General features: G+C 37.3%; 18 protein-coding genes across 35 annotated transcripts; 9 read left to right on the forward strand and 9 right to left on the reverse strand.

Moving 5' to 3' along the window:
• The first annotated feature begins 16267 nt into the window (after nucleotides 1-16267).
• On the forward strand, nucleotides 16268-24053 carry LOC114350349 (uncharacterized). The gene is made up of 10 exons (XM_028301120.1): nucleotides 16268-16482; nucleotides 18861-18979; nucleotides 19163-19168; nucleotides 20183-20360; nucleotides 21047-21132; nucleotides 21703-21806; nucleotides 21972-22073; nucleotides 22479-22600; nucleotides 23488-23540; nucleotides 23751-24053. Exons 1-10 carry the CDS (start codon nucleotides 16280-16282, stop codon nucleotides 24005-24007), a joined length of 1230 nt encoding a protein of 409 aa, XP_028156921.1. The 5' UTR covers nucleotides 16268-16279; the 3' UTR covers nucleotides 24008-24053.
• Nucleotides 24054-25899: 1846 nt separating this feature from the next.
• LOC114350363 (uncharacterized) lies at nucleotides 25900-33281 on the forward strand. The gene is made up of 8 exons (XM_028301141.1): nucleotides 25900-26107; nucleotides 26550-26708; nucleotides 27283-27411; nucleotides 29508-29660; nucleotides 30565-30684; nucleotides 31401-31541; nucleotides 31979-32137; nucleotides 33059-33281. Exons 1-8 carry the CDS (start codon nucleotides 25975-25977, stop codon nucleotides 33187-33189), a joined length of 1125 nt encoding a protein of 374 aa, XP_028156942.1. The 5' UTR covers nucleotides 25900-25974; the 3' UTR covers nucleotides 33190-33281.
• LOC114350350 (lysozyme-like) lies at nucleotides 28291-31413 on the forward strand. The gene is made up of 3 exons (XM_028301121.1): nucleotides 28291-28703; nucleotides 29508-29660; nucleotides 30565-31413. Exons 1-3 carry the CDS (start codon nucleotides 28574-28576, stop codon nucleotides 30693-30695), a joined length of 414 nt encoding a protein of 137 aa, XP_028156922.1. The 5' UTR covers nucleotides 28291-28573; the 3' UTR covers nucleotides 30696-31413.
• Nucleotides 33282-33961: 680 nt separating the features above from the next.
• Nucleotides 33962-37980, reverse strand: LOC114350354 (trichohyalin). Its single transcript, XM_028301125.1, has 8 exons — nucleotides 37815-37980; nucleotides 37584-37738; nucleotides 37233-37496; nucleotides 37026-37118; nucleotides 36473-36855; nucleotides 36022-36201; nucleotides 34441-34603; nucleotides 33962-34161 (listed from the first exon to the last, which is right to left on the reverse strand). The coding sequence occupies exons 1-8, from the start codon at nucleotides 37822-37824 to the stop codon at nucleotides 34075-34077; spliced, it is 1335 nt and encodes a 444-aa protein (XP_028156926.1). The 5' UTR covers nucleotides 37825-37980; the 3' UTR covers nucleotides 33962-34074.
• A 294-nt stretch (nucleotides 37981-38274) lies between these two features.
• Pgant7 (N-acetylgalactosaminyltransferase 7) lies at nucleotides 38275-48111 on the forward strand. Of its 2 annotated transcripts, XM_028301123.1 has the most exons (7): nucleotides 38275-38597; nucleotides 39009-39168; nucleotides 40140-40311; nucleotides 42006-42942; nucleotides 43728-43802; nucleotides 45827-45902; nucleotides 47063-48111. In XM_028301123.1, the coding sequence occupies exons 1-7, from the start codon at nucleotides 38396-38398 to the stop codon at nucleotides 47211-47213; spliced, it is 1773 nt and encodes a 590-aa protein (XP_028156924.1). In that variant the 5' UTR covers nucleotides 38275-38395; the 3' UTR covers nucleotides 47214-48111. The 2 variants fall into 2 exon arrangements, with proteins under 2 accessions (XP_028156924.1, XP_028156925.1); XM_028301124.1 differs by lacking the exon at nucleotides 45827-45902 and having other exon boundaries at nucleotides 43728-43878.
• Nucleotides 48112-52787: 4676 nt separating this feature from the next.
• On the reverse strand, nucleotides 52788-55356 carry TBCC (Tubulin-binding cofactor C). 2 transcript variants are annotated; one of them, XM_028301117.1, is made up of 4 exons: nucleotides 55138-55313; nucleotides 54661-54904; nucleotides 54236-54329; nucleotides 52788-54182 (listed from the first exon to the last, which is right to left on the reverse strand). In XM_028301117.1, exons 2-4 carry the CDS (start codon nucleotides 54760-54762, stop codon nucleotides 53206-53208), a joined length of 1173 nt encoding a protein of 390 aa, XP_028156918.1. In that variant the 5' UTR covers nucleotides 54763-54904; nucleotides 55138-55313; the 3' UTR covers nucleotides 52788-53205. The 2 variants fall into 2 exon arrangements, with proteins under 2 accessions (XP_028156918.1, XP_028156917.1); XM_028301116.1 differs by having other exon boundaries at nucleotides 52788-54329; nucleotides 54768-54904; nucleotides 55138-55356.
• Nucleotides 55357-55875: 519 nt separating this feature from the next.
• Nucleotides 55876-59901, reverse strand: LOC114350346 (spondin-2). Its single transcript, XM_028301114.1, is given in 12 exon segments — nucleotides 55876-56029; nucleotides 56338-56434; nucleotides 56512-56677; nucleotides 56859-56946; nucleotides 57011-57176; nucleotides 57252-57304; nucleotides 57307-57514; nucleotides 57658-57864; nucleotides 58002-58205; nucleotides 58736-58950; nucleotides 59235-59399; nucleotides 59758-59901. Coding segments are annotated over 12 exon segments (1662 nt in total). The 5' UTR covers nucleotides 59807-59901; the 3' UTR covers nucleotides 55876-55985.
• Nucleotides 59902-59953: 52 nt separating this feature from the next.
• On the reverse strand, nucleotides 59954-63169 carry LOC114350345 (spondin-1). 3 transcript variants are annotated; one of them, XM_028301113.1, is made up of 10 exons: nucleotides 62794-63169; nucleotides 62456-62667; nucleotides 62186-62377; nucleotides 61899-62105; nucleotides 61560-61817; nucleotides 61311-61479; nucleotides 61133-61229; nucleotides 60700-60847; nucleotides 60442-60538; nucleotides 59954-60357 (listed from the first exon to the last, which is right to left on the reverse strand). In XM_028301113.1, exons 1-10 carry the CDS (start codon nucleotides 62978-62980, stop codon nucleotides 60251-60253), a joined length of 1674 nt encoding a protein of 557 aa, XP_028156914.1. In that variant the 5' UTR covers nucleotides 62981-63169; the 3' UTR covers nucleotides 59954-60250. The 3 variants fall into 3 exon arrangements, with proteins under 3 accessions (XP_028156914.1, XP_028156913.1, XP_028156912.1); XM_028301112.1 differs by having other exon boundaries at nucleotides 61094-61226; nucleotides 62794-63166; XM_028301111.1 differs by having other exon boundaries at nucleotides 61094-61229; nucleotides 62794-63156.
• Nucleotides 63170-63780: 611 nt separating this feature from the next.
• Nucleotides 63781-66866, forward strand: Ced-12 (engulfment and cell motility Ced-12). Its single transcript, XM_028301128.1, has one exon. It carries the CDS (start codon nucleotides 63870-63872, stop codon nucleotides 66096-66098), a length of 2229 nt encoding a protein of 742 aa, XP_028156929.1. The 5' UTR covers nucleotides 63781-63869; the 3' UTR covers nucleotides 66099-66866.
• Nucleotides 66867-67392: 526 nt separating this feature from the next.
• On the reverse strand, nucleotides 67393-91601 carry LOC114350358 (transmembrane protein 87A). Of its 6 annotated transcripts, none has more exons than XM_028301133.1 (12): nucleotides 91355-91601; nucleotides 91092-91152; nucleotides 90787-90878; nucleotides 89920-90105; nucleotides 88254-88403; nucleotides 87275-87450; nucleotides 81063-81170; nucleotides 78465-78632; nucleotides 78268-78318; nucleotides 77528-77648; nucleotides 75465-75612; nucleotides 67393-67737 (listed from the first exon to the last, which is right to left on the reverse strand). In XM_028301133.1, exons 1-12 carry the CDS (start codon nucleotides 91442-91444, stop codon nucleotides 67502-67504), a joined length of 1587 nt encoding a protein of 528 aa, XP_028156934.1. In that variant the 5' UTR covers nucleotides 91445-91601; the 3' UTR covers nucleotides 67393-67501. The 6 variants fall into 6 exon arrangements, with proteins under 6 accessions (XP_028156934.1, XP_028156932.1, XP_028156930.1 ...); XM_028301131.1 differs by having other exon boundaries at nucleotides 78268-78353; nucleotides 78500-78632; nucleotides 91355-91600; XM_028301129.1 differs by lacking the exon at nucleotides 81063-81170 and adding an exon at nucleotides 82157-82264 and having other exon boundaries at nucleotides 78268-78353; nucleotides 78500-78632; nucleotides 91355-91600.
• Nucleotides 91602-91727: 126 nt separating this feature from the next.
• LOC114350360 (mesoderm induction early response protein 1) lies at nucleotides 91728-94562 on the forward strand. Its single transcript, XM_028301135.1, has one exon. The coding sequence runs from the start codon at nucleotides 91930-91932 to the stop codon at nucleotides 93115-93117; it is 1188 nt and encodes a 395-aa protein (XP_028156936.1). The 5' UTR covers nucleotides 91728-91929; the 3' UTR covers nucleotides 93118-94562.
• Nucleotides 94563-96179: 1617 nt separating this feature from the next.
• On the forward strand, nucleotides 96180-98610 carry LOC114350356 (KIF1-binding protein). Its single transcript, XM_028301127.1, has 2 exons — nucleotides 96180-97311; nucleotides 97430-98610. Exons 1-2 carry the CDS (start codon nucleotides 96351-96353, stop codon nucleotides 98257-98259), a joined length of 1791 nt encoding a protein of 596 aa, XP_028156928.1. The 5' UTR covers nucleotides 96180-96350; the 3' UTR covers nucleotides 98260-98610.
• Nucleotides 98611-100062: 1452 nt separating this feature from the next.
• On the reverse strand, nucleotides 100063-126091 carry UGT46A2 (UDP-glycosyltransferase UGT46A2). The gene is made up of 4 exons (XM_028301107.1): nucleotides 124924-126091; nucleotides 121010-121235; nucleotides 103258-103474; nucleotides 100063-100432 (listed from the first exon to the last, which is right to left on the reverse strand). Exons 1-4 carry the CDS (start codon nucleotides 125785-125787, stop codon nucleotides 100144-100146), a joined length of 1596 nt encoding a protein of 531 aa, XP_028156908.1. The 5' UTR covers nucleotides 125788-126091; the 3' UTR covers nucleotides 100063-100143.
• Nucleotides 126092-131747: 5656 nt separating this feature from the next.
• Nucleotides 131748-133094, reverse strand: cni (protein cornichon). The gene is made up of 4 exons (XM_028301110.1): nucleotides 132907-133094; nucleotides 132711-132823; nucleotides 132348-132491; nucleotides 131748-131957 (listed from the first exon to the last, which is right to left on the reverse strand). The coding sequence occupies exons 1-4, from the start codon at nucleotides 133054-133056 to the stop codon at nucleotides 131930-131932; spliced, it is 435 nt and encodes a 144-aa protein (XP_028156911.1). The 5' UTR covers nucleotides 133057-133094; the 3' UTR covers nucleotides 131748-131929.
• Nucleotides 133095-133579: 485 nt separating this feature from the next.
• LOC114350342 (endoplasmic reticulum lectin 1) lies at nucleotides 133580-138252 on the forward strand. Of its 2 annotated transcripts, XM_028301108.1 has the most exons (9): nucleotides 133580-133655; nucleotides 133762-133930; nucleotides 134171-134411; nucleotides 134669-134833; nucleotides 134989-135281; nucleotides 135590-135643; nucleotides 136291-136455; nucleotides 136834-136996; nucleotides 137884-138252. In XM_028301108.1, exons 2-9 carry the CDS (start codon nucleotides 133769-133771, stop codon nucleotides 138213-138215), a joined length of 1575 nt encoding a protein of 524 aa, XP_028156909.1. In that variant the 5' UTR covers nucleotides 133580-133655; nucleotides 133762-133768; the 3' UTR covers nucleotides 138216-138252. The 2 variants fall into 2 exon arrangements, with proteins under 2 accessions (XP_028156909.1, XP_028156910.1); XM_028301109.1 differs by lacking the exons at nucleotides 133580-133655; nucleotides 135590-135643 and having other exon boundaries at nucleotides 133664-133930.
• Nucleotides 138253-138497: 245 nt separating this feature from the next.
• Nucleotides 138498-342799, reverse strand: LOC114350339 (CUGBP Elav-like family member 1). 8 transcript variants are annotated; one of them, XM_028301099.1, is made up of 11 exons: nucleotides 342590-342799; nucleotides 329017-329131; nucleotides 326447-326567; nucleotides 318471-318553; nucleotides 279089-279137; nucleotides 151852-152030; nucleotides 146551-146815; nucleotides 145344-145556; nucleotides 143950-143976; nucleotides 142501-142635; nucleotides 138498-142070 (listed from the first exon to the last, which is right to left on the reverse strand). In XM_028301099.1, exons 1-11 carry the CDS (start codon nucleotides 342721-342723, stop codon nucleotides 141799-141801), a joined length of 1593 nt encoding a protein of 530 aa, XP_028156900.1. In that variant the 5' UTR covers nucleotides 342724-342799; the 3' UTR covers nucleotides 138498-141798. The 8 variants fall into 8 exon arrangements, with proteins under 8 accessions (XP_028156900.1, XP_028156898.1, XP_028156904.1 ...); XM_028301097.1 differs by having other exon boundaries at nucleotides 146533-146815; XM_028301103.1 differs by having other exon boundaries at nucleotides 142513-142635; nucleotides 342590-342798.
• A 42270-nt stretch (nucleotides 342800-385069) lies between these two features.
• Nucleotides 385070-391441, forward strand: LOC114350364 (WW domain-binding protein 11-like). The gene is made up of 6 exons (XM_028301142.1): nucleotides 385070-385081; nucleotides 385184-385375; nucleotides 386849-387024; nucleotides 388522-388604; nucleotides 390862-390951; nucleotides 391410-391441. The coding sequence occupies exons 1-6, from the start codon at nucleotides 385070-385072 to the stop codon at nucleotides 391439-391441; spliced, it is 585 nt and encodes a 194-aa protein (XP_028156943.1).
• Nucleotides 391442-402719: 11278 nt separating this feature from the next.
• Nucleotides 402720-407812, reverse strand: LOC114350367 (uncharacterized). The gene is made up of 5 exons (XM_028301145.1): nucleotides 407667-407812; nucleotides 406961-407005; nucleotides 405718-405775; nucleotides 403527-403640; nucleotides 402720-402824 (listed from the first exon to the last, which is right to left on the reverse strand). Exons 1-5 carry the CDS (start codon nucleotides 407721-407723, stop codon nucleotides 402784-402786), a joined length of 315 nt encoding a protein of 104 aa, XP_028156946.1. The 5' UTR covers nucleotides 407724-407812; the 3' UTR covers nucleotides 402720-402783.
• Between the last annotated feature and the right edge of the window lie 124718 nt (nucleotides 407813-532530).

Consider the following 532530-nt stretch of genomic DNA (forward strand, 5'->3'; position numbering starts at 1 on the left):
TTTTGTAGCCTGCTGCTTTTAGGGTTTTGTGGATACCCACCAGTAAGTTTAATTGATACCATTAGCTTTAAATATACCGTTAACAATTGCCCGTAATTAAATTAAACAAGAAATGGCTAATTTTAATTAGAAGTTTAACTTTACAGTCGTGGTTTTATAGTCTCTACTGACATTAACTTTTAAACCAACGACCACCCTCTTTTATTAATACCAAATATTGTTATAAACCACCATATTCATCTGAAATGATATGGCAATTTATAAGTCGTTCGTTCGTTTCAGCCAAATGACGTCCACAGCTGGACAAAGGTCTCCCCCAAGGATTTCCATAATGACCGGTCCTGCGTTGCCCTCATCCAGGTTCTGCCAACGACCTTCACCAGATCGTCGGTCCACCTAGTGGGGGGCCTGCCTACGCTACGTCTTCCGGCCCGGGGTCGCCACCCTTTGAGCTATGTCGGTCGGGTAGTAAAATCTAGTGATTTGGGTGTCCAAATAATACTTACTCTTGACTAACTTTTTAAGATTCGAATTAGATGTAGTGCATAATCGCCCATAGAGTGCGATTTAACGGTTTACGGTTAATTCTAGCCTAATTAATTAAAATTAGAAGCGAGATCTTTTTGTACCTAACCATCTGTTGAGCCAAATTGACAATAAGATACTTAACTAATTCTTTAAGCCACGATAGCCGAACGGTGAAGGTGTCGGACTGGCCGACTCGTGATCCGGGAACGCGGGTTCGAGCCCCGCCGCCGCTTGACTATTGTGGTAAGCCCACAACCATATTTAGCTTAGTACGAGGGGCTAACGGGACTATGCAAAATACTAATATTTATTTATATTATACAGCGAGGAGAGGAGGTCCTGCCGGGAAGCGTACTGCTGCCCGCCACTAGAAGAGGGCGGTACCTCGCCAACATTGTCAAACGGCAGGCTGTCGTGAGTACCATAGCAGGGATTACACAACAACACTATTGATGATGAAAATTCATCCGACCGATTTCGGCCATAGCGACCACTTCGACTCCTAACTGTGGCGGAGCTGGTGCGCTCGAAGATGGCTTAGGCGATTATCACACTGCACCACGCTCCTCGCGGTACGCGGGACGACCGATTTAATCATTATATGCAAGTACCTCAGTTTGTATAGAAAACACGCGCGGCACAACACACTGACAACGCGTTTGCGCGCAGGATTCGTTATATGGCGCCACGCGGATCGCGGCGGAGCGCGGTGCAGTGTGATAATCGCCTTTATATTATCTGTGGCCTTACGTAGGCGATCTTCTCGCAAATTGGGGGCATCTGAGCACGCCGCCATCATAATTATAGTGAATGGCCTAAGGTGGTAATCGAACCCACGAAACGCTAGAAAGTTTTAGTCAGCCATCTTTCCTTTGAATAATTTCTTACTAGCTCAATATCCACTATTTATAATACCTACTCGTATAGATTTTTATCGTCAAGAGAATTTGAGAACATTTCTTGATAATAAGCAACTTTTACCATTCAATCCCCAAGGCTCCACTGAAATCGCAAAGCTTAACTGGCTAAACTTTAGTTTCACACCTAACTTTAGTTTATACTAACTACCTAAACTACTAACTAGATAAAACAATGTAATCTTCACTCCTTAAAACATTTACATAATCTACGGCGGGTAACGAAACCAACAGTTTTGCGCGAGTAAGAATGAATCTATACTTAATAATATTATAAAGCTGAAGTTTTTTGCTTGAACGCGCGCTAATTTCAAGAACAGGGACAGTGTTGGATAGCCTATTTATCGAGGAAGGCTTTAGCATAAACATATTATAATATTACCCAGACTATTTTCACACGTATGAAGTCGCGGGCTCAGCTAGTACCTAAGTAATACAGTAGAACAGCGGTTCCCGAATGGTGGTCCGCGGAACCCTGGGGTTTCGTGGAAAGGCCGCAAGGGTTCCGTAAAAAATATTAACCCACGTTTCGTGACCGACGTTGTTCGCTCGCACCGACTTGTTTACGCACAAGGGAGGGGCAGGGCGTGCGGGCGGAGTAGTACGGGGGTTCCGCTAGGAAAAGTATAATCAATTAGGGTTCCTTGGCAAAAAAAAATGGGGAAACCCTGCAGTAGAAGAATATTTTGCGGAAAAAATATTTTAATACCTACAATAATCCTTTTGTTCTATTTTAGGACGGAACTGGAATAAAATTCAACGAAGATGCAGATCGAGTAAGTAAATTTTTAAATAAATGAACTTGAAATAACTTCTACTTAAATTAAGATTAAAGAATGTCTCATGAAATCCATAGGGTATTTTTTGTCATTAAACCATAGAGTCACTTGCATGAGTAAAAATAATTATGGGTATCTGTCCAGTGAGTTATTGCAAAAATAAAAGGACTATTCCCGCCTCTTGTTCCCATCACCGCCAATGAAAACTCACCCAGTGAAGGTCAAGGTAGTCCCAAGGTAGAGTGGGGTGCGATGGTGAGGGACCTCCTCGTGGTGCACCCTGGGCAACGTCCGCGTTGTCTGTTAACGCGGGCGGCTAACTTATCACCTGCGCGGCAGGTCTCGTCAACTCGGCGGGCCTGTCGGGCACCCCGTAACCCACAATTGAGTGGGCCAGGGGCCGTCGAGACATATGCCCGGGCCACGATGCAGGGGACATCTTTAAAAACCCCCACAGGTGGAGGCTGGCGGGGCGTTTGCCCGGGCCCATTCTTTGGAGGACCACTCTCGGTACTTCTCTGATCAGCAGAGCTGACCGAGCAGCGGTATAGAGCAGACCGTAACCCGCTACGGCGGGCCGGGGGTCCTGTTTTACCAGGGCCGCGAGGAGAAAACCTCTATAAAAAACAACTGGAGGAGGGGATTGGGGGTTCCCTCGAAGCCAGAGAGGCTTGCTCGTGAGCGAGCCTCTAGCCTGAAGCGGAGCTGCGGACGAATGTCCAACCAGGACAATAACTCGTGGCTCCGTTTCTTTGGGCTCTGGTGGAAACCGTCGGGTTTTAGTGGGTAGGCCCCGCCTTTAGTGGGTAGGCGGGGAGAGTCCCACATAACCCACTGGCCGTCCCCATAGACCAGTGGGTATGCGCAAAGCATTGCCCGATGAAAAAAAAAAATAAAGTCCCAAGGTAGAGTTGATTATGCAGAACCGCATAAGGACAGGACAGGAATGGCCGATTGCAAAGCAAGAGTTAAACTAAGTTAGTAGAGAGTAGCTCGCATAGTTGGTACAGTTTTTTATAGTTGTGTGTGACTGCAATCTATGCAAACACAATGAAAAATACGTTTGAATACGTTGTAAATATTGATTGTCTTCTAGTGTATGTCTTGTTGGTTGTCCTGTTAAATAAATAAAAAATAAAAACAGCGAGCTAAGCTTAATAACTTACGCCCGTATTCACAAACGATGCTTGCTTAAATGAGGCAGCAGATCGAGCGCACAGTTTTGAATAAAGCTCTGTGATTGGTTCATGTGTCATCCTGTGCGTCCACGCGCACTGTGAGACCTCATAGTAATGTTTGTGAATACGGGTGTAAGTTAGTAGAGCTTAGCTCGCATAGTTGACATAGTTTTCCATAGTTGTGTGCAGACTGGAAATAATACAAACACTATGGAAAACAGCGAGCTAAGCTAACCTGACCAAGGTTAGCTGTGGGTCTACAACCGCCATAAGAGGTCTGCCTTGCAGATGAACGCGGAATCGAAGAAGAAGGTAGACGTGCTATCGGAGGAGCTTCTGCCGTACATCATAGCTGAGCAGGAGCGGCGCACCACGCTGTTCCGGCGCATCATGACCGCCATCCAGAACGGGGAGAAGGGCGTCACGGTGGCAGAGGTCAGGAACAAGCACCCGCTTCTGATCAGAAGAGGTATGTAAAAGACTTAATAGGGTAGGGTCTTCTTCTAACCTTTTTACACATAAATAAACTGACGGCCGATGAGTCAGCAGATTATGGAGTGGATGCCGCGTACCGGAGAACGCAGCGTAAGAAGTCACCCACAAGGTGAACGAACAACAACATAATGGTAGCAGAAAGGCGCTGGACGCAGGCCGCTACCAACCAGGCAATATAGAAAGCATTGGGGGAGGCCTATGTTCAGCAGTGAACGTCTTATAGCTGGGATGATGATTTTAAGAAGTTTATTTGTGCCAATTACAACTCTAACAATAGAACATACCTATTCGTAGTTTTATTATTTTTTCATGGATTCCATGGAGACAGTTTTCCCGTAAGCAGGTTTCAAGACGCCAACGCCATCGGGTCTAAAGTGGTTAGTTTACGCGCACAGCTCGCTCATCTAGCTAAACTCTAACACACACTAATCCCCTTACTATTAAAAAGTTACACAGTTGTTGAACACTGTTTTAAAATGTCATTTCCATACTAAACGTCACTTTAAAACACTGTTCAACTGTTTTAAAATGACATTTCCATAATAAACGTCACTTTAAAACACTGTTCAACGAGCGTGTAATTTTTATTAGTAAGGAGCCTGGATGCGCGCAGCGCAGGATCGTTCATTGTGGAAAACCTTGGGGGAGGCCTTTGTCCAGCAGTGGACGTCATTTGGCTGAAACGAACGAACGAAGGGGGTAAGTATTTAATTTAAGATTATCTACGTTTTACTTCCTATTTCAGGCCTCATGTACCGCTGCCCATCGAACCGCGCCATAATAGAACCTGACGGATCAGGGATCATGATGTGCGAGAACGACGTGGAGCCCTCCCCGATCATGTACGACTCCTGTCTAAGCGCAGAGGATAAGGACGTCTATGTCGCTCGGAATAAGTTCTTCTTTTGCAATCGTAAGCCTGAATGTTCATTCAACACATGCATATACATAGTTTTTTTTTTATGGCAACCAAACCTCTCTGGGAGGTTTATTTCTGCCAATGTCGAGTGAAAATTGACATAGTTATCAATAGAACGTGGGTGTTTCAATTCTATTCATTTTTCATGGATTCCGTGGAGTTAAGTATGCCCGTAAGCAGGTTTCAAGACGCCACCGGGTCCAAAGCGGGTTGTTCATACGACAACCCACTCGACACTCGATGCGCGCTCAAACTCGAAGTATTTCAATGTTTTTTGTAATTTACCACTTCACTGCACTTTAGAACACAGAATAACACCAAATTTGTACACTAAAGTCCATTAAATAATAAATTGAAACCATTAAAACGGATCGACCATGCTTCCCGTTCAACTACCCTCCACGGAATCTATACATAGTTTAGTGCCCAATCCATAAAACTTCAACCACACCGACGCGTACTTATCACCATCGTCGGCGCGATCATAGGCCAATGACAGGTCGTGCGACCCATGACAGCCCTCGCGACCTGTCATTGGCCTATGATCGCACCGACGATGGTGATAAGTACGCGTCGGTGTGGTTGAAGCATCACTGTGCTTAGCTTAGATGTTTTTTTAATAAATAAATTAAACAAAAAGTTTCAAAGAACTATGCTAGCGTCACTGAATGAAATTGATATCTCACAGAAATCTATGAAATCTATCAAATGGTAGAGAATTAGAGATCAGAAGAAATGTGAATTAACTTAATGTATAGTTCGTTCGTTTCAGCCGAAAGACGTCCACTGCTGGACAAAGGCCTCCTCCAAGGATTTCCACGAAGACCGATCCTGCGCCGCTCGCATCCAGGCACCTCCCGCGACCTTTACCAGATCGTCGGTCCACCTAGTGGGAGGCCTGCCCACGCTACGTCTTCCGGCTCGTGGTCGCCACTCAAGAATGAGGAGATCCGTAGGAGAACCAGAGTGACTGACGCCCGCAGAATCGCTAAAATAAAGTGGCAGTGGGCGGGGCACATAGCTCGTAGAGCGGATGGCTCGCTGGGGCAGGAAAGTTCTTGAGTAGCGACCATTAACTAGTCAATTACCTAAAATCCAGGCCACAAGGTGGAAGGGCCGGACCTGCCGAAGAACGGCAGCACAGTGATCGGGTGCGCGCCTTCTGAGCGCACGTCGCTCAACTACACCTACAAGAAGTGCGCACTTGAGGAGACCGAAGACGTGGTAGTGCAGTACCGGTACTACCCAGACAAGGTACATAATACAAATAGGTTAAAAACATTACAGTAGTGCAATAAAACATGAAAAAAAGAGGAAATAATGACTTGAGCAGTAATCTATTTCTATTTCTTAAAACAACAAATTGCGCAATAGGGATATGTTTCCTGGGTAAAAAAGCAAGTGTTTAATTAGTCCGTCAGTTAGCTTATCAAAAACTACTCGACAAGTATTTTTCACTCTTTAAAACTAATGAAAATGTAAGATAAAGCGTGCCAAAGTTCTAAAGAAAAGGCCCGTGACGTCAGTGAGTGCGTAAAAGTGCAGCACTTTATGACGTCGCGCGGAACTTCAACGCACTATAACTTTGTAATTATTTGTTTGATTGACAACTAATAATAATGTATCCAATATTTTTTTATATTAAAATTGACGAGACTAAAAAAATTTTTTAGGAAACTAGCCTATTGCTATAAAAAGTGCCTCCACTAAGCATACGTCCACACTGGTTTTCAGATTCGTTCAGAAATGTTATCTATACCTGTCATTAAACTTGCTGTTGATAACATTCCGGGACTTTTGCATTCACATTAGATCTTGGTAGCCTGTATTCGCAGGAGTTGCAGCATACAGGAGTTGAAGTAAAACAGGAGTTAAATTCCAGACTTACAAGTTCGTGAACGATTTGGACCCGGATCACGAGGTGTGTGACCACTGGAACCCCTGCCAAGTGGGCTACATCTTCAGCCTGCCCTCCGCCGACCAGGCCCTCCCGGCCAATGAACTGTGGCGTGAGTCTGACATTCCAGTTCGTTCGTTCGTTCGTTTCAGCCAAATGACGTCCACTGCTGGACAAAGGCCTCCTCCAAGGTTTTCCACAATGCACGGTCCTGCGCTGCCCGCATCCAGGCTCTTCCCGCGACCTTTACCATTCCAGTGTCAAATATTTATTTGAATAGAGGTCACAGCACATTCATCATCATCATCATTTCAGCCATAGGACGTCCACTGCTGAACATAAGCCTCCCCTAATGCTTTCCACGTTGATCGATTGGTAGCGGCCTGCGTCCAGCGCTTCCCTGCTTCCTTTATGATGTCGTCGGTCCACCTTGTAGGTGGACGTCCTGCACATTATCAACCCCGAAAGGGATCAACACCGTATCGCCTTTCGATCTTGTAAACAATTAACAAGTTAACTTTAACAAGTTGATTAAAATGACGTGCTCTAAGTTAATGATTTTCAGTTCATTTATGGCATTGTACTTTTGTTTTCAGATGATTACGGTAAATAATAAAAACTGGGCGACATATTACAAAGAAAAACATAGATAATACTTGGCCATAGTAATATCATACTCGTATATTAAAAGAAAGTTTATTAAATTTCAGAGGAAGGCAAGTGTGATAACGCATCTATCATTGATTTAACTTATTTACTTATTTTTCCTATGCTATGATAAATATTCAAATTTTTCACTTTTTTATTAGATGATGAAGGTAAGTACATAAATTGAGTCATAATACATTTTTTTAAATAAATGCATCCAATATAATGCTGAAAATAATAATAAATTACTAACATTGCTTTAATTTCGCCATTGCTAGCATATGAAAGTAAGTATTATATTCTGACCAAAATTCTGAGTTTGAGAGTAGATCAGACAAAATACATTTTATAAAATCCAATTTGTATGATAATTAAAATAATTAATAAAATGAAGATATCAATTTTCTGACTTCGCCATACCATGCCCATGTTAACATGGGCTAATGTTGGCTCATATACCCATTTACCTAACACCCTGTATAAAACACCGGTTATCGTTATAGTCACGGTTAAAATATGATGGTGCAACTCAGCCTAAGAATTAGGCCCGATTCAATGGTACCTACTCACATCCAATTCAATAATTGAATCTTAGTTTCAATAGTTAAATTATTATTTTAGGAGATGGTATGTATTCTTGATTACTAATTAATTATTTAAATTAATACTAATTACATTTATATCTTGTTGAAAAAACATTTTAAAATGTTTTTTGTTTGGGATATAAATTGTTATGTTATGATCCCATTTTTATTTCTGTTTTTTGTGTTAAATTTAGTTAAGGTATACCTACAAGTAAACATAAATCAAAATTACTTACCAACTTAAAATAAAATAATTGTATTGTTATGCCATTCTTACCATTTTCACAGAAACCGTTCCAAGTAAGTACTTTCATTGAAACATTATTTAAAAATAATAAATAGACATTCAATTCGTGTAATTTTTTTTCATATTTAATACGATTACAGATGACCCTGGTAAGCGACAATTTCCAATTAACAGCAGACTTCTTTTATATTTTTTTTTTCAGGCCCTTTGTCCTCGCCTTCCAAAAACATTACTTATTGTAAACATTTACTATTACAATTATGTAATATTTTTGTATGTTTTTAAAGTGACATATTTCACATTGTCAATTTTTTCAGACCCCGACGGCTGTAAGTATTAACTTGTCGTGAAAACTGAATCTGCAAAACGTCTATTTTGGTCCACAATGTAAAAAGATGTATTATTTTATTATCAATAGCATAGTTAGCTAATTGATTGGCAAACCACACTAACTTTTTTACTTTAGATTATTCACTATAATTTATAATTCCATCATTAGCTACTGCGGGTAAGTGGAATTTCATTAATACAGGGTGTTTGGCGGAAGGTTAGGTAGACAAACTTCGTGGGTACCTATATTATAGGTAAGGTCACTTTAAGAATACAAGTTCGCCCATTTGACCCTAAGTGAGCTACTTTTTTTTATTGATATTTTTATTTCTATTTATTTTTTTCCAAAATTTGACCTAAAAAGTGTTTAATTTTTTTTTCTCGCATATTTTTAACCGTTTTTATATTTGATATTAATATCGAATATGTCTTTAGTAAAAAAATAATGTAATTTTAGATCCATGATTGGTTAGCTAGTTATGAGCCGCCAAAGTTTAACAAAAGTACAAACCACGATAAAAAATTCAACTTAGAATTCAATTTAAAAAAAATAATGGTGATAGGTACTGGATTCCCAATGATCTTAAGAACATCTCTAGCTTCTCTACTTTCTAGTAATAACATATCACATGTAAATGCAATGTTTATGGAAGAAAATGGAATAAGTAATACAAAAACTGATCACAGTTTAAATTGACATTTAATCAGGAATTATTTGTAATAAGGCACCTAGTAATAATTAGTCCAGTCATTTGGTAGTATTACCTGGAAAGTTTTCCGGGAGTTCTGAAAATTGGTATTTATACGGATTTTGATATTATGCACTTTCCGAATTCCAACTTTGCGACCTCATGGTTGCCGCTCGAGCCGCCATATTGGAAAAATGCTGCCTAGTAGAAGTTTTTTTTAATATTTCCTTTTGGATTAATTTTATGATATAACATGCTGAGAAAAACTAAAACTAGAGAAAATTGTCTATTTTACTAATGTTTTTTTTTTAAATCAATAGTTTTGTCATAGGAGCGCCGCAAAGTATGCTTCAATATGCGTTTTGACAAAGAACTATCATAATAATATCTACATATATGGTTAACAATTTTCAAAACTCCCGGAAAGCATTCCAGGTAACGTTATTTTGCATTTCCACCAAATGACTGAACTATATGAATTTCATTTTTATTTTAGATGACTTCATTGACGAATTCGTGCATCGAGACACAGAATCATATCGAGCAAGCCCTCGAAGGATAAAAGCGGCCCCTGTTAAAAATTCATCATTTTGGATACTGTGTTCAAAACAAGTGAGTATGACAAATCCAGACAAACATAAGTAGGTATTATTAATACCTATGTGGATCATAACTCAGCCTCCATCTAACTAATTGGCATTTTTTAGCCTTATCTATTTGGTTCATCTATGTACGATAAATGGCGTTACGAAGCACCGTATTATTATACAGAATTCAGAAGACGTTCATCTCATCCAGAAACTACTTATACACTTTTACAACGTGAAACCAACAATAGGTACCCTATTGTTACATTCGGTAAGTATCTCCAGCATAAATTATTATTTAAAATTATAAGTAATTATTACTTACAAAGAAAATAAGAAAAAAATATCACTTAGAATAATGTTTTTGTAAACTATAACTAAAACTANCTATACATAGTTTAGTGCCCAATCCATAAAACGAGGCTGTCATGGGTCGCACGACCTGTCATTGGCCTATGATCGCGCCGACGATGGCGATCTGCACGCGTTGGTGCGGTTGAAGCATCACTGTGCCTAGTGTTTACATGATTTTTTAATAAATAAATTAAACAAAAAGTTTCAAAGAACTGTGCTAGAGTCACTGAATGAAATTGATATCTCACAGAAATCTATCAAATGGTAGAGATCAAAATAAATTAAACAAAAAGTCTCAAAGAACTGTGCTCGAATGAAATTGATATCTCACAGAAATTTATCAAATGGTAGAGATCAAAATCTATACTTATAATAAATCTGTAGAGAGGTCAATTCTGTACATGAAATATATTTTCAAAATAACTATCAGGGGGTGATTAGTGATCGATACTGATGCCAAAAATGCANAAATTATTATTTAAAATTATAAGTAATTATTACTTACAAAGAAAATAAGAAAAAAATATCACTTAGAATAATGTTTTTGTAAACTATAACTAAAACTATTGTGGTTTTAGTATTGATTCGCCATCACTTTACTATTATACGGTACACTCAAAACTGGGATAAATATCAGTCTAGATATAAAATAAATGATACTACCCGTTCGCGCCACCACAGCGTGCAGCGCCACTAAGTTTGCCGGTTCGTGGAATGCGCGTCCCCTCTCCCAAAAGCAATTAAACGCAATTAGTTCGTGATTTGAAAATTTAATTAATAAAATAAACTTGTGAACTGTTCGTTTTATAAAATTAAAAAAAAAGACCAACCCTGATAGTTATATTTATTTTATACATAATTTATTTTATACATAAAATAAATATTCATTATTAACCAATCAAAAGCTTCAATATGTTCTTGAAATTAGTTCTAGGGATGTTTCCTGGGTCAAAAAGCAAGAGTTTTAAGTTAACTTATCAAAAAATACTCTACACGTATTTTTCACTTTTTCAAACTAATGAAAATTTAAAGAGATAAAGCGCGCCAAAGTTCATAAGAAGAGGCCCGTGACAGGCATAAAAGTGCCGCATTGTGACGTCGCGCGGAACTTCAACGCACCATAACTGTGTAATTATTTGTTAGATTGACAAATAAAAATATATGTGTCCAATATTTTTTTACATTAAACATGACAGACTAAAAAAATTTTTTTAGGAAACTAGCCTATTAAACAAGTAAAAAGTTCACAAAAGCCCTAAATTCAACAAGCAACAGTGCATTAAATCTGCTTTATTAAAGACATACCTACACAACAGACGACCATCGAAAGAGAAAATAGTACAATATAGCAAACCGGTTACTACGTGCCTATCGCGCCGGCATCACGCTACGCTACCCGATATGGGCATAGCTCGAATCCNTTTAAAAAATACTCTATACGTATTTTTCACTTTTTCAAACTAATGAAAATTTAAAGGGAGCGCCAAAGTTAATAAGAAGAGGCCCGTGACGTCAATGAGTGCATAAATGTGCCGCACTTTGTGACGTCGCGCGGAACTTCAACGCACCATAACTATGAAATTATTTGTTAGATTGATAAATAAAAATATATGTGTCCAATATTATTTTTTGATATTAAACATGACGGACTAAAACAATTTTTTTAGGAAACTAGGCTAATAAACAAGTAAAAAGTTCACAAAAGCCCTACATTCAACAAGCAACAGTGCATTAAATCTGCTTTATCAAAGACATACCTACACAACAGACGACCATCGAAAGAGAAAATAGTACAATTATTTTATCAGTTAATGCTAGAATGCAACCTTAAGCGTGTAGGTATTGCGATCAACAAAAATGAATTTGTGCGTTTCAGGCCGAACCGAACTGGTAGTTCACGAAATTTCTCTAAACCTGGCGTTAGGACAGATAGGGGCTGTCCACACCATCTCGTTCCAAGGGAAAGGCCACCGCGTCAAACATGTGAGAGTGCGCGCTGCGACGTGGCAGGTCTACAACCTACATCCTACCGTGTGCAAGATTAAACATGATGACAGAGGGTAAAGTATTTCATTCATGCTTGCGAGATCGAATCAGAAATGAGGAAATCCAAAAACGAACTAAAGTCGCTGACATAGCCCGACGGATTAGCAAGCTGAAGTGGCAATGGGCAGGGCACATAGTACGCAGAACTGACGGCCGATGGGGCAGCAAGGTTCTGGAATGTAGGCCGCGTACCGGCAAACGCAGCGTGGGACCTCGTATATCGTAAAGGTAGCAGGGAAGCGCTGGACGCAGGCCGCTACCAATCGATCAACGTGGAAAGCATTGAGGGAGGCCTATGTTCAGCAGTGGACGTCCTATGGCTGAAATGATGATGATGAAAGTATTTCATTATTTTCACTTCCCCTCTCCGCACTGACGCTGTTGTCAAATTCTTTAGAAAAGTATGACGGCCCGACACTTCTCCGCTATGAGGGGTTACTCCGAAAAACGTTGTCCGAAGTCTCGAATGTTGTCATCCCTCTCATGCAAAGCGAGATGCCAGGATGAGCGACGGTGACAGATAAAACCGAAACCACGTAAACAGCGTTTCGGAGTAGCCCTGCTACTTTGGTGGAAACCGGGCCTTAGTCGCTACAGCGGCATTTATTTATTTATTTAAACTTTTATGCCAAAATAAATTTGTACATAAGGCGAACTTAGTGCACTAAAGCATTCTCGACCAGTTTACCTTTGGGTATTTTTATTTATTTTTTATTTTTCTTTATTCAGAAAACCACAGCTCTTTATAATAATAATACAAAATAGAGCAGAAAAGAAATTTGTTTGGCGGTACTTCTAGTGCAGGAAAGAAAAACAAAAACAAATATGCTACATACATAAATAATATATCTACACTAATATTATAACGAGGAAAACTTTGTTTGTTTGTTTGATTGTAATGAATAGGCTCAAAAACTACTGGACCGTTTTTTAAAATTCTTTCACCATTCGAAAGCTAATTATCCACGAGTAACATAGGCTAAATTTTATTTTGGAAAAAAATAGGGTTCCGTAAAATATGTAGATAATGTAGTCCACGCGCGCGAAGCCGCGGGCGGAAAGCTAGTAAAATATACAGTGTGAGTCACGTTAAAGTGTACATATGAAAATAGATGAAACTAGACCTATTTTTATCGACAAAAAAGAGGTCAAAAATGTTTGGAGATTTTTTTTAAATTTTTTATAGATATTTTTTTCTTCCAATTACTTATTGTAAAGAAAACGTAATAACTTTTAAACTAAGCGGTATATCCTGATAAAATAAAAACAGTAATAATGCTAAATAACAGACAATATTAAAAAAATACAAAAATACACAATAAAGGCCAAAAAATAATAAAAAATGATACTTTTTGAAAAAAAATTGCTTTTAAATTCGTGTTTTTTTGGTTATTTGATAAATTTCTCCAAAAAATGCCCCTATAACCGGTGGTTTTTACTACATTGTATTATTCTCTATCGTATTATCTTTGTAAAACCAAAAATCGCATGTCTCTATCCCTATCACAACATTTGCTATGATCGTTTGAACAAAGGCCTGCCACAACATTATTCTCCGCTTCAGGTAGATACAATTTTAATTTTAACTAAAATTCTTATTTTACTTCGAAATCTTTTGTTTTTATTTGAAATCTAACTTGTCTTTATCAAAATTACAAATCTAGAGCCATTTTCAGTTTCGTTGTTAACGAAGCGTTGAATGGCGCGCCCGGAGAGGCTTAGTTCAATCGATCATTACAAACGTTGTGATAGGGATAGAGCCATGCGATTTTTGGTTTTACGAAGGTAATACGATAGAAAATAATACGAAGTAATAAAAACCACCGGTTATAGGGGCATTTTTTGGAAAAATTTATCAAATAACCAAAAAAACACGAATTTAAAAGCAATTTTTTTTTTCAAAAAGTATCATTTTTTATTATTTGTTGGCCTTTTTTGTGTATTTTTTGTATTCTTTTTGTATCGCCTGTTATTTTGCATTATTATTGTTTTTATTTTATCAGGATATACCGCTTAGTTTAAAAGTTATTACGTTTTCTTTATAATAAGTAAATTGGAAGATAAAAAATAATATAATAAATTAAAAAAAAATCTCAAAAAATTTTTGACCTCTTTTTTGTCGATAAAAATAGGTCTAGTTTCATCTATTTTCATATGTACACTTTAACGTGACTCACACTGTATAATAAATAAATACGATATATAGCCTNGGCTGCTATCCCTGAAATCGCCAGCAGGAAGGTTAGTCCGTTGGGCTCTAAAACTCCAGTCTTTCGACATCCAGTTCCAATATACCCCAGGGAAGGCGAACGTCGTGGCAGACACGCTTAGCAGACCTATGTGTTCATCCGAGACAAGCCAAGATTGCGGTATTTGCTCGATCATCTGCGATCTGCCCACGAAGCCACCAAACCAACTGCGCCAAGAACAACTCGCAGACCCTGAAGTGGGAAAAATTGTCAAAGACCTGGAGGACACCAACGATCTCAATGCCAAAAGATGGTCAGAGAGGGGTTACCTTATGGACCAAGGGGTTCTGTTCCGATACAATCCGGACTCTGATAGCGAAACCCCTCAGTTAGTTATTCCAGCCGGCCAAGTTGCAGAAATACTAAAGGAGCTACACGACTCCCCAACAGCCGGTCATCCAGGCATCGACAGAACGTACCAGAAGGTTGCCCAACTTTATTATTTCACAGGGATGCGGAGGAAAATCACGGACTACGTGAAAGCCTGCATCCACTGCCAACGATACAAGGCACCCAATACCAAACCCCAAGGTTTACTTCAGACACCGGTTATGAACCAACGTAACGAGGTATTAGCCATTGACCTATTCGGCCCGTTACCGGAAGGAGACCAGGGGGAGCGGTGGATTTTACTTGTGGAAGATACAGCAACCAGATGGACGGAACTGTACGCTCTCAAGGAAGCGACAGCAGAAGCCTGTGCACACACTCTTATTGAGGAGTATTTTATGCGGTACGGTTTACCTCGCAGGATTATTTCGGACAACGGTGTCCAGTTCGTGTCCGCAGTAATGCGTGAGTGCATGTTAGTCCTGGATATCAAACAAAACTTCGTGCCATTGTACCATCCAGAAGCGAATCCTGCCGAGCGCAAAAACCGTGACCTGAAAGCAATGTTAGCACATCTCGTGGAAGAGGACCACACATCATGGCCAGTAAAGCTACCGGTGATCCGCTTTGCCTTGAATAGTGCAAAGTGCCGCACTACAGGTACGTCACCAGCTTTTCTAACTTTCGGCAGAGAAATGCGGTCCCCCACAGAGGTCGTACACGACCTTCGTGCTATCTCAAACAAAGACAATTTCGTCCCACAAATTACCCCTTATCTCAGGACATTCCTGAAGTCACTGTCAGCTGTGCGAGAACGGGTGGAGATCCAACAGGATAAGGCTAAGCAGTACGCTGATTCTACGCGTCGTCCCTCAGATGCATTCCAGGTTGGTGACTTAGTTCTTTTAAAATCTCACCTCCTGAGTAAAGGCTCCAAAGACCTGACGGCCAAGTTCTTCCCACGCCGTGATGGACCTTATCGCATAGCAGAGAAGATTAGCCCTACTACTTACAACATCTCCAGTACCGACCAGCCTGACATTGTTATAGGGAGATATCATACACAAGATCTTACCCGTTACCAAGGTAGCGAAGCCGTCCCTCCGAAACCCGTTATTCCTAAAAGGAAACGCGGAAGACCACGTAAGGTTTAGGGGGGGATGATGGTTAATGCTAGACCACGGACGAGGGCGTTTCCCTGGTCTAGAGGGGGAGCATATAGCAAACCGGTTACTACGTGCCTATCGCGCCGGCATCACGCTACGCTACCCGATATGGGCATAGCTCGAATCCCGCGCGAGCTACACCCCGCGCGCCGCGCCCCGCTAACGGTTACAGCGCTCTAGAATTTTCGATCGGCGTCCCGCCCATAGCCGCGACGCATCGATCGCCAGTACGCGTTCGCGCTCCGCACGTTACACGCGCGCGCGCTGCTCATAACAATTATTATCAGTTAATGCTAGAATGCAACCTAAAGCGTGTAGGTATTGCGATCAACAAAAATGAATTTGTGCGTTTCAGGCCGAACCGAACTGGTAGTTCACGAAATTTCTCTAAACCTGGCGTTAGGACAGATAGGGGCTGTCCACACCATCTCGTTCCAAGGGAAAGGCCACCGCGTCAAACATGTGAGAGTGCGCGCTGCCACGTGGCAGGTCTACAACCTACATCCTACCGTGTGCAAGATTAAACATGATGACAGAGGGTAAAGTATGCTTGCCTGCCTGCTCATAAAGATATTTATTCATTGATATTTATTGTCCGTGGTGCATAATCTTTTCTTAAGGTATTAAACCTTTGTTTGTCACCTGTCATCCGCTTTGCTATGGAGGGAAGTCGAACCTTAATCTCGAAATCCTCCGATGTTCTTCTGATTAATTTCGTTGCGGGTCATTGGACAGTTCAACTTTCCCTGGGACAAACTTGACCTTCATTGGTTGGGTTTTTATGGCGGTTAAGCTGTAAATCCTGGCTACACAGGAGTTGCAGTGGTGGGAACGAGAGGTGGGAATAGTCCCGTAGAGGGTAAAGTATTTCATTATTTCCACTTCTCTTCTCCTCTCCGCACTGCCGCTGTTGTCAAATTATTTAAAAACGTATGACGGCAGGTTACTCCGAAAAACGTTATCCGAAGTCTCAACTGTTGTCATCCCTCTCATGCAAAGCGAGATGCCAGGATGAGCGACGGTGACAGATAGAATAGATAGAACCGAAACCACGTAAACAGCGTTTCGAAGTAGCCCTGCTGCTTTGGTGGAAACCGGGCCTTGGTCGCTACAGCACCATTCGAAACTACGTAGGGGACCCTGCAACCAATGAAAAAGGAAAAATCAGTGGCTGAAAAAAATACATCGATGATTTTTGTTGGTTACGTATTGATACTCAAGATAAGTCCCGAAGCATTGTCATTGTCAGTCCGTCAGCTATTCTCCGCTGCAGGAACACGACTCTCCAATTTGCCCGAGACAAAATTGAGGATTTGGCCAACATTCCTGACGCTGTCCAGTCGGGAAGTGAGGGAAAGCGAGCAAATCCGTATCAAAAGTTAGCTTGAATAGATAGTATTAAAAGTTTACGATTTAAAAGAGTTCTTTGACTTGCTGTAGTTTTGTTCTTCTTTAGAATCGTCGCTAATATTGTGGTGTTTCTCATTTAACTTTTGCATGCTTATAATTTTAGCTAAAGATGTATCCTTCTCACTGTCTGTACCTAACATCTTTATACCTTTACCATGTTTAATTGCAAATAAATGATTATGATTATTATCTGTCTAACTACAGGCCTATTTCGTTAGCTACAATTATAGCCAAGGTACTGGACAGTCTGCTTAATAAACAATTGAGTCGGCACCTTGACCTACACGATGCTCAGTTTGGGTTCAGGCCAAGTTTGTCAACGGAAAGCGCTATTCTTTGTCTTAAGCAGACCGTCCAGTACTATACAGACAGAAAAACACCCGTTTACGCCTGCTATTTGGACCTATCAAAGGCGTTCGACCTAGTCTCATATAACATACTATGGGAAAAGCTAAGCAACGAAACAAACCTACCGCCTGAGATCGTGTCAATGTTTGGGTATTGGTACAGCAATCAAAAGAACAGTGTTAAGTGGGCAGGGGCGTTCTCGGATGTGTACAGGTTGGAGTGCGGGGTGAGGCAGGGGGGGTTGAGCTCGCCAAGCCTCTTCAACTTGTACATGAACCGACTGATCGAGGGGCTCAGCAGCACCAAGGTCGGGTGTCATATCGACGGCGTTTGTATTAATAATATTAGTTATGCTGATGACATGGTGCTGCTGACCCCGTCGATTGCAGCTATGCGTAAACTGCTTAAGATATGCGAGGAGTATGCGATGGCACATGGACTCAAATATAATGTGTCGAAGAGTGAGTTCATGATCTTCAAATCGCGGACTAAAACATACTCATCAGTTCCGCACTTAACACTTTGTGGTATGCCTCTGAAACGGGTTAACTCATTTAAATACCTTGGTCACTGGGTTACAGATGACTTAAAGGATAATGTAGACATAGAAAGGGAGCGCAGGGCGCTGTCAGTGCGTTGTAATATGTTGGCACGTAGGTTTGCGCGTTGTAAGGATGAAGTAAAAATCACGCTTTTTAAAGCTTACTGCCAGTCTCTTTACACGTGCAGCCTATGGGTCAGCTTTACCCAGCGCGCTTACAGCGCACTGCGTGTGCAGTACAACAATGCGTTCAGGGTGCTACTTGGCCTGCCGCGGTTCTGCAGCGCGTCAACCATGTTTGCGGAAGCGCACACCGACGGCTTCCACGCGATAATTCGGAAGCGGAGCGCATCGCTCCTAGAGCGTCTCCGCGGCAGTACAAATGGCATCCTGAGGGCATTGGCTGACAGGTGGGACTCGCCGCTGCTGGGGCGCTGGCTTAGCTTGCACGTCTCCAGTGCTATGTAAGCGGCTTCATATTTCATTATTTGTATCTTACTAACATAGGCTAAGTGAAAATTGTTACTAACACTATTATGGACCCCGGTCTGACAATAAATTTTTTCAATTTCAATTTCAATTTCAATTATTATGATTAATATGACTATGATATTTTAGGGCAGGCACTATCGAAATAAACCTGGGACTTATGTCAAAGAAGAGTTTCGGGCATTACTTCGCGATCGTAGACAGCCCTGAAGGCGTAGAGGAAAAAATAAGAATCATGCAAGTACATCGTAAGTATTAACAAAACTTATCTACATAATGTACAAAATAATTAATTTGTTGTTTTATTTTAAATAACATCACCTTTCTTTAAAATCTGATAGTTTCGTATTATTGCTTAGTATTGTATACTATTTCACAATTAGTATGGATTTGGATTGTGTATGAATAAACGGTTATTTTTATATTTTCAGAGGCAGGTACGAGACTTAAAATTTTCTTATTTATTTAATTCCAATGAATCAAACTCTACACGGTTATCCATTTAAGTAGGCACATTTCATTTGTTTTGCGATAGAAAATCCCAAGAAGATTTTACTGGTTTATTGTTATCAACAATAAATAGAAGCAATTTTATTAAAAATATTTTTATTTTTATGATCAAACGAAGTATTTTACAAGTTGTTTGGTTACAGAGAGAGGTAAGTGTAGTATGGTGTAGTATAACTATAACCAATAATATTTGTAATATTAGTTATACTAAATTAACCTGTGAATTTTCTAGATGATTTTAAAATTGTTTTTAATATACTGAATCATGTTGTTTTTAGATGTCCGTAAGTATGGCATCACTACTTTTAAAAAGACATCGTAGTTCTACCATACAATAGATTGTACATAAGTTTGATAATATATCTTATTCTACGATATACCATCTGGTGAAGGTCGCGGGAAGTGCCTACCTGGATGCGGGCAGCGCTGGACCGGTCATTGTGGAAATACTTGGGGGAGGCCTTTGTCCAGCAGTGGACGTCATTTGGCTGAAACAAACGAAATTTGATATAAAATAAACCAAAAGCCTACGGCATTTTGGAACATGGTAGAGTCGAGTCGAATGTATAGTCTAACACATGGTAAACAGACTTTTAAAATAATAATCTTTTTGATTTTAGTAAACCGTAAGTACCTATGACCTGTGGTATGACTAAAGATTATTGGAAAAGTCATTCATTTACCGTTATTTTGATAATTCTGACCAATGATCATTGTTTTGCAATGTAAACCTCAAGTCCAAGTTTAAAACTATCTTTTCTAAAAACCGTAACGTTACGTATCTCTCCATCTTTTTAGTTCCATACAGGGTTATCCGATCACATTCTGACAGTCTAAGGTCGCACAAGTTACCCTACTGCACAATTTAATTTAAATCTATGATATATTTAAACTGTATATTTGTATGAATCGTTGTAAAAACAAATATCAAACCGTTCCAGACCTGAAATCGACGCATGTGGTCACATCGTTTGCCGTGGGCGAGCCGGCGGAGGCGACGATGACGTACGACTGTCCGCAGTGCCAGCTGGTCAACGTCCTCTGCAACGGTGCCGACGTGCTGGACAACGGACACGTAGTCCCGGAGCCCCCCAACACTATCAAGATCAATTATCCGAGGTTAATCATCATCATCATCATCATCATCATCATCATCATCATCATCATTTCTGCCACGGGACGTTGCTGAACATAGGCTTCCTCCAATGATTTCCATGTTGACCGGTTGAAGCGGCCTGCATCCAGCGCCTTCAGCTACCCTTATGAGTCCGTCGGTCCACCTTGAGGGTTGACGTCCCATGCTGCGTTTTCCGGTACGCGGCCTCCATTCCAGAACCTTGCTGCCCCATCGGCCGTCAGTTCTGCGTACTATGTGCCCTGCCCACTGCCACTACAGCTTGCTAATCCGTCGGGCTATGTCAGCGACTTTAGTTCGACTTTAGTTAGCATGAATATACAGTATTAACAGTTAATATGTAAAAATATGACTCACATTTTAGGGCAGGCAATCTTGAAAAATTAAGATTATGCTGAGATCATTCAAAAAAAGCTTATCGTCAGATCATTTGGTCTCCACACTGGATCTTGCCCTCTTTAATTTACCAGAGGCAAATGGAGGTTTTGCCTTCATTTTCCACCTGCCAGATGGATTCAGGATGCCTGTTGTTCGCATATTTGTCGATTAGTCGCCTTTTATGATATTCATATTCTACTATGCCGAGGCAAAACAAAAAAGCAACATTTATTATACACATTTTCTATTCAACCATTTGCAAGAATTTATTTATGATGTACTTCTCATGCAGCTTCGAAGATAGTCACTCCTGCGTCTACAAAGGGGTGTTCAAAGAAGGGAACCAGACCTACGAAACCCTTTTAGCGGTTATAGACAGTGAGTGTCTTTAAAATTCTGAAACTAGCTCAGTTTCAGGACTTACAGTATTTAAAACTACAGTTTATTAAATGTCTTCTTTATTTGAAACTTCTTGGTATCTTCTTTTCAGACAACTGTAAGTTTTAATTACATTTTATGCTCTGTATAAAAAAATCCAAACATAACGATTTATTAATTGAAATTAGGTACTTAATATTGGTCTTATTTACCCTGTATTTTTTAATAATATCTTTTACCTACAGCACCAGGTAAGCACACTTCATTCAATGGATAAATAATGTGACCAAATGACAATAAACTTAACGAATTTAAATATTTCAAAGTAAATTGAGACACAGTTAAAGTTCAATGCTTCAGGTGGATAACAGTAACTTTGAAGTTCGAAGTAAAGAGAGAGTTTACTTCGAACTTTTACCTAATTTATTAGCTAGCTTAGGTTTTATGATTTTACAACCCTATGTTAGGTTAATATTTATAATGTTAAGATTTTATGACTTTCTGTTATTATATCTTAATCTTAATCTCCTAATAAATCTAATAATCTAATAATCTTTTGCGTGGTTTCAGATGTCACAATACCAACATTTGAAAAGGTCGACGCTCCCAAAGAAAACGAGCCATTCGAGCAGGCTATTAAATACCAATGTGCTAAAACTTGCAACGTTGAAAAAGTAAGTTAAATCTAAACCTAATTTATCATATTGAATGACTAATCATCGACTCTCAAAGGGCATTGCAACAAGCACAATTAACTGTTCTTGTGTAGCGACTTGCCTACTCTTAAACTACAACTTACCTAGTTTTTGGCCCTAAAATGATTCAGCAAATATCCACAGGTTTATGCAAATGGTATACCGCTCACGTCTCCCACAAACGCTGAAGAATTGGAGAGAAATTTGGTGGATCCAGACCAGACTTCATCACCTGCCACATTTAAGGTGAGTGCTCATTGACATTGTTTTTTTTTTTCAGGTGGGTGGGCGAAATCAATTCACCATCGAAAGAAAAAAAAACTTCCAGCATCCTACTTCCTAACTAGTCTCTAATTCGTTGGTACATCGGCCGTTTGGTATAGTGGTTCGAAACGGACTACTATTCCGGAGGTAGCGGGTTCGATTCCCGCACAGTACAAACTTCTATGATCTGAGGTACAAACATTTGTGTGCATGAACATATTTGTTTGTATTGGACTGGGTGTTTTGCATGTATAATAAGTATGTATTTACAAAAAAGAGTATTTAAGTATGTTTATATCCGTTGTCTAGTACTTACCCATAGTACAAGCTTTGCTTAGTTTGGGAATAGAAGCGCAGTGTAAAATGTACAAGGATATTTAATTGCAGGTGTCTTCATCGGCGATAACGATCCACATCGACAAGTATAGCGAGGAGTATGACGGCCAGTACCAGGCCGTGTTCAGCCTCGATGACGGCTCTACTGTCACAAAAGACATCATGGAAGTCATGTGAGAATAATCTCAAAATCTCATCTCATTTCCTTTTTTCTTTTTTTTTCTTTTTATTTGGGACAACAAACAGTTACATAGAGTTGCATTCTTTGATTCTTAGGCTGGGTTGCACCATCTTACTTTAACTTTGACAAACGTCAAAAATCAGTCAAATTCCATTCAAAAAGCACCGGTTATCGTCATAGTTACCGTTAAATTTAGGTGGTGCAACTCAGCCTTAATGTCAACTCAGCCTCAGTCGTTAAAAGCTAAAGTTACGAATTAAGCAAGATTCAAGAATTGGGTCAAGCTTTTTGTGGCTGAAATTCAGTAGGACGGAACTACGTTTAATTTTTCAGTCGTTTTTGACAACTTTTGAACTAATTTACCAAAAGCATGGTTCCTGAAAACTGTTATGCCGAGACCAGCCACGTTTTCTGTCTGACGAGGCCTTTACCTTTTATATACGCACTTAGCTAACAAATACTTTAATGTTCCATATTTTGTACCTGTCAATTGCAAATCTTTCACAATCGATTAGGTATACAACTAATCGATTGTTAGACATTTATTTGCAAATGGCAGGCTTCTGAGAATTCCGTGAACCGTTTTACAATCAGCGTCCACTTCGTCGTTATCGTCCTATCAGAAATAAATATTATTTTGCTCTATGGGGCAATCACAATTTTATAGCCGGTCTACTTAAGATTAAGCCCAGTGCTGGGATAGAATATATCTATGGAAATTAAGTCTAAACGCTACAATTACGAAGGTATTTACTTTGTAGTCAGGTTCAGACGGCCTATCTTAGTTCTTACTTACGATGGCCTGATTTCCCTTAATACCTACCCATTTAAATAAATATCTAGATAATGACTAATACAATTTTATAATTTTATTTTCAGAAATTTGAATAATACTAGAAGGTCGGCCGCGGACAATGGCAGAAAATACTTAAGTATTACCACATAATCTATTTTTCTCTACATTTCTCTTAATTAACAATCTTTAGCTCTAAAATCCTTAAAAAATAACCTATCCAAATATAACTTTGTGGCAAAAAACATTTTAGAGTTTATGTGATCAGCTCAAGTAAGATAATCTAGTGTGATTCAAACTAGCTAAAGACAATTCCTTTATAAAAGTAAACATATTTTTATCATTTTAGCGGATGCCAACCCAAGCGCTGACCACCACATAACAGAGGAACCAATCGAAGGAATCTCAGACTCCAGGCATGTTGCTTCAACTGTGGCCAATGTAGCTGACATCCTGACCACTAGGAGAGAGGAACTGACCATTCTCCCCAGCACTAATACCATCCCCACGGCCACTAGTGGTAACCCTACCACCATTTTAAGCTTCCCAACAACAGTCATTGATACCACTACTCCAATTACAACGAATGTTAGTAGTAAGCCGTAGTTAAGTTGTTTTTTTAATTNTTTTTATTATGGAATATTTAGTTTAATTGTAGAAATAAATGGTTGAAATTTATGTAATTGTATTATTGGTAAATAACAAAATAAACCTATCTCGTTTAATACAAATATGAAGGTTTTATGAAATTATTAGCCAAACAGGAAAACGACGATAAAATGTAATCTTGTAAGCTACTAACAATAATTTAAATGTATTCATTTTGTTTTACTATTTCATGAACAAAACAATTAATTACATTCCTACTTGGAAATTGTACTAATACCTAGTAAAGTACCTAGTGATACTTAGTGTTAAAAAGATTTCATGGTTAAAAAATTTATTGAAGTGATTCTGTCATTAAGCAAATAGCATTGCATCAATGCAATAAAAAACAGGTGAATTCCCTCTCTATGATATATGATAACTAATTTGTAGATTGTAGGTATAATGAATCATCACGCATAGGCACCTGTGTATTATTGAAATGTTCTTTCCTCATCCGAATTGCTCAAATCGATAACGAGAAGTCATTGTGTTTGTTATTGTTATGGCCAGTATTCAACAGGGGAAAAATATTAAATAAAGGCACATTGTCTTAAAAACTTTTACATATTAAGTTCCTACTATTCTACCACTCTACCTAATTTATTTATTTATTTCCAAGCTCAGACCTATTTTATTTTAATCTGTTCTACAGCCATGGTATATTTGTTGTATACTTTTGATCACCCATGGATGAGAACTCCATTTTGATCACCTGGGTGATCAAATCCAGGTGATAAAAGTAGAATAGACCTTTTTAATGCTCTACATTTTAAAACAAGGCGCTAGTTGTTGTTGATATCTTTGGGGTAAGTAACAACTTTCTAAACGATAGCAGGGAGATGTGAAACGATGTCCAATTGCCAGAAAATCGCCTGTAGTGTCTATTTTAAAAGACTGGCACACTTCAGTAAGTGTGATCAAGAGTATCATGGCCTTTTCATTGGCCTTATTTACTCGATGTTTACTACACCTTTTATAATGCACATGCACCACCAAGGACATGTGTGTAAGGCCTTTGACACATAATAAGACCTTTAAGTTCTTTGTAGCATAATAATATACAAACAACGTATGTCCTCAGCCTCGGGTCAATCGTTATCAAGAGCGAAACAAATACACTTTTAATCATTTTATAAATAAAACTTGTATACAATATGGTATGTACGAGTATCATAAATAATTTCGCCGCGATAATTCTACCTGATACCTTTTAATACGCACGTACATCTAGTTAATAAAAAGGTGATGAGTTCAAGCTGATATTCGAAATGAAGGCGGTTAATTATTATGTAGATAAGTAAAAAAATGTCGGTGCAAAGAATTAATCGTTTCTGGAATTTAATTTATGGTCTGTGAGGTGTTCTCTGTGTGAAAGAACGTATAAATAAGTTGTTTTTATCCACAACGAGTAAGCTCTTGGCCTGCATCTCACCTGACGGAAAATGATGATCAGGTCGAAGAGAGCTTCACTCGGAATCCTCAACCACAGAGGAACTGGTTATCTTACCTCCAATTGTCGGAACACAAAAATGCTGTATTAATTTAAAAGCTTGAACAATAGAATGATAACATAAATTATACCATGAAGTGATTTTGGTTGATTTACCTTCTCAGTTAGCCAGCTAGCTATTCTGTAATTAATAACTACTACCTATTATACAATTAAAGGCAAACGAGTTATCTAAAAATGTCAGAGTTCATTCATCTGATCGATGAGAGTTAAGTCCCGACACCCAAACCACCGTTAGCTTGGAGGATTCCCCTATTACGTATACTAACAATGCATGCGACTTCACATACACACAGATAAGCCTGCAGTCTCAGGAAAACGTGGCGTATATAAACCACTCCCGGGCATTGCAGCGTATCAGTTTTGAAAACTCCTTGGATATAGTCAATAGCAGTCAGTAAGTTAAAAAATCAAAATGGCAAGATTAGCAGTCGTTGTGTTGTTCGTCGTGGCAGCTTTGTGGTCTACCGAAGCTAAAATACTGAAGCGGTGCGACATTGCGCGTGAGCTGAGGAGTCAAGGTTTCCCAGAGTCCCAGATGAGAGATTGTAAGTTTTTTTTACTTCCTAATGTCTGTCTTATAAGGTAACAATAACTCAATTTATTTTAACCCTTGTTGTGGATATATGGCTTTATTTAACGTTATTGTCTAATTTTGATATAAACTTTACTTTTTGTTTCTTGCCGATATTGCTTTATGAAGGTCTTATCGCCCAAATATTAAAATCAAGTTCTTTTTAGTATTGTCCGGACTAAAAACCAATAATTTATTAGGCGCAGAGCGCAGTGCAAGTGTTTTTTTTTAGTTTTGGTATCGAAATAAATTAATATAGTAACTAGCCCTAAAATTTTAGAACGGTTCGGCTACCGTGGTCCGGTCGTACGATTATACCTACTTGTACAGTGAGACGAATAATACTTTACGATATTTTTTTTTATGGCGAAGCTGAACGGCCTCTAATTAATAGTCTATCTTTTTTTTAATCGCAGGGGTGTGCCTGGTGGAGAATGAGAGTGCCGGCAACACTGGGAAGGTCTCCCCAACAAACAAGAATGGGTCAAAGGACTACGGACTGTTCCAGATCAACGACAAATATTGGTGCACTCGGTCGGGCCCCGCCGGCAAAGACTGCCACGTCACTTGCGCTGGTGAGTAGACCCAGAGGTCCCGGTGTCCCAGTGGGAGCAACATTTTGGTTGGTCGTCTTACCCGTGGTCTTACCTATGCTTGTTGCCGTAACAACAATGTTAACAACAGCATTGTTTTGTTTCGGCAGTTAAAAATGAGATATATTCCTCTATGGTTGAAGATTCCGGGTGAAGCTCGCCAACCTGTCTGGTCAGCTTGGGGAGTCTAGGCCAGGGGTTCCCAAAGTGGGGGGCGCGCCCCTCAAGAGAGACGCTAAGACCTGAAAAGGGGAGCGCGGGCCATCTGTGTAGTTTCAAAAAACCTGCGACCGCTGAGAGAATATTATATTCCAGACTGCGCGATACAACCAGTAAATAATCTGGACTGGAAGATGACGGGCGCNGCGGGTGCGTATTTTTTTTATGGTCGAATCCGCGCCTCTCTAATAAGTTAGGGAGCCCCAGATCTAGGCCAAGCCTTTATATTTTAATTGCCTCTAGTAACTTCAAGAAGTTGGTGCTCCTGCACTGTAGACTATTACCTGATGAATATGATAAAAATTAAGCATGCCACTAATATGTGATATTCTTGCAGAGGTTATCACCGACGACATCACGAAGGCTTCGACCTGCGCTAAGAAGATCTACAAACGCCATGGCTTCAGGGCTTGGTATGGCTGGAGGAACCACTGCCAAGGATCCCTGCCTGACATCAGCAACTGCTAAGCATCAAAATAAACATGTGATATCTTATGTCAGTTGTAATAAGTGCTATGATGTAACAAAAAGTGTGATGTGGTGGACCAGAGACTGTAGACTGTACCAACTCATTCGTCTGAAGTCTGAAGAAAAATACGTCCACTGCTGGACAAAAGCTACTTCGAACTAATTACTTAGAACTAAAATTGATGATTAGCCAAAGCTTAAAAGATGCTCTACGATCAAACAGATTGTAACAGATAAGAAGAAGGTAGGTACCTACTATAATAATTAACAACTAAAGATTAAGATGTGATGCAAAAAGTAGTGCGAAGAGTATGATTTTGGAGACTATTTTTTTCACTGCACTACCACTTGGTACTACTTAGGTACCTACTTGGTAACAGCTGTATAAACTTTCATAAGCTAAGAAGTAAATAAACAAATTACATAATGTATATTGTAGTTTTTGTTCCTTATTATATGAAAACCTGTAGGTATTCATGATTCCTACTTAAAATCTGGACGTATATTCGTCAGTGTCATGCAAGATTAAACTAATAAAATTAGGATAGTAACTATGCAAAGTAGGTAATTTACGAAATTAAAAACTCTGTACTACACAATAATAATCTTAGTTATTTATTAACTATGTAGTTCTTAACACTACTGATTCTCTTCATACAATAAATTCCAGAACAAAAATATTAAATAAACCTACACATTATATGCCTACACTTACTTATCATAAAAAGTTTCACATGTTCCTATTACGCAGTCTGTTTATCTTCTATGTTCTCTTCTGTCACCTTCTTCAATAAAGCCTCTTCCAATGTTATAATAAGTTTTTACTGGACTACCTACATTTTCTAGGGATCTAGGTAGTGTACCTACATTTTAACTGTTTTATTTAGAAATATTAAAAACAGTTATCTTAAATGTAATGTCAAAATGCATTCGTCTCATCAAAATTCAGTCGTTTAATCCCGATACCCAAGCAACCGTTAGAAGGATTCCCCACGCATGCTAATAATGCATTTGCGATTTCACATACACACAGATAACCCCACAGTCTCAGGAAAAACGTGGCGTATATAAAAACCACTCCCGGGCATCGGAGCGCATCAGTATTTAAAACTCCTTGGACATAAGTAGCCAGTAGCAGTCAGACAGTAACAATAAAAAAAATGGCAGGATTAGCAGTCGTATTGTTCGTCGTGGCAGTTTTGTGGTCTTGCGACGCCAAGATACTCAAGCGGTGCGACATTGTGCGTGAGCTGACGAGACAAGGGTTCCCGGAGTCCCAGATGAGAGATTGTACGTTTATTTACTTCCTAATCTATGTCTATTCACCCTATTTACCACAACGTATGAAGAGTGAGATTTAATGTAACCGTCTACAACTTTTGTCTAACTTTATTTTGATACCAACAAATATATTTCTANTGCTAAAATCAAGTGGCAGTGGGCGGGGCACATAGCTCGTAGAGACGATGGCCGTTGGGGCAGGAAAGTTCGTCGAGTGGCGACCACGGGCTGGAAAACGTAGCGTGGGCAGGCCTCCTACTAGGTGGACCGACGATCTGGTAAAGGTCGCGGGAAGAGCCTGGATGCGGGCAGCGCAGGACCGTTCATTGTGGAAAACCTTGGGGGAGGCCTTTGTCCAGCAGTGGACGTCATTTGGCTGAAACGAACGAACGAACGATGAAGAGTGAGATTTAATGTAACCGTCTACAACTTTTGTCTAACTCATTTTGATATCAACAAAATATGTTTAAATAAAGGTAACTTCTTGCCTAACTGACAAAGTTTTGCTATTCATGAAGGTAATTTCGCCCAAAGATCAAAATCAAGGTCTTTTTAGTACTTTGGCCAGATTAAAAACCAGTTTGATTGAGTTCAAAGCCCGGTGTAAAGATGTGCATTAATTTATCAGGCGCAATGCAGAGTAACATCCTTATTTTATTGTGGTCGTCGTTGGAATTAATATTGGAGCCCTCAAATTTTAGAGCGGGACTTTACTGCTTAACGATTCCTTTTTTTCGTTTCTACCGAAAATAAAGACGAATTCTAAAGATCCACCTCTAATGATATTCTTTGCTTGATTTTTGTATATCGCAGGGGTATGCCTGATAGAGAATGAGAGTGGCGGCGACACAGGAAAGATTACGACAAAAAAGAACGGGTTCAAGGACTACGGACTGTTCCAGATCGACAGCAACTGGTGGTGCGCTCGTTCGAGCCCTGCCGCCCTTTGCCACATCCCTTGCGCTGGTAAGTGGACTAGGGGACAAACTTGACCTTCATCATCATCATCATCAACAGCCCTTTAAAGTCCACTATAGTGGAGGGTTTTGCCATAATCCCCACGCAGGCGGGTTGGAGATCGCAGTTTAAAATATTGATGTTTTTCAGAGAGCGCTGCTGCTCTGTTTGATGTGTAGTCTCTAAGTCACCTCTTACGACACCCGCGGGAAGAGTAGGGGTTGGTGACAAATGTATTTCTACTCTGCCGTCACCACACGGCTTGACTTGACTTGACCTTCACGGTTTTTATTGGCGGTCAAGTAGATCCTGGCTACACAGAGTTGTAGCGATGGGAACGAGAGGTGAGAATATTCCCGTTTGGTGAGTGGACTAATGGTGGTCACTACATCTATAGCTACAGGCTTTGGCCTCTGCGGTTGAGACAACCTGACTTAAAACCAGAGGTCCCGGGTTTGATCCCCAGTGTGGGCAGCATTTTCTGAACGGTTTGGTTGGTCGTAGGGCGTGTTTTACAACCAGCCTGGCTGACTACCACCACCTTACCAAGTTTGTTAACATAACAACAATGTTAATAGCATTGTTGTGTTTTGGTTATAGATAAAATAGCCAGTTCCTTTATGGTGGTGAAGCTCGCCTCGAATACTAGGGAGTGTAGGCCAAGTCCTCCATTTCATCATGATTATCATTTCAGCCACAGGACGTCCACTGCTGAACATAGGCCTCCCCCAATGATTTCCACAATAGCCGGTTAGTGGACGTCCTACGCTGCGCTTTCCGGTACGAGGCCTCCACTCCATTTGCATCTGGTAAATTAGAGAAAGTCGTACTCCTGCAGTGTAGACTAAAGGACCCGATGATTATGATGAAATCCAAACGCCTTGCATGCCTTTAAAATGTGATATTTTTTCAGAGGTTATCACCGACGACATCACGAAGGCTTCGGACTGCGCCAAGCTGATCTACAGACGCTTCGGTTTCTCGGCTTGGAGTGGCTGGAACCACCACTGCCAAGAATCCCTGCCGGACATCAGCAACTGCTAAGCATTCTAAATATATTTGGCATCTTATGTTAATTGTAATAAGTGCTATTGTGTAACAAAAAGTGTGATGTGGTGAAGACGAGACTGTAGACTGTACCAACTTATTTTAGAACTNTTAGAACTAAAATTGGTGATTACCCAAAGCTAAGAAGCTGCTCTATGATCAAAAGATTGTAACAGAAATAATTATCATCTCTTAATAAGTAACGGAAGTACTTAGGTAGGTACTATAAAAATTAAAAACTAAAGATCAGATGTGATGCGAAAAGGAGTGCGAAGATTGTGGAATGATTTTGGAGTAGCCCCAATAAAGCCTTCTCCAATGATTTAATCAGTGTTTCTCTGGACTATCGTGTCCGTGAGTAGTGTACCTAAGTACATACCTAACATTTTAATCATTTTATTTTGAAATTAACAGCAAGATAACAAGTAGGTATACTCGNGTAGAGTTATCTTACAATGTCAGAGTTCATTCGTCTCATCGCAATGCGAGTTAAATCCGGACACCCAGCAACCGCTTGCTTGGGGGATTCCCGTATCATATCGCACATAATAATGCATGTGCCGATTTCATAATACACAGAGATAAGTATTAAGCCCGCAGTCTCAGGGAAAACGTGGCGTATATAAACCACTCCTGGGCATCAGAGCGCATCAGTTTTCAAAACTCCTTGGACATAGTCAATAGTAACTATATCAATATAAAATATAAAAATGGCAAGATTGGCAGTCGTTGTAGTGTTCGTCGTGGCAGCTTTGTGGTATAGCGACGCTGTACGACTCAGGCGGTGCGAAATTGTGCAAGAGCTGAGGACGCAAGGGTTCCCGGAGGCCCAGATGAGGGATTGTAAGTTTGTTTTACTTTCCAGTTTTGATTCATTTTAACCATCTTCTTTGATAGGAATTTGTTTAATGTGATTGTCTAACTTAAGTATATTTGAATAATATGAAAGATTTTACGAAGGTCTTTTCGCCCTAAGATCAAAATCAAGGACTTTTTAGTAGGAGTTTTTAGGCCTACATTGTCTAGACTAAATCCAGTTTGTTTGAATTCTGATTCTGAAGATGTGCATTAATATGTCAGGCGCAGCGCAATTGTTTTTATTTTGGCCGTTGGAGCCCTACAATTTTAGAGCGGTGGTAGTATCGTGGCACTTAACTGCTTACTTACGATTCTTTTTGTCGTATCCGCCGAAGTTAAAGACGAATAATCTAAAGCTCTATCTTAAAGGTAGAAAACACCTATATTTATATCAATTTTTACCTGATTTTTGTAAATCGCAGGGGTATGCCTGATAGAAAATGAGAGTGGCGGCAACACAGGGAAGGTCTCCCCAGTGAACAAGAACGGGTCAAAGGACTACGGACTGTTCCAGATCAACGACAACTACTGGTGCACTCGGTCGGGCCCCGCCGGCAAAGACTGCCACGTCACTTGCGCTGGTGAGTGGACCAACTATTTTCTTATTATTATTATTGTTATAGTATATTTATACGGCCTTGTTGATGTTGATATGCAGTTTAGGTTAGTGTCCGTAACATCCACTGAGGACACGGCATGAGGCCCACTGAAAACCAGGGTCGTGGCCTTCCCCACCGTGGGCCACGGCATATGCTGAGTGGAGTCCCATTACGATGGGCATCGCTGTTGCGACAGGATAGCACTGCTCAGTTCACTTTTTATTTCCTTGTAATATTTATGTGCTATTTCGTCCTTTTTTCCAGTATACGTTCTCTGTCCTTAACTAAGTAATGTTCATCGTAATAAATGTTTCTTTCTTTCTTTCTTTCAATGGTGGCCACTGGTCAACTACCTACGTAATCATGTCGCCACAGGCTTTAACCCCATGTGTTCTAGGTGGTCTAGTGGTAAGACTACTTGTCTCAAACCCAGAGGTCGCAGGTTCGATTCCTATTAAGGACCTTTCTGCTCATTTTGATTGGTGGTATGGCGTGTTCTAAGCCCGCCCGAGTAGCTACCACCATCTTACCAAAGCTTCTTGCCATAACAGCAAAATTAAACAGCATTGTTGTGTTTGGCAGTAAGAGGTAAGATAGGCAGTTCCTCTATGGTCAACTGTTCCGCGCGAAACTCGCTACCACCTTCGGCCATATCTTTATTTCTTTCCAGCAGGTGGTTTTCATCTACATGCTTCCCCAAAACGTCCATCAACGTGGGGAGATAGGAAAAACCTTCCATTTGCCTCTAAGTAGGTAAATAAGAAAAGGTCGGTCGGTCAGCGGAGTCTACAAATGACCTAAAGATGATTTATGATGTTGATGATGAAATACAAACGCCATCAAAGGACACCCTCCTAGAAATTTAAGCATTTCACTGAATAAACTCATGTGATATTCTTACAGAGCTTACAACCGACGACATCACGAAGGCTGCGACCTGCGCTAAAAAGATTTACAAACGCCATGGATTCAGGGCTTGGTATGGCTGGAAGAACCACTGCCAAGGATCCCTGCCTGACATCAGCAACTGCTAAGCATTCAAAACATGTGGCATAATGTGTCTTATGTGTAGTAGTAATAAGGTGCAACAAAAATGTACTGTGCTGTACCAACTAATTAGTTAGAACCAAAGACTACTATTATATGTTAGAACTAAAATTGGTTAATACCCAAAGCGGAGACGATACTGCTCAACGACCAAAAAAGTAAGGCCCAGAACAGACGGTGAAACGCAACTGCAACGAAACTGGTTACTTTTGAGTTGCATCTAAGTTTCTGCCATAGCGTCCGTTGAGAGACCACAAATGACGCGACCAGTTTGAAACTGGTACACAGTAAAACTAAGGCCCAGAACAGACGGTGAAACGCAACTGCAACGAAACTGCAACTGCTAGTTACTTTTGAGTTGCATCTAAGTTTCTGCCATAGCGTCCGTTGAGAGACCACACGTGACGCGACCAGTTTGAAACTGGTACACAGTAAAACTAAGTAGGTACACAGGTAGGTAGGTATTATAAAAATTAAAAACAAAATATTTTTAAGTGATATGATGCGAGAAGTAACATAACAGTATAAAGTACGAATTTTTATTTTTGCAATATAATTATGAAATCAATTGATTAATTTTACTTTACTGTTAGCACAGCTATTAGTCCATAAGTATCAACAGCTGTATAAACCGAGGATATTCCTATGTCAAGAAATAATTAAAAGAATACTGTTAAATTAATGCTGTCGTTTTTGTTTGTCCTATTTTTCGATTGAGCACACTTTAAGGTTCCTGAGATGCAATAAAAAATCCAGTACTAAAATACAATAACAATTTTATTCATTAATTTTGAGTTTGAACAGTTTTCAACACTATTTCTCTTCATATTCATAAATTCAAGAAAATAATATTAACTTAGAACCTACACTTATCACAAGTTCCTATTACGCAGTTTATCTTCTATTCTCTTCTCTGCTTCTGTCACCTTCTTCAATAATGCCTCTTCCAATGATTTGATCTGTAAAAAAAATACATAATTTGGACTTTGCCCAGGCACTTTTCTATCTATATAAAAACGAAAGGTCACTGACTGACTCACTCATCACGAAATCTCAGAAACTGCAAGTACGAGTCTCAAATTTTTCATGAAGGTTCCTTTTAGAACGTAGGTGCTCACCAAGACGGGATTTTACAAAATTCAACCCCAAAGGGGGTAAAACGGGATCCACGCGTACGAAGTCGCGGGCGGCCGCTAGTAAAGTATAAAGACAAAAACTCGTAAAATAATAGTAAATACCTCGCTAATGAAATCGTTTCTCATCTTAGCTAGTGTCTCCATCCCTTCCGACTTGCTGGCCTCGTATTTAGCAGTTTCCTCCTTGAGCTCTTGTGTGCGCTGTTGTGCTTTCTTTGAACGTTCGCGGCATTTTTTGTCCTTTTCTTCTGCATCTCGTAACGCGCTGAAACATAATATACGTTTTTTAAAACCTGCTTAATATGCTTAGTCGAATATGCTAATATTAGTCAAATAAGTCAGATTGGATAAACATACTAAGAAGATAAGTATGGAACCTACTTAATATGCTTAGTCGAATATGCTAATATTAGTCAAATAAGTCAGATTGAATAAACACAGTAAGTAGATAAGTATGGATTGTATAAAAAAGAAAGAAAGAAATAGACTTTATTGAATACAGTAAGCACAAATTATAAACAACTAGCTGACCCGGCGAACTTTGTTCCGCCTTAATGACAATAAATAAGCAGATTTTTTTTTTAATTTCGAACGGGATAAAAAGTATCCTATGTCCTTCTCCTGGCTCTAAACTACCTCCCTGACAATTTTCAGCTAAATCGGTTCAGCCGTTCTTGAGTTATAAGTGGAGTAACTAACACGACTTTCTTTTATATATATAGATAGATAATAACAACACGGAATGAATAAAGAAAATAGTGGGCCACTGTGTCAATAGGCTCCCGCTCAGCATTTATCCTGACATGCTCGTAAGGGCATGTCAAGAAACTGGTCTTCCTCGAGAGCCCTTGTTGTGGCTTCGCGCCTTCGGAGAGACATCGACTTGAGTTCGATATCTCTCAAAAGGGGTGAGCAAAGAAGGGACACCAGACATTAGTATAGTATAACATATCTATGTCGCCGGGTATAAAAACTTGTAGGTATTCATCATAACAATAGTATTTTCTCTAGGCGATAAACCATCCCGGTATCGGCGCTCCCGCCGTTATAAACACTGGAACCTTATTCCGTTCTAATAGGAGCTATTTTGCAACAATAATGTTAAGACCACTTTAGACACCACCAAGGCGGAGCGGAGACGAGAGATGTTCGGCGAAGCTGGCAGGCTATTTCTACCAAAGCGGAGCGGAGAGGAGACGAGTTGTGACAGCTACTGTCAGCTGTCAGTCTAACTGCTGTCTCGATGAATACGGTGCGGCACGGCACAGCGGCTTTCATAAATGCGCTTGCATTTAAATAAATGTTTTTCTTTCTTTCTCTCTTTTAAATTATATAGAAAAATTAGTCCGTCCGACACTGCTCTCTTCTCCGCGCGATCCATTTCCACCGAAGCGGAGTGGAGTGGAAATAGTGAAATCTGACTGAATGGTTATTCGTAACACTTTTCTGCTTCACTCTTGGTGGAAACTGGGCCTAGTGACTGCAAGGTACGCCAGTGACTGCAAGGTACGCCATTGACTGCAAGATACGCCAGTGACTGCAAGGTACGCCAGTGACTGCAAGGTACGCCAGTGACTGAAAGGTACGCCAGTGACTGCAAGGTACGCCAGTGACTGCAAGGTACGCCAGTGACTGCAAGGCGTCTTAATGGAAGTCTGATGTACTATCTCCACGAATACTCACCTCTGCGCTAGAGTTTTATCCTGCTGCCTCTTGGCCTGGCTCTCCTGCCGTTTGAGGCAGGTCTCCTCCCGGGCTGCCTTCAGTTCCCCGAGCTGAACTTGCAACTCCGATAACTCCGTGTTCAGCACATCTAATTCACCCTCCTTGCTGTCCGAGTCCAGATCACCTGATTCGTAATCCCTGAGAAAATAAATAAATATGTTCAATTTATTTACATGTGAAGTAATATCATTTAGTTACGCAAATATTATTCAATGTTGCAGTATTTATTACAGGTGCAATGTTACACTTTTAATTTATTCTATAATTACACAGCTATTTATACTGTACAAATTGACACAGTTGTATAATCTATTAATAGATTTAAATCAGTAAATACATAAATAAAATAAAGCCTCTGGTATACAGTGAGTTAAGTTAAAAGGCATATAAATATTAATAAATAACTTACTTCAGACTGTCTGATAACTTCATAATCTCATGCAGAAGATTGTTAGCCGTATCTAAACTAGGCTTGATGGTCTGCAGATTTTTCAAGCTGTTTTCCTTCTGCATTAATGTAGCACGGAGAGTATTCAGCTTCTCTTCTGCCTCTTGAACATTCTGAGCCGCTTGCTCTGCCTGAGCCTTGATATCATCAGCGTCATACACCCTCAAAGCTCTCTTCCGAGCCACCTCAGCCAGGATTGCATCTCGGAGACCTTTTTTCTGCTCTAAAACTACCTCAATCTGGTGATTCTCTTTCAATATTGCCTCTAATTCTTGTTTTTCTTCATCATGAGCCTCCTTTTCTTGCTTTAGCTCATCTTCAAACTGCTTTATGTCTTCATTTAACTGTAAAAGTACAAGCCAGATTATTATGTACAAATAAATAAATTGCAAGAATTATGACAGGTAACGGTTTAATAAACTGAAATGTTAGTTCAACTGATGCATCCATTTGCAAAATGTTAACGTCATTAAATAAATAAGTTTGATAATACTAGATTGCAATAAATAATTACCTTTTCCAGTCTCTCTTGACGCTTGCCTTTTTCTTCTGCTTGCTCATTCAACATTTCAAGTAACCTGTTCTTCCTATCTTCTAATGTTTTCACCTGAAAAGGACACAAAATATTAGTAGAACATGCACACACATGTATCATCTGGATTCTTATTTATTATGGAATATTGAGTGGTATCTAAAGAAGTACTTAAAATAAGGATATTACCTGATCAGTCTTAGCAAAGAGCTCCTCTTCATGAGGTGCAATAGTCCTCAAACGCTCTTCATTGAAGACCATCAAATTAAACAGCAAAAGTAAGATAGAGTGGGACGTTGTGGACGTTGGCTGCAGGAAATGGGTCACACTGATAGTTGCATCCACTTGTGGCATGACGGACACGAGATGGTTAATGACGCGAGTCATGTTGATGACTGGTACTAGGTCCCAGTAGTATATTGTGTGATCGTTGCGGTCTTCTTCCGGTGGGGGCTAAAACAGCGATATTTAGTTTTAAGGGTTGGAATTTGAGTATACAGAGGTTTTAATCATTAGAGAGACTGAAAGAATCGCTCATACCGATAAAACAGCATCCCTGTCGATGCCTAACCGGTCAAACACTTGAAACAAAGCGCCCATCACGGCATGAGGCTTTTTTAGATCGGCGGCAGTCAGAGGATAGTTTGGAAACTCTCCATTCCAATTGCTGATAAAAATCTCCATATAAGCTTGCACTGTAAGTAACAACTCAATTAATTGTGAAAGTTTCCGATGAAAACAAAACATTTGATTCTGTGTTCGTCCACTCACCTCTCTCCATGTTTATTGTTAATAATTTGGACACAACGAATAACTCACAGAAAAATAATGAGCAATCTCAAGTTCTCAAAAATTGCTGAAAGAAATATACTGAGAATTAATTATATTTAACCAATTTCAACTTTTTCGAGTTTCAACGGATTCAATTTTTGAAGGGATTTTGAACGTAAACAAACAACCATAGAGCAGGAGCAGAACATGTCAACTAGTGATGAGGATGTTCTGATTGATACTAGCTGTGATTTTCCTTTATAAGCAAACTTTAGTGCTACAAGAAAGTGAATTGATCAATTGCACAGCTCATAGTCTTCTTTCCCTTAGGCCTTCCTCAAACAAACCACACGAGGATCACGTAAAAATGCTCTAATAATTTTTAATAATTCCTCAAAAAAACTGAAACAAAACGTTTAGCAGTTGTTTGTTGGTTGTAACTTGTCAGTGTCAAACTGTTGTCAATTCGTGTAAACGTCATCCAGGCGAGTTAGTAGCGAGTGGAGGATTTTCTCAAGTTTTAAAAATCCCAATTAATTCGAAAATACTTGTAAAGTTTGTTATGCGCATATAAAACTCAAATGAAAATGAGGATTACAAACGTAAGACGTGGTAGGATTGTGCGAATGGGAGCGGGATGCGCTGTTTTGTTACTTTTAGTTTACGCTCTGCACAAATGGTCTAGCGAGAATAACTCGTATGTTGCTGACGAAATGATCGACTCAGAAGCTCAAGTTGGTTATTATAAGTTCCATCGTGATGTGTATCCTACATTAAAATCAGGTAAGTGGTTGTAAGACCGATTGGGCAATTGTGGTGGCTTATGGCATTTATGAACTTGTATAAACAGTTATTTGCCCTAGTCAGCGTGCCGGCGTGTCTACGTCCGCGTTACATTGTTTTCCTACGTCATTTTATAACATGTATTCGATTTCAGATCGTAAATTTGTGATTAAATAAACAATACTTTGATTGTTCTTATTTCGTGTGCAGTTATGATTTGTTTGTTACCTTCTTATTATTTATGTTTTTTTCCTTAGCACGAAGTATTTACATATTTGCAAAGGACTGTGTACACAATCCCACCCATATAGTACATAAAAACATTTGCATAACATATTTTATACATGAAATCAGTTATAACTTTGCTCTTATCCTTTATTCAATGTCCTATAACATTTGTGCATTCCCCAGAACTGGGAAACTTTGAACCGAAGGACTTAAGGACGGTGAAAGGTCCAGGAGAAGAGGGGAAGCCGTACCACATGTCTCAGGACCGAGCCAACGACATCGCAGAGTCCGAGAGTGAATATGGCATGAATATTGCTGCTTCTGATGACATAGCAATGAACAGGTATAACAACATTATCAATCTTCTTTACTCAATGTTTTAATGTCATACTTAGATCTATTATTCCCCTATAGGTTTATAAAACAGCAAATGATTCATTTATGCAAGTAAAAACTATGTATTACTAATAGTAAAAAAAATACCTTGTTAAATATTTAGTAAATAAAGTTTAATTTGATAAACAATGAAGGAACATCTAAAAAAAGTATTATTTATTACTAACATGTGTTATTAACATAATGCTATGTTAGTTTCCATCACATTATCTTGTGCCTACTAGCTGTGCCTTATCTGGTCAATCATTACATAATTGAACCTGACCCCTGTGGTTAACTAATTAATCCAATTAGACACAATGAGGCAGAATTGTTATGTAATTAATATGAGTTTAAACAATTTAGATTTTTCCATTTCTGCAAACTCCATCAGTAATATGTTACAGTTATCTAAAATTGAAAAAGGATTAACTTTTGTATCTTGATAAATGGTTTTTCTAATTACTTAGTAAGTTTTAAGATACTTATCATAGCTAGATTCTTAAATATATTTTTGTCCTTTATGGTTTCCTTTTACTTTTTACACTTTCTTTCCAATATTAATTTGTCTTTGTCTGACTTTCTATTTAGTATTATTTGTAACTGCTTATGCAGTAGAAGTTTTAAACTATTTTACCTATTAACAAATCTTAAATTAACCAAATTGTATACCTTTAACAAATTACTAACATGTCAGAATAATTTAAGCCAATACATATACATACATAATATTATTATAGTCTATGTAACTCCTGCATGTGACTGAAACACATTCTCTTTTATAAAATCTAACTTTTTATGGTTGACAGAACTCTGCCCTTAATTTGTAGCAGATAAAGATCTCTGTTGTTCAATTTATGAAACATCACACAAAAACATAACCTTCTTTCTGGTGTAGTAAAAAGAGGCCCTTGTTTTATTTGATTGGCATTCTTTCAGGTCTATCCCAGACACTAGGCTGGACGAATGCAGATATTGGCACTATCCTGAGGACTTGCCGAGTACTTCTGTGATCATCGTCTTCCACAACGAAGGCTTCTCAGTGCTGATGAGGACAGTCCACACGGTCATAGAGCGATCCCCGCCGAATGTACTGCACGAAATTGTTTTGGTAAGTTTTCCTTAGGCCCAGAACAGACGGTGAAACGCACTGCAACGAAACTAAGTTTCTGCCATAGCGTCCTTTGACAGACCACATATGACGCGACCAGTTTGAAACTTTCAAACTGATCGATTACTATGGCAGAAACTTAGATGCAACTCAAAAGTAACTAGCAGTTGCAGTTTCGTTGCAGTTGCGTTTCATTGTCTGTTCTGGGCCTTAGTGTTTTAAGATAAGATAAGAAAAACTTTATTTGACACAAAATAAAATTAAAAAGGAACAAAGAGATTTAAAATTATACACAGATATTTTCGTGCCAAAAAGGCGCCCGATTTACGAGTTTGTGAGTCACCACAGCTGCTCAAAATAGTACAATAATACTCTTAAATGCAAGTCGCACACTAATTTCTGTTCAAACTGAATCAACAACCAAATGCAAACCAATCAAAAGGTCATGGTCAGGTCAGATTGACCATGACCTTTAGGATTTACATTCTATAATGATAATTCGTTATACGTATTATTTTCAGATGTATCTAGTTGTTTATGTTAGGTACCTACAGTGTTACAGCGTAACGTGCCTAGATCTGAAATTTCTTAACAGCATTAGGAGGTAGCTCTGAATCTTATATCGACTCGCGAATTCAACTTTACGTTGGTATTTTTTAAACTCTATAATCCTGAAATAAGGCTAATTGAAAATGCCAACTAAGATGCCTAGCAATCGATGCAACAGGCCTGAAAAGCCCTCACGCTCACTCAATGTTACAACGTCACCACATCGCAATTCAGCCGAAATTCACAATAATATTCTGTAATTGAATATTTCGTCTGTAGTTACAGTCAACATCCAATTCGTGACCCGATTATTATGTCAACAGCATTGGCAAACTCCTATGAGAATCAAGCAATATCCCAACAAAAACTAACTCTATTGTCGCTTGTTTTTTTTTTCAAACAGCATACATTACAATCATATGTAGTACACCAGATTACAGTGCTTGTATCGTGCATACTAATTACTAACCAATGTTTTCATTTCTAATCCAACTGCATTCAACCGTTGACGAGTGATTGGCGAAAAACACGAACTCACGCACTTTCTTTAATTAATTTTAAGTGAGATTATTAGGGTGTTAATTAATAGTTATTAAAATAAAATTCATAAAATTCATTTATTTTTGCAAATAGGCTTTAAAAAAGCGCTTTTACACGTCCCAATATTAACCCTACCACTGCTTCGGGACAATAAATGGGCCAGTGCTGAGAAGAAGCAGCGCAAGAAACTCAGTCACTATTGTCAGCCTCCTTTTCAAGGTTTTACAGTCTTTGAAATATACAAATTATAGTCATAAGTATTGATGCGAGCTAGGTAGTTAAACATTCCAAACATTATTATCTTTTATATAATTATCAACTTATTAGTAGCCCTTTTTCATTAAGGTGTTTTTGATATGTGCTTTAAATTTATGAATGGGCAATTCTACAACAGTTTGTGGTAATTTATTGAAAAGTTATTAATAGGATTTATGCCCATTAGTTTTAATTGTTCCCGAAGGTTGGCGATTCCATTATTATAAGCGTTTCTCTGTAGTTAATTTAGATAGTAGACGGATTGAAATAATTCTCATCTCAGGCCAGTTTTAGATGCCTAACAATCGCTTATCGCAACTGCCTCGATTTACCCCTTTCTATTTATTCAGGTCGACGATTTCTCCGATAAAGAAAACCTGAAAAGTAACCTCGACAACTACATAAAACGATTTAACGGCAAAGTGCGGCTTATCCGCAATACTCAAAGAGAAGGATTGATCCGTACGCGATCTAGGGGCGCCCAAGAGGCTACGGGCGAAGTCATAGTCTTCCTTGATGCTCACTGCGAAGTCAACCTCAACTGGCTCCCTCCTCTTCTAGCTCCCATCTACCGCGATTACAGAATCATGACAGTGCCCGTCATAGACGGTGTAGACCACAAAACCTTCGAATACAGACCGGTGTACCAGCACGGCACAAATTACAGGGGTATCTTCGAATGGGGTATGCTGTACAAAGAGAACGAAGTGCCTGAAAGGGAAGACAGTCGTCACAAACACAAATCGGAACCTTACAAAAGTCCGACACACGCTGGGGGTCTATTCGCAATCAACAGACGGTATTTCCTCGAAATTGGAGCATACGACCCCGGTTTACTGGTATGGGGTGGCGAGAATTTCGAATTAAGTTTCAAAATCTGGCAATGCGGGGGCAGTATCGAATGGGTTCCATGCTCAAGAGTCGGCCACGTTTATAGAGCGTTTATGCCGTACTCCTTTGGCAACCTGGCAAAGAATCGCAAGGGGTCCTTAATCACTATTAACTACAAGAGAGTTATTGAGACGTGGTTTGATGAGGAGCACAAGGAATACTTTTATACCAGAGAGCCAATGGCGAGATTTTTGGACATGGGCGACATAAGCGAGCAAGTCGCTTTGAAAGAGAAGTTGAAGTGCAAGAGTTTCGGGTGGTTCATGGAGAATGTGGCTTACGATGTATACGATAAGTTCCCGAAGCTTCCGAAGAACATTCACTGGGGGATGGTGAAGAATAAAGCCACTGGGGTTTGCTTGGACACCATGGGCAAGGCTGCGCCTGCTTATATTGGTAAGTAAAGTAAATGTACTCTCTAATGTACCTACTCTCGCTATAGGTCAAGCTTTTAACTCAGTCATTGCCTGAGGAATGGAAGCGTCACGGGAGGGGTAATATTGACATAATATTATGGCGTGACAGTGTTTACAAATCTGAAGTCTCACTGACGTTTAACTGTCGCAAAATCACCCTCCCGTTCCGGTCCAATTCCTCAGGCACTAAGTTAAGCGCTAATCCTATAGTAAGTAAGTCAATTTCGTGAAATATTAGGATAATAATAATAGTTATCATTTATTACCACTTGAGACAACATTACCAGCTGAGTAATATAATATTTTGTTTTAGGAAGTGGATTTAAACATTGTATCATGTTGATGAAGTGTAAAACACATTATTAGTTTTCTTGGCTATAATCGCTTAATCAGTATTAATTTATCAAGTTAACTTCACATAACTCATTGATAAAGACCGTACCTAATGGATTAATAACTTTTTAATGAGTTACTATTACGTTTTGTCTGTCTTTTCAAAGTTACGCTAAAAAAAAAATTGAGTTTGAAATATTGCAAATCCATTTCAACTAAATTATAAATGTACTCTCAATTACTTCACTATTTCTAAGCTAAAATAGAAAAACCAAAGTAACCGACATAGCCCGTAGAACTGCTGAAAGGCAGCGCATGAGTGATCATTATGGAAAGAAATCCTCAGGAGAGGCCTTTGTCCAGCAGTGTACGTCTTTGTCTTTTGACGTAGTTAAAGTAAAAAGTTACATCACAACTCTGTGACGTTTACAGGTACGTCATCGTGCCACGGCTCTGGTAACAGCCAGTTGTTCCGGCTCAATGAAGCTGGTCAGTTAGGCGTCGGCGAACGCTGCGTGGAAGCCGACACCGACAGCGTCAAGCAGGCCATCTGCCGCCTCGGCACCGTCGACGGGCCCTGGAGGTAGGCTGTAGTGTGTAGAAGCTAGTGTGATATTCGCAGCGCGTCATCATGGCACAGCTCTGGCACTGGCACTACGTCATCGTGACACGGCTCCGGCAACCGCCAGTCACTCACAGTACGTCTTCATAGAAAGGTGCTCACAGTACGTCATCATGCCACAGCTCCGGCACCAAGTCATTCACAGCACGGTTCCGTCATCAGCCAGCCACTCACAGTACGTCATTCTGCCACGACTCCGGCAACAGCCAGTCACTCACAGTACGTCTTCATAGCAGGCACTCACAGTACGTCATCACTCATCATGCCAAAGCTCTGGCACCAAGTCACTCACAGCACACCATCACAGCACGGCTCCGTCATCAGCTCTAGCTACAGCCAGCTGTTGCAGCTCAACGAAGCTGGTCAGTTAGGCGTCGGCGAGCGCTGCGTGGAAGCCGACACCGACAGCGTCAAGCAGGCCATCTGCCGCCTCGGCACAGTCGACGGGCCCTGGAGGTAGGCTGTAGTGTGTAGAAGCTAGTGTGATATTCGCAGCGTGTCATCATGCCACAGCTCTGGCACTGGCACTACATCATCGTGACACGGCTCCGGCAACCGCCAGTCACTCACAGTACGTCATCATGCCACAGCTCCGGCACCAAGTCATTCACAGCACAGTTCCGTCATCAGCCAGCCACTCACAGTACGTCATTCTGCCACGACTCCGGCAACCGCCAGTCACTCACAGTACGTCTTCATAGCAGGCACTCACAGTACGTCATCACTCATCATGCCAAAGCTCTGGCACCAAGTCACTCACAGCACGGCTCCGTCATCAGCTCTAGCTACAGCCAGTTGTTCCGGCTCAACGAAGCTGGTCAGCTAGGAGTCGGCGAACGCTGCGTGGAAGCCGACACCGACAGCGTCAAGTAGGCCATCTGCCGCCTCGGCACCGTCGACGGGCCCTGGAGGTAGGCTACAGTAGCTAATGTGATATTCGCAGCGCGTCATCATGCCATAGCTCCGGCAACAAGCTAGACACAGTACGTCATTATGCCATTGCACTGGCAATAAGCCACTCACAATACGTCATCATGTCACGGCTCCGTCACTAAGTCACAGTACGTCATCATGCCACGGCTCCGTCACTAAGTCACAGTACGTTATCATGCCACGGCTCCGTCACCAAGTCACTCACATTAAGTTATCGTGCCACGGCTCCGTCAATAGCTCACCGCTCACACTACGTCATCGCGTCATTATACAGCTACGGCACCAACCACTCACCGTACGTTATCATGCCACGGCTCTAGCAACGCCAACAAATCACTTATAGTAGGTTATCATGCCACAGCTCCGGCAACAAGACACTCACATTAGTCACAATACGTCATGTTACGGGCAGTAGCAGCGTAAGGGGGGGCGGTCCGCCCCGGGTGCCAAGCATCAGGGGGTGACACAAGTCGCGCAGATTGATACGGGGGGGGGATTGTCTTTCAATCTACGAATCGGTAGGTAACCTCAAAATACTGGGGGGCAGTGTTGCCAACTTAGCTACTTTATAGCTAGATTTAGCAACTTTTTGATGTCACGCAGCTACAATTTTTTTTAACTTGTAGCTAAACTTTTTAGCTACTTTTTCTATTGATTATGATATATTTTTACAAAGTTATGGTAGCGGCATACCCGACAAAGAAAATTAGTATTAGCAATTACGATTCGACTCACTTAAATCGGTAGATAATCAAAATATTGTCTTCTTTTTTTGTTAATTAAGTAGTCACAGTATTAAAGTTAAGTTGATTTTAAAGTTTATAGCTGATTTATTAACTTCAGTGTTTTATTTCTTTAGTATTTTATTTACTTCGGAATTCAGCTACTTCTAGCTACTTTTTAGGGAGAAAAAAATACTCAATCTAGCAACTTTCTGTTAAATTCCTAGCTACGAGCCTTTGGTAGCTGTTGGCANAGCGCTGCGTGGAAGCCGACACCGACAGCGTCAAGCAGGCCATCTGCCGCCTCGGCACCGTCGACGGGCCCTGGAGGTAGGCTGTAGTGTGTAGTAGCTAGTGTAATATTTGCAGCGCGTCATCATGGCACAGCTCTGGCACTCGTACTACGTCATCGTGACACAGTTCCAGCAACAGCCAGTCACTCACAGTACGTCTTCATAGCAAGGCGCTTACAGTACGTCATTTTGCCACAGCTCTGGCACCAAGTCACTTACAGCACGGCTCCGTGATCAGCCAGCCACTCACAGTACGTCATTCTGCCACGGCTCCAGCAACAGCCAGTCACTCACAGTACGTCTTCATAGCAGGCGCTCACAGTACGTCATCACTCATCATGCCACAGCTCTGGCACCAAGTCACTCACAGCACGGCTCCGTCATCAGCCAGCCACTCACAGTACGTCATTCTGCCACGACTCCGCCAACCGCCAGTCACTCACAGTACGTCTTCATAGCAAGGCGCTCACAGTACGTCATCATGCCACAGCTCCGGCACCAAGTCATTCACAGCATGGTTCCGTCATCAGCCAGCCACTCACAGTACGTCATTCTGCCACGACTCCGGCAACAGCCAGTCACTCACAGTACGTCTTCATAGAAAGGTGCTCACAGTACGTCATCATGCCACAGCTCCGGCACCAAGTCACTCACAGTACGTCATCATGTCACGGCTCCGGCACTAAGTCACTCACAGCACTTCATCAATGCACGGCTCCGGCAACTGCCAGCCTCTTAAGGTACGTCATCATGCCACAGCTCCGGCATTAAGCTACTTACACTACGTCATCCTACGTCATCATGAAACGGAGAAGTAGCTTGCTGTTGGTAGCTGTTGCCAGCAACAGCTAGCCGCTCACGCTACGTCATCATGCCAGGATACAACAGCCAGCTACTCGTACAATCGATGTCGTAAATAGTCCTTATTCTGCCACAAAAAATTGCAAAAGTTGTCTATAGTCCGGTCGCCGAACACGTAGAATTTCGTCCAATGACCCCAAGCTACCCATCCTTATATTGCTGTCGTGACTGTGCGACCGCAGTGAGTGTGCGAGCGCGACAGCAATATAACTATGCGCGAGCGATAAGGATGGATAGCTTGGGGTCATTGGACGAAATTCTACGTGCTCGGCGACCGGGCTTTAGTATTGATTTATTACATTTGACCAAACCATTTAATGACCATTTCCCTTCCAGGTACGAAGAAGAAAACAGCCAGCTGATCCACCGACTGCACGGCTATTGCCTCACGCTGCAGCCCCACGCGAGGACACTCGGCCTCGCACCGTGCGACTCACGAAACACGTACCAGCAGTGGACCATCTCGCACAAGAAGCCCAACTGGTGAGCCGGTAGTTGACCAGAGACCATAGACAAGGATGATGCTGAGGGATGACTGACCATAGACAAAGATTTTAACTAAAATAGAGAAATACGGGTCTTAACGCAACATTTTTATGAGCTTCATAATGTGTACTCACGGCTTGACGAAGTTAATAAAAAATTGGTTGGGGCCCAATTTAAGGAGGCCCTTTCATGTTCAAAAAAATAATAAATTTTCACATTTCGGCTCTAAGGGCTCGGTAGCCCAGGGCTCCGTAGTCTGTACTATTGATAAAACACACTGGCTACGCCCCTGATAATACTAATGGGGCGAATAAGTATGAAGAACTTGTTAAGCCTTTGGAGCCATTTTAGACGACTATAGTTCTTTATGAAGTATATCGGCAGTATTGTGATTCATGCCCTCATTATTTCCACACAAGTCGAAACAAGAGGTGTGGTTATATCAATTGTGAATCCTTGTCTATGGTCACTCTCGATTTCTACAAGAGAGATTACTGCATAAGACGATGTCTGTCCGTGTTTTCAGACAATAAATTATATTATATCGAAAACATATCCCATAAGCGACAGATAGAACGGGAAATACGGAACGACGAGCGATGATGAAACGAGCAACATTTTTAAAGCAATATCTTGCCAAAAACAATGTAAATTGGTACCAAATAGACGAGATTCCTGGGCAATATTGCCAAAAATGGTGCTCGTTTTCTACTTATCTTTAGATAAGATCCTTCTTCCACCACCTTTTAAATAAGCACCGTGGCCCGATTCCGAACTATTCAAAATTAGTGCAACTAGAAAAAACTAAAGCAAGAATTCTTATTAATAACGTAAATCGAGTTTAGATAGATATTTATTGATCCATACACTGCTAGTAGTCTATCTATTATTGTTGAATTAAGATATAGCCTGACCAGGAACATAAAAACCCTCGCCATGTTGCGGAAAACTAATGGTACTAATTTCTTTTAATGGCAACAGTAACTGAAAACTTCATTGACATGCCACCTTGCATGTCAGTCTATTGTTGTCAAAGTGTAAACAAACTTTATTTTAAATGTGTGCAATTGATTTTGTGAATTAAATTGCTAAAATATTTTTATAGTCGTGAAAGAAAAGTGGTTCACGATGTGTTAATGTATTTGTCGAAGAGAAATACTAAGGGTTCGGACAATATTTTCATTGAATAATGTTTCCGACAAAGGTTGTCAAATTGACTGACATGTTTATCGTATGGTACAGTCCACTATGAAAATTAGCTGTAGTCTGTTTCAACTACCTATTTTAAAGTTTGGTGATCGCCCCGCGTGCTTATTCTGCCACAAGCAAAACCTCACGGAATCTCACCAGGGGGGAGGGGGGATTGAAAAATAGCCAAAATTGTCTCACGTAATTAATGGACGCCCCCTTGTCTAGTTCTGACTTATTACATTTGCCCAAACCCTGAATTACATTGACCATTTCCCTTCCAGGTACGAAGAAGAAAACAGCCAGCTGATCCACCGACTGCACGGCTATTGCCTCACGCTGCAGCCCCACGCGAGGACACTCGGCCTCGCGCCGTGTGACTCCAGAAACACATACCAGCAGTGGACCATCTCGCACAAGAAGCCCAACTGGTGAGCCGGTACTTGACCAGAGACCATAGACAAGGATGATGGTAATGGATGACTGACCATAGACAAAGATTTTAAGTAAAATAGAGAAACGGGTCTTAACGTAACATTTTTATGAGCTACATAATGTGTACTCACGGCTTGACGAAAGTTAATGAAAAAATCAGTTGGGGCCCAATTTAAGGAGGCCCTTTCATGTTAAAAAAATAACTTCACATTTCGGCCCTGAGGGCTCTGTAGCTACCAGTGATAAAACACACTGGCTACGCCACTGTTAATACTAATGAATGGGGCGAATCATTATTTCCACACAAGTCGAAACAAGAGGTGTTGTTAAATCATCAGTGAATCCTTGTCTATGGTCACTCTCGATTTCTACAAGAGAGATTGTATTGCATAAGACGATGTCTGTCCGTGTTTTCAGACAATAAATTATATTATATCGAAAACATATCCCATAAGCGACAGATAGAACGGGAAATACGGATCGACGAGCGATGATGAAACGAGCAACATTTTTAAAGCAATATCTTGCCACAAACAATGTAAATTGGTACCAAATAGACGGGATATTACTGGGCAATATTTCCAGAAATGATGCTCGTTTTCTACTTATCTTTAGATAAGATCCTTCTTCCACCACCTTTTAAATAAGCACCGTGGCCCGATTCCGAACTATTCAAAATTAGTGCATCTGGAAAAAACAAGGAAGCATTTTTAGTAATCTTATTGTTTACGCAAATCGAGTTGGATAGATATGTATTGATCCATACACTGCTAGTAGTCTATCTATATTGTTGAATTAAGATACAATCTGAGGGCTTAGGCCCAGAACAGACGGTGAAACGCAACTGCAACGATACTGCAACTGCTAGTTACTTTTGAGTTGCATCTAAGTTTCTGCCATAGCGTCCGTTGAGAGACCACACATGACGCGACCAGTTTGAAACTCTGTTCCAGTTTCATTCATCAGAATCATCAGAAAGTTGCAGTTTCGTTGCAGTTGCGTTTCACCGTCTGTTCTGGGCCTTAGTGTGAGTTTACATCAAACGTCCTTACTAGTGAGCGCGTTAAAAAAATATATGAGAATTTTAGTTCTTGAAAGTTTCCGCTTGGGGCGCTGTACAATCCGTCATACATTTAATGTAATTTTTTTACACGCTCACTAATGACGACGTTTGATGCAAGGCTAGCGTCCACATGTCGGTATCGTACGCATCGGACGTATCGCACGCAACGGATCGTAGTATTATTTATATAGAAACTCATATAAGTGCGTCCACCTGTCCGCATCGTACGCATCGCACATCCGTTACGATATGTTTTGTACAATGCGTCCGTTGCGTACGATACCGACAAGTGGACGCTTAGCTGTAAACTCTCACTACGCTCCCTGTTTGGTTTTACACCCTGAATATTAACTATTGTTGTGGAATCGGGCCTTTAGTTGTTCATTTACTGAGTAAAATGTAAAATAAGATGTGATGCTCTTTTAGGTAGGTAGGTACTACGTCTTATGTCTCTGACTCGAGATGGTACTGCCTTTATCGAGTTGAAATGAATTCAAAATTTTGGGAAATTAACAGGGGTTTCTACAAAAATACCTGTTTCTTTTTAGATAATTCAGATGCGTGGGACATCTAAAAAAGTTCCTCTTCGTCATTTTGGAAGTATAGGTACGATAATGATAAGAAAAATTCAAGACCGATTTGATTTAAACGTGGTTCAATTTATTTGGGATGTATTTTTAATATTAAAACCATTAAGTAAGTTTAATTGCTGATAAGGACGTAGTTGTCTAGCAATGCTTCCCATTTCATAATATTATGTATTGTATGTATATTTGGTAACTATTACATTGTTCATTAACATTAAAATGTATTGATAGACAAAATTTCATTAAAAAGGTACATCTTCAGTCCAAAAGGGGTGTAAAAAATGCTAATATTGTAGAATAGATATTGTGCCACAAGATATAGAGATGTTTTATCAATACTCAAATTTTTACTCATACATCCATTTGGTTCGAAACACGTTTTATCTAAAAGGAAAAATAACATTGAAATGGGAGTAAGCTATAAAGTTTTCAAACGTAAAATCGCCAATTATAACTCACTGCCAAGCATTTATTGGCTATTTAAGTTTGTACTTAATTATGAAGTAAACATTTTTTGAGCATATACGAGTAGAATCTCAAAAACATTTTACTTAAATATTAGTGCTACATAATTATGTATGCTAGAGTATATTATTAATTGATGCTCGAACATCGGCATAATATCTGTATCAAAATTTACGTGATTTAAAGCAATAATTATTATTATTATATTTTACTATATTGTAGTTTTAAGTTTATACTTGAACTGGAGTATTGTACAGTCTACAGCACATAAATTAAACCATGTGGATATGCCTCATGTAATGGTAATACCGGAAAACTGCGTGGGATGTCCACCCACAAGGTGGACCGATGACATCATAAAGGTAGCAGGTAAGCGCAGGACGCAGGCCGCTACCAACCGGGCAACATGGAAAGCATTGGGGGAGGCCTATGTTCAGCAGTGAACGTCCTATGGCTGAAATGATGATGAATGTTAATAAATGCGATTTTGCAACAGAAACTGGTGTGCTGTGGCTGTAACATTCTAAACATTTTTGCTCAAAGCATCATGAATTGAAAATTATTTATGCATTTTAATAACTTTTATCTGTATTTTATTTATTTGTATTATAATATTAAGAAGTTTGAATTATATTTAAATAGACATAACGACATAACACCGCGAGCATTTCATAAAAATACTGTTATTTCTACTAAAATAGGTATGCCTTACTAAAATAGTATGGCCATTAAAGATATCATAAATGTAAATAAATAACTAATTTAATTTAAGTAATATTTCTTTTAGTTACCTGATTCTTAATCTTTTCTATCTATCGTATCTCTTTTATGTTTTTCCGTTTTATTTATGTATTAAATAAGTAAAATAAAAAATAATGCTCACTTACCAGAAGAGACTATGAATTTATTTGCATTTATTTAGAATGAAGACCTTTTTCTATTATATTGATTATTTTAAGTTATGTAAAGATATTGACTGAGAAAGGTCACTTTATTTTATCTATCCTATAATTTGCCTGATTATACATCATTCCATTATAACAGCATAGGTAAATAATTGAAGCTAATAGAAAAGAAAGTTTTTTAACAACAAAATTAGGTATGTTTTTTCATAATTACTCAGTCGATTTCAATGAAAGATGAATTATAAAGTTAGGTTTCTAGAAAGTCACTTTAAAAATGTAATAATCATGTAAAATGCATTTTTAAGTATACTGGCCCAATATAAAGAATATTGTATTTGACGCAATTTAATTTCAGCGGTCCATTTTAAAGTTATTATCATTATATCATATCATATAATATTTCAGCAGCATTATTATATTTTCAAGATATTTACGTATTCATAAACGAAAATTTCATATTCAAATAATATTATAATGAGTTGAATGTCACAAATTAGACTGATATCGAAATTAACTGTAACAATATAAATGTAAATGATGTGAAATAAATGTAAATACCTACAAACATTTTATACTGGTATCTTCTATAATAAAAATAGAATGCTGGAAATAGTTTAAGCACTAACTGACATTATTATATTAATTCAAATTAAGTAAAAGCTTATAATAAGCCTCAAAGTGTAAGCAAATAATAATTAATATAAGAAAACGAAATTTCAGAAAAACAAATTGAACTAGTGGATGTATGTATTTATTGCAATAAAATTCTTACTGTGATCATCTTGGAAATTTTATAAACCCTACATGTATGTATAGGTAGTTCTAAACATAATATTCAATAAATAAATTAATTAAAAGACATGAATGTTTTATTAAATATTTATTTCATAATTTATTCAATTTAGTAAATGCTACCGTAGGCTTTATTGACATTTAACTAAGCTGTTTTCTTCATTGATCTTTAGTAGAGAAGATGCTAACAAATCTATCTACTTACATTACAATTTTCTGAAATTTGAAATTTTATTCACAGGCCAAATAGATGGTAAAATTTATAACATACAATTTTTATATATAAAACTATACAAATTGCAAGAGCACTTTAATATTTATTAGTTTCATTGTTAGTACTTAATAAGTGTTGGTTCTTAGTAAAAACAAAGGCAATATTTTTATATTACAAAGATGACAATTTAAGCAGTTCCATAACTTTGAATCCTAATCATTGCTTGCAAAGAACTCAGAAAATTTTTCATAAATAAATTGCATAATGTTTGTGTACCACATTAATATTATAATGAGCACAAAGAATTTCATAGTGAAATCCATTTTTTGTGCTCTGAGTGTTTCTCACAAGGGTGGAGTTTTTGCCCACCACTCATCCCAGTTGGTTACTCTATGCTTGACATCCAAAACTGACCAATTGGGAGAAGGAACATCAGGAGCCAGCCAATTGAAGTCATCTAAACAATCCCAATTATTCACTTTCTTATCTAGAGATGACATGTTAAAGTGTTTCTCCAAGTCTTCATAATACAAGTTGTATGGTGCAGTCCGAATTTCAGAACAATCCTCAACAATTCCTTTACTCGTCACATGGAGGTAAACGTCACATCTCACAGAACTATGCATGCGAAGCTGTTGGCAGGCAGCTACAATTTTCGAGTTTGTGCATTTTTCTACGAATACAGACGAAGTCACTGGTCCAGAAAGCACTATGCAGTTATCTAAATTGCTCATGTGCAAGGTGCCCATAACTCCTTTCAGGGTTACTGTACAATTTTTTAAGTTACGCAGCGTCACGTCCCGCTGAAATAATTCATCATTTTCAAGAGAAAGCACCTTATTTGAGAAGGAGTCGAAACCAAAGAGTTTCTCATCCCATTTATTGCTATCTGTCTTGCCAGCGCCGTCATTTTCATCTAACGAACTCTGCTTCTCTGTATGTGATTTGGGCAACTTCTTCTTAGAGAAACCAAACTTTTTGCGTGGGACATAAATATCTTCTAATTCATAACATTTAGTTTGCAGATTTTGTACAATACCCAAGTATTTGCGCATATTGAATTCTTTCAAGAAAAAGGAGGATGTGACGACATACTTCTGTAATTCATTAGCTTCTCGTTTGATGTTGTCGAAGTGGGAAGGAAGGACCTTGGCTTCCATTGTTGGTATTTGGGACAACATGTCTTCAATGTATTCAGACTTCATTTTGAAGGCTCCAGAGAAGTAATCCTCATTTTCGTCGCTAGCATCTACCTGTTCCCTGGCCTTGTGTGCCTTCTGTAATTTTTCTAGTCTTTGTGCATCTCTCTTGCTTAGTCGTTCTAATACGCTACTTTTGTCACTCATTTTTTTAACAACTCTTCAATCTTTTTGTTTATATCAGATTCTGGATTAGCAGCCTCTTTCAATATAGCTACAGTTTCACGGGACAATTTCCTGGTGTCTGTGTGTTTAGATCCTTGATCAAACTGAAATAAAAGTTAACAAAATATAAATCTACTGTAAAAAAATTCACTTGAATGTAATTAGACAATTAAAAGTAACAAAACTAGACGATCAAACCTTGATGATTTTATATGACAGGGAAGCGAATGATAATGACCAATGACACTAATTTTATACTTTTTTATGGTGACTGAAGTTTAGATTTTCTCCACAAAGGCAACTGATGATAATTTTGTTACGGAACATCTTTAATTGTTTTAGATCAATACAAAACAACACAAACATGCAACACAAAATCCAACCCAGTTAATAAACATCAGTGACCACTAATACTGTAAAGAAAGTAATATTGACCTCTTTAAGTAGCTCATCATTTGGTTTGACCACCTTGAACAGTGCATAAGTTATTCCGCCAATGGTCATCACCCAAAAAGTGGCTCTAATAGCAATGCTCATCTCACCGCTTTTTATATTTTCCCTTCGTTAGTCCAAACTTTCAGGTCCAGTTCTCGCGTCTTGTGGTCGGCAATTCTCTCACCGAGTTGATAATATCCTTCTAGAACTAAGTTGTAGTTCTTGTACATGTACAAGCGGAAATCTGTAATGTAAATAAAAAAATCTGGAATAAGACCCCGATTGTCACGAAATAAATATGTAAACCAAAGCTGTCTTACGTCAGACACGAGTCAGGTGCGACTGAAAATGACATCTTTGAAAGTGTTATTGATCAAACACCGCGATTATTGGTTAATTTAGGGCCACATTCCTTTAATAAGGACATAAATAGTAACATTCTTTGTTCCTCAACGTACAAATAAAATTGAAACTTACCCCTCTCGGTATTCAGCTTGTACCACAATCCGTAAGAAACTGCAATACCAAATGCTTCTGCGATAAAAACAGCCTTTAGAGTTGTACCGATAAATCGTTTATAAGTCGGATTGGGCTGTTTAGTTAGCATACTAAAGGGAAAATAAAGATAATTCCATGAAAATTGCTGGCAGAAATGCAGCAATGGGATCGGATCACTCTCTAATCTGTGGATCGGATGGATGACGTCAACTTTTTTTTTTCACAGTTTACTATGGTTTTGGACCAGCTTTAATTGGACACTTGGCGGTAAACAATAGACAATCTGACTAACATTGGGTCACACATTTTTAAGATACTGTGTTTGCTAAACTTTACTATTAATATCCTATCCTTTATATATTTTATTCTTGTATACTCAACTTCTCACCTTCCAACCTGATCCTCATCCTTTTTTGTATTCCACCCCGGTTTGTTTTTTACCTAAACGTTTCCTAACCTTTTCTCCCACACCGTTGTGGCTAAACGCAAATAGAGATGGGTAGTGGGTAAAAACCNCCGTTACGTGGCATCATGAACAACACGCAGCCAAAAGTGTCATGACCATAATCTGAAGGTACTACGAGCTCTACCGACATAACTCACGCGTTATGCATTACTGCGCCAGATATGATTTCGTCTCATCTCTTTACTGAGACAAAAATATAAATGAAAGACCTTATTGTTTTAATTGTTTATTTTAAATCACATTTTTTCACAAATAAAAAAATGTTAAATCATTAAAGTATTTCATCAAACATGAATGAAAGGATATTCCCGACTCGTTTAATCATTTTCATCTTCGGTAATATCGGTTGCTTCTGTTTCGTTTATTCATTTTCATCTTCGGTAATATCGGTTGCTTCTGTTTCTTCTGAAATGCAAACAAAGACAAAATTAATATTATGAATGTTTCTTTGTTTTGATGAACTACATTGTAAAATATTCACACAAATGTAGTCCTCTAATATTATAAATGCGAAAGTTTGGATGTCTGGATGTCTGAATGTTTGTTGCTCTTTCACGCAAAAACTACTGAACGGATTTTGATGAAACTTTACAGTATTATTGTTTATAACCCAGAATAACATATAGGCTATAATTTATGAAGATCTGTGACAAACTAAATTTCACGCGGGTGAAGCCGCGGGCAAAAGCTAGTTTATAATAAAACTACCGTACCTTCGACTGTTTCTTCAGTGCATTCCTCTTCACAATCCTCTATTTGAAATGTTTCCATATACAGACAGTTCTTAGGAACCACCCTTTTTTCGGAGTTCTAAAAACATAAAATAAAATTTATTTTAAGTAAAACTTTCATGTAGGCGTAAAATATTTTTATGCTCATTTACGCACCGGGCTACCATATTTTATAACAACGCCATCGACGATGTGGTAGCGATACTTGAAGCGCATGCCCACCCTCTTTCCCTCCTCACAGGGCCCGTCACACGACCAGTCTTCCCAAGTAGTCATTGGGCAGCTCTGTGATGAATCCGGATCTAGAGCGACTGTAACTTCACTAAAAGAAAAGTTATTATTAAGACAAAACAACCAATACCAATACCAACACTACAAAAATGTGAATAAAGCTCATCATATTCAGTAAAAAATAAAATTATAGAAAAATTATGTCCTTTACTTAAGATCTAACATTTTACTCGTGATTATAGCATTTTTTTACCGACTTCTTAAGAACTTACGTTGTAGTTGTTGTGTTAGACTCTATGGAAGGAGATTCATTAGAATTATCGCCATCGTCCGGTTCCTCCTCAGTAATTTCTTCTTCTCCTAAAATCAAATCAAAATGTGGTATCCCCAAACTTTAAGAACAATGTTATTCGGGTTTTATTACCTTCTTCACCTGTTATGGAGTTTTCTGTCGTGCAACTCGGATTTGGGTATGTACGGACGAGATCAAATCGCACCCTCGCAAAGGCTTTTCTTTTCCCCGGGGGCAAGTCCTTAATAAGGGCCACGGTGGCAATTGGTTGCGGTGGTGAAGTCTCATCATTTGGGGCCTTAAAATTTGAATTTTATTAGAACAATATTATTAAATTAAATTCTAAATAATATTACCATTTTAAGAACCTCACCTCGAATGTCTTTCCACTGTCAGTCCCAGCATCACAGGGGTAAAGGTTTAAGTTACAGTCTGTGCCCATTCGCTTCTCTTATCGGGCGTTTCTCTGCATAATTCCAAATCCGCGACTCCAAGGAACCAATCAGGAGACGGCATGATGCCCGTCACCAAAGAAACCAAGTGATTGTCTTTATTGGCACGGAAGCTCGTCACGGTTTTATGGTTGGTCTTAGCGGGTGCTGTTGCCTTTATGACAGTGCGGACGGTGCGCCCGAGCTGGAGATAGAGTAATTATATTGCATTATTTATTTATAATAATAATGAATACTCTCGAATTCTTGGTTTGCATTAAATTCAATTCCATCAGAAATTGAGAGAGATTACACAATACTTATTTGAAAAGTTTGAGTTTTAATTACCTCTCGCTGTATTTCGACTTCCAACTCCGTCGTGTTTCCCTGTTCAGCCAGCATCTTCATGCCAGCGCTAGCTTCCGAGTCATATTTGTATACGCTGAAGTATTTGCTATGTGATGCCCCTACCACATCACTGAACCTGGCCTGCTCTTGAAATATGGGGAACATTTCAGTGTGCGTGTTGTACGACCACATACCTTGGAAGGTGAGCTAGAAACAACAGTTAATAAATTATTGGAAATAGTAGATAAAAGGGAAGAAATACAACATACTGTGTGATATTTTTGTGGGGATACCAAACTACACCCACCTGCAAAGGGGCATCAAAATCTGATGACTGTTCTTACCTGATACCTCGCCTCCATGCACACCTGGCAGTTGTCATTCTGCGTGGGCTGTATATCGTCGGCGTCTCGTTTGTCTTCGCAGACTCGCTTCGAGAGCGGGCCTTTGTTCGTATACCAAACGTCGGGCTTTATAGCTACAATAGCGTATATCATCACGCAGTGGTCACCTACCATGTTTTCTTTCCTCGGCGCAATCCATAGAGCCTAAAATATTTATTCACGTAATTAAACAATTAACTGTAGGTGCAATAAATTGACCCAAAATACTGAATTCCAAATTAAAATAACTCTTTAATATTTACAATCACAATAGGGATGTTTCCTGGGTCAAAAAGCAAGAGTTTTATTAGTCCGTCAGTTAACTTATCAAAAAATACCTACTCTACACGTATTTTTCACTTTTTCAAACTAATGAAAATTGAAAGAGATAAAGCGCGCCAAAGTTCATAAGAAGAGGCCCGTGACGTCAATGCGTGCATAAAAGTGCCGCACGTTGTGACGTCGTGCGGAACTTCAACGCACCATAACTATGTAATTATTTGTTAGATTGACAAATAAAAATATTGGAAACATGACGGCTAAAAAAATTTTTTTAGGAAACTAGCCTATTAAAAACAATCATCAATTAAAATTAGACTATTTTAGGGCTTATACTTCGGTTCGGGACATAGTTATTTTCGTCGCGGTTGTTCAACGTTTTTACGAATCAATAAAATTAGTAGATTTCTAGTTACATTCACGGATGTTTTTGGCGTAATATCCGATTGGATCACGGTGTTGTTGCATGGCGGGCGAGCTTTTCCCCCGGGCGAGTCGGGCGATGGGTGCAGGCGGCCCGGGTCCAAGCGATGTGGCTTTCGCGAGTTTAAATCGTTTTTAACCTCGTCTTCGCGAAGCCATATGGTGAACCCCATGAATGTTGTCTTGTTATCTTTCGAATACAATCGAACTGAAACATACGATTAGGTATCTGAAGTGATTTGAAAATCGGTTAAAAAACAAATAACGAGTCGCACGCAAAATAAACAAGTAGCGGTAAGCATCAGATAATGAAAATTTAGAGTTCGACATACATTATAAATATTATTTCAAATATTGCTACTGGGTCTGGAAATCCCTACACTAAACACTGAAATTACTTTCAGGCACAAAAATTCGATCGAATCCGCGACTTTTAACGAAAGCTAGCGGTATGTTGAGTAACCGCTGGTAATATCATTTATTTTACTTTACCATTATATCGGCGTAGAGGGATATACAACTCGGTGATGGTCTCTATTTCTAATGCGAATCTATCGTCCGGCGGCAAAGGATCGGTGTTGGTATCAAAGGGTCGCCGGTCGCACATTTCATATTGGCAGTAACATTCTTTTACTACAATCGATGCTAAGAAAAAGCCTGAAAAATAAAAACAATTATTGTGAGTCGAAAAGGTCTTCAATTTTTATATTATTTCCGAAGACCGAAAACACGGTCCTAAAACTAACGGTTTGGATTATCTGAATTAATCATCGTAGATTTTAATATACCCCTTTGCTCTACATTACCTACTAATTTTGAAGTCATTTCTATACCTCTTCATATTGAGCTAGTATTAGCTACAATCTCGTCTCTTAAAAGTTGTTCATTTTGAAAAATAGATAAGTTACTTTTAAATCAATCTACGCAAATTAATTCAAAGATTTAACTTACCTTTACTTAATTAACCAATCACTTGAACACCAGAAATAGTTAAATAACATAAGCTTTAACTTACCCAAAATCAAATAAAAAAATAGTTTTGAATTAATCACTTTTCTTGACATCGTTATGCGGAGACTAAAAATAAACTTTGAATTTACCACCGCCGGCTATATTAGCGGAATGTAGATGGTTCTCAATTGGACGACACTGCACAACTGTTCCATTAATAAGGTTATTTAAATTGTGTGTCACAGTTCATTATTCATCTCCCTTTAGCCAATTTACTTCGTCGCAGTGTACTAATTCGCACGACGCGCGATAATGAGCTTTATTCCAAATTACATGTGCAGTACTTGGTAATCAGTTGCTTTTTTTCCTAAAATAAGTAGGATCACCACGAAAACAATACGCAGAACTGGTCGATTCGTGTAAAAAACATAAATAAAACATGTTTTCCAATAAAAATTTAATCTATTTAGACTTCAGACACATAATTTTATAGACCACTTAAGAGCAGATAGGTAATTCCCATACTACTGCGGAATAACAACAGTTTAGATTAATACCTAGATTACATTGAATAAATTATTCTTATTTGTTATTTTAGGTAGATCTCTTTTTTTCGACCATATTTTTTTACCAGATACCACGGGTACCATAACTCTCTTCTGGGCTGAAATTAAAATGTCATACGATAACATAATTATAATAAAAGATATCAAACGTATTGATAATAGTTGCATAGGCACAAACTTACCAGCAATATCATCTTCATTTTCCGAACATTTTTCTTCACACTCAATATTTTCAAAGGTTTCGAAATGATTTTTGCAATATTTTGGAATTTCTCCATGCTGGAATTAAATGGTCACATTGAGAAAAAGTATATTTTTAATCCGGTTTTGAATTTAATTTCGTTGTTGGTAATAGCGAAGGTCTCGTATAGGTACCTCAAGGGTCATAAATGTGCAAGACTATTAATCTATAGTATACTTAGGTAGGTCCATAAACTTACATGAGGTGTTATATGGTTTCGCACCCTCCATTTGAGCCCTTTGATTTTGTTGTTCTCACAAATTCCTTCACACTGGCTCCATTCTTCCCAAGGTGTCATTGGACAATCCTCTGAAGATTCAGGGTCTACGCTTGGAACTATTTCCGAACTTTAAACAAAAGCGCAATTTGTAATAATAAACTAGCAAAAGGGCACATACGAGTACAGAAATAAAATGAACAAATTATGCTGAAAATCAAGTGGTTAAAGGATTAGATAAATATTATGTTTATCGATGGATGGAAAATGAAGATGAATGATAAACGGAAAACTTAATGATGTCCCAGGAGAGTTTTGTAATGATAATGACACATGAAAATGGTCACTGTGCCAATAACTTGGTAGATAGTCTCACCCCCCGTCGTCGCTGCTATCTAGGTCTGGGTTTTGATACCTGGAAGGTTCTTCAGGTTCAGCGCCATTTGATTCACCATTTTCTTCTTCAGATTTTTCCTCTTCGCCCGTGGCATCTTCCCCACCCTCTTCTCCTTCTTCAAAAACATTTGAGTAGTATGAAATTATTTAAAAGAAAATCAATTCGTCAATATTACCGTTATTGACATTCATGTTACCTGGTGTTTCCTCACATTGCCTGTGGTATGTTTTAACAAGTCTAATGCTGAGTATTCCAAACGGATGCACGTCTTTTATGTCTATACCATAAAAAGGAGAGTTTTTGTCGTAGGAGCTCATTTGTACCCGATTTACTGCGTCTTGTGGGAATGTCTCAATATTCGCTGACTGAAATAAGTAACGATGATTACTTAAAAACTTATAACAAACTTAATAAAAACAAAAAAATGTATTTAATCTACACTCACTTCATACGAAACACCGCTGTCAGTACCAGCATCCCACAGGAACAAGTTTAACTCCCTCTCCTGGAGCCAAGTGTTATCTTCTTGACACAGCTCAAACCTCGCAATGCCAAGAAACCAGTCCGGTGAAGGGTAGATTCCCACTGCCACACTAATCATGTGGTTATCTTTGTCACTCCGGAAAAATGCGTATGTCGGCATATTCATCTTTAGGTCGCCATGTCCTTTACCTTTTATTAATGTACGCACTCCATCGCCTACCTGAAAGATCAGTTAGATTACCTATTCTGTCTTTGCTATACTTAATGTAGCAAGTATCTTTAATACAAATACCTCACCTACCTTTTCTAAAATTTCTTCTTCAAGCTTGCTGGAATTTGCATGTTCAGCCAGTTGCCGCAAGCCGTCAGTTGCGACGGTACCGGGAGACCACAAAATAAAATCTGCGGTGTGGGAAGCTCCAACTAAGTCACTATATTTTGGAACCCAATCGTTCTCCGGGAAGTTCCGTGGGTGCGTGTTACGTGACCATATCCCCGTGAAAGAAATCTAGGTACAAAACAAAGTTTCTTATAAATGTATTGTATTCATACAATATTATTTTACAAGCACAAAGCGTATGGATAAACCTCATATTTAGCTTCATCGCAAACTTGGCAGTTGTAATTTGACTGTAGGGAGAGATCGTCTGGTTGCCTTGTATCTTCGCAGACGCGTAGAGTCAACGGCGACCCATCTTCAAACCAAACATTGTCATTTTCCGCTACCATGGCGCGGAGAGTGACGCAGCCACTGCCTGATGGAGGAGCTTTCCAATACACCTAATATAAACACAGTTTAATATCCATCAAGAAGGAAAAGTTAGAGAAGACAGCACTAAGAAATAGTTGCCTTCTTACCTCAACAGAATTTTTTAAAGAAGCGATTGTGTGTTCAACGGAATATAAACAACGGTCGCTGTACTTCGCAGTATTTGAAGTTTGCGGACGAATCTCCCCAGGATATTGGGTGATCATCCTGCGAGGGTTTCGCGGATCTGGCTTCAAGTCTCCTTCCGCTGATATCATGAACCCAGTAAACCTCGACGCACCATCGGTTTCTGTTATTTGAACTAATAGAAAAACCAATCAAACAAATCCAGTGTTATTTTATAAATTATTAAAGCTTCAGTATCATTCATTCCTATTAACATAACTAAACTTTAATGAGGTGTGATTAGATAGTAAATAACACTTACCAGTGTAAAGTTGATCTGGCAAGTACGCATTGTGGGTACCAACAATCTGTAGCACGAATCTACCGTCAGCTGGAGAAGACTGTGTGGTGGTTCCATACGGTCTTCTATCGCATCGAAAACTATGAACTTTGTGATTCGACATGATCGTTATAAACATAATGAACCACTTTATGGCAAGTAATTTCATTCTTAATACAATAATGTGATGCTGATATAAAATAACATTCAGTTTTTCTATGTAGCAATACAAGCTATGTTTTATCTTATTGTTTGTGAATTGTGACTTATATAGCGTCCTAAAGACCTACGTAATGATTTTAATTAACAACTCGTGTTACGGTTGTATTGAACCTAATTGTTTGTTAGCCCTGTAGCTGATTCTAAATTAATCTTAACTTGTGGCCTCAATTTTATTCACATAGTTAACAGTCTTGGTAATACAAGCTATATTTACCTAAATACATAACTTTCAGTGTAAATAAAGTAAAAATAATAATGTAGATAATAAGGTACAAGACAACGGTAAACATACCTAATTAAATATGAAAGTTCTATTTGCCTGTGTAAAAATACTACGTTTACGAATCTGGAATACCAGACCAATGCATATAAATAAGATCATGCACACAAAATTAACATTGTAAGTACTACGAGGATCGAACCTGCAACCTCTGGCGAAGCAGAATTCTTAGCCACTCTGCGACAAAGATGACCATCTTGCCGTAGTGAGTCGTGTACCTACATACGAATTGAACACATTATTGAATAGTAAAATCGGCTTCCAAATCAAATGATACGTATCACATGGTCATGGTCAACCAATTGCCACTCCATAAGCAAATACTCGAAGATTCTCGGATCTTTTTAAGTTTTAAGATGTGATTCATTTTGTCGATGGTTTTGACGGAATTGTAGAAGTAAGGGCCATGTCTAAAATTTAAAAATATACAATTGTCAAAATTTGACACAAAATTTTGCTGTCAAGTCAAATCAATCGGATTCCGTCAGATTCCGTCATAATTTTGAGGTGTGGTGGAAGTTGTTGTGATTTACATTTTTTAACAAATGGTGGATAAATGTCTACAAAGCCAATAAAAATGCCGTCGGCAACCAAAGAGAAAGATTCGACCATTTTGAAAATTGCTGTGGAAATGCTAAATGCGCCCGACAAGGTGCCACAGCTGATAGAGTTCGATCAAAGTCAGCCCTTGTCGAGTATCATACAGCTCCTGTGCAAGCCGTGGGGTCTCCTTGACCCCGACAACTACGCGCTGCAGTTCTCCGAAAGCAATAACCAAAACTATATAACAGAGAAAAACCGCAACGAGATTAAAAATGGGTCTGTGTTGCGACTGGAGCAGTCCCCAGCGAAAACAGTGCAGGACATCTTGGCTAAAATCAACAAAGGATCCGAAGCAGAGCAAACCGCTGCGCTGACCAAGTTATCAACTCTAAGCAGCGATTTAACATTCGCACTAGAATTCATTAACAAAAAAGGTCTCTCTTTGATCATAAATAACATCGAAACTGGCAGATTCAAAGGCAATTGCCTCAAGTACGCTCTCGTGACGTTTGTTGAACTTATGGACCATGGCATTATTTCGTGGGATATTTTGGAAAATCAGTTCATCAATAAAGTGGCCAGTTTCATCAGCAATCAGACAAGCACACAAGACCCAAAAGTAATCCAGTCATGCCTCTCCATACTTGAAAACATTGTACTCAATAGTTCAGGGAAAAACCAACATGTTGAACAGGAAATTACTATGCCCAGTTTAGTTTCACATTTGCAAAACCCGTATCAGGACAGTATCATACAACAGAATGCTATTGCCCTTATTAACGCCATATTCTCCAAAGCAGACCATACCAAAAAGAAAGCCATTGCAGCAACATTAGCATCTAAGCAAGTTCGGAATGTAATTTATGAAAATCTTATTGGTGCAAGTGAATTCTCAAAGAATGCTTCCAAAGAGGCACTTGGTACAGAGTTAGCACACCAACTTTATGTGCTCCAAACACTCATGCTTGGCTTGTTGGAGCCCAAAATGAGACAACGAGCAGACTCCCAGGAGCAAGAGTCCCAAGAAAAAATCAAAGAATTGAGGAAAATTGCCTTTGAAAATGACAACAATTTCAACATTGAGGTAACCACAAGACGTCAATTGGGAAGCTTTTCAAAGGACTTCAAAAAACTTGGATTTAAATGTGAAATTGATCCAATAAAAGATTTCAATGAAGTCCCACCTGGGGTGCTAGCATTGGATTGTATGCTTTATTTTGCTAGGAATTATCCTGAGGATTATACAAAGATTGTTCTAGAAAACAGCTGCCGTGCGGATGAGCATGAGTGTCCGTTTGGCAAGACAAGTGTTGAGTTGATCAAGCAGTTGTGTGACATTCTTCACATTGGGGAGCCTCCCAGTGAACAGGGCCAGACATACCACCCTCTGTTTTTCACCCATGACCATCCTTTTGAAGAGTTATTCTGCATCTGTATTGTATTGCTCAACAAAACATGGAAGGAAATGAGAGCAACAACAGAAGACTTCATAAAGGTGTCTAGTGTAGTCAGGGAACAGATAAATCGGGCACTATTATCAGCTCCCAAAGGAATTGACAAGTTCAGACAAAGGATAAACCAGCTCACATACTCAGAGATCACACAAATATGGCAACAGGAACGCAACAACAGGGAAGTGTGGGAGTCTCATGCAAGGCCTATTGTGGAATTGAAAGAGAAAATAACGCCTGAAATAATTGACTTGATCCAACAGCAGAGACTTGGTGTATTGGTTGGTGGTACAAGATTCAAAAAGTACTCCCCAAGAGCACAAAGGATAAAAGACAAGTTTTGGTTTGTCCGTTTATCACCTAACCACAAAGTTTTACATTATGGTGACTGTGACGAAAAAAGTACACCCAGTTTAGAGGAGTTGGGCAGCAAGTTGCCAGTTGCAGAAATAAAGTGTGTTGTTGTAGGCAAAGACTGTCCCCATATGAAAGACTTGAAAGGGAGAAAGATAAACCTGCATTTAGCTTTTTCTTTGATTCTTAAGTCAGCAGAAGTACCTTCCTTGGACTTTGTGGCACCAGATGAACAGATATTTGATTACTGGACGGATGGGATAAATGCTTTGCTAAAAGAGAAAATGTCCAGCAAATCATTTGAATGTGACTTGGAGACTTTGTTGTCTATGGATATTAAAGTTAGGCTGCTTGATGCTGAAGGTATAGATATTCCCCAAGACCCTCCTCAGATACCTGAGGAGCCAGATGACTATGATTTCCATTATGATGTATAACTAGTTTAGGACCTGGGAGTTTGGGAATAAATAATTTTAATACTTTGATACTTCTCAGTAAAATTGGCTCTAGTTTGAGATATTTATAATAGATTATCTGACTGATATAATATTTTTGGTGAAAACTGTTAAGATCTTCCATAAACCTAGAGGTTAGATCCTTTTCCTGACAGGAATTTTAAAAACCTCTCTCCACAAAATTTGATTATAAGTTATTTGTAACTTTTATGTATCATTTTATTAGATTATTCAAATGAGATTAGATTGTAAAATATTTACAATGTGTTTAAACCTTGATTTTTAATAGCTATGCTTATAGCTAGCAACTATGACGAATATTAGGATGTCCATTCCATAATTGGCACCACTATCTTTGCATCGCCGAAGCATTTCCGTTCTTTGTCATTCGGCGAATGCGTAACTTATACGACGCCTACATAGCGACATTCATTTATAATGACTTAGTTAATTAATATTTTTCAATATATGTAATCATGATATTTTCTCTTCCATGGATGTAATAATCATTTCAAAAAGACTTTTAATTGTATAAGATTAAAGCACAAAGTATTTTAAGTTTAATTATTAAGATTATTACTATAAATAAATATGTATAATTTAAAGGCAACACATATTTTATCAATTTAATATTGTATTCTGAATTTCCAATTACACTTTGTATTGACTGACTTTTATCAACTTCCATTAAGTAGTTTTCATAAGTATTGTGGCCATATTCCAATATTATATTCTATTTTATATACCAAAGATCACGAACAAAAGATATTTAAAAAGTGTATGTACAAATAAATGTTTTATCTGAATTTTGAAAGCTTTTTATCGACACCAGACATCCAAGAAGCACCAGTTGGAAGGTCTAATAGCCACACGCCTAAACAATTCACTTCACATGCATGCATTTAGCCTAGGCGCAAACCACAGACTTTTAGTTGGCTTGGCCGATAGGCCTGATTCTAGTTTGTATGAAAAATTGGCATTTAGAGTTGACACACCGTTGATTTTTAGTTGGCCGATAGTGTGCCCGATTTTAAATTGTATGAAGAATCGGCCAAATCGAATCCGCGTAGTGTGCGCTCTCCCATACTGATCAACTGCCCGACTAAAATATCCGCCGACGAAAAATCAACGGTGTGCGCCTACTCTTACCAAATGGGGGTAATGTGCGTACTTTCAAACTGTCGAATGTCAGCCCGACCCAACTATCTGCCAGCAAAAAGTCTACAGTCTGCAGCTAGGCTAAATAATTAAAATTTAAAACATTGAAACTCAAGAATTTGTACGATATAGAACATTTACTCAAAAAACTTAAACCTACGATAGGTAAAAATGAAATCACAAGTTGACATTTACATAAATACTTTTTACATTATTCGATTAAGTAACTACTGCATTTTGGAGACTTCGAACTTGGTGTTTATTATCTCTTCGTCCGAGTCCAGAAGTGGGAGTGTGCTGGTTGGGATATTCTCTTCGACCCAGCGGAGGTCGGAGTCTAAAGAGTTACTACTTGGGTCAGGGTGGGAGGAATCTTTCCGCTCCTCCGTGTTGTCGCTGTTGTTGATACCGGGCCCTCGCATCTTCACGCCATACGCGTCGTTGACGAATTGCTCTTCCTCATCTGCAACAAAGAACAGTGTGAGATATTGCTGATTGTAATGAACCTGAGGTGGAACTGTGTAAAGCAATCGTAATCAATTGACAGTTCATAACGTACGATAAAGTCAGTTAAACAAAGCGTNTAGTTCCAAAATAGTGAACTGTCCTATGCATGACATTGACAGTGGGGCGCCACCGTCAATACCGGATCGCTGGTTTCGATTTTTGCCATGTTGGAAACCATATAGTTGAACGATGGTAGCGCCCCCCTGTCATTGAGTTTGGTGGGACAGTTCAGCGTGGGTCATCTATAAACAAAGCGTTTGACAGAATAATCGTACGTTATGAACTGTCAAATGATAACGACTGCTTTACACAATTCCACCTCTGACTTAACCCTCATTTAATTTACCTCGCGGATTGAGATTGATATAGTAAACATTTTTGGTAATAGAAACAAGACAACTGAGATGCACTAACCTAACTTTAACCGTAACTGTAACAGTAACCGTTACTAGTTGTAAAGGCATAGACTAATTGTACTTATTATATCGACGAAAAACTATCGAGAGTATCGGACGAAAAACTCGATAGTATTGCAATTGTCTTTAGTATCGATATCGAAGAAAACTATCACACGATACATAATATTATCGACATCGATATGCTATCGAAGGTTCCGTAACATCCTTGGTACAACAATGAGGTAAATACCCACCCACTTACGTTGTAAAAGTGCTTTTTAAAAGCCTACTTAAAAAATAAATTACTTTTATGAGTTTATACTAGAGATGAAACGGATATCCGGTAACTATCCGGCCTAAATTTACTATCCGGCCGGATACCGGATAGTAACTCACTATCCGGCCGGATACCGGATATTAAAAAACTACGACAATTTCCTATTACTAAAATGAAATACATTGATCTTTGAGGTAAATATCAATAAAATGGCTTATAATAGTGACGGCTTTTATTTAAAGTCCAATAAGTTACAAAAAGCCCTATTAAGGCCTTTCAAAAAACTAATTTCTTTTTCTGGGCTATTCTCTCTAATGGCGAATACATAAATGGTAAATATCTGTTAATGTCGAAATATTGCCAAATAAAATAGGCGATCTTTTTTTCACTGATGATGGTCTGATGTGATGACGACAAAATTAAATGATGCAGTTCAGTCAGATTACGCAGCGAGTAAACTATGTAATTTAATTTTCGCTATTCAATCACACACTCACGATGGCAAACGAAATCGCCCGAATTAATATGCCCCCTAGACAAGTGGCAAAATCTGACATTCTATTCGGACGAATTCGATTTTCGAAAAGTGTGACTAGTCTAATCTACTAATAGACCCACTGATCGCGTTCGNATAATGTTCATTAGTGGACGTCATAAAGCTGAAATTATGATGATGATAATTAATATTTTATTACGGAACCACTTGTTTCTTTTTTCTGTCTCTTCGACAACGGGAAGTATTCTGGACATGGTTGGAGAGCGTCACTTTCTTATGAACTTGGCAATGTCCAGTATACTGGACATAGGTTTTTCAGGAAACTGAAATAGTTAGATTTTTTGGGTATTTTTTCTGGGGTCCCATACAAGCTAAGAAACGAAATCTGTAACTGTTTTATAAATTTAACTAAAAAAAAATTCCGTCGAATGAAGGGTTAAAAGCACGGAAATTTTTCCTGTTAATGTCGAAATATTGCCAAATAAAATAGGCGATCTTTTTTTCACTGATGATGGTCTGATGTGATGACGACAAAATTAAATGATGCAGTTCAGTCAGATTACGCAGCGAGTAAACTATGTAATTTAATTTTCGCTATTCAATCACACACTCACGATGGCAAACGAAATCGCCCGAATTAATATGCCACCTAGACAAGTGGCAAAATCTGACATTCTATTCGGACGAATTCGATTTTCGAAAAGTGTGACTAGTCTAATCTACTAATAGACCCACTAAACGCGTTCGAAGCACCTGTGCGGCGCTAATCCAGACACGAAATGCAACGAGACAATGATGGGCCAACTATCCGGCCATCCGTTTCATCTCTAGTTTATACGGTGAGCAAAAATATCAGAAAAGTATTTATAATCCAGATTTGGGATTCTTTACATCTGAAATGGACAGTTTTAAAAATTGGAAAAAATCAAATGATAGCGCGATTGAAATACGCACAGTGACATCTAATTACTAAAAGCAAAAACTTAGAATCGTTTTCTAGTTCTGAATGAATTGATAGTTATAAGAACGATACATAATAATATTAGTTACATACATAAAGTAATATACGATTTAATTATTTTTCAAGACATTTTCTTATGTATAACAACATTCTACATACATATACCTAAAATGTATATTCGTACTTCATGTTAATATTAAATTCATACAGTATCAAGATCGTTTATCCAGTTTCCCCAGTTGCACTCAACAAAGTTTATTTTCTCCATTTGCCATGAGATTCTGGTACAAATATTAGCAGATGTTTGAAAAAAATATAAATAGGAAGCCATAGTTCCTCTGTAGTTGAAGTTCCTTTCCACCTTCAGCCTAATTGTCAGTTTCCACCAGGTGTGATGAAGGGCAAAAGCTTCTTTGTTGAGAATAAAAACAAGTTCTGTTCAGTTCAGTCTCTAAATCTATTCTACATAATGCGAAATTTAGAATTGCCCATATTAACTCACTTTAAGAAAGTCGAAAACATGAAACGGAATCTCCGACTTACGAGTGGAGCGGTTACAGGAAATAGTGGCCTATTGAGTACATGTTTTTTGTATTATTATGAACGATAATTAAGGACCTATGGAAGTTTTTTCTTAATTACAACTTTTAAGTTGAAAAGATCGTGATCTGCTAATAATAATAAGTTATTATGTTTTTATGTATTTAGCAAATAATTTATTTCCTTACAGGAAACACCCTGTATCTAAAACGGACAAAAATAAAATATAAATTATATCTTAACATGCATTTTTAAAAGCATAACTTATAAATAATTGTTCTATAGTTTTGTCCAATGACCCCAAGCACAAAATTCTACGTGCTCCCGGACCAGACTATACATTTTATTCTTTTTTAATTTTAATTACGGTTAGCTACAGCATTTCTGCTTCGCAACCGACCAAAAATATTTGATATTAATCAATAGTACGGAACCCTACATTACTTTCCGTCCGTCTGTCTGTCCGATGTAATAAAGTTGCCATGTACCGTTTTAAGAATTGGAAAAAATCAAATAATTGCGCGAGTCAACTACGCACAGCGACATCTAGTTACTAAAAGCAAAAACTATTTATTCTATCCACGCCCAACGGACCATGCTTTTTGCCACTAAATAATTCGTTTTGTATCCTGCGACGAGATGGCGTTGCTGTGCACCAATAACTAGGTCTGCCGGAATCTCATGGCATAAAAAAAATATTTTAAAACGTGTAATTTTATATGGCATTATTTATTGTATGTGATAAAACATACTTAGCGAGCTGGTTTGTCTTGTATTTGAAAATAACCGAAAAGAAAAAATTCACGATTTTTTTACTTAAATCTAGTCTTACTCTCTTAAAATGTATGGGGCTTGTGTCTGTTTTCTACTACTACTACTACTAATATACTGGTCATCACAAAAATCGGCCCACCTCACCACCTTTTACAGGAAAAGTCGTTTCTACGAACACAATCATGGTGCCCCAACAATATTGGTGTTATTTGAAAGCCCAATAAATATCCTTAGAGAAAAACACATTTTATTTCTTAATTTATTTCCCATTAGTTCCTCATTTGCCTTGAGATTCTGGTAGACCTATAGGTATAGTCCAATGATTTTGAAACAACCCAATATTGATAGTAGCGCCCTACTATTTAAAAACCGGCCAAGTGCGTGTCGGACTCACGCACAAAGGGTTCCGTACCATTGATTTATGAAATTAAAATTATTATTTTTTAATTTAAGTTATTTGTATGAAAGATTACGCGGTAATAAGCGGTTTACGATTTACGAGGTATTAAAAAAAACTACTTACTAGATCTCGTTCAAAACAATTTTCGTTTATAGTAATGTACATCATATGTTTTTTTTAGATTTTTCATTTTCTTATTTTAGAAGTTAGAGACCAACTTTTTTCCACTTTGGAAGCGTCTGTCACGCAAACTATTCGGTTTAGAAAAAAAGTATTTTAGAAACCTCGATATCATTTTTGAAGACCTATCCATAGATACCTCACACGTATGTGTTTGACGAAAACAAAATTTTTGAGTTTCAGTTCTATCTAAGTATGGGGAGCCCCCAATATTTATTATTATTTTTTTATTTTTGCATCAAAATCTTAATGCGGTTCACAGAATACATCTACTTACCAAGTTTCAACAGTATAGCTCTTATAGTTTCGGAAAAAAATGGCTGTGACATACGGACGGACAGACGGACCGACGGATAGACAGACAGACATGACGAATCTATAAGGGTTCCGTTTTTGCCATTTGGCTACGGAACCCTAAAAATGATAGAGTTTATCGGTGATTTGTGTAATAACAAATTACTAAGTCCCATTAGCCCCTCGTACTAAGCTAAATATGCTTGTATCACGAGTAAGTTCACCAGTCGAGCCGACGATCTTCTTAAGAACTAAATGACTAACAATAATATTCAGTGTGCTCACCATAAATTTAAATTNAGAGGATCAAATATTATTTTTGTTTACCAAATATTAAAAGAGTATGTTAAACATAAATAGTATGTTACCTTTAATGAAGATCATTCATAATTTATCCGTAGATCAACTAATATAGACCCAATAATTAATATAAAGATAAAATATAATAAAATACATCATTTATTTTTAAAAGTGCACATACAAAAAAGATCAATTAGTTTTTAGAGGATCAAATAATATTGTCCCATAAAAAATATATTTTAAAACGTGTAATTTTATATGGCATTGTTTATTGTATGTGATAAAAACATACTTTGACGACCTGGTTTTTCTTGTATTTTAAAATAAGTGAAAGGAAAAAATTCACGAATTTTTTACTTAAATCTATTCTTACTCTCTTAAAATGTATGGAGCTTGTGTCTGTTTTCTACTTCTACTAATATACTGGTCATCACAAAAATCGGCCCACCTCACCACCTTTTACAGGAAAACTCGTTTCTACTGACACAATCATGGTGCCCCAACAATATTGGTGTTATTTGAAAGCCCAATAAATATCCTTAGAGAAAAACACATTTAATTTCTTAATTTATTTCCCATTAGTTCCTCATTTGCCTTGAGATTCTGGTAGACCTATAGGTATAGTCCAATGATTTTGAAACAACCCAATATTGATAGTAGCGCCCTACTACTTAAAAACCGGCCAAGTGCGTGTCGGACTTACGCAGAAAGGGTTCCGTACCATTGATTTATGAACTTAAAATTATTATATTTTAATTTAAGTTATTTGTATGAAAGATTACGAGGTAATAAGCGGTTTACGATTTACGAGGTATTAAAAAAAACTACTTACTAGATCTCGTTCAAAACAATTTTTGTTGGTAGTTTTTATAGTAATGTACATCATATGTTTTTTTTAGATTTTTCATTTTCTTATTTTAGAAGTTAGAGGGGGGACGGGGGGACGGGACTAACTTTTTTCCACTTTGGAAGCGTCTGTCACGCAAACTATTCGGTTTAGAAAAAAAGTATTTTAGAAACCTCGATATCATTTTTGAAGACCTATCCATAGATACCCCACACGTATGTTTGACGAAAAAAAATTTTTTGAGTTTCAGTTCTAAGTATGGGGATTGGGGAGCCCCCAATATTTATTATTATTTTTTTATTTTTGCATCAAAATCTTAATGCGGTTCACAGAATACATCTACTCACCAAGTTTCAACAGTATAGCTCTTATAGTTTCGCAAAAAAATGGCTGTGACATACGGACGGACAGACGGAAGGACAGACAGACAGACAGACATGACGAATCTATTAGGGTTCCGTTTTTTGCCATTTGGCTACGGAACCCTAAAAATGATCGAGTTTATTAGTGATTTGTGTAATAACAAATTACTAATAGTCCCATTAGCCCCTCGTACTAAGCTAAATATGCTTGTATCACGAGTAAGCTCACCAGTCGAGCCGAGCGATCTTCTTAAGAAAAGAACTAAATGACTAACAATAATATTCAGTGTGCTCACCATGAGTTTAAATTAGATGTGATGTGGAGCGCCCCTATCAGTTACTTTCTAGAACTAAAATAGTTTCATAGTTTTCCAAGCTTTGGAGGAGCTAGCCCTACGCCAGCTTTGCCCCCCCCCCCCCAGGCCAGAAGCTGGGTATGAACAAATTACTAATAGTCCCATTAGCCCCTCGTACTAAGCTAAATATGCTTGTATCACGAGTAAGCTCACCAGTCGAGCCGAGCGATCTTCTTAAGAAAAGAACTAAATGACTAACAATAATATTCAGTGTGCTCACCATGAGTTTAAATTAGATGTGATGTGGAGCGCCCCTATCAGTTACTTTCTAGAACTAAAATAGTTTCATAGTTTTCCAAGCTTTGGAGGAGCTAGCCCTACGCCAGCTTTGCCCCCCCCCCCCAGGCCAGAAGCTGGGTATGACTTGCCCCCCTAGGCCAGAAGCTGGGTATGACTTGCCCCCCTATGCCAGAAGCTGAGTATGACTTGCCCCGCTAGGCCAGAAGCTGGGTATGACTTGCCCCCTAAGCCAGAAGCTGGGTATGACTTGCCCCCCTAGGCCAGAAGCTGGGTATGACTTGCCCCCCTAGGCCAGAAGCCAGAAGCTGGGTATGACTTGCCCCCATAGACCAGAAGCTGGGTATGACTTGCCCCCTTAGGCCGAAAGCTGGGTATGACTAGCCCCCCTAGGCCTGAAGCTGGGTATGACTTGCCCTCTTAGGCCAGAAGCTGGGTATGACTGGCCCCCTTAGGCCGAAAGCTGGGTATGACTTGCCCCCCTAGGCCAGAAGCTGGGTATGACTTGCCCTCTTAGGCCAGAAGCTGGGTATGACTTCCCCCCTCTAAGCCAGAAGCTAGGTACGCCCATGTCTAGCGCTTAAATCAGTATGTGCCTAAGGTATGTATGCGGCACGGGACGGTGTTTTTATGACGGTCAACTGAGGCACAGCACATGACGTCAGCACGCTACACTAGTCTTGTCTGTGAACACGTAGAATTTTGTCCAATGACCCAAAGCTACCCATCCTTATCGCTCGCGCGTAATTATGTTGCTATCGCGCTCGCACACTCACTGCGGGTGCCCGTCGCACAGTCACGACAGCAATAAAATTACACGCGAGCGATAAGGATGGGTAGCAAGGGGTCATTGGACAAAATTCTACGTGCTCACAGACCGGACTTTGCGAGATCGAATCAGAAATGAGGAGATCCGTAAACGAACCAAAGTCGCTGACATAACCAGACGGATTAGCAAGCTGACGTGGCAATGGGCAGGGCACATAGTACGCAGAACTGACGGCCGATGGGGCAGAAAGGTTCTGGAATGGAGGCCGCGTACCGGAAAACGCAGCGTGGAACGTCCACCTACAAGGTGGACCGACGACATCGTAAAGGTAGCAGGGAAGCGCTGGACGCAGGCCGCTACCAATCGATCAACATGGAAAGCATTGGGGGAGGCCTATGTTCAGCAGTGGACGTCCTATGGCTGAAATGATGATGGTGATGATGATCACAGACCGGGCTTTAGCACACAGACTGTCTCTGGGGAGGCACTGACCTTCGTCGTCTTCGGCGTTGTCTAGCAGCGGCGTGAAGGCGTAGCGCTGGTTGTTGTTGGTCGGCCGCCACAGCACCATAATGACAGTCAGCACACTCGCGAATAAGATGTGCCAGTACGCCTCGTCCATCCACACCTCCTTCCACTCCTGGAATGTTACGCGTAGGGTCTTAGTAAGTTTTTTTTTTTAACCGGCAGACAGTGATGACTGACTTTGTTGCGGCGCTTCTTCTCAGCACTTGCCAAATGTTTGTCTCGAAGCGCTGGTAGGGCAAAAAAAGAATGAGACATGTATAGGCTCCTTAAGAGCATTTGACGATTTGCAAGAACTAATTTAATTAGTCTAAACAAATAAAGAAAATTTTGATTTTGAACTAATATTCATCATCACTGGACGTCCACTGTTGAACATAGGCCTCCCCCCTTGATTTCCATATTGACCGGTTGTGGCACCGGCCATTTCAACTACAGGACGTCCACACCTCCTTCCACCCCTGGAATGTTACAACTCGGTCCAGTTACGTGACGTGACGTCACATCGCCGCTCTGATACGGACAGGGCTAACACAGGGAGATGTGCGGGTTAGTNTGGTTAGTGCGAGGGAGAGTCGCATCCCAGCGAGGTGCGCACCAGAGTAAATACAAATGAGTAGGTCATCTTCATAGAAACGCACCGAGCGCGGTTTGTATGTGAGCGCGCCAATACGTATGCGGCGCGCACGCACACACTGACAAAAATCGGCGCAACTCCCCGCTAATCCACGCTAAATTTTGTCAGTGTTAAAAGGTGATGGAGTGGACTGTATATTGTAGATAGGCCTGCCGGTGGTGATCTTATGCAAGAAGCAAGGAAACACTCCAAAATAGGGCCAAAACATTATATTGCTCAAGACATTATAACTAGAACACCAGAGCGTAGAAAAAGCAACTTCAAAATCTAAAACAATATTAAAAAAAAGGAAAAAACCATAAATAATATCAAAAAAGGATTACTGGCCAAACTGCCAGCAACAGTCAGTATGTGCGTGCGCGCCGCATACGTATTGGCGCGCTCACATACAAACCGCGCTCGGTGCGTTTCTATGAAGATAACCTACTCATTTGTATTTACTCTGTGCGCACTGCGCAGTAACTTGACCGGGTTGTAATGATCGTTTTAGTCATGACATCCGCTGTATGGACAAAGGCCTCATCCCAAGGATTTCCACAAGCACCCGTCCTGCGCTGCCCGCATCCAGGTTTTTCCCGCGACCTTCACCAGATCATCGGTCCACCTAGTGAGAGGCCTGCCCCCACTACGTCTTCCGGTCCGCGGTCACCACTCGAAATTCACTTTTATGCCTCGGCGGTCATCAGCTCTACGATCTATGTGCCCCAGCCACTACCAATTAATGAATGTTAGTAAGTAAAAAATATTCGCATTCGTATTTGTATTCGCAGGAAACGACGCGAACGTTCAGTTTGTATTTGACAAACAAAAAGGAAATCCCACAAAAACATTTTCATGTTTAATGTTGCTAAGAAAAACCGCATGAAAAAGTTATCTGATCTCACGTAGATCTAAGCTTCAAACTGTACACTTCGTCAAAATATGTGACATGGCCATTTCACTGTCGTAACACCATAGGCATAGGATTCAATTTTCATTACTTTTCTGTTAAGTATCCCAAAGTTCTTGTAGTAACAATACGGCGGCTGAGCCAAATCCTACTAATATTATAAATGCGAAAGTTTGGATGTCTGGATGTTTGTTACTCTTTCACGCAAAAACTACTGAACGGATTTTGATGCATCTTTACAGTATTATTGTTTATAACCCAGATTAACATATAGGCTACTAGCTTTCCGCCCGCCGCTTCGCCCGCGTGGAATTTTAGGCGTGAAAGAGAGACCGACAGACAGAGATACTTTCGCATTTATAATATTAGTAAGTATAGAAGTATAGATAATTTATGACGATATGTGACAAACGAAATTTTACGCGTGTGAAGCCGCGGGCAAAAGCTAGTTATGTCTAAAAATGTCAATGTATGTGTAAAAATAAACATTAGAATAATACTCACTCTAATACAATCTAATACTCTGTAGGATTTGATAGAGTACAGCATGAACACCACAGACGAAATGACCGCGAATATTAGTGTGTTCGTGAAGTGTCTGTACAGTGACAGCTTTATTGTGTTTCTGTAAGAAGAAAAAAACATCAATCAGTATTAAAAATAAATAAAATCAATGTTTCATTGGACGTAAGGCAAGGCATAATTTAAATGTTTTAGTGTTAAATGGTATTGTAATAATTAGTTTAAAATAAAGTATTCGTTGCACTGAATTTGTGTTCCTTTGGGCCAATCAACTGATTTTTATACAGTTTTCACCTAAGAAATAAAATAAATAATAAAACAGTGCTCGTTTGTCGCGTCATCATCAGTGTTCGGTTTTCGCGTCATCAGCAGCGCTTGGTTGTCGCGTCATCAGTAGTGCTATTGTCGCGTCATCAGCAGTGCTATTGTCGCGTCACCAGCAGTGCTATTGTCGCGTCACCAGCAGTGCTAATGTCGCGTCATCAGCAGTGCTATTGTCGCGTCACCAGCAGTGCTAATGTCGCGTCATCAGCAGCGCTTGGTTGTCGCGTCACCAGTAGTGCTATTGTCGCGTCATCAGCAGCGCTTGGTTGTCGCGTCACCAGCAGTGCTATAGTCGCGTCACAAGCAGTGCTATAGTCGCGTCATCAGCAGTGCTATTGTTGCGTCATTAGCAGCGCCCAGTTGTAGTGTCACAGCAGCGCTATAGTCGCGTCACTCACCTCCTCAGCTGCAGCGTGCGCATGGTGTGCGCGAGGGACACGAAGACCCACCAGCACACGGCGCTGTCCAGCAGCGACAGCGGCGCCTCGGACAGTAGCAGCGCCCGGTTGTCGCGTCACAGCAGCGCTATAGTCGCGTCACTCACCTCCTCAGCTGCAGCGTGCGCATGGTGTGCGCGAGGGACACGAAGACCCACCAGCACACGGCGCTGTCCAGCAGCGACAGCGGCGCCTCGGACAGTAGCAGCGCCCGGTTGCGGTCGCCGGCGCGGTGGTGGAGCCGCAGCCAGGCGTTGAGCGCGGCCAGAGCGAACCAAAGAAGACCCGCACCTACCACGCGTTGGAGAGCGGGGCCTAGGCGAGGCCTATAATAATAAAATAAATATCAAAGTCAAAGTCAAAGTCAAAATTTCTTTATTTGTTTGGACTAATAAATAGTTCTTACAAATCGTCATTTTGCTCTTAAGGAACCTCTACATGTCTCATAATCTTTTTACCCACCAGCGCTTCGAGACCAACATTTGGCAAGTGCTGAGAAGAAGCGCCGCAACAACTATCCTTGGATTGGACATTTTACACTGCGCCTTTAGTACCCTAAGCAAAGCTTGTACTATGGGTACTAGACAACGGATATAAACATACTTAAATACTTTTTTTTGAATACATACTTATTATACATAGAAAACACCCAGTCCAATACAAACAAATATGTTCATGCACACAAATGTTTGTACTGTGCGGGAACAATCACATAACAGAGTAAATACAATTTGTATTATACAAATGAGTAGGTCATCTTCATAGAAACGCACGTGCGCGGTAAATAAAGATATTGAACCCACGATCTAAGCGCCGCGAATCGCTCAGTGTGACGTAGGGTAATGAACATTGTAGCAAGGTTTCAAGTTACGTGCATACAACGCGCCAGAAGGTGGGACGTCTAAATGATAATTTTTCAGGCTTGGCCTCATACCAAGCAGATTAAAAACATTAATGAACATTTCAACGCCACCTGCGAATAGCGCGTTGCACTTGCAGCATTATGACCTGGCAAACAATCTGACCTAAAAAATCTGACTTGCCTCCCCAAGCCAGAAGCTGGGTACGCCCATGACCGGTGTGGCATTAGTATTTTTTTTACAAATACAACTTGTTTATATCACCAAATAATTGATCCACCTGTATAAGTATCAAAACACAGAGTGGCCTTCACAATAATACTACTAGGTAAGTATAGAAAAATTAGGACGTCCACTGCTGAATATAGGCCTCCATGGAAAGCATTGGGGCTTTTCATGTTTCCCGGATCCACCTGTATAAGTATCAAAACACAGAGTGGCAATCACACACAGAGTCTCAATAATAGTATTAAGTAAGTATAGAAAAAGTAGGTCGTTCACTTCTGAAAATAGGCCTCCATGGAAAGCATTGGGGCTTTTCATGTTTCCCGGATCCACTTGTATAAGTATCAAAACACAGAGTGGCAATCACACACAGAGTCACAATAATAGTATTAAGTAAGTATAGAAAAAGTAGGACGTCCACTGCTGAAAATAGGCCTCCATGGAAAGCATTGGTGCTTTCCATGTTGCCCGGCAGTGGACGTCCTATGGCTGAGCTGATGATGATGACAGAAAAAATAGAAATACAGGGTGTTAGGTAAATGGGTATATGAGCCTACACTAGCCCATGTTAACATGGTCATATAAATGGTATAGTGAAGTCAGAAATGGCAATGCCAGATTTTGTATGGAAAGTGGAAATTGCAATTTCTTACAAAACTTTGCGCGCAAAAAGCAAATCTAGTATGAAAATCATCAAACTTCTAATGCTCGTAACTCAGTTCAGACTGAGTTTAGAGGTATACATGTCATAGTAAGTTTGGTTTATTACACTATTTTGTAATCAAAANAGAACGGGTCTGCGTTGCCCGCCCCGCTCCCGCGCCGCCGCCGCTCCCGTCCCGCTGCCCGCTAAACTCGAGGCTGAGGCCTCGGTGTGATGTCGAGTAATGAACATTGTAGCAAAGTTTCAAGTTACGTGCATACAACGCGCTAGAAGGTGGGACGTCTAAATGATAATTTTTCAGGCTTGGCCTCATACCAAGCAGATAAAAAACATTAATGAACATTTCAACGCCACTTGTGAATAGCGCGTTGCACTTGCAGCATTATGACCTGGAAAACAATCTGACCTGGAAAACAATCTGACCTAAAAAATCTGACTTGCCTCCCCAAGCCAGAAGCTGGGTACGCCCATGACCGGTGTGGCATAGTATTTTTTTTACAAATACAACTTGTTTATATCCCCAAATAATTGATCCACCTGTATAAGTATCAAAACACAGAGTGGCAATCACACACAGAGTCACAATAATAGTATTAAGTAAGTATAGAAAAAGTAGGACGTCCACTGCTGAAAATAGGCCTCCATGGAAAGCATTGGTGCTTTCCATGTTGCCCGGCAGTGGACGTCCTATGGCTGAGCTGATGATGATGACAGAAAAAATAGAAATACAGGGTGGGTTAGGTAAATGGGTATATGAGCCTACACTAGCCCATGTTAACATGGTCATATAAATGGTATAGTGAAGTCAGAAATTTGATATCATCATTTTATTTTTTTTAATTTTTATTCAAAATAAATATTATTAAATCCGATTTGTATGAAAATTAAAATAATTAAAATGAAGTTATCAATTTTCTGACTTCACCATACCATTTATATGACTATGTTTACATGGGCTAGTGTCGGCTAAATACCCATTTACCTAACACCCTGTATAATCAACTTACTTGACGATCCCGAATCCCAGCGACACGATGATGACGAGCATCCTGGCGAGCGCGCGCTTGGCCACCGACACCCACTCGGCGAAAAGGTACGCCTCCAGGCTGAAGTAGCTGGAACACATCGGCGGCATTCGTTAGGCTTCGGTCAGCCAATGACAGGACGCGCGAACGAGGACAGGACGCGCGATCGAGGACAGGACGCGCGAACGAGGACGGGACGCGGGAACGAGGACAGGACTCGCGACCAATGACAGGACGCGCGAGTAGAAGTCGAGCCACAGAATAATATGAAGCACACGCATCCACCCACTCGGCGAACATGTACGCCCCCAGGCTGAAGTAGCTGGAACACATCGGCGGCATTCGTTAGGCTTCGGTCAGCCAATGACAGGACTCGCGACCAATGACAGGACGCGCGAACGAGGACAGGACGCGCGACCGAGGACGGGACGCGCGACCGAGGACTGGATGCGCGACCGAGGACAGGACGCGCGGCCGAAGACAGGACGCGCGACCGAGGACGGGACGCGCGACCGAGGACTGGATGCGCGACCGAGGACAGGACGCGCGGCCGAAGACAGGACGCGCGACCGAGGACAGGACGCGCGACCGAGGACAGGACGCGCGATCAATGACAGGACGCGCGACCAGTGACAGGACGCGCAACCTGTCATTGGCGTATGCAGTGATCGCCATCGCCGACGCGATCTGCACGCGTTGATTTGGCTGAAGCTTAAGGCTACTGGATTTACTATGCGACTTCAACCCAAACCTCGAACTCCAATGACAGTTTAACTTTCCCCTGGGATAAACTTGACCTTCATTGGTAAAGTTTTTATGGCGGTCAAGCTGTAAATCCTGGCTACACAGGAGTTGCAGTGGTGGGAACGAGAGGTGGGANTTTTGACATCATCATTTTAATTTTTTTAATTTTTATACAAAATAAATATTATTAAATCCGATTTGTATGAAAATTAAAATAATTAAAATGAAGTTATCAATTTTCTGACTTCACCATACCATTTATATGACTATGTTTACATGGGCTAGTGTCGGCTAAATACCCATTTACCTAACACCCTGTATAATCAACTCACTTGACGATCCCGAATCCCAGCGACACGATGATGACGAGCATCCTGGCGAGCGCGCGCTTGGCCACCGACACCCACTCGGCGAACAGGTACGCCTCCAGGCTGAAGTAGCTGGAACACATCGGCGGCATTCGTGAGGCTTCAGTCAGCCAATGACAGGACGCGCGACCGAGGACAGGACGCGCGAACCAAGACGGGACTCGCGACCAATGACAGGACGCGCGAGTAAAAGTCGAGCCACAGAATAATATGAAGCACACGCATCCCCCCCCTCCGTCACATGTCCGGCCAAATGAAGCACAGAGTCCGGCTTTTGTGATTTTGGACCTGGCAACCCTACGCGCGACCGAGGACAGGACACGAGGACAGGACGCGTGACCAATGACAGGACGCGCAACCTGTCATTGCGTATGCACGCGCAGTGATCGCCATCACCGACGCGATCTGCACGCGTTGATTTGGCTGAAGCTTAAGGCTACTGGATTTACTATGCGACTTCAACCCAAACCTCGAACTCCAATGACAGTTTAACCCCCGGGATAAACTTGACCTTCATTGGTAAAGTTTTTATGGCGGTCAAGCTGTAAATCCTGGCTACACAGGAGTTGCAGTGGTGGGAACGAGAGGTGGGAATAGTCCCGTAGCGGTCAAGGATCTACTCCTGCAACAAAGGAGTTGCACAAGAGGTGGGAATAGTCCCGTATCCGACTTCAAAAAAAGGATAAAATACTATCGATAGTATTGTTGCTCGTGAAGGATAAACTATCGATAGTATTGTCGCTTTTGAATAAAAAGCTATCGATACTATCGATTGTTCCAGACTATCGATAGTTTGGCAATTTACAATAGTATCGTTTACAATATTTGGGTATAATAGTCAATAGGCACAACAATAGGGTTATTGGAATACTTGAATTATTTCATATAGTTAACCATAACATTTAATTATATGTTTCCAAAGGACAATNTGTATCTATAAATGCACACTGCCAAGAAAAGGGTTAAATCAACTTGAGTCTTATGCCTTTTTTGTCTTTTATAATGAGTTTTCAAATCCGGATTATTTTTATGTGCAAAATTTATGAGGTTGTACCCTGAGATTAAAAGTGGAATATTCTCTAGCTAGCTACAGACAGACATGACGAACCTATAAGGGTTCCGTTTTTGCAATTTGGCTACGGAACCCTAAAAAGACATTAAAATTCGATTATTTATACAAATAGCAATCTTTTTGGGATCGGGAAGTAAGTAGCATTTCTGACTGTAGGCTTTGAAATATAATCCTCGATAGGAAAACATAGTCCGCCCATATTTTTCAGATTAACCACAGTTTTGATTTAGCAGACTGTAAATTTATACAGGTAGAAAATTTGTTTGGGACTAGAAGCGTATTGTAAAAATTTCCAAGGATAAATAATAATAATAAATAATTATTATTATTCGTTTCTGCTATAATTTTGTTCCTCGAGTAAGTCTTTTTCGTTTGATCATAAATCATTATAATCATACAGTAATAATAGCCATAGCATTGATTTTATTGATTTCGGATGAATACCTACGTGTCAACACAGGAATACATAATTATAATAATATTCTTTTCTAGATAAAAACAATTCCGTGAGTTAAATGCAGAGTTCTTAAGTGATAGATATTCGCCCCAACTTCCCCTGGCAGTGGTCTCTAGCTCACATGTCAAATTCAACCGTCAACCCTTGTCAAATTGAATAAAAATTAAAATTTAATTTTTTACTAATTAAACTGTATTTACGAATGAAATGACACATTTTTCTGGTTCATAATAGTGGCAGTGTAATTTGTACAACAACTAAAAACACACGAAGGCATATTATCAATCAATCAGGAAGGCAATCGGGAAGTGCATTCGTGGCTGTTCGCGGCAACCGATCATGTCCGACTGAATGCAAGAGGTCCAATTGTATCTCTTTTGCATTGCCATTCTTGAGCGGGTATAACGTATCTATACTATAAAAACATCTTAGGTACGAGCACGTCGGCATCGACCGCGACCTACAACATGCTAGCCGACTGGCCCATGAACCCTGAACGAACGTGCGCCGTAGGCACTCTACACCGACGGCACATTGAACTGGACACATTGAATTGTGTACATTATGTAAATCTTGTTTATAGCAATAGCATAACAGTAATAAACCAGATATCAACCGTCCGCGTTGTGTTTCATTTCTCCCACTGAGGCCAAAAAAACCTTAGTGCAGTCCTCCTTCCTATCAAACCTTTCTTTAAATCTAATTAAAGGTATTGTTAGGGCTCTAGGGACTACAAACGAAGCCAGAAAATAACTTGGTTATGAGTAACCAATACCTACTACCTATACCGCATGTAATCCTGTCTCATTCTATGGCCGCCTGAATAAACTTGAGTGAAAAAGTGTTTCCGCTGTCTCAATTGCATCAAAAGCTCCAAACAAATCATTTAATTCAGTTTCCATTTTGCCGAATAGGCGTGATAGACAATATGCGTGACAGTTGTGCTGACAGTGACAACCTGCACGCGCAGTGATCGCCATCGCGGTCGCGGCAGTGTGAAACAACTTTTGCACGCGCAGTGGTCGCCATCGCCATCGCCATCGCTGCACGCGTTGGTTTGTCCGAACCTTTAAGCTTTTTCAGATGAAAACTATCGATAGTTTTACTCTCGATAGTTCGGCAACATAGATTCCAGGGAAACCGAAGACAACCCTTCAAGTTGTATCTTGTATCCGTGAAAATATTTTTTAATACGGTTCACTTAAGCATTTATGCTTAGCAACCGTCCAAAAATATTAACGCGATTGAAGTTCGCGGGCTTAGCTAGTATTTAACGAAAGGTGACTGAATGTCTGTCTGTTTGTTTGTTACCTAAGAATTCAGTTGAGGACAGCTTTAAGAACTGGAAAAAATCAAATGATACCGCGAGTCAACTACGCACAGCGACATCTACAGACTAAAAGCAAAATCAGCACGTATTTGAACTTTGTTGACGGACATAACTGAAGTAATTTGTTCTGTTTCCTGAGGAGAGATGGCGTTGACTTATTTTAGTCTTGTATGATGTTCCATGTACCTTCCGCAGATGGCGCTACTTTCCAATTTTTTCTGTTAATAAAACATGAAAATATAAGTAAAACTAATAATAATATTGTGAAAGAATCATGAAAATATATCTACAAAAAAAGAAGTTACAGGGTCCTAAAGTAGCGCATAACAAATTTTCGCGCCATTTTGATCACGACAGTCATTCGGACGGAGTACAAACAGTAAATCACCACTAGTCCACAGGGGTTGCTGTTGATGCTGTTGACAAATCCAATTCTTTTTAAATCTAGTAATTTTTAATTTTTCAGCCACGGTCACTCAAGATTCTTTCTTAATAAAATTTAGTAACCTTTTTTTTTAAATATCCCAGACCTGCTGAACCTGCTGACCTGCAGAAACAGCTGACGTCAACTGTTTTGAACAATCGTATCGCAGAATCGAAGAAGCGCGTCTGTATTGGAGACGTAAAAAAATTGCGTAATCGGAGCTCATACAAAAAGAAGAAGACTTTGACATATTATAGTCTCATTCTCGACAACGCGCCATTGTTTTTGAAACTAGAACGGGCTGCGTGACATCACGGCACCGCCTATGTTTGAGTTCTACGCGAAAATATTATGTAGATAATTTAAATAATCTTCCAGCCCAGCCCGTGTCATACACAACGGCCATTGTCTCTACGAGCTATGTGCCCCGCCCACTGCCACTTGATTTTAGCAATTCTGCGAGCTATGTCGGTTACTTTGGTTTTCCTGCGGATCTCATTTATGATTCGATCACCCACCTTCGATTCGCGGACGATATCGTAATCATGGCTGAGACCTTGGAAGATCTAGGGCACAATGCTCGATGGTCTCAATAGAGCCTCTCAACAAGTGGACCTCTTATAACGGTTAACGTAAGTATTTCTACTTAGCAACCGTTCCAAAAATATTAACGCGATTGAAGTTCGCGGGCTTAGCTAGTATTTAAGGAGAAACTGACTGTCTGTCTGTTTGTTTGTTACCAATGCATACAGTTGAGGACAGCTTTAAGGACTGGAAAAAATCAAATGATATCGCGAGTTAACTACGCCCAGCGACATCTAGCGACTAGAAGCAAAAACTGCACGTATTTTGAACTTTGTTGACTGACATTACTGAAGTAATTTGTTCTGTTTACTGAGAAGAGATGGCGTTGACTTATTTTAGTCTTGTATGATGTTCTAAGTATCTTTCGCAGATGGCGCCACTAAGTGCGCTGTGAGCAAACTTTTTATGTCTTTATTTTTTCTATTTATTTGTATTAGTTTGCAAACGATTGTACAGCAACAGTACCTCTTCCATGGAAATAAGACGCCAGTGTTTAACTTGATGTACTGTCTCTACAAGGTTTTAATTTTTGCCATATTAAGTTTAACTCATTGGTCTCATATTTGGAGAACGCGTCCTGACTTAAAAGAAATTTTTTGTTGTCCACACGGCAAAACACTGATATAGTTCCAAAATGCTGGACTGTCCTGTCGATGACATTGACAGTGGGGCGCCACCGTCAATACCGGATCGCTGGTTCAGATTTTTGCCATGTTGGAAACCATATAGTTGAACGATGGTAGCGCCCCCCTGTCATTGAGTTTGGCGGGACAGTTCAGCGTGGGTCATCTATAATTTGATCACTGATCAGCCCCCCTAGACAAAATGCCAAATGTGACAGTTTTTACAGATTTATGTCCGAAAATGGTCGAAAAGCTTTTTTTTATACGGAGTTTCAACGGATTCGATTTTCGATTCGATTATAAAGTCCCCCTTGTCTAGACCCACTGGAGTCGACGACTTATTTTTTATAATATTATTTATGAATGAGGGCTATCGTTTCAGCGCTCACCAGTTAGCGCCACTGTAGAGTAAGGTCCTGTCACTTGCTAGTAGCGAAGACAGTGGCACCAACTTGAGAGCGCTAAAGTGGTAGGAGGACTATCGCATTCGCACTCATCAAGATGGCGCCACTGTAGAGTAAGGTCCTGTCAATCGCCAGGGGTGCCAACTGTTAAGTATAAAAACGATAGCCCTCATTGTATGGGACTTACCCGCTATTGTTGATAGCGGAGTAGACGCCATAGTAAGTAGCGCTTTCCACCATGCCCAGAAGCGCCACGCCGCCGATCCAGTACTGTATGCGTAGCAGGTCCCGCCACTGCAGGCCACAGACCAGCAGCCAACCCGCACATAGCACAGTGTAAACGCCGCACATAACGCCGAAGAACTGGAAACGATGGATAGAGGGTTTTATTTAGCTGTTGTTTAGTGTTGTTTACCTTGTAGCCATATTTTTGGGGTTTTGGTCTTTTTAGGGTTCCGTAGCCAAATGGATAGGTCTTCAAAAATGATATCGAGGTTTCTAAAATATTTTTTTTTTAAACCGAATAGTTTGCGTGACAGACGCTTCCAAAGTGGAAAAAAGTTGGTCCCCCCCCCCCTCTAACTTCTAAAATAAGAAAAACATATGATGTACATTACTATAAAAACTAACAACGAAAATTGTTTTGAACGAGATCTAGTAAGTAGTTTTTTTTAATACCTCGTAAATCGTAAACCGCTTATTACCGCGTAATCTTTCATACAAATAACTTAAACTAAAAAAAAAAAATTCATAAATCAATGGTACGGAACCCTTTGTGCGTGAGTCCGACACGCACTTGGCCGGTTTTTTCTTTTGTTTTTGGCCATGCCTATGATGTTACGGTCCATACAGTGACCTCCCCATTAAATTCCGCTAAAGTCACTACACGGTTCACGTACGCACGGCAAAAGTATCGACACGGTTAAAAAAGTTAAAGCAAAAAAAAAACAATTACAAAACGCACACAGATTACAAAACTATTTCAAAGTAAATTTATTAAATTTATGAATGGCCAACATTGTTAGAGAATGCTGAAATCATGAACAAACGTACTTACGTTGCTTGTTGTTATTTAAAAAAATTTGATTCGCAGAGGCTGCTCAAAGGGTATGATAGGTTAATAAATCATTACAAACTGATTAAAGTTACAAAACTTTGATAATTACCACTAATAGAGGCCACATAGCGGCGGAGAGGTATCCTGAAGGGGCCAACATCTCGACTTGCATCGAGCCCTTGAAGTTTGGTGAACTGGATATAGACATCTCCAGCTTGTATACCCCTTCCTTATCCACCATCAATAGGGGACGTATTTTCTGTGGAATAACAAGACAAACAAGTTATTAAAATTTCTTAACAATATCAGCATCAGCCACATCTCAAAGTAAATCTATACTAATATTATACAGGGTGTTAGGTAAATGGGTATATGAGCCGACACTAGCCCATGTTCACATGGGCATATAAATGGTATGGTGAAGTCAGAAATTTGATAGCATCATTGTATTTTTTTAAATTTTCATACAAAATAAATTTTATAAAATCCGATTTTTATGAAAATTAAAATAATTAAAATGAAAATATCTATTTTCTGACTTCACCATACCATTTATATGCCCATGTTAACATGGGTTAGTGTCGGCTCATATACCCATTTACCTAACACCCTGTATAAATGCGAAAGTAACTCTGTCTGTCAGTCTCTCTTTTACGCCTAAACCACTGAACCGATTTTGATGAAATTTGGCATAGAGATAGTGAGTCCCGGGAAAGGACATAGGATAGTTATTATCCCGGTTTTTGAAACAGGGACGCGCGGGATAATGTTTTCCTGTGACAGAAAACAAAATTACGAGGGCGAAGCCGCGGGTGGAAAGCTCGGTATAAATAACTTGAAAAAATCGAACTGCCTAAGGCGGGAATAGAAATCACGACCTTTCGTATTAAATACACATCCTCCATCCAGCTTAGGGAGCTTATACGCGACATTTTGCAGAGATACAAGCGCACACTTTACAGTGACTGCATCGCGATTGTATTGCGTGTGTGTAAAGGTGCAACTCAGTCAGGTCAGGTCAGAGAGGAATGGAAAGGAGCATGCTAGGATTGAAACTAATGGACAAGACCAGAAATACAGATATCAAGTGCAAAACGAAACTAACAGACATCCTGACACGCATCGATCAACTCAAATGGAGATGGGCGGGACATATGCTACGCTGTAACAAGGAGAAGTGGTGTAAACGGTTGACAGTGTGGTACCCAAGAGATAGCGCCAGAAACCGAGGTCGCAAGGCTTTAAGATGGGAGGATGAATTGAGGTTGACCGCAGGACCTCTATGGATGAGAGTGACGGAGGACAGAAGGCAATGGAAGGAGTTGGAGGAGGCCTTTGCCAATAGGCACACCGAAATCTTAGACATTTTGTGAAAGTTTTTTAAGTGAAGCATTTGTTCTATATAAGTGTTATCCTAAATTCAGAAAGCGTCAAATGTAAAATGTAAAAATGTTTCGGAAATAAAAGGCTTATTATTTTTATTTTTTATTATTATAAAGGTGCAACTGTCTTGATACTGCATCGCGACTAAATCGCGTTTGATTCGCTACAAAAAGTCATTTGAACAGTGTCCTAAAGCTTCAACTGGCCAATGACAGGACGCGCGACCTTTCATTGGCCTATGAACGCGTCGGCGATGGCGATTTGCACGCGTTGGTTTGGTTGTAGCTTAATTAATTATCAAAACTTAAAAAATATTGTCTCAGGTTGGGAATTGAACCCACAATCTTTCGCTTGCCTGGCTCTCTGTAAGTTTTTCTACTGAAGATACATACCGCGTCTCTTCCCCCTATTTGCTTATCAGCATTTTCAGGGAGTTTATACTTTTCATCTTGCAAAATGTAAGATGTCCCATTGTGGCAGTTGTACGTCGTTGGTCCGGTCCCAGCTTGAACTAAATTACTTGAATTGCTAGTGTCGGGGACGGACCTTTCAACTCGTCGTGGACATTCTACTATTTGCTGAAAAAATACAAAAATATACATTCAAACTTTGCAGTTAAAAACTATGTATTGATAACATTATTCCAGGTTACAATTTTGATGATAAGCTTAATCGTAAATGGTTATCTGTGTTTGACATCAATAGATAACGTCCCCAACTTCGGTGACTAACAGACTAGATTATCATGTACAAGAACGTTTACGGTGTGTTTGATGTAAGAAAGAAAGTATTTATTTGATGCGAGTATTAAAAGCGTTACAAATAAATAACAACTTAAACACTAAAAACAGAGTACACTGTACTCATATAAATAAAGAATACTTATGAAGGTAATTATTATTTATTTAAAAAAGTATAAAATTAAGACTATCTTAAGTTTATATTGGAGATCTGAGTGGAGAAAAAAGGAAATTTTATTAGTATGGATTAATTTAAAAAAGTACAACATTCATATTTACTTAATTTTATGATTTATAAGTACCTACTACATTTCAGTAGGTAGGTGCTAAAATCTAACCATCATCATTATTAAGGTAAATGTTATTCAAATCTTATCAAAACTACAATAAATGTGCTTATAATGGCAATGATTATCGCTCCAACGTTAATTAAAACTTCCCATTAATCACGCAATACTTTTAATTGTGTCAATAACCTTGTAATAATAATGTTAGTACAGAAATGTTTTAATTACGTACCTGTTCAAAGTAGTGGAAATAGTCCGGTGAGCACGGGAATGGAGACCAGTGATATGACACCGTAACGTTCGCAGCTTCCTTGCCACAGTGTACTGTAATATAGCAACAGAAAACCCAATAATAACAACAAAAATACGTTGATCAAACTCCAACTACTAGAAACCACTTTTATGATTACTTTTAGGAGTATTTATGATTAAAATGAGCGAGTATGACGTAATACATAAATTAATAATAATAAAAATGAATCAAACACTTAAAATCTAGTTATTTTCAAAAATTAGCAACATAAATTGTATACTCACAAACTATAATCAACTTAGAATTTTTAAAAAGAGATTTGGCCAATTGAAAGCCGCAATTTCCCTGAAATAGAACACATCGCAATGAATAATAGGAAACATTCTAATTTTTACACAGATAAATCGATGCAAGAGGTCTTTTTTTCTGTAGGCGTTAACTACAATGCAACGCAATATGTTTATAGTAATATCGTACGGATTAACTTGAATTTCCTCTAATATGAGAAGGATAAAGAGATAAGGATAGTAAATAAACACTTTTATACCCCGTTTAGCGGTAAATCCCATCTTCCAACATCGGAAAAGCTAAGTGATACACTAATTAATGCTGCTAAAATAAATAAGCGGCGAAACATTTTGATGAGATCTCTATAAACTGGAAGAACAAGAAATTATTTATTGTTCTCAAAATTTATTCTAAACCACATTTTCAGGGGGTTTTTGTAACAAATAGATATTTTTTTTCGTAAACCGTGACACACCACAACACTTGACGAAATTCGATTGTCACTGTCAATGTCAAAGTAGTTAGTTTTTATTTTTTTCCTTGCATTGGATTTACGGATTTGTGGTTTCTTTCTGGTTTGATCCAAAGCCATGATTATTGTCTATGATAAAAATTTGTTATTTGTCTTTGAGTCAATTTGACAGATAGCAGACATGGTTGATTTCGTGTCAAAATATTGTTGTTTTGTCTCTTGTATTTTGCTGTAAAAATCGCATAATATGTCATAATTTTAATATTTTCTATTTATTTTATTAGATAACTACGTGAATTACAAATAAGTTGGTCGGAAATTTATAATGTTTTGGTGATTACAATCTTCATAGTGTGGTAGTCATGTCAGACTGCGCGTTAGTGGCCAATGTAAACGAACACGATGCGAGCATGGACGTGGGGAACGACAAGTCTCTTTTCGAGCCTACAGTTGATATGATGGTAAATGATTTCGACGACGAGAGAACTCTAGACGAAGAAGAGGCTTTGGCGGCTGGCGAGCAGCAGGACCCGAAGGCAGAGTTGAATAGCTTGCAGAGAGAGGGGGACATGCCCTTGGAGGAGCTGCTCGCGCTGTACGGCTACGACAGGAGCATGGACAAGCCCGCGCCGGAACCTACCCCCGAGGTCGTGCCTGAGGAGCCAGAGAAGGCTGAGTCCGCACTACAGCAGTTGTACACTGAGACCACAAGCCCAGAAGCCACTCGCTGCCTCCGCTCAGGCTCGCGGCCGCCCTCCGAGGAGGAGGACGACTATGACTACAGTCCAGATGAGGAGGATTGGAAAAAAACTATCATGGTCGGCAGCGACTACCAAGCTGGCATCCCCGAAGGTCTATGCAGTTACGATGATGCCCTACCGTATGAAAATGAGGACAAACTATTGTGGAACCCGACTGTTCTCGATGAAAAAGTCATAGAAGACTATATGAAAAAGATAAGTGCTATGAACTCTAGTACTGGAGTCGAAGCCGTTCCTTGTGGTAAACAGTTGCGCGATGATGAGGAAGCTCTGTTTTTATTACAGCAGTGTGGGCACAATGTCGAGGAAGCTTTAAGACGAAGACGGATTTCTGCCCAAACACCAGCCCACGCAAGTTTGTGGTCAGAGGAAGAATGTCGCAATTTTGAAAATGGTCTCAAAGCTCATGGCAAAGATTTTCACCTAATCAGACAGCACAAAGTGAGAACTAGATCAGTTGGGGAACTGGTACAATTTTATTACATTTGGAAAAAGACAGAGAGACACGATATATTTGCTAACAAAGCCCGTCTTGAGAAAAAAAAGTATACATTGCATCCTGGGCATACAGACTATATGGACAGGTTTTTGGAGGAGCAGGAAGCGTCAGGGGCTGGTATGGTGAGACCGGCATCACCGTCACCCATGATGGTGTATGCACCATCACCTGCCGCGCAGCCCGATCCTTTAGCGTTGGGAGAGAAAGAGGTTTTCTCTCAGCTGAACACACACACATCGCCCTCCCGAGCACTATCAACAGAAGACCAAGAGCCTGAAGCAGGTTCCTAATACATGCATATGGCGAAGCCATTTAACGTAGAGAGCACTGTTTGTATCATAACTACATCTTATGGTGTAAATGTTCCCATGCATGCAATGCGACATAAATGCATATTGTGTTGTTTTACTTATAGTTGTCAAAAATCTTCTAGATTCTATAGAAAAAAGCATTTTGTTTGGTTTAATTTAATAATTAGGACTAATTGTAATGTAGTTAAAAGTCTATATAAGGTAAAAAATGCTTGTTTGGATGTTTGCAGATGTTGTCCAGAATTACTTTCTCCATTTTTACTTCTATTTGAACTGAAAATATTCAGAAAAACATTTTATTATTGTTTCCTATACAAAACTATAATTTCTATATCATATAATCAACTGCAAATTAGACTGATCTTATTTTTTTTCGACTACAGTATTTTATGATAAATGTATGTATGATTGTTAATAATATTATGTTTTTAACTTTTGATTGTAGGGTTGGCCCTGTGCCATTTTAATTACATAACGATAAAATAACTATGCTAATGCAAACAAAATTGTCTATAATTAGTTAAGTACTACCATAAGAACAAATAACACATAAATTAATTGTTCTTATAGCACTACTATATTTTGTATGTTAGTTTTGCATGCATGATAGTACTTGTTAAGGTATAGATCAGGAACTCGTAAGCTAAAATGTTTGCTCTCCTCAAATCTAGGTCCCCTGGGCCACACACATCGCGATAACATTCGGGTGACATTGATTTCACAGCGGAGCGAAATATTGCGACTATGCAAAAAAGCACCGACGTGTACACGAATTTTGAACTACACGTCGCGATAGCGTGAATCTTCGGGTTATCTCTATTTGTATGGCCCAGGGTAAGAGCGCGGAGCGCTTGTAGACGTCCGTTTTTTTCACCGGATAACGGACCGTGTTTTTCACCGGATTTAGCGGCGGCGTATGGTTTATAATGAACATGTGCACATGCATTGGACATAGGTCCGGCGAGAAAATTGTCAGCAAACAAAGGATATCCGTTTTTTGACGGTCCGTCGTCCGGTGAAAAAACGGATGTCTACAAGCGGCCTAAATGTGTATGTAAAAGAAAATAGCACATAGAATTTTTTGAACAAAACATTTGAATTTAACGGTTTTAGTGATTCCTGATCTTGGCAAAGAAATTCCTTTATTCATGGACTATTCATACTTCTTTACTACTTTTATTTGATGACAATACAAATTTTATATGAATGAATGACCCCAAATAAATAAGGTAAATTATATTAATTGTATAGAAACTATTTTAATAGAAAGCATAACAGTACAATGTAAATAATGACTAATACATAATTTAATTTCCTTGCTTGTTTATGGATAGGGGAATTATGCTTCTGTAAGTACCATCTTAGCGATGAATGATGCAAATTAAGTGAGGAACATGATTTATCAATAAACAGTGGTATGTCTATGTGCTTTCTTATTTCCGACCTAAATGNCATTTCCCTCCTAAATGTGATGACGTCATTATGGAAGGTCGATCGTTAACGTATCTCGCTCGACCTGTTGAACTAATCGTAGAAAAATAGTTTTTTAATATCGTCACCAATTCAATGGACGTTTCCATTCATATCAAGTTGTCTTGCGTGATTTGTACTATACCTTGAGCACGAATAAATATAGTTTTCGTTACGGTAATATTACGAGTTATTCGTGCTCAAGGTACTGAACTGAAGCTTTCTATCAACCTGCCTGGTTGATGTGAGCGAGAGGGTGATAGGTGATAGTGCGTGATTTATACTATACCATGAGGACGAAGAAATATAATTTTCGTTACGGTATATTACGAGACTTATTCGTGCTCAAGGTCCTGAACTGAAGCTTTCTCTTTCACTCTGGTTCATGTGAGCGAGAGAGAGATAGATTTCCGTGTAACTAGATAGATTAACTTGAATTTTGATAGGTATTGTTTTTCTTTACCTAGGTAAGTAGTTCCTGTAGACATTTACCTTATCTACAATCTGATAAGATATCGGCAAAGTTAGAGCCGTATAGCGGGGATTAAGTAGGTGGGTAGTCACATGAGGTCCCTATTGTTGTCCGCATTTAAAATGGTTGTTGAGTTGGGTGTTGGGGGACTTTGTAGGTACCTAGTTATTTCTTTCGGGTTAGGATTGTGGCAGTGTTCCGACCGAGCTAGGGTTGTTGGTTTAATTCGCCCCCTACGCCATGTTACTCGTGACAACAGTCGCGCAAATTCACTAGCGCGTCTGCATGATTACGATTGGTATCAATAGCTGGAGGCACCAGACGCCAGACCATTCTGGGGTGGGGTGGTGCCAGCCAACCCATGCTACGCCGCCACTGGGTTCTATATTAAATAGGGTAAAAGAATGCAGCAGTGGCGCAGTGTTTCTTATAATTGCCTGCTATCTACTTAATATATTTAGCAATACGATAATATTTTTTATTTTTAGGGCTAACCAAGAATCGTAAGATTTTGTTGAATTCTATGCGTGGCTAGGCTATTTCGTCTAGCAATCTATTCTGGTTCATCGACTCCTCGTGCCGGCTCATGGCCCGTGCTGCTTCTCGACTGGCTATACTGCCAGTCGGTGGTTGGACGTCGCTTTGGCAACGGACCTGCAGCTTCTACCTGGCACCACTGTCCCACCCTCGGCATGTTACTAGCCCACCGGGTGAGTCGACGTTGGTCGAGGCCCAGTGAATGACCAGCGAGCGGGCGGTTCCTGGTTGTTGAGGGAGCTTGCAGGTAGTCATTTGGTCAGTCTCAGTCTGTCTGGTTGGGTTGGTGGGGGCGTTGGGCTGTCACAATTCTGAAGCGGGGCCTTGCTGTAACAGCCGTTGTGGAGATGGTGCTCGCAGGTGCAGCAGGCTGGTTTTTTGTCCAGCAAAGTAAAAACCATTGAACAGCTCGCTTGGCTGGTTTTAAGTTCTCCATCATCATGGTCATGGTCATGGTCAAATTAAAATATTGAAAAATAAATAACGGTAACGTTACGTTATTTGATTGACGATCCGTTAAAATAGTATCCATCGATTTGGTTTTTTGTTTGACATTGACAATTCCATCCATTTCTAACCAGCTGCATTTTTTCATTCAAAGTTCAAACAAATTACATTTTGAGAAAATTAATTCTCGTTACATTTTGTATGCACGTAAATTTTAATACATTAAAATTAATGAACAGCAAGGCAGAATAATTTTGTGTGATTCCGTTTAGTTCATGGTTAAAATATGATTGTAACCTCTGAAATGACGGCAAAAGAAATTCTTAACGATTTCAAAGAAAATTACGGGAAAGTTCGCAAATTACTCGACGAAGACAGTAAAAATGACCCCGAAAACGAACCTTACTTATCGAAATACAAGGCTAGGGATATACTAACGAATATGTGCGATTCCCTCAAGAATATCGATTCTGAATCGAACGTGGACAGTATCAAGCTTCATGCTATGTTGGGGGTTGTTCTTCTAAACATTGGTATAATAGACATGGAGACGGAGGAACTGACAGCTAGCGAGAGAGTGCTCACTGAAGCCGTTGATCTGTTAAGCCCAAATGGTTCTAAACCAGAAATTGTTACAACACTAATCAATATTTACAACAACATAGGTATTTTATGGTCAAATCGAGACGAACCTGGAAAAGCTAAAGGGTTCCTACTTCAAGCCAAAGATCTGTATGAGTCATTCAAATGCACTTTACAAATGCCTTTGCCTATAGAGTATGTGATTGGTAACATGGGAGAGGCTGGTGCAGGAGATTTTATGTTCTTGGAAAAAGCTTACACTTTGACTCTCTACTATTTGGCTCAAGTATTTGGTTCCTTGAAGGAGAATCTGAAGTCTGCCATATACTGCCATGTTACATTGAGGCGCCAGTTACAGTATTCGGATTATGAGCCTATAGACTGGGCTTTAAATTCTGCAACGTTATCTCAATTCTTTGCTGAGCAGAATGGTTTCTTCCAGTCTAGACACCATTTAGCTGCAGCTTCAACGATACTGGACAGTTATGAACAGAAGTTGAATTCTGTTCAGGGCGATGATGAGGGGTTCTTGGCCAAGTTGGAGACGTTCAAACACAGGTCTGCAGATGTGGCGCGATGTTGGGCCAAGTACTGCTTGTTGCTGATGACTGCTTCCAAGAACAGGCTCATGAGTGATGCAGAAACTGTCACAGATGCTATCACAGGTGAATAATCCTCCTTTCCTATCCTATTGAAGATTACTTTTTTTATAAGTTTGACTCAAACTGACCTTCCCTTTTGTATCCAACTTAGATATCTAAAAGCCTTTGTTTCTTTTTTCAGATATGTCTAATTTGAAAATAGAAGATGACGAAAACATTTGTGGTGGTGATGCTAAGAACCTGGTATTCCCTGACATTGATGTAACCAAATATGAGAGTAAAATTATTGATAAATTTCTCCTAACCTACCAAGATGCAAGAGAGGTTTTTCTGTGCTGTCAGAACTGGTTAAATGAAGCGAAAAAATACTACAAGTTGGACAGCCTTGCTTCAGATTACATTGAGCTTATACAAGACAGTTCTCAATCATTTAGTTACTTGGCATTCTTTGAGGAAGATGATGAAAGAAGAGCTAAAATGCACAAGCGACGCATTGATATGTTAGAGGAACTCATAAAGCAAGTAAATCCTACATACTACTTGCAATACTGCCGGCAGTTGTGGTTTGAGTTAGGGGAAGTCTACTCAGATATCCTGAATATAAAGTTGGATAAATTGAACAGATGTAAGGAGAAACCAACTCCACATGCCTTGAAGAAGATTAACTTGCTCTGTGAAAAGAGTATTGAGAATTATGACCACTTTTTGAATTCAGTCAAAGACAAAAATGGGAAGATGCCTTTGAAACTTGAGAGTGATGTCATAAGGCCTGTAATTAGTGCATATGCCTTCATGGGTAGAAACAGCATGAAGAGGATTGCTGTTGACAAATCAGCACAGTTGACCAATCTCCAGAAGAGTTATGATTCTTATCAAGCAGTTGTTGACATTTGCACTAATGACAAAGATGCAGCCATTATGATGCGTGAGGAGTTTAGCCTCTGTCAGGAGATGGTTAATATTCTGCCTATAAAAATTAAAAGACTTGAAATTGAGTTAGCAGCCAAGTAAAAATCTCAGTTAAAAATTTATGAATTTGTTAATGAGCTTGCAATTCTTCAATGTAACATCATGAAGAAATAATAGGTGTACTTAATGAATGGTATAAAACCTACATAAACAACTGAAATGCTTTCAGTATAGCTGTTTTTGGTTCAAATCTGCAGTACCTAATATAGAGTACCTACATTTTTATTATGTTGACAAAACCTATTGGATTTTTATGAAATGGGAATGTTGCACAATTAATAGAACCTATATAACCAGCGTTGCATCGCTTTCACTATTAAGCATCATGTTGAATATATTTGTAATTATAAAGTTTTTGTTGAAGAAAAAAATAATACAATAGTTACAAACCGAGTTAAGTTTTTCATTTGATTCTCATTAAAATATTATAATAATCTTCTTGATTACACGAATTGAAACCAATTAGTTACTAGAATTAAGTATTATGCAAGACATGTGTTTTCCGGAAAATAATAAGATTTATAATTTAGAATGAAACGTGAGACCGCACAACGTGGGTTACGGAATGAGTTCGTCTAATTTACGATATCATCTATGTACCTACTATCGTATATTTTTCCTTAAGAATTATGAATTACTAGGTAATGCCTACTTACGTTATTGCGTAATCAGCTAGCTGCGATTGCAAGTTTATACATGGAAAAAAATCGTTTTCTATTAGATTCGTTAAGGCCGGCATCAAGACTTCTTTTAGTAAAGTACTAGGACCGTGTGTCAGTAGAAGAGTCCTGAACCTGAATGTCTTGATAGATTGAGATCAATTTCCTATACAACGAAATAAGTATCATCATCAAGAATAACCACAGTGCCTACCTAGGTATTTGCTATTGCATTTTATAAGGCGCTTGAAGATATCGTGGTTGTTGCTAAACTGAGTAAAAATNATAAAAATCAGTCATTATGTACCATAATCAGTATTAAACCTAAGGAATCTTAACGAATGATGCAATAAAGATTTGACTAGTGTGTGGACCAGAATAAGCGTTTAAAATTACTTACTAAAATGTGCTTGGCGATAGATAGGTATATTGGTAATCTATTTTGAACGTATTGTTTACACAAAATTACATAACTTGGCTTGGTAGAATGCCAAACACGATCACGCTCTCCGGGAATGGACTTCCAGTCACAACATTTTAATGACCTGTTTGTATCGGCTTCGGTTTTTGCATCACATTTTTGTTTGTTGCACATGTTTACCTACCTACATTTATTTATTCCTCACAAATTAAGAGCAGCAACTGCCCACCTAAGTTGTGAACGCAATTTTAGTAATTAGTCCTGTTAAACCTCTCGTGGTAAGCTAAATAACCTTGTGTTACGAGTGTGATCACCCCAGCACTTAGTCAAGCGGCAGCAGGGTTCGAACCCGCGTTCCTCGGATTTCGATTCGGGCAGTCCGCCACACCATATTATTACACTATTGCCGCTACAATACCGAACTACTCGTAGGTAGTCCTTACTTATTTATTATTATCAGTAAAACTTTACTGTGCTTTCCTATGTAAGTAATCGATTTATCTGGGTAAGTACCTATTATATTGTCCTAATACAAATCTTGCACTTTCCTGCAGGTAGGACTTATTTACCTACTTCTAAGAGTGATTATCGTCACATGATCGTAACTTTCTTAAGGCATCTTATTTTTAGGCGTGTTTATCTAGTAGCAACTTACAACACCTCACTCATACCTGTGCTCATACCTATTAGCTATATAGGTTAACGATAAAAATTAAAGGAAAATGAGTGCATAGGAGATATTTAAATAACTAAAAAAAGTTTAAACCAAATGGAATAGGAACAAATTTATTTCTAGATTAAATATAAACAGACGACCTAACTAACACTACCTAGGTTTGTACTACATTAATGTAACTTCTCCTTGTCTTTCCCGCTGATACTTGCTTTGAAGATCTTAAGAACTGCTGTCAACAGCAATTTGGCTATGAGAACTAGAACAATAATGGCTAGGACGAACGCAGCCGCCACATCTAGGAGGTTGTGTTCGATGAAGTTGAGATCTCTCGCAGCACTGTACAGTTTGTCGTGATAGCCCCATCGGATGACGCGTTCAGTCCAGTACACAGCTGTGTCAAGAGGTTTCGTTTCTCTGTCGTGCCAGATTTTGGAGACGCGTCGCGCGCTCAGACGCATCCTGTAAAGAAACAGCAAAACGTTAGAACCAGGAAATTAAATCATCTACTTAAATGAGGTTAAGAGCCAATTGGGTCTGTCTGATTTAATGTAGCTGCAGCTGCAAAGATTACTTTTTAAGACATGGACAGATGGCGAAGAAAACTGTTTATCTTGACACACTGTATTTAAGTTTTCCTAAAGGGTTTTAACGTTTTAACTTTAACCTGACCGCATAGTTATGCGGTCAGGTTAAAGTCAAATATTACCGTATGTATGGGGGTATGGGGTAGGTACCCCATATCGCATCCAGTGTGACAAATCCTTTACTTCAAAATACTTTGAGATGTTATTCAACCAAAAAGCAAGATTTACGTAGGCACATAACAATATTAACAATTATATGTCTTGTCCTGTCTTTCACAAACAAAAATCTTTGTTGATGCAGGTTGAGAGGTTTTTAAGAATTGTTAAACAAACCGACAAACGTTGGGGCATTGCACGCTCGTACTCATACAATCCAACGACCGCAACCTTTTGTGTTCTCTGTATTATAATCGCGTGAGTAACTCAAAAAATATGCTGTCCACATACATTTGCTTTTCAAATATCAACTCCACTGTCATGCAAATCACGTTCATACAATAAAATGCCTGCCTAACATAAATAGTATTGTTGCAGCGATTTGCACATTATTTTCCACTCTTAATAGATCATGCAATAGTATGAAGGTATTGTATCAGTACCCATCCACTAAGCATATCAATTTATTGCACGTCTAACTTGCATATCTCTATTAGCACTACATGAGTTACAAAAGTCGAGCTTGACGTGCATTTGCCGGTGGCACCGGTACGCATCGACCGTCCATCCAATTAAAAACGAGTGGGCGAAGCTGGAAGCCGGACAATCTAACGATATTTTATGTAGGTATAAGTAGTGCACAGTCGGCAGCATATCACATCATCATAGGGCACTTAGTGGACTTTTTAAATATTTTCAGTCTGAAGCCCTGAAGCCTTTAGGTGAATGAAGTGATAATTGAAATAAAATTGCTTTGGTTAAATTAATCAAAGAACATAATTATTAATTAATTACAATAACAATTACCTACTGATTGTTTTAAATTATCTCAATAAGTATGTTAAGCGCAACGATTTGTGCGTATCTAGGTAAGTAGACCAGTAGGTAGGTACGTTGATATGTTTTAGGTATCGCCCAACAAAAGTAATTATGATATCCATATTTACTGTACACCTGGTTTCCTTTTAGGTAGAGCCATATAGGTAGCTCCGGAAAATTACGACCTAGCAAAAGGACGTCGCTGCTGCACGGGCTGGAAGACATAGCGTGGGCAGGCCTACTACTAAGTGGACCGACGATCTGGTGAAGGTCGCAGGAAGAGCCTGGATGCGGGCAGCGCAGGACCGTTCATTGTGGAAAACCTTGGAGGAGGCCTTTGTCCTGCAGTGGACGTCATTCGGCTGAAACGAACGAAAAGGACGTCGTATGTAATGAATTGGTTCTATTTTTTTTGTGCCCCATGCTAGCTTTCTTGGGGGAGTGAGAAAAGATCTAAAGACGAGAAGAGGCGAAAAGTCATTAGAACGACAAGACAGGGTACACTTTTCCCGATTTTCCTTGAAAGATTTTTTTAAGGAAATAAACATACTGACAGTAGCTTCACAGTTCATTTATAAAAACCTTTTATATGTCCGCAAAAACACGAAAAAGAGCGATTTGCATAACTTTAATACAAGAAACAAAAATAAACTTGCCGTTCCAAATTTCAGATTGCATAAATTACCACAAACTGTTGTANAGGTACGTTGATATGTTTTGGGTATCGCCATAGAGTTATTAACCAACTCTATGGGTATCGCCCAGCAAAAGTAATTATGATATCCATATTTACTGTAGGTACACCTGGTTTCCTTTTAGGTAGTGCAAGACAGGTAGAGCCATATAGGTATAGGTAAGTAGCTCCGTAAAATTACGACCTAGCAAAAGGACGTCGTACCTATGTAATGAATGAATGATAGGTAATCTATTAATTCTTGGGGGAGTGAGAAAAGATCTAAACGAGACGAGGCAAAAAGTCATTAGACAGGGTACAGTCTCTGTGTCTGTGGTGATATGTGGCTGGCAATGTTGCCAACAATACATTACGCAACTATTTCGGCTTTTATAAGAAACTCCGCATTTATTTAGGGACAGGGATAATTTGCTTCGTGAAATCATGTCTCACTCTCACCATGTCATTACGCTACACGGGACTATGCCCACCTCTCTTTCCCACCACTGCAACTTCTGTGTAGCCAGGATCTACAGCTTGACCGCCAATAAAAACCCNATAAATGAGTTTTAATGAGAGTTTTTTTAATGAGTTTTAACAGTCTCTGTGGTGATAATATTATGTGGCTGGCAATGTTGCCAACAATACCTAACGCAACTATTTCGGCTTTTAACAGAAACTCCGCATTTATTTAGGGACAGGGATAATTTGCTGAAGTGGCAATGGGCAGGGCACATAGTACGCAGAACTGACGGCCGATGGGGCAGCAGGGTTCTGGAATGGAGGCCGCGTACCGGAAAACGCAGCGTGGTACGTCCACCCTCAAGGTGGACCGACGACATCATAAAGTTAGCAGGGAAGCGCTGGACGCAGGCCGCTACAAATCGATCAACATATAAAGCATTGGGGGAGGCATAATATGTTCATCAGTGGACGTCCTATGGCTGAAATGATGATGATGATAATTTGCTTCGTGAAATCATAATGTCACTCTCACCATGATTTCATGACATGCATGTCATTACGCTACATTCATCACCGCAAATACTTACTCAGCACTGAGGACAGTCTGCACAGCCTTCAGTAGTGACTCTTCAGTGAGTTGCTCATACGGCAGCTGAACTCCTAGCCCGACTTCTTCGGCCATGGCTGCGTTATAGGGCTGGTCTCCGAAGAAGGGTACCACCACCATCGGCTTCCCAGCCGATATGGCTTCAGTCATGCCTAGCAGACCACCATGGCCGATGAACGCGAGCACCTTTTTGTGACCTGCAAGTAAAAAAGATCGTTTAATAAATTAATATAAGTAGATAGGCATGATGACCTATAATAAATATCTAAGTATGGGCTGTTGTGTAGAGATTCTGATTTCAGTATACACTGTCCAAGAGTCGAGTCAAGACGTCTTTCCTTTTGGAGGAAAGCCTTACTTGTCTAGCGTTATGTAGGTATTCTGTGGTTATGGTGAGCAATACTTATTAGGGGGTCGGTTAGGACTCATGGTCATGGCGATTTCAATTATTGATAGGCACTTAGGATGTTAATTGACCAATTACAGCACTGACCCAACCCAATTGACTTCTAGTGTTTTTGATGAAAATTATGTAGGTAGTCTGTGTTAATATTCCTCTTGGAACAGTTTATTTAAGAATATGTCCCGAGGAAGGGATGCCCTGCAATTTTTATATCTATTTTTCGTCAGAATAGCGCGTCATTTTCCTACCTAATTGTATTCAAACCTAGCTACCTATTTATTTTTGGTAAAAAAAAGTAGGCAGGTATGCACTTGTGCAAATCTTACTTATTGACGTTAAACATCCCATTGGCAACAGACAGTTAAGATGCATAATGCATACACTTATCTAACGTAAGTACGTGTTAGAGGTAGGTATTTTTCTAACATTAGTAATTAAATGTAACATTGAGAAATCATGTGCCCATCATGTGGATGGATAGGTCATCGTTACATAGAAACATAGTAGGATTTACAGCTTATTGTAACACGTTTCAATAAGACAATAATGCGTGATAATGCTTCATAAACCTTATGATATTATTCATTTACCTAATCTAAAGCCAGAACAATAATCTGGGTTAATCTGAATAAATAATTTCACTGACAAAGGACGAGGATAAGTATGAGAAAGTCGGATAAATGCAAGACAAGAATAAATGTTGATAAGCACTAACTACCTATCTACATACAGTGTGAGTCACGTTAAAGTGTACATATGAAAATATGTGAAACTAGACCTATTTTTATCGACAAAAAAGAGGTCAAAAAATTTTTGAGATTTTTTTAAAATTTTTTATATGTTTTTTTCTCTTCCAATTACTTCTCGTAAACAAAACGTAATAACTTTTAAACTAAGAGTTATATCCTGATAAAATAAAAACAGTAATAATGCTAAATAACAGGCGATACTAAAAAAATACTTAAAATATCCAGAAAATGACAAAAAATAATAAAAAATGATACTTTTTGAAAAAAAATCTGCTAAAAAATTCGTATTTTTTTGGGTTATTTGATAAATTTCTCAAAAAAATGCCACTATAATAGGTGGTTTTTATTGCTTTGTATTATTCTCTATCGTATTATCTTTATAAAACCAAAAGTCGCATGTCTCTATCCCTATCACAACATTTGCTATGATTGTTTGAACAAAGGCCTGCCACAACATTATTCGCCGCTACAGGTAGAGACAATTTTAATTTTAACTAAAATGCTTAATTTACTTCAAAATCTTTGGTTTTTATTTGAAATCTAACTTGTCTTTATCAAAATTACAAATCTAGAGCCATTTTCAGTTTCGTTGTTAATGAAGCGTTGAATGGCGCGCCCGGAGAGGCTTAGTTCAAACGATCATTGCAAACGTTGTGATAGGGATAAAGACATGCGATTTTTGGTTTTACGAAGGTAATACGATAGAGAATAATACAAAGTAATAAAAACCACCGGTTATAGGGGCATTTTTTGGAGAAATTTATCAAATAACACGAATTTAAATGCAGATTTTTTGGCCTTTTTGTGTATTTTATGTATTTTTTTAGTATCGCCTGTTATTTAGCATTATTACTGTTTTTTTTTGTATCAGGATATACCGCTTGGTTTAAAAGTTATTATGTTTTCTTTACAATAAGTAATTGGAAGAAAAAAAATTCTATAAAAAATTAAAAAAAAATCTCAAAAAAATTTTTAAACTCTTTTTTGTCGATAAAAATAGGTCTAGTTTCATCTATTTTCATATGTACAATTTAACGTGACTCACACTGTATAAGTAGTTCTACTACGGCGTGGATTATAATCAACAGGCAATCATACCTACTTGTAAAATGGAAAATAACTTGCAATGGACTGTAGTGGAAATAGCGTTAAGTATTTATTAGCCAACTAGCTTTCCGCCCGCGGCTTCGCCCGCGTGGAATTTTGTCTGTCACAGAAAAACTTTATCGCGCGCGTCCCTGTTTCAAAAACCGGGATAAAAACTATCCTATGTTCTTTCCCGGGACTCAAACTATCTCTATGCCAAATTTCATCAAAATCGGTTGCGAGGTTTAAGCGGGAAAGCGTAACAGACAGACAGACAGACAGACAGAGTTACTTTCGCATTTATAATATTAGTTGGGATGAGTACAGGCAGGCCTCCCACTAAGTGGACCGACGATCGGGCGATGGCGATAAGGGCAGCGCGGGACCGGTCATTGTGTAAATCCTTGGTGGAAACCTTTGTCCAGCAGTGGACTTTTTGACTGAAACGAGTGTTCCATCTGGGAATAGATCCTCGACTAAAATAAATAAATAAATATCCTTGGACATTTTACACTGCGTTTCTAATCCCAAACTAAGCAAAGCTTGTACTATGGGTACTAGACAACAAATATAAACATACTTAAATACTTTTTTTTTGTAAATAAATCCTTATTATACATAGAAAACACCCAGTCCAATACAAACAAATATGTTCATGCACACAAATGTTTGTACTGTGCGGGAATCGAACCCGCTACCTCCGGAATAGTAGTCCGTTTCGAACCACTACACCAAACGGCCGACAGACGTTCAATCAACGATTATTGTATTTGTTATGGTATTATTGTGCACTTTACCCCTCTATAGTTGTTGACAAAAGATACCATGGATAGTAAATCTAAAGTGGTTAATAGCATAGATTAGATAACAATGGCGCGATGGTCATTAGGCAATTTTGACCCTCGATCAAGTGGAGTTACCTAGAATGGAGTGGAAAATTGCCTTGGAAAACGTGAGAAAAACTATTAGATGACGTTTAAGGACTTCTTGTGGGTCCTATAGAAGTTTAAAACACTATATTCGTGGACACTACCCGTGTGGTGACTGCAGAGTAGAATACGTTTGTCACCAACCCCTACTCTTCACGTGGGTGTCGTAAGAGCAGTCGGGAGGCGACTTTGGGACTAACAATTAAACAGAGAACGGGCAGGAGCGCTCTCTGATACTTAAACATTAATCTTTTAAACTGCAATCTTCAATCCGCCTGCCAAGCGTGGAGTTTATGGCAAAACCCTCCACTAAAGTCTAGGAGAGGAGGCTCATAGTCCAGCAAAGGCTGTTGATGAATAAGTATGATGAGGATAATCGTAGAATGTTACGAATTGTTGGTTAATTATTTCTATGCTTGATGAAGAACTCGTAGGTAAGTAAACTGAGGTGGTGCTAAGTTGTTTTTTGTTTTACAGAAAGTTCTCGAGTGGCGACCACGGGCTGGAAGACGTAGCGTGGGCAGGCCTCCTACTAGGTGGACCGACGATCTGGTAAAGGTCGCGGGAAGAGCCTGGATGCGGGCAGCGCAGGACCGTTCATTGTGGAAAACCTTGGGGGAGGCCTTTGTCCAGCAGTGGACGTCATTTGGCTGAAAAGAAGAAAAGAAAAGAACACTTATTAATAGGTTATTAACATTATTTAAACGTCCATTGTGAATGTGAATGGTTCTCTACAGTAGTTTATGACTTTGTTTACGTTAATAAAGTTTTGTGTAAGCAAGCAGAGAGTAATGAGTAACAAAATGTAAAAACTAACGATAATCACGTTTTGACCGTAACTGTTACGAATTTATTAGGTTTATAAATGTATAATGGAGTTGTACCTAGGTAATTATGTTTCCTTAAAAACACCATCTTGACGATGCAATGGAGTGATGAGTACGTAATAATCGAGTAGTTAAACTACAAAGTAAAACTCATAAACCGGCAAAGGGCTCTTCTTTGTTTGTTTTTCAATAGGTAATAAGTATCTAAATTGCTTTGCTACCTGCGCGGTTCCTATTTTATTATGAGGCCTTATTCTACTGCGCATTTACGATATCTTTCCCTACTGAACCGACTCCAAAAAAATGGATTCCTATAAAAAATGAACCGTCGATCGACCATTTAATTTTGGGGAAGGATTTTTTCGTGGAATGTTACGAAGTGCTGATAATATTGTCTAACCCTGTGTCTAGTGTAGCGGAATTAAAACAGTTTCATTTATCGATAGTTTGCCTTGAATTAATCTATTTTACCTACTTACCTATTGATAGGTTATCTGTAGTGGCCTATCTAACAACTATATCTGAATCCGTGATTTTACCTAGGATTTACTATGAGTTGTAACCGGCTTCAGATATCTTTTTGTCAATAACATTATTAGAACGACAATGAATTTGTCATTGAAACAATTATTCCAATATCAATTTTGATTATGCTCGCGATACGGAGAGCCGTATTGGTACTATTGGTAGAGACCAATCAATCAAAATTGTAGATGCACAATATTTTCTAGGTACGATTCTCTAGTTGTAGTTTCTCAGGAACAGAAGTATGGCACAGTTGCTAGGTAATTCAGTGCAATGACAGGCATTAAAGATGATTGCCTACATGACCATCAGTGACATTAGAGTGGTAATAGTTAGGTATACCTATAATATGTAACGAAGCTTCTTGAGATAATGACACAAATTGAGTGTTTTTCTCAAGATCTCTCTTTGAACATGGAAAATTGTAAGATTTGGAACTTTAAATAACCAAAAGACTTAATGTAATTCTAGTCCAAGTGTATAGAATACGAGCAAACTATGACAGCCCATATAGATACCCATAGCCCTATAACTTAACGGTGCAGTAGTTTGCATGGATATCGAACGACAACGTGTGGTTGCGAACGTGCGGATTCAAATCCTGTGTTTTTTGAAGTTTTAGTTTTACATATGTCTAACTTAAGTTTTCCGTAATCTAGTAGATAGTGGAGTGTGATAATTTTTTCCATAAAGAAACAATTATAATTATGAGATATGAATTGATTAATATCAGCGTATCGCCTGGCAAATTATCATTTTTGTTTACAGTCTATGAACATATTTTCTGCATGAAATCCCATATCTTATCAGAATAATCACGTCTTCAGCTGTTGCATGTGATAAAAAAGTTATCTGAGATTATCTACATGCTCAGATAGTTTAAAGATAGAGTACCTGGTGTAATCTAAAAAAACTGCGCGAGTATGCCGCCGATATGAAGAATGCTAAACTGTGAAATAGCAATCGCGAGAAAATGTTCCGAATGGTATTATAGTCTGAAATGTATATCGTTAGCATAATTTTAAAATAAGACTACATCAGCCTTTCCCAAAGTGGGTTATAACGCCCCCTTGTGGGTGCTGCAGGCCTAAAGGGGGGTAGAAAGAGACCCAGAAAAACATCTGGGAGTTGTGAGGTTTGGGAGGCATCATCTACTAGGAGTACCCTTATGCCCATTTTCATCATTAATCTCAAATTTTTAAGTGACCCCTATGGTAATAACAGGATTCCTTTTTACACAGGAGTCACTTAAAAATTGGGGATTGGTGGTGAAAACGAGCATTAGACACCGATTGAGCACTCAAATCTTGACTATAAATGGGCAATGGGAGGGCTAAAAATTATTTATTCTCAAAGTGGGCAGTAGACAAAATAAGTTTGGAACCCCTGCTCTACATTTATACATTCCCCAAATATGAGACAAATCCAATGAGTTAAAATGGCAATGTCTATCACCTATCAAACCCAGTGCCGAGATAAAGTTCAAATATCTAGCTAGACCACTGCGACAATACTAGCATCTAAGAAAACTAAGTATGTTAATTATGAATAACTTGTAAACTCAATCAAACACATAATGTATTCAACTGTTAAGACAGACATTGACGTCATCACTTAGGTAATTTATACGGAGTGCATAAATCTCACTGAAAAATAAGTGCTATAAATGACTTGCAAAAATCATACAAATATCAATGAAGCTAAAGTGTCTTTAGATATAGCTAACCAGTATCACACAAGCAGCTGCTATTTTTAAAAATCAAAGCCTTTTTAGTAATTTTAACACAATTTGTAGATATTGTTGACGTTCCCAATTAACTTTAAGTAGGTATTAAATTGAATAAATACAAACTTGAATACATTTTGCATGCTTTTGAAGATCACATTTTGTAAAATTTATCTATCAATCAAGGGCCAAGCATTTCGACGTAAAATTATAATTAGCATAATTATAAGCTTTATTGTTTTGAGTTAAAACTCAAAAGTAACTATTAGTGTAGGTAATGAAATTTCATATTTCTATGCTTCACTAATAAATACCAAAGCATTTCTAATAAAATAAATAAATTGCCGTGGCAGCCTTTAATTAAGACGATATTTCTTATCCTTTTAGTTACTTATACATAATATACCTACCTCATATACCGAGGTACTTAATAATTCATGTTGTTTTTATTCTAATAAATACCTAATTTAAAAACAATTAATTTCGAATATTTTTTCCCAACAACAATGTACTTTTATAAAAAGGGAAACCTTTCATTGGCTATACTATCAGTCTAAATCTTNATGTTTTCCTTAAAAACATCATCTTTACGATGCAATGGAGTGATGAGTACCTAATAATCGAGTAGTTAAACTACAAAGTAAATCTCATAAACCGGCAAAGGACTCTTCTTTGTTTGTTTTTCAATAGGTATCTAAATTGCTTTGCTACCTGCGCGGTTCCTATTTTATTATGAGGCCTTATAATCTACTGCGCATTTACGATATTAAATCTTTCCCTACAGAAACGACACAAAAAATGGATTCCCATAAAAAATTAACCGTGGATCGACCATTTAATTTTGGGGAAGGATTTTTTCGTGGAATGTTACGACGCGACGTGCTGATAATATTGTCTAACCCTGTGTCTAGTGTAGCGGAATTAAAATAGTTTCATTTATCAATAGTTTGCCTTGAATTAATCTATTTTACCTACTTACCTATTGATAGGTTTATCTGTAGTAGTCACAGCGGCCTATCTAACAACTACCTATATCTGAATCCGTGATTTTGTCTAGGATTTACTATGAGTTGTAACCGGCTTCAGATATCTTTTTGTCAATAACATTATGAATTTGTCATTGAAACAATTCCTATAATCAATTTTGATTTTGCTCGCGATACAGCTCTACCAATCAATTAAAATTGTATTGTACAATATTTTCTACTATTCTCTAGTTGTAATATTCTTTATTCACAAAATCATTTTCTGGAATGTAAAAACCATAACTTCTGCACTAGACTGTACTACCTAGTTAGTTTCTCAGGAACAGAAGTTTGTATGGTACAGTTGCTAGGTAATTCAGTGCAATGACAGGCATTAAAGATGATAGCCTACATGACCATCAGTGACATTAGAGTGGTAATAGTTACGGAACATAGCTTCTTGAGATAATTACACAAATTGAGTGTTTTTCTCAAGATCTCTCTTTGAATCTGGAAAAATGGATAACTATAACCAATGAAATTAATGTGATTTCAGTCTAGGTGTATAGAAGGAACTTAACGGTGCTGTGGTTTGCAAACATAGATATAGAATGACAACGCGTTGTTGCGGACCTGCGGATTTAAATCCTGTGCGAATACCGAGAGTATAAATATTTTTAGCAGTTTTTTGAAGTTTTAGTTTAAATAAATAAATAATAACTTATCATTTTTGTTTACAGTCTATGAAAATATTTTCTGCATGAAATGCCATATCTTATCAGAATAATCACGTCTTCAGCTGTTGCATGTGATAAAAAAGTTATCTGAGATTATCTACATGCTCAGATAGTTTAAAGATAGAGTAGGTACCTGGTGTAATCTAAAAAAACTGCGCGAGTATGCCGCCGATATGAAGAATGCTAAACAGTGAAATAGCAATCGCGAGAAAATGTTCCGAATGGTATTATAGTCTGAAATGTATATCGTTAGTATAATTTTAAAATAAGACTACATCAGCCTTTCCCAAAGTGGGTTATAACGCCCCCTTGTGGGTGCTGCAGGCCTAAAGGGGGGTAGAAAGAGACCCAGAAAAACATCTGGGAGTTGTGAGGTTTGGGAGGCATCATCTACTAGGAGTACCCTTATGCCCATTTTCATCATTAATCTCAAATTTTTAAGTGACCCCTATGATAACAACAGGATTCCTTTTTACACAGGGGTCACTTAAAAATTGGGGATTGGTGGTGAAAACGAGCATTTAGACACCGATTGAGCACTCAAATCTTGACTATAAATGGGCAATGGGAGGGCTAAAAATTATTTATTCTCAAAGTGGGCAGTAGACAAAATAAGTTTGGAACCCCTGCTCTACATTTATACATTCCATCCAATGAGTTAAAATGGCAATGTCTATCACCTATCAAACCCAGTACCGAGATAAAGTTCAAATATCTAGCTAGACCACTGCGACAATACTAGCATCTAAGAAAACTAAGTATGTTAATTATGAATAACTTGTAAACTCAATCAAACACATAATGTATTCAACTGTTAAGACAGACATTGACGTCATCACTTAGGTAATTTATACGGAGTGCATAAATCTCACTGAAAAATAAGTGCTATAAATGACTTGCAAAAATCATACAAATATCAATGAAGCTAAAGTGTCTTTAGATATAGCTAACCAGTATCACACAAGCAGCTGCTATTTTTAAAAATCAAAGCCTTTTTAGTAATTTTAACACAATTTGTAGATATTGTTGACGTTCCCAATTAACTTTAAGTAGGTATTAAATTGGAAATAGCAATCGCGAGAAAATGTTCCGAATGGTATTATAGTCTGAAATGTATATCGTTAGTATAATTTTAAAATAAGACTACATCAGCCTTTCCCAAAGTGGGTTATAACGCCCCCTTGTGGGTGCTGCAGGCCTAAAGGGGGGTAGAAAGAGACCCAGAAAAACATCTGGGAGTTGTGAGGTTTGGGAGGCATCATCTACTAGGAGTACCCTTATGCCCATTTTCATCATTAATCTCAAATTTTTAAGTGACCCCTATGGTAATAACAGGATTCCTTTTTACACAGGAGTCACTTAAAAATTGGGGATTGGTGGTGAAAACGAGCATTAGACACCGATTGAGCACTCAAATCTTGACTATAAATGGGCAATGGGAGGGCTAAAAATTATTTATTCTCAAAGTGGGCAGTAGACAAAATAAGTTTGGAACCCCTGCTCTACATTTATACATTCCATCCAATGAGTTAAAATGGCAATGTCTATCACCTATCAAACCCAGTACCGAGATAAAGTTCAAATATCTAGCTAGACCACTGCGACAATACTAGCATCTAAGAAAACTAAGTATGTTAATTATGAATAACTTGTAAACTCAATCAAACACATAATGTATTCAACTGTTAAGACAGACATTGACGTCATCACTTAGGTAATTTATACGGAGTGCATAAATCTCACTGAAAAATAAGTGCTATAAATGACTTGCAAAAATCATACAAATATCAATGAAGCTAAAGTGTCTTTAGATATAGCTAACCAGTATCACACAAGCAGCTGCTATTTTTAAAAATCAAAGCCTTTTTAGTAATTTTAACACAATTTGTAGATATTGTTGACGTTCCCAATTAACTTTAAGTAGGTATTAAATTGAATAAATACAAACTTGAATACATTTTGCATGCTTTTGAAGATCACATTTTGTAAAATTTATCTATCAATCAAGGGCCAAGCATTTCGACGTAAAATTATAATTAGCATAATTATAAGCTTTATTGTTTTGAGTTAAAACTCAAAAGTAACTATTAGTGTAGGTAATGAAATTTCATATTTCTATGCTTCACTAATAAATACCAAAGCATTTCTAATAAAATAAATAAATTGCCGTGGCAGCCTTTAATTAAGACGATATTTCTTATCCTTTTAGTTACTTATACATAATATACCTACCTCATATACCGAGGTACTTAATAATTCATGTTGTTTTTATTCTAATAAATACCTAATTTAAAAACAATTAATTTCGAATATTTTTTCCCAACAACAATGTAGGTACTTTTATAAAAAGGGAAACCTTTCATTGGCTATACTATCAGTCTAAATCTTATTATAACTAACATTTTCTATGTATCGCTGTGGGTTTCTATAAAATAAATAAATTAATGAAATAAATATTCTACCAATTATCTTCACTACAGTAACGTTGCCACGTGGCACGGATTAATAAAGGGGAAAAACTTATTACGTTAACTTTGATAAAAATGATAAACACTTAAAATTAGATATCTATAATAATAACTGTAAAAATAAGGTCACATTGATAATCTCGCACTATCTTATCGCTATTGATTAAAGTCACCTTAAATAATGTTTTCGACTTTATTGCAGACGTCTACCGTCGGTCATTAAACCTCAATCTTGATGACATAAACATAATTTCGAACTAAGTATCATTGTTTTTTTTAACAACACGTAAAAAAACCTATTTGCCATTTTTCTTTCTTTCTACTCATGGTACTCATGTTGTGAGCAAATCAAGTGAATCAAAAAAGACGATTGCTTATAGAGAGAGAAAGAGTGCGGGAGAAACGATATAGAGGCTACGGAACCCTGATTGCTCGAGTTCGTCGTGTACTTGAATGGTTTTTCCGCCATCTAAACTAAACAAACGGGGCCACACACAAGTGCTGATAATAGCAATGATTAGAAATATTGGGATAAAATAAAATTTCTTATTTTTTTAGATAAGATTCATACTCATAGCACAATATTTAAAACCCATTAGCTTTTTCGTAACCAAGTAAGAATTAATAATCGAAATTGCGAGTAGGTAGGTACTTAATTCAGCATTTATGATTGCTTAGCATAAAATCCGCTAGTAGCCGTGGAAATGAGTGAAAGGCGAATATTTTATTGCGAAAAGGGAAAGCCAATAAAACGTAAGGGGGGCAAAGACGTTGTTTATTTTTGCGGCTTTGTCTGCTTCAGAATAAAAGAAGTAAGTCTGGCCAAGAAACAGTTCAGTAGTGCCTTTTTCTGTGATGCCGATTTCGGCACGAGTGCGGATTTCCGCATGTGGATTGCTTGCATTTTATTATTTCATACATATTTTTCCTATTACGCGGGATACACGCACGCGGAACGCACGCGCGGACATTCGTACGCGTGCCTATAAGTTACTCTGCTATAAGTATCCGCATCAAAGGAAAAAGGCACTTATAATAAAATTCAATCCTTTCATGCCTTATCTTGTTAGCGACCCATAACCTCAAGTTACAATGATAATCGGTATTAGGTATATTGATAACGGACTGAAGACGACTTCTATCAATAACATCTGGCAGATAACCTTAAGATAATGTGTAGGACTAATTAATGAGACCCAATATCACACAGACAATAATCAACAACAGCAATAAACGCTCGGTCATCCTACTAAGGTAGCCTTTCGAACTAAGCGTCACAGACGCAGCGTCTTTAGCTTTGGTCTTAAAGATAGCCTTTCGAAGCGAGTTAGTGGCGCGGCGTTGGTGGCACAAGACCAAAGCTAAAGACGCTGCGTCTGTGACGCTTACTTAGTTCGAAGGGCTACCTTTAGGCAAATACGGTTGATGTAACACCAATACAGTTACTGATCACTAATTAAGTGACGGTTGTGTAATGAATTTAACTTTAAAGAAAATGTGTTTCTCATTAAAAACTACACTGGTAGGGCCCAAAAGATAAGGAGACATGTAAAGTGCCCCATAAGGGCTACCTTTTTCTTTTTTTATTATTTTCTATTGACGTTCATAAGTGCCACTTGTGGTCTAAACTGAATAAATATTTTTGATTTTTGATTTTTGAGTCACTTGCATGAGAAATTAACATATTTTTCGTAGGTATTTCACAAATTGTCCAATAGCCAAACCTTCATAGATGTTCAGGTTCATATTTAGATTTTTTTTTATAAAAGATTAGTTTGTATTGCCCAAATTACTAATAGTCCCGTTTGTGTGGTAAGCTAATTAAGCTTGTGTTACGAGTGGGCTCACCACAATAGTCGAGCGGGGCGGTGGGATTCGAACCCGCGTTCCTCGGATCTCGAGTCGGCCACGCCGACCCCTTCACCACGATAATACTATCTATACATACAGTATTCCAACTCTGCCATATTTTTTAATAAATGTCAACAGCCGCGCTGTACGTCACCGTATGACAACATGCGATAGGGCTGCCCACCTGCAGACCCTATTTTCATTACATCTGCCTACTTAGAATTTCTATCTAGTTTTGTGAATGTATTTTGTGATTGTAATTTTTTATTTTATTTTGACAAACAAAATAACTTTGTGAATGAAACAGGATAAAAATGTATGTTGTTTTCTGATTAGTAGATTTAATAAAAAAAATATAATATTTGTGTTAAGATCAACGGCCGAATACTGAAACGCCATTTAAATATTTGACGGCTTCTCAAATAGTTAAGCAGCTCCTAAACTTACATTTCGCATACTCAAAACAATATCTGAGCAGTTCTCAATTTTTAAGCACCTCTCAAATTAAGTTGCACTCAAACGCCACTTAAATGAATTTTCGCATACTGAAACGCCATTCAACGCAAAGCGTTACTCAAACAACTGTCAAATCGTTTTAAGCAGCTGTTAAATTTGAGAGTGCTTGCGCGGTATCTTAAATCCTATTGTTATACCTAAAACGACCTAAATAGTGGTAAATAATGTGTGTCATCGTTATCATTTCTTTCGAGCCTCGAGGAAATACCTAGATCTAATCGCAGGAACGCAATAAGGCTGAACGCTATTGAAAAATATTATTATAATGACCATAATGACATGCAATTCCGAGCGAGGTTCCGCGTCTCTAAAGAAACGGTGTTGTTTCTAGATTCATAATTTGGAAGCTCTTTGAAACCCCTCACAAAATGCCATACAACCAGTGGACCAAATACTTATTATAACCCTACTGTTCTACGCAACGGGAAGTTATGAACGTGTACTAGGTGATATCTTCCACATCTAACAGCCAACTGTGCATCGTATAGTGCACGAAGTAACAACCAAAATAGCTGCTATGAAATCGCTTTACATAAACATGCCTATTTCTGAGGATTAAGGGGTCATCGCATAGCAGCATTTCCAAGAGTTGTTGATTTGTCAATTTGATGGTCTGTCAGTCAACAATGATAAATGTCAATTGTGGTTACGTTTCGGTCAGCGATCGCCACTTAATAGATTTCAACNAGACACCGATTGAGCACTCAAATCTTGACTATAAATGGGCAATGGGAGGGCTAAAAATTATTTATTCTCAAAGTGGGCAGTAGACAAAATAAGTTTGGAACCCCTGCTCTACATTTATACATTCCATCCAATGAGTTAAAATGGCAATGTCTATCACCTATCAAACCCAGTACCGAGATAAAGTTCAAATATCTAGCTAGACCACTGCGACAATACTAGCATCTAAGAAAACTAAGTATGTTAATTATGAATAACTTGTAAACTCAATCAAACACATAATGTATTCAACTGTTAAGACAGACATTGACGTCATCACTTAGGTAATTTATACGGAGTGCATAAATCTCACTGAAAAATAAGTGCTATAAATGACTTGCAAAAATCATACAAATATCAATGAAGCTAAAGTGTCTTTAGATATAGCTAACCAGTATCACACAAGCAGCTGCTATTTTTAAAAATCAAAGCCTTTTTAGTAATTTTAACACAATTTGTAGATATTGTTGACGTTCCCAATTAACTTTAAGTAGGTATTAAATTGAATAAATACAAACTTGAATACATTTTGCACGCTTTTGAAGATCACATTTTGTAAAATTTATCTATCAATCAAGGGCCAAGCATTTCGACGTAAAATTATAATGAGCATAATTATAAGCTTTATTGTTTTGAGTTAAAACTCAAAAGTAACTATTAGTGTAGGTAATGAAATTTCATATTTCTATGCTTCACTAATAAATACCAAAGCATTTCTAATAAAATAAATAAATTGCCGTGGCAGCCTTTAATTAAGACGATATTTCTTATCCTTTTAGTTACTTATACATAATATACCTACCTCATATACCGAGGTACTTAATAATTCATGTTGTTTTTATTCTAATAAATACCTAATTTAAAAACAATTAATTTCGAATATTTTTTCCCAACAACAATGTACTTTTATAAAAAGGGAAACCTTTCATTGGCTATACTATCAGTCTAAATCTTATTATAACTAACATTTTCTATGTATCGCTGTGGGTTTCTATAAAATAAATAAATTAATGAAATAAATATTCTACCGATTATTTTCACTACAGTAACGTTGCCACGTGGCACGGATTAATAAAGGGGAAAAACTTATTACGTTAATTTTGATAAAAATGATAAACACTTAAAATTAGATATCTATAATAATAACTGTAAAAATAAGGTCACATTGATAATCTCGCACTATCTTATCGCTATTGATTAAAGTCACCTTAAATAATGTTTTCGACTTTATTGCAGACGTACCGTCAGTCATTACTTAAACCTCAATCTTGATGACATAAACATAATTTCGAACTAAGTATCATTGTTTTTTTTAACAACACGTAAAAAAACCTATTTGCCATTTTTCTTTCTTTCTACTCATGGTACTCATGTTGTGAGCAAATCAAGTGAATCAAAAAAGACGATTGCTTATAAAGAGAGAGAAAGAGTGGGAGAAACGATATATAGGGCTACGGAACCCTGATTGCTCGAGTTCGTCGTGTACTTGACTGGTTTTTCCGGCATCTACTCGTAAACTCTAAACAAACGGGGCCACACACAAGTGCTGATAATAGCAATGATTAGAAATATTGGGAGAAAATAAAATTTCTTATTTTTTTTAGATAAGATCCATACTGATAGCACAATATTTAAAAACCCAATTGCTTTTTCGTAGCCAAGTAAGAATTACCTATTAATCGAAATTGCAAGTAGGTAGGTACTTAATTCAGCATTTATGATTGCTTGGCATAAAATCCGCTAGTAGCAGTGGAAATGAGTGAAAGGCGAATATTTTATTGCGAAAAGGGAAAGCCAATAAAACGTAAGGGGGGCAAAGACGTTGTTTATTTTTGCGGCTTTGTCTGCTTCAGAATAAAAGAAGTTCTCTGTCTGGCTAGAAACAGTTTGTGCCTTTTTTCTGTGATGCGGATTTCAGCACGCGTGCGGATTTCCGCATGTGGATCGCTTGCATTTTTGTAATTTCATACATTTTTCCTATTACGCGGGATACACGCACGCGGAACGCGTATTGCACTGCGGGTACACAATACGAAATCTTTGTCTTGCGTGCAACCAGCTGCGTCATTTTACACGCACGCGTGGACCAGGATCCGCATGCGTGCCTAAATCCGCATCAAAGGAAAAAGGCACTTATAATTCAATCCTTTCATGCCTTATCTTGTTAGCGACCCATAACCTCAAGTTACAATGATATAATCGGTATTAGGTATATTGATAACGGACTGAAGACGACTTCTATCAATAACATCTGGCAGATAACCTTAAGATAATGTATTGTGTAGAACTAATTAATGAGACCCAATATCACACAGACAATAATCAACAACAGCAATAAACGCTCGGTCATCCTACTAAGGTAGCCTTTCGAACTAAGCGTCACAGACGCAGCGTCTTTAGCGATAGCCTTTCGAAGCGAGTTAGTGACGCGCCGCGGCGTTGCGTTGGTGGCACAAGACACCACAAGACCAAAGTTAAAAAGACGCTGCGTCTGTGACGCTTACTTAGTTCGAAAGGCTACCTTTAGGCAAATACGGTTGATGAAACACCAATACAGTTACTGATCACTAATTAAGTGACGGTTGTGTAATGAATTTAACTTTAAAGAAAATGTGTTTCTCATTAAAAACTACACAGTCACTTGCATGAGAAATTAACATATTTTTCGTAGGTATTTCACAAATTGTCCAATAGCCAAACCTTCATAGATGTTCAGGTTCATATTTAGATTTTTTTTTTACAAGATTAGTTTGTATTGCCCAAATTACTAATAGTCCCGTTAGTGTGGTAAGCTAATTAAGCTTGTGTTACGAGTGGGCTCACCACAATAGTCGAGCGGGGCGGTGGGATTTGAACCCGCGTTCCTCGGATCTCGAGTCGGCCACGCCGACCCCTTCACCGTTCGGCTATCGTGGCTATATAGAAATTAAATCTCTAATTTTCAGGCATAGGCTTCAAAGAAAGTATCAAGATAAGTAAAGCTCCTAAAAGCTCTTGAAAGAGGTTATGAGTATATCGTTACATTACATCAGTTTGACGATAAAAAGTTTTTTTTTCATTTATGTAAGAAAAATGCTTTCTAAAAGTGTGTTTCTCAAACGAGCGAACGTAAGAACCTTTAGTGGATCCCAATGGATTCTCTAACTAGTGTTTAAGACAAGGACGGGTGATCGGTTAAACACGTGCGTGGGCGTACGAAATTGCTCCAGAAATGGTGGAAATGGTGTCAATATGCTACGAGATTTTTTTAAAATTGGTTATTAGCTGTCTTCTGGATAATTTAATAGGGATGCATGGGATTATAATTGAGATTCGCATTTTTCGAGTGACCTATTGGAAAAATAACTGAGTAAAATGTCAAGCAAGTTGTTGGCTACTCGTTGCATAAAAGTTAAAGTCAAGTAGTGCCAAGGAAGCCATAGGTAGCTCAACTGCCTCTCTGAACAAAAATGACACTGGACGTTAAAATATGTAGGTACTTACTTCTTACTTTTACATGCTACGAGTAAATAGGTAGTTAATCAGGAAGTAACTCTTACTATAGCTTTACCATTTACTCGGAGATCGTTTAAACCTTAACTAAATATTCTGTAAGCCTGGGTCGCACCATCTTACTTTAACCAACGTTAAAATTCTGTCAAACTTCATACTAAAAAAAATGTTATTGTTTAGTTACGGTTAAAGTAAGATGGTACAACTCAGCCTAAGTTTTCTGAAGATGTGTCATGTCGCAGAAAGAAGCGGCGGAGAGGGAGCGACAGGGCCTCGCCTGATGCTCCACCGAACCGTCGCCGACGTTCAGGACACCGCAGGACACACTACCATCTCCATGCCCCCTCTTAAGGGTCCTCGGCCACAAGACACGGGGGTGTTTGGTGGCCGCTAAAGGAGGACCCGTGGCGGCGGCGCGCGCATGTGTTCACGCGCACCGTTAGCGAAGACCAGGGGAGGTACTACTCCCCTGAAGCCAGTCGTCGCTTGCTCAAACAGAGCGAGTCACAGTCTGGGGCGGAGCCGCGAAAGAATGTCTAGGCCGTCTAGCTCGGACAATAACTCGCAGCACCGTCCCAAAGACTTCGGGAGGACACCGTCAGGTTTTAGTGAGTAGGCCCTGCCCATCTGGCAGGGAGAGCCTTACATAACCCACTGGTTCCCCCGGGCCAGTGGGTATGCAATTTCATGCATTTCCTGACGAAAAAAAAAAAAGTTTTCTGAAGATGTACTCACGTAACAAATCGTACTGCGGTATCCACCGGACCTTCATCACGTTCCCCTCCAAAGTCCCCTCCTCTTCAGACTCCTCGAACTTCCAGATGACTCTCTGCTTCAGCCGCGAGAGGGCGCTGATGATCATGCGCTCTTTGTACTCGGGCATGGTGGAAGTTTTGATGAGGGAGCCGAAACTGAGGAGTACCACGCCGTGGTCTGATTCGTTCATGAAGCGTTCTATGTACTGGAACAAATTAAACGAGNGTAACGAGATTTTAAACTAAGTATAATAATAAAAGTAGTTTAATTTCTGCATATAGGCTTCGCACTGGGCACTTTGGGCAATTGGGAATGTACCCAGGGCCCCGCGATCTACGAGACCCGTCTGCACTCAAAAAAGCCTTATTTTTAAGATGAAAAGGGCCCTTAGATGATCATTAAGGGCCCCTAGCCCTAGGGCTAGGCTTTTACCTAGGTAAAAGACGGCCCTTTTACAGGTCCAGTATTACTTTAACCCTGCCACTGCTTCGGGACAATAGATACTTGGGCCAGTATTAAGAAGAACCAGCGCAAGAAACTCAAGTCATCTTATCCTTATGAGATCCTACCTTTGGCCATCTTACATTGCGCCATGCCTACTAGTTCCAAACTAAAAGCTTGTTGTACTAACTGTGTGCCAGGCCAGGCCAGACAACGGACATTTAAACATACATAAAATGTCTTCTTTTTTGTAAACACATAATATTACTAGAAAACAGATATAGGTACTCGTATTTTATGTAGTTTCATGCATAAACTGCGTCGATCGAACCCGCGACCTCTAGCAGTCCGTTACGCGCGATCCACTAGGCCAGGTGGCATTAAAATAAGAGTAGTATTTTAAATAGCAGATTTGGATTAGAGGTAGAGGTGCAAATTCCTAATCATACACCTAGATAGTAGATTTAAGATAATAGTTAGGCCCAGAACAGACGGTGAAACCCAACTGCAACTTTTGTTTTTTCCTTTTACTCGTATTTTCTAAGCCCCCGGGACCATTCTTCTCGATCAACACCTCAAGAGAAGTGGGGATGGCTGAAAACCAGCGCCGTCTAGGGCAAGTAGTCCTTGGCAGCACAAGCTGAGCCACCTCCAGTTGCTTCCACCTTTTTAATATAAGTTTTTTTTTGTAATTTCTTTTTTGTAAAGCAAGCAATAAACGATTTTTTTATTTTATTTTATTTATTTAACTTTCTGATGATTCTGATGAATGAAACTGAAACTGAAAGTTTCAAACTGGTCGCGTCATGTGTGGTCTCTCAACGGACGCTATGGCAGAAACTTAGATGCAACTCAAAAGTAACTAGCAGTTGGAGTTTCGTTGCAGTTGCGTTTCACCGTCTGTTTTGGGCCTTACTCATTATTATACACTATGACAATATTCAACTATTACACAGGTAGATAATATTGAACAAAGAAAGTGATAGACACAACATTTGTTTTTATTGGGTAAGTATTGCGATGCGGATATTTCGAATTAGGTCATCTTGGCGACTTCGTTAATAACTGTAGATTGTTTCTAGCTGAGCCCAAACGTAGGCATAAAAAATGAAAATTACGATTTATCACGATAAATTAAAAGTTAAAAACATTGTTGGAATTGTCATGATGTATTATCATTCGTAGTCACACGTTGTCAAAGTGCTACGNTAAACGAGATTTAAACTAAGTATAATACAAGTAATTTAATTTCTGCAAATGAGCTTATAAATAAGTCTCTCTTTCACTGTGGACACTCTGAGCACGAGCCCAGGGCCCCACGATCTAACGGGTCTATCTGAACTCAAAAAATGTCTTTTATAGATGGAAAAAGAGCCCCTATGATTCTTAAGTGCCCAGGGCCTCTAGCAGGTAAAAGACGGGCATTTATAATGTCCCGGTTACTTTAATCCTATCACTGCTTCGGGACAATAGATTCTTGGGCCAGTATTGAGAAGAAACAGCACAAGAAACTCAGTCACAACCTCAGGTGGGGACACTGGTTCTCGTTGTAGTTACGCACAAGTTCATATCTATTCCCTTCTATGATCTGAGGTCACAACTTATCCTTATGTGATACCTTTGGTTGGACATCTTACATTGCGCCATGCATACCTACTAGTTCCAAACTAAAAGCGTGGCGAGAAATAAACATTACTTTACTTTACTTACTAACTGGGTGCCAGGCTAGACAACAGACATAAACATACAGAAAATGGCTTCTTTTTTTGTAAACACATAATTACTAGAAAACAAACAGACCCAGATAAACAGATATTACTCGTTTTACATAGTTTCATGCACAAACTGCGTCGATCGAACCCGCGACCTCTAGCAGTCCGTTACGCGCGATCCACTAGGCCAGGTGGCATTAAAATACGAGTAGTATTTTAAATAGCAGATTTGGATTAGAGGTAGACAGTAGGTGCAAATTCCTAATCATATCACCTAGATAGTAGATTTAAGATAATAGTTAGGCCCAGAACAGACGGTGAAACGCAACTGCAACGACACTGCAACTTTCTGATGATTCTGATGAATGAAACTGAAACTGAAAGTTTCAAACTGGTCGCGTCATGTGTGGTCTCTCAACGGACGCTATGGCAGAAACTTAGATGCAACTCAAAAGTAACTCTAGCAGTTGCAGTATCGTTGCAGTTGCGTTTCACCGTCTGTTTTGGGCCTTACTCATTATTTTATTATACACTATGACAATTTTCAACTGTTACACAGGTAGATAATATTGAACAAAGAAAGTGATAGACACAACATTTGTTTTTATTGGGTATTGCGATGCGGATATTTCGAATTAGGTCATCTTGGCGACTTCGATAATAACTGTAGATAACTAGATAACTGTAGATTGTTTCCAGCTGAGCCCAAACGTAGGCATAAAAAATGAAAATTACGATTTATCACGATAAATTAAAAGTTAAAAACATTGTTGGAATTGTCATGATGTATTTCATTCGAAAAGTAGGCACCTACACTACTTGCACTCAAACATGCCACCTTTCAGCATTCCAAAAGGTAGGATCAATGAAGCGATAAAATCTATGATTAAGTATCTACTATTTCAGCTAAGTCATCGTGAAATTCGCTATAGTGGAAATCTATCGTTTTTCTTGGATAGTGTCTGAAATATCTGGTCAAAACTTATGAAGTCTTTGTCCGATATAATTACACGGTTAATAAAAACACTAGGTTTTTCTGAGGCTTCTCTCGTCTACGTATTACGTTGGTGTTTCCTAAAACGTATTGAATTAAGTAGGTGCTCATTTGAACGCATTCTCTTTGAAAATATGTTTAATACACCAATATTTATTATTTAACACACTGCTTACCTACATGCACATGTGGGTAAAATAGGTATATTTAAATTAATTTTATTTTTATTTCATCACTATTTAATAATGAATTTCATGACTTTACGTAGACAATAGAGGAGTATTACAGGCAAGTTTAAGTGGCTGAAAAAGGTGAAAAAGTTCAATGTTAGAATTAATTTTAGAAACACCTGGCACAACAACTGACAGTATTTTTTGGCCCATTGTATTCTAATGGATGTCGGGAAACGATGGCCTATGCAACCTTTTGTCAATAGATTTGAGGTATTTTTGAGGAATCAACAAAAGATACCCTTATAAATCTCTTCGGGGAATAAATATATGTACCTACTGCCAGATTCCTCAAAATGTATGATACAGTATAGTAGAATCTCCGAGAGTTATTGTTGTAAGTTTGTTTGGCATAAGTAAAATGCTATCGCCAGTTCGCAATGTAGGTACGCACACAAACAAAACAAGCGATAGCAATATTATTCCGGGTTCAATTACATAAACATGCATTCATCACTCGCCACTGACACACATGATATTCCCGTGATTTCAAATGAAAACAAAAATAGTACTCACCGGTGGTATAACACTCCTTTTGTGATTCAGATGCATTCCACCCACTTCCACCAAACCTGGGATTAACGGGCGCACTCCGTTCAGACTATGGAACACATTTGCCAATAGCAACGTGGTATTCTTCGCCAAGTCCCGCAAATCCGGGATTCTCCTCCCGAAATGCCTCTCAATAATTTCTTGCTCCTTCAACTGAATATTGTACCGGAACCACACCTTAAAGTAAACGTTCAGGAATGTGTTCTCAAGCCTTTCATAAAAGTTCATCCGAGAAGTGTAATGGGCGCTGAGCACTGGCACAAATGCGGGGTTGTCGTTCACGCCGATGCGGTCCGCCGACCACTGCATCAGGCTGCTCGTCAGCAACCCTATAACCGGCACTTTTTTCCCATAAACGTGCGAAAGTCCAAGCATACAATCACTGTTGAAATTCTCCACCAATATCACATCGTAGTCCTTCCTGAGAACCTCCGCCAGCGGGGGAAAGCTCACCAGCTTCGAACACACGTCGAGGGCCATTTCTGCTAGCGGTTCGAAATCCAACAACTGCCTCGCAATGTTATCCAAGCCCAGCATTTTCAATAAAACGTTGCTGTTTTCGTACATTGCTAAATCAACGACTTCGAGTCCCAATCCGGCGATGCCTTCGAGGCTGACGTCCGTGTAGTTTTCAGGTGGGTTTTTGACCGGGAAAAAGGAGACGACGGTGACATGGTGTCCTCTTTCGGCCAGGGTCCGGAGGAGGGGATCGAATACCATTTGGTGGCTCTTGCCGGTGTGAGGGAAGAGGCCTAGGACGCGTGCGGCGTTCGCATCGTCGAGCTTGAGTACGGCCGCGAGGGAGAAAACTGTTAGTAGGGCGCGCATCGCCGCGACCGAGGTTGGAGAGATTGTGTGCACACTGCCGACTGCGCGGCGACGCTGCCCTCACTGAGCCGCAGCTGCTATTTTCAGTGGGGCGCAGCACGCACGTGTTTAGGGCAACGTCCACTAACTGAATTACAGCGATAAAGGTCACGGATTGAATAGATTACGCATCCAATTGCATGCAGGAAATGCTACATAACAAACGGAATGTAAGAAGTTAAGAACACGACGAGCGACAGTTCGTTTTGTAAGGATTTGACGATAATGCAGTATGCATGCAGTGCTACTGTCTGCCTACTCGAAAATAATGGACGAGGAAGTCTGACTGACAGATTAATAAATTGCATACAAGTAGGTACCTACTTATTTATCTAATCAAAGCCATTTTAATATGCATTATGTAGATATCTACTCATTCGCAAGTAGGCACTTTTGAAGTTATAAAAAGTGAAGAAAGAAGTAGGTAGGTACTTAAAGACCCAATTACTTTTAAATAAATCACCTACCTACCTAATAACCGTTTAACTGTTAAAACAATTTTCGTATAAATTAGTTATAAATTATACAAGGACTAATATGAATATGGATAGGCAGGGAAGTTTAGTAATTTGTCATGTTAGTGTCTTCCATTTGTAAAGAATAATGTTTGAATGACAAAGCATAGGTACATTTACATACATAATAAGTAAGTAGCCAAGTACACTAGTTGTAAAGACGTGAATACGTGATCTTATTCTGAAAAAAGCCTACTTAAATAATAACAATGGAAAATTCCAATAAAATATAATAGTACTCGTAATAATTTTCAGCTAATTATTAGCTTAGCATAATATTCTAGAAATAACCAGTTAGACTATGAAATCTTAAATCTAGTTACACTATGAAATCTTAAATCTACTTAGACTATGAAATAAGAAATTTTCTCAAAATAGGAAACAAAAGTAAGTAGAGCAAGCTGAATTCCCATAAAAGCGCATCGACCCGTGACATGACGGACATTTTCTCCGATTCAATCAATAACGGACACCTTTTTTGTTTACTTTCATCGACTTTTATGGCAATCGATTCATATTCGCAACTTGATTTGCAATCGAATACAAAAGTAGGCCTTCTTGCTCGACGATATAGTTCCATTCGCAATATTTTTTACTGCTAGCCAGTGTAATTTAGCCATTTGCAATGTAATTACGGTGGGTGGTAGTTTAATAAACCAACCATCAAGACTTTGTATGAAAGTTTTGGTAAATGTAGTTGATGAGATGAAGATTGGATCACTGTTAAGGGGGTGCAGCGCCGACGAAAAATTACGATTTGCTGTTCTTTCTCCAAGTTGTCTGGATGAAATCGCTAAGCGATAAGACCGCTTAAATTGTGCCGTTTGGATTTGGTATTTAATTAAATTACAGTAAATTGAATGTCGCACTTGACACTCGGGCTTCGGGTGTTTTAATTAGGTTAATTACTTAATGGCCCACTTTTAGACAACATCAAAAATGTGAACTTTATAATTATTTTATTATGTTTGGGAGAGGGAGACTCCCTAGCTATATTATGTTCATACACATTCATTTTGCGTTAACTATAAGTAATGTAGCTTTTACTGATTCATAATCAACTCGATTGTTCTTTTATTGACACAGCTACAATTATTTATTCTGTGTCTGTACTCAACATTCAATTTTAAGAGTTAGGTATATGTTTGGATGCAGTTTAAGTACAGTTTACTTGAGTTTGACGACCATGACCATCATAATCTTTTACCACTTGTGTTATTTAATACTCAAACAACTAAGTAAAAGAAAATTTTCCGTTGTGATTGACTTGTTCAACACTTTACGTCGTGGATAATTTTAAATTGTAAAGAGTAAAGACGGATCGGTTAAGTAGTTTACCTTAGCTAGAAAAACATTTAGTTAAAAAAATAATGTTGAGTGAGACGAATGGCGCAAAAGTGTGTCTTTTAAATACTAACCCGGCCCACAATACATTTCGAAAATAAAGACAGTTTCTAATGGATCTGACTCTACCTACCCTACTATTCTGTCACCAGCTGCTACGTTGTACACGTTATGACGTAGGTACGAGTAATAACATACCTACATTCAAGAATGGAAGTTATTATTGTATTGCACCGCGCAGCATGACCTTGCAACAAATGCAGTGTCACCAGGGCTGCCGGTCTAGCAATATAAGCTGGAGCTGGATGCGAGTGCGTAGGTTAATTGCAATGCAGAAACCGGGAACTTTGAATTGACCGAAGAGAGGTAATCCTACTAATATTATAATTAATGTCCTCAATAAGGAAATACCTAAGAGGGTTAGAGTGGGTGGAGGCAGACGGTCTACCGTCAGACAGGCGCCTAGGCGTCACCCAATCCTTTTGAGGTGGGGTAAGGGGCATTAAGCACCAACCATTAGTCAAGTCGCAATACATTACTTAGGCACTGGGGTTAACGAACTATAAGCCTATTGCTTAATGAAGTTAAAGGTCTAGGGTGCAGTTCAGGAAAGATCGGTTGCATTTTTCAGTGTCAAAGAAAGTACAACAGACCTTTGCCATACTCAAAGTATTTATACAGAAGAAATAATCTTTTATAAATACCAACTAGTGAGTAAGGAGTGAATCCTTGTGGGAGGCCTTTGTGCCTTTGTCCAGCAGTGGACGTCTTTGGCTGAAACGAACGAACGAGTAAGGAGTATGTCAGTATCATACATAAGGGACAGGCATTTAAAAAGAACCACATTACTACCTATTTACCAGACTGCGCCAGAAGGAGGGTTTAAGGATGACTGACAAGTGACAACCTTATGGCCAGAGGAAATGCCTCATTTAAAAAAGGGGACAGCGATAGATAAATGTGGGACCTCCAGATGCGAGTGTCAGTGTTTAGTCATATATCTTTGGTTAGGCTACAATGAGGGCTACAAGATTTGAAGTTTGACCCGCAATCGTTGGTTTTGTAGAGCGGAGTGCTAACCACCAAACTAAGTAGACAACCATCAAATAAAATTAAATGTAATTTCGAGACATTTAATTTAGATAGATAGGTGAAATAAATATATAAAAATAAACTATATTTTATTATTAATATCAGTAGGTATTTACTTACTTATTATGTTATGTTTATCATAAATTGCGCATATAAGGTAACTACGCGCATTTTAATGACTGCTATAAACCGGTTAAATACTGAAAATGGACAATATTAATATTGTTACATGGATACTTAAATATTTGCTACATATCAGGAAGATATTGGTGATTGCAGTCGTAAAATAAAATCTATTTATTAGCATATAATTTATCTTGTTTTTAAGTAGGTACCCACTTGGAAAATACTAAAGTCCTACAGTTAGGTAACTCTTGGAAATTCTAGCTAAAAACGAATAATTAATAACCTACTTTACGATTAAATTACGAATATGTAAGACTGGAAAAGTGATAATACCTCTTATGTAGAATATTGCGTGTTTCACAACCATTACGATTGCTGACATAATTTTAATAAACGTAAAAGGATAAGTGCTTTTCAGCCATGCGTGGCAAGCAACGATAGTTCCGTATAGACAGCAGAATGTCATAGAATTTGATTCGGTCGCGATACGACCGGGATATGAACAGTAGAACCCTTGCGCATAAAGCCCGCCATATACGGACAGCTTGAAGCGGCTAGCATACGACAGCTTCAAACTGCGACTGCATAGCAAACCACAGTATTCTACGTACATACATACACGGAGCAGTTACTTCAGTAGTTTTCGAGCTTGAAGCTGTCGTTCGTTACTAACTGCTTCAAGTTGTCCGTGTATGGCGAGCCTAAGGCGATTCATAGCACCACCACTGCGCCATTGGGGTATCCACTCATGCGTTGCGTTTAAACTGGAGAAAGACGTGGCTTGTATGTACGTACCTACAGTCGACAACTCGACAGGGCTTATTCCACTATTCCCCGTTGACAATCCCCGTCAACGGGGATTAGTACAGCACATGAGACTAGCTTTTTTTTTCAAAATACCAACCTACATCTACATAATATTTCAACTGTCATTAGGCAGCGTAGGACAGGACCGGTCGTGGCTGAAATTCTTGGGGGAGGCCTTTATCCAGCAGTGGATGTCCTTTAGATGTTTAAGCTAACACCAGTAAGCAATACATATAAAGATTTCGTATTGTGTGCCCACAGCTAATCCGCGTTCCTCGTTAGTGTAGCCCGCGTATAAGGAAATGTATAAAATGCGGGCAGCCTGCAAGCGGATTGTATATTTCTGCCGAAATACGCATTACAGGAAAAAAATATTTATTGCATAGAGTTCATAAGCCATTTCACGAGATTATGCACAGACACACATCTCCAGAACCTTGCAGATAAATGTAACCTTTACAAGAAAAGTTCGTGCGGTGCCCCAGTTAAATGGATTCCCGATAGAACGACCGCAATGACGGCCAGTGATTATTTTAGTGTCACTGACTCCCAGTCAGGCGAGGGCTTTGAACTCCGTTATAAATAAATAGCTATTAAGCCGAGTTAGTTCTGTAGAACTTAGGCAGTAAAAACAAGAGGGAAAGTATGACTCAATAACTTGGTGCTTTAAGAACATCTTGTTGACGTATTAAAAAAAAACATACGGTCGAATTAAGAAACTCCTCCTTTTTTTGAAGTCTGTTAAAAATAGAGTGCGACTATAGGTGTCGGTGTCGGAATCGTAATGCGGATTAAAGGAATGCTAGAACCCTGTCGAACGCTGGACCAGCTGGACCATTGAGGTGATCCCACTTCAAACACAAAATATATTTAGCTTGAAGGGGTTAACATGAAAAAAAAATGTGTATAAATAAATCTAGAATTAGACTGAAGAAGTCTTAAACGACAGTTGTTATATCGCGATCAGTATGTCGCGTTATAACATGAACGAACATATTCCTTTAAGCCGGGTACACATTGGTGCAATGTAACATGTAATGCAACATGCAATGCAAGAATTTGACGTCCACATTGCTGCAATGTATCATGTAAAGTAACAGAATTCCCATAGTGTAGACGCCTTGCGCGCACGAACCGCGTCTACTACGCGCACGAACAGATTGTTGCAACTCTTGCGCGTAGCGACCCGAAATTTGTCGGTTTTTTCCCCGAACACAAAGAGGCGCGCAGTCAGTGTTGCCAGAAGGTTACTTTTGTAACCTTTTTGGTTACTTTTGAACTGCATTGGTTACTTTTAGGTTACACTAATAAAAAGGTTACTTTTAGGTGATTTTTCAGAAATTGTAGAATTAACTTTTACAGGTTATTCAGTAAAAAATATTAATAGTGACAATTTGAAAATGATGTCATAAACTGCATTTAAACATGAATTTGATTTATTATTTGTTAAAGACAATGAGTTTTAGCGAATGTTATTCGATAATGAAACGCAAATCCATGAAACGGTTTTATACGACCGGTCACTTTTCGGTCTTCATGATTGGAATAGTCAAAATTTCGAATTTAGGTAAACGATTGATGTGATCAATTGTATTCATTTTCCATCCATGAACAACCTTACACAATCGCTCCGCACCCCCCCCCCCCGTATGAAGGTTACTTTTTATTCAAAAAGGTCACATTTTTTTATATTTCTGGTTCTTTTTGGNATATCTATAGTTCTGTAATATCATTGATTAGACTGAAGAAGTCTTAAACGACAGTTGTTATATCGCGATCAGTATGTCGCGTTATAACATGAACGAACATATTCCTTTAGATTACTGGTTCCCCAATTTTCATACTCACCCTTACCCCACCTCAAAGGTATGCTTCTTCTACAAAGTCCCATAAAAATAAATAGTAACAATATTATCAATAAAACAATAAATCAAAAACCAAAAACTCAAGTGAAATAATTGTATAAACACTGGAAAAATCTGTGTATTCCAAATATAATTATTGCATTAAATATTGTGCTATGGAGATAATATTATCTTTGCTAAATATTATCCTGTTCTATAAAAATAAATATTAATAGCATGTAATATGAAATTTTATTAAAATACTGCTCAATCACACATTGTTCTAAGTTCATAACAATCACTTGTTCGACACAACGCTAGATCACGGACACTAACAATAAATTATGACTTATCGGAGTAATTAAAACATTGCTCTTATGCTGCGATCAACACCACAATCATTCTGGAACAAAGGGAAAATATGTTAATATTACAGAATAAATGTTTCAAGGACATCAACTATTAATAAAATTATGTTTAGAAACATGACGAAACAGACTTGCTGATGCATCGACAAAAATCTGCTAAATTGAAGACATTTGAACAGGATGTTACTTTCTTCAGAGTTCCTCTTATGTATACTTATATTCATGTATGTATAAACTTGGGTTGTCTATGTAAGAAGAATGTAAATTATTGAACCTTTTATCTAATGTAAGCTATGAATAGCTCATAAAAGAAGTAAATAGAAACTGATATTACTCACAGAATAAAGTACCATAATTACAATAAAAAGTATAAAAAATAAATCATTTATAAAAACGTACATTAAAATAGGATGGCGGTAACTTACCCATAAAGATACAAAAAGAACGACAACAAATAGAATGCCAGCTTGATCCAGCCTTCCCGTTGGCAAACTGTGAGAACGTCCGCATTCATGATGCTGGTCGGGTCGTACAGACCCGGGCCCGACATCACAGGCCTATTGTAATATCTAAAATAAGACAACTCTTATCAGGTCTTATCAGTGACATTGAGACTTTCATTGAAAGATCATTTTGTTTAAATGCTGACTTATGAACATAATAACCAGATATACCTATAAAGCACATCCTTAAATTGTTAGGTAGGACTTTATTATTCTCAAAATAGGGTCAACGAAACGCTTAATACGCCCGTTTTATCCTCATAAACATAACCTAAAATGTCTTACCTGTGAATGTGATACAAGATCAATGGAATGTTTATAAGCAAAGAAAACCATTCTCCAGATAACAGAAATAATAGGTTGATGAAAATATGCAGTAAGTACTCAGGCAGCACCAACTGAAAAGACAATATTTGAGTCACTTTTTAAAGGGTAATCTCAGGTAACCTACAATGACAAATCAAATTGGTTAAATACTAACTGGATTGAGGCTGTTACACTGATCTATTGGATTTTTATAATCGGTCTTAAGCTCATCGAACGCTATAACATGAAATATCGAGAAAAATATGAGAAAAGCGTCTACAATTAACGCTATAATATACGAAAACGCTGGGAAATTAAACGCCATTTTGACAAACTAAATCTAAATTTGACAGTGACAAAAGAATGACATAAATAGCTTGACAGTTTTTTTTATTTGACACTCGAATGATGCAAAGGAATGACGCAGAAATTATGTTAAGAATTTTTATGTTCTTGTTGTGTGATTTCAGTCTACTTTATTGACGAAATCGTACAATACTCTCATCAAATAAAAGGTGTTAACTTCATCAAATGATTATTTTGATGAATTTGTGAATTTGGCGCCAACTCATCATCCTCAACTTAATTGCCATACATCATGACGTGTTGTGACCTTGTGACCTAAATGCCTTTCGTAAATCCATTAGCATAATTATGGAGTTTCTAATGGAAAGCTGATTTAAATTAATTAGGTAATTAAAATATAATTATCATTACATTAAATTACAATTACTTAAACATGAATGAACGCATTCAAACTACTGTCATCGAATGACAGATCACCAGCTCATGCAAAATGCTATACGACCATATTTAAAAGTTCATGGTATTTAGCACCTTGCATACGACTATGAATCTTATTTTAACATTATAAAGATTGTTAATATTCTTGTTAAAACATCTGTGTATTGTATTTAGTATATGGTAGGGTTAATTATTGATGTGTTTTGCAGCTGGAAGAAAATTATTTTTTATTTATTTTAGAATTATGAAACGGTCGTATTAATAATTAAGATTTATATGTGTACAGATCAACTATGCGGTGCCTATATTTGCTGAGTGTTTGTGCTTTCGGGTTTGCTTTGTGTATCGAAAATGACTTCAAGGGGTTCGATGATACCATTTTATTTGGGATTAATTGGCCCGGTGCACCAGAACCTGTGGAAAATTTGGTAGATGGAGAGATAAACAAAACACAGGTAAGCTGGACATAGCCTTTTCACGCCTTTTCACATAGAATTTAATGAATTAAACATTTAAGATTTGTTGCATGAAATTACTGCTACTTGAGTTTTGCCCACATTTTAAACTTCAATTTATTGACTTAATTACTATACTATAGTTGCTTGAAAACTAATCTTACCAAAATATGTTTATATAAGTCCAGTTTATAAGCTATTGTTCAAGAAATAATATAATTTGGTATGCATTTTTCACAGCTAAAAAATAATAAGGAAATACTAAAAGTAACAACATCAAATAAGGAGCGCTACGATTGTTACCTACCAGAACTCAAGACGAAGGAGTCTGGTGACACGTCTGAGTATGATGGGCCTTCTCCGATCAATCTCCTAAAACCGTTGTTTGCGCAGAAGATATGCTCGTACAGGTTAGAGAGCTACTGGAGTTATGAGGTCTGTCACGGACGGTACATTAGGCAGTATCATGAAGAACGAGAAGGTAACTCAATATAGTTTCTGTATCAATTAGCACAATATTCTGTTCCAGTTTCCATGAAATGTTTCATTTCATTTCATTCCAATTTATTAATTCATTGTTCCAAAAACAATTCAAGCATAACAAGAATTATCTTATTACTTTTGGCAACATTTGTATTTTATGTTTAGCTGCAAGTTATCCTCTAGGATACTCATTATTATATTATGTGTAATAAAAATGTCATTGTCATTATATCTACAAATATAATAAAATTACAGGTAAACAAGTCAGGACCCAAGAGTATTTCCTTGGCCACTGGAGCCTTGAGAAGCAAGGAAACCTAGAAAAGGAAATACAGACGATGCTTGATAATAAAGTCCCACCAAAGACTACCAAAGTTGATGGCGTAAACTTGCCATATGTGGAAATGTTGCTGGAAAAAGGTATCTAATGTTTTCATATAAAAATGAAAGAGAAAAAAACTAATTTTGTCAACACTTTTAAGAACCTGAAACTTTAGTTCATTCATAATATTGTTGACAAAATGAAACTTTTTCAGCTAAACAATTATTTATGGTATTCTAATTATCATTTTCAGGTACATTATGCGACTTAAGTGGAAAACCTCGCATCACAAGAGTTTTGTATGTATGCTACATCCACGGCAAACATGAAGTTTATTCTTTCAAAGAAACAGCGACATGTGAATATGAGATTATAATCCTATCTCCATATTTGTGCGCTCACCCTCAGTTCAAACCTAAGGATGTTAGCGAATTGAACATTGACTGTTTACCGGTTGGAGATTCACCAAAGAAACCAAGACGTATGATAAATTTAGAGCTTCCAAACATAGAGGTCAGCCATGAAGCTTTTAAACTGATAGACGATGTGAGTGTATTGGAATTTTTTTATTCCTTGTTTATTATTTTAATGTGTTTGTTGAGTAATTTTTATGAAATATTTAGTTTTGTGACGTTTTGTCTTATGAGAATTATCTGTATCTCTATCTATACATTAATTATTTGAATGTTGTTGTAACCATTTTCTGCTAATATTCTCCTCAAATGATAGTGGATTCACATGAGACAAAATCCATTTCTTTTTTAGTGTTGGCAATAAGCTTACTTATGAGCAGTTTATTTTGTAGTGTAGCAATACTTAGTGGCTTATTAACATTTTTGTTGGCATGTACCCAGGATTTGGGATCTAAGGATGTTCTAGCAGTATTGAAAGTTAAAAAAATTGAGAAGGTAATTATTTGATTGCACATTTTTTTGTTTTATATTTTTAATCACAGTGTATTTTATGTGTTTTCATAAGGTCTTGCTCCCTGTTATGTATGATAACCTGTACAAGTGTAAAACAAGCTTCATTTGACTGAGTTAAGAAGGCATATGGATTGCAGTGAGCAGGGCCTAAAACAACTTTTGAATATGCATGTTTGTTGTTAGAGTAATATCTTTTATTTGTGATTATTATGAGGCAATAACGTAAGGTAAAACTTTATAATTACATGTTATGTATTTGTATATTGTATCTGAACTATTTGGCTTCTTTATTAATTTAGAGTTCTGATATGCTAAAGATTGAATCAATCAAAACCCAATTGACTTATGGAGATTTTCCATCTTGACTGAGCACACAGTGTTTGGTTGTAGTGTTAGATAGTCCCGAAAATAGGTTTACTTTATTATACTGACTGGCCCTGGGCACTTAACCTTAATGGTTGAGGGGATTCTTTACCTGAAAGAAGTGAAAACTGCCTACATACTTGAAAAGCAGNAAAAGCAGACAGAGGATTTTAGACCATATTCTCAGTCATCTAAACCCCATCATTCGTCTTCAATTAGTTTCCTAATATTTGCTATAAAGGCCATAACTTTAAACTACTTTGTAGGACGGCGAGACCACTCTCAAGTTTGAGTTGCACCCGATGACGGAGGATGAAGAAGGCGCGCAGGATTCCCTCAAGATCACTCAAGTTGAGGAAAAGTCTCATCCGGTTGTGACAGACGACTCGCCTGTCAGAGCGTTCCTGAATGGAGAGAACTGTCTTAATGGGGTAAGTAGTTTTTACAAAACTGTGGACACCCGATCTCGTGTAACCGCAGCCGTGACCGACAACTCACCCGTCAGAAGCGTTCCTGAATGAGGAGGAACTATCATAATAGCCTACATAGGTATGGATTGCTTTTTGCATCAATTAGTCTTATTCTGACACTGACATTGTCCACTGCCGGACTAAAGTCAACAACGACTTCCACAAAGACCGGTCTTGAGCTGGCGCATCCAAGCGTTTCCCGCGACACTTACTAAATCGTCGATCGTCAAAGAAAAGACTCGGAATAATACAAATAGTTTAATACTCGCAAATCTTCGTATTGTGTGGATATCAATCCCGTGACCTACAGCCATTATAAAACTACCCTCAAATCCCCAGGGCACGGGATGGTGGAAGTACGAATTCTGTTACGGCAAACACGTAGAGCAGTACCACATTGACCGCTCTGGTGAGAAGACTTCTTTGTTACTGGGCAAGTTCGACGAGCAAGCGCACCTCGACTGGATCAAGGAGAACAAGGGAAAAGCGCCCAAACCTGTCGGTAAGTTCCTTTATCCGTGTAAAAAAGCGTTTGTACTTTTAGTAAGATAGTAGTTTTGGCAAATCTTTGCGTCTTGGTCTTGGTGTCTAATAAATTAATATTATGTATTCTTATGTTATTTATTTTTAATCCTATGTAAGTGTATTATCTAAACCGTCATATTTTTTTGCACCGTCTTAAATCATAAACAAAAACAACCACAGATCAATTAGGATCTGTGGTTGACTGGCAGAGAATGCCACCTGACATTAAGTCAGCCACTGTACTGTATTATGTGCAAAAAGTATAAATAAATAAATGGTTTTCTATTTTGCCTGATTGAAGTACGGGTACAATGTACCCGCTTTTAAAAAGAAGTGTTTAACTCAATTTCATAGTTAAGTCATTTTTTTGTCGGAAATATTAATTTCTCAAAAAATATATCTAAAAAACCATCTTACCCTCCTCGAGACTTTTTTTTGCTGGTAGATAGTTTATTAGCTTTCTATTTCACACGACTGTTCAAGGCGACGGCTCTCGAACGACTGACTGATGATGACACTTCCCCCACCATTTTGCTTACGAGCGCGGTCACGTGATTTCCAATATCAAAATATTAGTTGCCATTTTAAAAACTTATTTCACGACTGTTCAAGTCGACAGCTCTCGAACGACTGACTGATGACACTTCCCCCACCATTTTGCTTACGAGAAATCACGTGATTTCCGCAATTCAAGATTAAAGTTGCCATTTAAAAAATACATATACAAGTTTTGTTTAATATTTTATTATTAGGATTTTGGATTAATTAAAATTCTGTGTGTAATAATTAAATAAGTTACGTGTTTTTCCACCACAAAATTAATAAAAAAAAAACTTCTAAAATGCATTTTTCTTCATTCCGCAGAACAACGCGCATCAGTGTCTCACTTCTATTCCAACGGCGACATATGCGACAAGACCGGCAAGCCTCGCCAGACCGAAGTTAAACTCAAGTGCCTGGAGAACTCCTCAAGCCCCGCCCAGGTATCCCTATATCTCCTAGAGCCTAGGACCTGCCACTACATCCTAGGGGTCGAATCGTCCCTTATCTGCGATATTCTGCCCCTAGCCGACGAGAACGGGCTAATAAAGTCTCCCATCACAAACGTGACGAAAGATGACGCTGTAGTGGAGAATGAGATTGACGATGACGGTGATGGGAAAGACGACATAGTCCCTAAATTCGGCAATGATTAGTCATTAGTTAGTGTGCAATAAAGTGGTTGTTTAGTTATGATGTAGTTTGTTTCAAGACTGCCCTTAAAATAATCTAATAGTTACATGTTGGGCGCCAAAATTTTTTTTCGTGACTACTATGTTGTTCGCCAAATTTTTTTTCTTATTTATTATTGCCGAAATGTAGAAAACGCGAAAGTATGTAGTTTCTGTTTTGAGGTAAATGGGACTTGCACCTCATAAATAATGGATAAGTTAAAAATCAGTTTTTTAATAAGTAGAGGGATAAAGAAAAGCCACATGTTTTAACTTGACATTTATTTACATTCATATCAACAAAACGGGTGTTGTATAAAACAGTTCTTTTATTTGTTTTTTCATACCAATTGTATACCTACTAAATAGGGTGCTCCAAATGTGTAAAAATAAATTTGCTTCCGCATTTAAGATATGCTGGTTCGTAGGTACCGTGACTCGAGTGTTCCGTCGTATCAATTTATAAGCGACAACCCTAGTTTGGAATGTTGACCGATTGCAAAAAGGAGAGTTCAACTTAAAAGATTTTTATGCAATATCTAAGATTTCATTATTTCATACTTTACAATGTTGTTTTTTGGTGTAATTAACACTGGTAACTTTTACGCTCTTTATTCATAAATTCAATAAGTAAATTATGTAAAGTACAGTCACATTCAAAAACTGAATATTTTTTTGTGTTAATGTAAATTTTACATTATCTAATTCATTAATACAGAAATTGGTCAACATTCCACTTAGACAATAATATAAATAGCAATTTAGCGTATAATACAAAGTAATTTTCATGTTGGTCATCAAGTCGCACATTCAACAACACTGATAAAATGCCAGAACGCATTTATGCATTCATTTCAACGAGAAACCAAATCATGAGAAGCGTTATCACTAATTTATTATCCATTTGAAGCTTATGGCAAACTTTAGGTAACGATACAGTCTGTATGCGAAATACAATCAACCACAAAATTATGTCCTTGTGTGTGACTCTATGAAAGACGATATCGTTTATTGTCTAGTTGTAAATTATTGACATCACTTAAAATTTTGTCGTTGACAGTATTTTCACAGTAACACTTTTGCTGTTGATTGTATTTTTACAAAATGTCATCAAGACTAGCGGGTTGCCAGATTAAAAAAAGGATCGCAAAACAAAAGTAATTATTTATTTTAATGCTGGCCATACATATTTTCAAAACCTCAAACGCCAGCCGTGTTTTTTTTTAATAATTTTGTAATACAACAACAACAGTGAGGTCCAGAGGCGTCTCGTCTAAGATACCTAGAAAATGTGGGTAAAAAATCGTCTTATTTTTAAATTTTATTTGACATTTATCTAGATCACACCTTATCAGGCTAACCGCGGTCGTGTCCAGGATTGTGTGTCCGTCACCGTTATTCCCGATGTCAAAGATTTAACAATACATTTTTATAATAATTTATACCTTACAACAAGAAAAAAGACAAAAGCTGACCTCGAAGGTTCGCTAAGAACTCACTAAAGGAATCAATCACATGACAGCTAACTGAAACACTGCTTACTACTTGGGAACTTATTCAGTCTAGGTATTGTCTTTCTTCAGACAGCAAAAAGAGACTAAATTAAAACTAAAATAAACCCATCTTGATAATATATTTTTTTAAATAGAATATAATACTCAACTAAATTTACACCGATGATGGTCTACTCAGTTCTTGTATAGACGTTACGTTTAACCCCTTCACAAATAAAAGTTACACGCGCGTTATACACGACTTAATTTAACACGTTAGACGCCACGCGGCTCACCGGTGAGCCTCGAACAATAATTTTAGACTAGCGTTTAACGCGTGTATAACCTTTTATTAGTAAGAGTTTACAACTAAATCTGACGACATGAAATTCCATTGGTCATTACATTTTGAACTCATTGGCACAATGTTAACGGAACTTTAAACGATACAAATTACTCTTATATAATTTTTTCACTTTTCAAACGTACACATATAATTCTTTGCAAGTAAAGAAAATATGCTTAGTATTTAATTTTTCTTCGTCCATATATTATTGAGCGTTTTATAGGAATACACGAAATAATATTAGGTAATACTTAACTTGTTTAATCTTTAATATTTCTATCTAATCGATAAAAGATGTAGTTTCAAAGGTTATTATTTTTTACGCACCAAAACCTTATCAAATTTATGTATGTTATCATGTTACAGTAAAGTAATAGGTTTTTATTAATTTATTATTATCCTATTTCATCAAACGTTGAATTATTTCGTAGTTATTTACTCAATCCGATTTTGGTGTCGTAAAAAATATTAAAAATAAGCGAAATGTGCCAGAGTTTTTAAACACGAAATATTTGTGAACGTATACAAGTAATAATAAAAATATGTATTAAGTAGGTAATTAATAAATACCCAACTTACGAAAATAGTAAAATTATCTAATATTAAATTACTTAAACTAACAAAATTTTTTGACTAAAGGGCCAGTGTTCGATGTGTTACAAATTCAAATATTTGTATGACTGCGATCATTATAATGTACACGTGAATACACAGACATACACAAAGATGTGTTACGATTAACGCACAGATATCTCAAACTGTAATATTACGTCACGGAGAAGAAAAAGAAAATAAGTAAACAACTGAACAGATATGAAAACATTGCTAGTGAAACATACAAATACACGTCATAAAACTTATGTCGATATGATTTCCATAATTTTTCCTAAAAATATAAATATGACACATGATTGACACCTACCCTACTATTTTGTATGGTACGCAAAAACACTGTAAATATTCTTAGAATATTATTGTTGGAAACAGAAATATCGTTTGAGATATCCATACCAAAGTCCATTATTTTAGTGACATTTATACACAAAAAATGTTTAAAAGTTTAAGTACACTATTGACAACATGTAGGTAAACAATAAATACACTGATCACTTTGAGATCATTTTGTTATTCTAACAACTTACAATTTTAAACAAAAAAAGACTAAGACTGAACTGACAATGGCCACACTCATGATTAAAAGTATAATCAACTATGGTAACACAAAATAAAGAACAAAAATCTAACAAAGTTATAATAATAAAGTTGTTCTATTTGAACGTAACGGTTAAATTAACTATAAGCAATACTTATGCGGTAAGTTGAATAATATGTCTTACGATAGACCGGTACCGTCGCCAATGTTACACAAATGATAACGGTAAAATAACGTTGTCCAAAACCGGTATTTGCATCGGTACCGTATCTTTGGCGTTTACGTAAATGTAATAATGTAACGCGTTCAACTTATTCTTAAAGTGACTATAACTTAACTTTAAAGTAGAATATTACGATAATAAACAAAATTTGGGGAATACTTTGGAAACGATAAATCCTTTGACACAAACCTTAACCTTATACTTATTAGTTAACAACTGTGCACGCCGCTCCTCACCCAGTCCAGTGCACCGAAACATCACAACAACCGTTCGGAATCTTACAACCTCATTGCAAATAGTTTTTGTTTTTTTATTTCAAAAAAATATTCACTAGGAACGAGTTCTGGAATAAGCTAGTACGGTCTCGATAGTTCTTTGGAACGTTTCAATTGAACTTTGAGTCTCTTTGTACCTATTTGGAAGCCGTTCATGGCTTGTATGGCGGCCTGGGCGGAGGCCGCGTTGTCGTACGACACGAAGCCGAAGCACTTGGACAGGTTGGTCTGTTTGTCTATGAACACTTTGGCCGAGATCACGTGGCCGAACGGCAGGAACGTGGAGGCCAGGTCGGTGTCCGTGAACTCCTGCGGCAGGTGGTATATGAACAGGTTGCCGCCTTCCGGACCTGGAAAGTAAAATTTCGAACGGTTAGATAAAGATAGTACTAACTAGTTATCATCATTTGTTTATAGACTTATTCCGGCTAATCAAAAAGTAGTTCATTCTACTATTCCATTTCTATCACAACACAACCATTCGACGAGAATAGCATTTGACTATTTTTGTATTTGGGAGGGTACATTAGGTAATATCAGTATCACCTTGTATTTTTCAATTGCGTCTAAATTAATTGACGAGAAAAGTAAACTAGAACTTCCTCACAAAATTGTTTGCCTTTAATTTGTCATTTCAGCCAATTGCAGTACACTGTTGGATTTAAGTGTAAATGCTCGGTTTCTAAATCTAGCTACAGCCATATTTTTGAGGTCGTCGGCCCATCTGGATAACACATAAAGAGCAATGAGTAGTTAAATTACAGAAGCGACAGTCTTGACCTTTCTGCCTACCTTCGACCTGCTTCCCAGCGGCCGCGGCTGCTGCGGAGCCGAGCACGGAGCCGAGCGGCGCGGCCGCGAACGCGCTGCCGAACTGCGCTGCGTACGCCGAACCGAGCGGCTCGGCTGTCGACCCTATAGACGCCATTTTGTTAGACATGTCACTCGTAAACAGAGAACTTTGGGGTATTCAAGAGTTTTCTAAACCAATAAAAACTAGTTAAATGGTGTTAAAATAGCTAAAATAGGTAGCTGAATTAAATACAATATTTTTTTTATCATTGAGCCTTTTTCTAAACTCGAAAGTTGCAGATAACAATTAGGTAAATATAATTTTTATTGTCAGGGAATGTTACCAAGCCTATTTTACACCTACCTCATACATAAAACACATGAATCTTAAAACAAAAGTATTGTTTAGTTATTTAGCACTTCCATGCAAAAACAATAAACGAAATGTTAATGTAACACGGAAAGTTAATGTCGCAATATTATCACAAGCTATGTAATAATTTGCACAGTAAGCATCAAACGATATGAACCGTGGATAACAAACTGTGCAGTTTCGCTTCAAATATGGCGACACGGGCAAACTACCAACAGAAAGAACAAAGATTAAGTAAGAAAACAGACGGGTCATACAGAAGCCGTCAAAATCAAACAAACGTGTCACAGCATTCTATTAACAATTATCGAGTTAATTATTAACTTCATGTCAGAACTTAAGCCTATGGTAAACTTTGGCTTTTTAATTAATTAGGTAATCAGTTTACAAAAGTTTGACATGCAGCTGAATTATAAATCTGTCCAAAATTGGGTACAATATTTATTTTATGTAAATATATTTAAATATTATTCCCGTTCTTGGAGAGAGAAAAAAAACATTGTGTTACAAAATAAAAACAAGAAAGCATCCTGCCGCCGAACAACGAAATTCGAACAAAAGTTTACTCAAACAAAAAATATTTTACAACATGTTTTAAAACTTGCACAAATCGCTGCCAAATTGTTGATTAACGGTAAGCCTATGCACAAGCAACTGCAGGCTCTACCTACAACGCCAACATAGAATAAAACCAAGCCGAACCTACATGTATCGAGGTACCAAATGAGACAGACTCATTGATATTCTGTATTAATTCCGTGCCGAGTGTGTGCGTGTTGCCTTGTTTTAATATCCGGCCACACAAGACAATGGCCGGTCCTTAGTTTTTATATGGAAAAGTTGCGACCATTTATATTCTGTCTAATGCGCATTGTCCTTTGAAATGTGTCATGAGTCACAGCGAAAGACTATGAATAGTTTTTAGACGATAAAAATAAAGATTAAATAACATTTATTTAGGTAGAAACCAAATGGTCTGTCTCATTTAGCACGTTACTCTTTGAAGCCAAAGATAAGTCATTCCATGTAAGATAACACACACTTTCGATGTCATTGCATTTTACCTGTAATGTTTGTCTTCCCGAGAAGACCTGAAGTGTGAAAAATGTTCATCGTTAATTAACTTTTTTTTAACTTTTCTCAATAATAAGTCCAACCTGAAATAGGAAAGTTTGCGGGCAAAAACGGTCGTTACAATTTTTCATGGCTTAACTTATGTAGTGGATGTGCTACACTCCAATTAGATTGGGGCAGGAAGAGCAATTAGAGCTGAATTTATTGAGCTTAATTGTCCTGCGGAGGTCGAATTTAGGTAAAGGACGGTCGTTAATAGAGTAAAAGAAATGACAATTAAGGTTGGCAGTTTTATCCGAGCAGTGCTCGCCGTACCTCACGTAATGAGGACGTTCCGATTCAAGCGGCGACGCGGCATTCGTTGAACATAATTTGTTTGCTTTCTTTGCTCAGAAATTAAGCATCCCGGTACTTATTGGTAAAGGAGCTTTTCTAGATACTTGCGTGCTGACTTTCTCTTGCGAGGCGTATGTAAATTTTCACTTGGTATAAGTATTGGCAACACTTATCGTAAGTAGAAAAGACAACACAACGCGTGGGTCTATCGAGCGAAGGCCGCGTTTCCTTTTAAAATATCTTATTATGCTTTTCCTTTGGGCTTTGGCACTTGATATTCACTTAACTCACGAACTTTGTTGTTTTAAATACCCTACAGTATTCGAAGTCGAAATACCAACGTTTTTCGTTGGTTCTCCAACTGCTATGGTATCGAATCGGAACGTTCCCATTATAGGATCTTATTTCACATTCTGATTTAAAAGACTTTGCCAGTAACTATTGTCAGTAATGCTTAACATTTTTAGTTAAATATTCCATTATTGTTTAAAGTAGGTAACTAATGAAACTGTAATTAGTTGACAGACTTCATTTAAGTTTAGTTTAATAATACCTACTATAGTTTTCAAGTGAAAATGAGCCGAGTTAGACAACGTAATATTCTATAAAAATGCATCAAACTGATGTCCTGATAAAACTTATACGTCATCAAATGTGTCAGAGAAGTTACGTTGTCTATCTACTGGCGCAAAATTCTACGGTGACTGCAAGGCCTGTACCGTCTTTAAGTCAGCAAGCAAGATGCAGGGACAGAGTCTGCTCTGTCTGCTATTCTTCCATCTACGTCTCTAGTGCTATTTGTCCCACTGAATTAAAATATAGAGTAATCTCTAAAGCTTCAACCACACCAACGCGTGCAGACCAACCCGGATCAAAGGCCTATGACTAGTCGCGTGAACTGTCATAGGTTGCGCGACCTGTCATTGGCCTTTGATCCGGCGATGGCGATCTGCACTCGTTGGTGTGGTCGAAGCATAAGGGACGGTACAGCCCTTGCTTCAACTAGCGCCGCTCCAGCGTCAGTAATCCACAATAAAACAACACTTACACAATTGGGGCGCAGCGGGCTGAGGCGCTGCGGCTGGCATGGGCGCAGCTTGCGTCACCACAGGCGGCTGCGTCATCGCCGCAAGCGCAGCGAGGTTCTGCACAGACACCGGTGCCAACAGCCCCCCCAGTTGCTCTGCCCCCCCTCCGACCCCGCTAACCGCCCCCCCGCTCAGCCCTGCGCCATTGAAACCGATATCTTGGTAGTTAACACCTAATGCCAAACGAAAAATCAAGTCAACAAAAAATAATAAGCAAATAAAAATTAAGGTGGGGAATAAAATGGATGCAGTAGCATAAACATGTTAGATAGTCTCTAATCGGTGTTGGATAAGGAATTCGTATTATAAGTAGACATTCATATTTGGTCCTGTTTCATTCTTATTTCTATAGCGCTGCTTCTTCCCAGCACTGGCCTACTTATTTGCCCAAAAATATAGCGCTTTGTAGAAGACTATAATTGCAGAAATAATACTTATCTCTTTACAAAAACGTTTACATTACATGACTCCTAAAATACACATGTCATTCGTTAATACCTCTTTGAGGGACATGTGTCCATACGGTATTCCTCGTTCCCATCTCACATTGCCCCATACAAAATTTCAAAGAAATTCGTTGCAAGGCATAACGCGCTTAGCTGAACACATGGCCGTAGTGTTATGCAAGCCCGTGAAAACGTAAAACAAACTCTTAATGTTGAATAATTATGTGAACTTAGAGCCATTGTTTAAAACGAGCCCGAAGCTTTGACATTTTTATACATAACCGTTATCCAAACGCGTTAGATAATGCTTTTAATGGGAATTCCGAGCTAAGTAACTTTTTCCGATTTCATCTTATTTGACGATAGATTAAATAATTTCACATGAAACAATGGTTGAGAATGCCTACTGGCATTAAGTCCGCAATTTGTAAATTTTTCATGTGCAATATAGGATTAAAATATAAACTCTGAAAATCAGTTTTCGTTAAAATTAAAGATTAATTTTGTAGGACTAAATCCGGAATTATTGCGTGATATTTGATCAGGAAATGTCCATGTCGAAAACCGTTACATAGACTTAAATGATCATTGAATTCAATAACGAAATTAAAAGGAAAAAATCTCTTAGCTCAATAACCAGCAAAATAAAAACAAAACTAAACCACTAAACTACCAAATAATAAAAACAAAATTGATGAAGTACCGTCATTAGTGAAGATACCTTGCAGTATCGTGGAGCCTTGCCCTTGCAACAGCTGTTGCTGGAGACCAACCGCTTGCAACTGTTGCAGCAGTTGCAACTGCGTTGCCGGCGACAACGCAGCCTCCGACGCAAGGTACGCAGCCGGCGCCACCGGCGTCGTCAGCCCCCATAGGCTGGCTTGCATCGCTTGAAGCTTCTTCTGCTCTTTCTCCTTTTGCGTGTCGGCGAATTTGACTACGAGCGGCGCTGAGCAACCCTCCATCGTTTGACTGTGGTGTAGCGCCTGGAATTTGAAATTAAAGTATTTAAATAAAAATATAAGAATAATGCCCGCCATCAATCCCTAATTTTTAAGTGACTATGTAAACAAAATTCCTGTTAAGTGTAACCATAGGGGTCACTTAAAAATTAGGTATTGATGGTGAAAACGGGCATCAGTATGTTACTGAGTTCTTGACTAAGTAGAGTCATTTAGACTCGTCATCTGCCAATAATGATTGCCTTGAGTACGGAGTAGAAGATAAGAGATCTTATAAAAATGAAATTTTTAGTTGATTTTCAAATAACATCCTAGTTAAGTGTGACTTTAATTTTCAGGCAAATACTCTTAAGTAATTTAATTATAATATGGTTGAAATGCGAAAATTACGAGTATTCGATCATAATTCCATTGTTTGATACCTAATGTTCATCAAATACTGACATTCCTGCCTGATCATTTCGGCCTGTCATTATTGGTTTCTATTTATATATCTATTGGCCTATTTTACTACTGAATAGCTTCCGAAAATTAGGTGGATGCGTTTACTTGATACAAATTCCCCACATCGGAGCCTGTTAATCACCTAAAATGTGAACAGGCGCTCACGCACGCCTCGGCTCGCCAAAGCGCGTAATGTCCATCTGCGTTCATTCATTAGCCGTATTACATGGGACTGTTAGGGTCGATGCACACTGCGTAGCAGTACAGGTAGCACGAAAAAACTTCGAGTTCGAATCGTTTGCGTATTCGAATCGCCATCAAAATATTTAGTAAGGAAACTACGACAGCGCCCTTGTAACGTGGTGGGTTACCTACGTGAGTGCGGCAAACATTACATCGAATTTTATTTCTTCGAAAACCTTTCTGCGAAGATACTAAACTGTGACGCCTTGTTATATCGATACCTTGTTACTGCGATGTAACGTTACATCGAAAAACTTTACTGCGAAGCCTTCTTTAATGCAATTTAATAACTAAAGGATACATTTATTATGAAAGTTATTAATTAGGGTGAACACTGTCAAGCCAAAAATCTCAATTTAGAAACCGGAACTGATAATTTCAGGATTTTACAATGTTTATGATCTCAACTTTAGGCGCGATGATGCAAAAATGACGTTTTACAAATTTATATTCCCCTACTCCGCTAATGCCCGTTTTCACCATCAATCCCTAATTTTAAGTGACCCCTATGAAAGGTAACACAGCAGGAATTTTATTTTCTTAAGGTTCACTTAAAAAATAGGGATTGATGGTGGAAACGGGCGTAAGTGTGTGAACCGGGCGTTAGCCAGATTGCGTCCTGTATGGCCCTGTCCACACCCCGTCAGCAGCCCAACGTGCGACGTGGTATTCTGACATTCGCATTTCGCCAGTCGGATAGCGGCCTTTATCTTATTCAAACGGCTTCGTGGTGAATTGTGCGAAATTCAGTTCAAATGCACACTACTAAGCCTTTAGGTACGATGATAAGACCCTAGTTTGTGGTCGACTGCTTTTGCTTGACCTTTATTCAGATTAATCACATTTAATTCAGATTAGGAAAGGTTTACTTTAAAAGTAATACTTAATGCCTTTTTTCCAACAGCTCTTCATCATCAGGGAATCCATAACAAGTTTTAATCAAGGAACGCTTGTAGGTCTGACTGTAAGATTTAAGTTTTTTTAATTGAAATTAGATATTGTTGATGAGACAAGCCTGCCAAAGCCAAGCCTAAAACCCTGGTGAGACATTAGGTATTTTATTGATTTTGCTAAACTTCGATGTCGTATGTTTTATTTGATTTTGTGTCTACGAATGCTATGATAACTTTCTCTTATATCAAGACAGTGTTATGTTGTCATCAATCTATACATACCTACACACTTTTTTGGTAATCAGGCTGAGTGGACCAAAAGTACAGCAGTTGCCAAAAATCGTGACAATGTTTATCACTAGCCTTGCTACGAGTATTTATATGACAAGGTAAGGTTTCCGTGTCATTCTGACATTACCCAGTCAGATAGGTGGCACATTCCCGCGGCCTCGGGCTTCCGCGAAATAGCGATCGCCACAGAACTGAATGCCATTTGTGTTTAAAACTAGGTATTAGTATTTAAACACAGTCTTGTCACACGAACTGAATTTGCCTACGTTAGGTATACAGGGTGTCCCAAAAAGTAGCGTCAAGCCGAAGCCCAGAGGTAAAGCATCACTCGGGCTACCGGAATCACCTATATAGGGATTCTTATACACTTATTATTAACTGTTTTAGTATCATTTTCAACTGTTTTTAAAGAGTAATCCGTGGTTTGGATGTGTAATTATGTCAGTGGACGCAAACAGGTGAAATGACCCTAGTTTTCAGGTTGTATTTTGCCTGATATAAACTTGTCTGATATTCTATTAATGTCTAAGATATCAACAGACATAGGAAAATATTAAGAAACAATATTGGTTCACGAGTGGGTGACACGTAGACATTTACTCTATCTATACAATAATTATAATATTAAATCAAAAAACCTAGAAATATATCTTCCGCAAATAAAACGTTTCTTGTGGGCGGCGACATTACGAAATGAGAGTCGGTGTACAGACCTTTTTATCACAGTAGATAAATCAAACAGTACGGAAGCTTCATACAAACGCTCGAAATCAGACTCACGCACACAGACGCACGCTTTACACGAGCTCTAAGCGAACCTCGTAGTCCATCCGTCGCGAGTGTCGCGCGCGTTGTGTTTTTAATAATAATTTTATTGCATGCACTATTTTTAAAAAACATGCCACGCACGAGTGTATTGCGTAGTAGGTATATGGCTGCTTGAACTCGGCAACTTCAAAACCAGAACTTTCATTTTTTAAACTTCGTAATAATTCTGAATTGTAAAAATGATTAAATATTACTTTTTAAATAAAGTGCTTACATCTGATTGTGTAATAGTTCTTTTTAAATTACGTAATTACGCTTTTTAACAATTTATGTGTTCTATTTGATAAAGTAATTTGCTCCGCGCGCTTTTGTACTAAGTGATGAACTGTATTTAAAATGAGGCAATNGTTTTTATTTTATCAGGATATACCGCTTAGTTTAAAAGTTATGACGTTTTCTTTACAATAAGTAATTGGAAGAAAAAAAATTCGATAAAAAATAAAAAAAAAATCTCAAAAATTTTTTGACCTCATTTTTGTCGATAAAAATAGGTCTAGTTTCATCTATTTTCATATGTACACTTTAACGTGACTCACACTGTATAGGGATTCTTATGCACTTATTATTAACTGTTTTAGTACCTATAATTTTCAATCCGTGGTTTGGACGTGTAATTATGTCAGTGGACGCAAACAGGTGAAATGACCCTAGTTTTCAGGTTGTATTTTGCAACAAAAATGTAAATACTTAAAATTGTCTGATATTCTATTAAGGTCTAATAGATCAACAGACAGAAAAATATTAAGAAACAATATTGGTTCACAAGTGGGTGATACGTAGACAATTAACTCTATTCAAAATATTCTATCAAAAAAAGTAGAAAGGTATCTTCTAATGAGAGTCGGTGTAGGTACTTAGACCTTTTTATGATCCTAGTCTTGTAATCATTAGATAGGTATTTACCAACGGTATTTAAAAAAAACGGAACCTTATAGCTTATAACATAAGTAAAAAATAAGACACTATCTAAATGTTTAAAAGGAGAAACTGACTGACTGACTGACTGACATATCAACGCACAGCCTAAACGACTAAACGTAGGCACATGCTGTTAATTGCGGTACCTTAGTAAACTTAAAGCTTAGTTACACCAGGATATTGCAAAATTCCCACGGGAACGGGAGTTAGCGGGAAAAACATTTGTATGAAAAAATCTAAACCGCGTAAGATAGATGAAGGGGGTTAAACGGGATCCACGCGTAATAAGTCGCGGGCGGCCGCTAGTTAACTAATAAAATAAAGGATTTTTATCAAAATGTCTGCCCCGAGGCCCCCGAGGCTCCTATAAGTATTTTCTGTTTAGTATACTTTCCGATAGAACAACAAAAGGTAGGATAGAGCAAATAGACCCACCCAAGCATAGGAATTGTTTTTACAGAATAGAACCCCCGAATAAGAGGATTGTGTTCGAGAAACGATATCGTCAAAACAAAGCCGAATTAATCTCCCCCTGAGTTCTGTTTTCCGATCAGTAAGCCTGCTTAGGATGGTTAGGATTAGAACTGAATTTGATGGATTGAGTTCGCGATGTTCTATGTAGTTATTAACAACCTATGGGATAAAGCTCAAAGGTCTATGTATGAATTATACCTACTCGTGTTTATCATAAAGTAGGTTCTATCGAGATAGACTCTTGTGTGGTCGATAACTTCTGCCACGATGGAGGCTCTATGGTATTTTAGGGAGTGAGGGTGTTCGCGATTGAAAAATCCGCCAGATGGCGAGACGTGGATGTAGGGTCTGACTGCTGCGTGATTGGTGGATTTTGACATATCTGTCAATGTCATGTCAAAAATAACCAATCATGCAGCATTTAGACCTCGCGTATTGCCATCTGGCGGATTTTTAATCGCGAAAACCCTCGTTGGAGTATGCGTCAGTCAGAACCTCGGGTCATCATGAAATTTCGTAGTTTTCGAAACACAAAGTTCCACCGCCAACCTGACGTCAGGTTGTTGTACTTCTACTATTAAATACCAGAGCATGTTTCATTTGATTTCATGATACCCCAATCGCGGTTCTGACACACACGGAGTAAGACTCTTGTTAATCAGGAGATACATATTTTCCTGACGATAAAAAAGTTCGATTACTAAGGAGCGGAAAATTACACACCTATTACTTAATTTAATATATGTATTGTATTTTGATCTCTGTATATTTACGGATTCAGATTCTGTACAGAAGCTCACTCTGATTGCTAGACCGGCTGAAGTTGTGCCATGGAATTAGTTTTCAATTTTCGTCAGCAAAACGTTTACAATTATTATTTGATAGCATCGCGCAACACCGTGCGTTCCTGGATCGCGATATAGGTTTATGCTGTCAAATATCCAATTGATGACGTCAGCAAAAGCTTACCTTGATAGCAGCGATGGCGGCCTGCTTCGAGACGAACGTGACGAACGCGCAGCCCTTGCTTTGACCCTGCGCGTCGCGCAACACCGTGCATTCTTCGATCGCGCCGTGCCCCGCGAATAGTGCTCGCACGTCGTTCTCAGACAGTTTCTTGTTCAGCATGCCCACAAATAGTTTGCGTTCTGTGGACAAAAGAAGAAAATGCGTAAGTTATTGCTTCATTTCTACAAAACAACAAAAAAAATCGGAATGTAATTTTGGGAATATTTAAAAATATAGATCTGAATATTGTGCTGTCATTTTCACTTTATTTATATGCTCCATGAAACGTATTACGTCCTACTCAATCAGCAAGTCGAATGAAAAGTTCTAAAAATACCAATGTAATCATAAAACACCTCCTTAAACTTTAAACATTACGCTTCTATTTATTACTGCAGAGTTTTACACAAAAGCCGTAAAGGTCATGAATCGTGACGAAGGTTAAGCATTAGTTATTGTCTTTGCCAACATCAGTGACGTTCTTAAAAGTCTTTGCATGTTTCAGCAGTGCCGCTAGTTGAAATCACTCAACACTGATTAAAATTTGATGCTTGACTCATCGCTTCGGCGTCTACAATGGGTGCTCCATTGTCGCTGTCCATTAAAAAATAATTTGCCCCGCGAGGAACTCTCTTCCTTTCACGAGGCGTTAAACATTAACTCATTTTACTCTATCACATATTCACCAAGGCTCCGTATTTGCATCGGACAAGCCTGTGCATTGTGGCACCGAACATCGGGTCTCAGAAATCCTTATGATCCTGAAATATGTAGTCCCCGCACCCAGCTAGTCGGGTTAAGTGCGAATTTACGACTTTCAACCCACCACCGGCCATAAAGCATTTTTGCTTCCGCGCATACCAATGCACATGCCTTCCCAGCCTTTAAACTTTAAGATGCCCATGCGCGTAAAACAAAAGTATCCGCACAAAAGTTTTCTACTTTATTCACAGTACGTCTCAACAACTTTATTCCATACACAACTTTTATTTATGCTCGAGAAACCTAAGTTACGTTATGCTTTATTATTCAGCCTGAGCGCGCAATAACACACAACGCGAATTTCAAACGATGTAAACGGGTTAAAATGTTGTCGATCTCAGTTCAGCCAGTGGAAGGTGGAATTGCAATGCGGGTGGTTTTTACGCACAAAATCCAACATTTGGGGCTTTCAATCCCCGGCGGACGAGGCGAGGCAAAATTGAAAAGGTGCCGAGCGGGGCCGTCTGTTACAAATATTTCATGCCCGCAAAATCAGCACGCCCTCGCGCGGAGATTAGCATGAAAATGGTGCGAGAAAACGGGACGGAGATCTCGTGAAAAACCCAGTCGACGGAGCGTGCATACCCTAATTTCCACCGCTTTGCTTTGTACACCGGATGAATGTTTAAATTTGAGAGATCAGCACACGTGGAACCGCTCATGCGGGCTGCGAGCGCCTCTGTTCAACAGCCAATCTTCCGCGACTCGAAAACTCGCGATAACGCAAAACGTTAAGAGAGAATTAAGTCTAACTCGATTGCTTCAGCCTTGAAGAGGCTGAAATACATTTTACGACAAACGTAAAGAGTATCCAGATTGAAGTAATTTGATAATGATAATAAAGGGGAACCGGCGAAATGGTGCTACAAAGGTCCTTCGAGCCGGATTTACTCCACAACGTGTACAACATTATTACCAGCACAATGTTCAAAATGTTGTTGTTATGAAAACGCGGTGGATATCAAATACAAAATATGAATATGTTAATGATAGCATCATTCATAAAATATCAGTTATAGAAGTTTAATGAATTATTCGCAGTGCACTTAAAAATAATTATACGAGTAACATAATATTAGCATGGGTATTTACGTAGTCTTCTTAGTTACTAAGTATGTCATAAATTATAGTATCCGATTACGAAATCTCAATTGTTGAAAGAGAGACTGAAACGTGAATATTCACTTTGAAATACAACTTTTAAGGTTAAACCGTTTATTACCAATTACCACGTCGAAAACAGCATAGAGAACGTTCAAAGTGGTCATAACTTTATGGATAAACTTGACACAATTGACGTACCTACATTTGATTGTGGACACAAGGCATCAAGGGACGTGTGATTACGCATTTCATTTACATCTTGCGGCGTTGTCAAGGTTGGCAACGAGTTTTCAATGTAGCTGGGACTATGCCAATAGTTACAAAAAGCAACTTAAGCTTTCAACGTAGGCTTCTTTCTTACGTAACTGTTTGAGACCGTTTTCTTTTCAGTCAAATATATCGATAGTGATGTGAATATAGCTTAGCTGCCAAATTGAAAACTCATCGGCAGGACTTATTACTGAAAACGAAGCTGGTTAGCCGTCTCGCTTAGCATGTCTGCCGCTCTACATTAGTGCAGTGTAGTTGGTAGATTCCGAAACATTCGATACATACAGTGATATCGTACGGGTACGTTTTCTTCGAAGACTTAGGCTGGGTTGCACCATCTTACTTTAACTATAACAAACGTCAAAAGTATGTCAAACTCACTAAAAAAAACCACCGGTTATGTTCATAGTTACGGTTTAAGTTAGGTGGTGTAACTCAGCCTTAGAACTGTCAGTTAATTAGCTAAAAAATGTTCTTAGATAAGTGGGCGCGTCACAAAGTCACCTCGTCAGGCTGTCCCAACGAAGCAACTACTAATTACACCGTTTAAAGTGAATCCTCTTTTAAACGTAGCGTAATCAGTTTAAATGTACAAGTAATTGTGTGCTTAGCACAAATAACGTTTTAAAACGTTAATGCTTTAAGTGCCCCATCGGGCCCCGTTACGGCATCGTTCGTTAAACAATTTACATAACCTCTCGTCGGGGGAGGCAGACGTTTGTAACATAATATAAGAAGGAATTCGGAACAATTACAAGAGGTACGAAAGAGACCTCCTTAAGAGGATGAGCGGAAGGCTTTACATTTCGGAGATACATTGTTACGTATTTGATTTCTGCGGAGCGCGAGCGGTTCCCGTAATGCCTTTTTGTGTTATAGCAACATCGAAAGAGATACGAACGTATTGCTACTACTAGATATGGTTCGTGTTATTAATTGGTGTTTTCAATATTATGTCGCTTAAATGAAATATTGCGGATAAATTATTAATATTGGTCTTTGCGCCAAGACTTGACTTTGACCTTAAAAAGTGTAACGTTCAAGTTTAGTAATAAATCTTTAATAACTATTTTTATAGGCAAGGTTTCAATTTGAGAAGATGTAATATTGTGTTAAAACAATGACTCTACAGATAGACCATTCATTTTAGTGTCTCAAAGTACGAAATTAGATTTGAAAATAATCTTTTTGGAAGATCCCAATCGGGAATCGAACTGAGGCAACACACACTACGCCATTGGGCTGTCATAGATGTAACTTCTAATGTATTCAATTTAAAGAAGAAGTACATACATATTTAAGTATTTTATTCCTCGAAATAATTTAAGCATTTGTCATTCGGCAAATGTCTCCAAGAAAATGCTAAACATTACAATTACAGTGATTTTTACTGCTTAAAATGGCGGACACTCCGTCATTTGCATAATGCTTAATTACCTCCGAGCTTCATTTTGTATTGTAAAGATTCCATTGATTTTGTCTGCACAACAGCAATGGGCAACCTTGAAATAAATAATAATAGTAGGTAATGGATACCTATTACAAACAAGGATGAATATACCTATCTTTTTGGAACATTCATCTACGTTTCATAAAATTATTTTTCAATTATAACTAGGTAGAAATTTACAATGTTACATAGAAAAATCAAACAGATTTTTTCAAGTTACTTTAAAGAGTTATTAATCTTAGTTATTTTGTTTTGATTCTGTGTAAATTCCTGAAGTATAAAAATATGTTATTGTAAGCTGCCTTGAATAGTAACGACATTCGTAATAAGTATACTTATTACGTATAGTTGTCAACCATTGTAGGGTACTGATGTGGCATTGTTCTTAATGTTATTGCCGTTGTTCTAACTCGTACTTCAAGTAGGTAATAAATTCTTTTATGTTTCTACGAGTAGGACACTTCAATGCTATATCCTTGACAATGTTATATTATTATTGGCAAGTGTTAGATATATTTTATTCATCGAATTGGAGTTTCTGGGTTCAATCCCCATACGGGACACACATAGTAGAATCGTACTTAGGTTTGAATTAAAGCTACATATTAAGTTAATTAATTAAACTTTTGCTTCATATTTTATAGAAACAACTCCAGATTCTTCGATCCTCAAGTAGGTTTATCTTTCCTTAGGCAAAGATTTCGTGTACAAATCAATTTGTAGCGTTTAGATTTCGATAAGTAAATCTTTTTTCAAAGAGAAAATGATGCTTGTTGACCGAGAAGAAGTACTCTTTACACACTACGACCTACTGCTTGTCACAATTATTTTTAATTTATTGTCTTTCTTTTTTTCAGGAATCCTTTTCTGGAAGACAGGTACCTAGGTATTGTTGACATTTTGTTTTGTTACAAAGTTGTAATACGTAAGTATGTATCTGGATGGATCTTTTAAATAACATAAAATATTATTGTGACCTCTGTTCACTGAACAACAAATGAATTCTTACAAAAATACACATTGTTCTGAAAGTAGAATGTAGAGAGTGCAGTTTTCCGCGCGTAGAATCTGCTAAATTAAAACAAACCGTGGGTTTTTGCGCAAATGCACATTTAATTATAATAATAATAATAATAATAATAATTTATTCATCAAAATAAGAACATTATAAGAACTTATTATGCTAGAGTTTACATATAGTCAATAGTCTTTTGTAGCCTGAACTAGGTTAAAAACCTGTGTTTCAGGCGAAAAAAGATCACACGTAAAATAGTAATTAAGTAATAATNACTGCACAACAGCAATGGGCAACCTTGAAATAAATAATAATAGTAGGTAATGGATACCTATTACAAACAAGGATGAATATACCTATCTTTTTGGAAAATTCATCTGCGTTTCATAAAATTATTTTTCAATTATAACTAGGTAGAATTTACAATGTTACATAGAAACATCAAACAGATTTTTCAAGTTACTTTAAAGAGTTATTAATCTTAGTTATTTTGTTTATTCTGTTTAACTTCCTGAAGTATAAAAATATGTTTTTGTAAGCTGCCTTGAATAGTAACGATATTCGTAATTAATAAGTAAGTATACCTACTTATTACGTACTAGCTTTCCGCCCGCAGCTTCGCCCGCGTGGAATTTTGTCTGTCCCTGTTTCAAAAACCGGGATAAAAACTATCCTATGTTCTTTCCCGGGACTCAAACTATCTCTATGCCAAATTTCATCAAAATCGGTTGCGAGGTTTAAGCGGGAAAGCGTAACAGACAGACAGACAGACAGACAGACAGACAGACAGACAGAGTTACTTTCGCATTTATAATATTAGTTGGGATGGGATAGTTGTCAACCATTGTAGGATACTGATGTGGCATTGTTCTTAATGCTATTGCCGTTGTTCTAAGTCGTACTTGAAGTAATAAATTCTATTATGTTCTACGAGTAGGACACTTCAATGCTATATCCTTGACAATGTTATATTATTAGTGGCAAGTGTTAGTTATATTTATTTTGAAGATTATTTTATTCTTCGAATTGGAGTTTCTGGGTTCAATTCCCTTAAGGGACACACATAGCGTTAAGTTATGTGTATGTGTTAGTAGAATCGTAGGTTTGAATTAAAGCTTCATATTAAGTTAATTAATTAAACTTTTGCTTCATATTTTATAGAAACAACTCCAGATTCTTCGATCCTCAAGTAGGTATTATCTCTCCTTGGTTTGCCCAATTGTACGACGACAACGTGTACAAATCAATTTGTAGCGTATAAAGATTTCGATAAGTAAATCTTTGTTCAAAGAGAAAATGATGTTTGTTGACCGAGAAGAAGTACTCTTTACACACTACGACTGCTTGTCGCAATTATTTTTAATTTATTGTCTTTCTTTTTTTCAGGAATCATTTTCTGGAAGACAGGTACCTAGGGCCTAGGTATTGTTGACATTTTGTTTTGTGACAAAGTTGTAATTCGTAAGTATGTATCTGGATGGATCTTTTAAACAACATATAATATTATTGTGACCTCTGTTCACTGAACAACAAATGAATTCTTACAAAAAATACACATTGTTCTGAAAGTAGAATGTAGAGAGTGCAGTTTTCCGCGCGTAGAATCTGCTAAATTAAAACAAGCCGTGGGTTTTTGCGCAAATGCACATTTAATTAACTGACTACACAGTCGGTTGGGGTAATGCTCATTACCCGTGGTGGTCCCGTGACGGCGCAATCATCATAATGCCGAGAGTCGTGGCACGCGCCATTTGACAGTCTTTATTACGTGCACTGCACTCGGGTGGGGTTTACACGAGACGACTAACGTGATGGGTTCACCAGAATTCCCATACATCAGTTTAGGCAATAGATTTCATATTTAATGTATGAAGAGTCTAATGGACGTGGGTGGACAGACCATATCATAAAGTTAGTAGGAAGGCGGTGGATGTATGCCGCTAACAACCGGTTAGTCTGGAAATATTATGTCCAGCAGTGGATATTCTGTGGCTGAAATGATAACGATGATGATGTATGGATAATAAGTTGAAACAGTTAAACCTGATTAAAACAAACAACTTGTCACAGACGTCCTTCCGTGTAAATGCCGTTCACCAAGCCAAGCTAATTGCTTGCTCGGAAGCGATACAAATTAACAGGCGGCGCGCAACGGCCCGCGCGACTATCAACAGTTTTGACAATTTTGTAACTACTTAACGAGCCAAGCGACGGGACAAACAATGACAGACTTACCGGCTTGGCAACTGCTTACTTGCAAGCCTGCGTTAAATTGGAAACTGTTATTGGGAAATTCTAAATTCTAGATGCTCAGGATAGCGCCATTTTAATGCGGTTGCGGTTGGCGTGTTACGATTCGTAAGATAATCAACAATTGTAACTACTTAACGACGGGACAAACAATGACAGACTTATCGGCTTGACAACTGCTTTCTTGCAAGCCTGCGTTAAATGGAAACTGCTATTGGGAAATTCTAGATGTTTAGGATAGCGCCTTTTTAGCGCGACGGGACACACAATGACAGAATTATCGGCTTGGCAACTGCTTACTTGCAAGCCTGCGTTAAATGGACACTGATATTGGGAAATTCTAGGTGTTACGGTTCGTAAGATGATCAACAGTTGTGACATTTTTCCAGTGTGAATGTATCAACAATTTTGGCCAATGAATGTATCAACAATTTTGACAATTTTGACACAACAGCGTAACGTTTGTTAATAGTGCTAGGTACGATAGTTTTTTAAATGTTAGTGGTTGAAGTAGATTGTTCGTCTATGTGAGACTAACTGCGTGGTGAATTATAGGCAATTTGGAACGGCGATAAACTAATAGCTTGGCCTATAGCCATTACTGTATCTCAATTGCCATGACGTATTGTCATAATTTACCTCATATCATTATCGACGTGGCGACAAATTACAAAATGATACACCATTTATAATAAAAATCTTTGTAATAAACCGGTATAGCATAGTAAAGTTTTAACAGTTTAGAAAAAATCTTAATGGAATGGCGATTATTTTTAAGCCTATTTGAAAGCACTTTTGTTTATGATTTCCTGAAATTCAGCCAATTTGACCTTTAACTTATCACTTTTTTCTTAAAATTCCCAGGATTCCAATCCAAGGAGATTGTTTATAGTTTGTCCACCGATAAATTGAGCTTATTTATTTGTGTATTTATTTATAGGTTAATGTCTCTGCAGGCGTAGAAGGCAAAAGCCCAATGTGAAAGATAGTACATCCTAATCTTAGGATTCCTAATAATATTATAAATGCGAAAGTTTGGATGTCATGATGTCTGGATGTTTGGATGTCTGGATGTTTGTTACTCTTTCACGCAAAAACTACTGAACGGATTTTGTTGAAACTTTACAGTATTACTGTTTATAACCCAGATTAACATATAGGCTATAATTTATGACGATCTGTGACATACTAAATTTCACGCGGGTGAAACCGCGGGCAAAAGCTAGTCTTGTATAAAATATATAATCCGGTATACCATCAAAGTTATGTCCCGTGCCCAGTTCACAACATTATCTCCTGCCCCGTTCGTACTGGAATTGTAAATTTCAAAAAATTTGGCGCGCAATTTTCGCCGCGTTCCGTTTCGCGTGGCGTTCCAAGTTCCGCCTGCGTTCCGGCTTTTCAAATTACCGTTCAAACAGCGCTGGCGCGGCATTGTTCCACCGAGGAAGTGCTGCTCGTATTTATCCCGTGTCCTTATTTGACGGCAGTTTATTATATGCGCTAGCTTTTCAACAATCTAGTGATGGATGCGTGTGCTGCTATTTTCTTTAATATCACGTGACGGAAAAAATAGGTTATTATGAAATTGTCAGTAGTGGCATTGGCCTTTGTCGAACAACTACAGGGGAAAAATAATACAGAGAATATGATGTTATTTCTAGATTTATTTGTTGTGACCAATTAATTGATGTTAAATACACAAAGCGTTGTTCAGTCCAAAAACTGCTTATGAGAGGAATTATATTTCCTGTAAAATAATTTTGAATCACAAGTAATAATTTAATACTGTAGACGCAGTCGCATGCAAATAATTCAATTAATTAACTGCTATCACAAACAGTATTAATTTGCCGTATCGGTTATTTTGGCTGAAACATTTCGTTAATGCTACACAAATTGATACGTTACCGAGCTATTGGAATAGTTTCGGGAGCAAACAACTATTACGTCAAAAATATCGCATGACGTACTATCGCGTCTATCCTATCCCTCTCAAAACAGATTTCGCGGTTGAAGAGGGCTTGAAGTAGGGGGTTCCCCACCCCTCGAACAATACACAACTACCCGCGGATCGCGAGCGTTGCGATTAATTTTGAATTTGTCAATTTTGAAGACACCGTATCAGTCACTTAATATACGAGTTCATTCGTGAACTCGTTTGTAATAAGGAGTGTTAAGGTAAAATTAATAGTGTGAGGTTCATTGTACCCGACCCGACCCCCTGCCTCTATGAGTAGTTTCTAAAAGCGGTGTTAAATTATTAATTATTTTGTGGATGCCAAATTAATATCAAACTTAGAAATACTCTTCAGGGCAGTTACAAATAAATAATGCAAATCTAAAGCAAAAATATGTAGGTACTATGATAAGGTAAGTAGGTAGTAGTATAGATTTTGAACCTATGAAACCCATTTTGTTTGTCACCATCTTTTTCATTAAACATAATTTTTACGAATACTTTCTGTAACACATCTCACCTTACTACGAGAAAAAGACAAAAGCGCAGCTCTTAATAAGTCAATTCAATAAAATTCTCACTCTTTCTACCAGGATATTGTAATAAACTCCACCATAAGATTATACAATCCCGGCGTCCATTAGTTATCGGTTCTTCATCTTTGATTTCTGCTCTAGCGTAGCACCGTTTTAGTTTATACTGCGGCAGGGCTGTCGATTATTCAGCGAAGAGATATAAAAATTCTATAGGGTTTGTAGTTTTAGTTTTTATGAAACATAGATTATAGAAATACTTGTCGTGCAGGAGAATGTTGAGGGCACATGAGCGCGCGGCAGGTCGCCCATGCGTTGGACCGATCAGGTCAAAACCGCACTCAATGGTCAATTCCACGAGTGTATAAGAAAGGCTATAATGTGTGAGGAATGGCGACGGGTTGTGCAGCTTGCCACCAAACCAGGAGTGACGACCACGACCACTCTGTCAAGAGTGTAGCGAGGAAGAAGATGAATTATTGTGTTTATTTAGCCTTTAAAAATTTAATCTAACAACAAGTAATGCACCCTTTTAATACAGGCTACTATTGCGAGAAAATAAGCAGACAAGATTTTCCAGAGGTCTGTTTTTTGTATTATTTAGTTCAGTATTCCACTTCATCGTCACGCACTTCATCTCTTCTCACTCCGAGCGATATAAAGATATAATTTGAATAATACCATCGTTCGGCACCCCTGTTCGCCAACTATAACAATGACGAGACGGCAACAAATGCTAATAGAGTAGGAAGTGTTCGCTAGACGTTTCATTTCCACTCGGATCGCTGCTAAAATTGAATAAATTTGAATGTGGAGCAGCGGGAGGGGGAACATAGGGGTACTCGGCCCCACGAGATCTTGACGCGATCGGCGCCGGTTCGATTGAGGTTAGGTATTCTTGGATTGATTTAAATAGTTTTTAAAACAACCTTCCAAAAAAAGAAACTACTTTAGTGTTTGATAAAACTACTTGACACTGGCAAGATGGGACACAATAGAAAAAAAAGGTATTGTGAAAAAACATGATGTAAAGTTTTGAATTTCGAAGAGCTTTTTTCTTTTTTTCATTTGTGCCAGTAATTATTCAAGTTAGAGAAGCATTCCGCATTTCAGAAGTTATTTTTTATCGAATATAAAAGTCTGAAAATATGAAAATTAAGAGTTAGATGCGATTCGGAGCAGAGAAGGAAAAATAAAACCACGTTTGCTTTTTTACAGTGCGAAAAGCAAGAGCGTTTTCCGATATCATCGATTCATATAGCAATTTAGTCGAAAATTGAAATGTACATATGCCAGTTCCATTTGATCCGAACGTTTGGAGATGACATTTTGAATCTTGCTGCTCCGACTTACGCGTTAACTTTCTTGTAAAAGCACAAGTGTACCTGTGTTCGTTTTACGTTCCCCTTTTGTTACTCTTTGATGGGTAAAGTAACGAATTTATTTGTAACACAATAAATGGCAATATACAGAATGACACTCCAGCGCCGCCGGCTAGGGAATTACGGGTATTTTAAACGAGTATTTGTGTGACGGCATAGATATACGGCTTTCAACCCTTTTTCATCTGTCAACAATGGTATTACCTATTAGGGATCAACCTGTTAAAGGATTGAACGAATGTGTGGGGATTTTTTTCTAAAATAGAAAGAGTTTTTCCTCTGCCCTTCGTTGATATCAGGAAATTCCGAAACATGTCAGGAGATAAAAGCTCGATTATATGTATGAAATAGCTTCAGTCCGTGACTTAATTCGCGTTCATTTAGGTCGACACAGATTTTAAATGTTTAGATCTTCAAAAAGCAAGAAATTTCTTAAAACATTTCTACAATATCCCGCTTTAAACTTTAAATATTAAAAAAAAAACATTATAAATTAAACCTGGTTACAAATTTTAGGTTTCTTTTATATCAGTTCTTTTCAATTCTAAAATATTTTTTGATTTAAAAATAACGACGGCAGAAATTATTATGGGTGCTAAATTTTAATATCAATAAAAAATCAGAGTTCTTCTTTCGAACTGGCAGTAAACTTCGATTTTTATTTTTAAAAGCCGTAAAACGGCCATGTTTTTCAGATTGCCAATATTAAAAAAGTTTCAGTGTAAAAACGTACATAAAAACTTAGTTTAAAATATTTACGGGCTAGTTGATTGCACCAATTTGCAGGATTGTAAAATAAATTTGTAAATAAGTGGTTTGTGACCTACTTTAGCGATGTTATACATTAGGTATATGGTCCAGGCGGAAAAAATATACGTAATATTAGTAGTATCATCAGATGAGATACAGGCCAAAAGCTTCCTCGTTGTGGTTAAAAAGCAAAATTGAATTACCTACTTATTGTATTTTTCGGTTCCCATAGGACTTTTTCATAGGTAGTACTCGTAGTATAGAGCAATACCACCCCTCTTTTTGCGTCGGGGGTTAAAAATTACGCTAATGCTGTTTTAATATTTTATTATAATATAAATTTTTACTGCAATAATTTCTTAAGAGCATCAAGCACATCATCTTTGAAAACATTTAGCTTCAAAACACCAACATTTACCAGTTTATGTTTGAGTATTTACAAAACGACGTCACATTATACACAAGCAGAAGTTGAATGAGACGAAAAGATATGAAATTTGTTGGAAATAAGTACACAATAGGACGGCTTTGTGTTTGTTTGGTGGGCGCCGATCGCGATAGTGTCGCCCACGCGGTACACACGGGCGGGCGGAACAGCGAACATCGTCCGCTCGCACAGTGATTCACTGCTGGCCACAGCAACTCGGCAAGTCATTAATGTTGTCCCAGTCTACCCACTAAATTAAAAAAAAACTGAAATTCTTTGTTCCATATAAATCGCAAAAATGTTTATATCGAAAAATTGATTTTCATTAAATTCTCCATAAAAAACGGGAATTTCATACTTTAACACATAATACATCATAAGTCCAATTATTATTATACTGTTAAGTTAGTTTCTTCTTTCTTTTTTAGTCTGTTTCTCTTAATTTTAGAAAATAAATATTTTATTACTAAAAAAATTTTTTTTTTCAAACCTACCTATAATAATTATAATAAAAAGCCTAATTAATCTTAAATTGCACAAAAAAGTAAGTAATGCGTGTATTAAACCCATTAAAGTAAAAAAATGATATTTTCCAGCTAGCTTGTTCTACACGAATCACAGTGGCTCGCTTTGTTTCTTTAATTGTATGCTCCTAATTAACGTAACTTTGTTCATTAGGACACCCAAGTTGTTAGTGTTGTTTGTAGAATTTAATTCTGATACAGTCGTCAGCACATTCAAGCTACACCTTTTGTAGCAAGGCAACATCGCACTTATTGCAAGTACATAAGATGGTATTGTAAGCTTGGTGTGCCGTCGTCGGTACTTGTAGCGGTGCTGATTTTATCTTATCTTTAAGACTAGTTAAGGTGAATAAGGTGAAATGTAATCTGTGGTAGGTGTAACTTGAACAATGGCTTGAATACAAGTGATTCTAGTTTGAAATAAGCTAGACACAACAGCTGTGTATGTGTCTAACAAAGCTCGTCAATAAATAAGCTCTATACCTATAAGCTCTCTTATTGGGACCTATTTAGGTATCTAATAACTTTAAATACGCTTTAAGGACGGGATTATTTTCTTACTAATTAGGGACTTATGAGCAATCTTATCCCTTACTTGCAAGAAAGTTGCTGGCGATAATTAAAATTCAAAATGTAAACTAGATTAACCAATCGACAACAATTGAAGCAGTTCGGAAGTTGCAATCTACTCGTAGTTCGTTTGGCGTATCGAAACCAAACTCGATCTACACGCGAGTTGAAGTTTGGTTACGTGCGATTGCGCTAACGAACAAACGAAGCGATCGGAAATTCCAGGATTGGAATTGTAAACTCAACGCTGGCGAGGTACTGTTTGTTTTAATGGAAGTAGATGAATTGCGACGATGGAGAAGCGATACGGGTAACGTTCTCATCATTGAGAAAGTAAGAAGCGTATGTTAGAACAACTGTACTTTTACGATATGTTTACCTACTATTTTAACAGATTTTGAGTAGGTAACTCTTCAACATTATAACATTAAGTGGCTTAGTTCGCCATGTTGAGATGTGTGTCATATCAAAAAAGCTCTACCAATCAATCAATTTTGAAAATATAGAGTTATTATTTTCGTGAAATGGATGCCCCAAAGTGGACAGTTCCGTTTTGCGTAGCTTAGAAAAATGTAGCTAGATTATGAGTGTCATTTATTTGCCGAACGAGACTCCCCTGTGTCACCGTGAGTAAAACGCGTGAGAAAATTAAGCGCGGGCTCATCAACACTTTCCATTTCACTTGATGCGACCGAGCCGTGAAGCGTCAACTGAATTTCAGGCACGGGAAGTGTATGGGATAGTGCTGGAAAATACTGGAATGTAGGTATTGGAAAGGGTGATGAACGGTTAAATTATGTATATTAGACAGTTCAAGAGATAGGTCACGTCATAGGTTACCGGAGTCAAAGAATATGCGAGGACAATAATAATTATGTACCTACATGAAAAGATAAATAGCTATGTTTGAAAATTTTACTCTTAATTTTACTATTTCTAAATTTTAATGCCTAATCAATATGAGATTGAATGCATAATATTAATATGCGTAGCAAATATGTACCTATTATGTCGATAAATTCGTTTAGTTGGCGAGTTCTTTATTGTTATGTTTATCAATCCTCGATATCCAGTGCAAATATCTAACATTATTCGAAATTAGTATTTATTTTTTCCGATCTTATATTCATGTGAGAAGCCGCGAGCAATATTATAAGTAGGTTAACAAACTGTAAACAGTGTCAAATGCAGTTTCTGTAGGTACCAAAATATCCCGATTATGCAAATAAGAAAACATCAACATAATGTTACAGCAGCGCCAAGAACAAGCGAAGTAATTTAAAAACAGAATCGTCACCGAAACTGTAAACAGACCCTTTGCTCCATCAAATATTTAGTCAAGAACGGTTGTGATATGATTTTAAATTTAAATCTGTTCTCGAACGAACAGTGCGGCAGAATGCGCGCGATATCGGGTGTCAATATTTGGGATCACCGGCGATCCGAGTATCGGTATCGATTCGCGTCGGACGTATAATTCCAGGTATCGAGAGGGACTTAATTGGGGATCCAGTACTCATGACGTCGGGCGCGGGCTCAGACACGACGATTAGCGGCCATTTGTGCGCCGTTTGATGCAGTGGATTACAAGTGGTGGGATTTGGGAGATATAAAGCGCGCTTCAGTTGCCACGCTTGTGATGTTTGATCTTTTCCTTTTTTGGGATTTTGCCTGTACTTACATGAGATGTAGAAAATTTTTTCTTGTGCTATAGTATATTAAGAATTTCCACGTAGTAAAGTAGATTTTTCATAATTTAGGAACATTGTGGGAAGAAAAAGTTTGATGTTACGAGATGGTCTAATAAAGCAATGTTTGTAAAAAAACATTTTGGTTTTATTTTAATTAGTAAACACAACTTTTGTTTAATAAATTAAGAGCTTTTTGTATCTAGTGGCCAAAAAAAGAGAAAAAAAAAAACAAAATTCGATCAACTAATTTTGGTTAATTTGCGTACGCTTGGTCCCTATTCACCTAAATCACTATCGCTAGCACAGAGGCCATACATGTCAAGGGTCTGTCGATGAGTGCTCGACTCAAAGCAAGCAGCACGGTCTCGACAAAATTACTGTGCCCCTGTATAGCAGTGGATTGACAGCATTATTCCAACGGTGCACGTGAATTTGGTCTGCTGCGTTTCAGCCCCTAGTGTGACGTGTTTGATGCAAACGCAGTTACGCTGGACCTGACCGGTTGTAATGAAATTGTGTGATTTGCGTCGCGATAAAAAAGAAAATTCGAAAGTTTAAATTTGAAATAGATCGAATGTCATTGGACAAAGGAATTTGATATCTTTTTTTTATATCACACGTCGATGACGTTTTGATTTTTATAACAACGAGTTTTTTTCTAAATATAAATTTCAAGGGCAAGTATTTTTATTATTAAAATACTTATTTTAAAAAAATGATGTAGAGTTAGACTGTTAAGCTTTGCAAAAACAGTTCCCAGCTTTGTTACGTAACAAAAAAGTTATGTTCCTTATTATTGACTCCATTGAAAGTGAAGATGTGTTAACAGTTTTCTCACATCTACTTATTGATTGAATCAAATCACTCTCTTGAGTGTCAAAGACCCGTGCATTAGCGTTGTATACTTGTAATGTAGATAATATACTACTAAAAAGCCTTCAGGCTAGGAAATACATGAATTTGGCTATAACATATTTAAAAGTATGTAGTAAGTTAAAATGTTTTGAAAAGTATAGCACTTTACCGCTATTGGGCCATTAGTATTGTATTGTACAATTCCTTGGCCAACATTTCAGCGCCCATCATTCCTGTCCCCCGGGGATTTGTCCGTGTATTAGAGGATATTACCGGATAGCGGATATTTTCGATACCCAGGTGTGTAGACATCCCTCGCTAATCTCGCCGGTTTACGTAATAAAGGTAGGTGCAGAAAGTTTGCTCATTCATCGTCAAGAGAATTAGAAAACTTTGCTGAATGCCATATTTCAAAGATTTTAATTTTAGATATTTCATTTTTTTATGGGACAGGAGGCTAACGAATTTTCCAAATAAACAATCTAACAGTGAAAGAAGTAAAAAAAAACCGTTTAAAAAGTCTTTACTCTGCTGGACGCTAAAAAGATATCCGACTTTTTCATCTGGCCACTGAAAACAAAATAAAATAATTTATTTGGTTCAAAATTTACAGTTGTTTTTTACCTGAAAACAAGCACACATCTAGCAAAACCACCCTAAATGCGTACGATTCGTTTTCCCATCATAAAACAGGGAGTCTACCGTATTTATCTTGAATGTTTCGCCCGTGTGTACCCGCTGTTCTTGCTGTTAACATCTTAAAGGCTTCGAGGGCCTCACAGGCTCCCAGATAAGGCGGCCATAATTAAATTGTATGTGGTGTGAGTTGTTTAATCGGGCTCCGTTTGCATAGGGGAGGATTGTTTTTGTCCATTTAATACGTATTTGTATTGATGGGAGTGTGTTTATTTTCAGTGTTTATATTTTTATTTGATCCGACAAAGGGAAAATGTAAGGTATTATGGGATGTAAGAGGATTTTATTCGAGAAACTTCAAGGGGCAAGGTGAATACAGGTTTTTACAATTTACAAAGGAGTAGTTTATCTATTTGATGAAAAATCCAATGCGTCTTTTTTGTAACATTTTCAGCATCATCATCATCATCATTTCAGCCATAGGACGTCCACTGCTGAATATAGGCCTCACCCAATGATTTCCACTAAGGCCGGTTGGTAGCCTGCATCCAGCGCCTGAATTTTCATAAATGTGATGAAAGAGAGTTGTCTGAGAGACATTGAAAATTCTTACGCTCCAACTTTTAACCCTTCAACCGCAATCTCTTAGTCTAATTGGCAATTCCATCGGATCCGTATTTAACCGTTCGACAGCCGCAATCTGAAACCGTTTCGGTGTGCACCCGTCAGCCTAAGAAGACATAGGTAAACCCGGTTTAATATTAATTAGCTTGTGTCCCGGCCTTTGAATAATCCATTGCCACCTCGAGGGCAACATCAGAGGACTAGGGATGAGGATAGCTGCATTTATCGATATTAAAAATCGACTTAACATCGAGTAATCGAATTTGATCTTTAAAATTTTTATTACAGCAGGTTTTTTGGGATACCCTACGTTTTTTACTGTTAATTTCATTTACAAAGAAAAAATGACTGAAACGATTTCTCATCAGATGCCCATGGCAGTGTAAAGCTTGAAACTCATATTTGACTAGATAAACTAGAAAAGAAGAATAAAACCAAAATTATTAAGTCAATTAATCGATCAATTCTGGTCGCAATCTGTGTTATTAACTTAACATTTTGAATCAGAAATTCAAAATAATTACTCGATTGTTCCGCAATCGATTTATAAGGTAAATGTTGAATCGTTACAGATAACTTGGCGGTTATCACCATTGCGGGTTCGGGCTGTGCGAATGAGGGAACCCTCTCGTAATCTTATTTGTATGTAAAACGTCTTGTGCGAGTACACAGATTCAATGAATCGACACAGGGTATAGTTTCAAATGGGTTATATCACTATGTACAGTCACGGAATGAAAAGGTTCGTCAGTTTTCAAATTGATTCCTTCAACGAATCGCGAGCACATATTACCTTTTGAAACTATGTTACAGAATAATCTCGAGTTAGAGAAAATAATCTTTAACTGTTCGTCAGTAAAGTTCAAAATTATTCAGATCAAAGTTGTTTGACGATTTATCTTGTCAAGAAGATTATTATGATAATTGATAAACTAAAACCTTCTTGTTGGTTCAACCTGCCATTATTATTTCTTTTAAATAAAAAAACTATTGTCAATTGCCAAATTGGTCAATGTCATCATTGCATTGCACTGATGGGATAGAAAAATAAACAAGCAAAACCTTATTCGTTAGCAAACGTCATATTTATTTAAATGTTAGCAGCACTATTTCTTGCACTGTTATGTTGGCAGGTTTGACTCTCACAGTACCTAGTGCAAGCGAAAACCGACACTAAGGTGACGAACCTTTTCATTCCGCGACTGTACAAGCGAATGCTTACCATTGTTGCCACCATTCGGTAACGCTTTCGATATGATGACTTAAGTAATTACGTCTATCTTTTTAATTAATTTAAAAAAGTTTTCAGGCAATACGCGGGTAGGTTCGTTCGTTCGTTTCAGAAAGAAAGACGTCCACTGCTGGACAAAGGCCTCCCTCAAGGATTTCCACGAAGACCGATCCTGCGCCGCTCGCATCCAGGCACCTCCCGCGACCTTCACCAGATCGTCGGTCCATCTAGTGGGAGGCCTAGGATATTATGCGGATAGGTAATACTGAAATATTATCTGTTTTTATTTATTTGCTATCAATAGGCTATAATGTTTTATGGTAAAACCGCGACTACAGATAAATAAGGTTTTAAAGTCGTCATATTTTAGTTGGAGAGATCACGCTCTACTCGAAGATATTTTAGATATTTTTTTTATTAATCTGCTAGATTCACCAATTAGTTAATAAACCTTTTAGGGCACTTTTACTTGTCAATAGAAACTGTAATAGAGATGTATTAATGTATTAACCTAATCAAAATACATTTATCATGTTCTCCATTCAGGCACGATTCCCCGAAGGCGATTACTTAATCGAATGAAAAAGTATCGAGAGGTTATTAATACTTGATCACATTAGGGTTGCTTCGCGTGGAAAAAAGAAAAAAGGTCATCAGGTTATGAGGTCGTTACTTAGGCTGAGAATAAACAATCTGCGACCTTCGTGTCTCCATCCAAATACGTATCAGATGTTCAAAGGCTAATCCCATATTGGTTCTTCGCTAGGGCTGACGCGAAGATTTTTTTAAAAAACTTTTATAAGACGTCTCTCTCGTTCCTAATTTTTTTTAACTAAACTTCCCGCCAGCTAGCCCCTAGGTTAGTTTGAATGTCATTTTTCACAGCAATGTTAAGCAAGGTAGAGTTACAAAATTATGTTAAATATTCAGCACTGATAGATATCATTTTTTATGGGTAGCACATGCAAGTAAAACATAGTAAACTTTTGCATGCATGTCGTATTTATATCACTGACAATCAAAGTTCTCAGGGAATATTACAGGTGCGTTAAACCTTTCCCTGGTGGTGGCAGAATTGTGTGTGTAATTTACAAAAAAAAGTATTTAAGTGTATTTATATCTATCGTCTAGTACCCATAGTACAAATTTTGCTTAGTTTGGAACTAGAAGCGTAGTGTAAAAGTTTCGAAACCTATGAAAAGTATTTATTTTTCACGATCGCGACAGCCCTAAGTAAGCTTACCTGTACGAAGTGGAATCGAGCTTAGTATTTAGTACTAATTCGACCTTAATATTGTGCCCTTCGATTTAATTACTAGACGGCTCTTAGACTTTAGGAGAACATCCACTTCAAAGTACCTAACAACGGGTTCGTAGAAATACCTCAATAATTATGTCTAGGACAGTGGTTCCCAAAGTTGTCTGGGCTACGACTCATTTAATACAAGTTCCCAAACTCGGGACCCACCTATAGGAAATTTTGCCTGCTGCCCAACGGTTGCATCGGTAGGGTGGTGTGTCGTTCTACAGGCAGGGCCCACTCAATGTTCGCTCGCGACCTACCACTGGATCGACCCATAGTTTGGGAAGCCCTGGTCTAGGGACTTTATAAATTAATTTTAAAGAGGTACTGACTAAAAGTGAGGTAGAGTTCTACTTAATTATTCCTGTAAGTATTTTATATGGGTTCTCGGTAGGTTAATTTTAGATCTCATCTAAAACTAGCCTACCTACCTTAATTAATGTTTTCTTCGTGGTTTATAAGTAATTAGTAATTTTTCTGTTTTTAATAGCATTTTTATCATCATTTTTACACGCGATGACAACATTTTAATTATAAAAAAAATAACTACGTGGACCGACGATCTGGTGAAGGTCGCGGGAAGAACCTGTATTTGTAGGTATTTGTATTTGTATTTGTATGCAGTCTACTTGAAATAATTCCAAAAGTTTCTAAATCATTTTCTAGAGTCTCTAAACGTATTTCAGTTCCTGCAATTGGAAAATCCAAAACGCTTTCAACCGGTTTTGAGATCATTATGATACAGACTGAACTTCAAGCTATACACTGTAGCATTTTATGCGGTTGTCATAAGTGCGATTTTGCTACAAAATGTATATTTTGACTGTACAAATTGAAACAGCATCGACCCGGTATTCTACATAATATACACGTATATTGTGTAGTGTTGTGTGCTAGTGATCCCCCGATACCTACTCAAACAATTGGCGAGTGTTGGAACGAGGAATATAATACCGATATACGTTTCTAGGGGCTAATAGGGTCGACACATCCGTACTAATTTCATAAAGCAAATGTAACTGTCGGCTTACGCCTTTGAGCCAAAACCAGAGACAGGTTGGAATTTGGAGGTTTCAATATGCCACCTAATTTTTGTCGCCGTAAACAGTTGAAGTAGGAGAATGAAAACCTGTGTTAGGGAATCTATTTTTTCTCTGGCGAGTAATTAATATTCTTAATTTAATAATTTTGGTCATAATGAATTAAAAGGATTACTAATGTTTGGCCAAAAAACGTTTCCCAAATTATCACATCGCAAACAACGTTTCGCAAATTTTCATTTGGCAAATTCTCATTTGGCAAAACAACTTATTGCAAACTTTTAATTCGCAAATGTCGTTTTTGGCATATTATTGTTTAGCAAATTATTGTTTGGCAAAGTATGTTTTGCCAAATGTTTCATTTGGCAAAAATATTTCACGATAAACTATTTACAAAATAAACCAATAATTATGAATAGGACCGATTCGTTTCTGGAACTTGACTGAATGACTGGAGCGGGACTCTGGCTTCGATCGCTCGGCTCGTGGGTTGTGGTCACAGTTCTAACCTAACCTAAACCAATAATAATTATGAATAGGACCGATTCGATTCTGGAACTTGACTGAATGACTGGAGCGGGACTCTGGCTTCACTCGCTCGGCTCGTGCGTTGTGGTCACAGTTCTAACCTAACCTAAACCAATAATTATGAATAGGACCGATTCGTTTCTGGAACTTGACTGAATGACTGGAGCGGGAGTCTGGCTTCGCTCGCTCGGCTCGTGCGTTGTGGTTACAGTTCTAACCTAACCTAAACCAATAATTATGAATAGGACCGATTCGTTTCTGGAACTTTAATATATCGTCAAAGAAAGAAATCTAAACAAAACAGATAGGACTTTGAATAATAGTGTAAAATATGGTTATGTTGAGAAAATCTAGGAGAACAAATAAAAGTATAATAGATGTTTATTGCTAATGACATTATGAAGTTGAATGATTCGGAATTATGAACATTAGAGACAGAGTAGTTAGGAATTGTGATTGTTAGGATGAAAAATTTTAGGAAGAACATATTCGGACTTCCAATTTTCGGAGTTGAAAATTTAGGTGAACTTTGGCGCACCCGTAATAGAGATGTATTAATGTATTAACCTAATCAAAATACATTTATCATGTTCTCCATTCAGGCACGATTCCCCGAAGGCGATTACTTAATCGAATGAAAAAGTATCGAGAGGTTATTAATACTTGATCACATTAGGGTTGCTTCGCGTGGAAAAAAGGTCATCAGGTTATGAGGTCGTTTCTTAGGCTGAGAATAAATAATCTGCGACCTTCGTGTCTCAATCCAAGTACGTATCAGATGTTCAAAGGCTAATCCCATATTGGTTCTTCGCTAGGGCTGTTGCGAAGACTTTTTTGAATAAATTTTACGAGACTTCTCTCTGGTTCCTAAAAATTTTTTAACTAAACTGTTAACTTAGCCCCTAGGCTAGTTTGAATGTCATTAGATTCACAGCAATGTTAAGCAAGGTAGAGTTACAAAATTGTTAAATATTCAGCACTGATACATCGCATTTTTATGGGTCGCACATGCAAGTAAAACATAGTAAAGTTTTCATGCATATCGTATTTTTATCAATGGTCAAAGGGTTACAAGTGAATTAAACTTTTTCCTGGTGGTGGCAGAATTGATCTACGTTTATGTGTGTAATTTACAAAAAAAAGTATTTAAGTATGTTTATATCCGTTGTCTAGTACCCACAGTACAAGCTTTGCTTAGTTTGAGACTAGAGGCGCAGTGTAAATTTTTTTCACGATCGCGACAGCCCTAAGTAAGCTTACCTGTACGAAGTGGAATCGAGCTTAGTATTTAGTACTAATTCGACCTTAATATTGTGCCCTTCGATTTAATTACTAGACGGCTCTTAGACTTTAGGAGAACATCCATTTCAAAGTACCTAAAAACGGGTTCGTAGAAATACCTCAATAATTATGTCTAGGGCAGTGGTTCCCAAAGTTGTCTGGGCTACGACTCATCTAATACAAGTTCCCAAACTCGGGACTCACCTATAGGAAATTTCGCCCGCTGCCCAGCGGTTGTATCGGTAGGGTGGTGCGTCGTTTTACAGGCAGGGCCAAACTAAGTTCGCTCGCGACCCACCACTACTTTACTTTACTTTTCAAAATTCTTTATTTAAACAAAACACATTATACAGTTACACTATAAAAATAATACCATACAGTATAACTTACATCTTAAATGCGATAACACTTCACCAGGCCAAAAACACCTCTCAAAGCTTAACTACACTGAATTTATAAACAAAACTATTAGCTAACACATACAGGGTGTCCCAAAAACAATGGATAACCCTGTAACCATCGATAGGGCTCACCATGGTCTCCCTAACGTCCAATTTTGACCCCAGTAAAAATATCACCGTTTTCAAGATTTTTAAGTTTTTGTGCATTTTTAGAAAATTGCCACCTGCGATTACTTTTTCTCATGCCATTTCTACAAATGAGGATACTTTTCAATCTAGTTTTTTTCCTTATCACAAGGGATAGTTGGGCTATCAAAAGAAAAGATTAAAGTTCAACAAACTAGTTTAAAAGTATGAAAATTTTAAGAAATTGCAGAGAAGAAGAAAAAATTAATACATTGTCTTGTACTTTTGATCAGCCATCGTGTAAAAAAAATGTAGGAAGACCATCGTGCCCATTACCTTAAAAACTTTCTTGGTTATTTGAGATTCTGAAAAGGTATCACAAGCTTATGTATTCTGTATTGTTTTTATCTTATGGCTACTTGAATAGCAACTAGTATGAAAACTGCAAAAATGAGTTTTTCTCGTAATAGTTAAACTAGGACTGCATAGTGGCATCAAATACAAATGGATAATTTTTGGCGTAAGAATTTTAATAAAGCAACATTTTATCATCATCATCATCATAATTTCAGCCATAGGACGTCCACTGCTGCCTGTATCCCAATGATTTTCATAATGACCGCTTGGTAGCGGCCTGCATCGGATTACTAATGTTTGGCCAAAAAACGTTTCCCAAATTATCACATCGCAAACAACGTTTCGCAAATTTTCATTTGGCAAATTCTCATTTGGCAAAACAACTTATTGCAAACTTTTAATTCGCAAATGTCGTTTTTGGCATATTATTGTTTAGCAAATTATTGTTTGGCAAAGTATGTTTTGCCAAATGTTTCATTTGGCAAAAATATTTCACGATAAACTATTTACAAAATTATTTGATTGGTGCATAGAATGGAATATAAATTAGCTGGTGGTTATTATTTTGTTTAGTGGGTAGTTAATATAAAATTTGTTCTAAATTAATTTTCATATTTCATTCTTTTATCAAAATTACCAAATGATTCATTAACAATAGAGGTGATTCTAGCGCTCGGCGGCCGCTGCCGCGGCACGCTTCGCTCGCCTTCGCGCGTTAAGGGTCACTGTTCTAACCTAACCTAACCTACTATTTTCCGCAATACCTACTTTCTGCAACCATAATATTTTCTGCAATCTCTTTGTTTTACATACATTTCTTGTGAAAATGCCTTATGCTTTGATTTGTGGGTAACGGTGGGTATGTGAAGTGTCAATTTGACCAAACAAAATATTTGGGATATAATATTTGGTAAAATAAAACATTTGCTATATAAAAATTTGCCAAGTAAAATTTTGCCAAATGATAATTTGACCAAATGAACTAGTTGCGAAAAGTACAGTTGCTAAAAGTTCATTTGGGAAATGAAACTTTGACGATAAGTTGTTTGCGAAGTGAAATTTGGCGAAAAGTAATTTGGCCAAACGGAAGGATACCGAATTAAAAAGATCTTTGGACTGCTGAAGTGCGAATATAGACTATAGACTTTCATGGACGATCTGAACTCACGCAGAAGAATCAGCAGATAATTAATTGTAATTAAATAATTTAATTCATCATTTCTGTCAGCCCTGACAATGTATAGCGTAGCGGAGGTGTGAAGTCAGAGCATTGTTATCGCTCCCGCGCTACACACATACATATAACATAAGCGCACGCACACATGCACCTGTCAGGTGTCATACCCGGCAACTGTTGATACACAGGGTGAGTCAAAACATACGGCAGAACTAGTTATGTAACACCACTCTCATTCCAATCCTTGACAATGTTTTCATTTTTGTATTGTAATTTTGTTCTAAGAAGTAAAGGAAAATTAAGACTGGGTTGCACCATCTTACTTTAACTTTGACAAACGCCAAAAATCTGTCAAATTCCATACAAAAAACACCGGTTAACGTTATAGTTACGGTTGTTAGGTGGTGCATCTCAGCATAAGAGGTGGACACGAATTTGTCAGTTGGTGAAAAGTTGAAAAATCCAAGGTCTGGCGTTCACTGGCTCTTGCTCTATGACATAGAGTCTATCGCCCGTATTCACAAACATTACTATGAGGTCTCACAGTGCGCGTGGACGCACAGGGTGACACACGAACCAATCACAGAGCTCTATTCAACGCTGTACGTTCAATTTGCTGCTTCAATTAAACAAGCATCGTTTGTGAATACGGGCGTATGAGTGATTCTTTGAACTAAGGTTTTTTGGCTGGCAAGTTGAAGGAAGTTCGGAGGCTTTTGTCGAGCAGTAGAATCAAAACAAATGGAGATCGGGAGTTACTAAAAAAGTATTAAATGACGTGATTAGTTTATAAAAGCAACAATGTTCGCTTGAAACATTGTACCTTAATGATTGTGAAGTCACGTGCAGTGCCAAATTCGGTGCCAGCTTTGGAATTTTGTATAGACCATAAAGCTTTCGGTCAGCCTATGGTAGTGGCCGTTTATTGAGCTATTACATTGTTATACAGCTTATCATAAAACCTATACCTGCGTTATTTACTGTTGATAGTTATTATTGAGCAGACTTTTAAAATAACTCAATTCTTTTAAATCTATCTTTATTTAGGGACTTCAATCCAAAACATGCCAGTCCCATCAAATCTTAACCTTTGATGCTTACATCATTTTATGTACTTATTTTGCTTTAACATCAACCCCCTATTATGTAGGTGATCAATTAATTTTAAATCAGAACTTCTTCTTTTTTATGAACTGAATGAACTTTTTTATGAAATGAATGGTTTTGGGAACTACAATTACGTCAATGTCAATAGACTTTACGTCCAAAATAACCTCATTATCATAAACTATAGCAATGAAGACAGCCAGACGGATTATTTACTGTTCAAATAATGAAAGCAGCGTAGGTATTGCATTCCTGTAACAATAATTATGCAGATGGAAATTCGCAATGTTTTCGCGCAAAACCGAGCCGAAATAATAGCGTAATATAAAATTTACAAGCAAACACAGTGTTCGAGCAACATTTACATTCAGAATGAATAAAGAAGCGTTTGAACCTCTTGTCAGAAGTTGACGTGGTTTTGGATTTGTTCAAAGAAATTGATTGTCAAAAAGTGTCACCGAACTTTGAACTGAAAAAGATTGCTACGAGTAGATTATTTATTATTCATTGTCTTATGCCTTTGATGTCTGATACTTAGGCTGAGTTGCACCACCTAACTTTGACCTAACTATGACGATAACCGGTGTTTTTTGTATGGATTTTGACAGATTTTTGACGTTTGTCAAAGTTAAAGTAAGATGGTTCAACCCACCCTTAGCTTTCTAGTGATAAAAATAATACATGATTGAACTGAGCTTGTGTAGTTTTCAGTAATTGTTTATTTTGCGTACCTACCTAGTTATAAATTACATAATTATTATTTTGTTTGTTTATTTTGTATTTACACTGTCTATGTTGTATTATAAAAGTAGCTCTAACCAAAAAAAATCACGTTAAAGGTATTTCAAATCACGTTTGTGTAACCTAACACGCTAACCGCACCTTTATCAACCTGTACGTATAGAATGAAGCTCTCGTATCTCAAAAATGCCATACCATACCAAAGGGTGTTGATAAGGCGAGCTGGGTTCGTCCTTTATGTGCCTTTATGTGTTACATTTGTAATTAAGATTACGCCTTTGTAACACGAGCCTCAAAAATTCTGCGGCTTTTTGTGATGCCCCGCTTTTGGGCGAGGTGTGCTAATGTGACATGTAACGTTTTAGGATGCTCCACATTGTTGCCTCAATGGCCTGCGGTGTACGGAGTCGTTGAAGTTTGACCTCCGAAATGAAGGTCACCGGAAGGTATTTCCTATGGTATCCTGCAAATAATATTATAATGTTACTTTATTATTTTTTCACGTAAGAATTACTGAACAGATTTTGATACAACTCTATATTATTATAACATACACAAAGGTCATAATTGATGTAAATCCACGTGGGCGACTTGGGGGCAAAAGCTCGTATTAGGTATAAATGTGTCACTCTTTCATGCTTAAACCATTGAAGCAGTTAAGATGACATTTGCTAGAGAGTTAGCCTTGGCGAAGACCACCAACTTTTTGTCGGCAGATAGTTTAGTCGGGCTGTTAATTCGTATGTGCATGTATGGAAGTGCGCACATTACACCGATTTGATTTTTATACAAATTAAAATCGGGCCCAACTATCGGCCGACTAAAAGTCGATGGTCTGCGCCTAGGCTTAGAAGCCCAGGAAGAAACCAGATGACAATAATAAATTCAAAATAATCCCAATCCAGATGAAAATAATACCAATAAAGTATTTTTCTGACAGACCAAAAGTCACGCAGGCAAAACAAAATCAGGTCACCTAACTAATCNATACTTTCAAACTAGTTTGTTGAAGTTTGATATTTTCTTTTGATAGCCCAACTATCCCTTGTGATAAGGAAAAAAACTAGATTGAAATGTATCCTCATTTGTAGAAATGACATGAGAAAAAGTAATCACAGGTGGTAATTTTCTAAAAATGCACAAAAACTTAAAAATCTTGAAATTAGTGATATTTTTACTGGGGTCAAAAATGGACGTTAGGGAGATCGTGGCGAGGCCTATCGATAGTTACAGGGTTATCCATTGTTTTTGGGACACCCTGTATAAATGTAAAAGATTAACATAAAGCAAGAACATTATGAAGCTTTTAGTGTAAACTTCATATTTTAAAGAATGATTCAATAAACAAACTGAATAATTTTGCAAGTCGGGTAGTTTGCAAAAGAAGTACGACAAAGTTCGTTGGTCCCTCGAACCGAGCACCGAATACCGACCCACCACTGGGTCGACCCATAGTTTGGGAAACCCTGGTCCAGGGACTTTATAAATTAATTTTAAAGAGGTACTGACTAAAAGAGAGGTAGACTTCTACTTAATTATTCCTGTAAGTGTTTTATACGAGTACTTGATAGGTTAATTTTAGATCTCATCTAAAACTAGCCTACCTACCTTAATTAATGTTTTCTTCGTGGTTTTTAAGTAATTAGCATTTTTTCTGTTTTTAATCGCATTTTTATCTCTATACATACACGTGAAGACAACATTTTAATTATAAAAAAATTAACTATGTGGACCAACGATCTGGTGAAGGTCGCGGAAAGAACCTGTATTTGTAATTGTATGCAGTCTGCTTGAAATAAATTCCAAAAGTTTCTAAAACATTTTATAGTCTCTAAACGTATTTCAGTTCCTGCAATTGGAAAATCCAAAACGCTTTCAACCGGTTTTGAGATCGTTATACGGACGGCATATCAAGCCACACACTGTAGTCTACTATATAAAATAAGTCGGGTAATTTCCTCCCTGACGCTATAACTCCAGAACGCACGAACCGATTTCCACGGTTTTGCATTCGTTGGAAAGGTCTCGGGTTCCGTGAGGTTTATAGCAAAGAAAATTTGGGAAAAGGGGGTAAAACAGGATCCACGCGTACGAAGTCGCGGGCGGCCGCTAGTATGTTTGTCATAAGAGTGATTTTGCTACAAAATGTATATTTTGACTGTACAAATTGAAACAGCATCGACCCGGTATTCTACATAATATACACGTATATTGTGTAGTGTTGTGTGCTAGTGATCCCCCGATACCTACTCAAACAATTGGCGAGTGTTGGAACGAGGAATATAATACCGATATACGTTTCTAGGGGCTAATAGGGTCGACACATCCGTACTAATTTCATAACGCAAATGTAACTGTCTGTTTGTAAGCCAAAACCAGAGACAGGTTGGAATTTGGAGGTCTTAATATGCCACCTAATTTTTGTCGCCAGAACAGTTGAATTATATAAATGAAAATCTGTGTAGGGAATCCATTTTTTCTCATATTGGCGAGGTAATACTCTTAATTTAATAGTTTTAGTCATAATGAATTAAAAAAATCTTTGGACTGCTGAAGTGCGCAATAGACTATAGACTTTCATGGACAAACTGAACTCACGCAGAAGAATCAGCAGATAATTAATTGTAATTAAATAATTTAATTTATCATTTCTGTCAGCCCTGACAATGTATAGCGTAGCGGAGGTGTGAAGTCAGAGCATTGTTATCGCTCCCGCGCTACACACATACATATAACATAAGCGCACGCACACATGCACCTGTCAGGTGTCATACCCGGCAACTGTTGATATACAGGTGAGTCAAAACATACGGCAGAACTAGTCATGTAACACCACTCTCATTCCAATCCTTGACAATGTTTTCATTTTTCATTGTAATTTTGTTATAAGATGAAAAGGAAAATTAAGACTGGGTTGCACCATTTTACTTTAACTTTGACAAACGTCAAAAATCTGTCAAATTCCATACAAAAAACACCGGTTATCGTTATAGTTACGGTTGTTAGGTGGTGCAACTCAGCCTAAGAGGTGGACACGAATTTTTCAGTTGGTGAAAAGTTGAAAAATCCAAGGTCTGGCGTTCACTGGCTCTTGCTCTATTACATAGAGTCTATCGCCTGTATCCACAAACATTACTATGAGGGAGACCTCACGCGTGGACGCACAGGGTGACACACGAACCAATCGCAGAGCTCTATTCAACGCTGTACGTTCAATTCAAATTATAAAATTTATATATAAAATTTACAAGCAAACACAGTGTTCGAGCGACATTTACATTCAGAATGAATAAAGCCGGTGTTTGAACCTCTTGTCATATCTTGACGTGGTTTTGGATTTGTTCAAAGAAATTTATTGTCAAAAAGTGTCACCGAACTTTGAACTGAAAAAGATTGCTACGAGTAGATTATTTATTATTCATTGTGTTGCCTGTGATGTCTGATAGCTTTCTAGTGATAATAATGCATGTTTGAACTGAACTTGTGTAGTTTTCAGTAATTGTTTATTTTGCGTATTTATACCTTAAATTACCTAATTTAAATAAAGCCACTTAAACAAGTTTACAAATAAGTAACACGTCATTTATCGCTTAGGTATAACGTGAATTATTTAGCTTCTACACAGTCTTTCAGTTACCTTCTGCCTAGGTTGTTGTAAGGGACTAAATTAAATAGTCCGATTCTTATCCATTGTATAATTTTGCATTTGTTTATGGTATACATACACTAAGTTTATCTATATTATATTGTAAAAGGAGCTAACCAAAAAAATTCACGTTAAAGATATTTCAAATCACGTTTGTGTAACCTCACACGCTAACCGCACCTTTATCAACCTGTACGTATAGAATGAAAGTCTCGTATCTCAAAAATGCCATACCATACCAAAGGGTGTTGATAAGGCGAGCTGGGTTCGTCCTTTATGTGCCTTTATGTGTTACACTTGTAATTAAGATTACGCCTTTGTAACACGAGCCTCAAAAATTCTGCGGGTTTTTGTGATGCCCCGCTATTGGGCGAGGTGTGCTAATGTGACATGTAACGTTTTAGGATGCTCCACATTTTTGCCTCAATGGCCTGCGGTGTACGGAGTCGTTGAAGTTTGACCTCCGAAATGAAGGTCACCGGAAGGTATTTCCTATGGTATCCTGCTAATAATATTATAATGTTACTTTATTATTTTTTCACGTAAGAATTACTGAACAGATTTTGATACAACTGTATATTATTATAACATACACAAAGGTCATAATTGATGTAAATCCACGTGGGCGACTTGGGGGCAAAAGCTCGTATAAGGTATAAATGTGTCACTCTTTCATGCTTAAACCATTGAAGCAGTTAAGATGACATTTGCTAGAGAGTTAGCCTTGGCGCAGACCACCAACTTTTTGTCGGCAAATAGTTTATTCGGGCAGTTAATCAGCATGGATGTTACATTACACCGATTTAATTTTTATACAAATTAAAATCGGGCCCAACTATCGGCCGACTAAAAGTCTATGGTCTGCTGCGCCTAGGCCTAGAAGCCCAGGAAGAAACCAGATGACAATAATAAATTCAAAATAATCCCAATCCAGATGAAAATAATACCAATAAAGTATTTTTCTGACAGACCAAAAGTCACGCAGGCAAAACAAAATCAGGTCACCCAACTAATCCACGCCTATACACCACTAAATTTTTATCACCGAAAAAATTTTAACAGGTTATGTAGAAACGTGTGAAAAATTTAAAGCAAAAGAAAAAGAAATGTTTTTCATAAAGTTATTTTTTTTTTACATTTTCTTTAGTCCGTATTTTACGCGTCACAGCTGAGTCACTCCGCTGCTCGCTAGAGTAGTCGTACGCGCTCGCACGTTGCATCGATCTGTCTGTCTCGCTCACGCCTCGACCACGCTTCCAGTGTTATTATTACATACTTAGCTAACTTAGACCATTTTGAATTCTAATAAGTGTTACATTATCGTACGTAAATAGTGCTAGCGACGCGTGTGTCAATAAATTACCAATTTTAGGAGGATATTTTGAGTCACTTTATTTTACTCTTTTTTTTGCACAAATGGAATCAGTATCAATAACTCATTACCCAGAATTTTTTTTTCGGTGATAAAATTTAGTGGTGTATAAATCTCTTACGTGCACAATCGGCGTCGATTAATTTCAATTAATTACCGCAAGTCCCTTCCCGCGCGAGCAGTCAATCAGGCGAACTTCGCTATCGACTGTCGCTAAGTAGGCGACTGCCGCTCAATCAATACGCAATTAATTCCAATGTTCCATTCGCTGGAATCAGCCGTGCGATGAGACACAGCTGCGCGAGGAAAGCCAGGGTGAAAAGCAATAGGGTAGTTTACACCACCAACGAGTGGCGAGGAGAAAGCTAGGCGACCGTTTTTTTATGGATAACTTAATTGTTTTTCTGTTTGGCAATGTTTTCCTACTTTTTTTTAGGTATTCTGTACTGTACGTAGTATGTAGTAATCCTGGTGCAAAGGCTCACAAATTGTTTAAATTGTTTTTTACACCTATAAGTGGTTTACTTGTTGCATAATTTGTCTTTATTATTAAACACTGTAAAACCCTGGTTTTTCCTAAACAAATAAAATAAATAAACTTATCCTTTAAGAGCTGTTAAAACCTGGTTTTTTATAGATTTTATATGGCAAAGAGAAGGTAAGACGTACGTCATTACGTCAACGCGATTGACTTATTGATTTCAATTTCAAAAGTAATTGGGTTTTCGGGACTTGCAATGGAATTTTTTAAACAAGTTCGACACAAACTTAAATATCCACGCATAAAAAAACTACGTTTGATTTGTCCTCGTAACAGAGAAATATTTAAATTTTAAATTTTTCATGGAGCAGCTAAATAGTTTTCTTTTTTATTTATTACTCCGCAAACAAAAGCTTTTTTTTATTTAATAATGAAAAGTGAACGGTCGACGTATTTATTTGATAGTTTAAAATAATTTTTAGATCACTAACGTAGCTGTAGCACCTGAGCTGTGATTTTGGGAATTACCCACGCGACGCGCTTCACACATAATTTGCTAGGGCTGTCACTTCTCACTCTACAATAACCTTACCATACTCGTAGTTTACTTCAATTATATTTTTGCTTATTACGTACCTGTAAAAAATGAAAACAATAATTTATTAGTAATTGAATATTAAGTATGGACGAAGATTTAGGTAATCATGCATTAGTTTGATTTTATAAAATAAGATAATGATAAGATCGTTTTAATTAGTCCTTCCAACTATCTGTATTTATAATTTGTGACCATCAGTTTTGCCTCTACCTGTAAGGCTGGATTGCACCATTTCATTTTAACTATAACAAACGGCAAAAATCTTTTTTTTATCTGTCAAATTCCGTACAAAAAGTACCGGTTATCGTCATAGTTACAGTTAAAGGTGCAACTCAGCCTAAATGAATCGGAGCTAGCTAGAGCCATAGCCATTTTTGGAAGCATGTGGTAGAAACCAATGCAAATGTTTTCGTAATGGAAATTAATCAGTTTTATTCTAAATCAGCCCCTTACAATCCGGACGAAGATTGTAAATCAATACACAAATCACGGACAGATAATACCGCGCCGTGCTCACGGAGTCGCCTGGCTTGTCAACCGTCGTTAATTTATATCCGTCGAGGAGTTCTAACTCAAGTGTTGCACAGTTATCGATAGTTTGATATAGATCGTTTCATCCACGAAGACGCGACCCACCATTCATCCGCTAATGTTTGAGTGTTATCGGTGCATGATAAATTATTATCCATGAGTGCACACGCACACTACAATAATGACGCTCGGATTGCTCGGATCAAAGTCCATGCACCTCGCGTTTCCCTCGACCAAAATTGGTGGGGCGTGTCTTTGTGGATAAACCGATCTAGTAAAAGCTGATTTTATACTATTATTAAAATATTTGGGCAATAATTAGATGTTGTTTCCTCATCAGCTAGACAGTCTTACTTGACCATTCCTTGCCAGATAAGTATTTTACAGTTACCAAAGCCACGATAGCCTAAATTTTATGATAGTCCATCGTTCTTCCCTGCATTGGGATTGGGAGCATGCGCTGACAAACTTTAAGCTTACATGTCCTTTGTTATAATAACCCTCCTTTTGCTTTGCCGTAGTCGGGTAAAAATAACGAAGGACCGCGGTTCACTGGCTCTTAGTCCATAGGAAGTATTAAGTATTTAGCATTAGCTATAGATAATCGTCGTTTTTCATACAAGTAGTATTAATACTTAATATTGATTTGTAACGATAGCATCGACAGTCCTATCGAAATTGTGACTGTATTTCAAGGCCATAATAATTATCGATATACTTGTACTATCGATATTTTATATTGCTTGCAACTCTAGCTAGAACTCGAGCTAGTGTCGGAACAAAGTTTGCGTCGAGAGAGTGAGATTAGCCGATTAATTTCGACGAATGCGGCAACATTACACGCAGTACACACGCCGGTACACTATCTAACTTCTACGGTGTACTAATAAGTTAGTACAATAAGTTGTAATGATATTGTACTTGCTCTAACGCGCATCGTTTGGGTTATACCATAGATTTTGTGCGAGGTTTGTAAGTACTTGATTTAGTACAGACGACAGCTCATCAGACTACTTTTTTTTAACAAAAAAGTAACTATTTTAAAACTGAATAAGATGCCCTACTATTTAGCTTTATGTGCCACTGTCTGTACAAAAAAGAATCGGTTGGGGTAAATGCTTAAATAACACTCAAATCAGCTGTAACAACAAAAATATAAGCGCATAGGTATATCTTCAATGTTACTCGTAAAATAAGTAAATAACTATGCACATACAATGTACAAGACAGCAATATTTTAACATTGACCCTGAGAATCAACGTAGGTTATTGACATTACAAGACACGAGAGACTGGCAACGACAAGATACATTTTATATAAAAGATAAATTCTCAAAAAATAAAAACAAATTAGTTTTATACATACTTTAAAATTTTTGTTTCCAAATCTGGCAACCCTGGCTTCACCGATTGACAAGTCGCGCGATTGTTGCGTGTTGCGGCAACGAATTCGCGCGTATTAGGATACACCGTTGGGGATAGTGTTGCAAGAATCAATGAATACATAATCAGAAACTGATGCTTTACAGGTATACGTACCTATTTTAGTACAATTAGTACCAAGTATTAGCTACCAGACTTAAATATTAAGGACCATCATATAATTTAATCAAATAGACGTTGATGTCTATCTGTCAAATATAATATTCTATCCTAGACCTGTGAAACTAAAAGTTTTGGCTCTAGATTACAAGAAACTTTGACGATTGTTTTGATTTTGAAGATGAAAATATGAGAATACTCGTGTAACTCTCGGAATATTGGATTTCTGATTTTATTAGTAATTGGGTCTGTCTATTGTTGTTCTATACAATCCACTCTCCACTACTCCGAATTTCGTTTCTTCGAAAATGATGAGATTATTTCGACGAACACTTGACAAAATTAGTACTAATAAATTAAATAATACATTTAACTAATTTTCTGAAGGTTTGATGTGAAACTAAGTGAAATTTCAACTAACTGAATTTCAACCAGGCGATGCCACGGGCTAAGGCTTGTATCACAAATTGACGCTATGAAATCATAACGATTTATGTCTCTCAAAACTAAACACGAACGAAACAAATTTGTGGCGAACGTTCAGCGAACATAAATCAGGCACGTTGAAGAATACTCGTACGGAGTATAATTTACTGGGATTTAACCCTTTACCGTACCCGTACTTTGGTAGCTGAATTTTTGTCATCATATTTTGAACTTTATTGAGATGATTTAAAGTGCAAGAGTAATGACAAATACTTTTCTGTATACTTACCGGTTAAAGGGTTAAGACATTTTATACTTACTGAAAGATTAGAGCTTAGTTTTATATTAAAGAATGATTTGAAGCCACAAAAGTCCGCAAAACATTAATTTAGTCCACACCAAAAAATTAACTGTCTGTGTTAAACAGAACGAAAAGGTCTGCTTCTATGGCAGCTTACAAGGTACTACTGGTACTACAGACTTCAGCAATATCTTCATGTTCCAAGTTTACCTTTTGTTCTAGCTATCAGATAAATCATTAGTTGCTCCTTTGCTGCCTTGTTGTTCACAAAAAGATTAACTTAACCTGCACCTAGTTTGCATTTCCTTGGCAGTTCACCGTTGCAAAGTACTCGTTTTAATTCAACTACTTTTGTAATATTTCATTTCGGTTTTTTGAATTTCTGCTCCGTAACTTTTTAAGTTTTTCTCCGCTACTTACTTTTTGCAATTTCTGTTTATTACGTCATGAATTTCGTAAGCTAGTATTCTAGCCAGTATTTCAATAACCTTCTTTAATTGTCAGAGGAAAACATAAATGTTTTGGTATGGAGCGCTTTTATGGGAAAATCTTGGCTCGTGTGTGGTCCTAAGTGGTAGAACCATGGCAAAATACGTTATTTAGTTTGGTAAGAGACCATTATCGAAAAAAATGATTAGCCATGAGTCCATGACTCTTCTAACAGTAGGTACAAGTTCTTGCCAGAAACGGGTACAGTTAGGTTCATATACTTTGTGCCACCTAAAGTAGCCAAAAAGTTCGCAACGTCTTTGTTACAATTGAAATGAGGTTGTATGTCATCTTTTTGGCCAATTTGGGAGTTACGAACAATTTCACGCTAATGTATATGTTTTGTTTTTACCCGACTACGGCAAAGCAAAAGGAGGGTTATGATTTTGACAGGCTATGTATGTATGTATGTATGTATGTATGTATGTTCATGTGTTCCCTCATAACTTCTAAACCACTTATCAGAATTCGACAAATGACATATCATTAGAAGCGTCTTAATTGTCCGCTGGTTATAGGCTATATGGGGTTTCACAAAATCTAATGTGGCGCCCTCTAGCGGACAAAACATACAGAGTAAAAAAATAAAGTTAAGATAAATATGCCGTGTTTGGTATCATTTGAAAGCGCTTTACTTGTACATTTCGAATATACATATATGTATATATTACTAGCATTTGCTTGTGACTTTACCTGTATTCATGGGCTGATTGCATATAATTCACATCTTTTCGTTCATCGCTTCTTTACTACTTATTAGTTCATCAATTTAACTTTTGTTAATATTATGCGCCACAAATACACTTTAACACCAAAATAATACAAATAATAAAAAGTAAAAAAACTAAAACCCAACTACGACAAAAAACGACGCTGAAAAAGTATAAAACAAGATTTTCAGAATACTGAACTGAACAAAGTTGCCAATGTAGTTGCATAGTAATTTTCATGTTTGGAAAGGCGTAGTCACACGTTACATATACCTACCTACCGTAGTACTTTGACAACGTGTGACTGCGGTTTTCCAAACATGAAAATTACTATGTAGTCCAGTCAATAAAGCATTATAGATGGAAAACTGTAGAACACAAATTCTGACTTCAGGACTTTATTTAGACTAGTTAGGAGGTGAACATAGTAAAAGTCCCCACCCTTAGCCCTTGAGCCGGCGGGGAGAGGGGGGTTTAAAGGTGCCACTTTTCGGTTGTTCGCTTAATCCTCGGAAACTATGCGTCCTAGTGACATGACTACTGTGAACTAAAAAAAGCTTATTCAATTTGCTACAGGTGAGACCGTCAAGTTTTTCTATATCTTGTATAGTTTTTGCGGCATCTGCTCTAGAAGGTCTGTAAAATTGGAAATTTTATTTTTGTCTTACATGTTCTTTTCAGGAGAAAATCGACTAAATCAACATTGAGCAAACACTATAGACATGCGGGAGCATGTTAAGCCTAGTTCCAGGGAGGGGACTGTACCGTGCGTATATTTAGACGAACCAATTAGAGCCACTTTTGACGGGTGCGTGACAGTTTATATAAGTTTATATGATATAAATTCATTTCAATAACGTTCATATTGTATAATAAACGTATATTATAATAACACTTGATATAATTTTTTAACATATAATGTTTACTTCATATAATAAATCATTTCTAATAATGTCATTTCAGATACCAATCAAAACGCATAAAGACATTTGATATAAACCTTACTTAACCTAAGACTCATTTGATGTAATTTTGTTTAATATAAATAATATTTCATATAACCATTACATAAAATAAATATTATTTGTTATAACGACTATTTGGTATACTCTTTAATTGACATAATTTCTGATACATATAACTTTTAGTATGTTCTTCTTTAGCTTGACTTATAAATGACTTTAGTGACAAAAACGAATCGCCGTAAAACCGACTCCACGTAGTCTTGTCTGCCCTACCCCTAGAGTGTAATTTAGAAGCGCGTAGGCACGGAGGGGCGAGGCGGCCCGCGGGCTGAGGAGCAGGTGGCTGGAAGCGAGGCGCCGCGGCTGAGGCTGGCCGGCGAAGCCGGCCAGCAAGCCGAAGACGCGGTGTCGAGCGAAAGCCATCTGCGACGATTAGCACGCGAGGGACCGCCAGAGCCCCGCAGTGCCGGAGCCGTGACAGAAGTCTCAAGTTTTTAGTCAAATTTGCATGCTGCATGCNGCCCTTCTAGCGGGAAGATAGACGAAAGTATGGAAGGGGCACAAAATGTAGAACTCTTTTATCTGATCATTGTTTTCGATTTCTGTGAAAGCCATCTTGTAGAACTGACGAAAATGTGCCTCTCTAGTACAAAAAGTAAAAAACCAAAAATTTTGAGTTGTGCCCCTATATTATTAAGGGTGCGATATGTTTTGTTTTTGACATATTAATTTGCCTTCAATACACCTGTCACTCGTCAGGCCGCTACCAACCGTGCGATATGGAAATCATTGGGGGAGGCCTATGTTCAGCAGTGGACGTCCTGTGCCTGAAATGATGATGATGATGACACCTGTCAGTCCCTTAACACGCTGTTTAATGTGCCTATTAATTGTCAATCCCAAATGACAGGCTGCAACAAGAGCGTTACCACCTTATTACCAGCCAGCGGGAAATGGCGTCAAATTCGGCAATTTCATGTGTACGGAGGCGCTAATCCTAATTAGTGGCTCAATTTGTGGTGAGGCACGGGCCTAATGCAGGGATGAGCAGAAGGTTCGGTTAATACATAGTTTAATTAATTAATTAGAGATGACGATGGCCCAACGGTGTCGGTGTCGGGCTGGCCGATTCAAGATCCGAGGAACGCGGATTCGCAATTCGTAGTCCGCTGGACTATTGTGGTAAGCCCACTAGTACGTAACAAAAGCATATTATTTAGCTACGAGGGGTTAACAGGACTGTTAGTAATTTGTGCAATAGAAATTACTAAAATTCTTTAATAAACGTACCCATCACTATTATCAGCCGTCATCACTTTAATCAGATTAAATCTGTTGCCAATAAAACTTTATTTTCCATTTTATCTAGCAAGATGAGTAAATTCTTCCAATGCAGTAATGCGTTTAGAGATGAAGTCGGTTAAAAATTGATGCTGATGCCTAAGAGATCATTTTTTTTTGTTCTTTCATTAGACAGACACAGATAATAATAGACAAATATTAGATACTTCATGTAAAAATCTATCAGGGAAATATAATAAGTATACATCATCATCATCATCATTTCAGCCATAGGACGTCCATCAAGTTCTGGAGTGGAGTCCCACAAGGTGGACCAACGACATCATAAAGGTAGCAGGAAGGCGCAGGACGCAGGCCGCTACTAATCGGGCAACATGGAAAGCATTGGGGGATGTTCAGCAATAAGTATACAATTAGGCCTAAATGAGGGTACTGTGTTTCTCTTCATTATGGTGTGGGCGCGACTTAATCGAAGCAATTTGACTCGATCCGGGCACTCCAATGCTAAATAGGTTTGCTCTGCGTGCCGCGAATGGGTTCGCAATTCGTCAGCTCGTCAATCTCCAGAATAAGATTGTTCGATAGCGATTACACTTTATGAGCTAGTGAAGCGACGATCGCTTCGCTGACAGAAGCTGGGATTAAATACTTAACGTACAAGCCACAGTAGTTAGTATTTCCTATGTTAATGACTCTACTAAAGCTTGCAATGTCATACGTAATTTCAAGTACTTATTGCGTCCCTGGTTGACGTTTTCAATATGGTTCCTACAGAATACCAGCATCATGTTCTGAATGGAACAAGATACAAGCTGAGCAGGAGCCATTTTGGTTCAATAACTTATGTATATTACTTAAATTGTGTAAAAAGTATTATGTTTGAATCAAATAAACTATTTTTCTTTCTTCTTTCTTTCTTTCTAATTCGTTACCAATTTGCGTTTGTTCTGGAAATTCGGTTGGTGAACCACTACAACTGGAGCAATGATTAGTGTGACGAGTGTGAGGATTTATCGTAGTTAGTTTTCTACAAAAAGTTGGCGATGGATAACCAGCAATTTAAATGGTAAATTCTAATAAATTGTCAACCTAGGGAACTTGATCAACTGGCCAGTCGATCAGAACTTTCTCAATAAAAGCAAAATTAAGAAACGCCCAAATTGGCCGCCTTAAAAACCCCTCCATCAAAGTTTGGCAGCGTCCCCTGCTTAAGCTAAGACAATTAAACCGGCAAAGCAATCCTACGTGAGCTCACTCCCAATAGAGTCCACAAGTTTTCGAATCAATTAAAGAGTTTAAACTTAATAAGGGCACCTTGGAATTTAAATAGCCCGTCAAACAAAGTGGGGGCGAATTAGTATGGAAGCAACGTCACTATCGTATCCGCTTAGTTTTTGGGACGGAACTATACAATACTTTTTAAAAGCAAGTAAAGTTTCAAATAAAAATAGAAATCTTAAAACGTTTCAACCAAGGCCAGCAAAGTGCAAAATTGCGATCTGTGAAAAACAAAACGAGACATTGAATCTTTTAAATGGGCTCGGAATTTGGTGGTAAAGCTTTCGTCGTTATTAACATACCGGCCAACGAAACGATATAATCTAATCGTGCCTTTATTATTAACGCAATAACACTAGACAAAATCTTAAATGAAGGCACAGACTTAACGTCTTTTTTAAGCATATCAAGGCACCGCAATCGCACCTGATGTTAAGTAAGATGCAGTCTAGGATGCAGGAGTCTTATGCCAGTTTTCACCAACAATAGAAATTTTAAGTGACTCCTTTGAAAACAAAATTCCTGATATATGTTACGTCGTCGTCGTCAAACGTCAAAAATCTGTCAAATTCCACACAAAAGGCACAGGTTATCGTTATACTTACGGTCAAAGTTAGGTGGTGCAACTCCGCATTACAGTTCACAAAATACTCATGCGTTTTAATTGTTTACATGAAGGCTCAATCTCTGTCACAAGAAGTGTTAAACAAACTATAGAACTATTGTCAACTTGGGGTCACGAACGTTACCCTACCCCGCTCCGTCGGCGCCCGCGCACGCAGTTCGAATATTAAAACAAACGAGGATCAATAACCGCCTCCCATAGAGGAATCCGTGTCAGCCAACGGAGTGAATACCTTTTGGTAGGTGTGTGTTTTAGGCTGAGTTGCACCACCTAACATTAACGGTAACTAAAGCGATAACCGGTGCTTTTTGTATGGAGTTTGACAGATTTTTGATGTTTGTTTAATTTAAAGTGAGATGGTGCTACCCAACTTTAGAATATATTTGAAATAAATGACATCAGTGTTTTGAATGTGCAAGTTTTTTTTGTAATAAAGGTTTCGATAATAGCACTTTTGTAGGCATAGACTAGCACCTTTTCAAATTACAATTTCTGATTGTATTACTATCGTAATCCTCTTGATCGTTTAATTCACTGTAACTCAGTTACTTCAGCAATAGGTATAAATCACTGTGACGATAATAGATCTTTATGAGCTAGTGATGAATGTAACACATATCGTGACATTGAAATCGATCGTGACAGATGTTCAGTGTAACAATAGAACACAGGTCTTTTATTTTACATGCTGTAAAACGTCCACCACTATCGTGCTCGTAAATAATTTTGATTCAAAATCAAACAATTCAAGAAAATTTGGCACAGCATTATATTTTGATTGTTACAACAACTGTTGGAAAACCATCTTCATTATGCCACAAATCGTTTATTTCAATGTAAAAATGCTAATAGCATTTCTGGGGCATTGTTCAAAGTTTATTTATTGTCTTTTCATTCAAAATTCGATAATTTTGTTCAAACAAAAACACACTATAATGTTCTGCTGCGTCTGTCTTCTTTATCGATACAATTTAGGACCTTATAGCTTATAAAATTAGGTTCAAAACATGTGTAAATAGATCGGCGCTGACAAGCTCATACGTTTGATGTCGGTGCAATGCGCGCGCGCCGTTGAAAGACGACGCTCGATCATTTCTCATTTCCGACGCGGGATGAGTTCATACGCTGTCGCTGTTATTGCCGATATTAATCACGTTACATTGTTAATCAATTGGGATATTGAACTCTATTAATTAACGCATAAAATTGACGTTTAAGTAGCCGTTTGAATGAATGGAGAAAACAGTACACGATAATTGGCTAGTTTGCGATTTATTTGGGGTTAGATTTATTACCCTTTTACCCATCCAATTTCCAGAATTCAGCCATCTCAAAAAACAATCATCATCATCAGCAGGTGACTCTATTGTATTATTTTATTGGGATAATTTTTGACTCTATTGTAAGAGAACGATTCTAATGTCTATAATTTAGCAGGGGCTTTTTTATATGCCTTTAACTAACTGGGAAAATTATTTTATTTTAATATTAACATTTGCTTATGTAACTTTAATATAACTCAAATGTCTCAAGTTACCAAAGGCTCAATACCTACTTAATCATTTATTGCTACCATCTGTCGCGCCGTTAAGTATGCATCATTAGAGGCGTTTACTCTAACTAAAGGCTAGTATTCTTCTGTATTTAAAGGTCTATCGAATTAATTTAGGTCTAGAATCTAGATTAATGTCTGCGCCGGTAATCCCGTCGGAAACCGTGGATTTTGGCGTTTAAATCTGGCGTGGCTCTATTACGAATGGCCATAGAATTTGATATATTTAATCGATTAGTATACTTTTTATGAGGTAAAATGCGATTCTTATAAATATTTATGCAAATCATTAGATAATTTGGCGTCAAATTAATAACGAATTGCATTATAAAGCAACCTTTACCTAAAGCGACCTCACGTAAATCAATATTTGAAATCAATTAAATGTAGAGTAGCATCGCAGTTGTTTATTTTGTATTAAAACTTCAGAATATAACTTTTCAAAAGAGATTTCAGCAATGGAAAAATTTCTTTATTACCGATTTTGTAAAATTTACAATAATTTCAAGGAATTTTGAATGATCAGAAGAATTCACCAAAAAGTTTTTCACCATGAAATAAAAAAAAAACAGAATCTCATTTGAGTTTTAACCAAAATCTGTCAGCTAATAAAGTAAAAAAAAAAAGAAGTTACCGGAAGCAAAGCTGAGGCAAATGTCAATTCCTTTTTATTCTTTTGACATTTTTTTCTTTTTTGCATTATAATAGTGCGGTGGCCAGTCTCTATTGAAGTACGTAGTGGGCACTCAGATCGACGGAGCTTATTGACTGCTCGGGCGAGTCGGACCGTGGTCGGTGCGTGAAATATTCAATTTCACAGATAATTCTGCTGGCTTACGGACAATGCTGATGTTTGTGGTATATTAATGTTAGTTTTCAGTACTATGCTAGCTTACTAGATGTTTAATTCCTATAGTTATATTGTTACAGATATTTGTTTTAGTGTCGATCTTCTACTCACTTCTGAGTTCTGATTAATTTCGTTGCGGGTCTAATAACAGTTTTCTTTACCTTACTTGAGACATACTCTGCCATTAAGCTATAGATTTTGGCTACACAGGAGTCGTAGCAGTTGAATCGAGAGGAATAAGTCCCGTAACATTTTTTTCTACCTATATCACAGGAAATCAGGAATTTTTATTATTTACCATAGTTGAGAGAGGCTTTTATGCTATGATCAATATTATTTGGATTTCCACGAACTAGCATTACCTGCCTACATCCAATTGAAGTCTATATCGGCTTAGGAGAGTTCTCGGTATATGAGTCATACATTCACCAGACGAATGGAGGATGTCGCTCTAGACAGTGGCGTTTCTTTCGACTTACTACTGATGTAAACCTAGATTATTTTATTATTTTAGTAGATAAAATTCGAGTTTAGAAATATACACTTTATGTCACAATTTGTTCAAATAAATACGCGTGTACTTGAACGTTGAAGGTGTTAGAAAGATTTATTATCTGAATGGTATATTTTCTACATCCTGTCAAATCAAACTGAAACGACGGGAAACCATCTTATGCCAAGCTGTGACGTGTTTATCTTCAATTATGTTATGATTCAGTAATAAAAACAAAATAATATTGGCAAGTTGCTCACGTATCTACTTTATTTATTTAACAAAAAAAAAACACAGGATCCAAAAAAGAAGGATATGGACTTTTAAATATCGATTACCAAGTAGTTTATATTAATTTGATATTCATTCGTATGAGTTGTAGTAGTGTCTGTGTATCTTATTGGCTCTAAAATATCAACTGATTTAAACACTTTTCTAGCTAGCAGACATTGAGTATGTCCCCACCGGAAAATGTCAATAAACCAAGTAAAATATAACTGCTAAGTGACGTTTAGCGTGGCTCATCTTGGATGGGTGACCGAGCCGACCGACCGTAAACTGGTTTTTGAAGTGTTCCTTAATTATCTCGAAGTGCAATGTTTAATCTTTAAGGCCCAGAACAGACGGTGAAACGCAACTGCAACGAAACTGCAACTGCTAGTTACTTTTGAGTTGCATCTAAGTTTCTGCCATAGCGTCCGTTGAGAGACCACACATGACGCGACCAGTTTGAAACTCTCAGTTTCAGTTTCATTCATCAGAATCATCAGAAAGTTGCAGTTTCGTTGCAGTTGCGTTTCACCGTCTGTTCTGGGCCTAACAGTCAAGTTTGTAATTTAATATGACTCTAGTTTATTTGGATTTACTGACGGGAATTCACGGGAATTTCTCGCTACGAACTAAAATGCGAGTGAAACAATAAAGCATTGTTCGTTATTTGTTTTAAGTCCCTGACATACTCGTACTCATATTTGATAGACTCATTTTAAATGAACCGATCCCTCTAAAAGGATAGTTTAGTCCGAAACCTCTGGGGTAGAGGCTCTCTACTAGAGAGCCTGGACTTTCTCTCTCTCCCAGGTATTTAATTCCCACGTGACTCTTCTAAGTGGCATCCACTTTGTGGTCCTACTCAGTTGTTTGGGAAATGGTAGAGTTGTTTGTGTGATTTTATGCATTATATTGAAGTCACGTCAGGGATTAGGTGGCTCCCAAAGTCTCAGGATTGATAACCATAGCATTAGAAGCCCTTTGTGCCCTATCTATCCTTGTAAACTTACGTACTGACCCTGGTTTGCACTTTAACTATAACAAACGTCAAAAATCTGTCAAAATATACAAAAACAGCGGGTAAAGTTATAGTTACCGTTAAAGTTAAGTTGATACTCATATCAAGCCGAAGAAAAGACCTCCCGCAAACGTACAAAACGCCGTTCCCGTTCGCAAACTTTCAGGAAAACGCCTATAAATTAACACTTACACAATAATAAATTCCCGCGCCCGTTTTATAGCCGACTTGAGGTGACCGTAGATCATAGGAGAGTGGGATTGGAAGCGGGAATAGTCCCAGATGTGCGAGTTGCGGGGCAATTACATGCTCAGTGTTTTGTGGAAACGTCTAATCGCCCAGAAGACTGCGGTTAGCGCAGCGTGTAGCGCCTTCCGGCAAGTTATAGAGTGGTAGTTGAAAATAAGCCGTGTGGTGACGGCAGAGCAGAATACATTTCGTCACCAACCCCTACTCTTCCCACGGGTGTCGTAAGAGGCGACTTAGGGACTACACATCAAACAGAGAACGGGCAGCAGCGCTCTCTGAAAAACATCAATCTTTTAAACTGCGATCTCCAACCCGCCTGCCAAGCGTGGGGATTGTGGCAAAACCCTACACTATAGTGGAGGAGGCTCATAGTCCAGCAGTGGACTGTAAAGGGCTGTTGATGATGATGAGTTGAAAATAATAGATAGAAATGATGTATGAGTAGAGCCGTTCAGCAGTGGATTAATGTGTGTTGCAGTTGATAAAAATCCTTAAGATAGAGCATGGTACTGATTAACACCCGTTGAATACGGGATGCTTGCTTAGGTGACGCACTAAATCAAACGCACAGCGTTGAATAGAGCTTTATGATTGGTTCATGTGTGACCCTGTGCGTCCACGCGCACTGTGAGACCTCATACTCATGTTTGTGAATACGGGCGTTAGAACCTCAAACTACAACTGTTTAACTAGGTAAAGTAAGGTCCAATAGTTCGCAAACGACCTCCTCTACATGGGAATTTGCTATGGCCGGTCTAGTTCCAGTCATTCTGTCTAATAATATTCCTTTGCCTTTAGTGAGATCATGTTAGGGGCCGGGCCGGGTTTGACAACTTTTAAAATTGAAAACCCAACACTTTTGTAATTAATACAAAAATATTATTGGTTCTTTAACCAATAAACCGTTTACGCTTAGTGTATGTCGCATTCGTATGTTGTAGTACCAAAATAGACGACTAATAATAAATCACAAAACCACGACAACGCGTCGGCGCGGGCGCTGCCGCGGTGTCGTGTTTTGTTTTATGAATGACAAGTCGGTGGTGGCTAGAGATGTAAATTGACTGAATCTGACCGGTCACGATGGTCAAATACCATAAATGACCGGCCAAAAACGGTCAAATTCAGTCAATTTGACTCAATGTTACTGTACTACCACCGAATAATTTATTTATTTAGATATACAATTTATATGCAATTTTAAATGAAGGAACGTTATACGTTGATGATGACGTACGTCATAAACGTTGACATGCGCGGCGATGTGATAACAAATCATTACAAAACTTTTTCATTTTAATTAATATGTTGTAGACTTTTATCCATCACAAAATCTAAGAAAAAACTTACTATTACTGAAATCAAATTGACCGAGTTTGACCGTTTTTGACAGTTTATGACTTGTTTTTGACCAGTTTGACCGTAAATGACGTTCAGTCAAATTCAGCCGCTTTAGTAATTTCAACACTAGTGGTGGCTGAAGATGGAAGTGCTTATTGTTTATACAGGATTAAAGAAGCGCTTTGACAGATGAGTCGCTTTAATGGCACGTCTTTTGATCCGTAGTTAAAATAACCAACTGTCTAATTTTAGTACCTGTGGTTAAATATGAACTAAATGTAAAGTGATGATTAAAAATTGTCATGTTACTAATTAGCTGATTTAACCATTAATCATAAAATTGGACAATTAGTTGACTTAAAACTACGGATTAAAAAACTGGCTTTTATTTTGTTCAGATTTTTTTATCCTTTAACCAGACATGTTGACAGTTGATAGTCAACACAGAAGATTCAGCCAGATCTCGTGTGGTTGAGGATTCCGACTGATACTCGCTTTCACCTTCGGCTTTATGATAATTGATCCAGCAGATAAGATACAGGCCAAGAGCTTCTTTCGCTATGTCTCTATTGGAGTAAAAACCATCCAATAAAGTTAAAAATATTCAGCAACCACCAGTTAAAGTGTACCTACCTACGTTTTGATTAATGGATCTAATACGTATACTGATAAGAACCCATATAAATTTTATTGTGAATGAAAGCAGCGGAAAAATACGCAGTGTGAGTGGATGGAATGGACCAACTCATAGTGAAATGTAGGTGAGTATTAATAAATCACTCGAAACGCGTAGTCGAGCGGTGTCAAGTTCTTGTTTACGTTGTGACGGTTGGTGGCGATGTTGAAAGATAGTAAAAAATACAGTAGAGTAATATGAAATGAGTATTTTGTAATTTAAATATGCTATCATTGCATTTTTTTTACTTATGAATGAAGTTTATAGGCGCTTAGGTTACAAAAAGATATGCACGATGTGAAAAAAACACACATACTTTTAGTTGCTGAGGTGTTAAGTTCATAAAAGTGGACCAGTTCAAACATTCACAATGTAGGCATGCAATGGTGTTTAATTGATGAAAATCAATGATTTAAAATGTATTAATTAGTATGCAGCAGTAACGCTACATAGAAATAAAAGACACCGCGAGCCCTAATTAAGTACAACCTCCGCATTTTCTCTTAAATTGTGTACCTACTCTTTTATAAGTGTAAACTCTTATATGATTTATAAATGCCGTTAAACTTAGTATTTTTCCAGCATCAGCCTAATATTGCTTCACTTAATCCAAACACTGCACCGCTCGACTAATCAGATCGCGGGAAGTCTCCATTAAGGAGTGACGCGCGCGACCATAATTGACTCGCAGGTGGGGGCCAGCGAACGAGCGGTTTTGTACGCTGACCTACAGTTTGTATTTACTTTTGACCACTGAAAAACTTGACCTTCACTGGTTGGTCAAGTTGTCGATCCTGGCTACACAGGAGTTGTAGCGGTGGGAACAAGAAGTGGGACTAATCCCTTTTGACCACTGATTTTTCATCAATAAAACATCGCCTATTGTAGGCCAGAGTTTTGTCCTGCGTGGGGAGTCTAACTAGTCCAACTCTGCGTATTGGTAAATTAGAGAGACGTGCTGCAATGGACTGATTCATTTGTTGTCTTGTAGAGGGATTATTTCGACCTTTGATTAAGATTATTTTCTTCTCTACTACACTAACTTCTCAGCACTGGCCCATTTATTGTCCCGAACTGAGTTTTTTAAATATTAAAAAAAAAACACATATAAGACAGTTGTAAAAATGTGTTTTAAATTATTTTCAGGAACTCTATCATTAACCAAAAAGCGGGAAAACTTTTCCCCTTCATGGACGGAGTGGCCCAAAAGTATCAATTATGTTTTGTTCTAAACTTAGTACAGTCTCAGAAACAATTTCGCGCTAAAATACGTAACAGCACTCAACATTTGCATTACGTACAAAAATGGAATTTCATTTTCGAACGCGAAAATCCCATTTCTGTTTCCAGAATTAGACATTTCTAAGAGTTGCAACAGAATGCTTTTAAGAATTGCCTATTTATATTCTCGCGTGCATATTTATATGGTTTTTCTTTGTTTCCCGTGTAATTGGGTTTGAAGCAAACACGCTAGGTGCACGTTAAGTTGACATAGAATTTTCAATTAAAATTAATGACGTTTATTACCAACGTAGTTAAGTGTGTTTACTTTAACTATAATTGAAAATTTTGTAATGGTAATAATAGCATAACAGAGATGTTCTCATGAACTTCTTTCATATATGTATAGGTAAATGCTCTTGCGCATCACACTATATTTTTTTGTACGCCGTGGGATCCAAACCTTCAAATACGTCTTGCTTTGGAGACCAGCACTCGTACGAAAGTAACTATTAAGTAATTTGTGTCACAAGGCTGACATTAGTAGGTTAGTTACTACTAAACATGACGCATATTTTTGTTATAAATGCAGGATATTATTATCGTGGGTCGAATCACGAAAAGGCGTAAATGATTTTTTTATCAGTTTTACAGGAGCGACGTTCAAAGAACATTTGACGTATGGAAAATGTATTTCGGGCCCTTTTTAGCTGTCAATACTGACTTCCTGAAAATAATTCAGTTACGATTTTTTGTGAGGTTATAAAATGCATGTTTTTTTAATAACATGGTGTGTTTAACTCAGTATCGCCATTTTGTTAGATACGCCTTTTCGTGATTCGACTCACGTTATAAAATCTTCTTTTACCTATTTTTATTTATTTAGAAATAAAATAGAGCAGATGGTCCACTTCGTGGAAAACAACGTAACGCCGCTTTAAGTGGAAACCTTCACGCGCCCCGCTGGGCCTTTTATTATGGTTTCTTTAAAGGGGATCGGGATCCCATATAAAAGAAAGTTACTTCTGCCTGTGCTCAGAAACTACTACGAATTTCAGTTCAAAGAAAACTAGTTTTAAAGCCGTGATTTTAAATATTTATTGATCCATATTTTTTGAATGTCTGAATACATTGTCTAAGAAGTACAGGGTATTAACATCGGTTTTTTTCTTCTATACATACATATACAAAATATTTTGAATAATAAGTAAAATTTGGTATAATTTGCAATCCAGGAGAATACAGGTTAGTCAGTACTAGTTTTTGACAGGGGGAAACGTGCGATATAAAGTAAGAGGAACCTTCTCAAATGTAACCTACAAATAAAGGCTAAAGCTAAGTTTTAAACCATATAACATATCCCAATAGTACTCATACAGCGCCAGTATAATTTCAATATGACCACGGAATGTGCATCGGCATACGTGTGACGTCACGCGTGCGTCACGGAGGCGTCGGCATCTTGTGAATGCCGCCTCGTGTTATTGACGCATATCGAATGTTGCGGTCGCGTGTAGGGTTGCCATCCGGCCGGGATTCCCCGGATTTGTCCTAGTTTAGAGGCCATCCTGGGACCATCTTTTCTAGCCCGGCGGGGTTATTACGAATCTTATGCCCGTTTTCACCATTAATCCCTAATTTTTAAGTGACCCCTTTAAAAAAAATCCATATGGTAGGGCTCATTTAAAAATTAGGGATTGATGGTGAAAACGAGGTTCCCAATTGTACAATTTTATTGCAACGCGACTGCGAAAAATTTATGGAAACCAGCGCCACTTGTAATTGAACGCGGCGCTGTCATTCGTTGCCGTAGCAGTCGCGTTGCTGTTGTAAGCTAGCAACTGGTTGCTAAGATTTGTAATACGAATACAATGGGGTTTAAAATGTAGAGTCTTGATTTATGAATTGTCGAACTCTTTTTTTTATCTACTAAGTTTAAAAAAGTCCCGGTAAGACGCGAGAAAAAAGGGTACGGGTAAGACGTTTTGTCCTGGTTGCAAAATTGTAAAGATGACAGCCTAGTCACGTAACTCTGGACACATCAATTTACTGTCTATTATATTGCAATGTTTGGCGACAATTACAAGTATATTAATAAAGGAACGTAGATTTTTAAAGCAGGCACGAACTTTGGCGCAGTAGCCAATTTATAAGAAGACTTCAAAGCCACAGATTTTGGAATTATTAATCAGTAATGTTATGAAAATGCCATTTTGTATGATGTAACGAAAACTAATTTTTCAGTATTAAAATTGACTTATGCATTTTTCTGATAAACAACAAATTTTATAACCTTGAATTGTATAATGATTAAATTATGATATAAGGTCACTTGTATTGTCAAAAACACACGCACTTCAATATAACTTTTTTCAGGAGCTTAAACGCCTAGTAAAGAAAATCGCCTTACAGGCAATTCTCAGTAAAAACACCTATTAACCATTGTTTTTTCCATGCCATTAGGTATTCAGTATAATAACCGTAGTTAACCTAATATTCACTTCGCCTTGGCTTTAAATAGAGCCGCTTTAGAGCCATAATCACCCGTTCAGTAGAACACGGAACCGACGATAATGAGGGCTATCGTTTTAGCGCTCACCAGTTAGCGCCACTGTAGAGTAAGGTCCTGTCATTTGCTAGTAGCGAAGACAGTGGCGCCAACTTGTGAGCGCTAAAGTGGTAGGAGGACTATCGCATTTGCACTCATCAAGATGGCGCCACTGTAGAGTAAGGTCATGTCAATCGCCAGGGTTGCCAACTGTTAAGTATAAAAACAATAGCCCTCATTAGGTGGCCATCGTCAGATTACCACTAAATTAGTCTGGAATACTTTCCGACCGAATAACGACTTCCCATCATCTCACAAGGCTGGGGATACACTGTGGGTTAGTAGGGTACGACACTATTATACAGGGTGGAATTTTGTAATGCCACCTGGAGGAGGCAAAGTACTCTTAATACTGTAAGATAGAAAATTTTACTGAAAGAAAACATTCCTTTATTTTTGAAAAAAATGAGAACTGCATTCAAAGATTTTCGAAAATCACTACCATACCATACTGTAAATCTGTACATAAATAAAATAATTTAAGGTTGGTTTCATGGTTTTCCTTTCATTTGATTTATCAAGTTTGTAAAAGAGATTTCATTCTTATACTTAACCCTAACGATCGCTGTAATAAAAATACAGGATGTAATTTTTTACAGATTTTTCGATTCCCGAGTGTGGCAAGCAAATTTTTGGAAATCTTTGAATGCAGTTCTATATCTTTACAAAAATAAAGGAATGTTTTCTTTGAGAAAAAAATTCTATCTATACTTATAATAAATCTGTAGAGAGGTCAATTCTGTACATGAAATATATTTTAAAAATAACTATCAGGGGGTGATTAGTGATCGATACTGATGCCAAAAATGCAATCAGTAAAATTTTTGTCTGTCTGTATGTTCCTTATAGAAACAAAAACTTCTCGACGAATTTTAACGAAACTTGGTACAATTATTCTTCATACTCCTGGGCAGGTTATAGTATACTTAGGAATTCCCACGGCAACGGGAATTAGCGGGAAAGTCCTTTTGTATGAAAAATCTAAACCGCTTAAGTTAGACGCTTGAAATTTGGCATGCAGGTACCTTAGTAAACTTAAAGCTTAGTTACAACAGGATATTGCAAAATTCCCACGGGAACGGGAGTTAGCGGGAAAAAACATTTGTATGAAAAAATCTAAACCGCGTAAGATAGATGAAGGGGGTAAAACGGGATCCACGCGTACGAAGTCGCGGGCGGCCTCTAGTCTACAATATTAAGAGTACTTTCCCTCCAGGTGGCATTACAAAATTCCACCCTGTAGAGCTACTATACTGTTTTTAGTCGTATAAATTCGATGTAACGTCCACGACAAAATTACTGTTCAAATTTTTTTCAATAAAAGCTTTCATCGTTTGGCTTAAGTATTTCTTCCGTTCTTAAAAATCAATGATCAAGCTACACAATGGTCATTCACGATACTTAAAATTAAATATCGTACCATTAAAGAGTTTTTAAAACCTTTTATTCATTCTTATTTTTGCATTTGTGCATTTTACGAGGGAGTTTGCCCAACTCTATTCACCTTCGAGTCATTCAAAAGTGACTGTACTTACATCAGAAATGCATTGACAAATCGGAAAAACATCACATTCATTCAAACCACAGGTCTAGTAAAAAGACTTGAATAATGTCGAATGTATTGCTAAAGTTAACTTGGCAACTACTTAGGGTGAGTTGTACCACCTAACTTTGACCGTAACTTTAATCCTTCAAGCTCGGCGTCTGGGACTCAATCGGTTAAGAGTAACCAGTGTTTTTTGAATAGAGTTTGACAGATTTCTAACGTTTGTCAAAGTTAAAGTAAGATGGTGCAAATCCAGCTTTNTTGCCCCAGAACATAATACCATACTTTAAAAGGGGAGCAACATATCCATGGTATGCTGTTAGGATAGCAGACATATTTACTGTCCTTTTAAGCATATACAGTGCGTAAGAATATTGGCTTAATTTTGTACATAGTGTGTCAGTGTGTGACTTCCAACCTAAGCTATTGTCTATGTTGAGACCTAAAAACTTTGTTAAATTTACTTATTAAACTTTAATATAACTCAAATGTCTCAAGTTACCAAAGGCTCAATACTCAATCTATTTAATTGCTACCATCTGCGATAGTCGCGCCGTTAAGTATGCATCAGTAGAGGCGTTTACTCTAACTAAAGGCTAGTATAGTCTTCTGTATTTAAAGGTCTATCGAATTAGTTTAGGTCTAGAATCTAGATTAATGTCTGCGCCGGTGATCCCGTCGGAAACCGTGGATTTTGGCGTTTAAATCTGGCGTGGCTCTGTTACAAATGGCCATGGAATTTGATATCTTTAATCAATTAGTATCGTTTTTATGAAGTAAAACGCGATTCTTCTAAATAATTGTGTAAGTCATTGGATAATTTGGCGTCAAAATAACGAATTGCATTATCAGAACTTTTTATGAGCTCACGCAAAACAATATTTGAAATTGTAAAATAGCAACGTAGTTGTTAATTTTGTATTAAAACTTCGGAATATAGCTTTTCAAAAGAGATTTCAGCAATGGAAAAAAGAAAACCGATTTTGTAAAATTCACAATAACTTCAGGAATTTTGAATGATCAGAAGAATTCACCAAAAAGTTTTTCACCATAAAATAAAATAAAAACAGAATCTCATTTGAGTTTTAACCAAAATCTGTACCTAATAAAGTAAAAAAAAGAAGTACTCGAAACTAAAGCTGAGGTAAATGTCAGTTTCTTTTTATTCTTTTGCCATTTTTTTCTTTTTTTGCATTTTATTAGTGTGGTGGCCACTGTGGCCAGTAACTATTGTAGTACGTAGTGGGCACTCAGATCAACGGAGCTTATTGACTGCTCGGGCGAGTCGGACCGTGGTCGGTGCGTGAAATATTCAATTTCACAGATAATTCCGCTGGCTTAGAGGCGGCTACGGACAATGCTGATGTTTGTGGTATATTAATGTTAGTTTTCACTACTATGCTAGCTTACTAGATGTTTAATTCCTATAGTTATATTGTTACAGATATTTGTTTTAGCGTCGATCTTCTAATCACTTCTGAGTTCTGGTTAATTTTGTTGCGGGTCTAATAACAGTTTTCTTTACCTTCCTTGAGACATACCCTGACATTAAGCTATAGATTTTGGCTACACAGGAGTCGCAGCTGTTGAATCGAGAGGAATAAGTCCCGTAACATTTTTTTCTACCTATATCACAGGAAATCAGGATTTTTTATTATATACCATAGTTGAGAGAGGCTTTTATGCTATCATCAATATTATTTGGATTTCTACGAACTAGCATTACCTGCCTACATCCAATTGAAGTTTATCTCGGCTTAGGAGAGTTCTCGGTATATGAGTCATATTCACCAGACGAATGGAGGATGTCGCTCTAGACAGTGACGTCTCTTTCGACTTACTAATGATGTAAACCTAGATTATTTTATTATTTTAGTAGATAAATTTCGAGTTTAGAAATATACACTTTATGTCACAATTCGTTCAAATAAATACGCGAATACTTTTACGTTGAAGGTGTTAGAAATATTTATTCTCCGAATGTTATATTTTCTACATCCTGTCAAATCAAATTTAAACGACGGGAAACCATCTTATTATGCCAATCTGTGACGTATTTTTATCTTAAATTATTTTTTATGATTTAGTAATAAAAACGCAAATATACAACATAATATTGGCAAGTTACTTAGATTGTTTATTTAACAAAAAAAAAAAAAAACAAACACGGGATCAGAAAAAGAAGGGATAGACTTATAAATATTTTATTTTATTTTATTGTTAGGAAAACAAACAGCATTCTATATAATACATATAGAGTTGAAAATGTCAATAAATCAAGTAAAATATAACTGCTAGGTGACGTTTAGCGTGGCTCATCTTAGATGGGTGACCGAGCCGGCCGACCGTAAACTGGTTTTTGAAGTGTTCCTTAATTATCTTGAAGTGCAATGTTTAATCTCTAAGGGCTATATTTCACCGGGACACCATGGCGGCGCAACCAGTCGCCGCTACCAATAAAACGTATACAGCTTTGCGCAACCAAACGGACACCAGGTGAGTAACTCTATAAAGCTATATACATTTTATTGGTAGCCGGTATATTTGTTTGTTAATATGACTCTAGTTTATTTGGATATACTGACAGATGAACGAAACTCAAACGGTGTGCAAGCAATTCGAGGGAATTTCGCGCTATGGACTAAAATGCGAATAAAACAATACGAATCATTGTTCGTTATTTGTTTTAAGTCCCTGACATACCCGTACCTATTTGATAGACTAAAATAAAATCTTCTCTCTTTCCATTAATTTTAAATGAACCGATCCCTCTAAAAGGATAGTTTAATTCGAAACCTCTGAGGTAGAGGCTCTCTACTAGAGAGCCTGGACTTTCTCTCTCGCAGGTATTAAATTCCCAAGTGACTCTCCTAAGTGGCATCCACTTTGTGGTGGTTTAGGAAATGGTAGAGTTGTTTGTGTGATTTTATGCATTATATTGACGTCACGTCAGGGATTAGGTTCGGTGGTTAGGTGGCTCTCAAAGTCTCAGGATTGATAACCATACCATTAGAAGCCCTTTGTGCCCTATCTATCCTTGTAAACTTACGCACTGACCCTGGTTTGCACTTTAACTATAACAAACGTCAAAAATCTGTCAAACTCTATACAAAAACAGCGGTTAAAACTATAGTTACCGTTAAAGTTAAGATGATACTCATATCAAGCCGAAGAAAAGACCTCCCGCAAACGTACAAAACGCCGTTCCCGTTCGCAAACTTTCAGGAAAACGCCAATAAATTAACACTTACACAATAATAAATTCCCGCGCCCGTTTTATAGCCGACTTGAGGTGACCGTAGATCATAGGAGAGTGGGATTGGAAGCGGGAACAGTCCCAGATGTGCGAGTTGCGGGGCAATTACATGCTCAGTGTTTTGTGGAAACGTCTAATCGGCCAGAAGACTTTGCGGTTAGCGCAGCGTGTAACGCCTTCCGGCAAGTTATAGTGGTAGTTGAAAAGAATAGATAGAAATGATGTACGAGTAGAGTCGTTCAGCAGTGGATTCATGTGTGTTGCAGTTGATAAAAATCCTTGAGATAGAGCATGGTACTGATTAACACCCGTATTCACAAACGATGCTTGCTTAGGTGACGACTTGTTAGAGCTTTGTGATTGGTTCATGTGTGACCCTGTGCGTCCACGCGCACTGTGAGACCTCATAGTCATGTTTGTGAATACGGGCGTTAGAACCTCAAACTACAACTGTTTAACTAGGTAAAGTAAGGTCCAATAGTTTGCAAACGACCTCCTCTACATGGGAATTTGCTATGGCCGGTCTAGTTCCAGTCATTCTGTCTATTTTTTTTTTTTTAAATAATATTCCTTTGCCTTTAGTGAAAACATAATAGTAGCCCGGGTTTGACAACTTTTAAAATTGAAAAGTCAACACTTTTGTGGATTAATACAAAAGTATTATTGGTTCTTTAACCAATGAACCGTTTACGCTAAGTATCTGTCGCATTCGTATGTTGTAGTACCAAAATAGACGACTAATAATAAATCACAAAACCACGACAACGCGTCGGCGCGGGCGCTGCGGCGGTGACGTGTTTTGTTTTATGAATGACAAGTCGGTGGTGGCTAGAGATGTAAATTGACTGAATCTGACCGGTCACGATGGTCAAATACCATAAATGATCGGTCAAAAACGGTCAAATTCAGTCAATTTGACTCAACGTTACTGTACTACCACCGAATAATTTATTTATTTAGATACCCAATTTATATGCAATTTTAAATGAAGGAAAGTTATTTTGTATTAAAATAACGTCGATGACGTACGTCATAAACGCGCGGCGATGTGATAACAAATCATAACAAAACTTTTTTATTTCAATTAATATGTTGTAGACTTTTATCAATCACAAAATCTAAGAAAAAACTTACTATTACTGAAATCAAATTGACCGAATTTGACCGTTTTTGACAGTTTATGACTTGTTTTTGACCAATTTGACCGTAAATGACGGTCAGTCAAATTCAGCTGCTTTAGTAATTTCAACACTAGTGGTGGCTGAAGATGGAATGGCTTATTGTTTATACAGGATTAAAGAAGCGCTTTGACAGATCAGTCGCTTTAATGGCACGTCTTTTGATCCGTAGTTAAAATAACCAACCGTCTAATTTTAGTACCTGTGGTTAAATATGAACTAAATGTAAAGTGATGATTAAAAAGTGCAATGTGTCACGTTACTAATCAGCTGATTTAACCATTAATCATAAAATTTGACAATTAGTTGACTTAAAACTACGGATCAAAAAACTGGCTTTTATTTTGTTCAGATTTTTTCACCTTTAACCAGACATGTTGACAGTTGATAGTCAACAAAGAAGATAGCCAGATCTCGTGTGGTTGAGGATTCCGACTGATACTCGCTTTCACCTTCGGCTTTATGATCATTGATCCAGCAGATAAGATACAGGCCAAGAGCATCGTTCTCTATGTCTCTATTGGAGTAAAAACCAGTCAATAAAGTTAAAAATATTTAGCAACCACCAGGTTAAGTGTACGTACCTACCTACTTTTTGATTAATGGATCTAATACGTATACTGATAAGAACCCATATTAATTGTGAATGAAAGCAGCGGAAAAATACGCAGTGTGAGTGGATGGAATGGACCAACTCATAGTGAAATGTAGGTGAGTATTAATAAATCACTCGAAACGTGTAGTCGTGCGGTGTCAAGTTCTTGTTTACGTTGTGACGGTTGGTAGCGATGTTGAAAGATAGTAAAAAATACAGTAGAGTAATATGAAATGAGTATTTTGTAATTTAAATATGCTATCATTGTATTTTTTTTACTTATGAATGAAACTTATGGGCGCTTAGGTACAAAAAGATATGAACAGTGTGAAAAACACACATACTTTCAGTTGCTGAGGTGTCAAAAGTTTATGAAAGTGGACCAGTTCAAACATTCACGTGTAATTGTGTTTAATTGATGAAAATCAATGATTTCAAATACATTTTAAATTAGTATGTAGCAGTATACAGCAGCAGTAAGGCTACATCGAAATAAAAGACACCGCGGGCCCCTAATTAAGTACAACCTCCGCATTTTCTCTTAAATTGTAGTACTCTTATACATAATTGTAAACTCTTTATAAATGCCGATAAACTTTGTATTTTTCCAGCATCAGCCTAATATTGCTTCACTTAATCTAAACACTGCACCGCTCGACTAATCAGATCGCGGGAAGTCTCCATTAAGGAGTGACGCGCGCGACCATAATTGACTCGCAGGTGGGAGCCAGCGAACGAGCGGTTTTATACGCTGACCTGTTTATATTTATTTTTGACCACTGACAAACTTGACCTTAGCTGGTTGGTTTGGTCAAGCTGTAGATCCTGGCTATATAGGAGTTGCAGCGGTGGGAACAAGTAGTGCGACTAGTCCCTTTTGACCACTGACTTTTCATCAATAAAACATCGCCTATTGTAGGTCAGTGTTTTGTCCAGCGTGGGGAGTCTAACAAGTCCAATTCTGCGTTTGCCTTTGGTAAATTAGAGAGTCGTACTGCAATGGACTGATTCATATTATGTTGTCTTGTAGAAGCATTATTTTGACCTTTGATTATGTATTTGAGTATTAAAAAAAAAACTACAGCTATTTAAGAAAGCTATTGTAAAAAGTAGTAGTAGTTTCAGGAACTCTAAGAAAAAGTGGGGAAACTCTTCCCCTTCATGAACGGAGTGGCCCCAAAGTATCAATTATGTTTTGTTCTAAACTTAGTACAGTCTCAGAAACAATTTCGCGCTAAAATACGTAACAGCACTCAACATTTGCATTACGTACAAAAATGGAATTTCATTTTCGAACGCGAAAATCCCATTTCTGTTTCCAGAATTAGAAATTTCTAAGAGTTGCAACAGAATGCTTTTAAGAATTATGTGCATGTGGATTGAGTGATCCTTGCTTCAATCTTAACAAAAATCGAGGAAGTTTTACTTAAAATATGTTAAAACATTGCGATGAAGTTTAAAAATTTGTTAAACCTAAGATAAAAATGTTATGGCCAATAAATAGGAGCACTCATACCGCACGCTTTAAGAAAACGTCAACATGTTTATTTCAGAAAATAAAGCCTTTCCACTTCTTTTTATAGTATTGAAAAATTGTTAAGAATATGTTAAAACTATTAACAAATTCAGAAATTCCTTGCACGTCCCGTTCCAAAGTTATGACGATTATTTAGGATCACTCACACCGCACACGGGCCGTATGAGTGCTCTTCAAAATCATGACTATTTATTGGCCATAACATTTTTATCTTAGGTTTAACAAATTTTTAAACTTCATCGCAATGTTTTAACATATTTTAAGTAAAACTTCCTCGATTTTTGTTAAGATTGAAGCAAGGATCACTCAATCCACATGCACATAACAGAAATAAAACGTATTTATTAATAAAAAGTCATTATTTTGAAGAGCACTCATACGGCCCGTGTGCGGTGTGAGTGATCCTAAATAATCGTCATAACTTTGGAACGGGACGTGCAAGGAATTTCTGAATTTGTTAATAGTTTTAACATATTCTTAACAATTTTTCAATACTATAAAAAGAAGTGGAAAGGCTTTATTTTCTGAAATAAACATGTTGACGTTTTCTTAAAGCGTGCGGTATGAGTGCTCCTATTTATTGGCCATAACATTTTTATCTTAGGCTTAACAAATTTTTAAACTTCATCGCAATGTTTTAACATATTTTAAGTAAAACTTCCTCGATTTTTGTTAAGATTGAAGCAAGGATCACTCAATCCACATGCACATTTAAGAATTGCCTATTTATATTCTCGCGTGCATATTTATATGGTTTTTCTTTGTTTCCCGTGTAATTGGGTTTGAAGCAAACACGCTAGGTGCACGTTAAGTTGACATAGAATTTTCAATTAAAATTAATGACGTTTATTACCAACGTAGTTAAGTGTGTTTACTTTAACTATAATTGAAAATTTTGTAATGGTAATAATAGCATAACAGAGATGTTCTCATGAACTTCTTTCATATATGTATAGGTAAATGCTCTTGCGCATCACACTATATTTTTTTTGTACGCCGTGGGATCCAAACCTTCAAATACGTCTTGCTTTGGAGACCAGCACTCGTACGAAAGTAACTATTAAGTAATTTGTGTCACAAGGCTGACATTAGTAGGTTAGTTACTACTAAACATGACGCATGTTTTTGTTATAAATGCAGGATATTGTCGCACGTGGGTCGAATCACGAAAAGTCGTAACTGATTTTTATCAATTTTACAGGAGCGACGTTCAAAGAAGATTTGAAGTATGGAAAAATGCATTTCCCTTTTTACCTGTCAATACTGGCTTCCTGAAAAATAATTCAGTTACGATCTTTTGTGAGGTTACAAAATGCATGTTTTTTAATAACATGGTGTGTTTAACTCAGTATCGCCATTTTGTTAGATACGCCTTTTGGTAATTCAACCCACGTTATAAAATCTACTTTTTTATTTATTTAGAAATGAAATAGAGCAGATGGTCCATTTCGTGGAAAACGTCGTAACCTCGCTTTAAGTGGAAACCTTCACGCGCCCCGCTGGGCCTTTTATTATGGTTTCTTTAAAGGGGATCGGGATCCCATATAAAAGAAAGTTACTTCTGCCTGTGCTCAGAAACTACTACGAATTTCAGTTCAAAAGAAAACTAGTTTTAAAGCCGTGATTTTAAATATTTATTGATCCATATTTTTTGAATGTCTGAGTACATTGTCTAAGAAGTACAGGGTATTAACATCGGTTTTTTTCTTCTATACATATACAAAATATTTTAAATAATAAGTAAAATTTGGTATAATTTGCAATCCAGGAGAATACAATAAAAAAATAAAAAAAAATAAAAAAATAAAACCTTTATTTTTTTATTTTTTTTTATTTTTTTTATAAAATATGATCTTTTGTTATGCCTGGAGAATACAGGTTAGTCAGTACTAGTTTTTGACAGGGGGAAACGTGCGATCAAAAGTTAGTGGAACTTTTTCAAATTTAACCTATAAAGCTAAGTTTTAAACCATATATCCCAATAGTACAAGTCATACAGTGCCAGTATAATTTCAATATGACCACAGAATGTGCATCGGCATACGTGTGACGTCACGCGTGCGTCACGGAGGCGTCGGCATCTTGCGAATGCCGCCCCGTGTTATTGACGCATATCGAATGTTGCGGTCGCGTGTAGGGTTGCCATCCGGCCGGGATTCCCCGGATGTGTCCTAGTTCTGAGGGCGTCCTGGAACCATCATTTCTAGTCTTCTTAGCACTGGCCCATTTATTGTCCCGAAACAGTGGTAGGGTTAATACTGGGACGTGCAGTAATAGTGCTTTTTAAGAGTCTGAGAGAGAGTTTTATAAGTTTTTTTTTAATGTTACCTACCGGTTCCTTTGCAACGCGACTGCGAAAAATGAATGGAAACAAGTGCCGTCATTGGTTGGCGTAGCAATCGCGATGCTATTGTACTGCTAGCAACTGGTTGCTAAGATTCGTAATACGAATGCATGGGCATAAAATTGTTTAAAAATCCTGGGTTTTCACGCGTCTTGTCCTGGTTTTAGAGATGGCAGCCCTAGTCACGTAACTCTGGACACATCAATTTACAGTCTATTATATTGCAATGTTTGGCGACAATTACGAGTATATTAATATAGGAACGTAGATGTTTAAATCAGGCACGAACTTTGGCTCAGTAGCCAATATAATGGAAGAAGACTTCAGAGCCACAGATTTTGGAATTATTAATCAGTAATGTTATGAAAATGCCATTTTTCTGATAAACGACAAATGTTATAACCTTGAATTGTATAATGATAAAATTATGATACAAGGCTATATGTTAAATACACACGCACTTCAATATAATTTTTTTCAGGAGCTTAAACGCCTAGTAAAGAAAATCACCTTACAGGCAATTCTCAGTAGGAACACCTATTAACCATTGCTTTTTCCATGCCATTAGGCATTCAGTATAATAACCGTAGTTAACCTAATATTCACTTGGCACTGGCTTTAAATAGAGCCGCTTTAGAGCCATAATCACCCGTTCAGTAGAACACGGAACCCATGGTAATTAGGTGGCCATCGTCACATTACCACTAAATTAGTCTGGAATACTTTACGACCTAATAACGACTTCCCATCATCTCACAAGGCTGGGGATACACTGTGGGTTAGTAGGCTACTACACTATTATACACTCCCAACTTATTTTTATTAGAAAAGAATTATGTAAATTATTAAAATTAATTTTCGCGGATTATTTACGAAGATATTCACTCTTTTTGTTTTCGCCCCGCGCACTTGTTATCTCTTTTTTACGCATTTCTGGAAACGTATTGACTTTTCACACGCTCATTGCAAGGCATGCACGCTAGATAGTTCTATGTAAGTAACGATTAAACACAGCGTAGGTAATTAAAATATTTTTTTGGTTAAAATTAGACCTTAATTTTTTATTAGTGGAATCGATTCTACTCTCGATTCCGAACTAATTTCAGGTTTTGCGCTTTTTCATTAACACGTTGTAGCTACTATACTGTTTTTAGTCGTATAAGTTCGATGTAACGCCCACGACAAAATTACTGTTCAAATTTTTTTCAATAAAAGCTTTCATCGTTTGGCATAAGTATTTCTTCCGTTCTTAAAAATCAATGATCAAGCTACACAATGGTCATTCACGATACTCAAATATCGTACCATTAAAGAGTTTTTAAAACCTATTATTCATTCTTATTTTTGCATTTGTGCATTTAACGAGGGAGTTTGCCCAACTCTATTCACCTTCGAGTAATTCAAAAGTGACTGTACTTACTTCAGAAATGCATTGACAAATCGGAAAAACATCACATTCATTTAAACGACACGTCTAGTAAAAATACTTGAATAATGTCGAATATTGCTAAAGTTAACTTGGCAACTACTTAGGCTGAGTTGTACCACCTAACTTTGACCGTAACTTTAATCCTTCAAGCTCCGCGAATCTAGACACAATAGATAATCAATTGTTATGACATTAATTAATGCCGTCTGGGACTCAATCGGTTAAGAGTAACCAGTGTTTTTTTAATAGAGTTTGACAGATTTGTAACGTTTGTCAAAGTTAAAGTAAGTTGGTGCAACCCAGCTTTAAACATCAAAATCACCTATGTAGACACTGCTCATCCAAAAATCGCAATACGTCTGTTCGCCTCAGCGCTATCATATTAATAGCGCTCTAAAAGCGTATTAGGATCCATCACAGTAACACATGTATTGTTCGAGAGAGCATTGTCTTTAAATAAACTAAAAAACACACGCGTGACGCACCGGTCATTAGGTGGTAAGAGACAACCAGCCGACCAGTAAAAGCTGGTCTCTGGCAGATCAGGTTAAAGGAATAGGAAACAATAGATTAATGCCCGTTTTCACCATCAATCCCTAATTTTTAAGTGACCCCTATGGTAACACATTACAGGAATTTTGTTTTCAAAGGGGTCACTTAAAAATTAGGGATTGATGGTGAAAACGGGCTTTAGACTAATAAATAAACAAAACTAGCTCAAAAAATTTAAGATTTTCATCTATAAGACTTTTGTCAACTTACAAAAATATCCTATTACAAATCCTAGAATTTTTTGACTCCACAAGCTCTAAATGAGCTGTTATACCCAAATTATATTTACTTAATAACCGACTGAAAAGGAGGAAAAGCTCCAAAGTGAGTTTTTACGACATTTCAGGATTTGACAGAAGATTTTAGGATTTGACCATTAAAGAAAACAAACAACTTTTTAGTACCTAAGCCACCATTAACTAAAAGTTTTGCTCGTTATCTCTTAAACAAGACAACTTGATCTCTTCCTATCTCCGCGGGTCAAGTTATTCTGGCCGGTATAAATAGTGTATGTCAGTTCGCAGGTTGGGCCACAAAGCCCGCGGAATGTGGGTCGCTGGTGTCACTCGGCACCCGGGGACGTTTAACACAGCGCGGACATTTTCGTACAAGCAACAGTGTTTAAAAACGTTGTTTGACTAAAGTTCAATGGATAGCTATAATTAATTCAATTTTTTTTGCGTTGGATGTTTGCATCTAGCAGTGGATTGACTACTTTACGGAGTACAGATTATTTTCTCAATACACTGTTGTCCAAGTTGAAATTTCCATAACTTAAGATTTTGTCCGCAAAGTTGCTGTCAGTCACGTGCATTACGCAATGGATGAATGCTCTTAGATAAATAAGGAAAATATGCTTCTACTTTGTATGACGTATACCACAATACACCTATTCAATGCAAACAAATTATTCTGCACGACTCTATGTGTCGTAAAACCATGCAGTACAGTTGTGTGAAGACATTCATTTTGCTATGAAGGTTATTGTTTACCATACAAAGTTACAAAGAAGGGTCTTTCATAAGCGTTTTTTTATCCAATTCTCAGGACTCTTGGTCCGAGACCCGTTCAAAACTTCGCCCATGTATACCGTCCAATCGATTTCCTTAACCCATTCCAGCACAACATAAACCATTTCCACAAGTCATCACAAAGAAAACCCGCCAAAAACACAATTTACGCGGGGCCACGAGAACCGCGTTATGACCTCCGACATCCGGCCGCGCCGGCGCGTTTGATTGATAATGATGTAATAATAACGTAAACTGTACGCCAGAATCAATCAACGTCCGACCACCGCGGTGTGGCCCCGCCCCCGCTGGCAGCGATTCCCATTGAGGCTGATGACGTTGTCAAACTAGACCAAGATTACTGGAATGCGGTTGGGTAAGTCTGTGACAGGTATGGCACCGTTGACAGTACGTCAAACGTGATATAATCAACTATCTAATGCAGGTTGATGGGTCATGAGCTCTATGAGCTTTTGAAAGCTCTGAGATGAGATATTTGTAAAACTGACAATTTTTTTAAAATGGTGTGGCTGTGGGTATCAAATTCAATTTAAAATGCAACCCATCCTTTTTAGGCTGCACTCTGTATTCATCTTAACTGTGGAAACTTTGCTGATTTTGTGATTATTTTTTTGTATATCAAAATTGTTTGTTTCCCTAATATAAATAAATAAATAAATCCCAATAACAACTTTACCGTTGACATTGCGTACAAAATTGCTTAGCGAAAACTCGACTAAACTTCGGGTGACTAAACTTTATTCTATGACTTCTTAGATTTCGCACCTATTCATTGAGAACTTTTTAGGCATTATAGTAAATTTTATAAGAAACGATTGCCAGAAAAACGTTCGTGGTTAAATACCCAAGCTACTTGGCTGAATAGCTATTGTCCTCACAAAAAGCTTATTATAGTAGGTACATAAATATTTTTATAATGTAACTATCTTGACTCAAATACACTGCGCAAAAACGCTGAATAGCATGATTAATTAAACGTCAATTTAAATGAAAGGTGAATCAAAACATGAAAGCGCTTTCTACGTATCGTTTTATTATTCTCTTGTTTAATTAGAAGACATAAGTTATTTACACGCCTAATCATTACAATTTGAAGGCTGAGAATAACGCTAACTCGTGATTTTGATTTTTAAACCAAGATTCATTTCTAAAAATGCTGGTAAGACCTAAATGATAAAGAGACATGTAAAGAGCCCCTAAGGGCTTCCTTTTCATTTTCATTAAGGATAAAAAGCTGAGGTAAGAATGTGTAAAATTAATTGAATAAACTTTTACTACATCTCCTTTTCTCAGCTTTTAAAATATACATGAACCAAAAGTCAACAAAAGACAACTGAGATATGCATAAAAGCCCAAAGTACATGATTGGCAAAGACCAATGATTTTATCATGTCTCTCACCATCACTTTTTGTTCAACTGCAGATATTTTAATATCTTTACTATTTATGATTAATTTAACTAGTTCTAAATCAATTTTAGCAATTGCCATAGGCACTTGGTCAACAAAGAACGACATCTCAACTCCCTTTCAAACATTAATTTTACTGGACTATGGACCGTCAGTTCTGCGTACTATGTGCCCTGCCCATTGCCACTTCAGCTTGTTAATCCGTCGGGCTATGTCAGCGACCTTAGTTAGTTTACGGAGCTCCTCATTTCTGATTAGATCTCGTAAAGAAACACCAAGCTTATCCCTCTCCATAGCACGTTGTGCCCTTTAATCAAAGGCCACGTTTTCGAGCCGTATATCATCACTGGTAACACACACTAATTGAAGACTTTCGTCTTCGTATTCGACGATTTACCTCTTTGTCGAAATTGCATCTAATTACCTAGCTGATCGTTTGTCCGAGATCAATATACTTACTTGTCAATAATCTCGAGAATTGAACTCCTAACCGAAACTGGGTAAGGAGCAACATGGACATTCGACATAAGCTTAGTTTTTTCCATATTCATCCGAAGGCCTACCTGTTGGGAAACTCGATTAAGGTCTTCGAGCATTGTGATAAGGTCTTCCAACGGTTCTGTCTTAGTACGCAAAACAGACGGACGATGAGGCAGCAAGGTTCTGAAGTGGAGGCCACGTACCGGAAAGCGCAGCGTAGGACTCATAACCATAAGGTGGACCGACGACCTCATAAGGTAGCAGAAAGGCGCTGGATACAGGCCGCCACCAACCGGCCATTGTGAAAATCAGCATCGGAGCCTGTGTTCAGCAGTGGACGTCCTATGGCTGACATGATGATGATGATAGCTCGTGGTTTTGTGAGTTGTACATCGATAATAATCAAAAAGGAACAAATTACAAGCATATTCAAGTTTTTTACCACTCTCTACAATTTTTGTAACACGTGATTTGAATGACTCTAAAATTCGGTCCGCCAACATAAAACAGGGTAGGAGGTATACTATTCATCTATCTATATATATAAAAATGAAACCCGTTTTCCGTTGTCACGACTTAACATGAAAACGGCTTGACCGATTTGTCTGTTTTTTTTTTTGTAGTTTTCTAATACTCTGTACAAGGTTTTTACGGAAAAAAATATAAAGAAAATCTCTACGCTAAGGCGGTACGAAGTTCGCCGGGTCAGCTAGTTCATTATAATGAAGGAGTAAAAGTTTGTTTGATCTGTGATTTTACAAAAACACTTTAATTATTTGCTAGTCCATATAGGCTCATTATCAGTAACCATTCATTATCAGGTGATCCGTCTGCTCGTTTGCCTCTTGTCACATAAAAAACCAAATGCAATGGACACCCATAACGTAAAAATGGTTTTAAAATACTTCAATTGTATGAAGTGTTGTTTTGTACCAAATTAAAGATTTTGATTAAAATCATTATTTTATTGTAAACAATCCAGAATTCTTACGAATATAACCAAATATTAATTTTGTAGCACATGAACTCAATTCCGATATTAATATCGGAATTCCGATATTGAGATCTAATATCGGAATCCAATATCGGAATTGAAAACCTTCCGATATTACATGCCCTAGTTACAGAATTAACTGGTTCTATCCGAAAATTAAATGTTTCCAGCTTCCATACATTTGGTAAAGTCACATTATTTTAAAAACTACACATGATATCGTAAAACTGATTACTGATTCTAAAAGTGCTTCACAAGCTCTATCCAATGGTATCATTAATAGGTTACAGAATAAACTGGATCTAACCAAAAATTAAATGTTTCCTTCTTCCATACATTTAGTACTACCACAGTCATGACACTCGTCTCTTGACAATACTATAGCAAGTAAGGTCTAAAACCAATGTTTTCCATGAATAATTTTAAATAAGAATACAATTAACGAGTTTATTTTAAGAGTTTATTATTCAATAAAAAAATTACACTTCTAATATTGTGTGACTGGCATACATTTAGTATGGAAGCTGGAAACACTGAATTTTCAGATAGATCCAGTTTATTCTGTAACCTATTGTTAGTACCGTTTGAAAGAGCTCATGAAGCACTTTCAGGATCAGTAACCAGTTTTTCAATATCTTGTATAGTTTAGAAATAATCGAGTGAGATCACTTAACGTTTCCACCCTGTAGAGTCAGAAAGCGCCTATTTGCTTAAGCTCTAACTTTCTACAAAAATTCACGATTACGTTAATAAGTATCAATCATAATTATCATCCTATAATCAGATCATGTAGTCCACACTGCAGGACGACCCTATCTAATTTACCAGAGGTATTAGGACTCCCGACGGTGGCCAGACAGGTTGATCCCAAATATTTGTCAGACATCAGAAACCCCCTAACGTCCAACGAGGAAACATTTTCATCTGCCCCAGACTAATGTTAGATGGAATTTAGGAACAATGAAATCAGCACACCACCAGTTACACCATAGCGATTCATTACCCGAAACTTGACCTACGGTAATGGCGTCAGAACGCCATGCTATGGCGTTAATGGCGTCATCCATCATAGCGAACACTTTTGTGCGTAGCCCACGATTTAATGCGCAACTATAAATTTCCTTGATGCCAGATAAAGCATTATTAAGCAAGGAAGGTGGAAANCACCGATGACAGCACGTCAAATGTGACTGCACTTGATAAAATCAACTGTCTAATGCAGGTTGATGGGCCATGAGCTCTATGTAGCTTTTGAAAGCTCTGAGATGAGATATTTGTAAAACTGACAATTTTTTAATGGTGTGGCTGTGGGTTTCAAATTCAATTTAAAATGCAACCTAATCCAATAACTACTTTACAGTTAACATTGCGTACGAAATTGCATAACGAAAACTCGACTCGACTTCGGGTGACTAAACTTTAAGACTTCTTAGATTCGCACCTATTCACTGAGAACTTTCTAGGCATTATAGTAAATTTTATAAGAAACGATTGTCAGAAAAACGTTCGTGGTTAAATACCCAAGCTACTTGGCTGAATAGCTATTGTCCTCACAAAAAGCTCATTAAAGTACATAAATATTTGTATAATGTAACTATCTTGCCTTAAATACACTGCGCAAAAACGCTGAATAACATGATTAATTAAACGTCAATTTAAATGAAAGGTGAATCAAAACATGAAAGCGCTTTCTACGTATCGTTTTATTATTCTCTTGTTTAATTAGAAGACATAAGTTATTTACACGCCTAATCATTACAATTTGAAGGCTGAGAATAACGCTAACTCGTGATTTTGATTTTTAAACCAAGATTCATTTCTAAAAATGCTGGTAAGACCTAAATGATAAAGAGACATGTAAAGAGCCCCTAAGGGCTTCCTTTTCATTTTCATTAAGGATAAAAAGCTGAGGTAAGAATGTGTAAAATTAATTGAATAAACTTTTACTACATCTCCTTTTCTCAGCTTTTAAAATATACATGAACCAAAAGTCAACAAAAGACAACTGAGATATGCATAAAAGAAAACGTGGAGAGAATCAATTTAGAAACACCAATGTATTTTTAATGGGCCTATTTTAAACGACAGAAATTAAATTAAATCCATTAGCATCTAGTTTTCCCATGTCAGCCCCGTAAGTGGAAATTGCAAGATGTCAATACTGTTAAGATATTTTGCATTTCATTTGCGAGAACGCGGCGTGGTTAGGTTATTGAAATATCACGGTATGCAAATTTCGATGTAAATGCAATATCCGCACGCATGCTTTCTTACACGGCAGGTATTTCTATTAGCCAGACATGAGTGGAAAGTACGTGGAGTTATGAGCGTGTACCGATTATTGGAAGAAGTGGAGTTATTTTGGTGAGTGGAATTTTGAGGGACTTGTGTCCTTAGTTTACAAGCTTTTTGAGTTTTAGCTTTCCTGTTTAGAAATAAATGGGAAATAAGAACTTGGGAGCGAGATTTAAACCTGGCCATGTAGACAATGCCGAGCGTAATTTTATTTTTTATTATTTTTTATTAATAAAACACATAGTGTAGTCGTTTTTATGGGAAGGTTGTGGAATCTCGGTTTCAGTCTTTTGGGTAATCACAATTACTAACAATCTCACTACAAGGAAACGAGCTCAGGACTTTGAGCTGAAATTCATCTAATTACAATGCATTTAAAGGTCAGGAATATAGAGTCAGAAAGCGCCTATTTGCTTAAGCTCTAACTTTCTACAACAATTCACGATTACGTTAATAAGTATCAATCTTATTTATCATCCTATAATCAGATCATGTAGTCCACACTGCAGGACGACCCTATCTAATTTACCAGAGGTATTAGGACTCCCGACGGTGGCCAGACAGGTTGATCCCAAATATTTGTCAGACATCAGAAACCCCCTAACGTCCAACGAGGAAATATTTTCATCTGCCCCAGACTAATGTCAGATGGGATTTAGGAACAATGAAATCAGCACCACCAGTTACACCATAGCGATTCATTACCCGAAACTTGACCTACGGTAATGGCGTCAGAACGCCATGCTATGGCGTTAATGGCGTCATCCATCATAGCGAACACTTTTGTGCGTAGCCCACGATTTAATGCGCAACTATAAATTTCCTTGATGCCAGATAAAGCATTATTAAGCAAGGGAGGTGGAAATGAGAAAGTTCATAATAGGAATTAATTTAATGCTCTGTATTTGAAGAACGGAAATGTTTTCGGTAGATTAAAATGATGATGTGAAAAACTTAATTAAAAAATCAGACACGTCTTTGCAAATGGAACGAAATTAGCCATGCCCACTAAAAGAGTTTGAAGGGTTAAAAGAGCGGAAGGTCCAAATCTTACGGCGTATACCACAGAACGATATCCTACCGCTCTATAGCGATAAAACATAATAATTATAATAAATTAATTGTCACTAATAACTACTATTTGTAATACATAAGTGGTGGGCTATTCTTAAATGGAATGTGTATGAGCGCCTAACTTGTTTGCACAAGGAACTTTTATATTTTTTTAAAGATATTAAAAATTTTGGAACACATTTGCACAACTATTTAATAATTAAAATGAATATGTATAAGCAAAGAGGCGAATAGGGCGTCTTCATACGTTGAAGGATTAAGGATGTCTCCACAATTTCGGGGAATTTCGGGAATAAGCAAAACAATAACACCACCCGAAGTATGCATTTAAGGTACATTCAGTTTTACGACAGATTCCTAGCAAGAACTGCAATAGTCGTGAGGTGTAGCGTCCCTGCTGGCATCGCGCCAAATTTATTTTAATTTTACGAGACTTCATATAAATTTTATGTTCATTTTACGCGAGTTTGTTTAGAACGTTAATAAGCCGGTTAATGCGAAATTAACGAAACTGTTATAAGAGTTGATGGGCACGGAATGTCTGTTGTTTGGGGAAATGCAGAATTATATTCTTCATAGGGTCTGAATAATATAAATTTACGATTATAGGTAAATACACGAGTAGGTACATTAACGTAACATTTGAATACCTACCTAAACAACTTTGATAAATAATAAACTAATAGCAGTCAAAAGCAGTCAAAAGATGAATCTACCCTGACTAATTTGTATGAATAATCGGCCGATACGAAATCGGTGTAATGGGTGCACTTTCATACAAATACATCTCATTACTGATTAACAGCCCGACCCAACAACCGGCCAGCTAAAAGTTGGTAGTCTGCGCCTAAGCTAAACCTCTCTATTTATGTATATGTAAGTACCTCATTTAAATAAAATCTTCTCACAGCCTTAAATAGACATGTGAAATTCACGCTCAAATCAGGCATACGGATTTTTCTCTCAAATTAATGCGTCCATAGATCAGGCTGGAAAACCGGCAATAAAGCCTCGTTACGCAACTGCAGTGAGACCTCAATGGTGCCAACGATATAATTTGAGGGATTGTGACAAGAGAAAAATAAACGAGCTGGATGGAAACCTCTATGGTGACAAAGCGCAGATAGAACAGTGTGCTTACCATGAGTTTACGTTAGGTGTGCTCGCTAGCGACTGCGTAAAAAAATGACATTAATTAGTATGACATATTGTGCAGCGCCCCTAGCGGCTACTTTCAAGAAACAAAATCTTCATAGAGATTTTTGACGTAATCGCTAGCAAGCACACCTAACGTAAACTCATGGTAGGTGCACAGTAAGGCTGGGTTGCACCATCTTACTTTGACTGTAATAAACGTCAAAAATCTGTCAAACTATACAAAAATCACCGGTTATTGTTATAGTTACGGTCAAAGTTGGTGGTGCAACTCAGCCTAAGTAACGCAATGCCACGCGGTGTGGGACGCTACGTCCCAGTCAGCACTGTCAAGTAGTATCAAGCATATATTATTCACTAAGTGTAAGGTGCGTAATATTAATTTAATTAGTAGAAGTTCTGTGTATCTTGTATCTCTCGTAAGAATCCTAGAGTCAGACAGTTCAGATCAAAATTATTCGAGCGACATAAGATAATCGGCTGCTAGTAGTCTAAGCTCTATGGGAATATTGAAATTTAGGTACTTAAAAGTTGGGGCTCCGACTTTAGAAGATGAAATCAGCAAAAATACATACCTGAAACAAATAAAAAGAGCTCGTTAGTATACATACACATAAAAATCGCACATAATTTAAACACAGAAAAGTTTAGACAGTTCAATACATACAAGTCTTGTAGTTATTAGATCTTGGTTCGTTCTTATTTCGTAGATTCATGAAAACCTTTGGTTATGATTTCAATTTACGACATTTCAAAATTAATAAAGACTATCTTTTCTCTTTTGCCCATGGAAGTGAAAAATACGCGTGAACCATGCCCCGTGTAGAGTCGCATTCCAAGCTTTATTGTCTGTCACGCAGGGTTCAAATTATAAAGTCCCGCGATGACGTGAACACTGACGTGACAGATCACATCTGTGAGTAAGGCTGAGTGCACTTTAGGCGGGAACGCGTGATGAGAATCACACGCAGAAAATTTCACACTGGATGATTATTTTTTGCCGAGTCTCTTTAAGTAGAGTAAAATGGTATGGGAATGAATTCGCTTGTTTTCAGCGTGAGTTTTGTGATGTTAGGATCTATTATCCATGACACTTTTATTCAAAGCTGTCAAATATCAATTAATAAGTAATTTAGTTTCGACACGATGATACATTTTAGGTCGATATTTTTTGTTTCACTTTTTTTCAGAAAAGGTTGAAGAAACAAAATTGCACACAACGAACTAGCAATGCCATTTCTCCTATTTCCTACCCATTTGAAAGTTGCAACTTTGAAAATTATTATTTTAACCATGCTAAGAGTACGGCTGCCCTAAGACGTCACACAGCTCCTAAATATAATACGTATAGTGTGACATGTCGTCACGTTACGAAACTCACACCGGCGCATTCACACCGCTCCAAATCTAGGGGATTATTCCCTTCGTGAGTTTTGCCGGTCCGAGTACTAATGTCCTCATTATTTATCGCAACTGCCATTTTGGGGACTCGTCTGTTTGCTTTTGATAAAACAAAAAACGATCCTTCTTTTTTTCTCCATTCATTATTTCAAGAAAAGGCCAGGATCACATACCATGCAGGCAGTATGGTACCTATGAGTTTGTAATTTTTAATGTGAAAAAAGGTCTTAATTTTTTTAATGCAGTTGTAGCATCTCTTTGCTTTTGATAAAAAAAAAATCTTTTGTCCTTCTCTATTCGTTCTTTCAGTAGTAGGCGAAGATCAAAAACCATACTGCCTAGTCTGCTAGTTTGTTATTTTTTAATAAATACTTTTAACATTTAATACTTATTTCTCGCACAGATAAAAATATTTTGCTATTTTCTGTTACACAGCGGAAGATTTATACATGTATACGGACACAGCTAGTTAAAATCTATTTGTTAATAGGCACCGTGAATAAATAATGTGACAATAATTAGGCAAATAAATCGGAATTATGACTTAATTATAGTTTTATTGGACATTTAGCTCGTTCGCACTCAATAAACCGTTCAGTATCACGTATATCAATAAACAACGTTCAAATTGCACTAATGCAGAGATTATGGTGGTGCAGTAGGTTCAATAATTAATTTGATAAAATAAAATTTTAGTTAGGTACTTTAAAAATTTTGGACATGCAGGTCTTAGGCTGGGTTGCACCATCTTACTTTAACTTTGACAAACGTCAATAATCTGTCAAACTCCATACAAAATACACCGGTTATCGTTTTAGTTACGGTCAAAGTTAGGTGGTGCAACTCAGCCTTAATGCGTTGTCTCTAGTCACATTTATTTCCTCAAATGTTGAATCGCAATACCGATGATGATCAACACAAATATCAACATAGTTTTCAATACAAATTATTAACATAATTAGTTAGTTAGGGATATTATTAGACAATTACACAAATTAAATATTACTAGCGATAAGGTAGTCTATTTATGTACGTAGACTGTCGTTAATTTATTGATATTAGTCTATCAATTGACAAAACTAGCCTACTGCCACTTAAGTGAGTTTATTTATTGAATACATTTCTGCAGTTTAATAAATAAACTAGTCGTAAAACGAAGTGGTCCTACTGCTCTCCCACGCCTTACCACCGTTACCAATTGGTCCGCAGTCAAATTAACATCAGAGCACCCACTTCATATGCCAAATGTCCTACTGATTGATATACGACATCTCCGTGGGAATTGCAAGACTTCAATCACGAGACCGTCAGTGGCGAACGATTCGATGCTTATTTATCGCATCTTATAATGCTGCTAATCGAATTACAGCATATCAATTTGATAGCCAATATTGTTCTGTGTCGCATACATTGATGGTCCGTTTCAATCAAGCCAATCTGTAGTGGAGAGAAAGTGTTGATGTGTTTAGTGTTGTGCAGTTTTTCCGGCGTGGTGTAGAAACGAGCGGTTGATTCGGTTTGGTCGCGTATTCGAGACACGCCGCGTCTGGTGCCGCCGGATTTAGAATACGTAATAAGAATACAGAGACGCGTATGCGTTGGGTAACTGATAGAGATTGGGCCTGCTGAGGGGACCAATATTGTGCGGTAAAGGGCTGCTTTATCGTTATTGCCTAATGATTATGATTTGTGTTACAGATATTTGGTGTGGCAAAGAGCGTAGGCGAGACGTTTTCTACAAACTTACAGCTGCAATAAAATTGTGTGTAGATAGACACTTTAATGTACGCCAGTGAAATCAAGAAAAGAAAATATTTTTTACAAAAGATACGGCACAATAATTTAGGAGGTCTTATCGCGATAAAGCGATCTCTTTCAGCATACCAGGGAAAGCTAGGTAGGTAAAACAAAATTTAATTAAGTATACATAAAGAAAGCATAAGGAAAGTTCTCGAGTGGCGACCACGGGCTGGAAGACGTAGCGTGGGCAGGCCTCCTACTAGGTGAACCGACGATCTGGTAAAGGTCGCGGGAAGAGCCTGGATGCGGGCAGCGTAGGACCGTTCATTGTGGAAAACCTTGGGGGAGGCCTTTGTCCAGCAGTGGACGTCATTTGGCTGAAACGAACGAACGAACGAAAGAAAGCAATATAAAATATTATGTAGGATAGTTTCGATTGCAAAAAATAAAAACTTTCGATCAACAAAGCACGTCGCGTTCACTAACGAAATCTCGTTATTATTTTACCCTACCAGTGTTTCAAGACATAAATTTGTCAAGTGCATGAATACATGCATCAGTGTGTGTCTTATTGTTATGAGTAAGTACGGTTCCTTGGGATCGGTATGAGTGCACCACATACAGGGACCATGGTTTTAACTCTTAAGAGTACATCGCAGGATATGTATTAAAAACAATGCTACTTTATACTTCTTCTACTGCTACTTTATTCTAATTAATTAGGTATTTGTTACTTGTGCTGTTAATTATAATTCTCAATCCGTAAATAATTTCTTCTTTCTAAAGTGTATGGTAAGGTAAAGGGTTGCTTTATCGTTATTGGCTAGTGATTTTTATTTGTGTTTAAGATATTTGGTGTGGTAAAGAGGGTGGGCGAAACGTTTTCTACTAACTTACAGCTGCAATAAAATTGTGTGTAGATAGACACAGTTTAATGTACGCCAGTGACAGCGAAAAACGAAATTTTTTACAAAAGATACGGCACAAAAATTTAGGTGGTCTTAATAAAGCGATCTTTTTCAGCATACCAGGGAAAGCTAGGTAAGACAAAATTTAATTAAGTATACATAAAGAAAGCATAAGGAAAGTTCTCGAGTGGCGACCACGGGCTGGAAGACGTAGCGTGGGCAGGCCTCCTACTAGGTGGACCGACGATCTGGTAAAGGTTGCGGGAAGAGCCTGGATGCGGGCAGCGTAGGACCGTTCATTGTGGAAAACCTTGGGGGAGGCCTTTGTCTAGCAGTGGACGTCATTTGGCTGAAACGAACGAACGAAAGAAAGCAATATAAAACATTATGTAGGATAGTTTCGATTGCAAAAAATAAAAAAACTTTTGATCAACAAAGCACGTCGCGCTCACTAACGTTTCCAAAACCGAACAAAAAGCGCCGATATTGACAGAATGATGTTTGCGTCAAAAATCACAAGCCCCGTTGGAACTTTTAATTATTACCGACAACAATGCGAAATCAAAACCTACATTCTGTTTATTCAGTCCGCTTGACACGGCTCGACCGGCCGACGGCGCTGCCGCCGTAATGTAAACAAAAGCAGTGCTGTCACAAATGACATGTCTTGTCATGATAGTTACAACATTGGAAAGTTTACTTTTTGGCTTTCGTTAGTCAATTTGCATTGGAAGGAAGTCGAACCATAACTTTGCATTCCTCTTATGTTATTCTGATTAATTTCGTTGCGGGTCCAATGACAGTTTAACTTTCCCCCGGGACAAACTTGACCTTCATTGGTTGGGTTTTTGTGGCAGTCAAGCTGTAGATCCTGGCTACACAGGAGTTGCAGTGGTGGGAACGAGAGGTGGTAATAGTCCCGTAGTCAATAAATCTGCGTAAACTTCTTTAAAATCGTTCCACTTTAGTTGACAGCTTTTACCAAACATTTCATGACCCAACTTCTCTGCAGTGTTTTTTTATTTTAGGTAGCAATGAACCAGTCTCAGATTCTGGACAAAAAACATTCCCCTTACAAATTGTAAAAGCTCAATTGGTATGGAGGAATTATGTTTTTTGCGCCTGTTATCAACGCAATATTATTATGTGTGTGTACTTCTAGTATTGGGTCTACTACACCCACATCCATAATGCCCAACCAGCCAACGTCAATAATACGATTCGATAAATAAATGCACGTATCGAATTCCACAGCGAAAAACGATAGGGCGGCCATGATTCATGCCGTTATAATTCAGGTCCGGGAAATTACTGCCCAAAAAGTTGCGCTCCCGGTATTAAGCTTGCGAGAGTGAGGGGTGTAGGAAATAGTGAGTTATTGCCCGCATAGCCCGGTGTGGGGTGACGATGATTTGAGGAAGATTGAAAATATTAAGCTGAAAAATATACATACATAGGATGCTTAAATAAGCGCACTGGAAAGGGCTTAAGAATTTGATTTGATAATACTTAGATAAGTTTACTGTACAACAAAAAGAAAAGAAAAAAAATACAAGAGATACAACATTTTAGACAGTCTTGCTCTAATCTAAAGAAACCTCTTCCAGACAACCTAGGTGACAGTTGTTTATAGTGTGTTTATTAAAAATACTCAATATCTCAGTATAGGCCTTAATTGCTATAAAGGGGTTTTGTTATATTTTGAAATTGTGATGGATATTTGTATTATTTTTGCGTACATTCTAGTTACCACGAAACTGCAGTTTAGTATATTGAAAGTCGTCATATTTCAGGCATCATAGGTGACTGGCTTTTTAATGGCCAATTCCTGAAAATAGTCCCCTATCATTCATTTTATTTTCTTTTCAATTCCTCATAAAGATATGAAAGATCAAGTCATGATCTGGTCACAGTACCTACTAAACCCATCACTGCGAGGAAAACAAAATAAAAAAAGTGAAAGTAACGAAAAATATCCCCGGTTCCGGAATAAATTTAAGGTCATTATAGCAAATTCATGCACATAATAACGCGGTACTTATCAGTACATTTGATTCCTCTTCGCTAGTTTTCATAGCGATTTTCAACTCTATTATCGATACATAAAGACTGCTGGTTGTATTTTTCAGTTTCACGGTTTCAACCCCCAGAGGTCGGTGTAATGTATGCGCTCTCGATACCGAGTACCTGTTGATAAGTATTTTTTATCTGTGATAATTTATGTGACATTTTGTACGTGTTTATTATATTAATGTTGAACGCGCGCAAATATTTTTCGGTAGCTAACCTTATGGTTACCATAAACTCAAATAACAATATTTATTTGAAGCAAAAATGTTCTTTTAACATCTAGGCTTTTGGGGAATGGTCTAAGTGTAATGAAACTACTGAATATTTCATTATTTATTATTATTGGTTTTTGGGCCTTTATTTGCGCCAGCTCGACCAGGTTTCTCTGGTCTCTCATCCGGGTGCATGATGTGTCGCCCGAGATGGATACTTCTTTTGCTCATAAGCGGGCCGCATGAGCAAAGGACATGCATGGCCGTTTCTTCATACCAGCCATGCGTAGTTTAGCAGGCAGCAGGTTTAAGGTAGCAGGAAGGCGCTGGATGCAGGCCTCTACCAACCGTGCGATGTGGAAGTCATTGGGGGAGGCCTATGTTCAGCAGTGGACGTCCTGTGGCTGAAATGATGATGATGATGATGCGTAGTTTGTGACTAGTAGATGGCGCAGTAGTACAATGTACCTCCAAAGACAATAATAATAGGTCTCCTAATATGAAAAGACAATAGCTTCCAAACATTACTAAAGTAATAATAATAACAATTAACCAACGCCAGTCAAAGATCATACTTAAAACATAGTTATCGCGGATCATAATGACAATGACATAACCGCGACACGTCCATTGTTCTCGCGGCGATTCTAAACCTTATCGAGGTTTAAGTAAAGGAGCCTTTACACAGAACGACTATAGTCCGCATTCATACATTACATTCTATCATGTAGTCGTAATGGAAAGTCACCATCTCTGAGTAAAGTGTCACGTAGCCTACTCGTTGTTTACGCCCGTATTTACAAAGATTACTATAAATATCGGAAACTCAAAATTAAGGTATAGATAGCAATCCCGTAAATAGTAATTATGTTAGTGACCATGAAAGTTTAAAACAATAGATTACTATGAGATCTCACAGTGCGCGTGGACTCACAGATTCACACAGGAAACAATCACAGAGCTCTGTTCAACGCTGTGCCTTCGATTTGATGATTTGATCCTTCACTTAACTAAGCAAGCATCGTTTGTGAACGTGGTCGACCCAGGCAAACTTGGCGGCGCACTGCAGCGGACGAGGCGAAGAAGATCGGCAAGACCTGGAGCGAGATCAAGCGAGAAGCTCAAGACCGAACGAGATGGAGGACTGTTGTGGACGCCCTCTGCCCCATCTAGGGGACATAGGACCATAAGTCAAGTAAGTCAAGTTTGTGAATACGGGTGCTAAAGTCACAAGTAGCAACGAAACCACGAGCAAAAATAGCTGTAACAGATACTGAAATTATCTAAATATTAATTGAAAAATTACTAGATACAATGTATAGTTAATTGTAAGAATGTTAATTTCACTGGCATAGCATAGGAAGCTACAGGCTTCCATGGAAGTGACAACTAATCGATTAATTATCGAGAAATGCTTAGCTTCATTTTCAAGACTTGGTTAAGGTGGCGTTTACACTAATCGATCAATAGTATGACCGATTGAATAGACGCAATTAATTACTAAATATTTTAACTAATCGTCTGGTGTAAACGCCATTCGCAGAAGCCTCGCACAACAAGGCTAAGGATTACACGATTAATAATTATTCGCAGCCTGTCATTACCATAGAGTCGCGTCTCAATCGACAATAGAGCGCGAAATCGATTGTAATTTAGAATAACTTTTGTTTCATAGCACTTTATTGTAATTACTAAATACCAGTTCTTATTGACGCTAAGCGTGTTGTCAATAGACTGACGTAGAGTTTGGGTTTTAAAATTTTATCAAGCGATATCAGTAGACAATTCGAAAATAGTTTTTATGATGATGATGGAATCGACTGTCGATATAGAATACCTAATATAAACCACAAAAGAAAATCTCTCCTCAATGTTAATTAATCAATCAGCTCATACAATAAATTATGTTTTAGGCATTTTATGAAAATAAATGCTGTCCGCTTCCAGTTTTGTCATTTAAAGAAATTATTTTGAACTAATTTCTTATTTTGCATGTACATTGTACACTTTACAAGACAGTGTAATATGAATATATTTACTAATGCATTCATGTCAACAGATATAACAAGTTGCATTGAACTCTGACAGTCCATTCAATCACGCGGAAAACCTCCGGCCGTGTAAGCCCGCCTTTTCCATTGTAACTGGCAATAATCGTCGGCAAGGTCGCATTACCCAATAACACTTTGAAACCGTCAAAATCGTTAAAGCGAGTAACCATCGCCGCTAATTGCTTGTATTAACGCCATTCAACAAAACGACAGCCGTCAATGGACACAGCCAAAGAAAACGTCCTCATTTGCTCCGCGACATTGGATTTTTCACTGATTTCACTGACTATAGTCGACCTTTGTACACAGTTTTGCGATGCCATTCAAACGATCGTATTGCAATGCCATTAAAACTGGATTTACAATGGCATTAAACGTTAAGAGCCCTTTTAGAAACTTGATGCTTATTTATGCGAAATCTAGCGTTTAGGTTTATGATTATAACCGAGACCTTGAGCCATTTGCTCGTGGTCGCGGATATTTATAATGCAATATGTATTGAAGTTCATTACTCATTTAATTAATCACTATGCTAGGTAATTCTAGCTAGAACATCTAATAATGCATTTTAGAAAAACTTTATAAAATTATGTTTAAAGAATAACAAATTTACTAACAATAATAATAATGTTTATAGAATAATAAATTGAATCTTACGTTTTTTCATTCAGTCATTATAATTTTTTGGACATTATTTGTCGGATTTGTATTGTGCATTGTGTTCAGATCTTTACATGGTACCTACTACCTAGGTGGCTTACACTTTTACCTTTTTTTCAACGATCAAAATACTTAATTTGACATGATATTACTTCATTTGCAGGTTCTAAGTCCATGAGAACTCTTTATATCTACTTTTTGTTTGCGTTATAATCAGAAATGGGCTGTTTAGCGCATAACCCACGTAAGTACAACGACAGTATATCAAGCTAAACATTGTAGCTTTTCTGCAGTTGTATTAGGTACTATATTCCAACAAAGTATTGCATGTTTGCTTGTGGTCGCGAATACAGCCTTCTGGGCCGTTTAGCGGTGCATCGACAAGTGACAGCGCACGCATCGCTTTGGCGTACACTGAGAGAGAACAGTGTTAGAAAAATGTGAAATAAAGTTACTAAGTAAAGCAAAATACGCTATAATCAAGATTGAGTAAACACAAAGTGAACAAATACACAACAACATACTACTCTTTTAATTTTTAGGCTCAATGTTATTAAAAGTCATTTATTTTTCACGAATAGGCTTTCAAAAAGCGCTTTTACACGTACCAGTACTACTTTACTAACCCTACCATTACATCGGGACACTAAATTAAATGGGTCAGTGCTGAGAAGAAGCGGGAACTCATTGCATTATTGGTCCAAATATTTAAATTCAACCAATCAACTTTCCTCAAACCTATCTTTAAGTTTAGATCGTTTTATAATACAGGCCTGAGACACATTGATTTAAGTTATTAATTTTCTAGGTGTATTCGAATCTTCACATTATACATTACACTCATACATATTTAATTAAAGATTTCCAATAATAAACATGATTACCGTAATTATTACCGATCACAGCGCCTTATTACACATCGCTTAATACGCACGCCGACAGAAAACCGAATTGCGGCCAAATCGAATCAGTCGGCGAGACTATCCAATTTGTATCGAGATGAAATTACAATGTTATTGGGTTACGCCAAAATTTTCGCCGCGTACAAATGTGATTGTACAATTTTGATTTTAAAAAACATTAATTGTTTACTTTTGTAACCGAACTCTATCAATTTATGAGTTACCTGCACATACAATATTTGCGTTTCACATAACCCATAGTAAAACAAAATGCTTTAATTAAACAAAGCAATTAATANTAACACTGCAGTACACGCGCCCCTTTTTTATACGAATACACGCGCGGCCTACTCTGGTAAGCCAATTTAAAATCACTGTTAATCAGTTTGTAAGAAATTTATGAATAGAATAATTATGTAAATGATAAAAGTGTTTATTATAGTTATTTTATAATCAAAGTTTCTTTATATAACTATTTGGGATCAAACATTATAAACAGATTTAAAAGTTGTAAATTTTTTGAACCAAAATTGCTCTCTGAGACCAACATTAACAAAAAAAAATTGACTGAAAAAATATGATTAGTTTTTTATCTGTCATAGTATTCATGACTTTCTACTGCCTGGTACACGGTGTAAATCTATTTTTTGCAAGTCTTTCATATTTTTTTGTCGAGTGATTTCGGGCTTTTGAGTAGACCCGCAGTTTTGACGGCCAATTTTAGAAAAGTGCGCAGACTCTAGCGACCCAAGCTTTACTGGCTTACTGAGAAATTTAGTAAACGAGGCTTTCCTGGAATGCCAGCTCTCTGGCGCAAGTTTTCAAAAAGTTATAGCGTAAAATGTTACCCTGGTCTACTATAGTAGTCCGCGCGTGTACTCTAGTGTTAATTAAACAAAGCAATTAATATGGCGAAAACGATCCAAACAGTACTTATCTCAAACATAATTTTTAATTTAAAAATGATATACTTTTTCTAATGGGAATCGAACTTAAGTCTTTTCTTTTGCCGGGCATCTGCTCTGTATCAAAATCATTTTGAGGATATTGACCCCTAATGTGACACGAGTCTGGGCCATACCTTTGTGGGTAACAAACGCTTAGCGAGATTGCCTGAGAAAGTTTACGGGGCAATTAGAATTTATACGCAAATAATTAAGGTTACCTGCGCACCATCAAACGCACTGCCGTGTGCCAAAGAGAACAGCCATCACAATTTTCACTAATCGATGTTGAAGTGACAATACCTCCTAACTAACATTTTTGAAGAAATCGATTTTCTCTTAATACAAATGGCTTAAAATTTAAATTCGCGTGGACATTTTCCCTTTGAAATTTTTCTTCCTAACTGATGTTTCTTTATAGCAACAAAACTTTGTGGAAATAGCTGCTATATGCGCAACTAATATTTACGTATTTTTTTCTACCTCCTGAAAACAAAAAAAAATGCAGTTCGGAGGTATTGTCAGCTCAACAAATTCTTAAGGCAGATAACGCAGTGACGATGCAGAAGTACTTTTCTCCTGCAATTATTTGAGTTTTCTTGTATTTCTCCAACAGGTGGCAAGAGTAGTAAAACGACTCTACCCTTCGACATTAGATCTACTTCTTGCAGCCCTTTACGTTTTTTCGCATTTATCTGTCACTGTCACTCACGCTGGCATCTCGCTTTGCGTGAGAGAGATGCTTTCGAAACTTCACATAACATTGTGGGAAGTAGCCAGTCCATGAATGAGTTAACTCTTCTCTTCGTGCTACGTCACAATTGTTTGCTTAGTGATTGCCGGTGTTTATGGGCCGCGGTGTGCTTAAGTGTGGCCGTCATTTCGACGCTGACTCAAGTGTCGTTTACGATTGCACGTTAAATAGGGTAATTGCTCGTGTTATCGTCCCAAATGCCGTTTTAGTAATTGTTTTATGAGTGCGCGACAATACTTATAGCTATGCGCATACAAATGATGTTAAAACTTGAATAAGGATAGAGATAATGTGACAGCTGTTGGAAAAAGGCGGTAGATAAATGCTGCATCTATTTATTCAAACTGTTCTTAGTAATTATATTAGTTAGAATAGCTATTTTTATCTCTTAATTATTATAGTATTTTATCTAGAATCTATATAAATCTAGATATCTATTTCTAGCATTGTTGTGATAGAGGTAATTATGTGACTAAAATAATACATTGAGACAGAGGGATAATAGGGTCATAGAGGATAATACATTTATTTTAATCATAGTTTTAATAACGTACGATCTATTTTTATTTTAGTAGGACTATAATAAAGTAAATATTATTTTAAACTAAGCCCTATTGTTGACGACTGTAGCTATAAATAAGTAGGCTTCTTCTACATTACGAATACTATTCTAAGTAGGAAAGTGTTAACCAAACTCACACATGCACGCCAAGTACGTTATACAGGGCGTAAGGCACTGACAAAATAATTATGCCCGTTTTCACCATCAATCCCTATTTTTTAAGTGACCCATTTGAAAACAAAATCCTGTTATGTGCATGTTATGTGTCCATAAGGGCTGATAAGGGTCACTTAAAAATTAGGGATTGATGGTGAAAACGGGCATTAGGCTCGTATTGTGAAATGACACAAATTACGGTTTGAAGTTTTGTCAAATTTACACCCAGTATTCTTGTGCATATAAGAGTATTTCTAACTTGAAAACCTACTTTAGTCTTGGATAGAGTCAGCATCGTGACATAGTGAACAATCGAAGGTTAAAATAATGTATTAGCTATTTTATTTTCATTAAGGAAACATCGTACTTAATGCTCATAGCTAGTGGAAACCACAGTATACAAGAGCTATTATTGTTGCTTATTAATAGTAGTAGTAGTAAATTAAGTTGTTATTATTTAAACTACATTTATCTTTAGTGTAAATAACACGAGAAATAGATATTAGTTTTATGATTAACATTAGGTGCATTATAATTTAAGGTACAAAAGGACTTTAATGACATAACTATGTCATTATCCATATCTCTTACTACATTTGGAGCCAAACAAAGAGAACCAAGACGGTTTAATTTGGTTTAATTTTGTCATAACAATAATCTTATAATTTAAAATAGTCTGCATTTTCTTAGAATTGTATTTAATTTTGAGATTCGATATCTAAATATATCCTTTTTTAACAGCTTGCCAAATATACTAACGCCCGGCCCGTATTCACAAACATCACTACGAGGTCACAGTGCGCGTGGACGCACAAGGTGACACACGAACCAATCACAGAGCTCTATTCAACGCTATGCGTTCGATTTACTGCTTCACTTAAGCAAGCATCGTTTGTGAATACGGACGTAAATCTTATTAAAAGCCTAAGGAAAAATACATCTTTCAGTGCCACCTAAAGTCATGCATCGACATTGCATGTTAGGGTCACATTTGATTGTACTACAGTTTAGAAAAAAACCAAGGTTTAGTATTATTGCTGACAGTTATTGAACCTAATCACCAGGGGATAGAGTTGCTGAGTTTTAAATCGATCTTGACTGTACATTATCTTGATTTTTACCAAACAGACGGCCGATGGTAGATAGCAATACCGTATCGTTTTAAATTATGTTAAATGAAATGTGTCAGGTTACTTACGAAATGACATTGGATTGGATTGGTTTTACACACGAACATGCATGTTACGTGTGCGAGCATAACAATTGCAATAAAAATGAATACGGATGACTTGGATCGAGTTTAATATTAATTAATAGAGCTAGATATCGGATAGAAGGCCAAACAATATCTTTATACAATGTTTTGTTGTTAGTAATTATGATTTCGAAGATATTAAAGAAATAAAAATATGTAAAGTATTGTATAAAGTTAAAAGAAAATATAGAGAAAGAAAGCATAAAAATGATACAATTTTTAAAAAGCTACAAACTACACAATGTAGTGTGCTAGGAAGTGTGATTTTCTACAAAAAAAAGTGCACATTCTGGAGTAGAATCGATAGATTAGTCTATATTTTTTTGTTATAAAAGCACCTACCGACTTTAATTCGTTAAGTAGTTCCTGAGATGTAGATAATATATTTATGAGAGATAAATATTTTTACAGTTCTATTGAATTGAGACTGCACAAAAACTATCGTCTAACAAACAACATTTAAATGCATCATTTTATAGGGTAATCTCTTAATCAGACTAATAAAGTAATTATAAAGCTTGCAATGAGCAATCAAAGAAAAGGAAAATAAACAAAGAATGTTTGTCAGTCTCCTTTTATCACCGGAACAAACATGAATCATTCCAAGCACGCGTTTTAATGACACCTCTTAATCGAGTTATATCATTCGTAAAACTTCGTATAATCGACAAGTGGGCTCAACCTTATTGAAGTACATAATAAGGTTTAAATTACCTTGACGATTGGTAATCGAGTGCAGATCGCGTGCATGGATGCAACTCGATTCAGAATCGATTGTTCCAATGTGGGTCAACTATTGAAAGAAGTCGTGTGTATGACGGTAGTAAATATACGTAATAAGATACTAGGCGTTTTCATTATAACAACTTGTCACGGAGCTAGTATCTGGTTATTTTTAGGCTGGGTTGCACCATCTTACTTTAACTCTGACAAACGTCAAAAATCTGTCAAAATCCAGGCAACGCCGGTTATCGTTATAGTTACTGTCAAAGTTAGGTGGTGCAACTCAGCCTTAGGGTTGCGCAAGCTATAACTATGATAGTAATTATTTAGGAAATAAAGTAGGTTGAAAAATGAAGTCAATTAGTTCACCCATCTAATTGATATACTCATAAATGTTTGTATAGTTTACTTGATAGTCATTTGATTTTAAAGTTTAAGAAAGAGGAGTTCAGCAATTTAAAAATAATAACGTCAAAAGTGACAAAAAGAAAACCAAGAAGGGTTCAAAAAAGTTGCATATACACAAAAGTTACCGTCTCAAAAATTTCCGACCCGAACCGTGACTTTTTCACATTAAGCAGTGCATGCTTCCCTCGGAAAGATGATTCGTATTCGCTGACAAACTGCAAAACTTTCTGTTGGCAACCCTGGAGCGGGTAAGTCGCATAAATACGTCAACAAATTGCAAGCGTGCAGGAAATTTTAGAGGCTTTTGGCTGTTACAAAAAGTGTAACAGCTATTTTGTTAACATAAAAAGTAAAAAAAGATTAAATAAACAATCAAACTTTAATTCTGTTAAAGGTAGAGCAATACTATATTATAAGATTTGTAAAAGAAATCTAGGTATTTTATGATGGTACACACTTTTTAACGCACACTCAAACCACGCGGGTTAAGCCTGTAGAAAATACTTGTCTAAATATAATTTCTAGTCACAGTATAAAATCTTTTTTATTCAAGAGCGCGGCGCAACAGCATTTTGACGCGCTACGAACGCGTACTACTCTTTGAAAAAGGCAAAGGAGAATACAAAAAAATATAAAGGTCCAAAATTGATTATGGCAGCCCTATGACCGAGTGTGGACGCATAAATACGACAACGTCGCAACTATAATAGGGTTGCGACTTGCGAAATTCTCCCTCTTTTTGCTGCCCTGCCTTGCCGGATAATATCACTTTTTCATGAGAAATATGAGACGAAAATCTTTGCAGCTCAAAGCAAAATGTTTTTATGGCCTTGGATGGGATTTACATGGACCATTATTAGTGTGTACTTATTCAGTACAGTTTTATTTAACTAAAATATTTGACGGGTAAATTGAATTAGCAGCAGTGTACTAAGTTAGATTGGTTTTAATAGTTTGCATGAAATATTTTCACGAAACATATCAGTGTGAAAAATAATAATTTAAAGTTTGTCTGGTAGCATGTCCAATAAAAAAAACTACTTCAAGTATAATCCTATCACCTATTAATTAGGGTAAGAGCTACAGGAACTTTGCCAATGGTTAAACCCATTTCGATAAGTGCTGTCTGTACTCTACAAAACAATTCTATTTGTCTCTCTTACTCAACTGTGAGATCCACAGATAAGCAAGAGGTCGATAGAGCAAAAAAAAACATTTACTTTGCCCCTCTTATGAACTTACCCCACATTCTTACTCTATCCCCAAGCAAAATCTTTCATTGAGTAATAAATTGTCCTCACGTGATAACGGATATGACAGAATATGAGTTAAAAAATTGTCTGAAAAAAGTTAGTTCAGGAAGTGATTTTCAGTATTGATTCGTATCCTTATTATAATCTCATAAGGGTGACATTTCCTTGGATTAGCAAACGTTTTTCATGTTTTCTGGAAGTAAATAAAAAGCTCTGTCCTAACCGCAGTACATAATAGAAGGGACGGGTTAGAAGCAATTCTCGCCAGTTGATCAGTTCGGGTCGCACTATCAACTTTTCACGCCGTTTCAGACCGATGTTCGTAGGTCAAAGAAAACAGCCAGTTAATGTAAAGATTGCGGAGTGGCTGTACGTTGACGGACTAAAGCTATAGCAAATAAAATACAAACGCAAGTTACTTTAATTCTGCAAAATATTGAAAACAAAAAAGTAAAAAATTGAGACGTTAAATATTAGGTATCCTGTATTAATTTGNTTATTAATTTGATTTCCAATTACACATGTAATAATTACAATGTAAACTCTACATAACGACACTTAAGTGACTGAACATTTTCGACGTTTTATAGAGTGAACGTTAAAAAGAGAGACACGGCAGAGCGGATAGAAAACAAGGACAATTAATTTTGTCGTTTTAAGGGGTTTGTGGTTATATCGAGTGGCGTTAAAAAAAAATTACACACTATATAACGTACAATAAATAAATTAATAGGATGAGGCCTATGGGCTAATTATCATATTATGTATAATTTTATCATAAAAAGCATCTCATTACCCAGATTGGTTGGGTCAACTATCAAATTATGTCGTTTGAGGAGGCTGTTCTATTCGTTCTATCTCGTCCGGATCCTCATAGAGCCCTCGTAAATGTTTCAGAGAGGAGTGGAGACGGTTTTTTGATGCAGCCGCGACGGTTTGATAGCGTTGTTAACAATTGATAACACCCTACATTGCCACCGAATTTATATGGCTGAGAGATTGATTTGGTCCCTAAAGTTACGGTTCGTGCATTTTTTTTTAAATAGATATTTTTGATGATGATGTTGGTACAAAGATAAATTTGATACGTACGGGTTAGATTCCCGGTCAGATCAATTAAAAATACTTTATTTTCTAGGTTGGCTGATGTCTTTCTTTCTTATCTTAACCACAACGAGGCAGCTCTTGGCCTGTATCTCACCTGATGGTAATGTATTGTATGTAACGTAAAGTTTTTTTGAATTGAGACAATGTCAATATTTTTTTATTTATAGGCAAATATTCGCATGAAACTGACATAATTAATATCATAATAATATTATAAGGATAGTTTAACAAATGATAAGAATAGTTTAAAACTATGGTTACAGTTACGTATTTAGCTGTACAATATTTTAAAGATAAAAAGACAATTATTGTGTTATAAAATACCCATTAGTCACGGCTTTTAGGTTAATGTGGCTAAAAGGCGATTACACAGGGACATTAAAACTATATTAAAACGTTATTAAAGAGGAAAACTGTACTATTCTGTTATCAGTAACGGAATAATAAGAGTTCCAACCAAATTATTTACTTCATTAACGCTAAACTTTATCGATATGTTTACGAATTCCATTAGATAATATACCAAACATTTTGGAATACTTATAAGGATACTAATTATATTATTTTAATATATGATAGTAGGAATGTAGCGAACTCAATGCTTCATTTTCTAAGTTAATATTGTACGTATTTTTTTTTGTGTAAACAATAGGTAACTAAAGGTTAAGTTGGTAATAATATCCAAAAAATAGTAAGCAAAAAGTGGTTGGACTATTTTTCCAACCAAAAATACTATATTCACTTTTGTGCCAATACTAAAGTGACACTTTTACTGTGATATATTTTTTTATTTTTTTTTTATCCACAACGTGGAAGCTCTTGTCCTGTATCTCACCTGATGGTAAGTGATGATCAGGCCGAAGGTGGAAGCGAGCTTCACCCGGAATCCTCAACCACAGAGGATTTCCATTAAACAACGCTATCTAATTTTTTATAATATAGTTAAAATAAATATTACAAATTGAGAGGTCCCAAGTCGATTATACATTTCAGTTACCAAACCGCATCTATTACAATTACCTAAGCTGTCACAATATACTTCAACGTATCTTCGTACAAGTTTAAACATTAATACAAGAGCGTCGTTCAATAACCCGAAACCGCAGCAATCTTCATTTACAAGTCTTGGAACGCATAAATCTCAATATCAGATCCTCAGAACAAACTTTCTAGCCTAGATCTAGCTTCAAACTATCCTGGATTTGTGCCTGGATGACGCTATCAATACTGGACCGCTTGGAGCTGAGGCCAACACTTTATTTCACTTTAAGTGCTGTTTAACTTTAAAAGCCATTGAAGTTGGATAAAAGTAAACGGTGCTTTTGGTGGATAAAAGGAATATAGACACTTGAGGTTTGAAAAGACTTACATAGTTTAATGATTAATGTCTTTGTACAACGACACCTTTTCTCAAAGAAATGCTCACACTCTACATAAGTACTTTGGAGTAGATCCTTATTTTAAGTACCTACTTGTGATTTAAGTACATTTGAGTTCTGAATTATCACAATTTAGGGTAATTACACCCTGTTGTGTAAAGGCTGGCAAAAATACGAACAAATAACTTAGGTTCTTAAAAAATAAAAGTTAAAACTCGATTTGATCTCAGTCATGGATTTTGTCCTGTGATTGAACTAAATAAAATGTTAAAATTTTAACATTAAAAAACACTGATCTATACCTTAACTGAATCCTAAAGTTTGTTTAAACTGTATTCTGTAATATGCAACTTAAATTACAGTCCAAAGGCTTGTTATTATTTCTCATGATAATGTGTGAAGATAGGTTTCTAATAAGGGTCTTTGCACGTTAAATGCTTTTTGATCCGAATATTTCACGAATTTTAACATTTAAAAACTTTTCAAAATCGCATGGTATGACAAACGCAACGATTACAAACTCTTTTCAAATTATGCATCCAGATCTGTTCATTAGGTTTTGTTATTAATAGCATTTTTGTGGTCTAGTCAATCGATACGTACGACTATTACTTTTGCTTCTACAGAAATTCAACCCCAAACTTATTAAGTTTATGTCAATTTATACATGAACTTTTTATCATCATCGTCATAAAATACCTATAATCTATTTTTCTAACAATCTGATTCTCTGAATTTGTTTCGCATTTGATTGAACCAATGAATCCTAAAGTTTGTTTAAACTGTATTCTGTAATATGCACCTTAAATTACCGTCCAAAGGCTCGTTATTATTTCTCATGATAATGTTTGAAGATAGGTTTAAAATTTTTAAACAAAATTCATCTCAGCCAAAGCATTATCTTACTTTTGCTTCGTACTTTCGCGATTTCACATTCCCCCGTATTTACAATTTGATCTCAACAGTACTCCAGACGTAAATCGAGAAAGTATTTCAAAGAAGGCCCATCCAATATTGCATACTCGAGCCTGCACTATCAATCGCATCCGATATTAAATTACGTATCGCGAAACAGCAGAGCAAATATGCGACAGTCCACGGTGAGGCAGTATCTAGAGTATAAGGGTCTTTGCACGTTAAATACTTTTTGTCTCGAATATTTCACGAATTATAACATTTAAAACTTTTCAAAATCGCATGGAATGACAAACGCAACGATTGATAACTCTTTTGCGATTAACCTGTAACGCCCCTGGGTCTGCGGGTGTCTATGGGCGACGGTAATCACTTACCATCAGGTGATCCGTCTGCTCGTTTGCCTATCACATAAAAAAAAATGCATTCAGATGTGTTCCTTAGGTTTTGTAATTAATATCATTTTTATGATCTAGTCAATCGATACGTACGAGACTACTACTTGTGCTTCTGCAGAAATTCAACCTCAAACTATTTATCTTTGCGTCAATTTATACATGAACTATATATAACATATACAATTTATACATGTAAAAGTGCTTTTTTAAAGCCAACTTACAGAAATAAATGAGTTTTACTGAGTTTTAGTTTTTAAATTTTTATCATCATCGTCATAATATACCTAATAATCTATTTTTGTAACAAACGGATTCTCTGGATTTGTTTCGCATTTGATTGAACTAATGTTTAGATTATGGTTTTGTTTCGAATATGGCTTGAAAAGTGATCCACTCTTGACTTTGGAACTACTTCAATCCTTTCTGCTAAAAGTGCACTGCGACTAAATTGCATTGACAAAAGCATCAACTGTGTTTGCGCCCTAACCGAGCGTGTGCCTGAGTGTATCTCGGCATATCTCGGGAGCACCGTTTGCCGATAAGGCCCACCGCTTTGAACGCTCCTGGGACTCTTATCCTGGAGGAAATGTAAACTGATCGCTCCTAGAGACAGGGTACAGGATTAAACTGTTATGCTTCAGATATATTATATCGCGGTGCTGGGGCTTTTTATGGCGGAATTGAAGTTCATGGGACCGATGGTTTGAATAGAATAGAATATAGAATAGAATAGAAAACTTTTTATTTGCAAGAAAGGTATACAAGCAGGTAAGACATAGATTAAAACAGAGAGAAATAAACAAGTGGACAATTAACTGCTTGTGCCCCTCTGACAAAAAGGCACCCGCTCAGCGTTTGAACGAAAACTTAGCGAGGTTCTACGAGTTTAAGGAAGCATAAAAGTCTAGTTTTCTATTTGGTCAATCTATACTTACAAATATTATAAAGCTGTAGAGTTTGTTTGTTTGAGAACTCAGGAACTACTGGTTCGTTTTGAAAAAAAAAAATGTGTTGGATAGCCCATTCATCGAGGAAGGCCTTAGACTATAAACATCACTCTGTAGCCAATAGGGGCAGATCAGTAAAGAAAAATGTTGTAAACACGGGAAATATTATTCAAACTATTTTTACGCGTACGAAGTCGCGGTCACATCTAGTCTCGTAATATTTTTGTCCTCTAATAGAAAGCATGTTCTAAAATTATAACGACAGTTATGTTTATTGTTTGTTCAATCAATCTGTTTGTATGATAGAATGTAATAGTTATTTACAAAGCCATTTTGTGCACTCAAAATTGTCGATAGCCGACAAAGTTGGTTGGTTAGCGGTCGCTTGATTAGTGGGGAAACGCATTTTGTGGTATTGATACATTGTCAACGTTGTTTACAATAAGCTAACCTGTGAATGGGTGATGCGATGCTATCATTTCAATGGTTTTATCAAATGCTAAATATTTGAATTCATCATTATTGATATCGAACAAATCATCCGCTTTATTTTTATATTTCTATTATCGATACATTCGTGGATATCCTTCTCAACTGCTGCTTTCTATTTACATGTTAATCAAAATACTTTTAATACGGAACGAGGTTTTAAGTTGACGTAATATGATTATATCTTTAGCATTAGCCTTTTTTTACTTATTTTTCTCCCTCCATCGTCCTAAAAAGAAACTTGGTTTATTGAGAGGGAGAGAGACGACTGACTTCGATATCTTTTAGTAAAGTCTTATAGCAAAAGCATCGGTAGAATATCATTCAACCCAGACAAACGTCGTAAGGTTTATAGCATATTCAATTGCACCATGTCCCTTCGACCCTTGGGACGTCTAAGTGTCGGAAGCGGCAGTGATAAGGTCCTTGGGACAAAACGGGACAAAACGGGACAGAGCTGTCGTAGGCAGACCACTCTCATCGGGGTACATCGTAATTTTGAAGTTGGAGAGCGTAGCATTCTCGAAATCAAACCTTTTAAGCCTTTTTACGGTTGTGGGAATACAGTTCCCACCATATTTTGAACTTTATTTTCTTGTCTTAAGGTCCGAAAACAATGAAATTTTTTTGACTTGTTATGTCCGTTAAGGGTCTGGCTTCTGCACATGGTTTTGTTTGTATAGATATCCTCTAAGAAACTATGTACAAAGTAGGCTGGTAGCGATCGCCACAAAAGTGATGAATTATCATATACTTGACATGAGAGATGATGGATTACGGATACAAGCTTTCATCGCTTATTCACCCCTTTCAGTTATTTAGTACTGAAATGACCGTCTTCTAGGTTCATATAATATCATAACAAACAACGCTCTAAATTACGGAGAGTTTCGTTTTGGAAAAATAGCACTGGGAGTGTCTTACCCTACGGCACAAGCATGATATTGAATTCTCATATTTAATAAGAGATCGAGCACGTTCTTACAGCAGGCTAGTACCCTATCAAAGTACAATATTGCGAAACTTTTGACGACAAGTGGGGTGAAAATTGCAACAGCAAAAGTTTTAAAGTATTTGAGAAATACTACTTACGTAGACTTGCATCGATTAGAAACAACGCGGCAACGCTTCGAAAATTCCCTCTACCATTTGCATAAAATTGCTCCAACTATAATTTTCAGTCTCATTTCATTCAACCCAGCAAGTAGTGTAATATCTCACATCAACACACATACACAAATCCCGACCAAAATCCGGGAACTGAGGGGATTATATCAAAAACACCAAGTTCGCTGCGTAATCTGCTTACATTAGTTCGCGGCGTGTGTGAATGTGCTAAGTTTCGTACAGATTATAGAATTTACTTGGAATTTGATATACTTTAGTTAGAGGAAGAAATCCTTAGAGTTGCCATAAACTAGAGGTATTAATAAAGTTTAGTATGCGTAGATTTTCGTCTACTAGACACAAACGCTTTTTTTCCATTTTTGACTAGTTTTTGGCCGTGGCTTCGCCCGCATCGTGATGGCACTCACTCACAAATTGTAAACTTACATTTATCTTCACTTACATAATATTAGAATATGATTTCCGTATTCAGAAAACTCTCTTTTTATCCTATGAACTTATTTTTTTATGCGAGATGTAGGTATTATGATAAGATTACCTTAGTCTTATTTCTAGATCTAGGAATCCATCTTATTTTCCATACAATTTGCTCTAAATCCTATCCTAATATTGTGCAGAATAGTATTATTGGGAATATTACCGTAGCTGCATTTGACAGGTTATCTATTATTTAACGGCCTGTGACGGAACTATGGAGACCTTAACAGTCTTGAGTGGAACACTAAACTGGGATGAGCTGCTCTCAGATTATTATTACAGACTTGGGATGCAGCGGCTCCAATAGAGCCGAGTGTGTTATAGACTATGGCAGGGTTGAACATGGTCCTTCGAGCCGGATCAATTAATTAATGAACATGTTATTTTATCGGCTGTTATATTGTTGCTGGTAGTTTTACAACTTGCTAGATCTTGTTGATAATTTACTATTAATTTTATTTAATGGGCTGTGACGGAACGATGGCGACCTAACAGTCTCGAGTCGAACACTAAACTGGGATGAGCTGCTCTCAGATTATTATTACAGACTTGGGATGCAGCGGCTCTAATAGAGCCGAGTGTGTTATAGATTGTGGCAGGGTTGCACAAATTGTTAAGCCTATAACGGGCATAGCAAGTCCAAATTTTTAATTGTTTTTAGACCTTAAGATAAGAATAAGATTTTAAAATATGGTGGGAAATATATTCCCACTGTCGTATTGTACCTACTTATCGGTGTTCCATTTACCATTAAATACTGTTAGTTAAAAAAAAAACTTATGTTCTGTTTCGTCCAGCAGGTGAGATGCAGGCCAAATGCTTCCTACTTTTTGTATAAGTACTAATCTATTTTGATCTGTGTTATTAACTACTTTAATGCTTAAATTAACCCCACTTACAAAACAACAATACCTTTAATGACAGTCTGATTCATGCGACGAACCAACAAAATAATTAAGAAGTGACTAGCACTCAGACAAATGACAAAAACATTAGTTTCGAGTGTTAATTTCAATTTAAACTACAGTTAGTTTAAACAACGCTAATGAGTTCGATAATAAGTCTGCGCTTGCGCCTAGGCCCACAGCCTTGAGGTCTAACTTCCTCGTAGTAAATGTATTTAGATCAAGCCCGCTTTAGTTTGCGATGATAATAGTAATTTAATTAAATTATATTCTAATTAGCGATTTAAGCGGAGGACATGCAAACTTTAGAGGCAATTTGCGCTTTGCGATAACCGTCCTAGATTAAAGGTAGGTACTAATAGTTAAAATACATCCTCATTTTAAGTTATTTCAGCACGCTTATTTCAAGAATGACATTTTATGAGAATGTGTACCTACCTGAAAACAGCAAAGGCATTAATTTGATACCTATTTTTTATTCAAATATAAAATTAATCTTGAAATTGCACTGGATTTTGAGCAACAGGTCACAAATGCGACCTTTAAAATTAGTTCTGCATTACATATTTACAAACTTGACACTGCTAGCCCTAGAGTTGGAGTTACGGTGACGTGAACCACTTCACATGGGGTTAGGCGGCGACATTTTACGCGGTTAAACTGTTATGTGTACACGGCTCGCTTGGCGCGCGCGTCGCTTGCGCTCCACCTATTATAGCGGGCGATGTATGTGTCTGCGGCGGACTTGCGTCGATGTACAGTGAGAGTATACATTTTTGTTGGAAAATAGCACGAATTACAACTGCGTAAGATGCTAGTGTTTAAGTTTGATGTGCTGTAGTTTGTACATGCGATGCTCTTAGTGTCAGGTTGCTGCATTGGACGTAGGATGCGACGATTTTAGTCGTAATGTATGTTTCTTATTACGATACTAGCTGTGCCCGCGACTTCGTACGCGTGAAAACCCGTTTGCGCAACATTTTTCATTATTGCTCTGCTCNTTCTGCTCCTATTGATCGTAGCGTGATGTTGTATAGCCTATAGCCTTCCTTTAATAAATGGGCTATCTAACACTGAATTTTTCAAATCGGACTAGTAGTTTCTGAGATTAGCGCGTTCAAGTAAACAGACAAACAAACTCTTCAGCTTAATAATATTAGTATAGAAGTATAGATTTCTAGTAAGACTCTTATTATCTTCTTCTATCATTTGTGATATTACAAATAAGGCCTCTAACTGTACACTAGGCCACATGCTAATCGCTATAGGAATCTGAGGCTCAATCGGCTTACGGCTACATGCCCCTGAAGTAAGCACCAGATATTTCAGTTTGAGTTTCTTGTATGTATTTATATGCATTATTTCATGGATCCTTCAACAGTGAAGACTACTACCTCAGGTATCAGACTTTTAAATTACTTTAGACGTGTCTGTTGTATCGATCTAATCGAAAGCTTGATGGGTATTNACACTTTTATATTAAGGGCCATTTCGATACCAAAAAGTATACACAGTTACAATCATAAACCAAATCTATTTGTATATCATGAAATCGTATAATCTCCTGGAAACCACATAAAGCTTTCAGGGTAATGTATGGTACTTTTTGTATACTAATCTATTTTGATCTGGCTATTTAATAGACTATACTTAAGTTTACGTCTGATTTATGCTAAAATTAACCCCAATTACAAAACAACAATACCTTTAATGACAATCATTCATGCGACGAACCAACAAAATAATTAAGAAGTGACTAGCACTCAGACAAATGACAAAAACATTAGTTTCGAGTGTTAATTTCAATTTAAACTACAGTTAGTTTAAACAACGCTAATGAGTTCGATAATAAGTCTGCGCCTGCGCCTAGGGCCATAACCTTGAGGTCTAACTTCCTCGTAGTAAATGTATTTAGATCAAGCCCGCTTTAGTTTGCGATGATAATAGTAATTTAATTAAATTATATAGTAATTAGCGATTTAAGCGGAGGATAATTATGCAAACTTTAGAGGCAATTCGCGCTTTGCGATAACCGTCCTAGATTAAAGGTAGGTAATAATAGTTATACATGCTCATTTTAAGTTATTTCAGCACGCTTATTTTAAGAATGAAAGAAAGAAAGAAAGAAAATATTTTATTTGGCCCAACATATTAAATTATTACAGTATACAGTTTACAATACTTGCACATTTGAATGACATTTTATAGGAATGTGTACCTACCTAAAAACAGCTAAGGCATAAATTTGATACCAATCATTTTTATTCAAATATTTTACTCTTGAAATTGCACTGGATTTTCAGCAACAGAGGTCACAAATTAATGCGGTCTTTAAAATTAATTCTGCATAATTATCATATTTGCAAACTTATCAAAGGGCGATGGAGCGGGCTATGCTCGGAGTTTCCCTGCGTGATCGAATCAGAAATGAGGAGATCCGTAGGAGAACCAAAGTAACCGACATAGCTCNGCTTTGCGTCAATTTATACATGAACTATATATAACATATACAATTTATACATGTAAAAGTGCTTTTTTAAAGCCAACTTACAGAAATAAATGAGTTTTACTGAGTTTTAGTTTTTAAATTTTTATCATCATCGTCATAATATACCTAATAATCTATTTTTGTAACAAACGGATTCTCTGGATTTGTTTCGCATTTGATTGAACTAATGTTTAGATTATGGTTTTGTTTCGAATATGACTTGAAAAGTGATCCACTTTGACTTGGGAACTACGTCAATTCTTTCTGCTAAAAGTACCCTGCGACTAAATCGATTGACAAAAGTATCAACTGTGTTTGCGCCCTAACCGAGCGTGTGCCTGAGTGTATCTCGGCATATCTCGGGAGCACTGTTTGCCGATAAGGCCCACCGCTTTGAGCGCTCCTGGGACTCTTATCCTGGAGGAAATGTAAACTGATCGCTCCTAGAGACAGGGTACAGGATTAAACTGTTATGCTTCAGATATATATCGCGGTGCTGGGGCTTTTTATGGCGGAATTGAAGTTGCATGGGACCGATGGTTTGAACGAAAACTTAGCGAGGTTCTACGAGTTTAAGGAAGCATAAAAGTCTAGTTTTCTATTTGGTCAATCTAGTTAATATTATAAAGCTGTAGAGTTTGTTTGTTTGAGAACTCAGGAACTACTGGTTCGTTTTGAAAAAAAAAAATGTGTTGGATAGCCCATTCATCGAGGAAGGCCTTAGACTATAAACATCACTCTGTAGCCAATAGGGGCAGATCAGTAAAGAAAAATGTTGTAAACACGGGAAATATTATTCAAACTATTTTTACGCGTACGAAGTCGCGGGCACATCTAGTCTCGTAATATTTTTGTCCTCTAATAGAAAGCACGTTCTAAAATTATAACGACAGTTATGTTTATTGTTTGTTCAATCAATCTGTTTGTATGATAGAATGTAATAGTTATTTACAAAGCCATTTTGTGCACTCAAAATTGTCGATAGCCGACAAAGTTGGTTGGTTAGCGGTCGCTTGATTAGTGGGGAAACGCATTTTGTGGTATTGATACATTGTCACCGTTGTTTACAATAAGCTAACCTGTGAATGGGTGATGCGATGCTATCATTTCAATGGTTTTATCAAATGCTAAATATTTGAATTCATTGATATCGAACAAATTTTTAATCATACGCTTTATTTTCATATTTCTATTATCGATACATTCGTGGATATCCTTCTCAACTGCTGCTTTCTATTTACATGTTAATCAAAATACTTTTAATACGGAACGAGGTTTTAAGTTGACGTGATATGATTATATCTTTAGCATTAGCCTTTTTTTACTTATCTTTATCCCTCCATCGTCCTAAAAAGAAACTTGGTTGAGAGTAGGGTTTCTGATTTCTCGACCTATTTTTTTTCTCGAGTTTCGGGAATTCTCGAGGCCAAAGTCTCGAGTTCTCTCGGGTCTCGAGTCTTTTAATTAAAATTGTTGAAATCGGTTGAAATTTGATAAAAACACAGGTTTTTTTTTAAATCTAATATACAAAAGAACAAAAACCCAACTACGTAAAAATGAACTGTAAAGATAGGAACAAGACAAAGTGTTCACAAAAGCAGTCGGAGACATCAATGACTATTTTTTTTTGTTGGTGATAAGTAGTTGGTGATAAGCCGTGTGGTGACGGCAGAATAGAATACATTTGTCACCAACCCTTACTCTTCACGCTTCTCTTCTCTCATAGTCCGGCAGTGGACTGTAAAGGGCTGTTGTTGATGATGATGATAAGTGTTTGATGCCTCCGACTGCATTTGTGAACACTTTGTCTTGTTTCTATCTTTTCAGTTCATTTTTATCCAGTTGGGCTTTTTTTTTTTCAATATTTTTATTTTAATCTTTTTAGTTAAAGAACATACATTTTGCAAGCTATTTAAAACCCTTTATTTTGATACCCCACTCGATAGGTTTTGAGATAATTTTTTTAATACATATCATGGCGCCAAAAATCGGCCATTTTAATATTTTCCAATTTTGATATACCCAGTATCACTCTCACAGTTAAAACGAATCTAACGATACCCCATCATATGCCATAGTTTGCTGAGTTTTACAATATGGCGTCTAGTAGTCGCCATATTGAATTTTTACTAACGTCATGTCTTTAGTGACACTCACCGGACTAAGAGTAATTGATGCGCTTCAGCGGGACAGTCCATCCCAAAAAAAAAAAAAAAGAGTAATTGATTGACGTGTGAATCATAAAAATCGACCCAGGAGTTTGGTCTCTATAGTGCTTCAAAAAACATACATACATAGGCTGTTAAACACATTACCACTCCTTTGCGTCACGCAGTCGGGTAAAAAAAGAAAGACTAGAGCAGTCTAAAAGCAACGTTAACCTATTAAATAATTAAACACTTACTTTTGTCTAAGAAAATAGGCTTTCAAGAATATTAAAGCTTCAAATTCGAAACTCGAGAATTCTCGAGCTCCGGTAATTTTTTTCTCGTCTCGAATGAAGCCCAATTTCTCGAGTTTTCTCGAGTTCGAGAAAGCTCGAGCAGAAACCCTAGTTGAGAGACGACTGACTTCGATATTTTTTAGCCAAGTCATATAGCAAAAGCATCGGCAGAATATCATTCAACCCAGACAAACGTCGTAATGTTTATAGCATATTCAATTGCACCATGTCCCTTCGACCCCTGGGACGTCTAAGTGTCGGAAGCGGCAGTGATAAGGTCCTTGGGACAAAACGGGATAAAACGGGACAGAGCTGTCGTGGGCAGACCATTCTCATCGGGGTACATCGTCATTTTGACGTTGGAGAGTGTAGCATTCTCGAAATCAAACCTTTTAAGCCTTTTTACGGTTGTGGGAATACATTTCCCACTATATTTTGAACTTTATTTTCTTGTCTTAAGGTCCGAAAACAATGAACAATTTTGGACTTGTTATGTTCGTTAAGGGCCTGGCTTCTGCCCATAGTTTTGTTTGTGTAGATATCCTCTAAGAAACTATGTACAAAGTAGGCTGGTAGCGATCGCCACAAAAGTGATGAATTATCATATACCTGACATGAGAGCTGATGGATTACGGATACAAGCTTTCATCGCTTATTCACCCCTTTCAGTTATTTTAGTTCTGAAATGACCTTCTCCCGAGTCCAATTTATATTATAACAAACATATTATCAAAACTATGGAAAGGTTAGTTTTGGAAAAATAGTGTAGCCTTTTGCTTTATTGTCTGACCAGTATTGGGAGTGTCTGACTCTACTGCACAAGCATGATATTGAATTCTCATATTTAATAAGAGATCGAGCACGTTCTTACAGCAGGCTAGTACCCTATCAAAGTACAATATTGCGAAACTTTTGACGACAAGTGGGGTGAAAATTGCAACAGGAAAAGTTTTAAAGTATTTGAGAAATACTACTTACGTAGACTTGCATCGATTAGAAACAACGCTTCGAAAATTCCCTCTACCATTTGCATAAAATTGCTCCAACTATAATTTTCAGTCGCATTTCATTTTAACCAGCAAGTAGTGTAATATCTCACATCAACACACATACACAAATCCCGACCAAAATCCGGGAACTGAGGGGATTATATCAAAAACACCAAGTTCGCTGCGTAATCTGCTTACATTAGTTCGCGGCGTGTGTGAATGTGCTAAGTTTCGTACAGATTATAGAATTTACTTGGAATTTGATATACTTTAGTTAGAGGAAGAAATCCTTAGAGTTGCCATAAACTAGAGCTATTACTAAACTTTAGTATGCGTAGATTTTCGTCTACTAGACACAAACGCTTTTTTTTTTCCATTTTTGACTAGTTTTTGGCCGTGGCTTTGCCCGCATCGTGATGGCACTCACTCACAAATTGTAAACTTACATTTATCTTCACTTACATAATATTAGAATATGATTTCCGTATTCAGAAAACTCTCTTTTTATCCTATGAACTTATTTTTTTACACGAGATGTATTATTATAAGATTACCTTAGTCTTATTTCTAGATCTAGGAATCTATCTTATTTTCCATACAATTTGCTCTAAATCCTATCCTAATATTGTGCAGAATAGTATTATTGGGAATATTACCGTAGCTGCATTTGACAGGTTAATATTTAACGGCCTGTGACGGAACGATGGAGACCTTAACAGTCTCGAGTTGAACACTAAACTGGGATGAGCTGCTCTCAGATTATTATTACAGACTTAGGATGCAGCGGCTCCAATTATAGAGCCGAGTGTGTTATAGACTGCGGCAGGGTTGAACATGGTCCTTCGAGCCGGATCAATTATTTAATTAACATGTTATTTTATCTCATATTTTTTCTGGTAGTTTTACAACTTGCTAGATCTTGTTGATAATTTACTATTAATTTTATTTAACGGCCTGTGACGGAACGATGGAGACCTTAACAGTCTCGAGTCGAACACTAAGCTGGGATGAGCTGCTCTCAGATTATTATTACAGACTTGGGATGCAGCGGCTCCAATAGAGCCGAGTGTGTTATAGACTGGCAGGGTTGAACATGGTCCTTTGAGCCGGATCAATTAATTAATGAAAATGTTATTTTATGCGGGGTTACATAAATTGGTATAATATCGTCAACATTAAAGCCATATTTTCAGAACAATATGAGGATTTCCCAAGAAGCAGACAAATTTTTTTTTGGACTAATTTGGCAGGGTTGCACAATTTGGTATAACTTCCTTAATATTACAGCTATATAGCGAACAATATTGGTTTTCAATTCCACAAGAAAGCAAGGTTTTGTTTAAAATTGTTTTTTTTTTTCTTATTTGGCTTAATTTTGCCCATCAGGTGAGTGAGATGCAGGCCATTGCGGGTAATGTAGGGTGAAATATTATTAATTTGCCAATAAAAACTTTTGTAACAACGAGCTACAATCAGCAACACCTATCACCGAGCAACGACACTACGTAGTTCGCACTGTTGTCAATAGATGGCACTGTTCGTAGTTAGCNGTTTCCTTCAACAGTGAAGACTACTAACTCAGGTACCAGACTTTTAAATTACTTTAGTCGTGTCTGTTGTATCGATCTAATCGAAAGCTTGATGGGTATTCTGGCTATGATCTAAGGGCCTTTCCAAACTCTACACATTTAAATCCTCATTATTTTAAAAATAATGTTACCCATTTGTTTAGCCTTTCAGTCGTCGAGTGTAAACGCCACTCCTTGCACTATTTCTGATAGCCTCTTAGTTCACGCCACCAGGGCGGAAAACTCGCAGTGAACTAATATCTCATACGTGACGGATTGAAACGTCCCGTGCAATGGCCCGTGCGCGTTTCTTTACATCCATTTGTAGTTTTACAACTTTTCTTGGTGATATTGACTGGAATTTAATTTTATTGAGACAAGTTTATCTTCTTAAAAATTTACAGTTTATTGCTTGGAATCTATATTTACAAAAGCGAAAGGTCACCGACTGACTGACTGACTCACTTACTCATCACGAAATCTCAGAAACTACAAGTGCTAGGAGTCTCAAATTTTGCATGGGGGTTCCTTTTATAACGTAGGTAGGCTCACTAAGAACGGATTTTACGGAACTCCACCTCTAGTAATGGGTAAAATGGGATCCATGCATACGAAGTCGCGGGCGGCCGCTAGTTATAAACAAACACCATCAGGGTAGAATTTATATAAAAAACCTACTTTTAATTACGTCATAACCAATTACATACTAGGGCTGGGTTGCACCATCTTACTTTAACTTTGACAAACGTCAAAAATATGTCATACTCCATACAAAAACACCGGTTATCGTTATAGTTACGGTCAATGTTAGGTGGTGCAACTCAGCCTTAAATAGCCATCATAATTATTATTATAAGAATTAAATCTTTAGCTTAGTTGATGAACTCTACCTCTACAACATCTTACAAAAGAACATTAGATATTGATCTTTTAGCTGTCATAAATAGAAATCAAAATGCAATGATTCGCTCCCATCTTAGCTATGAGTCAACTACGGTCATGTTTGCATAATTACTTAGGTATAACAATAATTATGTAGGCGTATAGTCACAGAATACAATATAATGTGTAGTTCAGTATTGTTTGCAACGCGCGAACCTGCGCTGAGAAGTGTACCATCATTGTTGTAATAATAGGATGCTGTTATTAATGTTTGTAAACGGCGGCAATTATTTTGAATCCTTCTCTAAATAAGTATTTTATTTTATTTATTTATTTTATTTATTTATTATTCATTATTGAGCAATTACATATTTGATCCAAATAGTGTCCTAAATCCTCTTTAGGTTTGTCTAGACACTATTGTTCTCTATACAAATAAAAACAAACGTTTTAGTATAAGCATTCACAACACTTTTAGATATTATACAAAACATTATTTTAGCGAGTACGCACTACGATGACGAAAGACTCGACGTTTATTATTTATTGCGTTTGGAATTAATCATTGACTGTAAATGAAGAGAGTTATGAAGATGGTGGGCGCTTGTTTTACTTTAAAATAACAAACACTGCAGAATGATAAGAAAGATAGAGAAAAAAGAGAGAGAGTTTCAGGGCTTTTGAATAAAAAAATAGTTCATTTATTCGCAAGACATAAACTTAGTGAGTGAATCTTTGTATTGAACTCCCCTGTGGGTATCAGAAAGAAGCTGTTCTACAATGATTACATGTATTTTGACTGGCGAAAGCGTATTTTTATTTGTATATTCTGTACATGGGAATATTATTGCTATTATTATAATTAATGCTTAACTTATCCGGTATTCAATAGCATAATTTTCTTCTAGCCATTAGGCTCTAACGAATACATCGTTATACGTTTAATNATCCTTCAACAGTGAAGACTACTACCTCAGGTATCAGACTTTTAAATTACTTTAGACGTGTCTGTTGTATCGATCTAATCGAAAGCTTGATGGGTATTCTGGCTATGATCTAAGGGCCTCCCAAAACTCTACACATTTAAATCCTCGAATTCCTTCTCAAAATAATGTTCCCATTTGTGTCAGTCTTTCAGTCGTCGAGTGTAAACGCCACTCCTTGCACTATTTCTGATAGCCTCTTAGTTCACGCCACCAGGGCGGAAAACTCGCAGTGAACTAATATCTCATACGTGACGGATTGAAACGTCCCGTGCAATGGCCCGTGCGCGTTTCTTTACATCCATTTGTAGTTTTACAACTTTTCTTGGTGATATTGACAAGAGTTGTAATTCATTGGGATAAGTTTAACTTCTTAAAAATTTACAGTTTATTGTTTGAAATCTATATTTATAAAAGCGAAAGGTCACCGACTGACTGACTGACTCACTCACTCATCACGAAATCTCAGAAACTACAAGTGCTAGGAGTCTCAAATTTTGCATGGGGGTTCCTTTTAGAACGTAGGTGCTCACTAAGAACGGATTTTACGGAACTCCACCCCTAAGTGGGTAAAATGGGGTCCATGCGTACGAAGTCGCGGGCGGCCACTAGTTATAAATAAACACCATCAGGGTAGAATCTATATCAAAAAAGTACTTGATAGAGTCGCGAAAGTTTGTGAAGATGATCGGTGACCATTTTTAATTACGTCATTATAACTAATTAATAACATACTTATTTTTAAGACTAATACGCTAAACTATAACCATCATAATAATTATTATAAGAATTAAATCTTTAGCTTAGTTGATGAACTCTACCTCTACAACATCATACAAAAGGACATTAGATATTGATCTTTTAGCTGTCTTAGATAGAAATCAAAATGCAATGATTCGCTCCCATCTTAGCTATGAGTCAACCACGGTCATGTTTGCATAATTACTTAGGTATAACAATAAATGTAGGTGTATAGTCACAGAAATACATAATGTATAGTTCAGTATTGTTTGCAACGCGCGAACCTGCGCTGAGAAGTGTACCATCATTGTTTTAATAATAGGATGCTGTTATTAATAGTTTGTAAACGAAGGCAATTCTTTTGAATTCTTCTATAAATATTTTTTTTATTATTAGTTGTGAGTCTGCGTTTGGTCTTGATAAAATTGACTGGAAATAAAGAAGAGTTATGAAGATGGTGGGCGCTTGTTTTACTTTAAAATAACAAACACTGCAGAATGATAACAAAGATAGAGAAAAAAAAAGAGAGAGTTTCAAGGCTTTTGAATAAAAAAAAAAGGTCATTTATTCGTAAGACACAAACTTAGTGGGTGAGTCTTTGTATTGAACTCACCTGTGGGTATCAGAAAGAAGCTGTTCTACAATGATTACAACATGTATTATGACTGGCGAAAGCGAAAGCGAACATGTCACCATTTCACCTATGATTCACAATAAATATTTTTGTATTTGATTTTTATTTTTATATTCTGTGCATGGGAATATAGTATTGCTGTTTTTATAATTAATGCATAACTTATCCGGTATCCAATAGCACAATTTTCTTCTAACCATTTAGCTCTAACGAATACATCGTTATACGTTTAATTAAGATACGAAGAACAATAGAAGGAAACTACAAATTAAACTATGAATATTACACCATGTGACACAATGTCCACTATTATAAAATGTTTTACATTTACAGCTTATAAAAACCTTTTGGTTCTGTATATTTTTATTGTACGCCGGCCTACTAAGTCAAGGACAGAAAACTTAACCGAATTTCTCTAAGAAGAGGTCATTGTAAAATTCAATTGTAAAATCTTGTCAAAGATTAGCACTTAGTAACTGCTCTATTGTCCATAGCCTCCAGTACATTAAGATCATGGTCACCGTTACATTGAAAACTTCAGTAGGTACTGAGACATTCTGAACAACTTTAATTGCATCATCTTACTTTAACTTTAACAAACGTCAAAAACCTGTCAAACTCCATACAAAAACACCGGTTCTCGTTAAAGTTAGATGGTGCAACTCAACCTAAAAACCTACGATGACTAGTAAGAATCTACTTCATTATTAGTACAATTATTAAAGCTACTTTAATACTTTTGTAATTGAGATAAGCCAAAATTAAGCTTGCCGAGCCTCGGGCAATGGTATGTTATGAGGGAAACACTTAGGTCATGTCATTCAGTGACATAGGTACAATCAACAGCACATAAGACTTATGATTTTTGCTGTAAAATAGCCTGTATCACAACGACTTAAAACACCGGTGTTTACCTTAATGTACCAGGTCAAGCTAAACACTCGGAGGTCTTATGGAGTTGTGATAAGAGAGGTTCTTGAACAACTCATGTGCAGAGTGTAAGACAAACAAAAAACAGAAGAAACTCCGAAAGCCCCATCGTCTTCACACCACCTTGCGCAAGAACACTTGTGCAAACAGTCGGTCGGCGCACGCGCAGCCTTCTGATACCGGGACAAGCGACAACGACCGGTTAGGCTGCGCGAACGCTGAGACAGACGGGAGATACTACAACGTCATGTGATGTCACAATTAATCAAAATCAAATATGTATTTTATTCAAATTAAAGTAGTATTTTGGCAATACATTGGATTATACTTTAACAGAGCTAAATTCGGTCCACTGGGTCCCAAAAGATGAACAAAGGTACCTACAACTTCATATGGTAACCCTTATGAAGGTGCTGTATGCAGGCCAATATGGAAATCGTTGGGGGAGGCCTATTTTCAGCAGTGGACGATCTATGGCTAAAATGATGATGATGATGAAATTCAGTGATCTTTCTTCGGAACTCTTCAACCATTACTGGTTGACTAACCAGTAATTGCTGGTCTAAAAATGACAATCTATCAAACACTTGTTCTTGACAGCTTGAGTTTGAATCTAGTTTCAGGTGTCGTTTCATAACACTCAAGACTGTGTCTCAGTATACGCGCAGCCTTATCTGACGATTAACGTGTTATAAAGATGATTATCATCCTTATCTCGTACCTACGGAAAGAATTTTGTGACATTCTCGGAAAATATTCAAGGGGAATGATGTTAAACATCAGATTACCTTCAAAGTTAAAGTTTATTAACTGGGTATTGAGTAAGTTGAGATAAAAAGCTTACAAAAGCAGAAAACCACATCGTGTACGTGTTTATGGATAGTTTTTTTTATTTGTCTGTAAAAATCTTAGTAAGTAAAACAAATATTTTAAAAATGTTCTCCTTTTTTCGCATGTCGGATCAAATGCAACCTGTTAAATTAACTTCATTTTGTTAATTATTAATATGGATCACGTAGGATTTTCCCCCTTACACACGGTATGCATTTATTGAATTTTCAGTTATTAAACATAATTATAAGAAGTATTTATTGTGTTACATTACATTCAGTTCTAGTAGACGGTATTATTGCCTAGAGAGTAGTGTTAATTCAAACAATAGGTCCCATATGTATAAACAAGGCGAACTCTTTGTGTATTCATAATGCACTTGAGGTGTTATTGAAGCTCATAAGTGCAACTGCGGCGTGTAAATGACAAATGGGCACTTAAACAGTGGTTAATCCACTTAATTCTCTCGATTCGACTTTTTCAACTCTCCTGTATTGTGAATTATTTGACTGCGCCACAGTGGCTTTGGCATAAATGCCAAGTAGGATAAATCCTACAAAAATAAAATAATTATCAAAAATCAAACCGTCGAACAGATGCCTATTAAACGAGAATATGATTAATATTAATAAAAGCAGTAGTATTTTTTTGTATTAAAACTGAAATGGCTTAAAATTCATCATTAACTTCGATGTCAACGCTCTTAGCTTTACTAAATCAAAGAATGCTGTGAATTCAAAAGCCTTGCTTTGTTAATGAGCGATGTATGGGTGTATATGATAGTGTGTGTGCGCCCGCGAAATGTTTACGCGGACAAAAATCCGCCAGTGTTTGTTTACCGCGACAAACGACTCACGCGCACAATCAAACATCGGATTCCACAGCCGTGATGACAGAATGTAAACATCTCTGATGCTCGCCACCGGATATACAGGGTGGAAACGAGGAGTGATCTCACTCGATTTTTTCTAAACTAAATATAAATAAAAGATATCAAAAAACTAGTTACTGATCCTGAAATTGCTTCATGAGCTCTATCAAACGGTATCAATAATAGGTTACAGAATAAACTGGATCTATCTGAAAATTCAATGTAGGTACCGTTTAAAAGAGTTCGTGAAGCACTCAGGATCAGTAACCAGTTTTCGATATCTTGTAATATGGTTTAGATATAATCGAGTGAGATCACTTATCGTTTCCAATCCGTATACCTAATACGTGCCCGTTAGTATTTTCACAATATACCAGCATAAATGATTAAAGCCTAAATAGACAGTAAGCACATGAAAAGTGAGGCAATTCAAATGGATTATTCTTTCTCACTTGAAACGTCACATCAAGTACAAATATCCAACAAAATTTTTTTTATTAAATATGAAATAGTAAAACTATTCCACTTTCAGTAAAAACACCTTTATTGTATATTTTTCACAACCTAATGACATTGGATGGCATAAGAAATGTAGGTAATAAATAGGTCTTTGAAAACAAGGCAAATCATTTGACACGTTTAGCACGCATGCTCTTCGTAAACCTACTTCAGCAAATAAATTGATTAAAAACAATTTAAATTAGGTTTATTCGAAATAATCCAATAAAACTAACTCATTTGAATAGATTACACATGAATGTGAAATGTAAATAGGTATTAAAGAGAAGTAATTAGAACTCTTCAGAACAAACACGAGTTAATTACATTTCACGAAAAATTTATATTAGGCACAAAAGTAGACAATTTTGAATCATGGCAACTTTTTAGTGTTTGTCCGTATTTAAAAATAAATAATTAGAATTATAACGTTCGAAATCTAAATACTCGTATATAAAACTAAATCAAAGGTGATTGACTGACTGACTGACTGACTGAATGACTGACATAGTGATCTATCAACGCACAGCCCAAACCACTGGACGGATCGGGCTGAAATTTGGCATTGACGTAGGCCTCCACTAAGAAAGGATTTTACGAAACTCTAACCCTAAGGGGGTAAAACGGGATCCACGCGTGCGAAGTCGCGGGCGGCCGCTAGTTTGAAATAAATTTAACTCCTGGACAAATGACCAGGATAATATAACGACAGAGAGCTCATCAAGAAACGTATCGGCATTTATTTATGTCACCGAAGACCAGACGGCGCGTCGGCGCAGACGTATAATTTATGATATTGTTTAAACAAAATGTCAAACGCGCTAGCGTTGATGAGAGGCGGCGAGAGATTTATGTTTCAAGTGTAATTAAAAGTTATTTACTTTTAGCCACTTCGAAATCAATAAGGGTTCGATATTTTCACACGTAATTTTTGACGATCATCAATCAAATCCTTATTAGCTTTGAGATCAATAAAAATCTATCTAAATCCTGGCTACACAGGAATTGTAGAGGTGGGAGCGAGAGGTGGGAATAGTCCCGTAATGAATAAAAAGTTATTCAATTGAGTTTGCGATTTAGCGACATCATAACCATTGCTAAACAAAAACTAAACCAGAGTCACGTTTTGAAAAAAGTGTGGCGTTAACTATTCTATTGTGCACACTGAATTTCCGAAATCACGTTCATCGCTTGCATTGTTTGCTTGGTGCATTCAAGTTTGACATGGGGGCATCTCCGCAAGATGGCAAACGTCAATGCAAGACGAAGGCTGCATGAACAGACTTGTCTGATCAATACTGATCATGTGGATTGGACCATGCTGAGGACTGTACTGCCACGGACTGATGACTCGCTTTGTTTTGGCATCGGACTGGCGTCGTCCAATTTGGCAAATAGGGGCATCTGGAGAATGGCCCTTATAAAAGGGCACTCAGGTGTGAGTCTAGACTCAATAGAGACAAGCCTGTGATGGCCAATTTTGGAATGCAACCAATCACAGGATTGGAATCTACGCTTCAGTTTAAATTGGTTTTGAGCTTCATTTATAGGACGAGCCTTAGGCTTACACATTTATGAGTTTTATCTGACAATTTTATACGAAGTGTTCGGGCGCCTGATATTTATGACAATATTTAAGGTTGTGCTCACAGTCTTCATTTGTCAGTTGCGCGTCATAGTCCATTCGAAATTCCAATCGATTATTAAGCGATTATTGATAGTACCTAGCATAGCGCCCTCCTAAAAATGTCATGTAGGATTGTCCAACTATACTATAGTTTAAGCAAAGTCTCTATTTAAGACTTTGCATGACCTTTAAACCTTCATGTAAGTCAGTATTAANCCTTTCCAGATTATTCCCCGTTTTAATTGTTATACGTTTCACAGTTTTGCGGAACGTTGGCCTTAATGCCAAATATTAATCTGGCGCGTACTAAATATTTGAGAGCCTCATATAACTTTATAGCTAAGTCTGTACCGCAAATCTGTCTGAAAACTTTTCAGTATTAGCATTTAAATTTTAAGAGATGAAGCCTGGATTCTAAACCAAGAATTTACATTGTATTGTTGGATAATGTGACGTAAAGTTACACACTTCAGAACACATTTTGCTTTATCGCATTACTTTGAAGATATAAAATTAATCTGTTTAGTTACGCATGGTTGACTTTACGATTTGAGTGGGTGATATGTTTACGCATGGTTGAGTTTGTATAATATTTCAGTAGGTGATAGAAATAGTCAAAGGGTGTCCTTTGAAAATCAGTGGCGTGTCATATTTTCTAGCTTTTCTAGCCTAAAGCTGAAATGGAATATTTGGTAAATACACTACATCTAGCTAACGTTAATACGACTTTAATTTTAATACTGAATTAAGTTTTATGACATTGACCATATTTAAAATAACATTTAATCATGTCAAATTTCAGGCTGTCAGAATTCAGCAGTTATGTAGGCCGAAATTCGTTATTCCAGCTTTTCATTTCGGTATCCAAGTGCAAGTGAAAGAGATAGAGCTTATTGTCAGAGAGAGAGAGAGAGAGAGAGAGAGATAGAGAGAGAGAGAGAGCTTTTTAAAGCTTCTCTTAATTTATTTATTTATTTATTTAATGAAAGAAACATACAGCTTTTATATTACATATAGGTACAGGAAAAAGTTTAGTTTATTCATAAGCCAAAAAAGTTTCCAATGTTAATTTGTCAATAGCGAAGACATATTATAAAAAGTTTCGTAGTAATTTAACTAGGTAATTTCGTTCATCAGAAACAAGATAATCCCACTTAAACGTGGTCAACCTTCTTAACATGTGAAGTAAAAACACGCAGAGAACAATTGAATATATCAATGTGGCTGTATCGAACATTATGTGTGTTGCAAGCACGGACAAGAAATCTATTCTTTGAATAATTAGTTCTACAAATAGGAACAGAGAAAACTGCATTGGAGCGGGCACTGAGCCTGGGGCACCTGAATGACATTCGGCTGAGAAGGAAGGATGAATCTATGTAGTCATTTAAAATTTTAAACAAAAATACTTGATCCCTATGTTCACGTCTTAATTCTAATGACTGAAGCTGCGCTGAATGATCCCTAAACAAGTATCTAAGTCTTTTTAAAAATTTGTTTTGTATCCTTTCCATCTGATCAATATAAGTGGCATAAATTGGGTTCCATACTGTTGATGCATATTCGAGATGACTTCTTACTAAGGAGTTATACAACATTATATAGGTGTTTATATTTTTAAAATCTTTACATTGACGAAAGACAAAACCCAACATTTTATAAGATTTCGCAGTAACTCTATCAATATGAGACGCCAAGTTAAGTTCATTATCTAGATATACTCCCAGGTCTCTCACCTCGGCCACTCTTTTGATCATAATGTCATTAAATGTATAATTATAATTAATCGGACGTTTTTTGCGTGAAAAGGTAATAGTATGACATTTATCAATATTTAATTTTAGATTATTAGCTGAGCAATAATCATAAAAATTATTCAAATCGTTTTGAAATAGCAATGATTCTTCAACAGATTTAATGAATGTAAAAATTTTAGTATCGTCGGCGTATAATAATGCTTTGGAATGAAGAAAACAATTCATGACGTCATTAATAAATATATTAAAGAGAAGAGGGCCGAGATGAGAGCCCTGAGGCACGCCAGATGTGATAGGAACAAAGCTAGAAGTATAGCCCTTTATCGCAACTGCCTGGGATCTTTCGCGCAAGTATGAGGTCAGCCATCTCAGGAGATCGCCGTGTATACCTACCCTTCCGATTTTGCTAATCAATAAGTTATGGGAAATTTTGTCAAACGCTTTCGAAAAATCCGTATACACAGCATCCACCTGGAAGCCATCCTCCATAGCTTGCAATGTTAAATCCAAAAATTCACATAGATTAGATTCTGTGGAACGACGCGGTATAAAACCATGTTGATTTGGGATAATTAACGGTTTAATTGCGGGGAAAAGAGAATCGTAAATTATTTTTTCAAAGAGTTTTGGTATTACAGACAATTTGGAGATGCCACGGTAGTTAGCGATATTATGTTTGTCACCATTCTTATGTATGGGCACAATAATAGATTGCTTCCAGATCGAGGGCATCACACCCTGTTTTAGAGACATATTAAATAGCAAAGATAAAGGAACTGCCATAAGCTTAATATTAGCTTCGTTAATCAAGACAAAACACGCCATCAATCTTCTTTGATGTTAGTCCAAAGGTCCCTTCAGATTGAAACTACAGTCGCAACCGAAACATCTAAACTTAATTTATCAGAAAGGGCCAGTGTTACTCTTTGATAAAGTTTCAGATCTGATTATACTTACTTAGCACCATTGAACAACTAAAGGTTGCCGATAAGGTGATTTTTTTGTTAGAATCTCCTATCAGATACTTTTTCAACAAGTGATGTTACAGAGGAAAGTTTTTGTTTTATATTATGTATGTTTTTCAACGCAATAACAATACTTAAAATACTTGATTAAACAATCAATATTCGGCGATGACTGTACGAGACGCACAAATTAGTTCTTTGATAACATCGAGGTGCCGATCACACACCAGTGAGATTAATAGTGTTAACGTTTCAAAGTTAATCTTGCCCGTGTTGAATTAATATGATTATACGAGTAGAGTCTATGTATATTATTATAATTGTGATCCTGGCAGCATTAAATTTTTGGTTCTTTTTTTAAATTTATTCGTTTATCTTCTTTTGTTTTTTAGCCACAAAAAAGAGAAATAAATATTTGTTAGAAAAAACAAAAGAGGTTCAAATTCAAGAATTTGTTGTTCCGTTTGAATTTAGATTTATTTTTAATTTTTCGAAAGTGGTTCACAATAAAGTTTATAAGTGCCAGCTACTCATGTATGCTATGAAGTAAAGTATTTTAAATCGTAAGTGTAGTGAAACATCTTTGATAAGTATGACGCCAAAAGTTGGGCAAAATATGATTTCATTGTTTTTAGCACCTCAAATTATGGTAGAATTTGGCGTATTGCTAAAAATCGTGCCTCTACACTTTTGTAAAAGAAGTAGGTATCAATTTTTACAGCATGCAACAAATTATTATACAAAGTGTGCATGTAAAAGTACCTTTTTGTGCTACAGTAAAGCAAACATTTTTACATAAAATAGGAAGGGATACTGAATTTCATAGGGTATTTCCCCATGTAAGTTTTAAGTAGATTAAACAGGTGATCGAAAGCTCTATCAACCTCTTAAGAGCGTTTACGCCGATTGGCGCAAAAACAGTACTTTTTCAACTCGTTACAATCATTAACCAGTAATATTACAAATATGTTATAGGCATAAATAGTTAGGCAATTTCGTCGTCTAAATAGTTAATTGAGAAAATATTGCGATTAGTTTAGTATTTAAGAATTCTATCAAGATAAGTCCATAAGGTTTTGTAAATTTCCACTTTAGCGTCAGTTTACAAGCTGAAATTTTTATTAAAATACTGTTAAAACGATTTAACAAACATTTATATCCTATAGCATAGATCCTTGGGCAAATAGTTATCTGAGAAAATTTTTAGATTTAAGCATTTTACAATAAGAAATCACAAATTAAAAAAACGTGAAATACCCAAAAATCAAAGTGATTTTTACACCATTATTCTTCTTTAATTCAACATAAAAATAGCTTAATATAATAAAATAACATCTTCTTTAAAATATTTACTTTGAAAATATATATAATTCATTGTTATTGTTTTGCTATAAACATTTGGAAACTATTAAAAAACGCCGCGCGCGAATCATTTCCAATGATGCCCCTTGAAACGCCGCGCTTCGCGTAAACGCTCTTAACATTATTGATGCGCAGAGAACTTGATCGGGCTAATTGATAAATCGATTTATAATCGATCCCCCTAATTACTTAAGTGGCTTGTTTAATATTCATCACTTTGTACCCATTAGTGATTGATGTTAACCGACAGAGTAATATAATTAGGTAAAGAGATGTAGTGCCTTTCAGCGTTCAATTTAATAACAGACTCATATTGTAATTATATTGGTTTTGTATATGGAATATTAATTAATGATATTTTATCATAGATATTTGAGGTTGGCACATGCCTGCGGCTTCAGCTGTATCCAGTTTCGCCCAATCAAGGGTTAATTTACAAAATCAAAGGTGTTTGCAGTCGAGTGAAATTAATGCGTTTGTCCACTGTGTTAAGGTTTCATTTGGATTGGTCAGACACTGCCGAAATTTCACATGCGTCATTTATTGTCTCGACATACGATATTGAATGAATTTCCGGGTATTACAGCCGAATTACTGAAATATTTATTCTAGGCATTTTTTACCAAAGGATTAAAATTAAAAATGATATTTTCATTATAAAACTTTATTATCCGTCCGTCGATTTATAGAATTGTATTACTTATTGTTTTAGTATTTTCAAGAAGCAGGCCGCTTCCAATCAGCCTATCTGGTAATCATTGTGGGAGGTCTATGTTCGGCACGGACTTTAATTTTCATGATGATGATGATGATGAATGTTTTAGTATATTTCTTCGTAATTTATTAGTTACGGACCTAGATGCTTCAGCTTACTTATCTTTCTCTCTATCAAAAGTTAAACGATTGTAAAATATGCCAAAACTGTTTACCACATGGGTAATCTTTATAGGCTTAATTCATAAGTATCGTTTTTGGAAATCCATAGAACTATAATCTTGTTTTCAATCTTTCTCAATCCTTCAGACAATTTTTTTAATGGACCGTATCATAACTACATAGGATGTTATTACCCTCTTATTACCTCTTATTACTATCAATTTATTTATACCTTGATGCGTTGTCGTCCGTCAATTGCGAACGTATACAGCATTAGTGTTATTGATTTATACTATGTCCCTACCAATTGATATGCGCGCCGCGCGGTTTTGTTCGTCTGTTCCGATTAAAGCATCCATTATTCATATTGCGATGACTTTTTCTTATTGTCACCCGTTTTACTATCACTGGCGGAATACTAAGTTGATTGGGAGAGGTGTGACGTCATCAGATTTGAGTATTTTGAACAAATTACCAATCGAAAGTCGACTTAGGCTGAGTTACATCACCTTAACTTTAACCGGTGTTTTTGTATGGAGTTTGACAGACTTTTGGACGTTTTTGTAAAAGTTAGATGGTGCAATTCAGGGTTGGTTAATTTTTACTCACTATGGAGTTGACAGATCCGTCATCAATCTATACTAATATTATAAATGCTAAAGTAACTCTGTCTGTCTGTCTGTCTTGCTTTCACGCCTAAACCACTGAACCGATTTTGATGTAATTTGTCATAGAGATAGTTTGAGTCCCGAGAAAGGACATAGGATAGTTTTTATCCCGATTTTTGAAACAGAGACGCGCGCGATAATGTTTTTCTGTGACAGACAAAATTATACGCGGGCGAAGCCTCGGGCGGAAAGCTAGTAATGATAGAAAGGAACTAACGTCAACTTTCTAATAAGGCTTGGAATCAGTGTGCCATCTTTATGTCCCATTTATGGCACTAAATTCAAACCTTTAAGCCAATATTACGTTTTAACTGTTCTTTTTTAAATACTAAATAAACAACAAATATCTTACTAATAATCCTACCAAAAGCCTAACTAGCCGTCAATTTATGTAACCAATTTGTACTAACTACCTATCAAAATCAGATACCAGTCTAACGAAGAAACATAACCCCACTTTTGTTTACAAGTTCACGGTACACTGAGCAAAAATACGATCCGTTCATTCATAATCATAACTCTTGCTTTTCGTTAAAACATGGCCCGTGATCACTAGGTACACGTTTTCACGGTTCTCACTTCACGGTTCTCAGGTCGTGGATTTTGTATTTTCCCAACGATCATTGCGAAATCGTGAAACGTATTGTTTTTCTGTTCGCAAATCGGTCAATGTCAGCCGCGCTCTCGATTTCGGGTCCAGTGAAAAAACGAGAGAAAAATATTTCACGGTTTTGTCTTTCAAATATACTGACTCAATGACTTTTACAATGGTTCATCTACGATTTTAAACTATTTCCATACTCTTATTGATATTATGAAGTTGAAGAGTGCTAATTCCAGGAGCCACTAGTCCGAATTGAAATAAAAATTTTGTTTTGGATAGAGTTAAATCTTATTGTAGGTATGCAATACAATAATAGGCTACATAAGATTCGATGGGAACGCCATGTTCTCGGCCATGTCAGCCCTAAGTAGAGGTAGGTGTAATCATCATCATCAATCATCAGGATAGCATTGTGGGCAATTACTAATAATTTGTCATGTATTTATTTATCTAATATTATATTAATTATGTTGTTTGGTAGTCGTTTGCTCTTCCCTAATAAAACAAACCAAAAATTTTGCTAAGCATGCTTTGACCGATATGAGCGGAAAATCAATGGTAAATGTTGCAAAAACAGGGAAAAATATTCAAACTATTTTCACGCGTACGAAGTTTTAAAAGACTTGTAGCAAAAGTGAGTCATTGAATCATGAGAAATGTGTCTCGCAGGTGATTAACTGCTTATGCGCATACTGTAGGTACAATTCAATTGTGTTTGTTATTCAGAACCAGAGCGAATTGTAATCGTACATTCCTGAATATGTTAGCCTATCAAATGTTTTTTATAAAGATTACATTGAGCGGAAATCATGGATCTAAGGTCTGTATTAGAAAAACAACGTTCACATTATGTCATATGATTTTGGTCTAAATATTGACGTTCAGCCAAAGGCTTTTGATCTATGCTAAGATTGTGCCAAGTATTAGGCTTCATTCTGTTCGTTCGACATTAATCTGTGTTATCATTTGCTTGTAATCGGAGCAAATTCTAGCTTCTCTCTCTACTTTTATCTTTTTTTGTCTCTTCAAGTGATTTTTTTAAACGTTTCGTACTCTTCAGGCATATTATTTACCAATAGACTAACAGAGAGATTCGCACGTTCGACTTTAACTCAGTAAACAATACATTTCCATTCTGACTTACATGACGTGCTAATGAGAAGGATAATTGTATACGAATAATGGTCACGAGGAAAACGTAAGTCACGGAAAGTGTTTAATATAGAACACCGTTGTTGACTCTATCCATCACTGTCAAATGTCACACTTGCGTTACAGTTAGTAGCTGCTGTATGTTTGGCTAGTATAGTTAGTCGATGGTGAATGTGTGATGTTTCTAGTTTTGATTATAAGTAAACATATAAAATATTAGTTAAGATTACACCTTTCATTGTCCAGGAGTGTAGAGTCACAATTCTGGATTGTTCTATGCAAGACATATTGGAGAGACTCAGTGGTTTCCCTGACGATGTTTTCGCGTAAAGGATTAGAATTGAGCAAGAAAAGTCATAAATTAGCATTGTAATGAGCACTAAAGTAACTGGTATTATCTTAACAATAGCATTTAGGCACTAGTTTTACCCATTCTCTAGACTTTTGAAAAATATTTTCAATGACTTTCCTGTAATAATTTCAAAGTGTGCCTTTTATTTCTACCGTATTGCTTATAGAGTCATTAGTCAATACATGATTCTGCTTCGTCAACAATAGGTATCGGTTACAGCCTTAGTGCAGTCATTCTCACGTTTGTCTTACGTAAATCGCACTGGTATGTGCTTATCGTAATCGTACTTCGAACCTTATTATGAACACACAAGAACTTTTATCACATATCATAAATGAATATGAAAGCACTGGCCAATGTTTGTAAACAACACATTAAGAAAATTCTTAGCGTTTGAATTTAATTTTGTTGTTATCATTATTATCGAACCTGGAACATGGTAGGGTGTTGGATTCGAAGGTGGCAGCCAGTAGGCGGCGCTGATAGGCGGGTAGTTGGTGCTGTTCCGTCCTCCCTTCGACCGCGCGGCGCCCGCCTCACCACGCATCCTCACTGCACTCACTGCACTTCGCACTCACATCACACAAACGACACGTCTGCTCCGTACCGCGGCTCAAACTCGACTGGCGGCGCGGGCCGTGCGCGTGCGATCATTCCACGCTAGTTGTCACCGGCCCCCCGCTTACGTGGTTAATGAGTAGTGTCACCGTCAAGTGGGACGTCCCGTGCGGGCTTCAGGCGTGAACTTTTACAGACCGTCCCACGGTAGAGACGCTTGAAATATGTTTTCCTTTTCTCCTATTATTTATCTTTCAAAACATTTCAATTTCAAATTGAAGATTTTGTGTGTCTTCTTAATGAAGACTCAAAAATGTACATTTGTTTTTTGTACTGTATAAAATTTCAATACACGGCTGAAAAGCCTTTCAGTCACTCGGCACGTGTTTGCAGACCTTAGCGTTTAATTTTCAGTTGCGCAATTTTTCATTGGATTTACCTTGTTTGTTTCCCTCATTACACGTGTTGTGAAACTCTACATGCGGGCGTGTGGATCACACCGATTGATTAACCTTTTTTCGCATTTAATTCCCGTAATATTTGTGTTATTTTCCTCTAAATTCAGGTCCTTATTCACCTGTATATGTCCCATTCCCCCTCTTCTAGGCATCACTACTAATGAGCTCCATCCTGCACGTCACATGTAATGTTTTTCATCTACAGACTCGCATACAACGACTTTGCTGAAATACAAACGCGCGCGTATCGATTTACTTAGGATAATCGATTTATTCATATCGTCAATACAGCTGTACCTCTAGTAGGAAAAACTTTCGAGTTCGTTTCGTTGCGTATTCAAAGTGTCATCGAAACATTTTGTATGAAAAATTAAACAGCGCCCCCTAGGGCGGCTATAATATAGGGGGCGCTGTTTAATTTTTCATACAAAATTTTTCGATGACACTGAATACGCAAACGAAACGAACTCGAAAGTTTTTCGTACTAGAGGTACTGATTGTGCAATATTATGTTGTGAATTGCGATGCTCAGTTGTTTTTTGTTTTCGTTCTCTTTCTTTTAACACGAATGTCAAACTGTTTAGATGTTTGTTTTATTGCTTACACGTATGTTTTTTAATAGTCTGTTTATTGAACACTTTCAATTGTGATTATTAAGTGTAATCAAAGTATACGACGCTGTCAATTTATTGATTGGTTGAACTATTAGAACTCAATTCAGTTCAACAAGTTGTTGATTCAATATAATATCGATATCAATACCTACTGGCGAAAAATTAAAGTAAGAAAAAAGTTTAAATACTTGAACATTATTGAGACATTCCTTGAATGACACCAAAGAATGAATTTGAATGACACAAAGAAATATGAATGACACCAAGCTAAAGATGCAAATCAATGCAATATTGTATTGAGGTCAGAGAGAAACTGAAGTAGGTATAGTGATTGCTAGTCATGACCACGAAGGTCAGTGACCGGGCTTAGTAAAATAATACCTAATCAAAAAACAATAGAAATCTCTATTTTCTTCCTACAAAAACAGAGTGACTGATTTTTTTTTGCATGAAACTTATTCCACCAAAGCTGAGTTATTGAACCTTAGCTTTCACAATAACCGGTGTTTTGTGTGTAGAGTTTGACAGATTTTTGACGTTAAAGTTAAAGTAAGATGGTGCAACTCGAGGTAAGTGTTTTAACGCCTGCAAGATTCCTTTGCCAGACAATATCACTCTTTAGATAACCAACGATCCTTGCTACCGAGTCACACTAAGGCTGGGTTGCACCATCTTAATTTTACTTTAACAAACTTCAAAAATCTGTCAAACTGAATACAAAAAACATCGATTATCGTTATAGTTACCGTTAAAGTTAGGTGGTGCAACTCAGCCTGGACAATAATGAGTTGCGCATTTAAATGCTGGCCCTTCTTAGCCGCTATAGAAACCGAGCACGGGATGCGCATTGAGGTCGAACCTTTGGACGCCCGAGCACGTGTGCAGACTGTTAATGCATGCATACCTGGCGTCGTGGTGGTCACACACTTGAGCAGCTCGACGAACAGAGAATATGCGAGTAAATAGAGATTAATAAACAAATTTTGGTTAAAACCGCTGGCCTTTTTTAGCCGCTATAGAAACCAAGCACGGGATGCGCATTGAGGCCGAACCTTTGGACGCCGAGCACATGTGCGGACTGTTAATGCATGCATACCTGGCGTCGTGGTGGTCACACACTTGAGCAGATCGACGAACAGAGAATATGCGAGTAAATACAGATTAATAAACAAATTTTGGTTAAAACCGCTGGCCTTTCTTAGCAGAATAGAAACCGAGCACGGGATGCGCATTGAGGCCGAACCTTTGGACGTCGAGCACGTGTGCAGACTGTTAATACATGCATACCTGGCGACGTGGTGGTCACACACTTGAGTTGATGAACGAATAGGGACAATCATACAATTTTTGATTAGATTGTGACGTGTTTTTTAAAAGGCTAATTTCAATAATAAATACTATTACGACTTTTAAGAAGTTTTGCTACTGATGCTTAAGTAATGGGAAAGGATAATGTACCATGTTTTGTACCATTGAAAAAAGTTATAAAGAATAATACAGCAATACCTACCGATAAGCTTTTGTGGATATCCTTGGGGAGGCCTTTGTCCAGCAGTGGACATCTTTCGGTTGACACTAACGAGCTTTTACTAAATATTGATAAATTAATGTAGGTAGGGATGTTAAAAATTGTTTACTTCAAGAGGTTTAATAAATAATGATTCGATATTGAGCACCAATGGGTCAGGAAATATTGGTAATGGGTATTGGAAATAGCATGGACAAACTTTGATTGAACCTTCCATATTTAGTTACTATCAGATAGAGCGAACGTTCGTTCGCATCAAATTAGTCGGTAATCACCTCGACATAATGTCAAAGCGCATTGCCACGATCGACGGCTGACGAATAGCGGACTAATCCGTTTGATCGAGTATTAATAGAATAGAACAGACTGCATGTACCATTGTGTCGGCATAACACGTCGTTTGCATGTCGCAGTCGGTTGTAAAATTAGACTTTTAATGGCACCGCGGCCATTGTCGCCAAGTGAACATAATTGTATTGTAACATGGGTGATGATTTTCCCGACGCGGAATTACTTCCTACTTAACGTGTATCCGAATTTTCCGATCTCTATCACCTTTATTTTTTTCATGTGCATAATTGCTAATCTAACGCCCGTATTTATCAACTCGAACGCACAGTCTTGAATAGAGCTCTGTGATTGGTTCGTGTGTCACCCTGTACGTCCACGCGCACTGTGAGACCTCATAGTAATGTTTGTGAATTTGTGAACGGGCAAAGTGGGAGCTAAGTGAACATGTTCTATTGTACGTGGGTGATGATTTTCCCGATCGCGGAACTACTTCCTAACGCGTTTCTGAATTTTCCGATCACTTTCACATATATTTTTCTCATGTGTATAGATTTCAAACCTAAAAGTGGGAGTAGAATTCTTGTAATAGCAGACAAACTTAATAACACAAAATGTTTGCCTTTATAAAACAAGGAAAAAGGTGTTTTTAATTAAATTCGGTATAATTGATTTGTTTAATGTCATTTTACTTTGCAGTCAAGTAGGTACTTAAATAAATAAATAATTATAATTAGCTACGTACAATACATTATTCTAATTCTGCCTCACCTATCTGTGTTTTCCTTTACACTAAAAATATTTAACATCTCACAACGAATTGGCAAGAAAACTGTTAAAATATTGTTAGACATCTTACCCTCTCACACGTATCATTCCTTACCCTGGGTTGCATCATCTCACTTTAGCTTTCACGTCAAAAGTCTGTCTAACTTCACAAAAACGTTAAAGTAAGGTGGTGCTACTCAGTCTTAAAGATTTTTCTGTGATTACTTATTTTAATTTGGATTGTTTAAACAAACGCCTGATAACAACATCAATCCGCAACATCCACCGAAGATATAGTACCTATGTATGTGTAGGTACCACTAGTAGTAACATGATAGTGTGGATCGATTAATTTGTCACTCCGTGCGTAGAGCCTTGCTGGTTATCGTTATCGTGGCTACTGGTGCGGAGGAGATGACACGAACCACTAATCCTGTCGTGTTTAAGCCTATTGTTGTATGTATTTATATTTGAGTACAGTTATGTATTCGTGGTTTAATATTAGAGAGATCGTCGCTTTTGATCTGGGGTTTCCTAAGATTGAAACCTAGATAAAATATCTATATTAAAACTGAAGAGGTCTTTGGTTTAACGCGCTAATCTTGGGAACTACTGGTTCGATTTGAATTTTGTTTGTGTTGGATAGCCCATCTTTCGATGAAAGCTATAAGGCTATACACCAACACGCTATGGCCAGGAGTAGAGTAAATATATGAAAAATGTTGCGAGACGAAAAATAATATTCAAACTATTTTCACGCATAAGTATGAAGTCGCGGGCATAAGCTAGAAAATAAATGATAAAAAATTTGGCAAACTGCAAACCGAAATTTTGTACGAACTGATGAAGTACTGAATAAGGCACAACTAGCTAAGGACTGTTGTAGGTTTAANAAATTTAGACTTTTAATGGCACCGCGGCGATTGTCGCTAAGTGAACATATTGTATTAGCGATTATTTTCGCAACCACGGAACTACTTCCTAATGAGTTTTCGAATTTTTCGATATCTTTCACATTTTTCTTTGTCATGATTGTGTATAATTGCAAATCTTAGGCTGGCCTGGTGGAATAGGTACACCATCTTACTTTAGCTTTAACAATCGTCAAAATAGTGTCAAAATCCATACAAAAAGCATCTGTTATTGATAATAATGTTACGGTTAAAATAAGGTGGTGCAACTCAGCCTAAAAGTGGGAGCTAAGTGAATAAGTACTATTGTACGTGGGTGATGATTTTCCCGATCGCGGAACTACTTCCTAACGCGTTTCTGAATTTTCCGATCACTTTCACATATATTTTTCTCATGTGTATAGATTTCAAACCTAAAAGTGGGAGTAGAATTCTTGTAATAGCAGACAAACTTAATAACACAAAATGTTTGCCTTTATAAAACAAGGAAAAAGGTGTTTTTAATTAAATTCGGTTTAATTAATTTGTTGAAAATTGGGTAAGTACGCAAAAATTTTACTTTGCAGTCAATTAGGTACTTAAATAAATAAATAATTATAATTAGATACGTACAATACATTGTTCTAATTCTGCCTCATAAATACCTGTGTACCTAACCTATCTGTGTTTTCCTTTACACAAAAAATATTTAACATCCCACAATGAATTGCCGAGATAATTGTAAAAATATTGTTAGAGATCTTACCCTCTCACACGTATCATTCCTTACCCTGGGTTGCATCATCTTACTTTAGCTTTCACGTCAAAAGTCTGTCTAACTTCACAAAAACGTTAAAGTAAGGTGGTGCTACTCAGCCTTAAAGATTTTTCTGTGATTACTTATTTTAATTTTGATTGTTTAAACAAACGCCTGATAACAACATCAATCCGCAACATCTAGCCGAAGATATAGTACCTATGTATACCACCAGTAACATGATAGTGTGGATCGATTTGTCACTCCGTGCGTAGAGCCTTGGTTATCGTTATCGTGGCTACTGGTGCGGAGGAGATGACACGACCCACTAATCCTGTCGTGTTTAAGCCTATTGTTTGTATGTATTGATATTTGAGTAGGTATTGTTATGTATTCGTGATTTAATATTAGAGAGATCGTCACTTTTGATCTGGGATTTGCTAAGATTGAAACCTTGATAGAATATCTATTAAAACTGAAGAGGTGTTTGGTTTAACGCGCTAATCTTGGCAACTACTGGTTCGATTTGAATTTTGTTTGTGTTGGATAGCCCATCTATCGATGAAAGCTATAAGGCTATACACCAACACGCTATGGCCAATAGGAGTAGAGTAATTATTATGAAAAATGTTGCGAGACGAAAAATAATATTCAAACTATTTTCACGCATAAGTATGAAGTCGCGAGCATAAGCTAGAAAATAAATGAAAAAAATTTGGAAAACTGCAAACCGAAATGTTGTACGAACTGATGAAGTACTGAATAAGGCACAACTAGCTAAGGACTGTTGTATCTTTTACTAGCTGACCCGGCGAACTTTGTTCCGCCTTAATGGCAATTAATAAGCAGACTTTTTTTATATCGAACGGGATAAAAAGTATCCTATGTCCTTCTCCTGGCTCTAAACTACCTCCCTGACAATTTTCAGCTAAATCGGTTCAGCCGTTCTTGAGTTATAAATGGAGTAACTAACACGACTTTCTTTTATATATGTTACAGTAAATGTATGAAATCCGTCATTGTATACAATTCCTAGGAATTGTGTATACGTCCTAAAATCACCCGGAAATGTGTGATGTAAATTATATTAGACACATTTCCTAGGAAATTTACACATTTCCTAAACAGCAATCGGAAATGTAATTAAGATTTCAATGAATACGCGTGGACATACGGTGCGAGGGGAGGATATTGCATCATCCGATTACGCGGGGCCTCTATCTAATCGTCAATTTTTTTTCACGCCTAGTTGTCTATGGCACACAAATTTTAAGCCTAAATTTTTTTTACACAAAATTATTTTTATTACGCCACTTTTTTTCTCCGAAACTTAAATGGCCGCCGCGGCAGCTGTGTATGTGTAAGGTCGCAAGTAGGGTTGCCAGGTCCAAAATCACAAAAGCCGGACTTTGTGCTTCATTTGGCCGGACATTTTACCCTAAAAGCCGGACATGTGACGGGGGGGGGGGGGCGGTGCAAATAGTGTCAGCTCATGAGTGAGTACTATCATCATCGGTTGCTAATTGCTATCCAACATCCTGATGCGTGAGCTTCATATGATTCTGTGGCTCGACTTTCTCCTAGCGAAAAGGCCTAACAAAAGCCGGACAGGCCGGACAAGTCCCTAAAAAGCCAAACATGTCCGGCTAAAGCCGGACGCCTGGCAACCCTAGTCGCAAGTCTAACCTAACCTAACCGAGACTTTGTTATCCAGCTACAGAAGTATTAAAACCTTCATGCCAATAAGTTTAATAAAAGAGATGTTAAAATTAGGGATTTCCAATACTTCAGCGTAATATGCGTGATGCCGAAAGAAAGGATGCCAATAGGCAAATATTTTTTTCAGCCAATGTATAATAGTGCGAAAACAACTGTCAGGCTAAACAATAATAATTGTGAGTTGAAAGTACCTATCGGCCAATGTGGTTTGGCTAAATGAAATTTTAGGCGTACCGAGGGGCACCCGATCACGCGACCGCGCTTGTGCCACTTAGTTTTATACATTTCCTAATACAATATTGGAATTCTATAAAATTCCTAGGAAACGTATACCTACATTTCCTAGGATATGTGCGTATTAAAAAATCTCTGAAGCAATATTTTATACATTTCCTAAATAGCTTCGGAATTGTATACATTTCCTAGGAATAGTATACAATTCCTAGAATTCATACATTTCCTGTAACATATATAGATTATATTACAAGTACGAGTATGATGATGTCTTGTATTGTACCACTTTTCGTTTATTTACCTACCTTATTTTCCGACCTATGTAAAGTCTATAACTAATGTATGCAAAACCAACTGTGCGAATCGATTTCACGTGTGCTGCTCAGTCCTTGAGGTCTTATCAATTCCTAGAACGTTATAGTCAATATTAGGACTATGGGCTGGCAAAGTGAACAATATTTACTTTTATTTCGCTACTTTGATAGGGAATATGCAAGGTTTTTTTATTTCTCATATTTCAGTAGCCTTGTCATTATCAATCAGTGCTTTTCTTTAACAAAAATTTCAGATATAGATATAGACGTTAGAGGTCTCATGACGTCATTGGTCATGTTAGAACGACCCGCAGAGTCCCTTACAAGTTACTAAGGGCGCGTGACATTGACGTTTCATACAAAGTTTAAACACTTGTAACTCGCTTTTTTGTTTCCAGTCTGATTTCAATACTAGTTTTTTAGAAATTCTATGATTTAACTAAACTGTTTATTTATATACATAATTTATAAACTTTTAAAATCGATGCATATTCCCTATTTGTTGTTTTTTACGTAATTTTAGTCAACAGCACATCGGAGTGTATATTTTTGTTGCAAATTCACCTCTATTAAAAGTACATAAACACTTACCATTTCTGTTTTCACTGTCAGCCGGCTTCATCTGGATCGGATGGTGCATCTGAAAAGAAAAAATAATGTAAAAATACAATTTATTTATAATTAACATGATTTTTGTCAAATTGTTGTAAGTTTGAATTGATATAATTCTTGCTTAACCAATGAGGGCTTTCGTTTTTATACTTAACAGTTGGCACCACTGGCGATTGACATGATTGCTCTACAGTGGCGCCATCCTGGTGAGCGCAAATGTGAAAATTCGATAGTCCTCCTACCACTTCAGCGCTCACTAGTTGGCTCTACTGACGTCTGACTTCGCCAGTACCAAGTGACAATGATGTTACTACAGTAGAGCCAACTGGTGAACGCTAAAACGATAGCCCTCATTGATTAACGGCTCAAATCATATTTATGGCTATTAAAACAAGCTAATTATAAAATTACGATACCTATCAGTCAATTATTCTATCAAAGCAATCAAAAATCAAATCACCAAACCATTTACACTGTTAATATTTACACAACGGTAAATTAAGTATTAACCCGTTCCACGCTATCTGTCGGTCAATTAATTTTTATGATATTAGTACACACATTAACCATTGTACACCGAAGGTTTACGCCACATCGCTTTGTCCGCCGCTCATTATGAGTTATCGCATCGTTGGCCCCGTTCATTAATCGCTCAAACAAACGCGACCCCATTAGAAATTAATTAAATTAACCGGCAATGTATCGGCGGGCGATGGGTTAAGGGAATTGTACACGATACGTTTTGTTTTATGATACGTAACTCAAAATTCGAATCAAATATCGAATTACATTGAAGCTAATCTGGAGTGTACATTGGTATTTTATCGTTGTTTAAAATTATCAGGTATTATTGGCGATCAGTGGTGAGTGTCTCTTTTTCTGCTGTTTTGTAGTTTTGGTTAATGGAAGGAAAACTAGATTTGATGATGCGAGTAATTATTTTATAGAATCGTTTAGTTTTCGTAACGCAAAAATCACCAACCAATCGGCTTTGTGTTATACAGTAAAGCACACATCGAGACTAGATTTTTTATATGCTACAGTGTTTAGTTTGACGTACTGCCGTATCTATCTATCGTTATCATCAAATACATCGTGTGCTAGCCCCCTAACACGCTGTATCACGTCTGAATTATTCGAACGGCCGCGGGCGCACACAGTCCGACTGCGATTATTTGTAAACACTGCGCATGTGCTCCGCTGTAAACAATGTGCATGCGACATCGTGTTCGGACCTCGAACATGAATACACATAATCGTAAGAGCCAAAGCACACGATGCGTTGCGGCGGTGCGACGCCGGAGCGGTGTCGCTGCGTCGTCTTACATAGAAATATCTGTGGCGGGCACAATATGAGCGGTGCGTCATCGCCGCGACGCGTGATACGGCGAAATCTTTGCGGGTGCAGCGCCGCAACGCATCGTGTGCTTTGGCTCTAACGGATTCTGTCAAACAGCGTGCACGGGTGTGCATCAAAGGTGAGATGCTACACTCCGCTCAGTTTGGTTGGTGGTAGAGCTTGTTCTAAATTCACCTGGTTAGCTACCACCATCTTTTCTGAGTCTATAGTCATAGAAAAAATGTTAACAACATTGTTGTTTTAGCAGTAAGAGGTATGATAAGTTGGTAACTCTGTGATTGAGGATTCAGGGTGAAGCTCGCGCCAACCTTCGGTCTGATCATCACTCTTTATTAGTTTTTATTTCTATAAATATGATAAAAAGACCGAAGAAATAAGAAAAATAAAATATGAAAAAGTGCAAAAGCTCTCAACGTAAAATGGACGCCAGAAATAATACCGAAGAAGAATATTAACGTCATCTGCCACTATTAATAACAACTTTAAATAAATCCGGTTAGATTCCAACATCCATTGCAAGATCACTTTAAACTTTTCTGTTTCATTATTTCCCCGAGTGCAAGTAGAAAATTGCAATATCGCGGAATGAACAACTTAAACATTCACTTACCCACTTTTAACTTTTACAACCTAATAAATGTTAAATGAAGCACAAATTACCTACTGCAACATTGGGTGCAACTACGTAGGGATGCAGGAGTGTCGATAGTTTTGATGGGATATAGATATTTTAGTCGTTACATGCTTGCGATTAGTTTTACGTTTGTTTTTTTACAGTACATGAATTCCAGTTATAAACAAAGAATACTTATGTAACACAGATATTCTTTTAAAATGGATCCTCTTCATTTATTTTGATCCTGTTTCCATTTTTTGTCAGTATGTTTTCACACTGAATTATGCGGTTAGTTCCGCTATGCACCAGTTCCGCTAAGCACCACTTTTAAAATACCTACGAAAAAGTACAACATTCTTTGTATTTTATGAGTTGTACATAGCGGAACTAACCCCTGAAAGGGAACAAACCCCTGATTGAACATTACCGTTTCTAATCTTCATAAATTGATTTAATTGGAGATAGGTATGTTATTATGATCTTTCAGTGGTTTATAATGTTATGGACTTTTCTATTACCATCGATATTTGCCCGCCAACCGGCATCACTAGCGCAACGTTACCGCCGTTCCCAACACAAACTCAGTCGGCACAACGTCTTACTAGCTCAGCTACGATACCAATAGGAACACATAAATCTTAACTTTACGAAGTTTCGCGACTTGACTTGAGATGTGTCACACCTGGGCCAGAGTTCGGAAGCCCGAATTTTCGGGTAAACTACGAGTTAAGACGAAGTAACGTCTCGGAGGTACAATAAGCGAATAGAGTAGTAGGGTAATCTAAGTTACATTTTGATGTATGTGAAATACAGTCTGTTCAAGGACATTTCATGAAACAACACGAAGTTAAACGTCATTAAATTATACTAATGTAGAGATACATATGACTCTATAAACGCTTATGTGATCTAAGTCACATCTTCATCTTTGTGAAACATGTATTTAAGTATTATGACTCATTATAACTTGCGTCAGTCAGCTGCTCATAAAATTTTATTAATTATTGCTGTTTTTCAAAAGGATACATCGTCAATGTTTGATTCGAACAAAATAAAAACAACATAGTTCGTAGCATCCTAGTTGATGATTTGGGATAATATTTTGCTCATGAAATCTTCTTGCAAGATCTGTAAGATTTGTGGTACTCTTAAGGATTTATTACACTTGATCCCTTCTACGGGCTACAGTCAGAGGTCAAGGTGAACGTAGCCCACAGAATGCNTGAAGGTTTACGCCACATCGCTTTGTCCGCCGCTCATTATGAGTTATCGCATCGTTGGCCCCGTTCATTAATCGCTCAAACAAACGCGACCCCATTAGAAATTAATTAAATTAACCGGCAATGTATCGGCGGGCGATGGGTTAAGGGAATTGCACACGATACGTTTTGTTTTATGATACGTAATTACTCAAAATTCGAATCAAATATCGAATTACATTGAAGCTAATCTGGAATGTACATTGGTAGGTATTTGATCGTTGTTTCAAATTATCAGGTATTATTGGCGATCAGTGGTGAGTGTCTCTTTTTCAGCTGTTTTTGGGATATTTGGTAGTTTTGGTTCATGGGGGGAAAACTAGATTGATGATGATGCGAGTGATTATTTCCATCGGCCACCACCAAACAATCGGCTTTGTGTTATACAGTAAAGCGCACATCGAGACTAGATTTCTTATGTGCGAAAGTGTTTAGTTTGACGTACTGTCGTATCTATCTGGCGTTATCATCAAATACATCGTGTGCGAGGCCCCTAAAACGGTGTATCACGTCTGAATTATTCGAACGGCCGCGGGCGCACACAGTCCGACTGCGATTATTTGTAAACACTGCGCATGTGCTCCGCTGTAAACAATGTGCATGCGACATCGTGTTCGGACCTCGAACATGAATACACATAACCGTAAGAGCCAAAGCACACGATGCGGTGCGACGCCGGAGCGGTGTCGCTGCGTCGTCTAACATAGAAATATCTGTGGCGGGCACAATATGAGCAGTGCGTCATCACCGCGATGCGTGATACGGCGAAATCTTTGCGGGTGCGGCGCCGCAACGCATCGTGTGCTTTGGCTCTAACGGATTCTGTCAAACAGCGTGCATGAGTGTGTATCAAAGGTGCAACGTTACGCTACGCTGCTTAAAGCTACAACTCCGGGTTCGATTCCCAGTGTAAGCCAAATTTTCCGCTCAGTTTGGTTGGTGTTAGATCTTGGTTTATATCCACCTGGCTTGCTACTACCATATAACAATAATGTTAACAGCACCAATTGTGTTTCGGTTGTTTGTTGAAGGTAAAAAAGACATACAGCAGTACAACTTTGGCTGAGGACTCCAGGTGAAGCTCGCTTACACCTTCAGTCTCATCATCACTCTCTGTCAGTTCATATTTCTATGAATAATATGATAAAAAGACCGAAGAAAGAACAAAAAATATAAAGACGTGCAAAAGCTCTCAACGTAAAATGGACGCCAGAAATAATGCTGAAGAAGAATATTAACGTCATCTGTCACTATTTATAACAACTTTAAATTAATCCGGTTAGATTCCAACATCCATTGCAAGATCACTTAAAACTTTTCTGTTTCATTATTTTGCCGAGTGCAAGTAGAAAATTGCAATATCGCGGAATGAACAACTTAAATATTCACTTACCCACTTTTAACTTTTACAACCTAATAAATGTTAAATGAAGCACAAATTACCTACTGCAACATTGGGTGCAACTACGTAGGGATGCAGGAGTGTCGATAGTTTTGATGGGATATCGATATTTTAGTCGTTACATGCTTGCGATTAGTTTTGCGTTTGTTTCTTTTTACAGCGCATGAATCTGGTTAAAAGAGGGTTTCAAGCAAACAATGAATACTGCTGCAATACAGAAATTCTTTCGAAATGAATCCTTTTCATTCACATTTATTCTGTTTGCTTTTTCATGTCTTGTGTTTCACTCAAAGTAAAATACAGATTTTCTTGTAAACTTCATAATATAATTTTTAGATTGATATTGCTATACTTAACATTTCTTTGGTTACATATTAATTTTATCTAAATAAATTTATTTATGCTATTTAGGTATACTGTTATCGATATTATTTACTACACCAACTGGCATCACTATCGCAACGTTACCGCCGTTCCTAACACAAACTCAGTCGGCACAACGTCTTACTAGCTCAGCTACCATACCAATAGGAACACATAAATCTAAACTTTAAGGAGTTTCGCGACTTGACTTGAGATGTGTCACACCTGGGCCAGAGTTCGGAAGCCCGAATTTTCGGGTAAACTACGAGTTAAGACGAAGTAACGTCTCGGAGGTACAATAAGCGAATAGAGTAGTAGGGTAATCTAAGTTACATTTGATCTATATGAAACTAGCTTTCCGCCCGCGGCTTCGCCCGCGTGGATTTTTGTCTGTCACAGAAAAACTTTATTGCTCGCATCCTTGTTTCATAAACCGGGATAAAAACTATCCTATGTCCTTTTCCGGGACTCAAACTATCTCTATGCCAAATTTAATCAAAATCGGTTCAGTGGTTTAGGCGTGAAAGCGAGACTGACAGACAGACAGAGTTACTTTCGCATTTATAATATTAGTATAGATATAACACTGTTCAAGGATATTTCATGAAACAACGCGAAGTTACACGCTATTGTATTATTAATGTAGAGATAAATGTGACTCTATAAATGCTTGAAAGTGATCTAAGTCACTACATCTTTGTGAAACATGCATTTAAGTATTATGACTCATTATAACTTGCGTCAGTCAGCTGCTCATAAACTTTTATAAATATTGTTGTTAGATCACTGTTGGAGAGTTTTTCAAAATGATAATTTGATAGCCATTCGCCATTAAAAAAACACGTAGTTCGTAGCATCCTAGTTGACGATTTGGTTTGATTTTGTTCAAGAAATATTTTTGCAAGATCTGGTAGATTTGTGGTACTGTTAAAGATTTATCACACTGGATCCGTTCTACGAGCTACGGTCAGAGGTTAAGGTGAACGTAGCCCGCAGAATGCATCCATTGAAGCAAATCCTTTGAATATCGTGGGATAAAATCGTCAATATCTCCATGACTTTAGTATTAACGACAGAATTGATCATTGGGTCCACGTCAATGTTGACACGATGCCGATCGGCGCGATGTTTACAAATATTTGCGATCGGCGATTGTCTGCGCCTGACCAATCGCGACACGCAAATAATTGTCTTGATACTGCAGCGAACGCATTCGATAAACTACAATTAAAATACCAGAATCAAAAGGGTTTTGACTATTGTCATTGTAAGACTACATACTTTTAGTCGGTCGATACCAAATCAGTGTAGTGTGCGCACTTTCATACATGTCCTAAATGCCTATACTGTTTAACTGCCCGACCTAACTATGGGCTGACATTCTTTATTCTACGGCTAGGTTAAAGCCACTGGAATAGGGCCTCGGGCATAAGGGTTAAATGATCACAAGTTATCGTGAAAAAATCGCTATAAAAGCAATAAAATCAAATTTAATTTCATAGTTAGAAAGCTGGTCTCTGTGGTGTAGATTTATTTTTGTTTCTTATAAGAGTCTGTACAGATGCCAGAAAGGAGGTTAGATTTGCACCAATTCCAAAACCCCACCAAAATTTTCCACCTTCATTCAATCTTTGCTCATTTAGCTGTGCAAAAGTCTCACGTTCCATTAACTTGTTAACTTAAAAACTCATTATTTACAGCGGTCCATCCGTCAGAGGCGGTCCGGCGCATCTCTCAACGCGTTTATTTTTGTGCGCGTGCGCCGGCCCTCTATTGAGTAATGGCTGTGGGATGTATTGGCAGCTACTAATCCACCGTGACGTACTACAAACGCTTAAGTTTGTCTTCGGTCGTGCGTTACAATGTCCGTACACTTTTTGGTCTATTTCTTCAGTACTGTAAGAGCTTTAAACATGTGGTATCATTCTGAGACAAAGGTTGTCCACTGCTGGAAAAAGGCTTCCCCAAAGACCGGTCCTGTGCTGCCCGCATGCAGGTTTTTCCTGCGACCTGCACTAGATTTATCTTGTGAAAGTGAGAGGTCTGTCTATATTGTATTTTTCGGTCCGTGGTCTCCATTCAGAACTTTACCTTCGAAACGATGCCGCGATGTTGAGATTACTGAGCTTAAAGCACTAGACCAGGGAAGTGGAGACTTTGGACATTGTGTGCGCTAAAAATACCTGGTCTATTTATTTTCATATTTTTTTCTCATATAGTCTGTATGCCATATGCCTCTGAGGCAGAAAAAAAAATTAATTAAAACCGGTGACAACTATTTATTCGGATTTGAATTGCTTGTAAGGTAATATTGTCATTTTTAACAATGTTACAAACAGTTTTTCTATCTATCACTACGAAAAAGCCTGTATTTGAGTGCACCAACGTCCAGCACTCAATGTGTATAACCAATTACGTGCGATCGGCTGCGTCCAGTAAAAATAGGTTAGTGCCTAATGATCCATTAGCACACATCCTATTTGCTCTGCCGGTTGTGACTCGGTCAATACGATGGTGGATGGCAAATATTTTTACTTTTTTACACGTATTTATTTAACTATATCTATGAGTTTACGGTACATTGCATCATAGAGTATGAGCAATAGAGATTGCCTTTTAAAGACAGGTGTCTAGACTAGGGTAATCCCTGTGTGGTAGATGAAATAGTTTTTAATTTGGACTTACAACTTTAATATTACAACAATAAAGAAATTTTTCTTTGACTTTTTCTTTTTAAACCAGGCGAAGTGTTAGGTAATTGGGTTTTATGTATTGTATTGAACTGAAATGAGACTGCATTGAATTGAAAAATGAATATTTATGTAATTGACTATAATAATATCTTAATGGTGTACATACTTCAATACATATAAAATGCATAAAACCAAACTGTATTACGTAATTTTTGCAGGTTTACTTTACAAAGGAGGCCGCGTACCGGAAAACGCAGCGTGGGACGTACACCTACAAGGTGGTCCGACGACATCGTAAAGGTAGCAGGGAAGCGCTGGACGCAGGCCGCTACCAATCGATCAACGTGGAAAGCATTAGGGGAGGCCTATGTTCAGCAGTGGACGTCCTATGGCTGAAATGATGATGATGATGATGACTTTACAAACTGTACGAGTATTATTTCTAAGTCTTTAATCGTCTTGTTCATGGTGATCCAATTGTATATATTTAAGACCTAATGTACACTGTGAAATGCAATAAAGATTTGAGTATTGAGTATTGTACTTAAAATCAGCTCTTATGTATCAAACGTTCGACTCTAGCTCACACTATTGCAGTATCAAATCTTCTCTATTCAATATCACATGCAAAGTACATTTAAATGAATAGACACGTCAATTACACAACGACAGACGATCAATGGTGTATTATTATATCAATCGTCGTTTAAAATCCGTTTTGGCGCCACTCGCGGCTCACTTGGCATACATTCAGAGGGTATAATTCATTCGCGATGAGACTGTTTGACTAATCAACGACTTATTATGACATGAACGTTTGTTATCACTCTTCTTTTATGATTATAACACTTAGCGAAGGTTTGAATACTTGTTGAATGATGTTATATTGAATATCTTAGCTTTTATTTGTAGGGTTTTAAATGAAAGATAAAGATACTCATTATTTATCGTCAAGTTCCCAATTTATGACAAACAACTGCAAACATCAGTAATCTAAATCTAACTAATATTTTCACTGTATTATACAGTTTGTTTGAGATAGGGCTAGCGATAATTTAAGGCGAAGCTTTTATGTCTATTTTATCGACAAAAATGTCCCCAAAACGTGCCAGTCAAAACTGAATTTTTTGACAAAAACTAAAATTCTTAAATATTTTTTTTTAAGTTTTTGGTCATAATTTTTCATTTTTGTTTCTTTTATGACACATATTATTGGCTTCCAAATGCATTTTTTTTGTGACTGTTCTAAATAACAAGAAAACGCTAAAAGAAGAAATAATTTAACACAACCTGTCGTGTAAGCTCACTACAATATAACAGAGCTTGTTGCATCTTCCTCCCCATTCCTTCAAGTTGGCTTAACCCGAGCCGCTCTAACGTGAGCTGTACAGTCGACCACATTTTAATTCCAAAATAGCATTTATCACAACTACATGAAGTTCACAGTTCTGTCTTGTTACGCCACCGTCTGTACAAGCGTGACAAATCAATTATTTTTGTGCGCGCGCGCCGGCCCTCTATTGAGTAATGGCTGTGGGATGTATTGGCAGCTACTAATACGCCGTGACGTACTACAATCGCATAAGTTTGTCTTCTGAGTGGGTTACAATGTCCGTACACTTTTTGATCTATTTCTTCAGTACTGTGAGCATTAAACATGTGGTTTCATTTTGATTGAGATAAAGGTTGTCCACTGCTGGAAAAAGGCTTCCCCTAAAGATTTTCACAAAGACCGGTCCTGTGCTGCTCGTATCCAGGTGTTTCCTGCGACCTGCACTAGATTTATCTTGTGAAAGTGAGAGGTCTGCCTATATTGTATTTTTCGGTCCGTGGTCTCCATTCAGAACTTTACCTTCAAAACGATGCCGCGATGTTGAGATTACTGAGATTAAAGCACGAGACCAGGGAAGTGGAGACTTTGGACATGTGCGCTAAAAATACCTATTTATTTTCATATTTTTTTCTCATATAGTCTGTATGCCATATGCCATATGCCTCTGAGGCAGAATTTTTTTTAAATTAAAACCGGTGACAACAATTTATTCGGATTTGAATTGCTTGTAAGGTAATATTATCATTTTTAACAATGTTACAAAAAGTTTTTCTATCTATCACTACGAAAAATTGTATTTGAGTGCACCAACGTCCAACGTCCAGCACTCAATATGTATAAGTAATTACGTGCGATCGGCTGCGTCCAGTAAAAATCGGTTAGGGCCTAATGATCCATTAGCACACATCCTATTTGCTCTGCCGGTTGTGACTCGGTCAATACGATGGTGGATGGCAAATATTTTTACTTTTTTACACGAATTTGTTGAACTTCATACACATTGATTTAAGTGCATCACATTCAAAGCGTATGAGTATAAGGTAGGACTTTGTAGTGAATAGATAGCCTTTGAGAAACTGGTATCTAAATTAAGTTATTCCTTGTGTGATAGATCAATAGGTGTATGATAATAATTGGTACTTATTCTTTGCAAATAAACATCTTTGTCACATAATTATCTTAAAACCTTGAGTATAAATAAACTTCATATTCTGTATTTAGTAAAATTTCATACTTACAGGTTCACTTTGTAAACTGTAGGTATTATTTTCGTCTTATACTTAAAATCAGTCCAAGCGTATTGTGAACTAGAGTCGAACGTAGAGTGTAAACTATAGTCGTATGTTTTAACGTTTACATTATGACAGTATGTTCCCTATTCAATATGACATGCAAAGTACATTCAAATGAATAGACACGTCAATTACACAACAGTCGATCAATGGTTTATTATTATTATCAATCGTCGTATAAAATCCGTTTTGGCGCCACTCGCGGCTCTCTTGGCATACATTCAGAGGGGATAATTCATTCGCGATGAGACTGTTTGACTAATCAACGACTTATTATGACATAAACGTTTGTTATCACTCTTCTTTTATGATTACAACACTTAGCGAAGGTTTGAATACTTGTTGAATGATGTCATATTGAATATCTTAGCTTGTACTTTTTGTAAGGTTTTAAATGAAAGATAAAGGCTTTGATACTCACTATTATTCGTCAAGTTCCCAATTTATGACAAACAACTGCAAACATCAGTAATCAAATCGCATTTCAACAATGTTCTTAAATTATTTTTACTGTATTATACAGTTTGTTTGAGATAGGGCTAGCGATAGCGATATTTAAGGCGATGCTTTTATGTCAATTTTATCGACAAAAATGTCCCCCAAAACGTGCCAGTCAAAACTGAATTTTTTGACAAAAACTAAAATTCTTAAATTTTGGTCATAATTTTGCATTTTTGTTTCTTTTATAATGACACAATATTATTGGCTTACAAATGCAATTTTTTTTGTGACTGTTCTAAATAACAAGAAAACGCTAAAAGAAGAAATAATTTAACACAACCTGTAGTGTAAGCTCACTACAATATAACAGAGCTTGTTGCATCTTCCTCCCCATTCCTTCAAGTTGCCTTAACCCGAGCCGCTCTAACGTGAGCTGTACAGTCGACCACATTTTAATTCCAAAATAGCATTTATCACAACTACATAAAGTTTACAGTTCTGTATTGTTACACCGTCTGTACAAGCGTGACAAATCACGCAGCGTGCAATGTTTGTTCCTGCGCGTGACAGATGGACGCTTGCGTGAAGCAAGATAAGGGTGCCTGTAGATTTACAGCTTGGGAAACTCTACTAATGGTTTTTCTTATTGTTAATGAATGACAGATGTAAGCAAATAGCAAGGAAGCTAGTATGAAATTAACGTGTAAGCTGTATAAACTTTCTGACATGAAGTTTGCGAATTAGTAACACAGTGCACGGCGTAAAACGTTAAATAGTACCAACTTAATAATGAATTTAATTTTTAAAGTGATCACGCACTGCATCCGATATGAACGCGTGGAAACTCTTGTACAAATAATACAATAGACTCTGACATTCTCGGATTTGAATAGGTATATCGTAGATCGTAATCTTTTTTACAGCACAAAAACATTTTTTGCAGATACACATAGGTAAGAAAAGCTCTTCTTTGAAATAAAAAATGATTTAATTTACTCTCTGTGTAGGCTACTTGTTGTTGCCCAAGTAAAGGACAAGAAACACACGAAACAGCAGTTAGCTAACATCCCCGACGTGACAAATCACGCAGCGTGCAATGCTTGTCGCCGGTGACGGATGGTCACTCGCGTGATACGAGATACCTAACGAACGCCCGGTGTGCGTGTTGAAGCTTGATACGCGAGTGAAACGTCCTGAAGGGCATGGACGAGCTAACTTGTCATTGACGTGATTCGAACTACATTAAAATACAGGGTGTTAGGTAAATGGTATTCAAGCCAACACTAGCTTAGAGGTTAACGGATATAAATACTATGCTAAAGTCAGTTTGATATATGTACTGTTTTTAAAACAATAGTTTTAGCTATTGTCCGCTTAAACCATTTAACTAACAACCTAACTATATTTGTAAGTATTTTTTTTTCGTGGGGTAGTCTGAAAGAGGCACTTTCTAGTGATAAAACTGTGTTATTCAAACTTATTCAGTTTCTTCTGACTGTTTTGTGTATTGTAATATAAAGAGATCTAGATAGATCTCTATGCGAGTTCCATAATAAAAACATTATTCTTTAGTACCTATGAAAGGTGCTGGGATATAAAATTGATGAAAGTTTTCATGTCATCAAAAGTTATGGTGCTGCTAAATACCGTAAAATTTTTATTTGCGACTGAGCTTACATTTTTGCTGTTTAGACAAAATATATGCCAAAGCATTAATCATAAAACTAAAATGATTAATCTGTGCCAAGTCTCAAGAAATTCAGATACTAACGAGCTAAATTAATGACGTTTGCAATATTTTTCAAGTGACATTCAGTTTATTGGCAATAATAAAATTCGTATCCATATTAACTGTAATCTTTCTCATCTTTTCGATTGTCAGGACATTTATACACGTGCTCTATCTAAATACCCTACCATAACATAGAGACCATGAGCTGAAAAGTGGCAGAAGAAACACACTTTTGTTTCTTATTTATTGAAAGAAACATGGAATTTACCTACAAGATTTGTAATGACGACGAATTAAACAAGACAACACGTTCTTGTGTTATTTATTTTCCAGTTGTTTTATTCATACAAGAGCTCAGCAGCCTTCGCGTAACAAAACTTCAATGACAACAAAACACTAAGTTGCGATCCTATCGAGTAATCGTTCTATCAAAATGACCTTTGTGAATACGGATTTAGAACTGTTTTTCAATGAGACGACTTCTGAACGTCAGCGAGATCTTGACTGTCAAAATAGGTACGTGAATTAGGCCACAGGCTTAGGTCTGCTGAACTTTTTTCGTCCAAGTAAGTGACTAACCATTCGACAGTGATTTTTTTCCAAAGTTCAACTGCATCAGCCATTACGTTTTACCCAATTTCACGAGAGCGTCCTCTCGGTCCCGACTCTGTGATTATCTTTCGAGAATTGTCGAATCGCTGATTAAATGGACGAGCGGCAGAAAAATTCAAATTTTTTTGGGAATGCTCCAACTCGGTAATTACTCTGAAATAAAACAAACGCGTCGAAAGAAAACCTTTCGAATTCATTCTTACGAATGTTAATTAACGGGCCCAAGGTTGACTTGGCAAATTAAATATTGTTTTTGTACATTTCTTTATATTTGATTCTGTTAGCGCGGCGCCTTGGGGTCATGGGATGTTGTAGTCCATACAATCTTGGTGGGTGATTCAAAGAATACGTATAACCACAGAATAAGAGTAATAGTACTATTGTTAGTAGAGGGAAGTAGAACAAAAAACATTCATTTGCCAAAATGTACCTACCACTATTTTTATTTCTTCTTATGTAACAAACACATGTAATATTACCTACAAAAGAACAAGGCTAACCAACTAAAGTCTCTCTGCTAATAAGTTAAGCATTATTCCTCGATCCCTTAAATCTAGGTCCACAATTCATGCTAAGCCCCGATCAAATAACCTTCACAACTTTATTGCCGTTCTATCCAATATAAATTCCGTATTGAATCCTGCATGTATGCCGTAAGGGTACAAGAGCCGAAACACACGATGCGTAGCGGCGGCGGCGCGGCGCCGGAGCGGTGTCGCTGCGTCGTTTTACACAGAAATTAGGGATGTTATGGATATGTAGTTTCGGTTATGGTTACGGTTACGGATATAGGAATAATATTATACCAGTTTCGGTTACGGTTACGGATAATTATCTGTGCTTTAGAATGCAATTTTCAATAGTTGTCCAATACGGTTCATTCATGGCCGCACACTTTACATCGAACAAAAAGTAATAAAAATTAAAATTGATACTAGATGGCATTATAAAGGTAAATCAGGCTGTTATGCCTTTACATAATATAATGCTATGCAAAAATAAAATTTAACTTCCTACATCCGAAACTATCCGAAACTTTTGAATCGGTTACGGTTACGGTTTCGGATTTATTTTTATTTCGGATATCCGTAAGTTTCGGTTACGGTTACGGATATCCATAACATCCCTGATAGAAATATCTGTGGTGGGATACACGAGTGGTGCTGCGCCGCGTCACGTATCGTGTGCTTTCGCTCTTACAGTGCCACGGTGGCGCTATCAATTGTTTATGCAACTTTGAACCTTATTTGTTTGGTGTTAAGAGCGCGATATGTTAGGATAAAATATACGCGATGCACAAATAGCGCTGTCACGCGTTAGATCGGTTATTTTAAAGGTTAATACTTATATACGATAAAGGAAAAGGGTATCTTTGATTTACATGTGATTAGAATTTAATAATTACCCGTTCGTTCGGAAGAGTTCAGATTTAGAAGTTCAAAAGAAGAGTTCGAAGTAGTATTGAAATACACCGAATTATTATCATTAAATAATTTACCCATCTTTCTTCTCATCCTTGTTCTTATCATAAGTTTACAGTTGTTGACTTAGTCAATATTATTTTGTAAAATCCACAAATAACCAGTCCAGTCATTTGTTAGTTTTACCTGGAAAGTTTTCCAGGAGTTTTAAAAATTCGTTGGTTGGTTTTGAAATATAAAAATCCCGGAAATCTTTCCAGGTAAGTAACCACATACGAAATGACTGGACTATTATTGAATGGAAGTGACTCAGAAATAACACAAAATCTTGAAAACATATTTTTTTCATACCCACACTGCGCCCGCCCATGAAAAAATGTTCGTGTGTTTTCACCGACGCATGCAATTGAAGAACCTTGCATTCGAATTTGAACTTTGAAACTAGAGTATCAAGATGTAAATAGGTATCCCATCAAAAACAATACTTGTCAAAAAAACCAAGTCTCGCAACTCAGTTGTTCTACGGTAAAAAGTTGTGAGATCCATGTAATACCAAGTCCAGGCCAGGAAATCTTTAACGTTTTACATAAATTATTGACTTGGCCATCGCACTAAATAATTTAATTTACACGTGTTTTCATGCGATGGCCAAGTCAATATATTAAATAGTGAGTCAGTGAGTCAGTCAGTGAGTGACAAAATTAAGTAACTTTGACCCGTTATAATTCTTAAACTACTGGTTCAAATTGAATGAAATTTTAAATATACCGTGTCTTTACAATGCCTGCATAGCTAATGAAAATTCAGCCTTCTAGTTTTATCCACAACGAAGTTACAGGCGGTCGAAAATGGCCTGAATTGCTTCGAGAAAAGGATGGTACGGCCGTGCCGCTTTTTTGCTCGACTTGTTAGTTTGTTTCATAAGGGTTAGTTTATATTTATATCGAGAAATAGGTAATTAAAATTAAATAACTAAAAGTTTAAATATATTTAAATAGAATTGCAAAGATTTATTATTTATTTAACTTATTATTCTTGTACTGTACTAAACCAAAACAAAATTGATTAATGCATAGATTCACAATTTTACCAATAGCCAAAGTAATGCGTTGACCAAGATATTCTCCAGCACTTCCATCACCTTTACATTCAATCAGTATCAAAAACTATGTGTACGGATTGCGGAGCTGCGGAAAAGGTCCACTCACTTACAAAAAACAAATGATTTGACAATATTTTGTCGTGCAAGCAAATATTTATCGACGTACATGACATGTATGTGAACACGCATCGGCCCGTTCAAACAGACGGATGGGCCGTTTAAAAATAAATGAAGTGTGAAGCTGCCAAGACGCCGCGGGCTCATTAGCGAACGCAAATTAATTTATGGCCGCGAACGTTCGCGAGCGTTTGTAATGTACACCTGACCTAAGGTAACGGTAAGTGAGGTTTGTTATTTGGTCTCTTTATTAAGTGTCTCGTAAGTAGGCAATTTCTATTGAGACTATATCGCACCTGTCGTTCCCAGTACTGCAAACTATAGTGAAGCGTAAGTCATTTAAATAAATATTTTCTGCATTTGAAATTCTGCCTTTACCAGGAAGTGGGCACTGGATACACAATCATTTATAAGAAAATCACTGAAATGACATTGGTTTTAACATTGATTGTCCAGTGATCTATCAACGCCCAGTAAAAATATTAAGCCTCGAAACTGATGTTTGGTAAGAAAGGGTGTCTTTGGAATTTCCCCCCTAAGGAAAGAAAATCGTAACCTACAGGTTGTATGCAAATGGTTTTGCTATTATCAATTTATGGTAAAAAAAGCCCCTGAACTTATAAATCTGAAAAAGCTCAACTAATCCTAAAAAAGCTAAACTAATCCTAGTTGTAACACGCAAACTAAAATAAATATTTACCTTTAAAATATTATTGACAAAGGCCTTATAGAAGCCACAAAACGCGATAAAGATGTGCCCATAACGCGTAACACGAAAAGCGTTTTCCTAAACAGAATACAGTCGTGAAAATTTTATCACAACGAGAGCTTATATTATTGTAATATGACACCATAACGCTCTCCCTGGGCAAAAATAAAGGAGTATCTCCACTCAACCGCTTTCATAATGTGGGAAGAAATGATAAGCCCGCAGAAAGGTCAACCATTGATAGTTATGTAGCACTAAGCCCAGAAAGGGCTGGGGAGCTGATCAAAAAGAAAAATATCACAAAACAAAAGCCTGCCCCTAATGTCTTTGTGGCCGGGCGCTTTACCCGGGCAGGGTTGCCGGCGATTTTTAATTCAATTATATGTGTATTCTGTGAGGTTCTTTTTTCTTTGCAGAAAACGTAGGCGGTGACAGTATTCACAGAGTCAAAAAGATGTCCACGGATAGTACAATATGTTGAGCTTTTTATGAGAGCATAATTCAAAGAGACTTCTTTCAAATTTCAAATACATTAATCGTATTAGGAGAGATTATAAGTATCAGGAAGTTACGTATTGTTCTTAATTTGCATCCAACATCTTATGCTTCTACTATTCGTAAAAAGCCCAAGTTTGAGTCAATGGAGGAAACGTTGGTTACTTCTTCACGCATTTTACTGACGGATTTTGAAAAAAATTAACTACTTACGTACAAGCTTGTACAAACCGAAAAGTAGTATTATTTCTTTTTAGCAAAATCTACTTGAAAGAAGTCTCGGGAAAAATAATGTAACTGTACCTATTGATAATTTGATAATAAAAAGCAAACAGTTAAGTGTCAAACTGACATAAAATTTTTACGCCCAAAAATTTTCAGCGAAAGCCCTAACGTTTTGACATCACGCAATCGTTAGTCGCCATCCCCTCAAAGGTGAATGAAAAACCCACATTTAAAAGAGAGTGGCGAAATCAAAGAGGTCCATTTAGGCTTATTACACGCTTGGCGGGGACAAAAAATCCCCTTGTTTCTGTCCCCGGGCGAGTGAGGGGCAATTACAATAAGTGCCATATTGTCCCGGACGCCGTCCCGATTGGCTAGCCTCTGTTAGTGTTGTGACTAATGGTTTATGTGTGGGACACTTTTTGGTGTTTTGTTAAGGATAGTGGGGCGATGTTTTCTAGGAAATCACTAGTCTCTGTTGTATATCTCAGGGCGAGTATTGGTTAATTACAACTATTTGACGAGTGTAATGGATAAACCACTTTCATAAATATTTAATGTGACCAGAATACTATAGAAAGAAATGTAATAAAAAATATACTTGCTTCAAAAAGTAGAGCCACATTTTATGTTTGATTACTGTTGTCACGCACTCACGTTGAATACTTACTACCGTCGAGTAAAATGACTGCCTACATTTATTTTTTACATTGAAAAATTACCCACTAGACCACCTAGAATTAACACATTTACAAAATGTGTTAATTCTATTCACATATCGGGACATGTCCAATAATGTCCATATGTTCGTTCACTTTGCATCACTAGTGGAATACCCAGCGTTTCCTCGCTTACTTTGGTATGCCTTTGTTTCAGTCTAGATAGCTGTTCGATCGACGGCACCGGATAGACAAAAAGATGTGCAGTGTGCACTATTTCCTACCAAGAAGTGCATTAAACATGTAGAATAATATCAGGTAAAAAATAAATGTAGGCAATTATTTTACTCGAGTGCAGTAAGTATTTAACGTAGTAAGTAAGCTTTTTGTAATGAATAGTAATTTGTTGAAAAAATATTTCAGCGCGCGATTTTCCTCACGTGTGTTTTAAATTTCGAGAAATTTCAAAAATTTTCTTGTTCATCAAAAACTGAAAAAAATCCGATCGAAATCTGAAAACATACTTCGTCATAGAGTTAAGTGCTAAGAAACACATTATAGCAATTATAATTTATGTGTACTTTTGTTGCCCAAATAAAAATGACAACTTTCAACAGCCACGTAACTTCTATAAATAAACCAGAAACCATATAATTGTAAGACTTAAAATTCCAACACAAAACCTCTCGATTCCTTATGGCGAATATTTCCCCTGAAAATCTTATTTCAACAATGAAAAGGTCTCTGTTTGACGGTCAATAAGAGAGGAAGGGGCAAATACAAAGTTCCCGTCTAGGGAAATTACTCAGGGCACAATCACGGCCTCGCGACGGATCCGCATCGGGAGGTGAATTCTTGACGAGATTGCCCCGTTACATGGACTGACGAGAGCGCGGGGTTTTTTGTGGGATTTTTTGAAGTTTCAAGTGTGAAGTGAGATTTGATGAACTAGGAAAGAAGAGTTTGAAAGGATTTTACTTCTGGTTTTTGACGTGATTGCACATGTAATAGGGGCGATGATAAAAAAAGTTGAAAAGTGTATTTAGTCAAATTCACAATACATTTTAAGTTTGCAACACGGTGCGTGTGCTTACTAGAATCATAATATACCCGGAAAAAGAGGAGAATGGTAGGATTGTATGTAGATTCTAGATATCAAGAGTTACATCTGCAGTTGCTATGTTTTGTACAGGCTTAGTATCTTTAGTTTTAAGTTGATACAAATAAAATAAAATTGGCTCACCGCAAGAAACAAGAGTTAATCAAGCAAAATCAGATTCAAGAAATGTTTAAGCTGTATTTGGCCAATTCTTTTACATTTACATATTTTCAGCATCGACGCCACTCATTGAAACAATAACAAAAACGAAGTCGAATATGGAAATAATAGAAAAGCCTTATCACACCCGCCAAACTTTCTTCTTCATTGACAGCTCTCATTCCATTCACGTGTGAGAGACCACGTGGAAGTAATCTTGGGGAAAAAAGTCCTGTGATCCCTATTTATTTTGGGGCTCTCGAAAACCAGAGCCGGGGGCAATGCCCCCAAAGTTAGGGGGTCGGCAAAATTGTCCCACCTAATGGACCGGGATGAGTATGAACTTTAGAAGTGAACGGTTCGCCTGTTGCAGCTATTCGAATATTAGGGCCGGGGACTGAAATATTAAAGAGGTTTTTCGTGGATATTATTACAGCTTAACGCTGAAGGTTGGCTGCATAATTCAGGTGGACGGTGCGGTGCTGTGAATAGATTTAACGAATGCTGTTTGGATGTTTTTCGTCATACTCGAACCAAGTATAGGTTTTTTACGTTTATGACTTTAGGCTTTGTCGTAATGAGTCAACTAAAAGCAGGGTCAAGACCATGGCTACGCTGTGGAGGTCATGGCTGAGTGAGGTCATACTACGTTGGACATTACACGTTGTATTTTTGGCATTGTAATTCCTTGCTCTGTAAAAAAACCACTTCAACCGACAGCGAATTTTAAGTGTACAACAAATGGATTCTGGACTAAATAAAATGTTTTTCTTTCTTTCATTGTAATATTATTATGGACAAGGGATATGAGCACTTTTTGTGATTAAAAAAAAATGTAGCCATAAGTGCTTATTATATGTTCTTTCACTGTTAAAAATGCCGATAATATCTATAGATACAGTTACAATAAAGCCACATCATAAGACGCTCCAAGATATTGTCGTCCGCCGCAGGTCTGTTTGCTGCCCGACTTGAAGCCTTCAGAAAACATTCTTGCCTCTTCCACTAGATGTCGCCGCACAAAAGGCGGGCAATGCCTGTCCGGTCTATGTTTGCGCAAATCCTTTCCCCGAGCTGTAATATGTGAAGCATGCGAGACGTAGTATAACTGTAGCACGAAAAACTTTCGTCTTCGAATTCTTCGAATCGTTTGCGTATTCGAATCGCCATCGAAAGATTTAGTATGAAAACTTAAACAGCCTCTTAGGGCCGTAACAAGAACTAAGAACAATAGCAAGAACAATCGTGACATTTGTTTTTGTATCGAGATCGAATAATGAACGTGACGTAAAGTGAATTTAGTATGAGATATGGTAGCACGAAACTAATTTTGACAGTCAAGATTGTCACGTTATAGTTGAATTCGAAGGTTGGGCATCGAATTTTATTTCACCATCAATGTCGTTGTGAGAAGGTTTTCACAAAGGATTTGAAGACGAAAGTTTTTCGTGCTAGAGGTACCAAAGAGGATCGGAAGTAACAGTATTTCACGAAAGCTTCAATATACAAATTGATGTTCTAGTGTGCTGGGGCTTTTATTGGGCGGTTTGTTGACGTTGCCTGCTGATGTAAACAAAACACTAATGCCGCAAGTAACAGCCGAATAGTATCTTTATAATAAAAGTATCAGTTTGAAAACTCTTTTGTGACAAAACAATTTATTGTATTTTATTCTCTACATTATTTTAGCTCTTTTGAGAATTTAGCCAGAAAATTTATGTTGAGCGTAGCACGTCTATCGATTTCTGTAGACACATTGTTAGTTAAGTACCCAATATACTATACCATATAGAAACTCGTTGTAAACCCATACAGACCACGATTTCAATCCGTAGATACGTGAACAGACTGCAATCGGAAGCGATGTTATGGATACTACCATTATGTTCACCACCAGCGTAACCTGACACGTCCCTGCGTTAACATTTCAATTTTGAAGTCTAAAGCTTACTCCGCATCTGGGGCTCAAATTATAATTGCTATTGAAGGTTGCCCCCTAACTCTTGTTAGGATAATATCAGGGAATATCGGGATAGTGTTCGGCTAAAGTTGGCTTGAACCGAATGAAGTTTTAGCTCTCTATCTAATACAGTTCGGGGAGTTAGCTCATTAGAATAGACCAGTTTGTAACGAGCTTTCGGAAGTTTATGAAAGTGGGAGGCAAATAGAAAATCTTTAAGTCAATTAAGGGGTGTTGTAGAGTTTGATGGACTTATGTTCCCGATTTAATTGGAGGTAGACGCGTTACGATGTAATTTGCGGCAGATATTACCTGGATTTGGTTTGGTTTATGACTGAAGTTTATCAAGCGGAGCTTTCCGTTTCAAGTTGCTAAGCTCTTAAGAATGAGACGAATTCGGGTTATTTTCATGATAATTTACTTTCGGGGAATCAATTTGTTTCGCTGTTTTGAAACTGAGAGTTTCATGGAAGATACCCTATACGTATAATTATTGTCTAAAAGGATTCCTTGTCAGAACTACCGAACCCTTTAAATACAAAATAGATTATTATCAAATTGCGTTTACTACAAAGCGTTCGACGAAGAAAAGTTTTCTTCGAAACCTTGAACATGAAGTATTTCGAAGAATATGTATTTATTATTTATTTATTTATTATTAAAAATATTTTTAAGTCATTTCCACAAACTAAATTTTTAGCAGTGACCTTACACTGTTTTGAAAAATAGCTCTCACATCATTTTACGAATATTGAAAACAAAATCGAGTATCCCTGAAATTTCCTCTAGTTCATTTTCCGTACGGCCAAAAATTTCCCAGCCCGGTCTATCTGGTTCATTATTTCATACGATAAACCCGGATCGGCGTACATTCGGCGGTGCAGGTCATTCCTTCCGGTACATTGTCTTATCCGGGCCGGCTGAGCGCTCGTCAATCATACAGGCCACGACCGGGTCAGCCGGGGGACTAGTGGGAATGTCGTACCAAGATTTATATTTGCTGGTGAGTGTGCGGCAGTGGAAACTGGTATTTTTATAACACCACCTCCAATATTCTACTAATATTATTTTGAAAGGTAAAATCTATCTTTGATTTCTATGTTAATAATAAAGTTAATAAATAACAAATCTTTATTTTACTCACACAAAAAACATACATAGTTACATAGTGAATGACGTTTATTCTTGTGCGAGTCTGATGCCTATGCTAGGTATTTAGTATACCTGTATTACAGGTCATCGGGTTTCCACCACCTCAGACCAGTAAGTATCTTCAAAGAGATCTTTCTATGTGCCATACAATCAGCTATTCACTTTTCACTTTTAATATTAACTATGTGAAGTAATGTTAGAAAATCTGAGACAGTTCAAGCTCTGTTTGAGTAGATTTTATCAAAATACTTTTATTTAAAAAAATATCGTTTCTCTTAAAGTGGACTATACCTACGAAACACACGCAATAAGATTTTAAGTTTACGGTCACTAGTAGGTAACTGTAAAAATCGAGCTTTTAATGAAAGCTATCAAACATTACGGCTACTTATTCCGCATAATATTCAGGCACTCGGCAGTATATCAGTCCTATTAGTCTTTCCCATTGATCTAGCATCATAAACTGAATGGTGAAAGAAAAGGTATGAAAAACGTTTTCATTTCTTCTAGATCATCGCTCGTTTTGGACCATCACAAATTCTCTCACCACAACTCGAAACATGTCTTAAATGGAAGCTTATGTTTTTAAACCAGACTTACACATGTTTTAGAGTAATCAATGTTATTTTGGTCCCAGAGGCATGTGTCTCTAACCTTGTAATGACAAAAGTCACATCAAAGAAATAGCACGTGCGAAACCAAACTTTGAAAGTTCAACGACCTCCCGGTGACAAAAAGTCCAATAGTCATCTTTTTCAGCAATAAAGTTCAACAAAAACTACTTTCAACTGCTGCCAAAAGTGGTGCACGATAGCAAAATCGATTTTGAAGGTGCGGCTTCGCGTGGCCTCATATGTTTTTTGTCCACTCCATTTCCCTTATCATCGTATTAGATCGCCATCAATCATGAAACATTGACTTTTTTGTCCGGAACCGTCATTGTAAGTGAGATAATACACTGGCGTCTGGAAGTTTGCGCGCCTTTTTTAGCGCCCATTAGAGGTCAGTCCCCGTAAAATAGGTAATGTAGTAGCTATGAATCGGTTTTTAGCCAGTTGAAATAAAATAATGCGATCAAAATTCGATTTTTGTGATAAGCTTTTTTTAATACTCGAAGGAAAAAAGAGTTTGAAATACACAGTAAAATAAAAATAAAATAGTGATAACTGGCTAAACAATAGCCATCAAACTAGCGCGTGCTAGTATAATCTTGTATTATTGGTAGCACCGTATTAAAATTTGATATAAAACAGAAGCTACGATTTAGAGAAGCAAGCTCAATAAAACACCAATGTAACGCCGCTCTAAAACTATATTACAGTCGTCTGCACCTCAGATATTTTTTATTGAAAAATGGCATTATTAAAACTTCTTGTTATACCTATTGTTAATTTTGTTATGCTGCCATTAGTAACTGATGCAGTTTGCAATATAATCAATGCACCTAATACATCCCAAGAGGGGTCTGATTTAAAGCAACGTTTTTCATCATCATCATCATCATCATCATTTCAGCCATAGGACGTCTACTGCTGAACACAGGCCTCCCCCAATGCTTTCCACGTTGAAGGAACGTTTTTAGGAGGTGAAAATTGCTATTTCCGAAATTTTGCTGAAAGCTCCCAAGTTTACTTTTTGATTGGATTAATTTTCAGTAACGATAGCCTACAAAGGTCAAAGTTCTGACAATTAAAGCTCTACTACCAGTGTATCACCTCCCTTAAACCACCTATTACCTAGTACTGGTTTATTCCAACGCCTTTCCTGAAAACGATTTATGAATTTAAATGACAACATAACGGACGGCTGACTTTTACAATACAAAATGCATTTTTGTCGAACGATATTTTAATCGGTGCTTTTGAAATTGAAGTGGCCGTAGTAAAATTGAATTTAAAGTCGATTTTTTTACCGAATATAGTCAGCAAGCTAAAATATTAATAAGCAAAAATTGGGTTTTCTTACCAGGGTTGTGAAAAATAAATTATAGCGATAGATAATGAATGCACTTGAACTAAAAAAAATATTTCAGTCCAGTTAGTGCTGTCAGGAGTATTTATCACCGGTTCTCAGCGTCATTGTTCCGAACAATAAAATTTGTTTCATCATTTTCTCTATTTTTAACCGGTTGTGTGATATTGTTCAACCATTTTCCTTATAATACCGGGAAAGTGTTCCCAAAAATCGGTGATAGCATAATTCTTAACCGTCACATATCTGACCAAGCAAGCGTATTGGATAAAGATATAAAACCCGTCGCGTCGCGCGCAATCAGGAAAATTGAAAGATCCGGGTTGACCCGGGTGTACCTTTCCGCTACATTGTCTTATCCGGCCGTGCGTCATTTTGCCGTCCGGGCCGATGGGCCGATAACCGGTAACCCAAGTTTTCTACCGGTTCAATGCGGTTCTTTTAATAAATTGGTGATTTTCGGTCGTGAGGGGGTTATCCTTTTTAGGATAACCACATTCATGTAGGCACAGTCGACATTAGACTAAACAGATTTGTTGAAAAATCGTCCCTATCACCAATACATAAGATTTTTTTTTATCCACAACGAGTAAGCTCTTGGCCTGTATGTATCTCACCTGATTGTAAGTGACGATCAGGCCGAGGTGGAAGCGAGCTTCACCCGGAATCCTCAACCACGGAGGAACTGGCTATCTTGCCTCTAACTGCCGGAACACAATAATGCTGTTAACATTGTTGTTATGGCGACAGACTTAGGTAAGATGGTGGTAGCTAGCCAGGCGGACTTAGTACAAGCCCTACCACCAACCAAACCGAACAGAAAAATCTGCCCCCACTGGGAATCGAATCCGGGACCTCTGCGTCTGAAGCAGGTGGTCTTACCGTTTAGACCACAGAGGCGGTTAGATGCCACAGTGTCTATTTTGATGTGCCGTCGTCTCTACCTACNGTACCTACTTAACCTACAGGTTGAATTAACACAGAGCGACAATCAGGGCGAAGGTAGAGAGTATAAAAATAAATCAGGCCGATTATGAATGGACATTTTATTGTATAAAATACTTTTTAGTAATTTGTCTAACATTGTTAAGTCCAGGTATTAAATCTAACTCAAAGGTGACTGACTGACTGACTGACATAGTGATCTATCAACGCACTGCCCGTCCACTGGACAGATCGGGCTGAAATTTGGCATGCAGTTAGATGTTATGACGTAGGCATCCGCTAAGAAAGGATTTTACGAAACTCCACCCCTAAGGGTTGTAAAACGGGATCCACGCGTACGAAGTCGCGGGCGGCCGCTAGTCAGTGGATAATACAATAATATCTAACTAGTCACCAAAACCACTTCAATTCAAATCGAAACTCTCACACTTTCAAACTTCCAATGCATGAAACGGAAACACAAATCATCAGAATAACAACACACTAACTAGCACTCCAAATCCTGAGACAGTTATCAAAGTCAAATGGATACGTCCTAAAACTCGTACACAAATCTGAAACTATGCAAAGCGAACTGTAGTTTCCATAAACATAATCAAAGCCCTTAATAAACATATCAAGAATCGGGCATGTGGGACATGGGGGCAGCCCCACCCCCCGCATTATCGGCAAAGACAGTGGGGGCGCATTATGAAATATGAGGGGCAGCGATGTGATATGGTTATGAGAGAAGAGCCAAGACAGTTTTTTCGTTACACTTTAACAAACCTAAAATTAACTTTAGTCTTTAAGAATTAAATTCGTCTAACATCTGACGGTAATTAAAGTTTGTAAGTGTACTGCGTTATAAGTTGCACAGCGTGCTATGGAGAGGGCTATGCTTGGTGTTTCTTTGCGAGATCGAATCAGAAATGAGGAGATCCGTAAACGAACTAAAGTCGCTGACATAGCCCGACGGATTAGAAGCTGAAGTGGCAATGGGCAGGGCATATAGTACGCAGAGCTGACGGCCTATTGGGCAGCAAGGTTCTGGAATGGAGGCCGTGTACCGGAAAACGCAGCGTACGACGCAGCAGCAGTACGACGACATCGTAAAGGTAGCAGGGAAGCGCTGGACGCCTATGTTCAGCAGTGAACGTCCTATGGCTGAAATGATGATGATGATGAAGTGTATTGCTAAAGAAGATTCTTCAAATCTAATATTTTTGTATTTTAAAAAGTATTGTGCCAAAAATTATGAAAATTGTACCATCGCACTGTTTCCCTTAACCACAATGAGGAAGTTCTTGATCTGAATCTCACCTGATGGAATGTGATGATCAAGCCGAAGGTGGTAGCGAGCTTTACTTGGAATCCTCGACCACCGACGAACTGGCTATCTTACTTACAAATATCGGAACACAAACAATGCTGTTAACATTGTTGTAAAGGTGACAGACTTAGGTAAGACGGAACGTAACGTAACATAACGTTCCGTCTTGGGTTGTCCCAGTCAATTTAACTGCGCATCTGGCTGCCGTGACGTCACATCGACGCTCTGGTACGGGCGGGGCGAACGCGAGTCGTATTCCAGCCAGGTGCGCAGTTAACGTGACCAAGATATACGTATGGATCGGATACGAAATGTTTTAACGGAAAACGTATTTTTAAAATAGATGTCAAAACAGTACAAGCTGTTCTGTTTTGCCCCAACTTGGGGTCATATTCGGATTACTGCGGGCCGCGCTAATCTGCGCCGACTCGAATCTGTCCCCAACAATGGCGGCTACAAATTCGATGGCACCTGTTCGGAAAATTATAAAAGTAGCGGCTGGAGCGATTAAATTTTTCGACGGTTCGAGCGATAAACGCGGATCTGGGAGCCTATTCTGAGTAACAATAAATGATATTAAGTAATCATTGTAATATTAAATAACTTTTTAGTAAAATGTAGAGTTTATTCTATAAACTTGTTCGTTCGTTCGTTCGTTTCAGCCAAATGACGTCCACTGCTGGACAAAGGCCTCCGACAAGGTTTTCCACAATTCTATAAACTTGTTACATTATCTAAAATCAAGCGTAAAAACAATTTCCAACAAATTTGCCTGTGTTTATTTCCACAAGAGTTGAGAGTCGTTAAAATTCTTGGGGAATTTCTATAGCCTTTGTCCAGCTGTGGACATCCTTTGGTGGAAACGATAGTAACTGTTTGTTCTGACTATTTAATCTTGAAAATAATTGACTTTACTTTCACTGACCGATAGTTAATGGTATAAAAAGTGAATAATAATACTTACTTTTAAAATGATTAATCACAAAAAAAAAAAATCGAACGAAACCCAAGCAGGCTAGGCCGCGGGCAGAAGCTGGTTTTCAGGTTTTTTTCTTAAAACAGCAGTCGCATAGAAGTGGGTCTGCAGAAAACGTCTTGCAGAATCGGACCTCTGTTTTATTGGGGTCGCTCGGGCCGCCTGGGCATGTCGTAAAATTAACGTGACTGTGCTCATTGTAATTTCAAAAGTAGGTAAGATTCTTTACGGAATCTGCAGGTCTTTGAACTTCGATATTGAAATGAAAAAAAAAAACCTTTTACGTTGCACAATATTATTATTAGACATTGTGTAACTTGACGTAACATTATCTAAAATTTCTATGAAAAATGAACTACACTGAACTGTCCTACCAAACACATTGACAGCTGACCACCATCGTTCAACTATACAGTTTCGTGGAAAAAATCGGAACCAGCGATCTGGTATTGACGGTGGCGCCACCCTGTCTGTGTCACGGGTGGGACAGTTAGGTAAAAATATGACAGATAATAGATTTGCTTCCGTGGGGCACTTTGGAATCCGGACCCCCTTCGCAAACAATTGGACCCCAAACATCCAATGGACCCCAAAGTAGAGTAAAATGAGACGTATTTCTATCATTAATTCCGTGAAATGGAATTTCGAAGATTTCCCCTTTTTGGCTATTTTTGGGCAAAGTAATTGGGTCTTCCTTTGTCACCCAAATTACATCGGCATTTGTATTTTGATGTCAGTTTAAGGCTCGTGTATACGGGGAAAATTGTTGGCTTCCTTATAATATTACAATTAAAAAGGCTTAAGTACCTGTCAGGGTTGTGCCGTCTTGGAGCTAGATGATGCCTGACTGGTAACAGTTATTAGTGAAAATCACAGGTTTAAAATCTTCAAGAACAGATAACAGCACATATTATTATAAGTGAACTTTGATACCTTATCCAGTTTAATAGTTTTGATGTTCCAACATTTTAAAGCCTTATGTGCTGTACCTACCAAATGCACTTTACTGTAATGGTCATCTAAGTACGCACCTGAAATACATCTAACATAATATTTCCACACATACGTGTAAACATAGATAATTATCCGTAGGTGTCAATTCTATACGATTCCAATTCTACCTCATAACCTTATCTTATTTGCAATAGCATTAAGATGTATAAAATCAATCGCACACAGATCCCACGCGATACAGCTCGAATTGAATTTTATATTTCCTTTAGTGTTTCCAATATCACAGTATTCAGATTTTGTCTTGGCTTATATCCGATTCCTGGTACGTCGAGGAAATCTGTTTGTTTCTTGAGAATATCAAATGCAATGACAGAAGCATAGTAATATGTTACATGCTCTTGAGACGTGAACTGTGGTTTACACTTTATTTTGCTTTTCAATATTGAATAAATATGATATACAGATGTAGAGAAAACATTTTATTTACAAAGGGGAAGCTCTTGGCCTGCATATCACAGATGGAAAGTGATGATTACGCCAAAGCTTCACTCGGAATCCTCAACCACAGAGGAACTGGCTGTCTTGACTCTAACTGCCGGAACACAACAATGCTGTTAACACTGTCGTTATGGTGACAGACTTGGTTAAAAACTTACCTATTTAATAAGAGACTCCGAAGGCTTGCTATAATTTGTCAGTTTTTTCTGGGAAATTAACTGTCAGATCGTCACATTTTCTTTATAAAAAGTGTCAATTTCTCAAACTTATTACCGCAAAAAGTTATCTGACGATAGAAAAATCGCCTCTTAGAATCCATCCAAAAAACCCGCCAAGTTGAAATCTTCAAATCTAAATTATTATCCATCAATATTCGATGCCTCCTTAAGAATTCCGCGTCAATACATCGGCGTCGTAACGCACATCCATCACATACGTGCTCCGTATTCGATGCGGACAAACTTTCTTCGGAGCGGTACGTTTGATTTTTTTATTATGTATGGAATTAGTTGGTTTTGCCGCCTAAATGTGTTTTTAAATCTCATAGCAATGGGACTCAAATACGACATTGTATTATGTAAAGTTTCAAATGTAATGGAAGGTGAAAGCTGTTGTTTTTTAATAGTCCCGTTAACCTCTTTAGCTAAGCTTTTGCTTGTGTGGTCAGTGGCAGGGCAACAAAGCAATTACTGTAAAACATCACGTGGTTAAAGATGGAGTCTGCACTCATAGCGGCCATGTTGGGTAAGGCCTCGCTACACCAGCTCCCACTTCCCTCCGAGGGACTGAGATAGTGGATTTTTAATGGGTAGGCACCTCCCTTCTGGAGGGGAGAGCTTCGCATAACCCGCTACCTGACTACGACGGCGAGTATGAAAATCAATTCATTTTTACCACCGAAAAAACGAGTGGGTTCACCGCATTTGACCAACGGCGACGGGAATACTGATCCTCAAAAACCCAATTCTATTATGAAATAATCTTAGGTACATATTATAGAATTCAGGAAGACATCATAATGCGATAATAAAGAGAGGACCGGATCAAAACTGCCCAGTGCCCAACATCAAATGAATAATCGGGCAAACTATAGACCCTTGAGTGAGACGTCGGCTCCCTTGCGATGACTTGCGGCCGTGCGATTAACCCGTTACACGCGGCATACGATGAAAGGGTTAAATGGTTAAGTAAGTGGAAAATTTGCTGCGTTTGTTTATGAAGTGTTGAATTATGTTAATTGTGGGAAAGTGAGATGAGTTTGTGGAGTTGAAAAAGGTTGAAACTATTGAAAAATTTATAAATATTATACGTTTTTGAAAATATGTGATTAGAAAATATTATGGAAGGCAAATACTACTGTTTTAGACAAGAAAAGTATCTAGACCGAATCTAAAGGAAAAAGATAACACGAGTTGAGTCGTTTGATGAATGAGTTGTATTTTTTTATTGTATTTAAAAATGACCCCTGTGTCTTTTGTACAGATAGTTAATTCATAGTTATCTCCTACCTTTCCTGCCTTTAACACCAGCGCAGCTAGGGCTAAATGTTTAAAATCGCAATTCCTCAACAATGTCGCTCTTAAATCGTTTGATTGTGTTAACAATCAATAAAAAACCTGGACAAATTCCTTTATAAATCACTGGAGGCCGACAGGGATCAGACAAAGCCGTGCCCAGCTGTACCGGACCCCGGCGTCCTAATGGAGCCAGTCAATTACTTAAGACTGGGGGAACTCGATCATAATCCCGGCTATCGATCAAAGTTCGGCCGTGACCAGCAAGCGGCGTATTTACAGTTCATATTTTAAAGCATACTAAGGTACGGAACCTGAAGTCCGTGAAAAGAAATTATACTTTAGTATGACTCTATATTGAAGGACAGATTCAAGTCTGCAATTAGCAACAGGTAATCACAGATTTTTTAAAGTTTGCGACATCTCATAAGAGCCTTTACTCCCAGGTATCACTTTGAAGTCCATCACTAAGAAATAACAAGCATTTTTAATTATAGTGGACATTACTGAATACACAAATATGTACATATAAGATAACCTGAAGTTAGGAGCAACGGGACTAATCCCACCACTCTTTTCTATCACTACAACTCCTGTCAATCTACAGCTTGGCTCCAATGAAACTCTCATGTAAAAAGCTAACAAAAAACAAACGGGAGTTAAGAAGTTGTTCTTTACACCATGGGAATTTAATTCTATCGTTGTCCCGAAGTGGTGGCAGAGCAAGCTATGTTTGGGACGTGTATAAGTGCCCTGAAAAGGGCCTATGTAGGTACTGAATAAACTATTTGAATTTGAATTAACAAAATCACCACTTAAGTCGTGAGAACAATGAAAAAAAAATAGTTTCTGATAAATTTAAATTAAATAATTATAATTATGTATGGGAATAAAGGATAATTAACAATTTATGTGTTCTATTTGATAAAGTAATTTGCTCCGCACGCTTTTTTTTAAACTTAAAAAGAATTAGAAGAGTCACTCAAGACATTGTAAAGACGCAACTTGTCCGGTCACACTCCTACCGCGAAGAAAATATTGCTTTTCTATTTTGCGGGTTACGTTGCTCGTGCCTGGATTGATTTATTGGACTTCACGGCATTATTTCGACCTACCAGTCACAGGTCATGTTGTTATAAGCTCTTGGTGACCTAGATAGCTCGTGCATTACGTGGTAGGGTTGACATGTGTTAGTAACTAGGTTGAACTGCATATGTTTGAATAAGTTTCTATGGCTTAAGTTTGCTTATTACAGCAGTAGAGAAGTTCAAAATTATGTAGCTAATACGACTATTCATTAAGTCTATTTTACTGCACATTTTGTCCAAACACAACTCGAGTGGCGACCACCGGCTGAAAGACGTAGCGTGGGCAGGCCTCCTACTAGGTGGACCGACGATCTGGTAAAGGTCGTGAGAAGAGCCGGGCAGCGCAGGACCGTTCACTATAGAAAACCTTGGGGGAGGAATTTGTCCAGCAGTGGACGTCATTTGGCTGAAACGACGACGACAACACGAAGCAGAGTGTAAGGGATATTTGACCCGAGATTCAAACCCGCAAAAAAGTGATGAGTCTTTGGTAAACATTTTAGTTAGGAAGCTTGCTCTTAAAATTACTCTAGGAAATGATGGGAAAACCTACCCAGGTTTTGTATGGTATTTTTGTGTGTTTAGCTTTAAACAAGCCTAGTCAGACACAAAATATGGTGCTAAAAATCAGATTTCAACTTAGTTGTTTGAGTCTAACTTTATCAAAACCGCGTAATGCGATTCATCGCTTTGAAAAGTAAGCAGTTAAAATAACAAGAAAATCCTTAAAACCCATCATAATAAAACTCGCCAAATTGCCTCAACTTTTAACACAATTCTGACAGCAATTTGTTAACGAAGTTAATATTTAGAAAATGGTTTCATTACTTCGTGTTTTAGTTTGACCGCTGTTCAATTTTGAGGTTGTGAAAATTTCGCAAACTTGTATTACAATACTTTTTGAGCAAAGACATTTGAGTGCCAGGTCGATTTCTGCGTGCATTACTTGAAGATATTTAATTATAAAGTAGAATTAACTAGGCCATAATATATGAGATAACCCATTAATAATAATGTAGAGCGTAAAACAAAACATAAATGCATAATCTTGAACCATATAAAGTACAGACGGCATAATAAATTTGTGTGCTATACTTTGAAGAACTCTGCTTATGAAATATGCTTTCTCCTTAATATGCGAGTACTTAGTACCTATAGTTGTCGACTGTAATTTTGATCTATTTGTCCGACAAATACTAAATCTAGGCAAAGAAAACTTTAAGCGTGCCAATATCTGGGACTGCCCAGAGCTTAACGTTAAGGTTGCTACAATGCATACAACCAGAATACATACTACACATCTATATTTACGTCGTCTAACTTTAGGATTCAAATTCTCATCGAGCTCGGTTCAAAAAATTACATCTGTTGCATCCAAGTCGCCGCGATGCTCGCATCAATCAACTTGCAGCCTTAAAAGTGTCAAAACATGATTACGTTTTAATAAATCTACATCTATCATGTAACTTTAGGAGTGAATTGAGTATGGTTCAAAAATATATCTGTTGCATCCAAGTAGCCGGGATGCTCGGATAAATCAACTTGCAGCCTTAAAAGCGTCACCCAATTAAACTGTTGACAGAAGATAAGGCGAAGTTAACTCGTAGTAAACAGAGATTTATCCGCAGTTTGCGGACAGTTGCCAACTTTTTATTTAACGTCGCGTCGCGGAGTTGGCTTTGTAAATGTTGATGGTTTTTCCCGACGGTTAATAGGTCCGTGTTCTTTTTATTTGGTTATTAATTTGCGGACAACATTGAATGCGGAGAAATTGCGTGATATTATCACAGAATAGGGAATACTTAGAGACAGATTTTCTTGACTTGGAAGGTCGATTCGAAGATTCGATTATCACGTAAGACTCACCTAGGGCATGTACTTATTCAAGCCTGTGTTCTTTTTCATCTTGAGTGTAGATGATTTTCATTATATTCAGTTTTATCATCCAAACCTAACTAAAACATCTTTAATGTATACTTTTTTGTTTACTTGTTTAGTAAATTTAAGTAATTGAATTTTTTAAATAAGAAAATTCATTCTTTTCATGGGAAGTTGTATAAAATATTCACAAAGTTCATGCTATTGTTTTCCTTGCAAACTATTTTTGTTTTGCAAGCGTTTGCATATTTGCAGAGTTATTTAAGCGTAAACTACAACTTTTTAGTACGACGCTAGTGTGACCAGCATTTTACGTAAATTAGGACAGAATGTGAATATTCGTTGCAGAATAGTACCTATTATAACAATTAAGGATGTCGTTTATTTTCCTACGACATTGGCGTAACGTTTTCGTAGGAAAAGCATGAAATAAGAGCCTCTTCATATTAATAAAAGTTAAAGTGGAGTGTGAACATATAGGTTTCCCTCAACAAATTCCAGACTGGCTGATTAAGAACGGCCTTCATCCAACGTCTTTTTGTAACGTTTTTAGTTATTTTTTCAATTCGTTGGTAAAAAAAACAGATTAATTTCCATTGTTTTCAGTCCTGTAATTCAGTTACAAAACGTCTGGCCACCCTACATTGGTACAATCTCTGGAGCGGCCGGCTCCTTGCCGGCTTTCGGCATAGTTCGCCCAAGGTCGCCGGGAATTCCCGGAATTTCAGTTAATTATATTAACTTCGATTATGGTAGCAAATAATTACTTGGGACGAGCTTGAATTCGAAAATATAGGGCGGGCGAAATAGGGCGAAAAACAAGCGAATAGCGAATTGAGGCCGTTGTTTTCTAAACAAAAGACGGTGGATTTTTTTTTCTCTATTGGTTTCGTTGTAACAGACATTTATTTTTGATTAAGAATCAATGAAAGTTAGAAGTACGGAAGGTAGTCAAAATAATAACATAGCTTATGATAATAATTTACAGCATAAAGTTGATTTATTTTGCGTCGAGTGAAACTTAAATTACTGTACTTAAGTAAGTATAAGAAGAAAAAAACAGGGAATGTTCAGCAGCAGATCTTACGAAAAATATTTAGTCTCTCACTCAGCCAATTTTAATACATTAACTTTCGTTTCTACATAATTTAATCTAATCAAATGTAACAAAAGGAAACTCCTAAGTTACTAAGAAATTAATAAGAAGATTACATTTTACGAGTACATTCTGCAAAACTGATTCACGATCAAAATCCATTTAACACCCACATAGTTGTTATATTTTAAACCCTGTCCTCTTGAAGTAAGGCTGAAATTCAATTTAAAAATATTTAATATCAATAAAATCCAACGGGAGTGGAATTTAACGCCTTATTTTCCATCGCTAATGGACTCGGTCATCTAATATTTAAAACTCTTGGTCGCCGTTAATTCGACTCTACGTTAATTATGAAGATCCAATTTGTGGAATACAATATAAATAAATAATGTACAGCCCATCAGGGTAAACATTTTTGTTACAAAATTACAACTTATACAAAAGATACCACAGTATTTAGTTGACTTGTCATCGTGTTATAGATCCAACTGATAGATTGACCAAATTAAAACCGATTTAAAAGTGTTAATATAATCCTATCTACTTAAACCATCTTGCTAGTTTTCATCTTGAAATTTTTGTGAATGATATTATTTCAGGTGTTTGAAGACAAGTAAATTCTCAAGTAATTTAAAATACTTTTTAAACAAAAAACGCAGCGACATCACCCAAAACCGTTTCCCAGCTAATGGATAAGGTTATTAAACATTCAAAACTCTAAGCTGCTATTAGTTCGTTACTTATTAAAAGCCGATGGGGTAGTTCCAAACTTTGTTCGGGACTATTCCGCAGATTCGACTTAGGGTCCTTTGAGTTGGGAATACTTAACTCTGTCGTAGTCAGATGCTGTTAAAATATGAAGAGATGGGATTTCGGAAGGGCGTTAGAGTTTAATTTAATGTTTGATGGTTGTGTGAACTGGATGGTCTCGGATTCGAATCCGATTGGGAGCAAACGGACATTACCGTGCCAGTAGGATCTGAACCTGACATCTGCCTGTATGATCTAGGCCCTAGGAGGAATTTTGGTTATGTGACCGGTGTCTCTTTATGTACGTTTTATTAAGCAAGTTCCGCAAAAATATTAAGAAGTGTAGTTTCGTCAGCATCCCAAAGATTAAGAACAGTCCTGTCATTACAAAAACGCTACATTTCCATCGTCCCAACATAGAGAGCTCTATTATTGTATCATTACATTCCCCCAAATTCTCCCAGGAAACAATCGAAAAGCGCTGTCTCAAACAATGCTTCCAATCAACAAATATTTTCTCCAATTCCGCCCCCCAGCTGCCACTTCCATCAAGTGTGGCGTTCCGAATCAATCGAGGGCGAAAAAACGCCGATAATATAATGGAAATTGAATTATCACCGAGATGAGCACCGAACGGGGAAGAAAGACGAACGTTTGTCAGGGCTGGCAGGTTACAAATGCGATGTAAAAATAAAAGTAGAGAAGGAGCGGAAAATTATGGTGGGTTACTTTTGACGGACGCCATTTTAGATTGTGTCGAGGTTATGATTGGGGCTTCATGTGCAGTTAGTTTTTCCTTTCGAAGTCAATAAAGTAGCTACTGAATTATGAGCAATAGTGCAATTACTACATATGTACCGCTAATGCTACTTTGTACTTGCTATAAAGACGTTCTTAATCTCTTTCCTCTTAACTTTATTGGATAAACTATTGTTCCATTATACATAGCATGACTGTATTATATTATTCGGTATTTTAAAACAAGAGCATGCTAATAAAAATCTCTCCGAATAACTGTCATAATTTCATGAATCAACTTGTACCCAAATACAAAACCTACCAACATAATTTGATATTCTGTGCGGCACCGAATATTCTTGATTTCATATCACGCAAACGGTGAGCGGACGACAAAAACATTCGCAAAAAAGAAACAAAACACGTCAGTTTCAAGTTCAGCCGCGTCAAGCTGACAAAATAACAAAATAAGTGGCTGGGACGTTAATCTTTTTTCCATGTACCGTGGCAGCCCTAAATGACAGCGCGAAGAGTCAGTAATTCGATTGTGTTCCGTAACAACTGGAGATGTGGTATCGAGTGGGCTGTCTCACAGTGCGGGTAGTTATAGAAGAACCACCGATTGGTAAGAAGATGACTATTAAGTAAAATAACTGAAAATCAGCACTCAAATAAATACGTGAGAATTCATTTCTACAATTGAATTTTTATGATTGAGGGACAAGCAAACTAAAAAATTGAGAGACCACACATGACGCGACCAGTTTGAAACCAGTTTGAAATGGTCGCGTCATGTGTGGTCTCTCAACGGAATCTATGGCAGAAACTTAGATGCAACTCAAAAGTAACTAGAAGTTACAGTTTCGTTGCAATTGCGTTTCACCGTGTGTTCTGGGCCTAAGTTTTTGCTGACGATAGCAAACCGGTAGAAAAAAAAACCTGTAGCAAAAATAAGTTTCCCAAGTTTTGATCATACAAAATACTATTTTTTGTTTACATTTTGTGCATCATAAGCCTTTGAATGACATGAATTGCGAACGAAGAACCTATAAGTATGTCTTTTGCTGCCAAGGGGTCGGAATGGCCGACTCGAGATCCGAGGAACGCGGGTTCGAATCCCACCGTCGCTCGACTATTGTGGTGAGCCCACTCATAACACAAGCTTATTTAACGAGGGGCTATCGGGACTATTAGTAATTTGGACAATACAAATTGCTTCTATCTTTAAAAAAGTATGCGGTAGCACTGACTGTACCTCACATTGCGGTTATTTGTCTCCTTCACTCAGGCTCGTCTCCTTGAGATAGTAATGCAATAATGCAACTACCACGGACACCGATCGCGCAACAGGTGAACGCCTTATGTTAATTTGCACAAACAATTTGACGTGACACAATGTGATTTTAGTATTAGAATTAATTAGATAAGATCGGATCTGTCTTGACGTGCCTACAGTTGACAGCAGATCTGGCTGTGTAAGTAAGTTTTTGTCGCAAAATAGCATCTATTACAAGTGGATAAGACGCTTTATGGTAGAGCATGATGATCGGCCGTACCTACCGTCGTAATGACATTCTCGTCTAAAGCCCGGTCTCCGAGCACGTAGAATTTTGTCCAATGACCCCAAGCTATCCATCTTTATCGCTCGCGCGTAATTATGTTGCTGTCGCGCTCGCACACTCACTGCGGGCGCCCGTCACACAGTCGCGACAGCAATATAATTACGCGCGAGCGATAAGGATGGATAGCTTGGGGTCATTGGACGAAATTCTACGTGCTCGGCGACCAGACTATAGATGTTATTATAATTTTAAAAATGAATCACTTACAGCACCATATGTGTTTTTTGAGGATAACCTTCCTGCGAACGAACGAACGAACGAACGAATCGCTTACAGCACCATATGTGTTTTTTGAGGATAACCTTCCCTTATATGACAAAATAAAGCAAACGGTGAAAAGTTACATAACACAACAAATAAATAGATGAAGCACTTCAGCTAAATAAATATTTCCATAATAGTATTTTGCTTTCATTAATTCCGCCGCAAAACATCTTTTAAAGCAAATAAAATTACAATCAAGTTTTATGTTCCCAGTGCAATCAGTTCCAGATAGAATTCAAGTTGTTTTTCTAATTGTTTGCGAAGTCCACCCTTTCCTTTGCTCGTTGCATTATTAGCCTCTAGAAGAAGGATAGCGCCTCAGGGAAATAAGTGCACAACTGCACTTCACGAGTGCCCAGGAGAGAGCGAATGGCATATATCCTGATAAAAATTACTTTCGACATTGTCTTGGGAAACCGATACGAAACTACGAAAGAAGTAACACAATTCACGTCTTTTTTTGTAAATAGCTCCCAGGGGGGCGTTTTGTTTTTTGGATAAAAAAGGCAAAGAAAAACGGTTTTGGTAGTGAATTTGTGTGCTTTTAAGCATTTTAAGGTCTTTTTATTTCAAAGTAGGTAAAATGGTGGAAAAAGTAAGATTCCCTAAAATACAAGCGTATAAATCAGTGTTTCCTCAATATTTTTTCTCAGTCATTACAATAAGTAATTGACTGGAATATCTACAAAATTGATCAAATAAATTCGTAGTCATTAGTAGCTTATTTCGTAGTCGTTCGTAGCAAAGTACGTAGCAGCGAGATTTCATCGTAACGCATGCCATATCCGTAGCAACAATGTAATAAAGTGAAACTACGCGTTGGCGAAACTTATTTTTATAGAATGTTCAATACTAATATTTTAAAATTGTAAATTTAAACTGCTACTTTAACAATGTATTTAGAATTTGCGGGCTTGGTAAGATAAATACGTTTTAACGTTTCGTCTTAGCCCTTTTCGTAAGAAATTTTGTACATATCAAGAGATTTTTTTACAGACAAAATCAACTGTTGGTTTAGAGTAGACGCATATGTATCGGAAAGTAATAAATAACTTAAACGTTTCAAAGTTTATTCTTAGCCATTTTCGTAATGAATATTGAAAATTTTAATTAACTGTCGGTTTAGAGTAGAAGCAGAACAACTTCCTATCAAAGAGAAAAATTGTATGAAAAACATGTGTGCTTACTTAGTTTACGTTAGATGGGCTTGCTAGCGAGTACGTCAAAAAATCTGCGAAGATTTTAGTTCTTGAAAGTAGCCGCTAGGGGCGCTGTATAATCTGTCATACATTTAATGTAATTTTTTTACGTACTCGCTAGCGAGGACACCTAACGTAAGCTCATGGTAAGCACACTGATCATGGTCATACCCGTATCCACAAACAATGCTTGCTTAAGTGAAGCAGCAAATCGAACGCACAGCATTGAATAGAGCTCTGTGATTGGTTCGTGTGTGACCTTATGCGTCCACGCGCACTGTGAGACCTCATAGTAATGTTTGTGAATACGGGCGATTGTGTTCGTGTAATGTAAACATATAAACGCACTTACCCCACTCAACGTTTTGATATTGTGCAAAGCGTCTTGCGCTTTCAGAGCCGCTTTCCGCGTGAAAAACGTCACAAAACAGCATCCTGCAACAGAAGCGCACACGTACATAACACACACAGACATAAACGGGCTGGAGAGGGGTAGAAATGGCGTTGTTATATAATTTATTCTTTATTGTCAATCACTACATACTTTAAAACAAAGTCCGTTGCCGAGTCTGTTCGCTATAATTTATTTATTTTTATTTTATTTGTTTAACAAACTCAAAAACGACAACCTATTTTTATTTATTCAAGGTGATTTATGAGGACGGCTTAGAGATATTTCTGTAACAACACTAGATTCACGAGGGCGAAGCCACGAGCAAAATCTAGTATAGATATAAATTGGCCCATGTGTTCTTTTTCTATTTATTAGTTACTAGCTTTTGCAAGCGGCTTCATCCGTGTCAATTTCAGCCTGTTGCAGAATGAACTTATAGCGGGCGTAAATAGCTTAAAATCTGCCATACTTCATCAAAATCGGTTTAGGAGTTTAAGAGTGAAAAAATTACAGACAGACAGTAATAATGATCAAATTTACAAGGAAATATTATTTCTTATGTTTGACCAAGAGATGCAATCTTAAATATTATTTTCTTCTTTTAAAAGAGGAAATTTCAATATCTTCGGGGGTTCCAATATAAAAACGCCATTTTAACAGTCTACAACAATTCTCATAAGAAACAGTTTCAATACAGAACTTCTAACAATAGGAATCTCACGGACAGGACAAGAAACTGAGTACAATCTTTAGCGGTCTCTGATACTAACAATAAAAGCATTACAATCACGCATATTTCAGGTTAACTAGGTATATTAAAATTGAACGCTGACAAACAAAACTAATAACAGATGATATTTATTAGTTAACAAAAATATTACATGCGGTTTCATATTTTATTTATCAACGTTCAATTTAAAATTCTATGGCAATCCTGTATTTCAGTTGACAAATACAAGTCATTGGTTAGTATATTTATGACGAAATTTTGGTTACATTTTTAAATTAGTATAAAAAATTATGTAAGTCTTTTAAAATTCAAGTCACAAAGTTTCATAATTATTATTTTTAATTTTACTTCTCTCAACTATGTAGTAACGCATAAAAAATCAAAACACATAGATAATATCGAATCGTTTTAAACTTGTGGATTATTACGTAGTTTTGTGTTAACTAATTAAAGTTATGTTTATTATTCTTGAACCTAAGGACAGCTGCAATTTGAAGGCGCAATCTTAGATATTATAAATTTGGGGTCCATAACTTTAACCCATGAAATGCTATGAAGTTATTACAAACGCGTCATAATTACAAAGTTGGCAAGTCTACAGCGAGCCCGTTCCCGTCTCAAGTCACGCGAGTTTAGTTAACCGGCGAGTTAACTACTTGCTAACAAACAGTGTAGCTCGGCCTGATTCTGATTGAGTAGACGTTAAGAGCGTTTACGTCTCGCGTGGCATGTCAAGTTTAGGTAATTTCGATGCTAGTTTTATTCACACTAAAATAATTATGACTGTGTGCGTGTTCTCACGCTCTATAGTCAAACCAAAATACTTTGATCCACCATCGTAAAAGTGTGCCAGGCTGTCAAGTGACAGCTCAAGGAAACTGTAAAATCTTCAAATCTTCCAACACCGACTCCATAATTATAAATAATGGTATACANATTTGCAATACTTACATGTGGTAAATGACTTCATTGTCCTTGTAGTTCTTCGTTTCACTCATGTTATTGCAAGTTACGACGCATTATCCAACAATATCGGTGAACATTTCCTCAGTACGACTGAATCGCGACTAACCTGGCGTCGCGGGCGATGTTCGTTTCTGGGCATATCGCGGAGACACGCGCCACGCCCCCGTTTCACATCTATTCCCTTCTATGATCTGAGCATACAACATACATACAGGGTGGAAACGATAAGTGATCTCACTTGATTATTTCTAAACTATACAAGATATCGAAAAACTGGTTACTGATCCTGAAAGTGCTTCACGAGCTCTTTCAAACGGTACCAATAATAGGTTACAGAATAAACTGGAACTATCCGAAAATTCAATGTTTACAGCTTCCATACATTTGGTAAAGTTACATAATATTAAAAACTACACAAGATATCGCAAAACTAGTTACTGATCCAAAAAGTGCTTCACGAGCTCTATCCAACGGTATCAACAATAGCTTGCAGAATAAATTGGATCTATCCAAAAATTTAACGTTTCCATCTTACATACATTTAGTACTATCACAGTCATGGGCAGTCATGGCACTCATCTCTTGATAATATTATAGCAAGTAAAGCCTAAAACTAATGTTTTCCACCAATAATTTTAAATAAGATGCAAGTTACGAGTTTATTTAACCGACTTTTTAAGTTTATTATTTAACAAAAAATAAATTACACTTCTAATATTATGTGGTTGGCCATACATTTAGTATAGAAGCTGGAAACATTGAATTTTCGGATAGTTCCAGTTTATTCTGTAACCTATTACTGGTACCGTTTGAAAGAGCTCGTGAAGCACTTTCAGGATCAGTAATCAGTTTTTCAATATCTTGTATAGTTTAGAAATAATCGCGTGAGATCACTTATCGTTTCCACCCTGTATACGAATACATACTACACATCTATAATACGTCGTCTAACTTTAGGACACAAATTCTCATCAAGCTCGGTTCAAAAAATTACATCTGTTGCATCCAAGTCGCCGCGATGCTCGCATCAATCAACTTGCAGCCTTAAAAGTGTCAAAACATGATTACGTTTTAATAAATCTTTTTTTTTTTTATTTATTTAAGGCATCAAACAGTCATGTATAGTTACAAGTTTTACATAAATATTAAGTTTTTACAATATACCAAACAGTGCCTGTAATTGTACATTATTGTTAAAAATAAATAGTTCAACAGACGCGTATCAGTTTGCTAAACAAATAAAAATACAGAAAGAAACAAGAGAACAGAAGAATAAAACAACATTAATATAAATGGGGTGAATTTAAGCAGGTACCCACATTTACCAATGAAACACAAATCCTTAATTATGTATTAAATACAAGTTCAAAATATACATTATGTTTCCAAAACAAAAGTATAATCTACATCTATCATGTAACTTTAGAAGTCAATTGAGTATGGTTCAAAAATACATCTGTTGCATCCAAGTAGCCGGGATGCTCGCATAAATCAACTTGCAGCCTTAAAAGCGTCACCCAATTAAACTGTTGACAGGAGATAAGGCGAAGTTAACTCGTAGTAAACAGAGATTTATCCGCAGTTTGCGGACAGTTGCCAACTTTTTATTTAACGTCGCGTCGCGGAGTTGGCTTTGTAAATGTTGATGGTTTTTCCCGACGGTTAACAGGTCCGTGTTCTTTTTATTTGGTTATTAATTCGCGGACAACTTTGAAGGCGGACAAATTGCGNCAAACAGTGTAGCTCGGCCTGATTCTGATTGAGTAGACGTTAATGGAAACACAATCTGTGTCTTAATCGTGATTGGAATTTATTGTGGAAAAGTACTGCGGCCTAATTCACGTATTTTGACAGTCAAGATCTCGCTGACGTTCAGAAGTCGTCCCATTGAAAAGCAGTTCTAAATCCGTATTCACAAGGGTCATTTTCGATAGAACTATAAGGCCCAGAATAGACGGTGAAACGCAACTGCAACGAAACTGCAACTTTCTGATGATTCTGATGAATGAAACTGAAACTGAAAGTTTCAAACTGGTCACGTCATGTGTGGTCTCTCAACGGACGCTATGGCAGAAACTTAGATGCAACTCAAAAGTAACTAGCAGTTGCAGTTTCGTTGCAGTTGCTTTTCACCGTCTGTTCTGGGCCTTACTCGATAGGATCGTAACTCAGAGATTTCTTGTCATTGACGTTTTGTTACGTCGTCCCATTGAAAAACAGTTCTAAATCCGTATTCACAAGGGTCATTTTGATAAAACGATTACTCGATAGGATCGCAACTTAGTGTTTTTTGTGTTTCGTGAATAAGGCTGCTATAGGTTAACTCAGTCAGTACCTGAGGTATGGAAGCGGCACGGGAGGGGTGACATTATTATGACGTCACAGAACATATAAATCAAGGAGATTGAGTCCCGCTGACGTTTGACGTTAAAAATCCTTCCTTGCCGCTCTCATACCTCAGGCATTGACTGAGTTAGGCGCTAGAGTTATATACTCAACATCAAATAAACCGCACCTTCCGCGACTCGAACTTTAAAGATTTTCTTCTGACATAATCATGGTGCCCCAACAATATTGGTGTTATTTGAAAGCCCAATAAATATCCTTAAAGAAAAACACATTTAATTTCTTAATAAATTATTAACATATACCATAAATGTGACTTGAAAAAAGACCTCACTTTGGGCTCATCTCTGGGATCAATTAGACCAAATTTTATGATTATAAAACCAAGTAATGATCACACGTGTCCTCTTTAACAGATGGATAGCGATTAATCCCAACTTAACAGTTTTGTAGCCATAAAAATTGGCTCAAGCGTAACTGCCTATTTTTTGAAGAAGTGACTGTGGATCCTTCTAAAGATACATTTTTGGGGTAAAAACCTTTCCTTTAATGAAATGAAGCTTAGAACTAGGCTTTTAAATGGTGCCAATATTGGTGGTAAGTGGGGATGCATACGTTTGAAAGTGCTGGTCGCAGGAGGTGCGATTTATTTGATTCACTCTTGTGGCGGAGTTTTGGGCTGACACTGTGTAGGTTTGTTGTCGACACGAAAAGAAGAAGAAGATTTATTAGATGTCGAGTGTAGTTTCACGTACAATCTGTGACATTACGTGGATGCTCAAACTTTTAATTTGCACACTTTTAGTCCTGAGTTAAGATAATTATTCGTCGAATCATCAGCATAATTAAGTTAAAAATATCATAAAAACTTTCAATGTCATTTTCACCATTTCCCTGGAGCATTATTTTCCTTTATCACAAATTGAGTTACCTACATTAATGTAGGTAATTAACGCGAAATTGTAATCAACCGACACGCCACGATACGGAAGTTAAATTTAATCAATTTTCGTACACATGACTCTGCAAACTACGAAAAGGGTGACACAGCTTGCAAATATACATACATTTTATATGTACCTAGTCAATAGTACAGTATATTTCGTTATTATTTTAGCTATCATTTGGGTACGACCGTTAAAAATGTGAAGTTTTTGGAACAAATAATAAATTCAATATTCTGACCTTCGATTCTGAATTCAGCTAATAAGGTAACATTTAATTAGTTATTTTCGACAATCAATGATAAAAACTACATAAATTAAACCACCTAAGTATTATAACATACTAATATTGACAGTCTTAAATTTTGCGAAAGAACACAACGCGCACATGTATACTATACACTGGACCCTGAATGCGAAACACATACAAAAGAGTTCTTTCAGTAGCGCAACAAAAGGGGCATTTTCATACAAAAGACGTAAAACAAAACAAACAAACAAAAATGTCAACACGAAACGTAGGTACGGACGTTTGCGCAGATTTAAGGGGCATAGCAGACATGCCACATGTTCAAATTTTAATCATAACGGGGGAGTTATAGACCTGCATCTCACCTGATTGAAAACAATGATCTGACCTGGGTGGAAGCGAGCCTCACCCGAAATCCTCAACCATAGAGGATTTTCATTTTTCAGTAGATATTACAAGTAAGTAAGAACTCTTATTTGAAACATTTCAGTTTTTTTAAGACATTAATAATAATTATGTCGCTCGTACTTATGGGATACGTGAACTGAATGGAAAATTACCTCGATTGGTAGAATGTAATTATTTTATAAAGAAGTTTTGTCTCCGAGTTATTCAAATTTAAGTATTAAAAAGTTATTTTAAGTTGCTCATTATTACTACTAAATATCTGGTTGCATGTCTGCTACGTCCCTAAAACAAGCAGTGTTGTTTAAACGTACGAGGATCTTGGACAAACATTGTAGTGTGCACAATATGGGATTTTGTCGTGTACCTACTCGTGGACCTGTCGCCATTATACGTTGACATTTTGAGAACAATTGCTTCAAAAGTCTTTCATAAGGCCAAAAGCAACACCCAAAACGTTGTGTATTGTTCTGTTGTGTCTACCCTGTTAATTAGTAGACACTCTAGGCTCTAGTACTAAATAATTCCAACTTATAATTAAAATTTACATCAATTGAAATTGTTCAGAAGGCAAATCCGATTAATTAAGTGTCGATAAGGCGAAGCTACTTTTCTTTTACTAAAATCATGATTGACACCATTTTAAAGTCATTATTATTGTTCAATATTTTACTAATATTTCTATTACGTCTCGTCTACGGGTATTTTTGTAATATGTACTTAGAGATTCGATAGGGACTTGAAACTATAAAACTCCTTAATTTATGATGTGTCAAAGTTTTTACCTATTAATCATTATACCTAATGGTTTTTATTTTGAAATCAATTAGGATAATTATTTAGGTTTTTATAATAAATGTATTATCGTCTTCCCCTTAAAGCCTTCGCGTCAAAATTATAATACTTCATCCTCAAACCGTCACAGCGTCGAATTTAATTACTAAAATTATTCCTTCCCAAATCCCAAAGTTGGAAACTTGATACCGAGGCGGTCCCAACAAAAACTGTGACTTAGTTCCTTGCGACATTGTTAAAATACAAAATTAATTTCCTAAGTGTCGCGAGTCCCTTTCAACTTCGGGATGGCTTCATCAATATTAATAAACGATTCTGTCACAAAACATTTTCTCTTCAAATTTTATAGGTAGTCCATTCTGTTCTAATGTAGTTTGAGAGGAAATTGAACACTGGCTTTGACTTCTGCTGTTTCTTCAGGATGATATTTCATCTTTGGATTAAACTTGTAGTGAATTTTGAGAAGTATTTTTATTATACAAAAAGGATGATTTTTCTTTTACTCAGTAATACGTTGACCTAAGTATGAAGGAACGTATCGATAGAAAATCTTCTGCTAAACGTAGGTAAGCCTTGGCNACCTTTGCGCTAAACAAAATTGTTTCTAAAGAACACATTTACACGTTCTGGAAAAAACATTGTTAATTCGCGATATATCATTGTTAACCTTCACAAAGCATTACAAAACCCTCAGTGACCCAAGTTCACAGCGACAAAGTGGAACAAAAGGGTGTACATTAGATTAACATTCTTGTGGCAAAATCGTTCTTGTCAAAACGACATAAGATGCTACTGTTTAGTTGATGTACAGTCAGTATAATTTTGAACTAAATCGAATGTTTAATATTGTTAACTTATACGCCGTACATAGCCACAACACGACGTCGTGAGTTTTGGCAAACAGTCGATAACTCGTCAGTCTTTTTGCTACAATCCACTATACGGCTCCTTGATATACATACCTATGTAATATGATAATTTTCAGGAACATAAGTCATATCACCAGCACCTATTTACCCATTATTCGTGTGCATTAAGAACATGAAGAGATAAGTCTCTTAATAGTGGCGCCTCTATCGATTTTCTACGAGAATTTTCAGTATAATAATTCACGTGTGCCTATTATCATAAGTTGCGCTTTTACATTTACAAGTAGTTTGTGCGACTATCGTGCTACTGCAGCGCTTCTTTATGCCCCTCATTTGTGAGCGTCATAACTTATGTCAGAGTAGGTAAATACAAATGAGTAGGTTATCTTCATAGAAACGCACCGAGCGCGGTTTGTATGTGAGCGCGCCAATACGTATGCGGCGCGCACGCACACACTGACAAAATTTAGCGTGGATTAGCGGGGAGCCAGTCGTGGTTGCGCCGCATTTACGTATTGGCGCGCTCACATACAAACCGCGCTCGGTGCGTTTCTATGAAGATGACCTACTCATTTGTATTTACTCTGGTCTTAGCTTATATTCATCTTTAGTATTAAAGAATTGCAAACCTTTGCTGGCGCCAGTGATCTTGTCCCGCAGCACGTTGATCTGGTGCACGCGGCCGAATTCCTCGAACATGATCCGGAGGTCGTTCTCGTCCATGCTGCGAGGCACCTGGCCGACGAACATCTGGAACGGTAGAAATTGAGGCTTTAGAATGTATACAGAGAAAGCAAGATATGTTTGTTATTATTTTGGACCTTTGGAAAAGAAATTAGGCCGCTTTCACATTGGGGCGTGAGAAGCGCGACCGCAGTCATAAAAACCGCTGTCATTAAAGTATGAAAATTATCGGCGGCGCGACTGTCGCGCGTTTGTCGCGCTGCTAAAGTCGCCTAAATGTGAAAGCGCTCTTAAAGTATAANGGGTAGGCGCACACCGTTGATTTTTAGTTGGCCGATAGTTGTGCCCGATTTTAAATTGTATGAAGAATCGGCCAAATCGAATCGGCGTAGTGTGCGCACTCCCATACATGCCCATACTGATCAACTGCCCGACTAAACTATCGGCCGACGAAAAATCAACGGTGTGCGCCTACTCTTAAAGTATAATATCAAGTCACGATAGCCGAACCGTGAAGGGGTCAGACTATCCGACTCGACATCCGAGGAACGCGGGTTCGAATCCCAACGCCGCTTGACTATTGTGGTGAACTCATTCGTTACACAAGCATATTTAGCTTGACTATTCGTAATTTATGCGATACAATTATGTGGGCGGCAGGTTAAGATCATTATGCTCACTAAAATTATTTATCTTAGAACCTTCGGTACGAATATTCGTACTTGTACGTCATTACAAAAACAATTTTAAGTAAGTATTTGAAACCCTAGTATTTTCAAGTAACTCCATTACTTCTTCCATTTACAAAAGTATCACGTTTAACAAGTATAATGTTTGATTGTGAACGGTAATTATAAAAGCAACATCTGATTTTAATACAGAAACAAAGGAAGGGTTGGAAAATGCTCAGTTGAAAACAGCGACAATATACCATTACATTTCCTTAATGAAAGCAAAATAACGATTGCAAAATAATTATTTTCTGTATAATATATTCCCGTATTCGAAGTTGGTTCAAAAATGCAGAGCAAATTAAAAGCAATAATGAAACTGTATTGACTGCACAGTCCAGTGAAAACAGACAGCTCATTTGTTATTGGGTAGAATTTTTTAAATAAATTAAGCGTCATGTCATGTAAGCGCTCATACCTTCTATAAGATACGCTGTTTTGCTTATAGTTGTAGCTTGTTATAGACTAGGTTTTGTTAGCATGAAAACCGTTATTTCATGAAGCGTTCAAAACTACAATAACACCCTCTGTTTTGCTGTGAGGCTGTACAATTTTGAAATAACTTTTTGCTTGTCAAATTACATTGGAATGCGACCATTACACAAAGGTCACATTAAAAATGGACACAGAAAGACATTTGTTCATTAGCTCAAAGAAATTTTTATAACTTTGGCTAGATTTGAAGTGAGCCTTTGCAAGAACTGGATTAACGCACTGAACTCCAAGTGTTCGCATAAAACCGCGTAACAATGATTTCTATTGTCTCGATTCGAGGAGCTTGACGGGCTAAGGACCAAAACAAAATACAAAAAAAAAACAAAAAAATGAAATTGCTTGCATGTGACTTTTGTCTATCATGAAGCCTGAACAAAGTGAACTGGCCGTTCTCTCTGCACAATGGCCTTATTGACGGCGCATCACCCCCGGCGTTTGTCGCGTTTTACCTTTTTAATTACCGTGCTTTATTTCACTGACGCGAAGGTAATTAATTGAGGCAGTAATGAACAGTCCCCACCACATATATTTTGGTCACAGTATAATTTATGACCGATTTACGAGTGAATCTTCAATATTGGCCGATAGTCATTTATCAAATTTCTGTTTATTTTTTATTATTTTGGGTTTTACCCATTAAACTATCATTCTACGGGTATGTATCGTAAAAATCGTATCGAGTTATATTGGAAATATTTATTTCATTTAAATTTTTGTGTTCAAAATATAAAAAAAAAACGTAAGAAAACGCAAGCAAAGCGCGTAGGTATAGTGGTTTAAACGTAAGTTCAGATCACCCGTCAATCGTGTAGGTAGGTACAGTCAGCTAATAATTCGTGACATTCAACGTGACCAAAAATTTACACAACACAACCTTATTCCAATAGGCTAGATGACAAAATTTCAATTATTTGTCCGTCAGACAGATAATTAGAAAATATTAGACGCATATTATTTATTTTCTTTTATAATTAAATAATAACAGTGCTACATCTAGTTGAAATGGCGCGTTACGTCACGCTTGAGTAGAATTTTTACTCAAAAGTGACGTCACGACGCGACATTTCAACCCAATATAATACTGTAATTATTCGATGATGAAAAAACATCAAAAATAATATGTGCCCATTTTTTTATTATCTGTCTGACGGACTAAATAGAATTTCGATTTCATTACCCAGTCATCATCCCTATTGTAACAAAGACTTTTTGCAAACTTTTTGGCTACTTTGAATAACGCTATTTGACGCTTGCTGTTAACATTAATTAAATATTTTTGTGTTAATTACCTTGATATAGTCTGGGTCGGGCAGGTCGGGCTTCTCCTCATTGTTGTTGTTGTTATTGTTGTTGTTGTTTATGCTCGTGTTGTTGTTGTTGTTATTGATGTTCATGCTCATCCCACTGTAACAATAACGAAAAAAATGTTGCTCAGTAAGGAATATTTTACTTTCAATCAACATTGACAGATAGCATAGGATTGTTTTTTTTTATGCATAACAAGGCAGGTATTTGACCACAATCGCATCGGATGTAATTTATTTAAAAATCTCGCTAGAGAATGCTGTATTCAATAATATGCCTAAGGCCCGGTTTTTTGATTCGTAGTTAAATTAACCAATAGTCAAATTTGACAGATGTCAAATGACAAGTGGACCCATTTATGCAAACAGGAACCAACCCACACTTTGAGTGAAATTGAGTTAAGTACATAGATGGCGCTCAAATAACGCATTCTATCTTCAAAAAAATTATGGTACATTTTTAACGACTAACAACAGAGATACAGCACTGTCACTTGCGGAACCAACCCGCTTTGGCCAACTTTTAAAAACTATAAAGAACTATACAGCATGGTCCCTAAGCACTTATTTAAACTAATTATGCAAACTAGAACCAATGTTGGTTGGTTCCATTTAGCAAAAATTGTTACAAAANGGGTTCCTGATTCCAATTCACTATATAATAAAAGGCATTAAAATCTATATTTTTTATAGAATTACTTTTAATTTTAGATATATCACAACAATGAAATCTTACATCCATTTTGCAAGAAGGAACTAAGCAACAAAAAATGTTTTTGCAAGAAAGAACCAACCGGTTTTTAACGATTTACTTGAACTTTAACTTTACAAAATTTATAAATCTGATATTCCTAGATAGGCTGCAGTATCCCACATAAGATTAACAAGTAATCATTCATTTATATATTATGTATGCATTTTGCGCACTCTTTTTACAAAAGTCTCATTTTCTCGAAACCACCCTGCTGTGGGTTGGTTCTTGTTTGCATAAATGGGTCCAAGTGGTTAAATATCAGAAGAAAATGTTTTTCAAAGAATGGTTAGCTTGACTTTTAGTACATTTTTAAACTATTAGTCAACATTTTGTTAATATTTACCCATTAGTAGCAAAATTTAACAATTTGTTATTTTAACTATGAATCAAAAAACTGGGCCTAAGTTAACTGTTAAAATACATTTCATCTGTCATCTATTGTCGCAGAGGAAACATTACTATTTATTTAAAACTTATTTCGTACATAAAATATAGTACACAGGGCAAATATAACTATGTAACTACTTTGTAAAAATTATTACCATATAGTATGAAAAACCATATTATAAGATTCAACTTTCATGTCTTAAAAAATCTGTAAAAAGAAAAATATCATCATCATTTCAGCTATAAGACATCCACTGATGAACATTATGCCTCCCCCATGGAAATAATTGGAAAAAATATACAAAGAAAAACATCATAAAAGCACTAAAAAGTTATAGTTTTAGACAGACAAAAACCTGTTGCAGAAACCTAATTAGAAATTCACGTTCTAAACAAAGCTAAAAGGTTTAAGTGCCCCAGATAATATCTGAAAGCGTCTGGTGGCACGCTATAATGTTCGTTTGATAAGTAAATCAAATTACAATATCACCAACTATTTAGTGCTAAAGTTGATCACGCGATTTACAGCACATCTACCTACTCATTTTTGTTTCAAAATAGCCTCTATTATCTGTACTAATATTGAAAAGCTGAAGAGTTTGTTTGTTTGTTTACTTGAACGCGCTAATCTCAGGAACTACTGGTCCGATTTGAAAAATTATTTCAGTGTTAGATAGCCCATTTATCGAGGAAGGCTATAGCTATAGGCTATGTACCATAACGCTATGAGTAATAGTTGCAGAGAAACAAGAAAATGTTGCGAAAACGGGTTTTCACACGTACAAAGTCGCGGGCACAGCTAGTAACTAAATAAGATGCTATAGGTGTTACTTTGATTTGTCATCGTCTGAACGTATAATAAGCGCATTGACATCAAAATACAGAAATGTCTATGAAAGCTTAAACTATAAGTTTTGGAGGCGAATTTATTTGTCATGAAAACGACTAGTTTTTTGTTACCCTCAGAGGCGAGCATTGACTTTGTTTCGAAGTAGTTTTAGGTCTTTGTACAAATAAAAACAAAATTTGGGTTTATTCAAGTCAGCTAGACCAATTTTTCAATTTGTCGTCCGTCTAGAAATGAAACCTAGGAACTCCTAGTCTTTTGTAAATAAAAGATTCACATCGGTTTCGTGTGGTTCTATGTAGTTACACGATATTCATTATGATTATAAAATAGTAAAAATAGATTGGTTTCCGTACATAATGTGTGAAACCTTGCGATTACATGCGAGAAAAGCCGTGGCCAGAAACTAGTGTTCGGTACTAGTATAAACGACAGTGTCGAAGGTTTTAAAGTGAAACACTGTACCTACTGTACTGTCTTTTGTAGTAGTACATAAGACAGTACCTATTGAAAATAGGTGTAATTTTGCAGCACATATGTATAGCCTTAAGTGCTGTCGACTGTACAATAAACATGACAGCTAACATAGACTTTGAAAGTCTGTTTATAGCATTAATTACAGGCTCCTATCATTTACTTCACAATTCGCATCATATTCGCTTCCAACCTCAACTGATTACAGTCATAAACGTACATTCGCGTTTTAGATCGTATTGTTCGCAACAAATTCCATTTGTTCTTTATTTATATAGCAATAAAAGCTAAATTTTCAGTGTCGTTCCGTGCTGCGAGCGCTTAAATCATCCTTTTTGTGCGATCCCCGCGGTACACAAATATCCATTATTCGTATCTATGCAATAAAATCTAAACAGAAAACGTAATAAAGATTACAATTTCAAATTTTCAACCTGTACACGTTTGAATGGACCTTTTACTTTTTTACTCAAAACGGTTCATTTCCTATGTTTCCGTCATCAAATTAATAAGATATTTTTAAGATAGATATATTGGTAGATATTTCAAAATGCATTTTGCTACAAGAACTACTTTTTATTGTGTTTGGTCTGTGTCATTTTAGTTACATTCTTTGCATGTTAAGAAAACTACTAAAATGTATTTCATAAATTAAAACACATGTAACACCAACACGTTTAAACTAAATATTCTGACAATTCCGTCGAGTTTTGTCAGTTAAAAATAAAGACTGACAATAAAAGTTGTCATACACCCCATTGTAAGAAGAACCGTAATTATTAATAACTTTATTTTTATAGGGAACTAGCTTTTGCCCGCGGCTTTTTTCGTGAAAAAATAACAAACATGTTCACATCCAGACATCTATACAAACTTCCGCATTTATAATATTAGTAGGATTATTTCAAATGCATGAGTCTCTGTTCTTGGTTATAATATTACAAAATAGGCCAATGCAACAAACGCAATACGTGTAACATTGGAAGTAAAATAAAACAATTGACGCTAAGTTACAGATAACAACTGATAATTTTGATAACGCCCACGCTTTAAATTCACACGCCAACAACAAACATATCAAAATAAGGTACTTCATTTAGTCATAAAACAAGTATTATGAATGTTCTTAGCGTCATGTTGAACTAAAAGCAGTTTTCTAGCGCCAGCTTGGCCCATTTTTAGCTTGGTCTACAGGCCAAGTCGCCGGAATGATTTTTTAAATATTTTTTCTTCCGGCAACTGGGCCCACTCTAAGATTCTATAGTAGATTTTCTTGATTTTGTGTTTAATAATTATTAATATGCACATTGAAGGTGGGAATTGCCGGAAGAAAAAAATATTTAAAAATTCAATGCCCACACCAAGCTAAAAGTGGGCCAAGTGGAAGACTCCAAAGTAGGTGCAATGTAAATAGGTTATATTGTATATGAAATAGGTTATATACCTCATTGTTCTCGAACAGCGTTCGCTCCACTCCAAGTACGAGTACTCTCGGGGCACAGCGTTATCACTGATAAGCGCACACATCGCTTGATTACAACGCTCTTATCACTTATCGGATACGATCAACAAGCAATTCCACCGGTCGATTTCACCTATTTCACTTTAGAACGCACAAAATAGTGTTCTTGTGTTCCACAGGTCACTTAAAGTACACACAAAAAAAAAAGTCGAAGAACACGCGGGAAGTCGAACAAAATGAAGACAGTTTGACACGCGTGTGAATGGTTGTATTTTTTTGTTGGAATGGAACAGGCCGCGAATGGGGGTAGGTGTTAAAAGACAAGACTTTTGGCTTACCCGCAATATAATTTTATTTATTTAGTGCGGATTGGAATTCTGTTGATTGGCCAAAAAAAGTATTCACTAGAAATTTTAGATCTAATATGGTTACGAGGGCTNAATTTTCAGTGCCGCCCTCGTATCATCAAAATTATAGACGATAATAATTGATAGTTGTAAATACCTATGTATAAAAAATAGTAGACAGTATCAAGATAATCAAATTGTCTATTATTTTCCCTAGGAATAACATCTTACTTCCGCGAAAGTTTGTATGCTATTACTATTTCACGTAAAACTACTGAACGGTTTTGGATGAGACTTTACAATATTATAGTTTTAAAAAAAAATATATCTAAATAATATATAACTCAAAGGTGACTGACTGACTGATTGACATAGTGATCTATCAACGCACAGCCCAAAGTACTAGATGGATCGGGCTGAAATTTGGCATGCAGGTTGATGTTATGCATCCGCTAAGAAAGGATTTTACGAAACTCCACCCCTAAGGGGGTAAAACGGGATCCACGCGTATGAAGTCGCGGGCGGCCGCTAGTTTATGATAAATCTAATATCAACTATCTTTTCTTTTGAAACACATCAAACACATTTCTGTTGCAAAATAGTATTTTTTAATATTACTTAAGATGATGAAATCGTTTGACATGCCAATCGTTTAACCGTGAACAAGAAAAGTAGCAATTATTTATTTTGTGTCAGCAATCGCCTGAAAGCTACATATTTTTCATATGAAACAATATCACACCATGTTAAAGTTATCATTGTTTTATCTATCGATCGGATCAACGATGGGGTGCCATGGTGTAGGGATTAGTGTGTAGTGTTTGATACAAAAATGATAAAATAACATCTGCCTAAAGCGGTGGGTGGGTACTTATAAGAAGGGTTTGCTACGAATAGTCCAAAAACAAAAGCTACTATCCGTTCGCTTTAAGTTTGCCGCTGGCGATATGACGTCACTCGAAGGGAAGCGTCTATAACTTTAACAAACTATTATTTAAAATATATTTTATTTATTATTATTGATAAAAATTGTGTATTTGCGTAAAATAAGACACATTAATTGCGTTAATCACTAACTAATTGCGTTTAATCGCGGTTGAGGGAGGGGACGCGCATTCTACCGGCAAACTTAGCGCGAACGGGTAGTACTTTTGTATTTATAATCTACTTTTTTAAGCACAAAGTGCTAAATTAATTGGTCACTATAAAATGTATTTTTAAATAAGTTTGCGTCTGATTGTTCTAAACATTCAACCCAGACAAGGACGGAAAAGCCAAATTAATGGCAAAATTAGTTTTTGACCATTTGCTATGGTAGATAATTTATGTTGTTTTGTAAAAAAAGAAATCCCTATTTTGTAAGTCTGGCGTGACTTTAATTTACTTGTGTATTTGTACTTTTTGGATAGGAAACATAAAATTATATACTTATGATGCATAAGTGTTACGGTCGATGTGATAAATGTGAAAATTATGAATAATCGCCGGTTATTATGAATAATTACCTCATGATTTGGTAAATGTGATTAATATGATTTCATTTATGTGTGTATAAAACTAAATAGGCGGCTTAGGGGTGGCCCAAGGGCCACCCCCGCCGCACCATAACCTATTTTTCACTTTAAATCAAAACATTATGTTAAGGGCATCAAGGAAAAGTAATATTATGCAAGAAACATTCCAAACTCATTATGCCAAATGATATTAATTATTATGATATCAAATCGTTCAAAAATTTTGGCTGTACAAGAGCACGTACACAAGATGTTGTTCTCTTTTATGATATTTGTTAATACTAAGGTTGAATTATTAAAATAATCAGTGTTAAATGTTATTAATTTATCACTTTTAAAGCGACTGTCGGTAATTATTCATAATAACCGGTTATTATTCATAATTTTCAATTTATCACATTAACCGTAACATAAGCACCAAGTTCTAGCCGGAATTCTATAAAAAATAAAATGCTAATAGGTATGCTTAGGCCTTTGTCAAACGATGTTTAATTATGTTATTATTACTACACACCTATGCAGTTAAAGACAGATGTGCGAGTGTGCCCCTAAACGTTTGTCAACGTTATCAGTAATAAAGTCAACAACTCGATTGTGCGCATGTTGACTCGCTGCACTCTTGAATCGAGGCGGCTGACGGCCTAGTTTGTATTATTAGAATGCATCTTAGTTATCACATCGTCTTTTTTAGCTAATAGGATTTTTACAATGATACTAACTTCAAACTATGAGTATAAACTCATACATTTTTTTAAATGTTTTTAAACAATCGTCTTTAGCGACGGTCACCTAGATAGAGTTTAGAACTAAAAGATAGCATAGGGTTCCAAAAGCCATCGGGGTTCGAATCGTTATACTTACCCAGGTATAACGATTCGAATCCCGCTGGGGACAGATATTTTTGCCACGAATATTTTATTACGAATATTTATTACAGTAGGTAATCTAGTCGTTATAATTACAAGCGCTGCTTAGCTTGGGAATACCTAGGTAATTTGGTGTTCAGTCTCTTAAGAACAATTATTGTTATAATATTATCTAGGCTGAGTTGCACCCTCTTACTTTAACTTTAACAAACGTCAAAAATCTGTCAAAATCCATACAAAATACACCGGTTATAGTTATAGTTACGGTCAAAGTTAGGTGGTGCATCTCAGCCTTAAACTCTCTCTGCCACTAACTTCCATGATGACTGTGGACGTGTCAAGTCAGAAAAAATACCATAAAAACTATCGGGAATCACAAATCGTACATGACTCCAACTTACACCAAACCATTTCGCAATAAATCAAATCTATGGCAGTTATTAGCCTACATATTATTTTAGTTGAAAAATGAAACTTATTGTAATCACATAAGATGCCCCAATGTCAAGCTTGATGTGTCGTCTGAACAACTTGCCACATACAAACGATAGATAAGCGCGCCTTTTGCAAATATTTGAGGTGACGCTACTCGTCCCAAAGTGAAGAATGTCAATGACATCACTTGCAGCGTTTATCGTGAATATGACGTAGACTGTACTTAGCATTTCAGGTTTTTTTTTATGTGACAGGAGGCAAACGAGCAGACGGATCACCTGATGGTAAATGGCGAAAAGGATTTTTTCAAACCACAATCTACAAATTAATATTGATATTTCTTGCTACTGCAACTCATTTATAGTAAACCTAGTTACTTACTTCGGAAAAATATTTGATTGACGTCGATCGATGATATGAATTCAAAAACATAACTGTCTTTGTTTGTCAATCTTTACTCCTAAAATGGATAGGTGGACTGACGATCTGGTGAAGGTCGCGGGAGGTGCCTGTATGCAAGCGGTGCAGGACCGGTCTTTGTGGAAATCCTTGGGGGAGGCCTATGTCCAGCAGTGGACGTCTTTCGAATGAAACGAACGAACGAACACCTAAAATGCACACACTTGGAACTTGCAACTGTGGAAAATTCACACTGATTCTTTTGGCCAAAAAAATATAAATAGTATCAATCTAAAAATTCAGCACGTAAATATTCAAACTACAAACTTGTACACAATTTCATATTCCGCCTGTATGCGCCATAGTATGCGCCACCCCGCTAGTCGATTTGCTGGCACAACTTTAGATTGCAATTATTAATTTTCGCTTGTAACTTAATTACTTGGCGATCTTCAGCAAAACTTCAGCACTAAATGGCGTCACTTTCTCGACAATACATAATTAGTTCCATAATTTGCTTTTATAAGATGGCGCAGTTTTTTAAACTTCGCAAATGGTTTCATAGCGCTGGAACTTTTTACGCTTCGAGTCGCAAATTTAAGTGATTAAAATGCTGAAAGTTTGACCTTTTCAATAATAATTCACACCCTACTTATTTCTTAACAATGTACCATTTACCTATGGACAGTAAGGCTGAGTTGCACCACCTAACTTTAACCGTGACCGATAACCGGTGTTTTTTTGTATGGAGTTTGACACATTTTTGACGTTAATTGTTAAGTAAGATGGTGCAACTTAGCCTTAGTGTTAAAATTACTTATTAATTTATCACGGCTAATGTCTGGAGCCTGAATAAGTGACGTGTTACTCCAAAATCNCTAAAAACTTAACCAACAACTACGTTATTTGGATAACCGACAAAGATAGCCTTATTTCATTCGCATACTACAATAACGGCTCATCAAGCTTACAACCTTGGCATCTTATGTAGTTGTGATAAGAGCTAAATTGCAACAAAAATTTAGTATGATATGCTACCTCTGCACTATCAGTACGAACATAGTGAGCGAAGACGGATTGCACAAAAATTTCAGGGATTTCCCTAATTCCAAAAAATACACTGTTTATGCAGTTGTAAATGTGCCACAAGATTTAGAATATCGCGTTTATCTACATAAAAGCGAAAGGTCACTGACTGATTGACTCACTCACTCATCACGAAATATCAAAAACTACAAGTGCTAGGAGTCTCGAAATTTGCATGGAGGTTCCTTTTAGAATCCACTAAGATGAGATTTTGCAAAATTCAACCCCCAAGAGGGTAATACGGGGGTTGGAAGTTTGTATGAAGGTCTTATATCTTTATGCGTACGAAGTCGCGAGCGGCCGCTAGTACTACTATAAACTAATGTGCTTCATTTGTTCATACAACCAGATTTCTGAGAACATTGTTTGCCAATGTTGAGTAGTTATCTATGTTTAGGGTGCGTAGTGTGAGTTTATGTCAAACGCATTCGATATTCTTCTTCTTCCTCCACACCACAGACACCTCGCGACCACATATAGTGTTCCTCCACAGACTGCGGTCATAAGCTGTGTGGACCGCACAATGCAAACTCCCGCCTTTATTCATTCGATATAGACTGCGTAAAAAAATTGAGTGAAGACTTTAGATCTTGAATGTTCCTGCTAGGGGCGCTGTATAATCCGTCATACATTTAATGACACTTTTTTGCGCAGTTGATATCGAATGCGTTTGATATAAACTCACACTAATCCTCCTGTACGGCTAGCACGAAAATCTTTCGAGTTCGAATCGTTTGCGTATTCTATTAAATTCGATATTCAGCCTTCGAATTCAACGATAAAGTGTAAATTTTTACGGTCAAAATTAGTTTCGTGCTACCATTTCTCATATTGAGTTCACTTTACCTCACTTTCGGAGGGGCTCTGTCTTAGTTTTCATACTAAATCTTTTGATGTCGATTCGAATACGCAAACGATACACAAAGTCGAAAGTTTTTCGTGCAAGAGGCACTGGTCATGTGATCTTGACGTTACTTTAGGAGTTGGCGACATCATTTATGTCAAATTGCTTCCTCCCATTACAACATCGGGTCCGAAAGATCGTCGAAATTGCGGAGGGCGAGTGAGAGGCCCATTCGGACCATCTGCCGGCTGAGGGCTGAGGTTCGGTCTTAATCTAGTGAGGTACAGTGGTTTATTGTTAAGATGTCAAGGAATAACTAACACATTTGTGTATTTTGCTAAACAAGCTGCTTAGAATAAAAACATGTCAAAGAACAGGCATGCGCTGGTTACCTGCATCATTAACCTAATTTAAACGAACGAAATGAGTGTTTTTTTATTAATTACAACATCCCTGTGCCTCGCAGCACAAAATTAGAACTCGCAGCACATCAATTATTTTTGCTCGCCCTCAATCAAACAAACAAATTTTAATAAAATAGGGGCAATCATCCGCGAGTTAGTGAGATATATCACAGCACAACATACTCGTGACGTCTAAAGTACCTAAGGGCAAGTTTTTCTAAATAAACTGCAGACGAAACAATTTTATTGCTGTCCACTGTTTTTCGTTCACAGTTTTATCATAAGTGATTATGCTTTTACTAATTAACTTAATGATTCCCTATCATTAGCAGGCACTAGCACTAGTGTTGGGATCGCTCAACTTCCAAAGCTCAATACAGTTTATTCCATAATTTGCGGACCAAAATCCTTACCCTAAATCAGTTTATTCTATAATTTGCGGACGAAAATCCTTACGGGCATTGTAATACAACATCTTCAGTACTCCATTGGCCAGTGTCCTAAACATCAGACATTGCGGAGGGTGAGCTTGAGGGCCATTCCGACCATCTGCCGTCCCTCAAGGGCCGCCATTCACTCTCTTAGGCAGCTCACAGACGAGCGACAGTATAGCGACGACTTCTTGCGACTTAAGTCGGCGTCAATCGCAGATAATAATCGCCGATGACAGATATTAAAATTAGACGACTGCCGCCGACTCATCGCTAAGGCTGGTGGCTGGCTTTTAGTATCGCGCTGACCACTCGCTGATCTTCGGCGCTGACAGATCAATAACATGTAATTGAAGGGAACGTTCCTGAGTGACGCTGATCGCTCGGCGCCGACGCTTCATACATTTCGGCTGTCAGCGCTGACGGTCAGTGTGCGTCAGCGTGAGTGCCTTTTCACACGTTCCGGTTGCCGGCTATCCGGCGCCGGGTACCCGGTGGTGAAGTGTATGGGCATGGTACGTAGCTTTCACATGTTCCGGCGTAATTAATCCGATATGCCCATACATTCACGACCGGGTACCCGGCGCCGGATAGCCGGCAACCGGAACGTGTGAAAAGGCGCTGACTCTAAAACCAGCCGTATACCGCCGATGGTCGCCTACCAGTCACTGATGCATCGTAACTCTCAAAGACGGGCAGTCACTAGTGTATAGTCAGAGTGCCAACATAACATGACAGCAAAAGGCGCTAGTCGGAGACTGTCGCCCATAGTCGCCTCGGTCAGTCACAGTCAGAGTGTCAATATGTCATGACAGTGAACGGCGCGAGTCGGAGACTGTCGCCACACAGTCGCTGACCGTAGCCTACCACTATCGCAAGCAGTCGCCGTCATAATGTCGCTCGTCTGTGAGATCTCTTAATTCACTAATATTTTCGCACAGAAAAATGAGACGTAGCCGAAACATGTCTTCACTATCTTATCTAATTAAAAGAAATAAGCTTTGGAGGCTGTTCGAGACATTTCTTACATAAATTAACATTTCTAATTTTTGTACCTTTATTTTTTGTTATTAAAATAATAATATTAGCTGGGGACTTTTACTTAACTTAATTGAAACGTCAGAAACATGCTAAGGGTGTTAATGATTATTATTTTATCATTATTTAATACATTAATTAAGAAGCGTGTTAGTATTTTTTTTTCACAATGGACCCTAAAAATCAGAGTTCTTAAGGACTAACTTACGTTACTTAGTTACGTATTTCGAAACATGCTTTTTTATATTAAACACACTTTATGTTTATTTTTAAATGTCCGGCTGAATTACTGGAGTAAGGTTTTGAAAGATAATGTACCTAATTTGAATACCTACCTATGCAACTGAAATTTTTTGTACTAAAAATATTCTTTCAAAGTTAACATTTTACAGTCACAAATGCTATCTATGGTTAAAATCTTTTAAACTTATTGAGAAGCTCTAAGATGTTATTCTATACTTCGAGTTTCAGGTAGAGGAAATTGCCGGAACTTACGAGCTATTTCCTTTGAAGCTGAATTTAAGCTTTTAAAGCTAAATCTCGTGAGCTTGATGGCTGTTATGGGGAGGAAGTAACCTACCTGACAGATTTTGATTTATTTTAAATTCTACTTAGAACATGTTACTATCCCTGAAATTTTACCTGAAGACGTTTATTTTCGAACCAAGTGATTAGTGACTTATGCTCGTTTTGATCATCAANAAATCCTTCAAGGCCCGCGAATCTAGACACAATAGATACCTAATCAATTGTTATGACATTAATGAATGCCGTCTGGGACTCAAGCGGTTAAGTGACCCCTTTTGAAAACAATTTCCCTGATATTAAAGTGTCACTTAAAAATTTGGGATTGATGGTGAAAACGAGCATTAGGTTTTGGTCTCATATTTACGCCGTACGCGTCACAAAGTCACAATGCTTACTACAGAAATATAGGTACTCTTATGGTCTCCTTCAGATGTTGACGTCGGCGTATGGACACTAAGAGCTTTGCCACACTGGCGGATTACAAGCGGTTTCAACGCGGAGCGGCGGCGCGGCGCGGTAAGCTGCGGCTTTTTGCAAGCATTTTGTCGACCGCGGCGTGCCCGCAGCGCCGCCGCTCCGCTTGCAAACCGCTAGTGTAGCAAGGCCCTAAGGACGTCGATTTGGAACGTTGGACATTGATATCGTACGCCGCGTATAGTGTTTATAGAAGATCGTAGCCTCAGAAGCTGGCGCCCAACCATCACTAAATTAGTCATCATTCTCTGGATTAAGTTAGCCACTTGATTAGAAGCTAAATCATCTACGTACATCGATAGAAATAGAGAAAACCGTGTAAAATATTTTTGAATATAATCGTCTAAGAATCGAAAACTAGTAAATTCTTTCAGTATACAGTTTTTCATGTTTTCAGTACAATCTCAGCTGACGATAATGATTTGATAAAATCACATACCTAGAAGTCTGAGTCACTGTTTGTTTTCTGTATCTTACGTCCGTATTCACAAACATTATGAGGTCTCACAGTGCGCGTGGACGCACAGGGTGACACACGAACCAGTAACCGAGCTCTATTCAATGCTGTGCGTTCGATTTGCTCCTTCACTTAAGCAAGCAACGTTTGTGAATACGGGCGTTAATGTTTGTTTTAACACTCACTGGTCTTACTAAAGAGTATGCTTTAGAACACTACTCCTTCACTTGAGAAGACCGTACAGAAGACCAAAGACTTGTCTTAGTTCCTTTACTTAGACTACCGTTACTTATTCTTAGAACACAGAAGACATTTCTGGAGACATAAAGGTGAAGTTGAGTCGAGCTTCTTCTTCCTCCCAGCACTGGCCCATTTATTGTCCCGAAGAAGTGGTAGGGTTAATATTGGGACGTGTAAAAGTGCTTTTTAAAAGCCTTTTTGCAAAAATAAATGAGTTTTTATGAGCAAAATTCTCAACTTTACCTTTTTGCATCACATGGGAAACATCTTAAACCTTCAGACGGCCTCCACTATTGAGGACATGAGATATTAATATGTGACATTAAGCTGATTGTTTTGTCACAAGTCAGACGATGATAGCAGCTAATAAAGTCTTAAGGCCAGGGTTGTTACCCTGGTGACCAGGGCTGTGCCAATGAAGGTATTTACATCATAGAAGATGATGCAGCATAACATTCAAGTTCTTAATTGGAGCAAAGAAGCCAGTCTGAAAGGTTTAAGATACGGTTGCTCTAGCCGGATAGATAAACACAATTATCTTAGTCATGACGATATAAAGCATGCAACTTACTTCGGCTTCGCGTACGGCGATGACGGCGAATACGCCTTGTGGTTCTTGTTCGGATGGTTGTGCCTGTTCGCATTTGTGTCTAGGCCGCCGCCCGGTGATATCTTTCCGGCGAGTGCGTTTAGTGAGTGTAGCATGGCGGGCGGCGGCCGCTTTCTGGCTAGCGGCCTGGTCACGCTGCTGGCTCGACTGCGTCTGTCGAGGGTCTTGCGGCGAGCCAGCTTGCCTTATCTCCTGATAAGAGGCGCGGGGGCACACACGCCCCCCGCCTCATCGCCACCTGACAGTCTCACGCGCACACACACACAATGTTTGCCTTTTTCAAACTCGGATTAGGGTCAGCGTCCTGTCCGTCGGCATTTTGACATAACACAATTAATCACTTTGGTAACACTGAACTGCAATGGGAATGATGCGGTGACGTCACGTTGCCATATTTCAATACGCGCACTTGGGTATTACGAGTTCACTGGGGCTTACTTAATACTGTGTGAGACCCATTGGTGGGTTGGAAGAAGGAGTTGATTCTACTGCTCAAATGCAATAACTTTCCTAAAACAACAATATTATTATTATTATCTAAATTCTCAATAAAAAAAAGATACGTCTCCATAAGTATTCATTGGATGATGGAAAAGTATTTTTTTTTTTGAAGATTCGAACTTCCTCCTTTTTGGGTATTGTTGCATTTGAGCAGTATTATCAATCCTTTTTATTTGATCACCCACCAGTTAGTCAGGTCTTGTATAGGTTCCTACATCATTAGACAAGTTTGAGTTCACAATACACTATTAAGGTCAACACACACCTGTCCACGACGAAAGAGCTAGAGGAGTTTTCCTTACAAATTCAACGATGCGCCCGATTCAGTGCGGATAAGTACGATGGTAAAGTTTCAAGTGAGATTCCATATTCTGTATTTGAATTTCTTTAGCGCTTCCGTCGTAGAGTAGTGTGCAAACAGCTTTAGTAAAATTTGAGTAGATATTGACTAGTTTGTTTAAATATGCCAAGTTAGGTGGTATATTTACTTAAATAAAAATTCCTATACTCTGAAGGCAATTTCTTATCTACAGTTAAATTGAAACTATGTATTTATCGAATTGAAATGCAATCTACAGCTGCTACCTAACTTAGTCACTTTTTCTTTATTAAATAGGTACTCGCAATAGTTCACAACTAGTTTAAACGAAGTTCGCATAACTTTACTAAAACTCAATAATGAATTTAACGCTTTATGTCTGCATTGGTTCGGAGCTTAGGTAATGGTCTTGAGAAAGCTATTTCCAATACAATTCAATCAGCCTATCATAGACTTGTTGGACATAGGCCAACTTGTAAGGCACCCGTATTTTCATTTTGTATAACGGGTATAATTCCTTACAAACTTGAGGAGCCATTTTCTTGATTGGACAGGCTCTATTTGAATGGAAAAACACCGGGATATTAATTTCAGACACTGATTAGGGATTTTGAGAATGTACAACCCCCCACAAAAGTATTATTGTCCAAAATGTACGTTAATGATTTTGATGTCGGCTTAAATTGTTGTTGCTGTATTTAAGATAAAAGAAAAAAATAGAAAATAGCTTCGTAACTCATAACGCCTAACAAATAAACACGGCAATTGCTACGCGTCGTGGTTAAATAAAGTGTGAACTACGAGTATGTATTTGTATGTAGGCGTTTCTAAGGCAAACTTTAGAAGTTAAGAGATTTTGTGTTTATTAATCAATTTTCCTGGAAATTACTTGATTAAAACCATAATAAGCAACACAGATTACCTAATCTTTTCCTGTTTTTAACTGTAACAACAAAGCTGTAACTTACTCGTGCCCAAATAAAATTTCTTCTAATCTAGAGATGTCCTATCTACCAATGATAAATCCCACAAAATGACATCCTCGGTTATAGGTAAACTAGATATTACGCTGGCACTCTGCCATTATGAGGCTAATAATCGTATTAGGTGACAAAGTAACGTCATGAAAAACAGCTATCCTCCCCAGTAGACGTAATAATCTCACTTCTAACATGGAATATCTAATATTGCGTCCAACAAGATACCGCACATCATATTGAGGAAAAACCGACGATACAAAAATACTTATATTTTTGTATATGGCGATTTATTTATTCACTACTTGGGTATATTTTCTTGTGTATCATATGCCGTATTTTGCTACAAAAAGGAATTTTCCTCAATATAATAATTACTTAAATAAATGATGTAGTCAACAATAATAATTGAAGTTAGTATGATGAGAATGTGATAAAGTTTGATCCATTTTCACAAAAGAACGTAAGATGTATCCCTAATTAAAATTAACCTACTGTTTAATAAAATGAACAGAAAAGTTTCAAGCGAAACCAATGCACTGTTTTGTTACTTGTTTCATTAAAAAATTTGCATCAACAGCCATACGCTTTTGTGTCTATTGCAGGCGATAAAATTCTGCAACACTCATCATGATAGACCCGTCTCTCTCACTCCATCCTAAAACGAGAATGAACGAACGAGACATCCCACTTGAGATTCACATCCATCGCACCGGAATCGAGTCTCTGACCAGAAAATTAACTTGCGCCGGGAGTTCACTAATGAGGGTACATCTCCAGAGTCGTTAAATTAAGTGGGCAACAAGATATTAAGCGGGAATTACTACGAAACGTTCTTTTTATGTATCAGAACTTACGTGACATGCACGTGATAGTGGATCGGTCAGCTTGGGTTGTTAATTTCGTGGACCTAGTAAACTCCCCTGGGAGACTCCTGGTATCCGTGTCAAATGCTAATGCGCGGTCCTCACTACCGCCCTGGCTACTAATTGCTCGATTAGCGCACACTGAATTATTTAGCTCTCATGAACGTTTGGTCTAATGTTAGTAATTTGAAATGCCCTTTTCACGGACTCAGTAATGGTAATGTTAGGCCTCTTGGAGATAGATTAGTAGGTAGGTACTAATTATTATTTGAATAAAATTAAGGGATCAACAATTTTTAGTAACTTCTCTTTCTGAAATGATCTTATCATTAAGCCAGGATCATCAGAAATAATAATTAAACATTCTGTCCTGTATGGCGTGCTTGTTATTATTTCTTATTCAATTGATACTGCCCATTCATGTCAGTCACAGATCTTTTCATATTTTAATATCAAAGAAATATTATCTGCCTGAATTTTATTCAAATTAGTAAAGCAAATCCAAGTCACAAAAAGATGGTTGCCAAGTCATTCATGTATTTCATATGCGACAAGCAAAATAAAAGAGGCAACCGTTAAGAGCTTTCCACAAGAATCTTCAGCGAAGGCAGTTACCGCGAAATGAGGGCGTAATGAATACAAATAAACGCGTAAATATTTGGCACAAGCTAAGAGGCTTGGCAAAATCTCAAAATGTTGGCAAGAAATGAAAGAATAAGTGTGAAATCGATAGTCTTAGCCGTATTGTAGACATTTTACGTCCCTGCTTTGAAGGGATAGAATACACATTCGGAAAATCCATCATACTTATATCAATATGAAAATTAATATTTTCACTTTTAGTAAAAAGTAAAGAAAGTTTTAGATGAAAGCTCTGCTGTGATTTTTTGAGGAAAGCTCTGCTTAAAGACAACAAATATGAAAATAATAAACTGCCATTTAATTTTAATGTTTGTTTTGTCTTAAATTCTCGTGGAAGTAAGTGGGAAAAGTTACATAGAAAAAGAACTATGTAAGTTTTTAGTGGGTAGAACTGGGAGGAATTAGACTGCAGGATCTACAGTCAAACTATTAGCAATTTTATTGAATGCAAGACATTTGGTAAATATTACCTACGATTAATTATTTCAAATTATAGTCGATGAATTTCTACCAGTTAAAATGGCAAATACCATCGTATAAATCTAGTAACGTATAAGTAACGTAACGTAATGCATCAAAACACAATTTATAAAAACAAACCCTCATCTGAAAATGGTAATGATGGTGATGTACGTAGATACATAAATATTTGGCATAAGACCGAGAAGTGGTTTGTTCGTGTACATTAACAGAGAAATTATGTTAATCCTATTAGTATTGTGGTTTGTGATGGCGGATCTCGACTCACGTGTCAATGCACGGTGGCGTTTGTATCTGGGGGCACGGCAGTGCCCTCACCAAGTCGAGCAAAAAAGCGGCACGGCCGTACCATCCTTTTCTCGAAGCAATTCAGGCCATTTTCGACCGCCTGTAACTTCGTTGTGGATAAAACTAGAAGGCTGAATTTTCATTAGCTATGCAGGCATTGTAAAGACACGGTATATTTAAAATTTCATTCAATTTGAACCAGTAGTTTAAGAATTAAAAAGGGGTCAAAGTTACTTAATTTTGTCNAACATAAAACTAATATTAATTTAAACATTGGTGCTAGTCTTTAGTACAGGTCTGGCAAAACATGCCACAACATTGGCTGAACATTTTGTTACACTAAACCTAATACTTATAGTATGGCTGTACTTTATTGAACCATGTCCGTTTAACAGCCTTCGCCCGCTGTAAGCTCAATTCTAACATTGTTTATGCCTCTTAAATCAAACAAACGTTAACCGATTGACATCCCATTGCCCAAAAGCCTTGGCAAATTTTTTTTAACCTTCTTTTCATACTGCGCATAGGGTTTGAACGTTGCGAATTACCGCAGTGTTTCGTGAACATAAATTGTGCTGATTTTTTTATTGGGCACGCCAAATCGACAATGTCACGGAAGGCCTATTACCGAGTGGGGTAACGAAAACAATTGTTTTTGCGATATCTCCTTGTTTATTATTTACGGTGTGATTGTTATTATGTTTATGGTAGGTTATTAATAAGTTCCATCACAAAAAATAAAACATTTGTCTATTTTGCGCATTTAGGTTTTTAAGTCAAAATCATCTGCAAAATCAAAATCAAAAATTCAGTTTAGACCACAAGTGGCGCTTATGAGAGAACTTTGGAAAAAGGACCAATATTAGCAAAATTTTCAATTTGTAATATTAAAGTACAATCCTAATAAAATTAGTAATAACTTACTAATTTTTTTGATTGAAAAGTCTTCCTAAATTTTATCTGAGTACAGTAGAAAAAGAAGGTTAACATTCGACATCAGTCCAATTCATCCCGTCATTGTAACGGTCCTGTCACAATTGATTGTAATCCATGTCCACTCGTGTTACCGAACGGTCAACGTCCGAATCAACCTATGCCGAGTGTTAGTCCACCGGATCCGTTCATTAACAAATGAAGATAACAACTGAAATCGTATCAGGGTGATCAAACTGATCAGCTTGACGCAATCAATGCTGACGCTGACGGCCAATCAGATTCCGGTGCGGCAAGTGACCGGGAAGGACGTTTGCATAAACAGATTAGGAAGGTCCGGTTACATGATTTAGTTTATACCGGTATAATTCCATGGGATAATAGAATATAATTTGTCTTTTTGTGGAGAAAATTCACTGAACAAACAAACATCTTTTTTTAAATTTAAGAAATGATAGTTACACGATTAAATCGGAGTAAAAATTGGTTCTAGCTGCTCTTGATTTTTCCTTCTAACATTTGATTTTTCGGGATTGGCGTCTGATACGAGTACGTAAACCAAAAATAATCATAAATTCCCTGAAAAATACTGAAAAGTTCCCACGGGCCAGGGATTAAGTCTTTACATGGAAAACTGTATTAAATGTTGGTAAAACTTTGTGCTATGACGAATGAACATTTCATTGTAACAAGTAAAATAACAATAAGAAAAACAAAGTTAAGTATCGTAATAAATACCTACCTTCTAAAGTAATCAAATTCCGCATTTCCACTGAATTTCCAAATACTGGGAATCGGTAAAGGAAAGAGAAACAAGATATTAAATGAATGGGACGTGTTGCACGAAATGATTGTCATTTTAATTTCTGAGCATTTGATTTTAATTGACTTAGGATTAGTTTAAAATAAAAGAGAAATAATTTCTGATGAGAAGCAAATTTGTAATGTACGGCTGCTATTGGCCAAAAAAGAAAAGAATATCCCAAATGGTTTATGATTTAAGTATGCCATTGTCTCAAAAGATACGAATATCCCAAACGCTTAGGTGTTTACAGAATTCAAAACTTCAGTATTAGATTGCAGTTTCTGATTGGTTGAATATCAATAGAGAAATCACAGGACAGAATCGAGTTTTGTGCGGCTTATTTCTTTTTTTAGTAGGTCAAAATCAAAGTTTTTGTCGTTAAGCCTAGGCGTAGCCCACCCATTTTTAGCTGGCCGATTTGGTATCGGCCGATTCATCATACAAATTAGAATCGGGTTCAACTATCGGCCAACTAAAAGTCAGTGATCTGCGCCTATTCCAAATGTACCAGCGTATCTTTATGTAGTTTGAAGTGATACGACCAACTGTACCCACATTTTCATGTCCACCAAGCTGCCGTCGGAAGATGTAAACGGACCTTGATCGTAATTCGCCTAAACAACTGTGACTTCGACATTACGGACAGTCAACAACAAAATTATACGGACCCTGCTTCCTTTGGATTTAACACAATGTTTGTTGAGGATTTGATTCAACAGTTAAATATAGCTTTTTAAGTGAATATTTGAATGAGAATTTCAAAGCTAATATCGATTATTTCGAAACTTAATATTAAAGACACAAAGCTGTTATAAATGTGTAAGGTGTAATAATTTCTAGACATTCATACGAATGTAGCTTGTAAGTAATCAATAGTTACGTCTTTTTGTGCGAATTTGTGCACTTAAAAATCAAAGTGAACTCTACTGATCCTATATTACATACTTATTACCGGAAATAAATGTCTAAGGATCACCATAATCTATTATATAAAAGAAAGTCGTGTTAGTTACTTCGCTTATAACTCAAGAACGGCTGAACCGATTTAGCTGAAAATTGTCAGGGAGGTAGTTTAGAGCCAGGAGAAGGACATAGGATACTTTTTATCCCGTTCGAAATTAAAAAAAAGTCTGCTTATTTATTGCCATTAAGGCGGAACAAAGTTCGCCGGGTCAGCTAGTAACATAAAAAATATAAATAATGTCAACTAGGTACATGTCGTAAAAGTTAAAAAAGGAAGGCGCTGGACGCAGGTCGCTACCAACCGGGCAACAAGGAAAGCATTGGGGAGGCCTGTGTTCAGCAGTGGACGTCCTATGGCTGAGATGATGATGATGGTGATGATTTAAAATTATTTATTTATTTAAACTTTTATGCCAAAAATAAATTTGAACATAAGGCGAACTTAATGCACTAAAGCATTCTCGACCAGTTTACCTTTGGGTTGAGCAGAAAAGAAATTTATTATTTAGAAAGAAATTATGTAGTAAAATTCGACGCAAACTGTACGAATATACTCGTAACAACGGAACTTTGCGGAATTAGTTATAAAAGTTATCCGAAGTTCGTAATATTTGTATCGAGCTTATTCATTTACCCGAATAGTTTCAATAGTTTTACTACTTTTGACCTTTATTCATAGCAATGGGTATTATTTGGGTCTTTTACGACTACTCAATTTATTCGCATGAATGGTTGACCATTTACTCAATTTATTCGCATGAATCGATAACTATTTAGATAAAAAGTTATCATCTTGCCAATTTGAGTCAGGCTCGTTTTAAAATTTGCGCATAATACCTAATCTGAATGATATTGAAATTTTGACGATTTTTTGTATTCACAACACTTCGGGACTATTCCCACCTCTCGTTCCCACCACNAGTGACAATTTTAAAATTATGTCATAAAGTGCATTTAAACTTGAATTTGATTTATTATTTAAAAAAAAAAAGAGTTTCAGCGAATGTTTTTCGATAATAAAACGCAAATCCATGAAACGTTTTTATACGACTGGTCACTTTTCGAATTTAGATGATCAATTGTATTCATTTTCCATCCATGAACCATGAACAACCTTACACAATCATCGCTCCGCACCCCCCCGCACCCCCCGCCCCCCCCGTATGAAAGTTACTTTTGAATCAAAAAGGTTACTTTTTTATATATTTCTGGTAATTTCTGACTAGACCCGACTGGCAACACTGATATAAGTAGTGTTTGGTGTATGAATCAAGGAAAAACTTAAATATTTGGGGGCACGGTAGTGCAACCGCCAAGTCGAGTAAAATTTTTCAATTTCGGTCCAGTTTTCTAGATACATAACTGCTGTCTACAAAATACAAAAAGAAATGAGATCCCATCAAAAACAATACTTGTCAAAAAAACCAAGTCTCGCAACTCAGTTGTTCTACGGTAAAAAGTTGTGAGATCCATGTAATACCAAGTCCAGGCTAGGAAATCTTTAACGTTTTACATAAATATATTGACTTGGCCATCGCATGAAAACACGTGTAAATTAAATTATTTAGTGCTGTAGTGTATAGACATTTGTCTCGAGCGCATACGTCACAGCCCAGTCAGCGGTGGGGGCATTCGGCGTCCGACCGTGGTGCGGGCAGGTCGTGCTGTGTGCGCTCGAGACAAATGTCTATACACTACAAGTGCGATGGCCAAGTCAATATATTTATGTAAAACGTTAAAGATTTCCTGGCCTGGACTTGGTATTACATGGATCTACTTTACCGTAGAACAACTGAGTTGCGAGACTTGGTTTTTTTGACAAGTATTGTTTTTGATGGGATGCCATTGTCTCAAAAGAAACGAATATCCCAAACGCTTAGGCCCAGAACACACGGTGAAACGCAACTGCAACGAAACTGCAACTTCTAGTTACTTTTGAGTTGCATCTAAGTTTCTGCCATAGATTCCGTTGAGAGACCACACATGACGCGACTAGTTTGAAACCGGTTTGAAATGGTCGCGTCATATGTGATCTCTCAACGGAATCTATGGCAGAAACTTAGATGTAAGTCAAAAGTAACTAGAAGTTTCAGTTTCATTGCAATTGCGTTTCACCGTGTGTTCTGGGCCTTAGGTGTTTACAGAATTCAAAACTTCAGTATTAGATTGCAGTTTCTGATTGGTTGAATTTCAATACAGTAATCACAGGACAGAATCGAGTTTTGTGCGTCTTATTTCTTTTTTGGTAGCTCAAAATCAAAGTCTTTATGTTATATGTACCAGCGTATCTTTATGTAGTTTGAAGTGATACGACCAACTGTACCCACATTTTCATGTCCACCAAGCTGCCGTCGGAAGATGTAAACGGACCTTGATCGTAATTCGCCTAAACAACTGTGACTTCGACATTACGGACAGTCAACAACAAAATTATACGGACCCTGCTTCCTTTGGATTTAACACAATGTTTGTTGAGGATTTGATTCAACAGTTAAATATAGCTTTTTTAAGTGAATATTTGAATGAGAATTTCAAAGCTAATATCGGTATTTCACAATGTATTAAAGACACAAAGCTGTTATTTGTAAAATGTATTAATTTCTAGACATTCATACGAATGTAGCTTGTAAGTAATCACTATTTACGTTTTTTTTTGTGCGAATTTGTGCACTTAAAAATTAAAAGTAAACTTTACTGATCCTATACATATTTAATACCGGAAATATCACCTAAGGATCACCATAATAACATAAAAAAATATAAATAATGTCAACTACATGTCGTAAGGGTAGCAGGAAGGCGCTGGACTCAGGCCGCTACCAACCGGACAACATGGAAAGCATTGGGGAGGCCTATGGCTAAGATGATGATGATGATAATGATGATTTAAATATGTAGTAAAATTCGACGCAAACTGTACGAATATACTCGTAACAACGGAACTTTGCGGAATTAGTTACAAAAGTTATCCGAAGTTCGTAATATTTGTATCGAGCTTATTCATTTGCCTGAATAGTTTCAATAGTTTTACTACTTTTGACCTTTATTCATAGCAATGGGTATTATTTGGGTCTTTTACGACTACTCAATTTATTCGCATGAATGGTTGACCATTTACTCAATTTATTCGCATGAATCGATAACTTTTAGATAAAAAGTTATCATATTACCAATTTATGTCAGGCTCGTTTTAATGTTTTCGCATAATACCTAATCTAAATGATATTAAAATTTTGGCAATTTTTTATTATGATACTTTCACTTTGCACTATTTTAACTAAGGTTTATTGTATCCCAACTAATATTATAAATGCGAAAGTAACTCTGTCTGTCTGTCTGTCTGTCTGTCTGTTACGCTTTCCCGCTTAAACCTCGCAACCGATTTTGATGAAATTTGGCATAGAGATAGTTTGAGTCCCGGGAAAGAACATAGGATAGTTTTTATCCCGGTTTTTGAAACAGGGACGCGCGCGATAAAGTTTTTCTGTGACAGACAAAATTCCACGCGGGCGAAGCCGCGGGCGGAAAGCTAGTACGCAATAAGTACTTGAAAGAAAACGTGCATTTTCTCCATTTTTAATTTAGCACAATATGACTCGGCCAATTGCAATGATATAGTTTTAACCAGACAATTATCCCCGTCCCCTTTTCATAAAGGCTGAAGCCAAAGCGTGCAGTTGGGCCAAATAATTGTAAAGCAAGATGGGGCAGAGGAAGCGCGAAAGTTGTGCTTGTGAAAATTAATGAAATTCCCCGGCGTCCACGGTCGGTTTACAAAGCCGGTGCACGACAAATGTCGGCTGTGTCGGTTGGGAAGTGCAGTCTGGTCGGACACGCGTTTTGGGATAGTGATGCAATGACATCGACTATCGAATATCGAAGTCACAATTATTACCCTTAATATTCTAAGAAAAATATAAAAACCTCACCATCGTAAAAACTTTGTTTGTGGCTTCATACCGCACAAATAATGAAATATTTTGATATTAAAAAGCTTTAAATGGCTATAGTAAAGTCAAGCTATAACTAAGGCAATATTTAACAAAACAATATACTGAAAAATCGGCAATTAGTAGTGACTTTTGTTCTCTCTATCTACTCTGACTTAGTAAAAAATAAAACTAAAACTATCGATACCTTTTATAGAGCATCTATTAGACCAAATAAATGCACATCGACATTCTGTTAATACTTTTTGACATAAAACTTCCATCACTATCCAGGACACATACTGAAAATTGGTCTTAATGTAATACGGAAGAAGTTTCAGCGGGCTTGGTCTGTGTTGGTGCGAGCATAGTTATATGCAATGACTTAGCGCTTTTTCCTGGTGCGGATTTAGGCACTCGTGCGGATCTGAGGGCTTAGTATGAGTTTTCACCAAACGTCATCGCTAGCGACTGCGTAAAAAAATTACATTAAATGCATGATAGATTGTGCAGCGTCCTTAACGGATACTTTCAAGAACTAAAATCTTCATATACTTTTTTCGCACAACGACGACGTTCATTTTGACGCACACGCTAACGACGTTCAATGAAAACTCGCACAAAGCACCAGTGTGTCCGCGTGCATGTGAAATCACGTTGCTGATTGAACGCAGGACAAAGATTTCATACTATGTGCCCTTAGCTAATCCATGTTCCGCGTGCGTGTAGCCCGCGCATTTAGGAAAACATGTGCAAGCATGCTGAAATCCGCATCACAAGAAAAAAGCATATAATATGGCAAGGGCGTTGACTTGTAAATCTTGTGTTATGTTGTTGGTGGGGCTTGGTCGGGCCAGTGCGGTGCGAAGATACACACAACAAGTTTGCTTGTTTTGGACGAACGATCTTAAGTTTATGTTTAGTCTCGAGCCTCGATCATTGCCTTGTTAGTAGCATAAGTAGTTTCTGAATGAGTTGAAAAGACGAAAGAATTACTCAAAATTCGAAAATAATAGTTACGTACTTTTGTAAACTAAAGAGTTGTCGTTTCAACCAAATGACGTCCACTGCTGGACAAAGGGCTCCCTCAAGGATTTCCTCAACGACCGCTCCTGCGCTGCCCGCATCCAGGTTCTTGCCGCGACCTTCACCAGATCCTCGGAAACTAGAGAATAGCTCTTATAAACTCCATCTACAACTTATGATCGTAAGTTATTTGAATCCATTCATGAAGTTTGTCATGAAGGTTTTTTTTTTTTTATCCACAACGAGGAAGCTCTTGGCTTGTATCTCACCTGATGGTAAGTGATGATCAGGCCGAAGGTGGAAGCGAGCTTCACCCGGAATCCTCAACCACGGAGGAACTGGCTATCTTACCTCTAACTGCCGGAACACAACAATGCTGTTAACATTGTTGTTATGGCGACAGACTTAGGTAAGATGGTGGTAGCTAGCCAGGCGGACTTAGAACAAGCCCTACCACCAACCAAACCGAACAGAAAAATCTGCCCCCACTGGGAATCGAACCCGGGACCTCTGCGTCTGAAGCAGGTGGTCTTACCACTAAACCACAGAGGCGGTTAAAATAATATCAGTCCTTATTACAAGTCCTTTCTGTTGTTCCTACAATCCAAGTCGTACAGCTGTGTAGGTAAAATGATCTATTTACCTCTGGTAAATCCGGCAGTGGATGTTATTTGGCTACAACTAACGAACGAAACTGTAGAGTCGAGCCGCAGTAGAGTCTAAATTACCTGATGTTAATATACCTACCTACTATTTATAGAAATAATGAGCCAGAACTACTTTAAAGCAATGAGCGCTCCTTAAAACTAGAATTAAAATTAACACCTTCTTTTCCGAGTAACCAACGAACAAGTAGAAACAAGTCATTCGCAGGTCGCATGTGTGGAAAATAGCGAGAATTATATTTGAAAAACTTGAACGTGTCACGGTGGCAGTGGCACTGTTGCATGCGGCTGTCGCCTGCGGACATACTTGCGAATAGTGTTTTTCCATTAGAAAAAGGAGGCTATGAGTTTTGCAGGTTTTGTTTTTATTTGCTTTTTCTTTTTGGACTGTTTTGGATTTTGTCGGGTCAGTGGGCATCAAAATTGTAAAGAGTTCTTCTCTTTTATAAGTAATGTATTTTTTAAGTTTTCTGTTTGTGGTATTTAATTAGTAATTAGGGATCATTAGTAAATAAGAATAGGGCACCACAATCTCGAAGTAGTCACATTTTCTTAGAGAGTTTAAATAGTGTGATTTATTCAGGTTCTTGCTACTAACGCATTTAGTAATAATCATCTTTGTTTTGAAAGAAAACTGTTATGAAGTTAACTTTTTTCTATTTTTAACAATTTTGTAGTTCTTTATGAAGATCTTTAAATTGAACTATTACTTCCGCCCGTACCTTACTAAAGTAACGTGCTCGTAGTTAGTTAATGGCCACATTAAAGCCCCCGTGAATAATCGGCAGTGATGGTAGGTAATCATAAACTTATTACTGTCACGTCGTTCACACCGGTACATCACACTGCAATTACGAGAGTAACCATCTATTGATTAGGGAGAGGGATTAGCCGTGACACTGATGAAGGGTAAACTGGATTGATGAGCAGAATTGTAGTGAGGTCATACCGTGATAATTATAGCAATTTATTATAGCGGTAAAAAAATCTTCTTGATATTGATAGACACGCCGTGCTAAGTTTTTAATTCATCTAAATAAATATTTCAACATGTATAGGTAGGACAAGTTTTGTAAATATTTGGGGAACAGTTTTTGCCAGGATTTAGCGCACATAATGGACCACAGCTTCATTGATGCCTAGATAAAATGTATAGTATCAGAACTTTTGAAAAACTTCGCGAATATCTTGACACATTTCTGTGTTTTTTTTTTAAGCAGGACAAGGCGGGTATTTGACCGCAATCGTACCTGGTGTTAAGGTAATAAATAATCTCCATTATCCATCAACTATAAAGCTGTTGAGATTCACACGACGCACAAATCACAGTTAAACCTGGCTTTCATTTGCCAAAGACATCGCGACATAAACAACAAGCGTTGTTGTGCTCCTGCAAATCACGGCTCGTGCCATCCATACTCATTCAGAGCTGTAAAGGCGCAGCTTCACTGGGAGCAATCGTCTGTCGAGGTACAGAGAACATTCGGTTTTTTTGAGAATTTTTTAACTAATAGGTGAACGGTGGTACGGAAGGCAATCGTAATAAAAGACTGCGAAAGAGGGCAGACCGATATGTCTGCCCATAGCATTTCACCCGCCAGTTTCTTCAGTTACTCCGTGATCATGGCACTTGCAACAGTGCCGAAATATCGGAAACTCGAAATTAAGGTACATGGTAGCAAATCCGTCAACAATAATTATTATGTTAGTGACTATGAAAGTTTAAAACAATATTTTAACTTATAGGCACTTGTCTGTGGTGCAAATCACAGTTAAACCTGGCTTTCATTCACCAAATACGTCGCGACATAAACAACAAGCGTTGTTGTGCTCCTGCAAATCACGGCTCGTGCCATCCATACTCATTCAGTCTGGTAAAGGTGTCACCTCGCTGGGTGCAATCGTCTGTAATGTAGAGCCAAGATTCGCTTTTGAGCTTTACATTACAATGCTGCAGTGACTTACATCAATTTATCTGTATTGTGATGAATCAGAATTAGATTTTATTTCATTAAAAAACTACGTTCGAATTGGTTTTCATCTTACCTTAAAATAAATTACTCGAATTTAAACTGCTGTTGGAATTTATGGTGAGAGAGAGCCTTAACCATACCAAGAAGACACAATGTTCACATTGAAACTAGGAACTGATGTTAACTTAACCAGTCGATTGATGAAAAAATGCGTCCAATTCATTTGGTTAAAACACTGAATTAATTCCGAGGTAGTAAAATCTACATATTGTAGAATGGTTGATTTGGCATGCTACACTCAAAACGTTTGTCACAAAACTTCGTCATCTCTTTCCTGCACTATAAAATACAGTCAACCAGCTTATCATACTTCGAAATTGTACTGTAAAATAGCTTTTATTACAACGAGATAAGCTTTAGTTTGATGTGCTGTTGATTGCACTAACGCACGCCGCCTCGTCGCGCCGACAATTATTCAACAAATTAGGAGCACCCGCCGACCTTTGCGGCACACTCGCCGGGAAACGTAATTTCCCCGCAATGTTTTCCCGCCGCCGGCGCCGCGGAGCGGCGGATATAATTTTAATATAGCAAACCGTGATTGAATCGTGCTGTGTACGTGACAAATAAATGCGGATTGTACTGCTAGTTTTTTATGTGGTTATTTTGTTTACTTAGGGCTGATTTTTCAACAGTCAGATAATTTAACGAAAATTCCCATTATTTCTTCAGTTAAAAGTTATCCGACGATTGAAAAATTAGCCCTTAGTCGACAGTCTAACCCGTTGTTCTAGTCTCTCGTCAATGGTAAAGTTCTATTATATTTAAGAACGTTTTTTCTATCTTAAACATAATACACCTCTATGCTTCCATTAGATATATCGTACTTTGATAAAAAGATTTTCTTAAATGTAGCATTCATTGTTACTGACACATCATTATTATTCTGCGATTTCTCAATGCCTGCCTATTCCTATTTAAGAGCGTTTACGTCTAGCGTGGCATGTCAAGTTTAGGTAATTTCGATGCTAGTTTTATTCACACTAAAATAATTATGACTGTGTGCGTGTTCTCACGCTCTATAGTCAAACCAAAATACTTTGATCCACCATCGTAAAAGTGTGCCAGGCTGTCAAGTGACAGCTCAAGAAAACTATAAAAACTTCAAATCTTCCAACACAGACTCCATAATTATAAATAATGTCACCAGTGGCGACACATACTTTCCCAGTTGTAGCTACAGGCTTTCTCACAACTTATGACAAATTAGAAAAATACATCCCAATTATGCCTAGTGGGGACGTACACAAATATTGACACAAATGTCATCGTGCATGACATACGTAAAGTAAAAGTCAAGTAAGACCAGATGAATACAATAATATTATTAATTTTATTAATAATTCGTACGCGTGGACCTCATTACAAGCTTTTTATTACTTTCATTTTACTCCTTAGTTCGTAAAATCTGTTGTTTGATATCATGTTGATAGATGGCGTTTCACGGCTTCCCCCGCATGAATATTTACGAACGTCAAGAACAGTAGTTTGTCCATCGCTGTAGATTTTAACCAATGACGATAGATTGCGCTTTTTAGACACGTCTTATTTATTTATTGAAATTTATTTGTCACATATCGTCATAAATTATAGCCTATTATTATGTTAATCTGGTTTATAAACAATAATACTGTAAAGTTTCAACAAAATCCGTTCAGTAGTTTTTGAGTGAAAGAGTAACAAACATCCAGACATCCAAACTTTTGCATTTATAATATTAGTAGGATTGTTATACGTCGCCACTAATGACAATATTTTTTTTCCCATTTATCCTCAGTAGGGACATAGTCAGTGTCCACAACCGGGAATAGTCGGACTGCGGATACTATGCGGTATCCACGAATTACCTCAGCCTGTGCCTCAGTGATATCATGCGTTGCGCTTTTTTGAACAGTAGGATGCTCCACGACTACACAGCACTGTGCCATACTCGAGCCGTGCGGCTCGAGTGCGGCCGGGCCTCCGAGATTAGGCATCAACCGGCTTAGTGCGCCGGCGGTAGCCAAAAGCTTAGGGGTGAGACGATTCAAGTGGCGGTCAAATGACCACTGTCCAACTAACTACAATCCGAGGTACCTACCGCAAAGATTTTCCGACTGTAATAATGTTGTGTATGTTCCCCCTACAACTAGGTGGGACCCTGCTGGCAGAGCATTCCTATTACTATTCTNNACGCTCTATAGTCAAACCAAAATACTTTGATCCACCATCGTAAAAGTGTGCCAGGCTGTCAAGTGACAGCTCAAGGAAACTATAAAATCTTCAAATCTTCCAACACCGACTCCATAATTATAAATAATGGTATACATTAGTCCTAATCAATCATAAATACGTAAATTCTTTATCAAATAGTAAATTATCAAAGGTTTTTTACTATTTTGAGAATATTTTTTTTATCCGGAAAATGCATAACATTTCATACCCACCAGCTGCGGGGGCAGCTAGTGGGTTATGTGGGGTTCTTCCTACCAGAAGGTGGGTAGCCCCTACACCCACTAAAAACCTGACTGTTTCTGCCATGATCCATATGAGTGATATGAGGGAACGCGGGACATCGCCATTGGCTGTTGCCTGTAGCATTCGTCCTTAGCCGCCACCAGACACCTCCATGTCTAGCGACCGAGGCCTGTTNTGTGTTTCATTTAGCCGGACATTTTACCCTAAAAGCCGGACATGTGACGAGGGGGGGGGGGTGCAATTAATGTCAGCTCATGAGTGAGTACTATCATCATCGGTTGCTAACCAACATCCTGATGCGTGCGCTTCATTATGATTTTGTAGCTCGACTTTCTCCTGGCGCGGTAACCAAATAAAAAGCCTAACAAAAGCCGGACAGGCCGGACAAGGCAATATTTGGCCGGACAAGACCCTAAAAAGCCAAACATGTCCGGCTAAAGCCGGACGCCTGGCAACCCTAGCTGGAAACGAACGAACTAAATTATTAAGAGTGGAGCTGCAGTGAAGACTAAAATTACGTGATGATGACATCTACTATTTTAATAAATCATCATCATCATTTCAGCCATAAGTCGTCCACTGCTGAACATAAGCCTTCCCCAATGCTTTCCATGTTTATTGATTGGTAGATACTCGTAGTTAAATAAATAATAGTCCAGAACTTCTTACTATTAAAACAATGAGCGCTCTTTAAAACTAGAATTAAAAATATTAAAATTAACACCTTTTCCGAGTAACCAACGAACAAGTAGAAACAAGTCATTCCCAGGTCGCATATGTGGAAAATAGCGAGAATTATATTTGAAAAACTTGAACGTGTCACGGTGGCAGTAGCACTGTTGCATGCGGCTGTCGCCCGCAGACATACTTGCGAATAGTGTTTTTCCATTAGAAAAAGGAGGCTATGAGTTTTGCAGGTTTTGTTTTTATTTGCTTTTTCTTTTTGGACTGTTCGGATTTTGTCGGGCCAGTGGGCATCAGTAGTAAAGAGAAGAATATTCATATTCATTTATTTATTGCATCACATATGTATGTATGTACAGTAAGGTCTTAAAAATATGTAAGGTAAACATATGGGCCCTGCAAGGGCATTGCAATTTTACTCTTAGAAGGGTAAGTAAAGTATGTTTAAGGTTTATGTGTTTGATATTTTGGAAAAAAATATCAATAGCAAGGATAAGTAGGGCACAATCTCGAAGTGGTCTTATTTTGATAAAGTTAGTTCCTTAATGAGGTTTTTTTTAGCTAATTCTGTTTTTATATTATTTTGGGCTTAATCAAGATTTTGGGTTTGGAGTTAACATCATTTTGTTTGCTATGAATATTATGAATAATATTGCTGAATTCTGTTAACTTATTTAACTATTTTTTAAATATTTTCGAAAATCTCTAAGGCTGGGTTGTACCACCTAATTTTAATCGTAACTATAACAATAAACGGTGTTTGTTTGTTTTGTTAAAATTAAAGGGCAAATTCAGCCTAAAAGTCGCAGTTTTAAGCTACTCAAACTACTACCTCCATCTGTAATGTACTCGTCTACCTATACTTATAATAAATCTGTAGAGAGGTCAATTCTGTACATGAAATATATTTTCAAAATAACTATCAGGGGGTGATTAGTGATCGATACATCATTACATAATAACATATCAATCAGTAAAATTTTTGTCTGTCTGTCTGTCTGTCTGTCTGTCTGTCTGTATGTTCCTTATAGAAACAAAAACTACTCGACGGATTTTAACGAAACTTGGTACAATTATTCTTCATACTCCTGGGCAGGTTATAGGATACTTAGGAATTCCCACGGGAACGGGCATTACCGGGAAAATCCTTTTGTATGAAAAATCTAAACCGCTTAAGTTAGACGCTTGAAATTTGGCATGCAGGTCCCTTAGTAAATGAAATAGAATTTGTAGTAAAAATAGACTGTAATGAAAAATAACAATAAAATATTTTAATTACCACGTGATCGCAAAATCTACCACCAAGATTTTGCGGATACACTATAAAAGTCCAGCTACCTGTCAAAGATCAACGTACGCGTGACACATGTCAGCAGAGCACCGAGCGACGTGACCTCACTCTGGAACGCCTCGAGGCGGACTGAATTTGAACGATTCGTGCGCGGCGATTTATAGTAGTTTTCAAATACTCATAGAAAAAAAATTACAATGAATTATTTTAAATTTCAAAGTAAATATTTTAGATAAGATATTCTTCTATTGTATTAAGCTATTTTTGTGTTGAATAAAGGAAGAATATTGGTAAAAAAATCACTTTGATTTTTGGGTATTTCACGTTCTTTTAATTTGTGATTTCTTATTGTAAAATGCTTAAATCTAAAAATTTTCTCAGATAACTATTTGCCCAAGGATCTATGCTATAGGATATAAATGTTTGTTAAATCGTTTTCACAGTATTTTTATAAAAATTTCAGCTTTTAAACTGACGCTAAAGTGGAAATTTACAAAACCTGTGTGGACTTATCTTGATAGAATTCTTAAATGCTAAACTAATCGCAATATTTTTTCAATTAACTATTTAGACGACGAAATTGCCTAACTATTTATGCCTATAACATATTTGTAGTATTACTGGTTAATGATTGTAACGAGTTGAAAAAGTACTGTTTTTGCGCCAAACGGCGTAAACGCTCTTAAATTCAATCTCTTTCCAATAACTTTCGTCGCACAAAACAAATAACTAGAGACTTGCTGAAAAATACCTCTTAAGACTTGCTGAAAAATCATCAATCGACGTGCATTCAAATTGAAATTTGATAGAAACCTTACCTGCTGTACACCCGACAGCATATTTAGTTACAAAATCACTCTTATTAGAACTACTTAAGATCGCTTAATGTTGTCGAGACTGTACGTACACATACAGATTTTGCATTGCTGCAAAAATATTACGGTGATATTTCGAACACAAGTCGCGGAATCATTCAATCTTGTGTCGGAACAAAAACAGGAAGAGTAATATCCGTCAATGCTATTGAAAACTGTGACATACGTAAATTTTCTAAAAACCCACTACCGTATGGCTATAGGGATATGGTCCAACTTGCAACGGATTCTAGAAACGTGGACCTAGGTACGCTACGTACCCTAGTGATCGGTTTTCGGAGCAACGATGTTCACTTGTCAGGCTTTGTGTGCAGAAAAAATACTAGTTTTTGCGTTGACATCCAAAATGTATGTTTATTTACATTTCAACTTTTAATAAATACGCAATGTGCATTATGCACAAAGTACCTACTATTTACCCATCTAATATTACTAGCGGCCGCCCGCGACTTGGTACGCGTGGATCCCGTTTTACCCCCTTAGGGGATGAATTTTGCAAAATCCCGTCTTAGTGAGCACCTACGTTCTAAAAGGAACTCCCTTGCAAAATTTGAGACTCCTAGCACTTCAAGATTTCGTGATGAGTGAGTGAGTCAATCAGTCATTGACCTTTCGCTTTTATAAATATAGATTAGCCATGAACGTCGTAAGAGGTGACGTAGGAAGATATGTGTAAACATTAGGTCTCTACAATCCGTCTCGATAGAGTGCACTCTCCATGGAGAGTGTAGGCCAAATTCTCCAATTTCCTACTGGAAAGTGGAAACCGCGTACCTACCGCGTACCGGAAAACGCAGCGTGCGACGTCCACCTACAAGGTGGACCGATGACATCGTAAAGGTAGCAGGGAAGTGCTGGACACAGGCCGCTACCAATAGATCAACATGGAAAGCATTGGGGGAGGCCTATGTTCAGCAGGGGTGCGATGGTGAGCGACCTCCTCGTGGTGCACCCTGGGCAACGTCCGCGTGGTCTGTTCACGCGGGCAGCTAACTTCTCACCTGCGCGGCAGGTCTCGTCAACTCGGCGGGCCTGTCGGGCAACCCGTAACCCACAATTGAGTGGGCCGGGGGCCGTCGAGGCATTTGCCTGGGCCACGATGCAGGGGACATCTTTAAAAACCCCCACAGGTGGGGGCTGGCGGGGCGTTTGCCCGGGCCCATTCTTTGGAGGGCCGCTCTCGGTACTTCTCTGATCAGCAGAGCTGACCGAGCAGCGGCATAGAGCAGACCGTAACCCGCTACGNTTAGTTAATATAGTTAATGGCCACATTAAAGCCTCCGTGATTAATCGGCATTGACGGTAATCATAAACTTATTACTGTCACGTCGTTCACACCGGTACATCGCACTGCAACTACGAGAGTAACCATCCATTGATTAGGGCGAGGGATTAGCCGTGATACTGATGAAGGGTGAACTGTGATACCGTGATAATTATAGCAATTAGCAGGTACCTTAATACGGATAGAAGGTAAAAAAATCTTCTTGATATTGATAGACACGCCGTGCTAAGTTTTTAATTCCTCTAAATAAATATTTCAGCATGTATAGGTACACAAGTTTTGTAAATATTTGGGGAACAGTTTTTGCCAGGATTTAGCGCACATAATGGACCACAGCTTCATTGATGCCTAGATAAAATGTATAGTATCAGAACTTTTGAAAAACTTCGCGAATATCTTGACACATTTCTGTGTTTTTTTTTTATGCAGGACAAGGCGGGTATTTGACCGCAATCGTACCTGGTGTTAAGGTAATAAATAATCTCCATTATCCATCAACTATAAAGCTGTTGAGATTCACACGACGCACAAATCACAGTTAAACCTGGCTTTCATTTGCCAAAGACGTCGCGACATAAACAACAAGCGTTGTTGTGCTCCTGCAAATCACGGCTCGTGCCATCCATACTCATTCAGAGCTGTAAAGGCGCAGCTTCACTGGGAGCAATCGTCTGTCGAGGTACAGAGAACATTCGGTTTTTTTGAGAATTTTTTAACTAATAGGTGAACGGTGGTACGGAAGGCAATCGTAATAAAAGACTGCGAAAGAGGGCAGACCGATATGTCTGCCCATAACATTTCACCCGCCAGTTTCTTCAGTTACTCCGTGATCATGGCGCTTGCAACAGTGCCGAAATATCGGAAACTCGAAATTAAGGTACATGGTAGCAAATCCGTCAGCAATAATTATTATGTTAGTGACTATGAAAGTTTAAAACAATATTTTAACTTATAGGCACTTGTCTGTGGTGCAAATCACAGTTAAACCTGGCTTTCATTCACCAAATACATCGCGACATAAACAACAAGCGTTGTTGTGCTCCTGCAAATCACGGCATGTGCCATCCATACTCATTCAGTCTGGTAAAGGTGTCACCTCGCTGGGTGCTGCAGTGACTTACATCAATTTATCTGTATTGTGATGAATCAGAATTAGATTTTATTTCATTAAAAAACTACGTTCGAATTGGTTTTCATCTTACCTTAAAATAAATTACTCGAATTTAAACTGCTGTTGGAATTTATGGTGAGAGAGAGCCTTAACCATACCAAGAAGACACAGTGTTCACATTGAAATTAGGAACTGATGTTAACTTAACCAGTCGATTGATGAAAAAATGCGTCCAATTCATTTAGTTAAAGCACTGAATTAATTCCGAGGTAATAAATCTACATATTGTAGAATGGTTGATTTGGCATGCTACACTCAAAACGTTTGTCACAAAACTTCGTCATCTCTTTCCTGCACTATAAAATACAGTCTACCAGCTTATCATACTTTGAAATTTTACTGTAAAATAGCTTTTATTACAACGAGATAAGCTTTAGTTTGATGTGCTGTTGACTGCACTACCGCACGCCGCCTCGTCGCGCCGACAATTATTCAACAAATTAGGAGCACCCGCCGACCTTTGCGGCACACTCGCCGGGAAACGTAATTTCCCCGCAATGTTTTCCCGCCGCCGGCGCCGCAGAGCGGCGGATATAATTTTAATATAGAAAACCGTGATTGAATCGTGCTGTGTGCGTGACAAATAAATGCGGATTGTACTGCTAGTTTTTTTATGTGGTTATTTTGTTTACTTAGGGCTGATTTTTCAATAGTCAGATAATTTAACGAAAATTCCTATTATTTTTTTAACAGACTATGTATTGACAAATGACAAGTTTATTCTTCAGTTAAAAGTTATCCGACGATTGAAAAGTTAGCCCTTAGTCGACAGTCTAACCCGTTGTTCTAGTCTCTCGTCAATGATAAACTTCTATTATATTTAAGAACGTTTTTTCTATCTTAAACATAATACACCTCTATGCTTCCATTAGATATATCGTACTTTGATAAAAAGATTTTCATTCATTGTTACTGACACATAATTATTATTCTGCGATTTCTTAATGCGCCTGCCTATTCCTATACAAATTCAATCTCTTGCCAATAACTTTCGTCGCACAAAATAAATAGCTAGAGCTAGAGACTTGCTAAAAAATACCTCTTAATAATTCTCACTGAAAATATCCAATAACTTTGTTTATCGCAGCAATCATCAATTCCATGTGCATTCAAATTGAAATTTGATAGAAACCTTACCTGCTGTACACCCAAAACATATTAGACTATTTATTCAGTTACAAAATCGCTCTTATTACAAGCACTTAAGATCTTGATGTTGTCGACTGTACATACAGATTTTGCATTGCTGCAAAAATATTACGGTGATATTTCGAACACAAGTCGCGGAATCATTCAATCTTGTGTCGGAACAAAAACAGGAAAAGTAATATCCGTCGATGCTATTGAAAACTGTGACATACTTAAATTTTCTAAAAACCACTACCGTATGGCTATAGGGATATGGTTCAACTTGCAACGGATTCTAGAAATGTGGACCTAGGTACGTTGCGATCGGTTTTCGGAGCAACGATGTTCACTTGTCAAGCCTTGTGTGCAGAAAAAATACTAGAGTTTTTTGCTTTGACATTCAAAAATGTATGTTTATTTACATTCCATCTTTTAATGAATATGCAATGTGCATTATACACAAAATACTATTTAATTTACCCATCTAAATATTACTAGCGACCGCTCGCGACTTCGTACGCGTGGATCTCGTTTTACCCCCTTAGGGGTTGAATTTTGCAAATACCCGTCTTTGTGAGCACCTACGTTCTAAAAGGAACCCCGATGCAAAATTTGAGATTCCTAGCACTTCTAGTTTTTAATATTTCGTGATGAGTGAGTGAGTCAATTAGTCAGTGACCATTCGCTTTTATAATATAGATTATCTTTGTGGTTTTAGTAGAATAGAATAGGACCACCCCACTCTTCCCATGAACGTCGTAAGAGGTGACGTAGGAAGAAATATGTAAACATTAGGCCTCCACAATACGTCTCGATAGAGTGCACTCTCCATTGAGAGTGTAGGCCAAATTCTCCAATTTCCTACTGGAAAATGGAAACCGCGTACCGGAAAACGCAGCGTGGGACGTCCACCTACAAGGTGGACCGACGACATCGTAAAGGTAGCAGGGAAGCGCTGGACACAGGCCGCTACCAATAGATCAACATGGAAAGCATTGGGGGAGGCCTATGTTCAGCAGTGGACGTCCTATGACTGAAATGATGATGATGAATGATGAAATGGAAACCAAATTACATATTGATGATGATCTAAATATTGAACAACCGTTAACAACGGTATGGTAAAACCCTATTAAATAACAATAACATTATAAAGTGGTTTTTGAGAAAATTTATTTCACTAACAAAACCTATAACTGCTCGAATGTTAATTATTACTGGCCGAAGTAATTTATTTTATAAGCCAAAGCAATTCCAGTGATTTACATGCGGAAAAAGGAGTGGCATAATAACGGAGATTTGTCACGAAAACCACCATAAACCGGAAATGTTTCCGAAAGGAATGGTTAAAACGGTCTTTATGGGGTGACTGTGTTTTAATGGGGTTCGTAAGAACAGTGACATTGTCAATTGAAGTGAAAAATACGGCAGTTCCTTTGCTACTTAACGCATGGTCACGCGTTTCGACGATTACTTATTTCTAACGCCGTAGGTAAAAATATTTTTGTGGGGCCAATAAATCGCCTTTTCAAGAAATAATAATAAAAATGTTCAACAAATCGTTACGAAAAACTTTTAAAGATTCGATCACTGACAAACTTAAAGTAACATAAATCATTGCAAAGATAATTTCAAGGCCTCTTCAATAGGACAATGAAAAGGAATTTACTGGGCAGGTACCTATGTACCACCCTAGACTGCATCAAACTTCATCAGGTACGATTACGGTCAAATACCTGCCTTTTTCTGCACTAAAAATCTATCTTAGAAGAGATTAAATAAAAGATCTCTTATTTCAGCGTCAATACTTGTATTTCCTACATCTTTACATTAGGTGTAGTAGTATTTCGGTATCTCTTAAATCAGTAGCTTTAAAACCAACATGCCACAAAGTAAAATGACTTCGTTATTCCCATTAACACAAACTCCAGTCCGTGGAAAGTTTCCAGCCGTGGCTACAGTAACCGCGGCCCATCCCGGAACGCCGGCTAGCCGGCTACGGTTTTTAAACTGGATCTCAAGTCAAACATCCGAGGCGCGGGCTAACTGCCCTCTCGGTTTACACTTAATTAACTAATATTTACATTGGACCGAGAAACAATTTCGACTCGAGCACCTGCTGTCTGTTGCGGCTTGGAAGCCTGCCGACGGAACACACGGGGTTGAATTGCGCACCAACGCGCTGCGGTTTGAAGATTTTGGCAGGATCTTAGAAAAAAAAATCATAGTAACTGAATTTAATTATTCAAAGCTTAATAGAAAATATAAATTCATCCTTGAAAATGACACATTTAAAATGATAGAAAACAGTAACATAAGAATGCTTAACGATGAGCTAGATAAAACAAAAGAAGGCTAGAAGAAACGCATACATTTTCTTTGCGAAGTATTATTGGTACCTATTTAAGAGAACTTGGAGGATCGCAGTGGCAAATAGGGAGATTTCACTGAACAAACATACAAACAATTTCACTACTTCGACTTGATTGAATGCACTACTTGATATTAAAACAATTAATTTGAAAGTACCTATAGCTAAGAAGAAAATTACTACGATTTATATCATTAAATTAAACTTTTAGCCACGACACGACAAGCGATCACGGTCGTAATTTGATACCGTATTATTTCGTTGTCTGTGAAAGAGTATTTTCTACTCAATTTCAATTTAGCGATACTGTCCGTTCCTATATCGTTATCAAATTCTCGTTTAATCTGTTTTAAGACCAATATGATGATGATTACCTACTATAATAAAGAACTTTATTCATTTTATAAAACTGAATTTTTGCATTTCAATTTGAACCCTAAGAATCAGCAACAAATTCGGTTTGGACAAAAATATGTATGAACACAAAAATATGCATTAATATTTGTAAAAAAAGCATTGACTTTCAATTTCTCGTAAAACTGAAGCAAAAGAAGAACGTTCGTCAGATCGTAAAATTCAATATTGCCAGTTCAGAATATTCCCAGAATCAATCGAATCGAAACAAAAACTCAATCAAACTCCATTGGATCTAGACCGACGCGTCCAGACAACCGATTAACTTGTTGAAGTTTACGTTCAATAACTTCAAAAAGATCAGATAAAGGAACATTTTGTCGACAAGTTGAAGTTTTACAATCGCTATAATGACGTGACTCAATCAGGGCTAAGTATTAAAGTTCTATACTCTTAACTTTGACCGTAACTTTACCGATAACCGGTGTTTTTTTATGGAGTTTGACAGATTTTTGACATTTGTTAAAGTTAAAGTAAGATAGTTCAACTAATCCTTAGGACTCGCGACAAACTACAGACTTTAGTTGGCCACTTTAGTCGGCTTCTAATTAGTATGAGGGACTAGCTTTTGCCCACGGCTTCATCCCAAGTAGCATTTTACTCCATTTAAGAGTTGACTAGTCGTTCACATGTACTCCACAAGCTGTGTATGTCAGCTGTATACGAGCTGTATAGCTTGCTATAATGCTTTTATAGAACCAGTTTGGGCACAAATTAGACAGCCTTAAGTTCACTATGGCTGTACATTAGCAGTATAATAGCATTATAATAGCAGTTTAAGTAGTAACATCGGACTTAAGGCTGACTTACGGCACTATATGGGACGCAGTGTGAACCATACAACGTACGTGAGTGTAATAAAGAGTAACAAGTGGCTAAATGCACAGCTTTCAAAGTTATAAAGTCCGACAAAAGTACCACAAACAAGTCCTACTACAGCTACTAGCTGTATAACAGTCTAAAACAAGTAAACATAACAGCCTTTGGCTTTATAAATGACCACGTGTGTTCTATTAAAATGCTAGCTCTATAACATCGTACAAGTAGGGTGTTAAACAGCGGTTGCCGTATCTCTACCCATCATCATAACCATCTGACTAAGAGCATTATAGGAATAATGCTCTTAGTCAGATGGCTGACTAAAGGATAGTTGTTAGAGTATTATAACACCAACAATCGTATAAAAGTATAACTCTACACTAGTCTACATTCCTATAAGTCCCTTAGACAGGTATAGGTGTAATTAATTGCAATAATACAGCTTATACATCACGAGTGAACTGTACTAATGCTTTAAGTACACATTGGAACTAAATGTGAACTCTTAAATGGAGTAAAATGCTACTTGGGATCCGCGTGAAATTTAGTTTGTCACAGATCGTCATAAATTATAGCCTATATGTTATTTTGGATTATAAACAATAATACTGTTAAGTTTAATCAAAATCAGTTCAGTAGTTTTTGCGTGAAACAGTAACAAACATCCAGACATCCTGACATCCAAACTGTCGCATTTATAATATTAGTAGGAAGTAGGATTATTTGCAATTTGTATTGCACAAATTTGTATTAGTCCCGTTAGCCCCTCGAGCGGCAGTGGGATTCGAACCCGCGTTCCTCGGATCTCGAGTCGATTAGTCCGACCCCTTCACCGTTCGGCTATCGTGACTATACTTATCATAGACTTGACTGTTCATAGATTAACAGGCCGATCAAACTGGGCTGAATAAAAGTTTGTAGTCTGCAGAGTGTCGTAATGTTAAAAAGTCCTATTCTGTAAAAAACTAGCCAAGTCTCGATGGAGCTGCTTGTTTATCTCTAAAAAGTAATTAAATCTAGACAAAGTCGTGCCAAGTCTATGGTTCCTTACTGCGATTTCTTTATTATTATAGTTAATGTTGTGTGACTTGGCCTTTAAGTTGTTGTTGGATTTTAAGTATGTGATTATAGCTTACTAGATGACGAAAATTTCTGCGTTCTGGTCTTATCCAGAGGGTCTCAAACAGGGGTCTGAAAATGCGGCGAAATGGTTCCAGTAAAGGATGGTACGGCAGTGTCTGCTTCGCGCTCGACTTGGCGGGGGCACTACCGTGCCCCCAGATTAGTTTATTGCGAACTTCTTTTGAACAACACTACAACAACAGTGAGTTGTTACAACGTTGTTTTTAGAAGTATCTTAGGTTCATTCTGGAGATTTAGCTGGATTTGACCCACTTTTTTGACTTACGTAAATACAGTAACACACTTTGGCAGTACTGCAAAATAGCTTTATACAAGAAAAGAATATTCTTACTAAAATTTCAGTGGCAATAAAGTTCAAAATTAACACAAGTCTTGTACAAAACAGCAAGAAAAAAGAAAAAGTTTTTAATTTTGTTTGCAAGTGGGAAGTCAAATGAAAGAAACGAATGGCATTACTCACCGCCTACAATTTAATTAATGCAATTGGTCAGACAAAACGTTTTCGCGGCGATACATTTATAAAACTGGTGCTATCAAGGTAAACAAACAAAATGTGAAATGGTCTTTATTGCTGTGGGATTACGGTTGCATGTTTTGCCCAGGTTCAATTTCAAAGGAGGAGAAACAACTCGATTAATCTAGTTAGCGTCGTTAGGAAGTTTGATGAATAAGCTCAAAGAACGATAAATTACAGCCGCGACGTTAGCGCCACGCCACGACGCGGCGTTCTGCGGAAACTGACTCGGGCAATATTTCGTACGGGCACGCTTGGTGGGCCGCCGCGAGGGAGAAAACCACAAATCTTGAATATAAATTGATGTTTAAGTTTGTTTCTCACTCAATCTTCTGCTTAGTGTGCCGACGACAAATCTTCTTTGGCATGTGAGAGTTTGCGGTGCGTAATACGTTAATGTGTAGGTAATTGAATTAATGTATCAAAAACCTCTACCTACTTGATTTAAGATTTGAACTTTAAAATATTGTCAAAAAATATAATTATATTTTATAACTATGTACTTAAAATTAAGCCATAAAAGTAGTGTGGACAATTGCACTCTTTCAAATAAGACGTTTTGGGCAGGTCGTTAGTCGTCCGTTAGCAGAATTGACGTCCTGCTCAAAGCGCCTAATATAGCCTACTTGGCGTTGTATTCAGTGCAGTCTGTTATTAAAATGAGATTTATATAAAAGTAACTATCGTATTTTATGCGATATCTAAATCTAAATATCTAATTAAGATACAATTATGCTAGAGATATGTAAATACCCACAGAAAAGCTTTTTTAGATTGGGCTAAGTGTCTCCGTTTACTTTTAATTAGCCCGAAAGGGCCGTGTTTTTTACGGGCGAGCGGTTTCAATTCGCCCGCCGTTTCGTCACAGAGTTGCCAGTTTTTAATTTTATCAATTTTGCTACTGTTTGACCTGGTTCGGTGTTGCCCGTGGGTTAGTCAGCCTTAGGTAATAATATCATACAGTATTGTAACTTCATATAAACAGACGAAACGAGAGCTTTCCTTCGAAATTCAAATCTCGGGATGCGCTCGGTATGCAAAAGTCGGGGGTGTCGCGAATATGCCGAAAAGACGTCGGTGGCCAAGTGTTAAAAATGACATAACTGATTGAATTTGACTGACTGTCATTTACGGACAAATTGGTCAAAAACTAGTCAAATTGTCATTTTCAGTCAGTTTGATTTGAAATGAAAATCATAATTTATAAAACCAGCTTTTGCCCACGACTTCGCCCGCCCGAAATTAAAGTAACAGGTCATTATGATTAGTAAAGTTTCAAAATTATTTAAGTAGTTTTTTTTTATTAACTCTACTTATCACAAAACAAGACACATTTTTATCCTTATTTCATTCACAAAGTATTTTGTTTGTCTAACTAAATAAAAAATACAATCACAAAACATTCACAAAACTAGATAGAAATTCTAAGTAGGCAGATGTAATTAAAATGAGTACTGTAGGTGAGCAGCTCTATCGCATGTTGTCATACTGTGACGTACCGCGCAGCTGGTGACATTTATTTCAAAAATATGGCCGAGTTGGAATACTGTATAGAATAGATAGTATTACCGTGCTTAGGTGCAACCCAGCCTTAGGGTTGCACCATCTTACTTTAACTTTAACAAACGTCAAAAGTCTCTCAAACTCCACACAAAAACTGTGACACACGAACCAATCACAGAGCTCTATTCAACGCTGTGCGTTCGATTTGTTGCTTTACTTAAGCGCATCGTTTGTAAATACGGGCCTAAGTCTGCAGTCTGCGGATTGTCTAAACGCGCATTACTTGTTATATGGCACATAATTCTTGGAAGCAGCTATGATAGGTATATGTATATTGAACGTTCTTAGAAATATCTTAGACTAGGTAGTGTCTGGTTTGGCTTTATAATGGATGTATGTTAAAGTATAAAGTCAAACAACTAGGTTAACGAGATAGTTATAAAGGTAAGGTCTGAAGTTAGCGACGAATTAGTTTTGATAATCTATATTCAAATCGGAATTATAGCGATAAAAAATATTTTTGTGGATATGTTAAAACGTAGCAACCTTCCTAAGCAATATTTATCTAGCTAATATCATCTTAAAGTAGCACAGAAAACTGTATCAATTAGGTATACGAAAATGTTCTAAAATAAAGAATATGAATTTGCTTTAACACTGCTACATGTCTGGGTATTTTCTATGTATAATATGTACCTATTTATTTACAAAAAAAAGTATTTAAGTATGTTTATATCCGTTGTCTAGTACCCATAGTACAAGCTTTGCTTAGTTTGGGGCTAGCGGCGCAGTGTAAAATGTCCAAGGATATTTATTTATTTACTAGCTGTGCCCGCGACTTCGTTCGCGTGAAAACCCGTTTTTGCATCATTTTTCATTGTTGCTCTGCTCCTATTACTCGTATCGTGATGGTATAATATCCTATAGCCTTCCTTGATAAATGAGATTTCTAACACTGAAATAATTTTTCAAATCGGACCAGTAGTTCCTGAGATTAGCGAGTTCAAGTAAACAATCAATCAAACAAACTAACAAACTCTTCAGCTTTATAACATTAGTATAGATTTACATTCTCACAAAAAAAAGAATTAAGTAAAAAAACTAGAAAGGACGTAACATTCAAAATTTTAGAAAAGTTGCCTCTCTTTGCTACAGAACCCGTACAAAGTCAGAAGCAAAGAACATTCCACTCGCTATTCTCCAGTCGCCGCGGGGATACAGTCTTTCTTCCGTTAGACATTTTTAAACATTTGTAAAGTCCGCGAGAATAAAAGTTAACAAATAGGTGAACTAAGTTTATTTAAAATGGGATTGTCTAGGGCCTAGAATTTTTTAAGAGAATTTAATAAAACCTCTTTTATGATTTAAATGAGTTTTACCGACTCCGATTAGGTAGGTACACTTAGAGCAAGGCTTATGGCAATATTTTGTTTTATATGTTTTTACGACTGTTTTTTTAGCATCGTTCGTTCGTTTAGCCAAATGACGTCCACTGCTGGACATGGGTTTTTTTAGTATATTTTATATCAACAAAGGTTTTCATTCTAACTTTTCTTTGTCTACTCTATGTGCAGTATAGTTGTAAATAAACAGAATATTACTCTAAGAAATGTTTTAAAGAAATACTTTATTACGAGAATAGCGGTTAATCGTTAACATCATTACTGCTACATCACTTTTAGTGTACATATTACATTTAATGACCTCAGCAGATTATCACAAACTTCCCCCTACTTTTCCCGTGATCATCAAGTTGTATCACTAACAAGGTATTAGTTAGCGCAATATTCCCGGTGATTGCGGGCATTGGCAACTTTTTGCTCGTCCCGCCCGGGAATCCCGGGGGGACCCGGTAATCCCGGTCCGGACCGCGGTTGGAGGGAACTTTAATAGTTTCGAACTATACGCTGCTTTGGTACAAAAAATAAAGTCACATCACAGTGTTGATCAAAAAGGTTCGTTCCTTCGTTCGTTTCAGCCAAATGACGTCCACTGATGGACAAAGGCCTCTCCCAAGGTTTTCCACAATGAACGGTCCTGCGCTGCCCGCATCCAGGCTCTTCCCGCGACCTTTACCAGATCGTCGGTCCACCTAGTAGTATAAGAAGGCTCAAGGACACGCAAAGGGCGATGGATCAAAAACGTCCTATAAATAAATTAAAAATACAAAATTTTTGTATTGCGATTAGAAAAACAGATTATTTATGATGTGTCTTACCACGAGCTAAAATAAATAAAACAAATCCTTGCTTGTGCTAAATTCGTTAGATTTTTCAAATAAATATAATTTCAGTTAAGTATTAGACCATAATTTCACAAGTTTTCACCTTTCAGGAGAGGACTCACTTGCCTAATGTGTCTTTTCACTCTTGCCTTAAATAGGGCCCCGATTAAATTGACAGACAATACAATTAACAACCATTCCTCACCTCTACAAATGCCATTAAATATCATTATAAACCTACCTGTAAATCCTCCTCCAGCGAGCTTTAAACGGACCGCAGAAAACCCGATCCTGCTTTATTTCCTAATAAATTCCTAACCTCCATTCCCTATCGCGTCCCTAATAAACATTCCTTGTTTTTAAACAGTTTTAGTTTTAGTGGATCCATCCCTTATGCCCGCTCGTTAGTTAAACGGCGGTAATAATTACTGCTTCTGTCCCGCGATCCGCGGGATTAATGGGGGGCGGGTCTCGGATCCCGGTTCCCGAATCACGTATGTGCCGAACTAACGCACTTATAGGGGAGTTGCGCTTACATCGGGATTATTTTAGGGTTACCACCTTGAGTTGAGGCAAGAATGGCGCAACAAGGCCGATGTCACACTGATTTGACGGGCAGAAATTAAAATGATAATTTTTGGACCCATGTCTGGGTGTTACTATGTATAATAAGTATGTACGAGTATGTATTTACAAAAAAAAGTATTTAAGTATGTTTATATCCGTTGTTTAGTACCCATAGTACAAGCTTTGCTTAGTTTGGGACTAAGCGTAGTGTAAAATCAAATCCAAGGATATTATTTTGAGATGACTATGGACTATTGTAGTGTATCTAGGTTAAATACTAGTATTTTTTGCAGTAGTTAAAAAGATTGATATTATTGTTACCATTAATCTATACAGTGTGGGTTACGATAACTCTATTTTAGGTAGAGTAGGTCAGATTTTATGAGCTACTATTATCACATTATTTTCGGATGAAAATTAAAAATTATTTTAGTAGAAATAGATGATGTGAGGATCATCATCATCATCTTAGCCAATGGACGTCAACTGCTGAACATAGGCCTCCCCCAATGCTTTCCATGTTACCCGGTTGGTGGCGGCCTGCGTCCAGCGTTTTCCTGCTACCTTTATGATGTCGTCGGTCCACCTTGTGGGTGGACGTGTGGATGGCTGTTTAAATAACCTAATATTGAAGCATTTTATTTGTATAAGGTGCGATATTGTAAACGTACCTAGATATTTTCTTATGGTTGGCGACTGTGTAAAGAAATTCAACGCTAACTACTATTTACTATCGTTAACTTTACAACCGGTCATTGGCAACCCTAGATCGCTCGCTAATTGGGTGTACTTTTACAGGTAACTACGTGGTAGCAACCCTCGGCACTAACACAAATCTTGCGAAGATTTACCTATAATGGTTTGCAAGAGAAAACCTCCGGGAGTTATCCGGGAAAACCGCCTTTGACCGTGCTAGATAATTCTAAAAGCCCGTTTTGACTACAAAATGTAGGTAGATATTAGCACAGATAATATAATACTATATTAGGTACTAGCTTTCCGCCCGCGGCTTCGCCCGCGTGGAATTTTGTCTGTCACAGAAAAACTTTATCGCGCGCGTCCCTGTTTCAAAAACCGGGATAAAAACTATCCTATGTTCTTTCCCGGGACTCAAACTATCTCTATGCCAAATTTCATCAAAATCGGTTGCGAGGTTTAAGCGGGAAAGCGTAACAGACAGACAGACAGACAGACAGACAGACAGACAGACAGACAGAGTTACTTTCGCATTTATAATATTAGTTGGGATTTGGATAATAATTATGTTCTAGTTGAAACCTGTCAGCTACATACAAAAGACGTAGTTATGATTGACTAGCTTTTGCCCGCGGCTTCATCCGCGTGAAATTTAGTTTGTCACAGATCGTCAAAAATTGTAGCCTATATGTTATTCTGGGTTATAAACAATAATACTGTAAAGTTTCATCAAAATCCGTTTAGTAGTTTTTGCGAGAAAGAGTAACAAAAATCCAGACATCCAAACTTTCGCATTTATAATATTAGTAGGATATAAGTATACTCGTACCTATCACTTCATTAGTGAGTAGATTTCTGGTAATAAAATGCTGGGTCTTACTTTAACGGTAACAAACGTCAAAAGTCTGTCAAAACATCTGTTATAGTCATAGTTACGGTCAAAGTAACTCAGTGCAACTCCTATGTAAGCCTAAACATTACGAAAATGTTCTTTTACAATTGACGAAAAAAGTGACTCTACGGTTTATTTTTTTCTGAATACCTACCATTGTAACAAAATTAATTTGAAAATTTTACAAAACTCATTACTTAAAGCATTCAAATATTAAAACGTGCCACAACAAAACGCCAAACAGCACAATTTCAACATCTTTTCAGTCGACTGCTCAAAAAAGTAAGTAATAAAATTGCAAAAAACTGTAAACGTCCATTCAACACTTTTACTGGCTGATTAAATTTCTAATCATTTCTGTAGAAAAAGGTGTGTCGGCAAAATTTAATTTCATAATCCCCCAGGGGCTTTCCGTCCCTTTAATAAATGTTTTAATCTCGAACACACAAAGAAGTTGATTCGATACCTTATTAAACGTGATGAGTCTTTTAAAAAGCTATTTCTTATTTGTATGGCCTCCATCTGGAGATCTGAAGTAGGTAGAACGACAGGATTGCTACCATGGACCTTAATTTTGAGTTTTCGATATTTCGGCACTGTTGCAAGCGCCATGGTCACGGAGTAACTTTTTTTTATGCTAGAAAAAGCAGGTATTTGACCGCAATCGCACCTGGTGCTATGTGAGATGCATTCTAGGATGGTAACTGAAAGTTTAAAACAATATAATTATGGTTGTAATTACACCCGTGTTCACAGACGATGCTTGCTTAAGTGAAGTCGAACGAACAGCGTTGAATAGAGGTCTGTGATTGGTTCGCGACTCTCTGCGTCCACGCGCACTGTGAGACCTCATAGTAATGTTTGTAAATACGAGCGTTTAATAGTTACACGCGTAACGCCTACTACACTAGTTTTGATAACTTTGGGAGGTTACCTGCTGAAGAACTCAATTGAGTTAAGTTTTGACGCAAAATTTGCGTGAATTCGATAACGAGGGTCTTTATTCATTAACTCTGGTTAATGCTTATGCTGCTGTAAGTGAAAGATTAATCATTTTGATAGCATAAAGGGCGAAGACATTACGTGAGAAACTGATGAGTAAAACTAGTATTATGCCAAATTAAGCCTTTTTTCAGGTGTCAATTGCATCAGTGTGCTTACCATGAGTTTACGTTAACTGTGCTCGCTAGCGACTGCGTAAAAAATGACATAATGTGACAGATTGTGCAGCGCCCCTAGCGGCTTCTTTCAAGAACTAAAATTTTCATATAATTTTTTGACGCACTCGCTAGCAAGCACACCTAACGTAAACTCATGGTAAGCACACAGAAGTAAAGAAATTCCATTTTAAGGATTAGCTTTTGTCGCTTAGTACGTAAAATTCCAATATGTTCCCAAAGAAAACTGTATTTTGATTTTTTTATACAAGTTGTAAGACGAAAATAGTCTTAACTTTTTTGTGACAGTCTTTACATTAAACGATGAAAAGATTTCGAGGAGTGTGAAATGACATCTCGACATCAAGAGATGGCCGGGGAGCTTTCGCTTTGATCCATTAGAAGCTTTTTGCCGTAAAAATTGATATGACGTCGATAAAAAAATAACAACAAAAAAAGCTTTTGATGTCCCTAAGAAGTTTAACAGAGATAAGAGATTTAGGTTGATTTAAGAAAAATATTAATTTCACGTTGGAGGCTTAGTTGTCTTAAATTAAATTGGATAAATACATTTTCTGAAGAAACCTAATTGAATTATGAACCGATTTGAACAAATCTTTTTTCGGCGTATAGGTAATACCTCAAGGGCGGTCCCATTTAAATTTAATAATAAAAAAACAACCCCCAAGGGCGGAAAATTGGGGATGAACTTTTTTATACGCAATATCTCCGCCGATTATAAACCAATTTGAACGATTATTTTTTTTTTGATTAGGTATTATCAAAAGGGTGGTTTCATGCGAATTTGAAGAAAATATTTCACCCCCAAGGGTGGAAAATTGGGGATGAACTTTTTTATACGCAATATCTCCGCCGATTATGAACCAATTTTATTGGTCTCAGTGTACTGCCTACCTTCAGTGGTAACATCAAGGTAATAATTAGTTAACTAAAAAGCAAGAAATAAGTAAAATTTTATAAAAAAAATAAAACCGACTCCAAAAAACCTACACTAAAACTTAGAAAAATAATTACTAATTACCTACTTATTTATTAGGACGAATTATTAATATTTATGTAGGTATACCATGATTGATACTTTTGGAGTCGGTGCAGGCAAACTTCACATGTTTCATAATCTTGGCACCGACTCCAGAAGTATCAATCATTCGTTTTTATAAAATTTTAGTAATTAAATTTAAAGTGTCATGAAACATTGTTTTTAGTCTTTTTCACTAATTTGTATATGTTGTTACTTCGATAGTGAGTGTAGTGGAAGTTTATAAATGAAAAGAGTGGACTGTATGAAAATAATTGTCTATTTGGTATAAATTTACAAGATTATCGAGACCGTTTAGTGCAAAGTCGTTGAAGAGAGTGCGTCAGAATCGTCTTCTTCGATGTTCGCTCGCGAACCCAATATTGCTCGTTCGTTCGCCGAACGCTCACCGCTCCCTCCGGTCACGCCGCCCGCGGGCAATGTCCGTGAGTAGACAATGTTATTTTATTCCAAATTCTAGTGCACAAAAGTCAGCACTCTTCCACTGGAAGAGTAAGGACTGCCTTTGGGCTATAATTACCGCCTATGTTCCTTAATACAAAGTCAAATAGAAGCTTAATAAAAACATAAAAAACACTCCTCTAACTCGTCTAGTTACTTGAAAGGCAGCCTGTACTGCAGTCAAAGGTAGCATCAGAACGTTTTGCATTTTAATCGTAACATCGATTAAAAAAAGCTCATCCAACGATCTTATCTAGATAATTTAGAGCTGTACGCTCCGTGAAGGATACCGACGTACTAACTGCGAGGTAGGTTCAGTAGGCTCGTGAAAATGGGCCCAAAACTTGTCACTGACCATAAAATTGTGGCAACAATAGCCCAACGTCGGTGTCGGACTGGTCGACATGAGATCTGAGGAACACTGGTTTGAAATCCGCCGGTGGGGTACCCACTCATAACACAAGCTTTAGCACGATGGGTAAATAACACTTTTTATTCGCAGCTTTCAAATGAATGCACGAGGTAAGAATTTTCTTTTATCGCATCATACGTTTGATGGCTTTGGCCATATTTCTTTTTGTCTAATCAGGATGATTTGATATTTGAGTCGATATCTCTCTCACTCCGATTTCGTAGAGAAGTGGACACGGAAGTAATCACAACTAAATGGACGTAGTTTAGCAAAAAGGATCCAACCCACAAAGTCGTTGAAAATGAGTGAAGTATACCAAAGTGGTCATTACGATCTATATTACCATATAGCAAAAAGTGTCAAATGTAACATGTTGTGGTTTGGATCCTTATTGCTAAACCGCGTCCGACTGTCCTTCTACGTTTGTCAGTATCCTTTATGTATTTAATAGTGACTAATTCTACTGAAAAGTTTTCCATTGTACACAGAACTGCAAAGAGTTTTTTCCGGTCAAATGAATGGAATTTTAATAAGAGTACCGTTAATTAAGGGGAGGATGCCTTGCCGGATCTCTTGCAGGGTGCGGCTTGCGATCTTCTAGGGATCCGTATGAGATAGATATCACATAAAGCGTTGGAATGTTTTGAAAAATTCAAACTCCAGAAACCAGCTTTGAGATCTTGTATTATACAAAATAAATAATTTAATTTATTATTATCATAAAGGGGCAAACTTATCATAGAGTTCCTGTATGAAAAACAGGGGACTATTTTTGTTTGTGTATCTTGTAGTGAACTGATATCGAATGAATTTTTACGATTTATTAGAGTAGAGTTAAGAGTGATTTTTTGTGTTAGTAAAGGGCCACTGATTGTAGTAAAATACTGAAATTAGTGCCAGAAATGTAATATACTGAACCCTCAACAAATTGTAGAATTTATACTTCACGAAGAGACTAGCCCAAGAAACCCGTCTTGCTAGGGTTGTCAAGCAACCACATTTTTCCCTGTCGGTTAATTTGTCTACGATGTCTGTCCGTTTTGCTTTGATATGCAATTAGCCATTAAAATGTTACGGTGATTAAAAGAAAGATGTTTCAATGCGAAATACCAGGAAAAAATGCTTAATTCCGCGTCCATTTAGTTGCCTTTGATGACAATAATTAATTTATAGAGGACAAAGGGATGTGTAGACCTACAATTTTCTTAATCAACTTCTGAATATAAGTACTTAAGCAGATTTATTGATAAATAATTTCAATTTATAGGTTATAGATATTTAAGTACCTAGCGTATTTTTGTATTATATTTGTAACTTGTCATGGGTTTAAATAAACAAATAATGTCAATTACTGCGATATATGAAATAAACAAATATATAAAAAAAATATACGATTGTGTTGGTGAATGTTACCAAAACAATCGGTAGGAGGAGAGTACACGGAGGCTCTGCCAGTCCTGGCTGGTGTACTGCCGGTCGACTTANTCACGAGGGGTAAATAACACTTTATAGTATATAATATACATTTTGACAAGTAGTAGAATTTTCTTTTATCGCATCATACGTCTGATGGCTTTGGCCATATTTCTTTTTGTCTAATCAGGATGATTTGCTATTATAGTCGATATCTCTCTCACTCCGATTTCGTAGAGAAGTGGACACGGAAGTAATCACAACTAAATGGACGTAGTTTAGCAAAAAGGATCCAACCCACAAAGTCGTTGAAAATGAGTGAAGTATTACCAAAGTGGTCATTACGATCTATATTACCATGTAGCAAAAAGTGTCGTAACGTGTTGTGGTTTGGATCCTTATTGCTAAACTGCGTCCGACTGTCCTTCTACGTTTGTCAGTATCCTTTATGTATTTAATAGTGACTGATTCTACTGAATATTTTTCCATTACACAGAGAACTGCAAAGAGTTTTTTCCGGTCAAATGAATGGAATTTTAATTAGAGTACCGTTAATTAAGGGGAGGATGCCTTGCCGGATCTCTCTTGCAGGGTGCGGCTTGCGATTTTCTAGGGATCCGTATGAGATAGATATCACATAAAGCGTTGGATATGTTTTGAAAAATTCAAACTCAAGAAATCAGCTTTGAGATCTTGTATTATGCAAAATAAATAATTTAATTTATTATTATCATAAAGGGGCAAACTTATCATAGAGTTCCTGTATGAAAAACAGGGGACTATTTTTGTTTGTGTATCTTGTAGTGAACTGATATCGAATGAATTTTTACGATTTATTAGAGTAGAGTTAAGAGTGATTTTTTGTGTTAGTAAAGGGCCACTGATTGTAGTAAAATACTGAAATTAGTGCCAGAAATGTAATATACTGAACAAAAGAAATTCCNTTTAATTTATTGTCCGTGGTGCAAAATCTTTTTCTTAAAGGTTTTTAAACCTTTGTTTGTCACCTGTCATCCGCTTTGCAATGGAGGGAAGTCGAACCTTAATTTCGAACTTCTCCTATTTTCTTCTGATTAATTTCGTTGCGGGTCCAATGACAGTTTAACTTTCCCCCGGGACAAACTTGACCTTCATTGGTTGGGTTTTTGTGGCGGTCAAGCTGTAGATCCTGGCTACACAGGAGTTGCAGTGGTGGGAACGAGAGGTGGGAATAGTCCCGTTACCAAAACAATCGTATATTTAATAAAAAAAATTGTCTGTTTTTCGGCAATAAAAAACTTTATGTCCTACAATAATTTGGGATGTGAATAAATCTGCGAGCCACTATCCCGGGACGAAAAACAGTATAGCCGACATTTAGTGCGGCCATTATACTAATGAGAGGCACTATCGCGATCTGACGATTAAACTAAAGTGACAAAAGAAATGTGAAAATAGCCAGAAATGTAGATATTACAAACGGCCAGTCAGAACAGAAAAAAGCTTCAATCATCGTTTTATATATCTTTAAACATATATTTTTTTAAATAATTTGAAAAATTCAACTGCCTATAGTGGGAATCGAATCAATGACCTTTCGCTTGCAACCTTAGGCAGTTCAATTTTTCAAGTTATTTTAAAAATTAGGTTTGAGAGGCGACTTTAAATGTCAGAATAATTTTATAAATAAGAAAGTCAGTCATTAATATTTGAGCTAAAAACGATAAAATATAGGCATAAAAAGTTTATTGCCGGTACTAAGAACTCGAGCGTTCCCGAGTATTTTATTATACTAAATTATTGCTTTCCCAAACATAATTTTCCTTAATTAATTCACCAAATTAATAAAACTTTAGGCAAACAATGTGTTTGTTTTCAGTACCCTCGAGCTTCGTATCTGCCGAACAGAAAAATAAGCCGAAAGTTTTCCAAAATTTCCGAACTTTGCCGTAACATATTTATGAAATACGTGTAATCTTAAAATATTCGTACGTTTTTTATTCCCAAGCCAACTGTTTACATTGCGAACTTAAAGCAACAAACAGAGGCCTGAAGACGAAAAAAAGAGAAAACAAGTTGTTTTTTCTACTAACATTATGCAGATTCGTCCTCCAGAATTACTTTTTTAAGCAATAAACGGAGTGGGACGTCGTATAAAAATCTTCGCCCAGAGGAATGGAGTAAAGCCGGGGTGGGGAACAAGTTAGAACAGGTAGACAAGTTTATAGTAGTTATTTAAGAATCTCTCTGACTTCATATAATTTTTCCGCAGCTTTTTTTTAGTTTCATTGCCTGTAGTAAGTAGGCACTACACACAGAAGAATAATTATGTATAAAGAATTACGAGTAAACATCACACATCAGTAGCACTAATACTTTTATTTTTTCAAGCCTCTGTACAACTACTCTTCACAATCTAACGCCCATTTCACAAACAATGCTTGCTTAAGAGAATAGAGCTCTGTGATTGGTTCGTGTGTGATCCTGTGCATCCACGCTCACTGTGAGACCTCATATTATTTTTTGTGAATACGGGCGTTAGGCTAGTAAGTTTCAATTGATGTGGACGTGCTATCCAATATTTGTAAAGCGTGAAGCGCAAATATCTAACACTGTAAGCTTAACCAAACTAGTAAGCGTAGAATTACACTTGAGAAGCGAGCTTAATCAAACGTTCACTAGAAACGTAGTAATTACACATTTGAGAAGCTAAAATTGACACGCCCGGTATAACACCAAGCTTGGCTAAGCTCAAATCGCTAGGAACCACGCCAAACAATTTCGACTGCTAACTAGACGGAATAACTCAGCAGAATTTCTTGCATCTGTACTCAGCTCCTTGCATTTACTTAATTTTAAATTGCGCGATAGCACAATATATTGAAACTGTATTCAATTGTACCTGCTATAAATAACTTTTCCTGACAACTCAGCCGTCATCAATAAAAAATAAACAGTGAACAGGAAAGTAGAATGTAGAAAGTACAGACCTAAAGTCAAATTCATGGCACACATGTTTCTTTAGGAAACTACATCCTGGGTCAATTTCCCAAACACATTTTTTGAGCGGCGTAGCTGAAAATCATATGTTTTTTATGACATAGAACTTTGCTTTTTTTTTACACTAAAATATACAGAGGTTCCATTTTGAGGACAACATTATTAATGAGTATTTTCTTTTACAAATTCGACAAAAAATAATTGAACTAAGCGTTTCTAATTTTGGTGCAGTGTCCACATCCTTAACTTCTTACAATATGTATTTTTTTAGCTGAAGATCAAAACAGAACTTAGGGAAAAAGTATATTTTNAATTGATTTTAAACTTGTACTCTCTTGCGGGTTTTGTCTCGGCGCGGATTTTAAACTACCGGCGGCGGCGGCGGCGCGCTGACTCCTTATGGCGGCGGCGCGCACGTCTAACTGCAACTTCTAGTGACATTTGAGTTGCATCTAAGTTTCTGCCATAGATTCCGTTGAGAGACCACACATGACGCGACTATTTCAAACCGGTTTCAAATGCGTTTCACCGTGTGTTCTGGACCTTAGAGTCGTTATTATGACAAAGAGGTCATTAACCTCATAACGTGCCCTTTATGAAACCGGTTTACTAAAATGTTTCCTCATTTGCAGGTGGCTTGGGCGCCCGGCCGCGGCGTAAAAGGCCGTGAATGGAAAGACTACTGGGAAGCGGATCTTGGCGTGTCCTATCTACCATGGAGCGCGCTTCAGGCCCGCTGGGCGCTTAACGCGCTGTCGTTAGATGCTTTGGAAGATGGCGGCGCTGTTGACGAAGACACGCTGCCTCAGTGGCTGCCACCAAGGGTGAGTGAGGTGTGTTCATTAGTAAGTAGGATAACGTGACCTTCAATGGATGGGTTTTTTTTATTGGCGGTCAAGCTGTAGATCCTGGCTACATAGGTGTTGCAGCGGTGGGAACTTGAGGTGAGAATGCCGTAGTAAGTAGGATGTGGAAGGACTACTAAGAAACGGACCTTGGCGTGTCCTATCTACCATGGAGCGCGCTTCAGGCCCGCTGGGCGCTTAACGCGCTGTCGTTAGATGCTTTGGAAGATGGCGGCGCTGTTGACGAAGACACGCTGCTTCAGTGGCTGCCACCAAGGGTGAGTGAGGTGTGTTCACTAGTAAGTAGAATAACTTTTCCCCGGGACAAACTTGACCTTCACTGGTTGGGTGTTTATTGGCGGTCAAGCTATAGATCATGGCTACATAGGTGTGGCAGCGGTGGGAACTTGAGGTGAGAATCCCGTAGTAAGTAGGATGTGGAAGGACTATTGGGAAGCGGACTTAGGCGTGTCCTATCTACCATGGAGCGCGCTGCAGGCCCGTTGGGCTCTCAATGCGTTATCCCTAGACGCGTTGGAAGACGGCGGCGCTGCTGATGAAGATACGTTGCCTCAGTGGCTGCCACCAAGGGTGAGTGAGGTGTGTTCATTAGGTAGGATATGGTAGGAGTAGACTTATGCCCGTTTTCACCATCAATCCCTAACTTCTAAGTGACTCCTATGAAAACAAAATGCCTGTTATGTTTTACCATACCACGCGCTGTCGTTAAGACGCGTTAGACATGGCGGCGCTGTTGATAAGGACACACTGCCGCAGTGGCTGCCACAAAGGGTAAGCGAATTGCAACTGTTGAGGTTCATTGCTGCCGTGAGGCGTATTAGTTCCAGTGCTGTGTGATTCCTATTGTAGGGTGTATGTGCTAAAGCCCGGTCTCCGAGCACGTAGAATTTTGTCCAATGACCCCAAGCTACCCATCTTTATCGCTCGCGCGTAATTTTGTTGCTGTCGCGCTCGCACACTCACTGCGAGCACCCGTCGCACAGTTGCGACAGCAATATAATTATGAAATTCTACGTGCTCGGCGACCAGACTATAGTAATGGAGATTATTGTTACCGTTTGACGAGTATTCCGTTGAGGGGCGTATCAATGCCCTACAATGCAGATTGGTAGTATGGATAGCTGCTGCCTGAGGGTGTGTCGTCACCTTAGCTGGACACCAAATATTACTTCACCTACAAGAGCATCGTAAATATGATCGCTATCTTATTGGAATGAGAAAAAACTACCACTTTCCAACCGGATCTTGTCTCTTTAATTTATGAAAGGGTGGGCAGGGAACTTACAGGGCAGACAGACAGCATCCCACTTAACTTCTCAGGTGCGATTGCGGTCCAATGGCTCGCATCAAATCAGTCAAAATGGTTCAAATCATTGTGGTCAAATCACTGCCTTGATATGCATAAAAAAAATTCGTCTACTTTTGCTGCAGATCCTCCCCAAAGCGATGATGGAGAACATGCCGATGATGCCGGCGGCGCCGGGCCTGCTGCCGGGCGCCATGCAGCCGCTGCCGGCGCCGCTGGGCGCTATACCGGCGCCCGCCATGCCGCCGCACAGCCTGCCCGCCGCGCTGCCGCTCGGGGTGCCGAGGATGCCGCCGCCCGGGTGAGTGTCGATGCCGGCGCCGCTTGCGTGGCCAAAGTCAGATGATACGCCACNTGCCGCCGCCCGGGTGAGTGTCGATGCCGGCGCCGCTTGCGTGACCAGTCAGATGAATGCCGCCGCCCGGGTGAGTGTCGATGCCGGCGCCGCTTGCGTGGCCAAAGTCAGATGAATGCCGCCGCCCGGGTGAGTGTCGATGCCGGCGCCGCTTGCGTGGCCAAAGTTCAATGAAACGCCACTACACATTCTCACGGACTGCGGACCTTTGATGCGCAAGGGGAGCTTACACCAGCCGGGCTAGGATGTGCGCCGTGATATACTGTTATCGACGTCAAAATGTATGGGCAAAATCGATAAAATGGCGTGATAACCGCTTATCGCAGCGCGCATCCTAGGCCTGCTGGGCAAACACATCCTAAGCCCAAAGGATGTAAAACATATCGTCCCCCAAAAGATACTGCACTACCTAATGAATGCAGGACTCGGATTTGAACTGTAAGGAAAATAGATCACAATAGATCGGTATTGGTCGTTGAACCGTCGTCGTTGCTACAATGCTCGAAGGACCACTTGAACCGTCGTCGTCGTGGCGGTTTAAGAAAAAGTCAAGGCTTCGTCGGACTGGTTTATTGTCTAAAACCAATATTAAATAAAATTCACAATTTCATGATAAAATTGCCGTCCATTGTTCGTCGACTGTCAAATGTCAAACAATGTAAAAGAAAAACGTCGTCTCGTTAATCTTCAGCCAGTCCTAGTCTATGTCTTTGACCATGCAGGCTGGACGCCGCGACAGTCGTATTAAACTTGGACTTCATAGAACCAGAATAGCAACTCAACGCAAAAAAAAACGCACGCAACGTATTCACCCCTCCCCGCCTCGTCTCGGTGGTTGAAAATCCAGTGCGAGCGAGACAGAAAACACTTGTCAGTCCGACTACGCAAAATGTCAGCGCATATACATACAAATCTTTGTTTGTATTGAGAGCCTCAACTCTCGGATTCCTTATTAAATTCGCTGGAACACTTCTTGACGCCGTTTACGTAGTTTCGAGAAATAAATACAAATTTTTAAGGACAGCTAAATTGTTTTTCTGTTTGGCAATGTTTTCCAATACTTTTTATTTAGGTATACATAGTATATTATAGTAGTGTAGTACGTAGTATGTAGTAACCCTGGTGCAAAGGCTCACAAATTTTTTTAAATTGTTTTTACCTGTGGGAACCTATAAGTGGTTTACTCGTTGCCTATCTTATGTCATTATTACACACTGTAAAACCCTGGTTTTCCTAAATAAATAAATAATAAATAATAATAAATGACACTCGTCGACACCGAACCGAATATATTTTTTTTAATATAAGTTTTACGGCTTTTGTGAACCGACTATTATTCGCTTAATGACGAGGCTTTTCTTTACACAAATGAATTATTGCCATCAAAACTACTATTACATTTGAAGTGACATTGTTTGATGATTATTGTTGTTCTCCCCGCAGTATGCCGGGGGGGCTGCCGCCGGGACTACCCCCAGGCCTGCCCGCCGGCATCCGGCCACCGGGCCTGCCCACCGGAGTGCCAGGTCAGTGATTATCATCTACTTTATTTTATTTATTTGCTAGCTTTCCGCCCGCGGCTTCGCCCGCGTNAGTTCTCCCCCCGGCGAAGCTCCCGGCGCCGCCTACTCCATCCTCAGCACGGCGAGCCGAGTCACGGGGCGTCGGAAGACGCCGCCCTTGGTCCGGATCTCCGCCACTCGTACTGCTCCGTCAGGCCCCGGCCAAACTCGCTCCACGACGCCTCGCGGCCACGTGTTTCGGGGTAGGGCGTGGTCCACAACGACCACAAGGTCGCCAGGGGCTAGTTGTCGCTGCTGGTTCTGCGATTGGCCGCGCGGTACCAGGGTAGGGAGGTACTCGCGCAACCATCTCCTCCAGAAGGCGTCGGCAAGCGCTTGCGTCGCGCGCCAAAGCCTCTTCTCGTCAGCGCTTGTCGGGCCCGTTAGGGGTAGACCCGATGATGTCCCCAACAGAAAGTGGTTAGGGGTGAGGGCCTCGGGATCTCGCGGATCAACCGAGACGTGGGTGAGTGGGCGAGAATTGACTGAATGCTCAGCCTCACTCAGCAATGTGGCGAGTACCTCTTCGCTCGGTACCCGCTCGCGCAGCGTGGCGGCCAATGCCACCTTGATGCTCCTGACCAGACGCTCCCACGCACCGCCCTGGTGCGGAGCGCCTGGTGGGATGAACTGCCATCGGACCCTCTGTGTGAGAGCCGCATCCTTCAGCTCCGGCAGCCACTCCTTGAACGCTGCTCGCAGTTCCTGGTCCGCGCCCCTGAAGTTGGTCCCATTGTCGGACCAGATCACTGCCGGCCATCCTCGTCGCGCCGCCATCCGGCGCAACGCCATGATTGCAGAGTCGGTGCTCAGGGAAGGTACCAACTCAATGTGCACTGCTCGCGTGGTGAGGCACGTGAAGAGTGCACCCCACCTCTTCTNGCCCGCGTGGAATTCTGTCTGTCACAGAAAAACTTTATCGCGCGCGTCCCTGTTTCAAAAACCGGGATAAAAACTATCCTATATCCTTTTCCGGGACTCAAACTATCTCTATGCCAAATTTCATCAAAATCGGTTCAGTGGTTTAGGCGTGAAAGAGAAACAGACAGAGTTGCTTTCGCATTTATAATATTAGTATAGATTTATTAGGTACACCAACAAAGTCACATACATTTTAAAAAGATCACCAACAAGATTATAGATAAGAACAATAACATTGCCTCAATGCCCAACACTGGATTGTGTGCCCATCGGATCTTACGTCCGTATTCACAAACATTACTATGAGGTCTCACNACTCTCACAGTGCACGCGGACGAACAGGTTGACACACGAACCAATCACAGAGCAACGCTGTGCGTTCGATTTGCTGATTTACATAAGCATCGTTTGTGAATACGGGCTTTAGACACATTTAATTTTGCTTTAGCAAGCTATGCATCTTAACATTTGTGTTATTTGAATGTTTTAATGTTTATGGAGTCTAATACTACCGCTCTCTCCAACTCCAAATCCTTTTATTCAAAACGTGTGTGTTAATTTTAGGTTCGTATCAATTTTTTTTTCTTTCTTAAGTTTCTGTGCCGCTATAAGGGCTATATTTCACCGGGACACCATGGCAGCGCAACCAGTCGCCGCTACCAACAAAATGTATACAGCTCTAAAGTCTGTTCGCCGAGAGTTGATAAATATTATGAAATGTCTTGCAATAGCGGCTGTCGCTTAATTATCGCATTCTGTATGGCGGGCGTCGCGGCGTCGTTTGTCACAACGCGCACTGAGTACCATGGTACGAGGCACGCAGTCGTCGTCAAGCGCCCCGGCCGGCGGGCCGCAATGTGTGAAACGGAATAGATTTATTTTACATAAGACCGAAATGAATGGTATGACAGTGGGTAGGGCTTTGCCCAACATTGGGATACACTATAAGCCACTTGATAATAATGAAATACTTTTTATCCAACACATGAACGCCACGTGTTTGATCCGTATCCCCACGTATGCCCTAACCGGAATAATTCCCGTAAATTTAAAAGAGATAATAATGATAATCTACCAACTTTTTCATTATATCGAGAAAAATAATTAGCGGGCCGCAATTTATAATGAGTTTAGAACCTCTGATATATTTTTTTATCAACTTTCGGCGAACAGACTTTATAGAGAGTTACTCACCTGGTATCCGTTTGGTTGCGCAAAGTTGGTAGCGGCGACTGGTTGCGCCGCCATGGTGTCCCGGTGAAATATAGCCCTAACATTAACATCACTGTGTACTCCACAGGGCTGCAAAACGAAGCGGGTCTGCCGCCCGCGGGCGCGGCCATGCTGCGCTTCCCGCCCGGCATGCCGCCGCAGTCCATGCCGCAGCCCGGTACGTGTTGTTGTATCCTATCGCTATGAAATTAGAGTTCATATTGCTTTGATTGATTTTGGTTTTACAAAAAAACTGGTCATATTTTTGGTGTTATATTGTTAACTAAAATAGCCGCAGTCCATGCCGCAGCCCGGTACGTGTTATGTATCCTATCGCTATGAAATTAGAGTTCATATTCCTTTGATTGATTTTGGTTTAACAAAAAAAACTGATCATATTTTTGGTATTATAATGATAACTAAAATAGCCGCAGTAGCCGTTACGTGTGCACTACCGTATCGCTATGATATTAGAGTTTATATTCCTTTGATTGATTTTGGTTTAACAAAAAAACTGGTCATATTTTTGGTGTTATATTGTTAACTAAAATAGCCGCAGTCCATGCCGCAGCCCGATACGTGTGCACTACCGTATCACTATAGCAATAGAGTTCATAATCCGAAACTAAGTTCTAGGTCAAGATAAATCTAGCCCAGTGCCGGATTAGCCACGTAGCAAGAGTAGCAAATGCTACGGGCCCCGCGAATTTGGGGGCCCCGCGCTCCAGCGCCGGTCTGACCGAAATAAAAAAAGATTAAGTTAGACAGTTTCAACGATGAATAAGTTAGAAACGGGAATAATGACAATACACAGTTTGATACCATACCCCAATAATTGGAAACCACATCTTTTTTAAAAAGACCCTTCATTCTGGTCTTAAACTTAATTAATTTTAAATTACCTGTAAATTACGATTTTTGTTCGCATTGTAATTGAAAAAGTAGTTAAATTGAGTTGACAAAATAGTGACGTCACTTGCTTGTAGTGCCATTAACTTTATGGTAGTGCCATACAAAATCTATGGGATAGTTTCGTTTTGACAGTTTTAAAAAGTACGTCAATTGACTGGTGGTGTCAACATGTCTATTCACAGATATGGATACATGCAGCATGTGTCAAAAATTGTATGAAGCCGAGCGTGCCACTTTTTAAACGTCATTAGTGTCATTTTAGAGAATTTTAGTGGTTGCCGCAACGTAAAAGTAATCGTATCATCGTACTGCATTCGCAAAGTCATCGAATGATATCGTGTGACTCGATTCAAAAATTAATTAATTCCGATAAAACTGATATTTTGTTAAATTTATAGCTAGTCTGACTGTGGATTAAAATAATTTTGTAGCGGTAGACGTTATTCTACAATTCTACATTATTAATTTGCAAATAATATTTTTGTTTATAAAAGTAATGATCGTTATTCCATTATGTTAAATAGTACTACTAGTAATTCATACTTAATTCCATACTTTTAAATATCCTAGAGTAAATGACCTAGTTTCATAAAATAAAGACTATTTTACTCAAGCTTTTTATTTTTAATAAATGTAAAAATGCGTAACTTTTTGCCAATACGTTTTCTTTCATAAAGCTAAGTCAGGTACCTAGTTTTGAAGATATTTCTAAACGACAAAATCCCGGGCGTCGTATACATAGACTAGTAATAGTGTATACTGCGATCACTGACCTAACTTCTTGATTTGTATATTTCGACGTTATACAGTGCACTCTGTCTTCCGCGATCACTGATCTAACTTGTTTTATAATTCTTCTACTGCTACTTTATTCTTATTAATTACATATTTGTTACTCGTTGCTGTTAATTACAATTCTCAATCCGTAAATAAATTCTTCTCTCTACCGTGTTCGTACTACTGTCCTCGTAAAATCCTCGTATCCGATTGTTGTAATCGGATTACATGAACATCACTCGACCATGTATGTCCATTTGGACATATCGGAATGGCACGCTTTGACTAGCAACTTGCTGTATCTACTCTAATCCATATCTGTGTGTCTATTACATGGAACGCATGCAAGCTTCGCTACTGCAGTGGCGAACGTTCTTTTTCAACATTAAAACGTATTAAAAACTAGCGGCCGCCCGCGACTTCGTACGCGTGGATCCCGTTTTACCCCCTTCATCTACGCGGTTTAGATTTTTTCATCTACGCGGTTTAGATTTTTTCCCGCTAACTCCCGTTCCCGTGGGAATGTTGCAATATCCTGTTGTAACTAAGCTTTAAGTTTCCTAAGGTACCTGTATGCCAAATTTCAAGCGTCTAACTTAAGCGGTTTAGATTTTTCATACAAAAGGATTTTCCCGCTAATTCCTATTCCCGTGGGAATTCCTAAGTATACTATAACCTGCCCAGGAGTATGAAGAATAATTGTGTCAAGTTTCGTTAAAATCCGTCGAGCAGTTTTTTTTTCTATAAGGAACATACAGACAGACAGACAAAAATTTTACTGATTGCATTTTTGGCATCAGTATCGATCACTGATCACCCCCTGATAGTTATTTTGAAAATATATTTCATGTACAGAATTGACCTCTCTACAGATTTATTATAAGTACGCACCTGGTACCGCACCCCACGCTAGCTTCGTGCAGCCAGTGTTGCCTCGCATTCGTAAGAAACGCACATGTCGACATGGCGTCAAGAGAAACAAACAAAATCAAAACTGCAGATTGATTATTATTTAATTTGCTACACGATTTATTGCTAATTTAAATAGTTTTTTGTGACAAATATTTGAAGTTGTAACTAAATGTTATTAAATAATATGTTTTCGTTAAATATAGCTTATTTAAGTATTTATGCACGTATGTCTTATTTGTAAAATATTTAGACTAAATTATTAAAACATCTTTGTTTGTTACTTTTTTAAATTTTTATTAAAACTTAATTAAAACTATCGATATTTGTATTTCACATCCCTAGAATACCCACCAGCCTTCCCTACTTCAGTGCGGCACAGGGTGCATAAGCCTTGTATTTTGGATATAGCTATAATTTTTATACTAAACAAGTTATTCACGAACGCCTTCAGGTGTATGTCAATAAATGCATTATTATTAATATCCATAGAAAAAAAACACAATATCTATTAACATGAAGCCAAAAATAAAATTAATATATCTTAAATATTACAAGGTCTTTAAGCCTTGTGCCGCCACAACGTAAGTTTTAATACCAGGTTTACCGACCTTGTACCGAAGGAATGGAAAGTATTAGAAAGTTACTGCCGCAGCAAAGGTGTTAAGCATTGTTAAAAACGGTTTCCGATCGTTCGACATCTTCCTACAAGAAGGGTCTTTTTTATGGGACAGGAGGCAACCGAGCAGAGGTCTGGGACGAGGGATGACCTTGACATTTGATATTGACGTTTTACACAATATTACGAGTATATTTGGGTCGGGCTGTCATGCATTGATAAGATATTATGTAGGTTTTTATGTCTCACTTTTGCATAATTCTCGCTCGTATTCACAAACATTGTGAGGTCTCACAGTGCGCGTGGACGCACAGGGTGATACACGAACCAATCACAAAGCTCTATTCAACGCTGTACATTCGATTTTCTGCTTCACTTACCTAAGCAAGCATCGTTTGTGAATACGGGTGTCAATACTTTGTACTCGTACCTATTTATTTGTATTTCTCTAGCTAGAAAGTCAAATTACTTAAAATGTCAGGTTCCATGTACCTAAGGATGTAAATAAAATTGGTGCTTATTTACTTAATTTAAGTTAATCATCATCAATCATTTCAGTCATAGGACGTCCACTGCTGAACATGGCTTATGAATCCCAGATTGGCTGGTTGCCTGCATCCAGCGCCTTCCTGCAACCTTTATGATCATCTGTCCACTGTGGGTGGACGTCACACGCTGCGCTTGCCCGTGACCTCCACAGAATTACTGGTCAAAATGGAACTTCAAACGGAATAACGGTCGCTCCCACGGTTCCTATATGACCTTGAAGGTGTCTTGTCCCAAAATAGATACGAGCAGGGGGCGAATATGGTAGCACATAACATAAATTTGCTTACATAGGGGTCACTTAAAAATTAGGGATTGATGGTGAAAACGGACATACCTAAGTCATAACTATTCTAGACAGAAGTCGACTGCGTAAAAAAGTGACATTAGATGTATGACGGATTGTTCAGCGCCCCTAGCGGAAACTTTCAAGAACCAAAATCTTCATATATTTTTTAACGCGCTTGCTACTGACGACGTTTGATGTAAAGTGGGCTCGGGCAACGCACATAGTTAAATATAGACAACGCTCAATTTTCTATTAATGAATGCATAATAATTATACACTCGGCATCAAATAAATCGCACCTCCCGCGACAAGCACTTATCAAACGTATGCATCCCCACTTCCCACCAACATTGGTACCATTTGAAAGCCTAGTTCTAAACTTCATTTCATTAAAGGAAAGGTTTTTACCCCAAAAATGTGTCTTTAGAAGGGTCCAGAGTCACATCTTCAAAAAATAGGTAGTTACGCTTTAGCCAATTTTTATGGCTAAGAAACTGTTAAGTTGGGATTAATCGCTATCCATCTGTTAAAGAGGGCACGTGAGATCATTATTTGGTTTTATAACGATAAAAATTGGTCTAATTGATCCCAGAGGTGAGCCCAAAGTGAGGTCTTTTTTCTAGTCACATTTATGGTATATGTTAACCATTTATTAAGAAATTAAATGTGTTTTTCTTTAAGGATATTTATTGGGCTTTCAAATAACACCAATATTGTTGGGGCTCCATGATTGTGTCAAAAGAAAATCTTTAAAGTTCGCGTCGCGGAAGGTGCGGTTTATTTGATGTTGAGTGTAGTTATTAATGTTTTTGCAAAATTACACGCATCCACGATTGATCCCATTACAAAAGCGGTACCTATCGCGATAGTTTTGTTTGGTGGTAGGGCTTGTTCTAAGTCCGCCTGGCTAGCTACCACCATCTTACCTAAGTCTGTCGCCATAACAACAATGTTAACAGCATTGTTGTGTTCCGTCAGTTAGAGGTAAGATAGCCAGTTCCTCCGTGGTTGAGGATTCCGGGTGAAGCTCGCTTCCACCTTCGGCCTGTTCGTCACTTACCATCAGGTGAGATACAGGCCAAGAGCTTCCTCGTTGTGGATAAAAAAAAAAAAAAAGTAATAATCCACTTTTCATGCATTTATAATTAGATAATTCGCCCTAAATTACTGCATAAAGCCACAACAGCTTTCTGTTTGGGCGAATAATGTAATAAATACAGTTTTGTAAGCTAGTTTTCATTTCACTAAATTTCCACTCTTCCCATACTAGATGTTGTAAAAGGCGACGAGTAATATGTCTCTCCAACCCGCCTTCTGACCACCGTGGGTAATGTAGGCCAAATTCTTCATATGCCCCTGGTAAATCACAGAGGGCCGTGCTCATGCAGTGGAGACTGGAGACTAAATGACCTGATCATGAGGAGGATGACCCTTTCAATGAAGAAAAAAAAAGACAGTGAAAGCAAGAGAACAGCTGATGATGATGATGATGATCCATCCGACCGATTTCGGCCATGGCGACCACTCCGACTCCTAGCTGTCTTGGCGGCGCTAGTAATAGTGTGCCCGAAGATGGCTTACATACCGAAGAGAACAGCTATGGCATTGCCTTCATTGGTTGGGTTTTTGTGGCGGTCAAGCTGTAGATCCTGGCTACACAGGAGTTGCAGTGGTGGAAACGAGAGGTGGGAATAGTCCCGTATGGCATTGTCAGGACGGCGTTAGTCTATGCTGGATTATTAGTTCTGATTTTTGCTACGTTGGACATCCATTTAATTATGACATTTGTCAATACTGGGTTGTTAGTTCTTGATTTTTGCCACTAGACGTTTCAAAATGGTTCAACTTTAACTTCCGATACTCATCGTGACATTAATTTGTCACCTGCGGAATTCGAACCAGTGAACCGTACCTGAGCAACTAGATAAATCTAGACACGTATTTCCCCACCGAACCCTACAAATATTGCGGCCATCGTCGTTTGCTTTGAACTCCAGCTCTATCTCTGTGATTGAAGGGAACATATTACATAGTACGGACGATAGGCATCTTATGCCGTTGATATAAGAGCGATTTTGCCACTAAAATGTAGTGCCACTCATGTGCTGTACCGAACAAGTACGCTGAAAGAGTGTTTATTAAACAAAGACAAAAAGAAGTTCGTTACTAAATTATTCGTAGATTTTCTGCTCTATAGTATTCCTTGTGGCTTAGGTACGCAGTGTGCTTTGGATACTGAATGAATTTGCGAAAAATTATGGGAATTCTGCTTTTTATGTAGGAATAGACATTGAATAGGTAATTAAATTAAAAAGATCCTTTAGTCCTTTTTTTAACTACGACTATTTTGACGATAATGATGGCAAAATGACGACGAAACGATGTACAAAAGAAAATCTTGCGATGATTGTATTTTAAGTGTATTTTCTTGCTTTTGGAGTATTTATTTTTTTAGATTAAGAGCCAGAAGAATGGCTTAGTGCACAAAAGAGTCTCTTTCAATAAAACCCAAAACAGACAAAACCGTTATTCTTAGGGTAAATTCGCCTATTTATGACCATGCTATCGTTCTTGACTCAGACGGGATTTCTGGGATAATTGGATTGCGCCTGTTTATTTTCATTAGGCTGTTACATTGTGCTTCTCAAATTGTTACCATTGAGAAGGTCCTTTATCTTTTTAACATTCAAATTTGAAGATAAAGATTAAGCGCTAGAAGCTAAAAAATAAAAATCTTTTTTTTATTTAAAAAGTAAGTTATTATTTTTGTTATTTTTTAATCAATTCCATATTTCCTACACTATTTTCGTCTCATCAGATTATTGTAGGTGTAGATTTGTTGTTTTGCATGGAGATTTTATAGAAAACTCTTTTTTTTTTGCTGTGGATGACTACAGTACTGAAAACTACAGGAGTAATGTAATGTTTTTGAATAATTTGTATGAAATGCGTGACATTATCAAAATATCAAATTAATAAAAAAATAATAATAAAAAATCCAATATCCGTTTAAAATTCACACGAGACGAACCAGGTAGCGTGAGAATAGGGCGCGGCGCGTGCCGCGGTCTTTGTTGGGGTGTTAATAAAGGTCCAATTGTATTGCATAAGTTACTCATAACTTCTCAAAAGGGGCAATTATACTCCTCAAATACAGCAACTTTTTCTAAAGACAAAATATCTTTTAGTGCTTTCATCATTAACAAAGAAAATAACAATAAATTGATCGAATAGTTTAAGGATTTCGGAAATTTTATGTGATTGCTGGTCATAGTAGTAGTCATTGTATCCCATTAACTTGCACATTTTCTGAAGCATTTGAAGTACAAATCGCACAAGTTACATACATTTAGCAGACGGTATTCAAATTGGAATTTATATGATTAAAAAAAAGATTTAAAAGGTTTTTTTTAGAAATATCTGTTAAACTTAATTGACTACTGCACATTTGATTATTTGATTTCAATAAAAGTGATTTACATAAATTATTTTGGATGAATAACACGAAATCGATATGTTAGCAGTGAGACCAATTCGTAAATTTACCCAAAGACGGTTGGAAGTTCACACGGGACTGGATCAGTTCCCTGGCCGCGTGAGAGAAGGGTGGCAGGTAGCGCGTGCCGAAGCGGCAATTTATAGTCGCGGAGTGAGTCACTTTTGACGTTTTTTCCACAATAGCATCATCAAAAAATCTGAAAAAAAAAATACATTACTAAACCCTTTACAATTTAGGCCCATATAAAAATAAACTAGACTATGGATTCGTAACCCAAAGTGTGAGGTACTGGTGCCTGAAATACTAAGATGGTTTAGAAGCTAGACTTACCACGGAAAGCTAGTTTGACGGTTACATTTCGAATAGATAATATCAGTGTATCATGCTTAATAAGTATTGAGTTTTAAATCGTTTCCCAAAGACCGTTTGAAATTCACACGGGACAAGCCCAGTTCCCAGACAGCGTGAGAAAGGGATGGATTGCCGGCTGTGTGTAGGTACCTAAGCGGGGATACTAGTGCACATAATATTAAAAGAGAACTAATTAAATGATCGGCCGTAATAACATTTGGTTAGCCACTAAAAGCAGCATTAAAATCATTTGGTTGGCCAACAAATACTTGGTTTGCAATAAAAAAAATCTTTTAGCGATCCTTGTGTCGCAAATAATCTTTATATTGTTCAGCAATTTAATCACAAAACAGGCAGCTTAAAATAATATGGGTTTGCGAAGTAAACATTCATATTGAAATGGGAATTCGAATGCTCCAAAAATACCCGACGAAAAAAGGAATTCTGTCATAACCTTGATTTTTCAATTTTCTAACTTCTTTAACTAAAAATATCCTATATCGCCTGATTCTAATTCCTAAACCGCCTCTATGTTTAGATAGAGATAAGACCACCTATATTCAAATCAAGAGTTTCCGGGTTTTATTCTCAGTAGAAACAACATTTTCAGCTCGGTCTGGTTGGTCCGGCTGGCTATACCACCATCTTACCTAAGTCTCTCGCCATTACAACAATGTTGTCAGCAATTTTGTATTCCAGCAGTTGGAGGAAAGATAGCCAGTTACTCTGTGGTGTGGATTCCGATTGAAGTTCTTCCACTTTTGACCTGATCATCACTTTCCATCAGGCCTAAGGCTTTCTTGTTATCGACAAAAAAACCGTTCTAATTTCACACGGGACAGGATCAGTTCTCAGGCAGCGTAAGAGAAGGGTGAACAGCGCGTGCCGAAGCGGTAAAGTGGGGTGAATAAAAACTTAATAAACCGTTAAGTGGTTAAAATAATTTATAGGCTTCTTGAATAATATCCACGTTGGCACGTCCACCCACAAGGTGGACCGACGACCTGATAAAGGTAGCAGGATGGTGCTGGATTCAGGCCACTACCAACCGTGCGATGTGGAAGTCATTGAGGAGGACTATGTTCAGCAGTGGACGTCTTGTGGCTGAAATGATGATGATGATGATGATGATGAATAATAATCTTCTCTAAGGAAATAGTTTATTCTAAAATCCGTTCTAATTTCACACGGGACTGGATCAGTTCTCAGGCAGCGTGAGAGAAGGGTGAACAGCGCGTGCCGAAGCGGTTAAGTGGGGTGAATAAACACAATAATAAGCCGTTAAGGGTCAAGTCAAAAGGAAAATCATTATATTATTGTTGTTAGGCAATTAATATATTATAGCTTACTTTATCATCCTCTGCTTGTTACCTGAAAGTTGTAACTGTTGGCGAAAAAAACCATTAAAATTAAAAATATTGGGTATTTCTTCGTTATTAAATTGTACAATTTTCACTTGCTTATCTATTTATCTAATTTCTATCTCTACCCAATTTCAAATGTTATTTCACATCTCATTAATTTAATTTACATAAAAACTTGACAAGGGTCATCCCTTCGACTACCTGTATGAATAAAATCCGTGTGAAGGTCATACGGAAAAAATCCCATAAAATGTGGATTCCCACAGGAACTCACCTTCGTGGGAACTTATTCTGTGAGAACGAAATCACGTTGGACCATTTAACCTGATGTTCGTTTTTATTTTTTAATACTTTTTTTTATTAAATATGAAATAAAAAGTAGCTTTTTTTTAGATACTTTGACAAACCATAATTTAGTACATAAACTAGTATTAATAAACATGAAGGGTGTCGTACTATATGACGTCATAACAAAGGCAAATAAACACGTCACTCGGGTCGACAACACCACTCGCAACGAAAGAGAGTGCAGTAGGCTTACGTTAAGGCCGAGTTGTACTAATCTAATCTAAACCGAGACTGGCTGATAATCGCCTTCGTCCTATGTTCTTCTGATTATTTTTTTTCGGGTCCAATCTCTAATGAGTTATTTTTCTACCGGTACTTAACTTGGCCTTCACTGGTTGGGTTTTTAGTGGCAGTCAAGCTGTAGATCCTGGCTGTACAGGATTTGTAGCTTTAGGAAAGAGAGGTGGGAATAGTCCGGTTGCTGAAAAACAAACTCTAAACCTGAAGCATTATTACCTACTTAGTTATTATTATTCACTTGGTTTTTCCAATCTACATAGATTTTGTTTAATATATTTTATGAAGTGTATACAGATATTATAATACGAGTACTAGTAGTTCTACTCAGTTTAAGTCTATTATGCCTACCATTAGAAATGCCGATTATGGATGTGTCGCCAACACACAACTCTGTCGTTTGAATGGTTGGGCCACAAAATTGGCGGTTTGGTATTATATCAAAATACACAGTTCATTACGTATTTTCTGGGTGTATCTGTACTGTAGGTATCTACTGGTAAAAAAAAAGGTTACCAACATAACGATAGTGATAAAAATAAAAAAAATAGAAATAATGCTTGTTCATCTAATTCATGATTTCATCAAAACGCAAAGTCTTTAGTTGTTAAAAACGGTTCTAAAAACTATTAAATATTTTTTAATAAATAAAGTAAGGAATATAAGGTATTTACGAAAAAAAAGGCGCTCTATGGAACCATTATCGCCCATTTAGAGGCCCGACATGGTTACCCCAAAAATTTTCACACAAAATCACTCCTCTCACCCACTTTCGCATCCGAATGACGGATGGGAACCAGGAATGCTGGGAACATCCTGAACTTGACAATGGATGTCCATCTTGTTATTTTGAGGATATATTTATCTTTATTGTTAGACAACTGGAAATTAACTTACGTAAGAGTCATCATCCCTCAACTTTACGAAAATTCAACACCATACCATACCATTTAAATAATTTAAGATTTCATGGTTTTCCTTTCATTTGATTTATAAAGTTTGCTATTGATATTTCATCCTTATACTCAACGTTACGATCTCTTTCTATGATCTGAGGTTACGATCGATGCAATAAAAATACAGGATGTAATTTTTAACAGATTTTAATTGGTTCGATTCCCGGTTGTGGCAAGCAATATTTTGGAAATCTTTAAATGCAGTTCTATCGACAGTATTAAGAGTACTTTTCCTCCAGGTGGCATTACAAAATTCCACTCTGTATATTCCTTAGGGCCTTTATGTATATTCCTAAGGATTAGCTGCCTAAGGCTAAAAAAATACAACATGGCTCTAATTTTTAAGCTCTATCTTTTCACACGTCAAAAATAAATAAACAATATCAGAGGGCCACCCCAACCGGAATAATTACTTACCTACTTATTAAGCAAATATTGGTTAAGTGGCACGTGGCATACCATTTAACAGACACGAGTGGGAACAGGAATGATAATGGAACCCACGGGAGCGAAGATTTTTTGTTGCATTCACACGGGAAGTGCGGTGGGAATGGGAATTTTGTCAGAAGTTCTGTTGGAACTTGGAATCCAATGACATTGTTGTTAGTTGAAAAAAAAAGGGTGACTAGGCTTTCATATTTTCATCAATGAAAGAGTGTAATTAATACTACCACGTGTATTACCGTGACTAAGTTTGTGTAATTGATGAGACTTGATAAGCAAATTCATTGATAAATTCATTTTCTAGCTAAGATAATTTTCAAGCAATTTCATTTGTGATATGATTGTTAACCCACGAGGTTGACAAATTACCACCTTTAAGATAGCAGGAGGCGCTAGCTGCAGTTCTACCAGTCGTCTAAACTGGAAATCATTAGGGGTGGCCTTTGTTCAGCAGTGGACGTCCTGTGGCTAAAATGATGAATTTATTTAATTTTTCCCTCACTTTCAAGCCATCTTTATGCTTGGCCTAAGAATAGAATGCTACACACAACACAAACACCTGATTAAAATTAACATGCAGATTTATGTAGAGCTGTTTTGTTGCTCTTTATAAACTAACAGGCGTTTTAACACTTCAGTCTATATTTTACTAAAATGACAGGGTACTTTACTTACCTGGTCTTAAATTACTAATAAAAGTACTAAATACTCATAAATAAATGCAGTTTATTATTAAATTTATGCGTCATCAATCTCACACTAATCTATTTCATCGCTGTATTCTTTTTGTTGTAATTTATCTGAAACAATCAATATTACTATAATTAGTTTGTTAAAATAATGTTTCGTCTGAAAATCAATTAATTCATTCATTATAAACAAAATCAATAAACAAGCTTAGACAGCTCATAAAATGTGATATTTTTCTTAATAAATTGCTTAGGTGAAAAAGTATTATTTTCATTATTTATTAACCAAATTAAGTAAGGCAGATGGCCAGATAATAATAAAGTCCCGTTAGTTTTAGGGCTTGTTCCCACGGAGACATTCCGTTTTTTGCAGGAAATGTTTTAGCAGGATCCCGTTTAGCAGTAAACGTGTTTTAATATTAACTTTAACTAGAACATCCCTTTTGCAGTGTCCCGCAAAAAAATGTAACGGTCCAGTTTTGCTATCTTGCATTTACTGTATCCCGCAAATCAGGATTACGGGACTATTACCACCTCTCTTTCCCACCACTGCAACTCCTGTGTGTAGCCAGGATCTACAGGTTGACCGCCAATAAAAACCCAACCAGTGAAGGTCAAGTTTGTCCCGGGAGAAAGTTAAACTGTCATTGGACCCGCAACGGAATTAATCAGAAGAACATAGGAGGAGTTCGAAGTTAAGGTTCAACTTCCCTCCGTTGCAAAGCGGATGACAGGTGACAAACAAAGGTTCAAATCGCAAATCAGGATTGCCGTGGGAACGAGTCCTTAAAGGTACGGAACCCCAACCTTTACCTTCGGGCTTGACGCACAGCATCCTCGTGCAGAATGGCACCCCGTCGGCGGCGCACACGCACTTGTTGCAATCTACCTCGAACGTCGTGAACGGGGTGCAGGATTCTGTGTTGGCTGGAAGTAGACAAAACACAAGATTCAGAGCGAATTATGAAAGAATGAAAATTTAATCATAAATCTCTTAACTAGTTACTATTTAACTTTTGGATTGACGGACGACAGCATATCAGACTATACATTTTCATTCCAATATAGCTCCTATTACAGCTAAATAAGACTCCCCAGTACCTCGACATGCTATCGTTTGAGAGGAATAATTACAGAGTAATTCTAAAGTAATTGGAATTAATTCTGCCTATCATTGTACCTTAGTATGTATGTAATTACTATGTACATACTATGTAGTACCTTACTATGTAGTAAGGAATGTTACAATATAATAAAGTATAAACTCTTTTACTTCTACAGCCGGGACAATGACATAATTCTGTGGATAAAGTCGGATCTAGTAACCTAATTTAATTGGTATTGGCATTGGTACCTACTGAGACAACAATCAAACATTTTAGAGCAATAAAGCATCGAGTAATGCAATGACAGCTTTTCCAAATTCCTCACACATCAATCAGCTCAGGCTTGTTTACTGTTGTCATACAGATCTTTGAAATCCGCGGAGGTGTGAATTCCGAATGTTATTTGTGTGTCGTGCCTGGAATTGTTCTCGGAATCAGATTGGATTTCCAATTTCCAATTTTCCTTTCCGGTAATGACAATAATTTTCCCAGTATTTGGAAGTAGCGTAATAACGTGTTGTTTAATCAAAGGCAATGCAGCAACGAAATTTTTGAACTTTACATCCTTATAATTACATAATTGCTGAGAAACATCCTAAAAGTGCACATAGCTTTTTACTAATGTTTTGCTATAATCCTTCGAGCCCCGCGAATAGAGACAAAAAAGTTTATTTATTTATTGAGGCATACCAAAAACATTACATACAAACTAATAAAATAAAATAAATAAAAGAATTTAATTAAATCAGTTTTATAAGAGATTTTTATGAGTTTTTTTTAACTTTTTTAATAACTTCTTGAGACGCGTTATTTGTTTTACGAAAGTTTTTTCCTATTGGTGCAAGACCGACTTACATTTCCCCAGCCTTTAATGTTGTATTCTGCAGAAAACACACCGGTAGGAAATCCCAACTATATAATATTATAAATGCGAAAGTAACTCTGTCTGTCTGTCTGTCTGTCTGTCTGTCTGTCTGTCTGTCTGTCTGTTACGCTTTCCCGCTTAAACCTCGCAACCGATTTTGATGAAATTTGGCATAGAGATAGTTTGAGTCCCGGGAAAGAACATAGGATAGTTTTTATCCCGGTTTTTGAAACAGGGACGCGCGCGATAAAGTTTTTCTGTGACAGACAAAATTCCACGCGGGCGAAGCCGCGGGCGGAAAGCTAGTTTCCCATAAACCGTATAGTTGATGGTCAGCTATCAACATGATGAGGGTGAAACTTAGTTTTATGGCGAGTGAAAAACTTTTTGTGGTTTCAATTGCTCCCATAGTTACGTTGGGAGTTTTGATGAGGATAGTTAATCCTTGTCATATTTATTTATTTAACAACAGGTTACTCCAATGCAATTGTGTTGTAGAGTAAACTGAACTAAATCTGAACTGAACACTGAAAAAATGGTTACTACTAACTTCTTAGTAACTGATGCCCATTTTCACCATCAATCCCTAATTTTGAAGTGACCCCTATGAAAACAAAATTCCTGTAAGTTTTTTTTTATCCACAACGGGGAAACTCTTGGCCTGTATCTCACCTGATGGTAAGTGACGATCAGGCCGAAGGTGGAAGCGAGCTTCACCCGGAATCCTCAACCACGGAGGGACAGGCTATCTTACCTCTAACTGCCGGAACACAACAATGCTGTTAACATTGTTGTTATGGCGATAGACTTAGGTAAGATGGTGGTAGCTAGCCAGGCGGATTTAGTACAAGCCCTACCACCAACCAAACCGAACAGCAAAATCTGCTCCCACTGGGAATCGAACCCGAGACCTCTGCGTCTGAAGCAGGTGGTCTTACCACCGACCGCGACCATCACTTCAAAATTAGGGATTGATGGTGACGTTCACTACGGTGAATGTGTTCCAACTAAAAATAACAGTTTCAGTACTTACATCTTCTCCAAAAAAGTAACATATCTTCATCTATTGGTTTGGAAGATGCCAACGCTATCTGAAACGAATCATTGAATTTAATTAAATTTTTCTTAGTTACAACATAGTGGATTTTTTCGTCTCGAGATAAGATAATAATTAGCTAAGGGCTGATTTTTCAATCGTCAGATAACTTTAACTGAAGAATAAGTTTGGCACATTGACAGTTTCAATATGGGAAATATGTCAAAATGACAAGGTTATTCTACAGATAAAAGTTATCTGACGATTGAAAAATCAGCCCTAAAGCGATTGTTTTTCTTTGGTCATTCAATAATAATACTAATATTATTTTTTATTTAATTGGAGCCCTCCTGCAGAGGCAGAGAAATGTATTTCCGTGAAATATTTTAGACAGATAAATATTTTCTTAGAGACTTATTGATTGATTGATTTGAATCTGATGAGGAGTTACTTTTTTTTTACTTATGATTACTTACAAGACCTGATTTTTTAGGCATTCCATTAGGACAACATGATGGATAGAGTTTCTATAATAAGCGTATTCTAAAGGAATACTAATATTAGTTTCATTATATTATTCTGAATATATTAATTTCCGCGTGAAACGGAATCGATTCATAACGCTTTGTTCCTAAACTTTCACATAGTTTTTATAAATTAAATATTAAAAACAATCATAGTAGAAGAGGTATCCAACTCGGTGGACCGACGATCTAGTGAAGGTCACGGGAGCACCTGAATACGGGCAGTGCAGGGTCAAATGTAACACTGTTACTCGTTGGGAAAAAAAATCCCATCCACTCACACTATTACAGATTCACACATTACGTAATTTAAACATCAGGGTATAAAAGATTTTGTTATAAAAAACAATGTACAACATACATTAAAAATACTTCAATAATCTAAAGCTTACTGTAAGAAAATACAAGTTACAGCGCGACTAAAACCTCAGGGTGTGACTGGATGGTAATTTATTCCCAACGAGTGATAAGATATTTTGTTATAAAAAAACAATGTACAAAATACATTAAAACAAAATACAGTAATTTAAAGCTTACTGTAAGAAAATACAAGTTACAGTGCTATCAAAACCTAAGGGCGTGACTGGAAGGGAATTTATTCCCAACGAGTAACACTGTCACAAGCGGAAATCCTTGGGGCCGAGAAGCAGTTTGGTAAAAATGAACAAAAATAGTTTAAATGTTACTTTTATAAAACTTCAGTTCAAAATACTCACAACTAACGAGCAAAACGTCAGCACCGGCAACATGACGATAAGAAACTGCAATCATTAACAATGAACGAAATCAATTTTATGCACTGATGATTACGACACTTAATTGGAAAGTGTGCTGGTTAAATATAAATAAATTAAAAGCGAAACTTGTGTTTTGCTTTCTTCGAAACATTTGGATTTCAATGTCAATTATATCTTGAAGATACGGTATCAAATTAGTGTGTAATTGGAGAGCGAATTAATTTACAATAATAACGCCCGTATTCACAAACATTACTATGAGGTCTCACAGTGCGCGTGGACACACAGGGTGACATACGAACCAATCACAGAGCTCTATTCAACGCTGTGCGTTCGATTTGCTGCTATCGCGTTCTTGAATACGGGCATTAATTTGCATATATTTCGCCAGAACTATACTTAAATTAGATACTGCATACGAATACATAGAATAACAATTAAATAAGTAATTCAAAACACAGAAAAATATGGCGTTACAGAATTGTTTAACCTTCAAGCAGTTTTGTGCTGTTTTCTTAGAGTAAGTAAATTAAGTGAAAAGAAATATTTAGGTACTTCACATCATCTTAAATGAGATTTTCTGACTAAGAAAGTAATAACGAGCTCAGAGATTACAATTTAATGGAAGATTAACGTCGCGCGCAACGTTGTAACGTTCGTGTGAAGTCTACAAAGGCGTGCTTACTCTTAAGAAGAAATTCCGTAAATCCTGTATAATCGTCCCGCCAAGACAGAGCCTCATTGAAAATCAATCTCGTATCTCGGGTGTAATCGCGGCATAATCCAGTGTGCGACTGTTTGGACAACTGAAAGAAAGGCGGGAGCGCACAGTGGGCAACTCAGAGCTACTAGCGTGGTCAAAAATGGATATAACTTTACCGTGCCATTATTTATTTAGCTTAACACATATTTCACTGTAATTACAAGAAATATGAATATAAAAATGATTAGTGTGGCAATAATTTATTTACTTAAAACATATTGTTCTGCCATTACAATAAAACCATATATGTTATTAGTCACGGTGAAGGAAAAATTTCCATTTATCAATTTTAGCCGATATGCTTAAGAATCACATTATAAGTATTGTATTTGAAAAGCTAGACCTGGAGGTCGAGGGCTGAAAACTTTATTCATGCAGGTACATTTAGTAGTGGAAAAAATTTGAAGAAATGTATGTAGCCAATAAAATGTAAAATATTATGAATATTTAATTTTGTGCTTTCAATTTTTTTACGTGCACTGCACTTACATTTTTATATTCACTGAATTTACAACTAGAATTTTATCTCAAAAGCGTTAAACTCATGGTAAAAGTGATAGCTTAATTGATACCATGCGCTAAAACATTAAACTCCAATTTTTTAAATCCATGCAATTCGATTATAGCCCACTGTGCACTACATGAAAGTTTCATGCCCCGCCTACTCTCCCTCGCACTCTGTTGAGCTGACTGTCTCTTTTCGCGTTTTGTTACAATGGAGCAAAATGTATAAAGTAGGCTTTGTTTTATGAACGGCTGAAGTCACCGTATTTTCAGCTGTATAAGTTAAAAGGACGCCCATATAAACAGATTTAATTTAAAGTCGATAATATGTTTTAGGTGCTATTTGTATTATTTTTTTTTACTTTATTAGGGTAAAAAAACAATGTTGAATACAATGTTGTTTAAGAAATCGAATTGCAAAAAAATTAGTAAATTCAACATCAGCATCATTTACCACAGCTTACTTACTTTATATTATAACATAAGTCATTGAGAGTGATAATAAATAGTATGATAAAGAAACCCAAGATACAAGCTAGGCAAATATGTAAATACTAGGTTAGTATCTAGTGCATGGCTTTCTTTTGAAAAATTATTTACAATATTTGGACCGATTATGTCAACTGTAAGTATTTACTTAGATCTTTTAAATCTGTCAATGGGCTCTAAAACGGGATATCATTTTCGATAACGCAATTGAGTTTTGAGTCAAATGACGTCCACTGCTGGACAAAGTCCTCCTTCAAGGATGCTGAGCGCATCCAGATGCTTCCCGCGACCCTTACCAGGTCGTCGGTTCACCTAGTGAGGGGCCTGCCCATACTACGCCCTCCGGCCCGTGATCGTCACTCGAGAACTTTTCTGCCCCAGCGGCCATCAGCTCTGCGAGAGCTATGTCACTTGATTTTAGGAATACTTCGGGCTATGTCGGGGACTTTGGTTCACCTGTGGATCTCCTGCGGATCTCCTGAAGATCTTCTGAGGATCTCCTGTAACTGAAAACTACTGTACCCACTTACACTGTGTCTTTACTCTGTGGCGAGGGTTTATGCTCTATGCTCTTTGACTGAAGGACGGACGTTTTATTCAAATTCAAGTGCGATTGATCGTGTTTGTGTTTTTATTTTATCTCTGCCTCAATCATAGCAAATGAAAGGTAATCAAAGAGTTTTCCAGCGCTCGTAAAAGGTTTGCTCAGTACTTACGTGGAAGTTCTCGTTGGTTTATTCGAGTGGATCTATTTTCCACTTTGGCAGAGTTAAAGTACCTATATTCTGGAAGGTGTTAAATTAAAAAGGGCTTTGTTTTTCGTGAAGAGACGTACGTACGCAAAAGATATAATAAGATTCAAAGCAAACCGAACGCCTACGCTTATTTTTATAGCAAAGTGTTCGGTGTGTAAATGTCAGTCTAGTAATAATGTGTAGGTACCTACAAAATAGTTTTATTAAATACGTACCTACATTCATAAAATTTGCAGTAATATTTTATTTCGATTATTCATTTTATAAGACGATACTTACGAGTGTATTATACGATTATCATACCCACTATCGCATGCGATTTTCATTCTCACAATAAATTTCTAACTACAGTTTTGTTAATCAAGATATACCTACCCAAGTTGGCTGATCTCTAGATCTAAGTTAACTAAGAATAATAGCGCGGAGCTGAATCTCGCTGTTCTAATTAGTTGAAAATTCTTGAAAAATTATACAACAACTTCAATACTGGGGCAGCTACTAACCGCGGTGCATGCAGAAGCTCTGAACTTATTAAGAGATGATAAAACCACATTTGGATTTTTTAATTTAAATTAGCATTAAGTTAAATATTTTGCATTTGATGTGCCTACTAGATGTGCTGCTGCAACAGTTACAGTGTAGTCAATATAAAAAATATTCAATGACTAAACACTGTATTTCAGATAGGTCCTGGTACCACTTTTATTTGGATTGGAAACCCCTTATCACATTGAGGTAAATCCGATGGCGTATCAAAGCAAACAATAGTTAGGTATAATAAGAGCGATTTTGCTATTTGTGTTAGATCGTTTCATCCACGAAGACGCGCCCCACCAATTTTTGGTCAAGGGAAACGCATGCTGCGGGGAGTTTGACCCGAGCAATCCGAGCGTCATTATCGTAGTGGGCGTGTGCACTCATGTATAATTTAGCGTGTACCGATAACACTCAAACATTAGCGGAAGAATGGTGGGGCTCGTCTTCATGGATGAAACGATCTATAACTGTACGTACATAAGACGCCAGTGCTAATCTTGATGTGCATAATAGGCGCCTATTGAGATAGAATCTGCAAACTCATGTTTTGGTTGACGCAATCCACCAAGTAGCTTTTCCGGGGCTGCACTGCAGGTGTCCATGGCTGGCAGTAATTACCTACCATCAGGTGATCAGTCTGCTCTTTTGTCTCCTGTGCCATAAAAAGAAAGAAGTACTCGTTAATAACATTTAAATATTATGTAAGCAGTATTTATTACATTATTGAATATACATAGATAGGGGAGACCGGGTACAATAGTACCACGGGTCAATAGTAGTACCATCGGCGATATTTCTTCATACAAGCGACGTTAGATTGTGTGCATAGCGTCAGAATATGCGTTTTTTGTGTTTCCATCCGCTCACCAGTCGGCGGCGCTTGTGCTGAGAAACGAAGGTGTACAGGAAGGATTTTTGTTTTTTGCCCAGCCGCAGTAAGTTTTTATGTCAAATATATGAGCCCATAAGTTGCCTAATATGCTATTTGTTACCAAAGTATTGTTGTCAATAGTTTATCTAGGCTCTAAACTTTGTATCGACAGCGAATTATTGGCATTCACTGTGAAAATGACTGAATTTTAGGTGAGTTCTCTTGACTACCAACTTGGAACAATTGTACCAGTCTCCATGGGGTCAATTGTAGCGGTACAATCAACCCCGTGGTACAATTAACCCCCGGAACCTTATTTTATACTTACTACATAATATTTTAAATTGGTTTTAAAGTACCTATACTTATAATAAGATAAGTTATTATAAAACATTCACGTGGTTATTTTACATTTTTACAATTATATTTTTACAATTACAGGCATACTTACCTACTGAAAATATAGTCTAGGCTCATTCATAGTTGCATGCATTAAGCATTAATTAGATACATACTTAATGTGTTTTATTAAATAAGTAGATAAAAAGGTGATATAAGTACCTAAATGCCTACTTAAAATGTTTTAATATAGGTTTCTAAAACCCTTCTGAATATGTACATTTTAGCTTAATTCAGTAAGTAACTAAGTATTTGAACATTTTGTTTTAGATGCCTCGGCGTAGAGTCAAAAGTACGGATCGCGGATCAACGGATCTATTCCTTTATGAACAGGCTTATGAAAAAATCTTAAAAGGTCGAAGCAGTAGTAGGTATAAATAATCAGGGTCAATTGTACCAGGGGTCAATTGTACCCTCATACAAAAATAGATTTTTCAGTTTTGATATTTCTATCATTGTTATTATGCTTATTGTTGTTTCAGATGCAATATCCGAGCCAAATAGATGGCATATAATGTAGAAACAGTTAGTTTTTTCGTTTTTATGGAAGAAAAGTTATTGTGTAGTTTTTAAACTTAAGTGTTGATTTTTCATACTTGTTCCTAAATATTTTCGATCTCAATTAATAAAGACTGATGATTGTAGGAGATTAAGAGAACAGAATACCAATAAAGGTGATGATTAGATAAACATAACTACTTTTACTGCCTCATATATTATTGGTACAATTGACCCGTTGTAGGGGTCAATTGTAACATGAGACATCGTACAGTTCAAATTCGTTTTTCATTAAGTATTCGAAATAATAGTTCAACTCTGCATGCTTAAATTTGTAGCTTAAGAGTCTAGTTTTTACAGCATCCTAACAGTAAGTTACATTTCATTAGATTTCTCAATATTGAACAATTTCCAAAAAATGGTACTATTGTCCCCGGTCTACCCTACATTTAGATTTTTGAATTGTCCTAGTGTCTGTGCGTACCTAATTAGAAAGATAGAAAGAAAGAACAAATATTTATTTGGTATCAAAGATATTACAATACAGATCAACAAAAGAGCAAAAAAAAACAGAATTATTTGTACCAAATTGGTCTCTGCTCAGTATTAGGCCATAACGTACTCGGGAGCACGTTACGGCCACTGGTATTCTGCAGACACCATGAGAGGGGGGCACGTGGCCCACAGCGAACGTTACAACTCACAACATAACAAATAAAGAAAAGAGAAGTAAATTAAATAAGTAGGTACATTATTTTCTGCTATTGTGCAATTTTGTGCTATTGAGCTATTTTGTGCTATTGAGCACCTTATAAATGAATATGAATATAATAATAATTATAGGTATCAATGTAACAGTTGATGGTGCAACTAAGCCCCCTTGCCCACGGCGACTTTTTGCAGTGAAACCATGCAGTAGCGATTCTGTCGTCCGATTCGGTCTCGCGTTTGCATCGATACAGTTGCGATGCTGTAGTGCGTTAGTAGCGCGTTGGCATCATTCTGTAACGCGTTGAAAACGCGCGACAGCATCACTACAAAAAGTCACCGTGTGCGAGGGGCCTAAATAAATAAATAAAAACAAAATGCCGGTAATATCATCTCTACACAGATGCCAATTAGTGCGGCCCATTATCGAAGTTCTCGACTCCGCCGCTATGTGTTGTAATTGCCTTTCAGCGCTGCTGCTGACGCCGCCGCACTATCACTATGTGATTATGTATGTCTTGGCCCCGTTGACCTGAGGGTTGAACTTAATATTAGCAACTAATAAGCATATTGAATTACATGGTTGTTGTTCGTTCGTTGGTTCTATATTGGCTCACATAAAATTCTAAATCCTATTCTTTGTCTTACTACCGATATGTGTTCATAATAATCTCTCTTCATAATTTTATTTTTCATACTTTTTTTATTCATACATTTTTATTACTACCATCGGAGCTCATAACAGTTAGTAATCATAATTTTTTTATCAATACTGTTGCTACCAAGAACCATTTAAAATACATAATTCTTATTTTCAGATCTTTTTTCTTCATAACATTCATTGATCATATTGTTTTAATTAATAATGTTGTTACTAAGAACATACTTCAACTCATAATGTTGTTGTTCAGAATAATTTACTTTATAACAGACATACTCGTATCTTTAAAAAAAATCATATATTATAATTTAATAGAGTAGATAAGCATGTAGAGCATGCAGCATGAAATTCAAGCATGCAGCATGCATTGGTATCTCCTCGTCTCCGGCGCTGCGGGATGTGCAGCCCTTCCGCCCTTGCGTAACGAGGCTCAGGCACCCACGCTTGCTTCCGCAGCTTCGGGTTTTTGGATCGCCATCACAGCCTCAGCCGCTCCAGCTCACCCGGGCGCCTGAGCCTCGTTACAGCGGGCGAGGGCTGCCCTCCCTCCGCGCCTCCGGCTTTTAAATTACACTCTAGGGGTAGGGCAGACAAGACTACGTGGAGTCGGTTTTGCAGCGATTCGTTTCTGTCACGTTAGTTTTGTGGCACAAAATATTGCCACAATAAAAAAAAAATACGATTTAATACGAATATAGACATCATGATTTTCAATAATATGGATTAATACACTTATGAGTTATAAATTTATGAAAACAAATATTAGGATACATCACATTTATGAATATTATAGTTATTTATTCGAATGATTATGAGTTTCGATCATTAGTATAGAAAAATGTATGAAAACAAATATTAGTAAAAACTAAGTGTATGATTAGTGATATTATGAATATCAATGATTATGTTTTTAAATATGTAGGTTTTAAATTTTTTATGAAGAATGATCATTATGGTATCAAATTGTATGAGAAATATTTTCGGACCTCCAATGATAGGAATTGAAAAGTTATGTAAGAAAATGCGCTACCGGGCGGGGCACATAGCTCGTAGAGCTGATGGTTGTTGTAGTTTAAGTTTATTCTGAACAGCTTTTAACTACCGGTTTGAATAATGTAGATGTAGAATTATAAATAAAAAGGCTATGAAGGCTCAAGGTCACCCAAAGGGCGATGGAGCGTGCTATGCTCAGCATTTCCCTGCGTGATCGAATCATAAATGAGGAGAATCGCAGGAGAACCAAATTGACCAACATAGCCCGCAGAATTCAAACGTATGCATCCCCACTTCCCACCAATATTAGCACCATTTAAAAGCCTAGTTCTAACCTTCATTTCATTAAAGGAATCTGGATCCTTCTATATCCTTCTATAAGGAGCCAGAGTCACTTCTTCAAAAAATAGGTAGTTACGCTAGAGCCAACTTTTATGGCTATAAAACTGTTATGTTGAGATTAATCGCTATCCATCTGTTAAAGAGGACACGTGAGATCATTATTTGGTTTTATAACCATAAAAATTGGTCTAATTGATCCCATAGGTGGGCCCAAAGTGAGGTATTTTTTCAAGTCACATTTATGGTAATATGTTAATAGTTTATTAAGAAATTAAATGTGTTTTTCTTTAAGGATATTTATTGGGCTTTCAAATAACACCAATATTGTTGGGGCACCATGATTGTGTCAGAAGAAAATCGTTAAAGTTCGCGTCACGGAAGGTGCAGTTTATTTGATGTTGGCTGTAGTTATGGCATTAACAAGTTTGTAATAAAAGATATCTATTCTTCAGGTGAGATTGTGACAAACTAATCTAACGATATAAAACATTTTCATCCAGTATCCAAATATTTATTCTTATCGAAAATCTCTCAATGAATCCGACAGAAAGCCACAAACCAGAATATACCTAACCGCGATTATTAACTCATTGATCTTTTAAAAGAATCTGCTTTTGTTCGGTTGTAATATGCTTTTCCATTTACGTCCAAAATGGCCGCTAAAAGAACTGTTCCACTAACGGTTTATGGCAAATAAAGTTTTTACTACCCCGATAATACTGCCGCGGCACACACAAGAAAAGCTCAGAAAGCTCATTTGCTCAGATTTCCCTCTTTGCGTATTCAATTTTTCGTGTGAAGAATTGTTCCTTACGCCCGTATTCACAAACATTACTATGAGGTCTCACAGTGTGCGTGGACGCACAGGGTCACACAAGAAACAATCACAGAGCTCTATTCAACGCTGTGCATTCGATTTGCTGCTTCACTTATGCAAACATCGTTTGTGAATACGGGTGTATGTTTCTATTAAAGGACGTCCACTGCTTGACAAGGCCTTCCTTAAGGATTTCCATAACAACTTGCAGGTCTTGCTCTAACTACTCCCAGGTGCTTTTTTTTACAACGAGGAAGCTCTTGGCCTGTATCTCGCCTGATGGAAAATGATGATCAGGCCGAAGAATTCCTGCATTCTCGCTAAAAAGATGCCTTTAGGAGTGTCGAAATTGGAGTTACAACCATGCTGTTTGTATCTTTGGTAGATAGATCAAATACTTTGTAGCCCATGATGGGTAGGGGAAAAATTCCTTCACTGCAAGTACTGCAAACGTTGTATAGCCAGGATCTACAGCATGACCGCTAGTTGGTATAGTAAGGCCTACTGTTTCCATTTATATTTTAGGCCAAAGATATCATAGAAATGCGCCCTTTTGATGTGAGCCCAAATGTGGTGGCCATTGTCAGTAATATCACAATAAAATATAGTGGGTTTAAAAACTAGATATCGTTATTTTGAGGCGCTACTTCTGTAATTTCGATGTCTCGACTCTTTTACTCGTACTGGTATGCTTGATTGAGTGAGAGAGATAGACAGAGCCTGGTGTTGTTGTTAGAATAGACCTCTAGATCACAATGTGGCCAGAATGTTAGAAGTAACGACTTTTCAGTTTTCATATCGGATTCAATGTGGTTTTATTGTTATCAAATCTGGAAATGTCTTCCATACGGTCGGTCTACTTTTATTACGATAGTCTAGATTCTATTTGATTTTCAGTTTGAAATGGGGACACTGAAAACGAAGTATCGTACTGAAAATAATAGGTACTTCAAGAAATATGTAGAAGGTAAATTCATATGATTAGATTTTTACGTTATGGGTTATTCATATAATTTAATTAATAGTTTGTGATTCGAGCAAGCGACGACCTCATGAAGGTAGCAGGAAGGCGCTGGACGCAGGCCGCTACCAACCGTGCGATGTGCTGGAAGTCATAGGGGGAGGTTTTCAGCAGTAGACGTCCTGTGGCTGAAATGATGATGATGATGAAGTAGCTAAAACCTAAAGTTCTATAGTCCACATAGCTGTGTTTGTTTACAAACCCGAACACCGACTCGCACTACAACAGAAATAGCAAGATTACTGATTCAGTGTTTATAGCCTTCCGTTTTAGATGCACTTTCACCTGGCCCGAAATAGTATGCTATTTTGAAGTTTTACCTCCGTTAAAACTCTGAAATAGAGCTGTATTCTTGTCACAGTCTATCCTGAAGTTTTCAGTAAAAGTGCCGGTTGGATTAAAATCAAAATCAAAATTATCTTTATTTGTTTAGACTAATTAAATTAGTTCTTGCAAATCGTCAAATGCTCTTAAGGAGCCTATACATGTCTCATTCTTTTTTTGCCCTATCAGCGCTTCGAGACAAACATTTGGCAAGTACTGAGAAGAAGCGCCGCAACAAACTCAGTCACCACTGTCTGCCGGTTTAAAAATATAAAAAAGTAGGAAGTTACATACATTCAGAAGCAAGTTACTTACCACGCGCTCCCGTTGATAGAAGGTGGCCTTTAAGACGCCCATCTAGCACGAGACCGCGTGGCAGTTTTAAATATATTTCTTTAGTGCCGTGCTAATTTCTAGGTTAATTGTTTAAATTTATTAAATTCTAAGAACTTGACTTGCAAGTTGCAGTTGTTTAATTTATAGGTCTAGCTTAACTCGTCAGTACCTGAGGTATGGAAGGGGCACAGAGGGTGTTATTGTAACGTCAAATGTCAGCGAGAACTTAGATCTCTTCAGGTTTATATGCTCTGTCCCGTCATAAATGTCAAAATCACCCCTTCCGTGCCGCTCCCATTCCTCAGGCACTAAGTTAAGCGCTAGATCTATGATTATCATTTGTATAGAAAACTAGCTGACCCGGCGAACTTTGTACCGCTTATGTTCATCAGAAATAATGAACGATTCTAATGGTGAAATAATTTCTGTCTGTCCAATAGTTTCGGAGCCTATTCACAAATAAACAAACAAGCGAAATCTTTCCTATTTATTATTAGTTTAAAACAAATACGAATCTGATCTAAAATAATACCAGTTTTTATCCTTGTCATTACTGCTTTGCCATTCATCCAAACGAAAATATAGCCGGAAGATACTTGTACGGGAACCCACAGACGAGCGACAGATTCGACACATCGCGAATACCGCCGATGGTCGCCCTCAGTCTCCGAACTCTCCGATGCATCGCGACTATCCAAGACGGGCAGTCACTAAGGTATAGTCAGAGTATCAACATGTCATGACAGCGAAAGGCGCGAGACGAAGACTACCGCCGAAAGTCGCCTACAGTCGCTGACCGTCGCCTACCCTACTACTATCGCAAGCAGTCGTCACGCAGTCGCTCGTCTATGACCTCTCTCCATTTTAACAATGGAAAATATTCAGTTCTATAAAGTTTCTGTCTATAAACCAACTGACAGACGTATTGAAATGAATATTATTTTTCGAATATTGTGGAACACTGAAATGCAACGCTGGGGGATTCGAACGGGATTAGTGACAAGGGATTTGCCCGGGTTTTGCATTTCTGGGCAGTTGGCTATTTTATTGGTAAAGGATTTTGTCATCTTGCAAATTGGCTTATTGATGAGAGAGTTGGACAGGGAAATGTAGAATAATAGTAGGTATTTCAAATAGATGTTGGATTCCATTCCTAGTGAGCTCAGATGACCTTTTCTTACGAATAAAGCTTATTACTGAGACATCCTTTGCAATTGCAATTGGAAGAAGAATGTCATACTGGTACGACGAATTGAGAACATCCTCCTTTTTGAAGTCGGTTAAAAAACAAAGGTGGTAAAAAATTAGTCATGTTAATTTCGTTGAAAGCCTGGGAAATTTTCCATGTAATAAAAATGAAGGAATTAATTGACCTACCACGGCATTTGCTTGCTGACTCAAAATATGACTAGAATATGATTTCGATTACTTCTTAGCAACAATTCCAATTGATTGCAAAAACCCTTCCTTAATTCGGAACGCATTTCGAGAAATGCCATTGTGATATTGCATCGTATTGCATTGAGTAAATTGACTTTAAAATCCACTAGTTCCGCTGTAAGCGCGCTTTATTCAATTTGGTTCGTTTTACTGCTCGACGGAACCCTGATGACTGGGGTGGTATTACGTAAAAGGTTGAGGATAGTATTATTATTTCTATATTCGTTTCAAGTTAAGCCGTCCACTGCATCAAGACAGATTTTTTTGTCAGATCCAATCGTTTGACTTAACTCCTTCAAAGCGAGTGTAACGCTTGCTCACTGCGCTTTTTTTTATTATTTAATAAGGATCCTTCATAAGGAAAATGAGATTACAGGCATGTAACTACGTTCTCGATAGAATGTTATGAAAAGTTTTAAAAGGTCGTTTTTAAACTCTATGATCGATTGCAACCAATGTCTTTCGCCATCCGTAACCAGTTCGGTTCTGTAAAATGTTTCATATTACTTACCAGAGATCAAAATGAAAACCGAACAAAGACTCGTAACTGGAAACTTAGTAATTTGATTCCGAGGCTCTAGATGTAGGTATAGATCTCTACAGAGCCTTTGTTGAACGATTTCTTAGCGAATAAGAATACCTGCCTCTTGGCTCTTACTGTTTGTTATCTTTCTACTGCAGAAGAATTATTCAACTAGGTAGCCTTGTGACATAGTAATAAGCCCCGAATAGAAATGTGTTTCTACAACATACCTATAGTATACTATAGCTACCTATGTTTAGTGGTTAATTTTTCTAGTCAGTGTTTGTTTTCGAAATATGCAGTAGGTGTCAGTGATATGATTTTTTTTTGCTTACAAAAGATTGGAATAATTATTGAAATTGTAATTAAGAAAAAGTATAACATTATGAAGATACTCCTATTTGGTCCTTGAGGTCACTCTGCAGAGCCATTCGTATTAGACTAAGAGCTAGTGAACGCCAGACCTACGTTATTTTATAAAGGCTGAAAGTTTGTCAGCGCATGCTCCCAACATAGCTAAGAACCATGGCCAAACATGAAGTTTGGGTAATGGTGGCTTTGGCAGACAGACGGTACTAAAGGTGTGTAAAATACCAACTTAATTACGTCAAAGTATAAAGGCTGATTTTTTTATATTTCCTTCAAAATGTTATTAGAAATGACGTCATTAATTGACAGACACCTACCATGGTGGCAGCCCTTAGCCAGACACCTTAAAGTTCATGAAAATGTAGTCCTACTTACGTCATACTATAAAAGCTGATATTTACATAAAATATTTGAACTATCATTTGATGAAGTTTCCTCATCAGCCAGACACTTCTGATGGTTCCTTCGCCTTGCCAGACAGCTTTTAGGGTGGCTGAAAGTGCGAACGCGAGGCACTATAAATATTGTTTTTTGTACTTTTTCTTAAGTTATTCAAGTATCTTACTCGTATTGAGTCTGTAAATCATCATCTGATGTTGATGAGCTGATGATGGAAGGTAAATACAACTCCTTAAGGCTTAGGAGTTGGAGGACAATTCTTTAATCAGTATATATAAGTATAGTTTCTAAAGTTATTTGGGTGTTTGCATCAGCTAGTCATCACCTCATCAGCCAGACACTTCTGATGGTTCCTTCGCCTTGCCAGACAGCTTTTAGGGTGGCTGAAAGTGCGAACGCGAGGCACTATAAATATTGTTTTTTGTACTTTTTCTTAAGTTATTCAAGTATCTTACTCGTATTGAGTCTGTAAATCATCATCTGATGTTGATGAGCTGATGATGGAAGGTAAATACAACTCCTTAAGGCTTAGGAGTTGGAGGACAATTCTTTAATCAGTATATATAAGTATAGTTTCTAAAGTTATTTGGGTGTTTGCATCAGCTAGTCATCATCCCATGTTGATGGGAGGTACAACTCCTTAACGCTAAGGAGTTGTAGGTTATTCACGTCATGCTCCCCGGCGGAACTACTTTTGATTTAACTAGTGTAAGTTTCTAAAATAAATCTTTGAAATGTCTATAAAATTCTAGTCCTATTTTTAAAAAAACTATGTCACAGGTTTCGCCGTATTTTGTTATTGAAAGTGGTTGCGCTGCAGAGTATCCTTCCAGCGAAACCATCACGATATATCTATTACTATGCATAGTATAATCAAATTTATAGTATCAAATAATACTATAACAATTCTATATTGAATTAGTACCCCCAAATCTTCACTAGAATTTATATACACGGAAAATGTGGTGCCACAAATTTTATCTTCAAAATAGTTGCTAAACGCCTAGAGTAAAGTTCTTAGCAACATTAGCATTAACATAGGTAATGATAATGTTGCTAAGAACTTTACTCTAGGCAACTTTCAGAGGTAATCACTTTAAAATTAGGGATTACCTAAGCCTTAAGGAGTTGTATTTACCTTCCATCATTAGCTCATCAACATCAGATGATGATTTACAGACTCAAATACTTGAGTAACTTAAGAAAAAGTTCAAAAAACAATATTTACAGTGCCTCGCGTTCGCACTTTCAGCCACCCTAAAAGCTGTCTGGCAAGGCGAAGGAACCATCAGAAGTGTCTGGCTGATGAGGAAACTTCATCAAATGATAGTTCAAATATTTTATGTAAATATCAGCTTTTATAGTATGACGTAAGTAGGACTACATTTTCATGAACTTTAAGGTGTCTGGCTAAAGGCTGCCACCATGGTAGGTGTCTGTCAATTAATGACGTCATTTCTAATAACATTTTGAAGGAAATATCAAAAAATCAGCCTTTATACTTTGACGTAATTAAGTTGGTATTTTACATACCTTTAGTACCGTCTGTCTGCCAAAGCCACCACGACCCAAACTTCATGTTTGGCCATGGTTCTTAGCTATGTTGGGAGCATGCGCTGACAAACTTTCAGCCTTTATAAAATAACGTAGGTCTGGCGTTCACTAGCTCTTAGTCAAGGGTACATTTTATCAAATGTGGTACAATTTTCTTTTTTATTCAAATGTGTTTATTGTGAAATTACAGGTAGGTACATACTCATAAGTCAGGTCATAAAGTTTTATAATAGATCAGCTGTGTCAGGCCGCGCCGCATGGGCATACAATATTAAACCAAACTATTCGACCAACATTGTTAATTTTCCACCAAAACGTGCCCCCGAAAACTTGTTGCCAAAATTTAACGCGCCATCTAGTTTCACATTAGTGGGTAATTTTAAAATTTGCCAAACATCAGGTCATTACGTAGTCGCAGGTAATGAAATAACAAAGCCGTAGTGCTGAACCGCTGAACTGCTGAACAACGGCTAACTAGTTGTGTCGCCATAAATGCGTTACGCGACCTGCCGTTTGTATCAAACATTTAGTTTGTGCACGCACTGTGCGGGCGAACCGCACGTTTACGCCCGTAGCATACCTCCGCCGTGAAACCATGACAGCGAAACTATTTCAATATACATCTCTGCGTTTACTTGGCCACTTTGCCAATGTGGGGATGTGATTTCAGAGCTGTATATTGAAATAGTTTCGCTGTCATGGTTTCGCGGCGGAGGTGTGCTACGGGCGTTAGGACGCTGAACGCACATACAATTAACTATCGGGTGTACAACCCGGTTAAGTTAATTGCGCACCTGGCAGCCGTGACGTCACGTCGGCGCTCCTGGTGCGGACGGGGCGAACGTGGGGAGGAGTGTGCGGGTGAGTGCGAGGGAGACTCACCTCCAGAGAGGTGCGCACTGCGCAGTTAGCTCTATCAGGTTGTAAAACCTTTCCCTTTTTTAGGAGTTCATTCGTTAGGTTTATTGCCATTGTTAGGGATAACTGTCAATACATATCTCTAGTTATGTGTTCTATTCTATTTGTATGTTCTCACAATAGAATATTTCATTTTATTTGCATTTAAATTACTTTAATCTTGTACTGTACTGACATCTTTACGGATAATTGCATTATTCAGATTGCAATATAAAATTGAATCAGTCTGTGAATGCAAATCTATTCACATTTGAGTCATTTGGATTACTACTACTAGGACTACCTACTTGAGCATTGACAAAACCAGAACACAGTACTCTTACGCTATTTCACCAACACCCTCTATTCTTCAAGGATACAAATGATCAATTAATTTAAAAACGCAGCGTTTTATCAACCCAGTGCGTGCGCGCAGTATATTTACCGCAAAACGCCCGTTGAAGCGCGGTGGACTTGCCGCTATATTATTCAGGCGGGCTCGCCGCCGGACAACACGGCAGCCATTGGAATTTGTCAAATTGTGATTGAATTTGTTACTGTATGCTAATGGAATAATAATTAAATTGCAATAGAAGCGTAAAGTGACTTGATGTGCTGGTTGACCCGAAAAATAAAGCTTTTAGCTATAAAAATTTCTTACCTACAGTAGATTGGGCAGGTCTCGCACTAGGTGGTCCGACGATCTGGTGAAGGTCGCGGGATGTGCCTGGATGCGGGCGGCGCATTACCGGTCTTTGTGGAAATCCTTGGGGGAGGCCTTTGTCCAGCAGTGGACGTAATTCGGCTGAAACGAACGAATGATTTATCTACAGATTTTTACTTTACTGCGAAGCGTCTGTGATGAAATTATTTACGAATAACAAAGTTTAATTTTAGTAGCTAGTTCAACATATTTTTTTCCATGGACACATGAACAACTTTATGAAGTCTAAAAGTTTATTCATTTGTATGAATCACTAATTTTGTAAAATACTATAATTGAAGACCCATACGCCATGACTAATAAGCGGGGTAGACAGTAACTTATAATATAATAGGTATGATTCACCCTAAAGTTTGACAAACGCGGAGGGCCAGGGGAAACCCGGTGAGTCACGGTGACTCTCTCGGACACCGGGAAAACTATGTGAGTTACAGAGGGTGACAGTGACAGGAGGGAGCGAGATGTTAATAATGTATTATTTACTACGTGGACCGACGATCTGGACGAGGTCACGGGAAGTACCTGGATGCGGGCAGCGCAGGACCGGGTCGTTGTAAAAATCCTTGGGGAGGCCTTCGTCCAGCAGTGGACGTCATTTGGCTGAAACAAATAATATGGCTTTCTATTGGTAAGTAATCTTCAAAATCGGTTCAGTAGACCAAAGATTACCCCCTAAAAAGTAGCAAACTACTTCTTTATAATAGGTAATGCTACAAAACAGGACCGAAGCGGTGCAAGATCATGTCACCGCATCCTTTTCCTAACCGTTTTTCCGGTATACTTACAAAAAAACCGCTTTCCACCGTTCCGTGTGATTGCCCTCTATAATATGTCTAAGGAGCTGACGTAAATTGGATGGGAAAATGAAGACGGAACGAGTGCCGATAACTAGATATTTTGAGCTCCGAAATACGTGATGGGATTAGTCCAAACGGCCTGTTACTGAAAGGTCACTTTTTGTTCCCGTTTGCAGCGAATAGACAAAATAAATAGAGTAAATGAGTTTTCTGGGTGTAGGTGTAGACCCAAATATCTGTCAGTCAGCGGACTGTATTTATTTATTTATAACTTTTAGGCACATAAAACACAGTACCTACTACTTAAGGACCACTTAATGTCATTTGACATTCTGCTCCAGTTAACTTAAGAGCCAAACTGAGAATAGAGTAGGCGGTAAAAAATTATCATTATTGCATGTATCTTATGAATCGCAATAGGTCGAAAAGTTGATAAAAGATAAATAAAGGATAATATAAGCACTAAGCGTTTCGATGACTCTTTTATAATGCGAACAGCTTGGGACTGGAATTCGTTGCCTGCTGCTGTCTTTCCTGAAGACTATAACTCGGGCCTTTTCAAGGCGAGAGTGAATATGCACTTACAGGGCAGATATGTACCATCCTAGACTGCATCCAACTTAACATCAGGTGCGATCGTGGTCAAATACCTAACAAATATTGGTTTTGCATAAAAAAAAAGATTATTTTGCTATTTTTGTGCTGTACGACTTAGGGAAGTATTTCAGAGATAGTAAGCATAATAAGATTATAGTGCAAGATGCAATACGATTATGTACTTACCCACATAAAGTAAGACAAATAAGCAGAACCTACTCATCTTTATGAGTAGCTTTAGGTATTGCCTCAGATCATAGAAAGAGAATAGATATGAAGTCGCGCGTAACTACAACGAGAACCAGTGTCCCCACATTTCCCCCACCACAGCTCCCACACACACATTCAACTGTGTAAAAACAAAGCGACTGAGAGTCTACGACAACATGTGCAACCGGCTTAAAAGTGCTGTGATTGGCCAGAAGGCGTGCCTTATGGCCAATCAATGGCCGCGGGGCGTGACGCACACTTTGAAAAAAGCAATTAGAGAGAAGAAAGATAAAATGGAGTCGATAAGATATCGATACTTTAAATCCTGGGGGCAAGGCTCGAAATTGGTTTAAAAAATGCTTGTATGAAAACCTTTTTATTATTATACGTTATTATTATGTTCTTTAACGATTTTTGCATAAAGGAGTCAGTTCCATTTTGTATGGACGAAAAACTCAGAATCAATTATTGGGACTAAATGAAGTTACCTTATATTAATTTACCCCAACCAAAGCTCAATGTCGTTATCGATGGAGTATAGAAGTTATAGACTGACAAAGTTTGTATGAAAAGTCATGGGTTAAGTAGGTACTTGCGATTTTTACCAGTATTTACAATATTGGTAATATATTATTATTTACTTTAATAATAATAACAGGATCACTGTAATTATTATTAACTACTATCGCGCATTAACTTTTTAATTATGGCGAAATTCGTACCGCCTATGTTTATCAAAAATAATGCCTATATTAGGCTTTCAACTAGCTCTTATAGTAATTACATAGTTGACAGTTACTAATCCCTTCTACTATTGTTATTGTTTTTGTAAAAACTTAAAAATCGCAAGCAACTCATGATTTTTTCATTCAAAATTAGAAAATAGAAAATAATAATTTACTTCTATTTATCGATAATAGGAAACCGTATTAGAACACGAGCCCTGCACTATGTTACGACCGGCACATGCGGCCGTACTGTGTATTTTCACGCGTCAGTGGATATCGGAAGAAATAAAATACATTGCGCAGTAGTTACGCATGACATAAAGTGGTTGCTAACTAAATCGTCAATGTACAACGTGTTTGAATTTTTATCACCACTAATTTCGATATCGCAGTAAATGTCACGGCACTGAATTCGTTCGTAAAAATGTTTAGTTTTTTTTATTTATAAGCAAAATACCAATGGATTTGCAATACTTACATGTGGTAAATGACTTCATTGTTCCTATAGTTCTTCGTTTCACTTATGTTATTGCACGTTACGACGCATTATCCAACAATATCGGAGAACATTTCCTCAGTACGACTGAATCGCGACTAACCTGGCGTCGCGGGCGATGTTCGTTTCTGGGCATATCGCGGAGACACGCGCCACGCCCCCGTTTCACATCTATTCCCTTCTATGATCTGAGGGTATTGCTTTCAATACCTATTCAGTCCCCAGCGACAAGCAAAAGATGGCGAATTCCCTTACAACTAAAGCAATTCCTGGTTCGTACTCGCATTCGGCAATCGGGTACATTGAATATGGGATGTCCCCTCACGTCGCTTGCGGGCGAATACATGAATACATCCGCGTGTTAAGGGATATGGTAATGCCTGAGACACTTGAGATATGCTGGATGTACGAGCATTTGGATAATCAGACAATTGTTGAATGAATCCTTAGTAAAAATGTCACCTACCAGCTTTTTGACAACGCCTTGATTTTTGTTGAGTACAAGTCCCCGGACTTAAACACCAAGAGCGAAGCGAAACATTTTGGATCGAACTAATCTCATTTGGGATTGGTTGATTGATGCCTGAACTTTTGGACTAGTCTGTCATTTTTCTCTTGCAAAATAATTATTTAAATGTTCGGGCTTGAATTTACCCTGGCAACATCGAGTATATACCCAATAGATAGAGGAAACCATAGCGTGTGTTTTGTTAAAAATTTAGCAAGAGCACGAAAATCTACACTTGAAAATACTTTTCCCGGTTTTGCCCCACGGCTGTATTTACCCGCGGTCCTCTATCTCATCTCATGTTTAGAATTCTTTGTGTTTAGTTTACCAGCAGCGTAAAAACTGACCATCTAGAAACATATGAACCCCCCTTTCATTTCCCCCCATCGGGTATTCCTGGCAGCTCGGGAAGGCAGAGCATAAATATTTGTGCCATCACGTTCGGCCATCTTTTGAGCGCGCCCGCTCGCACGGAAACATGCTGCGATGCAGTTCTATATATCCGTGCTATGTGTGCCCATTCTGGAATCACTCGAAACGTCGCACGAGAGATCGAATGCCGAAAGATTTACAGTTCAGCGCAAATTGACGCTATGGTTGGAGTTCTGGGGTTCTCTGTACGCAGAATACATCGGTTTTATTTGGAAATAAACTACCGCTCTCTAGTCTTCATATTACAAGCTTTGAGGCTAGGTTATTGGTGTGATTTTGGAACAATTTATGTCTCTCTGTATATTTTTATAAATCTAACTGACCAAATCATACATAATTGTATGGATGATAAAAAAATATGAATGTAAAGGAAAATTTTCCACATCAATTGTCTTTTTCCAATGACACTTCGATTTAATACAATTGATGACAACACACCTACGAAAGAATTTTCTATCGATCCAATAACGCGCGCTCTCGGAATAACCCATTTATACGTTATCATTTTTACTACCTTTATGTGGGGGCGCTGAGTCGATCAAATCTTTGAAGAATGAAGGTGCCTGAGCCCTTAGCCGTAAATGTGTAAGGCTTTTTATAAAGGCGCCATCACACTCGAATTACTGAGGATAATGAACCCAAGGAAAAAGCCTACAGGAAGGAGTTTGAAGCAATTTCGCAGTAAACACTCATCCTATTTGTGCGGGGCTTAACGGCACGCCTAAGCTTCGGGTGTTTGGACCAATATCTTGGTTCCCAAACTTATTTGAGACGCGCCCCCTTTCGACCATACAAAAAATTCTGCGCCCCCCTCCTCCAGTCAAAATGATTTATTGGTCGTATCGAGCAGTCTGGAATGCATTCTCTCAGCGGTCGCAGGTTCTTTATACTTCAGTACACAGATGGCCCGCGCCTCCCTTTAAAGGTTTTTGCGCCTTCCCTGGGGGGCGCGCCCCCCACTTTGGGAACCAATGATCTAGGTGGACAGAATATTGATATTATTGTATGTTCATGTTGAACACGAAAATATGGTTCTTGTGCTAGGAGTTTAGGATGCCTTATTTCACACTCCACGGGGAAGACATTTTATGAAATATCAATAAAGTATCAATCTACTGATTTTCATTAGCCTTTAAAGTACCTACTAGCGAATCGAGACACAATAGGAATAAATTGCTCATGCGACCATTTAGGTTAAGTTGCACCATATTACTTTAACTTCAACAAACGTCAAAAATCTATCGGACTCCACACAAAAACACCGGTTATCGTTATACTCGTAGTTACTGTCAAAGTTAGGGGGAGTAACTCAGCCTTATGGTTCCATGAGAGTTAAAATACCTTTGTCGTTTGCATGCATCACATACCCTTGTCTTATTTCTCAAACTTTTTACAAAATAACTTATCAGTGGTAATTACCTACGTGTAGTTTTGTAGTTGAGTGATAACCCTCAATCAAAGTCAAGGAGTTTGATAGAAACCAATGCCTTTGTACCCGCTGACTGAAGCTTTCAATAAGTAAATACTTAGGCTGAGTAGCACCACCTTATTTAAACTATAAAAATGACAATAACAAGTGCTTTTTGTATGGAGTTTGACAGATTTTTGACGTTTGTCAAAGTTAAAGTAAGATGGTGCAACTCAGCCTTAACGTAGTTACAAATGCGGGTTGACAATCCTATTGGATCAAAATTATTTATTTCGCGATGTCAATACGTCAGCCCATCTCCGGATTACACCGTTCCATTTGGATAAACAACAGAAACAAATTCAAATCGAACAGTGTAGTGAGGGTGGTGTTTTATATTTATGTCGATATCGATAAATCTGATCTTGAAGTCTTTATCTATCTTATCTAGGTATCAGTACATCTAATACACGGCAACTAATAAAAAAAAATCTAGTTAAATGTAGTAGACTTTATAGAATGTACAGTAAGTAGAAATAAAAAAAAAACTTCATAAACATGGCACGCTGTTTTAAAACAAACATCAAGTTACCAAGTCTAAAAAACTCATTTTCATTTGGATCAAAATAAATAAATAGAGAATATTAACACAATACTTACCCTTTAATATTTTCTCACTCGGTAAAAGTCATAGGATAAATTAAAATAATTTTCAATTAACAATGGTGAGAGGTTAACTTTTCACAGCAAAACCTACAAATTTTACTTAGATTAAAATCGAGTTATCGATAGGTATTGAACCTAAATAATCATATCGATATTTAAATATTGAACTACCCTCCACGCGGATTCATATAGTTATTGGACGGACGTAACTGGACGTCGTACGGCGACGGAAGTAATTCCTGAGGAAGACCCGGTGAACCGGAAACGAACTGATCCGCTGCATCCGGTGAAATGGGCTTTGTGCTTAAAAGCTCGGGCGGTTATGTAACGTGCGCTTTATCATATCGACCGTTGGAAATGCAATCTTTACTCCACACTATTATCATAAAGCCGGAAGTACCTGTATATTATGTTTTATGTATGAACCAATTTATATTTGGTGTCGATAATGATTGGACTTTGAAAAACCGTTATAAAATGATTCGTCATTATCATCATTTGAGGCATAGAATATTCACTGCTGAATATTAATCATTATTACAGACACTTAATATTTCACTGCTGAGTATAGTCTGCCAAACCAAATCAACCGGCTAATCTAGATTTTTTTCGTTAAAAAATGTCCGTATCGTTAATTTATTGTCCGTGGTGTACCTATATCTTTTCTTAAATGTTACTGAAACTTTTTTGCCACCTGTCATCCGCTTTGCACTGGAGGGAAGTCGAACCTTAACTTCCTATGTTCTTCTGCCCCCCTAGACAAAACGCACTTTTTGATCGAATCGAAAATCGACTCCGTCAAATCTCCATACAAAAAAGGGGCTTTTCGACAACTTTTCGACTGGTTTGCGATTATAATTTGCACTTTGTCTAGACCCACTGATTTATTTCGTTGCGAGTCCAATGACAGCTTAACTTTCCCCCGAGACAAACTTGACCGTCACTGGTTGGATTATTGTCGGCGGTCAAGCTGTAGATCCTGGCTACACAGGAGTTGCAGCGGTGGGAACGAGAGGTGGGAATAGTCCTGTTTAGTATAAGTACAGTCGCGGAATGAAAAGGTTCGTCACCTTAGTGTCGGTTTTCGCTTGCACTGGGTACTGTAAGAGTCAAACCTGCCAACATTACAGTGCAAGAAACAGTACTGCTAACATTTAAATAAATATGACGTTTGCTAACGAATAAAGTTTTGCTTGTTTATTTTTCTATCCCATCAGTGCAATGCAGTGATGACATTGACCAATTGACAATAGTTTTTTTTATTTAATAGACATAATAATGGCAGGTTGAACCAACAAGAAGGTTTTAGTTTATCAATCATGATAATCTTCTTGACAAGATAAATTGTCAAACAACTTTGATCAGAATAATTTTGAACTTTACTTAGAAACAGTTAAAGATTATTTTCTCTAACTCGAGATTATTCTGTAACATAGTTTCAAAAGGTAATATGTGCTCGCGATTCGTTGAAGGAATCAATTTGAAAACTGACGAACCTTTTCATTCCGTGACTGTACAACATGCAGATCCTCCTCAAAGACACGGAGCAACTTGGAGTGCTATAAAGCAATTTCTCGAATAAATTAAAACTTTAAAATGGCTATTCGAAACATTTTACATAACAATGAGAACACTATTATTCGATGTAAAGTGTCGACTAACTAGTTTGCGCTGTTTTATAAAGAAAGTTGAGACTATTTTTAGCGCAATTTGTGAAATTAATTCATAAACTCTTTTTTTTCTACGGGGCATGTGATTACAACAATAGTATTGGTAACTAAGATTTATTTTAAGATTATTTTTTTCACTTCAATTAATTCTAACGCGATTGTGGTTCAATGGATAGAGGGAAGTGGACTCGCTTTCGTTTTGGAATAAATTCCCAGGTGAGGCTGGTAAGATAAGATTACTTATTCCATGAGAAAACGGCTCTTTAATGATTTATTAAGTCCTAGCTTTGACCACGGGCTGGAAGACGTAGCGTGGGCAATCCCCTACTAGGTGACCGACGATCTGGTGAAGGTGGCGGGAAGTACTTAGATGCGGGCATAGCAGGACCGGTCATTACGGAAATCCTTGGGGAGGCCTTTGTCCAGCAGTAGACGTCATTTGGCTGAAACGACGAAGCCCTAGCCTATAGATATTACTATTGTAAATCAAAGTCAAATCTAGGGCGGCAAGAATACCTTCTCTATCCTTAAAATACTCTATTACTCAAATAACAAGATTTAATTCCAAAAATGTTCCATCCAAACTAATTTCGTAACGAAGTTACGTCCTTCGTAACATCAGCATTAATATTTATAAAAACAATTCAATTACACCTCCGCCAAGTATAATCAAACCGAATACATTTTCATTAGCAATTCCATACAGAATGAGGTAACAGGGCCAAATGTAGACCAGCCAATGTAGTATCAAGTAAAATAAAACAATTTTCTTTGAATATATTAAGAAGAGCCTAAATACAGTCGACAGTTCATCAGATAACACATTTTATATAGGGTGACTTTGAAATCGTTGGCATCCTTTAATAAAGACTCTACTCATGATACATAGTACATTCCCCAAATATGAGACAAATCCAATGAGTTATCTTGAGTAGAGTCATTTTAAAAGGAGGCCAACGATTTCAAAGTCACCCTGTATATACATCATCAATATGATAGCATCCATAACATCTACATAAGATGACATAGTATTTTAGTCAATAGATTGATATGCTGTAGTCCGTACGATTGTTACTAAGAGAATTATAAAAACATACTCTAAACTACATCACAACATGAACGGAACCTTCAGGATTTCAGATATACCTACCTATATCTTATATTCATGTTCCGGCAGAGTAAAATAACACTAAAGATACGAAATATGTATATGAAAATTGGCTTAAATTCTCCACTTGCTTCTGGTACTGGTCTTACTCACTGCGAATCCACTACGCCTCTTTATTTAAAAAGTAAAATGAAAACACATCATATAACTCCAAAAGAAACTTTTTCAATCAAACTACATTGTTTTTGTTAAGTTCATTTTCCAATAACTGGTGCCATTACCCGACTTACCTACCGAAGTATTAATTAACCATTGGGTGAAACAAAGCCAGTTCTTAGGCAAACTTTCCGAATTAAAAGCGTAATATAAATTAGGGAAAACGAATTATTGCTGGAAACAAGAAAACAATTTTAGCGTTGAATAATGAGAGTCAAGTTTTTGGTACCTGTTGATACCTAATTTTAAGGATGTGGTATCGAAATGTAGCACAGCACTGTTTAAAACAAGAATGTATTTTGGAATGACGAGAACTTATCTATACCTACTTATATCATAAAGAGGTAAAGTTTGTGTTTGTATATTTGTTAGATTGTAAGGGGTAATCTCGGCATCTACTGAACCGATTTTACCAATAGATCTTTCACCAATAGAAAGCCACACTATTGCTTAGTTTCATAGGTTATATAGAAAACTGAAAAATTCCACGCGGGCGAAGCCGCGGGTGGAAAGCTAGTATTTAATAATATAGAGCGCATTTCTAATTTAAATACAACCAGCAAGTTTTTCTAAGCAGGGAAGAATAAAGCTGGAAAATTTTTCAGTATCTTTGTTAACCAAAACCTCTTTCATCTTTATCCTGGCTGCTACATTTTCTATTTTGATGAAAAATATAAGTGGCGCCTGAAAAATTTTCACGTTGAAATAACATTTTCCTTGTTGGTAAAATAGACGCATACAGTCGCCTAATACTTCTAGTCTGCAGAAAGGCGCTGGATGCAGTCAATCTGAAAATTACTGGGTAATTCTCATGGCTGATATGATGATGATGAATGCTGAAAATAGAAAATGATACCGATACCAAACGGTGAGTAGTAAAAAACGATACCGATACCGAATCACTGCAATCCCTAGCAGAGGAGGGAGACGGCCCAATTCAGGCGCTCGTCATAAATGGTATTATAATAGCGTTTCGGGATTTACATTTTGATTGAGTGTGAATACTGCCCGTTTATGTATACGGCGAGTATTGGCCGTTAGGCTTTGAAATTATTTGTTAATATTGCGTCTTTTTGATCGGTTTCGGTGTCATCGATAATTGGGTTGTTTATTTTCGTTTTGAATTAGGATTATTTTCTTTTATTTTGCGGGTTAGACGCAACTTTGACGCCTGTTGGTCAACGAAACGTAACTGAATGTTATAGGCACTTACAGGGCAGATATGTACCAATGCATCTCACTTAACACCAGGTGCGATTGCGGTCAAATACTTGCCGTTATGGATAAAAAATTGTGTGATTAGCATGAGTAGGTAACTTTATACTAAACTAGCTGATGACCCGGTGAACTTTATACCGCCTATGTGAAATAATGTAGGACTCTAATGGTGAAAGAAGCTAACATTTTATCCGCTTGAGCTTGAGGCAAGGGCAAAATTGTTATGCTACTTTTTGCACCTAACAAATACGAGTATAAGGTTAGGAGAAGTAGTTTTCTCTATCCCCCCTTTGAACCAAACTCGTGAGGTACTCCGCCATAAAATTTAGGTAGAAAAGTTGCATTAGAAGAAACATTAAACATACTCTGGCCTATTTAATGCTGTATAATATTATTGATTCATTAACCACAAATTAATTCATATCCGCGCTATAATTGAACGGCACAAATCATTTCCGATCTCGATGAGCTTATTAGGCTTTATTAGGCGTAGGCTACACTTTATGAGGCACAAGTATCGAAGAAACATATATTTTGATTTTGTATTCTAGAGCCTGTTGTTGAAAATTTGTAAATGCACGTACGGAAAACGCGCCGTGGGACGTCCACCCACAAGGTGGACCGACGACCTGATTGGTTCTGAACCCAGAACCAACATTGGTAAATAACTGGTTGGTTGATTGACACAAATATTGTAAAATGAATTCGTTCAGTTATTGTAAGATTGCAGTTTAAAATAAAGATTGTTTGAAATCCGAGCTTTTAAGCACTTTATTTTATCTTTTGGGCCCTACTATTGAATAACGTATTTTATTTATATCTAAAAAGCGAAAGGTCACTGATTGACTGACTCACTCATCACGAAATCTCAGAAACTACTAGTACTAGGAGTCTCAAATTTTGCATGTGGGTTCCTTTTAAAACGTAGGTGCTCACTAAGACGGGATTTGCAAAATTCAACTCCTAAGGGGGTAAAATGGGGTCCACGCGTACGAATTCGCGGGCGGCCGCTAGTTTGTAAAACCATTGTATAAAAAAGATGATATGAAAAAGGCTTTTAACCTCTTACCTACGGGAGGCACCTATAGTTGCCAACTCAAAAGACACTTCTCAATACGGTGGCATCTATATTATTTTGCAAAGCCAATACTAAATCACGGTTTACGACAAAAAAAAAACAATAAAATTGCAAATTATGTTTAAAATGCGCTTGTAATTATGAAAGTACAGTCGCGGAATGAAAAGGTTCGTCACCTTAGTGTCGGTTTTCGCTTGCACTAGGTACTGTAAGAGTCAAACCTGCCAACATAACCGTGCAAGAAACAGTGCTGCTAACATTTAAATAAATTATGACGTTTGCTAACGAATAAGGTTTTGCTTGTTTATTTTTCTATCCCATCTAGTGCAAGGCAATGATGACATTGACCAATTGACAATAGTTTTTTTTATTTAAAAGAAAATAATAATGGCAGGTTAAACCAACAAGAAGGTTTTAGTTTCAATCATAATCTTCTTGACAAGGTAAGTCGTCAAACAACTTTGATCTGAATAATTTTGAACTTTACTGACGAACAATTAAAGATTATTTTCTCTAACTCGAGATTATTCTGTAACATAGTTTCAAAAGGTAATTTATGTGCTCGCGATTCGTTAAAGGAATCAATTTGAAAACTGACGAACCTTTTCATTTCCGTGACTGTACATTAGTTGCAGAATATAATATTCCAAATTTCAATACCGTAAGTCTGATACTTTTTAAAATATCTTGATGTAAAGTGAAGCAAACAATTTTATAGGTTATAATACCCCGTATTGAGAGGCAACTTTGGTTTCCAAGGGCCTTTATTATAATTCGGTTGTGTGGCCATAGCTTATTAGCAAACATCCGTAAAATTCAGTTTGACTTACAACAGAGGCACCGGAAAATAGATCTGCGTGCCAATGGCGGCGTTTCCGGCGCTGATCCCGCGGCGGCCATGTCCGGGCCTTTGTCATGCGACGCGCTTCCGGTTGCGGTAAACCGCTTAGTTTTTAGTGGGGGTAGTTTTGGTTTTGCTCCGATTAGATTGTTTTGGGTTGATTATTGTTTGTTAATATTGGCGATATTTCATTAATAATTTGGCAATTTGTTTACCCAGGGAAAAACAGGAGGTATTCCAGGTGATTCTGAAGTAGTGGGTAATGTCTTATCAAATCTTGTACGAGTATCTTAAATGATACGTAAAATATTACAGCAACATCAACTAAAGAACTAGAAGGGAGATTCTAATTCCAGTTGCAGTCCCTTAATTCAGGCGAATTCGTGCAGTTTTGGACAGGATACCTAATCTTATTCTGTGCAAAACTGCACGAATTCGCCGTATTATCTTGCATGTTTAACCCTGTGTGCCTTAACCAATAGGTGCCTAATTTGTAAGCTCTGCGTTACATAAATTATCATATAACAGCGAAAGCTGATGCACAAAAGACCTAACATATCCAAAAGTACACGATTGCACAGTAAATCTTGAATACTAACCTTATGTGCCTTAACCAATAGGTGCCTAATTTGTAAGCTCTGCAGTTCTCCACCACATATTCTCGTGTGACAGCGAAGGCCGAGCACGAGAGCCGCAGTTGCGGTCGGGACGGCACGCGCCAGTGTGCTCGGGGCCTTACTGACAAATGAGAGCTTGGAAATGTATGATGGGAGGAAGTTTGATTAGTATTCGAGATTATTGTATGCTCAATCGGGAGTGCGGTTCATTATTCATTCGGTTTTAAGCTGGAGGTTTCTAACAGAAACAAAAGTTGTTATAGTACACTTTTAGAGCTTCAATTTCAAATAACACAATGTTAATATGATGTGGTTTAGTCTAATTTCCAGGATTTTCCACTATATAAGTGAAGGAACAAAATTACGGATGATTACTGTTATTTGGTAGATACAGTATCATATTTCTGAAATAAAGTTGCGCCTACTCTTTTCCTGAGCGCAATGTCTAACAGACAAGCAATGTTGCTCAAAAAAAGATAATAGGAAAATCTTAATAGTGATTCATGTCACAACGCTATTCAACATGTGAGGCAAAATTCGTTGTTTTATTTTTTATAATTACTACGAGAGATCACTTTTATTTAGTCCTATGAGTTGTACTGTCACGGTGAAAAACCTGCCAAGCGGCCAATCTGAAAATCATTGGAGGAGGCCTATGTTCATCTTTGGACGTCCTGTAGCGAAAAATGATGATGATGATACCTACTGAAGTAAGGTTCTCACTCACTCAAATTTGTGCAGAAATGTCAACGTTAAAGTAATCACATCTCCCTAACTAGCTGTTAAACTGTAATATCAATCGGGGAGCCAATCCCGGTCGCGTGGAGATCGAAAACTGCGGTCGACTGCCGAATTGCACGTATAAGCGCGGAATGAGCGGGCTTGACCAAATCCTGCTGCCTGTTCCATTCCCGTAAAAGAGAGGGAATAAAATAGGTAGCTTTATTTGGTTTTGATTAAGGAGCAGATAAAAAGGTCATAAAGAAATTAAAGATGGGTTTGGTCCGGTTTCCACCAAGGCGTTGCGTAAAAGTGAAAAGTGTTTTGAATAACCAATCAGCCCCCAAGACAAGTGGCAAAACGTGACAGATGTAATGTCGAAAGATGGTCGAAAAGCCTTTTTTGTATGGAGATAGTACAACGGATTCGATTTTCGATTCGATCAAAAAGTGCCACTTGTCTAGACCCACAGATTTCCTGGTTACCTGAAACACTTCTCCGCTCCACTCGAACCGGGCCTTATGCCCGTTTTCACCATCAATCCCTAATTTTTAAGTGACCCCTATATAAACAAAATTCCTATTATATTTCACCATAGGGGTCACTTAAAAATTAGGGATTTATGGTGAAAACGGGCATTACTGTCTTTAATTAAGGCCACGCCTATCTTTTAGTTAGGCCCTACCAGTGCTACGAGACAAGAGGCAAGCGCTACGAGAGTTGGCGTATATGATATGCTAGAAGAAACGCCAAAACAAACTCAGCTACTGCTAGTGGACAATAATTTATCGACAGCGAGTGCTTATAATTACTCCTACCTAGTTTACACCAGTGATATCAATCAAATCCCTCCACCAACCAATGGTTACCTGCCTCACATCACATCACTGTATCTTTTGCAAGCTAAGTAGTACAAGCTTTGCTTAGTTTGGGACTAGAGGCGCATGTAAAATGTCCAAAGATTTTTTATTTCTTCTTTTGTTGGCATGCTTATGTTTGAGGCGTAAAATTGCTTGAAAACGGCTTGAGAAAGGCAAAATAATCTTTATTTAATTTAAAATCACACAATGAAATACGGGCCATGAAAAAAGTAAGTTATTTGTAATGTGACCGTTATGAGTTAGTTCAAAATACTAGACAATCAAATCATTTGAACACGAATTGTGCAATTAAACCAAATAACTAGTCTTAAAACTAGTATTAAGCTTAAATCAAGTTTTGCAATCCTTAAATGCAGTTCTAAAACCGCAAAGCCGTGAATACTGTACAACAACAGCAGAAATACATCATATGAGCTACTGGAGTGTTGCCAGGATGGAGGATATCCGATGTAATAAATTTGGAAATCTTTCGGTCTGTCCACAGACTATAAAGTTGCCATAATCGTTGTATTTAGGCTTTTAACGCGCAATACAATGGTTTCAATAAATAAGAGTATTTGGCGTGTTGTTCTGAAATGAAACTACTTTTTATTGCTAAGCAATCTTTAATATACAGCAATAATAACAGATATTTGGTTAAATCAAACAAATAGATTTCAGTTTAATCCTATAAAGTCGTCAAATATAAAAAAATCCTAAACAATGACACTAATCCACTTACTCTTATTACATAGATACAGTTTTGAATTTGAAAATTTTTATTTTACTCGTTTTGGAGTATATTATACTCTCTCTAAGCCGTATTTATCATTAATACCGTTTTAGTATACATAAACAGGTGTGTGTAGGTAAAACGTAATTAATTATGTCACAAAAACATTTGCATTGTTTGGTGTCTCTGCCTCTACATTAAATAAATAGCTCTATTTGTTCGTATTAATACAACGAAAGCAATTAGATATTCTGTGACGAAAGCAAGATTAATTAATTACAGCTAATCACCTGTCCACCTAAAGGTCGAGAACTAGAACAAAATTGTTTCTCTCTGCCTACCCTTTAAACTACATTATATGTGTACTAGCTTCACCCGCGTGAAATTTCGTCGTCACAAATCGTCACAAATTATAGCCTATATGTTATTCTGGGTTATAAACAATAGTACTGTAAAGTTTCATCAAAATCCGTTCTGTAGTTTTTGCGTGAAAGAGTAACAAACATGCAGACATCCAAACTTTCGCATTTATAATATTAGTAGGATATGTCCTAATACTACTTTTACTCTACGTGTGAGAGTTAAATGTTGTGCGAATTCGTAGCTTCTCCAATACCGATAGTTGCTCAAAACAACGTTATACAACCTTAATCTGCTGCAAAGCAACGAACACGACCCGCAATTGTTCTGGAAAACAATGTAAAGCAGCTTGTGGCTACATAAGACTTATTAGGCACCTATAGTTTGTTGATTAAACTGACACTTATCAGGATGAGCACACTTGTAGATATGACTCAGTTCTGCCGGCTCCACCGGAGGGAAAAGGGAAACCCACCCCTGTAGGGTACTCCCAATACATCAGAGGGAGACAGAAACAATTTTCCTCGTGCGTTTCCCAACTGTAGGCCCAACGTCTCGCGGGCGGTTTGTTTTTTTCACTTACTCAGCTCAGTGCTAGCCGCGGCATCGACGCGAATGCTTTGTCGTATCGCTCGCTGCAGTGAAAACGACAAAATACGCTGAGTATATCCAGAAATATCAACATAAAATCTGTGCACACCATCTAAAGTCGACAACAGACCGCTTGGATAGCGAGAAAATATCAAAAACGCGCGATCTTCATTTGTTTTCCGTTTTATTTTTTGTTTTTGTTCCATTATTTTAGCCGGGAAAACGCCGGTTGGATGTTAAAATTTCGTGTGGATACGCAATAACGTACAGTGCGGTTCCTTGTTCAGTGACGTTTAACGGTGCGTTTCTTGTGTTTGGTTTTGGTTTGTTTCCTTTTTTTTCTGCTCCGGCAGCCGAGGTGTGGTTGTCAACACGTGTATTTATCGATCGCCGGGCGCGTGACTAAGGTAAGTTCGCTTCGTAATTCATAATATCAAATATTATTCCATTATGTATTATTTTTAATTGCCATTGAGTAAACGCGTCGTGTTTTGTTTCGTTTTTATTGACGGCCAGCTGTTTACAGTCTATCAATTGAATAAGTAGTTGGAAGCAGGAAAATAAGCAGTTAATTGTAACATTTGACTTCCGTGGATGTCGATATACATACTTTAGTGTCTTTTCAGGGTATACTTTGACAGCTGTCAGTACAAAATTCCAAATATTGCTCTTACCGTCAAGGTGATACGGGTTATTTTCGCGTGGCGTCATAGTTAACCGCGGAATAACACCGAGTTTTGTTTATGTTATTTTTGTAAATACTTTTTGTTTGAACTAAAACAATGGTGTTAAGACGTAGTGTGTAATGTTGTGAAAATATTTAACAATGTGCTTCCATAAAATAAAATTAGCTTGCACAATATGACAGATGGTGACTACGGCGTTGGCGTATATTACCTACAGCTGAGCCCCTACTATAGGCTTGTAATAAATCTGTGTGTAATTGCCAGTTAAGCATGCTGGCTCTATTTAGGGATATATAGCCAACTAATTTTAAATAGCAACACTGACTGGTGGTAGGTCCAATACATAAGATTCTACGCGAAAAACATACTAATTCACAATATTTACAGGATATTTGTAACTTGTAATAATAAGAAATCATTCGGTATTAGTAATTTTATTAACTAGTTTAAAGTATCAAGGTTTGGTAGAGTTCGTAATGAATCCTTTTATTCTTTACCGCTCAAGAACGCTTGAATATGCTCAGATATTTAAAATTCTATGTAATAATCTAGATTGAAGTTATTCGGCTAAACTTTAATAATCTTGAAGATCAAAGAGGAATTGTTTATTATTTTTTAATAACAGCAGGAAGACTTAAAATAAAAGCTGAGTAAGATTACCAAAAATAAATTCTAATTTTGAACAATAATAGGCAGGAATACCTAATAATAAGGCTCTACAGAGGTTTTTAGTAAAGGGTAATGAAAAGCAACATTGAACAGCTAGTTTTAACATTCCTAACTTAGTCCTAGTACCTACTTAATTATATTACCTTTTAGATTTTGTGACAGAAATGTTATCTCCCCTTTACAAAAACATTGAAATTTTGATGAAATGTCAATAAAGATAAAGATTTTGATGAAATTTTCAATAAATATAGATAAAGATAAACCCCCTTACTAATAAAACTTACACGCTTGTTGAACAGTGTTTTAAAGTGACGTTTCGGAAATGTAATTTTAAAACAGTGTTCAACAACTGTGTAACATTTTATTAGTAAGGGGGTAACAATTTAATCCTTTGATAAAAATATAATGAATTGATCTTCAGTCTCTTTACACCGGGGTAATTGCTATAACTACAGTCATAAATCATTAGAAATAGCAATTAGAGAACAGTTTATAAATGACTGGTCCACGTGAGATGGAAATACAATTAAATAATTCTTTTATAATGTCTATATTTTGGTCGAGCTATTGAAAGAGGTAACAGAATACTTAAAAGAGCATTTATCGGTTCAAAGAAAAGGTATGAATGTAACATGTCATCTACGATGTATATACCTACATATATCGCTTTGTTGTTATCATTAAAGGTTAGACCAGACCAACGCGTGCAGCCGGCGTGCACGATGACGATGGCGATGGCGACCAGACAGCGTGTATGAATTTGTAGCGATGTGTTCACATCAACGCGTCCTGTCATTGGTCGCGGCGATCTATGCAGTGTCTGCACGCAGCGATCAGCGACCATCGCGACATTTGTCACTGTGACGTTTCTGTTTTTTAAAATCGATGTAATAAATAGTAAGTAGGATCTGTTAAAAAGTTTTTACACAATAAAAATGAATTATTCATAACATACCACTAGTTTGACCTACTTGAATAATAAAAAGGTTTCAGAATAAAGTATCAATATCAGAATTTATTTTTTGGAAATAAACAAATTATTCTAGTTTTCTCGAGAACCTGCTTCTTCAACTTCATAAATAAAATTGGGATATTATCTGCAGAACAAAATAATTGAGAATGTACATGTCTGCAGCTTTCTCAAAGGCCCTAGAGCAATTCTAAGTACCTATGCCATAAATAAAAACCTAATTAAAGTCATCAAACGTCTCAGTCGTTAATTTAGTGCCACTAGAAACACCTAGTTGATCAAAACTGATGTCTTTTTGTATTTTTGGGTTATTATTGAAGACAAAAAAGATATTTGGACTATTATGTACTCTGTGGTTTGGGTGCATAATGTAATTTCATTTGCCTTAAAAAAAGTAAATGTCAAGATGACTGTTGCACCAAAAATGAAAATGAAAATTGATTTTGATAGATGTTGTGTTGAGTTATATGTAGTTTTGTGCGATTTAACGATAAGAACGACAATGGTAAAAGGTAATGGGGGCAATTTTTTTCCCTCAAGGAAAAAGATGAATTGGTTATAATCTTACTTGCCCATAAGGATACTGTACGAGCACATCAGCATCGACCGCGACCTACAACATGCTAGCCGACTGGCCCATGAACCCTGAACGAACGTGCACCGTAGGCACTCTACACCGACGGCACATTGGACTGGACACATTGAATTGTGTACATTATGTAAATCTTGTATATAGCAATAGCATAACAGTAATAAACCAGATATCAACCGTCCGCTTTGTGTTTCATTTCTCCCACTGAGGCCAAGAAAGCCTTAGTGCAGTCCTCCTTCCTATCAAACCTTTCTTTAAATCTAATCAAAAGGTATTGTTAGGGCTCTAGGGACTATAGCTTGGTTATGAGTAAACAATACCTACTACCTATACCGCATGTAATCCTGTCTCATTATAAAATATATGGCCGCCTGAATAAACTAGAGTGAAAAAGTGTTTCCACTGTCTCAATTGCATCAAAAGCTCCAAACAAATCATTTAATTCAGTTTCAATTTTGCCGAATAGGCGTGATTGACAATATGCGTGACAGTTGTGGTGACAGTGACAACCTGCACGCGCAGTGATCGCCATCGCGGTCGCGGCAGTGTGAAACAACTTTTGCACGCGCAGTGGTCGCCATCGCCATCGCCATCGCTGCACGCGTTGGTTTGTCCGAACCTTTAGATCGTGTGAAAAGTGACAAAATAAAGTGACAAATTAAAACTTTATCACTTTATATCTATCTGTCAACAAAACAACTTCCAAAACATTTATACATCAAAACTTCAAGTAAAGAAATTTCCAAATTAATATAATAATTACGTACTTTACTTTTCCGAAGTATGACAGGAACATGAATTATTGCTTAATGAACAGAAAATAATAACCTTTAATTTTATCCACGAATATTGTTTACCGTGAGTATAAGACTCTTAGGCTGGGTTGCACCATCTTACTTTAACTTTGTGAAAGGTCAAAAATCTCTCTAATTCCATACAAAAACACCGGTTATCGTTATAGTTACGGTCAAAGTTAGGTGGTGCAACTCAGCCTTAAGTGACCAACATTTTTGTAACGTCCAGCCTTCGGGATTCGATTCCCTATTTGACCATCATTTTCTAAATAGATGGGGGGACGTGCCTATACTATTTTACTGTAATTTTTAACAAAAAAGCATAGCATTATATGTATAGCTTGATAGTTAATGCTCATTATTGCTCATTGACCCTGGTGTAGGTATACTTTTTCTTAAAGGTTTCAAAACCTTTTTTTGTCACCTTCCACCTTGCACTGGAGGGAATGAGAGGTAGGACTAGTCCCGTCTTTCTTCTGGATAAATACAACAGCCGACGATCGCCAAACGGCTAGAGTACCTTCTGTACTCGCCACTCTGCCCGGTGAAGCTGGAAAAGCTCTGTAAGCTACCAGAGTGCGTCCCTTAAAAAAAACTTCCTCCTTTTGTTGAAGTCGGTTAAAAAACAGCAACTTTTACATTAGTAGGGGACACCGGGTGAATGTCTGCATGATGCAACACGCAGCCGCCGCGTTGCAGAATGCATCGCTCACCTACTGAGCTATTAGAGCAAAAACATATGGTAGAATAGAGAAGTGAAGTAACTGCCACTCTACTGACTGTTGAGCTTCAATTGAGAGTTTAAAGTAGCTAGAGTTTCAGTGTCGTCACGCTTACGTTTCACTGTGCGATTTGCGCCTTACTGCTCGTTACTGATCCTGATTTGGACATTACTGCACGTTGCTGATCCTAGGACAGACTCTCAGATGGTTTTATTGCAAGGATTTTCGAACTTAACCAAACTTTATACTAAAAATAATAAAAATGTCACAAACTCTACAAAAGATCTATAAAGTTTGGTTGCAAAATATAACTAAAATACAAATATCTTGCACCTTTAATTTAACTTATTAGTTATCTTTACGTTGTATTATAAAATATCTAATGGATATTTGACCGACACATAAAAAATAAAATATGTAGTCTAAAATTATGTCAGTTTTTTTAGTAGGATTTTAACATCATTGTAATCAGACGGTCATGCAAACGTCACGAAAGCCCATCAGTCACGACTTGATTGACGGATGAATGATCATCCAATGTGAATGACTGGCATTTGCATGATGTTCGTTTTTTACTAGCATATAAATATCAACCTGTTCACAGTCAACTGAGTTCACATACACATGAAATAATAAATACATCGCATAAAAATATTAATAGTTATGCCCGATTTTCATTTGTATGAAGAATCGGCCAAATCGAATCGGCGTAGTGTGCGCACTCCCATACATACCCATACTGATCAACTGCCCGACTAAACTATCGGCCGACGAAAAATCAACGGTATGCGCCTACTCTAATATGCAGAATGATTCTAAATTCTAATTGGTCAAGCCGTTCTTGAGTTTAGCGAAAACTTTGTTCTCAGGGCGTGTGTGTAGTGGGCGCGTTAAAAAAATGAAAATTGTATTTCTTGAAATGTTCCGCTAGAGGCCTGTACAATCCGTCATACATTTAATGTCATTTCTGCTTGCTGTCTTTCCCGAAAACTAATCCGGGCCTTTTCAAGGCAAGAGTCCATCTTAGATTATATCACTTATCAGGTGCGATTGCGGTCAAATATCTGCCTTGTTCTGCATAAAAAAGATATTTCAGGAGCAAAAATCACACACGAGTAGAAAAAAGACGTTCAGTTTTTCTGTCCTTATCTTCATAACTACAACAAACAAAACTCTAATTAGTCAAGCAGATTGAGCCTTGGCGAGAAACGAAAGCAATACGTTTTTTTATATTTAGAAATATGTATGGAATAAAAATAAAGTAATTCGCTCAACTGCACTACAAACGTGGGACAATGCAAATAGAAGACTAATTAAACACTATGCTAATTAAATTAAAACAAAGGCACACAAAGGGCTATGGGCCCAAGGCCGTCAAAACAGGCCAACGGAAATTTGTAATGACTCTACATGTTACGTGCATGGTGTATATTTAACAGCTCCATAAAAAGTCGTTTGCTTTTTACCTGCTTGTATGTGGTCCGAGTATGAAGTCACTATTACTATATTTATTAATAGTATTTATTTACACACCGGTCTCGTAAGGACATACTGTATACGTAAACTTATAAAACTGTGTAACAACTCTATCAAAATCTGTACATTTGAGCCAAGCCTTACCTTAACAAAAAAAAAGTAATCTCGGGAACAACACTAAAATATACGAAAGGGCTGATTTTTCAATCGTCAGAGAACATAAAAGTGAACAATAAACTTGCCACTTTGACATATTTCCCATACTGAAACTGTCAAAACTGTCAATGTGGCAAACTTATTCTTCTGCTAAAAGTTATCCTACGATTGAAAAATCAGCCCTGTGTCATTTAATGATTACCAGTTATGTAATAACCAGTTTGATGCTGACGGACAAAATAACTCAACGTCTTATTTAGAAATTTTCAGTTTCAGTTTTATTTTGAAGCAATAAGTGAGTGGCTTCCAAATTTGAAAGCACATACACCAGATTTATTCTACATTTTGTCTGCTCCTAATGTGTTACAAAACCACTTACTTCACTTTCTTCGACCATTGCATTCGCTAAAAAGAAATAAATACCGAATTAGCATGAATCAGAAAGCGAGAGGTACCAACTTTGACCTGGTGAACCGAGCCAGACGAGTTATGAAACTGTATCTTTAGAGTAAGGCGTTTGTAAAGACAACAATAGCAATATCAGTAGCATTATACTTTCGAGAGGTCGTCATTCAGTTCGATATAATACAAGCAATATAGCATAAATAATTTAGTATTTAAGTTAACAGGATTTTGAGTAATTTTCATTGCACCATTTTTCCATGACTTTATGTGTCTCGAAGTGCGCGTGGAAGCACAGGGTCGTACAGAAACCAATCACAGAGCTCTATTCAACACTGTGCGTTCGATTTGCAGCTTCAAGTGAAGCAAAAGCAAGCTTCGTTTGTGAATAAGGGCGTTAGTTAGCTCAGTCTGACACCTGGCTGTATTAGTACTAAGCCCCTGTCCGCCTTCTGCCGTGAGGGATGTGTACACCTATTTAGGTATTATATTAGGTAACTTTCCCTCGAGACTACGGTTGCCAGGCGTCCGGGACTTGTCCGGCCAAATATTGCCTTGTCCGGCCTGTCCGGCTTTTGTTTGGTTGCCGCGCCAGGTGAAAGTCGAGCCACAGAATCATATGTCGCGCACGCATCAGGATGTTGGTTAGCAACCGATGATGATAGTACTCACTCATGAGTTGACACTAATTGCACCTGTTTTTCGACCTGGCAACCCTACTCGAGACAAACTTGACCTTCACTGGTTGGTTTTTTATTGGCGGTCAAGCTGTTGATCCTGGCTACACAGGAGTTGCAGCGGTAGGCACGAGAGGTGGAAATAGTCCTGTTTTTTACCTATTTAGGTTGCCTACAAGAATATCGTAAAAAATATCGAAGCTAACATTTATCTAAAACATTCAAATCTTTTTAAGAAAATAAGTGTCTTTAACCACAATTAACTACCAGCATTAAATCCAAGAGATAAAACAAGATCATTTGTAATGTCTGATAAACTTATATTGATATCGCTTACCATCTCATCCCATTCATCAAGTGATGAAATATAATGAAAAAGAACCAACATGAATCATAATCTTCTATACTAATATTGTAAAGCTGAAGAGTTTGTTTGTTTATTTGAACGCGCTAATCTCAGGAACTACTATTCTGGTTGAGAAAATATTTTTGTGTTGGATAGCCCATTAAATTATGGAGGCTTTAGGCTATAGTATAACATCATCCTACAGCTAATAGGGGCGCAACAGTAAAGAAAAATTCAAACTACATATTTTCATGCGAACGACGTCCGGGGCACAGGTAATTAATACTTGCCAGTTTTTTTTTAAATTTTTTGTTTTTTTTTATTTATTTTTTTGCCAGTTAGCGGCACCTGCATGTAGCAGGCTTCACAAAACTGCCTCCAGCAAGATTCAAACCCGCGACCGCTGCTGGCATTTTACCCAACACACAGCCGTCAATGTTTTTTCTAAACAAATAGAATACAGCTCAAACGCAATGTTTGCGTTATTTTTTGTCCGTTATTCTGTACCAGGTGCGTTTTATTGGTTAAATCGTTATTTACGGTCGCACGTGACAGGTTAAATCGGCTAAATGGGTATGAAATGGACCTAAATTACGTGAAAATGGGTAATACCCAGATGGACGGTATAAACAATTAGCTACAATGCCAGTCATAATTATTCAAATGTAATTTATTGAGAAAATTCGTACTGATGGAAATAATGACTTGATTTACAGGAACCTATGGACGAGTACTAGTATAATCTAGATGATAGCCAAAATGGATTTAGAAAACAAAGATCAACAACTCTTGCGGTATATAAGTTCATACAAAGGGCCCTACAACACATTAACGACAAAGGTCATACAATCGGTATCTTATTGGACATGACGAAAGCTTATGACAGAGTTCCCTATGATAAACTACTAGAAAAACTAATGGATTCAGGTATCCGCGGATTGGCATATGATTGTTTCAAATCTTATTTACACAACAGAAAGCAATTAGTACAAATAGAGCACTACGACCATACTACAAATGAAATATCAAAAATTAGATCTAAAGAAAAACAGTTAACTAGTTCAATACCGCTGGGCAGCATATTAGGATGCGCACTTTTTCTCATTTATATTAATGAGCTTCCGAAGCATTTACGTGGAGATTCAATTACACCTATTTTATTTGCCGATGACCTGTCCATACTAATCAAATGCGACAGCGACACTGATCCAAAGACACAGCGACACTGATCAAATGCGACACTGATCCATAATACACTCCAAAATATCACGAACTGGCTGGAACATCATAATTTGGAAATTAACTTAGGAAAATCAAAACTTGTACAATTTCGATCATACAACAAACCACCCATAGATACAAATATCCACTTTAAAAACACCCAAATAGAAACAGTAGAATCATACAAATTGCTTGGACTTAATGTAGATACGCATCTGAATTGGAAATCCCACATAGAATATATAAAATCCAAACTTTCAAAATTCACCTATGCACTTTACAAAATCTACCAAAGTACAAACTTAAAAACCGCGCTCTCAACTTATTACGCCTACGCCTACTCTTGGCTAAAATATGGAGTTATTCTCTGGGGTAACAGTGTAAATGCAAACGATATATTTATCTTACAAAAAAAATGTGTTAGAATTCTAGCCCGAATTGACAATAGACAAAGCTGCCGACCTTATTTTGTAAAATTTAAATTATGTATTAACATTAGTTTCAATTTATATTAGGGACATATGTATTTTTGTATTAAATAACAAGCATCTTTTCTCACAAATAAAAGATACGCATAACGTTAATACCAGACATAAAGATAGGCTATACTTACCACCTTCCAGAATCAAAATGTCCTTTTTATATGGCAGTAAAAATTTTTAATAAAATACCGAAACACATAAAATTGGAAAATAAATTAAGACCGTTTAGTAATAAACTTCAAGATTATTTGATCTCAAACTGCTTCTACTCACTTGATGATTTTTTTAGTTATCGCGACAATAATAATTAATCTTTGAGATAGATTTGGATGACGTCTGTAATTTACAAATCACATATACCTCTGGGAGGTAGCAATGTAACATTTTTTTAACATCTGTCTTAATATTTGTACATTGTGAAGTGAATAAAATGAATATGAATCTTTCATTCATTCTTTTAGGCGTTTAGTTCAATATGTAGCGTAGGACGTCCACCCACAAGGAGGACCGACGACTTCATAAAGGTAGCAGGAAGACGCTGGATGCAGGTCGCTGTCAACCGGTCATCATGGAAGTCATTGGGGGGGCCTAAGATCAGCAGTGGACGTCCTATGGATGAAATGATTATGATGATGAGTTCAATATGAAGTTAGTTGTTAGCGCTCACCATTATGTAGGAACTCCTAACACTATTTTCCGCCTGTCCTTACAAACTCATTGATTGCCAATCACTATCTCGACAGAAGTGTGTGATTCTCTGATGAATGAATTAATTCTTAGAAGAAAGTACCTATAGCCAGACGGAAAAATTACTTTAAACTTTGTATCAAAATTATGAGTGTTCAATTGCCCTGGATTTTAAATGCCCGTTGAATAATTGGACAATCTTTTTGGTTAAACGGGTTCGTTTAGACTCTAAATCTAACCTCTAAACTTTAGAGGTTAGATAATATCTGCAAAATTAAGTTGCTCGATAAAACGCCACCCTGTATTACTATGTGAAAAATTAAACAGCCGACGATGAATCAACAAGGAATGCACGTAGCAGTGAGAACAAAAAATATGAAATGAGATTAGACGGATAAAGATAATTTACAAGAAGTGTAATCCGTTACGACAGGGCTATAACTCGCGCGAATTTTACTCAAAAATAAACAAGATTGTAAAAAAGGATATGCATGATTTAAATGATTCATTTTTATTTTAAACGGATAAAATTTACGGTGGGACCTTTTGAGGAACATTTTTGAAGTTAGGTAAGTACCTAACACTATACTTATTTACTAATATTATAAATCTGAGTTTGTTTGAACGCAATAATCTCAAGAACTACTGGTCCGATTTGAAAAAATCTTTTTGTGTTGGATAGCCCATTTATCCAGAAAGGCTTTATGGTATATGACATCATCTTATAGCCAATAGGGGCGGAGTAATAAAGAAAAAAGTTGCAAAAACGGGAAATATTATTCAAACTATTTTCATGAAGGCACAGCTAGTGGTATAATAAACGAATCAAATGTAATGATAGTGCAGCAGTATTGGCCGGCTTTTAAGCCAACGACTTAAAATGAGCAAACGTTTCAATCCTGCCATTCTCTGGTCAAAATCCGGGGGAATCCAGTGATTTCGCCTAACCAAATATACTCAGGCGCCAAGCTTACCGTACCTCTAGCACGAAATGTCTTCGAATCGTTTGTGTATTCGTCAAAATTCGATACCCAGCCTTCGAATTCAACGATACCGTGACGGTCTCGATTATATATATATATTATATTATATATATAGTTTCGTGCTACCATTTCTAATACAAAGTTCACTATACGTCACGTTCACAGAGGCGCTCTAAGTTCTTACTAAATCTCATGGCGATTCGAATACGCAAACGAGTCGTAGTCGAAAGTTTTTCGTGCTACAGGCACCGGCTAGGAGCGGCTATAGCCAGCTCTATCTGATTCCAGCCGCTTCTATCCGCTTATCGCTCGTTATGCCAACGACACGTGACCTGCCTAGTCCGAATCAGTCTGAATTCTAGCATTAGAGTTGGGGACAGTTTTGTTTGCAGAACAGACGACTAATCCTTCTGCATTTGAAAACGGATCAGCGATGAATTTGATGCAGTCTGGGAAATTTAAACCTAACTCTCTAAACATTTGTATAGCCCGTTCAGTTTACTTTCAGCAATTTGTAGAAAATAGTAATTAGTTTCACTGAAAATTTGAATCGTTTATAGTGAAATTGGAGTTTATCTTCGATCATAGAAACAATATTCCTTCTAGTATTCTAAAACAAGGAATTTCCGACTGGTCGTGTTCAGATGAATGTAATCCTTAAACGCAATGGTGAACTTAATTGATTTTTTTACCAGTTTCCAGTGTAGAATTAAGCTACCTAATTCAAATTCAAATTCAAATTGTTTATTTGCCTACTAAGTGTACATTAAAGGTCTTATCATTAATACATGAGTGCTTATTACTTAGTTACCTAGTTAAGGCATTGCAAAGGTTTGATGGGAGGGCTAAATTATTTATTTTTATAAATAAGTAAGTAAGTATGAGTGTTACATTAATATTAAATCAAATATTCTATTGAATATAATATATTATGTTATATATAATATATTTGCTAAAGACTATCCAATTTTAAATAACTTTTAAATAAACAACCTAAAAAAATCGAACTGCCTAAGGCGGGAATTGAACCCACGACCTTTCGCTTGCCGGGAGACTCCTCTTCCAACTGAGCTACTTAGAAAATGGATGAACCCGTCGAATTTTTTTTCAGATTTTTGTGATGGCTAGAAATATCTATTCTTATTACTTTTTGAACGCCTCTCGTATTATACAGGGTGACTTTGAAATCGTTGGCATCCTTTTAAAATAAGGCTCTATTCATGATACATAGTACATTCCCCAAATATGAGACAAATCCAATGACTTACAATTTCAATACCTATTTAAAATCTTGTACAGACGACAGCACATCAATTTTAAATTTTAATACTGTGACATCTTATTTCGATGTATTAAGAGTTATTTTGCAACAAAATGTTTAGGCTGGTGTGCTGTTGACTGTACATTAGTTTTAAACTCTTTTTAAGAGCACACTAATTCAAAAAGATAGTAAAAATAATAACAAAAAATATCATTGGATTTGTGTCATATTTGGGGAATGCACTATGTATCATGAGTAGAGTCTTTTATTAAAAGGATGCCAACGATTTCAAAGTCACCCTGTATTGAAGCGCCGATGTATCGTATCGTTGACCTGTAGCGCGGCAGAATGCTCACCTCACGTCCGTGATCGCACGTTCGTACTTGGCAACGATACTGTGAACGATCGAACTTGTAGACTACAGTCAACAGAACATCAGCCTGTATATTTTTGCTGCAAAACCGTTCCTATTACAACTGACTCAAAATCAAAATCAAAAATATTTTATTTAATTTTGACCACTAGTGGCACATAGGAACGTCAAATACAGTTAAAAAAAAGCCCTTAAGAGGCACTTTACGTCATGTCTCCTTATCTTTTGGGCCCTACCAGCGCTTCGAGACAAACTTAAAGCAAGTGCTGAGAAGAAACGCCGGAACAAACTCAGTCACCAAATAAAAAATAGTAAATTAAAGTACACTACTGACGTATGGGAACGGCATGGGAGGGTTGACATCAACATTATGACGTGGAAGAGAATATAAAATCTGAAAGAGATCTGAAGTCTCGCTGACGTTTGACATTAAAAAAACACCCTCTCGTGCCGCTGTCATACCTCAGGATTGAGTACTGACTGAGTTAAACCTATATGTAACTCAATATGAAATGAATACTTAAGTAAATTGTAAAGACCATAATTGACAAATATTAGCTGAACGATACCCAACTTCGTAGAAAAGGAGATTTATTATTAGATATTTCAGGAATATTGAAATCCATTGAGATCTGCCCCCTTAGACAAAACGCACTTTTTGATCGAATCGAAAATCGAATCCGTCAAAACTCCATACAAAAAAGGGGCTTTTCGACCGCTTTTCGACTGGTTTGCGATTATAATTGCACTTTGTCTAGACCCACTGAAATTGATATCAAATTTACACAATTTGATATCAATTTCAGTGGCCAGTCGATTCAATAACTAGTCGAATGGTTTTCAGATAATTTCGTATTTCTATTGAAAGAGGTTTGATTATTTAATCAAAAGTTTTTTTAATCTTAGACTCTGTTATATTAATGATACATGTTCATTACAAAAATATTTTAAGCTAATTCAAAAACATTATAAGCATAAGACTTTTGCCGCCACAGTAACTCTAGCCAGAAGGAGCTTGACTGTCAATATAAACCAACTAGTGAAGGCCAAGTTTGAACCAGGAACAATATAGGAATAATCTACTAAGAATGACCAGTAAATTTAAAATACTAGCTTTCCGCCCGCGGCTTCACCCGCGTGAAATTTTGCCTGTCACAGAAAAATTTTATCGTGCGCGTTCCTGTTTCAAAAATGGGATAAAAACTATCCTATGTCCTTTCTCGGGACTCAAACTATCACTATGCCAAATTTAATCAAAATCGGTTCAGTCGTTTAGGCGTGAAAGCAACATAAACAGATAGAGTTACTTTCGCATTAATAATATTAGATTAGTAGGGATTTAAAATGACTATATGCTATATCATTTCTATGCGTTTGCTAAAAAATAAGCAGAAAAACATATGAGATGAGAGGACTGAATCAGCTCCCTACTCCCTACTTAGTTACTCATAAGTAGAATTTTATATTACAGACGTGGTCTTTAGTAAATTTAGATTGCAATACTGTTTTGTTACAGTAACTACAAGGTCAGAAAAGAAGTCTAGCGTTGCCTAAAATCCTAATAATCTTGAATACCTTCAAGGCTACGAAATAACTTTCGTAATATTATTAAACGTGCCGTTACTGTGTAATTTCTTCGCAATTAGTATATAGGTAATGGTCTTAAATTACTTATTCCAAAGTCATTAGTGTTACTGTAGAAAGTAATTAAGTTATGAAAGCTTTTACCTTTAGGTTTACATGTAAAAGAAAATCTTCAACTTTTACTTCACGTAAACTATACAGGGTGGAAACGATAAGTGATCTCATTCGATTATTTCTAAACTATACAAGATTTATCGAAAAACTGGTTACTGATCCTGAAAGTGCTTCACAAGCTCTATCCAACGGTACCAATAATAGGTTACAGAATTAACTGGATCTATCCGAAAATTCAATGTTTCCAGCTTCCATACATTTAGTACAGCCACAGTCATGGCACTCATGTCTTGATAATATTATAGCAAGTAAAGCCTAAAACCAATGTTTTTCATGAATAATTTTAAATAAGAATGCAATTTACGAGGTCATTTTAAATGTTTATTGTTTAATAAAAAAAATTAATACTTCTAATTTTGTTTGACTGGCATACATTTAGTATGGAGGCTGAAAACATTTAATTTCCGGATAGATCCAGTTTATTATGTAACCTATTATTTGTACCGTTTGAAAGAGCTTGTGAAGCACTTTCAGAATCAGTAATCAGTTTTTCGATATCTTGTATAGTTTAGAAATAATCGAGTGAGATCACTTAACGTTTCCACCCTGTATACCTAATCTGTATAGTAATGTATGGTATTATGGAAGTAGTGCCTTTTACAAATGAGAATACGAACATAATATAAAAAGCGTGATCCTGTGAAGATTAAATTACCTATAAAATATCATGATGATAGATAAGATAGACCGTCAAGTAGACAATATTAATATGTAGTATAATTATTACTAAGTACTACTAATACTAATTTAAAAACTAAGTTTCCTTATAAAGTCTAGACACCATGAAAATGTTGAACTTGCTTTTAAGAGGGGTGTTCCAAAAGTAATGAGAATGGGATATTTCTAGCCATCACAAAAATTAGAAAAAAATTGGGTAGGTAGCTTAATTCTTCATTAGAAATCGGTAAAAAAATTAATTAAGTTCACAATAAAAATTACATTCACTTGAACGACCAGTCGGATGATTTTCTTGACTCTTCAAAAAGGCCTAAAAAGGATACTGCCTCGACGATTTCCACAAATATCAGGTCCCTGAACTACTACTTAAATCGAAAAAAGAGTTATTAACGTTGAGAGTCAGATCTAGAGAATATGATGGATTTTTGAGCATTTTAAAACCTAATTTTTTTTTCTGCCACCGCAACTTCAAGGTTGTGTACAGCGGTGCGTTGGCCACAGAAAACAAGAATTATCCGACTGACGCCTATTAAGGGTAAGGAGCTGAAGTCGGTATTTAAAAGAATTAACGGAAAAACTGACCGCAATACTCGGAAACATGTAATCAAACAATGAGAGATTAGCCGAAGGAAGTGGTGTCATAGTTAGCGAGGATGTGTTGGCCAATCCATGGTGCTTGGTGTTATCTATGGCCGTCATTTTGTCTGGTTGCAAAACTCTTTGTTTTGTTTGCACGGATGTCTAGTCTTTAAACTTAGGTAGAGTTTGCTAGGCTGCTAAGATTTGCATTTTTGCGAGTGACGAAAAGTTGAGTCAGGCAAAAAACTTTTGAAAAAACGCAAAAATGTTTGTATGGAAAAATTTAACATAAAATCTAAATAGGTATTAAATACGTCACGTTGCTGCCGGTGCAAGAGGTGAAGTGCACGGCAGACTTGCGCCTCAGAGCAATTGCCAAAAAACAGTAATATATTACGTATTCTGTCACACCTAGGCCTCGTGAACTGCACGAATAAGTAATAGTGTGTACGTGTACATGCACGTAACGATAGTGTAATATCTATCAAAACTTTTGAAAAAACGAACAGTAGCGAGCCACCACACATGTAAAGCTCACTCGCCTTCGTGAATTGCAACAACTAAAAGACGATTTTACTTATGAAAATTACAGTGCAGGTACTTTTTAGTCGGCCGTTTGGTGTTGTGGTTCAGAACGGACTACTTACTATGCCGAGAGGTCCCGGGTTCGATTCCCGGCCGGGCAGAAATTGAAATGATGAATTTTAATTTCTGTGACGGGTCTGGGTGTTACTATGTATAATATGTATGTATTTAAAAAAAAAGTATATAAGTAGTGTATCCGTCAAGCTAGTAGCCATAACACAAGCATTAAGTTGCTTACTTTGGGGCTGGCTGGCGCTGTGTGAAATTGTCCAAAGATTTATTTATTTATTTTCAGTTAGACTGAAGCTGAACTAACGAATAAATTCATACTTTAAGCCTCTTCTTTGTTCAATTACATTCAGCAATATGTATGGAATATTCTTTTCTGTAGCAAGTTAACGTTGTTGTTCTTTTTATTAAACTTGAAAGATGATATTTTACGGTTAATCTAATCTACCTACTACCAGATTAATTTTCAATACGTTTTACATCGCTACAAAGACGAGTATTTTATATCTTGAGTGTCAAACAAACGAGTAAATTGCATTAGTTCTTTTCCGTAATCGATTCGAAACATGACTCCCAAACGACCTAATCGATTAACAGCTGGCCACTCGAGCACCTCTATGACACGATGATCATAACGATTGTCGGACGAGACGGCACGATATCTGCATCGCTTGCAACCCTGACCGTGCGTACGCGGGGTGAACGAACGCACTGGTGCAGTATCGCACACTTGCGATTTTTGAATTTGGAAAACAAAAGATGGTCGGAAAGAAAGTTTTGATGCCCGTGATTCTTTGACAGTTAAGAGATTGTACCTATAGTCTATCCAATATAGCTTGATTAGAATGGCAGTTGTCAAACGAATGTGACTAGTGCTGGGTATGTTTCGTACGGTTCACATGGATGTATCGATAAGTTTTCGAAAAAAATGATATAAAAAATGCACCCAATTTTTCTTCATATCTTTATTCATAAAAATGACAATTATGATTTAAATTTAAAGACAGTAAAATTTAAAATTCATGTCAAGGGTGTACAACCTAAGTCGTAGTCATTATCATACAGTGTTCTTCAGTGGTTTTTTCCTCTCGCTAGAGGGCGGTGGGCATCTCTTCTAGAGCAACGGTGCTATGAATACCCAAAAAATTACCGGTGATTGATTTCCGATATTTGATTATTTAAGAATGAAATGTTTTTTTGTTTTTAATAGTGAACATTTAGAAAAACGTATAACTTGACTTAAATATGTTAAAAAATTAGTTAGAAAATAATTTGTTAAATATGTTAAAAAATTAGTTTTAATTTAATATGACATTTGTCGATATGTCCCAACACTAACATTTTTGTAACTCGAGATAACCTTGTACAGACGTCGTTAATACTCTAGCTTGATTTTTATAATTTCGAATTACTACTTATTGGTGTAATTTAACGCTGCATTTACACGAAATTAACATTTTTATTGGAAGCACTATCGTCGAAAATATTGTTTGTAGGTCAGACGTGAATTTATTCTTGTCCGCCAATATTTAGCTCTCATTGATCGCTACTACAAAGTTATGTCGTTACTTTTGATGGCAGCTGTCATTCTAATCAAGCTATATTGGATAGACTATAGTAATAATTTTATTGTAAAATGGTAGGTATACCCAAAATAAATTAAAATTACAGCAGAAGAACAAACAGTAAAGTTTTTAATGTGTACTACGAGTACATTTTTTACTTATGATGTTTTAAATAGAATACGAAATAATAATAAATAATATACGAAAGACTGTCAACCCTGAAAAGTTGTAGGTACTGAAACTGATCAGAAGATCTGCCAGATGATCCGTAACAAAATAACTGCACATTAAAAAGAATACCAAATTTTTCAACAATTCCACAGTTCAATATTCGGATCCTTTTTAGGGTTCCGAAGTCCTGACAAGAAACACATTTATAGTTTCGTCATTTTAACAGTAGAAAATAGAAATCATATTTGCAATTTCATTACAAATGTTACAATTTGTCGTAAACGTGCATCCTTGTAACAAAGTTCATAGGCGACTGACATAGCGCAGGTTAGGATTACATAGGAAGCTAGTTATATAGGTTACATAGTAGTGCATGTCTGTCTGAACCATATCTGTAATGTTCAGTTGAATGTGAGCTGCATATGATATGGGGAACATTTATGCGTGATAGTTGAAGACTGGCTCAGTCCATGTGATATTTTTTAATAAAAACCACCACTTTAATTGACGATACTGTCAAAAAGTAACTCTACCATAGATTTTAAACAGCTTAATATGACGTCACTAATTGGAAAACTTAATTATTGGTTACCCATTAATGTTGATTTCAAAGCTAGCAATAATCGTTTTATAGATTTTTTTTTAAATTAAATCAGTTTTCTGAACTAGAAAATAATTTATTTTAAGGAAGATAAGTGTATTGGAGTTATTGTAATGTGTTTTAGAGTTATTAAACATTTTAATTTTTTATATTTTGTGTATTATTATAGTTTGATGCTGGTCCCAAAAGTTGTTATTTCGGCCATATTTTTAAAGTTCGGTACGTATATTTCCGAAGATATTTTGGCCATTTAATTTAGTTAGTCTATTGTAGAACACAGAAACAAGAATCAATATTGACACGTTCTCGTTAAGATTTCGCCGTCGTGTACCAAAACTCGTGATGTAGTAAACACAAGTTCGGAGTTCTTCATAACCCATTGTTTAACGTTATCGTGCTACAGAAAAGTTGCCCTGTGGTGAATTTCTGGCAACTTCTCCGAACTTCACCTGACTCCTATGTTATAGCCGTATATTATTTACACAAAACTCCACATTTGAGTTTCAAAATTGCCATAGGCTAAGTCGGAGTTTAAAAACTGCGCGCTGGGGTTCAGATGTAAATATTATTTTAAATGATACTTCGGATGTGATTTGGCTTTGTGAAGTTTTTAGTCGCTTCTGTGGTTGGAATGGAATTTGCTTGATCCAAGGTCTTTGGTTTCATGCTTGTATGGGGCATCATCGTCATCATTTCATCATTTCAGCCATAGGATATCTAGGTACTGCTGAACATAGGTCTCCCCCAATGATTTCTTCGTCTTCCTGCTACCTTTATGAGGTCGTATGGAACTTAAAATCGCAAAACATGACGTCTTTGTTCATTTATTCTCATATGATATAATTAACTTTTAAAAAAAAATATAACCGACTTCAAATGCGTGAACACAAAAAAAAACTAAAAATTAAAATATTTTGATAATACCTATTCAACAAAAAAATAATCGTTCAAATTGGTTCATAATCGGCGGAGATATTGCGTATAAAAAAGTTCATCCCCAATTTTCCACCCTTGGGGGATGTTTTTTTTATTATTAAATTTAAATGGGACCACCCTTGAGGTATTACCTATACGCCGAAAAAAGATTTGTTCAAATCGGTTCATAATTGACGGAGTTATCGCGTAACAAACATAGAAAAAAAAACATACGGGTCGAATTGAGAACCTCCTCCTTTTTTGAAGTCGGTTGAAAATACGTGAACATCAAACAAAAAAAAACAATTTTTCTTTCTTTCTTTCTTCATCAAGCCTTCCTAACCCGTCTGGCCAACGTGGCGAATGTAGACGTAATCCTCCATTTGCCTCTGGTAGATTGGGAGGTCCGTGCTCCTGCAGTAGAGACAAAAAAAATACCCTGATGTTAATGATCTTGCCCCATTTCGTTTAAGGCATTGTTAAAACTTTATAACCGATCAGGTATATGTCAAACTATTGCCGCCGACAAATCAGCATTTATACAGTTTTGTTACAAAATACCTCCTATTCTTGCTATATTATTAAACGTAGAGACATATGTCTGTTCATTTCGCTTCGTATTTTACAAATGGGTGCCTGAAATAAATTGTGTTAAATAGTAAGTTTGAATGCCACCTCCATTGTTAGCATTGGACACTGGTACTTTGTTTGTTTGTTTGCTTACTCGTACAGTATCTGATAAGAATCGAGGACGAACAAACAGATCTGTTTGTTTTTTATATGAACACTGAATATAGCCAGTGTCCGGCAAATATTTTGTTGTGATGCGGAATAACGTGTGATTTTGAATAAGTTTTAGATAAACATAAAAGTACTCACGACAGCACTTTAAGTGATTGTAATACGAATAATGCATCTTGTGATCGTAATAGGCACTATTCCGCATTAATTTGTTCACCTGGGTAAATTAGTTCCTAGGTGAACAAAGGCAACCGCTTTTTGAATCATTTCACCTGGGTAAAATGGTTCCGAGGCAAGGTTAAATCAGAACCAAAAAATTCCACTTTATTCAACCAAATGACGCCCAGGTGAACAAATCCGTTTGATTAGAAAAAGTGATATCACCCAGGTGAACAAAGTGGAATAATCCGTCTGATGTGAATAAAAAATAAAAAACCTCAACTTCTTAGTTCAGTATTTGAAATTATATTCACAGCTGTTGTAAGGCAGTACCTAATAATAAGTCACCAAACTAGCAGGTAACAAATAAATTAATATTCAAAATACCTGGTCATCACAAAAGTCGACCCTCCCGCGACAAGCACTTTCAAACGTATGCATCCCCACTTCCCACCAATATTGGCACCATTTAAAAGCCTAGTTCTAAACTTCATTTCATTAAAGGAAAATTTTTTACCCCAAAAATGTGTCTGTAGAAGAATCCAGCGTCACTTCTTCAAAAAATAGGTAGTTACGCTTGAGCCAACTTTTATGACTATAAAACTGTCAAGTTGGGATTAATCGCTATCCATCTGTTAAAGAAGATACGTGAGATCATTATTTGGTTTTATAACCATAAAAATTGGTCTAATTGATCCCAGAGGTGAGCCCAAAGTGAGGTCTTTTTTCAAGTCACATTTATTGTATACCGCGTTTATGTTAATCGTTTATTAAGAAATTAAATGTGTTTTTCTTTAAGGATATTTATTGGGCTCTCAAATAACACCAATATTGTTGGGGCACCATGATTGTGTCAGTAGAAACGAGATTTCCTGTAAAACGTAGGTGGGCCAATTTTTGTGATGACCAGTATATCTAGCTTAGTTCTACGAGAAAATTATTACCTTTACAGTCGATTACACTGCAATAGAAACCATTTAACTAGTTATTTTCTTCGACAAATAAATAATATCATCATTATTTCCATCAAATACAAGCTTTAAACTTTCTAAAGGCTAATTTTGGAGAATTCAACAGCCATTGTAACTTGAAACCACTCGGTATATTCACTGCGAAAGTAGGTACCTACTTGTAGAGCCATTGCTTATATCGAAAACATGGTCAAAGCTAGGGTTTAGACTTTGATCACATTTTATGGTTATTTCAGAAAATATACTTAACAAATTGGTCAATCTGGAAATCATTGGGGCAGGTTTATGTTCAGCAGTGGACGTCCTGTGGCTGAAATGATGATGAAATAAGACATAGGGACTTTTTAACTTATACACAGAAAATATAGGAAGTAGGTTATGTAATCATTGTGTCATTGGGACAAACTTGACCTCCACCTATTTTCATGTGCACTTTATCGTGACTCACACTGTAGATACTGATGAAGGCTACTGACAACGCCACTCTTGAAGCGGAATTTTGGGCTGACACTATGTAGATTTGTTGTCGTCACGACAAATAGAAGTTATAGATACTCGAAGTAACTAACCAAATAAGCAAGCCCTGTGGGTCTAGTCAAAATGCACTTTAAAATCGCAAACCAGTCGCAAACAAATAAACAAATCGCAAAAGAGGTCGATAACAAAAAAGGCTTAGCCAAACGGCAAACAATCGAATTGCAAAGCCCTACCTATTGATAATCGAAAGACTGGATTGAAATTTCCCATACAAAGGCTTAGCCAACATGCATTTAAGACTCAATCAAAATCGAATCGAATCGCAACACCCGCCATTTTCATTGCGATTACTTAAACCCCGGTGATAAGTTTCGATTATATCGAAAACCAATAGGGTGAGTTGCACCACCTAACTTTGACCGTAACTATGACGTTAACCGGTGTTTTTTCTATGGAGTTTGTCAGATTTTAGACGTTTGTCAAAGTTAAACTAAGATGGTGCAACCCATCCTAAGGCTGTTTTGACAAATCCGTATCGCGATGTCGTTTTGACAGCTAGTTTGACAGAAGCAGAAAGAAGGAAAAAACAAATAAAAAAAAGCTAACAAAAGTAAAAACAATCGCAAAGTCATAGACATTTTTTAACTTATATTCGATTTTGAATGAACTTTTATATCGCCGCGTCGTTGGTGGTTCAATGTGCATTTTGGCTGCCATTTTCTGATCGAATCGAATTACTGGTGACGCGGCGACTGACATTAGTGAAAACTTCCTATTGGTTTGCGATGGCATTTTGACTAGACCCACTGGTACGATAAGACAAATGCCCAGTAATATCTAGCTAGATTATCATTCGCCTACGCAAGGTTTCAATAGAAATTCAATTTTCAATACAACTTATTTGATTTCACTATTTGCCTGCACCAACAGCGTTCCATACAAAGCAAGCAAACCTACAATAACGATAATACCTTGTGATACAAGATTCTCATGTTACAGGATATTGAATTGTTGTTTATCTAGTTGGTAAATAAAGTATTAAAAGTCCTATGATGTTTAATGCATTTTTATGGCATTCTCCTTGCATATGACTCCAAAGAAATTCTTCTTGAGAATCGAATCCAAGGATTCCGAATAGAGAGAGTCTTACTCTATTAGCTTTGGTCCACAAAGGCATTATTAAAGTAAGACATTGTTTTATTCAGGAAAAACAGGAATAAAAATTTGAACGAAATCGCACTTGATGTTAAGTGAGATGCAGTCTAGGATGGTATGGTACACACCTGCCCTGTGTTCGCGTTATAAAACATCGAACGTTTAGTGCGAAATCTTATGACAGAAAGAATAATTAAGAGCCCATAAATATCGAAGACTCTATAGCTATACTATGCCATAACCCTATCGATCCATCGTTAACGGCTTCTATCACAGCCCTTATTGAGTTACGGAATATTACGTCACACATGTGAGCTACGTATGTCGCCACGTTACACTGTGTGACTATGTGGAACGGCGATAAATGTACCGATTCATATAATAAAGTCACTCGTAAGTGTGGTATTCTGGAACACAAATTGTCAACTTTAAGCGCATGGAACTGGCGATCATTATCATATTAGGTATGTATTATGATACATCAGTATTCAATTTTGACATTTCACAAAGTTTTGAAAACGATATAAATCATCATCATTTCGCCCAGAGGACGTCAACTACTGAACATAGGCCTCCACCAATATAAACGCCAAACTAATATAGGCAATTCATTCTTATTGGTAGTTATTTAGAACTTATTTCATGAGATTTTGTACGTAAGATCCAACTAAATGCCGCCCACTGCTGGACAAAGGCCTTCCCCAAATATTTCCATAACAACAATAGTCCTGCGCTGAGGTCCAAGTGCTTCAGATTTTCATAAGATTTAAATAAGAAACAGTGTAAAACTTCTACACGTAGATATAAAACTTATCAAAATACTTAAATACGTATGTATTTAATTTATTAATATAACCAATATTAATTCAAGTTGTAAGTTCGAGCCTAAATCACTTTTATGGATAAAGTTTAGAATTAACAACTACCTACTTAGAATGTGTTTAGCTACTTCCAAAGGTAGGATATGAATTATAATACGGTATATTAGCAAAGTTCCAGTGTGTTTTATGGAACGGGCGGCCATGTTTTTTTATAGGAATGGGTATTACATGTAAAACTTTGAAACTTTATCGGCATAATAATTAGTTTCCTTGAGATACGAGTATATTGTAAAGCTTACGTAAGGCTCTATTAAAAGTTATTATAGGTTGAGTTGTACCAAAATTATGAGACATGTAGAGGCTCCTTAAGAGCAAAATGACGATTTGTAAGAACTATTTATTAGTCCAAACAAATAAAGAAATTTTGACTTTGACTTTGACTTTGACCACCTAACTTTGACCGTAATATAGTTTGTTGCGGCGCTTCTTCTCAGCACTTGTCAAATGTTGGTCTCGAAGCGCTGGTAGGGTAAAAAGATCATGAGACATGTAGAGGCTCCTTAAGAGCAAAATATTTGACGATTTGTAAGCACTATATAATAGTCTATACAAATAAAGAAATTTTAACCTTGACTTAACGATAACCGGTGTTTTTTGTATGGAGTTTGACAGATTTTTAAAGTTTGCTAAAGTTTAAGTAAGATGGTGCAACCCAGCCTTAGGCTTTTACAAACGTCAAAAGTCTGTCAAACTCCATATAAAAACATCATATGGTGGTTAAAATAAAGTGGTACTCAGCTTTAATGAGTTTTGAAGATTTTCCTAACTCTACCCCTCTATTCTATCATACTGAATTTACTTTACCACGAACTCAATGTAAACCCAATCGTATCCAGAAAGGGAAACATTGAGAGAAGTACAGAGTTGTAAGTAAACAAAGAACATATCAGTACGACCTACTTTTCCACGGTTGTAATATGTATTTATTTATTTTGTACCACGCAACGAGAATTCGCTAGAAGTATATGGAGGTCAAATATATAAATAACTTTAAGATCAAAGGAACAGTGTTTTAGGAATTGATTTCGACACTTCGCTTTCAGAATAATATTCAAATGAATTTATTATTAATAGCACTATGGAAACTGGCATATTTTATTTTCATTTGATTTACACATTAAAAAGTGGTTCCGTTTGTAAATAGAAGTCATTTACTATGGGCTGATTTTTAGGGTTCCGTAGTCCTGACAAGGAACCCTTAGGGTGCGTTCACGTTGTACCACCTTACTTTAACAGTAACTATGACGATAACCGGTGTGGTTTGTATGGAATTTGACAGATTTTTGACGTTTGTCAAAGATAAAGTAAAATGGTGCAACCCAGCTTTATTCAATCATCGGATAACTTGTAACTGAAGAATATGTTTGGCACATTGACAGTTTCAGTATGGGAAATATTTCAAATATGTCAAAACGACAAGTTTATTCTTCAGTTATAAGATATCTGACGATTCAAAAATCTGCCCTATTTCGATAACTTGGCTTATCTTCTCGAGTTTTTTTAAACTGACATTTTCAGGATCAACACATAATAATACCATAGTAGGTACTAAAGACAAGAAAGTAACCTTACGACATTGCAATTTTCTATTTAGCTGAATAAAATTGTTCGTGTATTGGTAAAGTCGTCGGCTAAAACTATAATAAATGGCATCCAATCACCACTAAACTTTGGAACATTCAATACCTGCAATCCACCTGGCTGGAATTATTTTATTCAACACGAAGGAAATCCCATTTAGTGCCATCTACCGTTCAATTGCCGCAACTAAATCTGTTTTTTATGCAAAACGAAATGCGCCTGCAATTGAATTGCCGAATGATACCAAAAGTGATTCAATTGGACATTTACTTAATCGGCATATATTGTTTTTGTAAGGTGAGCTTATATTCCGATACACATAATTTAAACCAGCATTATTTACTTTTACTTCTCTTAAAAGTTGTGTAAAGTTCAATAAAGTTTTATAATGCTGTTAAAAAAGACAATAACTTTTCCCGACGTTTCACTCGTGTGAATTTCAGTTTGCTATACTCGTATTTCTGAGGTATAATGTAGCATTTAAAGGTTGAAAGAAACTTATAAATCAGTCCAGCTGTTTATGAATTTATTTGTGGCAAATATACAAATCTACACAAAATCTTTCCTCTTTACAATATGACAAAATAGTAAAAAGTTGCCTACAATACCACATGTAATATCCATCTTTGCCTTTTGCTGTAAGTTCTATCTTTGTGCAAGAAAGGTTTTTAAAAAGAACAAAACAATGTACTTTCGCCTACACGCGCATGTTATGTAAAACTGAAATCCCCGCAATATAATTAGGCCGCGGCGGCATTGAAACAGATTGTAACTCGATCACTGCGACTGAGAGCAGTGACAGACGGGGGGCAGTAATAACGTTACTCCGTTATGGAATATGGGAACGGTAAAAATGTTACGGGTTTTTAACTAGTTTAGGTTTTATTTAAGGAGGTTTAGAGCCTTAACTTTATTGGTTAGCAGTCCTCTGCTACAGCATGATATCCTACTTTTTTTAACTAGTTATTATCTTGCGGTCGTCAGTCCATCGAGAAAGAGTTTGTCCCTTGCTACATTTGCTGGGAAGTGATCACCACTTGACAACCGAATCATTACGTGAGAGTTCCTTCTTACCAACTCTTGTTACTCCAAATGTATTGCAATTGCTTACAGTTTGATTATAATGGATAATTGTGGCACTATAAATTACTGTTATAGTGTATTTACGAGCCAGTGATGGATAAAGCACATTTAGGTAAAACCATCGTAGTCGATGTCCAATCAAATCATTAATATTCTAAGATAATAATGGACCCGGAAAATGGTTAGCTGAAGAAAAATAACATTAAACACCAAAATCCATAACTAGAATAAATGACTTTGAAAAAGCCGACTTTATAAAAATGGTTCAGCTCAAAACATAAATACCATTTCTAAAGGACGCAAAATACTCCTAGAAAAATATTACTGCATGTAAAGTTATTTTAAAAGAGTAAGCAGAAATCTGATTTCGAAAAATAAAAACGTCAATTCGAACTACAGAAACTGCTCCGTAAATGCTATCTGATATTCCCGTATCCTTTTGTAACGTGGTCAACAGACATCTCTGTGGTAACTTATTATCTTTTTCCGACCGTCCAATAAGAATATTTTAAAACTGGATGCAGCAAATTGAATTTCCGAACGTACTTTCCACTCCCCCGTCTTTCTCTGGTATGTGGTAATTCATCAAGTAGAATTGGATTACCTACAGTGGAAATATTTTAACGATGCTGCGATGATACGTAGGTACTACGGTGTAAAACGAGCGAACATTTACGTTTGTGTTGGTTTTGGTAAATATGTAGTAAATTAGGAATGTTGAACTATGAGTTGAAACTGAAGTGCAAAGACGCTGTATACATTTTGCATTCTTTCACATTTCCATTCATAATCGTTTACAACACATCTTTTGGTGTCTATAAGTTTCCTTTGCTCGGAGTTTCCCTGCGTGATCGAATCAGAAATGAGGAGATCCGCAGGAGAACCAAAGTAACCGACATAGCTCGCAGAATTGCTAAAATCAAGTGGCAGTGGGCGGGGCACATAGCTCGTAGAGACGATGGTCGTTGGGGCAGGAAAGTTCTCGAGTAGCGACCACGGGCTGGAAGACGTAGCGTGGGCAGGCCTCCTACTAGGTGGACCGACGATCTGGTAAAGGTCGCGGGGAGAGCCTGGATGCGGGCAGCGCAGGACCGTTCATTGTGGAAAACCTTGGGGGAGGCCTTTGTCCAGCAGTGGACGTCATTTGGCTGAAAAGAAAAAGAAAGTTTCCTTTGCCAAGACTTAAGATGGCTGGTCTGAAGGTCTTTCGCAGGTCAAAATTTTCAATATGAATCCATAACTTTTTAACCCTTGAATGAAATAAGTAAGCAGACTTTCCACTAGGTGGAGCGACGTTAAGGTCGCGCGTTACACCTGGTCGCGGGCAGCGCAGGATCAATTTTGTAGAAAAAGGAGGAGGCCTTTGTCCAGCAGTGGACATCACTTGACTTAAACGAACAACGAACTAGTCACATTGTTCCATCAAAAATGGGACATAAAACAATTTAGGTGTTCGATATTTAAAAATATGTATTACCAATTTTGCCAGTTTTTAAGGCTGCAAACATTTACTCAAAAATGTTCCAGAAGTTAATTATGAATGGCATCCACCAACTGCCTTACAGCAAACGATTCTCCTCTCAACTTTCCTCAAGTAAAAACAAAAGTTCGCGAACACTATTAATATTCAAGGCGACGAGGGCCCGCAGTTTTGTAATTACTACCAGTTTATTAAGAATACACCCCCGGAATACCTAATGGCTAAATGATTAGATGTCAGGAGACATTTTGTCGCACACGTAAATGGAAACGTGTTCGATAATTTGGTTCATTGGTTTACTTGTTCTTTTTTCTACAATAAAAATTAAGATGTGATAGATTTTTAAATGATGAGCACAAATAAATAAAATATGGACTTTAGTAGTTTAACAAAGTACCTAGGTACCTAAATAAAATGTTCTGGTATAACATCAAAAGTATAATAATTATTTCATTGTTTAGTGATTTGTGTTTCAGGTGCTATAGCATAACCCTTCAAGTACCCACGAATCAGACTAATAATCAGATAAGATTTGAAATGACATGCATAAATACAGATTCTGATTATAATATTTGTTTAGTACGTCGGTCATACATACTAAACTTTGAATGGGTGAATGAAAATGAGTGAATGATGAATGTGTTTGAACTACATAATAATATTTTACTCATTTCAGCTAAAAGAAAATGAGGTTTCAGTGTTTTCTTTTCTAGCGAAAGAGGAGTTTATTACAAAGTCGATAAGGTGCAAAATACCTGCCTACGTCATTTCGCCATATTAATACCTTCGACAGTACAGTTCATTCACTGTCTTATCCTCATCACTTGTCCGTTATGCATTGAACGGTCCGTTTTTTGTTCGCACAATACTCGTACCTCCGTGTGGGTGTCACGTCTAATTCGAAGACTCCAATGTGCTCCAATCCTCTAGGGATAACACCGCCGAAGCTTACACCGAAGCGTAACAAGGTATTCTCCCTACAAACTTCGCTTGGTGAAAAATACAACCTATTTTCAAATTTAATTTTTCTGTAGCTGTAGGTGGACCATGAAGTATAGCAAGAATATGTTTAGCATTGTCTTGAATTAACTAAATATTGATGTTTTATTTCCTGGTGAAGTTTTACTAATAGTCGGCAAAAGCTGCCAATATTTTCTACTATGAAAACAATATAACAGCATTGTCTGCATAGATTTGAATTTGAAACAGTCACCAGGATTTTCAGCATTTTGGCAACTGTTTTAAGTAATCTGTATTTTGTATTATGCTATGCGTTCTGTCGCTAAGTTATCGTATTAGGTCTTGTATGTAAAATATTATTCTCTTTTATTAAACATCTTACGTAATTAGTAAATGTACAATTTTGCAACAAAAATAATATATTACTAGCTGACCCGGCGAACTTTGTTCCGCATTAATGGCAATAAATAAGCAGACTTTTTTTTAATTTCGAACGGGATAAAAAGTATCCTATGTCCTTCTCCTGGCTCTAAACTACCTCCCTGACAATTTTCAGCTAAATCGGTTCAGCCGTTCTTGAGTTATAAGCGAAGTAACTAACACGACTTTCTTTTATATACAGGGTGGAAACGATAAGTGATCTCACTCGATTATTTCTAAACTATACAAGATATCCAAAAACTGTTTACTGGTCCTAAAAGTACTTCATGAGCTCTATCCAACGGTACCAATAATAGGTTACAAAATAAACTGGATCTATCTGAAACTTCAATGTTTCTAGCTTCCATACATTTAATAAAACCACATAATATTAAAAACTATACAAGATATCAAAAAACTGGTAACTGATCCTGAAAGTGCTTCACGAGCTCTATTCAACGGAACCAATAATAAGTTATAAAATAAACTGGATCTATCCGAAAATTCAATGTTTTCAGCTTCCATACATTTAGTACTGCACACAGTCATGGCACTTATGTCTTGATAATATTATAGCAAGTAAATCCAAAAACCAATGTTTTCCATGAATAATTTTAAATCAGAATGCAATTTACGAGTTAATTTTAAGTGTTTATTATTTGAAATAAAAAAAATAACACTTCTAATATTGTGTGGCTGGCAAAGTGGCATACATTTAGTATGGAGGCTGAAAACATTGAATTTTCGGATAGATCCAGTTAATTCTGTAACCTACTACTGATATCCTTTGAAAGAGCTCGTAAAGCACTTCCAGGATCAGTAATCAGTTTTTCGATATCTTGTATAGTTTAGAAATAATCGAGTGAGATCACTTAACGTTTCCACCCTGTATATAGATTTTGATGTAGGTACTGCTGTGCTTTTATTTCTGTTTAATACTGGCTACGCATCAACTCTTTCAAAATCAAACTCTTTGGCCAACCTAAAATGAGTACGCTGTCATGACATGAGAGGGCGCTGCTCGTTTCGAAACTTAAAGACGCGGGAACTACCTACGTCTAGTTAAGTTTGGATGGCGCGCGCGTGCGAGTCAAAAACCGCAATAATTGTGTAAAGAATCGCTGTGTTCAATAAATGTGCTGTTAATTGTGTTGTGTGTGCAGCAAGACTCTAAGAAACTTTTGGATAAGCCCCGTCTGGGCAATCTCAAAACCCAGGCCTTTGTAAGGTAAATACCAAAACTTCCCTACCTGTAGCGGGCCAGTCAATCTAGAAACTTACCCAGATTCAATATTTCTTTAATTTCAAATAGGTAGGTATATTTAAAAGGATAAATTATACAAAATACAGGGTGTTTGGCGCATCGTGTGCCAAAATGATTTGGCGGATAGAATGGGTCATTTCCTATATTTTCAGCCCCCATAACACGTTTCATCCCAGGCGGCTACTTTTATATTAATTTTTTTAGTAATTTCACCAAAATACCCAAATCGCATCATTTAATTTCGATTTAAAAAAAAAACTACTAGGCGTAGCCTCATAATAAATATTTTGTTTTGACGTGCATTGATGTAGGGTTGCATCAAATCTAAATTTACTGGCAAATATCATCCAGTTTCTTTTTAATTCAGCTTTGAAGTTTTGCTAAAAGTTAAAAATGGACTGAACATTTAAGTTTACTATAAAAAAATAAACAAAAGAGATAGCGATCTTCGGATTTTATCAAAACTTCTCTAGTCTATCTCCATTTAAACGGTATACTAATCTTGTTTAAATAATAACAATAACTTCACAAATTCCTTAAATTAGTGCATTGACTCTACTCGGACTGATTTCCGAAATTTGTGTTTATAGCCCCTTTTGTGTGAATAGCACGTTATTAAACACCTAACAGGTAAAAAATATTTATCTTATGCAATGTAAAAACCTTTACCCTATCGTTTTTCAATGTGGATTTCTTGAAATTAAAGACGAAAATAATTATTTTGATCGTTTATTAATTATTACAAATTTTGTTCAAAATGACCGTCTCGGCAACGTATACACTCACGACATCTTCTTCTAATTTTAACTGTTGTCGTATGCAGCCACATTTCTCTTTTTATTACTACAAAGGCGTTTTCTACTCGTGGATTGGAAGAGATGGCCCTATACAGTGGCCTGCACGTTCCCCAGACCTAATTCCGTTAGATTTTTACGTCTGGGGACGAGCTAAAGAACTGGTGTACGTAACGGATTCAAACAATAGAAGAACTACAACAACGAATAGAAAACGCCTTTGTAGTAATAAAAAGAGAAATGTGGCTGCATACGACAACAGTCGAAATTAGAAGAAGATGTCGTGAGTGTATACGTTGCCGAGGCGGACATTTTGAACAAAATTTGTAATAATTAATAAACGATCAAAATAATTATTTTCGTCCTTAAATTCAAGAAATCCACATTGAAAAACGATAGGGAAACGGTTTTTACATTGCATAAGATAAATAATTTTTACCTGTTAGGTGTTTAATGACGTGCTATTCACACAAAAAGGGCTATAAACACAAATTTCGCAAATCAGTCCGAGTAGAGTCAATGCACTAATTTAAGGAATTTGTGAAGTTATTGTTATTATTTAAACAAGATTAGTATACCGTTTAAATGGGGATAGACTAGAGAAGTTTTGATAAAATCCGAAGATCGCTATCTCTTTTATTTATTTTTTTATAGCCATGTAAACTTAAATGTTCAGTCCATTTTTAACTTTTAGGAAAACTTCAAAGCTGAATTAAAAAAAAACTAGATGATATTTGCCAGTAAATTTAGATTTGATGCAACCCTATATCGATGCACGTCAAAACAAAATATTTACTTTGAGGCTACGTCTAGTAGTTTTTTTTTAAATCGAAATTAAATGATGCGATTTGGGTATTTTGGTGAAATTACTAAAAAAATTAATATAAAAGTAGCCGCCCGGCATGGAACGTGTTATGGGGGCTGAAAATATAGGAAATCATCCATTCTATCTGCCAAATCATTTTGGCACACGATGCGCCAAACACCCTGTATATTAACCGTAATCATTACCTATCCGTAAATTCCGTAATCCTTTTTTTTCGTCGTGAAATGCTTTGTGTTTGCACCCACTGGCTGATGGGGACAGTCAGTGGGTTATGTGGGACTCTCCCCGAAAAGAGGGCGAGGCCTACCCACTAAAACCCGACAGTGTCCTGGGGCCATTGAAATGAAGCCGCGAGTTATTGTCCTAAAATTGGTCAGCAAGCATCGGGCTGCACGCGTAGGTTCAGCAAAATCAACGCGTGCAGCCCGCGTGCACGATAGCGATAGCGATTAATTGTATGTACCTATTGATCGCCAGCGCGCACGCAGGCTTATAGCGTTGGTTTGTTACGGTGTGATAGGCGGATTTTAATTTACTGTCAATCAGCTCTCAGAGGCGTTACCCTTTCGCATGAACCAATAACCTCGTCCTGTCATCGGCGATGTGCGATAATTATGAACGGGATTGCTCAAAGCCTGTTGCAATCTACGGGCTTGTTCCCACGGTGACCTCCAGTTTGCAGGAACTGTTTTTAGCCGGATCCCGTTTAGTAGTGTGTTTTAATTTTAATGTTCGCACGAACATCCCGTTTGCAGTGTCTCGCAAAAAACCGATCGGTTCGAATTTGTGATTAATCAAACATCTTATGAGATTTGACATGTGTGTTTACAAGACTGTCCAGTTTTGCGGGATGCTGTATGAATGTATCCCGTTGCCGTGGGAACAAGCCTCGTATTTTGAAACTATAGGTACCTACTCATATCTCGACTCAGTCTCAAACAATGTATTTAACTACATATATTGTGAGAAACTGGCATCAAAAATACGTAATCCTGTATCACAATCCCGAAAATATATTATTTTTAAAATCCAGTGCCAATATAAATATTTGTATTTATCGTTAAATATTTGTTTTGATACGAGTAGTATAATGAAATCGGTTAAAAATAGTCTGATAATACGATTATTATCGCCATCGTTATGTAAACTGAACGAACATCAATATTCGGTTAATTCAAGGAAATGTTGAACATACTCGTAGTTATTCTTGCTAGCTTACAAAAATGTAGTAGGTACTCATATCAAACTACATTTTGTGGCAAAATAGAAACTACACTTGGCGTCAAAAAAATCGCAACTCCCGGGACAGTTACTTTTAAGATTTTATTCTAACACAAACATGGTTCTCCATCAATATTGATGTTATTTGAAAGCCCAATAAATAAACTTAAAGAAAAACACAATCACAGTGTTTAGCTGAATGTGCTAATAACATACCTACCTAATTGTAAAAATGTTGATGACACGGGTCGTATAATTAGAAAACAGAAAATTTTGAAGAAAACGACCGGAGATTAGTTTTCAAAGAAACAAACTTGGAACAGAATTCAATGAAATTCTTTAATGAAAAAGAAATCAAAATTCTCCAGAATACGGCTCAGCACGTGCTAAGGATTATAAACCCACTTGCTTTTATAATAAAACAGTAATTCGTAAACAATGTAGACAAGAAAATGAATTAGACAGTCCCTCCAAATCAGAGTGAGGACAAACAGTCCTCTGGCGCACTTATTGCCTTCTCAAGTTACTGATAATAATATCGTAGGTGAGTGATTGATAGAGTGCCCGCTCCCTCCCCGAGGGCCGCTTAGTGTTGCGTAACAAGACTGGTTGATAGTGTTGTGCCTGTATCGATAAACGGTAGGTAGGTACGTAATAAAGTTAGGAAACAAGACAAGCGACAGGTCGTAGTGTTGTGACTGAGTAGACGATAAAAAATAGGAAAGTTCTAAAGGTAAGAAAAAAGATATAAATATTTCATCATCATCATCATCATTTCAGCCATAGGACGTCCACTACTGAACATATAAGCCTCCCCCAATGCTTTCCATGTTGGTCGATTCTTAGCGGCCTGCGTCACTGCTACCTTTATGATATCATCGGTCCACCTTGTGGGTGGAATCCCACAAAATAAATAAAAAATATAAATATTTAAAAATTAATAAAATATTTACGAATAAAATTTAATTATATCAAACTGACATAGATGACAATAATAGAGATGAAATAAACTATACACCGTTATAATGAGTTACTTGAACAAATGCCTTGAAAACATAACATGTTATTGTGTCATCGATAAACATAACTAGCCATCACTACCCTACTTCTCAAGCCGACTTACAATCCAGCTGAGTAGGCTTTCATTTATGTTACACTTTCTTATCTCAGACTTGGGGTAACAGATTACGAATCCCAGATTCCACAAAATTTCCTATGAAGGGTACACGTGCTGGTACTTTAACTTTAATTTAGACGTTTAATTTGCCTAATGGAGTTTCAATTAAGTTTCAGATTTTAACAGGCAAAACCGTAGGTAGATTTTTCAATCAAATCACATAGTTTGTTCAGTACATAGGCCCTTTCCAGGGCACTTAATACACGTCCCAAATATAGCTTGCTCTACCACCACTTCGGGACAACATATTTTGGGCTGGTGCTGAGAAGAAGTGGCGGAAGAAACTCAGTCACCAATGCTTGAATTCTATGAATTAGGATCTCAATTACAGGGACTGTTGAACTTATACATAGAAAATATAGGTAATAGGTTTATAATCATTGTTTCATTGGGACAAACTTGACCTTCACTAGTTGGGTTTTTATTGGCCGTCAAGCTGTAGATCCTGGCTACACAGAAGTTGCAGTGGGAACGAGAGGTGGGAATAGTCCCGTATAATCATTGTCCACCTGTGGACTGATATTTGAAAATAATACTTAGAGTAAAAGACCTTACTATTTATTCCACTAAAAATAGGCACACTTTCTTCTAAGTACAAAAATAAATTAAAGCCCAAGGAAAATATACAAAAGGGCAAAGGTAAGCAGGAAGGAACAGTCAGAGAAGATATAATTATAATAAAACAGGATACCAATGCAGATAATATGAAAATACAAGTCCGTGTGTGCTTCATTCCCAGTGAATTAGGCGCGATGTACAGAATGTAGTGCGTTGCTAAGAAAGGGAACACGATTTAAAAAAAATTAAGATTAAAAATGTTCTGGGTCCTGCCTTAGAGCATGACTCGTCATGCTGAGTTGTTGCCATTATTTTGATTAATTTTATGTTATGAAGTACCTAATTATAAAATCTTTCATGTTTTCTTTTAAACTATGATTTAAATATTGATCATAAAAATTCGCCTGTGTAAAATGTGTAAAATGTTAAATTGCGAATTTTTTATTTAACCTTCCTCTCTGTCGCATGATGTGGGTACCTACACAAACATAGATTTAGTATTATCTTTTTTAACAATGGCTTACGTGCCCATTTCTTGTGCAACGAAATCTAGAAGGAAAAAAAAGGTCCAAAGTGCCTATTTTCCTCAGACATGAAACAATGCTGTTCATAAACGTGGCAATGTTAAAAAACAATACGAAACCTTCGCCCCAGCTAAATAAATTAGAGATGTATTATTAAGAAATCTTAAATACCCGGGACAAGTCCATCAACACTTAATATTAAGGGCTTTTACATAGTAGAAATGTAAAACAGTAAGTTTGGTAAAGATACTCTCTTAACGCAAACATTTTTATTGATGTAGGTAAATAAAGCTTACCAAGAAAAAAAATGTTGATATCACAGGAGCGATCAGCAGACCCGTGCTTTCAGTAGTATTTTATTATTGTTTTACTCACAAGATTTCAATTTTTTTCCAACTCTATGTAAAGTCGATAGCAAATCATTATATTTTTAGTTCCCAAAATTAAATAGCACCTACGAGTATTAAGAAATATAAAAGATACCTCAGTCAGTATTTATTTAACTTTGCGTGCCGTCGTTTGTACTTGAAAAGTGATCAATTTTATCAGCTTTCCATCTCAATATAATGTAGGATTCTCACCATGACTGAAATTATTAGTCAAACCAAGTATTATTTTATGCATGTTATGCCATGTACGTCATAATTAGGAGGACATCCAGGGAGGTTACTGACCCCAACCCTATTATATCTCTCATTAAGAGTTTGAAGGTCAGCTGACTGTTTATTTAGACCCTCAGTGTGAGACCTCTCGAGCCCTCCAGTCTGAGGTCAAGGTCAATCGATCAATTTCACTTTGAGATGATCTAAATTATTAATGCTGTTGAATTGTTGTGTATTGGATAAGTCTTAAGTAGATAAATATCTTCTGGCTTTTCGTTTAGCTTGCGCTTGAAATGAGGTAGCAATTAAGCAAAATTATATTATGTTTCCATGTATATTAATGACATGTTTTTAAATTGAGATAAATCTATTAGCCGTGTGGTGACGGCAGAGTAGAATACATTTGTCACCAACCCCTACTCTTCCCGCGGGTGTCGTAAGAGGCGACTTAGGGACTACATCAAACAGAGAATGGGCAGCAGCGCTCTCTGAAAATCATCAATCTTTCAAACTGCGATCTCCAACCCGCCTGCCAAGCGTGGAGATTATGGCAAAACCCTCCATATAGTGGAGGAGGCTCATAGTCCAGCAGTGGACTGTAAAGGGCTGTTGATGATGATGATGAAATCTATTAAAATCTAATAAATAACTGCAACAGTACAAACAACTTATAACAATACAATAGCCCAGTGTTTTTGGCATCGGATTGCTGATTCGAGATCAGTCCCTATCTTGGCTGATTTACATTGTGCCCAAATAAATTGTCAACAATAATAGTAATTTGTACTCCAAAAATTGCCGTAGTAATCTTCTCGAAAAAATAATTTTGTTTTAGCCTTTTGCAATGCACTGAAGTGTAAAGGTAACCCCATACCTTAATCCACTTTCACCCGTAAGGGCTGGAGGGCAATTCTCGTATATTTTTCATAGCGAGCACCGAATTCATCCCTTGTACTGACGACAGCACGTCAAGTTACTCGGTAGCCTTTATGTGCATAGCAATAAGGTCGAATTTGCAACAAAAAATTACAGTCTGTTATGCTGACTGTATGGATGAGACAGGGAACTCCCGTTTATACATTTACCCAATTGTATGTTGTCATTGAGTTGAAAGTAATTTTTTGAAGAGACGGTATTTAATAATGTTGTTCATATTCAGATATTATTATTTTTAAAGGAACGGTTGGGTATTTGATCTTTTTGCTGAAACACGATACGAAATTGAGGTTGAGATTGAAAATGGAATTCATTATTTATTTTGCCTTAGTTTTATAATAAATAAAGGGACTCAACATCTAAAAAAGTAAGACCTTTCTAAAACCTATTTAGATATTTTCAAACGATTACATATAGAAAAAATAATAATTATACTCGTAGTTTGTACTGTTGATTAATCCGACTAGCAAAATAATTATTAAGTCTGGTCCGTGAGCACGTAGAATTTTGTCCGATGACCCCAAGCTACCCATCCTTATCGCTCGCGCGTAATTATGTTGCTGTCGCGCTCACACATTCACTAGGGGTCATTGGACAAAATTCTAGGTGCTCACGGACCGGGCTTTACCTATAAGTTACAAAAAGTATTGCACGTTAAGAAAATAGGCCGTTTTCATCGATGTAAGTAGTGCTTCGTTTCAGCCAAATGACGTCCACTGCTGGACAAAGGCCTCCCCCAAGGATTTCCACAACGAACGGTCCTGCGCTACCTGCATTCAGGTAGGTCGCGGGAAGTAGGTAGTGCTTGAAAGAATGATATTAAAATCTTCAAAAATGTTACATCTAAAATAAATCTTCATTTGGTTGGTGATTGGGCTTGTTCTAAGTCCGCCTGGCTAGCTACCACCATCTTACCTAAGTCTGCCGCCATAGCAACAATATTAACAGCATTGTTGTGTTCCGGCAGTTAAGAGGTAACATAGCCAGTTCCCCTGTGGTTGAGGATTCCGGGTGAAGCTCGCTTCCACCTTCGACCTGTTCATCACTTACCATCAAGTGTGATACAGGCTAAGGGACGTTGTGGTAAAAAAAAAGAAATTCCAAGCTGTTTTAGTTATACATATTTATTTAGTTTCTTCTTCAGTAATCGGGTTAACATACATGAAAGGCGCGAGTCCGCTTCTCGGAATATGTCGCACTGATAAGCGATAAATGGATATAACCAGAGCTTGTTGGTTAGATAAGTGTGTTTATGTATGGTAAATAGTATGAAGTACAGTATAGTTGATCTAAATGTAGCCACTTGATCCGATCCATGGGACACATGGACAGACGAAACACTGTGACATCTATGTAATTGTGATAGAGACGATTTTGCATAATACAATTCTGATCGTATTAAGTAGCTTCAGATAGATAAATGATAGATTGAACGTCATTTTGAGAAACCTTAAGTGACAGACAGACCTATGACAGTCCATGCGACCTGTCATTGGCCTATGATCGCGCCGGTTTTTGTGGTCGAAGCTTTAGAATATCCAAGCATTGAATTGAAAATGTAATGTCTACAGCACCTGTGAAAATATGAACGACTGGATTGTAACATGGTGTTAGTGATAAAACCTTCGCAACATATGTTTAATTAATTGTTTTTTTTTTATTGGGTCTGCAAAACTGGTTTTACAAAGTTACATTAAATTAAATAAACTTAACTCAGTTGGCAATGATACTGTAAAATCTTATAGATGCTAACACCACATGCAATAATGTGTAACAGAAAATGTTAGCAAAAAAGTTATTTATTTATTGTACCTACTCACATTTTATTACAAGACACTTTGAATAATTATACCAGAAATTAACAAATGAAGATCACAAAGTAAAAGAAGCAGCAGAACTTCTTTATTAGTTCTAAATTCAAATTAGTTATTAAGCAAATCATGAAACAAAGAAATGCCCTAACCCTAATCCTGAAATCAAGAAATGGAATAAGAAAACTCTCGAAATTGTATATTTCTGTATTCGCCTTCAGATTTCGTCTTTCAGAGATGATCCCGCTGAAGGATTTCCCTCCCGGTTTATTTATTTTGAATTGCAAATCTTAAAATAATTTCTGGGACGAATAGCCTTGGAGGCTGTACGAAATATGAAACGGAAAACGTGGAAATAATTACGGAGAGGATTCGCTGGAAAAATGATACATTTTATTTGTGTTGTCTTGACGTTTTTGGTATTCTTATATTTGGCGTACTATCCGTTCGCGATAAGTTTGCCGCTGGCGATATGACGTCACTCGAAAGAAAGCATCTATAAACTATAGCAGTCTTTATTGAATATATTTTTTATTTATGAATATTGATAAAAAATGAGTATCTGCGTAAAATAAGACACATTAATTGCGTTTAATCATTGATTAATTGCGTTTAATCGCGGTTGGGGGAGGGAACGCGCATTCCACAGACCGGCAAACTTAGCGCGAACGGGTGTAGATATTATTGGTTTCATTACCCTGAAGGGTTCTATTTCTAATGGGCTTTGAAGCTAGATGAATGAATGATGATCAAATCTACAATGATTAACATCATCATATTAGCCATAGGACGTCCAATGCTGAACATAGGCCTCCCCAAATCCTTTCCATGTTACCCGGTTGGTAGCGGCCGGCAATGATTAATATTAAAAATAAATATCTTTATCCTTAAATTTCAAGTAACATAACATAAGATAGATGTGCCGTCAGCTAGTTCTCTTCTTACTTATATGCGCCACAGAATCTCCAAGAACCTTCAAGGCTAAACGGGACTATTCCCACCTCTCGTTCCCACCGCTGCAACTCCTGTGTAGCCAGGATCTACAGCTTGACCGCCAATAAAAACCCAACCACTGAAGGTCAAGTCACGGGGGAAAGTTAAACTGCCATTGGACCCGCAACGAAATAAGAAGAACATAGGAGGAGCTCGAAGTTAAGGTTCGACTTCTCCAAGGCTAAAGTCTGAATTCTTCTAGTCCTTTAGATTAAGCATTCGTACAGCAAAACCTATTATCATACAGAACCAGAGCAGCCATTAATATGGCCGCTGGTTGTTGCCAAGTCTCAACATAGTATCATTGTATGCTAAACGGTACGTCATACGGAGTTATAGTATTGTTTCGAATAGACCCCTGTTTTGGGGTTTCGTCCATTGTGAGATATGATCTTGGGGCATCGACATTGTTATTCAGTCAACAGCACATCAGTCTATACATTTTTGTTCCAAAATCGCCCATGTCACGACTGCATAAGATGCCCCAGTGTTAAGCTTTACGTGGTGTTGTTTGTACCATTTTGAATTGGCTTTTGTAATAGGTCGATTGTACAGTCAGCGTCAAATAGTTCGTAACACCCAAAGAGGCCAAAAAGTTAGTAAAGGTCATACAACCTTATTCCAATAGTAACAAAGACGTGTTGCGAACTTTTTGGCTACTTTGTACTTGTAATAATATGTCAAACTATTGACATATACCTGGTAAAGGTACGCAGAACTGACGGCCGATGGGGCAGCAAGGTTCTGGAATGGAGGCCGCGTACCGGAAAACGCATCGTGAGACGTCCACCTACAAGGTGGACTGACGACATCGTAAAGGTAGCAGGGAAGCGCTGGACACAGGCCGCTACCAATCGATCAACGTGGAAAGCGTTGGGGGAGGCCTATGTTCAGCAATGGGCGTCCTATGGCTGAAATGATGATGATGATGGTAAAGGCTGCAGAAAGCTGCTGGGTATAGGCCGCCTCCAACCGGTCGATTTGTAAATCATTGGGGAGGCCTATCTTCAGCAGTGGACGTCCTCTAGCTAAACTGATGATTTATCAAATGATACGATTCATAGGACCGACGATCTGGTGAAGGTCGTGGGAAGTACCTGGATGCGGGTAGTGCAGGACCAGTCGTTATGGAAATCCTTGGGGAGACCTTTGTCCAGCAGTGGACGTCATTTGGCTGAAACTAATGAACGAACTATGAAACCTACACAATTTACATTCCTAGTCGACAATATTCACGTGGACAATATAACAGCCATTAATTTCTGCATTGAATTCTCCAGCAACTTGTATAGAGACCACAGTAAAGCCCGTTGTAATAGTGTCTGAAATTGTTCCAATATTGCATGCGATGTCCAATATAGTTGAGTATTGTCAAAGCGATATTCGACATTGTGCAACACTGTAGAGAAGTTTGCAGGAAGGGGCACCTTAAGTGCAGGACAGACCGATTCATTTAAGGCGCATTCATTGTTATGTGACGAACACTGTATCACCGAGTGATGTAGGGTGGCCAGCTTTACAATAAAAGTAAGACATAAATAAAATTACAATTAATTCTCTAAGGTTGGGTTGCACCACCATACTTTAACTTTGACAAACGTCAATCAATCAAACTCCATACAAAAAGCACCGGTTATCGTCATAGTTACGGTCAAAGTTAGGTGGTGCAACTTAACCTAAGACTCTAAGCAAAGAGGCTTTTTGATGATGTGCTAAATGCTAATGAAGATATTATGGAAGTAATTACATACATGCATAAATATACACTTATTATACTGTGTTCAATATTTACTTAGTTTGCCTTGGCTCCTACGACTTGCTTACTACTTAACAACATATTTTATATGAATTTAAGCTCTTATTTAGGCTGAGTTGCATCATCTTAGTCAAAAATCTGTCAAAATCCATCCTAAAAACACCGGTTATCGTTAAAGTTACGGTCAAAGTTAAGTGGTGCAACTCAGCCTTATTCTTGACATTTTTCATGTATCATTTTAACTTTATCTGTTGGCGATGAAGATGGGGCAACACCGGTGCTACGCTAAAGCCTTTGACTCTTTAGCAACGATCAGTAGCTAAAAATGTCTCACATAAAGCAATTACATGGCCACCTTACCCAGCAATGTCTCCAGACATTATTTTGTTGTTTCACGACTTCCACTAACTTAGTTTCATTACATAAATAAAGTGTGTTGTTGGGGCGCCCCTTATTGTTCAACTTAGAATGTAGCTTAACTATTGTCCTGTTGTTATGTTCATTTGGACGTATGAGTTCTGCGATATTGCTATCTGGCTTTGGTAAACATTCAACTTATACTGAATTTGCGAAGGAATTTCATATGTAGTTAAAAAAATCATGATAAAATCACGATACGGTACATTTTGTGGTTCTATATCCAAAAAATACATAGTACTTATTAAGTTTATTACATAACATTTTTCATTTTTCGGTACTCTTTCACTATGTTTTAGTTTATTATGTTAGAGTCGCTGATTAGATCAAAATGATTCTGATTGTTGCATTAGACTTATTGAAACTGCTTTAAAATTATGTAGTTGAAAATTACTTATTAAAGTTGTTGCATTCACGAAGGCCAGTGATTACAATGTGTGGTGGCTCACTACTGTTCGTTTTTCAAAAGTTTTGACAGACATTACAGTATCACTATCATTATGTGCATGTACACGTACACACACAAGTAAAGCTCACTCGCATTTGTGAGTTGCAAGAGTTATACCTAGCTCGATAAAATAATTGTCGAGCAACTTTTGATGACACTATCTTTTCTATCGTGTGTCTTAACTTTTTTTACTTTCTTATTAATGACGTTGTCACTTATCAGTGCGATAAGTCCAGATTTTCGGCTCGCGAGTGCTTCCGACGGCTGTAATGCCAGTAATAAATCGTTCCTATCATTCCGGCGGCCATTTCTCGCCTTTTCCTTTTCTAAATGACGACCTTTTGACCGACTAACAAGAAAACTTGAGGCTTTTGCCACTTTAAAAGACACTGGCAAAAGCGGTTGATACATCTTAGTTTTAAAGCATTGCTAAAAAATCGAGAGAATGTCTCGGCAGCCCATCATCATCATCATTTCAGCCACATGGCGTCCACTGCTGGACATAGGCCTCCCCTATGATTTCCACATTGCACGGTTGGTAGCGGCCTGCATCTAGCGCCTTCCCGCTACCTTTATGAGATGGCCGGTCTACCTTGCGGGTGGACGTCACACGCTGCGTTTTCCTATACGTGGCCTCCACTCCAGCTACATAGTACCTAATAGCGTAGGTCAATGGTTAAAGCTGTCTCTGAAAGAAGCAATTGAGAAGTCCGTGTTAGCATCCCAATTTATTTTATTTTATTTTATTTTATTTTATTTGTTTAACAATGTTTCAATATACTTTTTGTAATTTAGAGACGACAGTATTGGGCTATTAAGTATACACTTTGCTGCAAATGCGTCTAATATATAACTTACATAAGTCCGCCATATAATTAATTAAATCAAATAGGTATTGCTCCATGTTGGTACATACAAAGCTCTTACATGGTAATAATAAACATAGACTATAAATCTATACTTCTATACTAATATTATAAATGCGAAAGTAACTCTGTCTGTCTTGTTTTCACGCCTAAACCACTGAACCGATTTTGATGAAAGGCATAGAGATAGTTTGAGTCCCGGGAAAGGACATAGGATAGTTTTTGTCCCGGTTTTTGAAACAGGGACGCGCGCGATAAAGTTTTTCTGTGTCAGAAAAAAATCCAAGCGGGCGAAGCCGCGGGCGGAAAGCTAGTTTCTTATAAAGAAATGATGCCAATAACTATTTCCAATAAAATACTTAATTATAACTAATAAGTATTCATACTAAGCTTTCCGAACTTTTCCGGGAACTTGGAAGAGCTTTTATTTTTTAAGCTCCTCTCATTTCCGCTTGAGCTTACGTGCCGTCAAACTTTCGCTTGCTTGTTTTTCAGAATGGAAGCTTGGATAAGTTCGCGAGGCTACTTCATTGAAATAAAAGAGCTTTTTAAAGGCTTTAGGTATGTCTTGGATGGATTAGTTAGGTATGTTGAGTAGAAGAGATAATTAATGAGAAAATTAACAATATAGAATTTCTGTAACGATTTGGACTTCACGTAAGGAATTTAAATACCTAGGTAGGTATATCTGTTTTATCAAACTATTAATTATAACGCTAGGTATATTTTTATACTAGCTGACCCGGCGAACTTCGTACCGTCTTTTTTCATCAGAAATAAAGTGTCATTCTAATGGTGATTTTTTTGTGAAATCGGTCCATTACTTTCGGAGTTTATTCAATACAATCAAATATTTCCTCTTTATAATATTAGTGTAGACCTCTTAAATACTTTTCACATAAATCAAACAAAAGGTGCCCAAGAAATAGCTAATTCAAACTTACCTAATTTCCCTATCAGCCCACCACGGTGCAGATTAGGCGGTCCCAGCGCTTCCCAGCGGTGGGCGACGCTTACATAGTTGTGGGTCACTACGGAACCGCGATAAGCAAAGTCGATGGCAAGCGACCAAACCCATCCAAGGTGCAAGATGTAGCGGGATATAGATCGTTTCATCCACGAAGACGCGCCCTACCATTCTTCCGCTAATGTTTGTGTATTGAGATGGTTATCGGTACACGCACACTACAATAATGACGCTCGGATTGCTCGGATCAAACTCTCCGCACCCCGCGCTTCCCTCGACCAAAAATTAGTGGGGAATCATAATACACCCTTATAAAAATAAAGATTGGATTTGGAATAGTTTTGGCTTGTTTTACCACTTTCCCATAAGGTCCCTGATAGTCTATTAGGAAGTTGTCTATAAGATTGCAACTTTTGTCTACACAGGTCTCGGATAAAGTTACTTGTCAGAAAAAAATCTATAGAAATTCAAACTGTATTTTTGATAGCGTAATATTAAGTCAGATTAGATTATCAGTGTGCTTACCATGAGTTTACGTTAGGTGTGCTCGCTAGCGAGAACGTCAAAAAACTCTATGAAGATTTTATTTCTTGAAAGTAGCCGCTAGGGGCGCTGCACAATATGTCATACATATAAATGTCATTTTTTTACGCAGTCGCTAGCGAGCACACCTAACGTAAACTCATGGTAAGCACACGGGAATAGATTTTATCAAATGATAGCCCCTGTAGCATTGGTTACATTTTAACAATTTATTTAGACACGCAATGCTTATAAAGTTGATGCTATCAAATTAAAGAATCACTAGCACTACAGTTAAAATTAATTATGATTTATGATCAAAAGATCGATTCACACAATTTATGTATTTAAACAATGCAAGCTTATGCCTTGGGCCACACACACCCAACTGCGTAATAAGCGATTCGGGGAACGCTCGCAGATAACAGTCAATAACGACCCGGCCTCGATTGACACTGGCACTCGTAATGGCGTCGTGTACAGCTGGAAGTGCTGGAAACAGATACAGGCTGGTATTATGATAAACACGAAGAGCTGGATGTCTGAAATCAGGATTCAAATCTAAATATATAAAAGGAGAAACTGACTGACTGACTGACAGATCAACGCACAGCCTAAACGGCTAAACGTAGGCACTTGAAATTTGGAAGGGACGTAGCTTAGGTACCGTAGAGGTGCACTAAGAAAGGAATTCCCGAAATTCCCACGGGAACGGGAATTAGCGGGAAAAACGGGATTCACGCATACGAAGTCGCGGGCGGCCGCTAGTTATCTAATAACTGTTATTAATCATCACAGTTATTTACCAGTCTGTCGGTATTACAGCAACGTTAACAGCATTGTTGTCCCGGCAGTTAGAGGTAAGCTGGCTATCTTACCTCCAACTGCCTGAACAACCTCTTCTGTGGATGAGGATTCTGAGCAAAGCTCGGTTCTACCTTCGGACTTTATATTTAGTTAAGGTAGTAGTATCAATGGGAATGAAGATAAATAAGGCCCTTATAAATTACCTACGACACTACTGGCTTGGTAGTGTAGAAGGGAAAAAATATTCCCCACGACACTACTGGTAGTGTGGTTGGTAGTGCGGTGGGTCAGAAGGGTATCATTGCTCTTTATCAGGTGAGATGCAGTGCAGGCCAAAAGCTTGCTCGTTGTTGCTACAAAAATAGTTTTTGAAGGGTGACACGCATACTGGCAGAACGTATATTTCTTTACAGTTAGGACAAGCAAGGAACAATGAAATATTATGATTCCCTATTTCAGGAGGTGTGTGGCAAAGGTCCGATTATTATGTCAGAAGACATTCTGACTATGATTGTCACCTCAGTTGTCATATTATACTCTCGGTAGAATTTCCTTTGCCATCTACGATCATCTTTCAACACGGTTTTTATATAATTACATTTTACAAAGGTTTTTGATATGAAAATATCTTGATTTTAAGTACATAAACTCCACTGTACCTTGATTCGCAGTAAGCGTCCGTTAATACCTTAGATAAAATATTGCCATATCTTGGCTCCATACCAACTACGTTAGCCCAGCTTAGCCTCTTAGCGATTGATTGACTATTCGCTGACGACAGTAGGAAATGGTATGATATGATTTATTACAGTAAATAAAGTATTATGGGACCTTTAGTTTAGCTGGAGCGCAGATTGAGAATTTTATCATCATCATCATCATTTCAGCCACAGGACGTCAACTGCTGAACATAGGCCTCCCCTCCCCCAATGCTTTCCATGTTACCCGGTTGTTAATCTTACGTCAAAGGTCTTAAATCATAGTTCCAATGTATATAAGAAAATCGATAATTTATTAATGTATTTTTCAGTTTACGAAAACTTAATTCAGACTTCCAATATCGTGCGCATAATGTTGTCTTGGGCTTATGAAGTGTGCCTCCCGCTGATTTTCAATTTTCTCCACCGCGGTCTGTGATAAATTGAAAATGTGAGAGCGAATAAACAATGTGTTAAAAACGATGAATTTTATTACAAAGGAATAAGTTTTTAACTACGTTGGTGCACGTTTTTATATTTTTGAAAATTAGTTAATAATTAGTTTTTTTTTCTTTTTTCTTCAAAAATTTTAGCATTTCAGCGCATTTTTTTTCAATTTTACAAATGAAAATAAAACTTCTTGTTTTTGTAGAAAACTGGCACTTTTACCCTAGAGTTGTAAAACAAACTAAGGCTGTGTTGCACCACCTTATTGGCAGACAGACTTTTGACGTTTGTTAAAGTTAAAATAAGATGGTACAACCCAGCCTTTATTTTTATTTAACAACGAAAAGTCTTTTGCTCCAAATCAACACTTTGTTGTATCATCTTGGTGTAGCATTCACGAAAAACCCACAAAGAGCTCCTCTGGGTAAACTTCCAGCACGCATATATCTTAAAGGGCACTCTAATATATGCCAATGGCCGTACCCTTGGCTTTTAATGTTAAGTTCCTTCAACAAATAGTCTGTGGTTGGCTGAAAAATTACATGCCAAGACTCCTTTATTTGTTACACGAGCTATCTTAAGCTTTTGCTTAGTGAAAGCTACGCTAATAATATACCTAAACATATCTGCAGCAAAATTTCAGAAAACAATTTATTATTTTGTTGAACATTTATAAAATTTTTGTAATATATTGCAAAGATATTACTATAGGTAAAGGTATAGTGAGATGATGAATAGTGTTTAATGTGGTTAATTACTTTTCAGATCAAAGCTTTCACATAATAAGTATTGAGTGTGAAATTGACTTTCCTTCCAAAAACGCTTGCACTTTTTTAACCCCTTGATATCTTTCAACGCCTGAAAATAAAAGCTACGTTTATTAAGTGGAACGTGACCTTTAAAACATTGTCCACACCGCAATGCTGTACGCATATATTTTTACTTAGTATTTACTATTTTAAAAGGTTTCTTGAAGTTATTGCTTTTACCCAACTGTATAAAGAGGTCCTGTAGCTTTTTGCTACTGGCGTTTTAATCAAGGTAATTGCTATCCAAAGAGGTTAATATTATACAAAAATATAATTGACATACCTATTTTAGGATTTACGAATTATTAGGTTTAGAAATTTTTAGTTCTTAATACAATCAACATAGGGGTTAACGTAGCCAACGTTCCCGGTTTCAAAAAGTACCCCCTAGCCAATGTTCACGAATTCAAAAAGTATAAGAGTCAATACATTTTCAGTTTTAGGAGCTTTTATTGTTAATAGACTACTTTGAAATCCAATTAGTTCTTACTGCACTCGAAATAAGGTTTAACGTATATTGTTACTCGACTACTTTAAAATACAATTGTGTAGTTCTTATTGCATTCGACATAAGGGTTAACCTAGCCGGTTACGATTCCAAAAAAGTAGAGTCAAGCAGTCGCGTGCGAACGCTTTGGCTTTGTCGTACAGTTCTGCTATTGGGAAGTTTTTGGGAAAAAACGGTCTCATATTTGAATTTTGGGTACCACAAGGAAATTTAAAAACGACTGAGATAAGGTCGATAAGGATATTTAGATAAATTTAGAATAAGATAGTAAGGTTTCGAAAGATTATAAGTGGTAACGAAAATAAAGTGTTTATTTTTAAGATGAAATAAAAAAGCACACATTGTTGTAACCACGCTAATAGAACTATTTCAGTAACCTTCAGTAATATTTAACATAATTAATATTTTATTTGTAGGACTTATTGTCAGTCTCTATTAGCGCAGACTATTATAAACAGAATTCCAGAATCAACTGTTAACCAAATCTCTAACACTTGTTTACGTGCAAACAAACTATAGTAAACAAGGCATAAAAACAAAAGCTATTCGCGTATTTGCTAAATAGAAGGAACGAATTCGTCGGATTTTATTCTAGCTCCGAAAACAGCTGGTTACGAAAAATGTGACTTCAAAAATGTATTAAGGTTCGGCCAAACCAACGCGATCACACGCGATCAGCCGGCGTGCAGCGATGGCGATCAATGCATTTAAGTCTGGTCGCCATCGCTGCACGCCGGCTGATCGCGTGTGATCGCGTTGGTTTNGCGATCAATGCATTTAAGTCTGGTCGCCATCGCTGCACGCCGGCTGATCGCGTGTGATCGCGTTGGTTTGGCCGAACCTTTATATTTTTCATCACCGGCCACTTTTCCCGTTCTAAAATTGAGTTTGTTTTAAACTTGGAACGTGAACATTTGTACGGCACCGTCTTTGTAACCATTTTTTTGTTGAACGGGAAATTCGGTTTCAATTCCTGCCGGTCTTCGCGAGCCACTTTTTTATTTACCGCCTCTTTTGTCTCGTTTAATACGTCCCTCGTTTTGGAACGTTCCGTTTCAGCAACAGATTTCCAACATTGGCTTTTTCAGCACTTTTAAAATTCAAGTTGAGCGTAATGGAACGTTCTGCGCTACTTTCATGCAGGCTTTGACCAAAGTTCTAAAGTCACAAAAATGTAAAATTCAAAATAGTTTGAAACGACCTCTAGCGTCTTTCTGTATACACAAATACCATTTGAATTTTGCATTGTTGTACGATTTGGCCCAGTTTTCCTAGGTGCATCGATTTTTATATCAGATAACATACACTCGGTTGACGTTCCTATCGTATAAATAAATGAAACACGTAATTGTGACGTGTCACCATCATTAAGTACAAGTGATAGCACGACCGACTAAACGTATTTGATGCTTGATATAATATTTTATGGAGAAAAAACCAGCTTGTAAAAAAGTTAAATTATACATTTTGAATATTGTCTACGTTTTCGACAAATTGAACATGAATATAGCTAATAGAGCTATAATATAGCTCTCCATAGAAGAATAATTTTAAATTAATCTTGTAATTCACAAAAATGGTCATATTATTAATGTTTTTCACTTTTTGTTACAGGTAATTTTCAACCCCAACCAGCAGTAATTAAGCTAAGGTATTTTTCACAGAAAAAACGGAGAGAATTTGCATAAAAACTTTAAGTAAACAGAGTCGTTGAACTATTAATAAGCATTATGAATATTTGAACCCCACTTATTAAGAAAGTTACGGAATTAATTACTTTTCGAACTCTTTTCGCTGTGAAAAGATTCTAAACCACAATGCGGGAGAATAAAGAATGCTCAATAATAATAAAGTAGACCAATAAAAGGAGCTTGAAACAGTAACTTAAGGGCTTATTGACATCATTAACGAAATTCAAAGGCATCTAAAAAAATCATCCAACACTAACTTTTTAACTACCTTTCTAGAGTTTTGTGCTTGTATTTTACTTGTAAGTATAATTACAATGTTAGCCTACCTAGAACATAGAATACCGAGTGACAAGAATTAAATACAAAACAGTTATAATTATGTATATTCAGTCTTATTAGAATTTTGTTAATAGTAAATAGGTATGACGTGTACATTGGACAGCTATACTCTACTGGATAGAAAATACTCGCTACCCTACTGGCATCTATGTATATTATTATGGAAATTTCATTTCCTATAAGGATAAAAGTTTGTTAAATCTTATAACGACCACCTGAGTGATGTCATAATAAATCATTATCAACCCCTTTAAGATTTTTCCGGAAAATTTCAGTGCAAGTTTTTCATCGAAACATGGTCAAAAATTTTTATTGCTCTCAAAAACAATAAGTTGCTTTTCAAAACGCATTATTTTGAAGCAAAGTCCCATAAAAAATTATTCAGTGAAGTTGAAAACAGCTCGCCCCACTCAGCCGTGAGCCTGCGTTTTTTCATCTGTATACCTAGTAGTTTTTTTTCCTTTGCCTGCCATCCGCTCATTTCCTGCCAGCGATTGTCTCCTTTCAATTGCCGTGTTCGTACCTCGTAGGCCGTATAGCGCGCGCATTACTATTTTTTTATCGTTCTTTTTTCGAAACGAGAGTATTTGAATTGAGAAAATGTTCTTTAGCGGAGATTGTGTTTTGTTTTTGATGGAACTCGCTTTTTTGGCGCTAAAACTATTCGAATTTGGATTAAATTGTTCTTTCTTCTAGACTGTCAATTGTTAAGTTATTAATATTAATGTGGGAACCCTAAATATTCATTTTATGAATGAAACAACAACTGTAATGTTTTATTAAATGGTACAGTTCAAAAGGGTTCATTAAGTTCGACTCCAAAGGGGCAAACTCAATATGAAATTCTCATTCCAGTTACCTTTTTCAAACAAAACAGCAACAAAGAAAATAGAAAATCACAAAGGAAAGCCAAAGTTTTGATAAAACGAGGAAAACAATCAACATAAAATATAACATGTTTGTATTTTGAGGTAGATAGAGGAACATATAACAAATCGGGGGGAAACACATTTGGCGAAATGGGAGTGTATTTTTTCTTCGAAATAAGTTGTTAGGTCAAGTCAGCGTTTTGTTTAGCAATATGGCAGACAAAATTGAAAAAGTGTGATTGATGAAATAACAAAAGCGATTCTTTTCTAATGGAAATGAAAAAATACGCTGCGTAAATACTTATCAGTAGGTGATTCCTGACTTTTTGTTTCTATGTAGATTGTAGATATATTTTTAAGATGCTTAAAACTGTAGAACTGCCACAATTTTGTGGATGTTTGTCATTATACTAATTAGCTAAAAAGGTTGTGGGTTTGAATCCCGCCGGGCATCTCGTCCCAAACTAAGCCAGAATTATTGTATAACCAGACGACTTATTGAAGTACATACATGATTTAAAAAATACGTTAAGCATCCAGGCTAAGAAAAACAGTACAAATATGTATTGTGCGGGAATCGAACCCTCAACCTCTGGCGCATTCTAAACTACTGCGACGATGGCGATTTATCCCAAAAATTGTATTATAAATAACAATACATGTGAATAACAAAGCGACAAAGCACGATAGCCGAACGGTGAAGGGGTGGGACTGGCCGACTCGTCATCCAAGGAACGCGAGTTCGAACCCCGCTGACACTCGTGACACAAGCTAGCTAGGGGCTAACAGGACAATTATTATGTGCAATAAGAAATTATTAATATTTTTTCTTTTAAAAAAAACAACGCTGTCAATATCGGACTGGCCATTCGAACGGGTCGGTTTTTTGCGTGACACTACACATAGGATGTTCGTGTGAATTTTAATATTATAACGTATACGTACTAATAAACGAAATCCTGCAAAAAACAGTTCCTACAAAAAACGGGATGTCTCAATGGAACAAACACTTAGTAGTACTATAGAGAATTTTTTTTTGCAATGCAAAAAGAAACATATAACTTATTTTATTCGGTATTTCGGACCAATGAGGGCTATCGTTATAGCGCTCACCAATTTGCGCCACTGTAGAGTAAGGTCCTGTCACTTGCTAGTAGCGAAGACAGTGGCACCAACTGGTGAGTGCTAAAGTGGTAGGAGGACTATCGCATTTGCACTCATCAAGATGGCGCCACTGTAGAGTAAGGTCCTGTCAATCGCCAGGGGTGCCAACTGTTAAGTATAAAAACGATAGCCCTCATTAAATACCACGCTGACGAGTCAGTGTAAACCGGCACAAAACAAATGAATATCGGCATTATTCTTATCACGCGCGTCACATTGTAATCGGCATGATTTGATAACAACGCTCGCACCGTGTTTATTATGTCTAGTTCTTTTTTTAGATTTGAAACAAGACATATTTTTTTACTGTCATGAAAAAGTAGAGCTGCCAGTGTTTTTAAAATTGAAAAGAGACAATACCTATTTTATTTTTTATTTTCACGATATAGTAAAGCTGCCAGTATTTTTAATTTTGTACTCAGAATTTTTTTACGGTCAAATATCTGTACCTCTAGTAGGAAAAACTTTCGAGTTCGTTTCGTTGCGTATTCAAAGTGTCATCGAAAAATTTTGTATGAAAAATTAAACAGCGCCCCCTATATTATAGCCGCCCTAGGGGGCGCTGTTTAATTTTTCATACAAAATTTTTCGATGACACTTTGAATACGCAACGAAACGAACTCGAAAGTTTTTCCTACTAGAGGTACTGCCGTCTTACATTAAAAATCAAATATTTTTGGTTGCTTTGTAATATGAAAAAAGTAGTTTAATTGAGTTGACAAAATGGGAACGCGTCCCTGTCATAAGCTATAATTTTCATACAAAATCTAGGGAGAGTTTCGTTTTGACAGTTTTAAAAAGTACTTCAATTGATTGGTGGTGTCAAATACCGTATTATAATAGAAATCTGCGTTATTTATTGACTCAAATTGTCTTTAAACTTTTCAGTTAATTTTGTGTATAAAATTTGTATTGAATTAGAAAACGTCAATTAACGACAAAAACAATAGTCCATCCGTTTCATGTGCAACTTGCAGGCCATCAATCATACTTAAAAAATTACATTCTTATAAATAAAACAAATTCATTATGTAATACAACATAAATAATTGTCAAATTATATATGAAAAAATATTTTACTTATCAGCTTCTGTCAACGGTTTGCCCATTTTTTTCTTTCATACAACAAAACTTGTCCTGACAATTGCGTACACAACAAAAGAATTAACGAAATCGGTCGAGCCATTCATAAGCGAAGTTCAGTCACACAATGTATGTTTATATTAGGTAGTTCTTTATGAATACTATAATATAGCTTACCTCTAATAAACCAATAAATTGTAAAAACACTCATATTCACGACTCTACATAATGCCTATAGATTTTAAATGTTATAAATAATATTACCACGCCCCCTATGAGTTCAAGAAAACATAAATTATCCGCTTAATCGTATCTACCAATATTTTCAATCACTAAATAAAACCAGTATCTCAATTTACCTACTCTACTTTATTCAAAATATGGACTCAATTGGTCAGAAGAAGGAATTAATGTGTATTAATTACTATTTACAACTCTACAATGACCTATGGTTCTAAGAAAGGGCAAACAATGTATTTGTTCTCATTACATTATATATTAATAACTGATACTTTTATTAAATAAATTATGTCCCATTACAATTTTATTTAAAAACAGCACAATAATAATAACCGTCATAAAATAACAAGAGACTAATCTTATGTTATTCACAATAAAAAATAAATAAACGTAATTTAAATATGCGTAGAGCCATTAACTTAGGGCCGGTAGTGCGTCCGTTCGTTACTAGATGGCGCTACGCTCGACTTTCCGTGCGCCAATGTATGGGCGATAGAGACGCGCTGTTGTAAATCTTCAATTTTGTAAAGAAAACTGTAGTTATTGTATTGAAATATTACATCAATGTAAAGCCGAAGAATTGCTCTATCGGGCTGTGTATTTTAACGTAACAATATAAAGCGTTATCTATTTTTAAAATCACTCTAAAGTTGAAGCGACCTGAATCGCGGTGACGAAGTTTTTTTTCCGTGTAGCTTATATAGGACTGGTTTCGCAGTCAACATGGGGAGTCCGTTTCTACACAGTGTTACGGTGGTGACGGTGGAGCCGCCCTAATTCTACCGTTCGGTTGTCCCGATGCGCTCAGCAAAGATAGCGGTCGAGGATTTGTCCACAGTTCACTATGTCTGGGGGTGACTGTGTAGTTCATAGAGTTGATGTCTCTATTCGGCTGAAAGTATGCCGGTCAAGCAACGGCCCACGCGAGGTCGCATTCAGGAGTCGCCACACATTGGGGCTCGGTTATAGCGAGGCACAAAGGCCCTCAACACCACTGCTGTAGAAGATTTGACTCTCTTTTGGATTTTTATTTAAAAATCATAAAAGTTACGACTCTATTTTTTAAATGTTTTTAAAGTGATAATAATTAGACGAGTAAATTAATTTAAATTGAGACAAGTGTTATGTTTAAAAATAATGTCATTTATGTTCATATTTTGAGATTATTCCTTAATTTTAAGGATTTTTGCTCTACCAAAATGTCAAAATAACAATTAACTTAAAAACGAATAAAGTCAAAGTTCTCATAATTAATTAAATTTTCCAGTTAATTAAGTATTATTGATTTGTTGTTTTTATGAATAAATATTAATCAATCTGATCGTTAATATATTATTTAATATAAAAATCTTTGTTAAAAAGAAAATCAGTAAATTTATAAGCCTGTCTCCTCGTACCTTTAATATGGTGGATGTGAGATTTTTATCTGATTTTTATTAATAGGCAGACTTCAGTAAAAACCCTGGTGTTAAACTTTATAGTACTACATATAATTTTGATTTTAATGTTTGATGATAACAAGGATACAAGCTACATTTATGTTTTAGTGGCATGTGTGTGTGTGTATCTTTATTTGAAGCTCTCAATTTATGCTTACCGCGCTCTACAATTTGGAGTTATTTCATTTTTATTACATTTTGCAATTTACATAAACAAACTTTCTACTTTGTTGTATTACTTATAGTTCTGCATTGGAAACATAGCGGATTATTAGAATCTCCAAATTCCAAATCCAAACTACATACCTACTTACTTAGGTATAACGAAGGTCACCTAGTCCTTAACCGTCCTTTGGCCTTTATTGTCTTTGTCTAAGGCCGGTTATGTAACGGTTAAAGTATATTTTGGTCTTACAACATTTCATACGAGAGATGATCGATCTGTTGTTTTATTTTTTAAGTAAACAAGTCTATCATACTAAGGTGATAAGGTCGTACGTAATTTCGTCAAAAAAAGTTGGATACTGCGTTGACTTTTATTGTCATTGATTATATTTTACGATAGAGTCACAAATTGCGACTCAAACCCACAACGATGTGGCGGACGATTGCTCTACTAAGGTCATAGCACACTTATCAACCCGGAAAGGGATCAACGTGAGGCGTTCACGTTACGATGCGGATAAGTGTGTGTTGCACACAATAGGGAATTAAAGGTCTAGCTAGAGGTCAATATAATGAATGTTATGTGCTATAATAAAGTTCGTTTTTAAATTTGCTTTCTAGTACCTACAAACGTTCAAACGAAAAAACTAGTAAATTTAAATAATAAATACCTAAGTAATACAACGTACTCATTTTAACTATTATGTGACTTATAATTATAATAACATTAACACTAGTGATACCACCGATAACACATTGTATCGACATCATTAACATACTTTCGAAAAATACCTAAACTGTCTCACAATCAATAATTAAATGTAGTTATTTTAAATACTCTAACTCAGCTTCGACATAATTGTGATAATGTTACGATAACATATTGCTATCAAAATGTTGTTCGTTGTATTGAAATTTAAATTTCAATAACATGTAATTGCAGAGTACCTACATTGATCATATTTTATTATTGTGAAAACGGGGTTTTTATGTAATGAATTTATGTAAAGATTTTTGCAGGTATACCTACAGGGTGTTAGGTAAATGGGTATATGAGCCGACACTAGCCCATGTTAACATATGCATATAAATGGTATGGTGAAGTCAGAAAATCGATATCATAATTTTAATTATTTTAATTTTCATACAAATCTGATTTTATAAATTTTATTTTGTATGAACATTTAAAAAATTTAAATGATGATATCAAATTACTGACTTCACCATACCATTTATATGCATGTATTAATATGGGTTAGTGTCGGCTCATATACCCATTTACCTAACACCCTGTATAACAATTATTCAACCTACTATAAATAGATATCTCAGACGCTATAATACAACTAGACTAGTAGTTATACCGAAGTTTTCGAATGTTACAAAACATTGTGACATTATCGACGTTTTGCTTATTTTATCGACTACCGCACATCACTAGTCACTAAGCGGCTTGGGGATCCCAATGTTTCTTGGAAACGGAAATGGACCGGACAGTCTAGCAAGAATTTTAACACAAATTATAAGTATTATATTCGGTCCTCGTTATCGCTTGTTGTTTATTTAATTAATTTTCGGTATTTCATGCATGTTAACGGGAAATAAATAGTTTTTGATTTTGACGTAACCTCTGAAAATGAATATCTATTAGAAAAAAGATTATTATAACCTACTTATCACCATTATTTTGTGTTGTCTAAGGCTGAGTTGCACCATCTTACTTTAACTTTGACAAACGTCAAAAATCTGTCATACTCCATACAAAATGCACCGGTTATCGTCATAGTTACCGTTAAAGTTAGGTGATGCAACTTAGCCTAAAAGTGATTTTTATGTTTGCTAAACATAAATTACTTTTATGACTTCTAAATATGTATATTTTCTGTTAAGAGTGAGGTTAACACAAGTCGGTGGAAATTGGCAGTCTAATGCCTTTTTTTAACCATTGTGTTATTGTCGTTTAAATTTACGCCTACCTGGCTGGTGGTACACATACTGGACCATAATGTCTGGTGCGGTTGTGGGTTCGAATCCCGCCGGGGGCAATAGTGTCAGGAGCATTTAGGCTTATAACCAGAATCTTCTGTAAGAGAGTTAAAATTAAAAAAAAAATACGAAATAAGATTTGATGTGTCTATAATGTAGTATTCAAGACGATAATTATTAAATTTAAACTTGTAGGTAATTAGTTTAAATAATACAAATATTAGGTCATCAAATGAACCAACGAATGTCATACAAAACAGTAAACAATGATGTCAATTAGGAGGCGGAAAATCAAACAATATAAGACAATACAAAACATTGTAAGTCAGAGGTAATGTTGTTAATTGTTTGAAATAATAAACAATTGTTTTTACAGCTGTCGATAGAATACACGCTTGATTACAGTTGTTACTAGTTTTAGATAAGAACTGGTTCTAGTTAAAAATATAAATAATTTTAGTTTAGTTATTATAAATATTTTTTTATTTTTCAGTTTAGTTCGTAAATAACAAAAAATATGGTGATATAAAGTGTGATAATTTGTTTGTTGGAAACGCAGCGTGGACCGACGACCTCATAAAGGTAGAAAGAAGGCGCTGTATGTTGTAGGCCGCTACCAATTGGGCGATGTGGAAATTATTGGGGGAGGCCTATGTTCAGTAGTGGCTGAAAATTAAATAATGATGATAATTAATTTGTTTCTTTATTTAAAAAAACTAAAGTTTCAATGTAGACTGAATAGGCCCTTACAAGGCAGGCATGTACCATACTAGACTGCATTCCACTTAACGTCAGGTGTGATTGCAATAAAATACCTCGTTTGTGAAAAACATAGCCCTCCCTCTGGCGCAGTCAGTTAAAAACTGACGGCATCAAGTCATAAAACCTAAAAAAAATTCTCACAAAACACTTGTCGTGCCATTAAAATGTATTAAACAAATAATAATGGCTGCCCCTTCACCTTTTGATAACAAGTTATTTGTTACCGTTTCGTCTCCGCTCTTTTAAACTCAGCTATTGATATAAACCGGTTGTGAGTTATCTTTGGTAGGGTTACCAAGTTTTTATTGTGTTAAAAACTGGACTTATGTGTATTATATTTAATATTTTTCTTATGCAGAACAAGTCAGGTATTTGACCACACTCACACCTGCATAACCGCGGTCAAAGCCAGTATTAGAAAAGAGACTAATCTATACTTAAATATTGTATAATCTATACTAATATTATAAATGCGAATGTAACTCTGTCTCTCTGTTTGTCTTGCTTTCACGCCTAAACCACTGAACCGATTTTGATGAAATTCGGCATAGAGATAGTTTGAGTCCCGGGAAAGGACATGGAATAGTTTTTATCCCGGTTTTTCAAACAGGGACGCGCGCGATAAAGTTTTCTGTGACAAGACAAAATTTCACGCGGGTGAAGCCGCAGGTAGAAAGCTAGTATATTATACGATGAAGTCTATTAATACATATGAATCATTCCCACAAGTATATGACACGGAGTTTAATGGCACTTGCTTTATTGGAGCGATTCGCATCAATAGCGGTTTGTTGATGCAGCTAAAATTAGCAAGTTTGCGTTGTTACACACTGCGCTATTTGTGGACTAAGCACTCGATATAAAATGAGTTATTGACTATCGTCGGTGCTCATTATGTTGGTGCATTCCATTGTGTCAATCATACAGTTAAGAGTTTAACTTCCATAGAGAAAGATATTGCGTTCCCCTTTTAATAAAAGATTTTATGATACTTAGGCTGACATGTACCACCGTATTTTAACCGTAACCGTAACAGTAACAATAACCGGTGCTTTTTGTATGGAATTTGACAGATTTTTGACGTTTTTTGAGATTTTTGATTTTTGTCAAACTTAAAGTATGATGGTGCAACTCAGCCTTGCTTGTGTCCCTATAACGAAAAAATAAGCAACGCCCAAAACTAGATTCAATCTTGGTTAGCGATTTTTAAAGTAATTGCAGAAACTAAATGAGTTTTTGTGAGACTTCAATCCTGTGATTAGTCTCAAAATTCAAACATTAAAAAACTCGATTAATAGAAATCTTATCCAGTTTCGGGCTCCATCTTATAAAATAAAGAAGCATTGTTTTATCCTATCTCAAAAAGTATGTCATCTAATTGGTGACGTCACTGCACGAATTTCATCAAAATCATCATCTTCTAACGAACAGCGAAACTTATTAAATATTTCGTTTATGAAATTAATTAGGCCAAAATAACCGCCGCATAATCTCTTGTTCTCGACAACACAATTAATCACCCTGATGGACTGCCCAACATTTGTTGTGCTTGTTACAACTTTTTAATACGATTTTTTGGGGTTTCAACCGCAGACATTTCAAGTTCTGACGCGTCTTTCACTTATTTTGCTGATCTTCGCGACAGTAAATTAATAGGAACGGTATTTTACGATTCTTTGTGGCGTGGAAACTCGTTCGTTGATTTAGAAGTTCAAAAATTAAGATATTACGTACAGTCGCCAGAATATTTAAAGGATAGGTACTACAGCTAGGTTGATGTGGCGCTTTGACGTGGGTGCATTCAGTTTAGCATAAAAAAGCCAGGCTGCTCTGTAATCGTGTTATTGATGAACTAGCGGCCGCCCGCGACTTCGTACGCGTGGATCCCGTTTTACCCCCTTAGGGATGTAGTTTCGTAAAATCCTTTCTTAGCGGATGCCTACGTCATAACATCACCTGCATGCTAAATTTCAGCTCGACGATCCGACCAGTGGTTTGGGCTGTGCGTTAATAGCTCACTATGTCAGTCAGTCAGTCACCTTTGAGTTATATATAACTTTAGATTAATAATGATGAGTTAGGTACGCTTAAAAATAGTGGGATGAATCATTTATCTACCATTGATGTTTGTTACACAGCTGGAGAGACACAATTATAAAATGCTTATCGTATTTTAACGTGTAAATGCAAGAGAAATACTTTTAACAGCCAAAATTTTATACCTGGAAATTATTTTGCTTAAATACAGTGTAATTTAAGCTTCCCAATTTCAGGTTTCATTAGAATAGATCAGCGGTTCACTAAGCGCTTCGCTTTAAACCACATACCAATTAACTGAAAATTACTGTTTTGGTTATTTTACTGGCATTGTACAGTTTAGGAAATTAGGTTTCGTTTAGGATTCTTTCGATGTCTGAGTTTTTAAGCTTGCCTATGACTTCTTTCCCTACTGCAGTAAGCATTCACTTTGCAAAATGGAGGGAAGTCGAACCTTAACTTCGAACTCCTCTTATGTTCTTCTGATTAATTTTGTTGCGGGTCCAATGACAGTTTAACAGTCCCTCAGGACAAACTTGACCTTCACTAGTTGGGTTTTACTGGCGGTCAAGCTGTAGATACTGGCTACACAGGAGTTGCAGCGGTGGAAACGAGAGGTGGGAATAGTTCCGTACTGCAGTAAAGTCGTGCTTTCCAATTTACCGAGATACACTTAAACACTGGATTTCCTATTCTATCTGTGTGTGACACACTTAGACCAACATAGCTGGATTACCATAATAATTTAGGGACACGCGACGGACAGCAACAGGTATATACTATAGGAACAGGCAGAAGGCATCGCGTGGAGTAAACGTTCGTTCGTTTCAGCCATGACGGCCACTGCTGGACAAAAGCCCCCAAGGATTTCCATAACGACCGGTCATGCGCTGCCCGCACCTTTACCAGATCGTCGGTGCACCTAGTGGAAAGCCTGCCCACGCTACGTCTTCCAGCCCGTGGTCGCCACTCGAGAACTTTTCTGCCCCAACGGCCATCGTCTCTACGAGCTATGTGCCCCGCCCACTACCTACCTTTAGCAAATCTGCGGGCTGTATCGGTCACATTGGAAGTAGATGTACTTGATACAAAAATCAAAATATGTACGTATAACCATGTTAATATAGCAATAACGAAAAAATTTATTATTAGATACTGTAATGCCGTCTAAATTTACATCACCTTCAGGTGATTTACTCTCTATTGCTCCTGCAGGACCCTCTGTACCAGGTAAATAGAGGATCCAGCGCCTTTCTGCAACATATATGAGGTCATCTGTCCACCTTATGGGTGGACTTCCTGGTAGCAGGCCGCTGCCAACCGCGGTCTATGTGTTAATCATTGGAGGTGGGGGTGGTTGGTGGGTGTTACGTACAGCTGTGGACGTCCTGTAGCTAAAATGATGATGATGAAATTAATGCGATCCGACTGATTTTTTTACCCAAGTGCGACTGCTTCTACGTTAATTTCACTATAGTTCGTTTCAGCTGAAAGACGTCTACTGCTAGACAAAGGCCTCCCCCAAGGTTTTCCACAAAGACTGGTCCTTTTCGGTCCTTTATACGCCTTAGTAAAAGTATTTTATAACAAGCAGGTATACTGCCCCTCTTTACACTATAGAGGTGTGTTTACCCTACTTTCGGATGTATTAATGGGAACATAAATTACCCAAATGAGGCCTTAAACAATTTGGAAAGGAAAGGCTGGATATTAGTCATAATTGTTTGTTGTTGTTACCATATTCTAGGCTGGGTCAAATTAAACACTTTACTTTAATCGATAGAATGGGTCAGTTTGTTTGTAAGTTTGTCTACAAACACTTATTAACGTACTACCTAAATCAAATGATATTTGAACATTTGTAAATGCAATTTTCAAAAGCAAAATAAAGGATAGGTACTACAGCTTGCTTAGTGTGGCGCTACGCTATGGCGAATAGGTGCATTCAGTTTAGCATAAAACATAGAACCTCCTCCTTTTTTTAAGTCGGTTAAAACAGGCTCTTATAATTTAATACAATACTGTTATTTCATCAAAATCTGTTCGTGCAAGCCGTTGAGGGCGTACCTACCTAGAAAGAGTAACAAATACCAATATATCCTCACAAACTTACACATTTTATCATAGGATAAGATAGGAAATAGGAACGGTAATAGATATAGTAGGGTAAATAGGAAATGGTCATGTAAAATAAACAAAACACTTCTCTTAAACGCGTCAATGAAATTCACCCTCACACAATAAACTTTTCTGGAGTTAATATACCTACTTAAATCCCCGTATTAAATAAGCAAAAGTAAATAAACGCTATTTTAAGCCGCTTGTCGGCCAGCTGACACAATGGCAATGCTTAAATTTTGAGTGTCCATTTAACAACTTTTGGGTCCGCCCCACCTAAATGGGGGGAGTCGGGACTCAATGAAAATATACTGTCTCTTCGTGAATGTATAACGAGGTAAGACCTGCAGTTGAGAGGAAAGTTCTCAAGGTTGATAGCAATTGGTCAATTTCAGGAGCGATGTTTTAAATGGTATTTTATTAAAGGTTAAGTTGCACGACCTTAACTGTAACAGTTGTTTTTGTATGAAGTTTCACAGACTTTTGGCGTAATTATTACTTTTTATAGTAATCCTCATAATAAAGGCGAAAGTTTGGATGTCATAATGTTTGGATGTCTGGATATCTGGATGTTTGTTACTCTTTTACGCAAAAACTACTGAACGAATTTTATTCAAACTTTACAGAATTATGGTTTATAATCCAGATTAACATATGTATAGGCTATAATTTATGACATGTGTGACAAATAAATTTCAATAAATAAATAAGACGTGTCTAAAAAAGCGCCATCTATCGTCATTGGTTAAAATCACATTACAGCGCTGGACCTACTGTTTTTAACGTTCGTAAATATTCATGCGGGGTAAGCCGTGAAACGCCATCTATCAACATGATATCTAACGGGTGTAAAACGAGGTCCACGCGTACGAAGTCGCGGGCGGCTGCTAGTACATAAAATATGTATACCTAATAAAAAGCTGAACTACATTATAAACCATATTCTCAAGCAAAGTACATTCTCGTGACTCACAGCTGCATTCAGTTCATTGATTCGATGAAATGAATGCGTTGACCCAATCCTGACTCATGTCGCGAATATTCGCGAGCCCTAATACTTGTACAAGTAGTACAACGAAAACTAGTAACAACTGGAATACTAGTTAGATGGAGATTGGGCGCATTAATATGCATGCAAGTAAATAAAATTGAGATGTCTATTTGTAAATTCAAACAAAAAGCTTCTTAAATAAGTGCGAATATTTATTCTAAAACCAACCAATATACCAACATTGGAGCAATAAAGAATTTGAATTAAAAAACTGTACCGGCTTACTTATGTTAGAACGCCTGAACCGATTTTGAAAAGACTTTCACTGGCACTACTGTAGATAGCTGATTAGCTTTGAGGAATCTTCAAAATCAATATCTCTCGTATATTTATTTATAAAAAAAAATTACATTAATATTGTATGCAACTATTTAATATAAGTTTTTTTTGTAATTTCTTTTTTGTAAAGCAAGCAATAAACGATTTTTTATTTTATTTTATTTATTTTTAATATTGACATTTATTTCCATTTCGATCTATTAATATTTTAAACGCTACTATAAATATTAACACATATTTTTTCACCTTGGTTTCATTCAGTATCAACGTGTATCACATCATTTAATTACACTTACTTGCAAATGCAATTGACAACTTTAGAACGTTAAGATTAATCGATTGCAGATTGAAATCGAAATTATGCCAGACGTAACTCGCTGAAGCGAGACGTCGATGCCAATCGGCGTGTAAAACAATGAAAGTGCTCGTGTCAGTTGTCGCGTCACAATGTCCACGTGCGCCGGCGCATCGACACACACGGCTGTGGAGGACGGAGAGCTTTTAGGCTGGAAAGTTTTAATAGATGGCGTACTTTTGGAAAATGTACAGTTTAAACAAAGTTAGTCTTCAAAGGGAGTTCGAGCATATCATGGGTGGTGCTAGATCAATCCTATAATAAAAAATATCCCATTTAACTTCAATCCACCAAAAATAACTCTTAACTTGAACCATTCATGAAATACAAAATTTAACTTTTACTGTTGACTGTACTTATCTTGTTTTGGAACTTCGGAAACGCTATTGCAATATGTATAAAGAGAGCTCTTAAAAAATTTAAAATATTTTTGTTCCATCACAATTTTACTTAACTTTCCGTACGCTTAATTACAACTTTACGAGTGAATCCGAAATCATGTAACGAACTAATTTCAAAAGAATATTTCCCGTACACAAAGTATTAGTCCCAAGAGACAAAATGGATGTACGAAATGCGAAAGTTAATAACGAAACTCGGACAATCCTTAGAGATAACGTTGTTTGTGATTCCCGGAGTTCTGCGAAGTCCGCGATGGGAACAAAAATTTAATTTCACGAAAAAAATGTAGTAAAAGGATGATACTTTTTCTTTAGGCAGAAGCGTGGAAAGTATAAGGAAATTGCCATTTTGTTTTACGTTACGGCAAATATCGTTACGCTTGCCGTCACATTGGGTAATAGTTATCTGTTTCTTCTTTTGGATAAACGCGATGTAATATGCGATTAAGGTACACTCGATTTTAACGTCACTTATTTGATGCTTGATGCGTTTTTATTTTGATGTTAAGTAGCCTACCAATAAATTAATTACCTAGTTTGGATGTAAAAATTTACAACATTCAGACAGTCTAGTTCAATTTTGGTGTTTGTTTTGGTGTTTCATAAATTAGGTTTTCAAAACAGAAAGATAAAATATATTTGTACCACAGATATTTCAAATTAAATTAGTGAGTCATTTCTGCTGCGAGAAATCAATCGTTTACTGTCACTAAAGGAAAATTTCCATTGTGGAAAACACATTTAATATTCTATCAATCATGCAATAATCACGTATTGTGCGGTTAGCTCTACAGGGTGTTAGGTAAATGGGTATATGAGCCGACACTAGCCCATGTTAACATGGGCTAGTGTCGGCTCATATACCCATTTACCTTACACCCTGTATAATTGTGCATGAAACTTATAATTTATTTCAAAAGCTTATTTCTAGCAATTTTACTAATTAACTAGCAGCAATTGAATGGACTCTATTTCTATACAAAGCTTTGTTTTAAAAGAAATACACTGAATAAAACTCGATTTCATTTGAGAATAAATTCTTATAGCTAACAAGCAAAAATAGCTTAACGATATCGGCGTCGGATTGTCGATACAAGATTCGAGGACTCATTGACCCTGGACTATAATAGTGGTGAGGAATTCCTCCTTCCCTATTAATTAATTTTTTAGCTTAAGTGCCACCATTGCGAGAAAAAAATATTCTAAAAAATGTAATATACATAGCTGTTGAGTTTCTGAATAAACTAAATAAATAAATAAACAAAAATACAGGTTTTTACGATGAATTTCTGTAAAACATGTCTTAGTAATCTGATTAATTTAAGCATTATTGCGCTTTAAATTGTTCGCCGATCGGTCCAGCAGTGTGTCACATACCCGTCGCGTGCTGACAACGCGTCAGCCAATGAGACGCGGTTACGCAACTAGTCGCGTTCGTCGCAAAATTAAAAACCGGTTGCGATCTAGAGCGCGCCAGCTGGGCTACCCTACCGGTTCTCTAGTGCTGTCAAATCGATATACATTTATCGAGTGCCGATATAAGATTTGACAAATCGATATAAGTGTCACGTGCCGATATATCTTGCTATCGATTTTCCTGCGATTGCGTGATTACTCATTTTGTTAAAACTTAAAAATGATGATAAGTGAAATCGCTATAATATTTTCTCAAAAAGACATGATCGTATAGTTAATTTACCTACTTAAATTAAGATTAAAGCACGATTAATTATTCAATGTCATCAAATATTAGTAGGTATATTCTCTACTAACTAACAATAATAGTGACTTTCTTGCGCTGCTTCTTCTCAGCACTGGCCCATTTATTGTCCCGAAGCAGTGGTAGGGTTAATACTAGGAAGTGTAAAAGTGCTTTTAAAAAGCCTATTTGAAAAAATAAATGAGTTTTATGAGTTTAACTAATTACTTTATTATTATTTCAGTAGGTTAGTCTAGCAGACAAAAAAAGGTTATAGGAACTTTTAGATTATTGATGACTGCGAAAATAATGAATGTTCACCTTTTTCTCTAAATGAATGGACGGCAATGCACACAAAATATTTTTAACTGAAATAAGTAATAAATTATAAACACGTAGTATCTGTTCCATCGATATTAAGATCGAGGTATGTCACATCACTAGTTTGTTTGTCGCCATAATTAGATTGCCGTAAAATTAGCCGACGGTTTATTGGTTTGCCTTATTAACTGTTGTTAGTTTAAGTAGGTTTGGTTAATATGTCATGGACAAGATGTTATGGGTTCGTAATAATGATAACACGTTGAACTAAGTAAGTAATCATAATCGTTAACGAAAGTATTTTTTGAAATTATTTAATTAATTAAACAATCCCAAAAAATACTACTTCCAGAACTAAACTTTACGTTTTAAAAACAACTTGAAAAAATCGAATTTCCTATGGCGGGACTCGAACCCACGACCTTCCGCTTGCCGGGCGACTGCTTCGATTCAAGGGTACGAGTCCCGCCTTAGGTCCTAGTTCGATTTTTAAGTTGTTTATTTACAATTTAGTTTGAGAAGCGACTCTGCTCGCTAAGAAATTTTAATAAAGATTCAACTTTACAATACCTTTGTTTGTCACCTGTCATCTGCTTTGCACAGGAGTAGTCGATCCTATTTCGAACTCCTTCTATGTTCTTCTGATTAATTTCGTTGCGGGTCCAATGACAGTTTAACTCTCCCCCGGGACAAACTTGTCCTTCACTGGTTGGGCTTTTATTGGCGGTCAAGCTGTAGATCCTGGCTACACATGAGTTCCAGCGGAGGAAATAGTCCCGTTTACTTCTAGAAGCATCTTTATCGACGTAAAAGATGAACAAAGATGTAAAACAACATTTTTGTTTCATCATGTAATACAAAATATTTATTGTTATAAATTGCACTTCTATTGTCTACTAATTGACAAATAATTACAGCAATCAATAAGGTTGCAAAACATGCAGAAGGATTTCCTAGTTCAAGAAATGGATTAAGACAATTTCCGTCTTCTAGGAAAAATCCACTAACAAGATAGTGTCGCTAGCTACCACTATCTTAGCTAAACCTGTCACTATAAAAAGAATATTAACAGTGATTGCTATTTTGGTAGATGGTGTGATACCAGTTTAAAGAAGCCAGTTCATATGTGGTTGATATTAAGCTTGAAACTCGATTCAAGCTTAGATTCATACCAGTGAAAGCTGAATCATTGAAAGATATGAATATCACATTTTTAAAACACGACTGTTTTTAAGTAAATAATTAGTTTAGTCCGAAAGACGTCCATTGTTGGACAAAGGCCTCCCCCAAGGTTTTCCACCAAAGACCGGTCCTACACCGCCCGCATCCAGGCACCTCCCTTGGGGGAGGCCTTTGTCCAGCAGTTTAGTGTCATTTGTTTGATTACAATTGAAATTTAAGTTCTTTCAAACAAAGCCACACCTTAGTAGCGTCAAGCTTTAAATATGTAGTTGCGAGATACTCTTAAATATTGCCAAAACCATTTAATTGTAAATTTTGACAGGTGTAACGTATGCATTAGTTCCACCTTTTCATACAACCTCGAGCACATCAATCTTTACACTGTTGTTACAATTTTGAACCTATGACAACTACATAAGGTACTACAGTGTTTAGTTAGTTATGTCGTGTCATAGATTACACCATTGACTAATCAAAATCATCATCGATTCGATCCAGTTATCTGATTGACTTTCAATTAAAAAAATATTATGGAGAATCAGTTTTTGCTTATAAGTAGTACCTATGCCGGTATTTGTACTACTTCTTTTCGACATCGACAAACTAATATTTTTATTGAAAAGGTTTCCTATGTGCATTACGCGTGAAGGTAGAGAGAGACACACAGATACACTTTCACATTATAATATTCATTTTATCTTGTCTTTTCCAGTAGGCCTAAGATGCGCGCCGCGATAAGCGGTTATCACGCCATTTTATCGATTTTGCCCATACATTTTGACGTCGATAAAAGTTATTATGGCGCGCATCTAGGCCTCCTGAACTCTGTAATTCTATTCCCCTATTTCCAGCTATTCAATACCTCGCACTGTATAGAGCTCTTGAAGTTCTCGAACCCTCTATCCTGTACAATATGCATTGAGCATCCACTCGGGATCTAGGCAAACGTCTTGGCATTGTATGGTGAGATGCTTCGGCAGTACTACTCAAATTGTATAAGGTGTGGTCCAGGCTAATAGAAGCTGTAAATATTTGTTTCATAATTTGAAAATTATAAATAACTTGAAAAAATCGAACTGCCTAAGGCGGGAATTGGACCCACGACCTTCCGCTTGCCGGGCGACTGCTCTTCCAACTGAGACACTGGATGAACCCGTCGAAATTTTCAAGTGTAATACGCTGTTACGGCCAGCATTAAAATTTGTTTCATCAATGTTGGGTATACCTACCCTTAAATACCCTTTTTTAGTTTCATAGTTAGTTAAATATTTCCAGAGTTGGTAACTGAGGTTGCAATATCGTCAGACAAGACATAACCGATGCCACAAGGATCTAGAGGTTAGAGAGTTGGCTAAGTTGCATCACTAAACTTTGACCGTAACTATAACGATAACCGGTGTTTTTTATATGGAGTTGGTCAGATTTCTGACGTTTGTCAAAGTTAAAGTATGATGGTGCAACCCAGCCTTAGAGACGGGTGTTCTGGGACACAAACATTGAAAAAACACTTGATTTCACTATTCCCAGTTTCTTTTTTCGACAATTTTGGCGTGAATTGTCTCCAAAAGAAATAGAGCACGATTGTAACAGAACACAATATAATCGTCATTTTAGCCTTATTTATTACGATCCTTATTTCTTACGATCGACGAACAATATGAAGAAACCAAGAAGAAACCAGTCCATTTTAATCCATCAACACAACAGAATTCAATCTATAGGATTTCAAGAAAATTCTCGCTCGGATCCGAAGGAAGCATGCGGGGACCATCAATGACGTCTCCAGGGAACTCCCCGAGGATTGAATTGAATTTTTAGAGCCGTCTCTGTCCCACAAAGTGCTATTGTGTGTTGAGCGAGTGTGAGGCACGATAAGGTTGAGCGTCGAGTGGTTTCAGGTCAGGTGAGTGAGGTAGTTCGAAAATTATTGCGAGGATTTAGTGGATAAATGTTGGAGGTATTTTTATTTATAGAATTCTTACCTAGAGTTCTCTGACATCAGTTAGCTACATTGAACCTTTAGATAAAAAAAAGTATAGAAGTGATGCATAACATTTAATGATAGTGAACTACAGTGACAACTGATCCATCGATACACAATTTTACGTTTATTGGATTACCAGACTCCTACAATTTCCATGAATGATGTAAAAAGATGACTAAAGTTGTTGGATTAGACCTTTTTTCTGGCCGAGCATGATGAGTGTAACCCATTTGTCTCTGAGAAATGAGAGCTTCTCATGCACTGGAGACTAAATGACCTGATGACGACGATGACCACTAAATCAATCGAGAACTGTCATATAGAATCCCATCAAAAACAATACTTGTCAAAAAAACCAAGTCTCGCAACTCAGTTGTTCTACGGTAAAAAGTTGTGAGATCCATGTAATACCAAGTCCAGGCCAGGAAATCTTTAACGTTTTACATAAATTATTGACTTGGCCATCGCACTAAATAATTTAATTTACACGTGTTTTCATGCGATGGCCAAGTCAATATATTTATGTAAAACGATAGATGAATGAAGTGACAAAGAGTTATGAGAGCAGACAGTTGCAACAACAAATAGTGATTAATATTTTTCTATATTTATTTAAAGTCAATGATAGTATAACATACTAATATGTAATGTTTTTTTTTTCTTTTTGAATATTATTTTGATTTTGTTATGTAGGTCGCATCCATGGTAGCCTTGTATGTCGCGATGGCACCAAAATGGCGCCCAAGCGCCGTTGTAGTGGCGCCGGACGACACTATAACATATTATAATGCTGCCTTGAAGGCTACATAATTTAAGACAATATGCAGAGATTCTGCAGCACCGATATAACAGGATAAAAGGTTTTTAATCTAGATTAAACTAATTATAAAACAATAAAAATAGAAACACATAAAAGTAATAAGTAGTCAGAAAAAACCACTCAATTAGTAGTAATTATCCCAATGAACAAATAATGCTTACAAGTAAAATAAAAAAACAACAGAAAATTATAAAGTTGTATTTTTCCAAAAAGAGTTTCCATGGCAACAAGTTTTGCGCAAGTTACAGAAAAGAAAAAAGCTTTCAATGATTATTCATTGCTCTTTTTCACTCTTTAAATTATATCAGTGTGAGTGAAAAGGATGGATAGAGATGATTCAATTCATCTGATCCTTGCCTCACCTTGGGTAATTAAATGTTAATAAGTAGTTGTAAGTTTCTTAAAACCGTACTTTCGTATGCTTATTTAGCTTATCGACTGCGGTGATCTCTCATTCGATGCGAGTGATTGATACGGCGATGTCACAATTTTAATGACAGGCGTTAACTTACATGATCAATTATGGTAATCATCGCCACAGCGCAGTGAGAACAGTAAGCCACAAAAAATCAAAAAGAGGTATAACGATGAAATTACTCGTAAAAGGAAGAAACCGGAAGGGATAAACTCGAGGCAATCAGTATACTTTGTATGAAATTCCATACTGCAACGCATACATCGTTCGTTTCAGCCAAATGACGTCCACTGCTGGACAAAGGCCTTCCCCAAGGTTTTCCACAATGCACGGTCCTGCGCTGCCCGCATCCAGGCTCTTCCCGCGACCTTTACCAGATCGTCGGTTCACCTAGTAGGAAGCCTTCCCACGCTACGTCTTCCAGCCACATACATACGCACGCACACATAACCGCACCGTAAGGTAAACGCCTCGCCTCGCGGTTGACAGCACGCGAAAGGCGATGACAGCTCGCGAAAAGCTGTTGATCTGCTATGACCTTAACTAATAAAATTACACGCTTGAACAGTGTTTTTACGTATGGAAATGACATTTTAAAACAGTGTTCAATAAACGTGTAATTTTTTTTAATAAAGGGGATAGACAATAAATATCTCATACTAACTGTGTTGACTGTTCTCCTTGAGCTGTGCCAGCGATTCCAATCACAAGGAGACAATTAGCACGTTATTAACCGGTCCGAATTATTCACGGCTTATGTAAAGAACGGACCGAGTGAATGACCTAACAGACTAGATGGACCTGTGTGCTTACCATGAGTTTACGTTAGGTGTGCTCGCTAGCGACCGCGTAAAAATACATTAAAATGTATAATGTACAGCGCCCCTAGCGGCTACTTTGAAGAACTAAAATCTTCATAGATTTATTGACGCACTCGATAGCGAGCACACTTAAGCTGGGTTGCACCATCTTGCTTTAACTTTGAAAAACGTCAAAAATCTGTTTGACAGATTTTCTGTTTTTTTACAAAAAACACCCGTTATCGTTAAAGTTTCGGTCAAAGATAGGTGGTCCAACTCAGCCTTAAAGTTAACATGGTAAGCACACAGTCACTGGTTTTGACAGCACGTCAAGATATAGGTACAACATATCTTGGGTAGTTTGGCGTGCTGTTGACTGTACAGTCGTAACAAATACTGTCTTACTCTTCCTAAGTAAGTAAAAAATAAAGTTAGGATTTAGAAAAAACGCAAGATTTTCATAAATATTGATTTCCAGATTTTTTAAGTTGTAATGAAATTTATTGTTACAGCATTACCAACTTATTACCTCAACTATACCGCCTTAAATTTATTTTTGCATAAAAATAATTCTGCAAAGCTCGATATTCCAATTTTACTAATCGAAATTTAAACTAGTAGGGAAGGGAATTATGCAAATTCTAACTACAGTTACATAAATAACGACCAATTCTGCGTCAACTCGAATCTTCAAATCTCAAACTAGCTCCATTGGAATTGGATTCCATGGAATCCTTTTAAACCCAGATCCGTCCATCGAGATATTGATCCTAAGGTAATAAAGCTAATCCAGCTCAAACCTCCCGAGATATCAGAACTCGACATTTTGAGGATGACTCGGTAACACATATCGAGTGGCATACGGAAATTCTGATAGACATCTTACGTGGTTGCTATAAAAGCGATTTTGCAACAACAATAATTTAGTCTGATGCGTGAAACTAATCTGGTTTAACTACATATATTAGAACTCTGAGATTTCGAATTGATGATACTACACTTGGACATTTCGACGGGTTCATCCAGTGTCTAAGTAGCCCAGATGGAAAAGCAATCTCCCGGCAAGCGAAAGGTCGTAGGTCCGAGTCCCGCCTTAGGCAGTTCGATTTTTTCAAGTTATTTATAATTTACTACATGGGATAATTGCGAATCATTATTTTGTAGATGGTATAATAAAACATAAACTGTGACTACATTTCATTAAGATCATGTGAAGCAATGTCTATGGAAAACCGTTGTCTTGATATTGTGTAACAGAAGTTTGCGTTAATTTATGAGCTATCTAGTGCATATTAATTAAACACTATTTATACTCGATACAATATGACGTGCTAGTCTATCACTCTCTTATATTATTTACTTAAGTTACTTGCGTGATATGCTAATAAATATTTGTTATAGATTTTCAAGAAACTATAATGACCATTATGTTCAATATGCAAAGACAGAATAAGTTAAGCCTTCGGTAATATACAGGGTGACTTTGAAATCGTTGGCATCCTTTTAATATAAGACTACTCATGATACATAGTGCATTCCCCAAATATGAGACAATGTATCATGAGTAGAGCCTTATTTTAAAAGGATGCCAACGATTTCAAAGTCACCCTGTATACGCAGATAAACCCCAAAAAAACTGGTCTAACCTTCAAAATACGTCACAAGAAACGTGTATAACCATGAATATCATACAGCCAATTTGAATCTAGTTAACCCTGCCCTCGGTTTCAAAGCTAATCCTTGCATGTTCTCGAGTGGTCGCTCAGGGCTCTCACCTGGGTCCGGCATGTTACGTACGCCGTAACCGAGCACGATATCTAGATTCTGGACTCAATATCAATGGAATGGAATGCTAGATTTGAATGTATGATGGAATGGAATTCGATTTACTCACTTTGACTTGACTGTGCGTCTGTGCCATGTAGGCTGAAGAACGCAAATGGACGCCGAATAAACGTTTTAGTTGGTGTTGGACACCAAATTGTATTAGATGGAATGTTATAGACATACATTATTATTAAAAATAAGGATTTTATTGTCTCCTGTCCTGATCGTTTCTAAATATCATTTTTAAAACTTCAACGAATCCATTTTACTGTATTCACTACATTCTAGAAATTACTAGGCTTTATAAACATGGCCTACATTCGTATCGGTAATGGTAGGTATTCTATGAGCAACACGTATATCAGTATTTTCTATGAATTATTTATGCCTACTCAATTAAAACGCAAAATATTTTCCATTCCGTATTGATCCATCACTAGTTATTCCGTTTCAATGACTTAACTATTACCTACGTAGTTAACACAATTTTCTTGGTATGCAACAACCTACATAATGCTGCATAAACTGAGGAACCTTAACTTTCGGACTTTTATAGATTTGAAAGAAAAATAATAATTGGTAACATTAGTAGTACTAAATGCTGGATGAAAATGTCGATTCCTCACATTAAAATTACGTACTTTGAACTTATTAAACTGCACGCCATAAGCTTCAATTTGACGTGTTGACTCTGGAAAATCGATGATAACCCACTCGCTTTATAATTTAAATTCTCTTAACACTAGTGTCATTGGCAACCGTGCCTTTGACAGTTCAATTTCGAAGACGTCTCAAGGGTCTCCGTCGGATCGTGTATTACTGCACCTGGCTTTGAGAGCAAAGCGGTATTACGCTGACAGAATCGCTGACGTATTTTCAAATCTGGAAATAATTTTTTTAGAAAATCATCTTTACAGCAAACAAGTGACTTAAACAGAAGGTTCAGGGAAAAACTAACTTTGTTTCTTTGTGTTTAGGGTAACTTTCCTTTAAGTGGACGAGGCACTATCAGTAACAATGACAACAATATTACTGTCATTCCTTCCTTCAGTAACGACGTCATTCTAATTCCCCCCAAATATAAATAGACTTGTCGCACAATAACCGTCACTTCTTCATTCCATCCGACCACCATACTGTCAGTAGTAAAATGACGTTACGTACTTCAGTGTAATGTCGATATTAAGTACTGATTGTGTCTGGTCCCCTTGATAGTTTCTGGTCCACTTCATCATAATCATCATCACTTCAGCCACAGGACGTCCACTGCTGAACATAGGCCTCCCTCAATGACTTTCACATCGCAAGGTTGGTAGCGGCGCACTAGTTCACTTGATAGTCACTTATTTGTTCATGTAAAGCTTCAACGCGTGCAGATCGCCATCGCCGGCGCAATCAAAGGACAATGACAGGTCGCGCGACCTGTCATTTCCCTATGACCGCGCCGAGAGATTGCGCCGGCGATGGCAATCTGCACGCGCTGGTGTGGTTGAAGCATAAGAGAATCCTTTAGGCTAACCCTGTGCCTTGTCACAAACATTTTTATTTTTATTACAAGCCTCTTGACTCATTGAACCTCCGAATTCTCACAAACGTTACTTTTTAACAACTACATGTAGTTGATGAAACGTATATTATCCTTAATTTTCTCGTTGAAACTGTGTTAGTAATTAAACTGTCACATTTTACACGCACTTATTTACGATGTGTCTTCACTATAAATAGCGTTTATATCTTGACCGGCCATTTCCTTTTCCTCGCAATGACGACATGTGCGTACTATGTACAGTCAGGTTGAAAAATAGTTATTTAAAACCTTAATATACAAAATAAATATTATGATTAACGTTCATAGCAAGAAAGGCTGGGGCTTATTTAGTGGCTTGGCTCACATTTCTTATTAGGTTTGTCAGTTTGAGCTGAGCAAACAACAGCCTCCTTGGCCTCCTACTAGGTGGACCGACGATCTGGTAAAGGTCGCGGGAAGAGCCTGGATGCGGGCAGCGCAGGACCGTTCATTGTGGAAAACCTTGGGGGAGGCCTTTGTCCAGCAGTGGACGTCATTTGGCTGAAACGAACGAACGAAACAACAGCAGCAATTGGTATTAAAAGCACAGATATAATAGAGTAAGAGTCAATCTACCTGTCATCTCCATGGTCATTACTGCAAGGGTACGATTCTTTCTAATTTACTAAAAGCAAATGGATTCGGCCTCCACTCCTAGGCGAGTTGGGGAGGCCTATGTTTGCATTATTCTCTCTTAGACATCTCTTACGACATCCACTGGAAGATTGGGGATTGTCCTGTTCTATATCCACTGTAAGTGAATATAGTTCAGCTCCAGAAGTCCATACTAGGTCGCTACAAGTTAATCCAAAATACTAGGTCTTAAGAAAATTTCTATTAAGCCACAAGAGTTGGCTTGATTTTGCGTCATACACATACATTTTGATGACATTAGCTTCCTCCGCTCGGCCTCATCTTTATTCATTTATCTATGCCTCGAGTGAGGAAACGGTTTATGTTTGCATACGATTTACTACACTAGTGCTAGCCCAGTTTAATCCTAGCTAAAACTACCCCGAAATACTGGAAAAAGATACAGATATAGATTCGTTCACTTCAGCCAAAGAGGTCCACAGGGCAAAGGCCTCCCCCAAGGATTTCCATCACAACCGAACCTGCGCTTCCCGCATCCAGGTTCTTACCGTGACCTTCACCATATCGTTGGTCCATCTAGTGAGGGACCTGTCCACGTTACGTCTTCCGCCCATGAATTCCCGTGATTTGCATCAATATTTCTAAATAGGATTCCATAGATTGTAAACCCTTGAAAAAAGGCTGACAAAGATGACTGAGCGTCTTGCGCTGCTTCTTCTCAGCACTGACTGGCCCATCTTTTGTCACGAAGCAGTGGTAGGGTTATAGTAATATTGGAATTTTAAAAGCCTTTTTGCAGATAATAAATTACTTGTATGCCTTTTTACAGCTCATAAGACAATACATATTAATGAAAAATAACACCTATTAACAACTATAAGTTTAGCTTGATTGACGTCGCCTGTGCTTTGAAAATGACTTAGATCATGCCGTGATTGAGTTATTACAATATAAACAATTAAGTTTAATTTATTTTAAAATATATTAAAAATATAGCATCCCATTTATTATGACATGATGGAAATTTTTACGACCATAATTTTAATCCTGATTGTACTCATTCGCAATAGGAAATGACATCATCCCATGCGCATAGTTTAAATTGCGCCCTGATTGAGTTGGATGACCTATGTGGTGTGCTCATTATGAGCTATGAGCTATTGTATCTAGTGCTTATGGCAAATACAGAGCTATAGTGTTCACCAAATGCGAGTGAATACTCTTTTTATAAGTCCAGTGTCAAATGCTGACTGCATACAAGCTGTAGGTAATATAGTTAATCGTTCAAAATTTGGCTTCTAGATGGCGATGATTTAAATTTGGGTGTTTCTGAATCGCGGTGTCAAAATATTCTTCCACAGTTCAATAAAAAATGATACATTTTGAATGTGTTTAAATTCAGAGAAACTAGATAAATCGCCGTACAAATAACCTTTTCAGAATAGACCTTATTTAAAGAAACGGTACATAAGTACCTAATACAATACATTAAGCTACAACTAGAGTCCATCTTCTAATGTGGGTATATTAATTCGTGAATGTAGGACCTAGGTAGAGCTCAGCACAAAATTGTACTTACTTCATAATAACTACATAAAGTCAGTCAAAACTTTGGTTAAGTCTGCTTGTCATTAAGCCTCAAATACATGATATTAATAATAAGGTAGTATTCCTTCTAGCTTAATTTCTTGACTTCATGGTGGCATATCAAAGTAGTTATTTGTCCGCGTATACGCAAATATCAATACTAACTGATTAGCGAGTAATAAAATGCTTAGTTATACGCCTCGTTAACACCCTTGTTTCTATATGTTTAGCTAATATTGATTTTATTGTTCGCAGGTACTTAGCCGGATATATTAACATACATTGGCGACACAACATATTGTACATATAGTACTATACACGTAAGTTAACCACAGATGAAGTAAAGTCAGTAAGTTAACATTAACATTATGTTTTGAAAATTTTGATTAAGCTGCGGTAAAAATAAAATTTTCCATTAATCTTTGTGAACCACAGTGGTTTCAGGTTTCCCAATAGAAATCGTACATAGTAGTGTGCACTCAAACCCTCCAAATCATTTGACAAGTGAAGAGTGTAAGCCAAATCCTTGTTTGCCTCAATCTCTATCTAGTAAGTTATGCAGTGCTACTGTAGTGAAGACTAACAATATCTGATGATTATGACTGTGTGTGATGTGCACATACATAAAAAATTTGCTCTTACTTTGCTAGAAGTGCGGGCTACTTATCTGGTTCTTGTATTGCCAGATGTGTGTACTCAGTATACTGCTTATACTTACACTGTGGCGTAGTTGACAGGCTAATGAATAGTACAAACGTGACCAGCGCACATCCCAGGTCAATGACAGTGTTGCCATGCTAACACCGCATTTGCATCATAATAAGTGTATTACGACACACGGTCTCACAGCTTGAATATCAAGGACATGTGGTACAGAGTTTAAGGTACTTACGCACAATATAATTATGAAGGTGCAAATATTAATAAGTAAAGAAGTATTAGCTTTGTATAATTGCCACTGGTTAAGAGATTTCAAGCTTAAATTGCCCTTATTCTCTTCGGAAAGCAAGTTAAGCTGTCAATACGAAAGCAATGTCAGTTGCTTATGGTAATGGCATCATGACACCATGTTTGTAACATCAGTTAATATACCCCACAGAAGAATAAAAATAGGATCTATAAACAAGATGAATATTTTTCTTAATAAAATAAATAGGTACTGATTGTGGTATGTTTTCCTGAAAACATTTTCTAAAAAATACACTTGATAGATTAATAAAAAAAAAACACTTAAATTAAAACTTTCGAAAATAGTCAAAAACTTAAGTCAGGAACTAGCAGAACTAGACGCATTCCCGACTCTTGCACAATTACTTACGAGTAGACTTATCCAAAAGCCGCCAAATAACAACAACTTATTGTAGTGTTTATTCTTAGTGCTATAAATCTAAATACGCAATACTGAGCCCTACTTTAAATCTGGTTTGTTTTACAGCTATGTACCTATATTACAATTCCTAAGTATAAAATAAGAGGACATTATAATAATAACTCCTGAAACCTGAGTATATAATTGTATCTTATGAAAAAATTAATATTTTTTGTATTCTTTGGTCACTGAAATAATATCACAAAAAAGCGAACCGCCCCGTTCTCACATAGCGTCAAAACAATACATACAATGATGACCGGCAGTTTACAGGCTATTCCCAAGAATGACTCGGCCGTTTACCTCACAATAGGTCAGGGGTTCCCAAGTGGTGTTCAGCGCAACAAGCTGTCACTGTAAAATAAAAGATGACGTCATTAAAGATGGAGTCTGCACTCATAGCAGACGGTCTGCGCATAGGTGGAACATGTCGGGAAAGGCCTCGCTACATCAGCTCCCACTTATGAGACGGAGATGGTGGACTTTTGGATTTCCCTTTTGGAGGAGAGAGCCCCACATAACCCGCCACCTGATTACAGTGGGCGGGGTATGCAAATCAATGCATTTTTATCACCGAAAAAAAGGGGGTTCCCAAGTTCCCAAACGGTGGAGTTAAAATATGGTCCGTGAACGAATTTGAATTTCGCGAGCGATAGACTTTCCCGTGTCATGAGAGGGTTTAAGTAATTAAAAAAAAAAAAAAATTCAAAAAAAAATTCAAAATTTCTTTATTTTCTTAATAAGACACATTTACAGGGGTTGGGTGTCTCCTTTTAAGTAATATGTAATTACCGAACTTGTAAGGAAGAAGGCAAGTTCAAAAATCAAAATAATAAGAACGTACTTATTTGATTTGGTATCGTATGAGATTTTCTAAATCAAGTCTTCTTTTTGAATAAAATTCAAAAAAATCATAAAATTCATTTATTTTTGCAAATATGCTTTTACACGTCCCAATATTAACCCTGTGAATAATGCTTATTTTAGGTAGAGTTTTTGGTTTCATTTTATATACGGATTTTTTTTGGTCCCTGCGACCAATAAAGAAATCTAAGTGGACCCTGGTCCAGAAAAGGTTGGGAACCACTGCCATAGGTTCTTCAGGCCTTCATCGCAATTGGGTCGTAACCGTAAACCAAAGACAATTGTCCTGGTTTCAATTAGTGCGGATTTACGAGTATTGCCTTTCGGTATGTCCTTTTTATTTCATTCTCTTAAACGTGCTAAACTTCGTAATTTACCAGGTTTATACAACACGCGCGAGAACCTGGACTCATTAATTGTGAGACATAGGGATCGTCACAACTATAATACTCGCTTCGCCGAAGCACTAGTATCGACTGCAGGTAGACTACGAAAGTCTGACTCTTTGACGCACGTATTGGGGCCTAAAGTATACAACCGACTGCCTAAAATAGTGAAAGAAGCGGTATCACTCCATTCTTTCAAATTTCAACTAAAAAAGTGGTTGATCGAGCAGGCGTTCTATAAAATTGACGAACTGTTTGGAATTTAATTATTATTGACACTGTTACCCACTATTTATTTTGACATTTAATTGACATTAATTCTATTTGTATTATTAATTTATTTGGACATGATGTGTATTTCTTTCTTATTAATACTGCAATTGTTTATTATTAATAAGAAAATATATTGAACATTTTACATGTAATGAACATTATGAATAAATTTCTTATTCTTATTCTTAAAGATTTTGTTTTGGCTCAAAATTTTAAAGACTTAGCTAATCTTCATAGATTTTTAACCCTTGTAGTAATTCATTTCCATAGTCAAAATTATTAGATAAATAACTGAAGCGTGGAATTTACAATTAGGCTAAAAAGGCCATATTCATATGGAATGGCAGTCCATCATAGCATATTTTAAAAGCAAAAACTTCATTTTGCTTATTTTGGCACAGTCCTTTTGTAAATTCAACGCCTCAACTATTCTAATGTACAGATTTTAATTTGATATAATAATATCTTTTGCTAGAAGTTCTTAATTAAATTGGTTTTCTTATAGCTTCATAAAAGCACTTACTCACCCACACCAAACAAAGATTAAAACTTTGGGAACTTAATAAAAAGCTCTTACTGCAAGTGGGTCAAAAGCTTTGCATTTTATCGGCGCCATTAAAGCTAGCTCGGCGAAGTTAGCCCAAAGCTGTGTTACATAATCAGTTGGAAACCATAGTAATAATCGCAGCGTTTCGAACTTGTCTGCTTATACAATGAAATATGGGTGGCGTTACGATAGCAGCGGGTACGGTCCGATTCAAACTTCGGTCGGGATAACTCACCTGGTAGAAAGCGCACCTGGTAGTGACGTAACATCGACGCTCTGGTACGAACGGGGCGAACACAGAGAGGTGTGCAGTTAGCTCGATTGGGTTGTAATGATAGCTGGGATATTAGCTGCGTTGCGAGTACAGGTTTCTTCGCCTCGCTGATACCTAATATTGTGTACTGCGCAGCGACTCGTGCGATGTTCCGATGGACTGTATGTAACTAAAGGAAATTGGAAAATTAGTACCTACATCATCATACCTCCTACCTATGCCAGACAACAAACGCATTAATAGAAGTACATCAGTATATTTGATTCTTATTTCTACTACAGCATTCACTATGTCAGCAAAAAAAAATAATCTGTTATCAAATTATCATCTTCTATAATAAACTAGCGGCCGCCCGCGACTTCGTACGCGTGGATCCCGTTTTACCCCCTTCCCGCTTTTCTGTTGAAATTTTTCCTAAATTCTCTTTGTTATAAACCTCACGGAGCCCGAGACCTTTCCAACGAATGCAAAACCGTGGAAATCGGTTCGTGCGTTCTGGAGTTATAGCGTCAGGGAGGAAAACCCGACTTTTTTATTTTTATATAGTAGATAAAAAAGTAAAATCCAAAAGTAAATTGCTACTAAAATGTACATGCAACTTTGCCATTACATTTTATACAATTAAAATCGAGCTCAGCCCATAATAATATTATTCAGCAGTCGCTATAAGTAAGACCACACCTTACTGTGCGAAAGCTTGTCGGTCAGGAAGCTGTATTGTCGCACGTGGGTTGACGTGTCTGGGAGCTTATACAATGTTGTTGCTCTGCGTTATTGTATCTAATACAAGGCTTTGACTACACGGGACTATTCCCACCCCTCGTTCCCACCGCTGCAACTCTTGTGTAGCCAGGATCTACAGCTTGACCGCCAATAAAAACCCAACCCGTAAAGGTCAAGTTTGTCCGGGGGAAGGTTAAACTGTCATTGGACCCGCAACGAAATTAATCAGAAGAACATAGGTTCGAAATTAAGGTTCGACTCGAATTCAGCCTGAACGTAGTGGACTCGGTGGGTCGACGATATTATGGTGAAGGTCGCGGGAAGCTTTTTATGCGATCGTTGTAGAAATCCTAGAGAGTTTTAGTGGAAGCCAGAATTGGAAGTAATTTAGTTGAAATTGAAACGATTTAGAAAATTATCGGAGTATTTAGTAAAGTAGGCTCCATGAGAAATTATACTCGTAGTCCCATGTAAGAAAATCTGACTCGTTTAGCTTGGAGTAAAGACATCTTTTGTGGTTTCACAAGGGATGGCTCCTGGCTTCCAAAAATATTTTTTCAAAGAATATAAAATTCAGAAACTACAAAATTACAGTCACATTTCAAGGTTACGTGATTCCGTAGCACGTTACGCACTTTCAAGAACAACGCTATTTTTTCCATAGCACCATTTTCCTTTTTCCATTCAAATACTTCCCCGACTTTTCTCAAAATAAGCGCAAGACATTGATTCAACAATGACATTCGTACGGTTTCAGTTTCTGAAAGGAACCCCTAAAAATACTTAGTACCACAATATTGAAGCCACTCAAACGTTTTATTGCTCAGCCGATATTCGTATAAAGTAGATTCAGAATTTATGAGAAAGCAATCACACGACATTGTAGTGGAGTCATCTCTGAGATTCACTGAGCTGTTATAATATATTTCATAACTTATTTTCATCATTGTTTACTTTTAAAGAGCTTATTTTGTTACAGATAAGATTATAGAGGGTAATGGAAAATTTCAATGTATGCTCTTTACAGCAATCGCAGCACTTTAAAGGGTTTATATTTTTTATTAAATTTTGAAGCAATCTATGAGCATCTCTTAAGTAAATAAAAGTAATTTCACGGTATACTCGCACAGTCATAATATCATAAAGACAGTACCTAGCTTAGAATGTTGAAAACGGTTCGAATTAATGGTGAAAAAATAAGTCCTCCCAATTTTAGTTAAACATAAAAAACATATTAAGACAAATTGAATCCCACGCAATTAATTAATCACCAAAGATCAATTGGTTCGGTCCCAGAGACGCGGAAGTAAATCGACGACAATGCACGCACAGTATTGTACCTACACAGCTAGGTACAGATACACGTCCAATTGAGCTCAGTGGCAACGATCGCTCGCTGGTCACGCTCGGGGGTCAAGAGTCTCATAGACTAATCGGTTAGAACAGACTCTACTCACTGTCTTGTATTTTTGCCTATTATCTTTTATTTGCCTAAAAGGGTGTTATTGATTAATTTTGTATCTGAGGGCACGAGAATTAAGACAAGACAACGGAAGCTCATGGTACTTCTACCTAATCTCGAAGCATTTCGTCATAATATTATACCTCTATATAAACAGAATATTTAGAAGTAACTAACTATATTGATTTAGTAAAAAACCTTATTATGTCATTGAGCGCAAAGCGACAGTAAATTTCCATGAACTATTACATAAAATATAAATATCATAATAAAACATTATCATTATTGTTACGTTGACATTCGTGTGAAACACGAAAACTAATAAATAGTAATGGAGTACCATGAAATGTTATGAAATATTTAGCACGTGAATGGATGAAAATCAATAACCTTATCAGAATCGTAAAGCAAACAAACGCGATTATGGAATTATTGTGTTGTATGTATGAAACCATAAAACGTAATCTCAACAACTCTGTACATTTACTATCGGCGTTAAAAGTGACATACATTTTTATATTCGGCTGTAAAAATAATATTTCGTTGTTATTTATTTATTTTTATTAAGTCGCGAGACGGACTGATTGATAAATGGATGGAAGATAGCCAACTTGATACAAATGATTGCGATTTTATTAGTAAGTCCACATTTCACTTTGGAGAATTGAATTCAGTCAACTCTCAGAAGCTATGATTTCAGGATACACAAGCTTAAACAATCATTAAGTATTTTTTCGTAGATTTGTTAGAACAATTCAAGCATTTCTCAAGTACCCCGATCAATTATTGTCAGATTGATCAATTTCAAACGTTATAATAAGCTTTTCATAAAGTATGACTTCAGATGTGGCTACTTCTTGTTCTTGTAACAAATCTTCTACCGAAGTTATAAGATTCTGTTTAATGCCTACAAGTCAGTTCTGCGGCTGACATAATTGCTCGTTACTCTATGTCCCAGTGCACTCACGCCCTGCGCGTCCGATGCCCTTGTCCTACCCAAGCTATGTTGAGGCAGGTCCGACACTTTTATTTCTTAGACACTTCTGACGTTGTTTCTGTGAAGTTTAGCGCTGAACAGATGCGAGTGTTTTGATTAAACATACACAGAAGCGTCTTTTGTTATTGAGAAATTCAGATGGTTTTGTGATTGTTTTTTTGAATTAAAATGGTTTTATTCAAATACTACCAAGTCACTTCAAGTGAGTATGCAGGCAGTTACCTATTTATTTAACTATTATCGAAAGGAAGTGATGATTTTCTGATTTCGTACTTACAGAGTTATTATTTGAACAGTTACGAAGCTAATTTAATAATAACTACAGGGTTATTTATAAGACACCATCATCAGCAGAACAAATGTTGCTTAAAATGGCAGCTACCTACCCCTGCGAAGTTCTGGTGTTTTAAAAATAATCCTGTTTATAAATACGTTTTTATTTTTACGCCAATCACAGCAAAGTCCCAAGAATACATAATAGTTTCCCAATCGACTAACAGATGGCGCTAAACACAATTAGCAGTACAAAAGCATTAGCAATGGGACATTACTGATAATGCAAGTGTCGCGGAAGAGCCGGGATCACGACTTGACCACGGGTCACGCGTGGGCACGATGTCCCCTGCTTGTTAGGGTACTTTTGTTGACAAAAGGACTCTTTATTTTATTTCATTGTTTATGTGTTGAAGAAATTGTGGGCTATAATTTGAGTTGTTCGAATTTAAAGCGCTCTAGTAACGGATTATGGGTTTGCGATGAGAAAGCTAAATTTAATTGTAATTTAAACATTTTCAGATAAATATTTTTGAGGTGAAACGAAACGAAATTGATAAATAGAGTATTTAATTTCGTTATTTTGATAAAAAATAATCACCCTTTTCCTTTAGTTATTAAAATGTACTTAACTGAACATAACTATTGACAATAAGGTAAGTATAATAAATAATCTAGATTTAAATGTCGCCAAAATATTATTACTTACCTACCTATCTACTTAAAACTTAACTATATTCTTACATTATAATACGTACCTAATTTTAGTGAAAATCCGTATGCAAGAGCATAATATTATAAAAAAGCAGATGACAATCGAGTGAATAATAACTAACATAATAACCTCTGTAATATCGGTAAACTATTCCGGTTACTTTATGAGACCATAAACTAGATAGCACGATGGCCGCACCAAAAAGGATTAAGCGAGTCATATTAATTTCTGCTTAAAACGGCTACATTATATTATAATTAATTCTACATGAATAGCAATTACTGTGTAATATTATCATGAGTCGGATTTCCAAATTATGGTATAGCAATTCGTTATTTATGAGAAAATATCTCATTTTATACAATAATTAACACAAATTGGTTGTAATTATCACTAAATACATTTAATTCTCACAGTACTACAAAACTGGTAGGCATTTTTACGGTAGGTAAATACCTAATCAAAAAACAAGAATGCTCATAAAAAAACTACCGCCATCTATCACACTTAACCCAAACTAACACAACAGTCGCACAATTCAAGCGCTAGATGGCGCTGAACTTGCTCCGTCTCGGGTTCACGACACCGAGACAAAGAAATATTACAAATGCAACTGTAATTACAGCACAAAAGAGCTATTTTACTTTGAAGAAGTCTCAAAGAGCTGAAGTATTGTTCCGGAGCACAAAGGATGCTTATCGCTAATGATATGCAAACTGGTTTTAGTTAGAACTTACGAACTTATCAAAATCTTGGAAAACGTATCTTTAGTTTGGTGACAAATGCACGGCGTTAAAGAGGAGTATCTCAAATAATTAGATCTTAGATATTGGTCATTGAATACTTGAAACAGCTTTCTCATAGCAGTTCAAGCCTTTAGTAAAGTAATTTTGTAAACCTGAAAATGTTGTGTACGTACCTACTTTGTAAACTTAGTAGCAATTGTTGTCACTATTATAAGATTGCATACACGCAAAATAGCTTGCCCTGTTTGTTTTTAGAGAGTAACTGAAAGAAATAAAATGAATGGAATTACAGACAGCTCATCATAACCATTATCATCATTTCAGCCATAGGACGTCCACTGCTGAATATAGGCCTCCCCCAATGATTTCCACAATGGCCAGTTGGTAGCAACCTGCATCTAGCGCCTGCTAGCTTTATGAGGTTGTCGGTCCATCTTGTGGGTGGACGTCCTATAGACAGTTCATCAAGCCTAAACTAAATTGTAATCTTGTGGAGTTGTAATTAGTGCGATTTTGCAATAAAAATAGATATTCTGTCGACTGTATATTTACAAAAAAAATACAGGACTCTACATTAGTACAGTCTTTGTGCGTATCTACTCGTCTGCGAGCACAAAGGGCTCGCTTAACTCGCTAATGATATGTAAACTGGAGCCTGAGACGTTCCTGGAGGTAATTCTGGATATCGGGAGGACACGCAGGCTTGAATGACTTGAGTTTACTAATTTCATGTTACCTACAATAATCTTACTAATATTATAAATGCGAAAGTTTGTATGGATGTCGGAATGTCTGGAAGTCTGGATTTCTGTTACTCTTTCACGCAATAATTACTGACCGGATTTTGATGAAGCTTACAGTATTATTGTTTATAACCCAGAATAACAATAGGCTAATGACGATCTGTGACAAACTAAATTTCACGCGGGTGAAGCCGCGAGCAAAAGCTAGTCTTTGTTAATTTTGCTCTTAACCCTCAATTTGCATGGTAGGTCCCAGGGACTCCATGTGAAACTGTTTTGGTTCATAATTTTTTTCAATACGCGAATAAAGTGCTGTGCGCTTGAGTAGCTTCCTTTGGTGTCGTGGCCAACTCGGGGGCGAGAGGTCGTCTGCGTGCGCATCACAGAAAGTTGAGTAATTGACACTTGCGGAGTCCCGTGGACTCCACCATACACTTTGCGTAACAAAAAATTGTATTATGATTATTATGTTTTTTTTTAAATTATGGTTTATTTACGGTTTGAGTGGATCAAAAAAGCATCAAACAGTCACAATACATGATTTATCAATACGTTAGATGCAAATGAGGCCTCAGATATGAGGGACTGGCAAGAAAGTCTAGAAGAAAATGCAGACGATGAAGAAAAAGAATAGGATTTTACAACTTATGTCCCGAAAGATTTGTTTTGATGATTTTGTATTTTGATGATGTGTTTTGATGAATTATAAGAAAGACTGCTTATTTTGAAATTCATTTCACAAAAATATGCTTGTATTGTTCGAAAAAGTTTGGCAGGCAATGTGCTGCTCGTAGTAGTTACTAAGCCATTGCACGTTTTTTCGTGTTAATTTTTTTCTAACATTTTACATATTATTTATCAAGAAGACTGTTATGTCCACATAATTTAGAAAAAAAAAATTAATTTTAATTAATGTTTCCATTTCTGTTGTTTCTAATTCATAGTATATTAACCATATTATGTTACCAAATAAAAAATATATTACTTTTATAAGTATTAGTATATTTTTTCTTCATTTGAAATATGGAGTCCCTGGGTCTCCACCTTACACTTAACGTAAGTTTTAGTCACCATGCAAACTGAGGGTTAAAGTCTCTTACAATACTTTTGTGTAAGTAAATTCGAGTATTATTGCTCTTATTACCAACTTAACGTGCTGGTAGAGATAAGCTCTTTAATTTTTTTACGCAATACATTTTCACGATTCTGTAATCGTTATTTGACGAGCCGAGAAGACGTGATTCTAATAAAAATGTATTTATTCTTAGAAAAGTAAATTTTTATTCATAAAGCAATGTTTTTTTGTATTTGTCATGAATTGTTATGAGTAAAATAAATTTGCTCGTTGTTCTCTTAAAACCATTTAGAAGGTAACGCATCTTAAACGCAAAAACTTTTTGAGTAGTCACATAAAATATTATCAACCTTAGAGCCACTTCTATCTACTCGATTTTTTTATAAAAGTTTCCATACGTTTTTGAGATTAGCCGTGCACAGCAAACTAGCACTCAAAAATATTTCCCAGCCACAAAATAGAGAAAAAAGTTAACGAACGGCGTTCTAGTTTTAAATTCGAAATAATGTTCGATTGCTCTGCGTTCCGTTGATACGGCTCTTTGTTCCCATCGTTCGTTCAATGCTTCCATTCACTCACTCATTCAATGGGAATGTTTCGTTCGTCTGAATAGGCAGCGATTGTCAGCAGTGTGAATCAATTTGGACGAAAAGATCAGCTTAAATTATTTTTGAATAGGTACGTTGTTTTACTAACGCAGTCAACTGATATTGTATTGTAATTAATGATTGAACATAGTAGAACTTAGATACTAAAATTCTTGAGATTGTTAATTGTCCTAATGGTGACGAAAAGGTACAACAAAACAGAAATAAATAATTAGTCAATTGTAAGCACGAAAACTCTTCAGGGTTTTTTGATAAAATACCTAATGAGATTTGGGATTCATCCAACCCTACAGAATAAGCTGGCCATGATTTATAAAAGACCTTTACTTAACAAGTACTAGACTTTCAGAATTCAATAAAACCCACATTTCTATAAAACCTGTCAAGTGCGAGTCGGATCTGCGCAATAGAGGTCCCGTAACTCTACCTCCTTCACTCCATTTCTTTTTGTATGTTTTTCTATTGCATCCCTTTGCACAATCTATACTTATAATAAATCTGTAGAGAGGTCAATTCTGTACATGAAATATATTTTCAAAATAACTATCAGGGGGTGATTAGTGATCGATACTGATGCCAAAAATGCAATCAGCAAAATTTTTGTCTGTCTGTCTGTCGGTCTGTCTGTATGTTCCTTATAGAAACAAAAACTACTAGACGGATTTTAACGAAACTTGGTACAATTATTCTTCATACTCCTGGGCAGGTTATAGTATACTTAGGAATTCCCACGGGAACAGGAATTAGCAGGAAAATCCTTTTGTATGAAAAATCTAAACCGCTTAAGTTAGACGCTTGAAATTTGGCATGCAGGTACCTTAGTAAATTTAAAGCTTAGTTACAGGATACACATACAGGAACAGGATATTGCAAAATTCCCACGGGAACGGGAGTTAGCGGGAAAAAACATTTGTATGAAAAAATCTAAACCGCGTAAGAAAGATGAAGGGGGCAAAACGGGATCCACGCGTACGAAGTCGCGGGCGGCCGCTAGTATTCTAATAAAGATAAGAAATACCTTTCTTGTTGAAAGATACTCTAAAGGTAGGTACTTATTTCTTGAATATTGTATAATTTTGTTAAGTAGGTACCTATAGAAAAAAACGAGACACAACTAATCTATAAACGAATGACTAAAACAGATAATTCAAAAATTATGACCCTTTAATTATTTTGTAAAATTTTGTAAGTATACAATGTATTGCCAAACACGAAAGAAGGTAATATAAAAGATTTTATTTACTTCTTACTTCATAAATGATCGCATTACTTCAAAATATGAGAAACGAACCTGTGTTTTTTTCTTTTCGTTACCGAACCCTAAAAGCGAATCGTACTTTATAAAAGGAATGACTAATTGCCCAGCCATTTCTGAGCTGATGAAAGGGTCGGAAAGCAATTCATATTTTTTTAACGCGCTGGAAAATCAAACGAGTACACGATTAACGAGAATCAATACAATTCAGATAGTAAACCTATTTCCAGCTTATCTTTCAGATAACACAGTTTTATTTGAATAAACCATGCCATGTTTATGGGAAAAATGAAGGTTCCTTCTCAAAGGTTGGGGATTATCTGGGACTACAATTTTTATGTAAAATATCATGATTGGTTTTGGGCTCTGATTTTACGCAGAGATGAAGGCAAAATAGTTTTAGATATGATAATGGCATATCAAGAAAAATACCTGGATGAATGGAGAAAGATAATTTAAATGAACATAACTGTATTATTATGGTAAATTACTTTACTTTTGTTGAATATAATTATGTATGTCTATATCAATAGAGCGTGAGTAGTTGAGCTCCAAGTTCCAACCCTCTATATTGATATTTCTTTTTATAAGCGATATGATAAAACATCGAGCGTAAAGAAGGCCAAAAATAAAATTGATACCTTCGATTATTGTTACGCAATAAAAATATCAGGTTTCCCAATGATATCACCAGGTCTGTATGACATAATAGGTTACCTAAAGTGTGACCTTGAACCGGCTTGACCCTGTCAGTCGGGTTCGGATAGCAGGCTCGTGACTGAGATTTATATCTGGAGGAGAACAACCTCTCTGGTACGCAGTATTGTTCCTTGAGACATACGTGGTGAGTTATCTGCTTTAATATTTAATTCGGAACATCATTTTGGGGTTCCGTTGATGTTTTACATTAAAACCGTTGACATTAAAACATCTTAATTTTTTACGTGTACTAAATATAAAGATTTTGTAAGTAACTTTGACAAAGTACTTTCCGTTTTAACCAAAAGACGTCCACTGCTGGACAAATTGAAATTCAAAATTGCATGTCCCATTACAATTTATACAGGGTGTCCCAAAAACAATGGATAACCCTGTAACCATCGATAGGCCTCGCCATGATCTCCCTAACGTCCATTTTTGACCCCAGTAAAAATATCACCGTTTTCAAGATTTTTAAGTTTTTGTGCATTTTTAGAAAATTGCCACCTGCGATTACTTTTTCTCATGCCATTTCTACAAATGAAGATACTTTTCAATCTAGTTTCTTTCCTTATCACAAGGGATAGTTGGGCTATCAAAAGAAAAGATCAAAGTTCAAGAAACTAGTTTGAAAGTATGAAAATTTTAAGAAATTGCAGAAGAGAAGGAAAAATTAATTCATTGTCTTGCACTTTTGATCAGCCATCGTGTAAAAAAAAATGTAGGAAGACTTAAAAACTTCCTTGGTTAATTGAAATTCTAAAAAGGTACCACAAGCCTATGTATTCTGTATCATTTTTATCTTATGGCAACTTGAATAGCAACTAGTATGAAAACTGCAAAAATGAGTTTTTCTCGTAATAGTTAAACTAGGACTGCATAGTGCCATTAAATACAAATGGATAATTTTTAGCGTAGGAATTTTAATAAAGCAACATTTTATCATCATCATCATCATAATTTCAGCCGTAGGACGTCCACTGCTGAACATAGGCCTGTACCCTAATGATTTTCATAATGACCGCTTGGTAGCGGCCTGCATACAGCACCTTCCTGCTTATCTTTATGAGGTCGTCGGTCCACTTTGTAGGTAGACGTTCTACGATGCGCTCTCCGGTACGTAGCCTCCACTTGAACCCTGCTGCCTCAGTTCTGCGAACTACTGTGCTTGCCCTTTGCTACTTCAGCTTGCTGATCCGTCGGGCTATGTCAGCGACTTTAGTTCGTTTACAGGTCTCCTAATTTCTGATAGGGTTTCGTAAAGAAACCCGAGCATAGCCCCTTTCATAGCACGCTGTGCAAAAAATCCGTGTATCATCACGGGTATCTGTCTACAGGCACATTTATGAGGTGTAAAACAAAAATTAAGTAATCACAAAAACGCAGAACGGACGGCCAATGGGGCAACAGGGTTCAAGTGGAGGCTACGTACCGGAAAGCACATCGTAGGACGTCCACCTACAAAGTGGACCGATGACCTCATAAAGGTAAGTAGGAAGGTGCTGGATGCAGGCCGCTACCAAGCGGGTCATTATGAAAATCATTGGGGTACAGGCCTATGTTCAGCAGTGGACGTCCTATGACTAAAATGATGATGATGATGATGATAAAATGTTGCTTTATTAAAATTCCTACGCTAAAAATTATCCATTTGTATTTAATGCCACTTTGCAGTCCTAGTTTAACTATTACGAGAAAAACTCATTTTTGCAGTTTTCATACTAGTTGCTAATCAAGTAGCCATAAGATAAAAATAATACAGAATACATAAGCTTGTGATACCTTTTCAGAATCTCAATTAAACAAGGAAGTTTTTAAGGTAATGGGCACGATGCTCTTCCTACATTTTTTTTACACGTTGGCTGATCAAAAGTGCAAGACAATGAATTAATTTTTCCTTCTTCTCTGCAATTTCTTAAAATTTTCATACTTTTAAACTAGTTTGTTGAACTTTAATCTTTTCTTTTGATAGCCAAACTATCCCTTGTGATAAGGAAAAAAACTAGATTGAAAAGTATCCTCATTTGTAGAAATGGCATGAGAAAAAGTAATCGCAGGTGGCAATTTTCTAAAAATGCACAAAAACTTAAAAATCTTGAAAACGGTGATATTTTTACTGGGGTCAAAATTGGACGTTAGGGAGACCATGGCGAGGCCTATCGATGGTTACAGGGTTATCCATTGTTTTTGGGACACCCTGTATGTTGTTGCAAAATAGACATAGGACTCCCCCAAAGACCAGGAACATCCCGCAACCTTCACCAGATCGTCAGTTAATCCAGTAATATTGCCACCAGTTCTAGGCTATTCGCCGCTCACTTCTACTGAAGATTGGCAATTCAGCAGGCTATGTCAGTTACTTTGATTCTCTTAACCATCCTGTTTTTTTTGTACATAACTATAATGGTGATGAATCACACTCATATCCTACTGATCCCAAACATTTTAGTCTAAAATTCTCTCCTAAATTCGCGATACAGCGCCCGCACCCGACAAACGGAGTACAAAAGTATAAACAGAATAATCAGAGCCACCGCGCGGCTGATCAAAGCGCTAGTTAGTGACGCCTCGCTAGCGCCAAGTCAATAGCTTGTGGCCAGCGCCAACGGAATGAACTTCAGCTATGCTAAACGGCTGTGTACATTCACGCAAGTACTGCAGAATGACTTACTTGACTTGAATGCATATTGTGCATTAATTATTTCTACATCATCCATAAAGGGCAAGGGAAGGGGAGGGATAGTAATCATTCATTCATCATTCGTTCAGTCACTCGTTCTTTTCTTCTGCGCGCTACAATGCGCTAGTTACTGAAGAGTGACGCCTTGCTAGCGCCAAGTCAACAGCTTGTAGCTAGTATGAACAGAATGAACTTCAGCTATACGGCAGCTGTACATTCACGCATTATTACAGAATGTCATTTATGTTGTTCGTTTAAGCCAAATGACGTCCACTGCTGGAGAAAAGCCTCCCCCAAGGATTTCCACAACGACCGGTCTTGTTGAAACAGTATTAATAAGTAACCATTCATTTATTCATCGTTCGTCCAATCATTCGTTCATTTTTGACGTTTCACCTGCTCTTTGATGCTGCTGCTACTGCCTGCTCAATCCAAAGGCGGTCAAAATATCAGACTCTATTCACAAAATAATTACTTATTACATCTTACATCGCATACATCTTAAATTACGTTTTACATGTGTCAATTTATTTAATTACCTTGTGAGTAAAGCGCAATTTGAGGAACCCATTCCAAATAACAAGGCATAAATGAAATGGTCCCATAAAACTGGCGTGAATTGTTACTAAAAGGTTCACAAAAGTAATAAAACGTAAGTAGATTGTGTTGAACTTTAATTAAGTAACAATTTGTGTTCATTTACTGTTTTACACATTAATTGAAAGCATCTTCACAAAGCCTTTGAATTTTCACGATGTTAACATAATTATATTATTAACTCAGAAATGTTTTTTTTTTCCATTTACATGTTTATATTCAGTATGGAATCTTCATTCATTCGTTCTTCTAACTCATTCATATTTTTGACTTGATCCTTTCACTTTTACTGTTTTTCTCCCAATTCTCAGTAAATTGTGACTGCGAAAAGTTTCCAATTTTCCGCCTTTCATTATACTCGTGCTTCGTCCTCGAGATTAGTATAACATAGATTATATAACACAATGTAGTTTCGCATAGTCACTCCACTTTTGCACTGTTGTTTAAAGAAAAAAAGAAAAAATAAAACATTTTGAGGGTAAGCCTGAAAATA

This window comes from Ostrinia furnacalis, unplaced genomic scaffold (genome assembly GCF_004193835.3).
Source record: "Ostrinia furnacalis isolate ACB-3 unplaced genomic scaffold, ASM419383v2 OfSCF0868, whole genome shotgun sequence".
NCBI classification, from domain to species: Eukaryota; Metazoa; Arthropoda; class Insecta; order Lepidoptera; family Crambidae; genus Ostrinia; species Ostrinia furnacalis.

Excerpts from the sequence above, each read along its gene's own strand:
- LOC114350349 (XM_028301120.1), top strand. The coding sequence starts at position 16,280 with ATGAATTTGTGCGTTTCAGGCCGAACCGAACTGGTAGTTCACGAAATT. Across the intron at positions 16,483-18,860 it reads ATTAAACATGATGACAGAGG|GGCAGGCACTATCGAAATAA; the intron begins GTAAAGTATGCT and ends ATGATATTTTAG. Across the intron at positions 22,601-23,487 it reads AAAGACATCATGGAAGTCAT|AAATTTGAATAATACTAGAA; the intron begins GTGAGAATAATC and ends TTTTATTTTCAG.
- LOC114350363 (XM_028301141.1), top strand. The coding sequence starts at position 25,975 with ATGGCAAGATTAGCAGTCGTTGTGTTGTTCGTCGTGGCAGCTTTGTGG. Across the intron at positions 26,108-26,549 it reads AGAGTCCCAGATGAGAGATT|GGGTGTGCCTGGTGGAGAAT; the intron begins GTAAGTTTTTTT and ends TTTTAATCGCAG. Across the intron at positions 32,138-33,058 it reads CTGCCACGTCACTTGCGCTG|AGCTTACAACCGACGACATC; the intron begins GTGAGTGGACCA and ends ATATTCTTACAG.
- LOC114350350 (XM_028301121.1), top strand. The coding sequence starts at position 28,574 with ATGGCAGGATTAGCAGTCGTATTGTTCGTCGTGGCAGTTTTGTGGTCT. Across the intron at positions 28,704-29,507 it reads GGAGTCCCAGATGAGAGATT|GGGTATGCCTGATAGAGAAT; the intron begins GTACGTTTATTT and ends TGTATATCGCAG. Across the intron at positions 29,661-30,564 it reads TTGCCACATCCCTTGCGCTG|AGGTTATCACCGACGACATC; the intron begins GTAAGTGGACTA and ends ATATTTTTTCAG.
- LOC114350354 (XM_028301125.1), bottom strand. Across the intron at positions 37,119-37,232 it reads TCTTTGCTAAGACTGATCAG|GTGAAAACATTAGAAGATAG; the intron begins GTAATATCCTTA and ends TGTCCTTTTCAG. Across the intron at positions 36,202-36,472 it reads AAGTTATCAGACAGTCTGAA|GGATTACGAATCAGGTGATC; the intron begins GTAAGTTATTTA and ends TTATTTTCTCAG.
- Pgant7 (XM_028301124.1), top strand. The coding sequence starts at position 38,396 with ATGAAAATGAGGATTACAAACGTAAGACGTGGTAGGATTGTGCGAATG. Across the intron at positions 40,312-42,005 it reads TACTGCACGAAATTGTTTTG|GTCGACGATTTCTCCGATAA; the intron begins GTAAGTTTTCCT and ends CTATTTATTCAG. Across the intron at positions 43,879-47,062 it reads ACCGTCGACGGGCCCTGGAG|GTACGAAGAAGAAAACAGCC; the intron begins GTAGGCTGTAGT and ends TTTCCCTTCCAG.
- TBCC (XM_028301117.1), bottom strand. The coding sequence starts at position 54,762 with ATGAGCATTGCTATTAGAGCCACTTTTTGGGTGATGACCATTGGCGGA. Across the intron at positions 54,330-54,660 it reads ATGATGAGCTACTTAAAGAG|TTTGATCAAGGATCTAAACA; the intron begins GTCAATATTACT and ends CTTTTATTTCAG. Across the intron at positions 54,183-54,235 it reads TAATCCAGAATCTGATATAA|AACGACTAAGCAAGAGAGAT; the intron begins ACAAAAAGATTG and ends GTAGCGTATTAG.
- LOC114350345 (XM_028301111.1), bottom strand. The coding sequence starts at position 62,980 with ATGAAATTACTTGCCATAAAGTGGTTCATTATGTTTATAACGATCATG. Across the intron at positions 61,818-61,898 it reads AAGAAGAAATTTTAGAAAAG|GTAGGCGATGGAGTGCGTAC; the intron begins GTAGGTGAGGTA and ends CTGATCTTTCAG. Across the intron at positions 60,539-60,699 it reads GAAACCATATAACACCTCAT|CATGGAGAAATTCCAAAATA; the intron begins GTAAGTTTATGG and ends ATTTAATTCCAG.
- Ced-12 (XM_028301128.1), top strand. The coding sequence starts at position 63,870 with ATGTCTACAAAGCCAATAAAAATGCCGTCGGCAACCAAAGAGAAAGAT.
- LOC114350358 (XM_028301133.1), bottom strand. The coding sequence starts at position 91,444 with ATGTTTCGCCGCTTATTTATTTTAGCAGCATTAATTAGTGTATCACTT. Across the intron at positions 90,879-91,091 it reads TTCTAAGTTGATTATAGTTT|TACACTGTGGCAAGGAAGCT; the intron begins GTGAGTATACAA and ends GCTATATTACAG. Across the intron at positions 78,319-78,464 it reads CTGGACAGCGCCGTGTGCTG|GTGGGTCTTCGTGTCCCTCG; the intron begins GTGGGTCTTCGT and ends CGCCGTGTGCTG.
- LOC114350360 (XM_028301135.1), top strand. The coding sequence starts at position 91,930 with ATGTCAGACTGCGCGTTAGTGGCCAATGTAAACGAACACGATGCGAGC.
- LOC114350356 (XM_028301127.1), top strand. The coding sequence starts at position 96,351 with ATGATTGTAACCTCTGAAATGACGGCAAAAGAAATTCTTAACGATTTC. Across the intron at positions 97,312-97,429 it reads TGTCACAGATGCTATCACAG|ATATGTCTAATTTGAAAATA; the intron begins GTGAATAATCCT and ends TTCTTTTTTCAG.
- UGT46A2 (XM_028301107.1), bottom strand. The coding sequence starts at position 125,787 with ATGCGCGCCCTACTAACAGTTTTCTCCCTCGCGGCCGTACTCAAGCTC. Across the intron at positions 121,236-124,923 it reads AAAGGAGTGTTATACCACCG|TACATAGAACGCTTCATGAA; the intron begins GTGAGTACTATT and ends AATTTGTTCCAG. Across the intron at positions 100,433-103,257 it reads CAGACTGTCCTCAGTGCTGA|GATGCGTCTGAGCGCGCGAC; the intron begins GTAAGTATTTGC and ends GTTTCTTTACAG.
- cni (XM_028301110.1), bottom strand. The coding sequence starts at position 133,056 with ATGGCGTTTAATTTCCCAGCGTTTTCGTATATTATAGCGTTAATTGTA. Across the intron at positions 132,824-132,906 it reads AGTGTAACAGCCTCAATCCA|TTGGTGCTGCCTGAGTACTT; the intron begins GTTAGTATTTAA and ends TTGTCTTTTCAG. Across the intron at positions 132,492-132,710 it reads ATCTTGTATCACATTCACAG|ATATTACAATAGGCCTGTGA; the intron begins GTAAGACATTTT and ends GTCTTATTTTAG.
- LOC114350342 (XM_028301108.1), top strand. The coding sequence starts at position 133,769 with ATGCGGTGCCTATATTTGCTGAGTGTTTGTGCTTTCGGGTTTGCTTTG. Across the intron at positions 133,931-134,170 it reads GAGAGATAAACAAAACACAG|CTAAAAAATAATAAGGAAAT; the intron begins GTAAGCTGGACA and ends CATTTTTCACAG. Across the intron at positions 136,997-137,883 it reads AAAAGCGCCCAAACCTGTCG|AACAACGCGCATCAGTGTCT; the intron begins GTAAGTTCCTTT and ends TTCATTCCGCAG.
- LOC114350339 (XM_028301097.1), bottom strand. The coding sequence starts at position 342,723 with ATGCTACACTCACTAAACGCACTCGCCGGAAAGATATCACCGGGCGGC. Across the intron at positions 145,557-146,532 it reads AGGTATCTTCACTAATGACG|GTGTTAACTACCAAGATATC; the intron begins GTACTTCATCAA and ends GTTTGGCATTAG. Across the intron at positions 143,977-145,343 it reads GCCCGCTGCGCCCCAATTGT|GTCTTCTCGGGAAGACAAAC; the intron begins GTAAGTGTTGTT and ends TTCACACTTCAG.
- LOC114350364 (XM_028301142.1), top strand. Across the intron at positions 385,376-386,848 it reads CTCAGTGGCTGCCACCAAGG|ATCCTCCCCAAAGCGATGAT; the intron begins GTGAGTGAGGTG and ends CTTTTGCTGCAG. Across the intron at positions 387,025-388,521 it reads CCGAGGATGCCGCCGCCCGG|TATGCCGGGGGGGCTGCCGC; the intron begins GTGAGTGTCGAT and ends TTCTCCCCGCAG.
- LOC114350367 (XM_028301145.1), bottom strand. The coding sequence starts at position 407,723 with ATGAGGCTCTGTCTTGGCGGGACGATTATACAGGATTTACGGAATTTC. Across the intron at positions 403,641-405,717 it reads GTTACTTTTTTGGAGAAGAT|CCAACACAGAATCCTGCACC; the intron begins GTAAGTACTGAA and ends GTCTACTTCCAG. Across the intron at positions 402,825-403,526 it reads GCTGTGCGTCAAGCCCGAAG|ATAAATTACAACAAAAAGAA; the intron begins GTAAAGGTTGGG and ends TGATTGTTTCAG.